Genomic DNA, 576716 nt, shown 5'->3' with positions numbered 1-576716 from the left:
ATTTTATTTGGGTTTCTCTTCTCTTTATTTACTTTCCATTTTGTTAATTGATAAGAATAGATTATTAACACTTCTAATTCTGAAGGCATTCTTATTTTACAGCATTTTTTAACACCTGTCGAAAACTTTTGCACAGTAGAGTCTATATATATATATATATATATATATATATATATATATATATACAGAGAGAGAGAGAGAGAGAGAAGTGGGGAAGAGAACAACAGCAAAGTCAATTTAAGTTATAGAAAGTAGAGTATGAGAATAGGAGCGAGACAGATGGAGAAAGGAAAATAAATAAAATAAAAAAAGAGATAATATCGCATGAAAACTCTGTGACCAAAACACAGACCTAAATACCCAAATTGTCATTCAATGAGTTAAAAAGAGGGCAAAGGAAAGGAAGGTTCCTCCAAGCAGCACCGCAGTATTGTCTGTTACCTGCCCCACTCACCCTCTCCTACAGAATAGCAGCCTTTGTTGCCAGTCTCTTTTCTCACTCCATTGACAGCAATAAATGTTTAACCGTAATACATATAAATCAGTCTAAAGCCTGTACAGATCCTATTCATAGGGTAGAAAAAATGCTGGAAAGAAAAAAGGGGGGAAGTGGAGCCCCCACCCTAAAAAAAAAGCAGCTGTAGAGCACTAATCTGCTTTCTTACAGTGTCATTCACCCTCTCCAGGCACATATCATGCTGTCTTTTCTTCTGTCTCCTCCTGCAGCACTGGGCCCATGTCTCCAGCACAGGCCTGTCCAGCTCTGGCCATCCCCTTCCAGACTGAATGAAAAGCTGAAGCCTTGGATGTCAAATTGGCCTCAAAGAGACCATCCTAGATTGATTTCCTCACAATTCAGCCTGACACTGAATGGAGGGGGACTGCAGGCTCTATGGACTGGAATAGAGACGTATTCTGCCCAGGAGGAGGAAGGGGGGGGGGGGGGCGCACCAAGTTACAGAGCTGCGTTTTACTACTGCCCCATCAACCCTACAAAAAAGAGAGTTAAAAATGGGAAGAATAGAGAGTGAGCAGAAAAAGAACTCAACCCATTCAGGCAGCGAGGAAGAAATACACCTCTGAACAATAGGCCAATATAGTGAGAGGCTCTATTAATTGCCATGAATATTTAAAGTGCTCAGCAAACTGGGGGCTGAAAGGAGGGGTGCAGGAGCCATTTATAACACCATTATCTCCCTGGCACTGAATATCCCTACACAACCAGTGAAATACATATAGGTTTAACTAGGAGTAAACTGGAAATGAACTCTTGATGAACACAGGCAGTCCAGGAGCCAGCCTCCCTAAAAGCTGTATGAACTTACCTGGGATTGGCTGCTAGGGGATCACAGACAGTGCAGGGTATTCTGCTGCCAGTGCTGAGCTTGGAGGACACGCTGTACCAGGGTGCTAGGTGCTAGGTGCCACAAGGATGGGTATAAAGGGAGAAATACAGAATGTCAAATCACTGATGAGACACAAAGATAGCATTATGTTTAATGGGTAAATCAAGATACAGAATCTGTTATATGTATTCTATTATATTCTATCTATCTATGTATCCCTCTAGCTATTGAAATCTTACTATCCATATAGCTATGTACATATCATCTACTTGTTTCCTTACAAAACATAAATGCCTCTATCTATCTATCTATCTATCTATCTATCTATCCATCCATCCATCCATCCATCCATCCATCTATCTATCTATCTATCTATCTATCTATCTATCTATCTATCTATCACATTCATTAATCTCTCCATATCTATCTATCTATCTATCTATCTATCTATCTATCTATCTATCTATCTATCCATCCATCCATCCATCCATCCATCCATCCATCTATCTATCTATCTATCTATCTATCTATCTATCTATCACATTCATTAATCTCTCCATATCTATCTATCTATCTATCTATCTATCTATCTATCTATCTATCTATCTATCTATCACATTCATGAATCTCTCCATATCTATCTATCTATCTATCTATCTATCTATCTATCTATCTATCTATCTATCTATCTATCTATCTATCTATCTATCTATCTATCTATCTATCTATCACTGTGTGGAGCTGTTATGTATATGTCTCTTTATAATCAATATCTTTATCTTTATCTATATATAAATCTATCTAACCATCAATATCCCTGTATCTACCCATCTATCCCTCTTTTTCAGATTTCCATACCTCCCCCTGTCTATGCAGTGTTCTCCTATCTCCGGTACCAGACCTGTATATCAGAGACCCCTCCACATCGTGTCTTGTTCATCCATCCTTCCATGTACATTCATGTGTCCCTCCTTACCGCACAACTTCCCATACACCATTTGTCGGGCTATAGTGACCAATTCAATCTGTGCCTCTACAATCGGAGCTCCGGGGTGACAATCATATATTGGGGTCTACAATACATCTGGGGCTGCATGGATCAAATCCATTACTGTAATAATACGTGAGCCCCAAGTATCCCATTTATTCATCTAACTGTGCGATAAAACGTGTATTCTCCAAACTCTAGAATAAATTGTCTACCCCAGGTATGAAATATTCACCTACCTCTGGAGTCCCGAGTATCACACCTACTTCTGGAGCTCTGACATTATACATGAATGCCTGGCATAATAAGCCTTACCCATCTCACTCTAATATAAAGTGAGCCCTGGGTATTACAAAATATCCATCTCACCTTGGAATAAACCCTATACCACAGGTACTGGGTGTATAAACCGTACACACCCCTACCCACACCCCTCAGGTACTATAAATATCTATACACATACTACAATATACTACAAATATCTATCCTATACTACATACTACAAATATCTAATTATACACATACTACAAATATCTAACTTATAGTACATACTACAAATATCTAACCTATACTACAAATATCTAACCTACACACATACTACTACATACTAATATCTAACCTATACTACATACTACAAATATCGAATTATACACATACTACTACATACTACAAATATCTAACCTATCCTACATGCTACAAATATTTAACCTACACACATACTACTAAATACCTAACTTATTCTACATATTACATACTACAAATATCCCACCTATACTACTACATACAAAAATCTAACCTATAATATAATACTACAAATATCTAACCTATACTACTACATACTAGTAGAAAAATCAAACCTATACTGTCATACTATAAATACCTAACCTATACTAGTACATACTACAAATATCTAACCTATCCACATACTATACATACTACAAATATCTAACTTATACTACTACAAATATCTAAAACCATACCCCAGGTATTCTATATGCCCATTTAACTGTATTATGACATACATACATAGAGAGAGAGAGAGAGAGAGAGGCTATAATCTATTTACTTTTAACCCCCCAATATCAGTACATTAGTGTCAATGAGCTTAGCTTGTCATCTGAGCCAGGTTACCCACCAGAATAAAACCAAATCCCCTCCCCCCTCCCATCCAGCCCAGCGCTGTTTATTTCATTTATCACTAATTATTGTTTTGGGACCTGGATGAAAAGAAGTGGAGAACCTTTAGCTGCATATCCTCCATCCAACAAAACAACGATTTAAATCCACCTCTTCTCCACCCGACAAAAACTCTGGACGGGAATGTTCGTCTGGGCTGATTAAAGTTAAACAAAAGCGTCTCAGAAAGGTCCATTCCCAGCCCGGATCCAGCTGCCGACTGACGCTCTCAGGTGCGCCGCATTACACCGACACTCTGATTTATTTAATTGAACGAATTGATACGTTTGATGATACATGTGAACAGAAATCAGTAACATTTTCCACGATTTGTTGGAGTACGAAAAAAAATGGAAGAGCTTGGGTGTAGCAGCATGTAACGAAAATAAAAGTAGAGTAACAACCATAAAAATGACACAATAAAAAAACAAACGGAAAGTAACAATTACAACAAATAACACAATACAAATAGATAAAAAGTAGCCATAATAAATGTAACACAAAAAGTAGTAATACGGCTGTAAAAAATGACACAATACAAATAACCAGAAAGGAACAACTATAGAGAAAATTATCAAAAGGATAGTAAAAAAAATGTGATGTACGATGATTGATTTGTGTGTATATATATATATATATATATATATATATATATATATATATATATATATATATATATATATATACATATATATATATATATATATATTACAGATTTATATCTATATAGAGCTATATAGATATGGATACTTAGATATATATGTAAATAGACACCTCAAGTCATAATGAATACACTCAGTTATAATCTTAAAGGTCTTATTATTGCGACACTTGAGCATTTATTCAGACTTAGAATGCTCATATTTGAAGTATACATTTTGACAGTCCAGTCTGCAGCAGCTTTTCGTTCTGGGATGTGTCACCCACCCAGTCCCAGCATTAGAACCCCCTCTTGGGTTGTGAGGGGTTGTCATGCAGCTTTGGGCATAGTCCTATAGGTATTGTGGAGCAGGTGACACAGGCAGCTCCTTCTCTTCCACTGGTGGGTTGATGGTGGGAAGTGAGCCTGTCTCCCCCACCATCTCCTCCCACCCCTCTCCTTCTCTTTGCTCTTTATCTTGCTGTCTCCCAGAGGGAGGGGGCTCTCTGAAGGTTTGGCTCTCTCTCTCTTCTTTTTTTTTTTTTCCTCCTTTAGAACAAGTCTATCTTACAACGTCAGGGAGGTCATTAATAACCAATTAGGAGGGTCATTCGGGCCCTTATAAAGAGGGAAGGGGTTTGGCTGGAAGAATTCTGGCAAGTCTTCTCTTTTGGAAGAGGTAGAGTGTGCCTATTGGGCTCCACACAGCACATACCCACCAGAAAGCTCAGGCAAGCAGTCCTCTTGTGGCTTCTAAGTTGTCGCCCAGTGCCAGCAGATCCATGATGGGCTCGGTGCTCCCAGCGGAAGCCCTGGTGCTGAAGGGTGGGTTGAACAAGCCAGCCTTGTCCTTGGCTGAGATGATCACCTCTGATATCCTGCACAGCTTCCTCTATGGGCGCTGGAGGAACGTCCTGGGGGAGCAACTTTTTGAAGAGAAGAATAACCACAGCAGTCCAAAAACTGCCTTCACAGCTGAGGTCCTGGCACAGTCCTTCTCTGGAGGTGAGTACACCAACTTCCTTCACCTAACCCCCCATCAACCAACCATCAACCTACCCAACCTACCCACCTGTATCCATCTAGCTGCGACTTTTAGTCCTGCACCCCTCAACCATTTAACCTTCCTTTTCTATTTTTTTACACTTTATCTTTTCTCTTTCTATGGCTTTTTTTGCAATTATTTTTTTCTTTAATGTCTGTCTTTGCTTCTCTAAAATCCCAAGTTAATCCTTGACGAATCCTTACCATTTTTTTGTGCAATAAATAATTATATGCATTGTAACAAAGTTCCCCCTTTAGGATCTATCTCCGAATTCCTCCCCAACTTTCTCACAGCCCCTCTGTCTGGGCATCACCCGACACAAACTTCAGCTGTTTTCTTCACCCTTCAAAGTGTCGGCTTTACCAATCTGCCCTGAAATCCCATTCTCTTGTGTCTTCACGTTTTCTCTTCTTCACCACAAATCCATTCTGACTTTCCTCAATTCCACCCCCCTCCTCCTCAGGCGTGTAATAAAGCCAGACTTGGCCTCCTAAAAAAAGCCTTAAATTCATTTAGTTAACTTGGGGTTGACCTGAGAAAAGTTCTCACTTAAACCAACTTTTTTCAACAAAAAAAAAGAGAGACCCTTTAAAAAAAGAGACTTTTCTTTTATTATGTCGCAAGTTTTTAGTCCTCATTCATCAATCTTGGCACAATATACCTCCCTTCTGTTGGCATCCGTGGAAAAGGCATTATCACCCCCTTTATCAGCTATGTTTCTTTCCTAATTTGCCATGAACGCTAATTCCATTTCCATTCAGATTATGTCAAGCAGCTAATCCCCCCATTTTGTTCCAGAAATTCCTCCAGCCTTTATAGCTGCCCCTCACTACATGATGCATCAATGTATAGCTACACCATTCATACAGGCTAATGAATTTAGAATTAGCCATTTCTTTCTAGTTGAGTTTAAATGAATGCCTATCACTTTAACAGTGTGACAAATTGCTGGACGGATAGATGGGGGACACTATTTAACCTCTGTCTAGAGAACAAAATACCACCAATCCCTTTTTTTCTATCGCAGGTACAGTGTTAAGAAAGGGGGGAAAAAAAGTCCCCCTTTAAAAAAGTCACTTTCTCAGAACTCTTCACAATTGCGCACAATTCGATGAGTTCGCAGTTGGGAGGGATTCTGCTGCCTGTAGTCTGTGCGCACTTTACAAGGACTTCTTAGCAAGGTTGCGATCAACTGTATATGTTCACATATATATTCTATGTTGCAATCAACTACATCTATATATATATATGAGAAAAAAGGGGACTAATATTTGGGTGTGGTACAATATTAAATCAATTGGGCTTTAGGACCATTGGTTAATTTATATATATATATATATATATATATATATATATATATATATATATATATATATATATATATATATATATATATATATATATATATATATTAACCAATGGTCCTAAAGCCCAATTGATTTAATATTGTACCACACCCAAATATTAGTCCCCTTTTTTTCTCATTAATATATATATATTCCATAGTTTGTAGACGCTATAACTTTTGCACAAACTAGTCAATATTTATTATATGTTGTAATTACCTGTAACGGTTGCAATTAAATATATATGTATATAGATATTCGTACATATTAACTTAGCTCCTAAGCCACTTATTAAAAGCAGAGCCGAATGTATTAAAATTGCATTTAAATTGGCATATTCGTTAAAAGCCCCCTTTTATTGTAAATCAGCTTTGTGTTTTACCCAGTGGTACCAAAGCTTGTAAAACGTTTGCCACCTGCAATATGAATTGGTTACTTTAATATTAATAAATTAATTGGTTAAAACATTTGGGGGTCGATTTATAATCGATCACACATTTTCTAATGCGAATCTTGGGCGACACTTGTGTGAATATTGAGTGATTTATTCACAGAACGCCTTTTGGCATTGCGCTTTACAGGGAGGAAAAGTTTGGGGTTCTCTGACACTTTGGCAGAAGTGGGTGATTTCAGGGGCTTGGTACAATTTAAATGCATTACCCCCCTCCCGACTTGTCAGATGTAGGGAGATCAAGACAAGAGTTTTGAATAATGAAAGAACACCTTGTTCTAAAATCGAATGTTCCCTGGTCTTCTTCATGGAAGTTCTTTTCTTTATGGTAGATCAAGACACCGGTGCCAGAAGCTCTGTTCCAAAATCTTCACATATATTGCCCGACCTTCTTCATGGTAAATGAAGACCTGGTTGCTAGCATAATGAGAGAACACCTTGATCCAAAATCTTCACTTGAGAGTTTGTTGCATTTCTCACCCCGATGTTTATTGCTAATCTCAGTAATGTAATCTATATATATATATATATATATATATATATATATATATATATATATATATATATATATAATGTTCATGTCATGGTATGAGCTAGAAGAATAATGAGAGAACACCTTGTTCCAAATTCTGAGTTTGTTCCTTTTATCTCCGATGTTTATTCATAGTCTCAGTCTTAATGTAATTTATATATAAAAGTTCCGAGTTTACTAATAGTCCTATTGCCTATCCCAAGTCTAGACGTTCTGATGCACCCGTATATTAAGTACCTGTTGTACCAGTGCTTATGGACCATTTCTATGTCCTTGTTTCCTGCAGAGGTGCAGAAGCTTTCCAGCCTGGTCCTGCCTTCAGAAGTAATCATTGCCCAGAGCTCCATCCCTGGTGAGGGGCTTGGCATCTTCTCCAAGACCTGGATTAAGGCTGGGACTGAGATGGGACCGTTCACTGGCAGAGTCATCTCTCCGGAGCATGTGGACCTGTGCAAGAACAACAATCTGATGTGGGAGGTGAGGACACCGTAGTAGCTGACTGCTGTCATGATTAAGGTGTATGTCACGACAAGCACCCTACAGACACAGAGGAACCATGAGTCCCAGCATGTTTTTTTCTGGCCACAGGTGTGCAGAGAACTGTGGTTCCTTCACAGCTGAAGGACACAGTTGTGTGCTGGAAGAGATTTTTTTCTATATCTAGACGATTGAAGCCATCCAGCACTTTAAGAACCATAAGTCTCAGCATGCCTTTGCAGCCAGATCGTAGGCGTAGGCTTGCATTTCCTTAGCATTTGCATGACAAGAATAAATCCTTAGGGGCTGAGTTTTAAAATATTGTTCTTTGTGATCTTCTACTTTTGAAGAACTACAATTCTCAACATGCCCTGTTAAAAAAAACACTGGCAATATGTGGAGGAATTGTGTTTTCTAAATTTTTGGAAGCCAAAAGTGCATACTACATGATACTAAATGCAGACTCACTAGACCAATCATCTCCTACCAAACAAAACATTGGCCAGTACAAGCTGGGACTTGTGGTTCCTTAACAACTCAATGGCAATTTTTTTATCTAAGGTGAAATCATTGTATACAATGACCACAGGAATACATATACCAGGCTGGTACATGTGGTTCTTCTATGTCTGTAGAGATTACTTGCATTCTAGATTGCTGTATCCTATACACCTTTAACAGGTTAGATACACTGGTTTGCACAACCAGGTGCATATCTCCATCTTTATCTATCTTCCTTCAGGGCACAGATAAGCCAGAGATGCCCCCCTCCCCAGGGGAGGTTCTAATTGAATGAGATTAACTGGATACCCTAGCCATGAATACAGTGGGCTTCAAGATTAATGACATTAATTGACACCACACTATGGACATTTTACATTACTGATCCATTTGGGATGATGTCAGGGTGGCTGGGTTAAAGGGACCCCTTGGAAGTCTTAATGTCTAACCACTGTTTTGATGTTTGAGAGGCTCCCATGATTGAGGGCTTCAAGGGGCCAGTTAAAGCCTTTGTGTAAACTGATTGCATTCTAAGAGGAACTATTTCCCTCCTGATCAGGAGATAGTAAAGATAGTTAATAAGATCTGCTGTGCATCTGCCCAGCCTTACAGGCCATTCAAAATAAAAAGTTGTTGAATATCAAATTTTTGCACTTACCCTTTCATGTAAAGGTGTGGAGAAATAAAAGAGCATGCCATCTTTATGACTCATGTAATGCATGTGAAGCAGAGCCATCACTATGAATGCTAATTATCATTTTTATAAAATGAATAATTCATTTTGCTGCACTGTTCTATAATATCAAATTTGTCAGGAAGGCAGGCTATATTATATGATTTGATGTCTTCTGCAAGCCTGTATAAGTTGGAACTGTTTGTGGTAACATAAGCTTCCTCTAACTTTAAGATGCCCTGTCCACATACCTGTTATACCAAATTGCCCTTCCTATTTATTTCATTCCATCATTCAATCAATGATTTAATATGTCTGGAAAATAACTGAATCCTGAGTGTAGACCATATAAAGGAAAACATTCATATGGATTGCAAAAATAGATTTTTGAAACTCTTTAAGAATTTGTTTCAAATTCTTTAACAATATGTTTAAACATTAGGTTGTGAATGGTCTGCACATTCTATATTCTTTATTAGGTATTTGCAATATGTTGGTACAGTTTGTGCTTTTCATTTAAGAAAGCTATTCATTTGGAAGGGAAAAGAAAAGAAAGTGAAAAACTGAAAAGGATTTTTTTTTTCAGTACGATGTCATTGTTTTGACAATTGACATGAAAGCATCATTCAGTGACTTCAATTAGAACTCAGTTATGTTAGGAGAGGTCATATATGCATTGCACTTTAATTCACTACAGTCTTTCTCTAAGCACAATGGGTTAAAATGGTTACTTTAATTGCTACCTATTTGCATATTTCATTCAAATATAACACACAGCATTAGAGAGTAAAGTATGAAGATTAAAGCCTTTTCTTTTTTTTTTTTTTTTTTAATAGCCCTTAGACCTAAGTTTATAATGCTTGTGTTAATTTCTCCTCTAATCAGATGATACATACTTTTAATCAGTAGCAATTAAAAATGAAATCAAACCAAATACATTAATGAATTAAACTGCTATGAGATATTATAAAGAAAATAGATGGATATGAGGTGAATGGATAGATATAAAGGTAGTTTGATAGATAGACATATATAAGATGGATACATTAATTATAATTATATATATATATATATATATATATATATATATATATAGATAGATAGATAGATAGATAGATAGATAGATAGATAGATAGATTCACTTATTGCAACTTCTTTCAAATAAAAATGCTTATATTGACACAGGTGTTCAATGAAGACAGCACAGTGCGTTATTTTATTGATGCCAGCCAAGAAGACCACCGTAGCTGGATGACTTACATCAAGTGTGCCCGCAATGAGCAGGAACAGAACTTGGAGGTGGTACAGATTGGAAATAGCATCTTCTACAAGGCGATAGAGGTAAGGTTGTGTAACATCCTACAGCTCAGTGATGAGTGAAAATCTATTTTGAGAACATGATTAACTAATGAGCGATACAATTAAATTAGCTAGGTAAACTTGCATTTTCAACTTAAAAGCCATAGTTGCAATCTATGTCTAGAATACTGATGTCCACTTGCAAACCCTGGACACAGATGTCCTTTGTGTTGTCTTTGTAGACATCAGAAACAAGTTGTTTGTTGCTTCATTATGGGGCCACTTAACACATTTAAAATTTTCCTGACTTTGCTAGTATTATCAACTTTCAAGCTGCTGGAGGGGAAAGGAGTCTGATTAAGCCTTGGCGACATTTAATGATCAAATAACCCATTAGAAATGTTGGTTGATCTTATGAACCTATTCTATTCCTTGCTTTTCTGCATTTTGCACTTGATGCAGATTGTCATTTGACAGAAAGAAAGACAGAAATCAGTGGACTGCAGTTTGTCGAAAGTATGTGGCATATTTGATAAAAAAAAAATCCCTGAAAACATTATTTAAATCATTTTAAATTTACATTATGTAAGGATATCAACATGATCTAGGCTAACAGCAATTTTATTTAATTAGGGTTGGCCACTTTAAATTAAATCCTTTGAGTTTGGTTTTGTGTCGGTACATTTTCTTTTTCACAAAACAGAAGTCACCTAAAATTGAAGCCCTTTACAATTGCCCATTGGCTGCAAGTCAAGGACCTCTTTTCTTGAGCACAGGTGTTATAGCGTATAGCTCTGTTCTTTAGATTGGCTCAGCTGCGTGAAAAGCAGAGCAATCCTTTAACTGGAACCTGCCACACAGCCTTGAGGACTGGTAATGGCACTCTGTGCTTAAATGACAAATGTATGAGCAGTTTTACAGAGGCAACAATAGCATCCCCCCGCCGTCTCATCACTCTTCAGAAAGGTTACCTTTTTTTCTAGGAGGAAAAAAATCAATTTGACATCTAACAAATAGCAAGGTACAGTGAATAGCTAGCGAACTAAGTGATGTTTGGAGATGTCCTCTTCATATATGCTTTAAAAGGAGACTTGAGTGGAGCGGTGTCTGTAAATATCAGTTAGCTAATAAAAGACTTCCCGCTAACCTGCCATTTTGCGATTTGCTTTTGACAAGAGATGACACTTTTTTGTTATCTGTCCTCTTTGGGGTGAGGGCTGGGATTGACAGGGTAGTTGCAGTTCTCTAGTTGTCAAGATGGCTATAACCTGGACAATGTGCATGCAAACAAGATAGCAAATAGCTGAAAGCGGTAATGTTCCCTTTGCCACAAATGTCAGATTTTTTACTTAACACCCAAAAAGCTATGGGGTGGATTTACTAAAACTAGAGAGTACAAAATCTGGTGCAGCTCTCCATAGAAACCAATAAACTTCAAATTTTTTTTGTCTAAGCATAATTGAACAAGCTAAAGTTAGAAGCTGGTTGGCTATCATACACAGCTGCACCAGATTTTGCACTCCCCAGTTTTAGTAAATCATCTCCCTGTGTGCATGGAGAACGCTGGCATTGATTTACTAAAACTGGAGTGTGCAAAATCTGGTGCAGCTCCGCATAGAAACCAATCAGCTTCCAGGTTTTTTTGTCAAAGCTTAATTGAACAAGCTTAAGTTAAAGCGGGAGTCCGCCGGGAGTTCCGCCGTTTTTTTTTAAAAGCCAGCAGCTACAAATACAGCAGCTGCTGACTTTTAAAATAAGGACACTTACCCGCCCAGCGCGCCCGCGATGTTGGCACCCGAAGCTGATCTCTCGATCGTCTCTCAGGTGCTGCCGCCGCCATCTTGGGTATGGGAATCAGGAAGTGGAGCCTTTCGGCTTCATTTCCCGGTTCCCTACTGCGCATGCGCGAGTCGTGCTGCGCAATAAGGATGGACCCGCTGCCTCTGGGATCTGTGTGTTTCCCAGCAGGCAGCGGGGGACTTTCGGAAAGGGGCGTATATCTACGCCCCTTTCCGCAGAGAGCTATCCCGGAAGTGGGTGCAGATACCTGTACTGTACAGGTACCTGCACCCCCCTCCCCCCTGAAAGGTGCCAATTGTGGCGCCGGAGGGGGGGAGGATTCCAATGAGCGGAAGGTCCATTTTAGGGTGGACCTCCGCTTTAAAATCTGATTGGCTACCGTGCACAGCTGCGCCAGATTTTGCACTCTCCAGTTTTACTAAATCAACCCTTCTGTTTTTTCATATCTCTCAGGCAACGGCATAACTATAGCTATAGCAAACTGCACTACTGCTATGGGACCCAGAGCTGGTTGCCCAATGATTTATGCAGTAAACAATTGCATTTGGCTAAAACGTTAGGAATAATTTGATTGATATAGTTTGGGAACTGCTGTATAATTGATATAAAAAAAAACTGGCAGAGGAATTGCTTTGAATGGAGATTAGAAAGAAGAGGGGCCCATAATCACACCTAGTTATGGTCTTGCTTTTAGGACAGACAAAGTGGCAAGACATAGCCATTCAAATCTCCAGACTTGCCAAACTGCTGTTCCTATTACAAAGCCATATGTTGCTGTCATATGCCATCATTGGATTTTCCATAATGTATACAGAAATCCACCAATAACTCAGAGAGTAGCAGCTCTGCTACGGCCTTTAGGGGGAGTGAGGGTGGAGCACAAGCCCCTACAAAGCAATTTCAGCTTTTTCGGTTTCATCAATCTCACTTCTTGAAAATCCATGAGAAAGAAAAAAACTGGCATTTGTCCCACCCTCCAATGCTCATATTCAAAATAAATAACAATTTTAGGGGCCAATGTTTTTTTAAGTTATCATGCTTCATGCTTGAATGTGTTCTTGAACCCAATGATGCCAATGGGCCATGTTTCATTTTTGTATAGACACCTGTAGAAAGTTTGTGAAAGACCCACATGGCAGCAGATAAATTAGGAATTGGGGTAAGAGCGTACAAATCAAGACAGGCAATCAGTACATTTACAAAGTTGGTTTGGCACTGTCATATTTGCCAGAAAGATTAAGTGATGCCTTAACCTCAGGCACACAATCATTGAGGCATCCCAGCTTCAGAACAATATGGCTTCTGCACTTCCACTATGAGGCATGCTGTGTTTAGCTCAAGGTCACCACCAACATGAGACACACAAGCAGCCGAATCACAGACTTGCTATTCACTGCCTTTTTTTTTTGGTTTGTTTGTTTAATAAAAGCATGTTAAATAACCCTCCCATTCAGAGGTGTCCTTGGTAACCAAGGAGCTGACAACTGGAAGTCAAAGGAGACACCCGGCTTTACAGGCAGGGAGAATCAGTACACACACTAATTTCAAAGGTGATGGAAAAAGCAGAAAGAGGGAGAGTTATTCTATAGAAAGATACTGAGACGCCTTCCTACTCATCTGCAGAGCTCATCTACATCATACTACAAGTGCATCTTGAGCACTTTGCATATTGCAGTGGTCTATTATTTCTAAGCTGCTGCATATTCACTGAATAGTATACACATTATTATAGAAAACCGCAACCTATGTGATGTAGAGAACTGGCAATCTATGGCTTTATAGGTGAAGTGTAGAAGCAAGAAAACAACTTTGGTGTAAGAGTATTACAGAACAAGCCTTGAGTGCGTTAGAAGTCTTTGACGTTAATCACAAAAATAGAGCCGAGGGAGAGTTACGTCATCAGATACAAGAAAAAATACCATCTCCTGTTGTATTTGTCTATGTATGTCTGGCTCTGAATCGGGAGATTGCTCAACAAGGGCGACCACAGGGTAAAGATCTCTCTGTATTTTTCTTAACTGCCACAGCTGCTGTGCCCCAATACGACTTTTGTCCCAATTGCAATGTGGTGCCGACAAGCAGATCTGGCGTGCACAAGTACTCATTACTGCTTGCCAATTATCTAGTTCAGCAGAATTGCTCTTATCACTTTTTGGGGTGTGCTCCTTGCCACAGGTGGGAACCTTGGTCCAGCCCAAAGTAGTCTGATAATACTAACAAAGGTCAGGAAATATAAGAGATGTACAAAAATAAGAATTGTGGCTCAAAATTAAGCAAATTGTATTTCCTTATCCAAAGATACAGATGAAAGGTTAAATCTGAAATAATTAGATGTTATATGGTGTATTGTATGGTTCAAGATCCTGTTTTTTTGTAAAGTTTGCAAATGCACAGTGTAAGTATCTCCAAAAGATGCAAAAAGAATGTTACATTTAATAAGACTGCCTTTTTCTAGTGACGTACCAAGACAGCTAAAAGAGAGTGAGAGAATATGCCCCAACCTTCGCAATCAATTCCTTTTTTATTTTCCATACCCCACCTCTTGTGCACTGCCTGCTCTGCAAATACTTCTCCCCTGGCAACTATTTCTAATCAATAATATGAATTGTAGGGGAAAAAAAGATTGACGAAAAAAACTTTTTACACTTTTAGAGTGAACATAGGCGACACCTGTTTCTTCAGACAGGCCAAAAGAGCGGTCACCTAAGCAAAACTACATATTTACAATTAGACAACATGAAAATAATCGCCAGAATACTGAATTTTAGTTGGTCAGGCCTGTTTTCAAAATGTCAAAAATCTCACATTTTGGGTTTTGGTATTTTAAAGTATTTTAACTGAATGTTCCTATGTGCTTTGTTTACAGACAATCCCTCCAGACCAAGAACTTTTGGTATGGTATAGCAACTCACAAAGCACCTTCCTTGGCATTCCTGGAGTCCCTGGAATAGAAGAGGAACAAAAGAAAAGTAAGCATGGTAAGTTGCTGGATAGCAGCAACAATACCTCACAAATTGTTTAGTATGTGCATTTTACTACTGTGCTATAGATCTCCATCTAGAAAAAACACAAATGTATTTCCCATATTAATGAATTAAAACTTTTGTTGAGTTTATACCCTACACTAAAAGGATGATGGCTGGAATTTGAATAGCTGCTCCAGTTAAAGGAGTAGAATGTTCACTTAGCTGTGCTGGCTTTATTCATCCACGTGCAGGGAAAGTTCTATTTATTTTTACATTTCCCTGCAAATTACTGGCCAATTACTGAGCATTTAAAATGGCTTAGTGACCTTCCTACTTCATTAGTAAAGCAAACCCAATGTCCTTGTTACCTAAGAGGTACCATGACTTTTATGTTTAATGGCCCATGTTAACTTCATTCTACTTTTTATTTTATGATATTAGTTTGGGTGCACATGCCTTTTTTTTTGGCCTAGTTAAACTGTAGACATGGAACAATCTCATATGGAATTTTGGCATCATTTTGTATGTTTCATATTTTTTGTATACTCAAAGTGATAAAAACAAATTAACCCTAGTAAAGACCAAAAAACTGAAAATCTGTTTTTCTTCCCTAGATGATTTTGGTGGCATTGATCCCACTGCAGCCACCCTGGCTGGTCGAATGCGCTGCGTCATCTGTCACCGTGGCTTCAACTCGCGCAGTAACTTACGCTCACACATGAGAATCCACACACTGGACAAACCCTTTGTATGCCGTTTTTGCAACCGCCGCTTCAGCCAGTCTTCCACCTTACGCAACCATGTCCGACTGCACACTGGGGAGCGCCCTTACAAATGCCAAGTCTGCCAAAGCGCCTACTCACAGTTAGCTGGCCTGAGAGCTCATCAGAAGAGTGCAAGGCACCGTCCACCAAACAACGTCCTGCAGGCTCATTCTCCAACCCTGCCAGTGCCACACCCAGCTTCTCTTGCGCACCACATCCCAACCATGGTCTTGTGAAGTTGGCCATCATTACAAAAAAACTCAGCTTATTAAAACAGAGACACCTTATAGGTTGATCCTTGGACTGAGGTGGTTTACGAAACTGTTTTTATTTTTGTAGCTCAAACTTACTTCTACCTAACTTCCACAAGTTTTTCTACACAGTACCAAAAAACACATCTTGAGAGTTTGAAGTTAAAAAGTACATTCATACAGACAGATACCCAACTTAAAAAAGGCCAACAGTCATGTAATCATGCACAAAAAGCCCCTTCTTAGAACAGAATCAAATATTAATGTATACCTTTTGCTAGAAAATAAGACAGCCATTTTATATGTTGACACAGCATGCATTAAAAAAGGGACCTCGGACCTCTATTTTTGGCATGCTGCTTTTTGATAAAGTAGTTCAGCAGACAAAATGGCTTGTTTGGTTCATTGTAACCAAAATACTAGTATTAAATTGACTTGTTAGGTCTCATATGAGCCAAGTTTATTTTCTAAATTTAGTTTAAACTGATCTATTGAGGCTCTTGCCAGGAACTCTATCGGTTTCTAACTGCATGACTTGGATTATATAATGTAATGGGTGGCGAGGAATGTAGTACCAACATCTCTAAATAGCTGCAAGATACATCAAAATTTATGGGATTGGCTTTTTTTTGTCTTAACATGTTGTATGTGCTAAAAACAAAATAACATTTCTACATTTTTAAAACAGCCCTCAATTGGGTAAAAGAGGCCTTTGCTACCTTCCTGCCAACATTGTATCAAAACCCAACACAAATGAACATTTTCTGCTTGCAGGCAGTAAGGCCTTTTGTATAAAAGAGTATATAAATATCTAATAATTATATAAATATATACATATCTATATATAATAAAGAATTTAAATATATATATAATACCTCTAAAATATATATATAGCATTTTCACAAAACAGTGTTCTATGAGAAAAAAAAAAGCAAAAATAACCCACAATTGAGTCACTTTATATATGTAAATATTGAATGTAAAATCTTTTCTGACATTATCTGTATAATAATTGTAAGTAATTTGTACTTCTCTGTACCTATCATATATTCAGAATAAAAGAGGTAAATTTATTTTGTGAAAGTTTATTTTTGTGAATATATTTTTTTGTGTGTGTGTGTGTAATGTATGAATGACCATATTTTGTTACTGTTTTATATTTTTTTTGACCATGCATATTATAAGTATATTAAGGCCACATGTTTACAGTGAAAACATCTGCACCAAATGTGACATATTCTATAACAGGGTGTATTTAGAATGACCATTTAAAGCATGCAACTTTAAACCAGCAAGTTTGGACAAACCATTAGTAAGTCGATATAGATAGTTTTGATTTCACTTAGTATAGGTTGAGTCAAGCTTATAATGTACAGGGTTGATAAAATATTCACTCTAAATCAGGTATTGAAAAAATTATAATTCCCATGATATCAATTGGGACCCTGATTTAAAAAAAGCACAAGTTAGGATAACAAAAAAAATTATTCATTATTTTCTGGGATTCGTTTTTAAGCCAATCCAAAGAGGGATGAAGATATGCAAAGTGAAGCAGCTTTAAACAACCAATTTAATTTCTGCTGATTAATTTACCTTTCTACTGACACTGAAAGAAGACGTGTGATTGGCTGCTTGGGGTGACCGCCCTTTGTACATTGGTGTTACGATAACAGAAAAAATAATTAATTATTTTCTGGGCTTAATTTTTTAGCCAATCTAAAGAGCAATGAAGATGTGCAAAATGAAACAGCTTTTCACAATCAATTTAATTTCAGCTGATTAATTTACCACTCTAGTCACACTGAAAGAAGACATGTGATTGGCTGCTTGGGATGACCGTCTTTTTTACATTGGTGTTAGGATAGCAGAAAAAAAAATCATTATTTTCTGGGATTAATTTTTAAGCCAATCTAAAGAGCGATGAAGATATGCAAAATGAAACAGCTTTTCACAATCAATTTAATTTCAGCTGATTAATTTACCTCTCTACTGACATTCAAAGAAGTCTTGTGATTGGCTGCTTGGGGTGACCGCCCTTTGTACATTGGTGTTAACCATATAAAAAAAACAACCACTGCTCCCATTTCACTATGAAATTAAATAAATTACATGTTTAGGAGGTTATAATAGAAAAGCTATTTAATAATATCCAGAACATAAATAGAGGAAGCAAACAAAGAACTGGGGGCTGTAGTCCCGTACTACTGTATTGTTCATGCCCCAGACGACGTGATATATGACGAAACGGACGTAGGGTGGTCTCGACGTGCTTGACGCTATCACGTGACATTTGGGCGTTCGCTTTGCCGGCCGGCATTTTAACGCTGATTTGACCTTTTATGCTTGTATGTTTTCTACGATTGAATAAAAGATTTTATTTACGGATTTACGCTATGGGAGTTTCTATTTTACATTTATGAATGGCTCAACCATGTGGAAAGATGAGTTGGTGTCCCGGTGTGATGACCCTTTGAGATCCCTGATAATATATGCCTATTTGATTTGGGATTTGGTAAGCGCGCATTCTTACTATTTATCAGCACGGTGTTGGTGAAGGAAGCTTGTTACTGCACCTGTACTGGATTTCCTTTGAAGATATATTTTTGCTCATTGGACTCACGTTTATGACTACACTTTTATGAGAAACATTTTCTTTGAGCACTTTGTGTATTATCTATGGTGCCTGTGACTGTTTTGTATATTTAATGCACTTTATGGATTGCATGAATTTATAATTATTTCAACATATTTCTTATTTCATTTATTTATTAATTTATACTGTATATATTTTTTCACTAGATTGTAACTGTTCATACACAGTATTTTGTCTACACGTTATGGTTATTATTATTTTTTCACTTTTTATTTTTTTCTTATAACCTTTAGGGGTTAATTTTTCTCACTAGAATTTGTTATATGGGAGAGCGCGGTTATAATTTTCTGATTTATATACTGTATTGTTATTAACTCAATGAAAATATACAAACAAATAATAATATAAAGATATATAATGTATATATCAAAACACAGACTAAGCAGATTGATGAATTTTGTTTTGAATAGTTTTTCAAAAAAAAAAAAATTTTTAGCTACAACACTTTGCATTCCTAAATTAAGATGAACTCTGCAATGTAGAATTAAGAAAAATACTAATATTTTAAAGCAATTACATCTTCAATAGGGACAGAAACTACATTCCTATTTTAGCAAAAGTTAATTTTAACATTTTAAAGTTTTTTAAATGTCAACTATTTTCAATTAAATACATATTCTTTTGTCCTTACCAATATATCATTAGTTGACCTATCATAATCAAACTTTTTCCATATGACTTAAGTGTAAAACAAGATGTTTAACTTCGGATTTCACTGTGCTGGAGTCACACCAGATGATTTGCGATTATATAGCTACTGGCTATTGCTCTTAACATTTAGCACTTAAGAAACAGCACTTACGCGTTGGTGCCCTTTACTGAATAAGGCCAAATGCGTTAGTGACAAAATATGATAATACAACTTTTTTTTTTTCTTCTGTTAATTGCTGTCATAGAAATAAAGCTTGTTTTCTTAACTATGCTAATTTCTAACACTAAATCTTTAACTGATAAAGTAAATGTATTTTTTTTTTTAATTCTTGAGTACAGCCATGCAAATGCATTGAAATGCTTTCAACGCTTGAAAAAGCTATTGTGTTTACAGTGGAGAATGGATACTTTGCTCTGCTCATATTTCTTTTTGTCTTTTTTTCTGTATATCCAGCAACAAAAAGACCAGTGTATCTGTTAAAAATACCTAGGAAATCGGCACATTCACGTGGCAATCCTTCCATATTGCATCCTAATGCACTTGACAATTGTACATATTATAGTACAAAGGAATGTTTCTGCTGTAACCTTGTTCCATCATGACCCGCTTTATGTGTCACAATGCGCCTCACACAATGAAGAATTTGTATTGGGAATCTTTACAACAATGCTCTGTATTTCTCTAATAGCTATACAGCTAGGTTATGATTGCCTTATTGTTAGGTGAAAATGTAGTTTTTAACTGCTTACTTGACCCTGTGTCTAAGGTGTGTGTTACAGGTTGCTCAATTAATTTAAAGATATTTTATAGAGAAAAACATGGAAGAACTACAAAAAAATAAGCATGTTTTTCTTTTTGTCATGTTTTTGTACAATCTGCCCTAGTAATATATTAGGCCTTGAACTGACTGCAAAGTATTTTCTAGTATCGCTCACAATAGTTGACTACATACAATAAAAATAGAAGTCTCAGTCAGAAAGTACAATCGATCATCTAACTTTTCACAATGTAAACTGGTGCCTATTAGAGTGTAAATAGTAAAGGAATACAAAGTGCAAGCATTTTCTTTTTTCTTTTTTTTTAGTTGTGTTGCTATTCAGTTAGAGCTGATGTGTTTCTTGCTATTTATTCACATGAATGCCTCTACTGCAGACAATTCAGAGACAGTAATTCTTCAACAATCCAGCCAACGTATTTTCCCTAAGATAAAAAAAGTAAGGAATATATTTAAATAATAGCTTTATGTTTTACAAATAGTTCAATGTGCTTGCTGAAACATGTTTTGAAAGCTTAAAATAAAGATCCAATTAGTGGAAGAAATGTTTTAGATGTTGAACAATAGTTACAATCAGTACACAATGATAAAGCGTTATCCTGTGCCTTGCAAGACTAAAAACCATTTAAAGTGTCAATGTGTAAAATTAAAATAAAAACATTAAGAGATGTATATACATACCTATATGCAAGTAACGAGCTAATGTGTCAAAAAAATAAATGCATGACAATAAAAACATAAAACACAAGTAATTATTTTACAGAGCTAGACAATGTGGTATACAAAGAATAAAGGTGCAATATACAAAGAAATACAAATTTAAAAACATGACATTGAACAAAAGCATTGTCTTCATTATTCTCAGATGACTAATTGCCAAAAAATACATTACAAAAATTACAACTCACAAAGGCCAAAATGTTTTTTAAGGAAACTTATTGTTAGAGGAATTCCAAGCTTTTTTTTAAAAAAAAAGGTGACACTGTGGAGCAGAAGGAATGAATTACAGAAACAAGAAGGATATTGGCGGAGAAAAATATTCTGAAATATTCCAACTGTCGCCTTTCAAACAGCGTGTTGCTGACCTCTGAGCGCGTGATGTGACACAGTCCAAGTAATCGGTGAAAATCAGACACAGGCAGATCTCATAGATGAAGCATCGCTGTAAGCACCTATTACTGAAAATGAATAGAGGGCTATGTCAGACATTAGAATGGGATTGTTGCCTGACAGCGGTTGTAGTGTACTTCTATCTCGCACAGCGGGGAGCCGCGTTGAAATGTTTCAAAATACAGGTAAAAACAACATGATCAAAAGGCGGGGAGGGGGAAAAAAATCCAGTCGGCAATGATGTTGAAAGCTTCGCTCCTTTTCAAACCTCGGATCTGAATGCATCTCTCCGCTGCGTTTAAGGAAATAATATTATGAAATTATAATGCTTTTCCTGCGGCTTTTTTTCCCTGAAATGTCTATGTATTTTTTTTTTTCAAGGCCTGTTCTGTAAATGGTTTGCTTCTTTCATGATTTCTGTGCGTAGGCTTGGTGATAAACTCAGAAAAGAGGTGACGGGAGGCAAAGTGCTGTAGAGATCGCTTTAACTGCTTCACAGCAAAAGAAAGATGCAACAACTGAGACCACTCAACTTGCTTTATAGTATTTTCCAGAAAAAAAAATCTATCTATCTATCTATCTATCTATCTATCTATCTATCTATCTATCTATCTATCTATCTATCTATCTATCTATCTATCTTCTATACATCATTCTATTCATACACAGGTGTTAATTGTTAAATACCACAAAAGCATTTTGTCATAGTTCATTCCAGGTATTTACTTTATTAAAAATTTACATTTGGAAAATAACATTAAACATTGATTGCATTTTAATTTTACTAGTCATGACACAATGGGGTCGATTTACTAAAACTTGAGTGTGCAAAATCCGGTGCAGTTGTTCATGGTAGCCTGAAGCTTCTAACTTCAGCTTGTTCTATTAAGCTTTGAGAAAATCTAAACATAGCACTGTCGGTGCTATGATATGTTGTGGTGTCAGGCACACACAGGGTGACATGTTACGGCCGTCAGCACTCTTCTGGTGCTGTGTGTGCCGCTCTCCTGTTAGGCCACTTTCAGTGAATGCTGCACTGCATACCTGGAACACCCATTAGTTGAGATGATGTCCTATGGTTCAAGGGAATTTACTTTTGAAAGGAGAGTTTTACCAGACGCAAAGATCTTTTAGTAGGCCATGTGAAAGTCTAACCTAATTTGGTCACACTGTCTGAGGCTGTGGCATTGAGAGTATGCTAGTATTATTGCTTTTTATTAAGCTGAGGGTTGTGAGTTCAAATCCTCAGCTTACTTCCTTTTCAGGCTTCTTTATTTAAGTTTTATGCAGCAGTTGAGACTGTGCCCTGTGGTTCAAGAGAATGGACTGTTGAAACTACAGTTTTACCTGATGCAAAGATGTTTTAGTAGGCTAAGTAAGAGACTAGTCTAGTTTGGTCCCAAGACACTTTTCTACTGTCTGAGGCTGTGGCATTGAGAGTATGCTGGTGTTGGATTATGAGTTTGAATCCTCAGATAACCATCTTTTAAGACTTTTTTTATTGAACATTTAGGCAGCAGTTGAGATTGTGCCCTGTGGTTCAAGAGAATTGCATGGTAAAAGTAAATTTTTCCACTTGGGAAGATCCCTTAGACTAGTCTCCTACTTAGTTTACTAAGTCTGGGGATAGCAATTCAATACAATTTTTAGATATGAAGCCACTAATATGATAATATGTAATGATAATGGTTTAAGCATGCCTGTTATCTTTGTTGGTGGTGGTGTGTGTATGGCAGTGGTTACACAAATACTTTTGCTTGTGAGTTTGAATCCTGAGGTGGTCATCTCCTTGGATTTATTTATTAAAGTTTCAAAAAACCAATAGCTACCAATTGGCTTTCGGACTACTTCAGAGTACTTGGTTGCTGGGGGTTACTGCACTATGTTTGTAGACAGCAGTTGAGATGGCGTCCTGTGGTTCAAGACAAATGAGTCTTGAAAGTGCACTTAGGAGGAGGTGAAGTGGAAGACTAGTCTAGGTCTGATGGTAGAAATTTAGTAAAATGTTTGAATATGAATGCGGTAGTAATATGGTATTCCATGATATAAAAGCTCTAGTTTTGAGAACCACTTACCATCAGAAGAAATACCCTTGTATGTATACCTGTGAGCTTGCAAATTTGAATTTTCAGGTGTCTACCTTTTCAGATTTAGTTATTTAATTTGCAGAAACCTTATGCAACCAATCAACTTTGAGACGAGATGTCTTTCCATATTGGTTGCTATGTGTTATTGCAATTTGTAGGCAGCAGTTGAAATAGTGGCCTGTGGTTTGTGGCAATGGACTCTTGAAGGTACATTTTTGCCAGATGAAAATTTCCTCTAGGCTGAGTGAGAGATTTGCCTAAGTTTGATGGTAGCAGTTTAGTAAATTGTGTGAATATTAATCCACTAGTCATATGGTATTTCATGAAATTAAAGGTCTAGTTTTGAGCCTTACCCACCATCTGAGGCAGTGGCCTTGTATGTTTCTGGGTTAGAAAATAAAATGGTTGTGAGTTTGAATCCCCAAGTGACCACCTTTTCATGATTAACTTATTAGAGTTACATAAAGTTAAGAAGCCCATATTAACCAATAACCAATCCACTTTTAGACTAGGTATTATTTCATTATGGTTGCTTTCGGTTATTATACTTCACCTTGAGCATTATCTTAATTGCTGCTTGCAAAGTATTCTTGAAAATACTGTTTTACCAGATGGGAATATCCTTTGGACGGTCAACTTGGAGACTAGTCTTTGTTAGATGATGGCAATTTAGTACAATGTTTGAACATGAATCCACTGATGATATGGTATGTCATGATATTACAACACAGATGGGAGGTGATGCTCCAAACCAGAGACTATAGCCCAGGAGGGCAGTGTTTCTCAACTCCAGTCCTCAAGTACCCAAAACAGGTCATGTTTTCAGGATTTCCCTCAGATGAAACGACTGTGGTAATTACTAAGGCAGTGAAACTGATCAACCTGTGCAAAATAATGGAAAGCCTGAAAACATGACCTGTCGGGGCTCCTTAAGTACTGGAGTTGAGAAACACTGGTATATGCACTGCTGTCAGACTTGAATATCCAGTGCTGGGGTGCAGCTTGTAGGTGAAGTGAATGTGGAATCTGAAAGCAGCAGTTAAGATAGTGCCCTGTGGTTTGTGGCAATGGAAGCTTGAAGATACAGATTTCCTCTAGGCCGAGTGAGAGATTTGTTTATGTCTGATGGTAACAGTTTAGTAAATTGGGTGAATAATTATCCACTAGTCATATGGTATTACATAAAATTAAAGGTCTAATTTAAAGCTAAGTAAACCACCTGAGCCACCTGAGCCAGTGCCCTTGTATATATGACACTGGGCTAGCAAGTAAAATGGTTGCAAGTTCCAATCCCCAGGTGACCACCTTTTCAGTTTAATTTATAAAATTGAAAAAACCTAAAGCAACCTATCAACTTTCAGAGGACTTAGATCCCATACACACTAGATTAGATTGTCTTCAGATTTACAAAAACCATGTAGTGCAAGGGTCTGCCTGATTGCATACAAATCTCATATTACAATGTTTTGGTAAATCTGAAGATAAAAATCTGAAGAAAATCGAATAGTGTGTGTAGGGCCTTAGCCTTTCTTATTAATTTCTATGGATTACTGCACTGTGTAGGCAGCAGTTGAGTGCCCTGTGGTTCATGGCAATAGACTCCTAAAAGTACAGTTTTGCTAGATGGGAATTTCCTCTAGAGTCTAGACCAAGTGAGAGATTTGTCTAGGTCTGAAGGTAACAGTTTAGTAAATCATATGAATATTAAACTATTAGTCATATGGTATTCCGTTAAATTAAAGCTCTAGTTTTGATCCCTACTAACTATCTAAGGCTGTGGCCTTGTATGTAAGACACTGGGCTAGCAAGTAAAATGGTTGCACGTTTGAATCCCCAGGTGACCACCTTTTCAGATTCATTTATTAAATAAATAAATAAAAGTTGCAAAAACTTAAAGCAACCAATCTACTTTCAGAGGACTTCTCCTTTCTTATTCATTTCTATGGATTACTGCACTTTGTAGGCAGCAGTTGAGATAGTGTCCTGTGGTTCATGGCAATGGACTCCTAAAAGTATAGTTTTACCAAATGGGAATTTCCTCTAGGCCAAGTGGCAGACTAGTCTATGGTCTGATGGTAGCAATTTAGTAAAATATTCAAATATTAATGCACAAGTCATATGGTATTCAATTAAATGAAAGGTCTAGTTTTGAATCCGACCACCCATCTGAGGCAGTGGCCTTTTATGTAAAACACTGGGCTAGCAAGTGAGATGGTTGCAAGTTCAAATACCCAAATTTATTAAAATTGTAAGGGCTTACCCTTTCTTATTATTTGCTAGGTGTTATTGCACTTTTTAGGCAGCAGTTGAAATAGTGCCCTGTGGTCAGGCATGTACTGTCCATCGGGATTACCGGGAGTTTCCTGGTGGGTCGATAGCTCAGTGGGCCAGTGAGGCGCAGACAGTCCTGGAGCCGCTCCTCACTGACAGGTGCGATCGTGATTTCATTCCTGTCACCAAGGAGCAGCTGCCTACACTTGCTGGAGTGAGGATAAGGCTTTCTGCTCCCTCCAGCCTGCAGTGTAGATAGACAGCTGGCAGACTTTCCTCCCTCTCTCCCCTTATCACTTGTCACTTATCACATGACTGAAGAGAGGAAGAGAAGCTGTCTTCAGAACTGTGAGTACATGTGGGAGGGGTGACACCTGATGTAAGAGGAAGCTGATGGGGGCCACTCTGATGTAAGGGGGTGCTGATGGGGACCACTCTGACCACTCTGATGTAAGGGGCTGTTGATGGGGACCACTCTGATGTGAAGGGGCTGCTGATGGGACCACTCTGATGTAAGGGGGTGCTGATAGGACCACTCTGATGTAAGGGGGTGATGATGGGACTACTCTGATGTAAGGGGGTGCTGATGGAGACACTCTGATGTATGAGGGTGCTGATGGGGACACTTTGATGTAAGAGGGTGCTGATGGGGACACTCTGATGTAAGAGGGTGCCGATGGGGACCACTCTGATGTAAAGGGGTGCTGATGGGGACACTCTGATGTAAGGGGGTGATGATGGGACCACTCTGATGTAAGGGGGTACGAGGCTAAGCTGAGTTTTCTATTGCTTGATTTACTGACAGTCCAGCCTGGCACTGACACGCTTGTTGTGGTGCTCACTGGCTTACTGATTCAGCAGTTGGCACCACAACATGTTTAGAGGGCTGGTGCAAGGATTTTTGACACCCTAGACAAACGGAGTGGCGGCTGCCTGCTGATGTTGAGACTTAGTTGCTTGCTGCAGAGAGAAGAGAGTAGGAACACCAGTGGCCGGGCCAGGTGCCCTAGACAGCAGTGCACCCTAGGCAGCAGTGCGCCCTAGGCAGCTGCCTAGTTTGTCTAGTGGTAGCCCCGGCCCTGCATGTCTGCCAATGCCAGAGCCAGGCTGGACTTTCTGCTGCCCTCAGTGGCATGTCTTGGCCCTGTTTTACCCCTGGTTCATACATATGTGGTGCAGAAAATCCATTGCAATCACACTGTGTTTTTGATCTGCTGCAGGTGTCAATTCAAAGTTAACAACTCCCCAAAAGAAGGTCGCAAACGTTTGTTTGAACCAGATCGCATGGTTCGTCAAAAAAAGGTGCCTGCACTTCTTTGGTGCGATTCAGCCCATTCAAAATGAATGAGCTCAAATCACACCACACAGAATAGCATATGAATTGCACAGGAATGCGGGGCAGTGTGATTCACATGCAAACTATAGTGTGAAACCAGGCTCACTGTGTTGATTGCGGTGCAATCAAGACCCATCCATTTTGAATGGGCTCAAAACGCACCAAAAGTCATGCACACACCAATTTAGGAACAGCACTGCAACCGGTTCACATGGTCATTTTGTGAAAGCGATCTGTGCAGGCAAACACACTGTGTTTTGCTACCTTTGTTTGGGGTGTTGTTACAGTAGTGTATTTAGGTTTTATGCTGCCCTAGGCTTGACTAAACTTGTGCACCCCCTAATTTCAATATGACGCAACCCTTCCTGTCAAGGTTACACCCCTTGCTGTTTAAGGCCCACCCTGAAATGTTTGAGTGGGGACAGTAGTTCTGAGGGCCGGGGGGGGGGGGGGCAATGGATTCCCTTAATTCACATAGATTTCCTCTCACTTCCTGTTTGGTTATGGGGCAGGAAGTGAAGGGAAATATCTGCAATGGACAGGGATGGTAAAAAATAAACTGACAGGGGCTATAACCCTCCCTTATGCTATCCAAAATGGAAAAAAAAGTGTAGCTTATAGTTCTACTTTAAGCACAATTTTATGATAATTTTATGGAGAGGACTAAGAAGATATAACCATGCCAATGGCGCGGCAGAAAACATATAGCACAGTGAGGAAGGTTTGTGGTCGAGGATGATAGGACAGTCACAATTCAAAGCGCCCCCCGTAATTGCGGAATGCCAGCCGCTTGCATACCGAAAACAGTGCGGCCGCATTATGGACTAATTTGCCTCTCAACCCAGTCCCCCCTATAAGACTGGCGCCACACTAACAGTGTAACACAAGGCGGCGGAGATTCTTACGTGTTGCCCCCCCTGCAAAGTGCTGCCCTAGACCTGGGCCTTGTCAACCTAGGCCAGGATACAGCATTGACTGACACCCACTGCAGATTGCAAGGGGGAGTGCAATTTGAATGAGGTGCATGAAATGTGCGTGGATTGAGGGTTTCCCGCATTCTAGTGTACCTCTGCGTATCTCCTAAGCAGCAGTGTGTTTTTCCTCTGTTAGTGCAGGAAGGTGTGCAATTACACACCTTCTCGCACCTGCTCAGATGTGCACCTCCCTAAAGAAAAGTCAGTGTATTCCTGGCTGGTAATTTTTCAGTTGATTTTTTTTATTCTGTGATTAATTAAAAAATAAGCATAAGAACACAGTAAGTGTGCTGCCTTCCACAAGATGGTGCCCCTTGTACCTGCCCAGTAAGATCGGCTATTACAGGGCACCATCCTGTGGTAGGCAGCACATTCCCTATTTTTTTCTTTTTTCAATCTGTAAGGCTACTTTCACCCTGAGGCGCTTTACAGGCATTTTAGCACTAAAAATGGTGCCTGTAAAGCACCTCTACTGTAACTCCAACCTTACTGAGGAGGTGCAAAGGGCACCATCTCCTTGTAGGTAGGCAGCACACTCACTTTGCACCTATTCACTTTGGACACTAAGACTGGACAATAGCCAACCTTACAGGGCAGCATACATACAAACTGAAATCAGGTTCAATTTTCTAAAGGACCTGATAAAATAGAATTAAGGATGTGATTACTTACTAGGGGCAACAAATATCGTTTTTTCTTTTTCCAGTCTTTATAATTTTGGTGCAATTTATTTTATTTAAAAATACTTTTACTTAGTACATCTAGCTGAACTATTTTTTTTATATCTTTTCATGTAATAACACTGAAGAAATGACACTTTGCTACAATGTAAAGTAGTGAGTGTACAGCTTGTATAACAGTGTAAATTTGCTGTCCCCTCAAAATAACTCAACACACAGCCATTAATGTCTAAACCGCTGGCAACAAAAATGAGTACACCCCTAACTAAAAATGTCCAAATTGCGCCCAAAGTGTCAATAATTTGTGTGGCCACCATTATTTTCCAGCACTGCCTTAACCCTCTTAGGCATGGAGCTCACCAGAACTTCACAGGTTGCCACTGGAGTCCTCTTTCACTCCTCCATGGTGACATCACAGAGCTGGTGGATGTTAAAGACCTTGTGCTCCTCCACCTTCCATTTGAGGATGCCCAACAGATGCTCAATAGCGTTTAGTCCTGGAGACATGCTTTGCCATTCCATCACCTTTACCCTCAGCTTCTTTAGCAAGGCAATGGTCGTCTTGGAGGTGTGTTTGGGGTCATTATCATGTTGCAATACTGGCCTGCGGCCCAGTCTCTGATGGGAGGGGATCATGCTCTGCTTCAGTATGCCACAGTTCATGTTGCCATTCATGGATCCCTCAATAAACTGTAACTCCCCAGTGCCGGCAGCACTCATGCAGCCCCAGACCATGACACTGCCACCACCATGGTTGACTGTAGGCAAGACACACTTGTCTTTGTACTCCGTCCTCACCTGGTTGCCGCTGCACGCTCTTGACACCATCTGAACCAAATAAGTTTATCTTGGTCTCATCAAGACCACAGGACATGGTTCCAATAATCCATCCTTCAGCAAACTGTTTTCAGGCTTTCTTGTGCATCATCTTTAGAAGAGGCTTCCTTCTGGGACAACAGCCATGCAGACCGATTTAATGCAGTGTGCATTGTATAGTCTGAGCACTGACAGGCTGACCCTCTTACCCCTTCAACCTCTGCAGCAATGCTGGCAGCACTCATACGTCTATTTCCCAAAGACAACCTCTGCATATGACGCTGAGTACGTGCACTCAACTTTTGGTTGACCATGGCGAGGCCTGTTCTGAGTGGAACCTGTTATGTTAAACCGATGTATGGTCTTGGCCACCATGCTGCAGCTCAGTTTCAGGGTCTTCAGGGGCAAGTGACAGATCATACCAATGTGTGGCTCTGCGGCTGTGTGATCTGTGTATCTTAACAGGATGTCATATGATGCCCAGTCAGGATGGGAGAGCCACAACCTGGCTGCCATTTTGCTATAGGCTGGGCAGCTAGTGGTTAAAGTGGTTCTAAAGGCAGAATTTTTTTTTGTATAAAAAGCCTTTTGTGTGCAGCAGCCCTAATACTTACCTGAGCCCCATCCCCATCCAGTGATGTCGCACAAGAGACTCGACTGCCCAGGAGTCTCCATCCTGCTTGGCTGAGACACAGCAGCGAACGCCATTTGCTTCTGTCTGCTGTCAATCAAAGTCAGTGAGCCAATGAGGAGAGAGAGGGGGCAGGGCCAAACCAGGGCTCTGTATCTGAATGGATACACAGAGCATCGGCTCGGTTTGGGTCCCACCATAGCAAGCTGCTTGCTGTGGGGACACCTAGCAGGGGGGAGGGGCCAGGAGTACCGGAGAGGGACCAAAGAAGAGAAGGATCAGATGTGGTCTGTGCAAAACTCCTGCATAAAGGAGGTAAGTATAACATGTTTGTTATTTTTAAACAAAAAAGTAAAATACTTTAATATCACATTCATTGAGAAGCTGAAGTTAGAAGCTGATTGGTTACTATGCACAGCTGCACAGATTCTGTGTGCACCAGTTTTAGTAAATTTCCCCCACAATTCCAGCTAAACAATTGGGTTGACTAATGCCCTGTACACACGACCGGTTTTCCCGCTGGAATAAACTCTGAAGATTTTTCCGACGGAATTCCGCTGAAACTGTCTTGCGTACACATGATCACACCAAAGTTCGACCATCAAGAACGCAGTGACGTACAACACGTACGACGGGAATAGAAAAAGGAAGTTCAATAGCCAGTAGCCAATAGCTTCCATCTCGTACTTGCTTCAGAGCATGCGTTGTTTGTGGTCCATCAGAACAGCATACAGACGAGCGGTTTTTCCGATAGGAATTGGTTCCATCGAAAATATTTAAAACATGTTCTATTTCTAGGTCCATCAGAATTTTCAACGTAAAAAGTCAGATGAGGCATACACACGATGGGAATATGCGCTGAAAAGCTTCAGTCTGACTTTTTCTGTCGGACATTCCGCTTTTGTGTGCGCGGCATAAATAGTAGAGTTTCTTCAAACAACAAAGTGTATATTTCCTTGCAAAGTGAATGTGAACTTTGTCCTCTATTTGAACATCCAATCATGTACTAGATGTTTTATTTCCCATTTCCCTGACACATAATTGGGTACAATAAAGAACACAGGGTCATATTATTTACCTACATTCACTATAAAGGAATAGTAGTGATAAAAAAAGCTCTTGTGGGTTTAACTAATCATTTTTTTTGTATAATCCATCTTTAAGGGGGTGTGGCAAGGGGTATGTCTTATGCCTAAATACTCTTGTTTATAGGTGTCCCTTGTTCCCATCTCAAAAAGTTGGGAGGTATGCACAGCAGGAGCCTGCAAGTTTCAAGGACTACCAAGGAACCGAGTTCTTCATTGATGCCAGACCGCTCAGCACCATGCAAGTTTCTTGTTTGCCTGTGTCTGATTATTTTTTATACCTGTGATCTTCGCTGAAAGGCTTTAACCCTGTCCCGACCAGGCGCCACAGTTGTACTGCGGCAGGATGGCTCCCCTGCGCAAGCCGTCGTTTCTGTACGTTGGCTCTTTAAGACACTTAAGCCGGCACGAGCGCCATCAGAGAGGCACGTGCCCGCAGTGTGTCCCCGGTGCCGATGTGTGTGCCTGGTGGACCCAATGACCATCGGACACCCACTATCGCTCATGACAGAGGGAGAACCGCTTGTGTAAAAACACAAATTCCGGTACTCTCAGGGGAGAGGAGACAGTTTGTGTGTTCATACAAAGTATGAACACCTATTAGTCTCCTTATCTAGCCAGTCCTATCCCCCCCACAGTTAGAACACACCCAGGGAACACAGTTAACCCCTTGACCGCCCTCTAGTGTTAACCCCTCCCCTGCCAGTGACATTTATACAGTAATCAGTGGCTATTTTTTGCTCTCTGTCAAAAGTGTCCGATCTGTCCGCCGCAATGTCGCAGTCATGATCATGCCATTTCTTGAAAAAAAAAAATAATAATAATAATAAAAATGCCATAAATATATCCCCTGTTTTGTATATGCTACAAAAATATGTAAAATAATACATATTGGCCTAAACTGATGAAGAATTTTTTTTTTTTTTTTTGGGGGGGATATTAATTATAGCAAAAAGTACAAAATATTGTTTTTTTTTCAAAATAGTCGATCTTTTTTTGCTTATAGTGCAAAAAATAAAAACCACAGAGGTGATCAAATACCACCAAAGGAAAACTCTATTTGTGGGGGAAAAAAATACATCAATTTTGTTTTTGAGTACAACGTCGCACAACTGCGCAATTGTCAGTTAAAGCAATGCAGCGCTGTATTGAAAAAAATGACCTGGTTAGGAAGTGGGTAAATATTTCCGGGGCTGAAGTGGTTAACCAAGAACTAAAATAGTCTCACTCCTAGCATTGAGGCTTTTTGTGCCAAACGTATATTCCAAAATAAAACTGTGGTTAGAATACGTATTTTGACATATCTCTTTGCCAAATAACTACAGACAAAACACTGCTGAAATATGAAATGCAGCACTGCAATTCAAATATCAAATATGTAACTTGGGCACCACCTTGTGGTAGAATATTAAAGCATCACCTGACATAAAACAAAGACTACAGTATACAGTATATGTATGCATTCTTTGATTTGTGCGGTACTTTTCAGCCTGATGTACAAAATATAACATTGAAATGAATGTGGTAGTCTCAATTTCCTGTGGTCATTTCTTTTCCTGCTTTCCGCAATCTTTATCGTTATTATTCCATGCTTTTCAGAAATATTTAACCAAGACTAAAGCCTTGTCCGAAGGGCGTTGGCCTAAATTTGTCTTGCATGCACACGGCCACACAATTGTTGGCTAACAATTCCAAACGTAGTGGCGTACTAGACATACTACATTGTTTTTCAGCTCTTTAGCGCCACCCTTTGGGCTCCTTCTACTAATTTTGTGTTTGAAGTTTGGTGAGTGTTGATTCGCACTTTTCATTTTGCACTATTCATTTTGCACTTTTCAGTTTGCACTTTTCAGTTCATTTCTGAAAGGCCGTTCGTCAACCAGCCATGTTGCGGAATCGGAGGTGATAACATGTTATTATTGGCCTTGGAGTTATTGCTCTGACAATAATGATTTGATTTGGTATATTTTCTATATTTTTGGATGCATAGAATGCACTTTTTGGTTCTATTGGCAGATAGCATGTCTAATTTTATTTGTTTTCTTTTTTAATGCACAATAAAAAATATTGTGGAGAATAATACTTGACAGTTTAAAGAAAATACAATGTAAAATTAACAAGGGACACCATCATAGTTGTATCTTTGATCTTAAAAACTACAGGATAATGGTGTTGTGGTAACTTACCCAAATAAAAAAAAGCATAATAATATTATTCTTGATATCACTAGAAAAAAAATCCTTTGAAAATTAATTTGCAATAACTCCATCCGTATCACCAGCAAAGCAGCTTCATTATTACCCCATTAAAGAAGAAGAGATATGCGCTGCATTTCGAGATTTCGTAATTTGCCACGTCACAAATGTTAATTCTCCGTTACGAGCGCTAGTTTACAAGACCGACCGTTTCTGGCTCATCCTTGCTTCCGAGCATGCGTGTTTATACTTTGGACTTTTGTCCGACAGACTTGTGTACACGCTTGGAAAATCCAACAACAGACATTTGTCTGCGGAAAATTTATAAACCTGCCATCCAACATTTGTCCATGGAAAGTCCATGGAAAGTTGGCCAACATTTGTCCAATGGAACAGCCTGTCATCACACATTTCCCCTTGGAAAATCTGATCACGTGTATGAGGCTTAACTGCCTGTATTTACACTTTTTAGGACATTTTCCTTAAAAATACACCTAAGGGCATATTAAGTGTGACATTCTGAAAACATTCACTGCAGGTATATCGATCATTGTAATTAAAACACATGCACCAGGAACATTCACCTTGAGTGAGTGTTTGGTGAGTGTGTCTTGGTTTCATCCCATAGTCAAAAAGTCGATAGCATGTCTAATGCCATTGTTGAAGCTGACCCTAAAGCATACCCGTGGCAGAGATAAGACTGTAAACTTGGAGCACACACTGTTACCGGGAGTGTAACTACAAATCACTATCATACCCTAATTACCATGGCCGGTGATGAAGGACTGAAGAGACCATGGTAAAGATAATGAATTATGAATTTATGTATAGTGCGGCATACAGAACAGGTCATCTTAAAGTATAAAATGAAAAGCACAGTGTACGGAATGGGACAGTGTTGAATATAGAATATAGAATGTACTATAAGGCTTAATAAAAGAGCCAGTGTGGAATAGGAAATATACAGCATGGCATATAAAACAAGGGGGTGCAGAATAGGGAATGTATAGCAGGACATAGGAAATGGGGAGAGGGGGGCAGAATAGGGAATGGCAAACAGAATGAGGAGGTATAGAATAGGGAATAAAATAAGGAATAAAAAAAAGAGGTGGTGCGGAATAGGGAACATACAGCACTGTATATGGAATGAGGTGGTGCAGAACAGGGAATTTACAGGATGACATATAAAATGGGGAGGGGGGGTGGGGGATAGAGAATAGGGAAGGAACAGCAAGGTATCCAGAATGAGTTGGTGCTGAATGGAGAACATACAGCTAGGGAAACAGAATGAGGCAGGGGCGGGCTGGGCCGGGGGGCAGGGATGCAATTGCCCCCTGGGCTGCTCTGATATGCTGTGGCAAAGGCTGCTCTGTATTAAATAATTTCTTCAGCTCTGTGGATACAAAGGAGCACGGGGAGCTCATGTCCATAATGAGGATAGTATGGTCCAGAATATTTTAGACAGATTAAAGCACCAGGATCAGATGGCATTTCTCTGAGAGAAGAAGCGGGTCTCTCTATGCAGGCAGTGTGAAGCGGGGTCTCTCTCTGTGCATGCAGTGTGAAGCGGTCTCTCTCTCTCTCTGCACAGGCAGTGTGAAGCGGTCTCTGTGCAGGCAGGGCCATCTTTAATTTTGATTGGGCCCTGGGCAAACATTTTCTTGGGGCCCCCCCTCCATTCTAAGACATACAAAAAATAGCAGGTAGACTCAAAATCAGTTTACTGCAGCAGATCACGCAATTGTTTGCCAGAGGTTACAGCCTATCCTTACTGCTCGCTGGGTGGTTGCTAGAGGTTACAACACATAATTTCTGCTTGCCGATTCGTTGCTAAAGGTTAATGCACATCATTACCACTTACTGATTGGCTGCTAGAGATTAAAGCAGATCACTACTGTTCACTGATTGGTTGCTACAGGCTAATACACATCATTACCTCTCACTGAGCAGTGGAGCAATCCTAAATAATTGAGCAAGTAAAGGGGCACATTAATACACATACTACAGGAGAGTGTCAGAGAGTGCAGACATACTACAGGAGAGGTTCAGAGACTGCAGACATACTACAGGAGACAATCAGAGACTGCGGACATACTGCAGGAGACAATCAGAGACTTGCGGACATACTGCAGGAGACAATCAGAGACTGACGACATACTGCAGGAGACAATCAGAGACTGGCGACATACTGCAGGAGACAGAGACTGGGGACATACTACAGGAGACAATCAGAGACTGCGAACATACTGCAGGAGACAATCAGAGACTGCGAACACACTGCAGGAGACAATCAGAGACTGCGGACATACTGCAGGAGACAATCAGAGACTGCAGACATACTGCAGGAGACAATAAGAGACTGCGGACATACTGCAGGAGACAATAAGAGACTGCGGACATACTGCAGGAGACAATCAGACTGCGGACATACCGCAGGAGACAATCAAAGACTGCGGACATACTGCAGGATACAATCAAAGACTGCGGACATACTGCAGGAGACAATAAGAGACTGCGGACATACTGCAGGAGACAATCAGAGACTGCGGACATACTGCAGGAGACAATAAGAGACTGCGGACATACTGCAGGAGACAATCAGAGACTGCGAACATACTGCAGGAGACAATCAGAGACTGCGGACATACTGCAGGAGACAATCAGAGACTGCGGACATACTGCAGGAGACAATCAGAGACTGCGGACATACTGCAGGAGACAATCAGAGACTGCAGACATACTGCAGGAGACAATAAGAGACTGCGGACATACTGCAGGAGACAATAAGAGACTGCGGACATACTGCAGGAGACAATCAGACTGCGGACATACCGCAGGAGACAATCAAAGACTGCGGACATACTTCAGGATACAATCAAAGACTGCGGACATACTGCAGGAGACAATAAGAGACTGCGGACATACTGCAGGAGACAATCAGAGACTGCGGACATACTGCAGGAGACAATAAGAGACTGCGGACATACTGCAGGAGACAATCAGAGACTGCGAACATACTGCAGGAGACAATCAGAGACTGCGGACATACTGCAGGAGACAATCAGAGACTGCGGACATACTGCAGGAGACAATCAGAGACTGCGGACATACTGCAGGAGACAATCAGAGACTGCAGACATACTGCAGGAGACAATAAGAGACTGCGGACATACTGCAGGAGACAATCAGACTGCGGACATACCGCAGGAGACAATCAAAGACTGCGGACATACTGCAGGATACAATCAAAGACTGCGGACATACTGCAGGAGACAATAAGAGACTGCGGACATACTGCAGGAGACAATCAGAGACTGCGGACATACTGCAGGAGACAATCAGAGACTGCGGACATACTGCAGGAGACAATCAGAGACTGCGGACATACTGCAGGAGACAATAAGAGACTGCGGACATACTGCAGGAGACAATCAGAGACTGCGGACATACTGCAGGAGACAATCAAAGACTGCGGACATACTGCAGGAGACAATCAAAGACTGCGGACATACTGCAGGAGACAATCAGAGACTGCGGACATACTGCAGGAGACAATCAGAGACTGCGGACATACTGCAGGAGACAATAAGAGACTGCGGACATACTGCAGGAGACAATAAGAGACTGCGGACATACTGCAGGAGACAATCAGACTGCGGACATACTGCAGGACACAATCAGAGACTGCAGACATACTGCAGGAGACAATAAGAGACTGTGGACATACTGCAGGAGACAATAAGAGACTGCGGACATACTGCAGGAGACAATCAGACTGCGGACATACTGCAGGAGACAATCAAAGACTGCGGACATACTGCAGGATACAATCAAAGACTGTGGACATACTGCAGGAGACAATAAGAGACTGCGGACATACTGCAGGAGACAATCAGAGACTGCGGACATACTGCAGGAGACAATCAAAGACTGCGGACATACTACAGGAGACAATCAGAGACTGCGAACATACTGCAGGAGACAATCAGAGACTGCGAACACACTGCAGGAGACAATCAGAGACTGCGGACATACTGCAGGAGACAATCAGAGACTGCAGACATACTGCAGGAGACAATAAGAGACTGCGGACATACTGCAGGAGACAATAAGAGACTGCGGACATACTGCAGGAGACAATCAGACTGCGGACATACCGCAGGAGACAATCAAAGACTGCGGACATACTGCAGGATACAATCAAAGACTGCGGACATACTGCAGGAGACAATAAGAGACTGCGGACATACTGCAGGAGACAATCAGAGACTGCGGACATACTGCAGGAGACAATAAGAGACTGCGGACATACTGCAGGAGACAATCAGAGACTGCGAACATACTGCAGGAGACAATCAGAGACTGCGGACATACTGCAGGAGACAATCAGAGACTGCGGACATACTGCAGGAGACAATCAGAGACTGCGGACATACTGCAGGAGACAATCAGAGACTGCAGACATACTGCAGGAGACAATAAGAGACTGCGGACATACTGCAGGAGACAATAAGAGACTGCGGACATACTGCAGGAGACAATCAGACTGCGGACATACCGCAGGAGACAATCAAAGACTGCGGACATACTTCAGGATACAATCAAAGACTGCGGACATACTGCAGGAGACAATAAGAGACTGCGGACATACTGCAGGAGACAATCAGAGACTGCGGACATACTGCAGGAGACAATAAGAGACTGCGGACATACTGCAGGAGACAATCAGAGACTGCGAACATACTGCAGGAGACAATCAGAGACTGCGGACATACTGCAGGAGACAATCAGAGACTGCGGACATACTGCAGGAGACAATCAGAGACTGCGGACATACTGCAGGAGACAATCAGAGACTGCAGACATACTGCAGGAGACAATAAGAGACTGCGGACATACTGCAGGAGACAATCAGACTGCGGACATACCGCAGGAGACAATCAAAGACTGCGGACATACTGCAGGATACAATCAAAGACTGCGGACATACTGCAGGAGACAATAAGAGACTGCGGACATACTGCAGGAGACAATCAGAGACTGCGGACATACTGCAGGAGACAATCAGAGACTGCGGACATACTGCAGGAGACAATCAGAGACTGCGGACATACTGCAGGAGACAATAAGAGACTGCGGACATACTGCAGGAGACAATCAGAGACTGCGGATATACTGCAGGAGACAATCAGAGACTGCGGACATACTGCAGGAGACAATCAGAGACTGCGGACATACTGCAGGAGACAATAAGAGACTGCGGACATACTGCAGGAGACAATAAGAAACTGCGGACATACTGCAGGAGACAATCAGAGACTGCGGACATACTGCAGGAGACAATCAAAGACTGCGGACATACTGCAGGAGACAATCAAAGACTGCGGACATACTGCAGGAGACAATCAGAGACTGCGGACATACTGCAGGAGACAATCAGAGACTGCGGACATACTGCAGGAGACAATAAGAGACTGCGGACATACTGCAGGAGACAATAAGAGACTGCGGACATACTGCAGGAGACAATCAGACTGCGGACATACTGCAGGACACAATCAGAGACTGCAGACATACTGCAGGAGACAATAAGAGACTGTGGACATACTGCAGGAGACAATAAGAGACTGCGGACATACTGCAGGAGACAATCAGACTGCGGACATACTGCAGGAGACAATCAAAGACTGCGGACATACTGCAGGATACAATCAAAGACTGTGGACATACTGCAGGAGACAATAAGAGACTGCGGACATACTGCAGGAGACAATCAGAGACTGCGGACATACTGCAGGAGACAATCAAAGACTGCGGACATACTGCAGGAGACAATTCAAAGACTGCGGACATACTGCAGGAGACAATCAAAGACTGCGGACATACTGCAGGAGTCAATAAGAGACTGCGGACATACTGCAGGAGACAATCATAGACTGCGGACATACTGCAGGATACAATCAGAGACTGCGGACATACTGCAGGAGACAATCAAAGACTGCGGACATACTGCAGGAGACAATCAGAGACTGCGTACATGCTACAGGTGATGGTCAGAGAACTTTTAGCAACGCACAGCTTGACAGTTGAATAACACAGCTCAGGGTTTAAGCAGTCAGGCATTTTATGGGTGCAAGGACATACCTGGGCAGCCAAACACACTACATACATTTAGAGGTATGTGGGCGGGGCTTCCATTCTCTGATCTCACTACAACAGCCGGGAGCTCCACTGATGCTTTGTAGGGGGGCCCCGTTACCCGTGAATTGGGGCCCCAAATGAAGGTTTTGCAAAGTGCACAGAGGACAGGGGATGCTATTCCCGCGCTAGCCAGCTGAGAGGGGGCCAGGTCGGGAGCTCCACTGACGCTCTGACCCCGCCCCCGTGCAGCCTGTATGCTCGGAACAGAGCGGCTGTAGTGAGAGCCAGTGATTGGAGTGGGAGCGTCAGTGGAGCTCCCGGCCCCGCCCCCTCTATACTGGCTGGGGAATACAGAGGTCCGGGGGCGGGGCCGGGAGCTCCACTGACGCTTCCACTCCGATCACTGGCTCTCACTACAGCCGCTCTGTTCCGAGCATACAGGCTGCATGGGGGTGGGGTCAGAGCGTCAGTGGAGCTCCTGGCCCCGCCCCCTCTCAGCTGGCTAGCACGGGAATACAGCCTCCCGTCCCGTGTCCTCTGCGCACTCTGCAAAACCTTCATTGGGGGCCCCAATTCGCGGGTAGCAGTGCGGGCCCCCCTACAAACATTGGGCCCAGGGCAGGTGCCCCGTTTGCCCTGCGCTAAATACGGCCCTGTGTGCAGGCAGTGTGAAGTGTTCTCTCTCTGTGCAGGCAGTGTTAAACGGTCTCTCTCTCTCTCTGTCTCTGTTCAGGCAGTGTGAAGTGGTCTCTCTCTCTCTCTCTCTGTGCAGGCAGTGTGAAGCCATTCTCTCTCTCTCTCTGTGCAGGCAGTGTGAAGTGGTCTCTCTCTGTGCATTCAGTGTGAAGTGGTCTCTCTCTCTGTGCAGGCAGTGTGAAGCGGTTTCTCAGCAGTCTCTCTCTCTGTGCAGACAGTGTGAAGCGGTCTTTCTCTCTGTGCAGGCAGTGTGAAGCGTTCTCTCTCTCTGCAGGCAGTGTAAAGCAGTCTCTCTCTGTGCAGTCAGTGTGAAGCGGGGTGTCTCTGTGCAGGCAGTGTGAAGCAGTCTCTCTCTGTGTGCAAGCAGTGTCAAGCAGTCTCTCTCTCTCTTTGGGGCACTGTGGAGCAGTCTCCCTCTCTCTCTGTATGGGGAATGTGGTGTAGATGGATGGTGAGCTGATTCAGTGGTTCAATGGTCCACTTGACTGGACTTGCCCCCCAAGCCTAAGGCTACCAGCCCTCCCCTGGAATGAGGCAGTACAGAATAGGGAATGTACAGCATGACAAACAGAATCAGGAGGTGCAGAATAGGGAATGAACAACATGGTATAAAGAAATAGGTGAAAGAAACAGCACTGAAAATGGAATAAGGTGGTGTGGAATAGGGAATGTACAGCGTGGTGAGGAAAAGAGAATGTACGGCAATGAGGTGGTGCAGCATGGCATACAGTTTAAAAGGCTAAGAATAAAACCTCACGGCCAAACTTAAAAAAGCTCGAAATAATAAGAAAAGAGCTTTTAAAAAATATAAAAATGAAGGAACACTATCATCATTTAAATGTTAAAAAGAATATAACAGAATGGAAAATAAATCAAGGATGCAAAAATTCAAAACGAATGACAGATTGCAAATGATAGTAGGACAAACCCTAAAAAATTCTTCACATATATTAATAGTAAAAAGGTCAGGTCTGAGCATGTAGGCCCTTTACAAAATAATCTCGAGTGGGTTACTGGGGACAAAGAGAAGGCAAATGTATTAAATAATTTCTTCAGCTCTGTGGATACAAAGAAACACAGGGAGCTCATGTCCATAATGGGGATGGTATGGTCCAGAATATTTTAGACAGAATAAAGCACCAGGACCAGACGGCATTTGCCCACAAATCCTTAAGAATTGAGCTCTGTCATTTCAGGGCCACTGTTTTAAAATTTTAGGAACTCGTTAATGACTGGGAAAGTACCACTGAACTGGCATAGGACCAATGTGGTGCCTAATTTAAAAACTACTGGATACTGGAGAGTTTAATAAAATACCACATAGATGAGCTCTTGCTGGAAACAAATATTTTAAACAACAGACAGCATGGATTCATGAAAAGACAGAAGTTGCCAAACAAATCTGATTTATTTTGATGAGGAGGTAAGTAAAACCTTTGACAAAGAGGTGGCTGTGGATGTGGTATACTTAGATTTTCCCCACACAAGGCTCATGTGTAAGGTAAAGTCTACAGGCTTGGAAAGATCAGTTTGTAAATAGAAAACTGGCTAAAAAACAGAATTCAGAGAGTAGTGGGGGCTGAGAATATGCATGCATTAGGGATGAGCCGAACACCCCCCCGGTTCGGTTCACACCAGAACTTTTGAACGGACCCCAAATTCGTACGAACTTTAGAACCCCTTTGAAGTCTATGGGACTAGAACGTTCAAATTAAAAGTGCTAATTTTAACGGCTAATATGCAAGATACTGTCCTAAAAAGGGTTTGGGGACCGGGCTCCTGCCCCAGGGGACATGGATCAATGCCTAAAATGTTTTTAAAAATGTCCGTTTTGGCGGAAGCACTGATTTTAATGATAATTAAAGTGAAAAAAAAAGTGAAATATTCCTTTAAATATGCTGCCTGGGGGGTGTCTGTAGTATGCCTGTGAAGTGCCACGTGTTTCCCGTGTTTAGAACAGTCCCTGCACAAAATGACATTAAATGGAAATAACATCATTTAAAACTGCTTGCGGTTTTAATGTTATATCTGGTTCCTGCAATATGGTTGAAAATCATTGAGAAAAATGGCATGGGTAGCCCTCCCTGCCCATTACCAGCCCCTTTGGGTCTTGTACGCATATTAAGGGGAACCCAGTACCCATATTAAAAAAAGGAAATGCGTGTGGCCCCCAGGCCCTATATACTCAGAACAGCAGTATACAGGCGGTGCAAACAAGACAGGGACTGTGTAGGTTTGTTGTGTTAAGTTGAATCTGTTTGTAATTTTCAACTGGTACATTTTTAAAGTGTAGCTCCAGTCAAAAAAACTATTTTTAAGCTTTTTGGAAAGCATAGGGAAGGGTTATCACCCCTGTATAATTTGTTTTGTCATCCATCTTTTTTCATCTCACTTGCTGTTGTCTCCTTCCGTTTGCAAGTAGGAGATGTTTGTAAGTTGGATGTTTGAAAGTAGGGGCCTGCCCTATATGCTCTGCAGAAATGGCGGAACAAGGTGTTGGTTTTGCCACAACATTGTAAGCCCTCAAAGTGACTCTTGGTGGGCGCTGGAGCGCCCTGCTGTGAACGATTATACCAAGAATTTTAATTACATGCCATTGTTGAACAGTGGTAGAAAAATTGACCTTTGGTGGTTGTGGTGCTGGTGCCACAACACTTCAAGTCCTCACAGTTACTCTGGGTGGGCACAGGAACGGGCCCTCCTGTGAAATATTATATCAAGAATTGTAATTACATGTCCCTGTTAAACAGGGGCAGAAAAATTGGGCCTTAGGCACTGGTGCTGGTGCCACGACACTGCAACCTCTCCCATATACTCTAGTTTTATTGCAGGAATTAGCCCTGCTGCAAAGCATTGCATCAAAAATTGTAATTAAACACCCCTGTTAAACAGGGGCAGAAAAATTGGGCCTTAGGCACTGGTGCTGGTGCCACCACACTGCAACCTCTCCCATATACTCTAGTTTTATTGCAGGAATTAGCCCTGCTGCAAAGCATTGCATCAAAAATTGTAATTAAACGCCCCTGTTAAACAGGGGCAGAAAAATTGGGCCTTAGGCACTGGTGCTGGTGCCACCACATTGCAACCTCTCCCATATACTCTAGTTTTATTGCAGGAATTAGCCCTGCTGCAAAGCATTGCATCAAAAATTGTAATTAAACGCCCCTGTTAAACAGGGGCAGAAAAATTGGGCCTTAGGCACTGGTGCTGGTGCCACCACACTGCAACCTCTCCCATATACTCTAGTTTTATTGCAGGAATTAGCCCTGCTGCAAAGCATTGCATCAAAAATTGTACTTAAACGCCCCTGTTAAACAGGGGCAGAAAAATTGGGCCTTAGGCACTGGTGCTGGTGCCACCACACTGCAACCTCTCCCATATACTCTAGTTTTATTGCAGGAATTAGCCCTGCTGCAAAGCATTGCATCAAAAATTGTACTTAAACGCCCCTGTTAAACAGGGGCAGAAAAATTGGGCCTTAGGCACTGGTGCTGGTGCCACCACACTGCAACCTCTCCCATATACTCTAGTTTTATTGCAGGAATTAGCCCTGCTGCAAAGCATTGCATCAAAAACTGTACTTAAACGCCCCTGTTAAACAGGGGCAGAAAAATTGGGCCTTAGGCACTGGTACTGGTGCCACCACACTGCAACCTCTCCCATATACTCTATTTTTATTGCAGGAATTAGCCCTGCTGCAAAGCATTGCATCAAAAATTGTACTTAAACGCCCCTGTTAAACAGGGGCAGAAAAATTGGGCCTTAGGCACTGGTGCTGGTGCCACCACACTGCAACCTCTCCCATATACTCTAGTTTTATTGCAGGAATTAGCCCTGCTGCAAAGCATTGCATCAAAAACTGTACTTAAATGCCCCTGTTAAACAGGGGCAGAAAAATTGGGCCTTAGGCACTGGTACTGGTGCCACCACACTGCAACCTCTCCCATATACTCTATTTTTATTGCAGGAATTAGCCCTGCTGCAAAGCATTGCATCAAAAATTGTAATTAAACGCCCCTGTTAAACAGGGGCAGGAAAATTGGGCTGATGGCATCACCCAGAACCAGAAATGTTCTTCCAACATATCAGCGGAGGAGGAAGAGGATAGACAATCAACATAACAGGACAGCCACTCAGCATCAGCATAGGCAGTCTTGAAGGGATGTGATATTTAAAAAAAATTATTCGGTTACATCAGCTTCAGGTGCTTGGTAGCTGTGGGTGATCCAAGACTGATTCATCTTGATGAAGGTCAGTCGATCAACTGATTTGGTGGACAGGCGCACCCTGTGATCGGTAACAAAGCCACCAGCAGCACTGAAGGTGCGTTCCGAAAGAACGCTGGATGCAGGACAGGCCAGTAGCTCAATTGTATACTGTGCAAGCTCTGGCCAGTGATTCATCCTCAAGACCCAGTAAACCAGAGGATTTTCGGTGGGAAAGGTGTCCAAGTCTGACCTTGCCCCTAGGTATTCCTGCACCATGTAAATCAGACGCTGGCGATGGTTGCTGGAACCAATCATACCTTGGGGCTGCGGACTAAAAAATTGTCTGAAAGCATCAGTCAGACGGCCACCTTCTCCACCGCTCCTTCTGACCGATGCCTCACCAACACGTTGTCCAGGACCAGGAGTTTGTAACCTCCCAGTCTCTGGGAACGCGTTGCACAGACCTTTCTGCAAGGCCTCCAGGAGATGTCTCATCCTCTGCTCCCTCTGCGATGGCAAGATAAGGTCGGCAACCTTACCCTTGTACCGTGGATCAAGGAGAGTGGCCAGCCAGTAATGGTCCCTCTCCTTGATCCGAAGAATACAAGGATCCTTCCGCAGGCTTTGCAGGATCAGGGAGGCCATGCAGCGTAGGTTAGCTGAGGCATTCGGTCCGGAGTCCTCTGGGTCACTAAGGACAACATGATCCGCAGCTACCTCCTCCCAGCCACGTACAAGTCCACGTGTTTCTTGGGACTGTAAATCATTCCTACAAGACTGCTGCTGCTGCTGATGCTGAGTGCCAGCCTCCACCTCCATGCTGACACAATCATCCTCCTCCTCCTCTTCCTCCTCCTCATCCTCTTCCTGTGTGATGGGTGGCACAGCAGGAACACTGTCTGGATAAAGGGGGCCTTGAGAGGCAAGGAAGTCCTCCTCTTCCTGCCTCTGTTCTGCCTCAAGTGCCCTGTCCATTATTCCACACATCGTATGCTCCAAGAGGTGGACAAGAGGTACAGTGTCACTGATGCATGCACTGTCACTGCTCACCATCCTTGTGGCCTCCTCAAACGGTGACAGGACAGTGCATGCATCCCTGATCATGCCCCACTGGCGTGGTGAGAAAAAAACGAGCTCCCCTGACCCTGTCCTGGTGCCGTAGTCGCACAGGTACTCATTGATGGCCCTCTGCTGCGTGTGCAGCTGCTGCAGCATGGTCAACGTTGAGTTCTACCTGGTGGGCATGTCACATATAAGGTGGTTCTTGGGCAGGTTCAACTCCTTTTGGAGCTCAGCCAGCCGAGCACAGGCATTAAATGATCAGCGGAAATGCACACAGACTTTCCTGGCCTGCTTCAGGACATCCTGTAAGCCGGGGTACCTGCCCAAGAACCGCTGCACCACCAGGTTAAGGACGTGAGGTACACAGGGCACATGGGTCAGTTGTCCCTGTCGGAGGGCGGAGAGGAGGTTGGTGCCATTGTCGCAAACCACCATTTCTGGCTTAAGCTGGCGTGGCGTCAACCACCTCTCGGCCTGCCCCTGCAGAGCTGACAAAACATCCACCCCAGTGTGGCTCCTGTCCCCCAAACAAACCAGCGCAAGCACGGCATGGCATCGTTTTGCCTGCGTACTTGCGTAGCCCCTGGAACGCCTACGAAGCACCGCTGGTTCTGAGGACAGAGCACTGGAAGAGGTCATGGAGTAAGAAGAAGAGGAGGGGGTGGAGGAGAGAGGTGTGTCACAAGCAATAGTAGCATTTTGGAGGCGTGGTGGCGGAACAACCTCCAACACTACTGCACCTTGTCCTGCATCCTTCCCAGCTGCCAGAAAAGTGACCCAATGGGCCGTGAAAGACAGGTAACGTCCCTGTCCATGCCTGCTGGACCATGAGTCAGCGGTAATATGCACCTTACCGCTGACCGCCCTGTCCAGCGAGGCAAGGACATTGCCTTCCACATGCCTGTAGAGAGCTGGAATCGCCTTCCGTGAGAAAAAGTGGTGTTTGGGGACCTGCCACTGAGGAACCGCACATTGTACAAACTCACGGAAGGGGGCCGAGTCTACCAACTGAAAAGGCAGCAGTTGAAGTGCTAGCAATTTAGCCAAGCTAGCATTCAACCGATGGGCATGTGGATGGCTGGGAGTGAACTTCTTTCTCCGGTCCAGCAGCTAGGGCAGGGACATTTGCCTGCTATAATCGGACGTGGGTGTACTGCTAGCAGAGTGCCCGGAAGCACTTGGCTGTGACACACCTAATTCTACACCTTCATTCCTCTCAGAGCAGGTTTCAGAGAGGACTGAAGGTCTAGTGGGGTTGGAGATGCCAGCTGATGAGGAGTAAGGAGAGGTCCGCTTTGTTCTTTGGTGTGGGTCTTTGAGGTACGCTTGCCAATGAGCTGCATGGCAGGTCAACATATGTCTGGTCAAGCATGTGGTGACGAAGCGGCTGATGTTTTGGCCACGCGAGATACGCTTGAGACATATGTTGCAAATAGCAGTGGTGCGATCTGATGCACTCGTCTCAAAAAAGGCCCACACCAAAGAACTTTTAGAATAACGCACAGAGGCAGCGCCCTGCACAGGCAGAGCTCTGCGGTGTGATTCAGTGGGTGTGCTGCCCCTAAGCTGGCCCCCGGAGGGCATCCTGCCTCGTTGGACATGTGCCTCCTCCTCCTCCTCTCTCCTACCAGGCACCCACGTGGAGTCAGTGCCCTCATCATCCCCTCCCTCTTCATCGCTGTAGCAAACCTGGCAATATGTTGCAGATTGTGGAACATGACTGCCAGATTGCTGTCCTTCTTGAGCATCCCCTCTCTCTGCATTCACGCTACTGCCTTCCTCTAGCTGAGTGTCATCATCAGAGCCTACAAAACACTGGGCATCCTCCTGGAACATGTACCCAACACTGTGCTCAAAGAGTTCAGGAGACTCCTCAGGAGGACGTGGTGGGTCTAGGGAAGGAGTCACTGATGATGACATTGAGACGAGGGAAGACGATGCGTTGGCAGCTGCTTTGCTAGTAGAGACTGGGTGAGAGAGGATGAGGAGGATGAAGAGGGCTTGGTCATCCACTCTACCAAGTCGTTGGCATGTTGCGGTTCAACATGTCCAGCTGCCGAAAAGAAGGACAAGCGTGTCCCATGGCCACGTGCTGATGACAATGCACCGCGTCCACGACCAGCACTGTTGTCTCTAGACATAGAGCCTGCTTGCCCTCTTTTATCGGCTCGCGCCTGTCTGCCTCTCCTTGCTGGCCTTCCAGACATGGTAATGGCCTGAGGGGAGTTGGGTAAAACAGCAGTTGGGTAGTGTATATTGTGCTGGAGGCACACAACACCCACTAAGCCCTGCAGATGGCTCTATTAGAGAACAGCAATAAAGGGTAGATACAGGTGTATATTGTGCTGGAGGCACACAACACCCACTAACTCCTGCAGATGCCTTTATTATAGAACACCAGAGATAAAGGGGTATACTGTAATGGAGTCAAACAACACCCACTAAGCCCTGCAGATGGCTCTATAAGGGAACAGCAGTAAAGGGTAGATACAAGTGTATATTGTGCTGGAGGCACAAAACACCCACTAACTCCTGCAGATGCCTTTATTATAGAACACCAGAGATAAAGGGGTATATACAGATGTATACTGTGCTGTGCTGGAGGCACACACAACTTCCAATAACTCCTGCAGATGGCAAGTGGGCTCAAATAGAGAAGAGCTATGTAGGTGGATATAGCGGTGTGTACTGGGTACAGAGCACGCAGACAGCACGCACAAGCTCCTAACACTACTGACTGCAAGCTCTATTATAAAAGATAGATCACTAGCTATATAGGTGAGGTGAATATAGCGGTGTATACTGCGGTCAGGGCACGCAGACAACAACCACTACAGAAGAGCAAGATCGAAAATCGGCCGATAACGATCGGTGTATACTGTGTTGAAGGTACATAGAACACCCACTAACTGCTTCAGATGCCAACACACGACACAAGGCCGCCGCGCTGGCGGCCTTATATAGTGTGGGGCGTGTACTACACAGCCTGCCTGTGGCCAATCATGGCTCTCCTCGCTGCTGGCGCTGTGATTGGCCAAGCATGCGGGGTCACATTGCATGCTTGGCCAATCATGAGCCAGCAATGCACTGTGATGACGCAGTGCATTGTGGGCCGTGAGCGCCACACGAATTTGGCGCGAACGGCCCATAACGTTCGGAATTCGCCGAACGGGCGAACAGCCGATGTTCGAGTCGAACGTATGTTCGACTCGAACACGAAGCTCATCCCTAGCATGCATTATACATACTAGGGGGAGTACAACTGGGGGAATAAATGGTGGAGAAGGATCTGGGTGTTCTGGTTTATCATAGCATTAATAATGACATACAATACCAAGCTACAGTTTCCAAAGCGAGCGAAGCAATAGTGCTGCAGGGGAGTGGGACCAGGCAACACATAGGGGCAGCAGGAGAACACACAGGGCCAGTGCAAGGATTTTTGTCTACACAGATGAAGGTGCTTCTGCTCCTCATTCCAGCATCCGAGTTTTGGCTATTCCATTCTCCCTGTCTGTGTCCACCTGAAGGGTGATTGATATGGTTAGGCACCTGTTATATGCAAGCCAAACACTCTGTCCCTTGCTTGTGATAGCGAATGATACCCTACCCGAAAGTGTTGAGTCACGAATATGTATGTGATCTTTTGCACAGCTGCCACCCTATAGCAGTAAAACTGCTATAGGGTGGTCCTCCCTGCTGCACTGGGCACTGATGAGGCTGCACTGATGGGCACTGATAAGGCTGCACCAGGCCCATCTTTAACATGGGGCAAAAGGGGCAGCTGTCCTGGGCTCTGTCATTGTCAGGGGGCCTGCTCTGCCCCCAAAATTGGGGTCCCATGATAACACTGCCGAGCAGCATGTGCACATAAATACATTGGTGTATTTCCCTGGCCAGCAGGGTGGGGGCAGGGGCAGGAGCGCCACTGCTGCTCTGATCCCGCCCCATCCAGCCTGTATGCTCAGTGGCTCGAAGCTGAGATCTGAGTAGGAGCACTGAGAGCCCCGCCCCCATACCTTTGCAAGTCCTGCCTCTGGACCTCTGAAAGTGCCATTCCTGGAACCCCCGAGAGCTCCGCAACTGGACGCCTGAGGGCCCCGCATTTGGACCTCCTGCCAGCCCCGCACCTGAACCTCTGATGGTCCCGCACCTGGACCTCTGAGGGCCCCCCACCTGGATCTCTGAGGACACTGTCCCTGGACCTATGAGAGCCGGTGGTGAGCCCAGCTGGCTAGGTAGATCCTTCCTCCCCATAGAGTGCTTGTGGACTGTTATCCTAACCCTGATTTGTTTATGAACAGTATAGTATAGCTGTACACTGCACAAGATAGGCATTCTCTGGTTATCTCCTGTACTAGATCCTCAGTCTCTGGTTATCTCCTGTATTAGATCTGTAGTATCTGGTTATCACCTGTACTGGATCCAAAGTCTCTTGTTATCTCCTGTACTAGATCAGCAGTCTCTGGTTATCTCCTGTATTAGGTCCGCAGTCTCTGGTTATCATTTGTATTAAATCCACAGTCTCTGGTTATCACTTGTATTAGATCCACAGTCTCTGGTTATCGCCTGTATCAGATCAGCAGTCTCTGATTATCTCCTGTATTAGATCTGCAGTATCTGGTTATCACCTGTACTAGATCCTCAGTCTCTGGTTATCTCCTGTATTAGATCTGTAGTATCTGGTTATCACCTGTACTGGATCCAAAGTCTCTTGTTATCTCCTGTACTAGATCAGCAGTCTCTGGTTATCTCCTGTATTAGGTCCGCAGTCTCTGGTTATCATTTGTATTAGATCCACAGTCTCTGGTTATCACTTGTATTAGATCCACAGTCTCTGGTTATCGCCTGTATCAGATCAGCAGTCTCTGATTATCTCCTGTATTAGATCTGCAGTATCTGGTTATCACCTGTACTAGATCCTCAGTCTCTGGTTATCTCCTGTATTAGATCTGCAGTCTCTGGTTATCATTTGTATTAGAGCTGCACGATTCTGGCCAAAATTAAAATTAAAATTTTTTGATCGCGATTCTCTCACAGTGCTCACGCTGTAAAATCTTTCACATTATACAAAAAAAAGGGCTAACTTTACTGGTTAGTTTATTTATTTATTTTATTTTTTTTATTCATTAAAGTAATTTTTTCCAAAAACATTGAATTTAAAAGACCACTGCGCAAATACAGTGTGACGTAAAATATTGTAACAACCATCATTTTATTCTCTAGGCTAGGCTGTCTACTAAATATATATATATATATATATAATGTTTGGGGGTTCTAAGTAATTTTCTAGAAAAAAAATGATTTTAACTTGTAACCAGCAAATGTCAGAAAAAGGTTTAGTGTTTAAGTGGTTAAACTTTTTTCACTTACATACAAAGTCTATTCCCTTTACAAATTGTTACAATGTTTATACTTAAATTCAACTGATAAAAAATGTTTTGATTCTTGGCAGACTGTCCATTTTTTTTACTCTTCCATTGTTTTGACTGCTGTGGTTTCAGAAGAGCAGAGAGAATTATTTGCATAGAAAGAATTGTGAAACACTTTAGTCAAGATCATGATAATGATAATGTAACCCCTGTATAATCCCCCTAAAGTACCCCCGTGTAATCCCCCTAATGTAACCACCCCCTGTGTAATCCCCCTAATGTACCCCCTGTGTAATTCCGCTAATGTATCCCCCTAAATGTACCCCCCTGTGTAATCCTGCTAATGTATCCCCCTAATGTACTCCCTAAATGTAACCACCCCCTGTGTAATTCTGTTAATGTATCCCCATAATGTACCCCCCTGTGTAATCCCCCTAATGTCCCCCCTGGGTATTCCCCTTAATGCACCCCCTGTGTAATCCCCCTAATGTACCCCCATGTAAATCCCCTAATGTACCCCCCTGTGTAATCCCCATAATGTACCCCCCTGTGCAATCCCATAATGTACCCCCCTGTGTAATCCCCTTAATGTACCCCCCTGTGCAATCCCCATAATGTACCCCCTCCTGTGTAATCCCCCCAATGTACCCCCCTGTGTAATCCCCCAATGTACCCCCCGTGTTATCCCCCTAATGGCCCCCCCTGTGTAATCCTGCTAATGTATCCCCCTAATGTACACCCCCCACCGGTGTATATCTGCCCATTGTGACATTGTGTATATCTCTCCGAGTCCTCCCTACATGCACAAACCTCAGATCAGTGTGGCTCTGTCTACATGGATGTCCCTCCTCCTAGGCTCCTCCTCCTGTTGTGGATGTACTGTCAATGTGGAGGAGGAGCCTGGGCTCCGAGGATTGTAATTGTGATAGGCATCTGCCTTTCACAATAATAGGGGATTGCAGTGCCGATTCCCGGAGGACATGCAGGCGCCGGGCACTGGAGTGCACAGTGGAAGGAGGAGAAGGAGGAGAGAGCCGCGGTGCCTCTCTCAATCCAGTGCCGTGCCGGGTGTCACCCCTCTGTCGGGTGACACCCGGGTGCGGCCTGCACCCCCCCTCCCCCTTGCAATGCCATTGCTAATAAGGCTGCACTGATGAGGCTGTACTGATGGTCACTGATGAGGCGGCACTGATGGCCAATCATGGCCACTAATGAGGTCGCACTCTTAACTGCACTGATTAGACAGAATTCAGAGAGTAGTGGTTAATTGCTTTTTCTGAATGGTCTAAGGTTATCAGTGGTGTACCCGAATGTTCAGTGCTAGGACTGTTATTTTTTTAATATCTTTATAAATTATATAGGGTCTGGGATTAAAAGTAACATTTCTGCAGATGACACCAAGCTATGCAGCTCAGGAGCTCAGCGTTGCCACAAATAAGAAAACTGTGTAATCCTAGTTTCGGGAATTACACAAAATACCGTAACGGTGTTTCTACTGTTTTCCCAATAAATTATTTATAGTTTTATGTGATGTGGCACCTTCTCTCTTTATGGTGATTGAGCTTTGATGAGCATTTATGTGATTTTGGAAATTGAGGACAAGTGGAGATCCATGTCAACACATTTTCATGCAGATTCTATTAGATCATTGTTGGATTGTGTATAGTGTCAAGTTGGTTCAGCAGAAAATATTTTTTGGGGGGTGAGTAGAAAATATTTTTTGGGGGGTGAGTACCCAGTTTCCATTGAGGTGGAGGAACTTCCTATTTTTTTTGCACAAGCTCTTTTTTTGCACTACAGGATTTATTTTAGCACTTGAGTTGGGCTGAACACACGCCCCCCTCCTCCCCCTCCCCCCAGTTCGGTTAGTGCCAGAATTCTCGACATCATAAACGTTTTGAACCCGAACCCCATTGAAGTCTATAGGACCAGAATTTGAAAAAAAGTCTCCATTTTGGAGGCTTATATGCAAGTTATTGCCATAAAAGGGTATGGGGGTCCGGGTACTGTCCTGGGGGATGTGTATCAATACAATTTTTTTTTTTTAAGAAGGAGCAGTGATTTTAATAATGTTCAAAGTGAAACAATAAAAATTAAAAATTCCTTTATAGTGACTGGGGGGTCCCCTTAGTCTGCCTGTAAAGTAGCAAACCTATACTGTGTATAAAACCTACTGCAGCAAAATTGAAATTTTTTCAAGAAAAAAATTATATTTAAATTGCTGGCATTACAATACCATTGCCGTTTACCATTACCAATACCATTTTTCTTTTTTCCCAGGGGACAGTGTTTTTAGATTTTTTATAAAGAGATTGTCAAAAACTGTTTTTTTTTCTAAGTGACCTGTTTTGGTGAATGAGTAGGAGTACACTGTACCCCATACTTATTCATGTGGGGGGGGGTCCCTCGTTAAAGGGGGTTTCCTAATTCTGATAAGCCCCCACCCACAGACCAGGGTTGTGGGGAAGACGCCCTTGTCCCCATCAATATGGGGACAAGGTGCTTTGGGGTGGGGGGGGGGCAGAGTCCACCATGCCCTCCTGTCCTGCCAGGCTGCATGCTTGGATAAGGGTGTGATGGTCACAGGGACAATTAGAAAGTGAATCTCCCCAGAGAGTACACAAACAGCAATAGAAACCTGACAGGGGTTCTAATCTTCCCCTTGAATCTAAAACCAGCGACAATGTAATTTGCGGTGGTGCTATAAAAAAGTACTGTGTGCAGTGGGCTGCTATAGAAATCACATCCCAACATCGCTGGGTGAATAGAACTTGAAATTAAATAAAACCAGTGTGGTGTGCCAGGATCAGTGCTTTGGCACTGTGTCCTTACAGCTTGTAGTAAGGTGCAGTCTACCGTCTTCATGACAAGTGGCTCTTTCCCGCTGCAGCACTCTTGTTGGATAGGAAGGAACAGGGTTCCTCTATGATTTCCTGGGTCACTGGGGGAGCTATTGGATGCTGCCATCCATGTGACTCTGGTGGCCATCTTAGGTCAGGCAGAACCTATTTAAGGCCCTGGCTCCTAGTTTTGGTGCACATTTGTGTGTTGGCAGAATAGGAACAAGTATCCCGTCTGCTGGGGACAGTACAAGCGTTAGGGAAAGGTTTTTGATGAGGATGGAAAGAGTAGGGTCGCATCTCTTCTGGACACTTTCCCCTGTCCTGTTGACAACTTTTCACCAGACAGGAAGTGAGGGGAGAACTCCAACACTAACACAGCTTCACAAAGGGTCAAGTTTATGACTCTATTGGGCATAAAGCTGCTATGCTTATGTTCTGGAAAACGAAACAAACACAAATATACTTCAGCTCTCTAAAAAAGGCAGCATCTGACGAAACGTATAGGGACATGGCCTGAACGTGGTGATGTCATTGTGCATGGTAGACTTTGCTCATCTATGCTGGCTGACTAATTGAGAAGAGCTTGGTCATTGTATTCATGTGAGTGGTTTTAATAATTTTTAATACATTTGCCTTTAAGATTATACACCGTTGTGAACTTATATTCCTTTATATATGTGCATTTTCACAACATCCATGGCTTATTGATATCCTGAACACTGTTGAGGAGCTGTGCTGGTCTTTACATATAGCTGCCATGCCACAGATGTGTTCATTGCATGCACTTATAGGGCTGTTGCCTTGCAGCCCCATTCACTTGAAAAGATTGTGTGCAGTGGGCTGTAGTGCCTGCAGAACATGATAGGGGGTTTAATTCTGACCGTTTAAAACATGGTATTTGTTCACCCCCAAATGCTGCCTTTTTTACTGCTACAGGGCAGACCTCCTGTGTGCAGGATCACGTAATGTGTGTGTGTGTGTGTGTGTGTGTGTGTATATATATACATACACACAGCGGGGACGGAAAGTATTCAGACCCCCTTAAATTTTTCACTCTGTTGTATTGCAGCCATTTGCTAAAATCATTTAAGTTCATATTTTTCCTCAGTAATGTACACACAGAACCCCATATTGACAGAAAAACACAGAATTGTTGACATTTTTGCTAATTTATTAAAAAAAGAAAAAGTGAAATATCACATGGTCCTAAGTATTCAGACCCTTAATAGAAGCACCCTTTTGATCTAATACAGCCATGAGTCTTTTTGGGAAAGATGCAACAAGTTTTTCGCACCTGGATTTAGGGATCCTCTGCCATTCCTCCTTGCAGATCCTCTCCAGTTCTGTCAGGTTGGATGGTAGACGTTGGTAGACAGCCATCTTTTAGGTCTCGCCAGAGATGCTCAATTGGGTCAGGGCTCTGGCTGGGCCATTCAAGAACAGTCACGGAGTTGTTGTGAAGCCACTCCTTCCTTATTTTAGTTGTGTGCTTAGGGTCATTGTCTTGTTGGAAGTTAAAACTTCGGCCTGGTCTGAGATCCTGAGCACTATGGAGAAGGTTTTCGTCCAGGATATCCCTGTACTTGGCCGCATTCATCTTTCCCTCGATTGCAACCAGTCGTCCTGTCCCTGTAGCTGAAAAACACCCCCACAGCATGATGCTGCCACCACCATGCTTCACTGTTGGGACTTTATTGGACAGGTGATGAGCAGTGCCTGGTTTTCTCCACACGCACCACTTAGAATAAAGGCCAAAAGTTCTATCTTGGTCTCATCAGACCAGAGAATCTTATTTCTCACCATCTTGGAGACCTTCTGGTGTTTTTTTTTTAGCAAACTCCATGCCGGCTTTCATGTATCTTGCACTGAGGAAAGGCTTTCATTGGGCCACTCTGTCATAAAGCCCCATCTGGTGGAGGGCTGCAGTGATGGTTGACTTTCTACAACTTTTTCCCATCTCCCGACTGCATCTCTGGAGCTCAGCCACAGTGATCTTTGGGGATCTCTTTACCTCTCTCACCAAGGCTCTTTTCCCCTGATAGCTCAGTTTGGCCGGGCGGCCAGCTCTAGGAAGGGTTCTGGTCGTCCCAAAAGTCTTCCATTTAAGGATTATGGAGGCCACTGTGCTCTTAGGAACCTTAAGTGCAGCAGAATTTTTTTGGTAACCTTGGCCAGATCTGTTACTTGCCACAATTCTGTCTCTTATCTCTTCAGGAAGTTCCTTTGACCTCATGATTCTCATTTGCTCTGACATGCACTGTGAGCTGTAAGGTCTTATATAGACAGGTGTGTGTCTTTCCTAATCAAGTCCAATCAGTATAATCAAACACAGCTGGACTCAAATGAAGGTGTAGAACCATCTCAAGGATGATCAGCAGAAATGGACAGTACCTGAGTTAAATATATGAGTGTCACAGCAAAGGGTCTGAATAGTTAGGATCATGTGATATTTCAGTTTTTATAACTTTTTTAATAAATCTGCAAAAATGTCAACAATTCTGTGTTTTTCTGTCAATATGGGGTGTTGTGTGTACATTAATGAGGAAAAAAATGAACTTAAAGTATTCTAGCAAATATATTTGCATATTATATATATGTGTAGCACTGACCCCCGAAGGAGCTGCTGGTTTTATTTGGGCTTTATTTGGGCTTATTTGGGCTTACCGTTACCTCACCAAAAATATTAAATCCGACACTTAGTCCTTTTTTGCAGATTTATTTAGGATAAGCACAAGCCCTTCAATAGAGGGTCAAAGGGTTAAGGGGAGTTCAGGCACCTAGTAATTGCGGGTTAGAGGTATGGGTCAGATCCAGAGGACAAACAGCTCCACAGACTGAATCCAGCAACCATCGGATAGGCCCCTCTCACTTGACCTAGCAGCCGATGGGATGCTCAAACAAAGTCTCTGCCACAGACTTGTATATTGAACTAAAATATTCTTGAGAGATTTCGAACAAATTTAAAGAACTACCATACAGTACCAGTTTCTTTCAGCCGACCCGGCGATACTGTATGGGTGTTGATCCGGGTTGCGTCCTCCAACTGAGTTTCCAGGCTCCTCCAGAGACACCAGCCTTCAGCTCGGTCCTCTACTAGAAAAGTCCTCCCCTGGATCCTCCAGTTATCTTGGCTTCTCCCCGCAGGCGAGACAGCACATGACCACCCCTGGATCAGTAGGCCCCAAGACTTTTCTGGACCTACCCTCTCAGTTGCAGAGCCTCAGGCCAGCCTGCACCAGGGCACAGGATCATGCTACACACACCCCAGGCCAAAAATGTCAGTTAGTGCCCGATTGTCCTCTGCAATATCGCAGTCACTGATCACCACCATTATTAGTATAATAAAAAAACAAAACATAAGTCTATCCCAATGTATTGCATACACTATAACATTTGTGTAAACCAATCAATGAATGCTTATTGGGATTTTTTGCACCAAAAATATGTAGCAGAATACATATTGGCCTAAATTTATGAAGAAATTCGATTTTTTACATTTTTATATTGGGGATGTTTAATAGCAAATAGTAAAAAATAATGCGTTTTTTTTTTCAAAACTGTCGATCTTGTTTTGTTTATAGCGCAAAAAATAAAAACCGCAGATCTGATCAAATACCACCCAAAGAAAGCTCTATTTGTGGGAAAAAAAGAACATCAATTGTATTTGGGTACAGCGTCGCACTACTGCGCAATTGTCATTTAAAATAACGCAGTTCCATATCGCAAAATATGGCCTGGTCATTAGGGGGTAAATCTTCTGGAGGTCAAGTAGTTAAAGGGAAGCAGTTGAGGAGGCATTAAAAGTGTGGTACAACCAAGTGTTTTTATTACTCTCAGCTACAAGTTTAAACAAGCCCTATAGAATTCCAGGATAACAGAAAAAAAAAACTGACAGGGGCTCTAATGCTGCCCCACTCCATCCAGAGGTTTTGGCTGAACACACCTCAGGTCGTCCCCTCTTGCTTCTGTTTGTAATAATCTCTTCCGTCCAGTAGATGGCGATCAAAGACCAGAACACGCCGCCAGCAACCAACATGGCCGCCGCTAAGGCCGCTGTAGTGTCACAGTTTGATGCCTATCACAGGATGGTGCGGAAGTGACGTTGTTGCGTACTGCGCATGCGCGATGCGTTCCAAACGCTCGCGCCGTGCGTTCCAGCATAGTTTCGGCAATACAGTTCAGCGAAACCATCACATAATGTTACGGAAGTGATGTTACACACAACACAAACACGGGCCACGTTGTTGCGTACTGCGCATGCGCGATGCGTTCCAAACACTTGCGCCGTGCGTTCCAACATAGTTTCGGCAATACAGTTCAGCGAAACCATCACATAATGTTACGGAAGTGAAGTTACACACAACACAAACACTGGGCCGTTCGTTACAACACTAATACTTCCCTTGTTACCTAGTAGGTTTTGCATTGCTGGGACTTGTAGTGCCTATCCTGAGCTACATGCTTCAATGTTCAGAGTCCTCATCCCTATCCCCATGCTTCAATGTTCAGTGTCCTCATCCTTATCCCCGAGCTTCAATGTTCAGTGTCCTCATCCCTATCCCCCTGCTTCAATGTTCAGTGTCCTCATCCCTATCCCCCTGCTTCAATGTTCAGTGTCCTCATCCCTATCCCCGAGCTTCAATGTTCAGTGTCCATCCTTATCCCTGTGCTTCAATGTTCAGTGTCCTCATCCCTATCCGCAAGCTTCAATGTTCAGTGTCCTCATCCTTATCCCCATGCTTCGATGTTCAGTGTCCTCATCGAAGCAGGGGGATAAGGATGAGGACACTGAACATTGAAGCTCGCGGATAGGGATGAGGACACTGAACATTGAAGCAGGGGGATAGGGATGAGGACACTGAACATTGAAGCAGGGGGATAAGGATGAGGACACTGAACATCAATGTTCAGTGTCCTCATCCCTATCCCCCTGCTTCAATGTTCAGTGTCCTCATCCCTATCCGCGAGCTTCAATGTTCAGTGTCCTCATCCTTATCCCCCTGCTTCAATGTTCAGGGTCCTCATCCTTATCCCCGAGCTTCAATGTTCAGTGTCCTCATCCCTATCCCCCTGCTTCAATGTTCAGTGTCCTCATCCCTATCCGCGAGCTTCAATGTTCAGTGTCCTCATCCTTATCCCCCTGCTTCAATGTTCAGGGTCCTCATCCTTATCCCCGAGCTTCAATGTTCAGTGTCCTCATCCCTATCCCCCTGCTTCAATGTTCAGTGTCCTCATCCCTATCCGCGAGCTTCAATGTTCAGTGTCCTCATCCTTACCCCCCTGCTTCGATGAGGACACTGAACATTGAAGCTTGCGGATAGGGATGAGGACACTGAACATTGAAGCACAGGGATAAGGATGGACACTGAACATTGAAGCTCGGGGATAGGGATGAGGACACTGAACATTGAAGCAGGGGGATAGGGATGAGGACACTGAACATTGAAGCTCGGGGATAAGGATGAGGACACTGAACATTGAAGCAGGGGGATAGGGATGAGGACACTGAACATTGAAGCTCGGGGATAAGGATGAGGACACTGAACATTGAAGCTCGGGGATAAGGATGAGGACACTGAACATTGAAGCTCGGGGATAGGGATGAGGACACTGAACATTGAAGCATGGGGATAGGGATGAGGACACTGAACATTGAAGCATGTAGCTCAGGATAGGCACTACAAGTCCCAGCAATGCAAAACCTACTAGGTAACAAGGGAAGTATTAGTGTTGTAACGAACGGCCCAGTGTTTGTGTTGTGTGTAACTTCACTTCCGTAACATTATGTGATGGTTTCGCTGAACTGTATTGCCGAAACTATGTTGGAACGCACGGCGCAAGTGTTTGGAACGCATCGCGCATGCGCAGTACGCAACAACGTGGCCCGTGTTTGTGTTGTGTGTAACATCACTTCCGTAACATTATGTGATGGTTTCGCTGAACTGTATTGCCGAAACTATGTTGGAACGCACGGCGCGAGCGTTTGGAACGCATCGCGCATGCGCAGTACGCAACAACGTCACTTCCGCACCATCCTGTGATAGGCATCAAACTGTGACACTACACCGCTCACACTCACCTGTTTTTTTTTTACCCTTACCAAGTATGGCCGCCCGTCAAGCAATTTCTGCCACCTCCAACATGGCTGCGGGCGGATATCCGTCCTAGCCAAGATGGCGGCGCCCATGTCCTAAGAAACGTGTGAGAGAATGGCGGTGGATATCAGGTTGGCTGTGGCCCGGAAACGGGTGACTGAGGTGGTGACAGCGGAGAATGCCCCGCACCTGTTGGCCCCGGGGGACATCATCACCACAGACTCCAGCTTCATGAGGTGAGGGGGGGTGGGCGTGTCTGGGCTGACAGGAGGCCATAGAACAGATATAAGGGCAGACTATATAACATAAAGCACAGCATATACAGAAGAGTATATACAGCGTATACAGCCGAGTATATAACATACAGCGCAGCGTATACAGCCGAGTACATAACGTGCAGCGTTTATGGCCAAGTGCATAACACACAGCGAGGCGTATACAGCCGAGTATATAACACACAGCGCGGTGCACACAGCCGAGTACATAACGCGCGGCGCACACAGCCGAGTACATAACGCGCGGCGCACTCAGCCGAGTACATAACGCGCGGCGCACACAGCCGAGTACATAACGCGCGGCGCACACAGCCGAGTACATAACGCGCGGCGCACACAGCCGAGTACATAATGCGCGGCGCACACAGCCGAGTACATAACGCGCAGCGCAGCGCATACAGCCGAGTACATAACGTGCAGCGTATACGGCCAAGTGCATAACACACAGCGAGGCGTATACAGCCGAGTATATAACACACAGCGCGGCGCACACAGCCGAGTATATAACACACAGCGCGGTGCACACAGCCGAGTGCATAACGCGCGGCGCACACAGCCGAGTGCATAACGCGCGGCGCACACAGCCGAGTGCATAACGCGCGGCGCACACAGCCGAGTGCATAACGCGCGGCGCACACAGCCGAGTGCATAACGCGCGGCGCACACAGCCGAGTGCATAACGCGCGGCGCACACAGCCGAGTGCATAACGCGCGGCGCACACAGCCGAGTGCATAACGCGCGGCGCACACAGCCGAGTGCATAACGCGCGGCGCACACAGCCGAGTACATAACGCGCGGCGCACACAGCCGAGTACATAACGCGCAGCGCGGCGTATCCAGCCGAGTACATAACGCGTGGCGTATCCAGCCGAGTATATAACACACAGTGCGGCGTATCCAGCCGAGTATATAACACACAGTGTGGCGGATCCAGCCGAGTATATAACATGCAGCGCATACAGCCGAGTATATAACATGCAGCGCAGCGTATACAGCCGAGTATATAACATACAGCATATATAACGTAGATTAACCACTTGCCTACCGGGCACTTTTACCCCCTTCCTGCCCAGGCCAATTTTCCGCTTTCAGTGCTGTCGCACTTTGAATGACAATTTCGCAGTCATGCAACACTGTACCCAAACAACATTTTTATCATTTTTTGCGCACAAATAGAGCTTTCTTTTGGTGGTATTTAATAATCCTGGGGTTTTATATTTTGCTAAACAAAAAAAGTGTTTGGAAAAAAGTTTCATAGTTTATTATAAAATTTTGCAAACAGGTAATTTTTCTCCTTCATTGATATGCACTGATAGATGATACTGATGGGCACTAATAGGTGGCACTGGTAGGCATAGCTCCCAAAAGTCCCTGATTTGGAGCAATGTCCCTCATTTGTCCCTCATTTTGGTCTGATCTATATAAAATTCACTTTTTATCTATCAAAAAGTGTTTTCCAGCGCTAAACCTTTCATTTGATTTCTAAAATGCTGCATTTGTAAATTCCAAAAGCCAATATAAAGGAATAGTAGTGGTAAAAATAGCACTTGCGGAATTTAACAAATCTTGTAATTTTTGTACAATTCTCCTTTAACCGTTAGACACCCGCCGTCTGTCATATGATGGTCAGGCGGCATGGCTCTTGTTCTGGCAGTGTGTCATATGACGGCCCTCTATTTAAACAGGGAATGCGTGCGAGCCCCTGTTCCTTCGGTGGTGGCGTGTCACACAACGAAACACCGCTCGCCACCGAGGGGGGGGGGGGGGGGGGGGATGAACAGCCATTGGGCATGGCTGTTTACTACGTGTTCGACCGTGATGAAGTCATGGCCAGACATTGGTGATACCTCCCCACTTTGCACAGTGCTTGCTGCGGGTCCACGTCGGTGGCGGCATGTTCATGGGAGCACTGCTTGTCACCGACGCTGGTAAACAGCCATTGGCCGGTGGCTGTTTACTATGTGATCGGCTGTGATCCTTTCATAGCCGATCACTAAATGTCAACAAACCACGGCAACAAGATGTTACCTGGTTCTCCTCCTCACACACCGATCAGTGTGTGAGGTGGAAATTGCAGTAACATCTCGTTGCCACTTAGCGTACACCAACCACACTGATTGCACCCCCCCCCCAAAAATAAAGAGGATCTGCCACCACCCATAAAAGTAGCTGTCACAGGCGATCAGAGTACCGGAGTACCTGTGACCAGGCCATCAGAGTACCCGACTACCTATCTGCAGCCTATGCCTCATAGAATATGCGTTGGGGTGTTTGCTTTCCAAAATGGGGTAATTTTGTGGTTAATTCCACTGGGCTGTTGCTCCAGGACCTTCAAAAGTGTGATGCGTAGGAATGAGAATGAGATGTGTAATTTATGCTCCTAGAATGCCTGAAGGTACTACTTCAATGTTGGGCCTCTGTATGTGGCCAGGCTGTGTAAAAAGTCTCACACATGTGGTATTGCCATACTCGGGAAGAGTAGCAGAATGTATTTTGGGGTGTAATTTTTGCTATATGTGTTAGAAATAGGGGTGCAACGGATCAAAATCTCACGGATTGGATCGTTCCTCGCATCAGAGTCATGGATCGGATCATTTTTCGGATCAGCAAAAAAAAAAAAGACAAATCTTGTTATACACCCCACACTCCTGCACAGTAATGATAACGTGAGAAGGGGGCAAGTGGACATCTTGTTACACCCACCGGAGTTTTATATTTCACAGTTATTTTCAACACAAAATGGAGCTTATATGATTAAATACAGTATTTGTAAATCTGACGGACTGTTTAGATGTTATATTCTAAAAGCAGCAGAAAACCTGCTGCCCTTACATGGTTGCTAATGTGACAGAACACCTTTTGATTTTTACATTTATGTTAAGCAACCATGTAAGGTCAGCAAGTTTGATGCAGCTGTTAAAATTTAACATCTAAACAGTCCGTCAGATTTACAAGTACTGTATTTAAGCATATAAGCTCAGTTTTGTGTTGAAAATAAATGTGAAATATAAAACTCCGGTGGGTGTAACAAGATGTCCACTTGCCCCCTTCTCACGTTATCATTACTGTGCAGGAGTGTGGGGTGTACCAAGAGGGAAGCGACGAAACATCACTTCCTGACGAGACAGCGGCTGCCAAGGGGTGTACCAAGATGGCCGTCGCTCCGGAACTAGGTCAAAGCCACGGCCTTTCCAAAGCCACGCGATCAGGGAAGCGTTACGTGGATCATGTGGTGTGCTGATCCGAACGGGTTGATCGGATCACGGATTGGTGACGATCCATTGCACCCCTAGTTAGAAATATTTTCTAAATTGCCAACTTTGTGTAAAATAAATAAATAAATAAAATGCGGGTTTCATTTTTTTTTTTTTTTTTTTCACATTTTTCAAAAACGAATGGAAAAAAATTAACCGTTCAAAAGACTCCTTATGCCTCATAGATTATACATTGGGGTGTTGGGGTCCATTGTCCTGATGATCCAGGGCATTCAAAAGTGTGATAGGTAGGAATTAAAGTGGTTGTAAACCCTTAACCACTTCCCGACCAGCGCACGACGATGTACGTCGACAGAATGGCACGGGCAGGCATATTGGCGTACAGGTACGTCCAATATTCGATGCCGCCCTGCCATCAGGAGCGTGCCGCAACTAGTGACGCTGATCTCTGCTCCATGTGATTGGAGCAGAGATCAGTGTACACTAAATGAAAGCCCAACCCCCCCACAGTTAGTAACACACCCCTAGGAACACTTAACCCCTACACTGCCACCCACTGGTTAACCCTTTCACTGCCAGTGTCATTTACACAGGAATCACTGCATTTATATAGCAGTGATTACTGTATAAATGACAATGGTCCCAAAAATGTGTCAAAAATGTCCGATGGGTCCCCCACAATGTCGCAGTCACAATAAAAATCGCAGATCGCCGCCATTACTAGTAAAAAAAATTAAATAAAAAATTATTAATAAAAATGCTATAAAACTATCCCTATTTTGTAAACGCTATAACTTTTGCGCAAACCAATCAATAATTGCTTATTTTTTTTACCAAAAATATGTAGAAGAATACGTATCGGCCTAAACTGAGGGAAAAAAATGTTTTTTTATATATTTTTGGGGGATATTTATTATAACAAAAAGTAAAAAATAATGCGTTTTTTTTCAAAATTGTCGCTCTATTTTTGTTTATAGCGCAAAAAATAAAAACCGCAGGGGTGATCAAATACCACCAAAAGAAAGCTCTATTTGTGGGAAAAAAAGGACATCAATTTTGTTTGGGAGCCACGTCGCATGACTGCGCAATTGTCAGTTAAAGCGACGCAGTGCCGAATCGCAAAAAGTGGTCTGGTCTTTGACCAGCAAATTGGTCCGGTCTGAAAGTGGTTAAAAACCACTTTGACCTACAGGTAAGCCTAGATTAAGGCTTACCTGTAGGTCCAAGAAATATCTCCTAAACCTATATGGTTTAGGAGATATTTGCCCGAAGACAGGCACCGCTGTCTACGGCGCATGCGCCGTAGACAGCGGCGCACTGAGCGCGGCATTTCCAACAACGGAGCTGCTTGTGCGCATGCGCGGGAGTGACGTAATCGCGGCTCCGCCGAATGACAGCGGCGGAGCTGCGAGACCCCACCAAAAAGATGGATGCGCCGGACTACAGGGGACAGCGGTGACATCGCTGGCTCCTGTGTCAGGTAAGTGACACATAATGGACTACTATGCGATGCATAGTAGTCCATTATGCTTTGCCTTTGCAGGGAATGAAAGAGGAAGTAAACCCATCAGGGTTTACTTCCTCTTGAAATGTGTAATTTATGTTTATAGAATGCTTGAAGGTGCTACTTCAATATTGGGCCTTTGTATGTGGTCAGGCTGTGTAAAAGTCTCAGTGTGAAAGGGGTCTAAAAGTAGGGGAAAAAAAATCTACAGTGTGTGTACTTGGTAGACAACGATGATCACTGCATTTCATTTAAAAGAACATGCACCTGGAAATGAGTGGGTAGGTAGGGTGAATGATACATGGTGTGCTAATGAGGTCAGCTGATCAACTCCTTCCTGTGTCATGACCTACAGTCGGTCCAGGAAGTAAGGCAGAGGTAATGGAGAAGTGTTTAACTGCCTTAAAAAGAGCGATGTAAGCTTGTGCAGAAATTAATACAAAACTGTTTTTTTATTTTTTTTAAGACGTACATAGGGAAGATAGAATTTAGAAAAAACACAGTGCCTTTGCTAGAATTAGATTGCATGGGTATGAACACCAATGCAATCTGAATCCAGCGCAGCAAAAATAAAGGTGTCTGAACCTTTTTAGTGTGGATGCGGTGCAATTTGAGCTATACAAAATGACGGGCTCATATTGCATCTGAGAGTCGCATGTCATTTGCATAGGAATGTGGTGCAATTCCTGTGCTTATTACATGCAATGTGACCACAGCCTGAGTTTGCATTGTTTTGCCATTTTACATGTTCTGTGTTTGAAAATGTAACTTTTTTTTTGTGCATTAGTGTTTAGAAGTCAAATAAGAAAAATAAGTAAAATTTAATTTCTCAAGTCATCTTCCAGGACGGCACACCTGAGAGATGAGAGGCTCCTCCCTACAGGAAACACAATCAATCGACAGCTGTTTTAAGTCCCCACCCTTCCCCTTGATCCTCAGTTTTTGATTGTGTTTCTCCCTACACAGCGAAACTGTTTGTTTTTTTCCAAATGACCCGAAGCCTGGGGCTGGTGGTCTCCCCCTGGGAGCCGGACCACAAGCCTGGGAAGCCTCTGGGTCTGGTAGGATATTCTTGTCCTTCCTGGGGGGTTCCCCTATCTTTTCCTCAGGGCGGGCAGCAGAAATTGGAAGAGCCCCCCTGAGAGCTGAAGGACCCTGGGTACAGTGGTGTACCCAGAACTTCAGGGGCCATTATCCTGTCTCCCCCCTCCTTACCTGTACAGGTGGCTGTTCAGACGGGGGTGCTGGCCATCGGTTCTTTCCAGGGGGCTTGTCCCCGACTCCTGGGTCCCTGGTAGCTCGCGTGGGCTGCCGGAGAGGGCGTGGCAACAAGCACCCGCGTCATTTTCAAACTTCGGGAAAATGGCAGCGGCGTTCTTACCCAGGAGGGAAGGCTGAGAGTCAGTAGGAGCAGGCGCCCACATCCTCCTTTCTCTAGAGCGAGGAGGCACCAGTTTACTACGGTGGATGTCTGCCTTAACCACCTCAGATATGAAGATGGGAATGAGGAATGGAAGGCATTGCCCCCCCCCCCCCCCATGTATATAGACTGACTTCCCTATGGGGACAGCAGTTGGGGGGGGAGCACTTTGGCGGCTATCCTCCTTGCGTGTGGACCATAAGGATGGAAAAGCAAGCCCGCTGGCTGTGGCAAAAAGAGGAAGACGACAACGGTGAGTACTTTACTTTCCTTTTGCCGTGGGAATTTAGCTGCAAAATCCCCAATTCCAGCCAGAGGGTTCCTGGGCATTTGAGATCTCACCTGGGGTCTGGATTCAAATAGCCCTTAAGCTTCTGCTAAAAACACCAGCCGCAGCTCCCTCTTACATCAGAGAAGCTGTATGGTGGACAGGTGGTGCAGAGGAACGAGTGTGCCTAAACCACTTCAGATGAGAAAGAGGTAGGTAGGCCATTGCTCCCCCTTCCCCGTGTATATACTGACTGGTGCAGTGCAGAACCTGGGGTCGGGATACAAATAGCGCAGACGCCACTGCTAAAACCACCAGCCACAGCTCCCTCTTACAGCAGAGACACTGTGGTTATCGCAGCAGTAGGTTGCCAGCCTCTCCCTACATGCCCAGTTGTGGTACATTTAGTAGGGATGAATATAGCGTACAGAGGGGACCTGGTAGATACAAAGTTACTTACAGGCCAGGTATACCACTGAACAGGTTATTAATTGGGCAGTGGTTGGTGGATTCAGAAGCTCCCCTGGTCAGCAGGTGCACTAGGTTACCGGCCCTATTAGCCCAGCTGCTAGGAATCTGAAGTTGCTTCACAATGTTTAAAAGCTGACCTAACATTCAAGGATGGGCAGAGACCAAGCTACTGTGTGGCACAGTAGGGGTTCCCTTGTCACAGATCCTCCTTTTGGGGGTTGCCTACTATAGTTAACTTTCATAAGCTCCAACCTCCCACTCCACCTTTACACTGTGTTTATATTATAGTGTAGGAGGTAAGAAGAAACTTTTTTTTTTATTGGTTTGGGCTACAATCCACGCAGTGGCAGATCTAAAGGCGATTCACCATAGATCGCTCCCTACATCCTTTTAATTGAGGATTTTCTGTGCAAACCTATGCAAGAGCTACATAATTAATTGTTTGAAGCCTGCAAATAGCTATTTACCTCCCAGGCTAAACTGGTAACCACCTCTTCTAGAGAGGTCTTAAATTGGTCTCTAGGGCTGGGCTCATTGAGACTTTAGTTGCTAATCAGCACCACCTGGATATGTGCTGGCTAGCGTTTGCTCAGTCTATGGAGGTAAGGGTAGGACAACAACTACTACTAATAGTAGGGTGTCCAACCATTTTAGGATTTGTTCCTTCTCTGGTGGTGAAGGTTTAGTATCTACAGCCCAGGCTATGCCTATGAAATAAATTGCCTGTTGGTTATTTCATAAAGGGATAGACCATGACTCCTTATTGGCTGCACACCAGTAGACCTCAGTAGTGAAGGTTTGTGCTTGCTGGGATGTTTTTGTGGCACAGCAGAAATACACATTGAGATTTGTGACATCTCTGCTTATAAGGGCTATATTGCTGTACATCAGAAATGCACTGCACTGAAGCTTGTTTGCTGTCCTTTATATACTAAAGGTACTGCTTTGTTTGGCTACAGATCAGAAGAATACAACAGTGAAGGGGGTCTGTACTTTCTGGTTTTGTGTTGCACAGCAGAAATGCACATCATTTGAGTCTGGTGACATCTCTGCTCATAATGGTTATATTGCTGCACATCAGACATACACAAGATTGAGGTCTGTCTGTGGGGCTTTGTGTCCTGTTTTACTGCCTTGTTGGTTACTTAGCAGAAAGGCAGCAGTGAAGTCTGATGGTCCTGATTTGCAGGGCGCTGTGCTGATTCAGACAGTGCTATTAACAGCAATGGCTGCCGAGTTTAAACATGCGATTTGACATGTTGAGTCGCATGACAAATCATTTCAATATGGATGTGCTATCTCTATTCATAGTGTTTTATTGTTGCACATCAGATTTGTACAGCATTAAGGTCTGTGAGGTTTTGTGTCCTGTATTTACTGCCTTATCAGAAAGGCAGCAGTGAAAATTGATGGTTCGAATTTGTTGGGCTACATAGTAGAAATACAAATTGAACCCCTGCCAGGTGTAGTACATATACTGCCTTTGGTAATCCATGTAGCACCACAAAGTGGTGTTGTGCTGATTTTAGCCATGCGATTTGACATGTTGAGTCGCAAGGCCAAATCGCTTCAATATGCATGTGCTATCTCTATTCAGAATTGTTATATTGTTGCACATCAGACATATACAAGATTGAAGGTTGTCTGTCCTTTTATGTCTTGCATATTCTGCCTTATTGGCTGCATATCAGAAAGGACACAGCAGTGAAGGTTGCTTGTCTTTTTCTGATTTTGTTTTTGCTGCTCAGCTGAGAGACACATTGAGGATGGTGGCCTCTCTGCTCAGTATTGGTATATTACTACACATCAGACATACACAAAGATTGAATGTTTGTGTCCTGTATGTCCTATATTTACTGCCTTATCGTTTGTATATCAGGCTAAGCAGTGTTTCTCATGGATCTACCTTTCTGCATCTTAGGGATACACAGCAGGGGTTTGTTGGCTGCAATCCTCCAGGGAGTCACAGCATTGGGGACCCCTTACTGGTTCGACCTGAAAATTGCTATTTGTTTTTTTTTTTTTCCCTGCGACCTGTGTAATCTTGAGGTCTGTGGATCCAGGAATCAGGGACTGCTGGTGTCGCACAGACACAAATGGTACCCATTGGAAGCCATAGTATATGACTTCTCATGCGTCTTGCAGTCCCAAGTCGCAGGTTGGGTCGCACGGGTGTGGGAACCCTAAACTTATCTGTCCCTTCTGATTGAGGTTTTGCTACACAGCAGGAATACTCATCATGGCGTTATTGTTTTATTTTGCAGCAGACCAGAAAGATTGCAGCTGTAAAGGCTGTCTGTCTTTTTCCTCAGTGTCTGCTTTTATGTTGTTGCACAGCAGAAATACTCAAGATTGAAGCTTGCTGGTGCTTTCTGTTTCAGAAAAACACAATGCTGCAGGTTGCTCGTGTCCTTTCTCAGTGTTGGTTCTATCTGAACTACACTACAGAAGTGCATGACAGAAAGGATTGTCTTGTGTTCCATATTTTTCCCTGTGGCATAGCAGAAATGCACAACACGGGAGTTGGTGTTCATATTAATCTTATAACTGTGGTGGTTTGTCAGAAATACACAACATAGAAGTTTGGGTCTTTCTGTCTTTATAGCCTTGTTTTGCTGTACATAGGTAAAGCACAACAGTAAAGGGGGTTCCTGTCCTTTCCGTATTTATATATCAGTTATGACCTAGCTAGCTGCACTAAAGAAATACGCAGCATTTAGGGTTTGCTTGAGTCTTAATGTTTTTACGTCTTGGCAGCACATCAGAAAACCAGACTATGAGGACTGTTTGTCTACGTTGAGGTTCAGATTTGGGTCTCTTCCCATATTTGATATATTGGTTTAGCTAGTCACACTCAGGCACACAACATTGTTGTCTATGCTTGTGTCCTTTCTGTCTAAATCTATTGTGCCGTGCCCACAATCTATGATCATTTTATTTGTGATATTAATAATGCATGTATCACCTTTTGTATTTCAGCCTTCTTTTCCATGGAGGGGCCAGGAGTTCGGGCTGCAGCTGCCACATGTCAGAAAACCTTGACCACTTGCATTCAGGGATGCCAGAACCATTTCCTAGGGTTGAAGCCCTGTAGGGTTATGGGACACTGGAGGAAGGGGATAATGAATCGCCCTGTTTAGTAAGAACTTGGAGAGTTCTGTTCAGAGGAGTATTAGGGCCTGAGGATGAAGTATAAAGATGTATACCCGATCGAATAGGTTTCGGCTTGGTGCATGGCCTTCATTTTGCCCTTTTAGCAAAACTAGACATAGCAATATGGGTAGTCTACTCCTGCTAGGGACTTTAATCTCCTGAAGAAGGCTCTCAGGCGTAAGTAAGGACATAGATTGGGCATGCCTTAAACCCAGGGTTCAAGCTTCTGTTAATCTATTTCCCTTGAGTAGGCTTCCCTTTAGTCTTTTGCTGACATAAAGATAAAAAGGAAGCAGTTTTATTTCCCTCAACAGGATAGTGTTAAGACAGGCCCTCTTATTGATTAATGTAGTGTCCTTGTCTTACACAGGTCTCTTATTTATCTTTTTAGTGGTTCTAAGTAGCACCTACAGGCATAATAGGCCATGGTTGTTAGATGTGTGAGATAGGCAACATTGCTAACCTACAAGTTTAACATGTTTTCTGATTCCATTTTTAAGAGCCCATTTCACCTAGATACTGCATCTGAAGCGGAAAAGGCAGGAACATCTGTGGAGCAGACCTGCAGATCAGCCGCATGATCCAGCTAACATGCCTTCATCAAGCGTATGGAGTGGAGGTAAAGCTCACTGCAGAGCCAAGGTTCGCCAAGAGGGTTTTGCAGTGGCCCCACCCTAAGGTAGGCCTGAGGTACTTGTTTATCCTCTCAGGTGTGCCGTCCTGGAAGATGACTTGAGAAAAGTACCAGTTACTTACCGGTAACTGTCTTTCTGGGAAATCTTCCAGGACGGCAGGCCTACTTCCCGCCCGTTGGAGGAGGGAAAATTCTAGAACACTAGAAGGTGAGTACCTATGAGGAATGATTTCCCTTGTGAACCTGGTTCAGGAGTTACTTCTCTACAAACTGAGGATCAAGGGGAAGGGTGGGGACTTAAAACAGCTGTCGATTGATTGTGTTTCCTGTAGGGAGGAGCCTCTCATCTCTCAGGTGTGCCGTCCTGGAAGATTTCCCAGAAAGACAGTTACCGGTAAGTAACTGGTACTTTTAGCTGACTTTTAGTTTGTTGGCTGCTGTCCACTTGAGGGGCAATATGATACACGAAAAAATAAATACACACACACACACACACACACACACACACACACACACACACACACACACACACACACACACACACACACACACACACACACACACACACACACACTATCTCACACAAGTGAGTAAACCCATCACATTTTGGTAAATGCCTCATTTATCTGCATATAACACGCACTTTTCCCGATGAAAATAGGGGGCAAATCACGGGTGCGTGTTCTACGCTGATAGTGTACCAAGGAGGGGGACGAGCACCGCCGGAATTCCCAGAGCCATCATCTCCTGTTTATTTGCTTCTCACGTCACACACACAGTCCCGCCTCTGCCAGCGGCATTGGACCAGTGTTATATCACAGGAGCTGGTCCATTTCCGATGGCGGAGGAGGGACTGTGTATGTGACTGCTGACTGAGAGCCACGTAAACAGGAAATTACGGCTCAGTGATTTCCTGCGCTTCATTGATGAGAGATGGTGAGGCTGCAGATGGGCATTAATCAGGCCCCCCCGAAACTTCCCTATTAAATTGAAGATGCGTGTTATACGCTGATAAATATGGTATTTTATTATATCTTTTCATGTGACAAGACTGAAAAAAACTACTTTACTACAATGTAAAGTAGTGAGTGTACAGGTTGTATAACAGTGTAAATTTGCTGTCCCCTCAAAATAACTCAACACACAGCCATTAATGTCTAAACCTCTGGCAACAAAAGTGAATACACCCCCAAATGAAAATGTCCAAATTGGGCCCAATTAGCCATTTTCCCTCCCCGGTGTCATGTGGCTTGTTAGTGTTACAAGGTGTGAATGGGGAACAGGTGTGTTAAATTTGGTGTTATCGCTCTGTCTCTCAAACTGGTCACTGGAAGTTCAACATGGCACTTCATGGCAAAGATCTCTCTGAGAATCTGAATTTTTTTTTATTTTGCTCTATATAAAATGGCCTAGGCTATAAGAAGATTGCCAAGACCCTGAAACTGAGCTGCAGCATGGTGGCCAAGACCATACAACCATATTAGGAAATGGATGTATGAGTGCTACCAGCATTGCTGCAGAGATGAAAGGGGTGGGGGGAAGAGGTTAGCCTGTCAGTGCTCAGACCATATGCCGAACGCTGCATGAAATTGGTCTTCATGGCTGTCTTCCCAGAAGGAAGCCTCATCTAAAGGTGATGCACAAAAAAAGCCTGCAAACAGTTTGAAGACAAGCAGACTAAGGACATGGATATTTGGAACCATGTACTGTGGTCTGATGAGCCCAAGATACATTTATTTGTTTCAGATGGTGTGAAGCGTGTGTGGCGGCAACCTGGTGAGGAGTACAAAGACAAGTGTGTCTTGCCTACAGTCAAGCATGGTGGTGGGAGTGTCATGGTCTGGGGCTGCATGAGTGCTGCCGGCACTGGGGAGCTACAGTTAATTGCGGGAACCATGAATGCCAACATGTACTGTGACATATTGAAGCAGGGCATGAGCCCCTCCTTTCGGAGACTGGGCCGCAGGGCAGTATTCCAACGTAATGACCACTGCCTTGCTAAAGAAGCTGAGGTTAAAAGCGATGGACTGTGGCCAAGCATGTCTTCAGACCTAAGCCCTATTGAGAATCTGTGGGGCATCCTCAAATGGAAGGTGGAGGAGCTCAAGGTCTCTAACATCCACCAGGTCTTTGATGTCGTCATGGAGGAGTGGAAGAGGACTCCAGTGGCAACCTATGAAGCTCTGGTGAATTCCATGCCCAAGAGGGTTAAGGCAGTGCTGGAAAATAATGGTGGCCACACAAAATATTGACACTTTAGGCCCAATTTGGACATTTTCACTTGGGGGTGTACTTGCTCACTTTTAGACATTAGCAGTTTAGACATTAATGGCTGTGTGTTGAGTTATTTTGAGGGGACGGCAAATTTACACTGTTATACAAGCTGTACACTCACTACTGTACATTGTAGCAAAGTGTCATTTCTTCAGTGCTATTACATAAAAAGATAGAATACAATATTTACAAATATGTGAGGGGTGTGCTGCTTGTGAGATATTGTATGTGTGTGTGTGTGTGTGTGTGTGTAATAGCTATATTAGATATATATAATATATACTTACATACATATACTTTTTTTTTACTAACATATAATTTCTTTTATAGCAGATTTAAGTTTTTTGTTTGTTTAATTGAAGTCTATTTTTTCCAGAGGTCATGGAACCTACATGGAAGAGGACAAGCTGTTGGCGTCAGTGGCTGGTGTGGTAGAGAAAGTAAACAAACTCATTTGTGTTCGACCTCCAAGGACCCGGTAAGTGCTTTAAAACCACTTGCAAAAACACACAAGAGGGCACAACTCTATGTGCATTTCCATCACACAGTTTATTAAATTCCAAATAACCCATGGATACCCACAAACGTAAAAGGTCACAACAGGCTTGTAACTGATATGCTTCAGTCTTGGGCAGTAAGTCCTACCATGATAACATCAGATGGAAAAGCTAATGTGCTTTGTGAGTTGTGCTCCCTTCCTCAGTGCTAAATCCAACCAGTGTCATGTCAGCTCTTAAAGTGGTTGTAAACCCCTTTAGCACATTTTTACAAGCACAAGCACTGTTCTGTATAACATGCTTTAAGGGAACAGGATTCCTTTTTATTTTTATTTTTTTATTTTTTTTGCGTGTTAACAAATGCTTTAACCTCTTCACTACTGGACACTTTTACCCCCGTCCCAGGCCAATTTTCAGTTTTCAGCGCTGTCGCACTTTGACAATTTCGTGGTCATGCAGCGCTGTACCCAAACTAAATTTTTATTTGGTGGTATTTATTCACCACTGGGTTAGACAGAAAATGTTGAAAAAAGAAAAATGTTTTTCTTTGTTTCTGTTATGAAGAACAATTATTTGCAAAATTTCATAAGTTTAGGCCTAAATGTATTCTGCTACATTTATTTGGTGAAAATAACCAAAATAAGTGTATCATATTAGTCTGTAGGAAAGTTTGAGTCCACAAACTATAATATATATATTTCTCAAAATCGATCAGTCCTGATGAATGAATGAAATACTTGTATAGCGCACAATGTGAACTGAATCGCCTCTAGGCGCTGATATGCTGACAGTTTCATTTCTTGAGGCCCAAAAGTGCCAGGACAATACAAATATCCCCCAAATTACCCCTTTTTGGGTAGTCCAATGTAATTTGTATGAGGCATGGCAAGTTTTTTTGGAGTTGTAACTACTTGTCACAATTTTTAGGAAATGTAGAAAATATAGAAAAAAAGTAATTATTTTCTTGCATACTGTCACCAGTGCAGTACATCACATCGTATAACGGGTGGTGATCATGGACATTGACTAGTGACAGTACCCAAAAAAATAAATAAAAAAATCCAGTTTGTTTTTTGTTTCTTTACACACTGGGGCCCAAGATATATGTTACAATAGTAACATTGTACTACTCTGGGGATGTGATCAGGGATTTCCCTTAACATCTTTCAGGACAGCACCTTGAGAGAGTGGTCCACCCACTTGTCAGGAAACACAGGCTCCTTCCCACTTATCACCAGTTTTCGTGTTTTCTCCGGAGGGAAAACATGGGGTGTTAGGAGCTGTCAAGGTGCTGTCCTGAGAGGCAAGGCTCCCTACGCCACAATTTTTTACTTGCCTCAGAGAGCCGGTTCCTCCTATCTCCACAGGCTGATGTAGTGCCTGGTGGATAGGTTCCTTCTCCCTCGTCGGTGCTTGGGGAGAGCCGAGACTTCTCCAGGGACACTGCTCCTAGGCGGTGGCAGATGGCATGCAAACGTTCTAGTCCGATCACGTTTTTTTTTTCCCCGGATGCCGCCGCCGCCATCTTGGGAAGGGCAGTCGGAGGTGCTGCTTCCACCGGACGTGAGGTAACCGGAAGAGGGCGGCATCCTACAAGCAGGTGCAGGATGTCATTTCCTACAGAAAGTGCAGAGGGAGGGGTAGGGAGGAGGGAGGAGTAGGTCTGGTGCCTGTATTACCGGTTCCGGAACCATCGTTTTTTCCACAAGCATCACGCTGCTGCCTCAGCATGGACTCGGGAACCGCAGCAAGTGGGGACAAGCCCCGGAAAGGCCCAGGTAAGGAGCAGACTGGATGTTTTACTGTGGGGTCTCTCTCTAGCTCTCTTCTCCCTAGTTCTTAGTGGGGTTTGAGTGTGTTTTCCCCCTGGTGGTGGGGGCCTGTCGGGGGCACATGAGTCTGGACTCTCACTGTGCACCTGTGGTGAGCATCTTGAATGGTTTCAGGCTGACTCAAAAGGATGGTTTGTCTTTTTCCTTTTTTCCTTTATGGCAGGTCAAGAGCTCTGACCCAGGGTTTAAAAAGAAATATCCTTCGTGCAAAACGAAGTTACCTAAAGGCTGGAAAAATACTTTGTCAAGAATGCATTGACTCTTTGGTGATGGAAGAAGCTTCTTCCCCATGCAGCGATCTGATCGCATCTGTTAAAAAGGAATTGGATGCTTCCATTCAATCATTTAAATCCGTACTTACAAATCCATCCTCAAGTCAGCCTACTACCTCGCAATCCTCACAAGGCTCACTCTTAGTCCCGGCAGTGGAAGCAGAAGTGGGTCCTCTGAACCAGGAAGGGCTTTCCCCCTCACTTTCTAATGAAGAATCAGATGAGAATGAGGACGAGCTGGAGAATATGCCTTCCAAATACAAGTTGTCTTTGGACCAAGTAGATGGCCTCTTGAGGGCAATTTATGCTACTTTGGGCCTAGAGGAAGAGTGTAAAGAATGGCCTTTGCCTGACAGGATGTATGCAGGACTCAGCGAACCCAAAATGCGTACCTTTCCAGTCCACACAGTAATTTCGGAGACAATCAAGAAAGAATGGACTGATCCTGAAAGAAAACCTTTCTTCTCAGGAGAAGGTTCCCTTTTGATGAAGACCCAGGAATAAGGTTCCAAACGGAAAACAAGTACATTCTCTGCATGATGGCCCAAGGTTACAGAATATAATTTTCGGTTCTCCCCCCAGAAAGGTACAAACCTACCAAGAGATGCAGCAAAGGCCCTAGCTATGATGAACCTGTTAAAGGATAAGATAAATCAGGGGGTTGTGACTCAGGTTCCACAGGAGGAGCATTATCAGGGATTCGATTCCCATACATTCCTAATAAAATTTGAGATGCCTATCTGCATATCCCTATAGTCCCTCAGTTTAAAGTGGTTGTATACCCGCTAATGTTTTTTTTTTATTTTTAAATTTATTTTTTATTTTTTGCCACCTGCAAAGGAAAAGGCATAATGAGTTAGTATGCATCGCATACTAGCTCATTATGAAATACTTACCTTAGAACGAGGCCCCGACATCTGGCCCGATCCACGCCGAGGGAGCTGACATGCTCCCTCTGCGTTTCTTCCAGGTATCGCGGCTCCGGCGCTGTGAGTGGCCGGAGCCGTGATATCGTCACTCCCGCAGCGACACATACCGAGGGGAATATCCTGTAGGTAAAAGTAAAAAAAATGACTATACAACCACTTTAAGAAATTCCTAAGGATGGCGATAAACGTGGGGAACAAGGTTCTGCACCTACAATTCAAGGCCCTCCCCTTCTGACTTTTTTCTGCCCCGTGAATATTTACAAAGGTGATGGCAGAAGATTGCTGTAATTCCGTACCTGGACGACCTGCTCTTCTTTGCCCCTTCCAGGGAGAAATTGTTAGAGGACCTCGTAAAAGCCTGCAGTCATCTAGAAGCCTTGGGTTGGATCGTAAATGTGCAAAAATCTAATTTCAATCCAGCCCAAGAAGTGCAATTTCTGGGGTATCAAATCAGTTCAGTGGAACAGAGAGTTTTTCTCCCAGAAGAGAAAAAGTTCAAAGTCCAAAATGTCGTGGCCTCCCTACAGACAAATCAAGAATTCAGTCAGACGAGTCATGTCAGCCCTAGGAACCCTAGCCTCAACCATGCCAGCCATTCAATGGGTAAGGTTACATTTCAGACCTCTTCAGCGTTTCCTCCTGCGAGCTTGGAATCACAGGACAGAATCTCTGGAGGCAAAGGTAAAAATCCCCATCAAAGTCAAAGATCGCTTTTGTGGTGGAGAAATCAGGAAAATCTGTCAAAAGGCCTGCTGTGGTCTTTCCCAATAGAAAGTGTTACCGACGGATGCCAGTGTGTGGGGATGGGGGGCACACCTGGGTCAGAAACTTCACACAAGGAGTTTGGTCCCAGTCGGAGGCAAAAAGGTCCTCAAATTGGAGGGAACTAAGGGCAGTCCCCTTAGCATTGGATGCCTTCTCTCCAATCCTTCAAGGTTTCCATGTCCAGGTTCTTTCAGACAACGCCACTACCTTAGCCTACCTGAATAAGCAAGGGGGCACAAGAAGCAAAACCTTTCAGTTACTGGCATTAATGATCCTAGGATGGGTGGAAAATCTTTTGCTGTCCTCATCAGCAGTCTACCTCAAAGGCACTGTAAATGTAGTGGTAGGTTTTCTGAGCAGAAGGCTGAATCAAGAGGCCGAATGGAGCTTGAATCCAGATATTTTTGCAATGATCGCCAGGGCCTGGGGCCAGCCACAAGTAGGCATCTCCCGATTTTCTTCTTCATTCACAGAAACAACAGTTCCCAGGGGATAGATGTGTTAATACAGCCTTGGAACTTTCATCTGAGTTATGCCTTTCCCCCGTTTCAACTAATCCCATTAGTATTGAAAAAAATACAGAGGGAGAATGTGGCAGTAATTCTAATTACTCCATTTTGGCCAAAAAGAGCATGGTTTACCACCATTCTGCAGATGGCAGTCAAACCATCTTGGCAGCTTCCTCCCCAGCAAGACTTTCTTCTACACATCTGGAAGTGGCCAGTCTAAGACACACCGCTTGGTATCTGAGGAGCAGTTGTTAAGAAACAAAGGTCTGTAACTACCTTACTTTCCAGTAGAAAAACAGTAACCAGAAAAATGTATGCTAAATATTGGAAAGTCTACAACTCCTGGTGTCATTTGACAAATGGAACGGTAGAAAATTTGGTGTCAATTTTAGAATTCCTTTAAAATGGTGCAGACAAAGGTTTGTCGGTCACCACGCTTAAAATGCTAGTAGCCGCATTGGGAGTCTTCCTGGAAAGACTAATCTCTTCTGAGCCCATAATAACGAGATTTTTCAAGGCGCTTACTAGATCCAGACCAGCTCCAGCTAAGCACTTTCCCAATTGGGATCTATCAGTGTTCCTACAAGCCCTCACAAAGGAAACTTTTGAGCCACTACAAGCAATTTCGCTGAGGAATCTGACTTTATTTTTGGTTGCAATAACATCGGCAAGGAGAATTAGTGAGCTGCACGTCCTATTGATTAAAAAACCCTTTTTATCCATCTTCACTGATAAGATTATACTCAAAACCGATCTGGGGTTTTTGCCAACATTTTGCTCAAACCATTCAGGGGAGAAAGAAAGCCAATTTCACAATATGGATGTAAGAAGGACTGTATTACATTATCTCATAGTACTTTTGGTCTTCAAACGCTTTGTTTATAATTTTTTCTGTAAAAAAAGGACCACCAAGCATCAAAGGGATGAATAGCTAGATGGCTTAAATCCACTATTCTGGCAGCCTACACTCAGTTGGGGCTATCTCCCGCGCTGGGAATTAAAGCACATTCAACCAGGTCTCAGGCTACTACATGGGCAGAAATAGCTGGTGCCACCACAGATCAAATTTATGTGGCTTTGTGGTCAAGTTACGTAACTTTTGTCCGTCATTACAGATCATACCTTCTGTCAGCAAGCGAGCAGGCTTTTGGCAGAAAGGTCTTGCAAGCTGTGGTAAGTCTTTTATCCTCTCAAGCAATCCTGTATAAAAAAATAAAATAAAAATCAAGTTAGACTTAATGATAACTTGTTTTCCAAGAAAAAATAGAGAATGTGTGTGATTTTAATGAGGCGTGGATATGTGTATAATTTATCTAGGATACCTAAAATAGGTTAGCTGTCACTGTCCCTGTGAGGGGAGATCTAAGTAACCATAATTATTTGCTGAATGATCAATCCAATAAATTAAATTGATGAATAAAGGATAATATATAATGTATCATAATACATGGATCGTGCAGAAAAAAGCATAATAGTATTTTTTTTTTTTTTTTGTATGGTTAGTATTTTATTTTCTAATAGTAGTAATCATATTGGCATATTTAGTATTCATATCGGATAGAGATAATTTGGTACAAGCAATCACAGTTGGTAAGTTAAATGAACATACAGATCAAGTGAAAATGATCCTGATAAATGTAGATATTAAAAACAGTCAATGAAATTCATGATTTTTGGGAAAGCTTGACTTGGCATCCCTGAGTGTGGACTTGACGTGTTTCATGAAGTTTAAAGCCAATCATCAGGAGTAGGATGCATGAATATTGGCTAAAGAATAGAATAAATGGATAAATAGGTCAATAAAGTCTCTGGTAGTGTGTCATGCTTTCAAAAAGAGGGCAGGATTTGAAGATTTATATATTACCAGTGGCAGAGCCCAAATAGCCCAGTAGTCCCCATCTTGAAGTAGGTAGGGTGGTGGTCTCGAATGCGATGTCTCCCCTGGGATTGATGCAGCAACAACTCCCCCCCCCGGATCCCCGCCAATACCAGGCACTGGTTTGGTATGAATCTTGAGGGGGAACGCCACGCCAAATTGTAAATAAAAAACCGGCATGGGCTCCCCCTCCAAGAGCATTCCAGGCCCTTGGTTCACTACTCTAAAGCTGGGTTCACACATGTGCGTTTTGAACTGAAGCTCAGTATTCACAGCTAATTGAAAAAGTAGTTGTTCAGTGTTTAAGGTCAGTTTTTGATCAGATCAGGTTTACATCTGGATCAGGTCATAATTTTATCCTTTTCACCACTGAATGACATATGCGACTCAGAAGCGTTCCCATAGACGTCAATGGACCTGAATTCGCACCCGAGTCAGACTGCACTGTTTAGAAAACTGGCTGGACTTTTTATTTTTTTTTATTTTCACTGAATCCACACTCGGGCTGCACTAGACTTAGGTGAACAGGCACAATAGAAAGCAATGTACTTGCATTTGTCATGCGAATTGAATGCGGTTCAAAACATATCCAATTGGCATATGTGTGAAACTAGCCTAAGTCCCCTTTACACACATGTGGATCCATTTTCATGGACTCCACTTGCTCAGCAGGGATCGATACGTTGATTCCCGTTGAGCCGTTCACTGTGCAGAGACAGAACTGTCAGATCTTTTTCGGAAGAAAATGGACCGCCTGTCTGTTTTTCGTCCAATCTGATCCGCCAGACGGATGGAAAATAGGGTTTCCATCCATCCGCATTTAGCGGAGCAGATCGGATGTCAGCTGACTTTTTTACTTAATTTAATGAGGAATTGTTAACGTGAACCTTAAAGAGGAAGTAAACCCTTTCAAACCACTTTGACCTACAGGTAAGCCTAGATTAAGGCTTACCTGTAGGTCCAAGCAATATCTCCTAAACCTATATGGTTTAGGAGATATTTGCCCGAAAATGGGCACCGCTGTCTACGGCGCATGCGCCGTAGACAGCGGCGCGCAGGCGCACTAAATGCGGCAAGTCCAAGAATGGATTTGCCTAATTTGTCCACTCCCGTGCGCATGCGCGGGAGTGACGTCATCGCGGCTTCGCCGAATGACAGCGGCGGAGCTGCGAGACGCGACTCCCGTGCGCATGCGCGGGAGTGACGTCATCGCGGCTTCGCCGCTGTGATTCGTCGGAGCTGCGAGACGCCACCAGCAAGATGGATGCGGCGGACTACAGGGGACAGCGGCGACTTCGCTGGCTCCTGTGTCAGGTAAGTGACACATAATGAGCTACTATGCGATGCATAGTAGTCCATTATGCTTTACCTTTGCAGGGAAAAAAAGAGGAAGTAAACCCATCAGGGTTTACTTCCTCTTTAAGTTCCATATTCCCCTCCTTCCTCCTCCTTGCCGCTGACATCCGTTGCTACATGGAGCGTCTGTTCAGGTCCGCCTGAAAAAACTGACAGGCTGCTAAACGGTCTGCATGTGTGAAAGAGCCCTAAGGCCCCTTTCACACCTGCAGACCATTGAGATCTGCCTGTAAGTTTTTCAGGTGGATCTGAACGGGAGCTCCATGTACCTCTCTGGAGTGTCGGATGTCAGCGGAGACATGTCCTCTGACGTCCGATCAGCCCCGATCCGATCCTCTCCGCTAGAACCAGACGGATGCAAACCCTATTTTTCATCCGTGTGGATCGGATCGGATGAAAACGAACAGGCGGTCCGTAATCGTCCGATCCCCCATAGAGGAGAGCCGGCCTCGGACAGGTTCGTCCCTGCACAGAGTCCAGAGGCATTCTTGTCATCCGCCGGCTCAGCGGGGATCAACGGAGCAATCCCCACTGAGCTATTTACGTGCTCAATGCGTACAGCCCCGTGTGAAAGTGGGTGTTTTAACTGGGAGTCGGACATGCCACGTCATAAAGGTTGGAGGGAAATCATAAATTATGCATAGTAGTACTAAAGGCTGAGACTTTTTTGCATGGTTCTAATAATTTTTAAATATAATGCACAATACTGGTAAATGTTTACTGTACATTTACTTGTAATGCCTTAACCACTTGAGTGCAGGAAGGTTTTACCCCCCCTCATGACCAGAGCATCTTTTGCTAGTCAGCACTGCGCTGCTTTAATTGGCAATTGCGTGGTCTTGTAGCATTGTTGATCACCTCTGGAATTTTAATTTTTTATTAAATAAATGCAAAAAGACACAATTTTATTTTTTCTACTTTGTTATAAAACATATCTAGTAAAATGAAATGTCCTCATGAATTTTGGGCAAAATGTATTCTGCTGTCTTTGGTAAAAAAAAAAAAGTGTATATTGGTTTGTGTGAAAGTTAAACCGTCTACAAACTATGGTGTAAATGTTTGAAATTGTAACCACTTGACCTCTGGAGGATTTACCCCCATTCGCGACCAGGCCATTTTTTGTGATACGGCACTGTTACTTTAACTGACAATTGTGTGGTCGTGTGTAAGGAGGAGAGGTTTTGTAGTTCTTAGGAGATAGCTTGGACAGCAGATATCCGTTCAGTGCACAGGAAGTTACAAGGACACAAGACATATCGGGATATGCAAATATTGTTCTGTACTTGCGGAATATACAGCCACCACATCTAAGGCCTGGTAAGCTGTAGTATGTTAAATTTTGTATTATATTCAGATGTGCTTTAAACACTACAGTAAAAATGTAAAATTTGCACAAATTAAAAAAAATCGCTCTGGTTTCCCTTTAAAGAAGGAAGTTTGCATGCTTGTTGGTGGAGCCCCTGTCCACAACAGCTGTCTCCCCTCTACAATAATTAGTTTTCTAGCAGAAGATTTTTACAGAGCTGCCGAGAAGCACAGCTTGACTCTCTGTAATGCACTGTGCACATTCACAGGCCATTTACAAAAGCAGCCAGTGTGTCAGAGGTTTAGTACAGTTTTTAGCTAAATGACTGAGATTATGTAATGGTTTTGTGCATCAAGACTGAGGACTGACCTTCCTGTTCCGGAGATTTAGCAGACAGCACACTAGGTGCGTTTTTAGAGAAAACTGTTTTGTCAAAGATTTTGATTAGATTGCTTTTGGGAACTGTGGTCTGAAAGCAAAATTGGCTTTTTATTTTATTTTTTTTGTTGAATGAGGAACTGTTAAAGTTAACCTAAAGTTCAATTTTCCCCTTCTCCCTCCTCCTCGCCGCTGGATAGGTATAGTTGATGATAAAAGTGCCTTGTACAGATCCTGAACATGGGCTATCAGGAGAAAGGGACGTGAAAAGACAGCCACCTTTTACCTGGAGCATTACCTGGCCAGCAGCAAAGTGGTCCAAAAAAATAAAAATACAAGTGAGCTTTTGCACTTATGTAAACTGCTTACCTGTTTCAGCAAGCAGCCAGAACTCCCACTTGATTCACACAATCATAAATGTTTTATGAATAAATTAAACTACCTACCTAGCTATATTTTTTTTCATAACGCCCACGGTCACATCGGGCCGTTTTGACATGTGAATCGACATGTCAATTTGCCGGGAACAGCACCACCCGAATCGGTGCGATGTTGACTTGGCGGTGCTGCACCGAGTCCCAAAAGTCCTTTCTGTACTACTTTTGGCGGCTTCGGGGTGATTTGAATAGACATCTGTGCATGAACCCGCACGGATGTCTGTCAAATCACCCCCGAAGTCGGACTGCATTGACGGTTTGAAATCATGCGAGTTTACCTGAACGATTTCAAACCCACTCTCGATGTGAATGTGGACTTGGTGGCATCCATGCTTGGCGTCTCTTTCGTGCACTCCTTGGCTACTTTAAGTACACCTGTTAAATTTCTTGGTAACACAAATTGCTAATCAACCAATCACATGGCAGCAATTTAATGCATTTAGGCATCTAGATGTGGTAGAGAGGACTTGAAGTTTAAACCGAGCAACAGAATGGGGAAGAAAGGGGATTTATAGTGGCTTTCAACGTGGCATGATTGTTGGGGCCAGATGGGCTGGTCTAAGTATTTTAATTACTAACAAAGGGATCTACTTGGATTTTCACGCACCGCCATCTCTGGGTTATACAGAGAATGGTCCTAAAAGAGAAAATATCCAGTGAGCAGCAGCTGTGTGGAACGAAATTGCCTTGTTGTCAGAGGAGAATGGGTAGACTAGTACGAGATGATGGGCAACAGTGACTCAAATGACTTGTTACAACCAAGGTATGCAGAATACCATCTCTGAACGCACAACCCATCAAACCGTGAAGCAGATATAGCATCAGAAGACAACACTAGGTGCCACTCCTGTCAGCTAAGAACAGGAAACTGAGGCTACAAATTTGGACAATAGAAAATTGATAAGGCCCCTTTCACACGGATGGCTGTTCTGCTGCAATTTGTTCTGTGAAATTCAAGACTCTAGGCACTGCGATCAGCTGCATTTGTACAGTGCGATTACCTGCGTTTACGTGCGGTAGTCATTCCCATAGCAACCCTTTTTTTATTTTATTTTTTATTTTTTTGGTCCCTTGAATCTACCATGATGCATTTCAGTCCCCTGCATTTCAAACCATCTATTTCCTGTCTTTGTTTACTGGCTGAATGTGTGTTAGAGTTTTGCAGTGAGAGGAGTGTTCTGTGTATTGTGCTGAGATTGTTCAAGATGAATGCATGTATGGGTAGTTTGATCCGCAAGTGAAAGAGTGCACTGCGGTTATGTGCAGATAGCTGCGCTAAATCGCTCCTGGACACAGTCAATTCTATTTTTTCTATCCGCACCAAACCGCAGGTAACTAAATCGCAGCTAAACGCAGTGTGTGAATGGGGCCATAGGAAAGCATTGTGTGCTTTTAGCTGCAGTAGAAAACTATAAGATCCACAGCTAAAAGCACAATTCTATCCGCCCGTGTGAAAGGTGCCTAAAACGGGGCCTGATGAGTCTCGATTTCAGCTGCGACATTCAGATGGTAGCATGAGAATTTTGTGTAAACATGAAATTGTTGATCCATCCTGCCTTGTATCACCGGTTCAGGGTGGTGGTGGTGTAATGATGTTGGGGATATATTCTTGGCACTCTTTGGGCCCCTTAATACCACTTGCATTGTTTAGATGCCACGGCCTACCTGGAAATTGTTGCTGACCATGTCCATCCCTTTAGGACTACAGTACACAATCTTCTGATGGCTCCTTCCCGCAGGATAATGCACCATGTCACAAAGCTCAAATCATCTCACCACTGTTTTTTTTGAACAGGACAATGAGATCACTGTACTCCAATGACCTCCACAGTCACCGGATCTCAATCCAATAGAGCACCTTTTGGGATGTGGTGGAAGGGGATATTCGCATCATAGATGTGCAGCCAACAAAACTGCAGCAACTGTATGATGATATCGTGTCATTATGGACCAAAATATCTATGGAATGTTTCCAACATCTTGTTGAATCTATGCCATGAAGAATGAAGGCAGTTCTGAAAGCAAAAGCAGGTCCAACCCGGTACTAGCAAGGTGTACTTAATAAAGTGGCCGCTGAGTGTATATGGGATCTGTGTACACTAGTGGAAGAGAACTTACTAATGCACATTTTATGTTTATTTAAAAAAAAAAAAGTGTTTTGGTATACTGTATATGAAAAGCACTATGGGATTGTTCTGTATACAGGCGGTCCCCAGATTACAAACTTCCGACTTAAAAACGGAGGTAGACAACAGGAAGTGAGAGGAAATCTACTCCTAGGAAGGGAAATTCATTCCTGTAAGAGTTCTTATGGGAAAAATGTACACCTACTAATGCTTTATCACCAATCCTCGTTTCCACAACAACCCAAAATTTTCCAAATCTAATTGTCACAGGACAGAAAGTGAGGTGAAATTTTCTGAACAGGGCCACAGACAGCAAAACAAATGTTACAGGGGTGATAACCCTTCCAACTTATAATCAAATTCAACTTGAGAACAAACCTATCTTGTTTGTAATCTGGGGCCCGCCTGTATATTCCTGAGCTGTGATACCTGGATATTTGATCATTAAAACTGGTTCCTGGTTGCTATTTAACCCCTAAGAAGGTTCTCTGGCCTTATTAACCATATGAAGCCTAAGTTAGGTGAGTGTACAGATTGAGTGGTGTTCAGCACTGTGGGCGGTTTTTGTTTAAAGATGAGCTTGGACGTTTTCGGATCCTAGTCCGATCCCACCAGAGCAAGCACGCCAAGTAGCTATCACTGTACTGGGCCAGCAATAAGAGGGTGAAGCATTCCCTGCTTTGCAGCCATGTGAATACATGCCCCTTGTATACGTGAAGCTGTGGGGCAGGGAATATAGAATCGCAGACGATTGCCCCTGTCAAGTGGCGGCTTCCTGGTGGGCTTGTTTAGGTGGGTTCATCCAAAGATGCCCAGGCTCATCACGTTTTTGATGGTGGTGGTATGAAGCCAACTGAAGATTTTCACTTGTGCATTTGTTTAAAGAAACCCAAGATCTACCAATTTATATTCACTAATTGGCTTTACATAAAGTGGTTGGTGTGCATATCACGACCGCACTTTTTTAAGGTTACTTGCATGTAGCACTTTGGATTGTGCAGTCAACATTGATACGTTTTAATTTTGTAATATTGCATAAAATTGGCTTTTTTTATAATATTTATGGTTATGGTTGTTGTGAAATCTCTATAGCTAGATAGGTGGTTGACTTGTATCTTAATGCAGACTTCTAGAAAAATCAGTGAGCTGATTAGAAGAGCCGGAGGAAGTTGGGTGTATACCCGGGGGTACTCGACAGGTGTACTAAGTTATTCCTGCAGGAAACTTTGTTGCGAGAAAGCTTATCGCCAGGCAGTGGATGAGATCTCCACCACCAACATTAGCGGAGTGGAAAGCTGACATTAACCCAACTTTGCCGTACAAAAAATGTGTTTACATCAATAGGGGGTGCCCATTCAAATATAATAAAGTGTGGGACCGTTGGCTGAATGACTCTGACACCTGCATATAACCATTGTTAGACCCCGCCATTTTTAAGTGCATAAATCTGCTGCTGGTTTGTTAGTCAAGGTACTAAATGCTACAGGGTATATAATGTTTGGATACAAAACTGTACTCTATACTGAATGTACTATAGAATGCAAACTGTAGGTATGCTGCTGTAAACTACTTTCCTACATGTTCTTTACTGTAAACTATGTTTTTTTGATATCTGTGCTTTACTTCAATAAAACGTTAATGGGAAAAAATAAAATAAAAGAAGAGCCGGAGGAAAGTTATGTAAGTTTTCAAAAGTGCTTCGGGTTTGCCATTGTATTAGAGTATGGTAATGACAGCTCTCTTGCTTTACGTAAAACATGCTTTGGCTCTATTTATTCAAGTCACAGGAGTGCACTTTGTCCTTTGACCCGGATTCAGCTGCCGGCAGGCTAAAATCAACTGTTGCCTGACATCACTCAGCTAGTCCAGGCTCTCAAAGGTTCCCAACATTGATCTCAGCCTCTCTGCTTACAGCCCAAGCCAGCTGCTTGAGTGCTGAAGGGTCAGAGCAGAGAGCAGATGACCAACTTCAGACTCTGCTTACTGAAGTCGGAGAACTGAGTAATCAGGGGTGTTTGATTGCTGAGTTCTCAGTCTTGGATGCAGCGGGGGACAGATTTAGGATTGATCTGATGCTGCATCCACCTAGGTGAGTATATAGGTTTTTTTTTTTTTTTCAAACCTCACCCTTCTCTTTCAATACCCTATAGGTCACGGACATTGAACAAGCATGCAGATCTGAAATATCAGAAGTCCTTATTTTGTTAGTTGTGACAGCCAGGCAGCTAGCATTGTCAAAAGCAGCTAAGAATTGAAACTCTATTTTCTCATCTCTTCTCAACCAATCTTGGTTTGGATATTTTTATATGTAATATGTATGTATATGTATGTAATATGTATGTTATTTGTTTTCTAGGTACAATGGAGAAGTTGGCGATATTGTTGTGGGAAGAATTACAGAGGTATGTGCTGTCTTTGGGGCTCCTGCCCATGCATTTCACCCACTCATTCCAAATTAGGAATTGTTTTTTTTTTTTTTTTTTTTTTTTTTTTTTTGTTTTGTTTTTTTTTCTCTCTGTTGCGTTGAAGCTATTTTTTTTCCAGGTTAAGGGGAGGTGTGGAGTTCCAAAAAAAAAAAAAACATCTATACTCCCCTATGCTGCAGCCTCACTGTGATGTTGCAGCTGTTCCCTGCCGGCTCTAAATCTGAGAACTGAGTGTTCACATGACTGCTGATTACTCAGTTCTCTGTCAGCTATGAGCAGAGAACGGGTGGCAGTCAGTCAGTGGCGAGGGGGTGGGTTACACTGCACTGAGAGCCGGAGACAGTTGTCAATTAGGAAGCTGGGAGGATCCCATCAATATGGTCAGAGATCCTTCCCTAATGTAGACTATCTCTGTGACCTCAGCTGACAGCAGGCCTTAGTCTGCTGTTGGCTGATTCTGGGCAAAGGAGTGCAAAAGTAAGTGCACTCCTGTGACCCAGAAATGAAGTATGGCAAAAACAAAGCTTTGTTCTTCTTCTCTTTTTTAAAAACATATACAATGTAAATATTGTAGCAGTTTTTTTTTTTTTTTTATTGCAGGCTTTTAAAGCGTCAAAACACAAAAAAAAATAAAGATCCTGTTCCTTGAAAGCATGTTATACATCACACTGCTTGTGCTGTGTCATTTGGACCCCAGTATCACCTGAAATACTTGTCTGATCCTGCCCTGCTATGCCCTCCACTCTGCAAACAAACCATGATAATCATGGCTGTTGCGCTCTGACATTGTGGTCCATTTGTGTGATTCCGTCAGCTCTTCTGTGTCTGTGTCCTGTGTTCGCCCCCCCCGCTCCTGCTACTCTACGTGCACTCATATTTTCTATTACATCATCTTATCTTCTCTGCACCATTTTCAGAAGTTTCCTTGTGCCTGTGTGCTGTAAAAAAAATACTGCAAGATTCTACCTGTATGAGCTCCACTCTTGCCACTCAGCTGATTGTAGGCGGCTCAGCGCTCTGCATCTCCTCTCTCCATCTCCTCCCCGGCTGACGTCAAGCAGGAGGGCTCGGCCCTGCCCACTGAAGCTATGAGCTGGAGACAGGGGAGAGGAGTCAGCTGAGCGCCCAGAACTGAGGTCATACAGGTAGAATCATGCAGTATTTTTTATTTTAACAGAACACAGGCACAGGGAAACTTCTGTAATGGTGCAGATGGGATGACGTAAAAGAAGTGGGTTAACAACCACTTTAACTTCTGGTTCATACTACTCCAACTTCTCATGTGACTTGTTACGACGTGCGACACAGTCGCAAAACAAGTCAAACACATTAATTTCAATGGGTGCTGTCTTAATTGCTGCTACAAAAAAAAAAAAAAGTTCCTGCAATTATTTTCTGCGTCTTCCTTGAGGTGACACAAGTGCCATAGAATTCGTAAGGAAGTCGTTTTTTCGTCTTGTCTTTGCGAACCTTCAGAGGGTTTTGTAAGTTCAAAAAAAGTCACATTCTGTGATTGTTATAGCCAGAGTCACATGAAAGTTACATGGAAGTCATATCAAGTCAGAAGAAAGTCGCAATGCTAAGAATCTGGAAGTCGTATGACTTTGGGGTTGCACCTTTGTGAACTGAGTCTTAAGGTTTTAGTTTATCATCATATGATCATTGTAGGCAAAAACATTGCTCCATTCGTACACCTTAACATGTTCAGTGATCTTTGCATATATTTCAGCCAAGGTGAAACCCCCCAATACAGTAATTGTGGTCCTAAAGGCTGAAGGTTTTTTACCTTTATGCATTAAGGTAAAAAAAACGTATTGTGCAGATTCCCACTCAGCCCCACCCTAATACTTGCCTAAGCCTTACCTCAATCCAGCGATGTGCACAAGAGCAGTGTCTCTCCTAGTTTTCTCCCTCTTCATTGACTGAGATGCAGCATCAGGAGCCATTGTTTCCCACTGCTGTCAATCACAGCTAGTGAGGGGGTGTGGGGCTGAGCCGTGCTGTTTGAGTCATATGGCCACAGAGCTGGCTCAGAAGCGAGCACGCACAAGTGCCACCATAACAAGCCTCTTGCTATGGGAGCACTCTGCAAGTGGGGTGTGGCTTGGCAGCGGATGTAGCCGGACACTTGGTCTGCTAGCTCTGCTGATAATCTGTGCATTTATACTGAGGGCTCGTATCCTGCCTCTCTTCCCATGGCTTTGTTAGCATTGGGTGGCTGCTGAGATTTTGGGCTACACGCTGATATCCTCCTTATCTCCTGCCGCCGTGTCCAAACACGTCCGGCCAAGGGAGAGGGTCCCAGAAAACCAGCGGGGGACCCGTGAAGAGGAGGAATGGGGCTGCTCTGTGCAGTAAGTATGACATATTTGTTTTAATAAAAAAAAAAAAAAATTCCCTTTACAAAAAATAAGGCTGTTACCAATATTTAAAGGGCAGTGCTATGTCTATAGTTATTAATATTCCATGTGCAAAATTTTATATTATCCACTTATTGTCCCTTTATAAAAAGCAGAAAAAAAATGTAAATAAATAAATAACCTTATACTACATTCAGACCACCATAATAAAGTCCATATGAATCTTGTTTGTGTATGTATATATAATATTTACAGTATATCTTCACTCACAATACTCACAATTAATTTTTTTCCGTGAATACGTACACTAATGTATCTAGTTCAACATTTACTGCAATATACGTGTATCTTGTGCATCCATAACACCAGACATTAGCAGTCTGTATTTGTGCACCATGAGTTATTTCTGCTGTGCCGTGCCTTTTAAATCGCCATATACTGCATGATCCCAACACCACCACTCTGGTGCTCTCACCTTCTCAAATGGACCTAAACAATTAGGTCTGCAGTGCCTTCCCCTTTAAAAGGGGTCTTAGTAGCTACGACTAGTCTCCTCACTGTTGGTACTCAGGAACTCAATCTATCTCCATGTGTGGGAAGAATGCCACGGTTCATTCAAAAAGAAGTAACAATCGTATTTTCTGTCTTTCCACCACTATTTTTTATTAAAAACTGCAATAAAAGACAGCTCGCTCTAATAAGTGCATGATACTGGTGCACTTCAGCATACAAGCCAGTATTCCCCATTAAAGCGGAGTTCCACCCAAAAGGGAGCTTCCGCTCATTTTTCAAGGAGGGCCTTTGACAGGCATCCTGTTCCCACTTCCGGGAGCCACAGCTGTGGATGTTGACGTCACCGCTCGGCTCCCTCCTCCTGCCACTGGGACAGTAGGACAGAAGAGCGAAGCCTCGCACATGCGCAGTAGGGTTCAGCCACAAGGCTACACTGCCTTGTTCCCCCTACCCACAATGGCGGCGGCAGCACCAGACAACTGATGGAAAGATCAGCTGCATTGCCGACATCGCTGGTTTCCAGGACAGGTAAGTGTCCTAATATTAAAAGCCAGCAGCTGCAGTATGTGTAGCTGCTGGCTTTTAATTGTTGCAGCGGTGGACGGACCTCCACGTTAAGATGTATGGTCCCCAGGTCACTCACAAAATGGCATTCTGTGTACTTCTGGTTGAGTGTTGTGAGGTCAACAAGCTCCTTCCTAAGTATTACGTTACAAAAAAAATGTCAGGAGATCCTATATTCCATTCAAAGGCTCCTCCTGATTTGACCTTGAGTCATTTGCAGGATCAAGGATTTTGTAAATTCCTGAATGCAGACAATTTTTTGGCAGCGATAGAAGATCATACCTGACTGCAAGTATGATTAGAATAATCCTTCATAAAGGTTTTACTGTTTAACTATCTGTTTTCTGCAGGTACAGCAGAAGCGATGGAAAGTGGATACAAATACACGCCTGGACTCTGTATTGCTGCTTTCATCTGTGAACCTTCCCGGTGGGGAGCTGGTGAGTGTAAAGAGCGACTGGCAAAGTCTTTGCCTATTTAAAGCACATCACCAGGGGACTAGTAAAATCAGTCTTTGAGTTGCTAATGCTAAAACCAGTATAACTTTACAGCTGACCAAAACTCTTGGCGCTGTGCTGTTTTACACCCTCAGCTGTCTGAATTTGTAATCTGCCAGTAAAACTTTTTTTTTTTTATGATTGCCTGACAAGTGCTCCAGGCTACCTGTGACTTTCAGGTCCCAGTTCTAGCAACATCTGATAAGGGGTCATGTGTCTATTGTCGTCATCCAGGAGCGGTATTTGGGCAGAGCTACTGAATGGCTGGCTCTTCTGAGGGTCAGGTCCGCTTTAATTTATGTATTATATATATTCCCCCACAGCCAGATTTTGCCCATATTTCTCCTGTGTTTCTGGACGTGAACGGAGCCTTTTGATGTGCAACCTTCCACCGATGCTTCTGTGTGGATTGCATCAACATTGCATAAGATTTAGCGAGAGGGCTTTGCATGGACCAGTAAAACACTGGCTTTCATTTTAGTAGCTTGAGATATAGGGTCCATGTTGGGAATGCAGAAGAACCTTACTTCCAATCTTCAGTTTAAACTCCGGAGGTTCATTTGTTTTTAAATGCGAGAATACAATAGAGTGTCCGCATCTTGAAGTTCATTTTAAACGTTGGTATATGTAATGTATCATGTTATATTAAAGGAGAATTCTAACCAGAACTTTTAAAAGTTTGAATAAAACTGGAAAGCATTCCAATGTCTTTCATGCTTGTGTCCCCATGGGGACAATTTACATTCACTTCTTGTGTCAGCAAGACAGGAAGTAAAAGGGACCTCCTGAATGGGGATGCAGAATAGAAAGCCTTCAAAAGGTAGCCAGTGGAGAGGCTGGAACAATTCAAGTTTTTTTTTTTTTTCCCCTCTTCCTTCCCATTGAAGAGACAGAAAGTGATAGGAAATCTCCCTACACACAGGGACTAATTTTTGTAAGCCTATTACCGCGATCCTCAGTATATTGATTGAAAATTAAATTTTGGTCTCAGCTGGAGTGAATAGAATTGTGGTATATAAATGCGGATTATTACATGTAACACCTAGCCTATTAAAGAGGACTATACCCATAGTTAAGACTATAATAAGGATTACCTATAGGTAGTGTCAGTATCTCCTAAACGTGTGTAGTTTACGAGGTATTTACTGTACATGCAGCCAGTGACATCACTGGCGCATGTGTTTTGAAGGAACGGCCACCCGTGCCATTCCTTTAGAGACCTGTGCCGTGACTGGCGGCTCCCACACGTTTGAACGGGAGTGACGTCATTGCGGCTCCGGCCAGTCACAGAGAAAAGATAACGGTTAAAAAGGGATTGATGGGCCAGATCGTCTGTTATACAAGCAAATGTTCATTCGGTTGGGCGCCAGATACTATTAACTGCTTTTGTTAAGTTTTACCTGGTGGATGTTTAAACCTCTGATGCCAGTTTTAAGCATAAGGTGCTATGAGCTGCTCTGAGTTTCTTAAGACTTTCTCGACCAGTTTGTTATATCTGCTTGTTGACATTGTTTTTGTCCACCCCTCAGTCTAATTTCTTTTGGATATTCCAGTCATAACAATCTATTCTGTTGCTGCCTGCATAACACTCACTGTATGTGCAGTGGGAAAAGGGTGAACTTTAATGCTCACGCGTGCCACTGGACAATCGATGTTTCTGTGCTGAGAGACCCCAACGCAGAGATCGAGCTGGCAAAAGCAGCTCCTGGTCCCCGCTATGGATTGGTAGCTTATGAAACCGGCTTTAAATCATGTAACCCCTGTGACAACCAATCAAACTGGTTACATGATTGCTGACTCCGTTTCTAGAATTTTTTAAAGGGACCCCTGGGGCTAGAAGGGGTTGAAGAAGAAGCCTTTGTCCTGTACTATGAGCAAAATAGGATTTTTGACTTGGTGAAATCCATAACCTAGAGCATAGTACTGAATACAGGACCCCTCACCTCTCGTCTTATGATCTTCTGTGTCTGGCAATAGAATCCCAAAAAATTGATTTTACGGTGAGTTCAAAAATCCTATTCTCATTTTTTACCCAAAATAACAGTGTCTTGTAGAACTTTTTATGGCCACTAGAGGTCAATATTGCTGTACAGTTTTCTGCTCTGTAATCATGGACAAGACTGCACTGCCTGTGTCTCAGGCTCGGCTATGATTCATGTTTTTTCTCCCTTTCTAAGTGATCACTTATTTAGTGCTTAACACATACTGTTATAAATGAAAATAATAGCCTAAAGGGTGCTAGTACATGAAATTAATCTGAGGGAAGGAAATTCTGAAAAACAATCATGTTTATGTATTTGACCACCCATAGAAATGAAGACAAGCCTATATCAGAATCCCAAGTTTAAATAAGGGTGGGCCTGTCGCCTACGAATATTAAAGTAAAATTCCATTTTTGTTGAGAGTGAAATAAATCCCATATACATTGGGAAGATTGTATCCATCTTCATGGCTGATCTTTTTCTGCTTCTGTTCTAATGATATTGATGTGGGAATTGCAGCATAAGCAAAGGGGAGGGGGTGGTCTACCCTTACTGCCATCACATTATAGACTTAGTGCTGTAATGAGAGGAACTGCAGCTCCAACATTTTACATGTGCACAAGTTCAGCTTTTCTTATGTGGCCCCCACCCAGGTTGTGTCAGAGCAGCTTGGAGACACTGAAGTCTGATGGGGGCACCAGAGGGCACCAGCCAGGCAGAGGAATTTTTACTTTTTTTGTTCCAACTGTTCACAGGTTTGCTTCAGAAGTAACCTGTTATAAAATATTGTACACACACAAACCATCATTTCTTCCCTTTGTAAAAAAGCTGTGCCGTGCTGCTCTAGTGGTTTCAATACTTGCAGTCATCAGGTTAGAAAAGGTATGCAGTGGCTCTGACATTTGCTGTGTAATTGTTCTAAAAGTGCGTCAGCTGATTAATAATGAAAAAATCACTACTATTCAGATTCCTTCTGCACACTGATGAGCAAACAAATAGCTTTTTCTTCAGAACAGAAAGCAGTAGGAATCTGCAACAAACTTTCCCAAAATCCTTGCAACGCACATTGATCACCCAGAGGGGATTGTTTCATAGACATATGTGTATATATATATATGTGTGTGTGTGTGTGTGTGTGTGTGTGTGTGTGTGTGTGTGTGTATATATATATATATATATATATATATATATATATATATTTTTTTTTTTTTATATTATTTTAATTTTTTCTGTGGCAGAAAGTTGAGCCTCCCTTAGAGGTCATGGGTCTTAAAGCAGGACAATGACCCAAAGCACACGTCAAAAAGTACTCTGTAATGGTTTAAGACAAAGCGCTGGAGGGTACTGAACTGGCTGGTGATAAGTCCAGATCTATCTCACAAAAGTGAGTACACCCCTGACATTTTTGTAAATATTTTATTCTATCTTCTCCTATAACACTGAAGAAATGATACTTTGCTACAATGTAAAGTAGTCAGTGTACAGCTTGTATAACAGTGTAAATTTACTGTCCCCTCAAATTAACTCAGCACACAGCCATTAACGTCTAAACCCCTTGCAACAAAAGTGAGTACACCCCTAAGTAAAAATATCCAAATTGGCCCCAATTAGCGATTTTTCCTCCCTGGTGTTATAAGGTCTCAGGTGTGAATGGGGAGCAGGTGTGTTCATTTTGATGATTATCGCTCTCTCTCTCATACTTGTCACTGGAAGTTCAACATGGCACTTCATGACAAAGAACTCTGAGGATCTGAAAAAAAGAATCGTTGGCCTACATAAAGATGGCCTAGGCTATAAGAAGATTGCCAAGACCCTGAAACTGAGTTGCATCACAGTGACCAAGGCCATATAGCAGTTTAACAGGTTCCACTCAGAACAGGCCTTCGCCATGGTCGACCAAAGAAGTTGAGTGCACGTGCTCAGCGTCATATCTAGGGGTTGTCTTTGGGAAATAGACGTTTGAGTGCTGCCAGCATTACTGCGGAGGTTGAAGGGGTGGAGGGTGGGTCAGCCTGTCAGTGCTCGGACGATATGCCGCACACTGCATCAAATTGGTCTGCTTGGCTGTCATCCCAGAAGGAAGCCTCTTCTAAAGATGATGCACAAGAAAGCCCACAAATAGTTTGCTGAAGACAAGCAGACTAAGGACATGGATTACTGGAACCATGTCCTGTGGTCTGATGGGACCAAGATAAACTTATTTGGTTCAGATAGTGTCAAGTGTGTGGCGGTAACCAGAAGAGTACAAAGACAAGTGTGTCTTGCCAACAGTCAAGCATGGTGGTGGGAGTGTCATCGTCTGGGGCTGCATGAGTACTACTGGCACTGGGGAGGTACAGTTCATTGAGGGATCCATGAATGCCAACATGTATTGTGACATACTAAAGCAGAGCATGATCCCCTCCCTTCGGAGACTGGGCTGCGGGGCAGTATTCCAACATAACGACTCCATACACACCTCCAAGGTGACCACTGCCTTGCTAAAGAAGCTCAGGAAAAATGTGATGGACTGGCCAAGCATGTCTCCGGACCTAAACCCTATTGAGCATCTGTGGGGCATTCTCAAATAGAAGGTGGAGGAGCTCAAGGTCTATAGCTCCGTGATGTAGTTATGGAGGAGTGGTAGAGGACTCCTGTGGCAACCTGTGAAGCTCTGGTGAACTCCATGCCCAAACGGGTTAAGGCAGTGCTGGAAAATAATGGTGGCCACACAAAGTATTGGGCCCAATTTGGAAATTTTCATTTAGGGGTGTACTCCCTTTTGTTGCCAGTGGTTTAGACATTGGCTGTGTGGGATATTTTGAGGGGACAGCAAATTTACACCGTTATACAAGCTGTACACCCATTACTTTACATTGTAGCAAAGTATCATTTCTTCAGTGTTGTCACATTAGAAGATAGAATAAAATATTTTCCAAATTGTGAGGGGTGTTCTCACTTTACTGAGATACTGTAACCCCCATAGAGCACCTGTGAAGAGATCTCAAAAGAGCAGTTGAGACCTGGAGAAGGTGGCAAAAGGAGAGTGGACCAAAACCTCTACCTCCAGTAGAGGGGTGTAAGAAACTTATTGATGGTTACAGGAAGCCATTGATTTTCAGAAATATTTCCAAGGAGTGTGCAACCAAATATTAAATTGGGTGTGACAATAATTATGTCCAGTTCATTTTTGATGTTTTGCGTGGAATGTGTCAGGTTTGGCTTTTTGTTTCTCCACTTTTTTTGTGTCATACCAATACAAACAAAATAAACATGAGAATGCCTAAACATTTGTAAAGTTTTTTTTTTTTTTTTTTTTTTTTTTTTTCTCGGAGAAGTGGTGCATTATCTGACAAATGGCAGGGGTGTCAATATTTTTTGCCATTACTTTATAGGTGCCTGACTTTACAACCAAGTGTGTTGCTGACTTGGAACATGTATGCAATACAGACCTTTAAACTTTATACTTTACTGGTGGCTTGGCTGTTCATGTAGTGAAGACCAGATCAGAATGACATCCTTGAGAGTTTGTGCCTTTAAAACAAGACATCTCTGATAGATCTGTTCAAATAGGTTCCCTTTTAAGAATTATCGTTGCTGTCTGCAGCCGAGGAACAGTACCGCCAACCTGAAGATCGCAATAGTTCCCTGTCAAGTGTAATAATGGTTGATGTCAGCATGTCCATTCCTTCTATCGCTTTCATTTGTATTAATAGCTTTCTCATGGAGTTAAAATTAGGTCTTTAATCATCATTAATGTGTGATTCTTAACCTCCGCCTTTGTTGCTTGTACAGGGGAGCGCAAGTTCAAAGTGTTAACTCTTGTTATAAAAAATAAAGTTAATGTAATATTCTGCTAGCATGTATTGCATACTGGCACATTATGACAGACTTTCCTGTAAAGCAGATCAATCCAGCAACGCACTGTCACCGCTGACAGGACATCCGTGTTCACCCAGTCTCCCTTTCGGGTTCACACAATACCACCGTTTGCATGGTCGGGCTGCAGTGATGTCACTCCCCCCACATGCACACGGTAGTCACAGTCGTTGCACATCGCTTTGTTCAGGCAGCACACTCCAGCATCCAGTCCATTCAGAGCGCAGTGCGCATGTGCCAATAACCTCGCCGGCTACTAAACAATAGATATCGCCTAGATATTAACTGTACCTGCAGGTAAGCCTTTATTATAGGCTTACGTATAGGTACAAGTTAAAGTGGACTTCGCTACTGCTTTAAAGAGTTTATTAAACCCAAAACTGTAATACTGTATATTGCAGCTTAGCAGTCATTAGATGTGGTGGTTGCATTTGTTTTCTTTTTTACACTTTTCCCCCCCCCTCTGTTTTCCTCCAGTAATCTGGCCAGTAACACACCTATATTATAGCAATGCGACGCTGGATGAATGGAGCACGGGGGGCAAATTTGGACTGCAGCATTTTTGGAAAGGGAGTGTTAGAAGTACTAGCAGATTTGAATACAAAATTAAATACAAACTGAAGCTGAACTCCAGCTAATACTTTATAATCCAGTTACAAAAAACTTTTTTTTTTTTTTTTTACTTTTGGGAGGAAGGTTTTATATAAATAAAAGCTGTTTGTTGTAAGCACCCCTGCCAGTGGTAAATGGTATGTGTCATTCCTGTAACTGTAAGGGCTCATGCGCACTGCAGCTCCAAAAAAACAAATAAACTGCTTTTACAGGTATTTTGAGCTTTTAAATGCTTATAAAAGCTTGAAGGCGCTTGTGCTTTTTTTGCACATTGTTGGAAAGCTTCTTCAAGCTCCGTTTGAGCTTTTTTTGTGCATCTAATATGTTCCTACAATTTAAATATTTTGGATTACAGATAGGTTTTCTGTAAGGTAATCCTTAAAGTGGACTTGTCAGTAACGTTACAGTTCCAAAAATAAATGCCTGTAATATTACCAGCAACAGAACAAATTTTTATCATTAACCACTTCAGCCCCAGAAGGTTTTACCTCCTCAATGACCAGGCCATTTTTTGTGATACGACACTGCTTTACTTTAACTGACGATTGCGTGTTGTACCCAAATTAAATGTATGTCCTTTTTTCCCCAAAAGGAGCTTTATTTTGGTGGTATTTGATCACCTCTGCAGTTCACTTTAGTTTTTTTGTGCACTATAAAAAAAAAACGTAAATTTTGTAAAAAAAAAAAAAAAAAAAAAAAAAGAAAGAAAAAATACCCTTTTTACTTTCTGCTATAAAACCTATCCAATTAAAAAAAAAAATAGAAAAACATCAGTTTAGGGTAATATGTATTCAGCTTCATATTTTTGGTAAAAAAATCTCAATAAGTAATAGTATTGGTGGCGATCAGAATTGTTTTAAAATTTTTATTTTTATTTACATTATTTCCAGGACTGCAAAATTGCGGCAGACAAATCGACACCTGACTGACGCTTTTTTGAGGACCAGTGACATTAATACAGTGATCAGTGATAAAAATATTCACTGTCATTGTACTAATGTCAATAACATAAAGGGTGATTAAAAGGTTAAATATGTCCCTAGGGAGTGCTTGCTAACTGGGGGGGTTGTTCTGACTTGGGAAAGAGCGAGATCTGTGTCCCTACTTGGCACACACAAGATCTCCATCTTCTTCCCTGTCAGAATGGCGATCTGTCTTGCTTACATACACATATCTCAGTTATGCCTCTCCCGGGAATGGTCGCTGATTGGCATCCCCTGTGTCAAATCCGCACATGATTGTGCCTCCAGCGGTGCGCACCCCCCAGTGGCTATTACACAAAATTAGTACAGGTACGTGATTTTTTGCAATAGAGCTGACCTGCCGCAGTAAATTATATTGATGATATTAAAGGCAAAAATGAAAAAGAGAAAGCAGCTTGCAATGGGGCACCCAAGCAGGCACGCTCCCGACCCGCAGCTTTGCGTGTCAATTCAGACGCACAGCTGCGGCTCAGCCCCGTCCCCTCTCTCTCCTCATTGGTTCACTGAAGGTGATTACCAATGGCTCCCGCTGCTGGTTCAATGAGGAAGAAGAGTCCCCGAAGAGCCGATTGGGATTGAGAGGGAGCTCAGGTAAGTATTAAGGGAGGCTACTGCACAGAGAAGGGTTTTTTTTTTTCCCCTTCATTAACCACTTCAGCCCCGGACCAATTGTCAGCCTAAGGACCAGAGGTCTTTTTACAATTTCGCACTGCACTGCTTTAACTGGTAATTGCGCGGTCATGCAATGTTGTACCCAAACAACATTTGCGTCCTTTTCTTCCCACAAATAGAGCTTTCTTTTGATGGTATTTGATTGCCTCTGCGATTTTTATTTTTTGCGATATAAATGGAAAAAGACCGAAAATTTAGAGGGAAAAAAATATATTTTCTACTTTTTGTTATAAGAAAAATCAAATAAACTCAATTTTAGTCATACATTTAGGGCAAAATTTATTCAGCCACATGTCTTTAGTAAAAAAAATGTCAATAAGCGTATATTTATTTTTTTGCGCAAATGTTATAGCGTCTACAAACTAGAGTACATTTTCTGGAATTTACACAGCTTTTAATTTATGACTGCATATCTCATTTCTTGAGGTGCTAAAATGGCAGGGCAGTACAACCCCCCCCCCCCCAATGACCCCATTTTGGAAAGTAGACACCCCAAGGAAATTGCTGAGGGGCATGTTGAGCTCATTGAATATTTTTTATTTTATTTTTTTTGTCCCAAGTGATTGAATAATGACACAAAAAAAAATTACAAAAAGTTGTCACTAAATGATATATTGCTCACACATGCCATAGTTGTATGTGGAATTGCACCCCAAAATATATTCTGCTGCTTCTCCTGAGTACGGGCATACCACATATGTGGGACTTTTTGGGAGTCTAGCCGCGTACGGCACCCCGAAAACCAATCACTGCCTTCAGGATTTCTAAGGGTGCAAATTTTTGATTTCACTCCTCACTACCTATCACAGTTTTGAAGGCCATAAAATGCCAAAATAGCACAACCCCCCCCCCCCCCCAAATTACCCCATTTTGGAAGGTAGACACCCCAAGCTATTTACTGAGAGGCATGTTGAGTCCATGAAATATTTAATATTTTGCCACAAGTTGCAGGAATATTACATTTTTTTATTTATTTTTTTTGCACAAAGTTGTCACCAAATGATATATTGCTCACACATGCTATGGGCATAAGTGAAATTACACCGCAGAATTCTCCCGAGTACGGGGATACCACATGTGGGGGACTTTTTGGGAGCCTAGCCATGTACAGGACCCCAAAAACCAAGCACTGCCTTTAGGATTTAAATATAAGACGCTACCAAAAAAAACTGTTAGCGATCGCAGGGATCAGGCCTGACTCTGCGAACGCTGCAGTTATGTGTTTAGTGTTTTGTAAGTGACAGTGATCGATCGATACTGCACTTGGGTGGGCTGGGCGGAGGGGCAAAACGCAGGTGCCAGCAGGTATCTGGGCTGATCCCGCTAACAATGCGTTTTTTTTGGAACCCTAAACTGCTGGGGACGCTAGTATAGATCTGATCAGATATTGATCTGTTCAGATTCTATACCACTACGGGAGGTTTATGCTTTGCGCGTGGGTGTTAGCGGTACTGGCACTAACCTAGCGCTGCCTGGGGCGACGCAGACCCTGACCCTAAAACCTAATTGATATCACCCGCCGGGTGATCAGGGGGTTAAACCTTTATTGGGTAATAAATGGTGGGTGCCCTGATGCTATAAAAAGCAAACTAACTAACGAGTCACCCGTAACACTTATACGGTGATCACTGGTGAAAGGGTTAACTAGGGGCAATCGGGGGGTTAAAATCTTTATTAGGTAGTATATGGGGGTCCCTGACGCTATATAAAAACCTGACGGGGAACCTAAATAACTAACTGGCTAACCAGCGACACCAGTGACACTTATACGGTGATCGCTGGTGAAAGGGTTAACTAGGGGCAATCGGGGTGTTAAAACCATTATTGGGTAGTATATGGGGGTACCTGGCGGTGAACCTAAAAAAAAAATAGCTACCTAGCTGCACCAGTGACACTAATGCAGCGATCAGAAAAACGATCGCTTAGTGACACTGGCAAAAGGGGGTGAAAGGGTTAACTCTAGGGACAATCAGGGGGTTAAACCTTTATTGGGGGGGGGGGGGGGTAGGGGGCTACCCTGGACCTAACACTAACTGCCCTGACAGTTTTTACTGTCACAACTGACACTAAATGCAGTGATCAGTAAATAAATGATCACTGCAATCAGTGACACTGTGACTGGGAGGGGGGGCGATCGGTGGGGGGGGGGATTTGTGTGCCTATGTGTACCTACATGTCAGTGTAGTGTTTGGTGCACTTACTTTCTGTGTTCTCCTCGCAGTCCGGTCAAAAAGACCGCCCCGAGGAGAATGACAACATTTCCTCCCTGCCTGTGTTTACAAAACACTGCGAGGGAAGCTTCTCATTCGCCAGGAGCGATCGAGAGGGGATGGCCAGAAACCAACGGCCATCCCGGATCGCTCCTGAAGCAAAATGGACCGCCGCATCCAGCGGGAGGGGGTCCGATCGGATGGGGATTGATTTAAATTCACTAAAACTCACAAAAAAAGCTAGTGTCAGTCATCTGACTCTACCTACACCATATTGATGCACAAAAATACACATCTGATGTAAAGTAAAGATTTATTGGGAGATGTTAAACAGTTTTTTTTTATATTTTATAATCTTTTTGAATTTGAATCTTCTGAAACTTTTTTTTTTTTTTTTTTCGTGTGACTGGTTCGGCACAAATCAGGGCTGGCCAGACACAGACTCACACTGTAGACAACATACATCAGTAGAGTAATAGAAACCCCACCCAAAGATCTTCCCCTGTAGATGCCAAAGATGAGTTACTTATTTAAAAAAAAATTTTTTTTTCTTTATCCACTTCCATACCACAGTATGTCAGATGACGTCTTGGGCTTTGAGTGGGGATATCTAAATGATGCCTGCAGCTATAGTCATCATTCAGATAGCATTCTTTACCACCGACAATTCCCTGCACCATAAAAATAATCACAATCTCTTGATCATTTTTACAGGAGGCACTCCAGCCGCCCTCTGGTGCTTCTACCGGCTCAGCCGTGCGATCGGCGAGACGTTTTAGGAATCCGCTGCCAGCTGAAGTTCACAATGGAGAATACCGCTGACAAGATGGTCCCCGGTCATCTCTATCACCTTCGGAGGCTGTGCGGGCGCTTTGATGTCACGCCTGGCTCTGGTAGTTGTAAACACTGCCATGTATTTGGCTGGAAAGGCTGAGATCCTTTTTTATTTTTTTATATATATCTGTCTTTTCAGGCTAGAGGAAGAGGTGGGGACTTCTGATCTAGTTGTAAAGAGGACCTATCATGCCCTGTTCCTATTACAAGGGATATTTACATTCCTTATAATAGGAATACGTTATTTAAAAAAACATTAAGGGAACGTGTAAAAATAAAATGAACAATAAACATTTTTTTTAAAGCAACCACGTGTGCTCACAGGCAGAAGTGAACGCATACGTACGCACGCCCACATATGTAAACTGCATTCAAGCCACACACCTAAGGTATTGCTGTGAATGTTAAAGCGAGAACAACAATGCTTCCCCAAGACCTTCTCTTTAACTCTAAACTGGTAACCTGTAAAGTGCCTATGGAGAGTTTTAGGTACTCAAGTTTGATGCCATTCCACAAGTGTGCACAGTTTTTAAATCGAAAAACAAACTTTATTAAAAAAAAAAAAAAAAAAAAGAAGGAAACAGAAGATGACATACATAGCAGGCATACATACGATACATCAAATAACGTGGGCCAATCTGGCCAAGGCAGCGTTGCATACATAAAAGCATTGGGTTAACTGCACTGTATATGGGTCCGACACCCATCATGGGTAGATGCACCATTAGAGCTAATTTGTGTCAACCGGGGGAGGGGAGCGGGCAAAAGGAGAAGTAAAAGGGGGAGGGGGACAGAATAAAAGTAGGTCCTTGAGGTGGAGGAAACACCGAAGGGGATAAGCAGAGGGGGGAGAGGGGCAAGGGATCAATATAACAGCATATCAAGTACACGTCTCCCCATCTCCCAACCACCTACCCCAGATCCGTTCATATTTAAGTGGACATCCTCTATGTGTATAAACCAATTTCTTATAAGGGAGGGTATCGTTAACCTCTTTTTTCCAGCACTGGACCGTGGGGGGGAGGGCCTGCATCCAGCCACGAGCAATCACTTTTCGCGCCAGGAACAGTGTTTCATGTAGGAAGGTGCGAAGGGACTTGTCAGCTTCTAATTCTGGTAAGAGACCAAGCAGACACATCTTCGGGTCAAGGCTAGCTGGAGAGCCCATCTGGTCATGGAGAAAGCGAATCACTTGTATCCAGTATGTTTGGATAACCGGACAGGACCATATAAGGTGATAGAAGGAGCCTGGAGTGTGGTCGCATAAACGGCATCCTGGATTATACGTGGGTTTAAACCGTGCTATCTTCTGGGGGGTCAGGTACGTCCTATGTAGAATGTATAGCTGTGTGAGGCGGTCCGAGAGCCTGGGGGAGACTCTCTTCACATCCCCCAAGACTTCGTCCCACTCCTCATCCTCAATCACACCCACATCCAGCTCCCATCTGGCCTTGGCAGCATAAGCCAATGCCACGGTGCCTGGGAGACGGATGGCGGAGTAGAGGGCAGAGATCAACTTGGTTGGCTCAGCACCTGTGACTATATCCACTATGGGAGGGACTGTCAGAGTGGGGCTGGAGCTGGCAAACTGAGTCTGTAGCGCATGTCGGAGCTGTAAATATCTGAAGAAAAGATGGTTAGGGAGTGTGAATTCTTCCTTTAGTGACTGAAAGGATTTAATCCCAGTGTTAGTCATAATTTGGTGCACATACAGGATCCCATAGCGTGTCCAGGCCGCGGGGTCCGGAACGGACAGCAATTCGGGCAAATGGGTGTTGAACCAGAGAGGCGTGTAAGAATGAACCTGTGGGGTCCCAAGTTTGTTAAGGGCCGCCCGCCATATCCTCCGGTGGTGCGTCAGCATGTCTACCTTGTGATGAGGGGGACGTCTGGACAGTGGGGCTCTAAGGACTGACTGAAGTGGGGTGTGGGCTGGGTCGTCAGGGCGTTTACAAAGTAATGTCTGGTATCTTGGTAGCTCGCTCTTGTCAAAGTGATAGAAGTGGGACAACTGGGAGGCAAGATAATAATCCTGGAAATCTGGAAGAGCAGCCCCTCCCATTGTCACTGGGTTCTTCAGAAGTCTCCAAGACAATTTGTGTCTGCTGTGGCCCCATATAAATGAATTAAGAATTGATTCAATCGTCTTGAAAAATTTTTGTGGTATATACAGGGGTGCATGCCACACCAAATACAATATCTTGGGCAGGAGTATCATTTTGACCAGATTGATGCGTCCCATAACACCCAGAGGTAGTCTGGCCCAAGTTTGAGTCTTGTTCTTGATCAGGGTGAAAAGGGGTTCAATGTTCAGGGGTATATAGTCTGTCAGCGATCTAGTGACCTGCACTCCTAAATACTTGATCACGGAAACCCTAGGGAGATTCAGAGGAGGGGACGTGGGCACAGGGGGGAAATGATCAAGCGGAAGGATCTGGGATTTAGACCAGTTGATGCTCAGACCCGAATGACTACCAATACAGTCTATGGTGTGAAGGGCTGCAAGGAGAGAGGGACCCGAGTCGGCTAAGTATAGGAGTGTATCGTCAGCATACATCCCGATCTTTTCCTCCAGATCTCCTATCCTAAGGCCACAAATTCTGGTGTCTGCGCGAACCATAATAGCTAGTGGTTCCACAGCCAACGCATACAGCATGGGAGAAAGGGGACAACCTTGTCGAGTCCCTCTCTCCAGCGGGAACTGATCAGAGAGCCAGCCGTTCACAAGCACCTTGGCCCTCGGGGATTGATACAGGAGTTGGACCCATCGAATAAAGTTGGGGCCAAGTCCGAATCCCGAGAGGCATTCCCACAAGTAGTTCCATTCCACGGAGTCGAAGGCCTTGGCAGCATCCAAGGCCACCACCACCCGCGAGCCAACTTCATCATGGGATCCCTGGATGTTCATGAGTAAGCGGCGGATATTCATGGCGGTGTTTTTCCCTGGCATAAAGCCAGTCTGGTCAGGGTGGATCAGTGAGAGGATGACCTGATTAAGGCGGGAGGCAAGAATCTTGGCCAGTATTTTAATGTCGACCTGTAGTAGAGAGATGGGTCTATACGATTCCGGGTAGTTTGGGTCCTTCCCTGGCTTGGGAATCACTACTATTTGTGCTTCTCTCATGGAGGGGGGTAGAATTCCCGTGTCAAATATGGATTTATATAAGTCGTGAAGTTTAGGGGTCAAAATTTCAGAGTAGGTGGCATAAAATTCAAGCGGTAGACCGTCCAGCCCTGGTGCTTTAGAAGTGGCCAGAGAGGAGATAGCCTCAGAAATATCCTCCTCAGTAATAGGGGCCTCTAAAAGGTCACGTTGGGCGTCTGTCAGTTTGGGAAATGTAACTCTCGCTAGGTAGTCTCTGGTGTCTTGGGGAGTATGAGTGACCCGAGTGGCGTAAAGCGCTCGATAAAATCTCGCAAATTCCTCCGCCACCCGTTGTGGGTCCGTAATACCATTCCCCTGGGCGTCGATCAGTGAGACCACGACTGGGGGATGGGAATCTAAGTGGGCGAGGTAAGCAAGTAGTTTGCCCGATCTTTCTCCATATTCGAATATCCTCTGCCTACAGAAAAAGATGCGCTGCTTGGCCTGCTCCGTGTGCAGTTGGGAGACCTGTCGCAGCTGGAGCTTAAGGTTAGTAGCCGCGGCAGGCGAGGGGTCTCCACGAAACTCCTCCTCCAGTCTTTGTAGATGATCCGTAGCCTGTTGGATAACAAGTTTTGACGACCGCTTAAGTCTGTTAATACGCGTGGTGAGCAGGGAGCGGGCGTAGAGCTTAAATGTGTCCCACACTATATCGTAGGCAGCGGAATCCCCGTTGACTGTAAAATAGTGTTGCAACTCCGTAGGGATGTCTTCCTGCTCCTGCAGAGCGGCCAGCCAAAATGGGTTCAGCCGCCAAGCAGGAGAGGGAGAGGCCTTCAGGAGCCGCATCGTAATCCAGTAGGGGGAGTGATCCGAGAGAATTCTCGGAGCAAAGCCCACATCTTCCAGTCTGGGTGTCAGAGTCTGTGAGATGAGAACAAAGTCAATTCGGGGCATTGCGTTATGGCTAGCTGAAAAGCACGAGTATGCTTTAGCATGCGGATACTTGTGGCGCCACGTATCTACAAGAGCAAAGTCCATCAATATACGATGTAGTCTGGTATGGGCAGGTGGGTCACCAGGGGAGTCCGGTGTACCCATTCGGTCCAGAGCGGGAATCAGGGTCATATTAAAGTCCCCCATCCACACTGCCGGCACCGAGGGGTAGTGTGCCATGAATGCAAGGCCCTCCTTGAGTACAGCTGAGTTATAAGGGGGGGGGACATAGCAGGCTATTATCAAAATAGGGGCTCCACTAATGGTGGCATGTAGGAATACATACCTGCCCTGCTGGTCCGTCTGGAGTAGCACTAGGTCAAACGGCACCCTTTTTGCAATTAGAACCGAAACCCCCCTGGAGTACGAGGTGTGGGTAGCATGGTACGCCCAACCTATCCACGGTTTTTTAAGAGAGGACTGGAGATGGCCAGTAACATGGGTCTCAACAAGCGCAATAATGTCAGCTCGCTGGGACTTAAGGAATGTTAGGGCGGCAGTGCGTTTTATCTTATTCCGCAAGCCTCTGACATTCCACGTAAGGAACTTTAGAGAGCTCATGGTGGGTGCAGGGTGTAAACAATAAACCATAGGTGGGCTAGAATCAGCAGAGCAGTCATGGCCAATGCAGTGCGCACAAAACACAATAGCAGCCAATTCCAATAATGCATGTATGACTTTAACATAGTACCTTCAGCATAAACAAACATTAACAAACATAGTGGTGTAAGAAAAATAAAAACAAAAATCACAACATCCCGCCCCCCACCCAGTCCAGCGCCACCCCAACACGGCTTGGACATCATATCCCACAACTGGGTACCAACAGGGGACATCCACAGGTTAAAACCCATTGGAGGCATGAAACTTAATTGCAGAGGAGCATAGATACCCAACGTAACAAAGAGAAAAATGAAGGGGGAGAAAAAAAAATTAGACAAATGGGGGAGGGAAAAGTGCACAGAAATCCTAAAAGTCCTAGGGGGGCGACTTCTCCTCTGGAGGGTGCACGGGGAGTAGGGGCCACAAAAGCGTGATACCATCGCGGCTGAGCAGAGGGGAGCTCCGCCCGCCATATGGATGATGAAGAATGTACAGCAGAACAGTCCTGGATGACGGGTAATCCTCAATCCACCCCAGGTGCCCCTGAGGTACAGGGAAGGCAGGGATCTCAGGACAGCAAGAATGCCGGGGAAAAATAGTCGTGCTGTAAGAGCTAATACGAGGTGAAAAGAAAATCTTTCCGAGTTTATCCGCTGGCCCTGCACGGGCAGCTATTGACAAGGTGCACAGAGCGATGGCTTAATCGCCAAAATAGCAGCAGGAGAGATCGCGGGCACCCATGGGAGCGGAAGAAGGGAAGAAAAAACATTCACAGCTTGCAGGTAGGGCAACATGTTCAGGCTCGGCGTTCTCTCTGGTCAATCCAGGTGGATGCCAATTCAGGGTCATCAAAAAAGTGGGTTTGGCCCTCGTGTTCCACGCGAAGCTTCGCAGGATACAGCATGGCATATTTAAGGTGTAGAACCCGGAGGCGTCGCTTAACATCCTGGAACTTGGATCTCTGCCGTTGCACTTCACTAGAAAAGTCCGGGAATACTGCCACATGGGTATTGGTATGGGGAATATTACCCCTCTCTCTAGTCAGGCGTAGGATCTTGTCACGGTCCCTGAAGTTAAGGAATTTCGCAATCAGAGTACGCGGTGGGGCCCCCTGGGGAGGGGGACGGGCCGGAATTCGATGAGCTCTCTCCACTGCGAACATCACCGAAAATGCCTCTCTGCCGAAGGTGGAGGTCAGGAGATTTTCGAGGAAGCCCGCTGGATCGTTACCTTCAGCTGTCTCAGGGAGGCCGATAAAGCGGAGATTACATCTTCGGAGACGATTTTCCATGTCGTCTTGTTTCGCGCTAAGCTGTTGCAGCTGACGGCGTACCTCATCAGTAGTGTGTTGTAGGGGGTGTATGATGTCTTCAGCTCTACTGATGCGGGTCTCTGTCTCCGCCACGCGATCCCGAAGGGTAGAGAGGTCTTGCCGGATGAGGGACACATCAATTTTGACCTCCTCAATTTTGGAGGTGAGCGTGCTCTGACATAGGGCTATAGCGTCCAAAACTTGATTAGTGGCCGATGTAGAGTGGTCTGAGTCAGGGGGAGCACCAGCGCCATCCTTGGCCCGGTGCTCCTCTTCATGGCGGCGGTACCTGGCAAGTTTGTCAGCGGCCTCGTTGGACTTCTTAGGTGGGGACATGGTCCAGTATAGCCCGGGGTGTTCCAAAATAGCCGCTATGTATTAGGCCAGCCGTTCACCCCCCCCTCTCGTGACAGTCACAAAAAGCCGCAGGCAAGGCTAGTAGACGGGGGCTGAGGGCCCGCAGGAATCAGCGGCTGCAGCAGGGGAGAAACGGGCACAGGGCGAGCAGGAGGCCACAAAGTACATAGCAAAGGGGCTGCAGAGGGTGTAGCAAAATGGCCACTGTTCCAGGGCCCAGGCCGGTCCCACAGGCCACCCAACCAGCTGCTGCAGGGTAGAGGGGCACTTCCTGGGTGGCAAGGGGCGAATTGGCAGCTACAGGCAGGGGGTTACAGCAGTATAGAGTGGGAATGAGGTCTATAGGGGCCACCGCGGGTGGAGCAAGATGGCCGCCAGCCGGGAATCAGGCCGGCGGCGCCGACAATCCCACCGGCCGCTATCGGCAGAGCGGCACTACACTCGCGGCCGAGGGCAGTCCGGTAGCCGGGGGTATGTTGCAGCGATTCCGGGGTGGATCGGAGGACAGAAAAGGCCCAAGAAAGCTGCCGCCGGGTGAAGCAAGATGGCCGCCGGACCGGCGACTAGGCCGAAGCCGCGGTCTTTCCTACAGGCAGTCCCCAGGCATGCAGAGCTTACCGGCGCGGGTCCGTGCGGCATTCAAAACGGACAGACGGCTTCAGGGCTAGAGCGAGGGGTGAGGCAGGGTCATCCAGATGTTATGTGGAGGAAGGATGGTGCAGGATAGTAGAATCAGGAGTGTGGACGAGCGGAGCTCACACCGCAGACGTCCTACTCCATTGCACCTCAGGCCACGCCCCAGTGTGCACAGTTTTAAAGCATGACATGTTGTGTATCTATTTACTCGGCTTAAAATCTTTCGGCTTAAAATCTTTCACCTTATACAGTGGCGCCAACTTTAATGTTATATTTTTTTTATTCATAAAGTGCAGATACTGTGTGACATAAAAAGTTGCACTGACCGCCATTTTATTCCCTAGGGCCTCTTCTAAAAAAAAAAAAATGTTTGGGGGTTCTGAGTAATTTTTGAGCAAAAATTATGATTTTTACATGCAGGAGAGGAGTACCAGCATTGGCCCGGTATGGAAGTGGTTAAAAAACAAAAGCTACAGAGGCATGATTTATGTGAATGAATTGTGGCAATTAATAGTTACTTTACCTTGGCTAAGATGTCAGTCTACTCTCCACAGTAATTAGACTGCAACAGTGTAACTGTATAGCAAGATGCAAGGTGAGAGGTTGCAGCAGGGGCTGATCTGTGTCAGACATGTGAACACGGCCAAGAACTGCACACCTTTTAGAATTTCATGATTGGGTCATCGAGCCAGCATCTCGGTCCAGGAAGTAGATGTTGAGCCTGGATGATGGCTGAGCAAAGATGATTCCATCCAACAAATTTTGTTTTAAAAAAAAAAAATCATATAAAATAAATTTTTGTTATAGAAGTTCCCACAAAAGTAGAACATTCAATGAGTAGCTGCTAAATATTTTCTTGCATCGCTTTTTATTTTTTTTAACAGTAAACTTTAAGTCACTGTTACATTTATATACATATAGAAGGACAGCACCACAGAAATATATCTGTAAATATGTTACAGTGATGTATGCTGGCAGGAGTCACAAGATTAGGTAAAGAAATTAGCAAACTGTAAAAAAACTAAAATCCTAACAAAAAACAGTTGTGGAAGTGTTATTAGTACACTGTAGATATAGACAAGGGGAATCGGCCTTCTCACTTCTACAATGAATGTCTTTATGGTTGTAACAGTACCCATATGATACACAAATGGGATGGTGTGGTCAATAGGATTAGGTGGTGGAGGATGTGGCAGGTGGCTCAGAAGAGTTAAAACACGATACCCAATCTCCCCAAATCTTGGAAAGTTTAGCAAGACATTCTCCGACCTTGTATGATTTTTCTTAAGAGATATAGGACTGCATTCTGCCGTCTTTTCCAGGCATGGAAATCCAATGTTCTACTACAGTCTCCCTACCAAAAAATTCTCTCGGGTCTTTTTTTGTACTTCCAAGATCCAAATGGTGGTCACCGCTTTGGGTTGCAAATATTGGGGATTTCAAAGTTCTCTCTCTTTTCAAAGTCATTGGGAACAACAAAAACAAATAGACATTTATAATAGCACAAAAATGCTATCCGATAACTTGAACAACGACGCACAAATTCAAAGGGAGTTTCTTTCCACAAAATTCTCTGTTCTTAGACCCAGCTTTATCCAAAGAAGCTATAGGGTGGCTCCTATGAATGGAGGAGCTGGGTGGAAAGTCTGGCACTTTATAGCATTGTCTGGCACTCTTGAGGAGAGCCTGTGACAGCCCCTTGGTTGTATTAAAGGATAATTCCAGGCTTTGGCATGTTCTACCTAGTCACAGTGGACCAGCTTGGACCATATGTATCTATGTATATGACACACCTGGCTGAAGCTGAAAATCACTTAAATAGAAACTGCTACTCAAGTGATCTCCATTTGCTTCCAGGTCCCATGGATGGCCAGGCCTTGTAAATACAGGAGGTCAGCTGTTAAGCACAAGTGTCATTCAGAGAACGTTTTGTATTTCCCATCATTGCCCTGCCTCTTCACTTGATCTAATCCAGGAAAACTGCTGCATTCATTTAGAAAATGCAAAGCATTCTCTGAATTAGACCCATACCGAGCGGCCAACCTCCTGTGTTCACAATGTAAAAAGAGCAGCTGCTCAGTGTGGTACCTGGAAGCAAGTGGAGATCACTAAAGTAGCAGTTTCTCTTTCGGTGATTTCCAGCTTCCGAGGGTATCAGGTATAATTTAAAGTGGTTGTAACCCTTATAGCAGGTTAAACAGCACAGTGCTCATGCTGTCTAACCTGTCTCCCTCTAAGCTGTAAAAAACCTGGCTGATCCTGCCAGTTCCTGTGCCCCCCTCTGTACTGACCATGGTAATCAGGGCTGCTGAGCCCTGATTACTGTGGTCAGATTACGTGCCTACATCAATCCGTAGCTCTCCTCTCTCCCCCTCCCTGATCTCAGCTGAGAAGGTGGATGACAGGTCCATCGCCGCTCACTGTGGAGAGACGAACCTGTCAGAGCCCTGCTCCCCCTTCCACCAGATGGATGGAAAATAGGACCTCCATCCGCCTGGATTTGGCGGATCAGATGGCGACAGATGTCAGCAAATGTGTCACCGCTGACATATGTCGCTCCATAGAGGTGAATAGATTGTCTGATCAGGTCCGCCTGAAAAATGGACAGGCAGACCTGATCGAACAGCCTGTGTGAAACGGGCCCAAGTGTTTTTTTTTATTTAGTTTTTTAAAATTATGCCACTAAATACCCTTTTTTCAAGAATATCATCTGGCCAGTCACGCAACCCGCAGCTGCTCTATACCTCCAATTCTGGGCTACAAGTCACGCATCCGCCGGCTGACGTCTGAGGAAGATCTTGGCCCCTCCCACTGTAGCCTTGGATTGGAGGTGTACAACGGGCCGTGAGTCATGTGACTGGCCTGACGATATCTGAAAAAAGGTATTTAAAGGCACAGTTAAAAAACAAACAAAAAAAAGAAAAGCACTTACACTATGTATTATGGTTGTATAAAAGAGAGGGGCTGGCGGTGATTTACTTTGTAAAGGTTACCACCACTTTAACTGCTTGACGACCAGCGTCGTATCACTACATCGCTTGATTTCACGTGGTTATACCGGGATGATGCTTGCAGCAGGCAGCTAGCCTCTGGATTGCGTTTACAAGTAGCAGGAGTCCCAACTGGCCAGCAGGCACTTCCGTCGGCTGATCATAGAGGCAAACAGACCAGATTGACTCTTGTCTGCTTCTATAATACAGGAACCTGGAAACCATGAGCATACATCACTTATGACTTCCCTGGATGTAAATGGTGTTATTTAAAAAAATTTAAAACATTTGATCACAGACACTAGATCTCTCCGTAAAGAGTACCTGTCACTGCCTATTGCCTTTACAGGGAATATTTATATTCCCTGTGATATCAATAAAAATTATAAAAAAAAAAAAAGATAAATTAAAGTGGCAGTGTAAAAATAAATAATTAAACATATTTTTTTTTTACTGCTGCTGTGTTTGCTTGCAAAGGTCAACATGTGCATCTGTCCCGCACGCACACAAACTGCAATTGTCCCACACATGTGAGATAGCACCACAAACCTAAATTCGGGAGCAGTAATTCTAGCACCAGACTTCCTGTGTAAATCTAATTGTAACCTGTAAAGCAGTCGTGCACAACCTGTGGCCCTCCAGCTGTTGTGGAGCTACGAGTCACATCATACCTTTGCGTTTGGCAGTCATGCTTGTAACTGTATTCAGCCTTGCAATGCATAATGGGACTTGTAGTTCCACAACAGCTGGGGGTCCTGTTTGAGCACCCATGCAGTAAAGGCTTTTAATGTGTCGCCTATAGATAGATAGTAACATTTACCGGTATGTTATTTGTTGCCGTGGAACATTCTTGCACAGTTTTAAAGCATGACATGTTTGCTATCTGTTACTCAGTGTAACATCATCTTTTAAATTCTACCAAACAATTGAGTATTTATATTGTGTTTTTGTGCATTAAAATAAAACTAATGTGTTTTCCCCAAAAAATTACATTTGAAAAACTGTGCAAATACTTTGTGACATAAAAATTTGCAACACCCACCAATTTTATTCCCTAGGGCCTCTGCTTTTTATTTATAGAGATATAGAGAGAGTGGCTTAACATCCACTTTAATGTTAATGGTACATAGTTATATTGGTGTCTCTTCTTTTACTCTTCATTACCCACTGCATTGGAAGATAAAGCGGTGGTGGGGAATGCACATACAGAGGATGATTTCTACTAACACTAGAGGAGTACAATGGATATATCCTGCTTGATTGTAAGTTATGTTTCTTGTGCTGATTTTTACGTTTTTTTATTTAGTTACACGGTAGGCTTTAAATTGGCGCTCCAGTCTCTTCAGAATCAATTAAGTCAGCACAAATTAGGATGCTTACCTGTCCATGAACCAAGTGGTGTCTGCACTCCAGCTGATTTTTCAATCATCTTTCAGTTGGTGTTGCCACCATCTCGGGTAAGGGAAACTGGCAGTAAAGCCTTTCAGCTTCACAGCCGATTCCCCTACTGCTCATGCATGAAGAGAGCTGCCCATTGTGAATGGTCTGGCAGCGGGGGGGGGTTGGGGGGGGCTTGTTAAGGCAGAGGGACTGAACGTCTGGATATAAAATGTGACGGGCGGGGGGGGGGGGGGGGCGCGGAGTCAGAAAAGTGGAGAGTTCCCTTTTTGGGTGGAGCGTTTGAGACTTGAGCATGCAATTGAGAGGGCCCATTACGTAAAAAAAAAAAAAAAAAGTTCATTACTAATTTGGCAGTTTGTGTAAAAATTTCATATCGATTACCGCCACTAGGTGTCAACCCTCTGCATATGCTGTGCAATGTCTCTGTGTAATGGATGGTTTTATGTTCCTGGACTGTGCATGCGCGGACACCTTTTTTTTTTTTTTCTTGGATGGCATGGGAGGATTGGGCCCTCTGCACTACCTGGCGCACGTGGGTCCATCTCATGCCCCCCCACCCATTTGGGGTGTGGATGGACTGCCTTTCTGGCCTTACAAAATCATGGGGTCCACCCCCATTTCCCTTCCTGCTTGCATACCACCCTGGAGCGCGGTAGGGCAGCTGCACATGCTCCAGTGGCGTCATGACGCGAGACGAGCCTTCTCCCGGCCCCTCACTTGGGGGTGTGTGGCCAGAATGTGCCCTGACTCAGAGGAATCCATAAAGGACGCTGGATTGCCTGACTTGGGCACTAGTGTTGCCTTCTCAGCTTGGGGATTGAATCATCAAGGCCTGCAGCTGAGTATATCTGCTCCTTCCTGTGTGGTCATTCCTGCAGCACACAACTGGGAGTAGGTTGCACTGGAGCTGACTGTGGTGATTAAGGTATGCTGAACTATGAGGCAGATCTTTTTGATTTCAATGATGAGATATGTAACTGGATACTATCCAGATTTAATCTCTAAGTACCTTGCTCATGACTGTATTAGAATCTGAATATCTGAGTCCCTTCATACCTGTACATCATATTAACAACTTTTTATATCTGCTTATCTATAGAGATGAGCATCATAATCTCTCCAACGACTGATTACTAACTGGCTATTTGGCGTTACATGGTGGGAGCCTTAGCTCATCAGTTATATGCAATATCAGTTTTTTTTTTAAAATAATTTTGTAAGTATGACATATGATTTGTTTATGCCATATATAGATACATAAGTGCACTTTTCTTTGCTCTATATACATGTTTTATGTTCATTTTGTAGAACTACTACTACCCATTTGACATAAATCCTCTGAAGGAGAACTATAATTAGTCTGAAACATGTAAGGTATCTACGAGTAGTATGTACAACAGCTAGCCCACCAGTATCTAGTATGTGCCAGACATACAGAATGCCTTATTTTGGTTATTATGAATCATGATCTTATATTCATAATTGCATGAATACTACAGTGGTGTGAAAAAGTGTTTGCCCCCTTCCTCATTTCCTGTTCCTTTGCATGTTTGTCACACTTAAGTGTTTCGGAACATCAAACCAATTTAAACAATAGTCAAGGACAACACAAGTAAACACAAAATGCAATTTGTAAATGAAGGTGTTTATTATTAAAGGTGAAAAAAAATCCAAACCTAATAACTGGTTGGGCCACCCTTAGCAGCAACAACTGCAACCAAGCGTTTGCGATAACGTGCAATGAGGCTTTTACAGCGTCCTGGAGGAATTTTGGCCCACTCATCTTTGCAGAATTGTCCTAATTCAGTTATATTAGAGGGTTTTCGAGCATGAACGGCCTTTTTAAGGTCATACCACAACATCTCAATAGGATTCAGGTCAGGACTTTGGCTAGGCCACTCCAAAGTCTTCATTTTGTTTTTCTTCAGCCATTCGGTGGTGGACTTGCTGGTGTGTTTAGGATCATTGTCCTGCTTCAGAACCCAAGTTCGTTTCAGCTTGAGTACACGAACAGATGGTCGGACATTCTCCTTCAGGATCTCTTGGTAGACAGCAGAATTCATAGTTCCTTTTATCACGGCAAGTCTTCCAGGTCCTGAAGCAGCAAAACAGCCCCAGACCATCACACTACCACCACCATATTTTACTGTTGGTATAATGTTCTTTTTATGAAATGCAGTGTTCCTTCTACGCCAGATATACTTGGACACACACCTTCCAAAGAGTTCCACTTTTGTCTCATCGGTCCACAGAATGTTGTCCCAAAAGTCTTGGGGATCATCAAGATGTGTTGTGGAGAAATTGAGACGAGCTTTGATGTTGTTTTTGCTCAGCAGTGGTTTTCTCCTTGGAACTCTGCCATGCAGGCCATTTTTGCCCAGTCTTTTCCTGATGGTGGAGGCATGAACGCTGACCTTAACTGAGGCAAGTGAGGCCTGCAGTTCCTTGGACGTTGTTGTGGGGTCTTTTGTGACCTCTTGGATGAGTCGCGCTGCGCTCTTGGGGTAATTTTGGGCGGCCGGCCACTCCTGGGAAGGTTCACCACTGTTCCATGTCTTCGCCATTTGTGGATAATGGCTCTCACTGTGGTTCGCTGGATTTCCAAAGCTTTGGAAATGGCTTTATAACCCTTTCCAGACTGATAGATCTCAATTACTTTCTTTCTCAATTGTTCCTGAATTTCTTTGGGTCTCGGCATGATGTGTAGCTTTTAAGGATCTTCTGGTGGACCTTACTGTGTCAAGCAGCTCCTATTTAAGTGATGCCTTGATTGTGAACAGGTGTGGCAATAATCAGGCCTGGGTGTGGCTAGAGAAATTGAACTCAGGTGGGGACAACCACAGTTTATAGTATGTTTTAACAAGGGGGGCAATCACTTTTTCACACAGGGCCATGATGGTTTGGATTTTTTTTCACCTTTAATAATAAACACCTTCATTTACAAATTGCATTTTGTGTTTACTTGTGTTGTCCTTGACTATTGTTTAAATTGGTTTGATGTTCCGAAACACTTAAGTGTGACAAACATGCAAAGGAACAGGAAATGAGGAAGGGGGCAAACAGTTTTTCACAAAACTGTATATGATGTTGATTTGTATTATTGTATCATGTTATAATAGATATATATTTTTTTACCAACATTTTGGTCTGCCTGTCAAAAATCCATGAGGGCTTTTACTGTGCTTTAATCACCAGGTGTATGTTTGTTTTCGAAAAATTTCAAAAGCTGTGCCAACAAAGAAACAATTTATATTAGCTACCCTAAAATATAAAAAATTGTGAAAGTTCTAAATAAATATCACATTCACTATACGTTCAATGAAAAAGAATAACAAATATTGTGATTTCTCAACTAAAGAGGAAGGAACGAACAAAGTTCATCAAAAGTCCATAAGAAATCCTCAGTTGCAATCCTTATCAGAACACCACAGTGATTCCACTCAAAAAATTGCACACAGGTGCCCGTCACCAAGAAGTGAGTGCGCTTACCCAGATGGAAGCTTAATCAAAGCCTTGTATGTAAATCCTCAGTATCCTCCTCCTTACAACTTGTGTTCATAGATCAGCTAACCACAGTGAAAGGCAGCGTTCACATGAATATATATCTCGTTCAGCAATCCCAAAAAATGCTATCAGTGGCTCCAAAAAGAAGAGGAAACCCACATAGTATAACATCGTTTGGTAAATTTATTTTAAAACATAAATATTGCACTTACATGGGCATCCATTCAGATACAGCATGAAAAATAAAACGTAGAAAGCCGGCCGGCATTCGGGAGCCCGTCCTCCCCTTCTACAACGTGATGGCATCACTGCGTGCCTTCCCAGATGCGTTTCGTCACAAATGACGTTGTCAATGGGGAACAGGCAGTGCAGCGACGCACCACCTTTTATAACCTAAACAAAACCAAACCTCGTTCTGAGATGCGAGATCCGGTCGGACACCACCATTTTGATTGATGGCAAATACCCCTAAACGTTACCCGATTAGCTACAAAACCGATCGGAAGGGAACCTCCGTACCTCATAAACTTTTATGACTAATGGCACGTCCCCACAAATACGAACGGGTCAGGGGGTCAGTGAAAACATTCACTAATTATATAATAACTGACTCGCATTTATTAAAAAGGGGGGGGGAGAATTAATGTGTACATATTTAATATAAAAATAAAAAATCTATATGCATGTGAATAAATTAAGTGATTATCTGAATTAAATTAATATTTCAAATTAAAAAAAATAATAATAACCTAACGCTGCAGATGCATAGCTCATATCATTACCAATAATATGATACTGTGCACCTGATCAAATATCTATAATTGGTACAATAAATGTGCTTATGATTTTAATATTTCACAACATGTATAGGACATCTAGTCACTGTGCCTAGTGTATATTTTAATGTTAATTGGATCAATAGTATATATAAATAAACTCACCATAATTAGTATAAATGTAAAAAAAGAGAAGAAAAAATTATTTATATAATCATGTTATCAACATAATTAAAAAAATATAAATAAATTCACCATAGCTATTATAAATGTGAAAAAAAATATGATTATCATGTCAATGCATGATGATCAATAAATAATTCGATCAGCAAAAGTAACCACTTCCCCAAACCCAAAAAAAGATAGAATATATGATTGTCGTGTCAGTGCATGATGATCGATGGATAATTCGATCAGCAAAAGTGACCACTTACCCCACCAAAAAACATCTCCCTAATAGCGCGATAACATAATAATCAAATTCGAGGCCTATCAGGTATCCCAGAACGGGTTAGTGAAGGCATAAAAGAAGACCGGTCCCCCAAACTTCAATAATAAAACATACTCAATAATAAGACATCCCACAATAAAAAAATGCATATTAAAACAAAATCAAGAATTGTCTATGAAAGCATTAACTTCAGTATCAATATTGAGTCCATGTGGGGCATATGATTTTAAACGATGAATCCAAGACATTTCAAGCTTTGAAATCTCCCTCACCAGGGAACTCCCTCCCACCTTGCCATAAAGAGATTCGCCAAACTGGGGGCATATTTTGCCCCCATGGCGACTCCCATGGTCTGTCTGTAATATTGATTTCCAAACCAAAAATAGTTGTGGGAAGCCACAAATTCTAAAAGGGACATGAGAAAGGTCCACTTGGTGTGCAGAAAGGCCGCAATCCCTATCCAGATAGGTGTGAACTGCCTCAAACCCTAGATCAGTGATGGCGAACCTTGGCACCCCAGATGTTTATGGAACTACATTTCCCATGATGCTCAACTACACTGCAGAATGCACGAGCATCCTGGGAAATGTAGTTCCAAAACATCCAGGGTGCCAAGGTTTGCCATCACTGCCCTAGATTGTGTGGAATAATCATGTATAAGGAGGCCACATCTGCTGTGACCATCCAGATACCTGGTCTGGCAGACACACCTTCCAGAAGATTAATAATGTGTCTCGAATCTTTAACATAAGAAGGCATTTTCTGGACCAAAGGTTGTAAATAAGAATCTATATATCTGCCCACCCGGGAGGTAATAGAATCAATTCCACTGACAATGGGTCCTCCCGGGGGGCAGATAGGATTCTTATGTAATTTTGGTAAATAATTTAAGACTGGTGTACGTGGGGCCCTAGGGACCAAAAATAAACTCTCTTTGGGATTCAAAAAGCCAGCCTCACGGCCTGCTTTAACTATTTTTTCAAGCTCTTTTTTTGTATAAATCCCTCACCTCCTGTGGGATGGCCATGAATATGATTTGAAAGAATTTTTGGAATCTCTAAACAGAAACCAAAGGGGTATACAACTTAATTATGAGATGAGCCAATCAAGAATACATATTTGGATTTGGTAATCTCTCTGGAAGAAGATCGTTTTGTCACTTCTAAGTTTTTTTAAGGACACAGATAGGAATTCTTTTATCCCTACTGACAGTTGTCACCATACCCCTTGGCTTAGGTCGATTCCCAAAAGCCAATATATTAGATTAACCACTTCAGGACCGCCGTATTGCCAATGTACGTCAACACAATGGCACAGGCAGACACAATCACGTAGATGTACGTGAATGCCTTCTAGCGGGTGGGGGGTCCGATCGGACCCCCTCCCGCTAGATACGGCGGTCCCTTTCGGTGCCGGAGCGACCCGCGATGAGGGGATGGCCGTTGGTTTCTGGCCATCCCCTCTCGATCGCTCCTGGCCAGTGACGAACTTCCTCCCCTGTGAAAATGTAAACACAGGAGGAGGAAGTGATGTCACACTCCTCGTGGCGGTCTTTTTGAACCGGACAGCGAGGAGTGAAGACGTCCAAGTAAGTGCACCAACAGTCCACTGACACATAGGTACACACAGGCACACATTTCACCCCAGTCACCCCCCGATCACCCCCCCGATCGGCCCCCCGCCCCCCCCCCCCCCCCCAGTCACAGTGTCACTAATGCAGTGTTCATTTATTGATCACTACATTTAGTGTCAGTTGTGACTGTAAAAAGTGTCAGGGCAGCTAGTGTTAGGCCCCTACCCCACCTAATAAAGGTTTAACCCCTTGATTGCCCTCCCAGTTAACCCTTTCACCCTCTTTTACCAGTGTCACTAAGCGATCGTTTTTCTGATCGCTGCAATAGTGTCACTGGTCCCGCTAGGAAGCTAGTTTTTTTTTAGGTTCAACGCCAGGTTTTTATACCGTTAGGTACCCCGATATGTAACCTAATAAAGGTTTTAACCCTTTGATTGCCCCTAGAGTTAACCCTTTCACCAGCGATCGCTGCATAAGTGTCACTGACGCTGGTTAGCCAGTTAGTTATTTGGTTATTTAGGTTCCCCGTCAGGTTTTTATAAAGCTTCAGGTACCCCCATATAAATACCCAATAAAGGTTTTAACCCCTGATTGCCCTTAGTTAACCCTTTCACCAGTGATCACCGTATAAGTGTTACGGGTGACGCTGGTTAGGTAGTTCGCTTTTTATAGCATCAGGGCACCCGCCATTTATTACCTAATAAAGGTTTAACCCCCTGATCACCCGGCGGGTGATATAAATTTGGTTTTAGGGTCAGAAAGGGTCTGCGTCGCCCCAGGCAGTGCTAGGTTAGTGCCAGCACCGCTAACACCCACGCGCAAAGCATACACCTCCCTTAGTGGTATAGTATCCGAACAGATCAATATCTGATCTGATCAGATCTATACTAGCGTGCCCAGCAATTTAGGGTTCTAAAAAAACGCATTGTTAGCAGGATCAATCCAGATACCTGCTAGCACCTGCGTTTTGCCCCTCTGCCCAGCCCAGCCCACCCAAGTGCAGTATCGATCGATCACTGTCACTTACAAAACACAACACACATAACTGCAGCGTTCGCAGAGTCAGGCCTGATCCCTGCGATCGCTAACAGTTTTTTTTTGTAGCGTTTTATACAGTCGCTGACAGGCTAGGTGCTTTTTTACCTGTGAGTCTCACTACTGTACCCCTAAATTTAGAGCCCAAAATGGCAGATCCCAAAATGGCAAAGCGAAGGTACACTAGTGAAGAGGCCTACACGTTTCTGAGCATGACAGATAGTGAAGAGGAAGACACTGATCTGTCAGATACTGGACAAGGTTTTGTTTTTGTTATAAAAGGTGTTGCGTCGCTACGCTGCCCGTTCCCCATTGACAACGTCATTTGTGACTAAATGCATCTGGGAAGGCACGCAGTGACGCCATCACGTTGTAGAAGGGGAGGATGGGCTCCCGAATGCCAGCTGGCTTTCTATGTTTTATTTTTCATGCTGTATCTGAATGGATGCCCATGTAAGTGCAATATTTATGTTTTAAAATAAATTTACCAAACGGTGTTATACTATGTGGGTTTCCTCTTCTTTTTGGAGCCACTGATAGCATTTTTTGGGATCGCTGAACGAGATATATATTTATGTGAATGCTGCCTTACAACTTGTGTTCATAGATCAGCTAACCACAGTGAAAGGAGGAGGATACTGAGGATTTACATACAAGGCTTTGATTAAGCTTCCATCTGGTAAGAGCACTCACTTCTTGGTGACGGGCACTCGTGTGCAATTTTTTGAGTGGAATCACTGTGGTGTTCTGATGAGGACCCCAACTGAGGATTTCTTATGGACTTTTGATGAACTTTGTTCGTTCCTTCCTCTTTAGTTGAGAAATCACAATATTCGTTATTCTTTTTCATTGAATGTATAGTGAATGTGATATTTATTTAGAACTTTCACAATTTTTTATATTTTAGGGTAGCTAATATAAATTGTTTCTTTGTTGGCGCAGCTTTTGAAATTTTTCTATTGCTTTTGGGTGTGTGTATCTCACTTATAGCTGCGGCCTTCATTTTAGATTATTGTGCATCTTCTATTGTTTCACTCAAGCGCGGTTTATTTTCTTTGTATGTTTGTTTTCATTTGGATTTGACAGACAAATTCTTGCCATAAACATACCGATCCCTCCAATCCCAATTTTACAGTCTGCAATGGTTAACATTGTCCTAAACATACGCCTCCATGTAGCAAGAAGATCTTTTGTGTTCTAGTAGGTGGCAATAAAATGTAGATAGTAGATGACACACAGTTGATAGGACACAGGTGCGTAGCCTATAACTTCATTTTTACTAAACTTTTATCCCTGGTTCTCTTACAAAAAATCAAGCTTTTTTTAAATAGTTTAACCCCTTGCCGACCAGCGCACGACGATATACGTCAGCACAATGGCACGCCTGCCCAAATGAGCGTATAGGTACGTCCACTTTAAATAGCGGCATAGTGGGGGTGCACACACCCACCGCTTACTCCGTGATCGTGCTCCACGGACTCTGTAGGGAGACTGCCATCGTGTCACGGAGTGGCAGTACGGGGAGAGGCTTAATGTAAACAAGGCATTTCCCTGTTCAACATGACAAAGATCTACTGCTCCCTGTCATCGGGAGCAGTTATCTGTCATGTTCTAGTGAGACAATCCCCCCTCCCCCCACAGTTAGAATCACTCCCTAGGACACACTTAATCCCTTGATCGCCTCCTAGTGTTTAATCCCTTCCTTGCCAGTGTCATTTACACAGTAATCAGTGCATTTATATAGCACTGATCACTGTATAGAGGACGATGGTCCCAAAATAGTGTCAAAAATGTCTGATGTGTCCGCCATAATGTTGCAGTCGCAGTTACTAATTAAAATAAGTAATAATAAAAATGCCATAAATCTATCCCCTATTTTGTAGATGCTATAACTTTTGTGCAAACCAATCAATATACGCTTATTGCTATTTTCGAAGTGGTTAAAAACAAAAACTTTAATGAATTTCTGTAAAATTTCATACACAGATATATGTAAGCAAAGTCAGTTGTTGCATTTGGCTTTTTTCCCCTTAACGAGTAATGCATGTACAGCAGTTTCTACTCCCTCATGTGCTTGGAATCACATTCTTTGGCAGTTCCCTAGCTCCAGCTTTTACACGACACAAGTTTTTTTTTTTTCTCTGGAGAGCCCCCTGGCACACTGGGACTTTATTATTATACGGTCCTCTGATTCCCCGTGTCTTGTGCTTTATTACAGAGGAGAAGGTCAGCAGAGGACGAGTTGGCAATGAGGAGCTACCTAAAGGAAGGAGACTTGATTAGTGTATCCTTTGACAGACGCCATGCTGGCACAAGATGACTTTCGGGGTGCTGTGCCAGGCAGCTGTGTCAGCTATAAATACATCCTGCCAACATATTTCTCTACATGCGACATGGCGAACTGCATGGAATTTCTACAGTTTTTACTGAACAACAGGATCTGATATGTCACAAGGAGAAGAAATAGCAGGATGCCTAATCAGTTAATATTGAGCAAAATTTAGTTGTTTGAGGGGATCTTCATTACAAATGCATGAAAGTGACAAGTTCTTCTACAGGTAGAGGTGATTTTAATTTATAAGGCAACTCTGGCTAAATAGGCTCTTAAAACGCTTTCTTCCGGAACTGTTCTACCTGCCAAAAGTTTGTACTGAAGGGTATAAGATACGTATGAGAGCTGCCAATGCTACTTTGTTTTTTTGAAGATGTGACTGTTTTCTACTTGTGTAATCACTGGCCTGAAATAAGCGTGCAGTTGGTAAAGTGTTGGGACACCTGATGTGTGTAAAGTTGTTACAGATCTGTGATTCAAGCATATAGATTACAACCCAGCAGCATGCAATATTAAAACCAAATCCGCAATTGCAGCCCCTATGTTTTAGCCTAACCGATTCCTTTTAAACTGAAACATGGAGTCTGCTGTTGTTGCTGACTGTCCTATTGACCCTTTATCTGTAAGTGGAGTGCTGAAAGGTTAAGACCCCTTTCTCACTGAGGCGCTTTTCAGACACGTTCATGCAAAAAAAAAAAAAAAAAAAAAAAAGCACATGAAAAGCTCACGAAAACCTATTTCCATTACAGTCAATGAATGCTTTCACACTGGGGCAGTGGGCTGGCAGGGCGGTAAAAAAAAAAAAAAAAACTCTCTCCATCAAATTAATGGAAAGCTCTTCAAAAGTGCCTGAAAAGCTCTTCAAAAGCACTCAAATGTTTTACTGGCAGTTTTAGAAGCACCTCAGTATGAAAGGGGCTTAAGAACCCTGTTAGATGTTTGTTGCTGTTTCTTTTTACTCTGAAGATCTATTTGTCTTGGTGAGCATTGTCACAGACAGAAAGTGATGGGTAATCTATCATTTTAGATTTGTGTCCACAGCAAGAGGTGAGGGTTAATCTTCCAGTGGGCATTCTTGTTCCAGGGACATGGGCAGGCCATAGATAATACCATTTTCTTTCCCTCCACCATGGGTTCCCCAATCAACATAGCCAATGTTGATGGAGGAAACCCATCTGCGGTTCTATTAGAACCTTCCCTGCTGGCAGAACATGTTGTTGGCTATAGGTGGTGGCACTAATCATACAAAGAAATAAAGGAGGGGCTAAAGAGGTAACAAACCTCGGGACTTTAATGGTATCGTAAGTCCCGAGGTTTGTTGCCTCTTTAGCCCCTCCTTTTTTTCTTTGTATAAAAATTTGGGATGTGGTATCTAGAGTTTGACCCCTTCATCTCACTTATTTGATGGTGGCACTAATTGTTGTTCGGTGGGGGGGGGGGGGGACAGGCAGGCCCGATTGTACACAAGTCAATTGATGGATCTCCTTGTGTGTAACCAGGGTACCCACACATTGATTGATATTCGGCTGGTCCCTGCTTACCTGGTAGAATTTCGATCCATATATGGCTGGTTCAAGAGTAGAAACTTCCTCTCCTCTGTAGAATTTTCCTGTCACTTCCTGATGTGTCTGTGTGAAATTAAGTGACTTGCTTGCTCTGAGCACTTTCTGGACACCAGCAGTGGCAGGAAGAATGCAGAGGTTGACATATCCTCCTTTTCTCTGCATATGTCTTACTGTTACTTGTCTGTAGAAAGTGCTCAGAGCCGAAAGAAGCAACCATCTCCTTGTTAACTGTTATCAGCTCAACTATGACACGATGGTATGGGACAGATTGGACCTCCATAGCTAAAGTTAGAAAGCGCCTAGTAACATGGGAAACAATGTTTCATATACTTTGTCACATAGGGGACAAGACAGTAGATTAGAATATAGAGTACATATAATAATGGTGGTGTTCTGCCTTTTGGATGGTGCCAAGTCACTAGGTGACCAACCATACTGTCCAGACAGACTGGGTCTGTGGAGGTAGCATAAAGCGGCATTTGAAATGGAACAAACTTGCTTCCAAACTCTACCCTGAACTAATAAAAAATATATATATCTTCTGTGCACTATAAAAAGGGGGTGTGTATCAATGCACCATGTGGTGTGGTGGATACACAAATAGTGAATGAGCGTGCCACGTCCTAAATTCGAGTCAAGAAAAAAACAAAGGGGGGGGGGGAGCCATGGACTTTAAATTTTGAAAGTCCATAGCCCTCCACCTTTGTTTTTTTTCTTCTGTGCACTATGTTTTGCTTTTGGTTAGAGCAACTCGTACTGAAAGACTTCAATTCCGGGTTCCCTTACCAGGAATGGCATTGGCTGCACCCGACAGCCAATCCTCCCTGGACAGGTAAGTGTTCATATATTAAAAGTCAGCAGCTACAGTATTTGTAGCTGCTGACTTTTAATTTTTTTCTTAGGAAGGCTGGACCGCCTCTTTAAGGCAGTGCTTGAGCATCGTCATTCTGGAACATGAAATGCAGACTACAAAGCATGTTTATTTGGTAATTAAGGTCATTTTAACTACCTACCAACCGGCTCATTTACATAAACGTCAGCAGTTTGAAGATGCATATCTCCGTAACGGCAGCAGATGTTACCACAACCAAGGTATCCATCTTTAGAGCCGATGGTCCTGTTTACGATAATGGTGGTCTCTGCGATGAATTCGCTGCAAGATCACCGTTTATCAGCTGCGGGAGATGTGCCCCCCCCCCCGCCACTCTCCCGCAACCTCCGCCGCTTACCGGAGCCGGCGGCAGTGGGGTAGGCGATCGGGACCTGTCCGCCGCTGTCTATGGAGACAAGTGAGGGGAAGATGGGCCCCCACTCGTCTCCATACTATAGTAGGGCGGTAAGTCTTAAAGGCATATTTCTCTGTTGTCATTTTTTCAAATGACAATTCTCTAAAATGTATCTTTGAGGGTTCTAAGTAATTTTGTAGCATAAAAGTTTTTAACTTGTAAACGCTGTGTCTGAAAAAGAGGCCCAGCCTTTAAGTGGTAAATATATAGCATGTGCCTAAAAAATTGCCCATGAAGGTTAGAGGTTTTTTTTTTTAAACAAAATGTTTTATTTTGTGTGTACACACATGTTCACTATTCTCCTTTTCCAATTTAACCGGTTCCTGACCGGCGTACGTCAGTAGAATGGAACGGGCAGGCATATTGGCGTACAGGTACGTCCATTTCTATATGCCGTCCTGCCATCGCGTGCACGCCGCCGGTGGTGCACTCGTGTGCCGATCGGGACCCCCGTTAGTCCAGTCGCGGGTCCTGCGGGCTCGATCGCCGCGGGGATACCGGCGATCGTCTCATGGGGAGGCTGAAAGGGGAGATGCCGTTGTAAACAGCATCTCCCCGTTCTGCGTAGCAACAAGTGACACTGATCTCTGCTCCATGTGATTGGAGCAGAGATCAGTGTTCACTAACACAAAGACCAGCCCCCCACAGTTAGTAACACGCCCCTAGGACACACTTAACCCCTACACTGCCACCCCCTGGTTAACGCCTTCACTGCCAGTGTCATTTACACAGGAATCAGTGCATCTGTTGAGCACTGATTGCTGTATAAATGACAGTGGTCCCAAAAAGTGTCAAAAATGTCCAATGTGTCCGCCATAATGTCGCAGTCGCAATAAAAATCGCTGATCGCTGCCATTACTAGTAAAAAAAATTATTAATAAAAATGCCATAAAACTATCCCCTATTTTGTAAACGCTATAACTTTTGCGCAAACCAATCTAATAATTGTTTGTTGCGATTTTTTTTTTTTTTTTTTACCAAAAATATGTAGAAGAATACATATCGGCCTAAACTGAGGGAAAAAGATTTTTTTTTATATATATATCTTTTGGGGGGATATTTATTATAACAAAAACTAAAAAATGTGTGTTTTTTTTCAAAATTGTCGCTCTATTTTTGTTTATAGCGCAAAAAATAAAAGCAGGGGTGATCAAATACCACCAAAAGAAATCTCTGGTAAAAAAAAAAAAGGACGTCAATTTTGTTTGGGAGCCATGTCGCACGACCGCGCAATTGTCAGTTAAAGCGACGCAGTGCCGAATCGCAAAAAGTCGTCTGGTCTTAAGCCAGCAAAATGGTCCGGTCTGAAAGTGGTTAAAGTGACTCCTCAGATGTTAAAGGATAATGGTACTAATAAAGTATTTTGGGGCAGAAATGCAGACTAGCTAATTACTGGTGACATGTAAACATAAGACAATGCCTGGACTTGTCACATCCAGTGTCATTTTAGCACCAGCTGGTATGTGGTGTCTTCAGCACTTGGCAAGTGGAAATGGCTGTGGTCTGTTCATCCCTACTCACACCTAGCATGAACATGGAATCCGAGGAGGTAGAACCTATCACTTCTTGCCTCATACTGAAGAATGTAAAGCACATAACAGATCCCCTCTCTGTGTACTCTATACAAGTGTACTGTGGGCATGCAAGGAGACCTTAATAGTTGAGGCTGCCACAGGCTGACCCCAGCATGTATGCTCTTCCAGGTATTGTCTGGTGCTTACACTTGTAAAAGATTTTTCTTTTTTATTTGGCTCAAAATACAATATACAGTTGTGCGCATAAGTTTACAAACCCTGGCAGAATTTATGATTTCTTGGCCATTTCTCAGAGAATATAAATAACACAAAAACTTTTCTTTCACTCATGGTTAGGCCCCTTTCACACTGGGGCGGTGCGGCCGTCGGCGCTTTACTGTCGTTTTAGCGGCGGTCTGCGGGCGCTAGCGGGGTGGTTTTAACCCCCGCTAGCGGCCGAAAAAGGGTTAAAACCTCCCGCAAATCGCCGCTGCAGCGGCGCTTTGCCGGCGGTATTGTCGCGCTGTCCCATTGATTTCAATGGGTAGGAGCGGTTTAGGAGCGGTGAATATTCACCGCTCCAAAGATGCGGCTAGCAGGACTTTTTTCACCATCCTGCCAGCGCACCACTTCAGTGTGAAAGCCCTCCGGCTTTCACACTGGAGTGAAAGGGGCCGGTTTTTTCAGGCGCTACACAGGCGCTATTTTTAGCGCTGTAACGCCTAAAAACCGCCCCAGTGTGAAAGGGGCCTTAGTGTTTGGCTGAAGCCATTTATTATCAATCAAATGTGTTTACTCTTTTTATATCATAATGGCAACAGAAACTACCCAAATTCCCCTGATCAAAAGTTTACACACCCCATTTCTTAATATCGTGTATTGCCCTCTTTAACATCAATGACAACTTGAAGTCTTTTGTGGTATTTGTGGATGAGGCTCTTTATCTTCTCAGATGGTAAAGCAGCCCATTGCTCTTGGCAAAAAGCCTCCAGTTCCGGTAAATTCTTGGGCTGTCTTGCATGAGCTGCATGTTTTCAGATCTCCCCAGGGTGGAGAGAGTCTCAAATGATATTGAGGACAGGAGACTGAGATAGCCACTCCAGAACCTTCACTTTATTCTGCTCTAGCCTATGACAGGTCGACTAGGCCTTGCATTTTGGATCATTGTCATGTTGGAATGTCCAAGTACGTCCCATACGCAGCTTCCTGGCAGATGAATATATTTTTTGATAACGTACTGCATTTATCTTGCCAACAATTTTGACCAAATTTCCTGTGCCTTTGTAGCTCACACATCCCCAAAACAACTGCGATCCACCCCTGTGTTTCACAGTAGGAATGGTTCACCTTTCATCATAGGCCTTGTAGCATTTATGGTTGTGACCAAAAAGCAAAATTTTGCTTTCATCACTCCAAATGGCTTTGTGCCAGAAGGTTTGAGGTGTGTCTGTGCTGTTTGGCGTATTGTAAACTGGATACTTTGTGGCATTTGCGAAGTAATGGCTTTCTTCTGGCGACTCGACCATGCAGCCCATCTTTCTTCAAGTTCCTCCTTATTGTGCATCTTGAAAAGGCCACACCACATGTTTTCAGAGAGTCCTGTATTTCACCTGAAGTTATTTGTGGGTTTTTATTTGCATCTTGAACAATTTTCTTGGCAGTTGTGGCTGAAATTTTAGTTGGTCTACCAGACCGTGGTTTGGTTTCAACAGAACCCCTCATTTTCCACTTCTTCATTACAGTTTGAACACTGCTGATTGGCATTCTCACTTCCTTGGATATCTTTTTATATCCCTTTTCTGTTTTATACAGTTCAACTACCTTTTCCCACAGATCCTTTGACAATTATTTTCTTTTCCCCATGACTCAGAATCCAGAAACTCAGTGCAGCACTGAATGAAAGATGCAAGGATCTGTCAGGAGTCTATAAACTCATTAACCTTTTATATACACACACACACACACACACACACTAATTACAAGCAAACAGATCACAGGTGAGGATGGTTACCTTTTAATAGCCATTCAAACCCCCTTGTGTCAACTTGTGTGCATGTTATCAGGCCAAAATCACCAGGGTATGTAAACTCTTGATCAGGGTCATTTGGGTAATTTCTGTTGGCATTATGATTTAAAAAGCGTAAACACAGTTGATTGATAATAAATGGCTTCAGCCAAACACTAACCGTAAGTTAAAATGTCTTTGTGTTGTTCATATTCTCTGCCAAATGGCCAAGAAATCATAAATTCTGCCAGGGTATGTAAACTTTGGAGCACAACTGTATGCACAATTATCCTTGAACTTATATTATCAGTTTTTATAGATGGGGATAAAAAAATAATAAAAAGGTTGAAATACCTTCCTTTTCTTTAGAAATTTCTGCTGTAGGGTCTTTCTAAATCTGGTCACATGCCTTTTAAAATGATTTTTGAGTTGGTGTTCTGAACTAGGATTGTCCTCTTTTTAGCTGACCAAATGCATAGGTGTTTGGAGGTTGCAAAAAGCAGCATTTACCCCCAGGAAAGTCTTGTCATCTCTTTTTTAATTATATTTTAATTAAGTATAGCGATGCCAAGTAATGCAGTGCTTTACATATATATTGTACATTCACATCAGTCCCTGCCTTCAAGGAGTTTACAGTCAAAGGTCCTTAACCACCTCCCGCCCGCCCTATAGCCGAATGACGGCCGTAGAGCGGGCGGTTTCGTCCGGGTGGCCGTCCCTGGACGTCCTTGTGTTTACTTCCGCAATGCGCGCCGCCGCGGGCGCGCATCGCGGAAGTTTTGTGCTTTTTGTGCTCGCCGTGTCTCCCGGAGACAGGCAAACATAGATCGCCGTGAACGGCCAATCAAAGCGGCCGTTCACAGCGTGATCGCAGCTGCCAATGGGAGATGATCTCAAATGTAAACATATGAGATCATCTCCCATTGCCGTGTCTCTCCCTCCTCACACAGAGACAGCGTGTGAGGAGAGAGAGGATCTGTGAGTGACATTTTTTTACTGTGACTAAAATCTGTCAGCCCCAGTGCCACCTGCCAGTGCCGTCAGCTCCAGTGCCGCCAGTGACACCTGCCAGTGCCACCCGCCAGCCCCAGTGCTGTCAGCCCCAGTGCCGCCAGTGCCATCTGCCAGCCGCAGTGCCATCTGCCAGACCCATTTGCCAGAGCAAATAGCCAGCCCCATCTGCCAGCCCCATCTGCCTCCAGTGCCATTTGTCAGTGCCACGTGTTGTCAGTGCCACGTCAGTGTCACCTGCCACATCAGCGTCACCTGTCAGTGTCATCTGCCAGATCAGCGTCACCTGTCAGTGTCATCTGCCAGATCAGCGTCACCTGTCAGTGTCATCTGCCAGATCAGCGTCACCTGTCAGTGTCATCTGCCAGATCAGCGTCACCTGTCAGTGTCATCTGCCAGATCAGCGTCACCTGTCAGTGTCATCTGCCAGATCAGCGTCACCTGTCAGTGTCATCTGCCAGATCAGCGTCACCTGTCAGTGTCATCTGCCAGATCAGCGTCACCTGTCAGTGTCATCTGCCAGATCAGCGTCACCTGTCTGTGACATTTTTATTGATCACAAATGGCACTAAGATTATATTCAGCTGAGGAGGCATATGATATTCTTGCAGCCGACGAGAGCAACGGGGAGGTTTCCGCTTCGGATTCCTCCTCATATTCAGATTCTGAGTCTGACGTGGACTACGAGCCTGTCCTCAGCAGCGGTACCATTACAGCCTCAGAGGAGGAAGATGATAGTCCGCCCGTCAGACAAAGGCGCACTGGTGAGGAGGCGGTACCATCCACCGGCAACCCAGTGCCATCCACCGGCACCACAGTACCTCGGCAAAGGCCAAGTACCAGTGTGTCAACTCGGCCCCAAAGGGTTAGGTCCCATGCCAGCCTTCCCTATTCCCTCCAGAACCCCTTGTGGCTTCCTCCTAACTCAGGAGAAGCTAACGTTCCCCCTTTCACTGCCAACCCAGGAGTCCAGGTGGACACACACAATTTTTCCCTGATGGACTTTTTCCACCTAATTTTTACAGAGGACATGCTTGAATCCATTGTGGTCCAGTCCACCCTATATGCCCAAAAATTTATTGAAAGCAACCAAACGTCCTCTTATGCCCGTCCCTACGAGTGGAGAGCCCTAACAGTGGAGGAGTTTAAAAAATTTTTGGGCCTCACATTTTGTATGGGACTAAACAATAAAAATGAAATACGTGCATATTGGTCATCCCGCCCCATCTATCACATGCCCATCTTTTGCTCAATAATTCCCCGGACCAGATATCTAATGATAATGAGATTCCTACACTTTAACGACAATACCCAGTGCCTTCCCCGGAATGACCCAAATTTTGATAAACTTTACAAAATTCGGCCGCTAATAAATTCTTTTTCTGAGATCTTCCCCCAGTTGTTTACCCCAGACCAACACATGTGTGGATGAGTCCCTGATCAAATTTTCTGGCAGGCTGGGCCTAAAGCAATTTATTCCCTCCAAAAGGGCCCGCTATGGGGTGAAGATGTATAAATTGTGTGACCGAGCCACAGGGTATACATATTCCTTCATGGTATACGAAGGGAAGGACACCCAGCTACATCCCCCTAATTGCCCCGAATACATCGGATCGAGTGGGAAAGTTGTTTGGGAACTCATAAACCCACTCCTGGAGAAAGGCTACCCTCTTTATGTGGATAATTTTTATACAAGTTTACCCCTGTTCCGCAACCTCCATAGAAAGCAAACTCCAGCATGTGGCACCGTAAGAACGAACCGGAAGGGCTTTCCTCAAAGCCTCGTCAACAAAAGGTTAAGAAAAGGTGAAGCGGCGAGTTTACGGAACGAGGAAATTTTGGCTGTGAAGTGGAGGGACAGAAGGGATGTGTACATGCTTTCTTCGATCCACAACAACACTTTTGTTGAGATCACCAGGAGGGATGGCCCAATACAAAAACCCACTTGTATCCATGAGTACAACATGTTCATGGGGGGTGTCTACTTGAACGACCAGATGCTCGAACCCTACCTTGCCACGAGAAGAACATAAAAGTGGTATAAAAAAATTTCAATTTATTTCTTTAATTTGGCCATATACAACACGTATGTAATCTATCGTAAATCCACAGAAAGACCCATACCCTTCCTTGGCTACCAGGAGGAAATCGTCACTGCCCTTTCTATACCCCAACGGCCCACCACAAAACATTCGATCCGATGCAATTAGCAGACTCTCTGAACGCCACTTTCCTGATAAAATCCCTCCCAGACCAACAGGCCGAAGACATCAGAAAAAATGTCGGGTGTGCAGCAAACGAGGATTGAGAAGAGACACCACTTATCATTGTGCCCAATGCCCTTCCCAACCAGGCCTCTGCATAGGTGACTGTTTCCGCCGTTACCATACTTCAGTGAATTATTAGTGAAGTATGGTAACCATAACCCTCACTTCCTGCCATTTACCTTCACACCCCTTATGCCTCTGCTTGCTCTGTAACTGACCCTGGCTAGTTATTCGACCACGCTTCTGCCTACTGATTCTGTTTATGCCTCTGCCTGATCTGGAACTGACCCTGGACTGTTATTCGACCACGCTTCTGCCTACTGATTCTGTACATACCTCTGCCTGATCTGGATTTGACCCTGGACTGTTTGACCATGCCTTTTGCCTGCCTCTTGGACTGATCTTGTACCCTCTCAGCGGACTAGTGGGATTCATAACAGGGGTCTCACATATGTGAGGGGCTCCAGAATAGTTTTTTTGGATGAAGAAGACAATTTCCTTTGTTTTCTCATTCCTAGATTAGGGTCTGGAGACTCGGAGGCTTCAAAGAGATTTGGGTGGGAGAAGCCTCTACTCCTATCCCCATTCTGTCCTGAACAAGGCCCTACTTCTGCCTGCTGCCTGTAGGACCTATACCATCATGCCTCTGCCTGTCGCATGAACTGACCACACCACATGGATGGATCATGTTCCTGCCTACTACCAGGACCAATATTTTGGCAATGCTGACGATCTCTGCCTGCGCTGACCTTGGACTGTATATGGACAGTATTCCTGCCTGCTGCCAATATTGACTATGGACAGTATACCTGCCTGTTGCCTGGAAAATTGTGTTCACTTTTGCTGACCAAGTCCCTGCCTGCTGCCTGGACCAGTGGTATCATCCTGTGGACAACTGCGCTGCTAAAACCACAGGTAATCTTTTGTTTACTCTTTTCTCAGCAGAATGTATTTTGGGGTGTAATTCTTGGTATGTGCATGCTATGTGTCCCTGGAACACCTGATGGTGTTCCTTGCATGTTGGGCCTCTGTATGTGGCCAAGCTGTGTAAAAGTCTCACACATTTGGTATTGCCATACTCAGGAGGAGTAGCAGAACGTATTTTGGGGTGTCATTTTTGCTATGTACATGCTATGTGTTGGAAATATCTTATAAATGGACAACTTTGCGTTAAAAAAAAAAAAAGCGTTTTAATTTTTTTCCACATTTTCCCGAAACTTCTGGAAAAAAATAAACCATTCAAAAGACTCAATATGCCTCATAGATTATACATTGGGGTGTTAGCTTTCCAAAATGGGGTCACTTTGTGGGCATTTCCATTGTCCTGGTGCTCCAGGGCCTTCAAAACTGAAATACAGTTAGGGCCATAAATATTTGGACAGTGACACAAGTTTTGTTGTTTTAGCTGTTTACAAAAACATGTTCAGAAATACAATTATATATATAATATGGGCTGAAAGTGCACACTCCCAGCTGCAATATGAGTTTCCACATCCAAATCGGAGAAAGGGTTTAGGAATCATAGCTCTGTAATGCATAGCCTCCTCTTTTTCAAGGGACCAAAAGTAATTGGACAATGGACTCTAAGGGCTGCAATTAACTCTGAAGGCGTCTCCCTCGTTAACCTGTAATCAATGAAGTAGTTAAAAGGTCTGGGGTTGATTCCAGGTGTGTGGTTTTGCATTTGGAAGCTGTTGCTGTGACCAGACAACATGCGGTCAAAGGAACTCTCAATTGAGGTGAAGCAGAACATCCTGAGGCTGAAAAAAAAGAAAAAATCCATCAGAGAGATGGCAGACATGCTTGGAGTAGCAAAATCAACAGTCTGGTACATTCTGAGAAAAAAGGAATTGACTGGTGAGCTTGGGAACTCAAAAAGGGCTGGGCGTCCACGGAAGACAACAGTGGTGGATGATCGCCGCATACTTTGGTGAAGAAGAACCCGTTCACAACATCAACTGAAGTCCAGAACACTCTCAGGGAAGTAGGTGTATCTGTCTCTAAGTCAACAGTAAAGAGAAGACTCCATGAAAGTAAATACAAAGGGTTCACATGTAGATGCAAACCATTCATCAATTCCAAAAATAGACAGGCCAGAGTTAAATTTGCCCAAAAACACCTCAAGAAGCCAGCTCAGTTCTGGAAAAGTATTCTATGGACAGATGAGACAAAGATCAACCTGTACCAGAATGATGGGAAGAAAAAAGTTTGGAGAAGAAAGGGAACGGCACATGATCCAAGGCACACCACATCCTCTGTAAAACATGGTGGAGGCAACGTGATGGCATGGGCATGCATGGCTTTCAATGGCACTGGGTCACTTGTGTTTATTGATGACATAACAGCAGACAAGAGTAGCCGGATGAATTCTGAAGTGTACCGGGATATACTTTCAGCCCAGATTCAGCCAAATGGTGCAAAGTTGATCGGACGGCGCTTCATAGTACAGATGGACAATGACCCCAAGCATACAGCCAAAGCTACCCAGGAGTTCATGAGTGCAAAAAAGTGGAACATTCTGCAATGGCCAAGTCAATCACCAGATCTTAACCCAATTGAGCATGCATTTCACTTGCTCAAATCCAGACTTAAGACGGAAAGAACCACAAACAAGCAAGACCTGAAGGCTGCGGCTGGAAAGGCCTGGCAAAGCATTAAGAAGGAGGAAACCCAGCGTTTGGTGATGTCCATGGGTTCCAGACTTAAGGCAGTGATTGCCTCCAAAGGATTTGCAACAAAATATTGAATAAATAAATATTTTGTTTGGGTTATGTTTATTTGTCCAATTACTTTTGAGCTCCTAAAATGTGGAGTGTTTGTAAAGAAATGTGTACAATTCCTACATTTTCTATCAGGTATTTTTGTACAACCCTTCAAATTAAACGTTACAATCTGCACTTGAATTCTGTTGTAGAGGTTTCATTTCAAATCCAATGCGGTGGCATGCAGAGCCCAACTTGCGAAAATTGTGTCACTGTCCAAATATTTATGGCCCTAACTGTAGGTGGTTGAGAAATAAGATGTGTAATTTATGCTCCTAGAACGCCTGATGGTGCTATTGCAATATTGGGCCTCTGTATGTGGCCAGGCTGTGTAAAAGTCTCACACATTTGGTATCGTTATACTCAGGAGGAGTAGTAGAACGTATTTTGGGGTGTCATTTTTGCTATATACATGCTATGTGTTGGAAATATCTTATAAATGGACAACTTTGCGTAAAAAAAAATGCGTTTTCATTTTTTTTCCACATTTTCCCAAAACTTCTGGAAAAAAAATGAACCATTCAAACGACTCAATATGCCTCATAGATTATACGTTGGGGTGTTAGCTTTCCAAAATGGGGTCACTTTGTGGGCATTTCCATTGTCCTGTTGCTCCAGGGCCTTCAAAACTGTAATGGGTGGTTGAGAAATAAGATGTGTAATTTATGCTCCTAGAACGCCTGATGGTGCTATTTCAATATTGGGCCTCTGTATGTGGCCAGGCTGTGTAAAAGTCTCACACATTTAATATCGTTATACTCAGGAGGAGTAGCAGAACGTATTTTGGGGTGTCATTTGTGGTATACACATGCCATGTGAGAGAAATAACCTATTACATTGAAAATTTTGTGAGGAAAAAAAAAAAAAAAAATCTTCATTTTGCAAAGAATTGTGAGAAAAAGATGACAACATCAAAAACCTCACCATGCATCTTAGTAAATACCTTGGAATGTCTACTTTCAAAAAAGGGGTCATTTGGGGGGTATTTGTACTTTCCTGGCTTGTTCTGGTCGCAGGAAATGAGATAGGCCACCAGTACATCAGGTGTGATCAATTTTTTATGATTCGCACCACAGCTTGTAGACTCTCTAACTTTCACAAAGACCAAATAATATCCACTAATTTGGGTTATTTTTACCAAAGATATGTAGCAGTATAAATTGTGGCCAAAATTTATGAAAAAAAAATTATAATTTGCAAAATTTTATCACAGAAACAAAGAAATATGCGTTTTTTTTTTTTCAAAATTTTCGGTCTTTTTTCATTTATAGCGCAAAAAATTAAAATCCCAGAGGTGATCAAATAACACCAAAAGAAAGCTCTATTTGTGGGAAAAAAATGACACAAAATTCATTTGGGTACAGTGTTGCATGACTGAGTAATTGTCATTCAAAGTGTGAGAGCACTAAAAGCTGAAAATTGGTCTGGGCAGGAAGGGTGTTTAAGTGCCCAGTAAGCAAGTGATTAAATAACTTATTTTTACATTCATGGGCAACCTACCAGTAAGTATGTCTGGGGTGTGGGAGCAAATCCAGGCAAGCAGTGAACATGCAAACTCCAGGCAGGTAGGGCTTTGGTTGGTATTCAAACCTAGAACCATAGTGCTAATAGACAAAAGTGCACTTTGCCACTGTGCTTTACCCATTGTACCCAGGCTGATAATTTACCTTTGTTACCATTAGAGTAAGTCCTGTCTTCTCTGTAAGAGGTCACTGTAAATAATGTTTTTCATTTGTTAGCACTTAGCTTGTTTCTTCCTTAACACACTCTCAGGCCGAGGTCCAGGCGGTGTACTCTGATGGTGCATTATCACTGCACACTCGCAGCCTCAAGTATGGCAAGGTATGAGGTGTTGGCAACAATGTGTATGCGATCTTTGCTTTTGACAAATATATTACCTTTGGCAATCCCTTTTTTGTTTTTTCTTCTAGCTTGGACAAGGGGTCCTGGTTCAAGTATCCCCTTCATTGATAAAGAGAAGGAAGACTCACTTTCACAATCTTACCTGTGGAGCCTCCATCATCCTGGGAAACAATGGCTTCATCTGGCTGAACCCCACTCCTCTGGGGGTTGAAGAGGAAGCGGGAGCAGGGGGGTTTGTTACGAATTTGGAGGTAATCCACTGATATTTTAAATGCCAGCCTAACTTGTTTTCTTTTCAAATAAACACCAGTCAGCAGGCAAGAGAATGTCATGGGAATTAAAAAGAATCTGTCACAAAATGGTAAAATCATTAGCCACTGCTCTAGTAGCTGGTGACATTTGCTCACTTTTTTCCTAGAAGTACTGATCTAAATCGCTGTAGTCTTGATGTTAAAAGGCAACCCCATCAAGTAGTGACATGTCCGTTCTATTTAAGATTAGGCACAGAATTCTCAGCTCTATCAAGCTGCCACACAATTCTCCAGTGGGATTATACCATAAGTAATAGAGTTCTGTGGCAAGAGGGAATTAGGAAAGATGTACCTTTTAAAACAAAGCCCTCCAGCAGCGCTCTGTCACCTCGGACAGGGCTTCCATTTTCCCCCCATATTTCTGGCAGGTTTCCAGGAACTACCCATGTGAATGGCCATGCTGCAATGATGTCACTCCCACGCATTGGAGTTGTGATTGCGGCACAGCACTCCGAATGGACTGCATACTCGGTATACCATCCATTCAGAGCCCAGTGCACATAAGCTGGTGATGTCACCGGCTGCAGAAATAGTAAATGTCTCCTAAACGGTGCACATTTAGCATATATTCCTTGTACCTACAGGTAAGCTTTATTATAGGCCTACCTGTAGGTGCAAGCCACCAAACAGTGTTTACTAACGCTGGAGCTGCAGGATCACGTGACCTGACAGGAGCATATAAAAAAACAATAAGTACACAAACCTTTTTTATTCTGGTTAGACAGGATAGCTAGGAGGAGGAAGAGAGAGTTTTTAAGAATAGTTAGACTTGGGCTTTTCTTCCACTTTTACCCATTGGTTCACACTTGGAATTGTTTATATATTTCAGTTGAAGTTTCTTTAAAGCTTAGCCACACAGTTCAGCCAAGTAAGTCTTGCTGTCTGGCCCCTTCCTAGCAGTTGTGGAGGGACAAGAGCATGCGAGTGTTAAAAACTATAAAGATCTCAAAGATCAGAGCTTCCTAGCTCCTCTATGGTTTCCGCAGTTGTAATATATAAGTGTGTAGATTGAAGCCCTGAATGCAAGTTTCTAAATATACATCCCTATCTATTTCTGGATCATTCTGAGAGGTGAAAAACATAATGCAGAGACTGACTCAATGAGCATAGAAGAGACACTGACCACTAATGTGGACCTAGCGTCAAATCACATTTTGCACATTAAGTACATGTCTACCAAATAGTGCAAGTATTATTTACAGATGTACACATTTGGAGGAATGAACAGTGTGGTGCAGGCTTTGGGTTAGTGCTGCAGGCACCACTCCTCTAAGCTGAGAAAATGGAGCAGATCCTTCTGCTAATTAACAAAAGGGGGCTCAAGCCTTTTTGTTAATATGGAAAGATCTGCTTGTTCTAGGCTTCTTTGACACTAGGCAACTCCAAAGTTGCGTGATTTGTAGTACAGCTTTGGGGCCCAACTGTGATATCACTTTAAGACTTTTCTACTCTGCATTGAATTTGTCAAAGTCAGATCACAGTAGTGCAGGGGCCTTTTCTGTAGTCAGTGACTTCAGTAGTGTTGTTTGAAACTGTTTGTTCTCATAGAGATGCATTACATTTTGCATATCCTTCGACTTGGGGTCGCACAAGTGTGAAAGGAGCCTTATGCTGTTCAGCTGTAGCTGCGTGTTCTGATCACCCTTTATACTCCGCTGAGTACAGGAGGTTAGAGGAGGGTTCTTTTGCTCATGTGGTTTGATTACTCTAAGCAAAGAGAGAGATGTGAGCTGCCTGACGCATCCCGTATGCCAGGTCAGACTAGGCAGGGATCTGTGTTATTTTTCTATACTGAAAACTGTCACAATACCTTTGTTAATTTTGTAGTGTACCCTGCACCAGTTTCTATTTTACTCTGTGATAAAAACTGCAGAAGGTGGAGCAAATGGACCTGAAACAGGTTAATATGGCACACGTATCAAACAACCATTTCCTGCCCCATTATAATGGCACATAAATCCTTTTTTCCTTAAAGATGTTATTTGAGAGATGGATGGATTATGGAATCCCCATGCCTGTCTGTTCTTGGCTGTGCTTACAAATTACACTAATCGTCTCCTACTTGCTCATGCTTCCTATAGATTTCTATTAGTGCATCCATTTGTGGTGCGTCTTTTGAAATTGTACCAAAGATGCAGCATGCAGGACTTTTGGTGCACTTTCTGAAAACGCATCAGAAATGCAGAAGCCTGTGGGAAAATGCAGGTAACCTGCATGAAAACCACGGCTATGCTGCACTGCAAGCACACTGTGTTTAAACCACAGCACACCAGTGTGAACCCAGCATAAAGCCTCTAATCTTGATACTTGCTTTAGTGTTGCAGTCTGATCACTAGGGGATGATATTGAGAAAATGTTTTTGTCTGCCAACAGCAGACTGATGACAATATCTGAGCCTTGACAGTCACTGACTGGAGCTTTAAAACAGCTTTTTATGATAAAATTTGAAGATTTCCTTAAAAATACTATTGTTTATTGTGGTATGACATATCAGTAGATTCATGCAGACCAGTCATTGTGGATTTTTTTTAACCTTTTTTTTTTTTTTTTTTTTTAGCCTGTATCATTATCTGACCGGGAAGTGATTTCACGGCTGAGAAATTGCATCCTGGCGCTAGCTGCTCAGAAGATGTTACTATATGACACCAGTGTCCTGTACTGCTATGAAGCATCTTTAACCCACCAGGTGTGTCTCTCACACAGTCTCTGCCTTGCTTTGAACCTTAGTAATATTTTACATTTGGGGCAGTGAAATGTTAAAGGGGGACAAAGTCCACCTGTTTCTTATTGCTTATTAAGGTCACGATTTTCCAGTACAATTTTTTAGGAGTGCATCGAATGGGTTTTTTGGTGCCGATACCGAAAATGAAAAATACACTAGGCCGAAAACCGATACCGAAACTGACCGATACCGAAAATGACTGTTTTTAAAAAATATTTTTATACAGGAGATGGTCAGAGACTGGGAACATGGTACAGGAGATGGTCAGAGACTGGGAACATGGTACAGGAGATGGTCAGAGACTGAGGACATGGTACAGGAGATGGTCAGAGACTGAGGACATGGTACAGGAGATGGTCAGAGACTGGGGACATGGTACAGGAGGTGGTCAGAGACTGGGGACATGGTACAGGAGGTGGTCAGAGACTGGCGACATGGTAAGGGAGATTGTCAGAGACTGGCGACATGGTAAGGGAGATTGTCAGAGACTGGCGACATGGTAAGGGAGATGGTCAGAGACTGGCGACATGGTAAGGGAGATGGTCAGAGACTGGCGACATGGTAAGGGAGATTGTCAGAGACTGGCGACATGGTAAGGGAGATTGTCAGAGACTGGCGACATGGTAAGGGAGATGGTCAGAGACTGGCGACATGGTACGGGAGATGGTCAGAGACTGGCGACATGGTACGGGAGGTGGTCAGAGACTGGCGACATGGTACGGGAGGTGGTCAGAGACTGGCGACATGGTACGGGAGGTGGTCAGAGACTGGCGACATGGTACGGGAGGTGGTCAGAGACTGGCGACATGGTACGGGAGGTGGTCAGAGACTGGCGACATGGTACGGGAGGTGGTCAGAGACTGGCGACATGGTACGGGAGGTGGTCAGAGACTGGCGACATGGTACGGGAGGTGGTCAGAGACTGGCGACATGGTACGGGAGGTGGTCAGAGACTGGCGACATGGTACAGGAGATAAGTGTGTTGCCCCAGTGCAGCCAGTGATGCCCCCTGTGCAACGAAGAGAGAGGAGAGCCGCCTCCGCCGTCTGGTTCAATAGAGCGCCGGGAACGTCACAGCTTTCATTTCAATAGCTGTGTGTTCCCTGTCGTGTGCCATCACATACAGCTCCTCCCCCTTGTCCGGGCACTTTGATAGACAGATCACCCATCCAATCTGGACGTTATCGGCCGTTTTTAACCTTCGGAAAATTGCCGAAAAGGGCATTTTCGGCCGATATGTTTTCGGCGGCCGAAATTTCGGTGCATCCCTACAATTTTTATATTTTTTCCCTTGCAGGCAGTTTTTGATTCTGTCGGTGAACCCCAAACATCATGGCTGCTTTACCACTGGGATTTCGAGTCTATGGATTTACATTTAATAACCTGGGAAGCCTCCCGTTTGCGTTTACCATTACATCCCAGAACTCTACCTGACTTTTATGTGCTGTCTAAACACTTGCCCCACCCATTACATTTGTGCGTAATTGAATTCTACAAGAGCTGCAGATTAAATGTGATATTGGCCAACCTTTTCTATTTTAGGAGCCAGTATAGACCCTACCTCCTGAAAGCATGATGTGAATTTTCATTTGTTGTGCAGAGAATGGGGGGTATTAGATGTAAAGAAGGATCAGAAAGTTAACACTAGGCATATCTTGATTTCTTTAGTGTACAAAATATGGACTGAATACAAATGTGGTTTCCTGATTTTGTTCACAATTTATACTAAACTGCACATTGCGTTGTAAGGTCTTTTAATATGATTTTAATAATTGTTTTAAGAAGCCTGCTGTTTACAGAGCTGAAGAGCTTAAGCTCAAATTTACACATGTGGGAAGAGCTGGTAATACTTACTCCATATGAAATGTTTGTGCAATGGGATTGCATGTGTTGTATAGCACAAATGGCCAAGAACCCATTGGTTCAATTGCATTGCATGTGTTGTATAGCACAAATGGCCAAGAACCCATTGGTTCAAAAACTTAAATTTAACTACTTGCTACCCAGGCCAATTCTGACTCTACGCTCCTATATGTTAAAATCATCAATTTTTTTTGCTAGAAAATTGCTCAGAACCCCCAAACATATGTTTTTTTTTTATCAGAGAGCCTAGGGAATAAAATGGTCGACTTTTTATCTCACACGGTATTTGAGCGGTACTTTTGCAAACGCTTTTTGGAATTTACATTTGTGGATGCGACCTACGTATGCATTCACTTGTGCGCCCATAACCGCGGGGACACTTTAAATTTTTATTTATTTTTATATGTTTTTATTTTTCTATTTAGACACTTTTTTTCTTTTTTTTCACTTTTATTTCTTCTACAAGGAATGTAAACATCCCTTGTAATAGGAATACTGCGAGAAAGGTCCTCTTTACAGAGAGATCTGGGGTCAAAAAGTACCCACATCTCACCTCTAGGCTGAGAAGCCTGAGGAAGAAAAAAAGATTCTGGCTTCCCAGCCGAGGCAGTGAATTTTTTTTAAATGTAGAGGCCGGGCATAACCTCATAACATCACGCCTGGTCTCCGAAAGATCATAGAGATGTCCAGAGGCCATCTGGCCCGCTGGATTTTCTATGGTCAACTTCCAGCATGGAGTCCTTCTCTGGCTTGCCAATTGTATGGACGAGCCGGGAGAAGCTCCAGAGGACGGCGAGGGGGGGGGGGGGGGAGTCCCCTTCTGCTGCCTGTAAGAACGATCAAGCAGCTGAACCGCTGCTATGATCTTATGGTGAAGCAAATCGCTGGCTCTAAAAGAAAATATATGAATGATGCCTGTAGCTGCAGGCATCATTCAGATATCCCCATTAAGTCAATGGAGTCATATGACATCGTTGGGCGGGGAGTGGTTAAAAAAAACGTAAAATAAATTTACCCAGAACCATTATAGTTACAAATTAAATATATTCAGTGGGGTCAGAAAGCAAATGTACAGCAAATGGCTCTTGTATCACTAGGCTACTGCAGTCCTGAGATTTACAGTGCCTCTACTCCACCCACAAAGCTGTAATGAAGATTTAAAACATCTTCTCTGTGGAGATCTCCTGTGTGTTTTTTTTTTTTTTAACTGCGCAGAATTCATGGTTTGGGAGCAAGAAGAATACAAAGCTAGAGTGCCCTAGAGAACAAGCTGGCATATGACTCAATTTGCTAGTGACCATGCAAAATGTTATCGTCCCTTGGGTGATCTTGGCCTTTAAAGCTTGGTATTGCTGAACATTGTGACAGAGTGCTCCCTCCTTCACATTGCAGATTAAGGATCTCCTGAAGACAGAGGTAATAGAAGACATAGTGATGGAGACCAGGCAGCGTCTTGTGGACCAGGAAGGCTAATTTCTTTGCTCCAGAACAAACTGTTGGAAAAAGGAGCTTGCAGTGCAGATTGGGAGGCTGCCTTGACGAAGTCTGCATTTGCATAAAAACTGCTGAAACAAGCATTCCACACCTGTCATAAATGAATCGTTTGGTTGAAATTACAGGTAGAGATGAAGGAACGGCGCATTCCTAATTAAAACAGTACCCCGTGGAAAAAGGCAGGTGTTTGCTGCTCAGCAGCGGTTCATAGTTTGTATGAATATGGTTACAAAATAATTTACACAAACCACAGGAAAGGAAAGCCTGTTGCTCATAGCAGCCAATCCGAATTTTGCTTTTGTTCTGAGATGCAGTTAAGTGGGAGCTGGAATTGGGTTGCTGTGGGTGACATGCTTTGCTTTCTGCATCTTTTATAAACCAAGCTTGTTCTCTTAATGCACCCCCCAAACTCCAGGTTTCCTTGTCAAAAGTTGTATTGTTTCTGATTTTTTTGTTTGTTTTTTTTTTAAGTAAAATTTCTTTTGCTAAGATACATGTGTGGTGATTCATTTGTTAGAAAAACATTGGTAGTTCTAACTTATTTTCTGATGTGCACACTTATTTTTGGTCATTGTTTCAAAGTAATGAAGTCAGAAACCAGGGCCGTCTTTCATATTGATTGGACCCTGGGCAAAAACTTAATTGGGCACACCTGAATCCACTTTTCTTTATCGTACATCATGAAACACAGAGCCTAAGTAATAACTTAATGGGTATATAGGCATCTTCAGGTGATGGACACTGGTATACCCAATACAGGAAGTTCACTCCCCTATATATCCCTCCTTCCGGGAGTACCTCCGTTTTTTCACCAGTGTCTAAGGTGTTGGTCACGAGTGAAGATGTGCTCCGAAGAGCTCCAGGAGGGATGCTTTGCTGGATTTAAACAGCCTCCATAAGACCGGATCCATCCAAAGTGCCAAGGCCCAGGTGGATGGTACTCGGGCCTCGTATATGAATGTTTTTGCCTGTAATGCCTCTTTTACAGGGCTGGACCCCGGAACCTAAAGTTTTTCTGGTGGGGTGCTAATACAGGTCCAAGTGAGTGGAACCCCTATATTAGGGACCAGGTCTACTAACGCAGCCTGCTGTGATGGGTGAAGATTGGATCTGTCTGTTGTCAGCAGTATCCTGCAGCGAGGATAAGGTAAGGGAACCCAGGAACTGTAAAAAATCAACCTATGTTTTTTTTCTTCTATGAGTATAATATTGTATGACTGAAAGTCTCCACTAGAGGGAGTAAATGCACATTCCTTGCTACATTGCTCTCAGCCATCTCAGTTTCAGCTAGTACAGCGTGTGTGTGTGTGTGTGTGTGTGTGTGTGTGTGTGGTCAGCAGCCAGGGGTAGATTCTTAATTGAATAAAGACATATCCCTTTCCCCCCTGGAGGAACGAAAGGAGAGGTACAGCAGCAGTTTGTATACTTGCTTGCTCCACCTGGTGGCGGCTCCCTTTGTTAAGTTTATCTTAAGGCTTTAATGCCTAAAGGCGCATTTTCCCCACAAGCCATGTCAATGTCCTGCCATCGCCCCTGCCCACATAACATACTTGCTCTCTTGGTTGAAACGGGTCATAGAAGCTCTCCTTCTACGGGTCTGCGCTGGCAGACCGAAGCCATCCACATGCGCGAAGACCGCTGTTCTGTTTTTGAAACGAGAGGGGGCGGGTTAGAGGCAAAGGGGCGTAGCTTAAACGCAAAGCGTCCACGTGGACCACACGACGCAGGCACCAGCGATACAGCACACCTGAGGCTTTTAAAATCATCGCTGTTAATTAGCAGAAAATCTCTATCAGATCAACAACTGAAGAGATGGAAGTCTGACACACAGCACACAGGAGCGCTGGGGCACGTAAGGGATGTATGCAGACATTTCCAGTAAAGGAAATACATTGTAAATACTCGGTACCAAGCTGAACTTATAGCGCCATTGTTTTTCTAAACTATTGCTCAGCAAATAGTGCATTTTCTTAGTGCCTCTGCTTTTTGTGCTTAGCACTATGACTTACAAAAAAGACATCAAAAAAAGGTACCAAAAAATCCACCCCCCAGGTGCTGGTAACTCCAGTCATGCCTCCACATTGTCATCCTCTCCTGAATTACCAATTTTCACATGCCAGGGTGAGTCATTAGAACCAATTGATGGTGCAGCTGCTTCTCACATCTCAGCCTCTGTATTCGTGACTGAAGATATATTTTCCTCCTCCCTGCAGGGCCTTGAAGGAAGGTTAGCTGGCTGCTTTAATCGCATCCTCCATCCAAAGGGATAGGAAGCAGGTTAGATTCCCCTCCCCCACCTTAGACCCCCTACAAGGGGAACAGTGGGTACAAGATGAGGTGTTACCCTCAGGCGATCAGGAGGAAAGGCAGTGGATGAACACTTTTCAGCTTCGCAATCAGAGAAATTGCTGGTGCAATCTCTTAGGGAAGATGGTTCATTCCTCTTTCCAACTACCCCTAACGGAGTCAGCTGAAAGTTCTGTTTCGTCTTTAGGTTCCGTAAAACCTTTACAGACTTTTCATGCGTTTTCCTGTACATGCATTAATAGAAAAACTTATTTTATACTGAATGGGATCACCCAGATAAGCACTTTCTCCAAAGAGATTCTCAGCTCTATATCCTTTGGAGGAAAAATTCACCAGCTGTACCAGCAGTTGACGCTGCGATTTCTAGTGTGAATAAAAGTCTAACTTGCCCAGTAGACAATGCACAAATGCATAAAGATCCAACAGGTAAAAGGTTTTGAATTCCTGTTAAAATCCTCTTTTTCCTTGGCAGGGGGCGTTACTTAGCCTGCAGTCGCTGCAATAGGCATCTGTCAGTCCCTAAAGGACCAGTTTAGACAGGCCCTTAAAGAGGTCCCTGCACAACAGGCCCGCGATTGGCTGAACTACCAAAACCATTATGCTTTGCCATAAAAAGACTATTCATCAGGCATCCCACCTTACGCGCTTGTGCTAGTACACATGGGAAGGATCCTGTGGATAAAAAATTGGTCAGCCAAAGCACCTTGCAAAAGACTTCTGACTAATCTCCCTTTTCATGGGGATCGACTATTTGGGGATGATTTAGACAAATACATCCAAATGATTTCTAGTGGGAAGAGTACTCTTTTGCCAGTCAATAGAAAGTATAAACGGCCTTCATTTAAGCTGACTCTTTCCCTTGTGCCTGGTGCATCCGCCTCTAGGCAGTGGCGACAGCCTCCGCGGTCACACTTTAGAGGAAAACCTCAGGGTCAGGCCCAGGCACAAAAGAAGACCTGGGGCCGGAAATCTGCAAAGCAGAATTCAAAAGCCTCATTATGAAGAGGCCCCCCCCCACCCCGCCAGAGTGGGGGTAAGACTTCTGCAATACTCAGAAGTCTGGCAAGAGGAAATTCAGGACAGATGTGTCATCTCCACTGTGTCTCTAGGATACAAACTAGAATTTCGGGAATTTCCCCTGTCTCGTTTTCTGAGATCAGACATTCCCAAAGATCCAGAGAAAAGGCAATTTCTGTTTCGGGCATTAGACCCGATTATTGGCTCAAAGGGTGATCATACAGATCCCCACAGAAAAAGGTTTGGGGTTTTATTCAAACCACTTTATGGTATCAAAACCAAATAGAGATGTCAGACCCATTCTAGATCTAAAAAATCGAAATCTGTTCCTGAAGATCCGCTCCTTTCGCATGGAGTCGATCAGGTCAGTAGTTTCCATCCTACAAGGAAGAGAACTTCCTGCGTCTATCGACATAGTTACATAGTTACATATAGTTACATAGTTAGTAAGGTTGAATAAAGACACCAGTCCATCCAGTTCAACCTGTCCCTATCCCTGTACATTGCACACTCACATTGGTCCCTACCCTCAAGGAGCCCACAATCCAAGGTCCCCATTCATATACTAAGGCTAATTTTGGACAGATGCCAATTAACCTACCTGCATGTCTTTGGAGTGTGGGAGGAAACCGGAGTACCCGGAGGAAACCCACGCAGACACAGGGAGAACATGCAAACTCCAGGCAGGTAGTGTCGTGTTTGGGATTTGAACCAGCGAACCTTCTTACTGCTAGGTGAGAGTGCTAACCACTACACCACTGTGCCGCCCTGACATCAGGGAAGCGTATCTGCATGTCCCTATATTAGCTGCTCACCAAAGTTTTCTGCGGTTCGAAATAGAACAGCAGCACTTTCAGTTCGTAGCCTTGCCCTTCGGGCTAGCTACATACAGCACCCCGGGTGCTGGCCCCACCTCTAGCCAGATTAAGGGCACAAGGCATAACAGTCTTGGTGTACCTAAACGATCTGTTGCTAATAGACCAGTCTGTGGCTCATTTAGAGCAAAACATACGCATTACAACCAGTTACTTGGCGTGTCTGTGTTTGGATTCTCAACCTAGAGAAATCTTTAAATTCGCTAAAGAGGCTGGAATATTTGGGTCTGATCATAGACACAGCCCAGAAAAGGTCTTCTTACCTCAGGCAAAAATTAACTCCATAAGAGAGCTATTGCAGATGGTTAGGTCGAAAGGAGATCCCTCCATTCAACTTTGTATGATATTGTTAGTAAAGATGGTGGCTTCATTCGAAGCAGTTTCCTATGCCCAGTCCCATTCAAGAATGTTGCAAAACAGTATCCTGTCTGCTTAGAACAAAACAATTCAAGCGTTAGATTTGCCAATGCGACTGTCCCCAATGGTGTCCCAAAACCTCAATTTGTGGTTACTAACCCAGAATCTGCTGAAGGGAAAATCCTTCAGACCAGTTATCTGGAAAGTGGTAACAGATGCCAGACTTTCAGGCTGGGGAGCAGTACTAGAGAAGACAACTGTCCAAGGACAGTGGTCAAGAACCGAAAGAGCCTTGCCCAACAACATCCTAGATATTTGGGCAGTGCGTCTGGCTCTAAAGACCTGGACTTTCAGGTTATGGGATTGTCCTGTCAGGATCCAATCCGACGATGCCACAGCTGTGGCCTATATCAATCACCAAGGAGGCACCAAGAGTCCTGCAGCGCAGACAGAGGTGAACCATATTCTAACTTGGGCAGAAAGGAATATTCTGGGAATAGAGAATTGGCAGGCGGACTACATGAGTCGCCAGCAGTTATTCCCAGGGGAATGGTCTCTTCACCCCAACTTATTTCGGGCTGTTTGTCAGAGATGGGGGACTCCGGACATCGATCTTCTAGCGTCCAGATTTGGCAAAAGGTTTGTCAACTTTGTGTCCAGAACAAGGGATCCATTCGCATGCGGAACAGATGCATTGGTTATCCCGTGGGATCAGTTCTCACCAATTTACGCATTCACCCCTATTCAGTTGCTGCCACGACTTACCCAGTAATTCTGGTAGCACCAGCATGGCCCAGAAGGTGATGGTATGCAGAAATCATAAAGATGGCAGTGGAGGATCCATGGTCCCTTCCACTACGGCCAGACCTGCTCTCGCAAGGGCCGATATTCCATCCTACTTTACAAATGCTAAATTTAACGGCTTGGCTATTGAAACCCATATTGTAAAGAAACCAGGGCTCAGTTATCTCCACCTTGATTAATGCAAAGAAGGCAGCTTCCAGAACTATAAATTACAGAGTCTGGAGGGCTTATGTTTCCTGGTGTGAATCCAAGGGTTGGCACCCTCAGAGATATATTACCTTTCTACAATAAGGGGTAGAGAGGAAGTTGGCCTTAAGTATTATTAAGGGTCAAGTCTCAGCTTTATCAGTCTTATTTCAAAGACCGCTTGCTACACATTCTTTAGTCTGGGGTTTTATGCGAGGGGTGATGTGGATTAATTAACCAGTTAAAACACCTTTGAGCCCTTGGGACTTGTACTTGGGTTTTGTCAGTGTTACAAAAACACATTTGAACTGATACAGCATATTACCTTAGTCCTTCTGACAAGGAAGCTGGTGTTCTTGGTTGCTATATCCTGAGCAAGGAGGGTTTCGGATTTGGCTGCTTTTTCTTGTAAAGAGCCATACTTGATTATTCATGAGGACAGAGTGGTGTTACGCCCTCGTCCAGATTTTTTGCCAAAAGTGGTCTCAGGTTTTCACCTGACCCAAGATATTGTCCTACCTTTCCCAAAACCACGTTCAAGTGAAGAAAAAGCACTACATTGTCTTGATGTGGTGAGAGCAGTGAAAGTCTATTTAAAGACAACTGCTCGGATTTGAAAGATTGACGTCTTATTTATTCTCCCAGAAAAAAGGACAAGCAGCATCGAAATCCACTGTCGCTAAGTGGAATCGACAAGTTACTATTCAGACTTATGATTTAAGGGGTAAAATCCCCCCTTTTCAATTCAAAGCGCACTCTACCAGGTCACCAAGCCTCCATAACTCAGGTCTGCAAGTCTGCAACTTGGTCTTCAGTACATACATTCACCAAATTTTATCAGGTAGATATAAGAAGGTATGCTGCAGGATAGTAATCGGTCCTCATGCCTGAGGGTACCCTGTGGGTTGTCTCTCCCTCCCCTCAAAAAGCATTGCTATGGGACATTCCATGAAGTTATTACTTGGGCTCTGTGTCCCATGATGTATGATAAAGAAGATAGGATTTTTATAATGGCTTACCTGTAAAATACTTTTCTTGGAGGACACAGAGATCCCACCCCTCTTTTGGGGTTTAGATATATTGCTTTGCTACAAAAACTGAGGTACTCCTGGAAGGAGGAGTAATATAGGGGAGTGAACTTCCTGTATTGGGTATACCAGTGTCCATCACCTGAAAGTGCCTATATACCCATTAAGTTATTACTTAGGCCCTGTGTCCCATGATGTACGAAAATAAAAGGATTTTTATAGGTAAGCTATTAAAAAAAAATCAGATTATCAACTATTTGAATGCAGTGTGGGCTCAAGGGGAAGCAGCGTTGGACCTCACAAAAATGACTGGGCCCGAGGCAGCTGCCCCTTTTGCCCTGTGTTAAAGACAGCCCTGTCAGAGACAGTTGAGCAACCAGCATTTACAAAAAAGTGAGTAATTGTTGACTCTGTTCCTCATAGTCCATGTTTCCTTCAAAGCCTAAAGCCAGCCATTTCGAATGCCGAAAGAATTTTCTTTTGAAATTTGTAACTAAGAATTTTTGTTCGAATTTCGCACCATTAGTGGGCCACAGCAGCGGCCTATTTTCGTGCACCCATAGAATTTTAGTGATCAGTCATGTTGGAAATGTTTTGAAAAATGAACGATTTTTTTAATCAATGATGGGAGAATCTTGTGAGAAATATAATCGAAAAAGAAATGCGCATGAGCACAAGAAAAGAACACTTCGGGAAAGAAAAGAAGATTCCGACCATGAAAATAAATTTCTATAGCAACATGAGGTACTTGGTTGATTTTGAAATTCCACCAATGGTGGCACCATCAGATCACAAAACGCACTAAATTTCAGATTTTCTAAATAACGTTTGTTCGGAAATACTTACCGTATATACTCGAGTATAAGCCGAGTTTTTCAGCCCGTTTTAAGCTGAAAACCCCTGCCTCGGCTTATACTCGAGTGAGCTGTACAGCAGCCATACCTTTCATTACTAAAACCGCGTCTGTTTGACCGTCCATGATAGAGGAACACTGATACAATGCTGGGAAACTTTATCAAAGTTCCGTCTATCAAAGACAAGGAGGAGGTGGGGCTTAGTTAAAATGGATGGCTGAACAGACTGCATAACACAGCGGGAGACGCACACTGTTTTAGTAATGAAAGGTATCGCTGCAAATGGGCATTGTTTACCCAGTAGCTGCTGCATTTTCCCACCCTAGGCTTATACTCGAGTCAATATGTTTTCCCAATTTTTTTGTGGTAAAATTAGGTGCCTCGGCTTATATTTGGATTGGCCTATACTCGAGTATGCATTTTATTCCTTTATCCCCCTCAATACTGGACACTTTGACTCATTTCCTGCCCAGGCCAGTTTTCAGCTTTCAACACTGTCACACTTTGACAATTACTCAGTCATGCAACACTTTTCCCAAATTTTTTTTTTTCTTTTTTAGAATAATCAGTATTTTTTCGTTTATATAGTTTAACCACTTAAGGACCGCCGTATTGCCATTATATGTCAACACAATGGCACAGGCAGGCACAATCACGTAGATCTACATGCCTGCCTTCCAGCGGGTGGGGGGTCCGATCGGACCCCCTCCAGCTGGTTACGGCGGTCCGTTTCCCTCCGGGAGCGATCCGTGATGAGGGGATGGCCGTTGGTTTCTTGGTTTCTGTAATAAACGTTTCCAATAAATCTTTCTTCATAAATTTAAGCTAAAATATATTCTGCTACATATTTTTGGTAAACATAAACCAAATCTGTGTTTAATTAGTCTGTGTGAAAGTTACTCTACAAGCTATGGTATATGTATTTGAAAACAACCCCTATTTGGAAAGTAGACCTTCCAAGGTATTTAGTAAGACATGGTGAATTTTTATCATTTCATTCATCCATTAATTTATAATTTTTCACAAAAGTTTGACTTTACCAAGTTCTTTCTCACACACAGCAATACTCATAATTGAAAACCAAAAATACATTCTGATATGCCTCCTGAGTTTGGTGATACTACATGTGTAAGACTTTTTCACAGCTTAAGGGCCAGTTCACATAGAGATGCAGTCTGGATGCGCACCAGATGCTTTTTTGCAATGCGCGTTTTTGATGTGTTCCAGTGCATTTTTAATGCAGTCCAGTGCATTCCCACCCCCCCCCCCTTAAATAAGAACATGGGTGTTCCAGTGTGTTTTTGGTGTGTTCCCGTGAGATTGATGCTTTTTACAGTGCAGGAAAAATGCAGCATGTTTTTTTTTTTTTTTCTGGAACTGCAAGCACTGGTGTGAACTATGCCACTGAAAACCATATAGCCTACTTTCTATGTGTTTTTGATGCAGAAAAAACGCACTGGACTGCATGTGGTGTGAACTGGCCCTAAATGCATTGAGGGGCCCAATATCCAAGGAGCACCTTTGGGCTATCAAGGAGCTATAATTATTCATCCTGACTACTGATTACATTTTTGAGGACCCTGGAGCACCCGGATAAAGGAAACACTCACAAAAATACCCCATTTTGGAAAACAAACCCTCCAAGGTATTTTCTGAAAGGATCCTTTGTTTAACCACTTGCTTACTTGGCACTTAAACCCCCCTCAGTCCCAGACCAATTTTCAGCTTTCAGCGCTGATGCACTTTGAATGACAATTGCGCGGGCATACAACACTGTACCCAAATTAAATTTTTATCATTTTTTCCCCACAAATAGAGCTTTCTTTTGGTGGTATTTAGTTACAGCTCGGAGTTTTATTTTTTGCTAAACAAACAAAAAAAGATGCAAAAAAATAAAAAAAATCATGTTTTGCATTGGTGGGCACTGATAGGCTGCACTGGTGGGCACTGATAGGCATAGTTAAGGCGGCACTAATAGGCACAGATAAGGCGGCACCGATGGGCAAAGATGGGCACAGATAAGATGGCACTGATGGGTGGCACGGATGGGTGGCACGGATGGGTGGCACGGATGGGCACTGATAGGTACCACTGATAGATGGGACTGATGGGCACTGATAGGTGGCACTGATGGGCGGCACTGCTGGGCACTGATGGGCGGCACTGATGGGCGGCACTGGGGTGCAGCACCTTTGAGGCAGATTGTGGGCACTGCTGGGTGGCACTGTGGGTGGCACTGCTGGGTGGCACTGTGGGTGGCACTGCTGGGTGGCACTGTGGGCACTGCTGGGTGGCACTGTGGGCACTGTTAGGTGGCACTATGGGCACTGCTGGGTGGCACTGACGGGGGGCACTTACTTTTTATTAGGGTGGCACTGCAGGGGGCAGGTGGGCACTGGCAGGGGGCAGGTGGGCGCTTGCATTGCTGGCTGTGATCGGGACTGATGTCCCGATCACGGCCGCCGGTGATCGGCTTTTTTTTTTCTCCTCGCGCTGACAGCGCGAGGAGGAATACTAGCCGATTACCGGCTCCGTTATGTCACCTGATCAGCTGTCGTTGGCTGACAGCTGATCACGTGATAAGGGGTCGGGATCGACCCCTTGCACGGATCGGTGATCAGGAGAGTCTCATGGACTCGCCGATCACAGAGCGCGCCCCTCAGGGGGCGCGCAGGCCGCTCGTACACGGGACTACGTCAATAGACGTAGTCCCGGAAAAGGAGATCCGCGCTGTAGCCGTCATTTGGCTATAGCGCGGATCTCAAGTGGTTAAAAAAAAAAAAAGTAATTTAATAAGATATTTCTAACACATCATAGGCTACTCCTCCCAAGCATGGTGATACCACATGCATGAGACTTGGACAAGGTATCTTGTGTATCACACAAATTTAAAAATTGTGTAAATACTGTAATGGTCACTTCTATACGAGTGGTCAGGGAATATACCTTAGTGTAGCCTCTCCTATAAAAGTCCCAGTTCCCAATAGCCAGGCAAGCCTAGCCTACTGGTATGTGGCTGCCCCATGTAATGCCATGTTCACTGACCTGGTGTCTCACAAGAACATAGTCAGCAGGATGTGCAGATGGGTTAGTTCAGGTCACAGGCAGACACATGGTCAGCAAACAGGCAAAGGGACAGGGACACTGTAACTAGTAAGGCAGTGATCAGGGACACAGTAAATGGTGTGGCGGTGTTTAGGGACACTAACTGGTGGGGCGGTAATCAGGTACACTAAACTGGTATCGCGATTATTTGGGATATTATAACTGGTGTGGCAGTGATCAGGGACACTGGTGTAGTGGTGATTAGGGACACTGAGTGGACGGCTGTGTTTGGGTTTACTGGCTTGCAGCCCAGTGACATTGTACAATATGACTGGTGTTACAGTGATCAGGAACAATATGCCTGGTGTGGCAGTATTTCGGCACAATATGATTAGTATGGTGGTGATCAGGGACACTTTCTGGTGTGGCAGCAATTAGGGACACTTACTGGTGCAGGGGGGGATTAGGGACAATTTGACTGGTGTGGCAGTGATCAGGGATACTGACTGACAGCACTGGGCTGGTGACATTGTACTGCTGTGGTGGTTATCACAGATTATGTCTGGCGGCACTGACTACAGTGATATCTGAGCAGCCATTGTACATGATCACCGCCACTGTGGTGGTCATCATCAGGGCTGGACTTAACATTGGGCTTGACTGGGCTCAAGCCCATGGGCCCAGCCCAATAGTGGGCCCCGTCGAGTTACATAGCCAAGTGTACTCAGCTCGGTTCCGTTCATAGTCACGCCCAGTCCCACCCTATGATGGACATAACACAGGGACTGGGCGTGACTGTGAGCTGAGCTGAGTACACTCGGCTCCGCTCGGGACTGCGAGAGGACCCGAGAGCCGTCCAGAGCAGCCAAGAGGACCCGAGAGCCACCGGGAGGACCCTAGAGCTGCCCAGAGCCACCGAGAGGACCCGAGAGCCACGAGAGACATTTTTAAACTTCAAGACTGCAATGACAAGGCTGCAAATGACACTGGACAAGGCTGCAGATGGACACTGATAAGGCTGCATTTATGGGCATTTAAATGTAAGTTTTTTTCCTTAAACTTCCCTCCTAAAAGTTATTTTCCTTAAAGCGGTTGTATAGTAATTTTTGTAACTTTTACCTACAGGTTAGCCTATAATAAGGCTTACCTGTATGTATAAAGAATATCTCCTAAACCTGCACAGTTTAGGAGATATTCCCCCTCGCAATAAGCCGCTGACGTCAGTGGCGCATGCGCATCGGGGATTCTTGGCTGAAAGTCTGGCAGACGCCAGACCCTGCCGGGAAGAAAACTCCCGCGCGGGAGTGACGGGATTGCGGCTCCGGCCACTCACAGTGCCGGAGCTGCGATACCTCGTTCTAAGGTAAGTATTTCATAATGAGCTAGTATGCGGTGCATACTAGCTCATTATGCCTTTTCCTTTACAGGTGTAAAAAAAAAAAAAAAAAAGTCAGCGGGTTTACTCCCGCTTTAAAATTCCCTCCCAAACTTTGGGTGTTATACGCCGATAAATACAGTAATACAGTAATGTATAAAGAGTAGGGCCTGAAAGTGACTCAAGCCCAGGGGCCCCCGCCACCCTAAGTCCTGTCCTGGTCAACATAATGACACTGCACTTCCTCTGGTGAATTTATTAAATAAATAAATACATATATACATATATATATATATATATATATATATATATATATATATATATATATATATATATATATATATATAAAAAATTATAAACGTCACCAGAGCAATGCAGTGTCACCATTGACTGGTCACAACATCACATGGTACAGGGCAGCTGTGATTGTGTGACCCTGAAACCAATGATATCATCGTGGTAGGTGAATCCAAGTGTCATTATCGATGTTGTGAATGTTCCTTGTTTACTGGGTCTGTTGGCTTTGTAATGAGGAGATGAGATGGAGGATGTGATGTGTGCTTTTACTTATGTTTCTGTAAGTTGCTTTAACCTTTTTGTGATTTTTATGAAGTGAATTCAGAGAGCACTATATGGTGTCCTCTTATTAGTCTTCACATGGCTGATTGTACTGTACTATTCCGCTATGCAATTGATATTTGAGCCTGTGTACGCAAGTGAGCTACCCCTTAAAGGGGAAATGCTGTTTTCACCTCAGTTGTTAGGGGTCATATTGTGGAGGTGAACCACTCTGTGTGTCCTGAGGTGGAAGAAGGGTAAGTACCTCACTGGACCATGAATTATCTGAGCCCATTCCTGTACTTGTGAATGGAGGTTTCAACACTAATGAAGTTTTAGCTTTGTGTGATCTGTTTCACAAGTTTCCACTTTGCGTTTAATAAATGTTGAAGCCAGGTTGTAATATGTGATGATTATGATCATGCACGTTCGTACAGTGTTTATTCACAATGTTTTTTATGAATTGATGGCACTTTGTTATAGTGAGGTGCATGGGTCTAGCAGCAGCATTCACCAAAGATTGAAGGGGGGGGGTGTTCTGTTCCCTATGGGACTAAGTACATATACTGCTTTGTCCCATCCTTCTAGGTGCTGTTGAAGCCTGGCAGTAGACGGTTCAAATCTAACCATGTATGGGCATACTGATTGTACCCAAGTTGATTCATTGATCGACTTGTGTACAACCAGCATGTTGAATTTTTAGGATGCAACTAATGCCAGTGGCTGTAGCGGTTTTCTCCTAGCAGGGACATCTTACCGCCTCCCTGCACTCCTCCCATGAGAACACAATAGCTCCGCAGACTTACTGTGTTGATGGGGGGGGGGGGGGGGTATAGGATGCAGGAAAGAAAATCGTATTAACTATGGATGGCTTAAGGATAGCTGCAAGGTTGGACAGGGCACCCCTATTCCTCTCATAGCCATCCGCACATGCAGCTAGCAAGCAGACAGCTGTTTTGACAGATGCTACTTTTTTCTGTCTCCAAGCATTTTCCTGCTCACTTCGAACAAGCAAATCCTCCCCCCCCCCCCCCCTATTCCTGGTGAAAGGCTTGTCTCCAGAAAGTGCTTGGAGATGGAGAAAAATGCTGTTTGTCAAAGCAGCTTTCATGCTGCTAATGATGCAGTCTGATGTCTGATGGCTGCTGGAGTGTGTAGGGGGGGACACCTTTTAACAAGGCTTAAGGTGGCCACACACAATACAATCTGAATTTTAAAATCTTTGTACAGTTGTCTTTAGATTTACCAAAATGTTATGATATGAGAACAGACTTTTATAATAATTTCAGTATCCAGGCAGGCTCTTGCACTGTATAGTTGATGGTAGATCTAAAGGAGATTTTCCAGTCAGATTTTATAGTGTATGGTCAGCCTTACACAGCATCTAAGAAAATGGGACGAAGTGCTACAGATAATTATATCCCTCGGGAAACCGAATGCATTTATTAAAATCGTTTGACAATTGTGTGGGACACTTTTGTGCACTATTTTAATGGGCTGCCCTAATGCATGACATTATACTTGCTACCTACCCCCCCCCCCCCCCCCCACCTGCATCAACTCACTGCACAAATTTAAACAGGCCCTTAACCACTTCCCGCCCGGCCTATAGCAGAATGATCAGCTTGGCGGTGGTTCTGTTATCCTGACTGGGCGTCATATGACGTCTAGCAGGATAACAGCCGCCGCGCATTTGTGTGGGTGCGCATTGCAGCGATCAGTGGTGCAGTGTGTCAGTCTGACACACCGCTACACTGATCTCAGTAAAGAGCCTCTGACGGAGGCTCTTTACCACGTGATCAGCCATATGGCTGATCACTATGTAAACAGGAAGAGCCATTGATCGGCTTTTCCTCACTCGCGTCTGACAGACGTGAGTAGAGGAGAGCCGATCGGCGGCTCTCCTGCCGGGGGGGTCTGTGCTGATTGTTTACCAGCGCAGCCTGCCAGCGGATGCCCATCAGTGCAGCCTCATCAGTGCCCATCAGTGAAGGAGAAAACTTACTTATTTACAAAATTTTATAACAGAAACAAAGAAAACCTTTTTTTTCGCTCTTTTTTTATTTGTTGCTCTAAAAATAAAAATGCCAGCAGTGATCAAATACCACCAAAAGAAAGCTCTATTTGTGGGAACAAAATGATAAAAAAAATTGTTTGGGTACAGTGTAGCATGACTGCGCAATTGTCATTCAAAGTGCAACAGTGCTGAAAACTAAAAATTGGCTTGGGCAGGAAGGGACAAAAGTGCCTGGTATTGAAGTGGTTAAAGCGGAGGTCCACCCTAAAATGGACCTCCGCTCATCGGATTCCCCCCCCCCTCCGGCGCCACAATCGGCACCTTTCAGGGGGGAGGGGGGTGCAGTTACCTGGATAATCCAGGTAACTGCACCCACTTCCGGGCTAGCTCTCTGCGGAACGAGCGTAGGTTCCGCCCCCGTTCCGCAAGCGCCCGCCCCCTTCAGCAAGTGCCCCGCTGCCTGCTGGGAAACACACAGCTCCCAGAGGCAGCGGGGACCGTCCGGATTGCGCCGCGCGGCTCGCGCATGCGCAGTAGGGAACCGGGAAATGAAGCCGAAAGGCTCCATTTCCTGATTCCCATACCCAAGATGGCGGCGGGACCCGGCAGCCGAGCGAGCGATCGGCTTCGGGTGCCGACATCGCGGGCGCGCTGGACAGGTAAGTGTCACTATTTAAAAGTCAGCAGCTGCAGTATTTGTAGCTGCTGGCTTTTAAAAAAAAAAAAAAAACGCGGAGTCCCGGTGGACTCCCGCTTTAAAGTGATACTAAACAGACACCAATTTAAATTGTCTCTTCTATTTCTGTATATGGAGGATGGCATTGTAATTATTTTAATAAAAAAAAAAGCCTAAGTACTTTTTTTCCCCAATCACTGTATATACAGCGGTCACATGACCCAGCTCTTTCCCAGCCTGTCTCCTGGGAAACATAAGCAGGGGGAGCTTCTAGTCCTCTACTGCTGGTCACATGCTCAATATAAATAAGAAAAAATAATTGCTAGATTTCCCCCCCATCAACTCTCAATAGTCAGTAGTAAAGGGAGAATCCCTCCCGGAGCGCTATTGTGTTCTGCCAGCGGGGAGCATTTCCTGCCGACAGAACACAATGATAAATGCTGCTGGCTATAGCCAGAAGCACTAATCATTAAAGAAAAAAGCCTAACATGCTTGTTGTACACAAGTTGATCATTGGATCGACTTGTGTACAACCAAGGTGCCCATACGTGGATCGAAATTTTGCTGGTCCCTTCTGAATTTAAAAGGAGTTGTAAAGGCAGAATTTTTTTTTTTTTTTATCTTAATGCATTCTATGCATTAAGATTAAAAGCCTCCTGTTTGCAGCAGCCTCCCTAAGGCACCTTTCACATGGGGTGGATTCGCTCAGAGGCATCCGCCAGCTCAGCCGGAGACCGCTTCTTTGATCTTCGCTGAGCGGATGATAGGTCCATCTTTGCTCACTGAGCGGGGAGGGGACCTGTCAGATCCCTGCTGATTTCTATGGGGAGATGGGACGAAAATGGACAGCATGTCCATTTTCATGAGAACTCATCCTTTCCAATCTGCAAACCAGATGGCTGAACGTATTGCCGTACTTCTGTTTTTAGCGGATCAGATGGCAGACGGGTGTCAGCGGACACCTGTCTGCCCATAGAAGGCAAGCCTGCTCAGATCCGCCTAAATAACGGACAGGCGGATCCAAGCAGACTTATCGTGTGCAAGGAGCCTAATACTTACCTGAGCTCCATCTCTGTCCAGCATTATCAGCGAGTCCCTTGGCTGTCCCTGACTCTCCCTCCTGATTGGCTGAGACACAGTAGCTGCGCCATTGGCCCTTGCGGCTGTCAACCAAAGTCAGCTAGCCAATCGGTAGAGAGAGGGGATGGGTCCAAACAGCAGTACCGGACATGGAGCTGCAGCTAACAAGCTACTTGCTGTGGGGGCACTTAATAGGAGGGGGGCCAGGAGCAGCGAAGAGGGACCAGAGAAGAGGAGGATCTGGGCTGGCCTGTGCAAAACCAATTCACAGAGGAGGCAGGTATAACATGTTTGTTGTTTGTAAAATTTTGTTAAAAAAAAAAAAAAAAAAAAAAATTACTTTAGGATTATTTCCTACACAGTGCTAAGATACTTTCCTACACAGTGCTAAGATACTTTTCTGCGCAAAGCTCTCGATGCTGCCAGTCAGTACACCTCTATATCCAGCATTTAGTCCACCTTTTCGATAACCGTACAACAGGTAGAATAAAAAAGATGATTTTTTTTAATGGATATTTTTGGTGGCCTCATAAAGTTAATCCTGTGCTTGCAGTATTTATTTTATTTACTTTATTTTTCTCAAACATCTGCAGGAATCAAAAAGAAATACCAGAAAATTCAGGGTATGTAAAAGCAAGTGCCTCTGCCATGTGACTGTCATATAGTCAGGTTAAAAAATAGACAAATATTTACAGCAGATCTTCACTGCATGTGAGCACCACAAACAAAAAACACTATTTAATTCATTTTTAATATTCAAAGCAAACTCCCATAGCCACCCATGTCTCTGTGCTTTACTTTTGTTGAGAAATCACACAGAAAACAACCCTCTGACATTTCTAGCCGAGGCCATCTTGAGTAGTGGGAATTGATTCATGTAGCATTTACTTCCTGGAATCCATCTGTCCTTAGCTCAAGCATGCATGCTGGAGAGTGTGTTTAGTTGAGAAAACCCCTCGTCCTCTCATCCCCTCCTGAAGACTTATGGGTTACATAAAAAGTAGTTGTTTATCCTCCTGAAGACTCCTGTGATGTATGTCATAATTTGTCTAGGCAAGAAACCAGGAAGTACCGTATTTATTGGCGTATAACACACACCCCAAGTTTAGGAGGGAATTTTAAGGAAAAAAACTTTTAGGAGGGAAGTTTAAGGAAAAAAAACTTACATTTAAATGCCCATCAATGCAGCCTTGTCAGTGTCATTTGCAGCCTTGTCCATCATTGCACCCTTGTCAGTGTCATATGCAGCCTTGTCCATCGTTTCAGCCTTGTCCCCTTGTCAGTGTCATTTTTAGATTTTATTTTTAAAAATGGCGCCGCTGGAATGGCCTGTGTATCTTGGCGGTGCTCGGTAGTTCTCGGCCGCCTTCAGCCATTCTCGTTGGCTTTCCGCCGCCTTCGGCCTTTCTCGTCGGCCTTCGGCCCTTCTCGTCAGCTTTCGGACGCTCTCGGCGGTTTTCGGCCGTTGAGAAGGGCCGAAGGTGGCCGAAAACCGCCGAGAAGGGTCGAAGGTGGCTGAGGGCTGCTGAAAGCCACCCAGAGGCTCCAAAATGGTGGAGGACCGGCGTATAACACACACCCATGATTTTCCCCTGATTGGTCGGCCTCCCGGAAATCCAGGTCCTCGCTGTGGCTGTCATTCGGCTATAGCGCGTACAGCAAGTGGTTAATCTACAGTAGACTAACCAATGAAAAAAAAAAAATTAAGGGGAATCTATGGTCAAAATGTAAACCATCTATATTCAATTCCATATTGGATTTCCTTTATTTTCGGCTTTCGTCTATTAATCTAAATGATCTTGATGTTTAAAATGTTACTTTTTTTTTTTTTTTTTTAAGAATCCCACACCTTTACTTCTTACAGTGACACATTCACTATGTTGTGTTTATATGCACTGCTGTGTCACTCATTTCACAGAGCCTGCTGTCTAAATTATGACTTTTGGACATTCTGAAGTGGAGTTTTCAGGAGGCACAGTCAGTATGGGATACATACCATATGTGACCTAGGGTTGCCACCTGTCCAGGATTCACCCGGACAGTAAGGGTTTGGAATCATGTGTCCGGGTTTCAGACTGTCTGCAACCCGGACACATTATTTAGACTGGCCTATGGCTTCCCAGCAGGTTTGCTGGCTGCAGTTGTCTAAGCTGAGAGTGTCTGTTACTCTCTTTCACACTCCCCAAAGCCAACATTAACAACCCCCCCAAACACATACAGACGGGAGAGGAGAGAGGGCTCGATCTGAACCTCTTCCCCCCCCCCCCCCACCCCTACCCCTCTTTGTCTGCCCACACTCCAATCCCTGGCACTGTGCCTCAGAAAAGGGAAATTTGGGCCAGAAATTTGAAGTGCAGCAGCCTCAGATCCAACTGGATGAGAGGTGCTGACTGTCAAGAGGTGAGTGAGCTCACCATCCATCTCACCATCCATCCATCTGTGATTGAAGCCTCCCCCTTCACTCTCTTGCCTCTGAGTAAGTACACTAAGGCAAATTAGGGTTCTCAGAGCACCCCTTATATCAGAGCTTCCCTTTACACCAGAGGCCACAGTCTTTCCCCTTACATCAGAGTCCTCTCCGTACATCAGAGTTCTCAGTGTTCCCCCTTAGATCAGGGTTCCCAGCGCATCCCTTATGTCAGAGTCCCCAGAGTTCTCCCTTACATCAGAGTCTGAAAAGCCCCCCCCCCCCCACAGTGAAAGTGAACTCTGCGAATTCAGATGTAAAGAGGAACTCTGTGGACTCTGATGTAAAAGGGAACTCTTGTTATTAACTTCAAATTATTAGAAATGTTTTTTTAGTAGCAAAATATATGTATAGTTTATACTATAAAAAAAATTGCTGTGCACCGCTAAAGTGTTCGAGTTTGAATTGAAGAAAAAGTGGCAACCCTAATGTGACCTTGTCAGTGTACACAGGCAGCAAGGTACCATGATATAAGTAGACTTTTAAAATGGGAAAATGAACAGCAGGGGAGAAGTTTCAAAGCATGCAGGGGATCCAGGAAGCTGCGGAAAGAGCCAGCAGACAGGCAGCACTTACAACATGAAAAGAGATTTTTCAAGTAAGCTTATATTGGATTGTGAAATGTAAATATTGGTTGTGTTATTACAATGCTGATGTTGAAAGTGTATGCTGTGACTTTAGTTTTCCTTTTATAAATACATTAAAAATCGCTATATACAGAACCCTATGCAGAGGCAGTAAAACACTCATTAAAAAAAATGATCCAAATTGCTGAAATGGAGAAAAGAGCCTTCCTGATCCTTAAAGGTATAGTTCAACTACCAAAAAACGTATGCAGATAAGGGATGTCTATAGATGAAAACAAACTGTTGTTCTGACCAAAGTTGATTAATGTCCTTGCTATGGCTGTAGTCCTGCTACATATCTCGTGAAGCTTGACCTGAAAACTTCCAGGACATTGCTAAGTGAGGCCTAGCTAGTACTGTTCACCTTCACCATCACAGGAGAGGGGTTGGCTTTTTTTTCCAATTCAAACCCCCTCCCACATGCGCTTTCTCTCCCCTGATGCAGTAGCTCTGAGCTCAGCGTTTGAGAGCTCACTCCTATGATGGTGGAGGTGAACAGTAATGACTTGGCCTCACTTAGCAATGTCCTGGAAGTTTTCAGGTCAAATTTCATGAGGAATGTAAATGGCCTTAATTCTTAAATATATAGCAAGGACATAATTCAGTTTTCAGCAAAAAGGAAAACGCTGGAGCTACAGTAAATCGGCTAAAACCATAAAAAGCCATTGTGTTTCAGCTGTCAGGCCTTAGTCTTGGCTAGTGAACAAATATCACAAAATTGTTAAAATAGTACAAATATGGTTACATAATTGCCTCCCAAGGTCACATGACCTGTAACGGGTAGACAAAAACATAAATATATATATAAAATGATGCACAAATAATATAGAAAGATAACCGCAAACAGATAAGCAAAAGAATGAACCTAAAAATCATAATACTAGATGTGTATGGTATTGTATCCCGATTATGAGTTCCTAAAGAAAGAACAATGAAATCAAAGAAGGTGAAAAAAAAAATCATTGTGTGTGTGTGTGTAGATAATATATATATATATTTTTTATTTTTTTTTCTTCTCCTAATTCACTTATGATACAGGTCCATATCTATGGTTCAAACCAAGAGGGATGTGGGTCGGTAGGCTAAAAATCCAGTAAACTTCACCATTGAGGCTCTGTTGACAATATTGCTGCATGCGGCTAACAGCAGGGGTCCTGTGCGTCCCCGTTCACTGTTTCAGGTCTAAATTCAGCCTGAATTTTTGGGCTGAATTTGGATCTGAAACAGACCAAAAAATGAGCAGGACCCTTGTGCAAATTCACACCGGAGCCGCAGCGGAGTTATGTGAACCGGCTCCATAGAGGGCTGACAAACAAGCATCTCCTACCATGCATAGGTGTGAACAAAGCCATGTCTCCCTTGTGCACATGCTTAAAATTTTTAGATACATTGGAGATGTTTTTTTTTAGCATTCATGTTTAAGCTGTCAAAATAATGTTCTGTTATATGGAAACAGAGTGGACAAATCATGCAGCCTGTATGCAAAAAATGTGCCACTGCCCTCACCTATGACTGGCCTTTCCAGCAAGGAGCATTGGAAGGGAATGCATATAATCAGGGTCACCATCAGGGGGGTACAGCTGTCACAACTGTAAGCGGGCCTGAAGAAGGCAGGACGGGTGAAGGGGAGCCGCGTTGTGCATTACAGAAATGATTTCACAGCTTCTGCTGTTCTCTTGTCATTGAGCTCTTTACTGCCAACTCTAGCCACTATGTGGATGTACACCCCTCGTGTGATCTGTACTATGTTTCTCAGCAACATGTCAGCTTTGTGAAAACAAGCTGGGACTAGGAAGGAAGCCCTTCTTTACAAGTAGGGGCTGTGAGGGAAAGGGAGGGGGGGCTGTTTGTGTACAGGGAGGGGCCAGAGCCTTGTGTGTTTACAGGTTTTTGTATGTGGGGGGGCTGGCATATATACAGGTGTGATGGGGTCTGATATATACAGGTAGGGGGTGGGTTTGACATATATACAGGTATGTGGGGGCTGACCTATATACTGGTGAAAGGAGGGCTGATATATATAGGTGGGGGATGGGGCTGACATATATACAGGTGTGTTGGGGGGGCGCTGACATATATACAGGTGTGTATGGGGGGGCTGACATATATACAGGATTGAGGGGGGGGGGCTGAGTGCGTAGAGGTAAGGTGGCTGCCTAAAGCTGTGTAAGGGGCCCAAAATTTTCTGATGGCTGCCCTGCACATCAAACAAAAGCCAAGGAAAAATCCTTGGAAAAATTCCAAGCTCTACTTACCAACCAACCTGCGACCAACCAGATTAACCTGTCTAACAGTATGCGTTTAAAAACAGGGGTTTAGTTGCACAAATTTACAAATACATGTGTACACTACAGGCCCCGGCAAGGCACCCTGTGACCCATAGATCCTACATCTAACTTTATAAGAGGTTCCACAGTGGAAGCACATGCATTCTGACGAGCTACATGAGGGCAGATGGACTACAGGGAGCCCACCCCTCAAAGGTACAGGGGCATATTGAACACTATACTATACTATATATAAAAAAAACAAAACTCTTGGACACTTGATGTGTGTGACGGAAACTACAAGGTTTGTCCACATCTATAGGAACCAGGATAAAATAACGTAGATTTTTTTCCTGTTAAGACACATAGCCGCTGGGATAAAAAAATAACGTAAAGTTGGTGCACGGCAGCTTAAGATGCATACAACATTAGATAGGACATTGTGCAAGATGTTATCAGAAAAAAGGATTGCAAGGTTCTTTTTTAGAATATTGGTAATCGGGTGGTATTCTAATGAATATGAAATGACAAATGTGACCCACTGATTATTACACCCGAGTCTCCTCGAATTCTGAGATTTTGATCTAGCAGTATTCAAGTTGGATAATAAATCCACCCTCTGCTTGGCTGCTCCAATCTAAAAGATTAGAGGAACTGAATTTATTCTCTCTTGAGAAGAGGAGATTAAGGAGGGATGTGATCACCATGTATAAATATGTAAGGGTTCCATATAGTGAACTTGGTGTTGAGTTTTTCACTTTACAGTCAACACTTTACAGTCCAAATACGGAAAGTAAAAGCTGTGAAAATGTGGAATAGACTCCCTCCAGAGGTGGTTCTGGCCAGCTTAGTAGATAGAATTACCGCTAAGGAGGTTAAAGCAGAGCGTGGCTTGGGGTGGATTTTCAGTACCAAAAGCGGTAACCCCGAGCCACAGTCAGGATCGCATCACAGGATCCAGGCAAAGTTACTTACCTTGTCCCCAGGATCCTGCGATGTCTCCCCGCTGTGTGTGCGAGCCGTCCTCCGACAGACCTATCACAGTGCCGAGCTCCGTTCCCTGCAAGAGTTGCGATGCATGGGGACGGAGCACGGCGCCAAATTCAAAAAGTGAAAAACACATAACTCATATAGTACACTGTAATCTTACAGATTACATTACTGTATCACATTATTCCACCTCCTTTTTGTCCCTAGTGCTATGTGCAGTTCCCTGCATGCAGTTTTATATTATAAATACTGTTCTTTCTGCCTGGAAACTTGAGATTGTCCATAGCAACCAAAATTCGTCCCTTTACATCAAAAGCAGTTTTAGACAAGCTAGAAAACCATAATAATAAATTAGAATCCCTTGCAGAATTGAGCGATAGTGATTTGTGGGGAAATTCGTCATCAAACACAGAAAGTAATGACAGCGACAATTCTGCAACTGAGCAGATTTCAGTGTTTTTGATTTGATTACCTTATTGAATCATTTTTATTATTATTATTTGTTATAATTATTTATAGTTATTATAATTTTATGATTTCATATTTCAAACTTTATCATACCCGGGATGTCTACTAGACTCGTGTTTGGATAGATTTAAGTTTGTTGATCCTAAGAATTACAGGCCTACAATAAAAAACTGCCAAATTTCCATACAAAACGTTGTACTGCTTTCAGCATCAAAATTCTGAAATAATCATACCGTCAGGGAGGTTAAGGCCTTGTATTCTTTCCTATATACATAATTTAACTGGGTTCTAAAATTTATAGGTAAAGTTGATCCAGGGAAAATCCGATTACCTCTCTGGGATCAGGATAGAATTTTTTCCCCTAGCTGTAGCAAATTGGATCCTGCTTTTTTGAGGTTTTTTTCGCCTTCCTCTGGATTAACTGTGGGTATAGGATTGGGAAAATGGGATGGTATGATTTTCTTTATTTTTGATTGAACTAGATGGACTTGTGCCTTTTTTCAACCTGATTATAACTATGTAATTAATCTAAAAAAAATCTGGATGGACCACCTCCAGATTCAAGCCTATCTCTTATATTGTTGCATAGTAAATGAAACCTAAGTGGAACAATTTCTTTTTGCTTTTAAAAATTCATCCACCAGGTATGTGCCAGGTGACAGCTGCTGGTCAATAGAGTAGCATTTTCAGCAGTGGGCTTGCAATCTGTTTTGGTGGAGACAATCGGACAACAGTATCACCCTGCAAGGTGACTTGTAGATAATCTTTGATCCACTCATTAAAGTTGCCTGTAAATTTCAGGTTAAGATTATTATCCTTAATGCACTGCAAAAAAAAGGAAATGCCAGCTTTATGAGGTATGTAAATGGTCTTACATATTCAACTTTAGTTAAAGCTCTACGCAGTCTGTTTTTATCTATAGATGTCCCTTGTCTTGCATAGGCAGTTTTTTGGTAAAAGCGAACCAACACTTTAAAGGACAAGTTTACCTTTGGAACATACAGAGAAACGGAAAATGATCTGGCACAAACCACAATGACAAGCCTCTATCCCTAATTGTATATATAGACAAGGAAAAACAGTGGTCATTGGGACTTTATATGAGGGATGTCGCTTATAAAATAAAGATATGAAGGTACATTGAATTAAAATTTTATTCTGAAATCAAAATCAAACCATTTCTTAATTGGGTACATGATGCGATAAAGTAGTAAATTCATAAAAAGCCATTAAAACAGCTGACATATATCACATGATTAGTAAATTCATTCATAGCATAGAAATACACCTGTGTGTAATCGTTTTGTATCCAAATCCGGCTTTAAATTTCTCCACAACAGTATTTTGGACCTGCCTGGTGTGTTCCTTGGTCTTCATGATGCTCTATGCGCTTTCAACAGAACCCTGAGACTATCACAGAGCAGGTGCATTTATACAGAGACTTGATTACACACAAGTGGATTCTATTTATCACCATCAGTCATTTAGGACAACATTGGATCATTCAGAGATCCTCGCTGAACTTCTGGAGTGAGTTTGCTGCACTGAAAGTAAAGGGGCCGAATAATTTTGCACGCGCCACTTTTCAGTTTTTTATTTGCTAAAAAAGTTTAAATTATCCAATAAATTTCGTTCCACTTCACAATTGTGTCCCACTTGTTGGTGATTCTTCACAAAAAATAAAAATTTTATATCTTTATGTTTGAAGCCTGAAATGTGGCAAAAGGTTGAAAAGTTCAAGGGGGCCGAATACTTTCGCAAGGCACTGTAAACAAGAAAAATAAGTATAAAAAAAGAATACATTTTGAAAAATGTAAAAATTAAATAAACATTTTTTTTTCATGGATTTTGGGCCCCTCTACGACAAGAAAAAGACTTGCATGTGGTAATCCCATACTCAGGAGGCATATCAGAATGTACTTTGGAAATTCTGATTATTCCTATGCTGTGTGTGAGAAATAACTTAAAATTACAATTTTGTGGGGAAAAAAAATTATTTCATTTCTTCATGTTCCAAAAAACTGTGACCAAAAAAATGTCAACAAATGACTCATCATGTCTTCTACTAAATACCTTGGGCAGTCTGCTTTCCAAAAAGGGGTCTTTTATATATACCATAGTTTGTAGCCTCTATATATTTTACACAAACCAATTAATATACACTGATTTTGGTTATTTATTTTTTTTCCCAAAGAAATGTAGTAGATTACATTTTGGCCTAAATTTATGAAGAAAGATTTATTTACAACAGACACTAAGAAATGTTTTTTTTTCAAATCTTCTAGTATTTTTTCAATAAGACAAAAAATAAAAAACAAAGTGGTGATTAAATGGCACCAAAAGAAGGCAAAAAAAAATCCAAATTGAATCTGGGATCAGCATTGCATGTCATAAGCAATTGCAAGTTAAAAGTAGCACAATGCTGAATAGCAAAAAAAAGTCAAGTGGTTAAAAGTAGCGTGGCTCCGCCATACAGCTGCATCATTCATTCACAGTTTTCTGTAAATGAATCAACTACAAGTACTGTCATCCACCTCGGCAGACATACGTGTTGTTTGAATGAACTGTGGGTGTGTTCGTCATCCCACTCAGTTCATTTATGCTGACCACAGCTCTGCAATGACAGTCTGTACAGAGCTCTAGGCAGTGTGTGCAGGACCCGACATTGTACCCATGGGGGGATGCTTTCCAGACTCCTAAGTTAAAAAAAATAATAATGCTTAGAGTACAATACATATGTGCAGTGCATCAGCTGCAGAAGTAGTGAAAATGTCCTAATTGATGCATGTTTAGGAGATAAACCTTGTACCTACATGTAAGGTTTACTATAAGCTTACTTGTCAATACAAGTGAGCAAGTGGTGTTTACTGCCACTTTAAGGCAACTGGATATTCCCTTCATTAACAGTACGTTGTTAACATTTATAATCAACTGAGCTAGCCAGAAATAGTTTCTGGAGGAGTCTATCCCATATTTTCACAGGTCTAAGCCCTTGTACACACGGTCGGAGAATGTGTCCGATCGGAGCGTTTTGTCGGATATTTAGACTGTGTGTGGTATGCATCGGACTGTATCCGTCAGACCAAATTTTCCAACTTGCCGGAAATATTTTCCGACAAACTGCTCCAATCGGATATACGCCAATCATGTGAAGCCTACTCCGACGGACAAGGTGCCATGCATGCTCACAATGAAATTCCGACACGGAAGCGCTCGTTCAGGTAAAACTACTGCTCGTAATCGATATAGCACATTCGTCACGCTGCAATGTTAAAAATTCTTTCATGAAGCGCATTCTCTTGTTCTTTACAATGCTGCAAGAACGAACTTCTTTTGATGCTCATAGTCACACACACTTCTCCCGAACTTATTTCATGACTCTTTTTTTAACCATTTTAGCAATACAATTTTAGTTTGCGTCACATCTACACAATTTTATATTTTGTTTATTCTTTTTTGGATGCTTTTTTTTTTGGATTCCCTAAAAATCTCCTTTAAGGACAGATTGCTAATTTCTCCTTTTTTTTTGTTTTTTTTTGGTGTGTAAACTTACCACAACAACATTATTCTATTTTTCATATTTTTATTTTATTTTTTAATCTACAGGAGGTTGTTTAGTGTTGGTACCCCTTGTTGTTTATTTCACTTTGTATTTTTGAAATGTACCTGCCTGCTCACAAATGAACTGGCCTTTTGGAAGGAAAACCTATACGCAAGTGTTTCTTCAAACAAAAAAATACCTTTATTTCGGTGTCAGTAACAAATAAAGAGGGAGGCAGCAATGTTGAAACTGGGGAGATTGGCGAAGCCTTTGGCCCCCAGGGCACACATCAACTATTTAAACGCAAAAATTGGTGGCCTGAAGAATACATGTCATAGGGAGAGAAGTCTGGTCCTGAAGTCCATGAAACCCGGAACAGCAGCAGATGACATCTATGTTCCCAGGCTGTGGTACTTGTGTGTACAACAGGCTGCATCTTCTGTCAGACCAGACTGAACCCAGGTCATCACTCTCTGGTCTTCCTTCCACGCTTCCTTCCCGGCTGCGGCTGTGGTGCTGGATGTGTGGCAGAAGGAGGAGCAGGGGCATGGGCCAAACCACACAAGTGTGTTTCTTGTGTCATTTGGCCCAACAGACCCTTGTTGAAGGGTATGTATAATAACCTCCTCACACAAGAGCTGTTGCCCCTGCTCCATTTTATCAAGCTTGCACGCAACCAAGGCGGCAAAGGCCTCTTGGTAGGTGGGTTTTGCTTGGAGGGCCGCAGAAGCCTCACCAATTAGCCTCAGGGCTGACTCCTCAACATTCCCCCCCTTTCTCGCCCTTTTGCGTGGAAGGCGGAGGGGAGGGATCTGTCATTCAGTGAGGCTCCTTTGCCCGCCCACCGCCTGACTGCTGCTTACCCCCGCCTCCTCCTGGCTGCCACTTTCCACAGCCACCTCCTGGCTGCTGCATTCCACACCCTCCTGTTCCTGACTGAGTTCTTCCTGTGTATGAAAAAGGGACATTATGAAAAAGGGACATAGTTTTAGTTTTTGGTTCATCAAACACACACAATTTTCACATCAACACTGTTGCAAATTGTTAACCAATAGAAAAGACTATCATTCTGTGCCCAACATTTTTCTTTCTTGTCCCAAAGGTTTTGGCCACTACTGTCTATTGATATGTGAAACACTTTCAAAACTCAGCAATTAGTGAGCAAAAATCAAGTTAACATCATTCATTTTTACTCCCAAAATATGTACAACAATACTATACCTGGCTCAAGCTGGGCTACCCCAGTTCTTCCTGAGTGGAAGGCCCAGGTTGGGCGTCGGAAGACTCATCGGGTGTGGAATGGAGCATAGGACGCGTGGAAGGAAGAGTAGAGAGGGATTCTCTGACCTCAGCCTGGTCTGACAGAAAATGCATCCTGTCATAATACCACAGGGTGGGGACATAAACGTCATCTGCTGCAGCTCCAGATTGCATGGACTTCAGCACCTTGTTCCTCTCCCTCAGATATGTACTCCTGAGGCTACCAATTTTCTTTTTTAAATAGTTGACGTCTGCCCTGGGGACCACCGACTTCACAAACTCAACCAGTTTCAACATTGCTGCCTGCCTCTTGTGTCTGTTACTATATTGTGGGTGTGTTGGTTGCCACAGCCAGGGCATGTCTCTGTATTTATCAATGAACAGAGGGAGGAAGCTATGATCATTGAACCCATCCATAATGTCTGCAAGACACAACACAAGACAAACCCTAATGTCAGGATAAACTCCACTAATGCAGGCCTCAATGTAGAAGCAGTATAGCCTAGTGATGTAACAAGTTCCAAATTTTACCTTCGTTTGCACGTTCGTCGCGTCAGCTTCTCCCTCTGTTCACCGATCGTACAGACGACACACGCGTGTTGTGTTTTATATATAGTGCACATGCGTGAAACTCTGCCCGCCCCTGACGTTCTTTCTAGACTATTCCCCGCCCCTTCGCTTTCGGCGCAGTGGGGAGAGCACATGGCGGAGAGAACGCAGGTGCGCACTAATAGTTCCACTAACGAGGAGGAGGGTGAGGAAAGCCCGGAGCCTGAAACGTCCCAATACAGGAACAGAAGATTTAAGGCCTCAAATATGTCTTTTGGAGAGATGTTGGAGATGGTGGACATATTGAACAGGACCGACTATGGGAAGTATGGACCTTACCCAAACTCAAATATCAGAAAGGCCAAGATCATGACTAAAGTTGTGAAGAGTGTAAATAAGAATTTTGGGGTACGCCGGTCCATGGATCAACTGAGAAAACGGTGGTCAGACCCGAAACTGAGCTTGCATACTGCTCCATGTGCTTTGATTTCATGTTGTGCAGTTTAAAATGACCACTTTCAAGTTCATGGTTTCATTCGTTCGTAGAAAACATTGTTCTGCAGGTAAGTATTCCAGCTGAACACAGTGTCCACAATAATGTTCTGACCTTGAAGCTCTGCCAAAAGAAACAATTGTACAACACTTCCAAACAATGTTTAATATTCCTAATTCTGCCCTCTGTGTGCTAATTATTCTTTTTTTTCATTCTCATAGGGGAGAGAAGACTCGGGCAGGTATGAGGACACCAGGGACCACACCCCTCCCAAAAAAGGCCAAATTCCAAAACCAGAAGCAGAGGAGCAGGAGGAGGAGGAGGAGGAAGAGGAAGGAGAGATTGTTGAGGTTGGACAAATTGTCACCACAACAGGTGAGTGTCGGAGAACACAGCTTCTGGTAAGCTCATCAATGTATCTCACCATATTTTTATTACATGGTGTGTTTTTTTGCTTTGTATTGTAGGTGATGTGGAAGAAGATTCCCGTTTTACCAGTGAAAGTGCCCAGATCCTGATTGGGAAGATAATGGGGTGCAATCGGGATTTGGAAAACATACAGCAAAACATCAATGATGTTAAAAATAAAATGAAGAACATCATTGAGGTTTTGGGGAGAGTGTGAAACACCAAAAACTAGCTAGGGTTTTAGTTTAGTTTTAAAACACACTTTTGTATTTTTAGAAAATAGAAATTTGGAAGATGCACAGTGTGTGTAAACATGCGCTATCTCCCATTATGGGGAATCGATGTACGTGTTTTGTGGAAAGTGGCTGAGATGAAGGGGTTGCAGCCCCAAAGCATGTACATTGATCCCCCATGATGGGAGATAGCACATGTTGTGTGCATCTTCCAAATTTGGATTTTCCAGGGGTGACACCCCATGTGATGAAGGCAATATCAGCCCAGTTTGTACATACTCATGTCTGATATTGTTCTGTATTTTACGCTTTGATACATGCCTGTTTACACAAAAACACCAAGTAAAAAAAAATAGCTGAAATTCTGTTTTTGATACACACAATTTCTTGTTTTGTTGTAAAAACCATTTCTAAACGCACATGTGAATGTGCTTGGATTAAAAAGTTAAATTATTAACAATGTGTTCTTTTTCATTGCGCCAAACATGTATTTTGGAGTAAAATTTTAGTTTGCGGTGAGAATGGGTGTTATTTACTAAAGGAAACTCCACTTTGCACTCCAAGTGCAGTTTCAGGTGTACTTTTGTAGTGCATAGTGGATGGGCCTTTAGTAAAAAAACACCCACAGTGATGTGTAAATTTGTACAATCATGCCATTTTCCTGCCATGGTGCTGAAAATGAGCACGATTGTGGTCAGTAATGCACTACATACATTAGTTACCAAAAACAAGGTGTGTGTGTAGCAGACCCACAACATAATAAGCTTATCTGAAGAAGAGACTGTTCCCTCATCTCGCTCAGAAATCGGGTTTGCACTGTTGGTGAAAAAGGCACAACAAGGAAAAAACGAAAATTACCTAGGAGACACCTAAAAGCAAGCCAAGCAGTAAATGAAGGATTTTCAAAGTAAAATTTATTTTGAAAATGCCTCTCAGACATTGTCTGGCATATCAATGGCCCCCCTACCCACAAAGTAGTCCATGTATTGGGTTCTAACCTCACGGGCGCTTTGGGGGGGCAAGCCAGGATGAGCAGGTTCAAGGCCCGTGAGGTTATCTTCATTTTCCAGCAAGTCTGCTTCTTGTTGGCCAACTGAGACCGCATAGTTCACAGAAACTTTTTTTAAGAAAATTGTGCAGAACACAGCACGCCAGCACATGTGATTCAGTTTGTATTGCGCCATGTGAATAGGCGTAAGAAGAAGGCGGAACCTACTGGCCAGTATACCAAAAGTGTTCTCCACCTCTCTTCGGGCTCTGGACAGGTGGAAATTAAAAATCCTCTGGTCTGGGGTGAGGGTCCTCATCGGGAAAGGCCGCATCAGATGGTTCGCCAGGGCAAACGCCTCATCCGCGACGAAGATTAACGGGAGTCCTTCCTGATTCTCCTCTGGGGGTGGCAAGCCCAGACTGCCACTCTGGAGACGCCAGTAGAACTCCGTCCGTGCGAAGACTCCACCATCCGACATCCGTCCATTTTGCCCCACGTCCACATACAAAAACTCATATGTCGCAGACACCACCACCAACATCACGATACTATTAAACCCCTTGTAGGTAAAATAGTACGACCCCGAGTTGGGTGGTAGGACGATGCGGACGTGCTTCCCATCTATTGCTCCTCCACAATTGGGAAAGTCCCAATGACTGGCAAAGTGGGAGGCCACAGTCTGCCATTCCTGTGGCGTTGAAGGACACTATGGAGCGAAACAAGAACCAAAATTTGTAATTTAACAAATCAACATTGCAAGCAGATTAGACACCAACATTTTTGGTCAAAATTAGTATAACATTTTGGGAACTGAGTATTTAAAGCCTAAAGTATAAGGTCCCCTTATGAAAGTCAATAAACACAAACCGAAGAGCAGTAGCGATCTGAATCACAAATCTGAAAAGCGCGTATTGTCTCTCACCAAACTTCTACTAACACGCGATAGACACGAGATCAGCAGAAGGAGCCCAAAGGGTGCCAAACGTGGTGCTGAACTTCCCTTTTGTAGGCCCGCCGTACATGGATTACATCATGCGTTCTTGGCAACCGCAAATTCAGACAACTTGGTCCGACTGTGTGTATGCAACATCACTTCCGGACCTGGTCCGGAATGAATCCGTCGGAATTTGGTCGTCGGAATCTCCGACCGTGTGTACAAGGGCTTACTCTGTATGAGTCTTTTCTTATATGGAGATTAAACCTTTTCCCCTTCAGATCCCAAAAAAACAAAACAAAAAAAACTCCCTGTCCACTGCAATGACCTTAACCAGGCAGGTTGAGGGGCTCCAGGGGAGTTGTTTATTTGGGAGGAAACTGGCTTTTCAGTTGCCTCATTATTCACTAAAATCCGTTTTGGGATCTGGAGCCCGGGGATTTCGTAGCGATCCCGGTGGGATGAAATCCCCAGTCCTGGGTCCAGATTTTGGGACTCACCAGCACACTGACTGGTCAGGTGTGTGTTGGACTATTTGTAGACACCTGACCATGATTCTGGGCTCCACCCTCCCGAGGAGTCCAGGATTGCAAGGGAGAACCAAGAGAATGGAGGTGTGCACTGAAATAGCCAGAGAGTGCAGGCTGCACTGTAAAAGCCAGAGACCTGAGTCTGAGGTTGCTGACAGTAGTCAGGAGAGCTCCATGTGGGAGCCTGAGCAGTGGTGCATCTGCTGCTGAAGAGAGCCGGGAGATCCATTCCTTGTGGTCCGGGATGGTCAGTAATTCTGGAAGGAGAGGGCCCATAATGGCGTTTGGGTATGCAGAGAAGGCGCCTCAATGATGGTTTGTGCTATGTGCCAGATCTTATTATGATGTACTAGCATGTGCCTTTTGTCACCCAAGCGTGAGAGACCCTGGTGCTTACAAAGGAGTACCTGGAAGGGGTGGGCCACTATGTCTGTGACTGCCATACACACTAACGTGGAGTATCTAATTTTGTCATGCCTGTTGAGGTAGTGGAGATGAGACAGTTGGGCGGCTAGATAATATAGGGTCAGATAGGGCAGCACCACCCAGATGAACAGGGCATTTAAGGGTTGGCAATGACAGTTTATGCCTGGAATAGCCCCAATTGAATGTGTTGAGAATAGATTCAATGTTTTTAAATATGCGGGGTAAAGGTAAAGTAATTTGGGGAGGAGAACCATCTTTACCAAATTGAGGTGGCCCATAACCCTGAGGGGGAGTCTGGACCAGACCTGGGTTTTGTGTTTAAGGAGTTCAAAGAGTGGTTCTAGGTTGAGTGGTATGTAGTCTGTAAGAGAGCGGGAGCATTGTACCCTTAGGTATTTAATCTGACTAGTTCGCATTAAAGGTAGGGCTATCTGGGTGTCCGAGGGGAGGGCAAAGTCTATGGGGAGGATTTGGGATTTGGACTATTTGTAGCCCAAAGAAAGTGCCAAAGCGTTGAATTAAATGTAGGGCTGCTGCCAAGGAGGGACCTGCATCCTCTGGGTAGAGCAGCATGTCGTCAGCATAAAGGCTGACCACCTCTGTCACCCTGATAGCAATCACCAGAGTGCAAGTGCATAGAGCATGGGTGAGATTGGACAGCCTTGGCGGGTTCCTTGGGACAATGGGAAGGAGTTAGATGTCAGTCCGTTTACCTGTATACGGGCAGTGGGAGCCTGGTAGAGGAGTTGGAGCCACTTGACAAACCTGGGGCCAAAGCCAAATCTGTGGAGGCGCTCCCATAAGTAGCTCCACTCCACTGAGTCAAATGCCTTGGCGGCATCAAGGCTAACCACTACCCGCTCACTGGCATTGTTGTGGGGGCTTGGAGATTCATAAATAACCTTCTAAGATTAAATGCCGTGTTCTTATTGGGCATGAAGCCTGTTTGATCAGCATGGATGAGGCTGAGTATAACTTTATTCAATCTTAGGGCAAGAATCTTGGCTAAAATTTTGACATCCAATTGTAGAAGGGATATGGGGCGATACGACTCGGGATATAAAGGATCTTTGCCTGGTTTTGGCATGAGAACAATTAAGGCCTCGCTTATAGTGCGTGGAAGTGTGTCAGTTTCGTAGATGTGGGAGTACAATGTGTGGAGCTTGGGGAGTAAGGTTTCTTGAAACTGGGAATAAAAACTTTGGGGAGGCCATCAGAGCCAGGAGCCTTGTAATGGTGGTAGGAATGCAATGGCCTCTGCAATGCATTCCTCTGTTATAGGGGCCTCAAGGAGCTCTACCTGGTAGTCCGTAAGTGTGGGAATTCTATGCTCTGTAGTAGGACACGTAACTCGCTCAATGGGCGGTCGGCTCTGGAGGTGTACAAGAAAATACCCTTTTTGGCTTTTTTGAAATGCAAATGATCTGTGAGTCTAGAGTGCAGGCGTAGCTTGGCTGAGTTTGAGGCTGTTTGGTTCGCGAGAAACGTTCGCTCCAGAGAGTTAAGCGTTTCCTCAGCTTGTTTTAGAATGAGGTTAGAGGAGTCCTTGTGCCTGTTAATGTGGGTTGACAGTATCATGCAAGCATGTATTTTAAAGGCTTCCCAGATCATGCTGGTCGAGGTCGACCCCCCATGTGATTGGAAGTAGCGAGTCCACTCTAGCCGAATGACCTCCAGATCAGGAAGGACCGTAAACCAGAATGGACTAGAAGGGAGGCGGAGAGTGGCCCAGTAAGGTGAGTGATCCGAAAGGATCCTTGTGCCAAAACCCACCTCCTGCAGGTGTGGGGTCAGGGAAGGGGATATCATAATCATGTCTAGTCGTGACATTGCAGTCTGGGAAGGTGTAAAGCAAGAGTATGCTCTGGCTCTAGGGTGTTTGAGTCTTCAGGTGTCGGACATGGCAAATTCTGAAAGAAATCTGCAAAAACCTTGTCAGTGTGGGTTGGAATGAAAGCATGGTGGGCTGGTGTAGTCTGTCAAGTTGAGGGTCTATTACAGCATTGAAATCTCCCAACCATATGGCAGGCACTGTAGGGTGCTGCATCATAAAAGCAATTCCCTCCTTGAGAGACGCAAAATGGAAGGGTGGGGGGATATAAAAGGGCAGTAAAAGAAGTTCCAGACCCCCCACTGTTGCATGCAAAAAAAGGAATCTGCCCTGCTGGTCCGACCGAAGGTTGTGCAATTGGAACCGGACTGTTTTGGCAACAAGAATGGCGATTCCCCTGGAGTTGTTCGTATGTGGGGCCTGATAAAACCAACCCACCCACTGTTTTTTGAGGGACCTCTGTAGTTGACCTGTTATGAGTCTCAACCACTACAGATATATCTGCACACAATTGCTTGAGGTGAGAGAGGACAGCCAGACGTTTGGGCCTAGCCCTCACTCCCCTCACTTTCCATGTAATTGATTTGAGGGTTGCCATCTTGGTAATTGCCATATGATACCGTCCGGCCGGACCAGTGAGGGGCAGCCCAAGTCCCATATTCAATACAATCAACATGTGAGTATACATAAAACACCGCCCATCCCGAGGCGCAGCCGCACCCAAGGGGTCTACAGCCGACAGCACAAGGGGATGTGCAGGTGCGAGCCAATCGTAGCCCAAGGTCAAGTAAATAACATATTTGAACACTCGTCAGATAGCACAGCAATAAAAAATGGTAAAAAATTAGAACTGAAAGAAAAAGAAAAATTGTTAAAAACTGTAAAAACCTTGCCTACTCTGGACCAGCGTGGCATAACAAACCAGAAGCATCTCCCCATAGCCTTGGGAGCTGGAGCTGGTCAGGGAAACAGCTCTTGTGGAAGCAGTGAAATGCACAGTTGTCTGGAGTTGAAAACAGAGCCACGGGGCTGCATTTGGGGGGAAGGTGCAGGTGCATTCACAGGCAGCAGTGAGGGCGAACAACAGTAAACTGAGGTGCATAACTGTGTCAGCGAAGCTGGCATCTAGGTACAGCAAAAAGGGGTAGAAAGATAAACCGAGAGTGGCTGCAACGTTCTGCTTGATTGGGGAAAAAAATCATGTCCAGTGAATCAGCATGGGCGGCATTGTTCCATCAATGCATACAAGCATAAAGATGAGAAGGAAAGGGGGAGGGGGCAGAGGTGAGAGTAACAGTTGTTTTCCCCTGCGGGACACAAGTCGGGGCAGTCAAGGGGGCCATGAGGGGAAACAAGGCTAGGCTACTCACGGTTCACAGTGTAAGTGTTCACAGGGTAGTATAGCAGGCCTCAGCTCTCCGGACATCCACATTTGGGTACAGGCATTAATGGTGGTGCAGGGGCAGCCTCACTGCGTCTCTCCAACAATGGGATAACTGCTGCAGGGTCTTCAAAAAAATAAGCCTTGCCATCTCGAATGACCCGGAAGCATGCTTCGCGATCTCCCTGAGGGTACTTTTCGACATGAGCACAGTGTGTTCGCCCAGGGGGGCTGATAATTTGCGCCGGAGCAGGAGGTGGTTTTTGTCCCAAAGGATTGATTAGGAGGATATCATGCAGCCAGAGCCCTCACCTTGTGCGTCCTACGCTATGCAGCTTCAGGCCACGCCCCAAATGAATACTATTTTAGTTGACTAAAATATGACTAAAACAAAAACAATTGAGATGACTAAAATATGACTAAAACTAAAATGGCATTTTAGTCAAAAGACTAAAATGGACTAAAATTAAAATGGCATTTTAGTCAAAAGACTAAGACTAAAACTAAATTGAAATTTAACTTCAAAATTAATACTGGCCTTTATATGCATGTTCATACCTGAACACCATAAATAATAACATATGAGATTTTTTTTACTCCAGCAGTATATAATGAGTTTGGAAATTGTAGAGAAATGTTAACTAATGTATTACAATTTAATTACACCCATTCGATTTCAGACGACTAAAATTAGTTTAAGTCGGCTAAAATGTACTGGAGATAAAGTCGACTAAATATAACTAAAACTAAAACAATTGCAGAAGACTAAAATGGGACTAAAACTAAATCTAAATTTGCTGCCAAAATTAACACTGCTGAAAGGTAAGTATATTGTATTGTCTTTAACAGGCTGCCTTGTGTGTAGAAGTGACCCTGTAGTGAAAGGGATACTTTAAGGGGAAGTGATTGTGCATTTATAGCAAGCACGTGATTGGGGTTGTTAAAACTATGCTTGGCTTACAGCATATATTAACCAAGAACAAAAATGTAATATATTGCCAAACCTTAGTTGTGGTAGCTGCATTTGTTTTCATTTGCAGACTTTTTCACCTAATAATCTTGCCATTAATACACTTCTGGCCTGGGATGACAACGCTAACTCACTGTATCTAGCAGCAGTGTTGTTACCCTAAAGCAGGACTATAGAGCACAAACTTTCCTCCTCTTCTCTATAGTTAAGAGGGAAACTGGGCAGGGAAATCAAAACACTTGGAATAAGGCTGCAGAGTCCACAAAAAGTTATTGGTTCAAAGATATCTGACATGATCTTGTTGTGCTTTTTAAGGACAGTTTCCCGCACAATATTTATTAAATAATTTTTAACGAAGATATTTTTAAGATACAAAATCAATCTATATGACACAGTCTATACATGTGAAACGTATTCACGGAGACAAGTGATCATACAAAATAGTTACATTTATTGGTTGACAAAAGACAAATATTTACATGAAATTAAAATATCGATTGCGTCACATGAACACCTTGACAATTAATTAGTGTCGTACTTTGGACTTAATTATCACCATTCTCACTTCTCGGTAGAATCAATAACCTTTTGATAATTGACAATTAAACACAATGTCTGTATTTCACACGTCCAACCGTTACTATACTGCAGGTAAGTAAGTGGTTAACAATGTGAAATAAATTAGACATTTGTTTGTCAATAAAATTGGCATCTATGCAAAAAGAAATTTATAATGAAAAATTAAACTTAGAGAAAAATCTAAAAGGCGGTTATTGATTCGGGAGAATGATTTTCAATAATAGAATATTAAAGAGAACATAGAAGATATAATAAACAAAATATTTACCCATTCCAATATGGCTATTAGTGTGGATTGTTGGTTACCAGGATTTTTAAGATGGCTGCCGTGGCATTCAACATGGATTCTCTTACAGAGGAATTACTTTGTGTGACCTCTGAGTTCCAAGGAACAGGGATCTTCATGAATGTAAAAATGTGTATTCATGCATGGTGCATGCGTGTCAGTTTGTCTGGGAGTCTTCAGGTGTCCCCCCCGGGTATGTCCCTCAGCTCTCTCCAATAGTATCCTCCTTGTCTCTTAAATACCCTCTCACACAATAAGATTATAAAACTTGTAATATGTTCAGCCCAAAAGGTATGTGTCCCTTTCCTATTGGCAGGCAGACTTAATGATCACCTTTCCCAGTAGTCTAAATGTTTTTAAGGTAATTGCACCTTCAACCACCAGGTGTCTCACATGTGTTTTGTGGTTTATCTCTATAAGTGATATATTTAATTTTATATTGTGTATTTTTTTGTACCTTAGTGAAAATAATCTCTCAAACTGGGAATTCTACTAACCACATACTATCAAATACGCTTAGCATAATTATTGATTAATCACTTGCATAAAATGGTGATATATATACATATCATTGTATATCTGTAAAAATGTAGTCCATTTGAAAAGGACACAGGTTATATATATATATATATATATATATATATATATATATATATATATATATTAATCAACATCACATACAATTTTTATCTATCTGGATACCTGTATAATTTGGGTATCCAATCAATATTTGTTTATCTAAGCATAGGTTCAATTCTTATACATTCATATCATGATCATATGTTTGTCTTAATACTAATTTGTTCCTAAAACAATTCTACTAATAACCTTATACTTTCATATATATTTTCTTTATAACCGATTTCATCACCTCATCGGATACTAAAATTATAATGTCTCTGTTGTGACCTAGATATAATTTGAATGGCTTAGAAAAGATATGGATGATACTGGTATATGAATCTTATAACATCTACTCCAACATTGTGGCACAATGCCCCAGATACATGCACCTGTCATTCAACTCTATAGTTTCTATAACTGTTATCATCCTAGCGTATAAATATCTCCTGCCATTGTCTCATGAGAAGCTAGGACAATACTGACTACTTGGCTTATTGATCTCTCACTTTCTGATACAATGGGATATTTGTTCTGGTCATTCAGGTTTAATGACTGTTGGTCACAGATACATCCTAAGTATGGCCCAAACCTTGCCATATATATTTGCACAGCCTTCCTTGTCCATTCAAGGAGATAGATAAGAGTTTTTCTGGTGTCTGTGACAAAAAGATCCTTTTGTTCAGGCAACATCTTGTCTCAATACCGGCTTGTAAAACTTACAAGGTGGTTGGTGTAATTAACGGCTTGGGATACATGAGCTTCTATTGTGTCTTAAAGGTCTCCAATAGTTCATTTTTGAGGCCTTTTTGGAATTATACATTTCTGCCAGTGAATAGTAAATGTATTTCTTCATAAATTCACAACAATCTACGGGATTTTTTTTCACAGGATTATCAAAAAAATATACCTAAATAAACTGGTTATTCCCTTAATTATTAAAGGATAAGTTCATGTTTTAGAGCAATAATAATAAATGCATATTATTTGCAGGTAAAATTGAGTCCTCCTCCAGCATTGCATTGACGACTTCTGCTCCAGAAGTAATTTTGTATGTATTCTTGGGGGGTGTTCTCACGTTCTTCCAGTATCGCAGATGATAAGTGCAAGGGCAGAGGGCTGGCCAGCTTCAAAAATATCAAACCTAGAGCCTTTAAGCTGAAATTCCAATTTCTGACTCCAACTCATTTTAGATTGCCACACTTGCCAATATCATTGCAAAGACTAGCGGACCTTTGCACCTCCAGATTTCAAGATTTTTACTCAAATCTGTTAATTGTTCCCAAGGTGAAAGGGGAATCTGACCCTTACTGGTTACTAAAGTTTTCAGAAAATTCCCTCGGGTACAAAAATTCTGCATGGAATCTGCCTGATTGATCATTGCTTCCCTTCATCCAGGAGACATTCCAGCCTCTGTGGACAAGGATGTTTACTTACATATCCCATTTTTCTAGTGCATCATTGTTACCTGCCTTTTGGTGCAGCTATGCAACATTACTATTTTGGCCCTGTCCACTGCAACTAAGGTCTTCACCAACGTGCTTTCCCCGTTCTTGCTTTTCTTCGCTCCTAGGGCATCCCCAAATTGGGACATCCAGCAGACTGTGCCATCTTTGCAGAGATTTTGGTGGATCCTGAATCTTCAGAAATCAGCGCTGGAAATGTCACGGTGCTTGGAGTGTCTGGGTTTATCTTCCACGTAGCTCTGTCTAAAGTTTTCCTTCCCCTGAACAAATTTGAAACTCTCTACTACCATATTCAGACTCTGCAGTCTAGGAGCCAACAGACCCCTCCTTTTTTGCATCAGGGTCTTGGGCTCAATGGTGCCCTCCTTCGAGGCAATTCCATATGTCCAACCTAATTTCAGTTCATTGCAACTCAACATTCTGGCAGCTTTGAACAAGAGGATGCAGTATCTGAATCCTCCCAAACATCTGATGGGCAGGACCAGGCTTGCCTTAGTGTAGTGATTAACAAGTTTAATGCCGGAATCTGGAAAGTCTTTCTCCCTAATTGAAAGGTATTTACAATAAATGCCAGCTTATGGGGCTGTGGAAGAGTCTTTAGGGGCCCTCTTGGTTTAAGAAACTTGGTTGTCGGAGGACTCTCATCTCATCTCTTCAATATTCTGGAACTTAATGCATGGGCAGTAGCATATATAAACCATCAGAGAGAATTGTATCTAAATCTGGCTCATCCGGCCAGAATTTCTCATTCCAGCTCTGACCAACATGCACATCCCAAGCTTTGAATATTCACAAGTAGATTTCTTCAGTCATTAATATTTGGACCCTGCACCACAAGGTATTTCAGGCTCACTGTCGTAGGTGGAGGGATGCCAGATGCAGATCTCCTGGCTTCTAGGTTTAACAACAAACGGAGTAGATTTGTCGAAGATCCAGACGCCTTGGCAGTAGAGGCTATGTTGACCGTTTGGGATCAGGTCAACCTTATCTTTGCTTTTCCCTCTTTCAGGTTCCTTTCTTGCCTATTTGGAAGAATCAAGATGGAGAGCATTTTGGTAATTCTTCTTCTTTTTTTTTTAATCAGCTATTTTTTTTATTAACCAGTTGAGATCCGCGCTATAGCCAAATGACGACTACAGCGCGGACCTCCTTTGCCGGGACTACGTCTATTGACGTCATCCCGTGCACGAGCGGCCTGTGCGGCGCGCTCTGTGATCGGCGAGTCTATGAGACTCGCCTGATCACGGATCCGAGCAAGGGGTCGATCCCGACCCCTTACCACGTGAACAGCTGATCATGGGATACAACGGAGCTGGTAATCGGCTATTATTCCTCCTCGCGCTGACAGCCCGAGTAGAAAAAAAAAGAGCCGACCACCAGCGGCCGTGATCGGGACATCAGTCCCGATCACGGCTAGCCCTGCCAGTGCCCCCTTGCCAGTGCCACCTCATCAATAAATAAGTGCCCCCGTCAGTGCCACCCAGCAGTGCCCATAGTGCCACCCAGCAGTGCCCACAGTGCCACCCATCAGTGCCCGCAATCTGCCTCAACAACGGTGCTGCACCCCAGTGCCACCTATCCATGCCCATCAGTGTCATCTATCAGTGCCCATCAGTCCCATATATCAGTGGTACCTATCAGTGCCCCTTAGTGCCACCCATTCGTGCCACCCATCCGTGCCATCTTATCTGTGCCCATCAGTGCCGCCTTATCTGTGCCCATCAGTACTACCTTATCTGTGCCTATCGTTGCCACCTTATCTGTGACTATTGGTGCCACCTTAACTATGCCTATCAGTGCCCACCAGTGCAGCCTATCAGTGCCCACCAGTGCAGCTTATCAGTGCTGCCTCATCAGCGCACTTCAATGAAGGAGAAAAATGACCTGTTTGCAAAATTTTATAACAAACTATTAAACATGATTTTTTATTTTATTTTTATTTTGCATCTTTTTTTTGTTTGTTTAGCAAAAAATAAAACTCCCAGCTGTAATTAAATATCACCAAAAGAAAGCTCTATTTGTGGGAAAAAAATTATAAAAATTTCATTTGGGTACAGTGTTGTATGGCCGCGCAATTGTCATTCAAAGTGCATCAGCGCTGAAAGCTGAAAATGGTCTGGGCAGGTTTGAGTGCCCAGTAAGCAAGTGGTTAACCACTTAAGGACCGCCGTATTGCCATTGTATGTCATCACAATGGCACAGGCAGGCACAAGCACGTAGATCTATGTGCCTGCCTTCCAGCGGGTGGGGGGTCCGATCGGACCCCCTCCCGCTGGATACGGCGGTCCGGTTCGCTCCAGGAGCGATCCGTGATGAGGGGATGGCCGTTGGTTTCTGGCCACCCCCTCTGGATCGCTCCTGGCCAATGACAAGCTTCCTCCCACTGTGTATTGTTTACACAGGAAGGAGGAAGTGATGTCATTCTCCTCGGGGCGGTCTTTTTGACCGGACTACGAGGAGAAGACTAAAACTAAGTGCACCAAAACACTACACTGACACATAGGTACACGTAGGTACACAAACCCCCCCGATCGCCCCCCGATCCCCCCCCCAGTCACAGTGTCACTGATTGCATTGATCATTTCTTTACTGATCACTGCATTCAGTGTCAGTTGTAACAGTTAAAACTGTCAGGGCAGTTAGTGTTAGGTCCAGGGTAGCCCCCTATCACCCCCAATAAAGATTTAACCCCCTGATTGCCCCTAGAGTTAACCCTTTCACCCCCTTTTGCCAGTGTCACTAAGCGATCATTTTTCTGATCGCTGCATCAGTGTCGCTAGGTAGCTAGTTATTTTTTTAGGTTCACCGCCAGGTTTTTATATCGCTAGGTACCCCGATATACTACCCAATAATGGTTTTAACCCCCTGATTGCCCCTAGTTAACCCTTTCACCCCCTTTTGCCAGTGTCACTAAGCGATCATTTTTCTGATCGCTGCATCAGTGTCGCTACTGTCGCTAGGTAGCTAGTTATTTTTTTAGGTTCACCGCCAGGTTTTTATAGCGCTAGGTACCCCGATATACTACCCAATAATGGTTTTAACCCCCTGATTGCACCTAGGTAACCCTTTCACCCCCTTTTGCCAGTGTCACTAAGCGATCATTTTTCTGATCGCTGCATTAGTGTCGCTAGTTAGCTATTTTTTTTTTAGGTTCACCGCCAGGTTTTTATAGCGCTAGGTACCCCGATATACTACCCAATAATGGTTTTAACCCCCTGATTGCCCCTAGTTAACCCTTTCACCAGCGATCACAGTATAAGTGTCACTGGTGATGCTGGTTAGCCAGTTAGTTATTTAGGTTCCCCGTCAGGTTTTTATATAGCGCCAGGGACCCCCATATACTACCTAATAAAAATTTGAACCCCCTGATTGCCCCTAGTTAACCCTTTCACCACTGATCACCGTATAAGTGTTACGGGTGACTCTGGTTAGTTTGCTTTTTATAGCATCGGGGCACCCACCATTTATTACCCAATAAAGGTTTAACCCCCTGATCACCCGGCGGGTGATATCAATTAGGTTTTAGGGTCAGGGTCTGCGTCGCCCCAGGCAGCGCTAGGTTAGTGCCAGTACCGCTAACACCCACACGCAAAGCATAAACCTCCTGTAGTGGTATAGAATCTGAACAGATCAATATCTGATCTGATCCGATCTATACTAGCGTCCCCAGCAGTTCAGGGTTCCAAAAAAACGCATTGTTAGCGGGATCAGCCCAGATACCTGCTAGCACCTGCGTTTTGCCCCTCTGCCCAGCCCACCCAAGTGCAGTATCGATCGATCACTGTCACTTACAAAACACTAAACACATAACTGCAGCGATCGCAGAGTCAGGCCTGATCCCTGCGATCGCTAACAGTTTTTTTGGTAGCATTTTATATTTAAATCCGGAAGGCAGTGCTTGGTTTTCGGGGTCCCGTACGTGGCTAGGCTCCCAAAAAGTCCCCCACATGTGGTATCCCCGTACTCAGGAGAAGCAGCAGAATTTATTTTGGGGTGTAATTTGACTTATGCCCATAGCATGTGTGAGCAATATATAATTTAGTGACAACTTTGTGCAAAAAAAAAAAAGTTTGTAATATTCCCGTAACTTGTGGCAAAATATAAAATATTCCATGGACTCAACATGCCTCTTAGTAAATAGCTTGGGGTGTCTACTTTCCAAAATGGGGTCATTTTGGGGGGTTTTGTGCTATTTTGGCATTTTATGGCCTTCAAAACTGTGATAGGTAGTGAGGAATGAAATCAAAAATTTGCACCCTTAGAAATTCTGAAGGTGGTGATTGGTTTTCAGGGTGCCGTACGTGACTAGACTCCCAAAAAGTCCCACACATGTGGTATCCCCGTACTCAGGAGAAGTAGCGGAATATATTTTGGGGTGCAATTCCACATATAACCATGGCATGTGTGAGCAATATATCATTTAGTGACAACTTTTTGTAAAAAAAAAATAAAAAATTTATTTTTTGTCATTATTCAATCCCTTGGGACAAAAAAATAAAACATATTCAATGGTCTCAACATGGCCCTCAGCAAATAGCTTGGGGTGTCTACTTTCCAAAATGGGGTCATTTGGGGGGGTTTTGTGCCATCTTGGCATTTTATGGCCTTCAAAACTGTGATAGGTAGTGATAGGTAGTGAGGAGTAAAATAAAAAATGTATGCCCTTAGAAATCCTGAAGGCGGTGCTTGGATTTCGGGGTCCCGTACGCGGCTAGGCTCCCAAAAAGTCCCACACATGTGGTATCCCTGTACTCAGGAGAAGCAGCAGATTGTATTTTGGGGTGTCATTTCACATATGCCCATAGCATGTGTGAGCAATATATCATTTAGTGACAACTTTGTGCAAAAAAAAAAAAAGTTTGTAATATTCCCGCAACTTGTGGCAAAATATAAAATATTCCATGGACTCAACATGCCTCTCAGTAAATAGCTTGGGGTGTCTACTTTCCAAAATGGGGTCATTTTGGGGGGTTTTGTGCTATTTTGGCATTTTATGGCCTTCGAAACCGTGATAGGTAATGAGGAGTGAAATCAAAAATTTGCACCCTTAGAAATCCTGAAGGTGGTGATTAGTTTTCGGGGTGCTGTGCGCGACTAGACTCCCAAAAAGTCCCACACATGTGGTATCCCCATACTCGGGAGAAGTAGCGGAATATATTTTGGGGTGCAATTCCACATATAACCATGGCATGTGTGAGCAATATATCATTTAGTGACAACTTTTTGTAAATTTTTTATTTTTTTTTTGTCATTATTCAATCCCTTAGGACAAAAAAAATAAATATTCAATGGGCTCAACATACCCATCAGCAATTTCCTTGGGGTGTCTACTTTCCAAAATGGGGTAATTTGGGGGGGGGGGGTTTGTACTGCCCTGCCATTTTAGCACCTCAAGAAATGAGATAGGCAGTCATAAATTAAAAGCTGTGTAAATTCCAGAAAATGTACTCTAGTTTGCAGACGCTATAACTTTTGCGCAAACCAAAAAATATATACTTATTGACATTTTTTTTACTAAAGACATGTGGCTGAATAAATTTTGCCCTCAATGTATGACTAAAATTTAGTTTATTCGATTTTTCTTATAACAAAAAGAAGAAAATATCTTTTTTTTTCAAAATTTTCGCTCTTTTTCCATTTATATCGCAAAAAATTAAAATCGCAGAGGCAATCAAATACCATCAAAAGAAAGCTCTATTTGTGAGAAGAAAAGGACGCAAATTTCGTTTGGGTGCAATATTGCATGACCGCGCAATTACCAGTTAAAGCAGCGCAGTGCGAAATTGGAAAAAGACCTCTGGTCCTTAAGGTGTTTATTGGTCCGGGGCTGTAGTGGTTAAACAAGTTTTTCATTATACAAACAAAACTTTTCCACAAGATAAGTAGAAGCAATAGAAAGACATTCAAAATAAAAGAGAATACATGCGATATCTAAGACCTCAAAATACAGCGATAAGTAGACAACAAAGAGCACTATGTTTCCAACCATCAATAAAGCACCTTTACAAAAGTACATTCAACTACCCTAAACCATTGTTGGAGCAACCTCCTATCTTCCCAGATCAACTCTCAATGACGAGGTGGAATGTGTAGCCAGGTTGGAGCCTAGCCATCAGGACCAAATTTTTTGAAAAATTGTTTTGGGCAGCCCCTTTTTATAGGGTAGCGCCTCCCTCTCCATAGATTTAAGTTAATGGTGATTCTTATTGTACTGAACTGCCAAAGAGGACATAATACTTGTATCTTGTCAGAGTCCTGGCGTATTAGCTATGGGCCCTTCTAGATTGTTTGGATCTTCAGTCCCAAGGGCTGGTTTGTGACTCTGCTTCTCAGTTGCTGGCTTTAACAGCTTGACTGTTGATGCCCAGGTCCTGAAGGACAGGGCCCTTTTTGATTGTTATCCCTAGGCTTCAGAAAGCTAGGAAATTTACTTCTTGCAAAATCTATTATCAAAAAGGAAAATGTTTTTCTCGGTGTGAGACAAGTAAATCCCATCCCAGACTGTACTCTGGGGGACTATCCTGTATTTTCTCCTATCTGGTCTGGATTAACATTTGGCCTTGACTACCATCAAGTGGCAAATCTTGGCCTTAGTAGTTCTTTTTCTGAGAACAAATGCCTTTCGTTCTCTAGTGAAGGTCTTTTTACAGAGTTTCACTAGCATTGTTCCTCCTGTATGTCCCTGTGTGGGAGCTCAGCATGGTTCTATCGATTCTTTAAAGATTGCTCTTTGAACCTACCAGGGATATTCATTTGTCTATCCTTACTTGCCAAGGTTGCCTTTCCTGTCTCCATAACTTCTGCGAAGTGAGTTTCTAAGTTGACAGCCCTGACCTGTAAATAACCTTTTCTTTTGCTACTGGAATAGGGTTGTTTTGGGGCCCAAGGCCTCTTTTCCTCCCAAAACAGTTCCTTCCTGCACGTTAATATGAACATTGTTCTACCATTTCTCTGTCCTGCTCCTAAATGTCCTGATTTTCCACCATAATACATATATATATACTTTTCTTAAGTTGCACTCTACTAAATGAGTGTGTGCTTTTTGGGTTATTCAGTATCAGGCATCTATATCTCATATTTGCAAGGCTGCAACATCTGATCTTCTGTTCACACTTTCAATAAATTTTATCAAGTAGACTTTCAGGCCTCATCTTTTATTTTGGAAATTATTGCTCCCATTAGTCCTACTCTAATAAACAAAGGCAGACATGTTCAAAAACCATCATGTGCAAACAAAGTGCTTTCACAATGCAGCACTGTGATACATACACTTCATCATCAACGATGTGAGTTGCTAAATGTACATTTATTAAATGTAACCATATTGCTACACTTATGCCGCGTACACACGAGCGGACTTTTGAACATCCAAAGTCCGACGGAATGATTCCGTCAGACTATTCGATCGCGTGTGGGCTGCAACGGACTTTTGATTCGCCAAAGTCTGACGGACTTTAGAATATGGAACATGCTTCAAATTTTTCCGACGGAACTCCGCCGGACCCGGTCCCTCCGAAAAATTCGCTCGTGTGTATGCTATTCCGACGGACTAAAACCGACACTAGGGCAGCTACTGGCTATGAACTTCCTTATTCGAGTCCAGTCGTACGTCATCACGTTCGAATCCGTCGGAGTTTAGTGTGATTGTGTGTGGCCAAGTCCGCTCAGTCGAAAAGTCCGTCGAAAAGTCCGTCGGAACTCTGTCGGAACTCTGTCGGAACTCTGTCGGAACTCTGTCGGAACTCTGTCGGAACTCTGTCGGAACTCTGTCGGAACTCCGGCAGAACTCCTTCGGAAGTCTGTCGGACATAAGTTCTCTCGTGTGTACGGGGCTTTAGAGGCACCTCTCCTTTTTTTTTTACTCAGTTGTGACATGACGCTACTTGTATGTTAAGTCAAAATTTATTTAAACATTGAAAAATGCTCTCAAACCAAGTTACTCTCAATCCAAGGTTTTATTGTATATATACTTTGTTTTGTAGTTAAAAGATAAGTTCACCTTTCATAACATGTTACACCCATATTCAGGGTGTAATGTATAACATGTTATTAATGCTCTGGCTCTCGCACCTCCTTGATCCCCACAGTGCCAGCTAGCAGGGGTTATTTTCCACCTGCTAGCTGTCAAAACCCAGCTGCGCCACTCATTCGCAGCGCTCTGTGAATGAAAAACTAGCCTTTGCGGATTGTAAATTTTAACAAAAGCTATGATCGCTGGTGCAATACTTTATAGGCTGCTGCAACATAAAATAATAAAAGTGCATTTATTATTCTGAAAAGGTGAACTTCTCCTTAATTTTATTTTATTTTTTTTCATTTTGATCAGCTCAAGGCAGGAAAATTAAAGTAGAACTAAACCCCTCCTATTCTTTTTTTACAGCCAAGGAAACTGCCATTTTAGCCTCCGTTTGATCTGTGGTTTGCCAGGGTGCTGCACATGTGATCACCTACAACAGCCATTTGATGGTTTGAATGTTTGGTTGAGCGCTAACATAACCACACTGATAACGTTGACGAGTACTAGTCAAGACATACCTTGAGGCTCGGTTCACACTACTGTGACCTATGGTGTGACTTTTCCAGGTGCCTTGATTACTACTTTGATGCGACTTTAAGGAATGCCTGGGTAAGCTTCCTGTAAATTTTAATCCAAATCATATCAATATAGATGAGGATCTAACTTGGAGGTGACTTCCATTAAAGTCTATAGGCACAAGATGGATAAAAGTCACCTTGAAGTAGTACAGGAAACTTTTCGAAAGTTGTAGCGATTTCAGTTGTGCTAATTAAGACAGCTCTCATTGACTTGCATGGGATTTCACATGTCATGCAATTTGGGTTCTTGCAAGTTATGACAGTGTAAACCGAGCCTGAATTGTTTTTGGGAAACTGTTAAACTGAAAGGTAAACATCAACAATACATTTTTTATTTTTTCGTTTTGTCTGCAAAATATGCAGCTGAATTTTGTTGAATCTGTTCTATACAGTGAGGAAAAAAAGTATTTGATCCCCTGCTGATTGTATACATTTGCCCACTGACAAAGAAATGATCCGTCTATCAATGGTAGGTTTATTCTAACAGTGAGAGACAGAATAACAGCAAAAATATCCAGAAAAACGCATTTAAAAAAAGTTATAAATTGATTTGCATATTAACCACTTCCCAACCGGCGCACGACTATGTACGTCGTCAGAATGGCACGGGCAGGCAAATTGGAGTACAGGTACGTCCATTTGAAATTGCTGCCATGCCATTGCGTGCACGCTGCCGGTCAGGACCCCTGTGAGTCCGGTTGCGGGTCCCGCGGACTCGATCACCACAGGGATACTCGCGATCGCCCCACGGGGAGGCTGAATGGGGAGATGCAGAAGTAAACAGCATCTCCCCATTCTGCCTAGCAATAAGTGACACTGATCTCTGCTCCCTATGATTGGAGCAGAGATCAGTGTTCACTAACACACAGCCACGCCCCCCACAGTTAGTAACACGCCCCTAGGACACACTTAACCCCTACACTGCCACCCCCTGGTTAACCCCTTCACTGCCATTGTCATTTACACAAGAATCAGTGCATTTGTATAGCACTGATTACTGTATAAATGACAATGGTCCCAAAAATGTGTCAAAAATGTCCGATGTGTCCAGCATAATGTTGCAGTCACAATAAAAATCACTGATCGCCGCCATTACTAGTAAAAAAAAAAAAATATTAATAAAAATGCCATAAAACTATCCCCTATTTTGTAAACGCTATAAATTTTGTGCAAACCAATCAATTATCACTTATTGTGATTTTTTTTTTACCAAAAATATGTAGAAGAATACGTATCAGCCTAAACTGAGGAAAAAAAATATTTTTTTTATATATTTTTGGGGGATAATTATTATAGCAAAATGTAAAAAATAATACTTTTTTTCTAAATTGTCACTTTTTTTGTTTATAGTGCAAAAAAAAAAAAAACGCAGGGGTGATCAAATACCACCAAAAGAAAGCTCTATTTGTGGGAAAAAAAGGATGTCAATTTTGTTTGGGAGCCATGTTGCACGACCGCGCAATTGTCAGTTAAAGTGATGCAGTGCCAAATCGCAAAAAGTGGTCCGGTCTTAAGCCATCAAAATGGTACGGTCTGAAAGTGGTTAATGAGTGAAATACGTATTTAATCTCCTATCACTCAGCAAGATTTCTGGCTCACAGGTGTCTTCTATTCAGGTATTAAGATGAGATTAGGAGCACTCTTCTAAGACCCCTTTCACACTGAGGCGCTACAGTGCTAAAATTAGTGCCTGTATAGCGCCTGAAAAAAAAAAATGGCCCCTTTCACTCTAGTGTGAAAGCCGGAGGGCTTTCACACTGGAGCGGTGCGCCAGCAGGACGGTGAAAAAAGTCCTGCTAGCGGCATCTTTGGAGCGGTGTATTCACTGCTCCTAAACCGCTCCTACCCATTGAAATCAGTGGGGCAGCGTGGCTATACCGCCGGCAATGCGCCGCTGCAGCGGCGCTATGCACCCTTATTTGGCCGCTAGCGGTGGTTAAAACCGCCCCGCTAGTGGCCGAAGACCGCTGCTAAAACGACGGTAAAGCGGCGCTAAAAATAGCGCCGTTTTACCGCTGACGCCGCTCCCACCCCAGTGTGAAAGGGGCCTTAAGGGAGTGTTCCTAATCTCTGCTTATTACCTGTATAAAATACACTTGTCCACAGAAGCAATCAATGAATGAGATTCCAATCTCTCCACCATGGCCAAGACCAAAGAGCTGTCCAAGGATGTCAGGCACAAAATCGTAGACTTACACAAGGCTGGAATGCGCTACAAGACCATCGCCAAGCAGCTTGGCGAGAGGGTGACAACAGTTAGTGCGACTATTTGCAAATGGCAGAAACACAAAATAACTGTCAATCTCCCTCGGTCTGGGCTCTATGCAAGATCTCACCTTGTGGAGTTTCAATGATCACGAGTATGGTAAGGAATCATTCCATAATCTTGTCCATGATCTCAAGGCATATGGGACCATAGTCACCAACAGAATAATTGGTAACACACTACACCGTTAAAGACTGATATCCTGCAGCAAGGTCCCTCTGCTCAAGAAAGCACATGTACAGGCCCATCTGAATTTTGCTAATGAACATCTGAAAGATTCAGAGGAGAACTGGTTGAAAGTGTTGTGGTCAGATGAGACTAAAATTGAACTCTTTGGCATCAACTCAACACGCCGTGTTTGGAGGAGGAATGCTGCCTATGACCCCAAGAACACCATCCCCACTGTCAAACATGAGGTGAAAACATTATGCTTTGGGGATGTTTTTCTGCTAGGGGACAGGACAACTTCACCACATCAAAGGATGATGGATGAGGCTATGTACCATCAAATCTTGGGTGAGAACCTCCTTCCCTCAGCCAGGGCATTGAAAATGGGTAGTGGATGGGTATTCCAGCATGACAATGACCCAAAACACAAGGCCAAGGCAACAAAGGAGTGGCTCAAGAAGAAGCACATTAAGGCCCTGGAGTGGCAATCCCATAGAAAATATGTGGAGGGAGCTTAAGGTTTGAGTTCCCAAAGTCAGCCTCAAACCCTTAATGACTTGTAGAGGATCTGTAAACAGGAGTGGGACAAAATCCCTCCTGAGATGTGTGCAAACCTGGTGGCCAACTAAAAGAAACATCTGACCTCTGTGATTCCCAAGGGTTTTGCCACCAAGTACTAAGATATGTTTTGTGAAGGGCTCAAATACTTATTTCACTCATTAAAACGCAAATCAATTTATAAACATTTGAACTGTGTTTTTCTGGATAATTTTGTTCAAATAAACCTACCATTAAAATAATATACTGATCATTTCTTTGTCAGTGAGCAAGCGCTTAATGTAACTGGAAAAAAATAAAACAGTAGCTGTTTTGAGAGCTGATCATTTCCTTTACTGTATTAGTGTCAGCCAGGAAGTGTGGTAATCACTTTTTGTTCCTGGGTTTATATACGCTTCGGCTTTAGGTGGCTTCCAATAAAACAGATGTCCCCATTGATGTGTTTGTACTCACTTCCTGTTCCTTTAATTGGGTTTCTGGTCACCTTTCTTTTTGGTAGTGGAATCTCTCTAGCACAGTCACAAATGCCAAAAAAATAAAAAAAAATTGGAAAGGGTTCTCTTTCCTACTAAACTGTTCTCTTTCCTACTAAACCTAAGGCCTCACAGCATTGTGAATTGGATTCTGGGTCTCGGCATCCAATTCGCAGTAGCAGGAGGTTTTGCCCTAGTCTCTATGGAGCCGGTTCACATATCTCCGTGGCGGATCCGGTGCGTCTTTTGGTCCGTTTCAGGTCTGAAATCAGCCCAAAATTCGGGCTGAAATCAGACCTGAAACGGTGAACTTGGACACACCGGACCCCTGCTGTGAGACGCATGTGGCTCATATGTGAACCAAGCCAAGGGTGCTGGTTTTAGATAAACTGACATGCTGCTGCTTCTTAAAATGTGAGAATGTATGCACAGTGTGATTATCAGCTTCTCTCCTCCTGTGATTCCGTACCCAGCCCTACACACAGTGACTGTGACAGGGAGCACCACTGCTCCAGCCTGCCCCCGTACTGCGCATGCGCCTCCAATCACCTCTGCCCGACTCCAACCTGTGTGCGGAAGTGACGTCACGTACGTCACAGCGTCTCCCAGGGCAGCGGTAGCAGCGGCAGCAGCGGCCAGGGCCCATCATGGCGGTGGATAGGGCTGTATCTATCTGCCGCTGACACCCCCGGGGGTTGCTGAGTCCCGGTGGCTCCGGAAGGGGACTGTGTGCGTGCGGCCGGAGCCGGGATTCCTGTCAGGGCTTCAGTTCCCTCCTCAGCAGCTCCCAGCCCCCTGGCATGACGGATACCACAGGGGGCTGGTGAAGCCCCGACCATTGGGATGACCAAGGAGGTGACAGCGGGGTGCCAGGGCTCTGTGTGCTGCTCGGGGGGTTCCCTGCTCTGCTGAAGTGCCCTCAGTTTTCTCTATTACCCTAATACACCTTATACTGTCCCCTGTCTTCTGTAATAACCCCTTAGACCCTATACTGCCCCCTGTCTTCTGTACTACCCTCATACACCCTATACTGCCCCCTGTCTTCTGTAATAACCCCATAGACCCTATACTGACCCCTGTCTTCAGTACTACCCTCATATACCTTATACTGCTCCCTGTCTTCTGTATTACCCACATAGACTTTATCCTGCCCCTTGTCTTCTGTAATAATCCCATAGACCCTATACTGCCCCCTGTCTTCTCTATTACCCTCATACACCCTATACTGCCCCCTGTCTTCTCTATTACCCTCATACACCCTATACTGCCCCCTGTCTTCTCTATTACCTTCATACACCCTATACTGCCCCGCCTTCTGCACAACCCTCATATACCTTACACTGCCCCCTGTCTTCTGTATTACCCTCATAGACCCTGTACTGCCCCCTGTCTTCTGTACTGTACTCGTAGACCTTATACTGCCCCCTGTCTTCTGTATTACCCTCACAGACCTTATACTGCCCCCTGTCTTCTGTATTACCCTCATAGACCTTATACTGCCCCCTGTCTTCTGTACTGTACTCATAGAACCTATACTGCTCCCTGTCTTCTGTAATAACCCCATAGACACTATACTGCCCCCTGTCTTCTGTACTACCTTCATAGACCCTGTACTGCCCCCTGTCTTCTGTACTACCCTCATAGACCCTGTACTGCCCCCTGTCTTCTGTACTACCCTCATAGACCCTGTACTGCCCCCTGTCTTCTGTACTACCCTCATAGACCCTGTACTGCCCCCTGTCTTCTGTATTTCCCTCATATACCTTATACTGCCCCCTGTCTTCTGTACTGCCTCTTTACACCCTAAAATTCCCCCCAGTTCTCTGTAGTGCCTTTGTATACCCTACAGTGCCCACTGTATGTACAGCCTTTGTACACCCTAAGGTGTCCATAATCCTCTAGATCACCCCACACCCTCTAACGTGCCCTAATATTCTGTACTTCCCATGTACCCCATAAAGTGCCCTTATCTTCTTTACTTCCTCTGTACCCATTAAAGTACCTCTGCTTTTCTACACTACCCCAATAAAGTACCCCTAGTGCTCTTTACTGCCTCTGTAACCCCCAAAAGTGCCCTTAATTATCTCTTCCGTCCATATAACTCCTAAAGTGTCTCCAGGCTGCTAAACTGCCTCCATCTCACCAAGGTTCTCATTGATCTCTGTACCCCGTAGCTTCCTAAATTTCTCCTACGCCATCTAAAGTCTCCCCCTATTCATCCTCTGCCTATGTTACCTGTAAAGTGTCTCCAATCATCAATGCTGTCCTTGTAAGTCCCAAAGGGTCCCTAGTTTTCCAAAATCCGTTATCTGACCTCATCCCCCCCTAGTGCCCCAAATCCATTTTACTGCCCTTCCCAAAGTACCAAAAGTCATCTACATTCACTGTATTTCATCTAAATGGCCATATAAAATGCTGGCATAACCAAAAGTTGCCCCACGTTCTTTTTTCACCAAATAATAGTCTATAAGCTGACCCTGTATTGTATTTACTAAATGCTATGGGTCCCCCCATCCCCACATAGACAGTTACTAACCTTGTTGAACCTTCATACAATCTCCTGTCCCCTCCAGACTTCTAACCTGCCCCATACGTTTTTCGTCATATTCTCTACACAGCTCCTTTATTTCTGGACTTGTTCCTGTACCCCCCCGGGTGTCACCGGTGCTGAACAACCATGACTTGAGCCAAGACTCCTACTTGAAAGCCTGGATTTACAGTCTATGCAAAAACCAAGCAATAGGACTCCTCTAATCCTTGTCCGCCTTTTATATTGACTTACGACTTGTCACTTTATCTGCAGCACAAACTAAACTTGCAATCTTTTTTATTTCATCAAATGTTACCATTACTTGCAATTCTTGTGCTTCTATTTTGAGGATTATGAACTGTTTTATATATTTAACACACAAACCACATCCTCCTACCAAAGAGTAAGAACTTGTACAAGACGAGAAAAAAAAAAAGAGAAGATACTTCCTCTTTTTTTATTTTTACTGACTTCCCTCAGTGGACTGAAAGGACATTTGTTAACCTGTAGGAATACTAGATGCTGTGAAAACAAAACGATTCTCAGTGCTAAGTGCTTTTATTTATTACTAATTGAAGAATATCACTTCGTCCTATGGGTCAGCAGCCTGGAAAAGTGCTTGGGGACCAAAGGAGGCCAAGTCTGCCTGCCTTACCCTTTATTAAAGGAGTCGGGAAGAAGGATGCCACCAGACATTTGGGTCCTCCCTGCAATGTTTTTATGGAACATGGTAAGAAAATGTGCCAATGTTGGGTGTTAATGTGCCATTACATATCAACATATTTCAGTGGTAGTAAGGAGTGTGGATAACGATACATTGATACTTAATTGGCCGTCATTCATACTGCAGTGGTTTGCAATAAATATTACGACTTGAACCTTCTCAAAAGCTTGAGGGCCACATGCTTTCCTTGACAGATTGGTATACCACATTTGCTCCTCAGTGACAATTATTCGATTAGCAGAAAACTGGTAGAATTTATGAAGTTGAAAAGGGTGGCTTTTGTGGGTGAAATGTGATGAACTTCGAGGAAAAATGTAGCACAAAGCACAGGTTGATTTGCCCTGAGTTGTAGACTTTGATAGGAGCCTCGTCTACTGTTGGCACAGTTTGCGCTCCTCAGTCTGTTGCTTTTTTTTTAAGGCTCATTGAAACCTATGAAACGTGGTGTAACTTTGTGCATGCGTGACTGGCTGCTTTGCCAATCACAGTGAAAACTAAGGTTCCTTTCAAAGTGCTACAGAACTGTCCAGCACAGTCCAATGCAGCTGGGCGATGGTGGATTGTAAGCGGCTTTCCATACCTGCAGGGATGAGCTCCAGCAGGTTTGAACACAAGTCTGAACCCGCCTGAGCTATCCAACCAATCATAAGTGGTGGAGGGATTCCCTGCCCTGGCTTGTGTAAGTGCAGGTGTGGGGCGGGGCAGGCCTCGGCTGTCTATGATTGGCTCTCTGCTTTGACAGCTTCCTGGCAAGATAACTTGCATGGGTTTGGACTTGTGTCTGAACGCACCTGAGCTTTTTCTCTTTTGTTGGGCACATTTGAGCGCATGTCAAGTCAAAAACTGTTCAGAGAGTGGGAAATATTAGAAACCTGTGTTGTTGGTTTTTACTGCTGTCAAGTGCTCCACTTTGAAAGCTTTTCTTAAATTCGGTCCCAGTGATGGTTCTGCCAGTCTGCAACTGAGGCACAGACAGAAATGAAAATCTGTCAGGGGTTCAGGCCTTCCCTACTCTTGCAATGAAAATCATTTGAAGTTATGTTGCTGTTAAGGGCCACCTCCCTCCTGTTTAGTAAAATGTCAGCAGGACAGGTAGTGAGGGTTTATCTTTCTAATGGAGCCCTGAATAACTATAAAGATCTGACAAGGGTTCTAACCCACACTTTATGAAGAATTGAGACCTTGGTACATACAGACTTCAGTATGCGAAAGAGCAGCATGTACAGCAAGGTTTCAAGCAGCTTAGTTAAACCTTTAGGAGCCCCGTTCACACTCGCAATTTTTCACAAGATTCTGCATGTCACGCATAGGGACAGCCTTTCATTACAATGGGCTGCTTGTGCACATTTCTCACGCAAAAGAAACTCCTACACTTTTTTTGGGCGACAAGCTTCACGTGACTTTTAAAGTCTACTTTTGCAGCAGGATTCCGTAGGGCAACAATTGCAGCAAAAGCACACAGCTTTTGCGATGCCATTTAGAATGAATGGCACCCAAATGCATGTTGTGCATTTTCCACTGATTGCCACACAATTTGGAATTGCGGACAGAATTTGCAATTCCAAATGATGGAATGTGAATGGGTCCTTAAGGGCTTGTTTACAACATGTCTGTTCAGCTGTGTTTTTCTGCACACCACCCAATGTGTATTATGTGAACAGGGCATATAGAAAACAATAGTTGCGACCCTAAAGCTGGCTATAGACAGGAATTTTCTTTCCTGCAAGCACAGGTTGCAAGAAAGAGAAAATTGATTGATTTCCTCCATCAACACAGTCAGTGTTGATGGGGGGGGGGGGGGGGGGAATCCCTTCCACAGAGCCATTGTGTTATCCCAGCAGGGGAGCTGTACCTGTCTGGAAAATACAATGATTACTGCTAGCGGCCATAATAGTCTCTAGCAATAATCGCATGTAAAAGCCAAGTTGGTTTTGACTAAGTTGATCGATTGGGTACATTCAGCCTGCCCATACATGGTTCGAATCTGTCAGTCCCCTCTGAATCGGCCCTAGATTGGTCTATAGCTGTCCTAATGCAGACTGCAGTGAAGCACAAGTGCTTGGATGTCACTGTTATTTATTCCAGCCCCATATGGGTAGGTCCCTACCTCTATACGAACTTGGAGCTTGCATGTAAACCATGCAGAAGCCTGTGCATTTCATCCACAATGCTCTGCAGGCTTCATTGCAAAAGTGTAATAAATGCATGCTTTTTTTCTTGTTGTGGGTTCATTTAACAGTTTTTTTTTTTTTTGCAAACAGTGATCTATGCCTATACACAGTCACTTTAAAGTGGCTTTTAAGGAAGGTGCCATAGTTTGCTTATTTTTGAAGGAAGCATACGCCATTACTGTTGTCTTGATGTTTCATTCACTGCTTGGGTCTCTTGCTTAGATAAGGTTAGCTTCCAGATTTTTTTTTTTTTTTTTTTTTTTTTTTAACTGGGCACATGCTTTTGTGGACACTGACATGAGCAGCTCCTATGCTTGAGTCCTGGAAGTTTCCACTTAAGACCTCATGCACACGGGACGTTTTTCTAACTCTCCTAGATGCCTTACCTCACTTGGAAAAGTGTGTAATGCAGTTACTTCAGCATGTCTTTGGAGTGTGAGATGAAACCGGAGGAAAGCCGCACAGGGAGAACATGCAAACTCCATGAAGGTAGTGCCTTGGTTGGGATTAAAACGTGCTGCAAGGAGATGGAGCAACCACTAAGCCGCTGTGCTGTTCAATATTGTTTTTCTTTCTTTTTTTTTTGTATGTGAAATGTTTCATGCAGACATTACAAAAGTTTACCCAGTTTCACTTCCAGCAGAAGTTATCCAATAAAGTAAAATGCACTGGTTGCATAACATTTTAGAGTTGTGTATGAATTTAATAGTATTTTGCAATGTTTAGTTTTCTTAGCTTACCAGCATTTATGGAAACAGAGATTTGTTCATTGTAAGGCCTGGTTCACATGGGGCATACTAATGCCTATGCCCATGGATTGCTGTGTTGACCCGTATGGCAATGTACAGGTGTTTTGTGCATCCCCCAGTAAACTATCTGTCATTTGGGATGCAGCAGTTGCACAGTCAGACGCTGCTCCCAACTTGACTCCTGTGCAGGTGCATGCCTCAAATGTACCACATGTAATCCCTAAGGGCTGGTTCACACCAAATGGAGTCCCGTGCGTTTTTTATTTTGCATCAAAAACGTATGTCTAATGTTTTCCATGTATTCCAATGGCCTAGTTTACACCAGTGCAGTCAAAATGCAGCATGATCTACTTTTCTTATCTGTATGTCCTCAATTAACCTTGATTGAGATAAAGGGGGAGAAAACTTATTGAAACGCATTCCGGAACACAAATATTGGGGTGTGATCCCATCCTAAGCCCACGTTCACACTGAGGGCGTGTGTGAAATCGTGTGAGTTCAGCTGAACCGTCATTTCAGTCTGACTTCGGGGGCAATTTGACAGATATCTGTGCGGGTTCATGCACAGATGTCTATTGAAGTCGCCAAAAGTAGCGTAGAGACTACTTTTGGGAATCGGCACGGTGCCACAAAGTCGTCATTGCACTGATTTGGACAGTGGCTTTGCCGACAATAGGTTCTGATTGGGCCTATTTGGTGTGTCAATTCGCATGCCCAATGTGAACGTGGGCTAAAAGTAATTCATTGAGTCAGCTTTGCACTGATTTGTGTTCTAAAAGGGAAAAAAAGAGATAATGTAAGTCACCAGTTCCAATGTAAGGTAAGTCCACCCAAAGTGATATTCCAGTTATAGGTGGACTCGGGTTTCTGATGCCTTGGGTACTCCAGAGTGAAGTTTGCTGCCATAATTTCTGAAGCAATATCTGCCCAGCTGGGATCTTTCTGGTTTTCCTGCCCACGTTTGTGTGCTCCAGCTCTGGTCACATGTTCTATTCTCCTTTTAAAGGGGAGCTCCAGTCTGGCAAAAATAAAGTCAGCAGCTACAAATAATTTAGCTGTTGCCTATTTAATATAAGGACACTTACCTGTCCAGGGATCCCGCGATGTCGGCACCCTGAGCCAATTCGTCAGTTAGCTTTGGGTGTGGGCGCCGACATTGTAAGTAAGGGAACCAGGTTTTCTACTTTGAATGCATGAGTCATGTGCTTTCTGAATGGTGCTGCTGGCTTCTGGGACAAGTGTATGCAGCAGGGGGGAAGGAGGGGATGGAAATGCTCAGAGATCGATGTGGCAATCTTACTTGGAAGTGGGAGCAGATACCTGTCAAAACCAGCTGCCCCCCCCCCCCCCCCCCCCAAAAAAAAAGTATCAGTGAAGTGGGGGAGGGTGTGAACAAGTGAAACTTCCCAATTTTTGGGTGGAGTTCTGCTTTAACATTACAAACATTAAAAATTCAACAGACAGAATAAGGTGCTCTGATGATGGGCATATCAGCTGTAGAGTCAAGAATTCAGCACAGAGATCTCACCAGTAGAATCCTGTGGGGCTTGTCTACACATGCAGCAGCCTTTTCTGTCATTTGGAGACGCGATCTACAATAGATCACATTTCAGAAAGCAGTTTGCAGGCGGCTGGGAGGCAATATAGTTGCTGGGTGGCCCCATTCACTTGAAGGAATTGTGTTAACAGCAGCACTGCCGCCAAACTCAACAGTGTGTACTTGACACCTTTATGTGTATGCGGGAATCACATCCGCTGAGCTATTGTGTTCTGACAGTGGAAAAACGTCTCCGCTGTCAGAATAGACTGATCAGCATTGCAGGCTATAGCTGGCGGCACTTCAGGTGGAAATGCTCCAACAGGGTACTTGTACATAAGTGGTTTGGTAGATTGACTTCCATACAACCAACCTTTCCATACATAGATCGAAATTCAGCCAGACCCTGCTAAACCAGCCAAATTTTAATCCACGTACGACTGGCTTAACCACTTGCTGACCAGACCACAGCTGAAAGATGGCTGCATGATGGTTGGCTTATTCTGGGAGGGTGTCCATGGATATCCTCCCAGACTATTGCTCTCACGCACCCCCTGGGGTGCGCTCCCGGAAATATCCGTGACCGCCGGGTCCAGAAGACCTAGTGCATCTAGGATCACTGTAAAATGGCCACTGGTAGTGGCCGTTTGACACGTGATCGCTTCGTCAAATGACGGAGTGATCGCTTGTAAACAAACCTTCCTACCCCCCCTCTGTACCGTGTGAGGGGAGAGATCGTTTGTAGCAGCACTGTGGGCTGGATCTGTGGTGCCCACAGCGCTGCTCGTTGCCAATACTCTGCCAATACGCACCAATACTCTGCAATAAATTTGACAGAAACAAAGAATTTATATTTTTTTACCGAATTTTCAGTCTTTTTTTTTTTTTTTTGATTTATAGTGCAAAAAAAAAAAAACAGCAGTGATTAAAAACCACCAAAAGAAAGTTCTATTTGTGTGAAAAAAAGGACAAAAATGTCATGGGTACAGTGTTGCGCAAAGTAATAGTCATTCAAAGTGTGAGAGCGCTGAAAATTTGGTATAGTTAGGAAGGGGTTTTAAGTGCCCAGTGGTTAAAGCGGAGTTCCACCCAAAAGTGGAACTTCCACTCATTTGTCTAAGCCCTCCCCCCCTCGGTGCCACGTTTTGCACCTTTTAGGGGGAGCAAATAACTGTCTGACAGGTATCCTGTCCCCATGTCCAGGCCACGGCGCATTACATCAGCAGCTCGGCTCCCTCTTGTTTCCTCCACAGCAGGGCCTCGAGCATGCACAGTAGGGACCCGGTGTGAAGCTGTGAAGCTACATTGCCGGGTTCCCTTGCTTGCAATGGCGGCAACAGCTAATGAAAACATCTGTAGCAGTGCAGACATCGCTGGACTCCAGGACAGGAATGTGTTGTCCTATTATTATTTTGCAGGGGTGGGAGGACCTCCGCCGATATAAACGGCAGCAGAGTGGCACCGCTGTGCGAATCGCCTTACCCGTATGGCAGCTCCTTTAAGTGCCATTGCAGGTGCGCACCCGCTGCACAGTGGTGGACTCAATGCAAAAGAAAGCTCTATTTGTGGGAAAAAAGGACATTTTTGTTTGGGTGCAACGTCACACGACTGCAATTGTCAGTTAAAGTGACACAGTGCCTTATCTAAAAAAAAATGGTCTGGTCATTGAGGGGGTGAATCCTTCCAGGGCTGAAGTGGTTAAGTGTTCTGACCAGCTGTTTTTTTAAGTTTTCTTTAAAAAAAAAAAAACTTTAAGTGTTTGCAAAACCTACAAAAAGAACTTCTGTTTTTTTTGCTTCCTTTAGGAACCGTTTTGTTACAACTTTAATAACTGCAAGAAAAACCAAACAAAAAATGGTGATCTTGTCAGAAATTCCAAGTTGTCCTGATTGATATGCACACTTTCTGTGCTCAAAGAGCCCTCCTAGTTGTTACAATGCACTGCAGAATAATTCGTCTTTATGTTGCGGAGATCTGAGAAACAAAAAAAATGAACATTTAAAAAACACAATTGGTCCTTGAACTCCTAGAGGCATTTCCTTGGCTAAGATGATGTCCTCGTTCTGCAGACATAATGAAGCATTTCCTCAGTCTCCTTTCCCTTAGTGATCAGACTGTACGTTGTAACTCTGTAGCAAGAGGCTGATCTGTGTCAGATATTTGTGAATACAGCCAAGAACTGTGGAGACACCAGAATTTACATGATTGTGTAATCTCTCTGCTGCCATCTTAGTCCAGGGAAGTAGTTGGGGACCCTTGAGGCTGTCTGAGAAAAGATGGCATTGTATTTCTCTTTAAAGCCTAATTTCACATGACCCGGTGTTCTGCCATATAGTGTCCGCGCAGTACGGAGCAGACAAAGCTTCGGAAAATCTCCGAAGCTGAACGGCGCCTGCGCCGTGAGTGGAGGTGGTAGCCCCACCATCCAAGTGGACATAGGGTTGTGAATATTAGAGGGCACCTCGCGGGCGAGCTTCGCTCGCTACGCTTTGGGCTCGGCCTCGCTGCGCTCGGCTCTTGTATATTCCTACTCTATGTCCACTTGGATGGTGGGGATAGAACCTGGACTCACGGCGCAGGCGCTGTAAATCCTCGGCAATTTTCGGAATCTGTGTTGCTGTGTACAGCGCATGCGCAGTACGCAGCGGACACTATCGGATGGAGGACCTTATATGATAAGACACCGGCTCTTTTCCAGCCTGTCTGCTGGGAAACATAAGCAGGAGGAGCTAATAATCCTCTACTACTGGTCACATGTTTAAAAATAAAAAACACCCTTTGGAATACAGAGTAAAAATAAATAATTAACATCAAACTTATTTAAATTGTCATGCAAATATATCTTTGAAATCAAATCTTGCCCTTAGGTCCAAAGACTGTGGAAAAGGCTCTATAACACGGTCAATTTGGTGTTGCATAGAAATCTGCGAAAGAGCCTTAGGAGGCGCTCCTACACCAACAGATAGAAGGCGCTACCAGGCGGGAGCGCACTCTAGTGGCCCATATATTTTCGGCGGTGAAACAGATGATTGCAAAAGCATGGAAGACGCTGATTGTCAACTTCGATGAAGTGAAAAAATGGAGTGCCACGGTACTCTGGTGAATGAGAAATTGACGGCATATTAACCAATGCACTTGATACATTTATACGTACCTGGCAGCTTTGGCTAGATTACTTTCCATCGGTGCAACCGACTCCACACTGATTGGATCTGTAATCTAACACGTTCATAATGTGAACCTTTGGTATAGAGATGGCATCCCCCTAGCGCGCCCCCCTCCCCCTTTTTTTATATTTTTATTTATTTTTCTTTTCTCCATTTTTCTCTAACCTTTTTTTCTCCTCCGATTTTCACCGCCTTAATATATTTCTTTCTTACTTATAAGTTAGAGCACGTACCTCTGTTTTTGGTTCCATAGATGACTACTGTTCTCTCTAGTTCTAAGGCTCCCAATCGAAGGACTTTTATCAGAAACAAAGTATATTACTATTCCAGGCAGGGCTCTGATATTTACTTATCTAATAACACAATGCTGCTTGGACCAATTGTCCTTTATTCCTACATCATTGTTTCATGTCCACTATCTGCGGAGAGAAACTTCTTTTGAATTTGTTCCCATTTTTGTATAGTACTTTTGGCTTTGTAACGGTCTTCTTTCCTTACCATTTCTAATAAAATCCAAGTGAAAGAAATCTTTGAATTTTTTTTCGCAATAACATGATGTCGGTGGATTTCTGCCAGTCACAGGCTGCGCCATGCCTCTACAGTCTGTCCTAGAATAACAGGGAGGTGAAGCCTCCATTAATCAAGATGAAATATGCAAAACCGCATTGTGTTCAGCTGGTTAGTGGGCATGGAGGAGGGGGGCGGAGTGGGGTGTCATTTACCACTGTGTATACGCCCACATGAATGACTCTAGTCACATGGGTTGCTCAGATGTGATGGGAAGGAAATGCCCAGCATTGGAACTCAGTAAAAAAAAAAATGGAGCATGTGCATTAGCTGCCAACACTGCTCTGCAAAATCCCCAACTGCAATGGGGACATGAAGTGTAAGGAGAGTTAGGAGGATCAGAGGATCAACCAGGTTTTTGGCAGAATGCAGGAAGTGAATCCCATAGTGACTGAGTGAGAGTGAACAGCATGTAATACACCATTTATTGAATGTTTTTTTTTAAAGATCAGGGTTTAACCATTTGCCGCCCGCCGTTGATTGACAGCTGCATCATGGCTCTCCTGCGCGAATTGCCATAGCTGTACAATGGGCGCTTTAAGGAGTATAGGGGGCGCACCACCACTTGATGTAGGAGCCAATGCGCGTGGCCGGTGGCTGCCGTCTACCTGAGATTGCTACTGAGATTGACGGAACAGAGATCTGTCAATGTAAACGGACAGATCTCTATTCTGTCAGGGGTGAAGAGAGTGATCTGTTGTTCCTAATGCTTAGGAACAACGATCGCTCTCCTCCCCCAGGTAGCCCCATTCCCCCACCATTATAGAATCACTCCCTAGGACACACATTTAACCCCTTGATCGCCCCCTAATGTTAACGCCTTCCCTGCCAGTGATATTTATACATTAATCAATGGCTAGCTATAGCACTGATCACTGTATAAATGTAAATGGTCCTAAAATAGTGTCTGATCTGTCCGCCACAACGTCGCAGTCCCGATTAAAATTGCTGATTGCCGCCATTACTAGGAAAACTAACAAAAATAATAAAAATGCCATAAATCTATCCCCTATTTTATAGACGCTATAGTTTTTGGATTAACCAATCGCTATACGCTTATTGGTGTTTTTTTTTTTTTTTTTCAAAAATATATAGAATACGTATCAAGCTAAACTGAGGAAGAAATGTGTTTTTTTTTTTTTTTTTTTTTTTATATATATTTTTGGTGGACAAAGTTGTCAGACCGACAATTTTGAAAAATTGTTTATAGCGCAAAAAATAAAAACCACAAAGGTGCTCAAATACCAATATAATACAGATATATGTCTATTGCCATTTATTTTTCAAAAAAATACGTAGAAGAATATATATTGGTCTAAATAAATTATTACTTTTTTGGATATGTATTATAGAAAAATTTAGAAAATATTTATTTTTCGCTCTGTTTTTATAGTGCAAAAAATAAAAATCGCAGAGGTGATCAAATACCACCAAAAGAAAGCTCTATTTGTAGGGAAAAAAAATGTCAATTTTGTTTGGGTACAGCATCACATGACCACGCAATTGCCAGTTAAAGTGACGCAGTGCCGTATCGCAAAAAATGGTCCGATTAGGAAAGGGGTAAATTCTTCTGGGCCTGAAGTGGTTAATGACACTTTAAAGGCTTAAGGACCACCTCCTGCACATATACGTCAGCAGAATGGCATGGCTGGGCACAAGCATGTACCTGTACGTTGCTCATCAAGTGCCCAGCCGGCGGCGCACTCCCACCCCCGGCCATGAGCTCCGTGACCGTGGCTACGAGAACGAGGAGAGGTCTGTATAAAGAAACCTCTCCCCGTGCTTCCTACTGAGCCTGTCACTGATCGTCGGCCTTTCCCTATAACAGGGAACAATCAGTGACGTCTAATGCCAAGCCACGCCCCCCTACAGTTAAAAAAAACCAAAAAAAAAAAAAACCACACACTTAAAGCGGAGGGCCGGTTATAAAAAAAAAAAAAAAAAAAAAGTCAGCAGCTGCAAACACTGCAGCTGCTGACTTAATAAACACACTCACCTGTCCAGGGCGCCCGCGATGTCGGCCGCCCGAGGCCGACCCGTCCCTCGGCTCTCGGGTCCCGGCGCCGCCATCCCTTGTAAGGGAAACGGGCAGCGGAGCCTTACGGCTTCACTGCCCGTTTCCTACTGCGCATGCGCGAGTCCCGCAGCTACTGCGCATGCGCGAGTCCCGCAGCGCTCTCTGAATGGGACGCGCTGTGTTCTGGAACACACAGTTCCCAGAACACAGCGCGACTCATTACCCAGAAGACGCCGCGACGAAGAGAGAAGACAGAAGATCTCCATGGAGGAGGAAGAGGAAGATTAGGATAAAGTGCCTAGCAACAGGCATTTCTGGTAAGTAAAAAAAAATAAATGTTTTTCATTTTTTTTTTTTTTTTTTTTTTGTAATTTTTAACATTTTTTTTTGTTTTTCAGGGTGGCCCTCCCCTTTAACCCCTCCCCACCCCCTAGTGGTTAACTCCTTCACTGACAGTGTCATTTACACAGGAATCAGTGCATTTAAATAGCATGATAATGGCCCCAAAATGTCCGGCATAATGTCGCAGTAACAATAAAAATTGCTGATCACCGCCATTACTAGTAAAAAAAATGCTCTAAAACTATCCCCTATTTTGTAAACGCTATAACTTTTGCTCAAACCAATCAAATGCTAATTGCGTTTTTTTTATTTTATTTTTTTTTTAATCAAAAATATGTAGAAGAATATGTATTGGCCTAAACTGAGGGAAAAAAAGTATTTTTTTTTTTAGGGATATTTATTATAGCAAAAAGTAAATTGTCGCTCTATTTTTGTTTATGGAGCAAAAAATAAAAACTGCAAAGGGTGCCAATTTTGTTTGGGAGCCACGTCGCAATTGTCAGTTAAAGCGACGCAGTGCCGAATCGCAAAAAAGGGGCCTGGTCCTTTGGCTGCAAATTGGTCTGGGGCTTAAGTGGTTAAACACCTAAGGACCAGCCTTGTTTTGAGATTTTGGGGTTTAAAACTGTCAATTACTTGGAACCCCCAAATATATATTTATTTATATATTATATATATTTTTTTCTAACACCCTAGAGAATAAAATGGCAGTCATTGCGACACTTTTTTTCACACTGTATTTGTGCAGCGGTCTTAAAAGCGCATTTTTTTGGAAAAAATTTACTTTTATTTTTTTTAATTAAAAAAAATAAGACAGTACATTTTTTTTTTTTCTTTTTTTTTTTTATATTGTGAAAGATGTTACGTCAAATAAATTGATACCCAATATGTCACGCTTCAAAATTGCGCCCGCTCATGGCATGGCGTCAAACTTTTACCCTCAAAAAATCTCCATAGGCGACGTTTAAAAAAATTCTACAGGTTGCATGCTTTGCGTTTCAGAAGAGGTCTAGGGCTATAATTATTGCTCTCGCTCTAACAATTGCGGCGATACCTAACGTGTGGTTTGACCACCATTTTCATATGCGGCCGATACTCACATATGCGTTCGCTTTTGCTCGTTGGAACGGGGCGTTTTTAAAACCTTTTTTTTTTTTTACTTATTTTACTTGATTTTATTTATTTTTACACTGTTAAAAAAAAAATTGGGTAACTTCTTTTGCTATTACAAGGAATGTAAACATCCTTTGTAATAGAAAAAAGCATGACAGGTCCTCTTAAATATGAGATCTGGGGTCAAAAAGTCCTCAGATCTCATATTTGGACTTAAATGCAATAAAAAAAATAAAGTCGATTGAAAAAATGACATTGTAAATATGTGCCTTTTAAGACGTATGGGCGGAAGTGACGTTTTGATGTTGTTTGCGCCCTGCAGTGTCATGGAGACAGGTGGGGGACATCTTACTCTTCCTCGTCTCCATACACAGCAAGTGAGAGTATGCGCGAATGCCACAGCTGACGGATCCGGTAAGCGGTGGAAGGCACCGTAACGCGGCGGGAAGGGGGGCCCTCTCCCACAATCGATTAAAAGTGATCTTGCGGCAAATCAGCCGCAGAGAATGCTTTTATCTTGTAGCCGACCGCCGGCTGAACACGGGGATACTAGGTTTATGGCAGCTAGCTGCTGCCATAAGAATGATATCCGTCCCCAAAAAGGAAGGGACTTACATCGGCGCGCGGTGGTCGGCAAGTGGTTAAGTCCAAAGACAGTCTAACAGGTTTATTGCACTTCCGGAGGATGGCTATCACGGTACTTCTGCGAGACTGATGCTTAAAGTATAATCATCTTCAACATTATAGTCAGTTCAGCGTCTATGCTCGTCCCTCCCCATACTCCTGCCTAATCACAGAAGTCTTTGTTATGTGAACTCATTCACAAAATACAAAGTCCTCTCTTAATAGGCAGTAAAGGAGAGGAGTGGGTATAGCTCCCCTTGTGTGCGCCTCTTCTCTCTCCCAGCCCCCTCTTGGCAGAGCCATAAACCTGTCAGATATAAATAATACAGATAAGTTCAGGATATTTCATGCACCTCCTTGGACTTAACCCATAGTCTGCCTTTACTTTTTACAAAGTAGCTATATTCCTGGAATTCTTTGTTTAAACAAAAGCAGATCAGATCAAGAGGGGTCGAAATGTTATATTTCCACACTTCACAGTTCTTTATTATCCGCCCTTCTGCCTTCTCTATAGCTACACATTACTAAGGAAGACCTACAAGAGATCAGTGCTCATTCCCTTAATTCAGGCCAGTCGCACATTTCTTTCTCTGGCGTCTGACTCCCCAACACTGGCACACTGGTTTGCAAAAGTACGGAAGACTCTTTGTCTACATCTACGTACAGAAAAGGCCCTTTGGAAGGGCCCTTTCACACATGGAGGTAATTGCAATGATACACAGGAAGGACGTATTCTGTGTGTCATGTTCAGACCAGAAAGCAGTGTTCCACTATGCTCTAGAGTGGTGTGATATTATGCAAGACGTTTGCATAGTGCCGCACTGGTCTGCTTGGTCCTGCATGTCCCTGCACAGAAATATCGCGCACTGAGCTTTTGTGCAGTGATATGAATGAAGTGTCTGTTTGCACAATTCAAATAAAGTTGGTTTAAAAAAAAAAAGTTAGTGTAAGGCAATAAAATGCATTATGCATCTCAAAGCTGTGCAGCAGTAGCGGTTTGCTCTGCAGGTCAGTGTGAACTGATCCTAAGTTCACACTAGTGCGATTTGCCACCTCATTCCCTTAAACCCAAACACATATGAGTTACACAGGTTCTGTGGCTAATGCAGATAAGGCACCAGGTGAGTTTAATTACCACCTTAATCAGCCACAGGACTTGTGTAATTTAGACCCCTTTCACACTTGTGTGTCTTGTCCTGCGACTTGGCAAGACTGACAAGTCATACCCCATGATTTCCAATGAGTATCGTTCATATCTGTATGACTACAAGTCGCACTGACTTCAAAGTAGTCCCTGTACTACTTTGGTCTGACTTTGATGCGAGTTGACACAAGTTTACACTGGCATTCCCTGAAATCGCGGCTGCAAAATCCTGCGACATTGAAGTCGCAGTAGAGTGAAAGGGGCCTAATACATGTTTTGGTTTTAAAGGGTGACAAGTCTAAACCCATTTATTTCAATGACACACGTTCCAACCTATGCAACTAAAGTCACAATCTTTACAACCGGCTCCTGCGCTACTTTGAAGCTTTTGAATGCCAAAGACTGAGTCTAATAAGTTGCCTTAAAGTCGCACTGCAAAAAATCGCACTAGTGTGAAGAGAACCTAAGCGATGATTTTACTGGTGTGAAAATACCTCCCTCCTAGCACCAGGACCCAAATGACCCACACGCTCTAGTATGATTTACACTTAGTTTGTTAGGGTCAGACCCCCCCCCCATTCTGCCCATTACACCCTCTTTTTCGCTCATCTATTACCCCCCCCCCCCATGCTTTCTGGAATTAGCAACCAATCCACTCTAACAAGAAGGGTGGAAAACGTATTATTTTTAGGCCCCTTTCACACATGCGGATGGTATGTCCGAATTTCATCCATCCGTTTGCGGATGAAATACGGGCATACATTCATCCCTATGGGACAACGGAGCGTCCCCGCTGAGCCGGCGGCGGACAGGGCGGTCTCCGCACACTGTGCAGGGACCGCCCTGTCAGCTCTCCGCTCTCCTCTATGGGGATCGGATGAGCACGGACCGTCTGCCCGTGTTCATCCGATCCGCTCTGCAGACGGACAGAAAAATAGGATTTTCCTCCGTCTGCAGAATCGGACGGTTGCGGAGGCGGACAATAGCGGGTGTCTGCGGATGCTCATCCGCAGGCACCCGCTATCCCATAGGGATGAATGTATGCCCGTATTTCATCCGCAAACGGATGGATGAAATACGGACATACCATCCGCATGTGTGAAAGGGGCCTTAGTGTTTTGTGTGAATGGGAATGCACAGAAAACGTATTGGGGGGGGGTTATTGAATTTGACAGCAAAGGTGGAAGTTAACTTTCAGGAAATGGAGAAGCCCAGTGCAGTGTATTTTCTACACTCTGCAGCACTGTTTAGCCGGGTGCAGGAAGACTGCATTTACTAATACATTCTCAGTATATTACTTTACTTTTCTTTGAGACCGTTAGCATGCCAGCCAGTTTACAACTTGCTTTACAAAAATGACTAAATTCAGGTAAACACATGAGAATAATAGAAGTATTACCGAAGAAGGCAGATTATTTTAATTTATTTTTTTTAAATGTATTTTTACATTATCAAAACTAAGCGTGAAGGCAATGTCAATCGCCCATCCGTAGACACTGTCACTTTTTCATTTCATGCCTGCACCATTATCATAGTAGGGTTGGGGAACTGGTACGACTTTTGGGAATTAGACATCAGCAGTATTTAGTGGCGGATGTCAGCAGTGGCTCTAACAAGTGACCGTTGTCCTGACAAGTTCCCCTTTTTTAACACTCTCATTGCCAGAGGCAGTGTGTGTGTGTGTGTGTGTGTGTGTTTTTTTTTTTTTTAAACATGTAAAAAAAATATATATATCTTTTTAAGCAGACACCCTAGAGAATAATGAATAATCATTATTAGGGCTGCAACTAACCATTATTTTCATAATCGATTAGTTGGCCGTTTTATTGTTTTGATTAATCTGTTAATAACCTTAAAAAAAAAATAAAAAAAAAAAAAAAGGAAAAAAAAAGTGGGTCAAATTGACGTTCGTTTTCAACCACAGTGACGGGAAAATTTGGAAATAGAAAACTTCTTAGTTAACCACTTGAGGACCGCCGTATTGCCATTGTACGTCAGCACAATGGCACAGGCAGGCATAATCACGTACATCTACGTGATTGCCTTCCAGCAGGTGGGGGGTCCCATCGGACCCCCTCCCGCTGGTTACGGCGGTCCGATTCGGTCCAGGAGCGCTCCGTGATGAGGGGATGGCCGTTCGTTTTCGGCCACCCCCTCTGGATCGCTCCTGGCCAATGAGAAGCTTCCTCCCCTGTGTATTGTTTACACAGGAAGGAGGAAGTGATGTCATTCTCCTCGGGGCGGTCTTTTTGACCGGACTACGAGGAGAAGAGTAAAAGTAAGTCTGCACGAACACTACACTGACATGTAGGTACACACAGGCACACAAACCCCCCCCGATCCCCCCCCCGATCGCCCCCCGACCACCCCCCCCCGCACCCCCTCCCCCCCCAGTCACAGTGTCACTGATTGCATTGATCATTTCTTTACTGATCAATGCATTCAGTGTCAGTTGTGACAGTAAAAACTGTCAGGACAGTTAGTGTTAGGTCCAGGGTAGCCCCCTATCACCCCCCAATAAAGATTTAACCCCCTGATTGCCCCTAGAGTTAACCCTTTCACCCCCTTTTGCCAGTGTCACTAAGCGATCATTTTTCTGATCGCTGCATGTGTCGCTAGTGTCGCTAGGTAGCTAGTTATTTTTTTAGGTTCACCGCCAGGTTTTTATATCGCTAGGTACCCCGATATACTACCCAATAATGTTTTTAACCCCCTGATTGCCGCTAGTTAACCCTTTCACCCCCTTTTGCCAGTGTCACTAAGCGATCGTTTTTCTGATCGCTGCATTAGTGTCGCTACAGTCGCTAGGTAGCTAGTTATTTTTTTAGGTTCACCGCCAGGTTTTTATAGCGCTAGGTACCCCGATATACTACCCAATAATGTTTTTAACCCCCTGATTGCCGCTAGTTAACCCTTTCACCCCCTTTTGCCAGTGTCACTAAGCGATAATTTTTCTGAACGCTGCATCAGTGTCGCTAGTGTCGCTAGGTAGCTAGTTAACTAGGCTCCCAAAAAGTCCCCCACATGTGGTATCCCCGTACTCGGGAGAAGCAGCAGAATTTATTTTGGGGTGTAATTTGACTTCTGCCCATAGCATGTGTGAGCAATATATCATTTAGTGACAACTTTGTGCAAAAAAAAAAAAGTTTGTAATATTCCCGCAACTTTTGGCAAAATATAAAATATTCCATGGACTCAACATGCCTCTCAGTAAATAGCTTGGGGTGTCTACTTTCCAAAATGGGGTCATTTGGGGGGGTTTTGTGCTATTTTGGCATTTTATGGCCTTCGAAACTGTGATAGGTAGTGAGGAGTTAAATCAAAAATTTGCACCCTTAGAAATCCTGAAGGTGGTGATTGGTTTTCGGGGTGCCGTGCGCGACTAGACTCCCAAAAAGTCCCACACATGTGGTATCCCCGTACTCGGGAGAAGCAGCAGAATGTATTTTGGGGTGTCATTCCACATATAACCATGGCATGTGTGAGCAATATATCATTTAGTGACAACTTTTTGTAAAAAAAATTTTTTTTTTTTTTTTTTTGTCATTATTCAATCCCTTAGGACAAAAAAAATAAATATTCAATGGGCTCAACATACCCATCAGCAATTTCCTTGGGGTGTCTACTTTCCAAAATGGGGTCATTTGGGGGGGATTTGTACTGCCCTGCCATTTTAGCACCTCAAGAAATGAGATCGGCAGTCATAAATTAAAAGCTGTGTAAATTCCAGAAAATGTACTCTAGTTTGTAGACGCTATAACTTTTGCGCAAACCAAAAAATATACGCTTATTGACATTTTTTTTACTAAAGACATGTGGCTGAATAAATTTTGCCCTCAATGTATGACTAAAATTTAGTTTATTCGATTTTTCTTATAACAAAAAGAAGAAAATATCTTTTTTTTTCAAAATTTTCGCTCTTTTTCCATTTATATCGCAAAAAAAAAAAATCGCAGAGGCAATCAAATACCATCAAAAGAAAGCTCTATTTGTGGGAAGAAAAGGACGCAAATTTCGTTTGGGTGCAATATTGCATGACCGCGCAATTACCAGTTAAAGCAGCGCAGTGCGAAATTGCAAAAAGACCTCTGGTCCTTAAGGTGTTTATTGGTCCGGAGCTGAAGTGGTTAAAGGAATTTTCAGACAGTGGATGTGGTTTTCATTCAGAAATTATTAATTTTAAAAACAGAATGTTAAAAACAAGTGAAAATTTCAAACAAAATTCTTTCATTCAGCGAATGTACAAAGACTTTTCGTCTGAATATTCTCATCTGAAAATTGATTGGTGTGGCCAGCATAAGGCTCGGTACACACCTATGCAGTTTGATTTTGATCTGTTTCTGCAGTGCTTTTTGCTGTGCGTCTTGATTTTTGCCCACGTGATTTTACTGCAATTTGCATTTTTTTTTTTTTTGGGCAGATTAAAAAACACAAATTGTTGCAAACGCATTACATGCTTTTCTGCAGCTTCTCCATTGCAGTGTATTGAACCAATAAAGCACCATTTTGCATCCCTGACCCTTTCAGATGTGACCCGTTTCCCATAGGAAACCATGTGCTTGAACTGTAGTGCATTTCTGCAAAAAGCACCATAAAACGCATAGATGTGAACCAGGTCTAAGACATTTAGTAACATAATGGGGTTACCAAAAACTAAAACGAGCCCTTTATAGTAGAAAAAAGCAGATAATCACTACTGTAAAGGGTTATTTTTTTTTTTCTGTAGAACAGTGAAAGTAATATTTACAGTAGCGGTTATTTGCTCTTTTTGTACTATAAAGGGCTCATTTTAATTTTTTTTAACCCCATTGTTACTGGCCGATTAATCGATTATGAAATTAATTGATTACTATTTTCATAATCGATTAGTTGACGATTAATCGATTAGTTTCAGCCCTAATCATTATGTTACACAATATTAATGCAATGGTTTAGGAAGCCGAAAATTTTTTAGGGCACATAAACGAGGAGACTCGTGCAGCTAAAGGGCTAAAAAATCAGGAGCTAATCTCTGATACATAAAAGAGAGCGCTGTGTGGCTCCACCCTCAGATGATGGCGTGAATGATGAAACGTGGCAGGGTGGAGCCATACGATGAGTGGAGTCACGTCGGCAAGCCCAGGAGCACAGCACTAGTCCCCGCTGGTTACACAAAATGAGAGCGGTACGATACCTGATGTGAGCTGATGATATGTTGTGAACGTCGCTGTGACATATGTGATTTTTGTGAGTGTATACTGTGAAGGGAGTTTGTTTTTAATAACATTAAAAGTTGCTTAAATGGGATTACGCTATGTCCGAATCTTGATCAATTAAGTGTGGCCGGCACAGATTTCAACAAGGAAACAAAATGCCTGTAAGAGCCGGTTCTCAAAGGGGCGACTCAGATCCGACTTCAGGTCGCCCCTAGTCACCTCAGGTCGGACAACATGTAAAAATCAATGTAAGTGAATGAGAGCCGTCTTAATGCACACTACTGTACTACTTCAATCCGACTTGTAGGCGACTGGTACCCATTGATTTCAATGTAGGTCGCCTCCAAGTCGGATCTCCGTCTATACGGAGGCGACTCTGACAGAATTATCAGCTCTCAAGACGGAACTCCATGCCAAATTTATTTTAAAAATTTGGTGTGGGTTCCCCCTCCGAGAGCATACCAGGCCCTTAGGTCTGGTATGGATTCTAAGGGGAACCCCCTACACCGAAAAAACGGCATGGGGGTTCCCCACAGATCCATACCAGACCCTTATCCGAGCACGCCACCCGGCCCAGCCAGGAAAGGGGGTGGGGACGAGCGAGCGCAGCCCCACCCCACCCCAAAGCACTTTGTCCCCATGTTGATGAGGACAAGGGCCTCTTCCCGACAACCCTGGCCTGCCCCTAGCCATTCACCTGTGAAAAAAAAATGTACAAAAAAAAAAGCACAACACACAAGGGTTAAAATAGTTTTTTGCACAGCTCCAGGGGTCTTCCGTCTTCAGCGGTCTTCTCGCCGGACTCCCCTGCTGTCTTCTGCTAACTCTTTTTTACTAGCGGAGGAGCCCGGCTTTCTTCTTCGCCGCCGCCGCCCTCTTCTTCCGACTTCGGGAGTCTTGTCCCCCTCTTCGGTTCTTCTTGCCGGGCCACCGCGCCTTCTAGCTCTTTTACATGTGGTGACCCGGTCTTCTGTCGCCGTCTTCTGTTCTTCTCTTCAGGAGATGTTGCCTCGTCGCTGTCTCTGCTCACAATGACAGGGATGCGGCGTGCGGCGACTTATATAGGGACATCACTGGATGATGTCCCCGCCCATTATGATGCCCCAGTCCCATTTTACTTAAATGTTTCTTTGTTTAACGCCTTATTAACACTCCTTATTCTCCTCCATTTAATTATTATTCTTATTTTTTTTTTTTTTTTTTTTTAGTTCACTTCTATTTTAAAAACTTCTGATAATTAAAACTTTTTTTTTTTTTTTTTTTTTTTTGCGGTTCGTTGATATTTTTACCTTTCACATTGAAAAAAGCACAAAATTAAAAGTTTGTGTAAAACCCCCATAGAGCTACCAATGTATCTACGGTGGTGGCAGTAAAAAGGGTTAAGACTGAACTCCGGACAAAAAAACTTTAATTTAAAGGGTTCCTCAAAAGCAACAAAGAATAGAAATGCACATTGTGTGTACTAAATGCCTTTGCAAAACCAGTTGTAAAAAGTAGCGGTGACACCCTCGCTGAGCTGAACATAACATGTATAGAGGGCAGAGCTGTGGGAGGAACCCAGCAGGCCCCACCCACTACAGACTCCCTGCAGAAAATGAAAGGAGGAGGCGGAGTCAAGACCAGTCATCCTGCACAAGAAGAGAGAGCAGCAGTGATCGGTCTTTATTGCACGAAGCTCCTGCACAGAGGTAAAGTCTCAGACTGGTTTACTGCACAGATCTGGGAGAAATACACAAATCACACTAAGATTAAAGGAAGAATGATGAATGGATTTGGACGATATTTGTTTATCCTGTCGTTCAGCTTTAAAGACCTTTCTATTGTTTGTGCTGGTGACAGATCAATTTGAAGACCTTTCCACATCGCTGTCTATTGCCCTGTATTTCTTTTTACCGCTCCATCGACTGAGGCCTCTTAGCACCCTGTCTTCTATAAAACACCATTTTCTCTGTATGAAACGGTCATTCGCGTTTTCCGCAATCCATGTAATCGCGTTAGCGTTCATAAAGCCCAGCAGACCTGGCTTCTCCAACTGAAAACCATATTCATCGTCTTGCTCAAGACCATCCGTCACAGATTCAATTAAAACCTACCTTATTGTTTTATTGTGTTTTGTAGTCCTCTGCCAAAGCGCAAATCGATCTGCTATGCGGAGCCGCGGTGACAAATTGAGACGTGTGATATGTCAGACACGTGTAATACGATTGTGGGCAGCTGATTCTTCTATCAGAAGGTTAAGTGTGTTTTTACAGGCAATTTACAGGATATAAGAAAAAAATATATAGATAATTGAAGATATTATTTCAAGATGTAATATTGAGTATCTTTATTACCTTATTCTGCTGTTGTCATTATCGTGGGTTATGCTTACTCCTTACACTGCTTTGTATGGCTGCCTTATTCATGCTTTAACCATTTGACATACGGAAGATTTACCCCCTTCGTGACCAGGCGATGACATTTTTTTATTTTTTTTTTGCGATACAGCACTGCGTTATTTTAAAAGACAATTGCGCGGTCATGCAACGCTGTACACAAATAATAAATACATTTTATGTGGCCTCCCCCCATAGAGCTTTCTGTTGGGGGTATTTGATATTTATTTGTTGCGCTATGTACAAAAAAAGATGGAAAATTTTGAAAGGAAAACAATGTTTTTTTACTTTCTGCTATAAAACATATCCAATAATAACAAAAAAAAATCTAATTTCTTCACAATTTAGGCCAATATGTATCCTGGTAAGTGTTTTTTTTTTATTTATTTTTTATTTTAACAATAAGCATACATTTATTGGTTTACGTGAACATTAGTGTCTAAAAACTATGGTATATGTTTATGGAATTTTTTTTTTTTTTTTACTAGTATTAGTGGCGATCAGCGACTTTTATAGCGACTGCGATATTGTGGCAGACCTTCTGACTGACACTTTTCCAGAACCAGTGACACTACTACAGTGATCAGTGTTAAAAATATGCACTATTACTGTAGTAATGACACTGGCTGGGAAGAGGTTAAACCTCTAGGGCGAGCAAAGGGGTTAACTTCCTAGCCAGTGGTTTTGTGTACTGTGTGCCACTTTTACTAGGGAAAGAGATGGATTTTTTTTTTCACGAAATCCACCCCTTTCCCACCTATCAGTACAGAGATCTGCCTTGTTTACTGATAATCAGCAGGTGCCGATGGACATCCAGTGCCCGGCACCCGCACGTTGGCTTCTGCCGTGATTATTCACAGCAGAAGTGGCCCGCCGGCAGTGATGCATGCGCCCCCCTAATCAAAAACGGAAAGATGATCTGGACAGCCGCACTCAAACGTTTTTTGCCTTTTATTCAAAAATTCTTGTGAACAAAAATACAAGCATCTATAACTAAGCACTACATTGAAGTCTGAAACGCGTTAGCTCCTGTCTGTTTCTGCTGTGGCTTGTATTTTTGTTCACAAGAATTTTTGAATAAAAGGCAAAAAACGTTTTTGGAGTGCGGCTGTCCAGATCATCTTACTGTTTTTGATTGCTATATGAATTGCCGGCACCTGGGCTTCCAAGCTGCATGAGAAGGTACTGTCGCTTGACCTACCTGGAGTGGTGATATCTCTCTCTTTTGATTTTGGGGCGTGCGCCCTCCTAGGCGGGGGTGCAGAATCACGTGTATGTATATGTGATCCTGCACAAGAGGGCCACCCTATAGCAGTAAATCTGCTATAGGTTGGTCTAGAAGCAGTTAAAGCTCAACTCCAGGCACAAATTTCAAATAAGTATATAATTGTATTTAAGCCCATATTAGCTTGTAAAAGTAGCAATATTATATCACTGTGCTGTACATAGCCTGTGCAGAGAGCTGTGGGAAGGACTCAGCAGGCTCCACCCACTGCAGGCTGACAACTACAGTAGGGGGCGGAGAAAAGACCAGTCCCCCTGTACGAAGAGAGAGAACAGCAGTGATTGGTCTTTATTACAGGAAGCTCCTGTACAGAGGGAATGTCTCACACTGGATTACTGAACAGATCTGAAAGAAATAAAGAACGCCAAGCTTCAAGGAAGAATACACAGCGACTCTTGTATTTATACAATATTTGTTTGCCTGTAGCTCAAAACCGTCTCTGGACAAAATGTAAGCCCCTTTCCCCTTACTAAATTTAAATTTTTATATAAAGTATAAACCCCCTCCACTGAAAAGTACACAAAACCCAAAATATGATCTATTTTCTGAAAGCAGACACACTAGAGAATACAATCGTGGTAGTTGCAATTTGTTGTCACTTCATATTACTGCAAAGGTTACTGCAAATTTCAGTAAAAAACACACTAAAGTGAATTTTATGGCAAACAAATGCAACACACTATCTATTATGAGTAAATACTCAACATTTCAAACCTTAAATTTGTGTGTGCCTATGAAATGGCAACAAACTTCAGTACCCAATATTTTCTATAGGCGACGCTTCAAAAGCCCCCTATAGGTTATGAGTTTTCATGGTGCTCGAATTATTGCTCTCCTGCGTGTGTGGAGATATGTAATCAATATTTTCTCACGCAGGCACCCCCTGACTAGTGTGTTTACATTTGTATATGGGGGGCCTCAAAACATTTTTTTTTGGGGGGGGATGTATGTGCTTGGGTGTAACTTTATTTTTTTGCAAAAAGTGACCGGTTTGATTTTTAGGTGACAGGTTCTCTTTAAGGTGACGTGCAGGGTCTTTAGACCCTGCATGTCTACTCTGGGCTGCACTGAATGTAGTACAATGCACATGGCATTACAATGCATTCCTTCCCGGCTATACTAGCCGTGGACACAGAGAGGCTGACTGGAAGTGATGTCATATACATGGCTTGCCAGGCCGCAGCAAGTAGAGGAGGATTGCAGATGTGTGTCCGTTCTTCTCCCTCTCCTCCACCCGCCATGTCATTCCTGGACCCGCAGATGGGCAAGTGGAACATGGAATACATGGCGGGGTTGCTGGTACCAGGGGTGTGGTGGAGGCAGTCGGGCGGCAGCGCAGCCACCTGAATGCATGTAGAAGTAGCAGAAGAATTAGCATATATATATATTTTTTTTTTTACACCATTTAAATGTTACAATTGTGACATTTTGCTGTATTCTGTACACCAGCTTTGTGTGCCTTTGCAGAGATCTGCGTTTTCCTAGTGCACGAGTGTGAACAAGCCCATAAAGCAAGCTGGCGTTCTACTCCTACAGGAGCAATGCTGAAGCTGTCCTGGCTATAGTGGAGTAATCTGAGTGTGCACCACATAAGGTATGAGTTGGTAGTACTCCCTTGGTGTGGAGGGACCCGAGGGGCCTACTGCCTCCCAATTTGAGTGAATGGGAAGGCAGAGTGCCTGCGGTGTCAGTGCCCCCTGGCAAGTTGGTCACCTCAGGGGTGCTCTTAGTACCTCTTGGGTGTGGTAAACCCACAGAGGGAATGAGTACAAGGCCGTGTTACCTGTTGCTTTTTCTGCACAGCACCTCTTGGGGTGGACTTTTTGACTAAGTCTGGGGCAATTTTTGCTGTCAGGCTGCAAGGCCTAGCTAATGCACTTATCTAAAATATTTTTTCTCTAAGAATTTGTCACTTTACACTTTTGTCTGTGTTTCTTTTAACTTGGATGGAGCCAGGGGGTCTGTTTTCTGGAGAGCCCCATCGCCTAGTAGTCGGTGGTTGACTTCGGCTGACCATGAGGAGAGAGGTCCGCCAGGCCTTTTGGTTATGTGGACCAAGAATGTACTTTTGCCCCTGTGAGGAGTCTTGCAACCTGGTGGTTCAAAGTAGAGCCTTACTTCTTCAGATTATGGACTAATGACACACCCTTAAAGTGGTTGTAAACCCTTTTTAAAAAATCCTGAAAAAAAAAAATCCTGCAAGACAAACACATAATGAGCTAGTATGCATAGCATACTAGCTCATTATGAATAACTTACTTGAGAACGACGCCCCCGAAGCGGTCATCCGTCTTCCTCCTCGCCGCTGCCATGGATCCCGGAGCAACTTCCGGGTCTCGCGGCTCCGGCGCTGTGATTCGCCGGAGCCGCGATGACGTCACTCCCGCTCATGCGCACGGGAGCCGACGCTCGCGGCATATCGCCGCGATCTGCGGCCTGCCCTAGTGCGCCTGCGTGTGGCTGTCTTCGGGCAAATATCTCCGAAACAGTATAGGTTTAGGAGATATTTCTTGGACCTACAGGTAAGCCTTAATCTAGGCTTACCTGTAGGTCAAAGTTGGTTGTAAGGGTTTACAACCACTTTAAGTGTGTGTGTGGTGTTGTTGTTTTTTTTTTTTTTTTTCCATTTACAGGTGTTTTGTTTTTGCTCACCACTATGTGTTAAATAATAAAAAAAAAAAAGCTTTAAATGTTGCCCTCTCTGACATCTGGATTACTGTGAAGTAATGGTCCATATGCACAATCAGAAAAAAATAAAAATAAATGCTTTTAAAGTGATTGTACTATAATCTGATCTTTAGTACACAGCTGTCGGGAGCTAATTATTTTTTTCTGAAGGATACCAGTTCATGTGATTTTTGTTTAATCAGGACGGTTGTGTCAAAATACAACAGATTACACCACATCTGATATTTTATTCTGTTTTAGAATTTTCACAACTTTAGTGAACTTTTATGATCAAGATGAGATTGGCATGTAACAAAAAAGGGTGATCATTCATCCAATATTCTTATTGTGTATTGCTAGGCATAAGTCGTAAAAAAAAAAAAGGGGGGGGGGGAGGGAGATGAGGTGCTATATCGGTGCCTCTGCTAATGTTAGGGTTGCAACGATACAGGTATCAGTGCTGATACTAGCCATTTTTTTTCGTGAATATCGGTATGAGAATGCTCCAATATTGGAAGTACGTGGCTTGGGAGTGGACCGCTGCCTCCCCTCCGGACAGTGCCATCCCCACCTTCTCCTCTCAGTGGCATCGCTAGGTGCAGGCCCGCCTGTCCTAACAGCCCACCAGCCTTGTCTCCTCGCTGCACACCTCCCCCCTCCAGCTCTCACTCCCGGCCACACAGAGCGCTGGATCCGGGCTCTCCCTGGCTGGATGCTGAGACTGAGAACAAGAGGGACTCTGTATGTAGACACTGTACAAGCGGTATCCTGTCGTACAGCGGGGCTCTCGCCCTCCCCCGTGTGCTGTCATGCCAGCTCCTTTCCCAGGAGATTCAGATGTGGCCGTATTTATGGTGGGTGGCCCCCACTATGAACATTGTGGCTGCTGAGCTTCTCTCCAAACCCTGCACTCAGGGCTGGGACAAGAGGCGGAGGGTAGACGTGTCAGCAGCAGTAGACGTGTTAGTGGAGAGTACCTGTACCATGCCTGTGGTCTCTGGCTGTCTCCTGCGCCGTGCTTGCGGTCTCTGGCTGTCTCCTGCGCCGTGCCTGCGGTCTCTGGCTGTCTCCTGCGCCGTGCTTGCGGTCTCTGGCTGTCTCCTGCGCCGTGCCTGCGGTCTCTGGCTGTCTCCTGCGCCGTGCCTGCGGTCTCTGGCTGTCACTTTTGCCGCCTCCTGCCTTCTAACGGCTGTCACCTTTGCCCCCATGTCTCCCAATAATGCTCCTGTCCCCATTTCCTCCCCCTCCCCCCCCCCCCCAGCAATAGCAGCCTTTTCCATCCCAATTCTCCCACCCCACAATCCTTAGTTCACCCCACCCTCAATTACCCTGCCCTCACCCTCTACTCCCACCCTGCTGTCACCCAACTCCTAACACAACCACCTCCCAAACCACCCCTTTTCATAGGCAATAGGTATTTATAATTGGTACTCGCACTCGGTGTTATTTTATTTTTTTATCGGTGCATCCCTAGTTAATTTGAACATGAGCTTTTCCCACAGTGCCTCCAACCATTGCGTTAATTGAGGGCTTTCAGTTATTTTACTCTTGTTAAAAAATATGTAAATTCTTCACATTCACCATGGGTTACTTTAATGAGCTACTGTAAATGTTAAATATTAAACACATTTTTTTTATTATATTACTTACCAGACTTTGGTCATACATATCCAGCCACGTGTATCCTTGTGCCACAGCTGCTTTGACAGCCAGCCGCATGTCTTAAGTAATAAAATAATCTCTTACCCACTAAAATCCCACAACTGATAACGCCTACACAGCTGTCTGAGCAGACCTGCCCTGAGAAAAGTCTGGGTTGCTCAAGTGAAAGTGAAATTCTTAAAGCAGAACTGAATTCTCTCAATTAACGTGAACTATTTTTAATCCTTACGCTGCTAGCATTAGTATATAGGAACTTTTTTTTTAACTCCTAACTGCGCTTTAAGGAAAAAATCGAAAGAAAATTGTATAGTGTGTATTCCACTTTACACATTGCCCACTTGTTTGCATTGTACAATTCGCATTTAAGATATACATAAAATGCGCATGAGATCAAAGCACAACAAAATAGTATTTTTTCAATTTTTTATCTCCTTCCTAATGGTCAAAAAATAACATCTTGCAATGTGATCTGAGAATTTTATGTGCCGCACAAGCTCTGTATTTGTATATTGAACTTCATTTATTAGTAAGTCAGACATGATCCGTGTTACCCATAATAATTCTGTTCTGTACAAGAGAGAGAAATCAAAAAGGAAGGATTGTTGTAGTAAAAAGGTTTGATTGTAAGATCTCAAAGAACACTTGATACCTCCTATAGATGAGCCTTTCTCAACCTTTTTACCCTTTGACATTGAGGAATCGTTGAAAAAACTATTTAATCCCAGGGAACTCCTGCTAAAAAATGACTATATGTACAACTCATGATATATCAGTGATGGTCAGTGGGAAGAATTACCTCCTTACATAAATCTAAAAAGATCAATGGTGTCAGTGGGAACTTATCTGAGAGGCAGAATTGCTCATGGAACCCCCAGTAACCTTTGGAGGAACCCTGTTGTAGGATCTCGGGGAACTCCTGCTTGAAAAGATCACAATAAAATATAGTAAGATCGCTTGGGTTTTATTGGATTGATTTCATGTTCTCAGCTGAACCCTATTTAATTTTTAATTTTGGTTATTTTAATGTGAATTCTAATATGTAATGCCATGATTTTAATCATTGTATACTTGGGCCCACCTGAGGGATATGTCAACTTTTCTTCCATTAGGTTCTGCCCTTTCTCTGCCTTGTTTTTTCTCTATCCTCGCTCTTCTTTCTTCCCTATCTAAGCTCTCCTTTGTACCTTTTTACTACCACTATCCATCCCCTTTCCTCCAATTACCCCTAATATAAAAAGCAAAATGGTTTCAGATCCTTGTTGCTTATTCCCAAGCCTCCCAAGGTCTTTAGGACATTTATTACTCAACAGACATGGGCAGATATGGGAAGAGACCAAAACAAAGTTGGTGTTTTTTTTGTTCAAACTGTGTTTACTATCCTGCACTTTGTAACTTTTCTGAGGAAGACTGTAATGGGTTTCATATTATGGCACTTGAAAAAGTTTCCCAATATCTTACTGGTAAGTGAAGAAATGCATCCTCATGTTGGTGGCCAGTGGAGAAATTTCCCCTTACGTTGGTGATCATTGAATGTCAGTAGGAAATTGCATTGGTAGTTATTGTAAGAGTGAGATCAATTTCCTCAATGTTCAATGCACCCTTAGCAAACAATGGAGGAACTATGGTTTAGAAGGTTTGATATAGAGTGTATCTTTCATCATCTGTGTTTGTTGAGTATATAGATATAACAGACCTTGACCCAGCATTTGTAAACAATAGCGCAGTCCTTGCTTTCAGTAAGTTTAAGTCCATTTTCTCTTTATTTGAGCTGCATCAATTGTTCGACATCCCTTAACAGATCATAGATTTACCATTTTTCAACAGGGTTTCTAGATGACAGTAACCAGCAAAGCTTGTCTGATAAAATCATTTGTTCAACACATTCCAATGAACAAACGATTGAGTATAAATGATGGGTATCTTGCGAGCTTCATTTCTCATTCATCTGTGGAGGCCTTAAAGAAGTATCTCCACTTTTGTTGAGAGGATAAAAAAAAGAACCCTTTAAGGGGTCTCCAAACTGTGGCCCGGGGGCTGAATGCAGTCCGTTGCTTGTTTTTATCCAACCCTTGGGGCGCTATTGCTCCCACCGATACCAGCAATGGGGGCGCTATTGCTCCGCACTCTCCGGCCCCTCTAAAGTCTGAAAAACAGTAAACTGTATAAAATTTGGAGATCACTGGATTTAAAGTGGGAGTAAACCCCTATGGGTTTACGTCCTCTTTTGCTGCCCACAAGGCCTTCAAATTAAAAGTATAATGGGCCAGTATGCATCGCATACTAGCCCATTATATGACACTTGCCTGCAAACGAAGCCCACGCTGTCTCCCGAGCAAGCCGTGTCCCTCTTCTATCTGGGGCCACGGACTCCAGCTCTGTGACTGGCTGGAGTTGTGTGACGTCACAGCATGGTGGTCCATTTCTTTACAGCGCATGCATTGATGATATCGGCGCACTACAAGTGAAATATCTCCTAAACGGCCCACGTTTAGGAGATATTTCTACTACCTTTAGGTAAGCCTATATTTTGTTGCTGTGTAGAAATAGCATTTTTTGTTTCATCATGTTCTTTGCATAACTGATTCTGACTGGGAGGGTTCATTATAATCAGCTGGCGCACTCTTGGTGTTCTAAAAAGAAAAGATGGAGGGTCTGCGATGCATCCCTTTTAAAAGTATTTAACCCGTGTGCAGTATCTCACTAAATATTAAATTCCTAATGTAGGGGGTGCCTAAAATTTGACTTGTATCTTAGTGAAGACATCTGGGAAAATCGGTTGACCAGTCACATACTGAGGAGATTACATTTCTGGGGGTGTTCTGTATACCAGAAGTGTACAGAACATCTCCAGGTTGTTGTACTACATATACAGAAAATTATAGTGGTTGCAGGGTGAAAAGGAAATAATAATAATAAATTACAAAATGTCTTGTGTAGCAATTGTACAGTATATGGTATATTATTCGAGCTGCACAATTTTGGGTAAAATGAGAATCATGATTTTCTTTATTATTTTTTTGTTTAGAATAAAGATCACGATTCTGAAGAACCTTTTTATTTTAAAGATTTACAACCCCTGAACATTAGGTTATCAAACAAGATGGCACTAAAATAAGATCTAATACTCGTTGATTCAATTGAATTGAAAGAAATGAAAAAAAAATGTTATGTGTAAAGAAAAAGAAAATGACCGTTTAGGTTATATTAGGGTATTCAATTACTGTTGCCTACCGCAACTTTTTTGTTTACACTTCAGCTGTCAGCAATGGTACAAAACATTGAAAAGTTAATTACAAAGTAAATAAATGTGTTTTTTTTTGTTTTGTTTTTATTCTGCCCTTTTTTTTATTGGGATACGTCTAAATATATTAATGAACAAAGCAAACTATTTTTTTTTTTTAATTATAATTGGTTTATAAAAGCAAAGTAAAGAAAAAAAAAAGCTGCAGGAAAATAATAATTAAATGAAGGAGTAGCAAATATTACAAAACCCAGCATGTCAACTTCTTGCTTACAAATCTATTTGAAGGTTATAAATGTACTAGCACATGATGGTTGTGTATATATTTAAATTGCACAAATCCAGTCATCCTTGAACCTAATTATGCCTCTAACATTCAACTAAAATAACCACAAAAGAAAAAAATGTGTTAATGTGTTAAAGCAATAGCAAATCTGCATTCATAATATATTTGTTAAACTGCTGCTTGGGGCTCAGCTATGCTTGTCCGGTTTTCTGCAGTAAAACACGCGCGCTTTGCCTCAGTTACACAGACGTTTGCCCGCACACTGTATGCACTGAACACTTGCACATTCCTGTGCGGGCAAACATGTCCTATGCATGGGTATCTATGTAATGTGCGACGTCGAAATGCATTTCAAGTAGAAATCTAAGTAGCTAATTCACTTCTGCATTTTGCTGCATGTTTTAACACCTTCATGCCTGGCTTATAGCAGATTGACAGGCTGGGCAGGCTTTTTGTCCTTCTGAGTGGATGTCATATGATGTCCTCCCAGAATTCACCTCTTCCACGACCACAGGGCCACGCAGTGCCATGATGTGTCTTTGGTTGTGTCCACCGGACACAGCTGATGACTGATCACTATACTGGCCCTGCTTCTGGTGCCATGTGACCAATCGCAGCAGATCACAATTGTAAACCAATGATTGGCTTCCTTTCATGCCCTCCATTGTATACAATTGTGTTGCTAGCTGTGATTAGTCACAGTTTTCACATGGTACAGACAGGACTAATTACAGCCCAGCTGTACCAATAAGATTAGCTTTAGCCATTCACAGCTAATCACAACAGAGAGACTGAATCTGTTTCATTCAGTAGAAGTGGTTGGGTATACCAATAAAATTCACTGCTATAAACAATCCTAATATGTAAACAAAAATAAAAAAAATCCTGATCCACTTCCCCTGATTAGTAAAATGTGACTATGGTGGCACTGTATTGCTCTGGTCACAGTGTGTTTAAAAAATAAAAAAAAATAAAAAAATCATTAAAAAAGGAAAAAAAATGTAATCAGGAAAAATGTGGCGTGTGTGTGTGTGTGTGTGTATATATATATATTAATATTAATCTTTTTTTTTTTTTTTTTTTTTTTTTTTTTTACATACTGTCACCAGTCAGTCCCTGATCACCGCCATACCCATTATATGATGCTGTACTGCACTGGTGACAGTATGTAAAAAAAAAAAAAAAAAAAAACCCTCACCATGCCTCTTACTAAATACCTTGGACTGTCAACATTCCAAAAATGGTTAATTTGGGGGATATTTGTACTGTCCTGGCATTTTCGCCCATCATCACCACTACTGCTACTACTACTTCTTCAGTACAGGGCACTTTCACCCCCTTCCTGCCCAGGCCAATTTTCGGCTTTCAACTCTGTCGTACTTTGAATGACTGCATGGCACAGTGGTGTAGTGGGTAGCGCACTCAACTAGTAGTAAAAAGGGTCGCTGGTTCGAATCCAAAAACCACGACACTTCCTGCAAACTCCAGGCATGTTCTCCCTGTGCCTGCGTGGGTTTCCTCCCATGCTCCAAAGACATGATGGTAGGTTAATTGGCTTCTGTCCAAAAATTGGCCCTCGTATATGAATGTGATTTGGGAACCTTGGATTGTGGGTCCTTTCAGGGTAGGGACTGATGTGAGTGTGCAAAGTATGTGGATCGCTGCGTAAATTGACAGCGCTATATGGGTAACTTAAAGTGGGGTGCCCCTAAAAAAAAAAAAATTGGATTGTGGGTCCAGCGATGCGGGGGAATGAAGCCCCCCCTTTTCCCCGTTCTGCTTGCGCCGCCGTCATTCGTACTGTGGGCACCTGGCTGTGGCTTCACAGTCGAGTACCCACTGCGCATGTGCGAGCGGTGCAGGGCGCCGTGATACGCCGCACAGTCACCTGGGACACCGGGACTCCGCGTTTTTTTTTTTTTTTTTTAAAGCCAGCAGCTACAAATACTGCAGCTGCTGACTTTTATATAGTGACACTTACCTGTCCAGCGCGCCCGCGATGTCGGCACCCGAAGCCGATCGCTCGCTCGTCTATCGGGTCCTGCCGCCGCCATCTTGGGTATGGGAATCAGGAAATGGAGCCTTTCGGCTTCATTTCCCGGTTCCCTACTGCGCATGCGCGAGCCGCGCGGCGCAATCCGGACGGTCCCCGCTGCCTCTGGGAGCTGTGTGTTTCCCAGCAGGCAGCGGGGCACTTGCTGAAGGGGGCGGGCGCTTGCGGAAAGGGGCGTAACGTACGCCCCTTTCCGCAGAGAGCTAGCCCGGAAGTGGGTGCAGTTACCTGGATTATCCAGGTAACTGCACCCCCCTCCCCCCTGAAAGGTGCCGATTGTGGCGCCGAAGGGGGGGGGGATTCCGATGAGCGGAGGCCCATTTTAGGGTGGACCTCCGCTTTAAGAAATGAGAGGGGCTATATCAGTACGTCTGGATTGATCGGTCTTCAGTTTTATACAATATATAAAACCTTCGAAAAACAGCGCTGGTCTAAACAAAGTGCTAGACAAATATATATGAAAAAATCAAGTGTAAATAAAACAAAAACTTGATATTAGTGTTAATACTGACAGTAGTAAGTTCTTGCTGCAACCCAATGCAAGACACACACAATATACAACAATCAAAAAATATGGCTGCGCTAAAACTTATAAAAAAAATTATAAAGTGACATAATTTTTCTAATTTACAAAAAATCCCAAAAACATGCAAAAATAGTGCCAAAGTAATAATTTCCAGGCATATAAGCAGTCCAAAGAAAAGGAAAGATGGATAGGATGCTGAATCTTAGTCCATTTTCGGTGACTCTCAAAAACCACCCTTTACACACGTAGCAGGTGCACCCAGAGTAGAAAGAGATTATCCACCACCAAATTAGAGGAGGCTTACCAGCTGTCAAGATCTCTTTTTAAGGAGATCATACGGGCTTGTAAAATGTTACGTTCCTGGTCCCCACACTGGACTCTGTTGGTAACACCAATCTATCTGCTCCCTTTTTATGGTATATCTCGTTCCACCACAATCATTTAGTACGGCAAAGAGAGAAGAAAAAAAGCTCCCATAGCATAATTCCGTAAAGATTTATTAAAATATAAAAAGTAAAGTAACAACTCACGAATTCCCAGCAGAGTGTAAGCGTATAGCGTATAAAAAACGAGCCGGCCGGCTCTCTCTTGTTTGCACTGCCTGCCCTTCCGGATTAACGTGGAAATGCGGTGACGTCAGCACGCCGCTCACCCAACGGAGCGGCGTGCTGACGTCACCGCATTTCCACGTTAATCCAGAAGGGCGGGCAGTGCAAAGAAGAGAGAGCCGGCCGGCTCGTTTTTTATACGCTTACACTCTGCTGGGAATTCGTGAGTTATTACTTTACTTTTTATATTTTAATAAATCTTTACGGAATTATGCTATGGGAGCTTTTTTTCTTCTCTCTTTGCCGTACTAAATGATTGTGGTGGAACGAGATATACCATAAAGAGGGAGCAGATAGATTGGTGTTACCAACAGAGCCCAGTGTGGGGACCAGGAACGTAAAAGAGATCTTGACAGCTGGTAAGCCTCCTCTAATTTGGTGGTGGATAATCTCTTTCTACACCTGCTACGTGTGTAAAGGGTGGTTTTTGAGAGTCACCGAAAATGGACTAAGATTCAGCATCCTATCCATCTTTCCTTTTCTTTGGACTGCTTATATACCTGGAAATTATTACTTTGGCACTATTTTTGCATGTTTTTGGGATTTTTTGTAAATTAGAAAAATTATGTCACTTTATAATTTTGTTTTATAAGTTTTAGCACAGCCATATTTTGAGAGTTTTATACAATAGTATGTGGACACTCAAACTTTCACACAGACTAAAAAAAAAAAAAAAAGATTTTGGTTATTTTCACCAAAGAAATGCAGCAGAATACACTTTGTCCTAAATTTATGAAGAAAGATGAAAATTTGCAAATAAATAACTAATGAAGACAAACCTGATTCTGATTATTTTCAAAATGTTCTTGTTTTTTTGTTTAACAAAAAAGAAAAAATCCAGCGGTGATTAAAGCGGGAGTCCACCGGGACTCCGCGTTTTTTTTTTTTTTTTTTTTTAAAAGCCAGCAGCTACAAATACTGCAGCTGCTGACTTTTAAAATAGTGACACTTACCTGTCCAGCGCGCCCGCGATGTCGGCACCCGAAGCCGATCGCTAGGTCGTCTGTCGGGTCCTGCCGCCGCCATCTTGGGTATGGGAATCAGGAAATGGAGCCTTTCGGCTTCATTTCCCGGTTCCCTACTGCGCATGCGCGAATTGCGCTGCGCAATAAGGACGCTCCCCGCTGCCTCTGGGAGCTGTGTGTTTCCCAGCAGGCAGCGGGGCACTTGCGGGAAGGGGCGGGCACTTGCGGAAAGGGGCGTAAGTTACGCCCCTTTCCGCAGAGAGCTGTCCGGAAGTGGGTGCAGTTACCTGGATTATCCAGGTAACTGCACCCCCCTCCCCCCTGAAAGGTGCCGATTGTGGCACCGGAGGGGGGGAGGGTTCCGATGAGCGGAAGGTCCACTTTAGGGTGGACCTCCGCTTTAAATACCACCAGAAGAGAGCTCTATTTGTGTGAAACAAAAATCCAATTTCCTTTGGGTACAGTGTAGCATGACTGCGCAATTGTCATTAAAACTGTGACAGTCCTTCAATCTGAAAATGATTGAAGAGGTTAACCCAAGGGTATTTACTATTTTTGTTGTGTTAAAGTGGAGGGCCACCCTGAAAACGAAAAAATATTAAAAATTACAAAAAAATATAAAAAAAAAAAAAAAAAATGAAAAAAATTTTTTTTTTTTTACTTACAAGAAATGCCTGTTGCTAGGCACTTTCTCTTAATCTTCCTCTTCCTCCTCCGCGGAGATCTTGTGTCTTCTCCCTTCGTCGCGGCGTCTTCTGGGTAATGAGTCGCGCTGTGTTCTGGGAACTGTGTGTTCCAGAACACAGCGCGTCCCATTCAGAAAGCGCTGCGGGACTCGCGCATGCGCAGTAGCTGCGGGACTCGCGCATGCGCAGTAGGAAACGGGCAGTGAAGCCATCAGGCTCCACTGCCTGTTTCCCTTACAACGAATGGCGGCGCCGGGACCCGAGAGCCGAGGGACGGGTCGGCCTCGGGCAGCCGACATCGCGGGCGCCCTGGACAGGTGAGTGTGTTTTATTAAGTCAGCAGCTGCAGTGTTTGCAGCTGCTGACTTTTTTTTTTTTTTTTTTTTTAAAACGGACCTCCTCTTTAAGCAGGTTTATTGAAATGAATAGAGAACACACAAATATGCCTGTGTGGTGTCTTTTTGTGCATGTTTAACACCTCTGCCTCGTAACATATCTTGAGCATTGCCCTTTCCGCTTTGGGGAAAATGTGTGTTCAGGACTCTTAATTAGGGTGCCATTAACACATGTATAAATGTGAACATGTGTGACTTTATCGCAAACCTACACACCTGCGTATGCATAGGTGTTAACTGCTCCTAATGTTGCATAAATGGCACCTCAGTACTTGCGCATATGCTGTGCTTCTACTGCATCCTAGGAGCCTCCATTAAACCTTACAGCTGCATTGTGGTGTGTTAACAAACTCTAACGTGTATTGCATTATGGCAGCCCATTCATTTAATTTTCATAGGAACGCACCAGACAACGTATGGCTTGTGCAGTGTAGTCTGCTGCAGTGTGGGTGCATTGCCTGTATACTGTATGAATATGTTTGCCATTCAAAATGAGTGACATTTCAACACCGTACAAATGTTACATTATCACTCAGTATAACATGTTACTGCAACGTGTAGATCTGGATAGGTTTGAAAAAACTTGCCAGCTGCAAAGAAGGTATTTACAGGATACAGCAGTGGTCCCTAACCTTTTTGGCACCGGGGACCAGTTTAGTGGAGGAAAATTATGCCAATTGCTTTCATACGTCGCCTAATTAGTCAATAAAGTCCACCTGTGTGTAGTTTTAATCTCATTATAAATACAGCTGTACTGTGTGAAGCCCTCAGAGGTTTGTTGGAGAACCTTTATGAACAAACAGCATCACGAGGGCCAAGGAACACACCAGACAGGTCAGGGATAAAGTTGTGGAGAAGTTTAAAGCAGGGCTAGGTTATAAATAAAATATCCCAAGCTTTGAATATCTCAAGGAGCACTGTTCAATCCATCATGCGAAAGTGGAGGAGGAGTATGGCACGACTGCAAACCTATCAAGACATGGCCGTCCACCTAAACTGACAAGACGAGCAAGGAGCGCATTCATCAGAGAAACAGCCAAGAGGCCCATGGTAAATCTGGGGGAGCTGCAGCGATCCACAGCTCAGGTAGGCGAATCTGTCCACAGGGCAAATATTAGTCGTGCACTCCACAAATCTGACCTTAATGGAAGAGTGTCAAGAAAAAATCCATTGTTGAAAGAAAGCCATAAGAAGTCTCATTTGCAGTTTGCGAGAAGCCATGTGGGGGGACACAGCAAACTTGGAAGGAAAGACTTGCAGCTGTAATTGCAGTGAAAGGTGGTTCTACAAAGTTTTGACTCAGGGGGGCACCATACAAATGTACACCACACTTTTCACATATTTATTTGTAAACAATTTGGAAAAACATTTATAATTTTCCTTCCACTTCACAATTTATGTGCCACTTTGTGTTGGTCTATCACATAAAATCCCAATAAAATGTTTACGTTTTGGTTGTAACATGACAAAATGTGGAAAATTTCAAGGGGTATGAATACTTTTTCAAGGCACTGTATTTCCTGAATATATTACCAACATTATTAAATATTAAAGCAGGAGTCCACCGGCAGTCCGCCGTTTTTTTTTTTTTTTTTTTTAAAGCCAGCAGCTACAAATACTGCAGCTGCTGACTTTTAAAATAATGACACTTACCCGCCCAGTGCGCCCGCGATGTCGGCACCCCAAGCAGATCTCTCGATCGTCTCTCGGGTGCTGCCGCCGCCATCTTGGGTATGGGAATCAGGAAGTGGAGCCTTTCGGCTTCATTTCCCGGTTCCCTACTGCGTATGCGCGAGTCGCGCTGCGCAATAAGGATGGTCCTCGCTGTCTCTGGGATCCGTGTGTTTCCCAGCAGGCAGCGGGGGACCTTCGGAAAGGGGCGTAGATTCTGCGGAAAGGGGCGTACCTTCTGCAGAATCTACGCCGGAAGTGGGTGCAGATACCTGTACTGTACAGGTACCTGCACCCCCCTCCCCCCTGAAAGGTGCCAATTGTGGCGCCGGAGGGGGAAAGGGTTCCAGTGAGTGGAAGGTCCACTTTAGGGTGGACCTCCGCTTTAAGAAGAAGAAATAAAAAAATAAAAGCCTTTTTTCTTTTTTGGCAGTTTGGTTAATTTTAACATCAAATTTCAATTTCGTTTCAGTTAGTCTTTTGACTAAAATGCCATTTTGGTTGTGTTTTAGTCATCTCAATTAATTTAGTTTGTCGTATTTAGTCTACTAAAATAGTATTAATTTAGTAGACTAAAATATTTTAGACAAAATTAACACTGGTTACAGCATGTTGTGTATCATTTATTCGAGCGCAGTTTACATGGAATGGCCATTTCCTCGTGTTTTCCTTCTTTCCTTAAGATATATTAACTCATTAGACGCTGACTGTTTGCTTTGCTCTGCTTGTGACCGTAGAGATCTCTCTAGGCTAACACTTAGCACAGCAGATGGTGGAGAGCGCCATCAGATGGAACGCTTCTGAGTGAATAAGTGTATTTGATACTGAGCTAATGCCCTCCATATGTGCGGCGGTGATCTAATAGTGTCTGTACAGTAGCCAGAGGGTGCGTTAAATTGGTTCTAGTCTCATTACGCTCTGGGAAAGGTGCGATATCCTTTTCTCATGGCTGGCACTCCCAGCTACTGTTTTGTTACCATCTAATAAATGTCACTGACGTTCTAAGAAGCCATGCTCAATCTTGCTATTGAAGTATGGTGTGGAGCTGACAAACAACATCTAGACTGTAAACTGGTTTTGTGTTGTGACATTTGTAAAGAGATATGTCTGTTTTTTTTTTTTTGCTTTGAGTTTAGTGCTTTATGTATGTGCTTGTCTCACAGGATGATTTGTTGGCATCTCTGTTCAGAATTGGTTAGTGGATGGGGACTTCTAAGAGAAGCAGTCTACAAACCCAATCCTAAGAGTGACACTTTTTGTAAAAGAAAGGAAAAAAAGACACCCTTATTTATTCTTGGTACTAGTATTTTATGTAGACTTTTGCTTTACCTATCTATTTGTGCTGATTCCTTATCCCCCCACCAGCCATAACATACTGATCAGCGATTGTAGCCATTGAGGACTGATCTTGCTGGTTTTTCAGCATGTCCCTTCGTCAGAAGCCGCTTGTTAGTACGCCATACCTAGAAGTATTTTCTTTGCTTGCAGCAGCTGTACAGTGATGGAGTACAGAGGGAAGGTTAATATATACTTCTTGGGCATTGGTGGATTGCAGTAGACCTTTTGCATTGCCATATATATGCAAAGAAAACGTTTTCCTTCAGTTTTAAAGTGGTTGTAAAGGTACAAAGTTTTTAACCTTCAAGCGTTTTGTGTATGACGGTGAAGCAATGTCCATGAGAGCCTTGCCTCTCTGGGGACTCGCACTGCTGATTGGCTTTTGGCAGTAACGGAGCAATTGGATCCCACTGCTGTAAATGACAGTCAGTGAGCCAATCAGGAGACGGAGGGGGTGGGGCTTAGCCGCAGCTTGGTGTGTGAATGGACAGACACAGCTGTGGCTTGGGAGCGTGCCTGCTTGGGTGCCCCCGGAGCAAGCTGCTTGCTGTGGGGGCACCCGGAAGGAGGTAGAAGCCAGGGGTGCCAGCATGGGAGCCGATAAGTGGAGGATCCGGGCTGCTCTGTGCAAAACCACTACACAGAGCAGGTAAGTATAACATGTTTGTTATTTAACCACTTTCAGACCGGACCAATTTGCTGGTCAAAGAGCAGACCACTTTTTGCGATTCGGCACTGCGTCGCTTTAACTGACAATTGCGTGGTCGTGCGACGTGGCTCCCAAACAAAATTGACGTCCTTTTTTTCCCACAAATAGAGCTTTCTTTTGGTGGTATTTGATCACCCCTGCGGTTTTTATTTTTTGCGCTATAAACAAAAATAGTGACAATTTTGAAAAAAACGCATTATTTTTTACTTTTTGTTATAATAAATATCCCCCAAAAATATATAAAAAAACATTTTTTTCCCTCAGTTTAGGCCGATACGTATTCTTCTACATATTTTTGGTAAAAAAAAATCGCAATAAGCGATTGATTGGTTTGCGCAAAAGTTATAGCGTTTACAAAATAGGGATAGTTTTATAGCATTTTTATTAATAATTTTTTTTTTTTTTTTTTTTTACTAGTAATGGCGGCGATCAGCGATTTTTATTGTGACTGTGACATTGTGGGGGACCCATCGGACATTTTTGACACATTTTTGGGACCATTGTCATTTATACAGTAATCACTGCTATATAAATGCAGTGATTCCTGTGTAAATGACACTGGCAGTGAAGGGGTTAACCAGTGGGTGGCAGTGTAGGGGTTAAGTGTTCCTAGGGGTGTTACTAACTGTGGGGGGGTTGGGCTTTCATTTAGTGAACACTGATCTCTGCTCCAATCACATGGAGCAGAGATCAGCGTCACTAGTTGCTAGGCAGAATGGAGAAATGCTGTTTACAACGGCATTTCTTCATTTGGCTGCTCCGTGAGACGATCGCGGTTATGCCCGTGGCGATCGAGTCCGCGGGTCCCGCGACCGGACTCATGGGGTTCCCGACCAGCGCGGGAGCACGCCGCCGGCGGCGCACTCCCGATGGCAGGGCTGCAAATTTAAAGGGACGTACATGTACGCCCATTTGCCTGCCCGTGCCATTCTGTCGACGTACATCGTCGTGCGCTGGTCGGCAAGTGGTAAAATAAAAACAAAGCAAGGCTTTAGGGCCGGTTTCCACTGGTGCAATGTCCGACATCAGATGTGATGCCCACCACACTGCAGTTCAAATCACATGCGATCTCTGTGCGATGCAAATTTACATTACATTCGGACCAAACTCGCACAGGACCCTTTTTTTTTTTGTCCGCAGCAGAATCGTAACGCATGGGTTATGAATGTGACCCAATTCCTGTCTGAATTTGCAGTTCGTACTGCTATATGCAAACTTATTTGGGGTGTCATTAACTTTCATTTGACACTGTTCAGTTCGCATAGGGCAGTTTGAACTGCCATTGGGAGACATGCTATGCGGGAACCCGCAGTAGATTTGCAGGGTTCCCGCTTCGCTGCAGTGTGAACTGAGCCTTAATGTCACTTTAAAAGTGAAAACTTTCCAAACATGATACACTGCCTTTTTAGTTATTAAATACTGTTACATAGTGAGTCTGGTTAAAAAAGACACAAGTCCATCTAATTCAACCACATGTTTCTACATAAAACAAAGACACACATTGAAGAACAATTATTTTTTCATTGATCCCTATAAATGATAATTTTAGATTATAATGAGGGTTATAATTGTTGTCGATGAGCTGACACGCATAAGAGTGTCTGACGCACTTCATGTTTGGAGACTGTCACGCTCTCAGCATAGCGGCCTGCTAGCAGCAGGATCGCTAAAGCTGATGTCAGATGGCCAACTCTGCTACTAGTGAAAAATCAGCAGCAGTAGACTGCCTTCCACTTACCTCTGTGGAATTGCTCCTCCGTGGTCCTGATTGCTGCTGAATCTCAATCGCTAGTAAGGGGATCAACACCCACTGCCTCATTTAACAAAAGAAAGACACCATAGAGACAAAGGCAATCTCTTGGTGATCCTGCTGCTTGCCGTAAAGTGGTAGTAAAGTCTGTTTTTTATTTTTACCTACAGGTAAGTGTATAATAAAGAGTAGGCAAAATGAATGGAAATGCCAATATGCAGGGGGATTGATGAGGACCTGATTTCAATTTAGGCTCGAACTCTGCTTTTAAATTGTAAATCTGTGTCGATAAATTTGTTGACTTGCTTTAACCCATTTTACCAACACAAAGACTGTACATTCAGTTAATACAGGGGTTACAAAACGTTTGAAACAAAGGGCTGGTTTACTGCCCTTCAAATTTCAGGGGGGTGGACAGTGGCCAGTGGTAGTGGAGAGTTCCAAGGGCTTGGTGAGATTAAGAAAATTATACGTAGAATTCTGCCCCATCATTGGTGTCAGTGGGAAGAATAGTGTCCCATCTCTGTTTTCAGTGGGAGTAATGATACCCCATTGTTGGTGTCAGTGGGAGAATTGGTATCCCATTGTGGGTGCCAGTGAGGGGAATAGTGCCCCATCTTTTGTTGTCAGTGGAACAGTGTCTGATCTGTTGTCAGTGGGAGGAAAGGTACCCCATTGTTGGTGTTGGTGGGCAAAATTAGTACCCCATCATTGGTGTCAGTGGGAGAAATGGTGCCCCATCTTTGGTATCAGTGGCTGGAATAGTGGCTCGTATCAGTGGAAAGAACACTGCTTCAAAGGCTGGATAATGGCAAGCAAAGGGCCACGGTTTGGAACCCCCTTAGTTAATTTAATCTGGAAAGAGACTGTTCTTATTAAAGCCCTACTCTGTGTAAAACAAGACACCCCCAATGGATAGCTGTAATGAAGAAAAACAAAAAGCCTTTTCTACTTACCCTAACTCGCTGTGACATGATGCTCCAGGCTGAAATCTTCTCGTTTTGGGTTTACATCTAGCGAGGTTCTTCTTTGGCTTCCTATTGACTTCCTCCTTGCTGTCTCGTGGCAGGGTCCTCCCGGGATCTGGAAAAGGAGTGATGCCATCACAAGGGGACAGTTGGGGAATGGATGGCGTGGGCAATCTATAGTGCTAGATTAGTGACCTCCGCACCTGTAAACGGTGCCAGTGAGGGACCCAGATAGCGGACCTAAGCAAGTATACTCTGACTTGCATCAAATGCATGCAGGGTTGGTTGGTGGTTGGGAATGATTTGCCACCGTTGGGCTTTTAAATATTCTCATTGAGAGAGAATTGGGTTTTGTGGTGTTCTGCTTCCTAGGTCATGTCCTGAATCCACAGACGCTTGAACTGGGTCACCGACAGCAAGAGATTTCAGGGAAATGACCCAGGGTGCAGAACTGCTGCTCATCATTTGACCAAGCAGGGCTTCCAGTCTCGCGTCGCGTCGTGGCTTCCAGTCTCGCGTCGCGTCGTGGCTTCCAGTCTCGCGTCGCGTCGTGGCTTCCAGTCTCGCGTCGCGTCGTGGCTTCCAGTCTCGCGTCGTGGCTTCCAGTCTCGCGTCGCGTCGTGGCTTCCAGTCTCGCGTCGCGTCGTGGCTTCCAGTCTCGCGTCGCGTCGTGGCTTCCAGTCTCGCGTCGCGTCGTGGCTTCCAGTCTCGCTTAGTGTCGTGGCTTCCAGTCTCGCGTCGTGTCGTGGCTTCCAGTCTCGCGTCGTGTCGTGGCTTCCAGTCTCGCGTCGTGTCGTGGCTTCCAGTCTCGCGTCGTGTCGTGGCTTCCAGTCTCGCGTCGTGTCGTGGCTTCCAGTCTCGCGTCGTGTCGTGGCTTCCAGTCTCGCGTCGTGTCGTGGCTTCCAGTCTCGCGTCGTGTCGTGGCTTCCAGTCTCGCGTCGTGTCGTGGCTTCCAGTCTCGCGTCGTGTCGTGGCTTCCAGTCTCGTGTCGTGGCTTCCAGTCTCGCGTCGCGGCTTCCAGTCTCGCGTCGCGGCTTCCAGTCTCGCGTCGCGGCTTCCAGTCTCGCGTCGCGTCGTGGCTTCCAGTCTCGCGTCGTGGCTTCCAGTCTCGCGTCGTGGCTTCCAGTCTCGCGTCGTGGCTTCCAGTCTCGCGTCGTGGCTTCCAGTCTCGCGTCGTGGCTTCCAGTCTCGCGTCGCGGCTTCCAGTCTCGCGTCGCGGCTTCCAGTCTCGCGTCGCGGCTTCCAGTCTCGCGTCGCGGCTTCCAGTCTCGCGTCGCGTCGTGGCTTCCAGTCTCGCGTCGTGGCTTCCAGTCTCGCGTCGTGGCTTCCAGTCTCGCGTCGTGGCTTCCAGTCTCGCGTCGCGGCTTCCAGTCTCGCGTCGCGGCTTCCAGTCTCGCCTCGCGGCTTCCAGTCTCGCCTCGCGGCTTCCAGTCTCGCCTCGCGGCTTCCAGTCTCGCCTCGCGGCTTCCAGTCTCGCCTCGCGACGCGGCTTCCAGTCTCGCCTCGCGTCGCGGCTTCCAGTCTCGCCTCGCGTCGCGGCTTCCAGTCTCGTCTCGCGTCGCGGCTTCCAGTCTCGTCTCGCGTCGCGGCTTCCAGTCTGATGTCATGACATATTAAGTAGCTGTATTAACGCCAATCTGTGCACACTGAAAGTATCCGGTAGTTTCCTTTTAAGCTGAAGATGTTTTAGTGAAGAAGTGATAATGCTGAATGTGCAGTGTATTTCCCAGCATTCCTCTTAAAGATTTCATTTTCTCATAAATGTTGATGTTACTCATGATTAAATTTTAAGGGTCCTGCTCCTCTCCGATTTTAATTATTTTCCTTCCACACTCTCTGGAAAATCTAAGCTAATGTGATTTATAAAATATTTAAAGAGCAGGACTATTTTTCTGCTCAGGATTACTTTTTGTAAAGTGAATTCCCTCCGAAAAAAGTCGGCAGCAGTTACAGAAGTTATCTTGCCTTTTTACTTGTTCTGCTTTGGGCTCTTTCCAGCACTTTACAGTTCAAAATGTTTCTGTTTTGTCAAACCGAAGGGACCTGACACCTGAAAAATACTCCTATTGACGGCCTCTTTATCTTCCCGTGACATACTGAGCGCACAAATACAATTTTTTTTTCTTTCTGGCAAACTATGTATCAGATGTTTGAAAACATCTAGTTTTCCATTGATTCATGTATTGCCATAGGTTTTTATCTTGTACAAAGTTTATTGGATTTTACACTTTCACGGCAGCTTCACAAAGAGAGATTTGAGCTTGTAAACAGCCAGAGCAAGAAGGTGAATAGGCCATGGATGTCCTATCGACATTATGACGGTCAAGGGAGTCGATCTTCTATGGATTTCTAGTCTGTTCCTTGGCAAGAGTTAATTAGGAGGTGTAATTGCATGTTTATCATGCTTGAGCCTTCACGTGGTGACATATAAATTGACTTCATAAACTGTTATTCTGCACCAAACATGCAATTCAAAATATTTTTGGATTAAACGAAAATGATGGCTAGCCATTTAGTATTGACTCTCCAATTAGTGTCCTGAAATCTTCGTCTAGGGGCGGAGGAGACGAACTATGAAGTTTAAAATATTGCGAAGAGTTAGTTGTATTAAAGCCAAGAACAAAAATGGAATTTATTGCAGCTTACCATTTCTTGGGTGTGGTGACTGCAAGGTCACTGCTAACCTTATTGTACCTACCTGGGTGCCTGTATGTGATTGACTGCATTATATATGATTTTACCCCTGCCTGTTTGTAAGTAGTTTTAACCTTCTATAAAAAGTCTGAATTTTTAATCACTACACCTTGAGTTCTTTTGTCTCTCCCTGTCATTGAGCCTTCTGTTGATCATCCTAGTTATGTGGTAATTTACCTTGGAAGCTTGGCTCTTGATATCCATCCCATGGGGATAATAGAATAAGGTGCAACCAGACTCCCATCTTGGAGGCATAGCAGCTGGTAAGTTGTTTGTACACTTCTCGGTGTGCAGAAATCTCTATCCACGTTGAAGCATGGAATTTTGTTAACACATATATTGTTAACAAAATGAACTTTCTGCACAAGAGCACTTTTCTTTTCTTGATGGCCCTCACTAGACCATATATGAACTTTCTTTTAATATGTTTCTATTTGGACATATGGTTTGTTTCATGTGGATTTTTTCAATTGATCGGATAATTGTTATGAATTTATGCAGTTTATATGGATAGTTCAACAAATTTTTGGATTGATTAGAGCACTAAACAGGTACAGCTGCTGCCTGTTTATTTTAGGGGGACCCAGTAGAAGGCACCCTGTTAGCCAGGAACTGAGGTGTTTTTTTGTTTGTTTTGTTTTTGTGTTTTTTAAAACGTGAACAGAATGTTCTTTTATTGAAGAAAACATGGTGTAGTACATTTTACGAAGTACAATATGATATCTTTGAAAGTTACAATCAGGGTATCTTACATCAGCGAAGGGTCATATATACAAAACAGAAGAATATCAAAACTACGTATATGTCTATGCATCCCCCAGTCAGGGGTAGTAGGATTATCTCTAGAGAGTTCAGCTATACCCTGTGTCCTGACTCATATTAAGTTTCTGTGCCCCTTATGCAGTCCAGGGCTGCCAAACTCTCTCGTATTTCGCAGGGCAGTTCCTGCTTATGTAGGTCAGCTTATACATAGGAAGAGCCGAGTTGATGGGTTGTTCCCAAGAACCCACGGGGGGGTTACCGGGAATTCCACTTGAGTATAATTTCTCTTCTAGTATAATATAACAATAAACTTATGAGTATTTTAGTGTATCTTGGTCTTTGGTCATCATTATGTATGCTAAGGAGCTACAGTTCGGGGTTGATTGGCAACACCAGTTGGAGACGGAAATTTATGAGCTCGACCACCTGTGTCCAGGACCGGGCCACTCTAGGACAGCTCCAGAACATATGCATGTAAGTGCCCTCCTTCCCACCACATCTAGTACAGTCAGCAGATCTTTCTGGGTAGATGTTGTGTAACCTCTGAGGTGTGAAGTAAACTCTGTATAGGAATTTGACTTGGATCAGCCTGTCCCTAGATGAAATTGGTGTTTGGGCACTTTCTCCCCGACCGTCCCAGTCCTCCTCTCCTAGTCTGGTATGTCCGTCCTCCACTTCTCCCATCGTCATTCCATTCTGAGTGATTTGCAACTTAGCAGGCCAAAATACAGTGTGGACAAGGGCTTAGAAAGCTGTTCCAGGGCCAGTCTACCTTCTATCGGGTCCATGTCTAGCTTTGGAATGGTAGGGAACTGGGCTCGTATAGCGTGCCGGAGTTGGAATATCTAAATGTCATCCATCCGGGGAGATGGAATCGGGACTTGAGTTCTGTCAGGGAGAGTAGTCTGTCTGCCGTTTAGAATGTTGTCTAGGGTCTTTATCCCATACTTTGCCCATGGTTGGGGATCTGGGATGGTACAGAGATGCGGGAGATTGGGGTTCCCCCATAGGGGAGTGGAGGGAGACCACCTGCTAGGGCAGGCAAACCTTGTTCTTGACACCGCCCACACCCTGAGTGTGGTTTTTGTCAGGAACTGAGTTTAGTGGGTCAGACAACTGATGTTTTATCTGTTTAAGCTCTCCGCCACTGAAACTCCTAAATAAGGCTCCTTGCACACTGGCTTGACCAGGTGCTGTGTATCCATCCTAGCATTTGACGATAGCCTGTCAGTCTATGGGCATTTGTCCCTGAATGCGTATGCCTTAAGCACCAGTACAAAGTTTAGCCCATCCAACTGTGTATGTACAGTGGATATAAAAAATCTACACACCCCTGTTGACACTTAGTTTGGAACCAGTGACGCTAATACAGTAATCGGTCCTAAAAATTGACACTCGCTGCACTAATGCCACAGGCTGGGAAGAGGTTAAACATCTGGGTTGATCAGAGGGTTAAATGTGTAACTAGCCAGTTTCTGTGTGTACAGTGTGCTGCTTTCACTTAGGAATGTGCTGGATTTTATTCCCTGCTTCGCAGGGAAACAAAATCCAGCACATCTCCGCTGACAGAACAGAGCACTGCATTGCTTTACATATGCACAGCTTTATCCGGTGTGTCTCCTCGATGAGCAGCAGGTGCCGGTGGTCATCCATTGGCCCACACCCACTGATCGGCTTCTGCTGTGACTAATCGCAGCAAAAGCGGTAAGCCCCCTACCCGGAAGAGCAGAAACACACACACACACACACACACACACACACACACACACACATTTCTGCAGAGTGGCCGCCCTGTAACAGTAAAGCTACAATAGGGCGGTCATTAACTGGTTAAGCATGGATATTCATGATAACCACTGGATTAGAGAGTCTTTACAGATCTGTTTATGAAATACTTGAATCAAAATATGAAACAGTAAGCATGTAAATGTAAAGATCTGCTAAAATTACTTTAAGGATAAACAATACCATACGTCAGAAAATGCCCTTACTGATAATACTGTGTAGTTTCCTTTTGAAGCATGATTTGAAATTGGCTTTTGTACTTGTCTTCCCCAGGGGCGCCCTGTTATAAAAGGCTTGACTGTTTAGCACTTGTGCGTAGTCTTTTATTCTCCACTGAAAGTAAGAATCACTGTTGCCATAATCTTTTGCTTTCCGCTAATCCTTTCTTCTGGCTTCTCCCATGCATTGTGTACAAATGACTTAAGAAAGTAACCTTTAAATCCCACAGTGATGCATCGTTTTATGCTCAATATTTCACTGTTTGCCTACACTCCCCGCTGACACAGACGGAAGAAGATTTTTTACTTAGACCGATTCATCACCTTCATTCCTGGGAGTGCGTGGATGGCCAGAAGTGTTGTATGAACATTTTTCACTATACTCCTATCTGTCAGACCTCCACATGCTCTCACTAACTTTGTCCCTGCAATTTTCCAAGACATGAGGGTGGCAAAATGGTGAGCTTTATGTTAATGTGCTGCTGCAGAATTTTTTTCATCATAATAAAATTCTTGTACAAGGGTAAGCAGTTTTTGCTGTATTGTGTCGTTATACACAACATAGCTGCACGTTATGGCAGTCTTACCATACATCTGGCTTTGTAATCCTCCAGTGTTAAGATCTTCATGATACTGGCCACTTCTATATCCCCACGCCTCTGCCATCTTCTTCATTTCACCTGGATTTGATGTGTTCAGCCGTTGGTGGCCCACTAATAACTCCTGTAAATGATCATTAGAGTTGCATTATCCTGGCATTTTTTGTATTTTACTGCAGCAGGGTGGATTTGATTTAAATCAAGTCGATTTAAATCACTAGTAAAAAAGGCTTGATTTAAATCCACTCTATTTAAATCATAATTTTTAAAGAGTAACTGTCACCTCTGTCCCGCAGTGGCTCCTCCTCTGACTCACTGTTGATTCATCGACAGTCCAATTCACTTTAATGGAGCGGCTGATGATGCGGCAGTGACACAACAAAGTGAGGGACGTGGCGGCAGCAGGCGAGTGGATGCCCGCTAACAGGCGCTGCCATGATGGCTCTGAAATGACAGGTGCTCTTTAAATGGAAGGACTTATTCTTAATTGTATTTAGAATCTTTAATATTTGCAAACAAAATTTAAGGTTTCCCATTTAGAATAATAAGCTGTCAGGTTAGTAAAACAGCGATATCAGAACCGATTCAATCATACAGTTTGTAGTGTACATAGATTTGCACAACAATGGGATAAAGGAATATTCCTGAGCTTCTGGTGTGTGGTGTGCATTGCACTCTTTATTTTTAACAAGCTTTATTAGAATGTCTCGGTGACTTTTCATGAAATGTTATCAGCCGGTGTGTTGTGACCTGCGCTGAATTGGAAAATTTAAAACAGCACACAGTCCATTTTTTGAGTTCACACTGCCTGCACAGTGGCGTGAGCAAGCCACACTGGACACAAGGCATTTTTCCTTGTCTTGTAGTCGAACCGCACTGGAATAGCTGCCCATAGCATTCCCATCGCACCTGGTGTGAATGGACACTCAGTGCTGGGTGCTGAAATGCAAAGAGTGTTTCAGCACCCACCACTCTGCTTCCACTCTGTACAACAGGTGGTCTCCGTCCAGGACAATGCAAGCCACACTAGGGGAGCCAGCAGGCCACGTGTAGGGCAACCAAGACTTAGAGCATTGATGAGTTGCAAACAGTTATAAAAAGTTCCTATGGTGGAAGCCTGTGTTTTTTTCAACCATTTTCAACGAAGGCACCCTTTAAAATTATGCACAATTAAGCTTCTGAGCACTCTTCATGTATACCAATTTTAAAGCATTCAAGCCTGGTACATTGGCTGCTCGGGCACCATGAATAGGTTTGGGGAGACTTTTTTTTATCTTGGTAGTCACTGATATTTCCCTTCACTTAAGCCAGCAATTCAGAAAGCCTGTTTAGTGTGGTTCTACTATATCTACAGATCAACAGACTCCCTGTATTTACAGGTTTAATGTTGTAGTATATTCTGTTGATTTTGTGCATTCCAGTCTATAACTGCTTTTAAAATTTACATCTTTAACTAGATAGAAGTACTATTTAGAATGTCCAGTTTCAATAGACTGGACCTTTTTCGAAAATGGTTTATGCCCCATACAGACAGTCGGACATTCCGACAACACAATCCGATCGCACATTTTCCGTTGGAAAATCTGACCGTTTGTATGGGGCATTACTCTAGGCTTAGTGCACTACTAAAAAAAAAGTCTGAAGTTCTAGTGGAGTAATTGGCTGTAAAATAAGATTTTCTGGTCAGTATAAAATATATCAAGTAGCATTAAACTCTTTGTGTGTGAATCTGCTGGCATCTTTGCTAACCACAAACTAAGATTTATGTCTGATATCGCAATGGTGGCTGCAGCTCTTTCCTGTAGATTTGACCATCAGACTGTGTAGTGACATAGAGCAGGAAGTTGCTTTATTTTAGATAATAATGCTGTGCGGCCTTTAGAGAGACCCTTAAATAGAAGTAGAAGTGAAATGAGGAAATATGGCAGCTGACCTCAGAAAATGCTAGTTGCCTGGCTATTTCTGGTGCAGATACTCTTAGAGTGGTTTTAACCCTAAGACCTGAAATATGAATAAAGCATAGCCCTCTATATAGTGTGTACTTAACTCAATTAAGAGTACCAAGTGTCTTTGATGTCTGATGCTTCATTCCTTTTCTATCAGCATTAATTACTCCTGATTAGGTTTTCCAGACACCAAGAGAAAAATGGTGACGGGGGTGGGGGAGGAAACGTCCAGCACACAGCCTGTGATTGACCGCCTCAGCTATGTTCCTGTGTGCTGTGTCCCTTCCCTCAAATTGTCTGCCAGAGCTCTTAAATGTGTAATTTCAGCTCTCTGCCCCCTTTTTTCTGACTGCTCAGACAAGGTTTATAAATTCTGGACTTTGAACAGATGTAGAGAAGAAAAGACTGCAGATAAGTTACTACAGGTACATAAGTACCAGTTTATGTAGGAGGATTTGTTTTTATCTCTGTGTATCACATGAGGCTAGTCACATCACTGGGTTTATGTAGGGGTTTACAACCGCTTTAACTAGTCCCTAATCTGGAATAAGCATGAAAACCACAAGGTCTGAACTGCACATTTGCCCCAGAGCCGCAAGGGTGCTTACCGTGTATATCTTCTTACATACCCTTTTCCTGCAGTTTTCTGGCTGGTCCAGGGATGTAGTGGCTGCCTCATCTTGCCTCTAGTAGGGGTGGACATTCTCCCAGGACTGAGCATTGCTCACCTAATGAAATGTAAGCACCGTTGAGTAGTGGAGTACTGTGAGCCCAGCCTGCGCGGTGACGCACCCTTTAGGGAAGCATGTAATCAACAGGATGAGCCCTCAGGAAATGGGCATTATGATAAAGATGTTGTTGTGCCCAAAGGAGAATGCTTGAAGGCTGGTAGGGGGCAGCACTGGTGTATGGAGATAGTAAGCAGAGATCATGTGGGTATGTATATGTAGTGTTGTGTGTGTATTGTGCTTTCTGGACAGTTGCGTAAGGCTCTGGGTTATTGTGACAACATAAATTTCACTTTCTGCATCAATGCAAAGCAAAGGGACCAGAGCCATGAGGGCCTGTACTCTTTCCTTCGTCTTCTGGGTTGAATGATGCTGGGCAATGGGCATCATTCAAACATTCAATTCAGAAGACTGAGGACATCTTGTGGTGAAGAAGAGGTAATGCAGAATGCCTCTGGATTTTATTTATTTTTGTTATGGGGGGCTGTTTAAAAAAATAAATAAAAATTAGCCTGTGTTTGGTTTTCAAAGCCACATGATCTGCATGAAAGCCAGGCAGTGTGCATTTCCCTCTGAGAAGTCATCCATAGCAGCCTCCATACTATCAGTACAGGTTTACTTTAATGTCGTTTACTTCCCTACATATCTCCAGTTCACTGTTGATTAAATACAAGGTGAGCGACGTGTATTAAAATTCATGTTCAGTCTTTGCTGTGACCTGAATGCATAAGCATTACAGAATTATTCAAATAGACGCGATATCTATGGAAATTCCCTAAATGCAGCACAAAGCTGATCCTCACAAATGTTCATATCAAAATAGGCAGACCGGCTAGGTGTCTGTCTTCGCAAATCATCATTGTAATTACAGCTTCTGCCGCTCCTGAAAGGAAAAATATCATTGTTAATATATAAAAATATGCAAGTAGTACATCTAACGTACAGGCTGTTCTTTTCCTTGTACAAATAGTTTTACGTGTAATGCCCCAGTGCCTTGTTTTGTTGGGGTTCTCAGAGGTAAAAGCCGCAGTATATTGTGTAGTGTCATTCCTGGATTTACAGCTCTAGTGCTGATTTCAGCTATATGGTAATCATTGGAGAGGGGAGAGGTTCACTTTTGTGATGTGATGTTCTTGTATTGTGGATCATAAGCCGTCTGTGAGGACAAAACCATTTGAGGGACTCATTCCTTTTTACTTTATCTTTTAAAGTAGACCTGCATATCTGTTTGTGTGTGCGTGTTTATCACTTTAAATGACTTTTTATTATTTTAACATTTTTATATACAGTACTAGTATTTCTTTGTTGTAGAGGTGCACCGAATGGAAATGTTGGTACAAAAAATGTAGGATGCCCTTGGGCTGCAACTAACGATTATTTTCATAATCTATTAGTTGGCCGATTGTTTTGATCGGTTAATAACTTTAAAAAAAAAAAAGTTTAAAAGGTAATTTTGCTTGCGATTTGCATTTTTACATATTTTGTTGGCTAATTTGGTGTTGGGCTACTTTTCTGTAGCTTCCCATTGAAGTATATTGAACCAAAAAACCAAAATGGGACCGTTTTGCATTAAAGACCTGGTCTTTTCCAAATACGCAGCAGCTGAAAAAATCATGGATGTGAATGTGTCCCATAGGAAACCATGTAAATGAACTGTAGTGTGTTTCTGCAAAAAGCACCAAAAAACGCAGATGTGTGACCCAGGCCTGAGATGTTTAGTAACCTAATGGGGTTAAAAAAAAAAAAAAATTGTACAAAAAGAGAAAATAATCACTACTGTAAGGAGTTCATTTTTTACTATGGGACAGTGAAAGTAATATTTACAGTAGCGATTTGCTCTTTTTGTACTATAGAGGGCTAGTTTTAGTTTTTTTTTTAACCCCATTATGTTAGCGGCCGAATAATTGATATTGAAAATAGTACTCGATTAATTTCATAATCAGTTAGTTGTTTCGGCCCTACACTTGGCCAAACATCCGAAAACCTTAATGGAAATTGACAGTTTGTTAAAAATATTTATATTTTTATATATAATTGTATTATATTTGACGTTTTCTTTTATTATCAATTGAAATCAATGTAAATTTTATCTTTGGCCATTAATGGCAGTTTAGCACCTTTTTAGTGCAAGAAAAGCTCAAGAATAATGTATCCCTTTAAATTCTATGTGTCTCTTCACACTGGTGCATTGGGCTTCCATTGTGGTGTTAAAAATCCTGGAGCCACATGACCTATGAAAAACACAACATAAGCACAGTAAAATCGGTGCAAAATCACAGCAAAAATTGTGGTAAAATTGCGTACATTTTCGGTGCCATTATCGCTCGTTTTTATTTTGGTCAAATGTTGTGCCAAAATGTTTCGGAGGCTGAAATTTCAGTACATCTCTAGTTTGATATATTTAATGTGGCGTTTTAGCTTCTAGGGAAGCTCTGTATGTTGTTGAAGTTATCCAGGTTGAGACGGAATGTCCATTACCAAGGAAATGTTTCCATTGGGTGGATTGACGGCAAAATGTTTGAAGAGTCCAGTGTAGACCAGCCTATGTTCTGCTGTGCTGCTAGCAAGCATATGGCTAAATTAATTGGCCAGCTTGCCTTGCAGCACTGGGATCCTGGGTTCAGTTCTCACCAGGGCCATTGTCACCACGAAGTCTGTATGCTTTCACTATAATTGTGCAGGTTTTTCTTCTTCACTCCATGGACCAAAAGCAAACTAGATCTTTAACTGACTTTTGACCAGGTTGGCTCAAGTGTGTATTGGTATGATTTGTGGGAATATTAATCTGGGCAGAGTTAGCAATTTTCTTCTGGTTTTGTGAGTTTAGACGTGTATGGATATATAATATATATTTTGCATGGGTGTCAGTCTTAATATTACTCTGACAGATGAAGTGAATATCATTGATTATCTTGTTGGTGTTAGCTGAAAATTGGCAAGATATATTAGGCAGCAAGTGAGCATGTTGTCTCTGAAGTTGTATTGCAAGTAGAAAAACTGGATTTGAGCAACTTTGACAAGGACCAAATTGTAATGGTTGGATGACTGAGCAACTCCAAAATTTCAGCTCTTATGGGATGTTTCTAGTCTGCAATGGTCAGGACTTGTCAAAAGTGGTCCAAGGAAGGAAAACTGGTGACACAGTCAAGGTCAGCCTTCTTGATGCATGTGAGGAGGGATGGCTGCCCCTATGGCCTGATCCAATAGAAGAACTACTGTATCTCAGATTGCTGATAAGTTAATGTTGGTTCCTATAGAAAGGTGTCAGAAGACAGTGCATCACAGTTTGCGTGGACGTAGACTGGTCAAGGTGCCCACGCTGACCCGCGTCTGCAATGGGCATATGAGCATCAGAACTGGACCATGGACCAATGAAATGAGTAGTATAATAAAAAGTGTAGTGCTTCTTAATTAAAACATAAATACAAGATAAAATACCACCAAAGTGGGTCATAATGTGCAAAAAATCAAATGAATCCATTCACAGTCCACATGCGGTTAATAATCGGTGATATAAAGGTAAAGCTAGAAAAAGATCCTCCACCGCTAGGGAGTCACACACAGACTCTTACTAGATAGCTTTGACCACCTAATTACAAACGGTCAAAAAAGCTAAATTGCAATCCAAAGTGTTATGGCTCCACTAACAGGGACAAGATGCACCAGCTTATACCACCAACACCAGTATCCTCAGAATCAAGGACAATTCAACTACACAAGGCAATGATCCACCAAGAGATATAGATTAAAGGGGAAAATACAGTGCTCTCATAGTGTAGTAAAGCCTTAACTCCAATTTATTAAATGATATCACAGTCACAATAATGAATTTTAAAACCAGCACGGTAAAATGATGTTTCAAACCAACAAGATGAGCGCAATCTGCTCGGGGGACATGACCTTGCACACTGATGTTCCACCAAACCTACGCGTTTCATCATAAGATGTCATTGGGTGTTTTACCGCGCTGGTTATAAATTGATCTGAACGTGATACTTTTTTAATTAATTGGAATTATGGCTACGCTATGAGAAGGCTCTGTTTTTAAAGTGACATTAACACTTTATTTTTTTTGTTTTATTATTTTTTTTGTAAAAAAAAAAAAAAAAAACTGGTATACTTGGCTGCTTTGTGTAATGGTTTTGCACACAGCAGCCCTGATCCCTTTCTTCTTTCCCCCGCCGAGGCTCCAGGCTTCTCTTTGGCAGGTGCCTCGCATAGAAAAATTGCTTTCCATAGGGGCACCCATACATGCTCGCTCCTGAGCCACAGAGAAGAGGGAGACAGCAAGTGCTGCTGCTCTTGTGCATATCACTGGGTTGGATTGGGCTCAGGTAAGTATAAAGCCTCATACACACTACAAAAACTCAGGTCAGAGCTGCTGTACTAACAATCTTATGTTAGTACAGCAGTCTCCCTTACTGTGCTATTGTGTACTAACAGGGGGACAGCCCCCCCGCCAGAACACTCTGGTCAGTGCATTGTCAGCGCTCGGCTGAACATTTTCGATCGTGACCCTTCGATATTCAGACCGGGTGCACTAGGTTTAAGGGAGAGCCGGGGGGAATATTGCAGCACAGAAGGTTTGTTTTTTACGTTCATGTATTTTATGGTTGATGGTTAAAAAAAAAACCTGTGTCCTAATACTTACCTGAACTCCCTCTTACTCTGGCGATGTGCACGAGAGCATCGGCTCTCCCCGGGCACTCTCCCTCCTCATTGGCTGAAACAACAATGGTAGCCATTGGCTTCTGCTGGTGTCAATCACAGCCAGTAAACTAATGAGAGAGAGAGGGGGCAAGGCCAAGCCGCAGCTCGTGTTTGGACACGCAAAGTATTGACATTGCAAACTGCTTGCTCTGATGGCACTTGAGGGGGGGGGGGGGGGGGACCTGAGAATTGGAGGTTCCGGCCTGCTCTGTGTAAAACCACTGCACAGAGCAGGTAAGTATACCATGTTTGTAATTTAAGAAAAAAAAAATGTCTACCTTTTTAATATCACTTTAAGGCTTTGGAAACGCTTTAAATCTGGGTCCCTAATGCGCATGCGGGAGGCACCGCTGCGCTCTCCTACTGGCCAGGCGGGGGGGAGGAGGAGAGAGCCGAGCTGCTGATGTAATGCACTGTGGCCGGGTCTCTCGCAAGTGGGGACTGCATACCTATCAAAGACAGATATTCCATCCCTTCTCCCCCCGAAAGGTGCCAAATGTGATCGGGGGTGACTAATGAGCTAAAGTTCCACTTTTGATTATAACTCCGGTTTAAAGAGTGTAATATATTTGTTTCATTCAATACTGGAAATAAAAGGATAAAGGCAATGTTTCCCTTATCTATGTATCCAGTGTCCCCGGGGTGGCTGGAGACTCCAGAAGGAGTAGCTCTCCTTGCCCCAAGCCTTGCTCTGCGATCGTAAACCTACTGAACATGTGTGGCGCAGCCCTGACCTTTTATTCCGAGCAGCAGTCTTTTCGCACATTCTTCAGAGGGTACACCACCCCTTGTCCTCTCAATGCTCTCTCCTGCAAGTTGAACTGCTCTTGGGCAGATGGTAAGAGCTCTTTAGTCTCATGCTGAGCGAGAAGCACTGACCTAGCAGCCAAGCTCTCCATCCTGCTGCTGAAGAGTGAAATCTCTCCGTGTATAAAGAGCCAGCTCCAGAACCCACGCCTGACTCAGACTGAAGCTCTTCCCATTGCTCCCATCTTATTTTCTATACTAAGAACACAAACCGGAAAATGCTGTTTTCTGTCAGTGTTTTTTTTTTTTTTTTCTTAACCTCATTTCACTGTTTTACAGTTGAATTTTTACTTAACCACTTGCTTACTGGGCACTTAAACACCCTTCCTGCCCAGACCAATTTTCAGCTTTCGGTGCTCTCACACTTTGAATGACAATTACTCAGTCATGCAACACTGTACCCAAATGAATTTTGTGTCCTTTTTTTCCCACAAATAGAGCTTTCTTTTGGTGGTATTTGATCACCTCTGGGGTTTTTATTTTTTGCGCTATAAATGAAAAAAGACCGAAAATTTTGAAAAAAAACGCATATTTCTTTGTTTCTGTGACAGAATTATGCAAATTATTAATTTTTCTTCATAAATTTTGGCCACAATTTATACTGCTACATATCTTTGGTAAAAATAACCCAAATTAGTGGATATTATTTGGTCTTTGTGAAAGTTAGAGAGTCTACAAGCTGTGGTGCGAATCGCACAAAATTGATCACATCTGATGTACTGGTGGCCTATCTCGCTTCTTGTGACCCAAACAAGTCAGGAAAGTACAAATACCCCCCAAATGACCCCTTTTTGGAAAGTAGACATTCCAAGGTATTTAGTAAGAGGCATGGTGAGCTTTTTGATGTTGTCATTTTTTTCCCACAATTCTTTGCAAAATGAAGATTTTTCATTTTCTTTATTTTTCTCCACAAAATTGTCATTGTAATAGGTTATTTCTCTCACGTGGCATGTGTATACCACAAATGACACCCCCCAAAAAATTCTGCTACTCCTCCTGAGTATTACAATACCACATGTGTGGGACTTTTTCGCAGCCTGGCCACATAGAGAGGCCCAACATGCAGGGAGCGCCATCACGTGTTCTAGAAGCATAAATTACACATCTAACTTGTTGACTACTTATTACACTTTTGAAATACCAGGACAATGACACGTGACACTGATGACAGATGGCACTGATACGTGGCAATGATGACACTTATACGTGGCACTGATGACACGTGGCACTGATGACAGATGACACTAATATGTGGCACTGATGACACGTGGCACTAATACGTGGCACTGATGACACGTGGCACTAATACGTGGCACTGATGACACGTGGCACTAATATGTGGCACTGATGACACGTGGCACTAATACGTGGCACTAATACGTGCCACCGGTGACAGATGGCACTAATACGTGGCACCAATGACACGTGACACTGATGACAGATGGCACTGATAAGTGGCATTGATGACACGTGACACTGACAACAGATGGCACGTGACACTGACAGGTGGCACTGATGACAAATGGCACTGATACGTGGCACTGATGACAGATGGCACTAATACGTGGCACTGATGACAGATGGCACTATGTGGCACTAATAACACGTGGCACTGATGACAGATGCCACTTATACGTGGCACTGATGACAGATGGCACTGGGGACAAATGGCACTGACAACAGGTGGCACTGGGGACAGATAGCACTGCGGGCAGGTGGCACTGGGGTGGGGTGGATGGCACTGGGGTGGATGGCACTGGGGCAGATGGCACTGGGGCGGATGGCACTGGGGCGGATGGCACTGGGGCAGGATGGCACTGGGGCGGATGGCACTGGGGCAGGATGGCACTGGGGCGGATGGCACTGGGGCGGATGGCACTGGGGCAGGATGGCACTGGGGCAGGATGGCACTGGGGGGGGGGGCATGGCACTGGGGGGGGGGCATGGCACTGGGGGGGGGTGGCACTGGGGGAGGATGGCTCTGGGGGAGGATGGCACTTTTTATTAAACTTTTTTTTTACTTTTTTTTTTTTCTTTTTTACACTGATGGCTGCTGCAGCCGTTCTTCTCTCCCCTCTCACACGCTGTCTGTGTGAGGAGGGAGAGCGGCGCTGAGAGATGATCTCAGATGTTTACATATGAGATCATCTCCCATTGGACACGCCGATCACGCTGTAAACGGCCGCTGTGATTGGCCGTTTACAGCGATCTGTGTTTGCCTGTCCCCGGGGGACACGGCAAACACAGAACTTCCGCGATGCGCGCCCGCGGCGGCGCGCATTGCGGAAGTAAACACCAGGCCGTCCAGGGACGGCCAGGCACGGGAAGCCGCCCGCCCTAAGGCCGGCATTCGGCTATAGGGCGGGCAGGAAGCGGTTAAAGGATGTTCATAATCGCTTAAATTTTTTTTTTTTTTTTAGATACATATGTGAGATTGTCTTGGTACAAATGACCTTTATCACTGTGTTTGATTAACCACCTAAGGACCGAGCGCCTCTTTCTGAGATTTGGTGTTTACAAGTTTTTTAACTTTTTTTTTTTTTTTGCTAGAAAACGACTTGGAACTCACTGAACAACTATATTTTTTTCTAACACCCTAGAGAATAAAATGGCAGTCGTTGCAATACTTTCTGTCAAACCGTATTTGAGCACTGCTTACAAGAGCACTGCTTAACCACTTGCTTACTGGGCACTTAAACCCCCCTCAGTCCCAGACCAATTTTCAGCTTTCAGCGCTGATGCACTTTGAATGACAATTGCGCGGGCATACAACACTGTACTCAAATGAATTTTTTATCATTTTTTTCCCACAAATAGAGCTTTCTTTTGGTGGTATTTAGTTACAGCTCGGAGTTTTATTTTTTGCTAAACAAACAAAAAAAGATGCAAAAAAAAAAAAAAAAAAAATCATGTTTTAATAGTTTGTTATAAAATTTTGCAAACGGGTCATTTTTCTCCTTCATTGAAGTGCGCTGATTAGGCGGCACTGATAGGCTGCATTGGTGGGCACTGATGGGCTGCATTGGTGGGCACTGATGGGCTGCATTGGTGGGCACTGATAGGCTGCACTGGTGGGCACTGATAGGCATAGTTAAGGCGGCACTAATAGGCACAGATAAGGCGGCACCGATGGGCACAGATAAGGCGGCACTGATGGGCAAAGATGGGCACAGATAAGATGGCACGGATGGGTGGCACGGATAAGTGGCACGGATGGGTGGCACGGATGGGCACTGATAGGTACCACAGATAGATGGGACTGATGGGCACTGATAGGTGGCACTGATAGGTGGCTCTGATAGGTGGCACTGCTGGGCACTGATGGGCGGCACTGCTGGGCACTGATGGGCGGCACTGCTGGGCACTGATGGGCGGCACTGGGGTGCAGCACCTGAGGCAGATTTTGGGTGGCACTGTGGGTGGCACTGCTGGGTGGCACTGTGGGTGGCACTGTGGGCACTGCTGGGTGGCACTGTGGGCACTGCTGGGTGGCACTGTGGGCACTATGGGCACTGCTGGGTGGCACTGACAGGGGGGCACTTACTTTATTTCAGGATGGCACTGCGGGTGGCAGGTGGGCACTGGCAGGGGGCAGGTGTCCTTTTAAATTGCTGGCCGTGATCGGGACTGATGTCCCGAACACGGCCGCCGGCGATCGGCTTTTTTTTTTTCTCCTCGCGCTGTCAGCGCGAGGAGGAATACTAGCCGATTACCGGCTCCGTTTTATCACATGATCAGCTGTCATTGGCTGACAGCTGATCACGTGATAAGGGGTCGGGATCGACCCCTTACACGGATCGGTGATCAGGCGAGTCTCACGGACTCGCCGATCACAGAGCGCGCCGCGCGCGCCCCTCAGGGGGCGCGCAGGCCGCTCGTAACCGGGACTACGTCAATAGACGTAGTCCCGAAAATGTGGGTCCGCGCTATTGCCGTCATTTTGCAATAGCGCGGATCCCAAGTGGTTAACCACTTGCTTACTGGGCACTTAAACCCCCCTCAGTCCCAGACCAATTTTCAGCTTTCAGCGCTGATGCACTTTGAGTGACAATTACGCGGTCATACAACACTGTACCCAAATGAAATTTTTATCATTTTTTTCCCACAAATAGAGCTTTCTTTTGGTGGTATTTAGTTACAGCTCGGAGTTTTATTTTTTGCTAAACAAACAAAAAAAGATGCAAAAAAAAAAAAAAAAAAAATCATGTTTTAATAGTTTGTTATAAAATTTTGCAAACGGGTCATTTTTCTCCTTCATTGAAGTGCGCTGATTAGGCGGCACTGATAGGCTGCATTGGTGGGCACTGATGGGCTGCATTGGTGGGCACTGATGGGCTGCATTGGTGGGCACTGATGGGCTGCATTGGTGGGCACTGATGGGCTGCATTGGTGGGCACTGATGGGCTGCACCGGTGGGCACTGATAGGCATAGTTAAGGCGGCACTAATAGGCACAGATAAGGCGGCACCGATGGGCACAGATAAGGCGGCACTGATGGGCAAAGATGGGCACAGATAAGATGGCACGGATGGGTGGCACGGATAAGTGGCACGGATGGGTGGCACGGATGGGCACTGATAGGTACCACAGATAGATGGGACTGATGGGCACTGATAGGTGGCACTGATAGGTGGCTCTGATAGGTGGCACTGCTGGGCACTGATGGGCGGCACTGCTGGGCACAGATGGGCGGCACTGCTGGGCACAGATGGGCGGCACTGGGGTGCAGCACCTTTGAGGCAGATTGGGTGGCACTGTGGGTGGCACTGTGGGGTGGCACTGTGGGTGGCACTATGGGCACTGACGGGGGGCACTGACGGGGGGCACTTACTTTTGCTTTTATTTTATTTCAGGATGGCACTGCGGGAGGCAGGTGGGCACAGGCAGGTGGCAGGTGGTCCCTTGTATTGATGGCCGTGATCGGGACTGATGTCCCGATCACGGCCGCCGGCGATCGGCTTTTTTTTTCTCTCCTCGCGCTGTCAGCGCGAGGAGGAATAATAGCCGATTACCGGCTCCGTTCTATCACATGATCAGCTGTCATTGGCTGACAGCTGATCACGTGATAAGGGGTCGGGATCGACCCCTTACACGGATCGGTGATCAGGCGAGTCTCACGGACTCGCCGATCACAGAGCGCGCCGCGCGCGCCCCTCAGGGGGCGCGCAGGCCGCTCGTAACCGGGACCACGTCAATAGACGTAGTCCCGGAAATGTAGGTCCGCGCTAATGCCGTCATTTGGCAATAGCGCGGATCTGTAGTGGTTAAAATACACTCTTTTTAATAAAAAAAATAAGACAACAGTAGTTGGCCCATTTTTTTATTATTGTGAAAGATAACGTTACGCCGAGTAAATTGATACCCAACGCGTCGCGCTTTAAAATTGCGCTGCTCAGGGAATGGTGACAAACTTTTACCCATAAAAATTGCCTTTACGTTTAAAAATTTTTTTACAGATTGCATGTTTTGCGTTAGAGGAGGTCTAAGGCTAGAATTATTGCTCTCGCTTCAAGGATTGCGGCGATACCTCACATGTGTAGTTTGAACACCATTTTCTTATGCAGGCGATGCTCACGTATGCTTTCACTTCTGCATGCGAGCTTGGCGGGACGGGGCATGTTTATAATTATTTATTTTTTTTCCTTTTTCCTTTTTTATTTTCACACTGTTCTTTATAAAAAAAAAAAAAGTAACTTTTATTCCTATTACAAGTAATGTAAACATCCCTTGTAATAGAAAAAAAGCATGACAGGACCTCTTAAATATGAGATCTGGGGTCAAAAAGACCTCAGATCTCATATTTACGCTAAAATGCAATAAAAAAAAGTAATTTGAAAAAATAAAAAAGTATTTTAAGAGCTATGGGCAGAAGTGACGTTTTGACGTCGCTTCCGCCCTGCAATGAGAGACAAGTGGGGGCCATCTTCCCCTCACTCGTCTCCATACCAGACGGAAGAGGACCCGATCGCCTCTGCTGCTACCCACGGCTCCAGTAAGCAGCGGGGGGCACCACCACCGATAAAAGTGATCTTGCGGCGAATCCGCTACAGAGACCACTTTTATCTGAAAGCAGACCGCCGGCCGAAGAAGAGCATACCGGGGTTATGGCAGATAGCTGCTGCAAAAACAACTATATTCCTCTTCAAAATACCGATGTAAAACGACAGCGGGCGGTCCGAAAAACAAAACAGTTTTTTAAGTCCCTGAGTACATGGGCACAGCCATACTTGCTCAATAGTGTATTTAGCTGCCGCTTCCTTCTTTGTTGTGTTACCTAGTGGTTGTGCTTTACTGCTCCTCTCTCAATGCAAGTGAGTGAATTGACCCACCATTATTAGTAATTTTAGTAGAAAATGAACCCTGCCTCTAGTGGTTATTCTGCAAATACTACTAATTAGAATCTCTTAAAGCATAACTCCACTTTTGTTGAGAAAAAACATTCTGTCTGGGTGATCTATAGATATTACAAGGATTTTAGCAAACTTTGTTGCAGATTCCTACCTTTTGTTATTCTAAAGAAATCCCTGTTTATCCTCTGTGCCCCTGTGAGTGTCTAAGTGTGTATTTTTTTGGAATTTGTGTGTGTGTGTGTGTGTCTGCCACTGTGCTAATTTGGAATTATGAATGTGTATCTCCAAGTGTGTTCATTTGGGATTGTGTGTGTGTGTGTGCGTGTCTGCCAGTCTGTTTAGGATTTTGTGGGTATTTGTGTGTTAGTTTGAAGTCCAAGCTTTATTGTCATTCTACTACAGGTAAGAACATACAGTAGAATGAAATGAATGTCATATCTCACAGGGCCACTGTGCTACATACAACTTAAACATAATTATAAATATACAAAGAATAAAAACACCAATAAAAAAAACCTATACACATATGGGAACTACGTAACTGTACATATACTATATGTTTCCAAAAGTCTTTGTAGCAGCAAGTGTTTATAAAAGTGTCTAGTGCATATTCAAGATTAAAAAGGAGGGGACGTGAGACGTTCCTGGTCACAATTTATAGATTGTAGAAGAGGTTTCAAAGAGGATTGGAGTTGAGCCCTCTCAGAGCCTGGGGGAAAAAACTGTTGAGCAGTCTGACAGTCCTGGTTTTGATACTCTGGTACCTTCTACCTGATGGTAAGAGCTGAAAGAGACTGTGGGAGGGATGGGTAGGATCCCTACTATACTGGTAGCTTTGCTGGAGCATCGTGTATGGAAAATGTCCAGGATGGAGGGGATCGAGACACCAATAATCGTTTCTGCTGTCTTCACTAGCCGCTGCAGGCTCTTGCGGTCAGCAGAACTGCAGTTCCCATACCAGACAATGATGCAGCTGGTCAGCACACTTTAAATGGTTCCCCTATAGAATGTAGTAAGGATAGGTGGAGGGAGACGGGCTTTTTTTAAGGCGGCAGAGAAAATATTAGTTTGAAATGGCACATTTGGTATTGGGGGGGAACAGTGCCCTATTGTTAGGGTTATCTGGAGAAATGGTGCCCCGTTGTTGTCAGTTGGCAGGTTGGTGTCTCTTATCAGTTGGGGGAATAAGTGTCTCAAGGGTCAGATAAAGGCAATCAAAGGGCCGCAGTTTGGTCTACATCTACAGCAAGGGTGTTATTCTACTTTAGGAGCTGCACCGTTTGTTTTTATCTATAGGCCTCATGCACACTGGACATTTTTAACATTGGTGTAAGGGGTGTTAGATGTTTTTGTTTCTGCCTCACCCCTGAATGTTCTCCTATCTGTATCTATGCACATACTGTAGGCATTCAGAGGCAGAAGAAAAGTCTTACTGCTAGCAAGTCCAGGAGCAGCAGTGTTTTAGCAAAAAAAAAAAAACACTTGATGCATGTAAATGCTAGGCATGTTTAGCACTTGAGTTTTAATTCATTTCAATGGCCAGAATAAATGACTATGACGTGAAATGATGCCCAAGGGTTTGACGTGCCTAAACATGTTACACGTGTTTACAAGGATCAAGCAGTTTTTTTTTGTTTTGTTTTTTGCCAAAGTCCTGCTGCCAGGAGGAAAGGCGTCTAGGAGAGATGGCAAAATGCCCATTGTGTATAAGTCCATAAATGCCCCCTATCTGCATTCACAAAGCCCAGAGCAGCCGGCTTACATGCTAGGACTGGTGAATAACCGGCTCGGGTGGGGATGGCGCTGGATGCCTGGACAGGTGAGTGTCTGTTTATTCAGCAGATACAGTTTTCGTAGCTGCTGGCATTGAATTTTCTCCAAACTGACTAAAGAACCGCTTTAAGTGCATTCTGCCTTTGTACTGTGCCTTTTTGTTTCACACATCAGTGATCAGACTGGGAATGGAAAGGCCACCACTGTAAAGAAAGCAAGTTTAAGAGCCCTTTCACACTGGGGCACAGGCTGTGTTAGCGGTAAAGCAGCGCTAGTTTTAGCAGCGCTTTACGGCTGTTCTAGCGGTGCCTTTCACCTACTGGTGGGGCATTTTTACCCCCCCCCGCTAGCGGCCGAGGAAAGGGTTAAATTTGCCAGCAAAGTGCCACTGCTGAAGAGCTTTGCAGATTCTTTGGCAGCGCTGCCCATCGATTTCAATGACGGGTGGTGGAGGAGAGCTGTATACACCGCTCCCGCACCGCACCAAAGACGCTTCTTGCAGGACTTTTTTTTTTCGGTCCTACAAGCGCACCGCCCCAGTGTGAAAGCACTCGGACTTTCACACTGGGGAGGCTTGAGAGCCGCTTGACAGACGCTATTTTTAGCGCTAAAGCGCCTTCAGTGTGAAACTGGTTGGAGTTGATCGTACAGAGATGACCTTATGAGTGAGCTGCTGTTCCTTCATTATCCAGTCAATCTTGACCAATCTGTATTTATGTTCCTGCAGTGGAAAAAAGAAAATGGTCAGAATTTTGTATGTTGTCTGTAAAAGAGAACCAGCTGAACAGAATGACAAATGTTTTGGCAGGTAAGTTAGTATTTAGATACGTTTTTCAGCTGTATATTTAGCAGTTTGTCTACAAGGAAAACCCCTGAGATATAGGTAGCAATAAATATTGACATGGTAAACTGCAGACTGGGAGAGGTGCTTGACAATGCAGGGACTATGGATTTTCAACTAATAGCTGTGAAGAGCTCTCCTGGGCAATATATGGCATGTGAATTATTAAAGGTGGTTTACCATAAAAGCCAGGTATGAAATCTGTAGTGACAGCACATAAACTAAAGCTATGTGCTCATAGTTTATGCTATTAGATACCTGCCATATGTGCTTTTTAATAAATTGTTTTGCTTGGTGGTTCTTTCTGCTGACCCATTACATTACCACAGTACACAGTAGTGACAAAAGGGATCCGCGGGAGAAGCTACTGAGTGCAACAGTGGGCATGAGATGGTAAGGGTCGCTTTTGGAAGAAACTTCAGGTGGTGATAACTCTTCACCAGAGCCGTGTTCAGCTGCACAATGCAGTATTAAAGTGTCTGTAACCCTGTTAAAAAAAAAAAAAAAAAATCCTGTTCCCTTAAAGAATGGTGTACAGGACAGTGCTTGTGCTGAGTAATTTTGGCCCCCTGTATAATCTAGAATACCTGGCTGATCCTGCCTGGTTCTGCCCTCTCCCATGTAAACTGAGCACAGTATATCATGACTGCTGAGCCCTGACACCATGGTCAGTTTATGTGCCTCTGTCATCTCACTGCTCCCCCCCCTCCACCTGCCACTTCCTGCCCCTTTGCCCTCCTGCTGCTATCTTGGCTTCATCATACTGGAGCACCAGTCATATGGACAGCAGTCATATGGGAGGAATCAGCATATTTTTTATACAGCACAGATACTGGGGCAAATGTCATTATCTAACAGAGGGGATTGTTTGAGCATGACCAAGTGGCTTTAAAACCACTTTTAAACAAAAAAGCAAACATTTATTATATTGCAGCTTCCCAGTTTATAGATGTGATGGCTGCATTAGTTTCCCGTTTAAGGCTTGCTTTCTTCTATTTTCATTGGGTAATCCAGCTAGAGTCTGTTTTTCACAGCACAAGCTCTCCAGTAGATTGTATCAGTTTACATGAATGAGACAAACCACTTAACACGGGCAGGGGTGATTAACCACTTGCTGACCAGCGATGTACCCGTACATTGCTGGACTTCAAGTGACTATACCAGAATGATGCCTGGCATCATCAGCTGCTTGGAGGGTTGGAGGGGGATGTACCTGACGGAGGGGGGGGGGGTGCATTTTAGGGACCAGGGCAGCAAGCACAAATTAGGTAACAGAAGAGCAAGTCAATCGGCAAGATCTTTTCAGAAACGGACTAAAAAAAAACTATATAAATTCAACCATATCTAAGAAACTAGAGCTAATTAACCCCAAGAACAGGTCTAGAAAAAAGGGCTGCGTAATCATTAAAGGATAAGTTCACCTTTTGGGGGAAAAAAAGTAAATAAATGCATATCTCCTTTTTGTAGGTAAAAATTGTGTATTTGTATACATACATACATACATACATACATACATACCTATCGTGTTTTTTTTTTTTTTTTTTTTTTTTTTTTTTGGAGGCTGCAAAGCATTCCCGGGTGCCATACAGAGCACCTGCAGACTGTCAGTGTAAGTAGTGCATGTAGGAGCAGGCATTTACACAATGCCAGGAAGAATCCATGAACTATCTAGAGCGCTCATCAGCAGCCTGATAGTTCATTGAGAACTAGAAGCTGACAGCTGCAAAGGCTGTTGGTAGTTGTAACTCATTCATTCACAGTACTCTGCCAATGAATGATGTGGGGGTGGAGCCCCGCACAGGCCGTGTTTTTTAGAGGTGGCAGGTTCCAGGGAACGGCTGCGGCACTAAACTCATCCTTTAAAAGTCAAGTATGGCTAAAGCTTTTTTTGTCCATGCTTGTCTTTTGTGTCACAGCAGTACACTTCACTTTCATTCTGCTGTGACCCAGAGTTAGCTGATGGTGGGCTATTGCCCCCTATCAGCTGATGTGGCAAAGCCAAGCTTGGCTCTAGAATGATCCCCCTGCCTTTTTACCACACAGCTGGGAGCCAGAACCAGCTGCTCCCAGTGAGCGCTGGAGGAGCAGAGATTGGTGACTGACAGTCACTGCTCTCCACTCAGTGCAGACCAAGAATTGAACGATCAGCAATCATTTGATCTTTCATTTCTTGGTGTTGTAGTGGGCATGGGACAGTGGCATCTCAACACTGAGCTGCTCCATAGAACCAAGTATGCAGATTATATTATCCTCTACTTCTGCTTTGATTGTACAGTGCTTAATGGGTCAAGAGGGATGTATTTGCAATGCAGAAATTGAGGCTTTTACTCTACTGTAATTTTATAATTTCTGTGAGTGGCTTCAACTGGTGAGGAGTTTAATCCCTAAATAGCATGGTTTTTAGAGAATTATATTTGTAAAGCTGGCTTAGCATTCACTGCTTTATATATTGTATTTATTTATTGCAGTAGCTGCCCCTGGCACATGTAAAAGTAGGCAGAATCCAGTTCACAAGAGGATTATCGCTTAAGAAGGCTAATTTTCTATCAAATCTGACAAAGTTGTTTTATGTTTGGGCCGCTGATGGCATCTGAAACAGTATCTACTCAGATATGTATACAAATGACATGGATTAGTTATAGAAAAGGAACCTTTTGGCCATTCTTTGTGTCTGGAGTATCAGTTTTAATTGAGTTCCACCTTTGTGTGCCGCTTTTCACGCTCTTGTACACCTTTTGTGATTGGAGGAGAGCTTACGTTCCACTCAGTGACCACATGTTGCTTCTAATGAGCGTGTTGATTGAAGGAGTTAATGAGGAAATTGCAGAGCTGTCCATCTTCCTTGCTTGGCCCGGACTTATTGTGTGTGTGTAGGGGAAATTACACCATTCACAGGCACTCGTACACTTCCTAATAGTTATTCTGCTCTTCACAATGCATTAGTGTTTAGACACTGCCAAGCCTCGCTGACTCTTATGTCTCTGGTAAATCTGATTTTGCAGAGACGAGGAGTGTGAGTAATGGTCATGAAGTAGCAAGTGAGAAGTAATAATTTTGATGAAATGTGATATTCTGTTCTGCATCATTGTTTCAGTAGTCAGGATGCAGATAAAATGTATAGAACATATGACAGATATAGATTAGATTTTATTTTCCTCTTCTTTTAGAGTCTTCTGCATATTGTGACGTCACTCCGAAATACTGAGAACAGATGAGGTGTTTAGATAAGGAGACGCTTGACCTGTATGGTCAAGAGACACGGGTTTTTCTGTAAAATAATGTGGGGTTTTTCATAGAGCTCATTCACACATAAAGAACGCTACAGACTGATACAGTGGTTGGACAAAATTATGGAAACTAGTATGGTAAAATAATGAAATTGTTGCCAAATATGGTTTTGGATCACCTTTGGCATCCAAGGTGACCTGACTTCTCCTGGGAATTGATAAATGTAAGTCTTGGATGGTGGATGATGGAATCTGATACCTCCTTTTCATGCAAAAATTGTTCCAGCAATCCTGTACAATGTTCTTTTGTCTCTTTCCACCACTCTTTTATGCTTATCAGACGACGTTTTCCCAGAAGCTGTATATGCCGTCATAACCTTTGATACCGAACCTCGCAACACCGCAAATTGGCAGCTTCAGTCACAGAGGCACCAGCTGAGCGAGCACCAATAATTTGCCCTCTTTGAAACTGTGACATGACTCCATATTACTAGCAGTGCATGCAAGTGAGGCTTCTCACCCGTTGGGTAGGTGTCTCATCACGCGGCAGAAGCAAAAGAATTTGGCGATGCAACAAGACGTTTTTTTAAAATCCCAAGTACGAGTAATGAAACTTTTATTTTTTATTTTTATTTTTTTTCATAAACTCGTCAATACCAATTACGGACACCCATTTTTAGTGTCGTGACTGTTTTTTTTAAAACTCGTTCACGCCATACATGCATGAAAACTGATGGGAAAACCACACAGCTTTCACTTCCAGACACATCATTTTCCAAGTGCCTTTTGACCACTTCAGCCTCGGAAGATTTGGCTGCTGAATGATTAGGCTATTTTTTGCGATTCAGCACTCTGTCGCTTTAACTGACAATTGTGCGGTCGTGCAACGTTGCACTCAAACAAAATTGACATTCTTTTCCCCCCAAAAATAGAGCTTTCTTTTGGTGGCATTTGATTGCTTCTGCGGTTTTTATTTTTTGCGCTATAAACAAAAAAATAGCGACAATTTTGAAAAAAAACACAATCATTTTTACTTTTTGCTATAATAAACATCCACTAGAGTGGATGACAGATCGTGATTCCTGGCTATTAGGAACTCACGATCTGTCATTCCTCACAGAAAAGGGATTTGTGTGTTTATACACACACCCCTGTTCAGCCTCTTGTGCCTGCCATTGCTCGTGGCCGTTGGCCAGTGCCACAGTATTATTAAAAAAAGAGTCCTATGCGATTTCAGTCCAGTTCAGGTGCAGTTTCTAACTTCATACATTATAATTTGCATTAGAAACGCTGCTGAACAGAATCGCACAGCAAACCGGCCCGCACATGTGTGAACAGAGTGGAGGTATCAGTTTTAGATTCTAAGAGCATTTGCACTAGTACAAGTACTTGTGCAAATGCTTGGTATATCAGCACAACACTTAAAAAGGAATGTTGCATCCCTTCCGCTTTCAACGCAAAACATGTCAACACTTGCACACCTGCAAATCATGTAGTGTTTCCATAAACCCCTGTATGTGTAGTGTATTGTTGGGTACACAGCATTATTGAAGCCTGTGGACCCATTCAGACTGAATTCAGCAGCATAAAAGGATGCACCCATGTCCAGGGACATATTTGGCACAATAGACATGTCAACTTTTGTGCTAACCTATCGTAAATCTACATTGGACACAAGGGTCTTCTGCCTCCTACTGTTTTATTCCTAGGACACAAGGCTCTCCTGCCTTGGTTGTTAGGATTCAGATAACTGACATCTCTTTAATAACTGAAGGCTAGTTATTCTGCGCATTTGCCACCAAAGCTTGTACGACTCATTTAGGGAAATCCGTTTAATAATCAGCTGTGCAGTGATTGCTGATTATGCATTATTGACATGTTAGTCCTAGGCAGTGCAAGCAGCCAATAGAGTATCCTTATGCTTTATGAATGTAAACATTGCATAGATGTTACATTCATACAGGGCATGGACATCATTTTACACTGGATCTTGCTGGCAGCAAGGTCTCATTCACACTGTTGCACATATACATACTGTAAGCCCCTGTGAAGGACCACTTTTACCTGCATGCGATGTACAGGTGTTCCATGCATCTGTGTAGGTAATGCCATTCATATCTATTAGGACCCAAAGGGTGCATGGACACAGCCTCTGGTTCCTATTTGAAAGCCTTGTGGTTGTGTTTCCTCAAATATGGCAAATTCCAACATGGAATTCCCAGCGCACATGTTCCTGCAAAATGGCTGTTTATGTAAATAGGTGCTGCAGTGACCACCAGCTAGAACTGAAGACAGAGCCAGAATGTCACCAGCCAACCATGGATCTCCAGAATGGGTCCAAAGCTTTATTCAGCAATCGCATAGAGTAGAAGAATGTTTCAGAACCTCTCAGGACCCCTTCATATTTTACTTAAGGTACTTGTATAGCGCCGTCAATTTAAGCAGCTCTTTACAAATACATTGTACATTCACATCGGTCCCTACCCTCAAGGAGCTTACAATCTAAGGTCCCTAACTCACATTCATATACTAGGGACAATTTATATAGAAGCCAATTAACTACTTAAGGACCGCCTCATGTACATATACATATACATTGGTACTTTGAAGAGGGATATCTCGGTAACGGCAGCAGGTGCTGCCACAACCGAGATATCCCTCTTTACAGGAGGCGGTCATGTGTGCGATAACGGTGATCTACGCAAGATCACCGTTATCGGTGGCGGGAGAGGTGCCACCCCCCTCCTGCCGCTCTCCCGTGCCCTCCGCCACTTACTGGAGCCGTCGGTAGCGGCGGAGGCGATCGGGTCCTATCGATGGCTGGGTATAGAGACGAGTGAGCCTAAGATGGCCACACTCCTCTCTATACCATAGGAGGGTGGAAGCGACGTCAAAACGTCACTTCCGCCCATACCTCTTAAAGGTATATTTTTTTTTCAATGTCCTTTTTCCAAATGACATTTTTTATTTATTTTTTTTTTTTTTTGCATTTAAGTCTAAATATGAGATCTGAGGACTTTTTGACCCCAGATCTCATATTTAAGAGGACCTGTCATGCTTTTTTTTTCTATTACAAGGGATGTTTACATTCCTTTTTAATAGGAATAAAAGTGATCCATTTATTTATATATATTTTTAAAGTGTAAAAATAAATAAAATCAAGTAAAATAAAATATTTTTTTTTTGTAAACCCCCCCCCCCCCTGTCCTGACTAGCTCGCGCACAGAAGCGAACGCATACGTGAGTAGCGCCCGCATATGAAAACGGCGGTCAAACCACACGTGAGGTATCGCCGCGAACGGTAGAGCAATAATTCTAGCCCTCCTCTGTAATGCAAAACATGCAACCTGTAGAATTTTTTAAATGTCGCTTCCAAGTAATTTTCTAGTAAAAAAAAAACTGTTTTAAACTTGTAAAACACCAAATCTGAAAAAGAGGCCTGGTCCTTAAGTGGTTAACCTACCAGCATGTCTTTGGAATGTGGGAGAAAACTAGAGTACAAGGAGGAAACCCACGCAGGCACAAGGAGAACATGCAAACTCCAAGCAGGTAATGTCGTGGTTGGGATTGGTACCAGCGACCCTTTTTACTGCTAGGCGAGAGTGCTACTCACTACACAACTGTGCTGCCTGCATAAAGCTTTGGACCATTTTTGGAGATTCATAGTGTGCTGTGACATTCTCTTGCTCAAATGTGACATTGTACATTTGGGGACATGCACCTGCACAGCTGTCAAATTGGAATCAGCAGCTGTGTCCATGTAGCCACTGCATCCCACTCGGACACAGATGGCCCTTTGCACACATGTATATGAGACCTAAATATCTACATCTGTCTAGATGAGCTTTTAAATTAAAACCCTTGTCAAATTTTTCAAACATTTTTCCCTGTAAAATAAGAGTAAGTGCTTCCCTCTAACACTCCCCACACCAGGGGCAGATCCAGAGTCTAGTCACGGGAGGGACACTGCCAGAAAACAAGGTGTTACAGAACTGTATTTAACGTATCATACAGTCCTAACCTTGTTTAAAACAGTGACACTGTTTTAAAGTGTTACATGCATCCCAATGCCTGCATCCCATTTATTTCTACTGTGACACACAGCTGCTATATCCCAATATGACATGCTGGTGCCGGTCCCTGAACGCACCCTGCATGCATTCTGGGACCCGCACATATGACATATTGGGATATAGTGGCTGTGTGTCTCAGTAGAAATAAATGGGATGCAGGGATTGGGATGCATGTAACACTTTATGCATCCCCAAGCCAGTAAAAGATGGCCCTGCATGTTAGACGCATGTCTGCAGCATGCCCTGTGTGAATGAGGCCTAAATGACAAATTTTTCCATCATTCTATATCCTCATGATAATCGCATGATACAAATACTGTGGCTCAACATAGCCGTACTGTGTGATTATCATAATGATGATTCATAATTGTAATATGGAACATGAAGGGGGGTTGATGTATTTGTGACAAGTGGCAATTAACCTCTCTTGTGCTGCATTAGTGGCAGTGTTTATAAACCCCTTCATGCTGTAGCATAAAAGGGGTTAATTAACACTGATGGTGCCACTGTCATTAATGCAGCACAAAGGGGTTAATGGCCACTGGCCACTAATACATCAGTGAGAACATTTAACCCCCTCAATAAGCCATATTACAATTACCATTGTAAATTATTTAACCCCCCCCCTCCCCCAAACGTTAACCACTTCACACAGCTAAGACAAGGGGTTGTTGTGTTAATGAGTTTAGTGATCACTTGCAGTGCACTGAGCTCTGGCTACAGGTCCAATCTGCAGCATCTTGTCTTAAGTCATGCGCTTCCGCCTCTGAATTGTGATGTCACACCAGCCGACACTAGGCAGCTCCTGTCGGGTGGAGATCACTCCGCCTGACAGGGAAGGGAAGTGACGCTCGCACCGCTCTGCCAGTGTGTAGAAGCGGCCCCAGTGTCACCGCGATCCACACTAGAGCTGCCACGATGAGTCGACGGAATCGATTACGTCAACTACAAAAATACGTTGACGTGCATGCAGGGCTTCGATGCGTCACAGTGCTCAGTATCTCCCGCTCTCCTTCGTGCTGCCGTCCCCCTCTCTTCTCCCCCTCCGTGCATCTGTCCCTCTCCGTGCCGCCGTCCCCTTCTCTTCTCCCCCTCCATGCTGCCGTCCCTTTCTCTTCTCCCCCTCTGTGCCGCCGTCCCCTTCTCTTCTCCCCCTCTTCTCCCCCTCGTGCCGGCGTTTCCCCCTCTTCTCCCCCTCCGTGCCGCCGTCCCCTTCTCTTCTCCCCCTCCGTGCCGCCGTCCCCTTCTCTTCTCCCCCTCCATGCCGCCGTCCCCTTCTCTTCTCCCCCTCTGTGCCGCCGTCCCCTTCTCTTCTCCCCCTCTGTGCCGCCGTCCCCTTCTCTTCTCCCCCTCTGTGCCGCCGTCCCCTTCTCTTCTCCCCCTCTGTGCCGCCGTCCCCTTCTCTTCTCCCCCTCCGTGCCGCCGTCCCCTTCTCTTCTTCTCCCCCTCCGTGCCGCCGTTCCCCTCTCTTCTTCCCCTCTTCTCCCTCTCCGTGCCGCCGTCCCCCTCTCTTCTCCCCCTTCCGTTCCGCCGTCCCCCTCTCTTCTCCCCCTTCCGTTCTGCCGTCCCCCTCTCTTCTCCCCCTTCCGTTCTGCCGTCCCCCTCTCTTCTCCCCCTTCCGTTCCGCCGTCCCCCTCTCTTCTCCCCCTTCCGTTCCGCCGTCCCCCTCTCTTCTCCCCCTTCCGTTCCGCCGTCCCCCTCTTTTCCCCCTCTATGCCGCCGTCCCCCTCTCTCTTCTCTGTGCCCCCCTCTCTCTTCTCTGTGTCCCCCTCCGTGCTGCCGTCCCCCCTCGGTATCTCAGTATGGAGAGCGGAGGTAGGAGCCGGTAAACCCGGCTCCTTCGTTTTTCAAAATGGACAGAGTCAGTAACCACTAATTCTGTCCATTCACATAACTGAAACATTGTAACCGCCTGTGATTACGATGTCTCAGTTAATGAATGGAGAGGAGCAGCTGTCTTCTCTCCATTCATTATCAGTGCAGCAGAGGCTGCAGAGAAAGGGGCAGGGGAATCTCTGTCCCCAGTCCCTTTCCCTGTCTCAAATGGGAGCTGTCAGAGGTCTGTTACAACCCCTGATATCTCACCATAGCCCCCCTAACAGGGCTGATAAAAAAAAATTGCAATACATTTTTTTTTTTTAAATGTATTTAAAAAATAATAAAAAAACAAAACACACAGACACTGTCCCCACACACCCTCCCCTATATATATATATATATATATATATATATATATATATATATATATATATTGGGGAATTATTAGACCAGACTGTGTGGACTGCACAGAGGAAACCCAAAACGCATGTAAGTGAAATAACAAAAGTGTTTATTATAAATGAAAAGAAAGTGAAAACAAACAGTGCACTACCAACCACAAACAACAAGTAATATATACAATAAATGGTAAACACCAGTGTCATCAACAAAAGCCAGGCCGAGGTCATACATCGGGGAATCAGTAGATGGGTAAGGAAGGGGAACCAGCAGGAGAGGGAGAGGACAGATGGATGGGCTGCAGAGCAGGGATCTTAGGTAACAGGAGAAAAGAGGGACAGGTCCAGGATGGCCTCAGGATCAGGTCAGGTAGATACAGGCTCGAGGTCAAAGTTCAGGCAACAAGGTCAGGGCACATGGAGAGAGCGATACCAAGGCCAACATGTGAGGGCTTGCCGGGTATTTATAAAACTACCAATGATTACCCTCACATAACAGCTGAGTGCAGAAGGTGCTGTCTGCTCCACACTGCCGGAGTACACCCGCTGGTGGGCACCGGTACTACAGCCCAAGGATCCAACAGTGCCACCAGGAGGTAGGTCCTCTTATTACAGGCCCTGGGTGTTGGAAGACACCCGCTGGTGGACACTGGTACTACAATCCAAGAGACCAACAGCGCCACCAACGGGTGGACCTTTTCATGACAATATATATGTATGTACTAGTTATATTCTTTTATCTTTTTTTTTTTTTTTTTTTGTATGTACTTATCATTATCCAAAGGATTAATTAGCTAATCAAAAAAAAAACCCACTAGATTCATAAAAAAAAATAAAAATAAAAAAAAATAATCGTATAGTCGATGACTAATCAATAGATTAGTCGACAGACAAATGAATCGTTAGTTGCAGCTCTAATCCACACCCCCATAGTAATGCCACTGGACCCCTTGAAATGAACTGATGGGGCCCAGAGAAAATATTTTAGGCCACCTGGAAGCCAGGGGAAGCAGAAATAAAGTTGCATTTAGATGATGCCTCATAACACAAATCTGGTGAGGTGGCGGAGGGAGAAAGCATTGGAGTCTGTATTTTCTAGGGGGGGGGGCAATTGCCCTCACTGGTTCCTCCCACTGACCTCCATGTCAGCACTGTGTTCTGTTGTGATGGGAAGGTCAGCAGGAGGTATCATTGAGGGCAGCATGGGGTGGGGGGGGGGGGGCGAGTGGAGTGACATACCCAGAAATGCCAGTTTCTCAGCCGACTGCAGAATATTTCTTTTCAATGGGGACTTTGTTTTGGACAGGGTCACATTAAAGTAAGAATATGAAGCTGCCCCTCCTGGGAAGAACTCTTCTGCTTGACTGGGGGCAGGGGGGTGGGTCAGTGTAGCAAAAATATTTCTGAAGAGCAATTTATAGGAGGTACGAGGTCTGAGAATTTCTAGCTTCAGAGTACATTCTGATACAAGTCTATAGGGGAACGTGACTAGGTCAAAGAGGTTTTGGTCCCAGAGCAGGCAGGGTCCATCAAGAATATTCGGGTGACTGGGGGTTTCTAGTATAGTTTAAGTTGAGGGTAAGGAAGGTTTTTTTTTTCCCCCAAAAAATTTCCTGTCCTTTTTTTAAAAATAAATATTTTTTAAAATGTTAGTCTTGTCCAAAGAGGATAGTCAAATTTACAAATAATAAATTGCTCTGCTATATTCTGCCCCAAACCACAAGTACAGAAAGCTGATTATTGGTACTCTTATGACTTACAATCCAAATGAATTTTATGATCTGCAGCACACAGTTTGTTCATATGCTAGGCAGTGATACAGCAATCTCCTGCAGTTCCAGCATGTGCCAATATTGTGCTGTAAGAAATACAGTGAGACGACGTGCTGCCTCTAGGTGGTATTGTAGGGAAAATATAGCAAGTATAACATCTGCTCCGACAGTAATCGCTCCGGAAATCTGCTGACTGCGTCTCCTAAAACGGCTTGTAATCGTCACTCTTGAGCATCACAACTCCTTTTTCAAAGATGCTCCAAAAATCTTTATAGCCCATTTGTAAGTCTGCACCAATCTCCAGCACCTCTGCTAAGAGTTTATACTGATTTGTTGGGCTTATTGCGTATAATACTTGCTAATTTTGAAATTGTGCTTTGCTAAAATAAGATTGTAAGTTGGGCTCCTGCTATCTTCAGCATAGGAGGTGGAAAGACGAGAATGATATCCATGTCTTGTCACACTTACTGCTGTGCAGTTTGTGATGACGAGTCGTATGTCTAGAACGCACGATGAGAAAATCGAAGGAAAAATACCACTTTTGGAGCAATTGTCTGATAATCTGATCATCAATACACAACTTTCGAGAGCAGATCAACAAAGTTTGTGCGAAAAACATATCTGTAGGGGCAGGCAGGAATTTTTTTTTCTCTTACTGTAACAGAGCAAACAATTTTCATGTAATTAGTATGGTATCTGTACAAAAAAATTGTGTGACCCTGTGACATGCTTGGAAATTAATGCATACATTTCAGCTGCCCCTTCCCAAGAGATCCGTGGTACATCCTATTACACCTGAAACCTCCGGGCCTCACCAAATCTCTGTTCAAACTGGCTACCTATGATGTACTACTGGGGACAAAACAATAGCAAGAGCTTGGAAACAACAGTTTGTACCCTCTACAGAAATCTGCTGGCGCTTAGACTTATTTTTCAATAAGTTCTCCAGTTTTCTTTTAGATGAGCACCAGAGATTCCTCAAAATATGAACCTCGTAGATCCAGTATGCTCATCCTTCTATACCAACAGCCAGTTACTAAGGATGAGCCACTGGTTTGTTAGGAGGCGTTCTTGCAACGTAGCCTCCAACCTAAAGAAAACCCTTTAAAATCATTATAATAGTTGGCCGGTGTCGGTGCCGCTATTTATAATGACCCGTTATATATCAAGTCCTTAGAGTAATTGCATATAAAATTGCAATGCAGAGAGTAAAATAAAGTATTGCTTAGTACTAAAGTTGATCTAATAGAGCTATAACTGCTTTCCCATCAGTAATGACTGAAACAAATACTTATTATACCTCCATTGTGCTATTCAGAAATGTGTACATGAGGTCAGCCCGGTTGTTTAGAATTTTAACTACTCAGAAGTTTTCAGTGACCTAGTACAGAGTGCATCTATTATCTCTTCATAGTCAGAAAGTGACCTACGTGTTCAAGTGCTTTTACAGCACATACGTTGTAGACTGTTCCCGGAATAAATTGAGGGGTTTTGAAAGCTAAAATGTGAAAACAACTTTGAAGAGCCAGCGACATTGAGATATGGCCTTGCGTTTGCTACCTTGTGTTTTAAATAAATACCAGTAAATTGTCAGGTTATTTTCCAGCCGGCACTGTTGGCACCAGATAGCAGAGGAGATGAATTGTCTGCATTACACCACAGGCCTCTGTGGTGGTGCTTTGGAGGTTGTTACTCATTCATGGGTGCTTGTACTTGTCCATGGGAATGGTTAGAATCCTGTCTTTGCCTTCCTGCCCTAATGTGACCTGCTTCTCCCATCTCTTGTATGGGCATTACAGGTACAGGAAAAGAGGTATTATCTCCCCATTGAGGTCAAACTGAAAACGTAATCGTTTGTATTATTTGAGTTCTGTAAACCCTAAGAATGAACTTATTTGTGGTCCTGTGCAGCGTATGTTTCAGGGGAAGAGAGATTTTAAATCTGTAGCATCATCCATTTAGTCAAGGTTTTTAAAAAAAAACCACATCTGTTTTATCTTCATCTAGGGTTGTACAGATACTAGTATTGGTATCGGTGCCGATACTAAGTATTTGCACAAGTATCGGTACTTTGAAAATACTTTCAGGATCTGTTCTTTGAGCTGTCAGTGGGTCTCCCCAGTGTTAAAGAAGTCCGGTAATTGGAGCTGTCAAAAAAAAAAAAAAAAAAGCAGCCGGCAATGTTTACTACCAACATTGCTTAACCCGGTGATGTGTCAAATAGTTTCCCCCATTAGATGGTGTCCGCCCTGTACTGCGCTTGCGCAGTATGGAGGACAAGGAAACGCCGAAGGTCTCCGAAGATGAACGGCGCCTGTGCAATGAGTCCAGGTTCAATCCCCACCATCCAAGTGGACATAGAGTTAGAATAAAAAATAGCCGAGCGAAGTGAGGCCGTGCCCGAAGCATGGCGAGCAAAGCGAGCCTGCGAGGGGCCCTGTTACTATGTGCTACCGTATGTCCACTTGGATGGTGGGGCTTGCACCTGGATGCCGTGCTTCTTCGGAGACTTTCGAAGTCTCCTTCTCCTCTGTACTGCGCAGGCGCTGCACCTGCGCAGTATGGGGCAGACACTATCCGATGGCCGGACAGTTTTTTTTTTTTTTTTTACAGAACACCGGAAACATTCAACTAAAAAGAAACAATGTTTCTTTTTGTATATTTGTTTCTTCATTTGCAGATTAAAGGGATAAACAGATGTTCCTCTGTTTAACCCCTTAATAACCCTTAACTTTAATCAGACTTAATTAACTCCCTATTCTCCTCCATTTAATTATTTTCCTGCTTTTTTTCAGAGAAAAAATGCTTTGGACGTGGCCTGGTCGGAGTCCAGGCTGAGGTTGCCACTCTATTTTTAGTAGCAGGACACCATGGATGTGTGACTTCCAGGGGCCACCTTATCCTTCCTTGAATCTAGGAAGAATTTGGTGGCCAACCGGAAAAATCTCAGAATTGACCCTCTGGTATATGTGTTGAATCCTGGGAGCATGGATATTAAGACCCCTTTTCACACTGAGGTGCTTTTCAGGTGCTTTTGCGCTAAAAATAGCACTTTGTCACGTGACCTTAAAAAAAGGTAATTGAAAAGCGCCGTAAAAGCACCCGACATTTTATGGGCAGTTTTTTAAGCACCTCAGTGTGAAAGGGGTCTTAGCTGTTTTCAAAGGATTGGTTACATAGTCTTGGGATAAATTGTTCGCCATGGTACAAGTGGTATCTAATAGGGCATTGATTTGGGAGAAAATGTTGAGTAATGTCCCTCTACACTTTTTGGCAATGCTATATGAATTTGTCGCTCTTCATCACTTCCACCACAAAAAAAAGACACAGCCGAAATTAAGCTTTAATCAAAAATCGAAACAGTATTTTTAAAATGGTAGTAAAGTCTGTTTTGCAACTTTTTACCTGAAGGTAAGCATATAATAAAGCTTACCTGTAGTTAAAATGAGCATCTCTACTGTTTAGGAGATATTCCAGTAAACAGCAGCCGGTGAGGTCACCGGGGCATGTGCTCTGAAGGGATGGTGGCATACTCATGCCGTCTCTTCAGAGCTCTGTGCCATGGCTGTGACTTTCACAGGAGGACCAGGTGAAGATGGAATCACTGTCAATGGATCTATAGTTAAGTCTGACGTAATGTGCTAGTATGCACTGCATGCTAGTACATTATAGCTTAAACCTGCAGCAGGTTTTAGTTTTACAACAGCTTTTAATTTGGACTTGGTGTTGAGGACTAAAATGCTTCTTCTAGATAAGTCTAGTCAATTCTGGTGCCTGCTCAGTAGTCATGTTCTGTGTTGTATAATCAGCGTCCCCCTATCCTTACTGCTGCCAGTCACCTGTGTGACTTTCGTCAGGGCTGGTTCGCACCAGATGCAGTCCATGTTTTTTTTTAATCTTCATCAAAAACACAATCACTTTTTTTTCTATGTATTCCAATGGTCCTAGTTAACATCAGTGGAAGGTTTTCGAGTGCAGTCCACAAAAGCAGAATATGCTAAAAAAAATTCTCTGTATGGGACGCATCTGGAACGTGACAAAACGTATCAAAAATTCCCTTGGAAAGCATCAAAAAAGCATGTGTAATACAGAAATTGTGGTGTAAACTGGCTCTCAAAGTTAGTTTTACAGCCTGATGGGTTGAAAAGATGCGGGAAAAGCCATGGTCAACCCCCCCCCCCCCCCCCTTTATAATGTTGTTTAGGCTGATCACACGTTGACGACTCTGCTGGTAGTGATCCTGCCATTCACAATTTTCCAAAATTGCCAGTGGCGAGGATCTCAAAGAAGCTTCCTATTTTGTCCCTATGGAATTGCTCCCTTTTGTAGCTGAGGCAGCCTGATGTCACTCCCATCACTAGTGATCGATATTCAGAAGTGTTCAGTCAGTGACAGAGCAATGACTAGCTACAGAGAAAGCAGTTTCATAGGGACACAAAGACATCCCTTGCAGTGATTCTGTAGCTGGTGATAGTGGCAGAATTGCCCCACTGTACATGAAGCCAAAACTGGCATAGCAATTGGTTAATACCCCGTCACATTTTTGTCTTGCAGAGTATGTAAACCCAACATTTCATCTTCCTGATGTGTGCCTGCTGTACCATGTACTTGTATGAGAAAGTCTCCTGGTCTTTTTGTATTGCTTCATGTGACATCTCTGGTGTTTCTGCCAGTCCCTCTACTTTCCTATTAAAAACTGACCATACTAAGCAAGTGAATACACTGTGGTCAGTTCTCTAGCTGTGCTGGGAACTCTGCCTGCTATGATCAGACTTCTGACCACACCACCCCCTGCACAGCCTTTCACTGGGAAGCTCAGTGTACTGCTGTCTCTCCCTTCCCTAGCTCTTATGCAGCTGAGAACATGATCACTTATTTAAAGAAAAAAAACATATTTTTTTTACATTTTAAACCAAATGGGTTGTTTTACACGGTGGGAGAGCTGGTAGTAGATTTTCGAAGGGACGTTTGTATACAAGTATTCAGTACACTCGATTGCAAAAGTGGTTCAAATATACATCAATTTTAATTTGCTTTAGTACTTAAGCCCCGGACCATTTTGCTGGCCAAAGACCAGAGCACTTTTTTGCGATTCGGCACTGCGTTGATTTAACTGACAATTGCGCGGTTGTGCGACGTGGCTCCCAAACAAAATTGATGTCCTCTTTTCCCAACTAATAGAGCTTTCTTTTGGTGGTATTTGATCACCCCTGCGGTTTTTATTTTTGTACGCTATAAACAAAATAAGCGATATATTTGGAAAAAACGCATTGTTTTTTACATTTTGCTATAACCATTCCCCAAAAATATCTAAAAAAACATTTTTTTCCCTCAGTTTAGGCTGATGCATATTCTTCTACATATTTTTGTTTAAAAAAAAAAATCGCATTTATTGATTGGTTTGCGCAAAAATTATAGCGTTTACAAAATAGGGTATAGATTAGTCGCATTTTTATTATTATTATTATTTTTTTTTACTAGTAGTGGTGGCGATCAGCGTTTTTTTATCGCGACTGAGACATTATGGCGGACACATCAGACATTTTTGACACATTTGTGGGACCATTGTAATTTATACAGCAATCAGTACTATATAAATGCACTGATTCCTGTGTAAATGACACTGGCAGTGAATGGGTTTAACCAGTGGGTTAAGCGTGTCCTGGGGCACGGTTCGCTCACGCGTGGGGCGGCAGCAAACATAAAGGGACGTACAGGTACACCCATTTGCCTGTCTGTGCCATTCTGCTGACGTACATCGGCGTGCGCCGGTCGGGAACATTCCATTTTGTTATAAATGTACCTGAACGAAAACTATACATGCTTTTAGAAATTGGTTCAACAAGAGTTTTTCCCTCCTGCTCTTTGAATTTTCTCAAAATACAAACATCGATTTGACTCCACCAACTATTAGGAAATCGAAAGAACGTTCTTAAAAAAAAAATATTTGAAGAAATTCTACTAATGTATGGGCAGCTTTAGTCCCGTTTGGGATGTTCCTCCACCTTCCTGTTCTGTAGACACAATAGAAAGTCAGAGGATATTTCTCCAGTCAGGAAAAAACCCTCTTAGGCCGCGTACACACGGGCGGACTGTCTGACGGACTTGGTCCGCTGAAACGTGTTTCAGTGGACAATCCGCTCGTGTGTGGGCTTCAGCGGACTTTTTCAGCGGACAGTCTGGCGGACTAAGTCTTTCGGAATTTCCGTAATATTGTCCGTCCAACTTTGGTTTCAGCGGACAGTCCGCTCGTGTGTAGGCAAGTTGGACGGACTAAGTATGGCGCATGCTCAGAAAGGATTTACACGGCCGAAGGTTGCATTGCAGTGTATTGGACGTCGTATTTCTAGTCCCGTCGTACGTGCTGTACACGTCATCGCGCAAGCTTTCAGCGGACTGTCTGTTCATCGTGTGTGGTCAAGTCCGTTCTTTCAAAAGTAGGACGGACTGTCTGTCGGATTGTCTGACGGACTTAGTTGGACGGACAGTCCGCCCGTGTGTACGCGGCCTTAGTTGTCATCAGACCAAGTGTTCCCATTGAAAGACTTACCTTCTATTCCTGTTTCACGAACAACTCAAAATGTTGAATTTCCCTCATTTTCAGACAGAGTATATCTCTTCGGTGAGGACACAGAAAGCAATCAAACATGACAGGGCTTCTACTCGGCTCTGTCCAGAACTACCATAAAGTTTTGGGTATGCATTAAATGTCAGACTTCAGATACAGACACCGCCAAAAGCAGGTAAAGCACTTTATAGTGATTAGGTGCCAGGAGCCATTGCACTTATTCTGTAAGCTCCATGTGTTTTAGCAAAGTCAGCATTTTCTACATGGTGTGGACTATAAAGCTGGGAATATAAAGGAAGCGGTGTCCAGTACTTAGAACCCGTGTTTTAGTTGGACAGGCTGTTTATGGCCTGCAGAATAGCTCTATATTCACTGTTTTGGATACAGCCGAAACTATCCTTAGGATGGACTTTGCATTACCTGCTCAGACGTTTTTAATTTATTTATGAATGGGAGCAAAGCCAAATGCCTCCTGGAGGGTAATTGCAACTACTCACATGAGAGCAGAGGCTTTTGTGGCTTAACGTGCCCATGCATTATTTAGTATACCTGCATGTATGATGCCACTCTGGCAGAGCCTGTATTATGACAAATAAGAATTTAGTTTAGGATAGCAACTCTAATCCAAGGTTTAGTCAGCTGGAAGATGGGCTCACAGGAGCATTCTATCTGTATTGCGTGACAGCGGGCTGTACTAGAAAGCATTTTGTATCTCTCATTCTAGCATTGTTTGTCTTTTTGTCTTTTTTTTTTTTTTTTACTTAGGGTTTTTAAAAGAGAGATTCTGGAGATCCACCTGGGTATATTTAAACAAACCACTCTAGAAAATTGATAAAAACCGTCCTTTAAGGCTCGATTCACATGTCTGGCAGTGGTTTCAGCACCGTTTTTAAAAGCAGTCTGGGGCAATTTTGTTCAGGTGCAAATTTTTAATTGAAATTGCACCTGAACTGGACTGAAAAATGCACAGGACTCTTTAAAAATGGACCATGGCTGTCCTGGACGTATGTGAACCGGCTCCATTGAAAGCTGTTGGGTTCACTTATTGTGAGAATCGGATGTGGCTCAAAAAGCATTTTCAACTGAGCTACAATAGTAACCTAAAACAAGTAGTAGTCATGTGCAGCTAAAACTGGAGTATTAATAAACCATGTTGCACTAAAATAAACGTCAATAGGTTCAAAATCAAATAAAACATTTAATATATATATATATATATAATATATATTCCAGAAAATTCATAAAGGCAACAAAATAAATCTCATGTGACCATGAGTGAGTGAATAATTACTGAATTAAACAGTCCTCAAAAGGTTTATCAAAAAGACGTCTACTGAATAAAGAAGAATGTTGGAAATTTGTGCCCAGTCAGATCCACAACCTTCACCAATAGTATACCAAATGACCCCATAATCAAAGAGAAGTCATAAACTGTATCCCCAGTATTTGTTGGTATCCATGGCGTCTCTCCCTACCTCTCCACAGAGTCAACGGGCACCTGATGTCATCTAAGTTACTACCCCCGGTCTTCTGCCACGTTAAACTCGGAATAGAGATGGAAAACAAAATACCCCACAGTTTAAAAATCATGTGATACTTTTATTTGATTATTGCACTTACATATCAAACATATTTGTGCATTAAGAGAGTACAATCCAGCAGCAAAACAAACAGTTTTGCGGTCACTTCCGGTGTGCGATTTATGCCCAGCTATAGCTCTTCCCTATGCGTTTTGTCTAACAGGACGTCTTCCAGGGCTACAATTGGAGATCAGGCTCATTGTAGGAGTGAATAACAGGTATACCTGTGTACAGTGGGGCTACAACTAACGATTATTTTTATAATCGATTAGTTGACAGATTATTGTTTCGATTAATCGGTTAATAACCTTAAAAAAAAGTGTGGTGTATAATTTAGTTAATATGTAAAGTTTAAAAAAAGCAATTTATTCTTAAATATCTCTATGCAGTCGTAAATATAAATACCGTATATACTCGAGTATAAGCCGAGATTTTCAGCCTCTTTTTTGAGGCTGAAAGTGCCCCCTCGGCTTATACTCGAGTCACCGCTGTCTGACTGCTCGATCAGCGTATCGAGCAGACAGACGGCGGACATTAAAATTCAAAAGCCGCGCCTCCTTCTCCGCCTCCGCCTGTGATAGGCGGAACACTGAATTTCCCAGCAGTCAGTGTTCCGCCTATCACGGACATCCGCTCATCCTCGTACTACGGACGAGGATGAGACGATGTCCGTGATAGGCGGAACACAGGCTGCTGGGAAATTGAGTGTTCCGCCTATCACAGGCGGAGGCGGAGGCGCGGCTTTTGAATTGTAGAATGGCCGCCGAAAAGAGCGGCGATCCTGGAGCGGCGATCCATCGGCACGACACGGGACAGAGGAGGCACGGGACGGAGGAGGCACGGGACGGAGGAGGCACGGGACGGAGGAGGCACGGGACGGAGGAGGCACGGGACGACGGCGGCTCGGGACGGAGGCTCGGGACACAGGTAGGCTGGACACACACACAAGGCTGCACGGACACACACACAGGGATGGATGGACGGACGGGGACACACACACACACACACACACACACACACACACACACAGGGATGGATGGATGGATGGATGGATACACACACACACACACAGGGATGGATGGATGGATGGATGGATGGACACACACACACACACACAGGGATGGATGGATGGATGGATACACACACAGGGATGGATGGACGGACACACAGGGATGGATGGATGGATGGACACACACACAGGGATGGATGGACGGACACACAGGGATGGACAGCCATGTCTCACCCTCGGCTTATACACGAGTCAATAAGTTTTCCAGTTTTTTGGGGGTAAATTGGGGGCCTCGGCTTATATTCGGGTCGGCCTATACTCGAGTATATACGGTAACCAACTATATGGTTTTGGAGCAAAATATCTAATCCACTCTGAGAATAACAGATAGAAGAGATATACTGTATAAATTAGAGGGGATATACTGTATATACCATTAGAGAGAGATACTGTATATAATAGAGGGGAGATATACTGTATATACCATTAGAGCGGAGATATACTGTATATAATATTAGAGGAGAGATATAGTGTATATACCATTAGAGCGGAGATATACTGTATATAATATTAGAGGAGAGATATAGTGTATATACCATTAGAGCGGAGATATACTGTATATAATATTAGAGGAGAGATATAGTGTATATACTATTAGAGCAGGGGTGCCCAACCAGTGGCCCGGGGGCCACATGTGGCCCGCGGAGCCCTCTGATGTGGCCCGCAACCTCCTGCTCTGGGATGTGGTGGGTTGGCAAGCCTAGATTGTGGGTTGCCAACCCGCCATCCCAGAAAATCAGTGTTGTGAATAAATCCACTGGTAGAGCTTCTGTTTAAAAAAAATAAAAAAAAAGCCACTGGTAGAGGAAGCAAGTGGCTGCAGAGCCGCATAAGCCGATGCTTCCTGTATAGCGCCAAAGCCTATCACAGGTGGAGTGATAGCAAATGCGATCTGCATGGGACAACAGCCGACAATACCTGAATGGAAAACTGTTATTAAAGTTAGGTTTATTACTTAAAGTGGTTGTAAACCCTTACAAACCACTTTGACTTACAGGTAAGCCTAGATTAAGGCTTACCTGTAGGTCCAAGAAATATCTCCTAAACCTATATGGTTTAGGAGATATTTGCCCAAAAACAGGCACCGCTGTCTACGGCGCATGCGCATGCGCGGGAGTGACGTCATCGCGGCTTCGCCGAATGACAGCGGCGGAGCTGCGAGACCCCACCAAGAAGATGGATGCGGCGGACTACAGGGGACAGCGGCGACTTCGCTGGCTCCTGTGTCAGTTAAGTGACACATAATGGACTACTATGCGATGCATAGTAGTCCATTATGCTTTGCCTTTGCAGGGAATGAAAGAGGAAGTAAACTCATCAGGGTTTACGTCTTCTTTAAATCAGTGTACATATGGGCATATCTGTTCTGCGGTGGTTACTGGGCTGCTTTTAAACTGATCCGCAGGTGCAGCGCAGAACACCTGCGGGTTACCTGCACTGAGCCATAGACTTCTGTTATTACCTGCAAGTTTAGTGCGCTTTCAGAAAGTGCACCACACCTGCAGGATATAATAGAAGTCTATGGCAAAGTATAGCTAACCTGCAGGAAAGCCACAGGTGCACTTGTCTGCACCCTCGGTGTGGGTAAACCACAGTGCATCAGTATGAAAACAGCCTTAGGCCCCATTGACACTATCGGTCTGACCCTCTGTTCACCTCTATCGAGCTGCAGATGTAAATGTACTTGTGCCTGTTTACACCCCACCTACCTCCAATCCGACTCGTCCCCTTCTATCTGGGCAGATGGGAATCCAAGGGCCCATAGAGTAGAGTGGGTTGTACCCGCATCTGCTCTGCATATGCAGAGTAGACATGGAACTGTCATCCTTCTGCTCCACTCATTGTGGCCCGCGACCGGTTACCAAGTCGCTTAAGTGGCCCTCACTCTTCAAAAGGTTGGGCACCCCTGTATTAGAGGATATATAGTGTATATACTATTAGAGGAGATATACTGTATATACTATTGGAGGAGAGATATACTATTAAAGGGCCAATCTCGTAAATCTCATCACTCATTAACTTTAACCCCATTTTGTTACTGGCCGATTAATCGATTATGAAAATAGTAATCGATTAATTTCATAATCGATTAGTTGTTTCAGCCCTAGTATACAGGTCCAGATACAGTAGATTTGAACAATGACTCCCTTAAGTGTGGTGACATACCGGCATTTTAACCGGTTCCTGACCAGCGCATGCTGGTGTACGTCGGCAGAATGGCACGGGCAGGCATATTGGTGTACAGGTATGTCTAATCTTTAATGCCGCCCTGCCATCGCAAGTACACCGCCGGCGGCGCCCTCGCATGCTGGTCAGGACCCCCATGAGTCCAGTCGCAGGTCCCGCGGACATATCTGCGATCGTCTCATGGGGCGGCTGAACGAGGAAATGCCGTTGTAAACAGCATTTCCCCGTTCTGCCTAGCAACTAGTGACGCTGATCTCTGCTCCATGTGATTGGAGCAGAGATCAATGTTCACTAAATTAAAGCCCAGACCCCCACAGTTAGTAACACTGCCACCCACTGGTTAACCCCTTCACTGCCAGTGTCATTTACACAGGAATCACTGCATTTATATAGCAGTGATTGCTGTATAAATGACAATGGTCCCAAAAATGTGTCAAAAATGTCCGATGTGTCCGCCATAATGTCGCAGTCACAATAAAAATCGCTGATCGCCACCATTACTAGTAAAAAAAAAAATTAATAAAAATGCCATAAAACTATCCCCTATATTGTAAACGCTATAACTTTTGTGCAAACCAATCAATCGCTTGTTGCAATTTTTTTTTTTTTACCAAAAATATGTAGAAGAATTCGTATCGGCCTAAACTGAGGGGAAAAAAAAATGTTTCTATATTTTTGGGGGTTATTTATTATAACAAAAAGTAAAAAATAATGCACTTTTTTCAAAATTGTCACTCTATTTTTGTCACTCTATTTTTGTTTATAGCGCCAAAAAAATATATGCAGAGGTGATCAAATACCACCAAAAGAAAGCTCTATTTGTGGAAAAAAAAGGACATCTATTTTGTTTGGGAGCTACGTCGCACGACCGCACAATTGTCAGTTAAATGGTCCGGGGCTGCAGTGGTTAATAGCGGACACAAACTTCTCAGTATTTTCTCTGGTGTTCTGTTGCATGCCAGGAGCCAGTTTGGCTGTAGAAGCCATAAACAAGGGAGCGGTCATTCATCCAAGGTACCTAATTATGTTCATGAATGTGATGGTGGAGGGCATGTCCTCCATTTTTAGACTAACTGAATTATGATTTAAAGCCCAACTTCAGTCATGAACATCTTCCAGTTTTGGTCAAGTTGCAGGCCTTTTAATAAAAAATAGAGCATAGTAGCTTTAGTCATTTATTTATTAAAGGTACGTATATAGCACCGTCAGGTCTACGCAGAGCTTTGCACCTATATAGTACGTTCACAAAAGTTCCTGCCTTCAAGAAGCTTACACTGTATAAGTTCCCCAACCCACATTTATACATGCGTATACTAGGGGCTTAGCAGCATGTCTTCGAAGTGTGGGAGGAAACCCGAGTACCTGGAGTAATTGGACACGGCGACTCTCCATTGTCTCTTGTATAATCGATTGGCATGATCATCCTGCTACAGTTTTTTCAACTTAAATCCTAGCCACCTTTTTATATGTTATTACTATTGCCCCTCCTTTATAAATGCACTAGGACCTGTACAGACCTGGAAATAAGTGCACCTCTGAACTCCCAAAAAGTTTGAAGAAATTGTTAGGTCATTTAAAACCCCACATCACTGACAGAGCACAGCGCTGTATATATCGTATGTAGCTGATGCTACACAGTGGTCATAGTGGGCGCTGTGGTGAAGAAAAACGTTTTTGGACCAGCTTGCCCCAATTTTTTTATTTTTTTTAATGACTGAAAGCTGAATTTCAGCTTTGGTGCTAGTTCACGCAGGGGAGGCTTCAAAGTCGCCTGACTCTGAAGCCTCCCTGTACAGTGCGACTTCAGCACGGCTTCCAAAACACCTTCTGTATAGAAGTCAATTCAAGCCACTCCAAAGTCGCCTCAAAGTAGTTCGGAACATTTTTCTAAGTCAGAGCGACTTGAGTCGCTACTATTAGAACGGTTCCATTGCAATGCATGGATCGCGACTTGTCAGGTGGCTAAGTCGCCTGACAGGTCGCCTCTGTGTGAACCGGCACTTATAGTATACCCAAAGGTTTTTTTGTTTTGTTTTTGGGATAGAGTGGAGAGGGATTAAAAGACCTTTCAACATTTTTGAGTTGTAATGAAGTATTCCAATGGGTATTAGTTCTATTGACCCTGGTGACACTATGAAGGGATTTCCTCTCACTTCCCATTTTGGCTATGGGACAGGAAGTGAAGGGAAGTCTCCCCAGTAGGGGACAGATGAGGAAAAAAAAAGTCCTGATGAAGGGGGCAGGTTTGAACCCCCCAGAACATGTTGCCTACTCTTTTGGTTGTCCCCTTGACCTTTATTGGAATAAAGTCATATCGGACCTTTTAGCCATGGTGTGGCACTTCAGTTTACATTTTTGTTACTGTACACAGCTTGGACCTAGGTTTCAGGATGGACCCTGAGATAAACACGCAACATGTGCTTGCTTTTTACAGATAATGTTATTTTATACTCTTTGGTGGGCTTGCCAGGATGGACAACTATGGCAAGAAGCATTTTTTAGGCCAGGTGGGTCTGTTGTATGCATGGATATATTGCATTACTGTACATATCTTGGTGGTCCCTTTTAACCAAAGCTCTTCTGGCAAAAGTTTGTATATGTTTCCATCTCCCTCAACTAGTATCAGACACATTCGGATCTTTTGGAAGATTTATATATGCAGGGAAATGAAGCGATTAGATCCTAGAAGTACTTTGGGCCCAAAGTTTTAAAGCTTCGCAACAGTGGGAAATGGATATGATTGTAATTTGCACAGTGTGTTTTCCTGGCCAAGTTAAAATCGCCATTTAATTGGATTTATCTTGCCAGCTAAATATTGTTTTCTACTTAAACTCTACCTTTAAGTCAACAGTGATAGTCATTCATAGGCTTTTGGCAGAACAGCTTTTTTTTTTTTTTTTTTTTTGGTGCTCTGAACGGCTGTCAGCTGCTTTTTGGCCTTTGATGGGCAACGTGTTGCTGAGACGGCCAATGACCAAAGAGGAAGAGATGATTTCTGACAAATATACCAACCGGCTATTGTCTAGTGATGACAATCTTCTCCTAAACAACAAATCTAATAGAAAATCCTCACCTGAATGTTTTTTAAACTCATTCTAAGGCTTCATGTACACGGAATGTTTAGACCCCTTTCACACCAAGGGCGTTTTGCAGGCACTATAGCATTAGAAATAGCGCCTGCAATCAGCCCTAAAAAAGCTGCACCATTGTCTGTAGTGTGAAGGCCCGAGTGCTTTCACACTGCAGCGTTGCGCTGGCAGGACGTCAGGAAAAGTCCTGCCAGCAGCTTCTTTTGGAGCGGCGTGTTTACTGCTCCCCATTGAAATCCATGGGGTAGCGCTGTAATACCGCCGGCAAAACGCCGCTATTAAAAATCACTCCTGAGCGCTGGAACTTGACAGCTACTAACCGACAGTTAAAAACGTCCGTTGTGCTGCTTTTACATGTTGCGTTTAGAAGCGTTTTTTTTACATTGTTAATGGTCAGAAATTTATCTCCATTGAAAAAGTCTATAAACGAAACATGGCTAAAAGGAAGTTACTGCACTTAGAAGCATTTGCACGTTGTTACAGGCATTTGACTTTTAAAATGCCAATAAACTTCCGACCTGAACGCAATTTTCTGTTTTAAAAAAAAAATGAATTGCCACTAAACTCAACTAACTGCCTCGGAACGCCTATAAATGACCCTGTGTACATGTACACATAAGATGACACAGAGGAGAGTTCAGGGGCTGCTGGAAAAAACACCCAACTGCTCCTAAACGTCAGTTTATCATCAGCAGCAGTGTATGTGAGGCCTAAGGCCCCACAGGCCGCCAGACCTCATGTACACTGCTGCTGCTAAACTGGCGTTCAGAGGCAATTGCAAACTTTTTTCAGCTGCCTCTGAACTCATTCAATTTTCTCCTTTGTGCACATGTACACAGGTTTGTTTACTGTCGGTTTTAGGCACTTGTGTTCATAGGCCTTTTTTTGACAGCAAAAAAGTGTTCAGGCGCTAAATGCGGTAAAAGTAAACGCTTCTAAACGCAAATGCGGCAAAATGGACGTTTTAAATGTGTCTTACCATCTGTCAAGATAGTAGAGGAGAGGTTGTAAAAACATCCCGTGTACGTGAAGGCGAAGTATTGCATTCCACTCTCCTGACAGAAGGATGTATGTGAATGCAGTAACTTAGAGCAATGTTTCTCAACTCCAGTTCTCAAGGCGCCCCAACAGGTCATGCTTTCAGGCTCTCAATTATTTTGTACAGGTGATTTGATCAGTTTCACTGCCTTAGTAATTGCCATAGCCATTTCATTAAAGTGAATGGGACTGTCGGGGAGTCAACAGCGGGTCAGAGCTGACAGTTGGTCTTTAAAAATGATCATTTAAATCGAGTTGATTTAGACCCCTTTCACACTGGAGGCATTTTTCAGGTGCTTTAGCACTAAAAATAGCGCCTGAAAAAAGCCTCAGCTGCAATCCCATTGTGAAAGCTCGCGTGCTTTCACTCTGGGGCGCTGCGCTGGCAGGACGTCAAAAGTCCTGCAAGCATCTTCTTTTGAAACACTGTAGGAGTGGTGAATACACTGCTCCTCAAGTGCACTTGCCCATAAAAATCAGTGGGCAGTGCCACCGAACCGCTGGCAAAGTGCTGCGGCAGCGGCTCTTTGCCGGTGGTTTTAACCCTTTTTCAGCCACTAGCGGGGGTTAAAAGCACCCCGCTAGCGTCCGAAAAGCACTGCAAAAATTAAGGTAAAGCGCCTCCAAAACTAACGGCGCTTTACTGCCGATGCCCAGGCGCTGCCAGTGTGAAAGTGCCCTTAAGACAAGCCTTTTTAATAGTGATTTAAATCAAATCCACACAGACTTTGTATTTTTCTTTGCTATGCTTGTTTGAATAAGCTCCTGACTTTGTTGCAGAGGCACTGAGAATTCCACCAGGAGAGCATACAAAAAGTGGAAAACCGAATAAGAAACTCTCTGTTAGCTTTGTAGTTGGTAGTGCTGAGGATCTCCGCTTTGGGCTTATGAAGAGTCAACACTGTCATAAACTAGTGGGGAAAGTCTCAGAAATAACTCTTCTATTGCAAAGTCCATTTTTAACAAGTGTTGGATGATTTATTGTCCCCTGAACTGTGGTGACAGAACTGCCTCTTGGGACGACTGAAACTTGCTTCTCCACTCATTAAAGCCGCAGGTTATCTGTCTGGCACAGGCAAGTTTTAGATCTTGCAGCAATGGCAGCTGACTGTAGACCTTACCTTCCTCCACACGTTTCTCTGTCTCCTTGCGGACACTGTCAATTATGCTTTGCTAATGTCACAAAGCGTTAGCCTGTCAACATTCCAAGCTATAGATCACTGCATAATGCCAGCAGGTCAGTGTCTGTACATGGCGGGTCCTCGTGTCACACAGGTTCTGTGGTAACACATGAAAATGCGTGTCCATATATGGAGATACGATTGTTCTCCTATCTATAACAATGTACACGTACCTCTGGAAATATCCCAACACCTACTGGAGAGTAAAACAGAAGCCTTTGACTCATAAAGCAGTAATGATGTTTCACAAGAAAGGCTTCTGTGATTCATGAAGACACTAGTCTTTGTTTTATTTCCCATAAGGAAGATTAATCCTAACCTGTGCTTTCCTGAAGATTTCTATTGGGCCACTGGGGCCCCTACATCTGTATGAAAAAATGACTAGCACGTTTAACCCATCTCATCAAAAGATGGACTTGCTAAGCTGTCCACAGCAATGAGCTGCTCATGCATTTCAATATCTAGAAGGCTGAGCCTGCAGAAGACTACAAATTAACAGCAATTTAATAAAGAGACCATATCGGGATGGTGGTGATTTGCCAAGGCTCCTTTACAGTGATGGGGGCTGCACAGCTGCTAGTTCACTGATAGTTTTTTAGTGCCAAGTTATTGCTGCTGTTAGATCGTGGCATAGGACTAGTAGATTCCTGTAAGCCATGTATGCTCATGTAAGGTTGACATCCTGCACCACATGTCCTCTGTGTCCTGGCATCTTCTGGGCACGGGCCCCATAGATGTCTCTAGAGCTCTACTGTGCTGACAGAACTGACAGAAATTGTGGCACACGATGTACACAATCCTCAGACGCCACAGCCATTAGATCAGTCACCTTTCTCTGAAAGTGCACTTTTCCTTTAAATGTTTAGCCTTTAAAAGGCTTAATCTCAAATTTTGGTCAGACAAAGAGAAAAATTTACTAAAACACATTCAATCTGGTGCAGCTGCGCATAGTAACCAATCAACTTTTAACTTCATCCTGTTGAATAAGGACCCTTTCACATTGGCGGATCCTGCCCATTCAGCAGGGGATCTCTCCGTTGATCCCTGCCGAGCAGGCAGATGACGGGTCAGTGTCTGCTCTGCATCAGCACACAGACCACTGTCCTCTATGGGCTGTCGGAAGGAAATTTCTGTTTCTATCCCACTGTTGTCCAATCCGCCAGACGGATGTATCCACATCTGTCTGTTTTTAGCAGATCAGATGTTGGCGTGTGTCAACAGACACATGTGCATTGACATCCTCTGCTCCATATAGAGCTATGGATGGTCCAATCCAGTTTGCCTGAAAAACTGATATGTGTACCTGAGCGGTCCATCAGTGTGAAAGGGGCCTTAAGCTTTGACAATAAAACCTAAAAGCGGATTCTGCACCAGATTCTAAATGCACCAGTTTTAGTAACACCCCCCCCCCCCCCCCCCAAAGTATTTCTCAGAACTAGGAGTTGTGTTCTCTTTGTCCAACCAGTAGTGCTCTGGGAATCCTTTTGTCATGTTTCCATTGTTTGTATGACAAAAGTTATATTTACAGTTATAAAACCTTTAAAGCTTAAAAAAGAAAATAGTATTGACCTTTTTAAAGTGACCATAAATAGCAAGATATTGACATGCAGTGCTCCCCACTTTGAACATTGATATGAATATCTAGGCCATTTCTGTTTTCTTTGGTCTTTTCTCCTACGTTGAAGACTTAAAGCGGTGTTCCAGCTGTTTTTTTTTTTTTTGTTTTTTTTTTTATTAAGAACCAAGATGTTTTTATCACCAAGTTTTAAAAAGCTAACTATAGGCAAAGTTGCTGTAGTATTAAAGTTTTTTTTATAAAACAAACTTTTATAATCCTTTAGCTGCATGCTCTCATCTTAATTGTGGGCATGTGAAGCACCACTACTGTAGTCTTTGGAATAAGGTGCTGCTGGTTACCCAGCATGCACCTCTCGATCATGCACATAACCCCAGGCACGGCATCACAACGGCGGCGTCAGAGGAAAGTTCTGCCCCGTTGACTCCTGGGAATGATGACGCCAATCGCACAGGAGTCAGGATATGATGTACCTTGTCGCAGCACCCAGTACAGGAAGACAAAAAGAATACACCCTGAAAAGAAGGTAGAGAAAGCTAAAAATGTATAAATGCCTATTTTGTTCTAACTTGCCGAATTGAAGAGGATGATGCAAAGTAGAAAATGTGGTTGGGACTTTAAGGGCTCTTTAACACCATCTGCGGTGACCTGCGCTTTTCCACAGTGGATAAGCACAGGTCACAGCTAAGACACAGAAAACAATGGTTTTCTATGCAGCCTGTTCATATAACAACTCTGATGTGATGTGCACCACAGTGCGGAAAAATGCAGCATTTCTACTTTTTTTACCTTTTTTCTGGCTATCTCCGGCTTCAGTAATTCAAGTCGCTGATCCAGTATGTATGAGGTACATACAATAGAGGATCCAATTGACATCCAACTAGTTTTAGAAAGGAGGTCCATAATGAAAGCTTGCATTTTCCTTTCTATGAAAATATAAGAGTTTGTTGTGATTAGTTTGGGGTATTGTAGATTTGGGCTCTTTGCACTAATTTATACCCGAAGTCCAAAACTTTTTTCTTTAAGCAATTGAGGTTTTTTTTTTTTTTTTTTTTTTTTTTAATAATCCATCGCAGTATCGTGATTTATGCAGCTTGTTGAGGCTTCATACACTTTTCTGCATTCTCCCAGTAAATAATCCACCTGCCACATTATTTCATATGCTCAGTTTTGCAATTACACACTGGAGACGTTAAGACAGCCCCTCCTACCCTGCGTTCAGGTGTTCCGAGCTGATATACATTGTTCAAGGATGCTTGGCTTTCCAACATGGATGGGATTTATTGTCCCACCGGTCCCAATTCCACAAGCCTGACGAGTAGCTGACAACTTGTGCCAAAAATAAAAGAAAATCCTGGTTTGTTATTATAACAAGGGCCTTTTTATGAGTCTGGGATTAACACATTTATGTCTAACCTGAACAGAACTGTTTGATGATCAAATGCAAAGCAGATATTAAATACCCCCCCAACTCCATCTCCACTGTCTTGAAGCTTACATTTTTTTTTTTTATCTTTGGGTTCTTTACTTTCCTCTACCTAGAGACGAGTACAATTCTGCCTAATTTATTTGAATTTAATGTCTGTTACGAGTGCTTGATGAGTGGCTTTTTGGGCTTCTGAAGATCACATACTAAGCCAGATAAAAGAGAAGTGTCAATCCAGGTGAACTAAATCCATCTAAAACACATCTTAAGTGATTTTTGAAATAATTGCCTTTCTCTGTCTTAAGTTTTGTCCTCTCGGAACATGAAATCACAGAGCTCATGGAAGCCCCATAATTAAACCATAGCTGCGTGCCTATGACCCCGCAACCAGATCCCCGCAGGGCGAGGTGAGGCCACAGAGTGCAAGTAGCCTGGGCCGCCGAATCAGGAAAGCATTTAAGGCCTTCAATTATTCATGACAGGAATAACCGAGCAGATTCAAAGCGAAGATTTAAAATGGAAGTGCTGGGAGCTCCAGTTTAAACATTTAAAGCACAGTTTAAATTTTAATTAGGAGCAATTAAAAATATATGTAAATCTAGTAATCGACCTGTAGGTGCGTGACAGCTTTAAAAGAAGGCACGTTAAATGAGATTTTGTTTATTTCCACAAGAGAGCTTCTGCGGACCGAAAGACACATTCACAAGTTTCCATGACTTTCATGGTTTCCCGAAAAAGAAAATTGCAGCAGCTCCTGCTTAATGAGGCTGTTAGATATTACTTAATGTCGCCACAGAATAGATAACAGCCATGAATTCCGAAAGGAAAGGAGAGGAGAAGCAATTTGTTAAAACACTGTACATTCCTCATTTCATAGGGACGGATGTATACTTCTCCATATCCATCTGTCTTGCTCTAGAATGACGTCTTGTGTCTATATTTTAGAAAGGAGCCAGTTAATAGTGCTGAAGTCGGTGTGCCAAATAATAGCATTAATAATCATTTACAAAATGGCGGTGCGCGGCTACAAATAGATGTATTTACATATGCCGCCGTTAAATGATTAAGATGACAGCGTTGACAACATGGCAAGCTTGTTAGAACTAATGATCCATCCGCTATTACCACCATCATTTTCCCAGGGTAGCTCAAGTCTTTCAAGTATTTAAAGGGATTCTGAACATAAATTACAGGATGGTTGTGAAGAATAGTTTTCAGTAATATTCACGGGTAAATATGTAGTTTTTCAGAACCCAAATATCTTGGACGATGGATTGGTTATGATGGAGCTAATCTCCTGTCTAGAAATGTTATAGAAACATACGGTTCTCAGCTTCTAAAGGGCAGCATACCCAAAATATACAAATGGTTTGTGAGAAAGGGGTTTTAATTCCACACCTTGTAAATATATAAGATGTGTACATAGTTTGGTTTAAGGATAAACAACAGAGGGTATAATATGATAAATGGGGAATACTCGGAATGGTCCAGTGTGGAAAGTGGGGTCCCCCAGGGTTCTGTCCATGGAGCAATCCTGTTTATGACGTTCATAAGTTACCTGGAGGATGGGATAAACGGCTCAATCTCTGTATTTGTGGACGATACTAAGCAAAACAGGGCAATAATTTCTCTGCAGGATGTGGAAACCTTGCAAGAAGATATGAACAAATTATTGGGGTGGGAAACTACATGGCAAATGAGGTTAAGTGTAGAAACATTTTAAATTGTGCATATGGGAGGCTAAAATGTGAATGTAATCTACTCATTAGGAGGAGAACCTCTGGAGGAATCTAGAATGGAAAAGGACCTGGGGGTCCTAGTAGATGACAAGCTCAGCAATGGCATGCAATGCCAAGATGCTGCAAACAAAACCAACAGAATATTGGCATGCATTAAAAAGGGGATCAACTCCAGAGAGCAAACGATAATTCTCCCACTTAGAGACTCTGGTCCGGCCTCACCTGGAGTATGCTCTCCAGTTCTGGGCACCAGTCCTGAGAAAGGTGCTGGAACTGGAGGGAGTCCAGAGAAGGGCAACAAAGCTAATTAAGGGACTGGAGGACTTCGTTATGAGGAAAGATTATGAGCATTGAACTTATTCTCTCTGGAGAGGAGACACTTGAGAGAGAGAATATGATTTCAATGTAGAAATACCGTACCGGTGACCCCACAATAGGGATAAAACTCTTATGTGAAAGGGAAATTTAAAAGATGCGCAACCTTTCACTAAAATTAGAAGAGAAGTGGTTTATTCTTAAACGGCATAAAGGGTAATAATGTGGAATTCTCTCCCACAACCAGTGGTGTCTGCAAGGAGCATCGATAATTTCAAAAAAACTATTAGGTAGGCACCTAAATGACCTTAACATACAGGGATATACAAGGTAAGACTGACATAAAAACACACACACAGGTTGGACTTGTCTTTTTTTCAACCTCACCAACTACACACACACACACACACACACACACACACACACACACACACACACACACACACACACACACACACACACACACACACACACACACACACACACACACACACACACACACACACACGTGTGTGTTTATGTATGTATACCCCCACCTTCCTTCCGGTATATAGAGACCTTCCTCCACCAGTGACCAGTAAGAGAGTGAGAGCGATGACACCAAATTTAACACACCTGCTCCCCATTCCCACCTGAGACCTTGTAACACCAGTGAGTCACATGACACCGGGGAGGGGAAATGGCTAATTTTCCCCAATTTGGACATTTTCACTTAGGGGTGTACTCACTTTTTGTTGCCACCGGCTTAGACATTAATGGCTGTGTGTTGAGGTATTTTGAGGGGGCAGCAAATTGACACTGCTGTACAAGCTATACACTCACTACTTTACATTATAGCAAAGTGACACATGAAAAAAAATATAATAACATATATAGAAAAATGTGAGGGGTGTACTCACTTTTTTGAACTACTGTACATTTTCTCATCAGCAACATTTAGCAGTCTTGTGACTTGTAGTGACTTGTATCAGTGTCTGGTTAAAGCTTGTAGGAGGAGGTTTTATTCTGCACTGAATGTCCTATGAGTCTCATAAATATGGCAATACACACCAAACTGAGCATGGCTCTGTTCTATCACGACATGGTTTGTGGAAAGTGGAAGAAAGGGAGGATAAGAGAAGACGGGATGAAACAGCCTTTTTACACATTGCAGAGGACAAACCCCTTTGGTTCCACAGCGAGTATAACGAGCATGCTTTACTGCATATACAGACTGATTTTACTGTTGTGTGTTTCGTGAAACTCCATGAGGAGATCTTGCATGGAGCCCCAGAGTGAGGAAGATTGACAATTTGTGTTTCTTCCATTTGTGAAAAATTGCACCAGCTGGTGTTGTCTTGTCACTGACATCCTTGGACAACTCTTTAGTCTCGGCCATGTTGGAGAAATTGGAGTCTGATTGCTTCTGTGAACAGGTGTCTTTTATACAAGTAACAAGCTGAGATTAGGAGCACTCCCTTTAAGAGAGTACTCCTAATCTCAGCTTGTTGCCTGTATAGAAGACACCTGGGAGCCAGAAATATTGCTGGTTGATAGGGCATCAAACACTTATTTAACTTTTTTGAAATGCGTTTTTCTGGATTTTTTTTTTTTTTTGTTCTGTCTCTCACTCTTAAAATAAACCTACCATTTAAATTATAGACTGACCATTTTTGTCAGTGGGCAAACGTACAAAATCAGCAGGGGATCAAATACTTTTTCCCCTCACTTTAGGTGTAAACCTAGCCTAAAATTTGATGCACTATGGCAACCTGGAGGCCTTCTGTACACAGTTGGTGTTCTGAATTTCCCCAGAAATGTAATTTCTTGCTTGTTTGATTGGCTCCCCTGCATGTTGGCCCATGTGTCCATGGGCACGTAGGCATTTACAGGCAGACGCGTTTTGGGTCAGGAAGCTGCCTCTTCACTTGAGCCCCTTTCGCACGGGTGATCCGATCAGGTCCACCTGTCAGTTTTTCAGGCGGACCAGATCGGACCCTCCAGGCTCTTCTATGGTGTGGCGGATGTCAGTGGACACATGTCTGCTGACACCAATTGGCATGTGATCCAATCCTGTCTGCCAAAAACAGAGAGATGGTGGTCCAATTTCCCAGCTGTCTATGGGGTCGGATGGCAATAAACAGGCGGTCCGTTTCCATCCTATTGCCCCATAGAGGAGAGCAGGACTGTGTCTGTGTCCACTCTGCATAGTGGAGCAAGCAGATTCCACTTCACGGATGCCCTCATGAAAGGAGTCTAAATCATCTCCCCAGTTATGGGAGTTTGAACTGCTGCATGATGGTATGTTGACATCACATATCACTGCCTTTTGCCAACAACTTCATTGAGTACGTGGGAGGAGAAACTCTTGATAGTGATCTGGTCTCCATGTTGTTGGCATTTCTCCAGAGGCAAAACTTGTGCATCAGGAAGCCACATCCTCAAGTACTGCCAATGAGTAGATACAGTGCTGAGTGGTGACAACATTGTGGTCATTTCAGCAAGTGTTGTCAGCCCTAAAATGAAAATACAAGTAATTTGTACGAAACCCAAGCAGAGCAATGTTGGGTACATGGGCTGACTGAAATCTACAGTAGTCTTCCCATGTTGTTTTGACTGGAGATAGTTTTGTTGTCTTCCCTACCCCGAAAAAAGGCTTCAGTTGGTTTGGTTGCTGAGGGCGAGCTTCAGTTTGTAGATATTGGCCCCAAAGAGTCAGGCCTGTATGCTTTCCCTGACGTGTTCTGTTATAATAATATTCATTTTTATCTAAATAGCTTGCGGTTAGTTCCAGGAAAGACTGTCAGCAGCTGAAGCAGCTCCCAGTGTTTATTTTTCCCCTTGTCCTGTGTGAAATCCACATTTCCATGGTGTGTATGTCTGTGTCCGCCAGATAAGAACGATATTGTGATCTCAATCTGGAACATCCTTTAAATCTCGCCTGTGATTGCATGCTGTGAAGAAATACACTTCGTCATTCTCTTACTGTGATCTGCTGTAATTCGGGATGGGGCGAGTTTTAGTGTTTGTGGGATTTAACCCCTTTAAAGCTTAGAGGGCATTTTTGAACTTGGTTATTGAAAATAAATAACTTTGAATTTTTGAGGACTAGATATGTGTAAATTAGGAGCATGTCAGTCCCAACAGTCATTTTTAAAGAACTTCACCCTTAATATAAAAATCACAACAAAGGCACCTTTAATGTCTGGTAAGGGCAGTCTACAAATGGGTTCTTCTAGATAACTGCAGGCTTTATATTCTTCTTATACTATAAAGAATTATTCCAGGCATCAGCGTGATATACATAGTTATATATTGGCCCTGCTTGGTCTTCATCACCCTGCCTCTCCACTTCGTCCAATCAAAGAACACTTTGCATTTATTCAGAAGATGCAAAGCATTTTGATGGCTCCTATACGGAGACCCTGACCACCTGTATTCATAATGCATCAGGCCAGCCTAAAAAGCTTTTAACTGTGTTCCTTATTTTATCTAATGGTAATAGTCTTAAAATTAAAAAAAAATTATAAGACCCAACATGTTTTGCTCCATTAGGCAAGAGCTTAATCAGGGTGGCATATAATTTAAAATAAAAGTAAAAGAAGCAACCAAAATGAGAAGTGGTGCAAATTTGCAAATTAAACTCATATGGTTGAAAAAAAATGGAGACTCGATTTTTGTTTTTCTCTTACGTTGTCACCCCCCCATTACATTGCTACAGGTTCACTAAAAGGGCAGCAAATAAATGCCGTCCCACATGTGCTTGCCAAGAAAACCTCATATTTTATTGGGCACAACTTGATGAAACAGAACAAAATGTCCCAACTTAAAAGTTGGCCTCTCCACTTCTCTATCTACCCAGCCTTTTCCTTTCTTCGACTAGATCTCTCTTTAAAAGTGAACACTGTGCAGTGTGCATTGATCGTTGGAACATCCTAGCCCCTCAGATCCATCCTCTGGAAGTCCTCAGAGACCTCCTTCAAGTCTGCCGTATTGATTCTTATTGGCGCCTTTTAACCCACATCTGAGGATTCCAAGTAAATGGGAATTAATTTTTGAGGCTGTCCCTGGTGCAGAGTGCACGCTAGTGTTGTGGTGGGCCTACTTATAGGCAGGGTGGCTCCAATTGCCAATAAAGCAAGCATCTGAAGAGCAGAATTATGTGCTAAATGCCGCAACACGCGGGGGATTGATGAAGGGGATTGATGCAGTTCTCTCTGTTGCACAGAGCTGAGGGAGACGTAGCATTTGGTTCAGTGGCTGAAAAATCATTTTATTATTTTTCCTCTCGATCGTATTTATTAAAGAAAAAAAGACTTCTACAGGAAATGTTGTCTTAGGTAGTCTGTGGTGCCATAGGATTATAGGGGGATGAACTGGAAAAAAGGGGGGCACCAAATGTTTTTCTTCTGAAGTTCTTGTATAGGTGATGCTTTCTGTTTTGTCCTAAAGCTGAACTCCTGTATTTACTTGCCTCCCCCAAGTATGGTATCTTACAGCTGTGAATACACCCCACTTTTAATTTTATCTTTTGTCTCTATTGCAGTAAAAAGAGCTAGTAAAGCTCTAGCTTGTGATGTCATCCCTTCGCTTCCTAGCTTCATGGGCGTCCAGGGCGCCAGGAGTAACTTCCTGTGCGCTGTGCACCTCATTTTATGAAAATACATGTCCCATGATTCTTTATGTAGTTCCTGTAGGCAGCGAAAGGGGTGTGATGTGTTATGTGATCACCGCCCATAGCATATGAACAGGTTGGCATTACTGGCAGGATTCTGTGCAAATTGAGCTCTTTTTAATTCCACCTAGTTTTAGCAACTTTAGGACATCCCCACTAGTCATTGGAATTACAGTGGGGAACCTAAACTGTTGCCCTTTCCGGAAATCGTGTATCAATGTGCAGCCATAGGGGATATTTACTTTGTGATTCTGAACAGGATGGCGTCTTGTGAGGCAAATCAACATGAGAAGAGTTCATAAGACATTTACAGATGCAACTAGGAGTTTTGTTAATGCAGCTGGGGATTCTCTTTAAGTGGAGCATTAATAACTGGGTTTGATTATATTTATAACTAATTTTTTGCACGCTTGTATTTCCTATTGTAGGTCTGGAACAATAGTTCCAATAATTTGTGTTCTTTTTTTGTGGGTTTCCCATTAGTGGATACTATAGAGATCCTAAGAAAAACGTTGTAAAAAGTACATTGTAGTATATTTAGAGACCCTACTAATAGGGCCATGCAGGGCAAATGACAGGTTCTCTTTAATGACCACCTCTCAAACTACACATACACACCTTTCTTTAGTTCCCTCACTGCTCTGGGATTGTATGATGGCCAATGTAAGCTCTGGATCCTTTCATTTGGAACAGGGGTAGGCAGCCTTAAAGAGGTGGAGAGCTACCTGAACAACATGGGATAAGTCAAAGATCTCCGGGCACGGTGTCACCTCCTGACGCCTGATTTAAACTTCTAATTGCCGTACTACCGTGTTGCAAATGTGTGAATTGCACAGCAATCATTGGTTAAAATCAGGTGGTGAGGGGGCGACCTATTGCCTCCTTACCACCTGTCAAACACACTTGGATCGCTTTTCAGAGGAGCAGCAGTGACTGCTTCACTTGTGAATGAGCCCTTCATGGCATTTGGCAGTGCATCAGTGTGAAAGCAGCTTTATACGAATGGGCCCAGTTTATTGCTTCACACTGACCTGAAGATCTCTTCTAAGGATGAGCTCCGGCGCGTTCGCACAGCCCACGTGCAGAGCCTGCCAGGAAATCGGCGCTGCACTAATCACAGGCAGTGAGACATTTCCCGATCTCTGCAGCCACACATCAGGACAATGCATCACAGCTTGTGATTAGCGCAGTGCCGACTTCCTGGCGAGCTCTGCACGTGTGGTGTGGGAACACGCCGGAGCTCATCCTTAATCTCTTCTTTCCTGCTGCTGCTGGCACCATTCTGGAGACCACTGGATAAGAGGTGGAGTACAGTTGGTATCACTCTGCATGGGACAGGAGCCAGCACTACAGAGGAGACATCAGATTGTGGCTCTTGCTGCCTACTACAGCTCAAACCATACACGTAGTCCCTCTGCATTGCACTGTTTGGTGCTGTGGCAAGGCGGGTCAACAAGCCCAGACCTCAAGCTACCAGTCACCTGTCCATGATCTACTGGTAGATTGCGATCTACAGGTTGCTGACCCCCGAGCTGTAGCCTACACAGGGTTGAAGAGACATTCACCAAGCACCAGCACAACAAAGCCCTGTCACGTTTTCCTGTATACCTAAATTAAATTGGAATTTTCTTTGCTTTTGAGGACTGAATTGAGTAGTGGGAGTGAAGGAAAATTGGTATGTTCTGCTGGGGAGAGGGCAATTAAAGAGAAGCTGAACTGTGGAAGCTGTACCAAAAAGGTGAGCAGAGGGCAAAATACTAGTAAACCGTATTGTCTACGGTCTCCCTGCAGCTGATTGTTTCCCCTTTATTCACTTACTATGTCTTATGTGTCAATGTGGCTATCTTTGTGGGGAGAAAGGCTTTGCTGCTTTTTGTCAGTGAACACAAATCCACAGAATGAATAAAGCAGAGGGAGAGGGGACTTTCTTTTCAGGTCTATGGGTTCTCAGGTTATTCCTGCTAAGCAAAAAGTATGGGAGGGACCTCACCATATCTCCCCTGAGAGTCAGAGGCAGCAGTATCTTGGATGATCTCACGCTGCTGCGTTTACAGTGGGGGAAATAATTATTTGATCCCTAAAGATTTGTAAGTTTGCCCACTTACAAAGAAACTATGGGTCTATAATTATCAAAGGTGTATTTTAAATACAGAAAAAAACACATAAAACAAATGCTATAAATTAGGATGCAGTTCAGTGAGTAAAATAAGTATTTGATCCCCAAGCAAAACATGACTTCGTACTTGGTGGAGAAAGCCTTGTTGGCAAGTTGGTCATGAACTACAAGAAACGTCTCACCTCTGTGATTGCCAACAAAAGTTTCTAGGGGATCAAATTATTTCCCCCAAATATAAATATAAAAAAAAAAAATATATATATATATATATATATATGTGTGTGTGTGTGTGTGTGTGTGTGTGTGTGTGTGTGTATACATACATACATACATACATACATATATATATATATATATATATATATATATATATATATATATATATATATATATATTATACACACACACTATATTACCAAAAGAATTGGGGCACCTGCCTTTACACGCACATTTATCTTTAATGCCATCCCAAACCAGGTCCTTAAAGACATGAATGGGTGAGTTTGGGGTGGAAGAACTTGACTGGCCTGCACAGAGTCCTGACCTCAATCAGGTAGAACAACTTTAGGATGAATTGAAGCCGAGTCTGGGAGCCAGGCCTTTTTCGGCCACATCAGTGTCAAACTTTCCCATAGACACACTCCTAAACCCTCATGGACGGCCTTCCCAGAAGAGTTGAAGCTGTTATATCTGCAAAGGGTGGGCCAACTCAATATTAAACCCTATGGACTAAGACTGGGATGCCATTACATTTCATGGAAAGGCAGGTGTCTCAATACTTTTGGTAATATGGTGTATGTTAATTCATATAAAAAAAAAAGAAAACGATATATTACTCTACGGACTAAGACTGGGATGGCATTACATTTCATGTGCGTGTAAAGGCAGGCGTCCCAATACTTTTGGTAATTTAGTGTAGCTATGAGGCTGTGGGAACAGGAGTGACTGCATAAGAAGTTCACTGCATTTTTCAAGCAGAACTCTTGGATCTAGGATACGAGAGAAGTACTTACCTGATTTACATCACACACAAGCTTATTTCTAGGCTGTAAGAACGATGCCCACAGTCTCTCCTTCACCATGTTCCAGCGTTCTTAGGTCCTCTGATGTCATAAGTGCAATGCAGAGCCCATTGGGTGAGGATCCTCTCTATCCACTTGCCTCATATGGACGTGCCCACTGTATACTTCCTCTAGTTTTATGTGCTTCTATCAGGGTCATGGCTCCAGCTATGACCTTGGTATCATTTTTTTATTTTTTTATTTTCGTTTTTTAGCAGGCGATGCTGAATAATGTATCTGAGTTGCTAAATAGCCACTGGATGGCTTTTACATGTGGAGGGAGGTGGCCCCCCTCACCGTCCTGTGAAAACATCTGTTCAAACTGATCTCGGTTAGACCTCCATAGGGATCCACCATAAGGAGCACATGAGGACCTGTCATGCTTATTGCTATAAAGTTGATCCATAGCACCCCCTAATCCCCTGTGCTCACATACAACTGCAAAAGTGTACGTCAGACGTGCACACATATGTAAACGGTGATCACACCAAACACATAAGGTATCACTTCGAGCAACGGAGCAAGAGCAATAATTCTAGCACCAGACCTCCTCTGGAACTCTAAACCTGTAAAGGCTTTTAAAGCGTCGCCTGTGGAGTTTTCTTTGAGTAACTTAGTTTGTCGCCATTCCACAGACGCACGCAATTTTAAAGTGTGATGTGCTGCATATCTATTTACTCAGTGTAACATCTTTTATATTTCACCAATTAATAGGTTATCGTATTGTGTTTTTGTGTTTAAAATGTAATAAATTGGGGGAAAAAAAAGCACTTGAAAAACTCCCGTGCAAATATTGTGTGATACACAAAAAAAGGCCAACTTTTTTTCCCCAAGGCCTTTGCGTTTAGAAAATGTTTGATTCTTAGTATTTACCTAGAGCAGGGGTCTCCAGACTCTCTGAACAAAGGGCCAGTTTACTGTCTTTCAGACTTTAGGGGGGCCGGACTTGGCCAGTGGGAGGAGAAATTGTCTTGGGAGTAAACAATGCATCTCTGGTACTAAGGGTTGGAATAGTGCCCCATCATTGGTGTCGGTGAGGAGGAATAGTGCCCCATCATTGGTGTCAGTGGGGAGGAATAGTGCCCCGTCAGTGGTGTCGTGGGGAGGACTAGTGCCACATCATTGGTGTCGGTGGGCAAGAATAGTGCCCCGTCATTGGTGTCGGTGGGCAAGAATAGTGCCCCGTCATTGGTGTCGGTGGGCAAGAATAGTGCCCCGTCATTGGTGTCGGTGGGGGGAATAGTGCCCCGTCATTGGTGTCGGTGGGGGGAATAGTGCCCCGTCATTGGTGTCGGTGGGGGGAATAGTGCCCCGTCATTGGTGTCGGTGGGGGGAATAGTGCCCCGTCATTGGTGTCGGTGGGGGGGAATAGTGCCCCACCATTGGTGTCGGTGGGGGGAATAGTGCCCCGTCATTGGTGTCGGTGGGGGGGAATAGTGCCCCACCATTGGTGTCGGTGGGGGGAATAGTGCCCCGTCATTGGTGTCGGTGGGGGGAATAGTGCCCCATCATTGGTGTCGGTGGGGGGAATAGTGCCCCGTCATTGGTGTCGGTGGGGGGGAATAGTGTCCCGCTTGTCAGTAGCAGGAATTATGTCTCATTGTTGGCGACAGTGGGAGAAATAGTGCCTCAAGGGCCAGATAAATGCAAAGGGCCACATATTGCCGCCGGGCTGCAATTTGGAGACCACTGATCTAGTATTAAAAAAACAAAACACAGTGTATATATATATATATATATATATATATATATTGTGTTAAAATTATTTTCCCTGTTATACTGATGGGTCAGTGTCATACAAGCCAGCTTACTTTATTTGAAGGCAAATAAACCTAGTATACAGGGATCCGGTCGTCTGTGTATGTTGCGCAGGGTAGTAAATGTACAATTTCTGGCCCCCCAGTCGCTCTTTATGGAACCCCATTGAGTTAATGCACATTTTGTTTTATGTTCTGTTTTTTTGCACTGTATGATATCCAAAAAAAAAAGTGCTGGAAAATAAACTGCATGGAAGTTCACAGTTGACCTTGCCCACACATAAAAGAATTTGTTGATTTAAGTGGCTGGTTATCTTTGCTACAGAAGACACATGCGTCAGAGCCTTGAAATAAATTCAGCACCTCTATTAAGTTGCCATCCGTGGGTTTTTGGAAGCTGCATGGTTCATTTTTCAGCCGCAGCTTGTCAGGCCCTCAGACAGCTCCGACATTTATTGCGGAATGCCTTGCTCCTGATTTTTACTGCACGTCAGGCGGTTTGCCGAAACCCAGAAATTTATAGAAGTCTTGTTTTAGAGGCGGATAAGTCTGTCACAGCCTTAACTTCATACAGTCTTATGCAGTGAAGCTGCGTACTCCCCACTGGGTTCATCTCGCTGTTCTTGTCTTCCAGTGGGGAGCCACACACATGACACGCTATGTACTTCTTCTATCTGCCACATCTTTGTGTCTCAGCACTGTATTTGAAGGGTGAAACAACAAAACTCTCCAGGCTGGTGTAACACATGAGTAACTCAATGTATTTATATAATGAACAATCTATGAAAAAATAATTGGAGATCTGCTGTTGACTTGTTTTCAAGTTTCAGCCTCTGAAGCTGTCATCTTTATCCCGGCTTCTCTACTTCGGAGTTCTAGACCTGTGTGTTGTGCTTCTGGTGACATGGTCCTTTGTTGGGTGTGTACTTGGACCAAGTCGGTGAAATAAGTAACCATGCAATAGAGCTGCACGGTTCTGGCCAAAATGAGAATCGCAATTTTTTTGCTTAGAATAAAAAGATCACAATTCTCTCACGATTGTTGCGGCTTAAAATCTTTCATACTATACAACAAAAAAAAGGGGCTAACTTTACTGGTTAATTATTTTTATTTTTTTAATTCAAGTAAAATTTACGTTGTGACGTCGCTTCCGTGTTTACATCAAGGAGTCTGGCACGAAGCTGGAAACTGCTTTGTTCCAGTCTGTCACTAACTGCCGGAAGAGCCGGATCATCAATCAGCTCTCTGGTGCCACCGGGAAGAGCGGGGGGGGGGGGGGGCGGCGCGCGGACGTCCCCTCCTGCTCCTCCGAGATCCAGTTGTTATCCTCGGAAAGCCGATCGCCCCCCCGCTCTTAACAACGGTATTGGGATGATGCCTGCAGCTGCGTGCATCTTCCTGGTATAACCCCCGAAAGCAGAGTACGCTCGGCGGGAATGGGTAAATTTTCACCTGAAACTGAGCCAAAGACCCACAGGACCCCATGCGGGGAAACCCGCATCTAATTCACATCATTGTGAACCCAGCCTAAGGCTCAAATCTTGACTTTCCTAACACCCCATTCAAGTAACACAGGATCCACTTTTTCTTCACCACTCCTATGGCACTTGGCCTTCCTCAGGTAAGCCTTGTACATAGTGGTAGTTTTTTTTTGGTCAACCCAGCAGCCGCCTGACTAATTGAATTCCATGTATTGCAATGGAACCAATCTAATGTGAGTGACTCAAGTTGCTCTGACTTAGAAAAAGGTTCCTGTACTACTTTGTAGTGGCTTGAATTGACTTCTATACAGAAGTCGTATTGGAGGCCGTGCTTAAGTTGCATTGTACGGGGCAGCTTCAGAGTTGGCCGGCGCTAAGGCTGCTAATCTCATCCCTGATACAATTAACTTTAGAAATGTCTACATGAAGATCAATGGTTCCAATACAGAACAGGAAACACATTTATCTTCAAAGGTCACAAGAAATATTCATTTTAAGTAAATGTTACAAAAATATAAATTTCTTAACCACTTCAGTACCGCCATAAGTTTTAAAGGATAAGTATACCTTTAAAATAAAAATAAAAAAATGCACTTTTTTTTTTGCAGGTTAAAAAAATTGCTTTTATTATTATTTTCAGGAGCTTGTAAAGTATTGCACCCACGATCAGCAGATCACAGGTGCAATGTCAGGTTTTTGCAGGCTGTGTAGCTGTCTGAATGACAGGAATCTCGATGCACTGCATAGAGCGATCATCAGCATCCTGGTAGTTCATTGAGAACTACAAGCTGACAGCCACAAATGTTGACTGTAGTTCATTGGTCCACAAGACACTCTGGATTATGCAGCTGTGTAGGTGGAGCCTTTTGAACTGTGATAGCAAGCGTGGGGAGAGGAACTCCCCCCGCCTGCTTGTACAAGGGGGGAACCGGGGGAAGAGCAGGCCCTGAGGAAGGCCTCCTGAAATACATCAGCTTTCCAACTACAGCGTTTTTGTATCTACCATGTTGGAAGTGTGATTAAGGCTGAGCTCAGGCGTGTTCGCAACTCCACATGCCCACCAGGAAGCTGACACTCCGCATCGCTAATCACAGACAGCGAGTCATTTCCTGATCCACGACTGCACAGATCGGGAAATGTCTCACTGCCTGGAATTAGCGCTGCAGAGTGTCTGCTTCCTGGCTGGCGTGGGCAACATGGAGTTGTGAACACGCCTGAGCTCATCCTTAGTTGTGATTAAGGATGAGCTCAGGCGTGTTTGCAAACCTCACACGCTGAGCCTGCCAGGAAGTTGGCGTTGCGGAGCGCTAATCACAGTGAGACATTGTCCCAATGTGCAGCTGCAGAAATCGAGAAATGTCTCACTGCCTGTGATTAGCGCTGTGCAGTGCCGACTCACCGGCGTGCTCTGCACATGCGGTTTGCGAACATGCCTGAGCTCATCCTTAGTTGTGATCATGATTGCTTGTGATTTTCTCATGTTTGCAAGTATGTTTTTGGCTTTTTTAGAAATAGTATGGTAGAGCTGCACGATTAATCACTAAGAATCGAAATTGCAATATTTTTCCCTTCCCGATCTTCAAAACTGCATGTCATGATTCTTTCTAAGCCCTTGTACACACGGTTGGACATTCCGACAACAAAATCCGTCGGATTTTGTCCGAAAATTGTGTTGCGTACACACGGTTGGATAAAGGTGTCGGTAAATCTGATCGTTCTGAACGTGATGACGTAATTAAGTTACGACAGGACTACGTTCAGGCTAGTAGCCAATAGCTTTGGTCTAGGAATTTGATCTGAGCATGCGTGGCACTTTGTCCGATCGGAATTCTCTACAAACCATAGGACAAAGTCCGATCGGATCATGTTGTTGGAAAATTTTATAGCCCAGCTCTAAAACTTTGTTCGTCGGATATTCCGATGGAAACAGTCCGATGGAGCCCACACGCGGTCGGATTATCCGACAACATGGTCCAATCTGACATTTTCCGTCAGAATGTCTGACCGTGTGTACAAGGGCTAACAAATGCAGAGTTCTCACAGCTGGAAAAAAAAAATCCAAGTAGCTGCCAAGTTCTTTCACAACACTGGCGAATAAGTAGAAAAGTATATTTTCGTTACCAGAGACCCTAGAGAATAAAATCTTGGTTGTTGCAATATTAGCGCAGAGGTTTTTCAAACGCAATTTAAAAAAAAAAAAATACTTTAATGAATAAAAAAATAAAATAAAAAATAAACAGTAAAGTTAGCCGAATTTTTGTTTTGTATAATGTGAAAGAAAATGTTACACCGCGAGAATCGTGATCTTCAAAGCAAACAAATATTGTGATTCTCATTTTAGCCAGAATGGTGCAGCTCTATTGTATGGTATTTGGAGGTAATGCACTTTGCGCCCTCCTTTATTTCCTTGTAGCACTTTGGCGTTTCCCCGCTCAAGGAGAGCAGCATCTCTTGGAACGCTACCTCTGTACCGTTGGATGTGAGCGCTGAGGCTTGACTGTTCTGAAGAGCAGACAGATGCTGAACATGTTCATAAAGGTAAACTTATCCTTTAAAATGAAGAGTGAACATTGATTTCTGAAATGCCATATTTAAACTAACTTAAATTTGAGCCAGCCTAAAGCTTGGTATTGCACGATCATTTCATTTTATTTTTTTTTGTTCAGTGAACCAGCAGGTTGAACAAAAAAAAAAAACTGACGGATCCCGACGCCAACACGATGAATAGTGATGTGGTGATCTCTCCCGCTGTTCTATTGGTGGCGATTTTCCAGCAAGATCGTTCAACAGAAGCCAGTTGTTAGACAGCCTTGTAATGAACCATATACAGTATACTTAACCCCATCCTCTGTGTATAACCTGTACATTAATATTGTACATAGTGCACCATTACCATGCTCCATGTTTTCACCCCCTCACCCTCCTAACCAGCATATTCTTTTCCAATACATTGTGGCAAAAAAATGAGGATCACCTTGGAGTGTCTAATTTCCGAAAAAGGTTTTTTTTTTTTTTTTTTTTTTTTTTTTTTTGTGGGTGTTCCTACTGGCTAGTGTGCATTATTCTATAGCAGAAAGTAAAATAAACTATATTTTTTTGAAAGCTTTTCTATCTTTTTATAAAGCAAAATAAAAAATAAAAAAACAATGGTCATTAAAAAAACACCAAATAATAAATGAAGGGAGATTATGACACAGGTTTAAGGAATGTGGGAGGGGGATAGGGGAAAGTTATGTTTTTTTTTTTTTTTTATACGAATGAGAATTTTAAAACAAAGCATTTTATGTTTTGTGCAATGGGAAATTGAATACAATTTTACCGTAATAAAAAAAAAAAAAAAAATCACGAAAGGAGAGATTTATGATATAAAATTTGAGTATGGTGTTGCATAGTGAGACTAATTGTCAGTCAAACTATCAGAGCAGTGAGAACAGAAATGTTTGGTAATGAAGGGGTTATACAGACTGGTACACAAGTTGTTATAAAAATAATTTTTTTTTTTTGACTGCAGTGAAGTGAAAGCCTTTCCACAATTACAATTCCCTTTTGATAAGGAGATATTTTGCTGTTCCAATTCTAGTTGGTATTACACAGAGCGTGAAAAGATTACCACTGCAAGACAACATTGGCCATTGCTTGGATGCAGAAAGTCACAGCTGCTGGACGTTTATGAAACGGTCATGGTTGCAGGCCTGTGATATGTGATGGCCATATCTGACACAAGCCATGGACAGTCAAGTTAGGTGTCTTGTAATAATGCTGGCTATACATTATACCAAAAATTGGCCGAAATTCAGTCCTTTAGACCGTTTGTTTTTTGGCCAATTAATGGGCACAAAATCTATAATCGTTGGGATATTTTTGACCCGAAAAAACTAAGAAAATTTTGGCAGTTTTGGAAATTTTCTGCCGAACGAACAATTGAAAGGTTAATGTGTGGTTAATGTGTTTCTCATCCGAACTGTTTGCAATAGGTATAAGTTTAAAAAAACTAACAAAAAAATCAATTTGTTTATGTCACTGAACGATTTATCGGTTATTACATGATGGCGATATAGTTTGCTCTCACGCCCGAATGCATGTTTTTCGAAAATGGGTTTGACCGATTTTTCATATAGTGTATGGCCAGCATAAGACTTTTGTGAACGATAGAGATATATAGATAGAGATATATATATAGATAGAGAGATATATATAGATAGAGAGATATATATAGATAGAGAGATATATATAGATAGAGAGATATATATAGATAGAGAGATATCTATATATCTCTATCTATATATCTCTATCTATATAGATAGATAGAGATATATATATTCTCTATCATGCAGACTCTAGTTACTAAGCACGCAGTATTGGCTGTGGCCAGTAGTGGGAGCTCCATTCATCTACATTCCACTTTTTAGACTGTTATGTAGCAGTACTGCCAATGCAGCTGCATAGGCTTGGAATGTTCTTTGGTGAAATTACAGATATAGATACACCTGTGCCATAAACACAGGCTAATATGAGAGGCTTGTACCCGTTCAGGCTCGGAATCCGATAGCAGTAGGTTTAGTCGTATGCCAGGAAACAGAAATTGCTGCTGGGGAGTTATAACAAAAAACTTTTCAAGCGTTTTCAAAGGTTTGTTTTTTAAAGTCTTATCTTTTGTAAATGTGCCTCCCCACCCCTAATATGCAAAATAAAAAAAGTTTAAACACTTTTAGGGGGAAAAAATTATCAATATTATATTGACCTTTCATCTGACATCTGTAGCGCTGGGGGCGATTACGCCAAATCTCGTGAAAAGATGCTTCAGCACATTGCAGGATCGCCTTTTCAGGAGAGTTTAGCTGTTTCACATTCCTTATATCTTGCTGGATGGGGCAGAACCAGTCCATCTCTGTTCTGTGGTTAGAAGCCAGAGGAAAGGTAAGTAATCTTACCTTCCCTTTCTCAGATTTTTTTTTTTGTTTATATACTTTTACAAAAACCACATAACATTTATTATTATTATCATTATAAACCTCACTGTACCCAAATCACATTTTTCTTTTTAAACTGGTTTTAAAGGGTTTTTTTTTTTTTTTTTTTTTTTTAAGTATGACTAAAGGCAAAAGTCAGTACGTTTTGGATGAAGTTGATATAGATTAGAACCCCTGTCGGGGAGATTTACCCTCTCTGTTTGTCCTGTTTTACCATTTTTACTGAAAGTGCATGTAAAATAAAATCGCAAATTGTGATTTGTTCCCCAAAAAGTAATAGAGGGGAAATCTTTCAATGGGGACACTTGTTCTGGTGGCCTGGGGGTCCTCAATAGATTGCCTTATATTGCAGGGATTTCCTCTCACTTCCTGTTCTGGTTGAGGTACAGCAAGTAAAACTCCACAATAGGACAAAGCGTGCAAAAATAAACCTTGCAGGGGTTATAACCCTCCCCTACTTCATGCAAAAGGAAAAAGTTTTGCCTATAGTTCTACTTTAATGCAGTAACAGCCCCTCCTTATACATACCTGAGTCCGATCTTGATTCAATAACAGTGCACAAGAGAAATCTCTCTCCCTCTCTCCCTCTCTCCCCTCATTGGCTCAGAGACCCAGCAGAGGGAACCCATTGGCTCCTGCTGCTTCCAGTCAAGCCAGTGCGGAGGGAGCATGGGGTGGGCCGAGCCCAGCTCTGTGTGTACAAAGGACACACAGAAAGGCGCTCAAGAGCAATAACTATAATTTGCTATGGGGGGAGGAGCCAGGAGTACTGTAGGGAGACCCAAAAAGAGGAAGATCAGGGCCACTCTGTGCAAAACCATTACACCGAGCTAGTTGGTATAACATGTTTGTTATTTAAAGAAAAATTTATTTTAGTGTCACTTTAAAGTGATCGTAAAATCTCATGGTTTATTTTAATAGAAAATGTCATGCCTACCTGCTTTGTACAGTTGGTTTTGCACAGGACAGCCCAGATCCTCCTCCTCCTCAGGTCCCTGGCTAGAGCTCCTGGCCTTTCCCTCCCTGTTGTGTCCCTCCATAGCAAGCAACTTGCTATTGGGCACCCAAGCCGAGCTGCAGCTCCATGTAGCCATTCAGACTCTTTCTCTCCTGGTTTGATAACCGAGTTCGCCAGCAGCGGGAGCCAATAGCGCTGCTGCTGTGTCTCAGCCAATCAGGAGGGAGAGTTCCGGTCAGCCAAGGCACTTGTGGACATCGCTAGATAGAGAGTGGGCTCAGGTAAGTATTGGGGGGGGGGGGGGGGGAGGCTGCTGCACACAGAAGGCTTTTGATATCAATGCATAGAATGCAGCAAGATAAAAAACCTTCTGCCTTTACAATCACTTTAAGTTGAACATCAATTTTTCTGCCTTGAATCAAAGACATGGCTTCCAGGGAGTCTATTCTAGGATAAGATCAGATGATCCCAGGCTAACAGGAGCATTACTGTGTCAGTGCACACAAAAATGACATTTTAGTTACATGTAGGAATCCATGCTGTGCTGAAACCACTTAGTGAATTCTCAATTCATTACATAAAAATGCCAGAAAATGAAACAAAAGTGTAAATAATGCAATCCGCAGTCAGGTGGAGCTTAGTGATCCTGGAGAGAATTGGCTGGATATGAGCTGGAAGGACTACAGCACTACATGGTGGTTTGGCTCAGTACTTCTCCCGGACAGCGCTGTTCCCCTGCCTTGTGTCAGTAATTCATCAAAGCAGTTCCTCATTGTTTTAAATGCAAGTGCATTTTTATTCATTTTTGATAAAACCGTTTTTAACCACTTCAGCCCCGGAAGGATCTACCCCCTTAATAACCAGACCATTTTTTGGCGATACGGCACTGCGTTTTTTTAAAAGCAGAGTTCCATCAAAAAGTGGAACTTCTGCTCGTCCCCCCCCCCCCCCCCCGGTGCCACATTTGGTATCCTGTCCCAATTTCTTGAAGACCAGGCCGCGGTGCAGCTTGGCGCCCCCCTCCTTCCCCCGCCGCCGAGCCAGTAGGAGAGCGCAGCGGTGCTTCATGCATGCGCAGGAGGGACCTGTGGTGCCGACATCACTGGATTCCAGGACAGGTAAGTGTCCAATTATTTAAAGTTAGCAACTTCAGTATGTGTAGCTGCTGGCGCTTAATTTTTGCAGGAGTGGGCGAACCTCCGCTCTGACAATTGCGTGGGCATGCGACGCTGTACCCAAACAAAATTTATGTTTTTTTTTCCCCCCTACAAATAGAGCTTTCTTTTGGTTGTATTTGAACCACCTCTGCGATTTTTATTTTTTGCATTATAAACAAAAGAAGACCGACAATTTTGAAAACAAACATTTATTTTTATGTTCTGCTATAATACATATCCAAAAAAGGTAAAAAACATAATTTCTTCATCAATTTAGGCCAATATGTATTCTACTACATATTTTTGGTAAAGAAAATCCCAGTACGCGTATATTGATTGGCTTGCGCAAAAGTTAAAGGGATGCCTACAAACTGTAGGATAGATTTATGGACTTTTCAATGGCAGCGATCAGCGATTTTCTAGTAGGACTGCAACATTGCAGTTGACAAATCTGACTCTAAGTGACACTTTTTGGGGGACCAGTGACACCAATACAGTGATCAGTGAAAAAAATAAATAAAAATGCACTGATCATTGTATAAATTATACTGGCAGGGAAGGGGTTAACATTGGGGCGCACAAAGGGTTAAATTTGTTCCCTCAGTGTTTTTGTTTTTTTCCGCAAAGCATCAGACTTTTGTCGAAGGGCGTGTGCCAGGAACTTGTCTTGCATACTAACAGTACCCAATTGTCGGCCAACGAACACGAACGTAGTGACGTACTACGTGTAATTTCAGCTCTTGAGCGCCACCCATTGGGCACCTTCTGCTAATGTCGTGTTTGGCGAGCATTGATTCCGAGCATGCGTCTTTGTACTTTGGACTTTTGTGTGACAGACTTGTGTACACACGATACGAAAATCTGACAACAGACCACTGTCCGTTGAAAATTGACTAGCCTGCCAACCAACATTTGTTGGTGGAAAGTTGAACAGCAATTGTCTGATGGAGTGTACTAACAGTCGGATTTTAGGCAGTCTGTCTTCACACATTCCCCTGCTGAAAATCAGATAGTGTGTACGAGGCTTTACTGTGTGGGGGGAAGTACTGACAGGAACGATGCAGAGATCACTGTTCCTGATTACTTGGAACAGACTATCTCCCTTTTTTGTCCTCTGTCAGAATGGAGATCTGCTTTGTTTACAAATGATCACTAATAACTGTTACCAGTGTGCTTATGTTAAGTACTCAAGAGAACTGTCCAGCCGATCAAATTAATGGTGTCATAGCTGGTCACGTGTACAGCACCATGAGCACTGACAGAGTGCACCCCCCCTCCCTCAACCTCTGCAGCAATGCTGGTAGCACTCATATGTCTATTTCCCAAAGACAACCTCTGGATATGACGCTGAGCACGTGTACTCATCTTCTTTGGTTGACCATGGCGAGGCCTGTTCTGAGTGGAACCTGTCCTATTAAACCTCTGTATGGTCTTGGCCACTGTGCTGCAGCTCAGTTTCAGGGTCTTGGCAATCTTCTTATAGCCTAGGCCATCTTTATGTAGAGCAATAATTCTTTTTTTTTCAGATCCTCTGCCATGAGGTGCCATGTTGAACTTCCAGTGACCAGTATGAGAGAGTGAGAGCGATGACACCAAATTTAACACACCTGCTCCCTGTTAGCACCTGAGACCTTGTAACACTAACGAGTCATATGAAAATTGGGCCCCATTTGGACATTTTCACTTTGGGGTGTACTCACTTTTGATGGCAGCAGTTTAGACATTAATGGCTGTGTGTTGAGTTATATTGAGGGGACACCAAATTTACACTGTTATACAAGCTGTACACTCACTACTTTACATTGTAGCAAAGTGTCATTTCTTCAGTGTTATCACATGAAAAGATATAGTAAAATATTTACAAACATGTGAGGGGTGTACTCACTTTTGTGGGATACTGTATTAAAGAAAGAAATGTGTATCTAAATCTCCCCCCCCCCCCTCCCCCATGAATAAATGTGCCTAATACGTTAAAGGGTGCAGAGTCCAGACATCTTTGACGCAACTCTATCTGAGGCTATAAAGGGTGTAGACCTGGGAATGAAATGGTTAATCACGAGATCACACATCACCAGGTGCAGCAAGTCATGTCACTCTAAGCTCCATTACTCTGATCTTTTTTTAAAATAAATACATAATCACTATCCATGCTGTAGTCAAGGACATTTCAAGTATGCATGACTGTTTGAATCGAGTAATTAATTTATCTGACATTTTGATCTAACTAGTAATATTGATTTGTAATCTGCTGTTAAGACTTTTCAACAGGGAGAGAAACTTATCTTTTGATAGGTTTACATTTCAAGCCATTTTATGCAGCAGTGTGCTGACTTATGTTATGTAAAGTGACAGGAGCCTAGGGCCCGGTGGCTGTTCAAGGCATCCAGTTACAACCATCACACTCCAGCAACAATCCAGGGGGAATAGTGCGTTTTATCAAAGCTGTACACCTAAACCTTCCTGTCATTTCACAAGCAAGAATTTACTTGTAGGCATTTGGTGGCTGATGGGGCTATGCCAATCAAGACAATGCAAGCGAGGCAGCTTCTATGTTCCTGTTATAGCCCCCATTAAATTTAATTGAAGAGATGGAAGGGGGAAATTGTTCCCATTGGACCCCATTGTGTTTTAATGCAACTCTAAAGCTGACCATACGAGGTGGTATCAAAAAGTTTTTAGACTAGTTTTGTAACACGCCAACAGATGGCAGCACAAGGCTGCACGCAAAGTCACAGGGAGCACCAACCTTCATAAATTAGTGGGCCAAAAGACATCGTCCTGTGTAAATATGGAGCTGTGCTATTGTGACTGCGTGTGTCATCACTTCTGCTATTTCATCATGGACAGTCAGAACGAGCAAATGTGAAATTCTGTGCAAAACTGGGCAAATCTGCCACAGAGATGTTTGACATGATTTGGCAAGTTTCGGGCAATGCTGCAATGAAGATCCAACTCAAAGGTAGCCATTTTGACATCATTGTAGAGCTCCAGCTCGAATTGCAGAAGGTGCTTGAGACGCCTTAAATAGAAGATTTCCATGACACATTCCAGAAGTGTTGGGATTGCTGGAAGCAGTGTAATGCTGTGCAAGGTGACTATTTTGTAGCTGATAGTGTGTAAACATTAAATAAAGTACTTTCTACTAAACAGAGCTAGTCTCAAAACTTTTTGCTACCACCTTGCGTTTAACATTCAATTTTGGAATGAACAGACTTTCCAAATCAAAAACCACATACACTGTTAGGTATTTGGAAACATTTTCCATCCAACTCCTTCGAATTTTCTTGTTGGCCACAATCTTAACTGGTAGGTCCATGCAATAGAAGAGGTAATATACTTATCTCTTGTGCAGCCTGTGTCTCCCATCATCCCCCCATTCAAGCGTTGAAGCTTCTGTTAGATTCTCTAGGGTTCAACATTTCTAGGAGGGTCAGATGCCTGTATATTACTAGAGTTTTTTATGGCTGGTACACAAGGGCCAAATAGAGATGGGTTTTCTTCTGGAAGGTTCTCCTCTCTCCACAGAGAAACTTTGGATCTCCATCAGCGTGACCCTCAGGTTCTTGGTCACCTCCCTGACTAAGAACCTTCTCCCGATCACTCCGTTTTGCCGGGCTGCCCACTCTAGGATGAGTCCTGGTGGTTCCAAACGAATTCCATTTACGGATGATGGTGGCCATTGTGCCCATTAGGACCTTCAGTGCTGCAGAAATGTTTCTGTACTTTCCCCCAGGTCTGTGCCTCGTTACTATCCTGTCACAGAGGTCTAAAGACAATTCCTTGAAATTCATGGCTTGGTTTGTGCTCTGACTTCGTTGTTAGAGCACAATCAAGTTGTAGAAACATCTCAATGATGATCAGTGGAACCAGGATGCAGCTGAGCTCAATTTTGAGCGTCATGGCAAAGGCTGTGAATATTTATGTACATGTGATTTATTTATTTTTACATTTTTTTTGTTTGACTCTAAGCCTTGGTTTACACTGGAGCATTTTGACATGTCAAATTGGCATCTGCGGCGCTGCACCGATTTCAAAAAGTAGTTGCTGTACTACTTTTTGTGATTTTTGGGCTGCGATTTACATTGACATCTGTGAAGAAACGTCTCTGAAATTGCGTCCGAAATCAGGATTGACATGCGGGAGTAAAATTGCACGTGTTCAGCTCAACTCTGCACGGCTTCATTCTTGCAGTTCAGTGTGAACCTGGGCTTCAGGCTACTTTCACACTGAGGCACTTTACAGGCACTATAGCACTAAAAATAGTGCCAGCAAAGCTCCTGTAAAGCGCCTCTCCTGTCACTCACTCGGGCTTTCACAATGGAGCGGTGTGCTGGCAGGACGCTAAAAAAAAGTCAAGCAAGCAGCATCTTTGAGGCGCTTTAGGAGTGGTGTATACACTGCTCCCAAAGCGTCCCTGCCCATTAAAATCAATGGTAAAGGCTGCTGAAGCTTTGTGGGCACTTTAACCCCTTTTCGGCCACTAGCCCCACCCCGCTAGTGGCTGAAGAGCGCAGCTAAAATTACGGTAAAGCAACGCTAAAAATGGCGGAGTTTTACAGCCACCCTGCGCCTTAGTGTGAAAGTGCCCTTATAAATTTGCAAAGCTTTCAAAAAAACCTTCGTTCACGTTGTCATTATAGGGGGTATTGTTTGTAGAATTTTGAGGAAAATAATGAATTTAATCAGTTTATGAATAAAGCTGTCACATAACAAAATGTGGAAAGTGAAGTGCAGTGAATGCTTTTTGGGTGCACTGTATCAGCAGAGCTCCTCCTCGTTTATTAAGCTCTGGAGCAACTACACTTGCAGGTTACAATATTTTGGCTCTGAGGAAGAGGGTTCTCCTGCGAAACTCATTAACCATTTGCAATGCCATTGGGTCCCTTTCAACACCCGGTCCAGGTTGCAGGTGTCTAGAGACACAGTTCCATTTGCTGATGTACTGATAAGCACTTTTTAAACATATTTGTGAGTATGACTATTACTGTTATGCCCCATACACACGGTCGGACTTTCAAACCACAAAACCGGTCTGATTTTTTCAGATGGATTTTGGCCAAAACTAGTCTTGCATACACACAGTCGCACAAAGTTGTCGTTCGGAACGAGGTGACGTTACGCAGAGGCCAGTAGCCAATAGCTTTCGTCTCCAATTTTTTTCTGAGCATATCCGATCGGATTTTGTCGGAAAATTTTAGACCCAGCTCTCAAACTTTTTCAGTCAGAAATCCGTTCAAAAAAGAGCCCACACACCATGGGATTTTCCGACAACATAATCCGATCTGACTATTTCCATCAGAATTTCCGACCGCCTGTATGGGCCATTAGAGTTTTCTAATACATTTTATCTTTGGTAATGCACAAGGTTAGTGCGCCCTCCTTTCCTCTTTCTTTATTTCGGTTCTAAGTGGCACGCATTGTTCTGAGGAGGGCAGCAAGACCACAGGCATTCCATCTGTTAAGCAGGGAGTTGGCTGCACCACTTATCTGTAGACTGGCCCCCAAGCGCACAAATTTGTGTTGTAGAGGGTACTATTTGCCGTTAGTAAATCACCCCATTGTGTATCCAGGCCTATCAGAACACCTTTCTTAGCACTGCTTGGTTTGAGATTAGATTCGGATTTGTGATAGTGTCGTGTCTTGTTTCTGCAGGCCAGAAAATAGCCACAGTGAACAAAACAATATCTTCAGTTATCTGCTGGCCTCGCACGAAGCTGTGGGCGCTAGGTCTCGCCTACTGTCAGGTTCTCAAGACCTCCGATGAAAAGTTGCCTGACTGCTTAGCATGCATTATAGTATGGGACGGCAGTTATTGCTGACTGTATTCCAAGCCCACATTCCACAGATGACTTCACATCATATACATCAGCATAGCTCTTATTTGTGTTTTGCGTGTCCATGGTAATAATAAATGGCTGCTTCTGCATTCCTCAGTTCCAGAACCAGCTAATTGTGTGCAGTCTGCTGCATATTTTAATAGCAGAGCTTTTAAAGATGAAAGGAAACTGTTCAAATCATGAATTTATTGTGTTAGAGCAAACACGTATAGTCAAGTCAATCCGTGAGCTGCTGACAATGTTCAGCAAGCACAGCGATTTTGCTAAATGTCCATTTATCTACCATTTTATCAAGTATTGCAGCCAGATTTACATTACCATAACTTGTCGGGAAATGGACTGCACTAGACCTCTGAAGGTATGCTGTGGTATCTAGAACCAAGCTGCCAGTAGCAGACGATTTAAGTCCTTTAAGTTGCAAGGTGGGGGCCTCCATGGGTCGTTTTTCCAGCACATCAGATGTTCGATTGGATTGAGATTTGGAGCATTTGGAATCCTAGTCGAGACCCCAAAACTTGTTGTTTTGGTCCTAAAACCATTCTTTAATTCATCAGGCTGGGCCACCTTCTTCCATTGCTTTGTGGTTCAGTTCTGTGCCCATTTATTCATCACTTGTGGAGGGCTTCAGAAAGACTTCCAGGGCTCAGAGGTCTTCGAAAGTAAGGAGCAATCAGTACATCATTATTCCAAGACTGGATAAATGTTGCCCTCCTCAGATGGGGTGATCCGATACACGAAACTGGGAGAAACATAACAACCCACACAGTAGGGTGGTGCGGATAAGGGTGCTTTGAAGCAACTAAAGGTTAAAACGAATGAGTTTCAGGGTGGCACCCCCTTCCTCAGAGCTAAGCTATCCACTCAGCTATTTTTAGGAATTTTTTTGCTTGCTACAAAACGAAGGTACTTCCTGTGTAGGAGGGGTTATGTAGGGGAGGGCTTCTGTTTGATTGAGCTGCTAATGTCCATTCACCTATAGGTGGCACATAGACCAAATAGTTATTATAACCAACTGTGTCCTGTGATGTACTCCAAGAAATTGATTTTACAGGTAAGCATGTAGGAAGATCCAATTATTACTGCAACACAGGTTACATGTGTTAGCGTGTTGCAGAGCATTTAAAGGAGAATTATAGTAAGAGCTTTTTTGACTACACTTCCTCTATGGATCACAGGAGTGCAGTTCATTCTTTACTCCTGTGACCTGTTTTCAGCCAACAGTGGGCTAAAGTCCCCTGTCGGCTGATGTCACTGAAGCTCTGAAAAGATCCTAATCATATGGTTGGGATTCACCCAGCAGCCTGGACTGGCATCTGGGTCAACCTCTCAGTGATCTGCCGAGAGCCTGAACCAGCCCCTCCAGCCCCTCTACAGCTCTGCTATCCAATGAGCACTGGAGGGGAGAGCAGAGAGCCGGTACCTGGCAGTCACAGCTCTCTACTCAGAGCTGACTGGAGAACTGAACGATCGCGGTGTTTGACCGCTCAATCCGCACTGCAGAGCTGGGGGGGGGGGGGGGTGTGACAGATCAGAACAATGCTGCATCCACTTAGGCAAGTCCAAAGAGTGTTTTTTGTTTGTTTTGTTTTTTTTTGTTTTTTTGCAAAGTCCATACTTCTCTCTTAATTTATCATTCATGTAAATGTTTTGGCCAGTAAATTAGCCCATCACTAGCTGCTGCAGAAAAAAGCATTTGCAGCACATTTTCATGCAGAATAAGTACAATAAGAACAAGTATACTGCTGCTTACAGCTGTAATGTACTATCCATCACGCATTGATTAAAGTTGGAAGGCAACTGTTGAAAAAGCTGAAATTTCAGTGCCGCCTCCTGGAGAACGTTGTGTACAAAGTGAACTGATGCATGTGGAAGCTCTAAAGGGAGGGGAGACTTGGGAGACGTTTTATTTCTGGTACAGCCACAAGCTTTTATACCCGGTTCCCCTGGGTCACGTTATTTCTGCATTGGCTGAGGTTGTGTTTACTAAAGACCTCAGGTGCATAAACATTTATGGGTCTAGGGAATGATCGAAGTGTAACCCTGTTAATGCCAGCTTTCATAGTGCTTGGAAGCGCTTAACCACATTACTGGCGAACCTTAGTGGAAACTCTTAGTTCGGACAGCAGATGGTTAAGGCTGCTTTACCGGTAAATAATTCAGAAGGCTTCGAGAAACAAACAACAAATAAACCTACAAACGTTAGCCACTTTCTGTCTCTTTCTCAAACGGATCCCCAAGGTGACATAAGCGTTGTGAGCCTGCGAGTGAATCCTATGTTCATTATGGAAATGAGACGGAAGGGAGGCCTCCATACTGTTCGTTAATGGGAAATTGTGCCAGGACAACTGCGGTCCGTTCTGAGCGCAGCTACAACCTGGGAGCAGTTTTACACCCGCTGCCAGCCATTTTCTTCAACAAATATGGGATTTAGGCTTCAGTGTCCTTTTTGATATGCAGCTTGAAAAGCCTGAATATTGAGGAAGCTTTCACAGTTGGGTATGGAGTTCTAAGCTGTTAAAGAAAACTTAAGAGTTTATGAGCTTGTTTTCCAGAGGGCAAAGCAAAAATGGATTTGATGCTCCAAAATATTCCCTCCCATGGGTCCTGCTCCATTGGTTTAAACCTGATTTTAGTGGGCTTCAGTTTTTCTACTGCTTCTCCTTGTGTGACCCGAACCCCGATTCCCCCCCAAGACCCGACAAATTCATGAAACCTCAGAAGTTAAAATTGCCACCTGTGTTTTTTTTTTTTTTTTGTTTTTTTTATGGCGCTTGTCAGCTGAATTACATTTGCAGGCCTTTGAAAAGTGCCATTGAGTTAGTTTTTGAAGTCTGCATTCATTCGTCTTGTCTTAGGATCACCAGAATAAAGATGCATGGGCGTGTACTAGTCCAGCAGTTAGTTGGTCATAGTTTGGGCACAGTTTTGACCTTGCCTCATGGGCCAACATTGGCTCCCTCATGATTCATCATTCTTTCAATAGGCAGGTGTTCAACCTCTCATTGTCACTATTACTAAAGCGGAACTAATAGCAAAAATACTTACCTTCCTGTTCCAATGGTCTGACGCCCATGAGGTCCCTCGCCATCACCAGCATCTTCTCCCTGGCTTCTTCCAGGTGCCAGTCTTCAGCGGTCTTGGCCAGCACAAGATGAATTCACTCCTGTGTATTTGCAGGATTGCAATCATCCCAGCAGACAGCGTGCCACAGTGTAAACTGAGCTTGGCATTCATAGCTCAGTGTACGTTCTACAGGGGATTGCAAACAGGCAAGTAAGTGTATTTTAATGCAGAAGACATATTGCATGTCTCCAACAATAAAAAGCTTGCCTGTTTTTTTTTTTTTTTTTTTTTTTTTTTTTTTTTTCAGCTTAAGTTTTTCACTTTATAAAAACTTTTCTTGGATTTGTATGTCCTCGAATGGGTGATTAGGGTGATAATATTCAACCTGTTAGTGATTCGAACAGCAGAGCCGCCTCTGTGGAGGACAGACGCTCCAGTGAAAAACAAGAACCAGGAAGTAAAGAACATCTGTGTGTCCCCTACCGCGATTATAAAAGTATGTTAAAAAAACAAAACATGTCTATACTTACCTGCTCTGTGCACAGACCAGCTGCAATCCCGCTCTTCTTGGGTCCCCCACTGGTGCTCCTGGCCACTTCTTATGGGGGCACTTGTGCGTGATCGCTCCTGAGCCCCGCTGCTACATTTATTGACAGACAGTGGAACTCAGCCCCACCCCCGCTCCCTGGTCACTGGCTGATTGACAGCACTGGGAGCCAGTGGCTCCCAGTGCCCCAGCAACGCCAGCGAGGGGGGGGGCGGTCTGAGGGGATGCTAATGTTTAGCCATCAGAACCACTTTAAACCCAGGAAGTGGCAATTTTGAGCCACGAAATGCATCTTTGGTTTTATGTTTGTCAAATACGATGACACTCCACACATCCCAATGGGTGCCTCTGCCATTGGAATTACTGGTTTTTACTTTTTCTCAAACGTTAAACATTTTATTCTGTATTTCTGACATATCTGTTGTGTTTTTTTTTTTTTTTTTTTTGGATTGTATACAAATATCCCTAGATATTTTCTTAGTATTGTGATCCCTTATTTGTTTCCTTTGTTGACCTTTTTTGTATGACTAAAGCCTCTTTCACACTACCGATCTGTTCAGATCCGCCGGTCAGTTTTTCCGGCGGACCTGAACGGATGCTCCATAGAGGTCTATGGAGCGTCGGATGTCAGCAATGACATGTTCGCTGAGTGTGACGGAGGAAAAAGATATTTTTCCATCCGTCATCGGATCGGGTGATGACGGATATTGCGGTCCGTCGTCACCCGATCTTCCATAGGGGAGAGCGGCGCTGTGACAGGTCCGTCCCTGCGCAGTGTGTGGAGACGGACCTGTCATCTCCCTGCTTAGTGGAGATCGCTCCAGCGATCCCCGCTGAGCAAGCGAATATCCACGGGGCGGATCAGCACTGATTTGCCCCGTGTGAAAGGACCTTATACTGTATATGTTCAGTTTGCAATGTTGACCTCTTACTTGCCTTGTTCCTCCTAATTTTTTCCATATATCAGGGCAGATTAATTTTTTTCCTGTGCTTGGTAAAGAGCATGTTCTCTTTGTGGGATGATGGTTACCACTGTTATTTTTCTCCTTTCCATCCTGCCTGTAAGCGTTTTCTTAAATTTTAACATGTACTTCATGAACGTGGGCTACAAAAACACAATTCAACTGCAGCAGTGAGGGCTTTAAATGCTGAGATTTACCAGACGTATGTAAGTATGTCTTCTAACATGACCCGTATAAAATGGGAAATCTAATGAACTGTCTCTCTTTTATACACATGCTCCTTTGGGTCCATTATGAAGTCTCCTTTTTGAAACCCAAACGGCTTCAGTATGCTTTTAACCTGCTCTTATTGTTCGTTGACATTTTATTTGTATGTGTCTTTCTGGCACACACTGAAGAGATTGCGTCTAAAAAAAAGTTATTTGACACTATAAATGTGGTTTAGATTTTCTTTTACTGCTGCATTTGTAGAATGAATATGTAACAAATCAAAACGGGACTAACTGCAGCCTCATACAGCACAAACGACAAGGTTGTAGGAGCCGCCTGAACAGCCTTTTTCAACCTTGTCAACACAGAGGAACCCTTGAAACAACTTTCTGGTCTCAGGGAACCCCTTCTAAAAATGACTATATCTACAACTCCTGATACGTGATTAGTCTGATGTGGGGAGAATTCTCCTAACATTGGTGGTCATTGGGATGAGTTACCCCCTTACGGATAGCTAAAAAGATCCCTAATGTCAGTGGGAACTTATCTGAGAGGCAGAAATTGCTCTTTGCTCAAGGAACCCCCAGCAACCTCTGGAGGAACCCCAGGGTTCCATGGAACCCTGGTTGAGAAACCCCTCTTCAGGATAACTTAAACTTAAGTCTTTTGTCTGCGCCAAGGTAGCCATACAAATCTAGAACACTAGCAAATTTCCTGGAATTTTATTTCACGTTAGAGCTTTGACGTCCCACTGTACATCTGTTTTGCATTGTTATTGCTTGAATAGGGGCTTAAAGCTGAACGGTAAGTATTTTGGTTGTACCGTTTTTGTTTTGCCGACGTGTATGAGTACCAATACTTTCAGTCAAGTACGCCAGTACGAAAAAATCGGCGTAAATTGCACTGCAAAGAATCGCATTCGATTTGAATATGAATAAAATCAAGACCCATCCAAGTAATGAGGAAAACTTAGAAATATATAACAAAACGAATGTCGTAAAAATCTACACTTAGCCGACCTTATAAGTGGGTTGTGTCAGTCAGCAGAGCAGTGGACAGTAGTTCATTTATTCTCATTATTTTTACCATTTCTTTTTTTTTTAGGAGCCACATTTGAGGGGTGTTGATGTAATATCAGAGGTCTAAACAGACCTCTGATGTCTCACCTTTGGGACAAAGAAAGGGACTTGGAACAAACATTCCCCAATCCCTTTATTTGCAGCCTCACAGTGAATGAACGGGAAGTGCTCTGTACTCAGTGGTTTCTTGTTCTTTCAGAAACTGAAGTATAGCAGTTTACTATGCTTCAGTTATGAATGGACACACCAGGTGGTCGGTACTGATCACTGACGGTTCATTCAGAAAAGGAACGGGCCAGTAAATGACATATTTGCCAGCCCCTTTCCCGCTCTTCATCCTGACACATCCCCACTGCAGCCGGTTGGGGGACAAGGGGGCAGTGGCTGCATTTAGTGAAACAGATGGCACTATTTTCCTCCTTGCAGCAGCTAAATTCCGGCAGGAGGGAGTGGAAGAGAAGCTGGTGTTGCCAGGATTCAGCTGTTGCAGTGAGGAAAACTCAGCCCTACGGTTCCACTAAATGCAGCCTCCTCTTTCAGGTTCCAGGGTTGGTACACAAGGGACATGATTTACCCATCTGCCACAATCAATAGGTAGTTCACAATTGACAGGTTGCTGACCTCGACTCTAAATCATGTCTCAGCATTCACGTTTTCTTACCCTCGTGTAGTGAGAAAATGCTTTTATTAGTTCCTGTGTGGTCACCAGGCTCAAACTTATTGCAGAGACAACTGCTAGGAGGAGGGACCAGCATTGTGCTTTGTTTAAAGTCTAAGTTCACCTTTACAGAAAAATCTGGAAGGTCAACTTACACAGAAAAAATAAATAAAAAATTATGAGTTGCGCTAAACCTGTGAGACAAATAAATGGGTGGCCTTGCCAATAAAATCGGATCACGCTGGCCAGAAGTTGATCAAAGGGCACATGAGTCTGAATCAACACTGGAGAGGCACACACAGAACTTACACAGGTCACCCTCCTCGTAAGTTCATCTTGGAGTTTTCTCTAACGGTGAACTCTCCCTTTTAAGTAGGCGCACCCCCAGAATTACATCTCTCAAAAGCCCTTTCCTTGCACACAGTGTGTAAGCAGACTCTTGGGAGTCCAGGAAAAGATCACAACAAAACCACCCTGCGTTTTGTTGCCATTAAAAATGAATGTTACCAAAACATGTGGTGTGATTTGCCGCAACTGCAATGTGATTTGAAATTGTTGGCAGAATCGAGGCAATTCTGACCAAGATCCCAAATCGCCAAATGTGAACAAGGCTTAAAAATGAGATTTGTTTTTTTCCAAAGCATATAGAAATTGGATTTCTGATGTCCAGGTTCAAATGATATGAATGTCTGAGGCAGCATGCAAATTTTGATCTGAAGTTGATTTATAGTGAGGTCTATGGAGGGTAAGGGGCAAGGGGGGTCAGAGCTCTGAGGTCCAGCCTCCGAGGTGCTATACATTTACATGACTTTTAATGATTTATGTGTATTTGTTTGTTCTGTATATGGGACTGTAAAGCATATTCAAATGGTTTGATTCTTTCGTCCTAAATGCAGTCTTTATGACTAGTATAGTAAAACCTGCATTTCTCTGGTCTCCTACCCCAGAGAGGCTCTATGCTGGGGATTAACCTACAACTGAAATGGAAGTAGTAAAGACCCATGCTGTTCCCCATTTCTTCTGGTTATAGGCCTTGGTAACAAGAGCTTACTGCCTGTATGGTTTGAGCTCTGTGCGCTAACAAAATGGAAGTGGTTACAATAAATACTGGAGTCGGGCTCTGCAGAAAGGTCACTTGCCAAACTCGGCAGGTCCTGCCACAAGGAGGAAAAGTTTTGAAGTAACACTTCCTGTGTGTGCCGAGATAAAAATAGAATTAATAGTCCAAGATAAAGATATAGCACAGAATAGTTCAAGCACAATGCCTCCCAGAGGTACAGATCTTACAAGTTTATGTATCAGCTTCTGCGTTATACAAAGATCTGTAAGCTATTGTTCTCCTGGAACCCAGGATTGAAGAGATGCCTGTCACCAAGATTCTATTGCCCTTCTGCACTATAGTCCTCTTTGCTGCAATTAATTTTAAGTGGTGAAATAGCGATCTTCAGCAGAAGATATTTTTCCTTTTCTTTTATTGTAAACGTGCTGCGAAAAGGAAAAAAAAATACGTTGTCTTTGTGGTTCAGGGTATGTAGCTGTATGCAGACTCCCTTTACTGTTGGCTCTGAGTCAGAAGATACAAGAAAGACATCATTTCAGACCCCATCTACATCGCTAAGCTGCTGAGCAATAACAGTAGGAATATTGGATGGAATCTTCCTAACGATCTTTTAGTTGTGAGCGGGATGTGTGACTCACCACTTCTCCCCCAGAGGAAACTCCAATCATTGCTGGGAAATGTCCGTACTGTATTACAAAGAAACAAATGGCTAGTAGGCATTGAGGAGTAGAGCATGGAGACAGAGGCTTGTTATGGGTTAGTATCAGGTACCGGCTGTAGGCTCTGAAGTCATTTGGCTTTACAAGTCTTCCCAGCAGGGCTAATGCCATAGACCACTTCCAGGCAACAATCTACATTTAGCTCATCTCCTACTCCCATTGGGATACAACTAATTACTAGATGTCCCAAAGCCCATTTATCCCATAAACAGGCATACTAACCTCAGTCTAAACTGGATTAATGGCTCATTAGTAAAACTGAAGTAATGCATTGTGTAAGTACAAAAGTAAAGCTTTTCAGATATTTGATGTTTGTCATCTGAAGACTGCAGTGTGTCATGTTCAGAAGACAATACTATAGTGTTTAAGGTGGACTCAATCTCATCATTTGATGTGACCATCAGACAGTGTTTAGAATTGACTTGCACTTTGATGTATGGAATTAGCAGCATTGGATGGACTATAGTTAAGTGGTAAGCCCACCTAAAATGAAAGAACTTCAGGCAAAAGGCTAACTACATAGTTCAAATAAAAACTGTATACAACCCCAATTCCAAAAAACTTGGGACGCCATGTGAAATCTACATAAACAATGCAATGATTTACATATCTTATTAACCATAATTTATCCACAATAGAAAACATTTTATATGTTTAAATTGATAAAATGTGGCATTTAACCACCTTAATACAGGGCACTTACACCCCTTCCCTGCCCAGGCCATTTTTCAGCTTTCAACGCTGTCAATCTTTGACAATTGCGCGGTCATGCTACACTGTAACCATGTGACATTTTTATTATTTTCTTCACACAAATAGAGCTTTCTTTTGGTGGTGTTTAATCACTTCTAGGTTTTTTATTTTTTCCTAAAAAAAAATAAAAAAATTCTTCGTTTCTGTCAGTAATTTTTGTAAATAAGTATTTTTCTCTCCTTCACTGATGGGCTCTGATGAGACGGCACTGATGGGCTGCACTGATGAGATGGCACTAACGGGCATTGATGGGTGGCTTTGGGCGGCAGTGATAGCCACCACTGGTTGCAATTGTGGGCACTGATTGGCAGTTGTGGGCACTGGTTGGTACTGACTGCTGGTACTGGTGGCACCTAATTGTAATCAGGGCACTGGTGATCATTTCCATGATTACATACCTAGATGTCCCCCTGTGAGGAGATGCTGCTGATCGGCTCTCCTTTCCTCACACTCTGTCAGTGTGAGGCGAGGAGCACTGATTACCGGCATCTCTGTGTTTATGGTTGTGATTGGATACAGCTGATCACATGGTTAAAGAGCTGCGGCTCTTTACAGAGATTAGGGTCACGCCATGTCCTAGCAACATGGCACAGCCGTGATTACCACACTGCCGCCCCCGTGGATGCGCCAGAGTGGTTGTCCTGGGAGGCCGTTATATGAATTCCACCCAGAATGAGAGCCGCACCGCCCAGCCATCATTTGATGGCAGGCGGCAAGTGGTTAAAAAAAAAAAAAGAATAAAGGCAATTTTGAAAGTAGTGGCAGCAACACGTCTCAAAAAAGTTAGGACAGACAGGGCAAGAAAAAACTGTCAAAGTAAGTGGTACTAACAAGAAAGAGCTGGAAGAACATTTTGCAACAAATTAGGTTAAAGTGGTTGTAAACTGTCCCCCACAACTTTGTCTCATGTACAGTGCCTTGCGAAAGTATTCGGCCCCCTTGAACTTTTCAACCTTTTGCCACATTTCAGGCTTCAAACATGAAGATATAAAATTTAAATTTTTTGTGAAGAATCACCAACAAGTGGGACACAATTGTGAAGTGGAACGAAATCTATTGGATATTTTAAACTTTTTTAGCAAATAAAAAACTGAAAAGTGGTGCATACAAAATTATTCGGCCCCTTTACTTTCAGTGCAGCAAACTCACTCCAGAAGTTCAGCGAGGATCTCTGAATGATCCAATGTCCGAAATGACTGATGATGATAAATAGAATCCCCCTGTGTGTAATCAAGTCTCTGTATAAATGCACCTGCTCTGTGATAGTCTCAGGGTTCTGTTGAAAGCGCAGAGAGCATCATGAAGACCAAGGAACACACCAGGCATGTCCGTAATACTGTTGTGGAGAAGTTTAAAGCCGGATTTGGATACAAAAAGATTTCCCAAGCTTTAAACATCCCAAGGAGCACTGTGCAAGCGATCATTTTGAAATGGAAGGAGTATCAGACCACTACAAATCTACCAAGACCTGGCTGTCCCTCTAAACTTTCAGCTCAGACAAGGACAAGACTGATCTGAGATGCAGCCAAGAGGCCCATGATCACTCTGGATGAACTGCAAAGAACTACAGCTGAGGTGGGAGAGTCTGTCCATAGGACAACAATCAGTCGTACACTGCACAAATCTGGCCTTTATGGAAGAGTGGCAAGAAGAAAGCCATTTCTCAAAGATATCCATAAAAAGTCTCGTCTAAAGTTTGCCACAAGCCACCTGGGAGACACACCAAACATGTGGAAGAAGGTGCTCTGGTCAGATGAAACCAAAATCAAACTTTTTGCCCACAATGCAAAACGATATGTTTGTCGTAAAAGCAACACAGCTCATCCCCCTCAACACACCATCCCCACTGTCAAACATGGTGGTTGCAGCATCATGGTTTGGGCCTGCTTTTCTTCAGCAGGGACAGGGAAGATGGTTAAAATTTAGGGGAAGATGGATGCAGCCAAATACAGGACCATTCTGGATGAAAACCTGTTGGAGTCTGCAAAAGACCTGAAACTGGGACGGAGATTTATCTTCCAACAAGACAATGATCCCAAACATACAGCAAAATCTACAAAGGAATGGTTCACAAATAAACGTATCCAGGTGTTAGAATGGCCAAGTCAAAGTCCAGACCTTAATCCAATCGAGAATCTGTGGAAAGAGCTGAAAACTACTGTTCATAAACGCTCTCCATCCAACCTCATTCAGCTCGAGCTGTTTTGCAAGGAAGAATGGGCAAGAATTTCAGTCTCCCGATGTGCAAAACTGATAGAGACATACCCCAAGTGACTTGCAGCTGTAATCGCAGCAAAAGGTGGCGGTGGCTCTACAAAGTATTAACGCAAGGGGACCGAATAATTTTGCACGCCCCACTTTTCATTTTTTTATTAGTTAAAAAAGTTTAAAAAAATCCAATAGATTTCGTTCCACTTCACAATTGTGTCCTACTTGTTGGTAATTCTTCACAAAAAATAAAAATTTTATATCTTTGTTTGAAGCCTGAAATGTGGCAAAAGGTTAAAAAGTTCAAGGGGGCCGAATACTTTCGCAAGGCACTGTAAATCAGCATAAAAAACCCTAATGAACATTGCTTATAGATATCGCCTTACAGTATTGTTGTAATCCTTTTGTTCTTTATAATGACGTCACTGAGCATGCTCATATCTCCCATGATTTACGGCACACTCCGTGTGCTTGTCTATCTATTATCAGCATTTCCTACGGCACAACACTGAAATCCCACGAGACTGCATAATCACTCAGAGCTTCCTACTACTCCATGTGGCATCACATGGAGTGGAAAAAAAGGCATCAGAGAGCATTACTGAAGCTGATAAGACTGACCGGGGCAAACACAAGTAAATACTATGGAATAAAACAAGTCCGCTATGAGCAGGGAAGCAGGGTTGCCATAGAAACATTGGATTGAGTAAACTGGCCTTTTGCTTAGAAAGTTTGGAGGAACAGTCATTTTTTATGAAAGATCCTCAAAGTCTGATGGGATCTTTTTCATGTTAAACTATGTTTCCAAAACATTCTGTAACTTTTTGTCATTGGAAGAACCAGGTAACGTTTCTAGCTGCCCATACACTCTGGCTTAACAGCAATCTTTATATGACTAATGCAAATGCATACAATAAACTAAGGCAATATATAATAAGCCATCTCTATACTTGGCTTTTTAACTATTTGATGGTGTGTATTGGATTTTCTTGGTGGGATATATGCTTGGCTTTTACCTATGAACTTATAGAACGACAGTATGTTCTCAAACAACATAGCCAGAGGCTTTGTGAAGATGGATTTTTGTTTTCAGTGGTGATGATCGCTGGTACCAGCTCCTGAACACAGTATGGCAGACACATACCTCTGTGTCCTCCTTACTCCTACCTATTTCCCTCCAACTAACTTGATTGTCTTTGCAAATATTGCAGTCTTTCTGAGAGTCTGAATAGATTAGCTCAGTAATGCTATTACCCTAAGAATTTCATTGCTGTTGTCAGAGTAAATTAAACGCCTCGGGGAGCCTTTGCGCTCACATTAGCTCCCCCTTCTGTCTACATATAAATTGATTTGTTTACCGCCCGGTCCCACGGCACAAGCTCCTGACCTGCCGAAAGCTCTCTCGGAATAGAAAATCAACTTATTGTCATTGGTTCGGACTATTAAGTCAAGGCGTGCATAAACTGCACACTCCAGAGCCGATACAGACTCAGACTGATAAACGTAAACATAACAGGGGCCCTGCCACTGTGTTTAACACGGCTGCCTATTTCTGAGCCTTCAGGTGTCCTAAAGGTAAACGGAATCCAAAATAAAATTTGAACAATATGAAAAAACAAATTGCTGAATGTTTTCATTTGGCATTAGAAACCTATTTTAAGTTACTGTAAAGCTTTTATAAATGACATTTTTTTGGGGGGAATTTTCTTGCAACAATTTAAAGTGGAAACTCCATTATAAAAGCTTTCAGAGCATCTTCCCCTATGGGTTCTCATAGATATATATAAGAGGCGTAAAGAGACACAGCTTCCAAGGGTTAGCAAAAAAATAAAGGGGGTGAAGATTAGGTGCAGAGAGTTCTTCCATCCATCTTGATCAGAAATTTTGAAACGTATTCCTTCTGCCCCTGTGGTCAAAAAAAAAAAAAAAAAAAGATTTAGCGGATTGTCATTTATGAGGTATTCCCAGAAAGCAAGAGTGAGGGATGTTGGTTTCTTCCAATGCAGTCCCAGAAATGTTCTCGCTTCTACAATGGAGGCCAAGTCATTCACTAAGTCCAGAAAGCACACCCTTGGCACCAGTGGGCTGCAAGTCTGAGCCACATCTTTGATTACGCCAATCAGTCTGGACCAAAATCGAGAAATTAATGGGCAGGTCCAGAAGACGTGAAAAAAATGATCTAACCTTCAGTAAACCAAAGGTAGTGTGGGATTTAGCTTATGCAGCGTATGAGGAGTGAAATAAGCCATGTGCAGCAGTTTAGATTGAATCAGTCAAGCCGAGACCAGGTGTTTAAATGGTACATCCGAGACATCTGAACAGTCTTTGTCTACATAAGGTACATTCCTCCACCATTTCTTCCAGAGAGTGGAGAGGTCAGAACAGGTATGCAAGACAGCATGTTGGTAGAGGGATGAGGCCAGTTTCAATAGCTAGTCTGAGTGCGGCAAGGTTTCTAGAGGACAACAACTTAGATACAATTCAATGAGGGACTTTACTATAGAAGGCATGAGAAAATTGCATAAATCTAAACTGGTAAAACTTCGGGATGCTGAACTGGTGACAAAAGCTAACAAACTAAAGTAATTTCCCATTGGCAGCTATATGTGCCAGAGTTGTCATCTTATATTTGGCCCAGCAGTGGGGGTCAGGAATTGAGAGAAAATGGGACAAAGTGGGGTCATTCCACAAAAGTGTGTAGAGGGAGAGGGTAGAAGGCGTATTAGCCTGACTCTTTCCTTGCAGACGGGAAAAATGTCAAAAAAAGAAAATAAAGAAAAAATATCTAGATCAAGGTTTGATCCAGGTTAGTACCAGGGTTAGTGTTTGGATCAAGTAAGGGTTAAAAGTCAAGGTCAGTATATTTTAGGCAGTTTTTTTTTTTCCCTTTGGTTAACATCAGTGCCAATGTGTTTTAGGTAGGATAAAAAAAAGTAAAATGTGCTGTATTGCTTCTGGACTGTCCTACGGGTACAAATAACATACACATATGTGGTATCGCTGAGATCATCAGGAGCAGAAGAATTTATTTTGGGTTGTTCTTTAATGGTAAAAACAATGTATTATCCACCTGGATGCACAAAGTAGCTGTGATATGTACAGTTTTGCCAACACATGTCATAGTTGAAAAATTGTGCTTAGGCTTGTGCTTAGATTTGTTTTACTCCTAGGCGTGAATGGGGTTAATATTTGTAATGGGTGACAGGTTAACTTGAAGCTCTTGGCACCATGCAATCATCAGCCTAGTTTCTCTGTCTAATTGAGGGCCACATTTGACTGGCAAAAACAAATAGCAGTCACATTACATTATAGGATACTGGTGGGGGTAGTACATGGCTCCAAGCATATTGTGAGAGGTGTCCGATGGTCGGTCAAAGACTAAAATTATTCTGCAAAGGCCAGCCACTGCCCCCTCATTAATTTCATGCATCACTTTGGAGATTTAATGAGAAAGTATGTATCTGTTCAGAGTGTGAAATGAAATCCATTTGAATGGTGAGGTTTATTAGATGTTTATAGGAAGCGCTGCGGTTGTGACACTCCTCCTTTGTAGTGTGCCGCTGTCTACGGAGAGCTGTTAGTGACGAGGCAAATAAAACCATTGACAGCATTAACACTGGTGACAAACGCAGACTATGAAATGGAGTGAAATGCTCAGAGAGAGGCCGTCATTACAAATCTTCCTTGATTAGATCATTCAGGCAGAGCAGCTTTATTAAATTACCGTATATACTCGAGTATAGGCCGACCCGAATATAAGCCGAGGCCCCCAATTTACCCCCAAAAAACTGGAAAACTTATTGACTCGTGTATAAGCCGAGGGTGAGACATGGCTGTCCATCCCTGTGTGTCCGTCCATCCCTGTGTGTGTGTCCGTCCATCCATCCCTGTGTGTGTGTCCATCCATCCATCCATCCATCCATCCCTGTGTGTGTGTCCGTCCATCCATCCCTGTGTGTGTATCCATCCATCCATCCATCCATCCCTGTGTGTGTGTGTGTGTGTGTGTGTGTGTATTCATCCATCCATCCATCCCTGTGTGTGTGTGTGTGTGTGTGTGTGTGTGTGTGTGTGTGTATCCATCCATCCATCCCTGTGTGTGTGTGTGTGTGTGTGTGTATCCATCCATCCATCCCTGTGTGTGTGTGTGTGTGTGTGTGTGTGTGTGTGTGTGTGTGTGTGTCCGTGCAGCCTTGTGTGTGTGTCCAGCCTACCTGTGTCCCAAGCCTCCGTCCCGAGCCGCCGTCGTCCCGAGCCTCCTCTGTCCCGTGCCTCCTCTGTCCCGTGCCTCCTCTGTCCCGTGCCTCCTCTGTCCCGTGCCTCCTCCGTTCCGTGCCTCCTCCGTCCCGTGTCGTGCCGATGGATCGCCGCTCTTCTCGGCGGCCATTCTACAATTCAAAAGCCGCGCCTCCGTCCTCCGCCTGTGATAGGCGGAACACTCAATTTCCCAGCAGCCTGTGTTCCGCCTATCACGGACATCCTCTCATACTCGTCCGTAGTATGAGAATGAACGGATGTCCGTGATAGGCGGAACACTGACTGCTGGGAAATTCAGTGTTCCGCCTATCACAGGCGGAGGCGGAGAAGGAGGCGCGGCTTTTGAATTTTAATGTCCGCCGTCTGTCTGCTCGATACGCTGATCGAGCAGTCAGACAGCGGTGACTCGAGTATAAGCCGAGGGGGCACTTTCAGCCTCAAAAAAGAGGCTGAAAATCTCGGCTTATACTCGAGTATATACGGTATGCACAGGGTTTGTATGCAGTTTCCATGGTTTTCCTTAAGCAACATTTATCAGATAGTGAAATACCTGTGTGAGAAGGTCTGTGATGGAAGCAGGTAGTTCTCTACTTGGCTTCGTGCTAGTTCTGGGACTGTGAAAAAGCCTTAAAGTGATTGTAAAGGTATTTTTTTTTTTTTTTTTAATAACAAACATGTCATACTTATCTGCTTTGTGCAATAGTCTTGCACAGAGCAGCCCTGATCCCCCTCTTCTTGGGTCCCTGGATGGCGCTCCTGAGCCCCCCCCCCCCAAATGACGCATGCTATGAGGGCACACGTGCAGCTTCGATCCCCAGCTGGGCTGTGGGTGTCCATAGGCACTCACAGTGCAGCTTGGTTCCAAGTCCAGAAATATGGTCCAGGAGGTGAGGGGGCACTCTTCCCCCCCCATTCCTGACCTGCTGGGCTGCTTGCTCACATAAGGGTCTGGTATGGCCTTGGGGGAGGATCCTGCACATTTTTTTTCTTTTTTATTATTTTGGCAAGGGTTCCTGCTCCAGATTCATACCGGACTCAAAGAGCCTGGTATTGTCGGGATCAGAGTCGGATCCTGTTCATTGCAGTTGGACATGAAGTTGCAGGGCAAAGTCTGATCCACGGTCATATGACTGTCATATCTTTCCAGTGTGAACCCGGCCTGAGACAGGAAGTCTCGGCTCGAACCGGGAACACAGTAAGATATGCTGTATGTAGCCACAGCTACATACGGTTTATATTGCACATTTGGCGGCTTTACGTGTTAGTAAGGGACCTAGTTTTCTTGGGTCAAGCTGGTTTTTTGCATACAATTAGCCTGTTACAATAAATACTAGGGATGCACCGAAATTTCGGCCGCCGAAACATATCGGCCGAAAATGCCCTTTTCGGCAATTTGCCGAAAGAGAAAAACGGCCGATAATGGAGCCGAAAATGGGGCGTGGCCTGGATGGGACGGGGCCCCACCCCCTGGTGCCGCCCATCATGGGGGTATACTATAGCGCAGGAGAGCCGCCTCCGCCGCCTGTTTAATCACAGCGTCGGGAACATCACAGCTTTCATTTCAATAGCTGTGTGTTCCCGGTGGTGTCTTGTCTAATAACGTCCTCCATCGGATAGTGTCCGCTATGTACTGCGCATGTGCAGTACACAGCAACACAGATTACGAAAATTGCCGAGGATGAACGGCGCCTGCGCCGTGAGTCCAGGTTCTATCCCCACCATCCAAGTGGACATAGAGTAGGAATAAAAAAGAGCTGAGTGCAGCAAGGCTGAGCCCGAAGCGTGGCGAGCGAAGCTCGCCCGCGAGGGGCCCTTTAATACTCACAACCCTATGTCCGCTTGGATGGTGGGGCTACCACCTCCACTCACGGCGCAGGCGCCGTTCAGCTTCGGACGCTATATGATGGCCGGACACTATACGGCAGAACATCGGCCGCACGTCATACACAGCCCCTCCCCCTTGTCCGGGCACTTTGATAGACAGATCACCCGCAGGATTGGACGGATGATCTGTCTATCAAAGTGCCCCGACAAGGGGGAGGGGCTGTGTATGACGCGCGGCCGGGAACACACAGCTATTGAAATGAAAGCTGTGATGTTCCCGGCGCTGTGATTAAACAGGCGGCGGAGGCGGCTCTCTTCCCTGCACAGGCTGGCTGCAAAATGGGACACAGGCACACTGGCTGCAAAGGGACACACTGGCTGCAAAGCGGGAAAGGCACGCTGGCTGCAATGGGGGAAAGGCAAGCTGGCTGCAATGGGGGACGCTGGCTGCAATGGGGGACACCTCCTGTACCGTGTCCTCTGTCTCTGACCATCTCCTGTACCGTGTCCCCTGTCTCTGACCACCTCCTGTACCGTGTCCTCTGTCTGACCACCTCCTGTACCATGTCCCCTGTCTGACCACCTCCTGTACCACGTTCCCTGTCTCTGACCACCTCCTGTACCGTGTCCTCTGTCTGACCACCTCCTGTACCGTGTCCTCTGTCTGACCACCTCCTGTACCGTGTCCTCTGTCTGACCACCTCCTGTACCACGTCCCCAGTCTCTGACCACCTCCTGTACCACGTCCCCAGTCTGACCACCTCCTGTACCACGTCCCCTGTCTCTGACCACCTCCTGTACCGTGTCCCCTGTCTCTGACCACCTCCTGTACCGTGTCCCCTGTCTCTGCCCACCTCCTGTACCGTGTCCCCTGTCTCTGCCCACCTCCTGTACCGTGTCCCCTGTCTCTGACCATCTCCTGTACCGTGTCCCCAGTCGCTGACCATCTCCTGTACCGTGTCCCCAGTCGCTGACCATCTCCTGTACCGTGTCCCCAGTCTCTGACCACCTTCTGTACCGTGTCCCCAGTCTCTGACCACCTCCTGTACCGTGTCCCCAGTCTCTGACCACCTCCTGTACCGTGTCCCCAGTCTCTGACCACCTCCTGTACCGTGTCCCCAGTCTCTGACCACCTCCTGTACCGTGTCCCCAGCCTCTGACCACCTCCTGTACCGTGTCCCCAGCCTCTGACCACCTCCTGTACCGTGTCCCCAGTCTCTGACCACCTCCTGTACCGTGTCCCCAGTCTCTGACCACCTCCTGTACCGTGTCCCCAGTCTCTGACCACCTCCTGTACCGTGTCCCCAGTCTCTGACCACCTCCTGTACCGTGTCCCCAGTCTCTGACCACCTCCTGTACCGTGTCCCCAGTCTCTGACCACCTCCTGTACCGTGTCCCCAGTCTCTGACCACCTCCTGTACCGTGTCCCCAGTCTCTGATCTGCTCCTGTACCGTGTCCCCAGTCTCTGATCTGCTCCTGTACCGTGTCCCCAGTCTCTGATCTGCTCCTGTACCGTGTCCCCAGTCTCTGATCTGCTCCTGTACCATGTCCCCAGTCTCTGACCATCTCTTGTACCGTGTCCCCAGTCTGACCACCTCCTGTACCACGTCCCCTGTCTCTGACCACCTCCTGTACCACGTCCCCTGTCTCTGACCACCTCCTGTACCGTGTCCCCTGTCTCTGACCACCTCCTGTACCGTGTCCCCTGTCTCTGACCATCTCCTGTACCGTGTCCCCTGTCTCTGACCATCTCCTGTACCGTGTCCCCAGTCTCTGACCATCTCCTGTACCGTGTCCCCAGTCTCTGACCATCTCCTGTACCGTGTCCCCAGTCTCTGACCATCTCCTGTACCGTGTCCCCAGTCTCTGACCACCTCCTGTACCGTGTCCCCAGTCTCTGACCACCTCCTGTACCGTGTCCCCAGTCTCTGACCACCTCCTGTACCGTGTCCCCAGTCTCTGACCACCTCCTGTACCGTGTCCCCAGTCTCTGACCACCTCCTGTACCGTGTCCCCAGTCTCTGACCACCTCCTGTACCGTGTCCCCAGTCTCTGACCACCTCCTGTACCGTGTCCCCAGTCTCTGATCTGCTCCTGTACCGTGTCCCCAGTCTCTGATCTGCTCCTGTACCGTGTCCCCAGTCTCTGACCACCTCCTGTACCACGTCCCCAGTCTGACCACCTCCTGTACCACGTCCCCAGTCTGACCACCTCCTGTACCACGTCCCCAGTCTCTGACCACCTCCTGTACCACGTCCCCAGTCTCTGACCACCTCCTGTACCGTGTCCCCAGTCTCTGACCACCTCCTGTACCGTGTCCCCAGTCTCTGATCTGCTCCTGTACCGTGTCCCCAGTCTCTGATCTGCTCCTGTACCGTGTCCCCAGTCTCTGACCATCTCTTGTACCATGTCCCCAGTCTCTGACCATCTCTTGTACCATGTCTCCAGTCTCTGACCATCTCTTGTACCATGTCCCCAGTCTCTGACCATCTCTTGTACCATGTCCCCAGTCTCTGACCATCTCTTGTACCATGTCCCCAGTCTCTGACCATCTCTTGTACCATGTCCCCAGTCTCTGACCATCTCTTGTACCATGTCCCCAGCCTCTGACCATCTCTTGTACCATGTCCCCAGCCTCTGACCATCTCTTGTACCATGTCCCCGGTCTCTGACCATCTCCTGTACCATGTCCCCGGTCTCTGACCATCTCCTGTATAAAAATATTATTTTTTTTTTAAATATGTTTCGGTATCGGTGCTGTTTCGGTATCGGTTTTGGTTTTCGGCCTAGTGTATTTTTCATTTTCGTTATCGGTTTCGGCACCAAAAAACCCATTCGGTGCACCCCTAATAAATACATTTAAAAATAAATGTTTTACTTAAATATATTATGGACCTTAAATTATTTAAATATTTAAGCAATTAATGAGCTTTAAAACAAGCTACCAGTGACCTCTTTAGCTGTTTTTAAAACTAAAATATTCTTTCCCTAAAATCCTCATTAGCGCTCACTTTTATACACAGGTGTGTAAGGACTTATTGTTTGAAAATGTAAAGGGGTGCTGGCGATTATGTGTGTATAGCCACATAAGAAATCTAATGTATGGTGAGCCTTGAGCTGCCCATAGAGGATTGTTTTTTTTTTTGTTTGTTTGGCTGATTTAAAAAAAAAAAAAAAGACAGATTTCCCCATCCACTCAAGTGATGTGGATAAAGGAATCCTCTGCTGTCAAAATACACTGATCAGTGCTGCAGTCGTTTAGCGGCATGTGCTGATCAAGTGAACGTTTTCCAACATTCCCGATTGAGAGAAGTCAATCATTAGCTGGACTTCTCTGTAGTGGAAACGATGGCCAGCTTAAAGTGCATGTAAATCCTCATATACCCAGTGAAGTGAACTGCCTCAGGTACACAGGGATTAAACAAATCCTCTTACATAAATTTTACATATATATCTGCTCGCTTCAGCTTTATCTTGTCATACACTGTGAGACTGCTGATTGGAGGAAAGGCACACACCCCCTCCCAGTTGGCAGAGGCCTGCAGAGCTGTGTTTTGAAAAGACCAGCTCTCTGCTAATCTATTTATAGCATTCAGTCTGGTTTTATCAGTTGATGGAGAACTTTTCAGAAGTTATCATGCTGATAACAGAAGAACAGAGCAGGAGAAAGCCACAGGACTTGGGGCTTTGGAGAGAGAAAGGAAAAGACTACAGATAGGTGCCCAGTTCAAATTCCATGAATCATGTTTACATTCACTTGAAGGGTTCATTTACACTAGCAGAACCCTTGCCGCGCCTATAAACAGCCATCCACAGTAGATTGCTTTTTAGCATGCAGCTGGGAAGCGAGATGTCTCCTCCTTATTGCCTGTTTTAACCCTAAAAAGCCTGCATGGTCAGCACTGCAGCCGTGTGCATTGCATGTAGTTGCAGTGTGGCCTAGTTGATTTGAATGAGTATGCTCGGTGGTGCCACCACTGCCCATCAGACGTGACTGCAAAACAAAATGTCTGAGGCATTGTTTGGGTTAAAGTGGTTGTAAACCTCAATCATGGAATCTGAACAAAGCACATATATCTGTAGTGTTCTCTCAACCTGGAGAAGGACTTTAAAACGATTCTGTCCTTTTAAAGGCGTTTAAGGAAGAGAAGACTGCAGATAAATGCATACAAATTATGTAGGAGGATTTGTTTTATCTCTGTGTATCAACTGATGCAAGTCATTTCACTGGGTATATGAAAGAGTTGAGGCGCTATAACAAAATGACGGCTACAGTGTGGTCAGCCAGTTCTGGGAGGGTTTCATATGACGTCCTCACATGATTGTGCCCGCTTCGGGGCGTTCTGTGATTGCTGTGTCCTCCAGACACAGCTGATCACAGATCGGGGTAGAGAGCCAATCCGTGACTCTTTACCACGTGATCAACTGTGTCCAAACACAGCTGATGACGATTTAAGCACACTTACTGGTTATCGGCATTCTCTTCCTCACACTGTCACAGCATGAGGAGAGAGCCGGTAACCAGCTAGTGTGAAAGGGGACATCTGATCATCTTTGCTGCCCTAACAGTGCACATCAGTGAAGGTGGAAAAAATAACAAACTTTTTCCAAAGTTTTTGGTCATTTTTTCGTTTGGGAAAAAAAAAAAACAAGTGAGACCCCGAAAGCTTTATTTGTTTGAAAATTTTTTTTTTTTAAATGTCATATGGGTACAGCGTTGCATGACTGTGCAATTGTCATTCAAAGCGCGACAGTGCTGAAAGTTGAAAATTGGCCTGGGCAGTAAGGGGGTGCCCAGTAGGCAAGTGGGGAGTGGTCAGGGGGCAGGTAAACCGTGGCTTAACGGCCTATTTTTTTTTTTTTTTTTTACCACCAGCAAGTATGAATGAGCCTTTAGACCAGGGGTCTTAAACTGGCGGCCCTCCAACTGTTTGCGAAACTACAAGTCCCATCATTCCTCTGCATGTTGGAGTCATACTTGTAACTGTCAGCCTTGCAATGCCTCATGGGACTTGTAGTTTCACAAACAACTGGACAACTGAAAGGCCACCAGTTTGAGACCCCTGCTTTAGATCATGGGTGCTCAACCTGTGGCCCAAAGGCAGAGGCAAGATGGGACTTGTAGTTCTGAAACAGCTGGAGGACCACAGGTTGAGCACTCGAGCTTTAGACCCTTCCTCTCCCTTATTCAGTTTGATCTAGTCTGTTCACATGCTGGGACTTGGGAAAATATTTAACCGTTTTTGGAGATGGCAGTAAAAGTTTCTGAACGAATTCCGCTGATAAGCCGTCTCTGCCCGCTTGCCCTCTCCGTGGCTCTACAATACTGAGCTGAGCTTAGGGGTTTGAGCCTTTCTTCAGTCATTTTTTGCCTGAGGGCCTTGAGATCATGGCTGCATACCTCACTGCATTCTTAGACCTGTGCCAGGCTTCCATACAATGGAGGATATTCCATCACAATGTACTCATTTTACTGCATTCTTTCAAAAGCAAAGCTTTTTGGGAATAATTTACAACAGAGCAAAAATCTACACAAAGGACCATGCAAATTATAAATGTGTAGTGTGAACAGGACGTCATTAAAGTGTGGAGTAATAACATTAGACAAGATAAACATGTGAAATCTAAACATTAAAAAAACAAAACAAAAAAAAAAAACTAAGACTTGCAAAATGAAGTTTAAATAGTACCTAGGCTTGCAAATGACGCACAATTACTTTAGAATGAAAAGGCAGGGAAATTACTCATAAAATCAGGCCATCCAGCTCTAATCTTCCTTATTGTTCTATTTCTTAGCGTCTCTTTCTTGTTTTTACTGCTTTTTTTTTTTTGTTTTGTTTTTATTTTGTGGCTTTTTTTTAATGTGCCATTGCCAGTTTTCAGGATAAGGTGAAGAGAATCTTTGTTTAGGATATTTATCTGTTGTGCTTTTTGTGTTTAAAGCGCTTTATGGCATTTTGCAGAACTACCTAAACAGTAACAAAAAAAGATTGTAAGTTGTCTATAGCTGGAGCACCGCATTCTACTCATTTTCATTAGTCGAATTTTTAGTGCCCCTGGAGGCCCCACTCAGTGAGCAGCCCCATGATGCCCTGCATTTACAGGAGTCCACTGAACAAAAGGGCATCCAAGAGGTAGTGAAAGGGCAAGAACCATTTGAAGAGCCCACTGGCTCAGGTTAGGCTGCTCACAACAGGCAAGGCTACCCTACTGTGGGTTTTCCAGCAGTTTTCCAGGAAAAGACGTGTATCTATGGAAGGAGTGCCAGACTAAAAGATACGAGTCCCAACTTCTTGATGATGTGTTAAGACAGCCAAGACATTTTGGGGGTCAAAGGAACTCCCATTTCAGTCCTCTGCATTCACAGGATATCCTCAGCCTTTTGGGTTCCTTGACACTAGGGGGGTCTATTTTTATAAAGCTGACAGTGTGGCTATAGCAAACATTTGCTGGTTGATAATCCCAATGTCCTCCTCTGTAATTTTCTGTAGGTAAACAATCTGATTTTCTGTTTGAATGCCCTTTAGTTTTCTTAAAGATGAGTTCCAGCTGAAAAAACTTTTTCTTTTTTTAAATAAAAGTCAGCAGCTACAAGTACTGTAGCTGCTGACATTTAATAAGAACACTAACCTCTCCAAGGAGCCTGGGTTGGGTGGAACTCCACTTTACGGACTGTGTATCATGAATGATCAAAGGAGCCGGCAACACAGTAAACTGCATTCCATTCTTCTTTATTGAATATACGCAACAAAGGGTTGTAAAATCCTAAGCATAAGCCTTACTTGGACTATGATTTGGCTATGAGTAAGGCCTGTAGAGGCTGAAACGCATCAGCCTCTCTGTTCCTTGATATTTATACTCCTTTGTTATATATATTCAATAATGAATGGCTTGCAGTTTATGGTGTTGCCAGATATTTTGATAGTTTGATAGTGTGTTGGTGTGCAGAGGCTGATAGCGGGACAGCTGTGTCGAGTTTTACCTCGTTGGAACAGTATAGTAGGGTTGCAGTGCTGTCTATTTTGTTACTGTGTATCGTAAATTTCCATTTTCTTAATTTCTGATTTTACTTATATATTTGTGTTGCATCCTGTTGTTGCTGAACTCATGCAGCCTCTTCCTATTTACCTACAGCCTACAAATTGCTGCTTTCCATTTTACCTGTCTGGATGGTGACAACAGTAGATCGTGCCTGTATGAAATGCTTGTAAAAACAACCACTTGGGGCAGTGGGTGCATTGGCGGTTAAGCGCTGCTATTTTTAGTGGCTCTTTACCATACATTTTGCGGCACAATTTGGCCGCTAGCGGGGCGCTTTTACCGCCCACTAGTGGCAGAGAAAGGGTTAAAACCACTTGCATAGTGCTGCTGCAGTGGCGATTTGCCGGCGGTATAGCCGCGCTGCCCATTGATTTCAATGGACAGGAGCGGTATACACACCGCTCCTTCACCACTCCAAAGATGTTGCTGGCAGTACTTTTTTACTGTCCTGCCAGCGCACTGCTCCAGTGTGAAAGCCCTCAGGCTTCCACACTGGAGTGTGAGGAGCGGCTCTTTCAGGGTGCTTTGCAAGCGCTATTTTTAGCGCTGTAGTGCCTGAAAAGCGCCCCAGTGTGAAAGGGCTCGTAGTCACCATTGGAAGCCCTTGTGACAAGGAGACAATGCTTCTGCACAACTGAGAGACAAGGACAGAACGTTGTCACACTGTTACAGGAAGCGCCTAAAAAAGGACCGCTATGGCAGGAGCACCAGATTTTTTTTTTTTTTTTTTTATGAAAGTTGCGGAAAAATTTCAAATATTGCAAAGACGCTGAAAATTAAATGACCCTGTTAAAGCATGTATGAGGTTTTGCATATTTGTTTCATATATACTTTAATGTGGAGTGCCTAGGGCAGTACAGCCTGTGTTCCCATTTGTAGAGAGAAATTAGACTTTCTGTCCTGGGCATATCCCCCCAAAGTGAGGACTAATCCCACCTTTTACAGCCAGCGTTGGATGTTTTGATTAGATTTTTCCTTCATACTCCACTGACAGTTCTAACATGTTGAATTTCTCATCATGTTCTGCCTCTCTGTCACCAACCTGTATAATACATAACAAGAAGCTTGTCTAGAGATTCACTTTAACCACTTGCTTACCGGGCACTTAACCACTTCAATACAGGGCACTTAAACACCTTCCTGCCCAGACCAATTTTGAGCTTTCAGCGCTGTCGCACTTTGAATGACAATTGCGCGGTCATGCTACACGGCACTCAAATGAAATTTTTATCATTTTTTTCCCACAAATAGAGCTTTCTTTTGGTGGTATTTGATCACCTCTATGGTTTTTATTTTTTGCGCTACAAATAAAAAACTACCAACATTTTTTAATAAAAAATGTTTTTTTTTGTTTGTTTCAAAACTTTGTAAATAAGTAAGTTTTCTCCTTCACTGATGGGCACTGATGGGGCTACACTGATGGGCACTGATAAGGCGGCACTGATGGGCACCAATGATGTGGCACCGATGAAGTGGCGCCGATGAGGCGGCATGGATGGGCGGCACAGATGGGCATGGATGGGCGGCACAGATGGGCATGTGTGGGCACTGATAGGCGGCACGGATGGGCACTGATAGGCGGCACGGATGGGCACCGATAGGCGGCACGGATGGGCACTGATAGGCGGCACAGGTGGGCACTGATAGGCGGCACAGGTGGGCACTCATAAGCGGCATTGTATTGTTATACTGTACTAATGGATGCCAATCAGTGCCAAACAATAATGCATGCCAATCAGTGATGCCCATTGTGGGCACTGATTGGCATCCATTATGGGCACTGATTGGCATCCATTGTGGCACTGACTGGCATCCCTGGTGGTCTAGGGAGGATTACCTTTTGCTGGGCATCCCTGGTGGTGTCCCTGGTGGTCCAGTGTGGGCATCCTCGGGGGGGGGGGGGGGGGCTGTGCTGATAATCGATCAGCACAGACCCCCCCTGTCAGAGGATCGGCTCTCCTCTACTCGCGTCTGACAGACGCGAGTGAGGAAAAGCCGATCACCGGCTCTTCCTATTTACACTGTGATCAGCCGTGATTGGACACGGCTGATCACGTGGTAAAGAGTCTCCATCAGAGACTCTTTACCGAGATCGTAGTTGCAGGGTGTCAGACTGACACCCCGCAACAACGATCGCCGCGACGCGCGCCCCCGGGGGCGCGCAGCGGCTCATAATCCTGATCACATCATATGACATCCGATCAGGATTATGCAACCACTTTGCCACCGTCAATTGCCTATAGGGCGGGCGGCAAGTGGTTAAACCCCCTCCTTTCCAGACCAATTTTCAGCTTTCAGCGCTGATGCACTTTGACAATTTCGTGGTCATACAACACTGTACCCAAATAACATTTTTATAATTTTTTTCCCCACAAATAGAGCTTTCTTTTGGTGGTATTTGATCACCGTTGGGTTTTTAATTTTTGTTTAAAATTTTTTTTAAAAAGACTGAATATTTGACATTTTCTTTTTTTAAATGTATGTTTTGTTATAAAATTTTACAAACAGGTAATGTTTCTCCTTCATTGATGTATGCTGATGAGGCGGCAGTGATGGGCACTGATAGGTGGCACTGATGGGTGGCAATAATGGGCACTAATCAGCATTGGTTGGTTACACTGATAGGCAGCACTGCTAGGTGGCACTGGCACCACTTGTGGGCATTGATAGGTGGCACTGGTGGGCACCGTGGACACTGGCAGGTGGCACTGGTAGCACAGATGAGGCAGAATTGCCTCTTCAGGACCGATGTCTCTTGCACATAAGTTGGTGATCTGTATTTTTTTTTCTCCTCGCGCTGTCAGCGTGAGGAGAAAAAAAAAAAGATTACCGAGATTTTGTTTACATCTTGTGATCAGCTGTCATTGGCTGAAAACCGATCACGTGGTAAGGGGCCCGGATCAGCCCCTTACTTGGATCTGTGATCACCCGAGTCTCAGTGGCTTGGTGATCAGCGTGCGAGGCGTGTGCAAACTGGAGGCCGTCATATGACGGGAATTCAGGTCCACGCTGTGCCCGTCATTCGGCTATAGTGCGGACGACAAGAGGTTAAAATATAAAAAAATGCTTATGTAGCTGTTATATTTTGAAATTTTTATTTTCTCACAAGTAGATTTTTGCTTTGCAGCTTCACTCTGAAATAAGCAAATGTTAAAATACAAAGGGCCATGTGTATTCTTGAATATTAGCGTGTTTTGTGTACTTCTTCCTGATCTGTTCAGTAATCCAGTGTGAGACTTTCCTCTGTATAGCAGCTTCCTGTAATAAAGACCAATCACTGCTCCCTCTCCTTGTGTAGGGGGACTGGTCTTGTCTCTGCCCCCTCCTGTAGTTTTCTTCAGCCTGTAGTGGGTGGGGCCTGCTGGGCTTTTCCACAGCTCTGTTTCCTGCACAGTGATGATGTCACTACTACATTTATTAGATATATCTGGTTTTGCATACGTATTTTGTGCACAAAAAGTAGAATTAAATCCTTTATAGCTATTGAGAAATCTATTGATCATTTTTGTGCCCAGTGTTCAGCTTTAACATCATGCCTTGAGAAAAGAAGGCTATAGAAAATAATTCTATAGAATACAGGCAATCCGTGGGTTACAAACAAGATAGGGTCTGTTCTTATCTTGGGTTTGTATGCAAGGCTGGGTTCACACTGGAGCGATGCGAATCCGCGGCGTTTTCCCACATCGCATGCCTCCCGCCGGCAGTTCACACTGCCCTATGCGGACTGCTGGGAGTGTCAGTGAAATGTTAATGACACCCCCATATCAGTTCGCATATCGCAGTGCGATCTGCAAACTCGGACAGGAATCGGATCGCATGGTGTGAACATCCATGCGATCCGATTCTGATGCGGACCAAAAAAAGGGTCCCGTGCGAGTTTGCGGCGGATGCGTTGCAAATTCAGCCATACTATCTGTATGGCTGAACTCGCATCGCACAGAGATCGGATGTGATTTGCACTGCAGTGCGGTGCGAATCACATCCGGTTCTCGCTGCCGCAGCGGTGTGAACCCAGCCTAAGTCAGAACAGGTACATTTTTTTAAGTGTAGCTCCAGCCAAAAAAGTAACTTTTTTTGGATAGCATAGGGAAGGGTTAAAGGAGTTGGCAGAAAGTGTTTTATCTAAATGCATTAAGCTAAACAAACCTGTGTGTAGCAGCACCCCCTAATTACTTACCTGAGCCCCATCTCTCTCCAGCAATTTGCACGATCGCCTCAGCCATCCACGACACTCCTCCTGATTGGCTGAGAGAGAGCAGCGGCACCATTGGCTCCCACGGCTGTCTGTCAGCCAATCAGGGGCATAGCCAGGCAGGGGCTCCATGTCTGACTGGATACACAGAGCTCTGACTTTGGGTTTGTGTGCCCCCTATAGCATGCTGCTGTCTGAGGGGCACTCAGGATCCGGGCTGCTCTGTGCAAAACCAACTGCACAGAGGAGGTAAGTATAGCTTGTTTGTTTGTTTTGTTTTTTCTTTACAATGCTTTACAATTACTTTAGCCCCCCTGTAACATTTGTTTTGCTGTCTGTGCCCCTGTTCAGAAGACTTCATCTCACTTTCTGTCCCCGTCACAATTGGATTTTGAATTTTTTTTTGTTGTGGAAACAAGGATTGGTGATAAAGCTTCAGTGGAGACATCTTTTTCCCATGATAACGCTTACAGGAGTGAATTTCGCTTCATAGAGGGAGATTTCCTCTCACTTCCTGTTGTCTCCCTCCCTTTTCTAAGTAGGAGTCATTTTGTAAGTCAGATTTGTGTAACACGGGGACCGCCTGGACTCACTAATCAAGACTTCTCCAGGATATCTTTGATTATCACTGCTGTGCACATAATGCCCGGATTCTGTATTATTTGCTTTGTTATAGTTGGTAGAAAGAACAAATGGTGGATCGCATAACTGCATGCACGTAGCTACAGTAAATTTCCTTAGATTGGAAGCTGTAAGTCGTCGTTCTAGCCCCCCCCCAAAAAAAGTCTTCTGAGTATCTCCCATAAGTCCTTGATTATTTTATATGGATCTATTGCATGCAGAGCCACCGAGCAAGAATATGTTTGCATAAAGGGCAGCAAAGGTCACCGAAGATCTTATCCAGCCGCCTCCTCTGCGCAGGTGGAAGGATTCTGAAATCTCATAACGTCATCGGGTAGGGAATTAAAAGCTCCTACCTCCCGTAAGATGTGCATAAAATCTGTGGCTGACGGGAAGCAGAGATGCCGCAGTGAAAACAATATGTATTGTTCTATATCAAATCTTACTGCTCTGTGTGCTGGCAGTTATCAGAAATATCGGAAGTTATAAGTGCTGCTGTCTTCCTGTTTACCGCCTGCAAACATTTCATGCTGTAGTTTGATTACTTTTGGTTTGTCGTAATATTCATGAACTATTTAGGGTTAAGCTACAGGCAACCCGCTAAATCTGATCTGCCAGCCGCTTGTGTGATTTATACAACTTGGCCAGACAGAGCCAGTAAGGTGACAGCACTTCCTGTCTTTGTGAAAGTGAAGTTTAAAAACTTTTGCCAGCAGTTAGGATTTTTATGTAGAAAAGTCTTTATTAAGGCCCTCTTCACAGGGCTGATCAGATCTGTTTATCAGGTGGATCTGACCGGAATCTCCAAGCTGGCCATAGATGGATGAGAGGAACCCACTGAGACATCGTCAAAACACAATAGCTCATTTGGGAGGTCACTGTACTAACATTGCATAGTTAGTACAGCAAGCTCCTTCTGGGGGGGAGGGGGGGGGGATGATAACAGAGCAATTCAGCATCCACTTCCGTTTTTACAGACATGAATGTGAGGGATTTATAGGTAGGTTGATGTGAACTGATGCAAATCCATTTATATTTTCCTGCCCGTAGACCTAACATGGATCCATTAAACTGTAATTCCAGTCACATTTTAACTAAGGCTAAATCTACTCCCACCCCCACTCTAATGCCCTGTACACACAAGTGGATTTTCCATCTGAAAAATCTTGGATGGTTTTTCCGATGGAATTCTGCTTAAGCTTGGCTTACATACACACGGAACTTTCGACCGTCAAGAATGCGGTGACATTCAACACTACGATGAGCTGAGAAAATGAAGCGCAATGCTTCCGAGCATGCGTAGGAATTTTGCGCGTAGGAATTTACAATCTGAACTTTTTCCGACCAACTAATAGAGAACCTGATCTCAAACTTTTGCTGGCCGAAATTCCACCAGCAAAAGTCTGATGGAGCATACACACGATCACATTTTCCGATCAAAAGCTTTCATCTGACTTTTGCTGGCGGAATTTTCCGATAGTTTATACGGGGCATTAGACTATTCTTTCATTCTGTCTACCCTGTGTAAGAAAAGAGGTCTACACTTGCCTATTCTGAACACTCTTTGGTCTGTTCATATGACCAGCTTCCAGCAGTGGCTTCAGTGTAGAGGAGGGACGGCCAAAAACGTAGTAAGTCTGTGGGTGACACCATCGCCCAATCTGCAGCAGTTGTGGTGATCTCTCCTCTACACTGAAACAAGTGCTGGGAGCCGGCCTTGTGACTAGACCAGAGCAGCTGCAGAATAGGTAAGTACAGATCTCTTTTCTTTCACAGGTTAGATAGAATAGGCTTAGAAGGGGGGTGGGAGTAGATTTTGAGTGGGTGCCGATACCGAGTATTTGCACAAGTATTGGTACTCATGCAAATGCGCCGATACCTGAAACCAATATTTTCTGGCTCGCTTCTTTGAGCGGTAATTGGAGCTGTCAAAAAAAAAAAAAAGCAGCCATCAATGTTTATTAACAACATTGCTCAGCCCTGAAACACTAAAAAAAGAAACGTTTCTTTTTGTATATTTCTGTTTCTTCATCTGCAGATCAAAGGGATGAACAAATGTTCCTCTGTTTAACCCCTTATACTCCCTTTTCTCCTCCATTTAATTATTATTTTCCTGCTTTTTTTTTTTTCTTCACATCTGTTTTATAAACGATAAACAACTTTTTTTTTTTTGTTAGTGAATATTTTTATACATTTCACATTGAAAAAACGCTAAATTAGAAAAAAAATAAATCTATTTAGTTAATTTGTAAATAACTTTTCAAAACTTTGTACCATTGCTCAAGTTAAAACAGTTGCGGTTGGTATCGGAAAGTACTAAAAAAAAGTATCGGTACTTGTACTCATTATAAAAAAAATGGCATCAGTGCATCCCTAATTTGCACGTTATGCTCCAGGAGGGCAAAACTGAGCAGACACGAATGTGTCATTCGTTTGGCTCTGATCCAGCAGGATCTGTTCATGGATGCCTGCTGATTTATACTGGCACAGCCATTGGTAAAGCGCTCTAAGACTTCTGACAGAATTTCTTTTGCTAACAAATTGTTTAGATCTGTACATTCACTGTGGCACATGCTCAGTACATTGTTCACGCTCCGCATCAGTGAGATGTCAGGAATGGAGCCAAGTGGTGAGATACTATAATTTGTTGATAAGATAAGTTGCTTCATCAGCTCAAAGCTACATAATGCTCAACATTTCACTCCTGAGCTCCCAGGTTCCTGTTGCTAGAAAAAGTGAAAGAGCCTCTTTAGGCGGATGTAGGCATTTTTGGCCTCGAACTTCACACCTGAAGATGAATTATTGCCCCAAAGACGCTCCTGTATAGCACATTGTTTTTAAAGTATGCAAAGCACAATAAATTCCTGCAAAATCACCTAAGACATCATCCGCTATGCTCAAGTGTGACTGAACCTTTCAAGTACAATGGCACGCCCATTGTGTCAAGGGCCCATTTATATTTACAAATGGGGCTGTTACTGACTACATGTGGGGTCCCTAGCGGGTGTTCCTGGTGATTAGTTTCAGGCAGTTTGCCTTCAGAGAAGATCAGTCACAGGTAATCGCTCCTTGAGCAATTACACGTGAGCAGCCACGATTGGTTACAGGCCTCCCTTTCCTTTTAATGCATTGCCCCCACACATTTATTCACCTGAAATCCCTGCTGGGTCTCCCGCATGTAATTGCTAACAGTCGCATTTGCAAGCGTGAATGGCGCCAAGGGGCCCTAAGAATGTCCTGAAACCAAACACAACCAGGCAACTAACGTTTTCAGAAGGTGGTCAGCAATGGCAGCCCACCTGTTGGATTACATTTTTATATATTTGTCTGCGGTACTTTTCCATTTTACAGAGGTGTGCATTTAATATCTAAAAATTTACTGCAGTTTTCCATTCTGAAGGCTATCTGATGCTGCAGCCCTTTGGCTGGTTCTTCAAGGGTTAGTCAAGGTAACCTTGTGGGCCCCAAAGCCTTAATTCTCATGAGACGATTATGAAATCATTGCCCTGTCATTGCGCTGCCATATTAAATTCATGCCCAAAATGAATATGCCGCTTTCTTCATTAAAGTTGCCTGTGCGTACAGATAGCGTTGCATAATTTACATCAATGACCAGCAACAACCTCTCCTCTTAAATTAACTTGAAGAATGAAAAGGATTATTATTACTGCTGGCTGCATCCTATTCTGCTGCGCGCTACAACTGGAAATTAAATAAAAATGAACACTAACCATTTCATTCATTATTTGTGATGTTCTCAGTAATAGCCCTTTTCTCTTTCCACTTAGATTTTTATTCCGCTAATATTAGAGCACCCAAGTGTGTACTTGTACCTCTAATAACGGACAGCTTTTACTTTTTTTTTAGTTATCAGAGAAATTATGAATGGAAATTGGCTTTGGTAGAGGTCTGCTGGGTCCCAGGAGTTCTGTCGTGCTGACAAATGATTAAGCGAATTAGGTTTTGCTTATCAAATCTGCAGTGTGCCCTTCAGAGGCTTATGTCAGATGGGTCCTTTGTGATCTGAGTCTGGCAAATAAAAGGCACTGTTGAAAGCTTTCAGCAGCAGATTACCAGTGTGGTTGTCCATTTTTGTTCATTGAACCTGAAGGAGGTTTCTAAGCATCTAAGCATCCCTTGGGGCAACAGCAGACACTAATCTGTGTTTCCCTATTGCCCTGTTATAGCAATGATTTCTAACTGTCTCACAATACAGTTTCAGTCTATGACGGTCTCTTGAATCAAGTCCCTGGTCACCAACAACTCTATAGATTTGAGCATTGAGCATTTCCTGTATTCTGTCCACAGATCCGAGCATCTCCTGTATTCTGTCCACAGATCCGAGCATCTCCTGTATTCTGTCCACAGATCCGAGCATCTCCTGTATTCTGTCCACAGATCCGAGCATCTCCTGTATTCTGTCCACAGATCCGAGCATCTCCTGTATTCTGTCCACAGATCCGAGCATCTCCTGTATTCTGTCCACAGATCCGAGCATCTCCTGGTATTCTGTCCACAGATCCGAGCATCTCCTGGTATTCTGTCCACAGATCCGAGCATCTCCTGGTATTCTGTCCACAGATCCGAGCATCTCCTGTATTCTGTCCACAGATCCGAGCATCTCCTGTATTCTGTCCACAGATCCGAGCATCTCCTGGTATTCTGTCCACAGATCCGAGCATCTCCTGTATTCTGTCCACAGATCCGAGCATCTCCTGTATTCTGTCCACAGATCCGAGCATCTCCTGTATTCTGTCCACAGATCCGAGCATCTCCTGTATTCTGTCCACAGATCCGAGCATCTCCTGCATTCTGTCCACAGACCCGAGCATTTTCTGTATTGTGTCCTTAGTCTCTGGCCATCCCTTATGTTATGTCTGCAGTCTCTGACAGTCTATTTTATAATGCCTATAGTCTTTGACTATATCCTGTTGTGTGTCTGCTGTTTCTGACACTGAATGTTCAGTGAATTTTATGTACTGCCCTTTGGTGATTTTGGGGGCCACAATTGAGGTCCCTAGTTTCAAGAAAGTTGACCATCACTGCTCCACAGGTGTAGCCTTTATATTTTACGAAAAAAAAACGAAATTATTTGCATCCTACTGATTCCTTGTTAACCTTCCCACTTTGTTCTTGATGATTTATAAATGATAGATTTGCTGTATAGTAGGAACCAGGCAGGCAAAAATAACATAAAAATGAATGGCCCATTAAAAAAAATATAATCACAAAACCAGCTTTTGTTACAATATTCATGTTTAATCCAGAGAATTTCCCCCGCACTACTTTTTTTTTTTCCTGCCACTAGTAGAGCTGCACAATTAATGGTTAAAGAATCGAGATTATGATTCTACCCCCTCTTGATCGAGAAAAAGAGAAATATTGTAACATTTTCTTCTTTTAGATCAAAGGACTAAACTTCTGTCTGTAGATGAGGGCAGTTTAACCATTTAAAGACTAATGCCGTGTACACACGACTGGACTTTCTGGCAGATTAGGTCCGAAGGGTAGTCCGATCGTTTTTCAAAAAATAAATCCAACGGACCTAGAAATAGAACATGTTTCAAATCTATCTGAGGAACTCAATTCCAACGGACTAAAATCGGGAAAACCGTTCATCTGTGTGCTGGTCCGGACCAAATATGACGCAAGGGAAGCTATTGGGTACTGGCAATTGAACTTCCTTGTTTAGTCCCGTCTTACGTCATCACGTTTAAAACAAACATCCGCTCGTTCGGAAAGTCTGTCGGAACTCCCCCAAAGTCCATCGGGAAGACAGTTGGACCTAGTCTGCTGGAAAGTCCGGTCGTGTGTACGTGGCATCAGCCCTTTTCTGACGCTTGTTGCATACAAGTTAAAATCAATATTTTTTGCTAGAAAATTACTTGGAACCGCCGAACATTGTATATAATTTTTAGCAGAGGCCCTAGAGAATAAAAATGGCAGTTGCAATATTTTGTCACATGGTATTTGCACAGCAGTCATTCAAACGCAGTATTTTGGAAAAAAATCTTTTTTTTTTTTTCAATAAACAGTAAAGTTAGCCCAATTTTTTGTGTATAATGTGAAAGATGATGTTACACCGTGAGAATCGTGATTCTCGTTTTAGCCAGAATCATGCAGCTCTAGCCACTAGATGTCCTCATTCTAATGGGCAGCATTTTTCAACCCTCTTCTTCTGAGCTCAGGTTGTAATGGATCTGCCCCCAGCCTGTGACTTGACAGTGAAAGGAGAAGCAGCACATCGATGAGCGATGATCATCTCTCTTGTCACTCTGCTTTTTCCCTCTATTAGCATGCTTTGTTTCAGCACATCATCTGATTGGCTTCTTCCTCTCACACTCCTACCCCGCTGTACAGGGATTGCAAGAGGCTGATACCAGGTCAAATTCAGGTACATACAGTGTTTGCATTTGGAAAATACGTTTGATGTATTGATTACAGATCTGCATTCATTTGTGTCTTTCAGCTTAAAGGAGTTGTAAAGGCAGAAGGTTTTTTTATTTTTTATTTTTTTTTTATCTTGATGCATTCAGATAAAAAAAAAACATTTTTGTGTGGCAAACACCCCTGAGCCCCATCTCTCTCCAGCGATGTCCACGAATGTCTAAGCCGCCTGGGACACTCCTGATTGGCTGAGACACAGCAGTGGTGCCGTTGGCTCCCGTGGCTGTGAATCAAAATCAGTCAGCCATTCAGGGGGGAGAGGGGGCAAGGCGGGGCCAGGTTGAGGCTCCATGTCTGAATGGACACACAGAGCTATGACTCGGCTCGGGTGCCCCCATAGGAAGCTGCTAACTGTGGGGAGACTCAATAGGAGGGAGGGGCCAGGAGCAGCATAGAGGGACTCACGAAGAGGAGGATCCGGGCGGCCTTGTGCAAAATCATCTGCACAGAGGAGGCAAGTATAACATGTTTGTTTTTTTAAACTAGACTTTACAATCACTTTAAAGAAAGATGAGTAGGAGGCCTTATTTACTATGGTATGCTTAAACCAAAGACACAGTTCACACAGGCTCTGTATCACCCCCTTCCCACAACAGTTCCACCAGTTTGCAAAGTGCATATTATTAAATCTTCTGAAAAAAAAAATACCACATTTGGCTAAATGAACTATTACTAGAAATCTTTTGTGATAAGGGTCTGGTGGGATAAGTGAGAAATTACACAGAATGCTCTTGAGTTGCAGATACTAAAAAACAAAACATGGCTTTTCGTAGTGCTTTATCATACATAGGCTATACAGGGGGCAGTGTAACTGTCCAGGTTCAGCCTAAGGCTTTCATATGTGTTCTCTTCCAGCAAGTTGTCTTGATAATCAGCTATTATGTTTGGCATGTGGCAGACACTGCATGCATGGCAAAGGGTTACTTTATAATCATGATCATCTGGAATCCCTAAATACAGGCAGTTAAAGAAGAACGTAAAGTGGTTGTAAACCCTTACAAACCACTTTGACCTACAGGTAAGCCTCGATTAAGGCTTACCTGTAGGTCCAAGAAATATATCCTAAACCTACACGGTTTAAGAGATATTTACTAAAAGACAATCACAGCTGTCTACGGCGCAGGCTCCCGTGCGCATGTGCGGGAGTGACGTCATCGCTGCTCCGGCGCTGTGAATGGCCGGAGCAGCGATACCCGGAAGAAGATTGACACTCCGGACTACAGGGGACAGCGGCTACATCGCTGGCTCCTGTGTCAGGTAAGTGACACATAATGGGCTACTATGCGATGCATAGTAGCCCATTATGCTTTTCCTTTGCAGGGAGACAAAGAGGAAGTAAACCCATTAGGGTTTACTTCCTCTCTAACCCCAAAACAACAGATGTATTGTGCATGTAAATGAATCCCAACCCTGCTGTTTGTGTAACGCACCTCATTTAGCTGTATACAGCAGGTTTCTGTGTCTGTGATGTCACTCCTCCTGGCTGAATTATAGAGTTTCCCGACTTCCTGTTTCCTTCCTTTTCCAGTCCGGATACTGCATGTCCCATGATCCTTTGGGCCTCCATAGCTTCGGGGCAGACTATGATAATCGCTTGTAGCAGTTCTGGGAGTTGATGTGGGTGGGTCTAAGGGTTACTGTGGGTGTTTATGGGATGAAAGGTGTAAATGCAGCATGCCAAAGAATAATGGCTTACTGCATGACTACAGAGGAAGGGAGGTTATTATAAAGGTGCTTCCTTCACTACATCACTTGACAGAGTGCAGGGCTCTGAGAGGGCGAGATCTGAGGGGTTGGATGCTTCCTGTTCACACTGGTCGGCATATTTAAAGTGGTTGTATACTCAGTTTTTTAACTTTTACCTACAGGAAAGCCTATAATAAGGCTTACCTGTAGGTAAAAAAAAAATCTCCTAAACCTGTACGGTTTAGGAGATATTCCCCTCGGTATGCGCCGCTGACTGCAGCGGCGCATGCGCACAAGGGGATTCTCGGCCTGAAAATCCGGCAGTGGCAGGCCGGAATGAAATCTCCCGCGCGCATGCGCGGGAGTGACGATATCGCGGCTCCGGCCACTCACATCGCCGGAGCCGCGATACCCGGAAGATCGGGCCAGATGTCGGGGCCTCATTCTAAGGTAAGTATTTCATAATGAGCTAGTATGCGGTGCATACTAGCTCATTATGCCTTTTTGCTTTGCAGGTTTAAAAAAAAAAAAAAAAATGTACGGGTTTACTACCGTTTTAAACTGGTCAGGATTGAATTCTAATTGTGACCGATTCAATCCTGCCCAGCAGCACAGCTAGCTTTCAGAACAGGCTATGTATGAAGGAGTAATCTGTGAGACATACTCTTCCTCTAGGTGTGACTGGGTGGGGTTGAATGCCAATTAGGATATATTCAATCCACCCACCATCAGAGATGTGAAGGAAGTTACTTCATTTGCAGAGTCTGAAAGACTAAAAAGATTCTAGCTGCTTTAGGACGTGGCTGTGGAAGTCAATCAGCAGGATATACAGAGTGTGACATGATACAAACCACAACTAAACCCAGAGTATCAAGGGATCTGCAGACAACGGAGCAACGTGGTACAGAGGTATGATCAATGCTGAGACTGATCATTCCATTCAGTTCTAGGGGAACGAAAGTTGGCATTCAGCTTTAAGCAGTCAATTCTGCATTAACCACTTTCAGACCGGACCATTTTGCTGGTCAATGACCAGAGGTCCTTTTACAATTTGGCACTGCGCTGCTTTAACTGGTAATTGCGCAGTCATGCAATGTTGTACCCAAACAAAATTTGCGTCCTTTTCTTCCCACAAATAGAGCTTTCTTTTGATGGTATTTGATTGCCTCTGCGATTTTTATTTTTTGCGATATAAACGTAAAAAGACCGCAAATTTTGAAAAAAAATGATATTTTCTACTTTTTGTTATTAGAAAAATCCAATAAACTAGAGGTCGACCGATATATCGGCCGGCCGATATATCGGCCAATATTTGCCGTTTTTTAAATAATCGGCATCGGCTGATTGTGTTGATAAAAAGCCGATTCTACAGCGGGACTTTGAAATGACTTCTGTAAGAAGTCAGTGTGAGTTGCCTGAGTCGTCATAGCAACACTTTCCTCCTCTCTGGGCAGACTGCCAAGAAAAGAACTAAATGATACAATGTTTACACTTCTGAATGAATGAAGTCATCTCTGTGTAGAAGTTCTCAGTTTAACCATTTAAAGACTAAATCTTTTCTGACACTTGTTGCTTACAAGTAAAAATCCTGTATTTTCTGCCAGAAAATCACTTAGACCCCCCAAAAATTATATATATTTTTTTAGCAGAGATCCTAGGGAATAAAATAGCGGTTGTTGCAATATTTTATGTCACACGGCATTTGCACAGAGGTCTTTCAAATGCATTTTTTTGGGAAAAAAATACACCATTTAAAAAATAAAAATAAAATAAAAACAGTAAAGTTAGCCCATTTTTTTTTTTTTGTCCAAAAGTTTTGACTACCCGTTTTTATTTAATATATAGGTTTTTTTTTTTTTTTTTTAAATCTAGATCATACATACAAGTAAACTGATTGGAGGTTTGTTTTGTTTAATAAATGTTTAAAGCGGGAGTCCGCCGGGACTCCGCGTTTTTTTTTTTTTTTTTTTTTTTTTTAAAGCCAGCAGCTACAAATACTCCAGCTGCTGACTTTTAAAATAGTGACACTTACCTGTCCAGCGCGCCCGCGATGTCGGCACCCGAAGCCGATATCTAGATCGACACTCGAGTGCTGCCGCCGCCATCTTGGGTATGGGAATCAGGAAGTGGAGCCTTTCGGCTTCATTTCCCGGTTCCCTACTGCGCATGCGCGAGCCGCGCTGCGCAATGAGAACGGTCCCCGCTGCCTCTGGGATCTGTGTGTTTCCCAGCAGGCAGCGGGGCACTTGCGGAAGGAGGCGGGCACTTGCGGAAAGGGGCGTAATGTACGCCCCTTTCCGCAGAGAGCTAGCCCGGAAGTGGGTGCAGTTACCTGGATTATCCAGGTAACTGCACCCCCCTGAAGGTGCCAATTGTGGCGCCGGAGGGGGGGAGGAATCCGATGAGCGGAAGGTCCATTTTAGGGTGGACCTCCGCTTTAAGTGTAAGAAATTTTCTGTATCACTTATGAAGGCTGCTTTCACACTGGAGCGGGCAGACGTTGATGGTAAAACGCAAGTTTTAGCGGCTCTTTACCATCATTTTAGCGGTGCTATTTGGCTGCTAGTGGGGCACATATAACCCAGCTAGCGGCCAAGGAAGAGGTTAAATGCACCCATGAAGCACCGCTGCCAAATCGCATTGCATGCGCTTCGGCAGTGGTGCCCATTCATATCAATGGGCAGGAGTGGTGGAGGAGCGGTATACACCACTCCAAACGTGCTGCTTGCAGGACTTTTTTTTAAAGATCCTGCCAGCGCATCGCCTCAGTGTGAAAGCACTCTGTCTTTCACACAGACTGCAGGGGAGCCATTTTGCAGGCACTTTACAGGCACTATTTTTAGCCCAAAAGCGCCTTAAAAAACGCCCCAGTGGGAAAGGTGTGTTAGATCAAGGGGGATTAAAAATAAATAAAATAAAATCGGCCTAACATATCGGCCCAAAAAAATCGGCATCATATATCGGCTATCGGCCGCCATGATTTCTAAATATCGGCATCGGCATCGGCCAGAGAAAAACCCATATCGGTCGACCTCTACAATAAACTCAATTTTAGTCATACATTTAGGCCAAAATGTATTCAGCCACATGTCTTTGGTAAAAAAAAAGTCAATAATTGTATATTTATTGGTTTGCGCAAAAGTTGTCACATCTACAAACTAAGGTACGTTTTCTGGAATTTACGCAGCTTTTAGTTTACGACTGCCTATCTCATTTCTTGAGGTGCTAAAATGGCAGGGCAGTACAAAACCCCCCCAAATGACCCCATTTTGGAAAGTAGACCCCCTAAGGAAATTGATAAGAGGCATGTTGAGCCCATTGAATATTTTATTTTTTTGCCTCAAGCGATTGAATAATGACAAAAAAATATATATATTTTTTTTTTTTTACACAAAGTTGTCACTAAATGATATATTGCTCACACATGCTATGGGCATATGTGAAATGACACCTCAAAATAAATTCTGCTGCTTCTCCTGAGTACGGGGATACCACATATGTGGGACTTTTTGGGAGCCTAGCCGCGTACGGGGCCCCGAAAACCAAGCACCGCCTTCAGGCTTTCTAAGGGCGTAAATTTTTGAGTTCACTTCTCACTACCTATTACAGTTTTGAAGGCCATAAAATGCCAAGATGGCACAAAACCCCCACAAATGACCCCATTTTAGAAAGTAGACACCCCAAGCTATTTGCTGAGAGGCATGTTGAGTCCATGGAATATTTTATATTTTGCCACAAGTTGCGGGAAAATTACAAACTTTTTTTTTTTTTTCACAAAGTTGTCACTAAATGATATATTGCTCACGCATGCCATGGGCATATGTGAAATGACACCCCAAAATAAATTCTGCTGCTTCTCCCGAGTACGGGGATACCACATATGTGGGACTTTTTGGGAGCCTAGCCGCGTACGGGGCCCCGAAAACCAAGCACCGCCTTCAGGCTTTCTAAGGGCGTTACAGTTTTGAAGGCCATAAAATGCCAAGATGGCACAAACCCCCCCCCCAAATGACCCCATTTTGGAAAGTAGACACCCCTAAATTTAGGGGTACACTAGTGAGACTAGGTAATAAATGGCGGGTGCCCTGAAACTATAAAAAAATAACTAACCAACCAGCGTCACCTGTAACAGTTATATGGTGATCACTGGTGAAAGGGTTAACTAGGGGGCAATCAGGGGGCTTTATGCGGTAGTATATGGGGGTCCCTGGCACTATAAAAAGCTGCGGCGAACCTAAATACCTACCTGCCTAACTAGCGTCACCTGTGACACTAATACAGCAATCAGAAAAACGATCGCTTATTAGGCTGGGTTCACACTGGAGCGATGCGGGAACGCCACGAATCCGCGGCGGGTTCCCGCATCGCATGCCTCCCGGCGGCAGTTCACACTGCCCTATGCGAACTGCTGGGAGTGTCAGTGAAATGTTAATGACACCCCCAGATCAGTTCGCATATCGCAGTGCGATCTGCAAACTTGGATCGCATGGTGTGAACACCCATGCGATCCGATTCTGCTGCGGACCAAAAAAGGGTCCCGTGCGAGTTTGCGGCGGGTGCGGCGGGTGCGACACGAATTCAGCCATACTATCTGTATAGCTGAACTCGAATCGCACAGAGATCGGATGTGATTTGCACTGCAGTGCGGTGCGAATCACATTCGTTCTCATAAACCGCTGCAATGTGAACCCAGCCTTAGTGACACTGGCGACGGGGGGTGATCACGGGGTTAAACCTTTATTGGGGGGGTTAGGGGGGTACCTTAGAACTAAAGGGGGCTAACCCTAACTGCCCTAACAGTTATTACAGTCACAAATGACACCAATGCAAAAAAAAAAAAAAAAAAAATGACATTGGTGTCACTGTGACTGGGGGGCAGGGGTAATTGGGGGGGTGATCGGGGGGGTGTGAGTGTGCCTGGCATGTTCTACTGTGTAGTGACGTGTTGGTGCAACTCACCGATCCTCTCTCCTCGGTGTCGGAACGAAAAATACCGACACGGAGGAGAGAATACATCACTTCCTCTCCTGTGTTTACATTACAGGAGAGGAAGTGATGTCACGAACGATTCCTATTCGTCGGGAGCGATCGCGAGGGGGTGGCCATGAACGAATGGCCGCCCCCTCGTCCGGGATCGCTCCCGCACGAATACCGACCGTCGCAGGCACCGGGCGGGGGCCCGATCGGGCCCCCGACCCGCGGGAAGGCAGGGACGTACATGTACGCCAATATGCCTGCCCGTGCCATGCTGTCGACGTACATCGTCGTGCGGCGGTCGGGAAGTGGTTAAAGGAGTCACCTTTTGGAACATTTTTGTTGCGCCTCTATTTATTCCCCCCCACTTCACTTCTCTGGTGACAGCAGTTTGGGGATTCCTTTCCCCACAGCTGCTGTTGGCTTTAAAATTGGTATAGCTGTGCAGGTGGAGCAATCAGCAAATGAATCCTTTACAAGTTCTGTCTGCCTCTGTGTTCTCAATGAACTGTTCAGGGCTCTCATAGTCTATTGCAGGGATATGCAATTAGCGGACCTCCAGCTGTTGCAGAACTACAATTCCCATGAGGCATAGCAAGACTCTTAGAGCCACAAGCATGACGGGCAGAGGCATGATGGGACTTGTAGTTTAGCAACAGCTGGAGGTCCACTAATTGCATATCCCTGGTTTATTGACACTTCCTGCAGCTCACCAACTATAATCCTGTACAGAGGTACAGGGCAAGAGCTGTACACATATCTGACACTTGTCAGTAGCCTGACATTGCACCCACAGTCCACTGAGTGTGGGCTACACAAAAATCAATGCACATTTTTTACCTGCAAAAACGTGCATTTATTTTCAGTTGAACTTAGCCTTTAAGGCTTATACCATTTATAACTGATGTAGAGAGATGTGCATCTCCTGCCTGGCCTTATATGTGTCTCTTACATCATTAATGAGAACATGTTGTAGTAGTTTATCCCCACCTACTTCCTACAGGGATGTAAAGCAGGTGCCTTGTTTTCACATCTGGACTCCTAAATTCTTTATTATGAAGAACCCAAGGGTGTCATGACACAGTTATCTGGCATTGTAATGACTGTTGTAGTTGGTGATACTGGGAACCCTGATGGACAGAAATCACCACTGAAGTCCCACAGAGATGTAAACTGACCTGTGATTCCACTTGCCAGCAATCTTATAAAACCGAAATACTGTTTGTGAGTAGAGCTGCCTTTCAGCAGTGTTTGCTGACAAGTATTTGGTACATAGTTTACATAGCAATTTCTGCTAAGCTCTCTTTTGTGGCTATATGTTTATCATTGCTCTGTACAGTCCTAAAACTTTTGTGTAGGGCAGCCTTTCTCAAAATTATTATTATTATTTTTTTTTTACCACAGAGAAACCCTTGAACTATATTTCTAATCTCTGGGCACCCCTGCTAATGGTATATCTAAAGCTCAAGCTGTGCATTAACAAGAACAGTAACTTAAGATTAAAGAATAAGGAATGTGGCATATATAAAGTATTTGACTCTTGTGGTTGCACTATATAATACAATTTTTAGTATTTTTTCCTTACATTGGTTGTCTGTGTGGAAGAATGCCTTTACATTGATGATCATTGGGAAGAAGGTCCTCACATTGCTGGTCAGTGGGAAGAAGGTCCTCGCGTTGCTGGTCAGTGGGAAGAAGGTCCTCGCGTTGCTGGTCAGTGGGAAGAAGGTCCTCGCGTTGCTGGTCAGTGGGAAGAAGGTCCTCGCGTTGCTGGTCAGTGGGAAGAAGGTCCTCGCGTTGCTGGTCAGTGGGAAGAAGGTCCTCGCGTTGCTGGTCAGTGGGAAGAAGGTCCTCGCGTTGCTGGTCAGTGGGAAGAAGGTCCTCGCGTTGCTGGTCAGTGGGAAGAAGGTCCTCGCGTTGCTGGTCAGTGGGAAGAAGGTCCTCGCGTTGCTGGTCAGTGGGAAGAAGGTCCTCGCGTTGCTGGTCAGTGGGAAGAAGGTCCTTGCGTTGCTGGTCAGTGGGAAGAAGGTCCTCGCGTTGCTGGTCAGTGGGAAGAAGGTCCTCGCGTTGCTGGTCAGTGGGAAGAAGGTCCTCGCGTTGCTGGTCAGTGGGAAGAAGGTCCTCGCGTTGCTGGTCAGTGGGAAGAAGGTCCTCGCGTTGCTGGTCAGTGGGAAGAAGGTCCTCGCGTTGCTGGTCAGTGGGAAGAAGGTCCTCGCGTTGCTGGTCAGTGCGAAGAAGGTCCTCGCGTTGCTGGTCAGTGCGAAGAAGGTCCTCGCGTTGCTGGTCAGTGCGAAGAAGGTCCTCGCGTTGCTGGTCAGTGCGAAGAAGGTCCTCTCGTTGCTGGTCAGTGGCAAGAATGTCCCTTATATTGATGGCTAAAAAAAATAACTGATGTCAGTAGTTACTTATCTTAGAGCCATCCAGTGCTCATTTCTCAAGTAAGCCCTGGTTCCCACGGACAGCAGAAATTAAATTATGTGATTTTAGAGACATCTGTGCGGTTTGCTGCACAGATGTCAATAGAAATTGCACCTGAAATCCCCAAAAGTAGCGCAGAAACTACTTTTGGGAAATGGTGCGGCGCCGCAAAGTCAGCTGGTGTTGCACCAATTTGGACAGTGTCATTGCCACCAATTTGGCATGCAATTTGACGTGCCAAATTGCTCGAATGTGAACCAGGGCGAAAGGTCATATATTTGTTAAACAGCAAACTTGTTTATAATTACCTGTTCTGTGCAATTGCACAGAATAGCTGCAAACCTCCCTTTTTTTTTTGGGTCCCCCACAGGGGCTCATGGCCCCTCCTCTCTGTCTAGTGCCCCCATGAGAAACCGCTTCATATAGGAGCACTCAGTCCATTGACACAGAGCCAGCGAAACCCGTAAGAGCAGAGAAGAGCGAAGACCTGCAGATGTGCACAACGTTGGATCGAATGAAGGCTCGGGTATGTAATGGGTGGGGTGGGGTGAAGTAAATAATGTTTTTTTTTGTTTGTGATGCTTAGATACAGTGAAGTTCCACTTTAATAGGTCAATAGGAAGGCAAGCAGGGCCAGGCTTCTGTAGGGAAAGTGGTGCTTTGCACGTAGCTTCAGCAGTCTGTATTTCGTGATTGTCTTATGATGCGCTTTTCTTGATTGTGGATTTTTTTTATCAGGTTTATTTGAATTCCCCAAGTTTGTGAGGTTTTACTTTAAATGTTTGTGTTTTCTTTCAATTAAAGTTGAGTGGAGTTTTTCCCATCTGTCTGTTATTCTCCCCTATAAGGTCTTGGCAGGCCCACTCATTGTAAATACCTCTTTGATCTCTTTTAATCCCCACTGAGTTTAATGTACTGCGGATGTTCCAAATAGTTGTTTTTCTTCTTGTTTTCTCCCTTTTAAATGTAACTTTTCTTTTCCTCCTCTCTACCTACCCATCCTTTTGCTCCAGCAGTAATTTGATCTCCTGAGCCTATTTCTTTCCTCTTTTGACACCTTGTTAAAGACTGTTAACAATTTCCATACCAGAGAAAATAAAAAATGTGCAACCCACATACCATCAGTGCATGACTGTACTTATTTAGTTAAGCATTTTGTTGTTGCATGTATTTAGGTTTATTAATGTTCCCTTTAGCACAGATGCATATTATTTTATTTTTTTCTTACAATAGGATTTGAAAAACGCGAACGTCTTTCAAAACTGAAACTTGTTTTGTGGATGGCGGCTTTCAATAGGAATCACACTGGCTTTCTATATTTCTCTGGGATTCAAGTGGTGTGATTTTGCCACCAGATTTCCCAACTGTTACATAGTGAAACTTTGACACGACTCCTCTCTGTGTGTGTCTCTGTAATGTCAACTGTTGATGTGTAGGTTTGGGTATTGGTATAAAAGTAATATTCCAGTCTTTGATAGATGCTGCAGATTTAAGCAACCTAATGTTGTAGGTTCCTCAAATAGCCTGCTGTGAAGATCTGTGCTATTCAGCAGTTCCCGGGTCTGTACACCCGCACCTGTTACAAAGGGGTCCTTTGCTCATTTTTAGATTAAAAAATCTATTTATATTCTGGAGATTGCAATGAGAAGAATGTGAACTCCCGGGGTGGGCATAAACAGCAGCAGCTACTATATCGGGCAATTTACCAGTAAAGGCCACAAAGGATGTAACAAGGCAGGATGAAAACCGTCCTGCCCATTTTTATCTTTCTTGATGGACAGACTGGATAAGACTAGGTGCCTTGGCCTTTTTCAGATCAGTGGTCTCCAAACTGCAGCCCATGGGCAGGATGTGGCCCTTTGCGTCCCTTTTATCCAGCCCTTGGAAGGATTAGTGCTTCATATAAGTGATAGGAACAGTGCTTCACTATCACCAATGATGAGGTACCATTCCTCCCACTGACCCCCAACATTGGGGCACTATTTCTTCTGTGAACACCAATGATGGGGCACTATTCCTTCCACTGACACTAATGATGAGGCATCATTCCTCCCACTAATACTAATAATGGGGCACTGTTCTTTCACTGACACTAATGAGGCATAATTCCTCTCACTGATACCAATGATGGGATGCTATCCTTCCACTGACACTAATGAGGCATAATTCCTCCCGCCATTACCAATGATGGGCAGGGGCACTATTCTTCCACTGACACTGATGATGAGATATAATTCCGCCCACTAATACCAATGGTGGGGCACTATTCTTCCACTGACACTAATGAGGCAAAATTCCTCCCACTAATGCCAATGATGGGGCACTATCCTTTCACTGACACTAATAATGAAGTATATTTCCTCCCAATACTACCAATGATAGGCCACTATTCTTCCATTGACACACTAATAGTTATATAGTTACATAGTAGGTGAAAAAAAAAACACACAAGTCCATCAAGTTCAACCTATGTGTGTGATTATATGTCAGTATTACATTGTATATCCCTGTATGTTGTGGTCGTTCAGGTTCTTATCTAATAGTTTTTTGAAACTCGATGCTCCCCGCTGAGGAAGGGAATTCCCCATCCTTGTCATTCTTTCGGTAAAGAACCCTCTACGTAGTTTAAGGTTAAACCTCTTTTCTTATAATTTTAATGAGTGTCTTATTAAACTCCCTTCCGCAAAAATGTTCTATCCATATTGTGGGGTTACCAGTGTGGTATTTATAAGTTGAAATCATATCCCCTTGCAAGCATCTCTTCTCCAGGGAGAATAAGTTCAGTGCACGCAACGCTTTATTGCCCTTCTCTGTACTCTCTCCATTTCCAGTAAATCCTTCCTGAGGACTGGTGCCCAGAACTGGACAGCATACTCGGTGAGGCCGGACCAGAGTCTTCATGAGTGGGAGAATTATTGTTTCATCTTTGGAGTTGATCCCTTTTTTTTTTTTTTGTAAATTTTTATTTATTAACAGTTTTATCAACACACACAGTACAACACACATATACCAACCCCCCCCCCCCCCCCCCTTAATCCCCTGTGCAGCCTTCCGACCAATACTAAATCACATTCCATATTTCCAACTATAACAAATATTACATGTCTAAGACATCCATAACAGTACCGTCCAACCCGCATACAGAAAAATATCATACTCATATCACTCCCCCGCCCAGCATAGCAAGCCTGAAATCAAAAACCCAGCCCCAACACGATGGATTAATTCACAGTACCATTAGCATCTAGCCAACATTGCCACACTTTCTCAAATTTTTTAGGGCATCCCCTGCTCAAGTAAGTAGCTTTATACATTGGTAGCGATTTGTTAATTATACTTTTCCAGAATGACACCGTGGGTGGCTCTGGACTCTTCCAACACAACAGAATAGCCTTACGGGCATAGAACAAAGAAAGAGAAATCATAATTCTTTGTGCCCTTCTGGGCGCCAACTCCTCCACCAGCCCGAGTAAACAGATCGCTACCGTAACAGGAATCGGCACCGAAAGCACCGTCTGTATAGTGTGTGTCACCCCCTTCCAGAATACCTGTATCTGCTGGCACCGCCAGAACACATGGTCGAAGTCAGCATTATTGTCCGGGCAGCGCCAGCACACTGCCGTATCCGTGCCATATATCCCAGCTATCCTTGCCGGGGTATAGTACACCCTGTGTAAAAACTTAAATTGAATAAGCCTATCTCTGGCTGATACTAGCGTCTTAAATGGGTAATCCCACATATCATCCCAATCCTCCCCCCCGAAATCCGTAACCAATGCACTCCATGTGTCTCTACACTTTGTAAGCATTTTTGGCCTTTCCACAAATAGTTCTTTATAAACTGCAGAGAGGGGTTTTATCAGGTCCTCCCCTCGCAGCATGCTCTCCAGGGGAGACACACCCAGTTCCACAGCATCAGAACCAAACTGAGTAAGGAAGGCGTGCCTCAACTGGAGGTAGCGAAAGAAATACCAATTAGGAAGGGTATATTTTTCTCTCAGTTGATCAAATGTGTACAGTCTTGTCCCCCCCCACTATATGTTTCAATTGTTTGATGCCAACTCTGGCCCAAATTACTGGATCCGGAATCGCACCAAAATGAGACAGTCTGGGATTAAACCAGAGAGGGGTGTCCTGTGACCAGCTCCCTGCCTCTGTTTTCATCAAAGCCTGTGCCTTATCCCACGCGCGTACTGTCATTCGCATGGAGGCGGTCAAGGGTGAGACAGTCTGTGGGCCCCTATAGACTAGATAGGACAAACTCTCATAAGAACCTAGACGGGCTGCCTCCAATACTGTCGCTGAATCCCCAGCGTCCTTCGTCAACCAGCGCCTAACAATCACCATCTGTCCCGCTATAAAATATTTGAAAAGATCAGGTAGCGCCAATCCGCCCTGACCCCAGGGTTCCTGTAAAGTACGCAAACTTATCCTGGGATGTCCAGCGGCCCATAAAAAGGAGTTAAAAAGACTATTAACCCGTCGAAAAAAAGAACAGGGAATCCAAATCGGAGTGTTCCGCAAAAGGTAGAGAAAAACCGGTAGGATTTTCATTTTAAGTAGGTTAACCCTACCAATCAGAGACAGCGGCAGATGTTTCCATGCCTCCAGTTGTACTTTGACCCTGGTCAATAATGGTAGAAGATTGAGAGACATAAAGTCCCCCACTCGGGGTGATATATGTATCCCCAAATACTTAAACTCCTCCACCCAAGCTATGGGGACCCTGCTGGATGCAAGAGCCCTGGCACCCGAGTCAATAGCCATCACCGTGGACTTCTCCCAATTAACTCGGAGTCCGGAGAACGTGGCAAATTTGTCAAGAACCCCGAACACCGCTTCCAATGACGGCCCTGCATCACGCAAAAAAAGAAGAATGTCGTCCGCGTAAAGTGCAATGCATTCCCGGATGCCCCCTACCTCCAACGCCCCTACTTCAGATGACCTCCTCAATGCTATGGCCAAGGGCTCTATCGCGAGTGCAAATAAAAATGGGGACAGCGGGCACCCTTGGCGCGTGCCCCTACCCACAGGAAACTGAGAGGAAACTGAGGTGCCTATCTTTATGGCCGCTTGAGGGTTACTGTATAGTAAGGAGATCCAAGTCATGAAGATGTCCCCAAAGCCCATGTGTCGTAGAACTGCCAACATATACTGCCAGTCCACAGAATCAAAGGCCTTGGCCATGTCCAGAGACACCATCACCCTAGTACCCATCCTATCGTGTTCCATCTGCAAATGAGCAAACAGTCTGCGAAGATTTGTGTCAGTAGATTTTTGCGGTATGAAACCCGTCTGATCTATGTCAACCAAGGTGGTAATGACCTGGGAGAGTCTGGTAGCCAAAACCTTTCTCAAGATTTTTAAGTCCTGGTTCAACAGCGCTATGGGTCTATAGGATGAACAGGACAAAACATCCTTGCCCGGCTTCGGAAGAAGAATCGCCTGCGCTTCAGCTAAGGAATCAGGGAGGCATTGGTGCTTGAGACAGTAAGAGAACAGGGTTCTAAGCCTAGGAACTAAGTCCTCCATATGCAGCCTATACCATTCAATACTGAAACCATCAGGCCCAGGAGATTTGTGAGGGGGGAAAGCCCTTATAGCTGCCTCAATTTCTTTTTCGTTTATGTCAGCCTCCAACGCCTCCCTATCCCCCACCGACAGCACAGGGATTTCAAGGGATGTCAACAGTGCATCCAATTCTTGGGAATCATAGACCGGAATAGGAGCATACAGTGTCTTGTAATATTCCACAAACGTGTCCATAATATCAGTAGGGTTAGTGAGTACATCCCCCCTAGCATTCCCAATACAGGGTATATTGGTTTGTATTCTCTGTTCTGCCACCAACATTGCCAGTAGTTTACCATTTTTATCCCCTTGCTCAAAAAGGGATTCTGCAGATTTTGTTCTAGAGGTATGTGTCAAGTCAGTGAAATGGAGTGCGAGTGTGCGCCTGGCCTCCAACAAGGCCTCATACGTGACATCAGACTGGTCGTTGGCGTGAGCCCGTGCACAAACCCTTTCCCTATCCTGCAGCTCCTGCTCTTTTTTATTATGGGACCTGCGTGCCTGCTTAATGGCTGAAATATAATGGCCTCGCATACATGCCTTAAAAGCATCCCACACCACTGTGGGAGCAGCAGACCCTGCATTATCATTCCAATAGTTAGCATAATGTGGGGCCACCTGGGATGATACCTCCTCCACCTCTAACCAGCCCGGATTCAATCTCCATGCCCCTCCTCTAAAAACCGAAGGAGGAAGAATGTGTACCGAAAGCGGCGTGTGATCTGAGATGCCCCCTGCCAAATATTTGGCTCCACCCACCAACTGCAACATGGATGCATTAGCAAAAGCCAAATCGATTCTGGAGGAGGATCTATGCGTTTTGGACAAATGAGAATAGCATCTAGTGGAGGGGTTCTTCCACCGCCATAATTCTGTGAGGGAGGCCGTAGCCGCCCACGCAGAAAGGTCAACCGATGCCACCCTAGACGTATTAGAGGAATCCAAGGTTGCAGAGAGTATGGCATTAAAATCCCCTGCTATAAGAAGTGGAAGATGTATGTATGGTGCCAATTTGCCTAATAGATCATACAATATCTGTACTTGAAAAGGGGGAGGTATGTAAACGTTAACCAAAACCATCTTGCAATTACTGAGATCAGCAACAACAATCAAAAACCTGCCTCCCGGGTCTGAGATGACATGATGAATGGTGCAGGGTACCGCTTTACTAATAAGAATAGACACACCCCTAGAATAAGTGGAGTATGTCGCATGCAGCGCCCTCTGTATCCAAGCTCTGCGTAAAGCCAGCACTCTGCTCCCATCCAGATGTGTCTCCTGCAGAAACACCACATGCGGAGTGATCGTTTTCAAATATTGGAACATTAAGGCTCTACGAAACTTGTCGTTCAGGCCTCGGATATTCCAAGATACCACATTAACCACTTCCCACCCGGCCAATGCACATATACGGCCAGGTGGGAGCCGCCTACTCCTGATATGACGTTCAGGAACGTCATTCAGGAGTAGCGGGATCGCGCGCGCCCGCGCAGCGGCGCGATCCCGATGCGCCCGTGTCACCCGGACACGGCGCATCTCAGATCGGCAGGAGGGCTCTGTGATTGGCCCTCCTGATCACATGACAGCCGTGTCCAATCACGGCCGTCATGTGATGTAAACAAACAGCCGGTTGCTAGGCAATCGGCTCCTCCTCTCCTCACACAGAAGTCATCGCTGTGGAGAGGAGAGCAGATCGCTGCAGCCGGCTGCTGATCAGTGAGTATGAGCTGCTTTTTACAGCTTTTTACTCACTGATCACCAGTCTAGTGTACACAGTAAACACACCACACAGTAAACACATCACACAGTATAAACACAATGTCCCCACACATGTCCCCAAAACATACATGTCCCCAAATAATAAAAACACATGTCCCTAATAATAAAAACATGTCCCCCACATATGTCCCACTAAAATCACATGTCCCAATGATTATCTGCACACATATGTACGTGATCACCTGCACACATATGTACATGATCATTTGCGTACATATGTCCGTGATCACACAAACCAATTATTATACACTTAACGGATTTTTTTTTACCAAAAACATGTAGCAGAATACATTTTGGCTTAAATTTATGACAAAATTTGATTTTATTGGATTTTTATTGAAGTAGAAAAAAGAAAATATTGTTTTTTTTTCCAAATTTCCGCTTTTTTGCGCTTATATCGCAAAAAATAAAAAACGGAGTCGTGAATAAATACCACCAAAATAAAGCTCTATTTGTGCGAACAAAATGATAAAAATTTCATTTGGGTACAGTGTAGTATGACCGCGCAATTGTCACTGAAAGCGCTAGAGCGCTGAAAGCTGAAAATTGGGCTGGGAAGGAAGGGGGCGAAAGTGCCCTGTATTGAAGTGGTTAACCATAGACCCTGCCATTGTTACCCATCAACTTAATAAACATTAAACGGTACCCTTGTAGGGATAGGAGGAAATACAGTTGGTTATGATTTTCAGACATACAATAGATCTGCGAAATAACAAAAAAATTGACATGGAAGGCTGCACATACTAAGTAACCTAACCCCTCATTCCCGTAAACTCCCTGCCGCTGTGTAGCAAACCAAAACAACAGGTACACGCAGCTTTTTCCCAAACCTTGTCCAAAAAAATTCCTGAAGGGCATGACCATACTACAGGTCAAACAAACCAGCGTTCCCAAAAAAGAAAAAACACAGAAACAAAGAGTGCAAAAATTTTTAACTTGCATAAACACAGTGTCCGCGTCCATAGAGCTCCCCGATGCCTGTCGGCGACCCGTAACTCACCCAAATGGGCAGCACAAGGTGCGTCCCTCCTCAGTCCCGGGCTTTGTAGGTGTCCCAGTGTGATGGAGAAGCATATGACACAACAGGAGTCCCCCGGAGGTGCGGACAGAAGGCACCCCGAAACTTGAGTATGAAGGAGAAGTATAACCATATCCCACTTCTCCCCCCCCCCCCCCCACCCCGGACAGGATAAGTCAAAATATTCTCAACTTTAAATACCTAGGGGAGGTCTCGGGGGTACTCAAACTGGAACATGAGTAACAAACCTGATGAAGGGAAACCAGAAAAAAACCCCAGCAGCTGCCGAGGCTGCAACTGGACAGGTGGGCCCAAACAATTATCTCAGGGACAGCAACCAGGAATCTGCCTCCGCAGGAGAATCAAAAAACTTCACTGAGCCTTCATGCTGGACCCGTAGGCGACTAGGATAAAGCATGGAGTATTTCAGATCCCGTTCCCTCAGCCGTCTCCTGATATCCGTAAAGGTTTTGCGTCGTCTCTGGAGATCCGCCGAGAAGTCAGGATAAAGATGTACCACCGTATTCTCAAAGGGCAGAGTTGGATGTTTCCGAGCCTCCCGGAGGAATCGGTCCCGGTAATTGAGGAATCGCACAAGGAAGGGCCTCGGCGGGGCCCCTGAGGTACCCCGACCCGTTGGTACCCTATGTGCCCTTTCCACCACGTATGTAGGAGGTACCTCAGTCAACTTGAGAAGAGTCTTAAAGAAGGCCTCTGCGAATTCGGCTGGGTGATCCCCTTCCGCCCCCTCCGGGAGACCCAGGACCCTGACATTATTCCTTCGCATGCGATTCTCAGCATCATCGGATTTGGCCACTAGCGATTGCACAGTGCGCTGCAGGGTATGAATGGCGTCATCATGGCGGGCAGTAATGTCCTCCGTGGCAGATATTCGCGACTCAGTTTCAGAGAGTCTACCCCTAAATTTGTCTAGGTCTGCTCTGATGAGATTGCATTCCTCCGCTAGATGATCAATGCGGACCAACAATGAGGTTCTGCTCTGTTCAATTGCTGCCAAAATAACAGTGGTATCATTCGCTGGCGGAGTCACCGGCACTGAAGGCTCGGCCGATGCCGGCGCCGCCTGCTCCATGTCCGCTAACAGTGCTTTAAATTGATTCAGAATGTCACTGGGGCAAGGTGCAGGCTGAGTGGAGGCCTTCTTAGATGCAGATTTACTTCTCGATGGCATGAGCAAGCAGACCAACAATGAGCAGGATGAAGTTTAAAACAACAGGGTGTTCCCCTTTAAGAGTTCACAGCAGAGAAACACAGCTCATAAGGAGATAAACAGGGACTGTTTCACAGCAGGCCACCTTGTCCCCTATGCAAAGACACTGCCCGGCAGAGCTGGATCCTGGCCCCAGAGATAGGACTCACCTCCCCTCCTGGCAAGGTAGGATGGCTCCACAGGCCTCAATAAGGCACCGATTTGCGGCGGTATGCTGCCGGCCGCGGACGGCGGCAGCCAGCTAATCGTCCGTCCCTCCTCACAACCGCGCCTCCACAGGGGCTGCCTCGGGCACGCCCGCACTCCGTGGCCCTCCGCGCCGCGATCGCCGCACTTTAGAGCGGTCTTCCGGAGGCTTCACCGTTCCGCACAGGCCTCAAGATGGCGGCCGGCCGCACCAGGCTGAGTAGGCCGCGACTGCAGTTTCCGCACGGAGGCGCTCAGCCCAGCAATAACCGGCTCCTCCGGTACTACGGATGCCCTGAGAAAGGCAGGGGAACTTTCCAGGCTCCTCGGGTCGCCGAACAGGGAGGATGGCAGAGGATTCTCTATGAGGATGAGCGGAGCTCTACAGCGGCACGTCCTCCCTGTTTCACATCCGGACACGCCCCCCGGAGTTGATCCCTTTTTAATGCATGCAAATATTGTTTTCTTTGTTAGCAGCAGCTTGGCATTGCATGCCATTGCTGAGCCTATCATCTACTAGGACCCTAAGAGTCCTTTTCCAGCCTAGATTCCCCCAGAGGTTCCACCCCCAGGGTATAGATTGCATTCATATTTTTGCCACCCAAATAACATTTTTATTTTTTCTACATTAAAAATCATTTGCCATGTAGTTGCCTACCTGAACCTTTGTTCAGGTATTTTTGTAAGGTTCCCACATCCTGCGGAGAAGTTATTGCCCTGCTTAGCTTAGTATTGCCTGCAAATGCAGAGATCAAAATGTTTACCCCATACTCCAGGACGTTTATGAACAAAATAAATAGGATTGGTCCCAGCACAGAACCCTGGGGGACCCCACTACCCACTCCTGACCATTCTGACTACTCCCCATTTATCACCACCCTCTGAATTGTTGCCAGTTTTCAACCCATGTACTCGCCCTATGGTCCATGCCAACGGACCTTATTTTTTACAGTAAACGTTTATGGGGTTAATAGATTGGTTTGGCAAGAACGATTCTTCATGAATCCATGCTGATTACTGCTAATGATACCGTTCTCATTACTAAAATCTTGTATATAGTTCCTTATCCCCTCCAAAGAGCTTGCATACTATTGATGTTAGGCTAACTGGTCTGTTATTCCCAGGGATGTATTTTGGACCCTTTTTAAACAATGGTGCTACATTGGCTTTTCTCCAATCAGCTGGTAACATTCTAGTCAGTAGACGGTCAGTAAAAATTCGGAAACTCAGTCAAGTAATTGCCAGACCATTGTTCCTAAGTACTCTCGGATGCAAGCCATCTGGTCCCGATGTTTTATTAATGTTAAGTTTCCCAAGTCTAATTTTAATTCTGTCCTCTGTTAACTGTGGTGGTGCTTCCTGTGATGTGTCATAAGGATACACACTGCAGTTTTGGTTATTGAAGCCCCCAATTCCCTCGTGAAGACTGAGGAGGATAATAAACTCAGTACCTTTACCATCTCCCCATCCTTTGTAACCAGATGTCCTTCCTCATTTTTTATGGGGCCAATATGGTCTGTCCTCCCTTTTTTTTTACTGTTTACATACTTAACCAGTTGCCGACCGCCGCACGCCGATGTACGTTGGTACAATGGCACGGGCAGGCATAAGGACATACATGTACGTCCCTTGCCTCCCGCGGGTCGGGGGCCCGATCGGGCCCCCGCCCGGTGCCTGCGGCGGTCGGAATTCGTACGGGAGCGATCCCGGACGAGGGGACGGCCATTCATTCATGGCCACCCCCTCGCGATCGCTCCCGACGAATAGAAATCCCCGGTGACATCACTTCCTCTCCTGTAATGTAAACACAGGAGAGGAAGTGATGTATTCTCTCCTCCGTGTCGGTATTTTTCGTTCCGACACGGAGGAGAGCGGATCAGTAAGTTGCACCAACACTCACACACACAGTAGAACATGCCAGGCACACTCACACCCCCCCTTTACCCCCCGATCACCCCCCCAATTACCCCTGCCCCCCAGTCACAGTGACACCAATGTCATTTTTTTTTTTTTTTTTTTTTTTTTTGCATTGGTGTCATTTGTGACTGTAATAACTGTTAGGGCAGTTAGAGTTAGCCCCCTTTAGTTCTAATGTACCCCCCTAACCCCCCCAATAAAGGTTTAACCCCGTGATCACCCCCCGTCGCCAGTGTCACTAAGGCTGGGTTCACATTGCAGCGGTTTATGAGAACGAATGTGATTCGCACCGCACTGCAGTGCAAATCACATCCGATCTCTGTGCGATTCGAGTTCAGCCATTCGCCGCACCCGCCACACCCGCCGCACCCGCCGCAAATTCGCACGGGACCCTTTTTTTGGCCCGCAGCAGAATCGGATCGCATGGGTGTTCACACCATGCGATCCGAGTTTGCAGATCGCACTGCGATATGCGAACTGATCTGGGGGTGTCAGTAACATTTCACTGACACTCCCAGCAGTTCGCATAGGGCAGTGTGAACTGCCGCCGGGAGGCATGCGATGCGGGAACCCGCCGCGGATTCGCGGCGTTTCCGCATCGCTCCAGTGTGAACCCAGCCTAATAAGCGATCATTTTTCTGATCGCCGTATTAGTGTCACAGGTGACGCTAGTTAGGCAGGTAGGTATTTAGGTTCGCCGCAGCTTTTTATAGCGCCAGGGACCCCCATATACTACCGCATAAAGCCCCCTGATTGCCCCCTAGTTAACCCTTTCACCAGTGATCACCATATAACTGTTACAGGTGACGCTGGTTGGTTAGTTATTTTTTTATAGTTTCAGGGCACCCGCCATTTATTACCTAATAAAGGTTTAACCCCCTGATCACCCGGCAGGTGTCATTTGTGACTAATAACTGTTAGGGCAGTTAGGGTTAGCCCCCTTTAGTTATAAGGTACCCCCCTAACCCCCCCAATAAAGGTTTAACCCCGTGATCACCCCCCGTCGCCAGTGTCACTAAGGCTGGGTTCACATTGCAGCGGTTTATGAGAACGGATGTGATTCGCACCGCACTGCAGTGCAAATCACATCCGATCTCTGTGCGATTCGAGTTCAGCCATTCGCCGCACCCGCCGCAAATTCGCACGGGACCCTTTTTTTGGCCCGCAGCAGAATCTGATCGCATGGGTGTTCACACCATGCGATCCGAGTTTGCAGATCGCACTGCGATATGCGAACTGATCTGGGGGTGTCAGTAACATTTCACTGACACTCCCAGCAGTTCGCATAGGGCAGTGTGAACTGCCGCCGGGAGGCATGCGATGCGGGAACCCGCCGCGCATTCGTGGCGTTCCCGCATCGCTCCAGTGTGAACCCAGCCTAATAAGCGATCGTTTTTCTGATCGCTGTATTAGTGTCACAGGTGACGCTAGTTAGGCAGGTAGGTATTTAGGTTCGCTGCAGCTTTTTATAGCGCCAGGGACCCCCATATACTACCGCATAAAGCCCCCTGATTGCCCCCTAGTTAACCCTTTCACCAGTGATCACCATATAACTGTTACAGGTGACGCTGGTTGGTTAGTTATTTTTTTATAGTTTCAGGGCACCCGCCATTTATTACCTAGTCTCACTAGTGTACCCCTAAATTTAGGGGTGTCTACTTTCCAAAATGGGGTCATTTGGGGGGGGTTTGTGCCATCTTGGCATTTTATGGCCTTCAAAACTGTAACGCCCTTAGAAAGCCTGAAGGCGGTGCTTGGTTTTCGGGGCCCCGTACGCGGCTAGGCTCCCAAAAAGTCCCACATATGTGGTATCCCCATACTCAGGAGAAGCAGCAGAATTTATTTTGGGGTGTCATTTCACATATGCCCATGGCATGCGTGAGCAATATATCATTTAGTGACAACTTTGTGAAAAAAAAAAAAAAAAAAAAAAGTTTGTAATTTTCCCGCAACTTGTGGCAAAATATAAAATATTCCATGGACTCAACATGCCTCTCAGCAAATAGCTTGGGGTGTCTACTTTCTAAAATGGGGTCATTTGTGGGGGTTTTGTGCCATCTTGGCATTTTATGGCCTTCAAAACTGTAATAGGTAGTGAGGAGTGAAATCAAAAAATTACGCCCTTAGAAAGCCTGAAGGCGGTGCTTGGTTTTCGGGGCCCCGTACGCGGCTAGGCTCCCAAAAAGTCCCACATATGTGGTATCCCCGTACTCAGGAGAAGCAGCAGAATTTATTTTGGGGTGTCATTTCACATATGCCCATGGCATGCATGAGCAATATATCATTTAGTGACAACTTTGTTAAAAAAAAAAAAAAAAAAAAAAAGTTTGTCATTTTCCCGCAACTTGTGGCAAAATATAAAATATTCCATGAACTCAACATGCCTCTCAGCAAATAGCTTGGGGTGTCTACTTTCTAAAATGGGGTCATTTGTGGGGGTTTTGTGCCATCTTGGCATTTTATGGCCTTCAAAACTGTAATAGGTAGTGAGAAGTGAACTCAAAAATTTACGCCCTTAGAAAGCCTGAAGGCGGTGCTTGGTTTTCGGGGCCCCGTACGCGGCTAGGCTCCCAAAAAGTCCCACATATGTGGTATCCCCATACTCAGGAGAAGCAGCAGAATTTATTTTGGGGTGTCATTTCACATACGCCCATAGCATGTGTGAGCAATATATCATTTAGTGACAACTTTGTGTAAAAAAAAAAAAAAAATTTTTTTTTTGTCATTATTCAATCGCTTGAGGCAAAAAAATAAAATATTCAATGGGCTCAACATGCCTCTTATCAATTTCCTTAGGGGGTCTACTTTCCAAAATGGGGTCATTTGGGGGGGTTTTGTACTGCCCTGCCATTTTAGCACCTCAAGAAATGAGATAGGCAGTCGTAAACTAAAAGCTGCGTAAATTCCAGAAAACGTACCTTAGTTTGTAGATGTGACAACTTTTGCGCAAACCAATAAATATACAATTATTGACTTTTTTTTTACCAAAGACATGTGGCTGAATACATTTTGGCCTAAATGTATGACTAAAATTGAGTTTATTGGATTTTTCTAATAACAAAAAGTAGAAAATATCATTTTTTTTCAAAATTTGCGGTCTTTTTACGTTTATATCGCAAAAAATAAAAATCGCAGAGGCAATCAAATACCATCAAAAGAAAGCTCTATTTGTGGGAAGAAAAGGACGCAAATTTTGTTTGGGTACAACATTGCATGACCGCGCAATTACCAGTTAAAGCAGCGCAGTGCCAAAGTGTAAAAAGACCTCTGGTCATTTACCAGCAAAATGGTCCGGTCTGAAAGTGGTTAAAGTGGTTGTATGGTCAATTTTTTAACTTTTACCTACAGGAAAGCCTATAATAAGGCTTACCTGTAGGTAAAAAAAATATCTCCTAAACCTGTACGGTTTAGGAGATATTCCCCTCGGTATGCGCCGCTGACTGCAGCGGCGCATGCGCACAAGGGGATTCTCGCCGTGAAAATCTGGCAGCGCTCGTCCGGCCGGACTGAAATCTCCCGCGCGCATGCGCGGGAGTGACGATATCGCGGCTCCGGCCACTCACAGCGCCGGAGCCGCGATACCCGGAAGAGACGCCGAGGGAGCATGTCGGCTCCCTCGGCGTGGATCGGGCCAGATGTCGGGGCCTCGTTCTAAGGTAAGTATTTCATAATGAGCTAGTATGCGGTGCATACTAGCTCATTATGCCTTTTGCTTTGCAAGTTTAAAAAAATAAATAAATAAATTTGCGGGTTTACTACCGCTTTAAAGAATTTCTAGGGATTTCTTTTTTTTTGCTCTCCTCCGCTATGTGTCTTTCGTGTTCTATCTTATTATCTTATCTAATTGCACCCTTACATTTCTTGTTGCTTTCTTTATAAAGTCTGAATGCTGATGATGATCTCTCAAACTTGATTTTTTTTTTTTTTTAAGACCTTTTCCTTTGCTTTTATATGAACTTTTACATTGGAGTTAAGCCACCCAGGACTTTTGTTCGAAATTTTTAATTTATTACCCAATGGGATGCATTGGCTAATGCCCTTTATTTAATATCCTCTTAAAGCAAACCCATCTTTCCTCCATGTTCTTTGTTCCTAAGATTTTATCCCAATTCATGACTTCTATCAAGGTTCGTAGTTTAGGGAAGTTGGATCTTTTGAAATTCAGTGTCTTTGAATTACCCTTTTTTGTTTCCTATTTGTCTGATTTATACTGAAGCCAAATGACCTGCGATCGCTGTTTCCTAAATTCCCCCGTATTTCCACATCCGTGATCTGGTTTGAATTGTTGGTAATCAGTAGATCCAGTAACACTTTTATTTCTAGTTGGTGCGTCTACCATCTGAACCATGAAATTGTCCTGCAAGACATTTAGGAACTGGCGGGCTTTAGACGAATGCATGGTTCCCTCTGCCCAGGCTATGCCTGGATAATTAAAATCCCCCATTATAATGGAAATCCTTTCTGCTAATCCAACTTGATAGGAGATCAATCTCCCCCTCCTCCCTCAGTTTAGGGGGCCTATAGCATACTCCCATTATTTTCCCCTTTATCCCTTTGGAGCTCTACCCATAAGGATTCCACCTCTTCCCTAAGGCTGCTTTCACACTGGGGCGGGAGCGGCGACGGCGGTAAAGTGCCACTATTTTTAGCGGCGCTTGACCGTCGTTTTAGTGGCGGTCTGCGGGCGCTAGCGGGGTGGTTTTAACCTCCGCTAGCGGCCGAAAAAGGGTTAAACCCGCCCGCAAAGCGCCGCTGCAGCGGCGCTTTGCCGGCGGTATTGCCGCGGTGTCCCATTGATTTCAATGGGTAGGATCGGTTTAGGAGCGGTGAATACACCGCTCCTTCACCGCTCCAAAGATGCGGCTAGCAGGACTTTTTTCACCGTCCTGCCAGCGCATCGCTCCAGTGTGAAAGCCCTCCGGCTTTCACACTGGAGTGAAAGGGGCCGGGTTTTTTCAGGCGCTATTTTTAGCGCTGTAACGCCTGAATAGCGCCCCAGTGTGAAAGCAGCCTAACTCCCTTAGTGATGTCATCTCTCACATTCACTTGTACATTATTCTTGATATATAGGCATACACCTCCCCCGTTTTTACCCTCTCTATCCCTGTGATAAAGGGTATACACTTAAATGGTTGCCAGCCAATCATGAGAGCTGTTGAAGTAGGTCTCTGAAATTCCCACAAAATCCAAATCCTCCTCGTACAATAGTATCTCTAGTTCACCCATCTTATCGGCCAGGCTCTTGGCATTGATGAATATGCCATGTAGTTTAGATCAGTCGCATACTATCCTCTTATTGGGCGCTCCGAGATTGCAATTAGGACTTGTTAGTATACTTGCATTGGGTTTATGTGCTTTAGTCAACCTACCACCAATTCTCCCCAATACTACGCTCTGGAATATGTTCCATGCTGACTAGCTTTACCTCTCTGGGCCTAATGATGAGGAATAATTCCTCCCTCTAATAACAATGATGGGGCACTAATCTTCCACTGACACCAATGATGAAGCACCATTCCTCCCACTAATACCAAAGATGGGGCAGTATTCCTCCTCCTACTGACCACAAGTGCTATGTATTTTTTATGCCCTCAGACCCTCAAGTCTGAGACATGGTCTGATCACACCGAAGCTGGGGCATTTTCTGCTCTCACTGGGCACAGTCGGGCGTCCTAAAGTCTGAAGGGCCCTTTGTTTAGAAAGTTTGGAGAATCCTGCTCTAGACCACTAATTGGGATGGTGTTCAATGGCATTATAGGTAGTAAAGTCAGGATTTGACCGTAGCAGATCCATCCTCGCTATTCCAAATTACATAGCGGTCTTGACTCAGACAACTCTGTACGGGTCCTCACTTTTTGGCGTTTTTTTCTTCTTTTCTTCCAATGGTATATCCTTAGGGTCCTTTCACACTGACGTCCCGTTCAGGCCCGCCTGTCAGTTTTTCAGGCGGACCTGAACGGGTGCTCCATAGAGGTCTATGGAGCGTCGGATGTCAGCGGTGACATGTCCGCTGACATCCGACCCGCTCCGATCCGAAAAAGTGTAACGGAGGAAAAAGCTATTTTTCCATCCGTCTGTGGATCGGATCGGATGACGACGGGCACTGCGGTCCGTCGTCATCCGATCTCCCATAGGGGAGAGCGGCGCTGTGACAGGTCCGTCCCTGCGCAGTGTGCAGAGACGGAGCTGTCATCTCCCTGCTCAGCGGGGATCGGCGGAGTGATCCCCGCTGAGCAAACGGATATCCACGGGGCGAATCAGAACTGATCCGCCCCGTGTGAAAGGACCCTTAGTTAAATGATTTGCTGCATATCTTAGATTTCACCTGATTTTATAAAGGCCCTTTGGTATTTAGTTACTCTACAAATACCCTTTATTATATACATTCTGAAACTTCAGAGATGGCAAATATCTTTGTATCTGCTCAATAATTTTTACTTCATCACTCTTTCGACAGGTCACTCACCAGTCAAACACAGTGGGTCCAACTGCTTGCAGAAGCACTTTGGGCTGCCAGGATGTGCTTTATCAGCAGTTTTTCAATTCCATTTTGCAGCTGAATAATTCACTGCGCAGACAGCATTGCAAGTACCCTGTTCTAAGCTGGCCTCTTATTGCCTTACCATATGTTCATTTCACCCCTAAATGTCTGTTTTATTGTATTAGCAATATATTTATTGAAGAAATGTATATATTTTAATCCCCTCACGATTTGCAATTGGTATGTAAATATGCATGTGCTACAGCCCAATGTTATGTCTGGTAATATGGCAGGTTTGTCATATTCTCCTAGGAATTGCTGTCATTCAAAGATTTCTTTTGCCCTTTTTTATCTCAGTACTAAGTACTAAATGTCATCTGTTGTTTGGAATGCTATTATAGTTTTGTGTGATTTCTGGGACAGTTGAATCTCACAAGAGTTTTATATATGGGCCTGTTTATAGTTTGCTTTTTGCAGTAAAATGTACATGTATGTGAGTTAAAGGGCACCTATGCCCAGGTTATGGACATGAAACCATATACAGTACTAGAACGTTGGCACAAGCCATCACTGACTTCTAGCTGCTTTTTATGTGATTCTTTCTCAAAGACCCCAACAAAAATTCTAGAGTCAGATTTAGAAGTCTTTCTAAGATGTTCTGTACACAGTCATGCAAGATTTAGGCCCCTTTCACAGGGACGTTATAATTGGGTCCACCTGTCTGTTTTTCAGACGGACCCGATTGGAGCCTCCATTGCTCTCTATGAAGCTGCGGATGTCAGCGGACATGTGTCCATTGACGTCTGATCTGATCCTGTCTGCTAAAAACAGACCGATGGGGATCTGTGCCCCCGTCTGTCTGGCAAATTGGGATAAATGACAGTCGGATAGAAACGGACCGCACCAGGGAACAGGGTCTTGCTGCCAGAAAGATCCTGCGTAAAGGACTCTCTGTACTATGTCTGTATCTGAACTGTAAGGACATACAGTTCCTATTGCTGAGAATAGGGTTGCACCAATACTAGTATCGGTGCCGATACCAAGTATTTGCATAAGTATCAGTACTCATGCAAATACGCCGACACCTGAAACCGATACTTTCAAGCTCAGTTCTTTAAGCTGTCAGTGGGTCTCACCTGCTGAAGTGTTAAGTCCAGAAATTGGAGCTGTCAAAAAAAAAAAAAAAAGCCAGCAATGTTTATTAACAACATTGCTCAGCCGCTGAAACACTAAAATAAAAAAAGATTGTTTCTTTTTTAATCTTTCTGTTTCTTCATCTTCAGATCAAAGGGATGAACAAATGTTTCTCTGTTTAACCCCTTATAAACCCTTAATTTACTCTAATCAGCCTTAATTAACTCCCTATTTTCCTCCATTTAATTATTTTCCTGTTTTTTTTTTTTTTTTTTTTTTTGCGTCTATTTTAGAAACGATAAACAATTAAAACTTTGTTTGCTTTGTTAGGGAATATTTTTACACATATATATGAACATATATTTACACATTTCACATTGAAAGTGCAAAATTAAAAAAAAATATATCTATTTATTTCATTTGTAAATAACTTTTCAATGCTTTGTACCATTGCTGACAGCTGAAGTGAAAACAAAACAGTTGCAATAGGTATCGGTAATTGGTATCGGTGAGTACTGAAAAAAAGTATTGGTGCATCCCTAGCTGGGATGCATACAGATAGCTTGTATTATCACTTCACCCTTGGCCATTGACTCAAATAAGTCATTCTCTAGGCAGCTGATTAGGCCAACATGTAACCGCAGTGTCTATTTAGCGGACGCCACTACCAATTGGAAACATACTGTATACATGTCAGCTCTGAGCGAGTCATTAATGCTACGGCACATGCGCAGAATGACCTCAGCCGTCAGTCAATGTAAACTTAGGTCATTCTGTGCATGCACCGCCAGCGTATGAATTACTTATTCACAGAGGGCAATGCAAACCTCTGTAGCGTGTAACTGGTGGTGGCGCTGTTGGCTACACATTGTTGATATTTACATGTTAGCCCTTATCAGTGGTGCAGCCAATAGGGTCCATGTATGTCGAAAGTCTGTAAATGCTAACACAAACGCTTCCATGTGAACAATATAAAAATACAGATAAATGTGTGGCCATGAATGCAGAAATTCCTAGTTTTGGTTTGCTAAATCCTATTGGCCAAAATGGACTTTTGTACATGGGCCCATAGGTTTGCTACCGCTTTAAAGTGCTTATACTGCTTGTTCAGAACAGATAACTATTTTATTATGCGTAGTCTGGGTTTTCTTTAGTGTCAGAATCACTTTAATAGAGGTAGGAGAGTACAGGCCTAGTATAGTAGTGTCAGGGCTGTGAGCTGACTTGTCCTCTTGTTTTGAGGCCCTGGAAAATAACCAAAGATCATGCTTCTACTGCTGCCCTTTAAAGCAGAACTCTTGCACTTAAAGCAAAACCCTTCCGTTTGCCTCAAAATACTCTTCTAATATTCAGGATTCGTCTTCTCACCTGTTCTAGCTTGATAGTCTGCATTACATTTTCCTCCTGGTGAAACTGGTGCCATCTTGGATAAATTGCTGTGCTCTTACTGGAATTTGGGCACTGATGATAAAGAGGCCATCATGAGAGTGAGCACCTATGCCAAAGCAAGAACTGACACAAAGTGCTTAGAGGTTCCCAACATGAGGGTGGTGAGCATGCTCAGGTAATCGTCATGATCTAAATTAAATGCAGAAAGAAATGGGATTTTTTATTTTGGACTTGGCTATCATGGTTAGATTGTATGTGAGCTGAACTCTAATATGTAACAACGATGAAATATGGAGCTTATCTCCAATTTTGGACAGTCTATTTTACTGCAGGTTGCTTTAAAGGAAGATGAACATCATGAATATTTTGACCTGCCGGGTATGCAGCGTGGTCTAGTTCAGTCTGAGTCTTTCCATGCTTGATATAAAGCATTGTCTTTACGAGCGGTTATTCTTCTTTTGTGTCTTTATTCCAGCGGTTGGCAGGCTGTTAAACTTAATGTGCTGCAAATGCATATAGATTTGTATCTTGTGAACCCTATTATAAACAGTTTTCCGTAAGCTCTATTTCCTCGTGATATTATTTTGCTGAGAAGAATCTGGAAAAGACTCAGCCATCAAATGAAATGATCAAAGGCCAAACCCGGCTATTTTAATAAACTGCGCACATGGCTCAACTTCTAACCTCCATCTCCGCTCTTCTCACTCATGCGCAAAAGGACAGCTGACACATAAAAGTTATCAGCTGCTCTACAATCAGTCTGACGCATTAAAAGCTCTGCGGCGATCTGTCACTATTTCTGAAATACAGGGGGAAAAAAATGTAATTAGCTATTTAATATTAAATATTCATTATGTTTTTGTTATGCTTGCTTATTAAGAATATGAATATGAAAATGTAATTAAATGCATGGAACGCTCCTTCTTGTGGACTTTTATTAAAGAATAGTTTTAGGCAACACGTGAAACTAATAAGTGAATTGCTAACGCCTGTAAGCAAACTGTAAAGTTAGTGTCGACTCAGTTTAATATTTCAGTTGTGGGCAATGCAGCCATGTTTCACACACCTCTCCACAAACCCCACCCTATGGCTAGATAGTGATCAGGAGAAGCAGCAGACCGATGACCTAAACTTTCTGCTCTCTCCTAGCAACTTACATGGCCACCCACCTTATTGGATCCTTGTGCTGCTTCTATCTCCCACTCTGTGTGCTCTGCTGTGCAGCTACCTCAAGGCTGATATTTGCATAAAAAAAAAAAAAATATATATATATATATATATATATATTTATATTTAAAGAGGAATTAAAATCTGCTGTTTTTTGGCTTGTTTCTTACCTGCAAAGTAAAAGCATAATCTGCTAGAATGCATTGCATACTAGCAGATTATGTGACACTTATGCCCCGTACACAGGATCGGACATTCTGACAACAAAATGAAAATTTTTTCCAACGGATTTTGGCCCAAACTTGTCTTGCATACACACAGTCGCACAAAGTTGTCTGAAAATCCAAACGTTCAGAACGCGGTGACGTAGAACACGTATGACGGGACTATAAAGAGGGCAGTAGCCAATAGCGTTTGTCTTGTAATTTATACTGAGCATCGCACTTTGTCCGTCAGAATCGGATTTTGTTGTCAGAAAATTATAGATCCTGCTCTCAAACTTTGTGTGTCCGAAATTCCGATGGAAAAATTCAGATGGAGCCCACAGACGAACGGATTTTCTGACAACAAGATCCGATTGCACCTTTTCTGTTGGAAAGTCTGACTGTGTGTATAGGGCATTACCTGCAAACGAAGCCTTCGATGTCCCCTCTGATGTATACCAGCACATTATGGGACACTTACCTGCAAATTAAGCCCTTGTCATTCCCTCTGGTGGCCACATCCATCTCTGCCCGTCTTCCTTCCAGGTCCACAAACTCTGGCTCTGTGACTGGCCTGTGCCGTGTGATGTCACTCCCACGCATACGTGTAGGAGCTGCCAGTCATGGCACTCGCTCCTGAAGAAACGGCATCGGCGGTTGTTCTTTAAGAGCGCATTCGCTGATGACGTAATCAGCACAATATACAGTAAATATGTCCTAAATGGTGCAAATTTAGGAGATATTTACAGTACCTATAGGTAAGCCTTATAGGCTTATTTATAGGTAAAAACATTAAAAGGAAGTTTACGTCCTCTTTAAGGATGTATTCATAATTACAGAGCTACATTAAAGGGGTTGTAAAGTTAAATATTTTTTCACCTTAATGCATTCTATGCATTAAGGTGAAAAAAACAGTGCCGGCGCCCCCAGTCCCCCTGTTTTACTTACCTGACCCCTCGAAAGTCCTGCGCTCGCCTCGGACGTCCTCTTCGCCGCGCAGCCTGGCCGCTGATTGACTGGAGTGGATGTATTGAAAGCAGCACAGCCATTGGCTCGCGCTGCTGTCAATCACATCCAATGACGCGGCGTGCTGGGGGCGGGGCCCTGTGATACAGCGAGCGGCTATAGCCGCCGGCTGTATCGTGGGAGCGCGCCCGCAGGTGCTTCTCACCATGCGAGGGAGCTCGCATGAACGTGAGAAGTACTTGCGGGAGGAAGCAGAGACAGCCGCCGAGGGACCACAGAAGGTTCGGGGCCACTCTGTGCAAAACGAGCTGCACAGTGGAGGTAAGTATAACATGTTATTTAAAAAAAAAAAATTACTTTACAATCCCTTTTTAAAGTGGTGGTAAACCCTCACATATACCCCGTGAAGTGACTAATCTCCGGTGATGCACAGAGATTAAACAAATCCTTCTACATTAGTAGTACCTGTTTATATACAGCTGTCTTTCTCCTACATCCATTCAAAGTGCAGAATTTACACAGAATTTCTCAGCTCTGAAAAACAGGGGGCGGAGAGATGAAGTTACATCAGTGAAAAGAGCTCTGACAGCTGATTGGAGGAAAGGGACACACTCTCCTGCTCACAGGAACAGAGTGGAGTCTGCCCATCAGCTGGAGATCCCTCCCCTGCCACCATTTTTCTCTTGGTGTCAATAAAACTTGTCAGAAGTGATTCATGCTGATTGCAGAGGAACAAGGCAGCAGACAAAAATGACACTAAGGCTGCTTTCACACTGGGGCGGTATTCAGGCGTTACAGCGCTAAAAATAGCACTTGTGTAACGCCTGAAAAAAACCGGCCCCTTTAACTTCAGTGTGAAAGCCGGAGGGCTTTCACACTGGAGCGATGCGCTGGCAGGACGGTGAAAAAAGTCCTGCTAGCCGCATCTTTGCAGCGGTGAAGGAGCGGTGTATTCACCGCTCCTATACCGCTCCTACCCATTGAAATCAATGGGACACCGCGGCAATACCGCCGGCAAAGCGCCGCTGCAGTGGCGCTTTGCGGGCGGGTTTAACCCCTTTTCGGCCGCTAGCGGGGGTTAAAACCACCCCGCTAGCGCCCACACACCGCCGCTAAAAATAGAGGCGCTTTACCGCCGACGCTGCTCCCGCCCCAGTGTGAAAGCAGCCTTAGTGCTCTCGATTGAGACAAGTACACATTAGAAAGGGATATGCTTTCTAAGCATTTCCTGTCTGAGGTTTTCAACACCTTTTACTCCTGCCCTATGTCTGAGATTGTCAGTTTACACAGGGCTGAGGTTCTCTTCCTGCCCCCTTTTGATATCAGTGGGCCAATCGCCAAACATAAGCGTTGTCCTCCATACATCGCAGGACTAGGGGAAAATGTTTATTAGATCTGTCGCACAGCAGAACAGCTAAACAGGGCCAATGAGGCAGATTTTCTACATGGTTACAGCCTAAAGCAGATCCTTACCACCCCCCCCCCCCAAAAAAAAAAACCCAATAGCAGCAGAATAACTGTAATAATAAAAGGACACTCGTCTGTCTGGGGATCTAGCGCTGTCCTCACCTGGACTAGTTCTTCACCGGTCCTCAGGTCCCCGGGCCGTCATGCTAACTGTGGGAAGCCAGATGCGACTCCTTGCGGCTTTCCACTGCACATGTGCGGTATATATAGCCCCCATTCCTTTTCTGACTGTTCTGCAATGTTAATGCCTCCCGGGCAGTCCAGCTTATGATAAATGGTTTTAATTCTTGCCTGGAGTTGCTTATTTACCTTGAGAAAAAGTTTACCTTGACTTGCATGATTTTCGTTTACAGTCAATATGAGCACTCAGAAGGTGGTACATACTCAGCTAATGTACGGCTATAAAGCAGAAATGGATCTAGATGGCGTTATATTCCATGGCGATCTGCCTGAGAGCAGGTCAGCACTTAGTTTCCTGTTTACGATAAAACCGTGTGAGATTGCTGCTCATTAACTCAGCGCAGATTGATAACCCACCGCCAAGGAATGAATGGCGTTAGCCATCCGACTCAACAAGCATTTAAGCGGCATTCCGCTTGGTATTGTGTGTTTAGAGCAGCCCGGTTATTAATGGTGCGTTTCAATGAAAAGATCGCTCTTTTAGTACAGCTTCACTGTGCGTCCTTCGGGCTGTGTTTTCTCTGCAGCGCTCCCTTAATTACAGGCACTTCAGCCCATGCCTCAGCGAGGTACGTCAGCTCTAGTGGGTGTATAATTGTATGCAGCGTCACGGGGGAGGGTGTAATGGGGCATATGAGATTGTGAACACTTTTATGATTAATACATCTCAAGATCACCTGCTATTCATTTTTGTGTAATGGATATACCGGTAATTGAGTTTTATCGTTTGTAATTGAAGGGACGTGACAGCAGACAGATTGTTATCCTTAAACATATCCATATTTCAGAAAGGAAATTTCTATACAATCATGAAGGCAGGACGATTTGTTTGCCACTTAGGACAAAGTAACATATTTGCCTCCGAGCTGCAATATTTACCTTCCTATTATTGCCCTGGCATTCTGCCTTTACTGCCAATGCAGAGTACATGGGTATAGGAGTCTTGTGGCACTTTCTCTAATGATGCCATGCTGTTTGGGTAAGTGTCCATTCCCAGACCTAATCACTCACATGGCGCGTCCTTAGCCTGGTATAAGCCCCAACTAGACCAACTTTTTACTTGCACAAAGATTAATCAGAGTCATGGAAGCATGCGGAAACCTAGTGCCTTATAAGTATAGCGAGCATGATAGCGGAAGCTCGATCTATTAAATGAGCATTTTTTTTTGTTTTTTAATTCAGATAATCAAATATGTTGTATAAATAATTCATATTCTTGCATCCAACCAGTGGTGGAGCTTTAGGATAAGTTTCAAGTTTCTCCTTATCTCCTGTTGTAAGAGGACTTCTGTCTGTAGAGTTTTAACCCTTTTAGTAGAAGTAATTTGGGGGGCAGGGGGGTTGGCAGTGAAGTGACCTGATCATTTCTACACCATTTTTTTTGTACAATGTCTCTGCTGTTAGAAAACGTTTTGTGTTTTAACTCTTTTACTACTACCAGCAGCAGGGGAAGTGTGTAAATTCCACAGGTTGACTGTTGGCTGTCAGGAGTGTGTACAGTAAACACTTTTGTTCTTTGACGGCTGCTGGTCTCATTCCAGCATCCTGGTTTTGGTTGTAATACATTCTCTCTGCCTGTCCACCTGCAAGGTGATTGATGTGGTCAGTCTCTGGGTGGAGACCACACATGATTTAGGCCTGCAGTCTCATGCTTGTGATGGTGTGTGTAATACCTGATCAAGCTACCAGTTTGTCTGCCCTGCTCTGCTAGATTGGATTCCCTCGTTGAGGACTTCTGATGGGATATCAATTATTCCCTGATAGAGCTGCAAGATTAATCATTAAGAATAGAAATTGTGATCTTTTTCTCTTCCCGATCTTAAAAACAACATGTCACAATTCTTTCTAACTAGTGCAGAGAGTTCTCACAACTGGGAGAGGGAAAAAAAAGCCAGCCAGCCTGCCACGTTTAAAGCGGGGTTCCACCGTAAAGTGGAACTCTCTGAGATAGACATGGAAATATGAATTATTGGCTGCACACTCCGGCTGGATGCCAAAATCTTGTAGTGATCAACAAATAAAAGCATATACAGCAAGCATCAGGAGATAAAGATGTTAACACATTTCATGCAGATAACAGCGCTTAATCAGAACACTACAATAAAGATTTGGCATCCTTCCGGGGCGTGCAGCCAGTCATCCATTTTTCTATATGGAATATGTGTTCTTACATCTGTCCAAGCTGGACCAATGTACCTATGCAAAAAAATATATATAAATCAAGCTGTGATTTTAAAAAGTCAACCTGTGGTGAGAGAAGTATTTTGGCTGCCATTGCAGACTTCCTCTAGGAAATTGGGATTGCTTGGGTCTTCATGCTGACCTCATGGCTTCAGTATGTTAGGCCAGTGTTTTGAGCCAGCATGCAGTACTTATTCTGTACTCTTTTATCGTGTGTGTTCTACATTTCCGCTGGTTAGAAGATGGTTTTCTTCTTTTCCTCTTGATCCACTCTCTGGTGTTTGTAAAGCCATGAGTAGAAATGGTCAGCTATTAGAGGTGATTACATTGGACTCCAGCTTTTATTCCTGTCATTTCCCTGATATAAATAAGGAGGATATCTGGAGAGGATTACAGATCACGGCGAGAGCAGCAAACGTGTAATGTACCTTCAAGGCTTGTTACACATAAAAAGGACAGCGCAATCTGGACAAATGACTCAAGTCAAGATGGGGTGCTTTTTTTATTTTTTTTTTCAGTTGAGACTTTAATGTCCTCAAGATGACAGTGGTAATTCCCTGTTTGGTTTCTCAGTATTAAGTTGTACACATTTTGGATATTCAGTTTTTTTCAAAGGGCATGCCACCCAGAGACTCTTAGCTCAAGGCTTGAACCTAAATAGTCGTGCATATATTGTATATTCAGAAATGTTTCCAAACTTTAGATGTTAGTCTCACCATTTTACCAAGAGAAGGAAAAGAAAAAACAATTTACCGAGCAGACTATAGGGAAACATTATGCAGCGGTGGTGGAGAACATTAAAGTGGTGGTAAACTCCCATCCATTAATTGTACCTACAGGTAAGTTTATAATAAGGCTTACCTATATGTACTGTAAATATCTCCTAAACGTACACCGTGTAGGAGATATTTACTGTGTATGCAGCCAATGACATCATCGACGCATGAGCTCCTGAAGGAAGCCAGTGCCGTTCCTTCAGATTCCTGTGCTATAAAAACAGCGGCTTGCACAGGAGTGATGTCACGCGGCTCTGGCCAGTCACACAGTCGGAGCCTGTGGACCCGGAAGAAAGACGAGTGAAGATGTATGCGGCCTCCAGTGGTGACAACGCATCGGTGAAGGGCTTTGTTTGCAGATAAGTGTCAAATAATGTGCTTGTATGCGATGCATGGCTTTAATTTGCAGGTCAAAGAAAAGAAATTACCAGGCAAGTTTACCCCATGTCCGCCTCAACCTGCTGATCATTCTTAAGACAGACAGAGCAGCAATCTGCCTATGTAAACAAGGCAGATCACCATTCAGTCAGAAAGGAAGATGGAGATCCTTTGTTTCTACTAAGCAGGAACACAGATCTGTCTTCCCCCCAGTCAAAGCACCATCCCCTCTACACACACATACACACGCCCCCCCAGACACGCCCCCCCACACACGCCCCCGCCCCCCCCCTCACATACCCCCTCCACGCCACACACACACGCATCCCACACGCAGTTAGCAAGCACTCCCAGGGAACACATTTAACTCTCTGATCGCCCCTTTTAACACCGTCCCTGACAGTGCAATTTTTTTAGCACTGATCACTGTGTTGTCACTGGTCATCAAAAAGTGTCATTTAGTGTCAGGTTTGTCCAGTCCCACTAAAAATCTCTGATCACCGCCATTACTAGTAAAAAGAAAAAAAAAAAAAGAAAAATTCCATAAAAATATATCTTAGTTAGGCTTATTGGGAATTGTTTTACGAAAAATTTGTAGCAGAATACATATTGACCTTAATTGATGAAGAAATTTGATTTTGTTTAGAATTTTTTTTTTTTTTATTGGATATGTTTTATAATAGAAAGTCAAAAATATTGTTGTTTTTTTTTTTTTTTTTTTTTTTTTTTTTTGTCAAAATTCCGTCCAGTTTTTTTTTTTGCAGCACAAAAAATAAAAACCGCAGAGGTGATCAAATATCTCCAAAAGAAATCTCTATTTGTGGGAAAAAAAGGACATCAATTTTATTTGGGTACAACGTTGCATGACCGCACACTTGTCAGTTAAAATAATGCGGTGCCGTATCGCAAAAATTGGCCTGGTTATGAAGGGGGTAAACCTTCCAGCTAAAGCTAAACTAATCCTTCAGACAAATGTACATTCTTACCTGTCAATTAAGGCCTGAGAGGACGGAAGCTATCATCTACTGCAATGTTTCTCAACTCCACTTCTCAAGTACCCCAAACAGGTCATTAGGGCTGCAACTAACGATTATTTTCATAATCGATTAGTTGGCCGATTATTGTTTCGATTAATCGATTCATCGGTTAATAACCTTAAAAAAAAAAAAAAAAAAAAAAAAAAGTGAGTCAAATTGATGTTCATTTTCAACCACAGTGACGGGAAAATTTGGAAATAGAAAACTTCTCGGTCAAAGGAATTTTCAGACAGCGTGGTTTTTGTTCAGAAATGAAGTGAACATTTCAAACAAAATTCTTTCAGCGAATGTACAAAGATTTTTCATCTGAATATTCTCACCTGAAAATTGATCAGTGAGGCCAGCATAAGGCATTTATTTTTTTTGGGCAGATTAAAAAACACAGATTGCTGCAAAAACGCATTACATTCTTTTCTGCAGCTTCTCCATTGAAGTATATTGAACCAAAAAAAGCACAGTTTTGCGTTAAAAGTCCCTGATACTTTCCAAATATGCAGCAGCTGAAAAAAATCACTGTAAAAAAACAAAAAAAACTGTAGTGCATTTCTGCAAAAAGCACCAATAAACATATAGATTTGAACCAGGCCTAAGACGTTTAGTAACATAATGGGGTTAAAAAGACTAAAATTTGCCTTTTATAGTACAAAAAAGCAGATATTCACTACTGGAAGGGGTTCATTTTTTTACTGTAGAACAGTGAAAGTAATATTTACAGTAGTGATTATATTTTTGTAATATAAAGGGCTCATTTTAGTTTTTTCTTAACCCCATTATTTTACTGGCCGATTAATCGATTATGAAAATTGTAATCGATTAATTTCATAATCGATTAGTTGTCGATTAATCAGTTGTTTCAGCCCTACAGGTCATGTTTTCAGAATTTCCCTCAGATAAAGCGGGTGTGGTTATAACTAAGACAATGAAATCAAATCACCTATGCAAAATAATGGAAAGCCTGAAAACATGACCTGTTGGGGGTACTTGAGGACTGGAGTTGAGAAACACTACTGCAGGGCTTGACAAAACCAGGGCGCCAGGTCGCATTTGGGACTAGAATTAGCGACATGGCCCCTGGGGCAGCACAGCTGGCGGTATCCTGTCTCCGTGGACCCCCCCGGCGTGATCGCGTCGGGCCGCGCCGCCGGCGGCCGACAATTGAGCCCCCGGCTTTGAGGCCTTCTGCGATCCTATGGTTCCTTCTGAAATCTGGCGCCCTCTTGTGGTGGCCGCTGGAATTACAACCAGCAATGCTAATGGAGCTTCCCTCCTTCCCTTTACTCAGAACCCCTAAACATTATATGTATATATTTTATTCTAACACCCTAGAGAGTAAAATGGTGGTCGTTGCAATACTGTCTGTCACTCCGTATTTGCACAGCGGACTTAAAAACGCACTTTTTTGGGGAAAAATAATTTATTTAATAAAAAATAAAAAAAAGACAACAGTAAAGTTAGCCCAATTTTTTTTTTATATTGTGAAAGATAATGTTACGCCGAGTAAATCGATACCCAACATGTCATGCTTCAAAATTGCGCCCGCTCATGGAATGGCGACAAACTTTTACCCTTTAAAATCTCCATAGGCGAAGTTTAAAAAATTCTACAGGTTGCATGTTTTAAGTTAGAGGAGGTCTGGGGCTAGAATTATTGCTCTCACTCTACCAATCGCAGCGATACCTCACATGTGTGGTTTGAACACCGCTTTAATATATGCGTTCGCTTCTGCACGCAAGCTTGGTGGGACAGGGCGCGTTTTAAAAAAAATTTTTTTTCTTATTTTAACTTTTTATTTTTATTTTTTTCACTGTTCTTTAAAAAAAAAAAAGTGTGTAAAAATCCCTTGTAATAGAAAAAAGCATGACAGGTCCTCTTGTATATGAGATCTGGGGTCAGAGAGACCTCACATCTCATATTTACACTAAAATGCAATTTAAAAAAAAATTGTCATTTGAAAAAAATAAAATGTCCCTCTAAGAGCTATGGGCAATGACTTGGAGACAGGTGGGGGCTATCTTCCCCTCACTCGTCTCCATGTCAGGCCAGGGACAGGTCCAGATTGCCGTCACGGACCTGACTCCTAACTTTTTTAGCTGGCTCCTAGATTCCAAGCAAATTTGTCAACCCCTGCACTACTGTATCCCAAAAATCACCCAACTGTAGGAGGTACAAGATGGAGCCCACAAGCAAACTAAACTAAAACCGTGCCCCCTAGTGGAAGAGAGGCATATTTCTCTTGTTTGAGAACTGCATTGGAAAGTTCAGTGTTACTTCCAGGATTTGCTTGTATTCAGATGAGAGCACTTAAAATAATTTAAGACTTTATTTTATGTATGGTCTCAAATCTTTCATTTAGGTCTTTATGTTAAATACTTTGAATATAATTTTATAGATATATTCTTTATCATTGTAAAAGAACATATTCCAAACTTCTTTAATTTCTTTTTTTTTATTTTTCCAGAAAAAAAACAAAAAATGTCTTTGAAAATAAAAAAAAACGTTTTTTTATTCCCAATGTTTGTTTGCATGTTCTCCCTGTGCTTGCGTGGTACTCCTATTTCATTTCACACTCCAATGAATGGGTAGATTAATTTGACTCCTGTTTCTTGTTCCTTGTATGTATTTGTACTGTACGTATATGTAGTGGGGACCGTAGATTTTAAGCTCCTTGAGGGCAGGGACTAATGTGAATTCACAGTAATTAAAGCGCTGCATACATTGTTGAAGCTGTATAAATATTTGTACTAAATGAAATATGGTGTGTGTGTCCATTCCTGGGGTTCCTCTGCCGTACATTAGTGTTATGGAGTATGAACAAATATACTTGCAGACACTACAAAGCCTTGTGTTTAATGGGGAGGGGGGGCATAATTTTTTATCTATGGGAGGAAAAGTGCTCCATCATTGATAATAGTTGAGAGGAATAGTGCCCTATCATTGGTGTCCGTGGGAGGAATAGTTCCTCATTGGTCTCAGTGGGAAGAGTAATACCATATCTTTGCTGTCAGTGGGAGGAACAGTGCCGCCTCATTGGTGTCAGTGGGAGGAAAAGTGCTCCATTATTGGTATTAGTGGGAGGAATAGTTCCCCATCATTGGTATTAGTGGGAGGAATAGTTCCCCATTATTGGTATTAGTGGGGGGAATAGTTCCCCATTATTGGTATCAGTGGGAGGAATAGTCCCCCATGATTGGTGTCAGTGGGAGGAATAGTGCCCCATCATTGGTATCAGTGGGAGGAATAGTGCCCCATCATTGGTGTCAGTGGGAGGAATAGTGTCCCATCATTGGTATCAGTGGGAGGAATATTTCCCTGTCATTGGTGTCAGTGGGAGGAATAGTGGGCTGTCTGCTGTCAGTGAGAGGAATAGTGCCCCATCCTTGTTATCAGTGGGAGGAAAAATGACCCATCATTGGTATAAGTGGGAGAAAAAGTTCCTCATCATTGGAATCAGTGGGAGACATAGTTCATCGTTGGTATTAGTGGGAACAATATTTCATCATCTTTGGTATTAGTGGGAGGAATAGTACCCAATCATCAGTATCAGTGGGAGGCATAGTTCCTCATCATTGGTATTAGTTGGAGGAATCATTCCTCATCATTGCTATCAGTGGGAGGAATAGTTCCTCATCGTTGGTGTCAGTGGGAGGAATAGTTCCCCATTGCTATCAGAGGGAGGAATAGTTTCTCATCATTGGTGTCAGTGGGAGGTATAGTTCCTTATCTTTTGTGTTAGTAGGAGGAAAAGTGCCCCATCATTGCGATCAGGTGGAGGAATAGTCCTGCATCATTGCTATCAGAGGGAGGATTAGTCCCTCATCATTGGTGTCAGTGGGAGGATTAGTCCCTCATCATTGGTGTCAGTGGGAGGATTAGTCCCTCATCATTGGTGTCAGTGGGAGGATTAGTCCCTCATCATTGGTGTGAGTGGGAGGATTAGTCCCTCATCATTGGTGTCAGAGGGAGGATTAGTGCATTGGTGTCGGTGGGAGGATTAGCCCCTCATCATTGGCCTCGGTGGGAGGATTAGCCCCTCATCCTTGGTGTCGGTGGGAGGATTAGTCCCTCATCCTTGGTGTCGGTGGGAGGATTGGTCCCTCATCCTTGGTGTCGGTGGGAGGATTGGTCCCTTATCCTTGGTGTCGGTGGGAGGATAGGTCCCTCATCCTTGGTGTCGGTGGGAGGATAGGTCCCTCATCCTTGGTGTCGGTGGGAGGATTGGTCCCTCATCCTTGGTGTCGGTGGGAGGATCGGTCCCTCATCCTTGGTGTCGGTGGGAGGATCGGTCCCTCATCCTTGGTGTCGGTGGGAGGATCGGTCCCTCATCCTTGGTGTCGGTGGGAGGATCGGTCCCTCATCCTTGGTGTCGGTGGGAGGATCGGTCCCTCATCCTTGGTGTCGGTGGGAGGATCGGTCCCTCATCCTTGGTGTCGGTGGGAGGATCGGTCCCTCATCCTTGGTGTCGGTGGGAGGATCGGTCCCTCATCCTTGGTGTCGGTGGGAGGATCGGTCCCTCATCCTTGGTGTCGGTGGGAGGATCGGTCCCTCATCCTTGGTGTCGGTGGGAGGATCGGTCCCTCATCCTTGGTGTCGGTGGGAGGATCGGTCCCTCATCCTTGGTGTCGGTGGGAGGATCGGTCCCTCATCCTTGGTGTCGGTGGGAGGATTGGTCCCTCATTCTTGGTGTCATTGTGAGAAATGGTGTCCTAATGGCCAGATAATTGCAAGCAAAGGGCCACAGTTTGGAGACCACTGGTATACAACATTGGGGAGGGTATGTGTTGCAGAGATGCAAGGAAGTTTTTTTTAGCCCAGACATACTCTCAGTACATTCAGCTCTCCACACTGTGACTGTAGGCGGAATTTCTTGCTGCCTGTGTCTTTGTATGGCATCATTATTGAAAGCAGCAATTCTTCTCTATTCTCTGCCTAAGAGCACCTATAACTTTGAAGATGACGACATCATATTATCTTTTTATGTGCTGGCTTGCTACTCTTTCCTTGAATAAGTGGCTGGTAATTTCTCCTGACATAAATAGACGAGGGATGAAAATGGCTGTCACATTAATGGATGAGTTTGTCAAGAAGAAAATAAAGATGCCGTACAGTACGATGCCTATTCCTTTTCTTTGCTGTGTTTTCTTTCCATGGCAGCAGTTTTTTTATATATAAAAGTTGTGCTTATTCTGTCACTAAATGAGTACCAGGCAATGTGCGTTTGAGTCAGCTGACCTCCCACCCATTACCCATGTATGCTGGATACATCGTTTTCCTCCTATCCAGCTTCCAAGTAGCACTGATAAAACCTTCTTCCCTCCAGGACCCCCAAATCACAGATTTTCTGGTAATTACACACCGATTTGTGACTGTATTTTTCTGTGGGTGTCCCGCTGCCCGCAATTGAGACAAATGACAGGATTATAACATCTTTTGTTTGTCGTCACTCTAGAGGAAAAAAAGAAAAAAAAGTGTGTGTGCGCTCTTTATCCACCTGTCTTCCCATCCTCTCCATCTATGCTTTTATGACTTTTATTTTTTTATTTTTTTATTTTTTGCCTGTCTTCCTATTAGCTTTTGTTCTGCTCTTTTGAATTATGCTATATTACCAGTAATCCTGTTACTGCTCGAGATTTCAGCAGCACAGCCCAGACCTTTGCTCCAGCGCGAAGTGGTAGCAGGCGGAACGAGAGACAGCGGGGTGTGGATTGAGAGGCAATATTATTGTATTAAGGAGTATATTTCTGAGTGACGCTTCAGCTGTCTTTGAGAGGATTAGTGTCCTGAAATCGCATCTTTGGTGGAATCCTGCTGTCTTTGACTGATGGACAGGCAAAATGAGCTACGGTGTTTTATGACTAGACTCGTAAAATCATTTGTGCCGTGGAGAGCGCCTTTTCTCATCCACAGATCCTTGATCAGTGGGTGATATCTCGCAGCGATTTCCGACCACCACGCCGACATTAAAAATTACAATATTTATTGGCCTGACCTTGATTGGGTAAAACATTTTTTTCAGTTAAAGGGTAACTCCACTTTCGTGGGGAAAAAAAATAGCAAATTAAAAAAAATATAAAGAATATACAATAGCGGCACAAGTCATATTTTAGTTATGTTATTAAAAATTACACAATGCTCCCCCCCCCCCCCCCAGAAACATTTCCTGCTTGTATGATTGGCTCACAGATTTTCCCAGAAGTCTGCACTGAGATGCAAGTAAGATATCAGTGTAGTGGCCATAACCCTTTGCAGGGTGGCCTTAACTTTTTGGGCTTACCGGTTACCTCCGCTTGGCTTGTCCTTTCACGTCTAGGGGTTCCCAGGGTTGATACCCAACAACTTTGGACACTGACACCAATAAAGTCCTTTTTGAAAGGTTTTATTTTGCAGGGGTAACCTCCAACAACACAGTCTCGTATAGGAACAGGGGGCAAGGGTGAAGAATTCAGGCACCTTGAACTGCTAGTATGACAAAGTCTCTAGTTTCACCCAGAGAGTAGCCACTCGCAGCTGGGCGCTTCAAAGCTGAACAAATCTCTAGCCAGAGATTATGGCAGTCAGCACGTTGATTCAGAACTTAAGAAATCTCTAACCTTGAACGAGTTGTAACTGTAACGTTCTCTGTCTCCTTGACTGTACTGGGAAAAGTGTGGATTCGTCAATGTCTTTCTCAACTCAGTAACCAGGCACTTCTCAGGATGCCGCTTGTCGGCCCTCCTCCGAAGAGTCCTCCCCCGATCACTTCCACGAGCTGTGGTGCCCCTCCAAGCCGAGAGCACACCCGGACACCTTGAGTCCTCCCTCAGTTACTGCGCCTCGGACCAGCCGGTTCCAAGACTCGGGAACAGACGGATCCCTACCCCAGACCAGGTGGGTCTATTGGGGCTAACCAACAGAAGCATGTTGCAGGATGTTGAACGCCCCATGACTGGGACCCCTTGCGGGGCTACCCTGGTCCAAGAAAAACAAGAACAGACCACTCGGGCCTCACAAACTCCTACAGAACACGTGACTTCATCATTTTAAGTATCCTTCCCCAGACTCCTCAGCTTGGCCTGGCACACCTACTGATTGGTTCTGAGGAAGTTGATACCCAAAGTGTCCAACCAGACCTGGTTCTGGCCTGTCATGTGACCCTCACCATACACATGACTAGGCAGAACTCTAACACAGTGCAGCCAAATTGATGTCAAAGTTAACCTACATAATTAACCCTCAGAACCCCATTACTGTTCTGAGGCAAAAACTAAATTTAGACATGAACGACACTTTGTCCAAAATGTCATCCGCTACATCCGGCATCCCGTGCAACAAAAATCTAGTTTTTGGTGAGATACTCTGAATAGGAAATCACATCTAAAGGGATGCGGAACTTGCTGCTTTCCTCCATTAGAGCCCTGCAGGGTGCAGTAGCTGATTGATAATTATGAAACCACTCCCATTGGACTCACTTTCCCACATGGACAAAGACAGCGACACAGGGATTTCTCCAGAATTACTATAGGTAGGGATCTGTAACAACGTTTGTTAAAATCCTTGCAATGTACATAGATCACCGAGGGGGCAATTTTTTCTTTTTTTTTTCTTTTTGGAGTTAGGGCTAGTTTACACTTCAAAACATGGTTTTTGGACATGCTTTGTTAAAGCTCGCTGAGCACCAGTCAAGTTCCTGTCACTAAATAAAATGGTTAGCTTAGAGTGTGGTGGGACTTTGGGGCTTCTGTGGAGGCTTTGAAGAAACACTAAGAGCCGGTTCACACTGCGGGCGATGCGAGGCGACACGACTTGCCTCGCCTCGATCTGACAAGTCGCCCCCGTTCTGTACAATGGAACCGTTCTGAGAGGAGCGACTCGAGTCGCTCCGACTCAGAAAAAAGGTTCCTGTACTACTTTCGGGCGACCTCGGGGCGACTTGCATTGACTTCTATACAGAAGTCATCTGCAAGTTGCCGCTGAGGTCGTGGCAGGTCGCGGCGAGGCAAGTCGGTGTCACCTCGCATCGCCTGTAGTGTGAACCGGCCCTAAAGCTAAATGGGGTATATTTTTTTGAAGAAAAGCAAAAGCAAGCTGTAAACAGGACTGTAAGCTAATCATGTTATTTATTCACAGTAGCTTTGACAAAGCCTGTCCGAAGCCATGTTTTGAAGTGTAAACCAGCCGTTAATGTGTGTTGAAGCCAAAGCAAATATAAACGAGCCCTTACTCTTTAATAATATTACAGGGGATATAAAGGATAAGTTCACCTTCAAAAAAAAAAATGCATAATCTTTTTGCAGGTAAAAAAAAATGGCTATTTTTTTATTAGGAGCCTGTAAAGCATTGCACCCATGATGCAATCTCAGGCTCCTGCAGACTGTCCGTGTAGCTGTTTGCCTGTATCTCGTACGGGCAGGCAGTTATTGAATGACAGCAAGCATCAATGAACTACCTAGAGTGCCCATCAGCGCCCTGGTACTTCACTGAGAACTACAAGCTGTTAGCTGCAATGGCTGACGGTGGTTGTAGTTTCCCCGTTTACAGAACTCTGTAAATGGATGACAAGGCTGGGTGGACAGGCTTATTTTTTTAAATTGTGACAAAGTGCTGGAAGAAGATCCCGGCCCGCTGTCGCAACAGGGACTTGGTGGGTGGAGTGCGGGGGGCTGCTCAATTAGTAACATGTTACACCCTGAATATTGGTGAAATGTATTACTAAAGGCAAACGTATCCTTTAATATCGTTTATTTAGAGCAGGTCTCAAGGCTTGCAGCTGAACACACACCTGAAATACATCAATGTTAAGCGTTTAACCTGACAAGGGATTTTCAACTTTATTCAGGTAGTTTTCGTAACTCACGCATTGTCTGCTATTTACAGTTTAATCTTTGTTGCTTTCTTGACAACAAAATCTTCAAAACTGAAAATAAAAATATTAGCAGCACCCAATGACCATGCAATATGTTAGGGCGTGTAGAACAATTCCTGCTCAAAGAATTTCAAATTGCCTCCAAATATTAAGTAGGGTGTAACATTTAGACTGCATTCACACCTGAGCACAGCGACTTTTACCCGTGTTAATTTGAGAGTTTTTGAATGTTTTTAGAAGTGTGTTACAAGCATTTTATAGCTTCAGGCATTTTTGTTTAGCCAATAGAAAGTACTAGTGGGAGGAGAGGTGGAGGAGATTAAGGCTTAATGGGGGCGTTTTGCCGGGTTTGTTTTTAGAAGCGTTTTGAAAAAATAATTTTCTAAATAATTTTTTAAATGGCCAAAAATGAAAAACACTTGTAAGCGAAACACAGCTAAACACGAGTTACCACTTTTAGCCACGTTTAGAATCATTTGGTGCTTGAATTGCCTCTAAACTCAGCGTCTGAAACAAATTTTTTTTGCTTTCTAAACTCAAATGCCTAAAAACGACATTAAACAAACCTGTGTACATGTACACAGATAACATATACATACAGATAACACAGATGATAAGATAACATTGGATGAGTTCAGGGCCGGCTGCAAAAGCATCCAACTGCCTCTGAACGTCCGTTTACGAGCAGCAGTGTACATAAGGCCTAAGAGCCCATTCACACAGGGGCAACACGACTTGTAGGCGACTTGATCAGGCTACTTGGACACGACTTGACAGCGGCGACTTGGGACGACTTCAAAACGACTTGTGATGACTTCAAGCGCGACTTGGGACGACTTACAAGTCGCCCCAGGCCAGGCGACTTTTGCCACGGCCAAGCAGAGAATGAGCTCAAGGGGAAACTCCACGGCAAATTTCTGAAAAAAATTTGGCGTGGGTTCCCCCTCCGAGAGCATACCAGGCCCTTAGGTCTGGTATGGATTCCAAGGGGAACCCCCTACGCCGAAAAAACGGCGTGGGGGTCCCCCCCAGATCCACACCAGACCCTTATCCGAGCACGCTACCCGGCCGGCTAGGAAAGGGGGTGGGGACGAGCGGGCGGCCCCCCCCCTCCTGAGCCGTACCAGGCCGCGTGCCCTCAACATGGGGGGGTGCCTTGGGGGAGGGGGGCGCCTTCCGTTCTTCTCCTTCTTCTTCTCCTGGAGATGTTGACTCGACGAGCTCTCCGGCCACAATGCCAGGGACGCGCTCCGCTGCCTCTTATATAGGGACAATGGGTTGATGTCACATGGGTTGGTCACATGGGTTGATGTCACATGGTGACCCCGCCCCCTTACCATGTGACATCAACCCATGTGACCAACCCATGTGACACCGCCCCATTGTCCCTATATAAGAGGCAGCGGAGCGCGTCCCTGGCATTGTGGCCGGAGAGCTCGTCGAGTCAACATCTCCAGGAGAAGAAGAAGGAGAAGAACGGAAGGCGGCGGCGACGGAAGACCGGGCCACCGCCTGTAAAAGAGCTATAAGAAGGCGCGGTGGCCCGGCAGAAGAACCGAAGGCGGCGACAGAAGAACGGAAGACGGCGACAGAAGACCGGGCCACCGGACCAGGCGCGGTGGCCCGGCAGAAGAACCGAAGAGGGGGACAAGACCCCCGAAGTCGGGAGAAGAGGCCGGCGGCGGGGAGGAAGAAAGCCGGACTCCTCCGCTGGCAAAAGAGCTACACACACATAGCGGAGGAGTCCGGCGAGAAGACCCCCGAAGACGGAAGACCCCCGGCTGTGCAATAAAATACTTTTTCTCTGTGTTGTGTGTTTTATTGTACTTTATTTCACAGGTGAATGGGTAGGGGTACATTGTACCCCATACTCATTCACATAGGGTGGGGGGCCGGTATCCGGGGGCCCCCTTATTAAAGGGGGCTCCCGGATTCCGATAAGCCCCCCGCCCGCAGACCCCGACAACCAACGGCCAGGGTTGTCGGGAAGAGGCCCTTGTCCTCATCAACATGGGGACAAGGTGCTTTGGGGTGGGGGGGCCGCACGCCCCCCCTCCCCCAAGGCACCCCCCCATGTTGAGGGCACGCGGCCTGGTACGGCTCAGGAGGGGGGGGGCCGCCCGCTCGTCCCCACCCCCTTTCCTGGCCGGCCGGGTAGCGTGCTCGGATAAGGGTCTGGTGTGGATCTGGGGGGGACCCCCACGCCGTTTTTTCGGCGTAGGGGGTTCCCCTTGGAATCCATACCAGACCTAAGGGCCTGGTATGCTCTCGGAGGGGGAACCCACGCCAAATTTTTTTCAGAAATTTGCCGTGGAGTTCCCTCTTGAGAGCTGATAATTCTGTCAAAGTCGCCTCCGTATAGACAGAGATCCGACTTGGAGGCGACCTCCATTGAAATCAATGGGTACCGGTCGCCTACAAGTCGGATAGAAGTAGTACAGGAACCTTTTTTGAAGTCGGAGCGACTTCAGTAGTGTGCATTAACACGGCTCTCATTCACTTACATTGATTTTTAAATGTTGTCCGACCTGAGGCGACCTGAGGCGACTAGGGGCGACCTGAAGTCGGATCAGGAGTTGCCCCTGTGTGAATGGGCTCTTAGGGTGGAGAGCTGCTATTTGACCAGAAAACGCACAACAAAACTTTCATGTCACATTTTCATGCCAAAAAGAAGCTCATCTACTTTGAGTGACGGGCATTTTACTTCAGGCAACAGAACACTCAATAGTATTTGGCTTGCTGAACGTTTCAGAGCTACAAGCTTCAAGCAGAAAATCACTCTGGTGTGAATGAGGCCTAAAACATGAGCCTTCTTGACCTACAGTTAATTGAATAAAAAAGATGATTAAGGCCCTACTCACACGGTAAAGTTTTTGACCAAATGAGGATGCACATGTGTTTGTGCATCCCCCATGCAGGCAGTCCTATTCATGTCAATTGGGATGCAGTGGCTGCCACTGCACGTGCTCAGTTGCATGCTTTTATTTATTTTATTTTTTTTGACACTGTACCAAAAATCAGAGCCACTAGGGGCTGATAGCTTAACCACTAGGGATCCGCGCTATAGTCAAATGATGGCTACAGTGCGGACCTGCATTGCTGGGATGACGTCTTTTGACGTTGTCCCATGCACGAGTGGCCTGCGTGCCCCCCCTACTCTGTGACACAGCCGGTAATCATGCATTTTTTGTCTGTCAGCGCGAGGAGAGAAAAAAAGCTGATCACCGGTGGCAGTGAGTGGGACATCGGCCCCGATCACTGATGTGCCCCAGCTCCTCAGTACCCACCTGTGCCCCATACAATTGTCACCCAGCAGTGCCCACCAGCGCCACCTGTCGGTGCCCACAGTACCACCTATCAGTGCCTGGCTAGTGCTGCTGCACATCAGTGCCATCTACCAGTGCCCATCAGTGTCACCTACCAGTGTCCATTAGTGCCACTTATCAGTGCCGCCTTATCTATGCTCATCAGTACCGACTTATCTGTCCCCATCATTGCCACCTTAACTGTGCCTATTAGTGCCCACCAGTGCCACCTCATCAGCGTATATCAATGAAGCAGAAAAATTACCTGTTTGCTAAATTTTATAACAAACTATTAAACTTGATTTTTATTTTTCGAAATTTTCCATCTTTTTTTTGTTTAGCAAGAAAAAATAACCCCAGCTGTGATTAAATACCACCAAAAGAAAACTCTATTTGTGGGGAAAAAAATGATAAAAATTTCATTTGGGCACAGTGTTGTATGACCGCGCAATTGTCATTCAAAGTGCGTCAGCACCGAAAGCTGAAAATTGGTCTGGGCAGGAGGGGGGTTTAAGTGCCCAGTAAGCAAGTGGTTAAAGAGCCTCTGCTGCTGAGAGGGCTCTGGGCTTCAGCAAAGTGGCAGCCTTCGGCAAGAAGAAATGGGAGAAATTCTGGAGGCACAGCACACATTTTTGTAGCATGATTTTTAAGATCCTTTTGTTTTGTTTTTCCAAGTTGTTCTGGGTAATGAGACCTCCAATAACAAGCACATGACTGAGTTTCTAAGCCTTCCCCAATCTATTCAAAAGTATAAAATGGCTGAAGTTATATAATAATCCAAAATAGAGATTGTTCCAGACTGATAGATTTTCTTATAGCCCCTCTCCCTCTCACCCCCCTCTAACTCATGCTGCAAGATTTTCTTTTCCTGCCTCCTGAAGAAAATTTCACTCACCAAAGTCTCCTGTCCAGATCCCTCACCACCGCTGTGTCTGGATGGGCCACTAATCCAGTACCACAAATGTACCCGTGAACGTGATCCCATCTGCTGTCGCGTATCTTCTGGATCCTGAGAGAACCTTGCTGCTGTGCAGCAATTGGGTAGTGTTTCTTTTCTTCTTTGATAAATAAGGGGATTATGTATGTTCTCCTGGAGATGCACTTTACCTCTTTGAACTCTGCTTCATATCTTGATTACGACTTTTACACACCGGCGCCTCCTGTTTTGGTCAGCGGGATCTGTCCGCTGAGAAGAGCTTGCAGGTGACAGGTCCATATCCCTCTGTTTATGCAGAACAGACATGAATGAACCAGCTCTGCTCTATGGGCGACTGGGTGTAAACAGACTCCGCTATCCTCCGATCTGATCCGATCTGCCTACATAGGGGAGAGCAGATCCCCTTCCATTTTTTTTTTTTTTTTGGGCAAAGTCCGTTTACACCTGCTGGTCCATAGGGGTGATTGGAGGGTCTGATCAGATCCGCCTGTCAGTTTTTCAGGCAGACCTGATCAGACCCTTCGTGTGAAAGTGGCATTAATCTTGGCTTACCATATTTCTGTAGAGATGTAGAGCTGATAATTAAAACCTTTCACTTGGGGAATGAACACAAATAGAGATTTCTTGTTCTCTGCAACTAAGCCCTATTGGGTCAAATGGATTAGAGGGTGCAGTCCCTGGGTGAGGACTGTCATTATAATGTTTATGGTTGTTCCATACAATGAACAAGGACTATGTGACCTTTACCGGTCATTTCTGCATTGAGTTTGAGTGTGGACGGCTTAGCTTCCTTCAAGCCCCTCTTCCCCGGGCCGCTGCTGCTCAAACTCCAGGTGCTGGAAGTCAGAGGAATCTGATAATCTCTTCCAAACCAGAGATTTCTGGTGCTTATCCATTTTAGAATGCATAGAATTATTTTAACAGGATATCCTATTTTTCTATTTAAATGGTTACAAAACAATTACTGTATCAAGTATAAACCATCTGTCCTTACAGACGGCTTCTACTGTTTATTGTCTTTCTTTAAAATGTTGACAGCATCAGACACACATGGTTGAAAAAACCTTCTGTGTGCTGATCCCTCTGTCAGCCCCCCTAATACTCAGGTGAGTAGGTAAACCCCCTCTCGATCCAGTGATGTGCACAAGAGACACTACTGTCCTGGGACTTCCTCTCCTCATTGGCTGAAACCGCAGCGGGTGCCATTGACTCTCACTGATGTCAGTCGCAGCCAGTGAGCCAATGTGGAGGGTGTGTGGGGCGGGGCTAAGCCGCAGCTCTGTGTGTCTTATGGATGCATAGAGCCAGGCTCAGGAGTGAGCATGCACCAGTGCCCCTATTGCAAGCTGCTTGCAGGGGGGGGGGGGGGGGTCACTGGTCAAGGGAGAGGAGCCAGGAGCACCAGTGGGGGACCCGAGTAGAGGAGGATTGGTGATACTCTGTAACAAACATGTCATGCTTACCCGCTCTGTGCAGTGGTTTTACACAAACATCCAAACTTCTAATGTCACTTTAACTTGAGGTGCAAATTTCGGCATGTGGCACCGGTTGTCAAACTCGCATATTGAGTTCAGTGGAGCTGTTCATGCCCTTAAAAGGGGGCTTCCAGATTCTGATAAGCCCCCCACCCGCAGACCCAGGCGACCACAGCCAAGGGTTGTTGGAAAGAGGCCCTTGTCCCCATCAATATGGGGACAAGGTGCTTTAGGGTGGGAGCACATAGCCCCCCTGCCCCAAAGCACCCAGATGTTGAGGGCATGTGGTCTGGTATGGGGGGGGGGGGGGCGGCTCGCTCATCTCCCCCCTCCCCTTGACCATACCAGGCCACATGCCCTCAACATGTGGGGGGGTGTGGGTGCTTTGGGGCAGGGGGGCTATGTGTCCCCACCCTAAAGCACCTTGTCCCCATATTGATGGGGACAAGAGCCTCTTTCCAACAACCCTTGGCTGTGGTCGTCTGGTTTGGTCTTGGGGGGTGGGGACCCCACAGTGTTTATTTATTTTTTCCATTTTGGCATGGGGTTCCCTTTCAGGACCCATACCAGACTCAAAGGCCGTTTTTTTTTTGTTTGTTTTTTGGCGCAAGTTTCCCCTTCATCATTTTCAGAGCACAAGTCGGATCATCATGTTCACTTTTATTCAAATCAATGGGCTGAAAGTCAGATCAGTAGACGGCTTTCATAGGGAACCATTGATTTTGAATAAAGGCAGAGAAACACTGGTAAATGCGCATTGGCGCCAATACAAAAAGCTACTAAAAGCACGTTTTCACAGCTGGCATCGGTAATGGCTTTGCAGCTTCTTTTTTTTTCCGCCCATGTACATAAGGCCTAAATGTAAACTGGATTTAAATAAAACTGTGCAATATACAGTATTAATATGATCTGCACTGGACATAATTTAGTGCATCGTTCAAAATGAAGTTTACCCGTAATCTGACTTTCTAAACTATTAGTCAAAGGTAACTCTGCCAAGCTTTGTCCCAGAGTGATCATGTCATATCCTGGGGACCAAGAATGAATAACACATTCCAGAAGACCATCAGCATTCTTGTCTCTCCCCCTCCACACTCACTAAGGATGACCTCATCGGCCTCCATCCCAATGCAGCAAATACCAGAAGAATGAATAAGGAGAGCAGCCTTATCCCAAGTTGGACTGCAAGCTTCCCCTTGCCTGAACTGTGCTCTGCAGAGACTGGGATGGATCGTGGCTCCTCATGATGAATGGAACAAGTCCTCTTGTAACCCCTGCACTGCTTGATGCTATTAAAGAATAACCCATACATTTTCTGTGGAGTTTTTTTCGCCCAAGTTACATTGAAGTGCTATAGGCAGTTGTAAATTAGAGGAGCCTGAATATGCATGCAGTTTTTTTTCATCGCATCCTGGAAGCTGCAAACCTCAGGTCACTCTATTGTGCAAATTTCAACAAGAGCTAAGAAGTCTGTGTTTTAGCCTGCCCTTTCCTTCATCTACCTGACATTCTGCAAAGCAGCCTGACAAATTGCTGTACTCAGTATGCCATCCCTTCAGAAAACAGTGGGCATGTGCCCATGACGTCACCGGCTGCAGAAAAAGCGACCGTCTCCTAAACGTTACACCTATTCCCTTTACTTGCATGTAAGCTTTATTATAAGCGTCACCAATGCGGTGTTCGCTACGGCTTTACACTCCAATTCAGAAAAACATACAAGAAAATTTATATAGTCAGCATTTGCCCAGCTTTCCTAGGCACCTTTCATCCTGGCAGCAGCCTTGACACTTGTAAATATGTCTAAATGCATCAAGAACTTGGGCATTAATTTCATTGGCCAGAAAATGTATTTATTCTGGCCATTGAAATGTTTTACCGCGCAAGCACTTGATGCACCTAGATTTAACGTATCTAGACCAAGGGTCTCCAAACTTTCTGAACAAAAGGCCAGTTTACTGGTGTTAAGATTTTAGGGCAGGCCAGATTGTGACTGGTTGGAGTGGAAAACGCCACAAAAATGGTGCCCCATCATTGGTCAAGAAGGATTGATGGTATCAGCGGAAGGAAAGGTGCCCCATCTTTAGTGTTAGTGGGAGTAATAATGTTCTAGTTTATATGAGTGGGATGAATTATGCCCCAATGTTGGTGTTAGTGAAGGGAATGGTTCCCCTCTTCTTTGGTGTCAGTGAGAGGAATGGTGTCCCAAGGGCCAGATAAAGGCAGTCAAGGGGCCCCAGTTTGGAGACCACTGGTCTAGACGCCAAGCTTTTTTTTTCCTGCCAAAATGCTGCTGCTCCCAGACGCGCTAGCAGTCTAGTATTTTTTCCTGCCTCTAACACCTCTAAATGCTTATGTCTGCATGGGCACATAGGCTAACATGCAGGGGTGTTTAGAGGCATTAAAAAAAACGCCAGTTGCCCCTAACAGCAGCATTAATAACGTCCAGTGTGCATGAGGCCTTATACTTTAAACACTGTGGTCTTATCAAATTTGTCCAGGCAGTTGTTGATTGACCAGGAACCTGACTGGAGGTTTTAAAGCGTATCATACGGTAATTTAAAATATCATATTCATTTCTACGTTGAATTTCAATTATTTACAGCCTACTCTTGATAATCTGATAGATCGTAAGGTTTTTAAACTTACTTTGAGATGATCCCCACACATTTACCCCCTTGAATTCTGTGACATAATCACTATGCCTTGGGAGTAGGCACTGCTGTCACATATTTCACAGAGGTCCTAAGAGGAGGAGTTTCAGAAGGCAGAGCCTGTACAAGAATCAATGCTTGCAGGCAGCAAGGTACCATGGGATATATAGTCTTTCAGAAATAGAAATCAAATGGCAGGGGAGAAGCTGTAAAGCATGCATGGAATCTAGAAAGTTGTGGAAAGAGATGGCCAGCAGACAGGCAGAACTCGCAATATGAAAATAGATTTTTCAAGTAAGCTTATATTGGATTGTCAAATATAACTATAGTTTGTAGTGAAGTTACAATGCTGATGTGGCCTTAGATCTTTTAACCATTTGCAGTACATTGCGGGTGAGCGGGCCGTACAGGCAAAGCGACGTACTGGTACGTCCCTGCCCTTTTCTATCTTTAGCTCGTGCACACGCACATATCCCCCCCCGCCCCTTGCGCCGGCGCCTGCTGTAATTGTAAACAATGGTTGTCTGTCAGCCGGTCACCGGCCAATAATCCATGCTCAGAACCTGCTGATCGGCTGCATCCAATCACAGCCCAGAGCCCTGTGTTTACAATCAACACAGGGTTCTGTGCAGATGGAACAATCTTTCTTCTCCCTGCAAATCAGGGAGAAGAAACAGATTTAATAGTCAAAATCGGCACACAAAACATTCTTAGGCATACTTTAACCCCTTGATTACCTGAGATGTTGACCTTTTCCCAACCACTGTCATTCGTACAGTGTATAGTATTAGCACTTATCACTGTATTAGTGTCACTGGTGAGGTAAGTGGCAGTTAGTTCCCACTCAGTGTCAGTTAGGTTGCCTGCTGACACTGTCACTGATCACCACCTTTTAATATAAATAATTCCAGTGTATATACTAAACATAGTTTACAATGCAAATCGGTCAATATACACTTATTGAGATTTTTATTTTATTTTTTACCGAAGACGTGTAGTAGAATATATTTCGGGCAAAAATTTTATTGGGTATGTTTTATAGCAGAAAGTAAAAAATATATATATTTTTCCACATTTTTTGGTCTTTTTTCATTTGTATAATAAAAAAAAAACCCACAGCGGTGATCAAATACCACCGAAGGTAAGTTGCATGTAGGGCTGCAACTAAAGATTATTTTCATAATCGATTAGTTGGCCGATTATTGTTTCAATTAATCGGTTAATAACCTTAAAAAAAAGTGTGGTGTATAATTTAGTTAATATGTAAAGTTTAAAAAAAAAGACCATTTATTCTTAAATATCTCTATGCAGTGGTAGATGTAAATAACCAACTATATGTTTAGGGAGCAAAATATCTAATCCGCTCTGAGAATAACAGACAGAAGAGATATACTGTATATATGAGGGGATATATACTGTATATACTATTAGAGGAGAGATATATTGTATATGCCGGTACTGTTAGAAGAGATATACTGTATATAGTACTATTAGAGGCTATATACTATTAGAGGAGAGATATACTGTATATACTATTAGAAGAGATATACTGTATATACTATTAGAGGCTATATACTATTAGAGGAGAGATATACTGTATATACTATTAGAGGCTATATACTATTAGAGGGGATATACACTGCATATACTATTAGAGGGGATATACTGTATAAACTATTAGCCCTTGTACACATGGCCGGACATTCTGACAACCAAATCCATTGGATTTTTTCCAAAACTGTTGCATACACACCGTCGGACAAAGTTGTCGGAAAATCCGAATGTACATAACGTGATGACGTTATTTCGTTACGACGGGACTATGTTCAGGCTAGTAGCCAATAGCTTTGGTCTAGGAATTTGATCTGAGCATGCGTGGCACTTTGTCCGTCGGTGTAGGCTACACGTGATCGGAGTATGTCCGATCGGAGCATTTTGTCGTAAAATTTTACGGACAAGTTGGAAAACTTGGTCCGACGGAAACAGTCCAATGGAGACCACGCAGTCGGATTATCCGACAAAACGGTCTGAGAGGACACATTCCGTCTGAATCTCCGACCGTGTGTTCAAGGGCTTGGAGGAGATATACTGTATATACTATTAGAGGAGAGATATATTGTATATACTATTTGAGGAATGATATAGTGTATATACTATTAGAGGAGAGATATACTATTAAAGGGTCAATCTAGTAAATATCAGACTCATTAACTTTAACCCCATTTTGTTACTGGCCGATTAATCGATTACTATTTTCATAATCGATTAGTTGTTTCAGCCCTAGTTGCATGTATGTGAAAAAAATGTTATAAAGTTTGGGTACAGCGTTGCATGACAACGTGCAATTACCAATTCAAAGACATTCTGCCCGTGTGTACAGGGCTTTAGTGAACTGATAGGAGCTCATGAAAATTCTCAGCCTCTGCGGAGTTCCCTGTAGCCTGAGAAGTACCTAAACTTACCTTGCAGTGAAGTCCGTGCTAATAAATGGATCAAACATTATTTCTCAAACCGATTTAGCAAATCTTGTTAACCTACACTAGTGAGATCACCTATTCAAACTTCCCCTATTTTTTGGGTTGGGTTGAGTTTCGATCTTTCAGATCACCTACACCAGGCAACAGTCAGTCCTGCATTGCTTATCGGTTTATTTCAGGCATTGTTGGTTCTCTCACATTCTGTGTGTTTAGAGGATTGTTATCACATCTCTTTGCACATTGTAACACTACATGGATAATATAGTAACACATTTTTTAGCAGAAATGCTTTTTTTTTTTTTTTCCTTCCTTGAGCGAGACTGTTTCTTTAGTTTGCTCCAAGAACAAGAAAAACACATCTTTTCCTGAACACATTAAACGCGTACCTTCTGGGATATTCTCCGCCTTCCTTTTCTTTTAACCACAATAGGACGGAGTCTGCGAGCTGAGATCTCAGGGCTGGCTCGGTTCCCTCTGACGTTATTGAAGGAATTCATATAAAAATGTTTGCAGCATTCTAATTGGGAGCAGCTCCAGTTACTGCATTATGTTCAGAATAGCATGGCATATGTTGGCGATAACATATAGGAACTTCTCTTTGGATCTCGTTTTTTGGGTAAATCTCCCAGTTCCTTGCTTCGGGACAGAATAAGTAATATTGAACAGAAAGACTTGTCGGTCAGATTTTGGAGCCAGCTGGATCTTAAAGGAGTCTGGCAGGCTGTGCGGACTTGAATTCTGAATTATCTTTTATTGCTTTAGTTATCGTGTCAGAAATGAACCTGTCAGGTGGTGAGAGACACCCTGCACAATGACTGTTTTTTTTATCACATTGGGTTTGCATCATGTGTATGTGGTCATTGTACAGCTCCTTTTATTGTACTTAAAGAGTAAGTAAACCCTGATGGGTTTTGCTTCCTCTTTTTTTCTGCTGCAAAGTAAAAGCTTAATGGGCTAGTATGCATCGCTAGTATGACTTACCTGCAATTGAAGCCCACGTTGTCCGCGCTGGTAACCACATTTATCTTTGCCCCTCTTCCTTTCAGGGACGCGGAATCCTGCTCTGTGACTGGCCAGTCAAGTGTCGCCACTCCCGCACTTGTGTGCAGGACCTATCAGTCACTGCACTTGCTAATGAAGAAACGGCATGGAGGGCCGTTTCTTCACAGTGCATGCGCCAATGACATTGGCACAAGCGTATATGGTAAAAATCTCCTAAACCATGCAGGTTTAGAAGATATTTCCAGTACCTACAGGTAAGCCTTATTATATAGATATATTTTTTGTATTATTCTCGGTTCCCCCACGCTCTGGGCCCTTCCTATTTGTCCTATTTGCTGAGTGCCCCCATAGCAAGCCGCTTGCTGTGGGCGCACTCGTGTGTGCTTTCTTCCAATCACACTCTCTGCATCCATAAAACACAGAGAGCATGGCTCTGACCCGCCAATGGCCTCTATTTAAAAAAAAAATAATTTGTGCTGCAGCACCCAAATAAAAGTGTATCTGTACTTAGTCTTCTTATCCCCCTAACCCCCCCCCCCGGAGCATGCCAGCAAAGTCATCCTAATTCAGCTTTCTCATAGAAACCGTCATACAGAAGCCTTTGTTAGTACAGCTATAAATCATTTGTTTCAATGTGTAAACATGTTTGGCCAATTTATCTTTAATGGCACCCATAGGTGTCAGACCAATCAATATGGATGACTTAGACCTTCATACATGTCCACTATTTTGTGCATGTCAGGCAGTCGCCCTTGTACTGGCTATTACTCAGAAATGAACAGCTCTGTTCTGATCCATCTACAGATGAATAGAAAATAATGTGACCATGATCAGCCTACCAGACTGATAGCATTTCACTGTCTCCCAATGCTATTATTTTCCAGTAAGATTTAAGGCTTTAAAGCGCTTTCCTGTAAAGAGTAAGGCTTTAAAGGACAGGTTTCCATTAGGGCACCTGCTTCGGTGTAGCAACACTAGGACTTTTGATCATTAACAGGTATGCTTTAAAGTAGAACACCACATTTTTAGATGGAATGAGGAAGGCTTAAAAATATTATTTTTCTAAAGGCTATTTTTTTTCACCACACCCTGGTTTTAGGGGGTATAAGAAAAATATAGCTTTTAGAATCACTTTAAAGGTAAGATTGAGGTTAGCTATTTTTGATGTCTGTGTCAATAGATAAAAATTGAACATATATGCCGTATATAAAGAAAAATCCAAAAGTGCACTATCAACTAAATCAAGTGCTAATATAAGGACAATCCCACACAAAATGTTTGAGAAATGCAAAAAAGTTCAAAAGTCAATCCACCAAACAAAATTGTTGTGCAGATTCCTGAATTCATCCTAAACAGCAAGATGGTGCAAGGAATATTCCAAAGAATCTCGTGACCCTCCCCTACAAATGTGCCTCTTAACTATTGTGGATCTCAGATGATAGAGATCAATACAGCATGTAACCAGCTCAAAATGCCGTTTAGGGGCCGTCCTCTTCTAGTCAGGCAAACCGAATCCCAGAATAGCAAACTTAGGTGGGCCGCATCCATCAATCTCCATATAGAATTATTATTTTTTTAAATAAGAAAGATGTAGTTATACTTGCCTGCTCTGTGCAACGATATTGCACAGAATGGTCACTTATATACTCTTTGGCGGTCCTCCGCCGACGCCGTTTGCACTTCTTCTTACAAGTGCTCCCACACTCCTGAGCCAGGCTGTGTGCATCCATAGACACGCACAGCCCCACCAAACCACGCTCCCACTCCCTCTGCTCCTGAAGTCTCTTGTGAAGTAAAGAGAGCAGTGCTGTTAGCAGGCTAGTGCTGGATTTGTGAGGGCAATCGGGTAAGCGTTTAGATGGTGGGGGAGAGGAAGAAGTTAGTGGGTGTTTTTGAAATAAATGCAGAGAGAATTCATCAAGGTAAAAATCTATTTGCATTTCAAACCACTTTAACCACGCAGAAAAGATTGACCTGCTGTCTAGAGTTGTTCTGTAAAGCTGCTAAAAAATAAGTAAATACATCAATAGGAAAAAACAGTAAAAATGCCAATATTTCTGTTGGCTCGATCGTCAGCCCACCAGTCCCGCACTTACTACATCTAGGTCGAGGGCAGCGCTTCCGCCTCATCAGCTTTCCCCTGTGTCTTCTCCTCCTCCTCGGCTTCACTGTGTTTTCCCCTGCATCTCCTCCTCCTCGGCAGCCAATACGATTGCTTCTCCTCTCAGCCAATCGAGCTCGGGACCTGCTTTCTGATTGGCTGAGAGGAGAATCAGGAAGAAAATGGCGACTATTAATAAGCTATTGTCGCATAACTGGGTGGGCTTGGGGTGAGTGCTCTGCACTCTGAGCCCACCCTTTCTTGAAGCTAATTAAACCCTCTGGCTCTAATCATGTGCTTCACCAAAAATAAATAAAGCTCCATTGGAATCCATGTTTCTGGCGCCCTGCATGTAGATTAGGGGGACAGCGCCTCTTATGGACGGACCGCCACTGACTACAAACACCCTTCTCTCCTCATCTCCATCGGGGGGGTTAATTTCAGAGAAGGCGGCCAGTAAAGCTGATACCATTGTCTGAGGTTTAATTTCAGTGCACAGGAAGTAACAGACGTCAATTACCTGATTGGCTCTGGACACATGTCCAGAGATGATCGTTTCCCATTTATCGCTCCATGAGCAGTTAAAATACAAGTGGCTGTGATGAATTGTGGGAACTGAAAAGCCTTCAATGGGGCTTCCATCTGTAGTTAATTGCCAGGAGCTCCTGCTAGGTCTCCAGCATGTATTCACTAGTGGCCCTATTCGCAAGTGTGAATGGGACTCGAAGGACTTTTTGGGTCAAGAATTTACTGTTGTTTTTGTCCTGCTTTTTAGAAGCCCTCCATGAAACCTTGCAACACAACTAACGTCGCTGAGTCTTGTGCCAAGCTCTGGCTTTCTGATTTATGTATTTAATTCCTTTCATATTCCTGGTAGCTTGCACTTGGCCTGATGTGATCAGTTTCCAAGAGGGCTGGTCGCTGTGGAGAACTATAATAAGTTTTAATATCTCACATGATCTATGAGCTTGCTGGCAGTTGTTGGATTCAATTTGGATATTGCGAGATTAACCAGACATCCTGGACAGCTCTAAATATTTCAAGGTGTTTCAGGGTAATTGGTAGATTTGAGTGTTATCTATTCTTTAGCATTTAGCTGAAAGTCCTTTGTGTTGTGACTATTAGATTTTTGCATGCTTGCTGTAGCGTGTTTGCAGCATTTGCAAAATCGAAGTGCTGCATGCTACACTTTACAAATCAGAAATTGTAAGTACTCCCTCTAGTGGCCATGTGTGGATGGCCATGAAATCAGCATCCTTGCTTGAAGACTGAAATAAGCAATTGACACAAATCGTGTCCTTTGGTTTTAATCAAGGTAAAGCTGACCCATAGATTAGCACTAAGGCCCTTTTCACACTGGGGCATTTTTCAGGCGCTACAGCGCTAAAAATAGCGCCTGAAAAAAAAAACGGCCCCTTTCACTCCAGTGTGAAAGCCGGAGGGCTTTCACACTGGAGCGGTGCGCTAGTAGGATGGTGAAAAAAAAAAAGAGGACCGGCAAGAAAAACCGAAGAGGGGGACAAGACCCCCAAAGTTCGAAGAAGAGGGCGGCGACGAAGAAGAATGCCAGGCTCCTCCGCTAGTAAAAGAGCTAGCAGAAGATAGCGGAGGAGTCCGGCGCGAAGACCCCCCAAGATGGAAGAAGACCCCCGGAGCTGTGCAATAAATTATTTTTTAACCCTTATGTGTTTTATTTACATTTTTTTTCACAGGTGAATGGGTAGGGGTACATTGTACCGCATACTCATTCACATAGGGTGGAAGGCCGGTATCTGGGGGGCCCCTTATTAAAGGGGGCTCCCGGATTCCAATAAGCCCCCCGCCTGCAGACCCCGACAACCAACGGCCAGGGTTGTCGGGAAGAGGCCCTTGTCCTCATCAACATGGGGACAAGGTGTTTAGGGGTGGGGGGGTGCACGGCCCCCCCTTCCCCAAAGCACCCTCCATGTTGAGGGCACGCGGCCTGGTATGGCTCAATTCACACTTCACACTTGTTTTTAAAATATCCATAGAACCAACAGTTTACATATATTTATACGTGTGTGTGTGTATATGAATATATAATAAATATATGCAGGTGTCAGTTAAAGCAAATCATCCAGGAGCACAACTTTTAAAGTGCCACCATACCCAGGACCCTGCATTTATTATATTTGGTCTCCCGCAGTACACAGAACATGGAAATGCAATTTTTTTATAAACCAAGTACATTTTCTCATTAGCAGTATACAGTGGGGACAAAGTATTCAGACCCCCCTTAAATTTTTCACTCTGTTATATTGCAGCCATTTGCTAAAATCCTTTAAGTTCATTTTTTTTTCCTCAGTAATGTACACACAGCACCCCATATTGACAGAAAAACACAGAATTGTTGACATTTTTGCAGATTTATTAAAAAAGAAAAAGTGAAATATCACATGGTCCGAAGTATTCAGACCCTTTGCTCAGTATTTAATAGAAGCACCCTTTTGATGTAATACAGCCATGAGTCTTTTTGGGAAAGATGCAACAAGTTTTTCACACCTGGATTTGGGGTTCCTCTGCCATTCCTCCTTGCAGATCCTCCCCAGTTCTGTAAGGTTGGATGGTAAATGTTGGTGGACAGCCATTTTTAGGTCTCTCCAGAGATGCTCAATTGGGTTTAAGTCAGGGCTCTGGCTGGGCCATTCAAGAACAGTCACGGATTTGTTGTGAAGCCACTCCTTTGTTTAGTTGTGTGCTTAGGGTCATTGTCTTGTTGGAAGGTAAACCTTCGGCCCGGTCTACCTAATCGTGGTTTGGTTTCAACAGAACTCCTCATTTTCCACTTCTTGATTGGAGTTTGAACACTGCTGATTGGCATTCTCAATTCTTTGGATATCTTTTTATATTCCTTTCCTGTTTTATACAGTTCAACTACCTTTTCCCGCAGATCCTTTGACATTTCTTTCGCTTTCCCCATGACTCAGAATCCAGAAACTTCAGTGCAGCACTGGATGAAAGATGCAAGGGTCTGTCAGGAGTCCAGAAACGCACTGACCTTTTAGGCTCCATGCACACTGGAGCTCATAAACTTCAGTTTATTGCAGTTTGGGCGTTTTTTTTTTTTTTAAAGCCCATAAACTCCACTCTGTTAGCCTATGTGTCCATGCACACATGGAAGTTTTTTTAGCTTTAATCAGCAGTGGAGTTTATGGGCTTTTTTCTGAACGCCAGAAATTCGCGTTCAAAGTGCCGTTTTTCCCTGCCAAGAAATGACAAACGCTGATAAACGCTCATAAACGCGCTTTAATTAGCATTTGGCATTCTATTTTTTCAATGCATTGTGGGAGTTTGGAATGCACTGTGGGATTTTTGGAGTGTCCTCTGTGTATTTTTATTTAAAACACCCATAAACCCTAATGCTCATAAACGCTAGTACAAAACGCTGTTAAAAGTACGTTTTTCAACCAGCATTTTCTGCCAACAATCTGGCATCCAGAAAAAGCTTTTTTTGAGCTTCAGTGTGCATGGAGCCTTATACACACTAATTACAAGCAAACAGATCACAGGTGAGGATGGTTACCTTTTAATAGCCATTCAAACCCCTTTGTGTCAACTTGTGTGCATGTGATCAGGCCAAAATCACCAGGGTATGTAAACTTTTGATCAGGGTCATTTATGTAGTTTCTGTTGTGATTATGATTTAGGCTGGGTTCACACCACAGCGATGCGGGAACGCCACGAAAAAAAAAGAGTAAATCCAGTTGATTGATAATAAATGGCTTCAGCCAAACACTAACCAGAGTGAAAAAGTTTTTGTGTTATTCATATTCTGTGAAAAATGGCCAAGAAATCATAAATTCTGCCAGAAACTTATGAGCACAACTGTATATTTAATCTTTACAGTTGGTTAGGGGGAAAGCTGTTGCCCCGCTCACCGATTTGCTGCTGTCTGCATTCCCACTGGACATTTTACCATACTTCCTGTCCAGACCAAAATATTGCTATTAGCACAGGAAGTGAGGGGAAATCTCTGACTGAGGTCTCGGACAGCAAAAAACTCTCAAGAGAAGTTCTAAGTCTGATCCACTTTTTCTAATACTAAAAAAAAAATTGCGCGTTTTGTGTTTGAGTGCGTTAAAAGATAATTTCACCTTTTTGAAAAAAATAAAAAAATACACGCACATTTGTTGCAGCTAAAGTAATATCCATTCATTCATTTTGTTTGCTAGAAGCCTGTAAAGCATTGCACTTACGATCATCAGATTACAGGTGTAATGCTTCGGTCCTGCAGACTGTCTATGTTGGATACAGGCAGGTAGGTACACAGTGACAGGAAACTCCATGAACTACCAACAGCACCCTGGTAGTTCATTAGTACTACACGCCGACAGCCGTAAAGGCAGTTTGTACTTGTAGTTTTTACATCCACTGAACACTGTGAATGAATGACACAGCCGGGCAGGTGGAGGCCAATTGTGAGAGTGAGCAAGGGGAGAAGAGCCCCGCTCCCTGTCAAAACAGGAGATAGAGGTTGTTACAAAAGGAGAACTTATCCTTAAAAATGTTTAGTGTTAAGTCTAGGGGGTGTACTTTTTTTTTTTTTTTTTTTTTTTTACCTTAATACATTCCCTACATTAAGGTAAAACACACCCCACTAACTATTCTAATCATCCCACAAACGCTTGCCTTAGTGCCATCCCCCTCTTCCTCCTCTGTCTCTCTACACTGAGAGAAGCAGGAGCCATTGGCTCCTCTTGCTGTCAGTCAAATCTTGTGTGGAAGGAGCAGGGGGGCGTGGCTCAATTATGTGTGTCTATGGATGCACACAGCCTGGCTCAAGTGCATGCCCACATATGTGCCCCCATAGCGAACCCTTTACAGAGTGCAAAATTGTTGCACAGGGCAGGTAAATATAATCTTCTTTTATTTTTCTTTAAAAAAATGCCTTTAAAATGAATTGTTATGGATAGGTTAGAGATCAGGTAGGAATGTATCTACTTTATTTGGTTTCAAAATAACAACCAAACCTAATGCACTGCTCTATAGAAATGGAAACATTATCTCTGTATGATGATGCTGCGGAATTGGTCAAGTGTCTTTTACAATGTACGTCCATCCATACCAGGTGACGGGGGAGCACGTAGGCCACATCACTATAGGACCTTGTATGCCCTCATGAAAATATCTGTGCTCTTCTGCACACATTGTCTCATCTCAGCCTGTTGCCAATATCCAGTGTGTGCCGGGACTGAAGAAGGCCTTTACATTTATCATTTATATAATTCAGGCTAAACTGTATGTCATCTCTTGGACGCTATAATGTTGTTGGCAGGCTAAACATTGCATTATGTGCTGTGTATTGGAACCAGGTGCACCGCTCATCTCACTGCACTTATCCAGGAATCTGGAGGGGGGCCGGAGCTGTATTGTGGAGAACCATCAATGCGATGGTGTGCAAGACTAGGTGTCTGATAGTGGGAAATGGTCTGATTCACACAGAATATTTCAGTTCATTTAAAGTGCTTTGCCAGACATCATATAAAAGCAGTATAATGTTAATGTTATCCGGGAAGGTTCTCAACTATGCTAATCACAAAAAGTGTTCACTTTTTCTAAAAACCCATGGAAAATAAATTACAAATGCTGGTATATTGAACTTCCACATCGCAGTCTCTGTCTACTATATCAAGTCATTTTTTTTTTTGTTTACAAACTATTTTCATTGGGTTCAAAGAAATAGTATAAAAGCTTTTGTCATATGCTGTAAAAAGTACAATAAAGGTAATTTATACATAAAGATTAACAAAATATATTGTACATATACATATATTCTATTGTTCTTCGATCACCAGTTTTTGGTAAAATTAGGGTTGAAAAAGAGATTGGCATGGTTAAGCCAAGGGCCCCATTTTTTTGTGTAAAAATGGTTAGTGTTCTCTAGTGTGTGAAATATTTTTTCCATAAGATTAATATTGTTATATCAACATTCCCAACCTGGTGTTGATCTGTGTACAAAGAGAAGTGGAACTTCTGAAATGGTGTTATACCCCCCCCCCAAAAAAAATGATTTTATTGTAGCTTACTAGTTCTTAGACCGCTGCATTCGTTTTAGTTTTTCTAGACTTTTTTCACATGGAAATCAAGCCAAGTAAAGCAGCCCATAGATCCCCCCCCCCCCCCCCCATTAAACCAGCGGGTATCCTCCCTGCTGAGCTCTTGTATTTTGACAGCGAGAATACACTGATCAGCAATGCAGGCTCTAGTCTGCAGTGCTGATCACACAGGGAAAATCTGATAGGGTGGTTATACATAAGTAATTTAGGAGACTGACATCTGTACAACCTCTCTGCGTATACATGGATCGAAATTCCTCCGTTCACTGCTGAACTGGGCTAAAGCGGAACTTAAAACTTGCCACTTTATTTTGGGGAGGGTGTCTGTTTTTGACAGGTACTTTCCCCGCTTCCAGTTGGATCACCTCTGCAATCAGAGTGGTAGTTGGGCCCCCCCAATTCTTTGCAGCATTCAGAAGACTGCAGGCCATTCACAGAGCATGGCACGGCTCGTACATGCACAGTGGGAAACCAGCTGTGATGCCGCAAGGCGTCGCTTCCAATTTCTCTTAGTTAAGATGCCGGCTCCTGGACCTGAAGCCAATTGAAGGATTAGCTTAGATGAGGACAGTGCGGGATCCCTGGACAGGTAAGTGTCCTTATATTATAAGTCATCAGCTACAGGTTTTGTAGCTGCTGAATTAAAATTTTTTAGGGGGGGGGGGGGGGGGAGATGGGAGAACCGCTCTAAGTCATTTTATTTATATTTTAACTGCCTTTACCAGAACAAGCGGTCTAGCAAATGTTACTATTAGATGGTTGATGCAAACCTTTTATCACTGACAGAAGTGCTTACAATAGTCAGCTTTTATTCTTGTAAAAGCTTTGTGGAACTGCTTAAAAAAAGTGTTCGCTGTAGTTTGGAATCATTTGTTAGTCATGTCCATCTAACACTTCTCTCTTCCCAGAATAACAAATGCTGCTCTCCAAAGGTGTGTCTGGTGCTTTTCCAGGGCAAAATGAACCAATTCGGAAATTAAGGAAACCCCTACTGATTTTTCAGTTCTGCCCCATGCAGGCGCTGTGCGTTGTTTGCTGCGTCTTGACCATGTGCGTGTTTTAGAAAATGTGGGATGAATCAATCGGCATCATCTTATAAAGTGTGTCTTGAATACCACAAAAGTGGGATTTCCCTGACATAATTCTAATTAATTTCCGCACCTTGCGGAGTTGAAACAAGTTCAGAATAATGAAATGTGAGCAAGACTTGAGGTTTCCGCTTATTCCAACATCTTTGTGCTAGCTTTCATGCAGCAAGGTGCAGGGAGATGGCTGGCATTTAATTGGACACCAGGGCCACTGGAGCCAAGTACTTTCTACATATTGGTCTCCCTGGCATTTTACAGGAAAATCTAGGTAGAACAGAATTATTGTAAGGATCCCTTGGGTGCAGGAAATTGATGGATTTCATTTAAATAGATGAGATCAGCAAGTAAGTGCAGCTTGACTGAATTGCCCTCTTCCATTAACTTCCTGTAGGCACATACTTTATATGTCTAATTAAAAATCCAGAACTGACTGACTTTAACAAGACAATATCAGAGCCTATTCTGAGGGCTCATGAAAATGTGCTGTGATAAAAATTGATCTCAAGATAAATCTAAATTAATATTGAGACCCTGACATTTCCGCAGATCTTTACACAGGATACTTAAGATTTTTTTTTTCTTTCTCCCAGAAACCTAGGCCTGTGGCAAATTAGGGTTACCAGGTTCTTTGGATTAGGGATGTCCAACTCCATTTCATTGTGGGACGCATCAGCACTATGGTTGCCCATCAAAGTGGCAGTTGTATATGTATGACTAACATATATTTATGCTCTTTATCATAATATACAGTATAATCGCCATTGCCTTAAATTATTACTGGTTTTCGTTAAATCTTAAAGTGGATGTAAACCCACTACCTTTCTAAACTACTGCAATATTGGTTATCTAGAAGGATATACACGTCTCCTGTATTTATGCTCATCTGTCAAATGTCTCCCCTCTGTCTGCTATAAAACTGCAGGTTTTGTGGGTGGGTCTGTTTTTCAGAGCTCAGTGGGTGGAGTTGTGATGTCAGACTCCCCGCCCACCTCTACACTCCCCTTATTAACATGCATTTTCTCCTGTGTATTTCTTGCACTGAACTTCTGCTATGATCTCTAACATCCAGTCAAAACACAGAAAAGTCCCCACTTGACTTCAGCATGCCAAATCGTGCTGAGTTGTGGAACAGCCAATCCTTGCAGAGCAGCAGAAGAAAGGAGTGGGAAGGAATTAAAAAAATAATGCATGTCTCTTAGGCTAGTGCACAAGATATGTAAATCACCTGTCACTCACAGCAAGGGGGAGGTTTTGACAAAGTTTTTCTGTTTGTCAAGATTTATCTCGCTGAACAATAAGAGGATTGCTCAGAGCTGGATTAACTCTTTGTGGCAAGACTGGGCTCAAATGATATGAAATCTAATACTCTACATTATGAAATCAACAAAATAAATAAAAAAAAATTCGGGTTTACATTCACTAAAGGTTAAAGGTAACAAATAGAAAAGAACAGCCTCCAATAGTTCAGTACCTGGGTTAATACGTTCAGCAAACAGACTCCGCTTCAAAAAAATCACATTTATTTGGTAAAATCAAGCATGTGATAAACACCCGGCATCTCGCGTAATCCAGTGAATACTCCCACCGCCAGGCTCAACCTCTACGCGTTAAACCACCAACGCACGTGGCTTCATCTGGAGGGAACGTATAAAGATATTCTTTAAACCCCTCAGTCAAAGAATAATTAATATCACGGGGTCTAAAGCCCCATACACACTATCAGATTATCTGCTGACTTTTTCCTTCAGATTTACCAAAACCATATAATATGAGGACAAACCTTAGGAGTTTCAATGTGTATGCAATCAGGCAGGCCCTTCTACTACATGGTTTTGGTAAATCTGAAGGAAAAACTCAGCAGATAATCTGATAGTGTGTATGGGGCTTAACAGGTTAAGACTCTTACCTTGCAGTGCTGGAGTCCTGGGTCACATTAGTGAAAATCAGGAAGATGGTTTACCTAATAAGAGAAAAGGTAAATTTGAGCATAAAGTGATACTAAGGACACACTGTTTAATTTACAGTCGTTTTGTATGTAGATGACGGTCATTTTCATAAAAAAAAAAAAAAAAAAAAAAAGTCCCCCCTTCCCCTTTCCTAATCGATGCATAGCTGTCACATAACCCAGCTCTTTCCCAGCCTGTCTGCAGAGAAACAGTGGTAGGAGGAGCTCCTAGGCCTCTGCTACTAGACACATGCTAAAAAGAAAAGTGGACTACAGAGTAAAAAAAAAAAAATCAATAAACTGTTTTAAATTGTCATAGAAATACATTTTTGAAATCAAATCTTTATTATTTTTTGAAAATAACATGATGTGGATGGATTTCTGCCAGACACAGGCTGTGTCACGCCCTTCCAGCCTGTGTCTTAGAATAACAGGGAGGTGAAGCCTCCATCAATCAACATATAATATCCCAACTCCATTGTGTTTTAGCTGGTTAGTGGGCATGGACAAGGAGGGAGGGAGTGGGCTGTCATTTACCACGCTGTATACCATGTGTGACTCTAGACCCATGGGTTGCTCAAATGTAATAGGGAGGAAATTCTTAAGGTAGAAAATACACTTAAAACTGAGCATGTGGGCTAGCTGCTAACGCTGCAAAATCCCCAACTGCAGTGGGGACATGGACAGGAGGGGCAGACAGAGAGCAGTAGAATGCAGAAAACAAAGCCCATAGTATCAATAAACCATTTATTGATCATTTTTTATTTTTTTCCAAATATAAATTTTTATTATTATTATTCTCCCGAACCTGGGGAGGGAACCCCGCAATACAGACAGCGGAACAGTTATCAACAAAAAGCAAAACAAAACAAATGCAGATCAAATCAAATATGCAAGGTAAGTACATTGCAGGATACAGCTTAACTGACAGTAACAATCTCCTATGTCATATGGACCCACAAGCATGGCAATTATACCGCATGAAGGAGAAAGAACCCTTCAATTGGAGCGTAAGATTCCGGGGTCTACCCTCCCCAATCCCTACCCTTTCCCCAGAGGGAGGTGGGCGTGAGTCTACAAAGAGGACATATTGGGAAGTACCCAGAGGGGAAGGACCATGGACCGGAATAAGCAAAAATGACCCTAACAGGAGAAGGGCTCGCTATCGCCCCAGTAGTCGCTGACCCTCTGCTGAGTAGATGAAGGCATTCCAGACATCCCAAGTCTGTTTGTGGGCCTCCTGCTTATGCTGTGCGGTTAGGACCAAGTCCTCCATTTTCTTTACCTCCTCCACCTTCCGCAGCCAATGTGTCACTGTTGGGGGAGCTTGTTGCTTCCATCGCAAGGGGGCGCAGGCTTTTGCTGCGTTGAGCAGATGTCGCAATAACGACTTTTTGTAGATGTTAGCAGAGATTGTGGAATGGTGCAGGAGGAAGAATGCCGCGTCATCAGGTATAATGTATTCCGTGAATTGCTGGGAGATGCGACGGACCTCCCCCCCAAAACTCCCTTAGTCTAGGGCAGGACCAGAAAACATGGAGCAGCGTTCCCTCCTCCTCGTTACAGCGCCAGCACCGATTCGAGGCCGAGGGAAAGCACCGCTGCAGCCTGGCTGGTGTTAAATACCAGCGTGTAAGCAGCTTGAAGTTAGTTTCCTGTGTCTTCGTGCAGCGTGAAGATTTTAGAGCAAATGAGATAATACGCTGCGTCTGCGTTGGTGTGAATTTACACGATAAATCCTTCTCCCAGTTGGCGAGGCACGGCAAATGTGGCAGTTCTTTCGGTGTATTGAGCATAGAATATGTTTGGGACAGAATGTGGGTCAGAGGGCCCTCGTCCGCGCACAGGTCCTCGAACGTCGTTTGTTGTCGGCCAAAGGCCTGGGGGGTGGGAAGTGAATGTAGGAAATGGTGCAGTTGCAGTGCCTTCCAAAAAGGAAGACAGAAGGTCCCCACTGGGTCGGTCAGTCTCGATAGGGATGGCCACCGCCCGTCCTCCACAAACCTGCCCGCACAGTCAAGTCCGCCCTCCCTGAGAGTAGGGTAAGCCGTGGGTTGTAGACCCGGTGTAAATTTTGGATTGCCTAGGATGGGAAACAGTGGGGAGCACTCCGACGTCAGGGATGTCTGAATAGCAATCTGGTGACTGTGTCTCAAAGTAACCCCCAGTAACGGGTGCATTTTCAGGTCAGGGGGGAGGTCGTCATAACACCACAGCGCTCCTTTCAGCGGTATTTGGGTTTGGGCTTGCTCAACCTTTGTCCACAGTTTGGTAGATGCATTCCGTCTCCAGTCCAGTATGCGCCCCAAATGTGAGGCTAGGTAGTATCTGCGGATGTCGGGCAGTGCCAGACCCCCGCAATGTTTGGGGAGCGTCAGTTGTGATCGTCGTAATCTGGGTTTTTTATGAGCCCACACAAACCTGGTAAAAAGGGCTTGGATTTGCTTAAAAAAGGAGGGCGGTATCTGTATGGTGATCATTTTTTATTTATGTGGGTTTAATGACACCTCACACTGATGCGCCGTTTGAGATCACATGTGATTCACACTGTAGTGCAAATCACATGTGATGTCTGTGCAATGTGAATTCAGCCATATAGATATTATGGCTGAATTTGCATCACATTCTGACCAAAGTTGTGCGGGACCCTTTTTTTGGTCTGGACCAGAATCAGATCGCATGGGTGCTCACACAATGTGATCCGGTTCATGTGTGAACTTACAGTTGGCACTGCGATATGTAAACCAATCTGGGGGTGTTATTAACTTTGTAGTGGCATTTTGCAGTGATAACAAGTGTGTGATTCAGTTGTGATGCGGAAATCCGCTCTGGACCAGTGTGAACCAAGCCTTAAAGCATAGCTCCAGGCAATAAACAAAATGTAGAGGTTTTCTAAGTGTGTCCAACTGATCTTCTTCAGGTTTCAGAGCCCACCCCAATCTGTGCCTGGGCAATAAAGGAGGAGAACACCCTGGGGGTGCACCCTCATGCCAGCTTAGGTTCACAGTACTGCACAAAGCGGAGCTGTTTTAAAAAGGGGTCAATGATCATGAAGACAACTGTTGACACCGGATCCGAAGAGGAAATGCCCTGGGACATCACGTGTACATACACATATAATTGCATGCATTATTTAGAGCGCGTGTATATGTCTGTATGTGTGTGTGTGTGTGTGTGTGTGTGTGTGTGTGTGTGTGTATATGTATATATGTATATATATGTATGTATATATATATATATATATATATATATATATATGCTTTCAGTTTTGGTTTTAAGCTATTCTGTGGGATAGATTTTTCTCTGGGTTTTTACCTTTGTGTCTAGCTACTGCAGATTGTGTTGTGTTATTAGGAATTACACATTTATATTTCTTATCATACACCTATACAGAGCAGTAATGGATTGTGCAGTTTAGCCATCGATAAGCGAGAGTGGAAAGGAGGTTAAAAGTTGAGTGTAAATTGCTGTTCTCATAAAAAAAGATGCTTATATTGCTGATCCGATGTCCATTGCTTCGATTAACTGGATGTTTATTTGGAAGAAATTGCAGTAAACGGAGAAGTGCTGGATTTCCTTTGATAATCAAATTCACCTCCGCACTGTCCATACTTCAATTTTACCTGCTATTAATCCACTTTATTGCATTGGCAAGTATATTCTGCAGTTTGTGCTTTTTAAAAAAAAAAAAAACTCTAAACACAGGCCTTGTCTGATCCTTCTCATAGGTGTTGGTATAAAGACCATCGCCTTCAGAAAGTGAATCTAAATGCAATATTATTTGTTTGTTTTGGATGCAGTATGAGGCAAAAACCCTGCTGGTTTTTTGTTGTTGTCCCCCTTTTCAAAACCTGCCTTTTCTACTTGCCCTTTTCAGTGGGACGGCAAGCGAGGAGAAATCCAGAATTTTACTTTTGCCACCAGAACAAGAATTGCTGCCTGTGTTTTTACTCGAAAGATTTGTCCTCTTTATTTACTTTGCTTTTATATCACCAGAATGTGATGGGAAGTCTGAATATGTACACTTATCACCAAAAAAAGGGAAAATTTTCCTTTTTAAGTGACTTCTACTAAGGCCAGCCATAGACCCGTAGAAAATCGAACGTTCTGTAGATGGCACAACTTTATGCGTCATTTTAGTTTTTCAATCATTTGTTTTTCTAAACAACATCCAGCATGTTGGATCAGGCACTTAGAATTGCGACACGAAAAGCTGGCACACTAATGATGCGAAAAACGATTGACTTTTTTCGTTGGGTTTTTGACTAAGGCCGGCCTAAGAGTACATTTTGCTCATCTTGGAAAATTTTTACTTCCTACATTTACAGGACAGGAAATTAAGGGAAGCTTTCCTAAAGCCCTTCAAGTGTATCTATCTCCTAAAAAAAGAAAAAAATTTGTTTTGAATTGGGTGGAGAAAGTTGACTCTCCAATTTTTTTTTATCTCCTCTCAAGTTGTTATGCAATCTTAGTCTCCACTGAGGAGATAGCTGCAATAAATCGGTCCTGGACGCAGTCAAATTTATTTTTTCTAACAGCACAAAACCCCATGTAAAGAAACTGTCCCTAAACGCAGTGTGTGAATAGGGCCATGGGAAAGCATTGTTTTATTTTAGGTGCGGTAGAACTTGATCTATCTGCAACTAAAAGCTGAATGCTATCCTTCCGTGTGAAAGGGGCCTTACAGTGATCATTGGCTTCCCCAGCAGTAAGTATGAGATATACGTACTTATGTTGGTCCAAGCTAGAATACTGTAAATATGCAATGAAGATCACTCCTAGAGTTCAGCTTTAACCATTCCCTACTGAATCCAAAATGAAAAAAGTTTGGCCTATACATTCACTTTAACATTCCGTGTTTTTTCATTGTGCAGGACAAAGCCATAGGTTACAGTAGGCTTCCACAGATGCATGTACTTGTACAGCCATAGAATATGCATATCTTTCATTTTGCTTCCCTGCTACTCCATTTAGCCACTGGGAGAAAATGACAAGCCTTGTACAAGCTGCAAGTCCATGGATTCATAGGTTACACCTGGTTATGGACTGTGTGAGGGCCCAGTGTAGGGTTATGAACTGTGTGATGTTGTCACATGTTCCTTCATACCTGGAAGCAACAGTAATTTTCATAAGCCCCAACACTGAATTGGCAGTAGGGGAGTGATGGCAGCATACATATCTATAGGGATTTAGGATTCAGAGAAGGGGATATTAAAGCACAGGACAGCTCTTCATACAATGAGGCACCACCTCCCTCAAATCCCTTTGTTGCTCCTTAAAGTTAATGTAAACCTCTGACATGAAATATGAACAAGGCATATCCCTCTATAGCAGTGATGGCAAACCTTGGCACCTCAGATGTTTTGGAACTACATTTCCCAGGGTGCTCATGCGCTCTGCAGTGTAGTTGAACATCATGGGAAATGTAGTTCCAAAACATCTGAGGTGCCAAGGTTCGCAATCACTGCTCTATATTGTGTACTTTTCTCAATCCAGAGCACTAAGTGTAATTTCTGTCTACTGCTTCGTTCCTCTATCAGCATTAGTCACTTCTGACAAGTTTTCCTGACACAAAGAAAAATGGTAACATGGGAGCAGCCTCCAGCTAATTGACAGCCTCAGCTCAGTTCCTGTGAGCTATGTGAAAGGGGTGTGTGTGTCCCTTCTCTCCAATCAGCTCTCAGAGCTCTCCTCACAAAGTTCTGCAGAGTAAAGCTTCAGCACTCTGCGCCAGGACCATTGCAAGGATATTTGACACCCTAGGCAAAACCTAATTTTGCTGCCCCCCCCCCCCCCCCCCCTGGCTGCATCTATCAACAGGGGATTGAGAGTGACAGTGGGGTGAGAGCGAGAGAGGGGCTGAGAGAAACATTGGGGTCAGACAAACAGTGGGGCTAAGAGAGAGGGTGGGGGGGGAATAACAGACAGTGGGGGTGAGAAAGGGGGGATGAAAGACAGTGGGGGTGAGAGATTGGGGAAGAGAGTGGGGGTGAGAGAGGGGGGATGGAAGACAGTGGTGGTGAGAGAGGGGGGCTAGAGACAGGGGTGAGAGAGGGGGAGGGACTGAGAAATGTGGAGGGCTGAGGGGGGGGGGGGGCCTGAGAGAGACGGGGTGGTCGGGGGGGGGGGGGCTGAGATAGAGAGGGGAGTGAGGAGGGAGATGAGAGACCCCTGTCCCATTATCCCAGTCTCTGTCTGCAGGCCAGGTCTGTGTATGATGACAGTTCCTTCCTGGATGCCAGTCTGTCTCCTCCTTGATCTGCTTTGATCCTACCAGCGGCTCCTGCAGCAGCCTGCGCCTTCCAGCCATCCTCTGTGCCCGCCAGCCTGTCCTCTGGGCTGAACATTAGAGCATAGAGGAAGTTGGAGGAATCCATGCTCTTGATGTGAGGGATATGCTTGCCTCTAAAGGGGTCGAGGCCATGGTGGTGGTGGGGGGCGGTGGAGCTCTTCTCCTGTTCTCTTGCCGATGACCTCCACTCAGCCCCTTGCTGATGGACACCCAGCCACCCGCGCACACCCCAAGGACGCTGCTGATTGCTTCCACAGTAGAATCTCTGGGCTATATTGCCTACACTTGGAACAGCGCCCTTTTAAATTTTGCACCTGGGGTGGTAGCACCACCTGCCTCCCCGATGCTACGCTACTAGTCACACAGCAGGGTAGAGGAGGAGACACTGACAAACTCCAGATGCCCCGTTCTCCCAGTGGAGAGTAGGTAAGCCAGCAGCGGTGGCTGCACCCTAGGTGGCTGCCTAGTTTGCCTAGCAGTAACGCCGGCGCTGCTTTGCCCCATTTTTTTCTGATAGCTGAGATGATCTTTATAAATTCTGAACTTTGAACAGATGTAGAGGAGAGAAGACTGCAGATAAACGGGTACAAATTAGGTAGGAGGATTTGTTTCATCGGTTTATCACCTGAGGCCAGTTGCTTCACTGGGAACTGTATATGTAAAGGTTTACAAAATGGGTGCTCAACCTGTGGCCCTCCAGCTGTAGTGGAGCTACAAGTCTCATGTGGCACATGGCAAGCTGCTAACAGTTTTGAGCATGACTCCCAAAGGCAGAGGCATGATGGGATTTGTAGTTCCGCAACAGGCCACAGGTTGTGAGCACCCATGTTTACAACTACTTTAAATCAGGGACAACCTTTTTGAATAATAATCAAGCTCAGAGAGTGAAAAGGGTGTGGTCTAGGTTGACTTTTACAGAGAAGTCAATATTTGCATATAACTGTAGCTGCTTGTATTCTCTGGATGACTTCGACACGAGGCTTTCACCAAAGTTGCTTATCTGGCTTATCATAAGCTGGATTTGATTTATCTAGGTTAGCCGTATTTGTTGATGGACGGTTTTCATTTTTGGCTATTTTTGAAAAAAAATATATATTTTTTAAATTTTTTTTTGCAAATGAGGCAAAATGGAAGTTTTATACTTGGGTTTTTCTCTGTCAAGTTAAATCGTTCAGGAGAGGTTGTCAAAACATCCCGTGTACATTAAGCCTTAGCCCAACTTTTTTTGAAAGTCATACTGGTGTGATAATCTTTGTAAATGTGATTCTTAAATCCTATCTTGTGTTATTATAGCTATGAATTTTAAATGTCTGCTGTTACCCATACTACTGTCATTGTGTTTGCCCTGAGGCGGTCTTGTACAGAGACACTGTGTTTCAGTGATTGGGGTTAGGAGGAGAGCGGCGGTGGTAGAGGTTGCCGATGTCCTCCCCCCCCCCCCCTTTTTTTTCCTCCAATGCAGGTGTGTGAGGTTTTTAGAAATAACGTCTGCCAGATAAGATTGCATCTCATTTTACTGCTTGGCTCAGGAGATTCGAACTGTGTATGGGCAGGCTTGGATACAACCAGCCTGCCAGATTTTACTTGCGATTATCACTAGCGGCTGCTATACCTGATGGCAATAATCACGGTCTTTTCCTGATGGCTTTACCCTCCCCCCCCCCTTCTGGGAGAATACAATGTCTTGGTGGGGATTCCCCTATCTGCACTGTCTGTTTTGATGGGGGAATCGTGAAAAAAACCTTTCCTGCGAGCCGTAGTTGCAGGAAAGAAATTTTGCACTGTCTGTGGCCAGCCTTAACAAAGGTATTTGACATTAGAGCAACCGCGTCTCCTTCCTCCTGCTTCAAGTCTTCAGCAGAACATTCTTCACACTGGTTACAGCAGGTGGCGCCATCTTGTTCTTGGAGTCCCCAAGAGTGACCATATAGGACAAGATTTGGAGATTTAGGCCTCCTACCGTAGTCCAAACTTGCAGCCTTCATTTTGGTTGGATCTTTTAATAATCAACATATTCGCCTTAAATAACCTTGTGTGAGAGCCTAGATTGCACGGTACAGGTGTTAGTGTTTATTAAGTTTTACATTACCAGGGGGAGTTCTAGATCAGCCATCCAATATACATAACTCCAAATGTTTTCTTTTACAGTATAATATCCACTTAACTGTATGGCTTCACCGCGCCAATGAAGATAATTTATAGCTCACTTGTTTAGTCTAACGCGCGCTGGCATCCATTCTAAAATTAGATGTGGATTCCCCATTATTAGTGGAGTGATATATCATCTCTTCCTCTGGTCTCCTTGGCTGCGCTCATTCAGGCTGTGCAGTTTCATGTGTTAGGAATAAGCATTGTGTGAGCAGGACTCTCCATCGTCTTACATGATTGGTGTGGATGGGTCACATGGTCGCACTAGTCAAAATGTGATTGGGATTGTGTTGGGGATTGGGTGGCTCTAACCCCGTTATTAGAATCGTGGTGATATTAGAGGGCATTCAGTCTAATCCAGGAGCCAGCAAGCACTCCCAATACTTCTCTATGCAAGCTTCAAGATGCTGAAGGGAACCACCTAACACTTTTTTTTTTTTTGCTCTTCCTGAGATGCTTTGATTCATGTTGTCGTTGCTTTGATTCGCCTTTCAAGCATATTTCCATTTTTGCAGACAAATTGCGATAACGCCTACTGTTATATTTGTTGCGTATTTCCATTAGCATGGCAAAAGAAAAAAAAATCCTTGTTATCTTTTTTTTAAAGTGATTTCAAGACTTTGTTTTTAAAATAAAAATAAAAAAAATCTGTTACTCCTTACCTGATCTGTGCGGAGGTTTTGCACAAATCCGCTCCCATCCTCTTCTTTTTGGATTTCCCGCCATCTCTCCTGGCTTCTCCTTCTCTAGCAGTGCACCCCAGAGAAAGACACTTTTCCCTGGGGACACCACTGTGTGCTCGCTCCCGAGCTACTGCTTTATGGTTCCATAAGACACATAGAGCTGCATCTCCCCTGCCTTCTCATTGGCCCACTGGCTGTGATTGACAGCCATGGGAGCCAATGGGCTCTTCCTGCTGTCTCAGCCAATGAGGAAGGAGAGTCCAGGGACAGCCGAGGCTATTGTGAACATCTCTGGATCCAAGGGAGCTCAGCTAGGAGGGCTTGAGGGGGGGGGGGGAGGGGGGCACTGCACACAGAAATATCCATGCATAGAATTCAGCCTTTAGAACCATTTAGTGATTTTTACTTTTTTACATTCCGGCAACAGGTACAGTCACATACATGCACGTGACCAGCCACCTTCCAGGTTTGAGGCGCGCATGCTTGTACTGCCTGACCCATGCTGTAATTGGACACAGCACAAGTTTGGCGACAAATTTCTGCCAGTGATTTCAGCTGAAATCTGCTGCATCCAATCACACATAGAGTTCTGTGTTTCCAAAAACACAGGACACTTTGTACAGGGAACAGCAATCAGGCTGTCTGTTCTCCCTAAAAAGCAGGGAGAAAAAACAGCCAGATCAGAAAGTAAAAGCAGCATACATTACTCATTGTTAGGCACACAGTTAAACCCCCCCCCCCCCCCCTAGATATTAACCCTTTCCCAGCCAATGTCATTAGTACATTGTTGCCACTGATCACAGTAATGGTGTCACTAGCAACATCAGTGTCACTTGGGCGGGGGGGGATTTACTAAAACACTCAGAAGCTGTGCATGGTAGCCAATCAGTTTCTTCTTCGGCCTGTTAAAATAAACTTTGACAATAAAACCTGGAAGCTGATTGGATTCTATTCATAGCTGAACCAGAGTTTGAACGCTCAAGTTTTAGGCAATCTCCCGCTTAGTGACCCTCCCAGCCAGTGTCTATTGGCAACGGATTGCTGCCACCCTATCACAGTCCCACTATAAATCGCTGATCACCACCATTGCATTATAGAATCTATAGCTGCGTAAATTTCAGTGTATATACACCCCTACTGAGGAAGTCCCGACTATTGGACGCAACGTATGTATAGGATGAGGAACTGCGCGCATGATGTCATCACAGGGCCATCTCTGCACTAAGTTGTCTCTCTCGCAAGTGATTGCCAAAGGCGAGCAATATATGGTCCGCAATGCCTATAGTGCCGTTTCCTGTAAGTGAAATATTTTTCTTTTTTTATTAAGAGTTTTTAAACGGAGAGCACTAGGTTTGTGAGCTTCCCCCCCCTGCATATATTGCTGTGATTGGAGATCCATTCAGCCATCCATCCACTCATGGGAAGTGGAGAAGATTCTGGTTTAGCTTCATCCCCAAAGAGGGAAGCCTGCGTGGTGTGACCTACTGGTAAAGCAGGGGTCATGTCAGTGAGGTGAGTGGCCATTAGATATAGGTCGTGGATTCACTCCATTTTATTCATGTCACAGTGGTGATTTCAGAAAATTGAAGCTGGAATTTATTTACAGTTTTTTCATATATTTTGCATATTTTGGGCATTTATTGGACTATATTTTTGTTTCTATATATAATTTTTGGAGTCGCTGTGTGGGATACACACAGGAAAATATCTTTTGTGTGCACATTGGATTTCATTTCCATAATATGGATGTCTTTGTACACTATTGATATTAGGTATTTACAATTGTGCGCATAAGTTTGCATACCCTGCAGAATTTGATTTCTTGGCCATTTCAGAGAATATAAATAACACAAAAACATTTCCTTCCCTCATGTTTAGTGTTTGGCTGAAGCCATTTATTATCAATCAACTGTGTTTCCTCTTTTTATATCATAATGACAACAGAAACTACACAAATGACCCTGATCAAAAGTTTACATTTGTAATTGTATTTTAGGAGCCCAATGTGTAAAGAATAGTAGGGAAATGTAGAATAGCATTAATAAACACTTGGAAAATGCTAATTTACTGGCTGCTAAGTTGATCCAAAGGCTTTAATAATATTGAAGGCTCTGACCATCAAGCATATGGAAATCAGGGGTGTCAGGAAATCAGGCCTTTGTGACTTTGTTGGTTTTCTTGTTTGTTCTGACAAGTGATTCAGAAAGTACTGAGGCCAGAGCTAGAAACTTAGAGGGCAGTCAGCAATGGTAGCCTATGTGCTCCTTTCAGTACAAGAATTAACTTCTTATACCACTTCATCTCTGTTTTCCTTTGTGTCTATAAACATTTAGTGTAACATCTCTATAAATAAATAAAAAAAAAATCCAAAAAAAAAAAGTGTGATCTGCCAAACGCAGTGCTTCATCAGTGCACTGAACTCAGTCGGATCGCACGGCCGCTGCACTATAATGCCCTATGGGTTTTTTTTCCCAGTGTCTTTATTTTCTTTTTTTTTTTAGTATTGCGTGGCTCATTATTGTTCCTGCACACCCCTGACAGCTCACTATACACCATAATGCTTCTTTTGTTTAGTCCCACAGGTTGAATTAAAGAAATCTATTGATTACCCCATCCATGCTAGAGAGAAATCCCCCCCCCCCCCGCCAACTGTTGTATTCTGACAGCTGGTACCTGCGGCTGTCAGAATACCTGAACAGTGCCTGACGCTGGGAGCTGATCACATGACCAGACCGGAGTGCCCTTAGAATAGATAAGTATAGACATACTGTATTTCCTCTACGGGCTACATAGTATATGACTTAGAATGGAGATAAGAGCAGATTTAAAGCCCACCTCTGGGGCTGTGCCCGCATTGCACAAGTTAAAGTGGACCTTCAGTCATTTTTTTTCAACCTATTAAAGCAGAGTTCCGGGCTCTTTTTAGTTTATTAAAAGTCAGCAGCTACAAAAAGTGTAACTCCTGACTTTTAATAAACAGACACTCACGTGGCCCATGGTCCACCGATGCAGCCGCATGGAGCCTCGCTTCTCTCCCTCTCCTCTCAGCGACGCCTCTATTGAAACTGTGGGCATCTTGCTGTGACATGCTGCGGCTTCATGGCCGGGCGCGCACTGCACATGCGTGAGTTGCCCTTTGCTCTCTTAGTGGACAGACAATCTTCTGGGACCTGTGACGTGTCCCAGAAGATTGCAGAGAGGGAGGGGCTGCTAGGGGGAGAGGAGTCGCCGCCTAGGCAGCCTTAGTAGGAAGTGGGACAAAGTCCCACTCAAAACTAGTCACCCACTCCTCCCCAAATAAAATGCATGCCAAATACATGCCAAATGTGGCATGTAAGGGGGTCGAGGAGTGCTAAAAGCAGAAGTTCCACTTTTTGGTGGAACCCTGCTTCAAATCCTCTGCCTTTGTTGTTTTAACTTTGCATAGTATAACATTTTTTTTTCTGCCAGTAAATACGTTATACAGCCCACTTCCTGTTTCTTGTCTGGTAAAAAGCCTAGACTTATGACATCATGCACAGCTCTCTCACTCTCCTGAGAGTTTGCCAGGTAGGGAGGGGGATGAGTCATAAGAGGGCCAATGAGAGCTGGAGGTGTTCCTCTGTGTAAATCCAGGAAGTGAGCAGTTTCAGCTGTCTACAGTTGTCATGGTTATGCAGTGATCTTCCTGTGTTTGCTTACCTCCCCTCATGTGTTCAGACTAAGAGGCTAGCCACTTCCACCTGGTGGTTTTTATAACCTCTCCTCTAAGCATGGCTCCACCCCAGGCCCTATCAGGGAGCCCTATATTAACCTGTGCACTGCAGGCCACCTGTGCTGATCAACCATTGTGTATTCCTTTGTGTGTTTGGCTTCCTGTTACCTGCTGTTTGCTCTTCTGTTGTGCCATTACCGACTTTGGTGTGTCTTTGACTATCCCTGTTTGCCTGTGATCCTGACCTTTTGGCGTGTCCCTGACTACTTCTGTCTGCTTGTGGCCCCGACCTTGGCTTTGTCCCTCACCATCCCTATCCTCCTGTTGCCTACTGTGGGTGTGAGCTGGGGGACCCTGGGGGTTGCGACCTTGAGCCAGTTGCACCCAAGTCCATCCTCCCCACTCGAGGCTCTGGTGAACATCTGCTGGCTCTTAGAATCTGCGCCCCAGGGAATCTTACGCTCTAACCCCAGTGGGATCTGTCTCCCATCCGCAGCAGTCAGCCGTAGGGTCCACAACCTTGCGGTGCACTCCTGATCTCTACGGTGTGCGTCTGTCACCTCGCCTGACAACAGTTAAAATGGTTGCAGCCAGACTTGGTGAAGCGAAATTTCTGCAACATATTTGGCAAGTACAGAATCACAGTATATATAAAATAATATGCAAAGTGGTTGGAGGGAAGCTTCAGAATGGCAAAGATGTTTTTATTACAAATGATGTGAGCAGATTGAAGTTCCTCTCTAACTGCTCGTTTTTGTTGTATAGGGGAGAGGAGAGCGGAGATGTACTTTTCCGATCCTTCCCACACAAGACTGTTCAGCTGGATCAGCGTTTTTTTTTTTTTTTTTTTTTTTTTGCAGGACTGCAACATTGCAGCGGACAGATCGGACACTTTGGACATTTTTTTGGGACCACTGACATTTATACAGCGATCAGAGCTAAAAATAGCCACTGATTACTGTATAAATGTCACTGGCAGAGAAGGGGTTAACACTAGGGTGCAATCAAGAGTTTAAGTGTTCCCTAGGGAGGTGTTTCTAAATGGGGGGGGGGGGACTGACAGGGAGTAGCGAGAGATCGCTGTTCCTGATCACTAGGTACAGCAGATCTCTCTACTCCTGGGGATCTGTATGTTTACATTGACAGATCCCCGTTTTGGCTCTCTGAGGAGCGATCGCGGGTTGGCGGCGGACATTGCAGCCATGCACATCGGCTCTGGCATCGTGCTGCCTATAGCTCTTAAAGCAGGTGTCATACACCTACGGCAGTTTGCGCGGTTGTGCCAACCTGCCACAGTATAATGACGGCGGCTGGTCGTCAAGAGGTTAAATACCACCAAAAGAATGCTATATTTGTGTGAAAAAATTATAAAAAAATAAATAAATTTGGGTACAGTGTTGCAGGACCACGCAATAGTCATTCAAAGTGTACAGGACTGAAAGCTGAAAATTGGCCTGGGCAAGAAGGGGGTGAAAGTGCCCGGTAGGCAAGTAGTTAGGCTGCCATGCATGACATTTTTATTCTTACAATTAGATGCATTGCACTGGTCTGCTCTCAGAGCTTGCTGCAGTTTAAAGTTAATTTCTTCTACAAAAGTGATTTTTTTTTTTTTTTGATTTTTTTTTTTTTTTTTTTGTATTTTGTTTTTTTTATTATTTTGTTTTTTTTGTTTTGTTTTTTTTGTTTTGTTTTTTGCACAGCTCCCAGCAAACTATACAAAAGGCAGGGAGATGCGGCTGGATTCATTTCAAAAGCAGATCTGCCCTGCATGTATTCCTCTTTCTAGCTTGTGAAGTTGTTGTGCTGCAGCGGACTGACAAATCCTGTGGCTTTCCTTGCTTCAACTTGTGAAGGTTAAGTACATAGAAAGGGCAGAAGTTGCAGAGCTTTCAGGCGAGGGTTAACAGTGCTTTGTGCACGGGTAGGCGTAGCTAGACCTCGGATGTCATCACTAGAGGCAGCCAGAGGATGAAGGGGGCCCTTTGTTGGCAGTCTAACGTAAGCAGCCTTCCCCGTCTAACACAAGTCGCCTATTGGACTGAAAGAAAGAGGCCAAACGAACAGCAAGAACTTAGCTGAAAGAGTGCAGGATTGACTCCCTACTCCTCTCCTGCTGATTAGGAAGATTGTGTGGTCAGTATGGGGGGGATTGCTCCAAAGGGACGCTAGGAAGCCCTCCCCTTCTTCTTGGGGATCTGAGCCTCTCCTTTTCTGGCAAATATCCTGCCCGGATCGATGAAGTTCGGAGTCTCTGCTGAGTTTTGGAGTTGTCCTGCATCAAGAAGACGAAGAGTTAGACAGAGCCACAGTACAACGAGCCGACTAGGATTTGGTCTGAGGCCAAGTGGCCTATCCCGCTCTGGACTTTTCGCATGTTGGAGGGAGGGGAGATCATCAAGCGTTCCCGGAGGAAGAAAAGATCCAGCAAGTCCTGTATCCAGCAGATGAAAATGTTGGAGATCTGTTTAAAGTTAGTGGGCTGCAAATCCAAAAAGGGACTGTCCTCCTCCTCCAGCTGGTCTCTGGAAGGTGAGATAAGGGGGTGTCATGGGGGGGTGGTGGTAGAGGAGGGGAGGCTACAGCCAGCTGGAGCCTTTAAATCTGTAATCCCCTTTCTGTAGGCCTCAGCACAGATTAGAAGCAAGCAGCTTCCCCTCTCTCTTGTGGCCTAAGGCAAAACATTAAAACTATGGATAAAAGTGATCACTTTGGAAGGATTGTTAGAAAACAACGCCATCGTGACCAGATAGCCTTATGTTTTTCAGCCAAAGCTTTTTAAAATTTGTTGTTTCTGAATTGAGGACAGAAAAAGATTTCTAGGTCTTAGTACTTTTTGTAGGTTTTTTTTTTTGTGGTGATCAGGCCTTGAATAAGCGCATCTCGCGTCCTTTGCTGACCTCACCTTACATGGTAAAGTGTTCAGGAGCAGATTCCTTGAAAGTTTCACCAAGTGTTTTACGGGGTCTCTTTTACAGAATCCATTCTTGTTTTCATTAACTTTAAATTGTGGGGTGATCCGTGACAGAGGACTGTTATGTGATTACAAAAAAAAATTACGTAACTCTATGCGTCATCATCAGAACTGTTCGTTCTTGAAATGCCCGCCAAGCTCTTGCTGTGCCAGAATTTGTGCTTCTGACGGGTCAACAGCGTGCCAAGTGGGATTTGTAGTTCCTCAGGGCCTAGATTGTTGTGGTTTTGGTTAACAGGCTAGCGCATGCTGGGGCTTCTATTTCAGTGTTTACAGTGTGTGTTTTCCATAGTGACTGTTCTTTATTATGCAGAGAGGTGTTCTTAGTGTTTGAGGCAATTAGCAAAGTTGTGTGTTTTGCCAACATCACAGAAATAGCTTGTTTTATCTGCTTGCCTTGATAAATATTTCCCATTATTTGTTAGAGTATCTTCAAAAGAAAAAAGACTGGACGTCTACAGGTTGTCTAAACCCAAAAAACAGGAATCAATGGAGCTGATTTACTAAAACTGGAGAGTGCAAAATCGGGTGTAGCTTTGCATAGGAACCAATCAGCTTCCAGGCTTTATTGTCAAAGCTTGATTGAACAAGCTGAAGTTAGAAGCTGATTGGCTACCGTGCACAGCTGCATCAGAATTTCGCACACTCCAGTTTTAGTAAATCATCCCCTAGATATCTTCAGACCTTTTCAACACTATGCAACATGTTGTCATGCATTAAGGCAGGCCGCTCATTGTGAATAGGCTACCCCTCACCTTATCACATGGAAAAATGGACACGCAGTCGTTTTTTAGTTTTTTGGTTTTTCTCTTTAAACCTGGTTCGTATTTGTGCGTAAGTACTTTATATTGTGCTGCACTGCCTAGGTGCGCTGGTGGCCTTTCAAAGTAAATGGAAACTCACTGTGTAAAAAGTTTCTGCATGCACATTTATATGTGGACACGCATACATTTTCTAACATCGAATGCAGTTTCCTATTTTGACTCCACAGAGAACACAGTGCATGTTTACTGATCTTTATTGCACTTTGTACATGGACACATAGAAAACTTTAAAACTGTGTCAAGAAAAAAAAAACATAATACTGGTTAAAATGCTGCCGTGTGCATGAACCCCCCCTTATATCTTTGTGATCTTTAGAGAGTTGGTTGTAGGTAGTTTTTTTTCTTTGTATTGGGAATGCAGAATATTTTTAATTTGATAGGTGGTACATTTTGCTGCACATTACTGCAATGCAATAATGTGAATGAGCCCTTAGGCCCCTTCCACACAGAGCTGTCCGTATTTAGCATCCGCTTGCTCAGCGAGGATCGCTCCGTTGATACCTGCTGAGCCGGTGGATGAAAAGTCCACCGACTCAGAGTTCACTCTCCCCTATGGGGAGGATCGGAAGATTACAGTCCGCCTGTAAAAAAAAAAAAAAAAAAATGGTTTCCATCCATCTAGATTTTGCGGATCAGGTCGGGGCGGATCGGGGCATACATCCGCTGACATCTGCCGCTCCATAGAGATGTATGGAGCGACCGTTCAGATCCGCCTAAAAAGCAGACGGTGGGATTTGAATGGTTCGCACGTGTGAAAGGGGCCTAAAAGTTAGGCGGGGTACCTTTTAACATCAGTGTGACAGTTCTGAGGACATTCAGAATTCACTGTGGGTGCCACTGTCCTGCTTCAGCTTTTTTTATATTCCCATAGACTTGTATAGAGAGAAAAAAGCAAACAAAAGCCCATCAACACAGGCCTTTAGGCTAGCTTCACACGGGCGGTCCAATCAGGTCCGCCTGTCAGTTTTTCAGGCAGACCTGATCAGACCAGCTATTCTCTATGGAGTGGCGGATGTCGGCATATATGTGTCTGCTGACACCCGTTGGCATCTGATCCGATCCTGTCCACCAGAAACAGGTGGATGGGGGATCAATTCTCCATCCATCCGGCAGATCGAATGACATTTAGATGGAAACAGACAGAGGGTCCATTTCCATCTGACTGCCCCATAGAGAACAACGAGGCTGTGTCTGTGTCCACCATGCTAAGCGGAGCAGACAGGGACCTGTTATCCGTCTGCTTAGCAGGGATCAGTGGAGAGATGCACATTACGGAGTCTGCCCCGTGTGAAAGGGGCCTTAGGCTCGGTTCACTCAGGGGCGGCACGACTTGCAGCGCGACTCAGACGCAACCTGCAAACGACTTCAGCGGCGACTTGCTAAACGACTTCTGTATAGGAATCAATGCAAGTCGCCTGAAGTCGCCCCAAAAGTAGTACAGGAACCTTTTTCTAAGTCGGAGCAACTTGAGTCGCTCCTAATAGAACGGTTCCATAGTACAGAACGGAGCGCGACTTGTCAGGCGGCGAAGTCGCCTGGACAAGTCGCCTCTGTGTGAACCGAGCCTAAGGCTACATTCACATGGGAGGCTTGGGGTGGATAGTTTGCTGTGTTCAGAGGCTGTGTTGTGGATGCAACTGCACTGTGCTATGGCCGCATACAGTGCTTTGAAAAAGTATTCATACCCCTTGAAATTTTCCACTTTTTTGTAATGTTACAACCAAAAATGTCAAATAATTTTATTAGGTTTTTATGTGATAGACCAACACAAAGTGCCACATAATTGTGAAGTGGAAAGAAAATGATAAATGGTTTTCAAAATGTACATATACGTGAAAAGTGTGGCGTACATTTGTATTCCGCCCCCTTAAGCCCTGGTTCACTCTGGAGCGTTTTGACCTGTCAATACGGCAGCAATTGGCATCAATGGCACCATCCTAATTGATGTGATGCCGCATCTGCGGTGCTGCACAGATTTCAAAAAGTTTCTGTACTACGTTTTTTGTGATTTCAGGCTGAGATTTACATTTAAATCTGTGCCGAAACCTGCACAGATGTCTCTGAAATTGTGGCCGAAATCAGGACTGACATGCAGGAGTGAAATCACGCGAGTTCGGCTGAACTCGCACGCCTTCATTCCCACAGCTCAGTGTGAACCTGGGCTTGCTCAGATACCCCTAACTAAAATCTAGTGGAACCAATTGCCTTCAGAAGTTACCTAATTAGTAAATAGAGTCCACCTGTGTGTAAGTTAATCTAAGTATAAATACAGCTGTTCTGTGAAGCCCTCGGAGGATTCTTAGAGAACCTTAGTGAACAAACAGCATCATGGAGGCCAAGGAACACACCAGACAGGTCAGGGATAAAGTTGTGGAGAAGTTTAAAGCAAGGTTAGGTTATGAAAAAAAAAAACCCAAGCTTGGAACATCTCACGGAGCACTGTTCAATCCATCATCTTAAAGTGGTTGTAAACCCTTACAAACCACTTTGACCTACAGGTAAGCCTAGATTAAGGCTTACCTGTAGGTCCAAGCAATATCTCCTAAACCTATATGGTTTAGGAGATATTTGCCCGAAAACGGGCACCACTGTCTACGGCGCATGCGCCGTAGACAGCGGCGCGCAGGCGCACTGAGCGCGGCATTTCCAAGAATGGAGCTGCCGCGCGTGTCGACTCCCGTGCGCATGCGCGGGAGTGACGTCATCGCGGCTTCGCCGAATGACAGCGGCGGAGCTGCGAGACGCCACCAGCAAGATGGATGCGGCGGACTACAGGGGACAGCGGCGACTTCGTGTCAGGTAAGCGACACATAATGGGCTACTATGCGATGCATAGTAGTCCATTATGCTTTGCCTTTGCAGGGAATGAAAGAGGAAGTAAACCCATTAGGGTTTACTTCCTCTTTAAAATGGTAGGTTTGCAGTTGGGCCATACACTTCCTAAGACATGGCCGTCCACCTAAACTGACAGGCTGGGCAAGGAGAGCATTAATAGAAAAGCAACCAAAAGGCCCATGGTAATGCTGGAGGAGCTGCAGAGTGCTGGAGGAGCTACACTTCCTATTCGCTGTCCAGTGGCCAGGTCCTCTCAGGCTCCAGAAAACTAAGTAAAACTCTTGCTCTGCTCTACATGGGCTAAATGCAGGTTCACTTTAAGGCAAACTGGGCTTCTGTAGCTACAAAATGCTCCCTGCTACTTTGTTTTTTATCAATGATGCAGTGCCACAGACTTACCCGCCTGTGCTGCAGGGTTTTTGGCAGCCAGCAGATGCACAGAATGTTTCGGGAATTTGTGAGGCTATTGAAAGACTATTCTCGATTCCTAAAGTAGCGGATCCGCCTCTAAATATAAGTGATGATATGACGTAAAGTCACTGTTTATCTTCCTGCAGGCACGTTATTGCTGAACACAAATCATGCCAAGACCTCATTTAAGCGCTTCGGTGGAACCTGAGTTGGTTTTCATCACTACCATTGCTTATATCATTTTTTTTTTTTTTTATAATGTTTTTGGCATTTTGAATAGTTTTGTTTGTAAACATATTCTCTAGCACTAAAACGGTATGAGCGTGCTTTTGGCCACTAGCGGGACGTTTTTAACCCCAAAGAAGGGGTTAAAAACGCCTATGTTGCGGCGCTTCTGAAGTGCTTTTCAGGGGATTCGGAAGCGCCACCCATTCATTTAAATGTATACAATCACAGAGCTCTCTCGGCTCCCTTGATCAGAAAGAACGCTAACGTTTTGCTGTGGTCACACTGCGGCCTGGTTTGTGTAGCACAGCGCTGTGTCACAGAGTGGATAGGACTATTTGCTGTCTGTTCCAAATGAGCCTCCAAGTATTTTTTCTGTCAATAGATAACTGCATGTGTGTGTTTTTTGGCATTTTTTGTTATCTGCATGACGTTCAATGTTAAAGCTGAACTCCGGCCAAAAAAAAAAGAATTTAAATACATTCTTCAATAGCCACATGGTATTTATAATGTGGATTTATATCCTAAGTGCCTTTGCAAACCCAGATTTTACCTTTTAAAAGTAGCAGTTCTGTCATCACTGTGCGGGTCATAGTGTGTGTTGAGAGCAGAGCTGTGGGAGGGGCCTAGCAGCTCCACCCACTACAGGCTGTCTGTAGAAAACTACAGGAGGGGGTGGAGACGAGACCAGTCGTCCTATTACAGGAAGTTCCTATACAGAGGAAAGTCTCGCAATGGATTACTGCACAGGTCTGGAAGAAGTACACAAAGCGCACCAATATTGAAGGGAGAACTCTGGTATTTGGCAATTTGCTTAGCCCAGGTTTCATCTTTAAAGCTTACGTTTAGTTATCTTTTTTTTTTTTTTTTTTTCCCCGCACAAGGCAGTGTTTTCATTGAATAATATGTGTCCCTTGTGCTGGTGGCTGCTCTCTTAGTTTAAATATTTCTTCCTCTGCACCCCTCCTCCATACCCACACAATAGTACTCTTCTGGTGCTGTGCAGGTAAAGTGGAACTGCATTCTGCTCACATAATTGGTAATAAAAACATTGCCATTCTGAAGCTTCCCTCCAACCACTTTACATATTTTATATATACTGTGATTCTGTATGCTGCAGAAATCTCCCTCCACTGAGTCTGGCTGCAGCCATTTTACTTGTGGGCAGCTGAAGCTGCTGCCTGTTCACTTCCTGGATTTACACGCACAGAAGCACACCTCCATCTCTGCAGCTCTCATTGGCCCTCTTATGACCCATCCACCTCCCTTCCTGGCACGCTCACGAAAATGAGAGAGAGAGCTGTGCATGTCGTCATAAGTCTAGGCTTTTTACCAAACTAAGAATAAGGTATTTACTGGCAGAAAAAAAAAATGTTTAAAGTTAAAACAACAAGGGCAGACAATTTAATAGATGAAAAAAGACTGAAGTTCTGCTTTAATATGAGCCACTGGACCTGTCTTAGTGCTTTGTCCAGAGTGCCGAAATATGCCATATTGTGTATTTTATCCTGTCTTCTCTGATCCTCCCCTTCTTTTACTGTACCTAAGCCATCTTTTGATAGAACAGAGCCATGATGGCAATCTACACATGCTCAGGGTGCATGTGATCAGCACAGGGCCAATCAGCACTGTCTTCACAGAGGGTCAGGGTCATGCAGCCTCATAGGGCAGTCAGAGGAGAGTGAAAACTTCTCCTACAAGTTTTAACCTGGACACTGATAGAAGTCACAAGACTGCTAAATGCTGCTGTTGAGAAAAGGTATTTCGCTTTTAAATTGCATCTCCATGTACTGTGGGAGACCAGATATAGCAAATGCAGGGTCCTGGGTTTAGTGACACTTTAAAAGCCGTTCTTCAGTAATTTTTTCATCTTTCTATAAATTCTTCTGCCCTTGTTGTTTTAACTTTGGATAGTAAAACATGTTTTTCCTGCCATTAAATACCTTATACAGCCTACTTCTTGTTTCTTGTCTGGTCATTAGCCTAGGCTTATGACAAAATGCACAGCTCTCTCTCAGGCCCCTTTCACACGAGGGCAGTGCGGGCGCCGGCGGTAAAACTGTGCTATTTTTAGAGCCGCTTTACCACCATTTTAGCGGCGGTATTCGGCCGCTAGCAGGGGGCGGTTTTAACCCTCCCGCTAGCAGGCGAGAAAGGGTTAAAACTGCTGCAAAGCGCTGCTGCAGCGGCGCGTTGCCGGCGGTATAGCCACACTGCCCCGTTGATTTCAATGGGCAGGAGCGGGGAAGGAGCGGTATACACAGTGCTCCTTCACCGCTCCAAAGATGCTCCTAGCAGGACTTTTTTTACCGTCCTGTTAGCGTACTGCTCCAGTGTGAAAGCCCTAGGGGCTTTCACGCTGGAATGTGAGGAGCGGCTCGTTCAGGGCACTTTGCAGGCGCTTTTTTTTAGCGCTGTAGCACCTGCAAAGTGCACCAGTGTTAAAGGGTTCTAACTCTTCTGAGAGTTTGCCAGGAATGGAGGGGGGTGAGTCATAAGAGGGCCAATGAGAGCTGCAGAGCTGGAGGTGTGTGTAAATCCAGGAAGTGAACAGGCAGCAGCTTCAGCTGCCCACAGTTAAATGATTACAGCCAGACTCAGTGGAGGGAGATTTCTGCAGCACATTTGGCAAGTACAGAATCACAGTATATATAAAATAATAAGCAAAGTGGTTGGAGGGAAGCTTCAGAATGGCAAAGATGTTTTTATTAGAAATGATGTTAGCAGACTGCAGTTCCTCTTTAGGCATAAATACTAGGAATCCTTCAATTTCAGGGAAGGGGGTCTTGGAGAAGGCATGTGAGCTCTGTATGTGTGAAGAATTCAAAGATCTATGGTCAAGCTTTAGCTCAATATTTCCTTTGTTAGAGAGGTAGGTTTGGTTGTTAAGTGCGTTAGCTGGTGGGGATAGACGCAAAGGGTAGAAAACGCTGATTGTTTTCTAGGATCTCCATAGAGGCACAAATAATTCCTGACTGCTCAGTGGGGCTTCTTGGCGTCCAGAGAATGAGTTGTGTGCTGCCCTGTACTTCCCGGGACGTGACGGATCACGCACCGCTCCTCATACACCAACTCACAGCTAGTCATTATTATTTATTTCATCCCCTAGTCTCTAATATAAGCTATCATTTCACCTGTGTGCAAGGATTCACCTTCAGAGGAAATAAATCTCACCAACGTGTTTTGCAGTTTTCTTTCTTTTATACTTTATCCCCAATTGCATTTTTCGTTAGTTGGTTTTATATTCAATGCTGAACATCAGGCAAACAACCAACTGTACAGATGCAATATAGTTTTTATTTGGGAGCTGTTTTACCTTCCAAAAGATTTATATTTCTGTCCACCCACTCTTGAGGTTTACATGGCGCAGCAAATATTTTACAGGTTTCCTCCTTACCCCTAGCTTATGATTGGACAGTGAAAAGGGAAGCAGCTCACCTCTCTATCTGCTATCGTCCCCTATCAGTGTATTCTTTTTAGCACTGGAGATCAACTGATTGGCTCCTTGTGCTGCTTCTCCCAGTCTGAGCTAGGGTTTCCACCTCTCCAGGATTCACCCGGACAGTTCGGGTTTTGAATAGTGTGTCCAGGTTTCAGCCCACCTGAAACCCGGACACATTATTTAAACCAGGCTGTGGCTCCCCAAGTAAACGAGGTAGTCGTACATAAATCTGTTGCCGCTGTGGGCGACTGGGGGCAGGTACGCCATCACTGAGGGGTGGGGTGATGTCAGCAAGAGAGATTTGGCCACGCCCACTGGCGCGCTCTGTGCGCTACATTACTACTCTCCTTGGGACACCCAAATGTGTCCCAGGTCTTTTATAATCCTATAGTGTTTATTGCAAAAAAGAAAAACATGCCCTGTGCCGCTAAAGCAGTGGTCATCAACCCTGTCCTCAGGGCCCACTAACAGGTATTACCTTGGGGAGATGCAGACTAGAATACTGCAATCACTGAGCAGCAAATATCACCTGGGATGTATTTCAGTCATCTTACAAACCTGGCCTGTTGGTGGGCCCTGAGGACAGGGTTGATGATCACTGCGCTAAAGTGTTTGGCTTGAAGAAAAGGTGGCAACCCTAGTCTGACCTCTAATATACGGAGGATTTCTAGAGGCTGAATTCAGCTAGGTACACGGCTTTCATTAAATAATACCTTTAATGATTTATGAATGAATACAGGGCTGCATTAATTTGTGTCTTTTATATCTGCCCGGAGCTCAGAGTAAATGAAATTCATAGTTTGCCCTGGTTTGTCAGTTTCTCTGTTGCCTATATTAGGTATTGCCTGGCATTTCTCTAACGACTGTCAGTGTACACACCTCAGCGTTCATGCAAAAAGATGTTTCTGTAGGGCTGCACGAATCTCAGGAGCCAAGTACACGAGACACTTCATATAATTGTCCCCTCCCTACCATTGTGAATGGAAGCAATTGATTTTTTTAAAGCCTGGAGCTGCCCATGGATGAAGTGAAATTCAGGCCAGTTCAGCAGGGATCGGTGAATTTCAATCCATCCATGGCCATTCCCGCTCAACAGAAGACCATCTAACAAAACTTCTGTTGAAGGTACTGTTTTAGAAAATGTTTCTCAGGCGACTGCAGCCACCGATCGTGTATTCTGACAGCAAAGGTGTTCTACTGTCAGTGCACAATGACACAGCGGAGAGATTAAAAAACAGGCACTTATGGGCACCCTACAAGAAGCAAGCCCCCCCCCCCCCCCCCCAAACAAAATAATACATATGAAGGACATAACTTAGGCCGGCCATAGACCATTCGAATCCTAGCCAGTTCAGCAGGAACCAGCCAAGATTAGAATAGTATGTGGGCAGGCTGAATTCACTAAGTGGATCGATCAATCAACTTAGTTACAACCAGCTTGCCGGATTCACTTGTGACTATCGCTATCGGACGATTGCTGCCTATCCACCAGACGTTGCTTTCATCTTCTTCCTGTAATCTGGATTTGTGATGCCTTTTCAGTCGCTTTATGTCCTCTGAAGACTACATATCCAAAGACATTCACTAGTCTGCCCTGAGCTACATCACCAACCTTGTCTTCAAATATCACCCAAATCTCACCCAAATCTTCCTCTCCGCTCTTCTCAAGACCTCCTACTCTTAAGCTCTCTTGTCTTCTCCTCACATGCTCATCTGCAGGATTTCTCCAGAGCCTCTCTCATCCACTGAAAACTCAATTCTTCAGGGAAGCCTATCAGGTCTCCAACTAATCTTCTACCAATTCAACTAATCTACCAATTCCATCAGCTCATTCCCCACAATTACTATATTTTCTACCACCTGCCCCACCCTATTAGATTGTAAACTCTTCTGAGCAGGACCCTCTTAATCCTCTTGTATTTTATTGTATTATAACTGTATTGTCTCCTTTTTATATTGTAAAGCGCTGCGTAAACTGTTGCCGCCTTATAAATCCTGTATAATAATAATATCCCAGTGTAGATTGTGACCAGCAAGCAATAATATTGTATGCAATATTTCCTCTGTCTTCTCATCTTAAAGTGGCGGTAAACCCTTACAAACCACTTTGACCTACAGGTAAGCCTAGATTAAAGCTTACCTGTAGGTCCAAGAAATATCTCCTAAACCTACACAGTTTAGGAGATATTTACTAAAAGTCAGTGACAGCTGTCTACGGCGCATGCACTATCACCGTTAGCAGCATGCCGCTGCCAACAGCGATATGCTGTTAGTGGCGGATCCCGTGCGCATGTGCGGGAGTGATGTCATCGCTGCTCCTGCGCTGTGAGTGGCCGGAGCAGCGATACCCGGAAGAAGATGGAGGCTCCGGACTACAGGGGACAGCGGTGACATCGCTGGCTCCTGTGTCAGGTAAGTGACACATAATGGGCTACTATGCGATGCATAGTAGCCCATTATGCTTTACCTTTGCAGGGAGACAGAGGAAGTAAACCCATTAGGGTTTACTTCCTCTTTAAAGCCCCGACAAACACGTGGCCTGCTCTTTGGGGCAGATATGCCTGAGCATTCTGATTTATTATTGTTTCCAACTAAGCGCACTCTGTAACAAGTCACACTGCTGTGCATGGCAATTTTTTTATTTATTTTTTTGTCTCCACAATAAAGGACGTTTTTCTTGCACGATTTTTATGAAGGTATGAACAGATGGAAATAAAGTGACCAATTGCATACATAAATTTCCCACCCAGATCCCTCTGTTTAAGAGACCCCCCCCCCTTTTCTCATTATTATTATCATACAAGATTTATATAGCGCCAACAGATTGCGCAGCGCTTTACATCGTGAAGGCAGACTGTACAGTTGCAATACAATTTAATACAGAAGGAATCGGTAGCCCTGCTCATTGGAGCTTACAATCTATATTTTTCTTCCCCTGCTTCCTTTATTTTCCTAAACCATACATCTATCCACCCTTCCCTGGTCTCTCCCACTTGTCCTGTAACAAACCCTTTGGGCCCTTTCACGTGAACTGTCCAATCAGGTCCACCTGATCGGACTCTCCGTTCACCCTTATGGAGTGGCAGATGTCCGTGACATCCGCTGTTATCCAATCCGATCCTGTCTGCCAAGTCCATGTGTCTGGCAGATATGATCGGATGAAAATGGACAGTCGGTCCGCTTTCATCCGATCTCCCTATAGAGGAGAGTGGGACTCTGTCTGCGCTCTGCTCAGTAAGCGGAGACGGATCTGTCATCCACTTGCTCAACAGTATGCAGCAGAGCAAGTGGATTCTGGCAAATGGAGGGGCCTTACCCCTCTTTACATATTGTATATCCCTTGCAGAACAACTATCCTTACAAAAATGTAATTCTTCAACTCACTTGGGATGTTCTCCCATAACAAAAAATAAAATCTTCAGATAGACCTCATCAATATAATCCAGGAACATAAATAGGCACTAACAGAATGTAATTTGTTGCATCATAAAATGTCTCTATTTTCATAATAAGTATATACTTCTTATGACTAAGGTCCCTTTCACACATGATTTCCTATCAGGTCCCTCTGTCAGTTTTTTAGCCATACCTGATCCTTCCATTCACCCCTATGGAGCAGTGATATATCCGCTGATATCTGATCCTGTCCATGAAATCCAGATCGCTGGTGACCCTATTTTCTATTCGTCTGGCGGATCTGATGAAATTGGACAGGCGGTCTGTTTTCATCCAATCTCTTCATAGAGGAGAGCGGGGCTCTGACAGGTCCATCTCAGCACAGTGAGTGGAGATGGACTTGTCATCCGCCTGCTCAACAGAACAATCCCCCCTCCTCAAAGCAGAGTCCACCGGGCGTACCGCCCATATGAAAGAACCCAATGGAAGAGTTCCAATTCGCTGTATTCAAGAATCCTCCTTTGTATAGTCTCAATTCAAAAAAATAATGATTTGCAAATCTCATAAACTCATATTTTTTTTTCACAATCGAAAATATATCATATGTTTAAACTGAGAAAATGGACCATTATATGTTACGCTTTAAGTGGCATTGCTGAAAATATTAGACTTTATTTCAAATATTGACCTTTATAACTTAATATATATTTATTATCATCGTTATTATCATTATTTTATATACTCCCCTTGGAAACAGCTTCTGAAAACAAAGTATCCACTGGGCGAAATATTTTTATCATACATATTACTTTGATTGCAGTTCTCTGAAAAATGCAGAAATGACAGGAGGGGGCTGGGGGGGTGGGGGGGGGGGGGGGTACAGTTGGATTTCCTGTCTTCCTGTTGAATCAGCCCTGACTGGTGGTGTGCACGGCCACATCCTGCCCTGTGTGTCCTGTACACTGGAATTGTAGGCTGATCCCATTTAAAAACTGGCATTCATTGCTGTTCTCTCAGGGGGGCTCCCATCTCCAGGCCAGTGTAAAATAACACCTTTGAAGCTTGTTCACATTGCAGTGATCACTGTATAAACAAGAGTAGGTGACAACAGAGTCTCCAACGCCTTCGGAAGTGATGACTATCACAGTCACAACATATAAAAAATAAAATAAAAAAAAAAGATATCTTTACTGCGTGCATTAATTTCAAAGTAATATATTGTTTTTTTTTTTTTTTTTATATGGATTAACTTACACTATATTACCAAAAGTATGGAGACACCTGCCTTTCCATGAACTGTAATGGCATCCCAGTCTTGGTCCATAGGGTTTAATATTGATTGGCCCACCCTTTGCAGCTATAACAGCTTCAACTCTTCTGGGAAGGCTGTCCACAAGGATTAGGAGTGTGTCTATGGGAATGTTTGACCATTCTTCCAGAAGCTCATTTGTGAGGCCAGGCAAAATCGGGTTAAGGTCAGGGTTCTGTGCAGGCCAGTCAAGTTCCTCCACCGATTGCAGTTTCAACATAACTGCGCACCAGTGCACAAAGCAAGGTCCATAGGGATATGGATGAGCGAATTTGGGCTGGAGGAACTTGACGAGTCCTGACCTCAACCCAACAGAACACCTTTGGGATGATTTAGAGCAGAGACTGTGAGCCAGGCCTTCTCATCCAACATCAGTGCCTGACCTCACAAATGCACTTCTGGAAGAAAGTGTTGGATTTCCTCCAAATATATCGTTTGGTGTTGAGGCCAAATTTATTTAATTTTAGTCTCATCTGTCCATAACTTTTTCCATGTGGCCCTCAGAATCTACAAGGTGTGTTTTGGCAAAGCCCATCGTGACTGTATGTGGCCTTTCTTGAGGAGTGTGGTTTTTATTTATTTTTTTTGCAACTCTCCCATACAAGCCACATTTGTGGAGAATTTGTGATATTGTTGTCACACGCACACTGACCGCTCTGTCATAAATTCCTGCAACGGGTTCAGAGTTACTGTAGGCCTCTTGGTAACCTCTTTGACCAGTTTTCTCCTGACTTTTTCATCCAGCTTGGAGAGACATCCTGATCCTGTGTTGTACCAATTACCTTCCACTTAATAATAATAGACTCCACTGTGCTGCTAGGCACTGATAAAGCCTCCTGACTTGTACCCGTCCACAACTTTATACGGTAGATCCCAGTGACAGTGCCTTGCTACCCATAGTTGATTGCTTCAATTGTACTACCAGGGATGGAAATGCTCCAGGAAAGTTATTTTCATGCTGAGCTAATTAAAATGACCACAGCTAAATTGAAAGCCAAATGGCTTTGTGTGCCATTGAGAAGGTGATTAGCTACACCTGATTTAGTTTACAAGTCATTTTTAGGACAGGTGATCCTTTTTCCAATTTGGTGATTCTGTTTTTGATTATTATTTTTTATTATTTTCTGATATGTTGATGTTATATCTTTTACTTGGATATGTTAAGTTACACTGAGTAAATATAGCTGGATAAAACAAAAACTGTGCCGGTCTTCATTTTTAGGCTGCAAAGCAACAAAATTTGATTATTTTAAAGGGGGGATTCTTTTCTATACCCACTGTACCTGCTAACAGTTGTAAAGTCAAGTGTACTCTACTTTAAGATGAAAAAATGTGTTTTGTATCAAAGCTGAATCTGCCAGAAATCCTAGAGTGTAAATTAACATTCTTTTTGTCTCATATAATTAGTCTATTGAAGTTCTGCTACTTATCACCTGGCACATGGGATTTGGGAGACCTAATACTGTTTACCAATGTGGACCCTTGTTAATGCAGGTGTATTCATTTTGTTAGGTTCACGGAGGTTCTTAAAAGAGAAATAAAAAAGCCAAACTTTTATACTCTCCTCTGTGGACGCTGCCTCTACACTATCTGAAATCTGAGCGATCAAAGACCACTGATCACTCAGTTCTCAGTCTTCAGTGAGCACAGAGCCAGAAACTGTCAGTCACCGGTTGTTTGCTCTTCTAGCGCTCTCTGGAGCACAGAGCTATGCAGGGGACAGGAACAGCTGTGTGCTGGGAGGCTGAGCCAGCTTCTGGTCCAGGCATCTGGGTGGAGCCCAACGTTAAAGTCAAGGTCTCTCCAGAGAGTGACATCAGCTTACAGTGGGCTTTAGTGTGTAATCCACAACTTTTATGTGTTTCCATTCCTCCTTTTAAATTTGCTATAAAACTAACTAGATATATCCTACAGGGAGTGTCAGTAGTGTATTTAGGTTTTCTGCTGCCCTAGACCTGACTAAACTTGTGCACCCCCTAATTTAAATATGACCCACCCCTTGCTGTTTAAGATCCTTCCTGAAATTTTCGAGTGGGGACACTAGTTCTGAGGGCCGTGGGGGGGGGGAGCAATGGATTCCCTTAGTTTGCATAGATTTCCTCTCACTTACTGTCCTGCTAATTTTATGGAGAGAACTAAGATATGACCGTGCCAATGGTGCAGCAGAAAACATAGCACAGTGAGGCAGGTTTGTGGTCCAGGATGATACAACATTCTCCCCCGCCCACACAGTTGTGTAATGCCGGTATTTCACATATGGTGACCCATTGTATTTGGCTACCTGCTGGAATGCCTATGCAGGATGCCGCCATAGGCGTTCCACCCCTGGGTCCAGGTTCAAGCCCCACCAACCAAGCGGACATAGAGTTAGATTATAATAATGCTGAGCGAAGCGAGGTCGTGCCTGAAGCATGGCGAGCGGCCCTGTGTTGGATCGCATATGGCGGCGTTGCGCATGTGCACTCCAGCGGGTAGCTGAATGTGATGGGTAGCTGAATGTGACGTGACACCGGCTGCCTGCATAATGGAAGCAGTGTGGCTGCTTTATGGGGGCACTAGACTAAATTTTTCCCTCAGCCCAGTCCTTTCCATAAGACTGACGCTACACTAACAGTGTAGCGCAAGCTGGCGGGGACTCTATCCGTGCTACGCTCCTACAAAGTGCTGCCCTAGCCCTGGACCTTGTCAGCCTAGGCCAGGATACAGTGTTGGGGAGATTAGGAAGCCCCTTCAGAACCTCAGCAGCTATGCAAAATGGAAACTAGGCACAGAGATTTCACTAGTATAGCCTCAATGATCCCAATCAACGCGTTGGGTGGTGGGGTCCATCTAAAGATGAACTATCATCACATGTGCATGCATGCCTGTAAAATATCTTTGTGGATGCACATGAATGTAAGCTTTGACCTTTTGGTAGTTGTGTTTGAGCTTTAGGTCACCTGCTTAAGTTATGGGAAATGTTTTAGGTTTACTGAGTTGATGGGTTGTGGTAACATGATTTTTCTGTGTTTCCTCTGCAGAAGCCTTGCAAAGACCAATAGTATCTGATTTTGAGCCTCAAGGTTTGAGTGAAGCTGCTCGGTGGAATTCCAAGGAAAACCTCTTATCTGGACCAAGCGAAAATGACCCCAATCTGTTTGTTGCACTGTACGACTTTGTAGCCAGCGGGGACAATACTCTCAGCATTACTAAAGGTAAGACATTTTTGGATTTGATGCTTTTAAATATCAGTAAATATGTCAAAAAGTAGTTTAGATGCCTGTATATCTCCATTGCATAATACTTAGGGGCGCGTTTGTATTGGATGGCGTTTATTACTATACTGTCTCCGTTCTACTCCATATAGCTGCCTGCATTTTAAAGCCTGTGGTATCCTACAGAGTTCTATTTGCTCAACAAAGCCTAAAGGACTTTCTAATTAATGCAGTGCCAGTCTTTTGACTTTGACAGGGCACATGGCTGCTGCCTTTTTTTATATTTATTTATTTTAATAAATCCTTTAACACAGTCCCAATACATTTAAGGGGTATGGATGGTCATGAACGTCTCTCAAATTCACATACCAGAAAAATATGCACAATCAAAGGCACTCCTCACACAATACAATATCAGGTGTCCCCAAATAGAAGTGATGTTCTTTAATGTGTTTTTTTACTGCCCACTTTTGCATCCGCACAGCAGCCTATTCTTGTGAATGGGCTGCTGTACCAGCAGAAATGCGGGTAAAGGTTCCTGCAGCATTTTAAAACCATAGCCTCAGGGAAATCACATAATGCTTTTGCACCATGCACTCTCCCGCACCCACAAACACACTGCATATTTAGATGTGTAGGGATAACATTAGGAATGAATGGCAGACACCTGCATCTGTAAAAGAGCAGCGTGCTGTGGTTGCAGGGTGCAGGAGCAGGTGTGATTCCTGCACCAACAACCACCCACAGAAGTGGGAATCAAGCCTAAGTAAGTGAAAGATAAAAGATTTCAAAAGATAATAAAATACCAAATAGAGCAATAAAGAAGCTGGTGTGACTAAGTACTCCAGTGTAGACATTTATCCAAAATGGGAAAATGGGAAACAAGAAACTATAAAGGGAACAAAGGGTGGGGGGGGGGGCACTCACGTGGCCTCCCGAATACTCTCACCTACCAATATCCCTGTATGGCAGGTTGAGCCTACGGGGGCGAGGGTCAGAGATGCTACACATAGGAGAAGTCGTCCTGGGAAAATGTAAAAGCGTTCCAGTAAAACGATATTTTCTGGTGCCGATTTAAAAAAAATAATAATTTTGAAGTGGTTAGGAAGCAGGGTAAGATGCAACAAAAATACCTCAGATGTTTAAATTAAGAATTAACCAGTTATTTAAACCCTCTTTTCTGTAACTCTTCCCAGAAAGGACATACTAGTGGGTAATCCCCAAAAATGTGACGTAAGGTCCCTCGTTCTTGTTGGCACCCCCAACCACCCAGTAGGGTGGCAGGGAACAGTTGTGTATACCACCAGGTTGGAAGTTTGTATCCAGCTTCCTGGAATCTGCTCAAGATGGAAGACTTGTGTGCAAAAAATAAGGCATGATCCCCTTGTTTAGGCATTAAAGCAAGTCCAAGATAATTTTCCCATTTATTGCTGTCCAGTTCTGGTCTCCAGTCCTCAGAAGGGATGTGTCGAAACTGGAGAAAGTCCAGAGAGGAGCAACAAACTGAATAAGATCTGGAGGACCTCACTTATGAGGAACATTTCTAATCAATAAACGTATTCTCCCTGGACAAGAAACTTTTTGGAGGAGATATGATGGTGATATACAAATATCTTAATGGCTATTCCAGCATTAGGACAAAACTATTTAGTCTCAGGTCACTCAAGAAGACACGTGGCCACTCAATGAAGTTGAACGAGAAGCAGTTTAACCTTTAACAGTAAAAGAAATCTATGAAATTTGCGTGGTAAAGATGTGGAACTCCCTTCCACAATTGGTGGTTTCAGCGGGTAATATTACTCATTTCAAAAAATTCTTAGATGGGCATCTTATTGAATACAATATACAGAAATGTGGGAAGTGGTAGAGACATAATACACACCCATACCCACACAGGTTCAACTTGATGGTCTGGTGCCTTTATTCAACCTTATCAACTATCTATTTACTAAGAAAATGTGGTACAAGCATTTCACCCGGGCAAGAGATGAGGTTACATGAGATTGAGGGCAAGCTGCAAAGTGGAGTCATTGGCACAGTGGTTTTCAAAAGTGATGCTGCAGCTTTTTCATTGGTTTGAGCTAATTTTGGGATAATACAGAGACTTTGTAGTACTATCAAATTGTTCCTGGAGATCAAGGCCTTACAATATTTCCCAAAGAATTCTGCGAGACTGTATCTTCCATCTACCGAAAAACAGCCAGGGCCTCATTAGTCTTAAATCCTTATGTCACCAAGGTCCACAAGATACGAGTGAGGCCCACATGACCCACATTTGATACCCCCGCTATAGAAGAATTATATGTATAGAAGAATGCTGCAATTGTTACATTCTTCCAGCTTAAAAATGCAGCTGATGTACAACAGCAGGTTGTAGAATAGTGTTTTATTTAAATGTCATAGTTACATAGAAAAAAAGACGCAAGTCTATCCAGTTCAACCAACAGAAAGAAGAAGAAGAAAAAGCAACAATAAAACACACAAATCAAAAACCTACACATATGTACACAATTCTATATCCACGGTTGATTCAGAGGAAGGCAAAAAAATAAAAACAAAATACAGCATGACCCAGTTTGCTCCAGCTGGGAAAAAATTCCCCCGATATTCCCGGGGTCAACTCTACCTATAAATGTTAGTATGCAGTTACGGTATATTATGTGTTGTTAGGAAAGCATCTAGGCCTGTTTTCAAACACTTTGCTGCCCAGAACCGTGTGTACCCAGAAATAAGGCTATGCTTTGTAAAACCACAGGCTGATCATTACTAGTTGCTGCCCAACCACTAGACGTGTACTTCCAAAAAAATCTTTTTTTTTTTTTTTTTTTGTTTTTTGGATCATTCGTTCTGATTGAATTCTAATTTGTTCCGTTCATATAGATGCCGTATTTATTTTAATAGTTCATAACTTCGGATAAAATTACATTTATGTTCCATTCATTTAGATGCAGCATTTGTTTTTTCGATAATTTGTAATAATTTTAAAGAACGAAAATCCGAAAAAACAAACATTTGGATAATTTCTATTAAAATATGTTAATTAACCATTATAGTTTTTGTTTATTAATGACTATTATAAGTTATAAACTATTAAATTATAGGTATTGGATTTTCCTTTCAAATTTGGCTGTTAGAGAACAGATATGAATTTATCCGAAGTTAGGAATTATCTGGCATTTGTTTCAGATAATTCGTATTAGTTACGGTCGCTAACGGCAAAATTTGAAAGTGCCAATAGTGTATAACTTATAGTTATTATTTATTAATAAATAATAATAATAAAAACTATAATGGTTAATAAACTTGATATTTTAATTACAATAGAAATGATTGGAATGTTTTTTTTGTTTTTTGGCGTTTTCTTTAATTTTTGTTTTTTCGCTCGTTTGGAATTGTCGCTCGTTTGGAATTGTCGCTCGTTGTAATTGTTGGATTTGAATCTTGTTATTTTTAGAAAATTTTGTTTTAGAAAAATTTTATTTATTTATTAAACAGTCTTTATTCTGAATTTTGACAATAAACAAATTCGGAAAGAAACAAATTGCACATGTCTACCAGCCACCACATTTGTCACGTAGACAGCCTTCGTGACCGAGGCTCCTAAGTGGCCAGCCAGAGTCCCCTTTTCAAGATCATGAACCTGGCTGGAAGAACGGCCGCCTCGGGCAAACCAGTCCAGATATGATGTTCCAGGCTGTGACTGGGCTGCCTTTGGTTTGTGGCATCCTTTGACTTATAATGAGACTAAAGCATGGAAAGACTGGCAACGTAGTATCAGTGCATAAACGTGGGTTATATTGGAATACTCCGTCTAATACATTGCATTGTAAATATTACCGTTTTTCAATCTCATCTCCAACCTTGCAGAAATCTGTCAGCAAAGTAATTCGATTTGACAGATATTGTAATTATTTTGTCTCTGTGTAATTTTCTGTTTTATAGCTTTCTGTATGGGTGCTTGTTTAAAGCTGAACTCCAAGCACATATACAAATTACTATAAGTTGTGGAATGTGTTTTAAAATCCACCTGCTGTGAGTAGGACTGGAAGAATGAGATGTCAATATAACTCTAGTGCATTGCTCAATGCTTACAGTAATGGATGTGCAGAGGCGTGACCTTAATGGTGTGCTGCTACAGTATATGTAGAGACAAAACTTATTTAGGGCGGCCTAAAACATTTTGTCGGTTTCTCGCTTGCTTTCTGTGTCACGGGGTGGAGATTTCCCTTCACTTTCTGTTTTAGAGACACAACAGGAAGTGTAATGAAAGTGCTTCTGTTTTTTATGCTGTTTTGGGATAAAAAATAGATCCTTTTAAATCCTCTGGAACTCTTCACACTGGGGTTGTTGCAGTTTTTAAAAGTTCTGCATGCTGCACCTTTTGGTGCGCTTTTCAAAAGCACATTAAAAACACATCTCCCGGCGGGGGCGTGTCCAAGATGGCGACTGAAGTGGAGGCATAGTCGGGAGCTCCGTGACCTGTACCACTAAATATCCTGTTTTCCTGCGGATATAACCGACCCGGAGGTCCCTGGAACCCGGCAACTGACTGTCTGGGGTGGTATGCCCAGTAAGAAGAAATCCGGGACTCCGTTGAAAGCTGCCACACCGCGTTCTCTGCCTCGCGGTGGGGGACCTCGGCCTTGCACGCTCTCAGTTATGGCGTCGCAGGCCGCTGACACGGACCCTGCTGACCCAGCACTCCAGGACCAGGACAACTTCTCTGCCCTGATGCAGGCCATAGGTATGTGCCAAACCACGCTGACGGCAAAGATTGATACCGTTCAGCTCGAGATGGGACTGATCAGGAAGGATATGGATAAATTTAGATCCAGGATGTCGGAAGTTGAGAACCGCGTGGGGACTGCAGAGGACACTCTGGCTGAACACACTGCCTCCCTTCATGCTCTTACTACTAAGGTGCGGGCGCTGGAGTATCGCGCGGAGGACGCCGAGAACCGCAATCGGAGGAACAATCTCCGGATCATTGGCCTGCCAGAGGGATCTGAGGGTTCTAACCCTGCTGCCTATGTGGAGCGCCTGTTTCGCCAGCTCTTTCCCCAGGCGGCCTTCTCGCCGTTTTTTGCGGTTGAGAGGGCACACAGAATGCCGGCGGCTAGGGGGCCTCCTGGAGCCCCCCCTCGCACACTTATTCTGCGTCTCCTCAATTACAGAGACCGAGACCTGGTGCTACGTGAGAGCAGGAATGTGGAGGAACTCCGCTTTGAGGGGACTCGCCTCATGCTTTTCCCGGATTTCTCGGTGGAGACACAAAAGCAACGGAAGCAGTTTGATCATGTGAAGATGGCCCTGCGGCAGAGGGGCCTGAAGTATGGCATGCTCTTCCCGGCGCGCCTGCGAGTCCAAGATGGGGAGACCTCCAGATTCTTTACCTCGCCCGAAGATGCCTCCAACTGGCTGGAATCCCTGCCGCGACGTTAACAGGTGAAGCTGCCCTCGTTTCCCTTTTTCCCTGGTTCTTATTTCCTGTGCGGGCTCCCTCCTGCAGTTGTTGCTGACTGGATTTCTGCTGCGATTTTTGATCTGACCGGAGGGTAGGCAAGCTAATGACACTGGGTTCCTTTACTCCTATTCGTGGCCCCTCTTCTCCCCTTCCCTTTCCTCGTCCCTCCTTGACGGGGCTGCGAGACTGGGAGTGCTGATTGTGACTGTTATGTGCCTACCATCTATCCTCGGGGCTGGAGAGAGGGGTTTGTACTGTTCCATTTTTTTCTTTTTTTTTGTGTGGGGTTATTCCAGCCGTTATGTCCAGCGCTGCTGTTTTGCTTATACGTACCCCACGATCTACCAATTTTAAGAACTGTGCCCCCGGACCTCTGTCCGGGTGACTCCCTTGTCCGCAGGGAGATCGATTCTGCAGGACTCTTTATCCGCCTGACTATGTGGTGGCAGGATCATCATGGTTGACTTCTACTGTGCCTTCTAGGCGCCCTCTTGAGGCACTGCTTCCAAGGGTCTGAGAGACATGTACTTTTTTGGGATACAAACGCGCCCAAGTTGGGGGGGTAGCGTGGGGTGGGGGGTGGGGGGGTGGGTGGGTTGTTTTGGGTTTGTTATCTGGGCCCGTGTTTTGGGTAGTTTGTATGCACCTTTCTCAGTACATTGTAACGTGCAGGGGATCTCCTGTTCTGGGTGTAGGGTTCTGCTCCTTTTTTTTCAATATGGGTTATGGAGGGGGGGAGGGGGTGATGGGATCCGGACTGCTATATTTTTGCACTCACTATTATGGCTCCCCTAAGGTTGGTGTCCTGGAACGTGCGGGGATTGAACTCCAAAATTAAGCGTTCCCTAGTTTTTTCTTATCTTAAGAAGTTCCTCCCGCACATCTGTATCTTGCAGGAGACTCACCTTACGGGTTCTCGTATTCTGGCACTTAAAAAACCCTGGGTGGGCTCTTACTACCACTCCACTTTCTCCTCTCATTCTAGGGGGGTCAGTGTTTTGGTACATAAGGCGCTTCCCTTTCAACTGCTTAATCTGCACCTAGATCCTGATGGGCAATATGTTATTATGCATGCAATGTGTGATGGGGTGGAAATGGTGGTGGTGGGCCTTTATGTCCCGCCGCCGGCAGGCCTCTCGACGCTTAGGAAAATTCTTGCGGTAGTGGCCAGTTACCCGGTGACTAATGTCATTCTTGCTGGGGACTTTAACATGACTCCAGATCCGAGTGTCGACAGGCTTGCGACGGGGCGGGTGGCGGATCCGGGTTTAGCCAGTTGGGCTGCAACATTCGGGCTGCATGATCTGTGGAGGTGGAAACATCCGGTAGCCAAACAATTCACGTGTCATTCAGCTACTCGTGCCACTCTGTCCCGGATTGACCTGATATATGCGAGCACTCCTCTGTTGCAGAGGGTCTCCGAGGTCTCCATACTGTCCCGTGGTATCTCAGATCATGCCCCGGTGATGCTGACTCTCCAGACTGACTCGGTGGCAGGGATGGGACTTTGGAGACTTTCCCGGTACTGGATTACGGATGAACAGGTGGTCCCGCTGGTGCTGCCGGAGTTGGCGGATTATTGGGTACATAATGCTGACTCTGCATCGCCGGCTTCGGTCTGGGATGCGTTTAAGGCATATGCCAGGGGCAGATACCAGTTTACCATTGCTCAGGTCCGCAAGGCCTCAAGACTGATGCTATCGGAAGCTGAGCGTAAAGCACTACTCCTGGAAGACCGCTATGCCAGCTCTCCGAGCCCGAGTTCCCATGCAGATATGCTCACCGCATACAGGGAGCTGGCGCTTATCCGCACCGCTTCCTGCCGCCGCTTCCTTCTTTCCCAGACGCAGAGAATTTTTGAACAGGGTGAACGCCCGGGAAGGTTGCTGGCCTGGCTGGCGGCGGAGCGGACGGGGAGCTCCTGCATTGCGAACATTAGGGGGGCTGATGATACTCTTCTCTCTGATCCCATTCAAATCAACACTAGGTTTGAGCAATACTACACTCACCTGTACGATTCTAAGGCCACGTATTCCCAAGAGGAATTGACCTCCTTTCTGGACAGGGTGGCTTTCCCTGTCCTGACCCGGGAGGCTGCACTTGCCCTGGAGAGCCCTATTACTGTGCTTGAGGTCCAGAGGGCGCTTAAGTCCCTTCAGGCGGGGAAGACTCCGGGTCCGGACGGACTCCCCTCAGAGTTCTATAGAACCAACGCAGAAGTGGTGGTCCCTTATTATCATGCTAGTCTAACCAAGGCCTTGGAATTGAATGCCCTTCCTGACTCCTTCTCTGAGGCCATCATAGTGCTGATCCCGAAGCCGGGGAAGGACTCGGAACTCTGCTCCTCCTACAGGCCGATATCTTTGTTGAATGTTGACGCCAAGTTATTGGCGAAGATATTGGCAGGTAGGCTGAACACGGTCATACATGCGTTAGTTAATGGGGACCAAACAGGTTTCATGCCTGGAAAAGGTACTGATATTAATTTGCGGCGCCTCTTTACGAATATAGCGTGGCTGGGGAGGGGGGAGGATGTGGGTGCGGTGGCCTCCCTTGATGCGGAGAAGGCCTTCGACTCCGTCGAGTGGGGCTTTCTCTGGCAAGTCCTTGCCCGATTTGGCTTTGGTCCTAAATTTGTGACTTGGGTACAACAATTGTATGCCTCCCCTGTGGCTCGTATACGCACGGGCGGAGTCCTTTCCTCCCCTATCCGCCTTTGCCGGGGCACGAGGCAGGGTTGCCCCCTGTCTCCGGGGCTCTTTGCTCTGGCCATTGAGCCCATGGCGATTCTTTTACGCTCTGCGGGGGGCGTGGCGGGGTTGAGGGTGGGTCCCTTGGTAGAACGGGTGTCGCTCTATGCGGACGACGCGTTACTATACCTTGGGGATGCTTCGGAGTCCCTTGCGTCGGCCCTTTCCATAATTGATGAGTATGGTCGTTTCTCGGGGGTCCGGATCAATTGGAGTAAGTCAAGTTTGTTTCTGCTCTCTGATTCTACACCCCCCCCCGCCCGCCTCGTCCCCACTGCAGAGGGTATCCCGGTTTAGATATTTAGGGGTTGAGATCTCTAGGGACTTCTCTCAATTTCTGACTAACAACTTATACCCTGTCCTGAATGCATTAATAGCGAAATGTCAGATCTGGAAAACGCTGCCCCTGACGCCGGTAGGACGGGTTAACCTACTTAAGATGACGTTTCTTCCGAAATTTTTGTATGTGTTCCGTAACACACCCGTCCCGATCCCTGCCATTTTCTTCCGCAAGCTAGATGGGGTAGTTTCCTCCTTTGTGTGGGGTGGTAGGGTTCCGCGGATTTCCAGGGCCAAACTACAGCTGCCACTGTCCGAGGGCGGACTGTCGCTGCCCTGCTTCCGCCGGTACTATTGGGCCGCAGTGTTGGTCACAGTCCGTTGGTGGTTCACCCAGCCTAAATCTAATCCGGCGGTCACGCTGGAGGCGGCGATCTTGGGTTCCTACACAGCCTTGGCGGGGATAGTCTATCGGGGAATCAAATCCAGCCCGCACGTAACGATCCCAATGCGGACTACCATCCAAGTTTGGGACAGAGTCGCGGCCACTGTTAAGGCTGCGGACTCCGTCTCCCCTCATAGCCCGCTGTGGGGCAACCCCAGGCTTCGGCATTTTGGTTCTATCCCAGACCCCGGACTCTGGACTAGATTTGGTATCACTACCCTTGCTCATATTATGCCTAGGGGGTCTCTCACCCCCTTTCCGGATCTCAGGGAGGCCCATGGCCTTCCCTCCTGGATGCTGTTTCGGTTCCTTCAGCTGAAACATGCCTGGCAGGCCCAATTTCCCGGGAGGGTACTAGTCGAGCCTCATGGGATAGAGAGGTTTCTCATGTCTCGTGGGGTAGACAGGATTCTCTCTTCCATATATTTACGCCTCACCTGTGAAAAATCGGGGGGGGACTCACCCCTGTTCCTTGTGTGGAAGGGAGACATCCCTTCCCTCTCGGAGGAGGAGTGGGAATCAGCCCTTCAGAGTTACCTTCCTGGGGTAATCTCTGCAAGGGATAGGTTTATCCAATTAAAATTTTTGCATAGGGCCTACTACACCCCTCAACGCCTGGCCAGAATCTATCCCGCCCAATCCGAACTTTGCCCGAAGTGCCAGAGGGCAGTAGGTACATTCTATCATGTTACTTGGGAATGCTCAATCATCCAAGATTATTGGCAAAAAATACTGGGGGAAATTAACGCAGTCACTGGTCTCGCAGTGTCCATGGATCCGAAGGTGCTTCTCCTTGGAGTCACGGATACTGTGGTGCAGGCTACATATAAGAGGCTCCTACTCTTTTATTTATGTTTCTATGCTAGGAAAGTGCTTTTGCAGATGTGGAAGGATTCTTCTCCCCCTACGATGTCCCAGTGGCACTCGATGGTGGACTCGGTGCTGCCACTATATAAGCTTACATATATGGGGCGGAAATGCCCCAAGAAGTTTGGCGGCATCTGGGATCCATGGTTGAGTGCTCGCTCTATTACGGTTTAATTTGTGTTATTTTTCCTGTCCCCTGCATGTGGTCACTAGGATTGGAGGTCTAAATTCTGTAACCGAATGTGCTTGTATTGAGAGTTGTGCATAAGTTGTATTGCTAATTTGTTTTAATCAAAAAAAAAAAAACACATCTCCCATTGGTTTCATAGAGAATGCCTCAAAAATGGTTTAAAAAGCACCCGTGAGCCATTTTTGAGTCGTATGTTCAGGTTTCACAGGTGCATGATTGGAGTCCTTAGTCCAGAACAAACATGGCAAAAGCGCATTGTTTTTACCGCATTTTCTTTAAGTGGAGCACACAGATGCGATGCGGGAAACCCTGCGAATCTTGTGCGGGCTCCCTCATCGCATAAAACTCACCAGCAGTTCACACTGCCCTCTTTTAACCACTGTGAGTGTCAATACAAAGTTAATGATGCCTCCAGATCAGATCGCAGTGTGAACTGTGTATTCGAGCAAGAATCAGATCACCCACGCGATCCGATTCTGGTGTGGACAAAAAAAAGGGGGCCCTGTACAAGTTTGGTCTGAATTTGATGCAAATTCAGCCATGCAGTTAATTTGTATGGCTGAATTTGCATTGCACAGATATTGCATGTGATCTGTACAGCAATGCGGTGCAAATTGCAAGCAATGTCTGGCATTGCACCAGTGTGAAGTGGCCCTTAGACAGTTATTACCTCAACAGGTGTCTTCATTGGAAGATCTTCTTGTTCTGGTGTCAAATCTAACATTTTGTGTTTCTCCTCACTTTCAGACTTGATGGCAATGGTCACCAAGACAAATAGAGATAGTGAATCTACCTATCTGGGACGTAGCCAGCAAGGAGAGCTAATACGTTTTGACTATACATACACTAACGCAGGGGTTGACAAATTTGCTTTGAATTTAGGAGCCAGTTAAAAAAGTTAGGCAGTTTTTTTATTTTTTTTACAGTGTTATGGATTGTCAGCTCCCGGGGTAAGGCCACTCATTTTTACCCCCTATCCCTAACTCACAATGGAGCACCCAGTCAATACCTCCAATGAAACGCTGTTACATCAGGGTTATGGGCTGACCAGAAAGAGTAAGGCTGGCAACAGATGGAACTGGCTGGCACATGGCACTGGCTGGCACTAGCAGGTGGCACTGATTGGTGGTGGAGCACTCTGTTACTGAAATGTAACAGAGGAGCTGTCAGAATTCAGCTTAATGTTGGAATGGGCGGGACCCTGCCGGGGTGGGCGGGACCCTGCCGGGGTGGGCGGGACCCTGCCGGGGTGGGCGGGGTCCGGCCGGGTGGGCGCTACTCAGCAGCTATCAAACACCAGGCAACGATTGGGCTGCTTAAGAAAAGGGGCAGGGTCACATACACGTAGCGGCCTGCCCAGATCCCATTGGCTGGTGTTTGATAGCTGCTGGGTCCCGCCCACCCTGGCCGGGTCCCACCCACCCCGACATCAAGCTGAAATCTGACAGATCCTCCTCTCTCCGTTGCTTGTCAGTTTCACACACTTAGCGCGGCGCCGCTGAGTGTGGAGGAGGGAGGAGGACGGCAGTCAGTGTTCATGTACTGCATGTCTGGGCCACACTAGTGAGTGGGCTGGTGGCAGCTTAGGCGCCAGGTTGCGATTTCTGGTCGCATTGGCGACCTGGCGCCTGGGATTTGTCGAGCCGCTGACTATACTGGATTCCTATTTCCAGTGAGGTCACTTATTTAGCTCTGCAGTCTGGTAGGGTTCACTGACTTAGAAATATATTGACGTTTAAATCCATTCCTTACATATGTGATTTAGTGTGTATTTCTTGAAGTTTAGCTTTAAATAAGACTCCTTGGCATCTTGCACACAGGCAAAAAAAAAGCACCACGTTTGTAGCCGTATAGAGTTTAAAAAAAAACCTACAGTATATTAATTTGTTCATGTGCAAGAGGCTTAACTTTCCCAAATCTAGGTGCTTTGCTATTAAGGATTATGGTTGACTGTACTACAGATAATGTGTTTATATATATATATATATATATCTCTGACATAAACTAAAAGGACAGAATGGAAAAGTTTATCTGAAGCCAAAATGTATGGAGCACAATTCCTCCCATTGAAACCATTGATGGGGGCTCTGATGTCGGGGCATTTTCTACTCCCACTGACCACAGTCCGGCCCCCCTATATCCTGAATGACAGTAAACTGGCCCTTTGCTTAGCCTGGAGACCCCTGATTTAACAGGAAAAAAAGCTTCAGTAACTCAAAGCAATTACAAAAAAGCTTGAGCCCATCAGAGTCACCATCAAAGTTCCCCTTGCTTCAGGGTCTCCATCAAAGTTCCTTCTTACATCAGATAGTCTAATAAAATGTTGTAGTGGGCCGATCTGTCCCATAGGCCAAAGTTTGTAGACCCTGGAGTAGTGAATGGGTAAAAACCCCTGTTACACAATTGTTCCCATTAGAGGATCCCCCCCTCTACTGTTTTAGTGACTAGAATTTAGGATTTTCCCTCGCTCTGTCTTGGTGTCAAGAATAGATATAATCTCCCTAATGGAAAAAATAAAACCTGACAGGGCTTTCAACCTCACAAAAGTTTTGGCTTCATTGTCAGTGTAATGATTATCATGATTGCAAACAAGTGGCACTGAAGGGTCACAAGCTAACCATCTCTGATCTTCTATAACTGTTTTCTGTTTGTGTTAGGTGAGAAGCTCCGCGTTTTGGGATATAATCACAATGGGGAGTGGTGCGAGGCCCAGACCAAAAATGGACAGGGCTGGGTGCCCAGTAACTACATCACACCAGTCAACAGCCCTGAAAAGCATTCCTGGTACCATGGACCTGTGTCTCGAAATGCTGCCGAATATCTGCTGAGCAGCGGGATTAATGGCAGCTTCCTTGTTCGGGAGAGTGAGAGTAGCCCCGGACAGAGGTCCATATCGCTGAGATACGAAGGCAGGGTTTACCACTACCGTATCAACACTGCTTCTGATGGAAAGGTAGGAGGAAGCTCATGACTCTTTTTGATTATGTTATGTTGATTATTATGTTTTGTTTGTGTTCTTTTTGTGGGGCTTACACGGAAGGTTTTATGTTTTACTTTTCAACTAACTACTGTGTGCATTTGTTTTTGTATATTTTATACTAGAGGCTTGACTTCCCTTACTGCTGGGCTAAGCCCCAGCCACCAGACGGCTCTCCGTACAGCAGTAGTGCCCTTAGCGCATATCTAAACCAAAGATCAAAAATTGAATATATTTCAGCTTACCTCTCTTTAAATGCTTTTATTCTTAGGCTCTTTTCCTTTATTTTCACCTGGCGACCCTGCCAGTAACACTCTTCCTAGTCTAGGGTGATGACGCTTACTCACCATACAGTATGTGTGTAGGAGAGGTGTTGTCGCCTTAGGATATTACTAGAGAACACTCCATCTCCACAACATAAGGCAGAGATGATCTGTAATCCAAGGGAACATCGATAAACAAATTGATATTTTTTGCATAAAATACTTGTTTTTGTTTTTTTAATCCTTATTTTTTTCAGTGCTGGGACAGTTGGGAGACAGGAACAGGATATTGTCACCCTGTAACAAGAAATAATGGAACAATTACCCTCATGGCACTTATTATTTTAATGAAAGTTGCAGATTTAAATGAAATATTAAAATTACTTTTGAAATTGCATCAACGTGTTGAAGAGGAACTAAATGGAGGAATGCCCTGCTCTCCTCCAATGGTTCCAGCCGACACAGGATTACATCAATATTGTACGCGTGTACAGGAGCTAGTGATCCCAACACACAGGGATTGGGCCGGCTGCTGTATGCTGAGCTGCACGTGTTCAGCACACTTTATATGCCAGGGAACACTGAGAGCAGACAGGTAGGTGTGTTTTATTGCAGAAGGGACATTGCATGTCTCTAATGCAATAAAAAGCCTGCCTGCTCGCAGTGAATAACAGCAGAACTTTAGTATCGTGTTAAATTGCACTTTTTGCACAGACCATGGACTTGAAAGGATTTTGATGACAGACACTAGAGGACATTTTCAGAATTTGGCATATTTTTGCTTTCCAATGTCTATAAGTTAAAGTGGTTGTAAATGTTCTTTAATAAACAAAAACAAAACATGCCTATACTTACGTGCTCTGTGCAATGGTTTTGCACAGAGCAGCCCTGATCCTCTTCTTCTGGGGTGCCCGCCCCTCCTCCTCATTGGGTGCCCTCACGGAAAGCCGCTTTCCATGGGTGCACCCATGCAAGCTCACTCCCGAGTCCTGCTGCTGCATCCATTGGCACAGACAGCTGGCGTCGGCCCTGCTCCCATGTCCTTTTGATTGACAGCAGTAAGAGCCAATGGCTCCTGCTGCTATGAATCTGTCCAATGAGAAGAGCGACCGGCTGGAGCTGCTGCGCTTGGGCACATTGATCAGGGTCAGGTAAGAAAAAGGGGGGTCTGAGGGGGAGCTGCAGCATGGGTTTTTCACCTTAAAGGGGTTGTAAAGGTAAATGTTTTTTCACCTTAATGCATTCTATGCATTAAGGTGAAAAAACATCTGACAGTGCCGGCCCCCCCAGTCCCCCCGTTTTTACTTACCTCACCCCTCGAAAGTCCCGCGCTCGTCCTCAACTTCCTCTTTACCACTCTGCCTGGCCGCTGATTGGCTGGAGTGGATGGATGGAAAGCAGCACAGCCATTGGCTCGCGCTGCTGTCAATCACATCCACTGATGCGGAGTGCCGGGGGGCGGGGCCGTGTGATGCAATGAGAGGCTATAGCCGCCGGCTGTATCACGGGAGCACGCCCGCAGTTGCTTCTCACCATGCGAGGGAGCTCGCATGAACGTAAGAAGCACCTGCGGGAGGAAGCCGAGACAGCCGCCAAGGGACCCCCAGAAGAGCAGGTTCAGGGACACTCTGTGCCAAACGAGCTGCACAGTGGAGGTAAGTATAACATGTTTGTTATTTTTAAAAAATAAAAATTTTTACTTTACAATCCCTTTAATGCATTCTGTGCATCATCAGGAAATGTAACCTGGTCAGGCAAGTTGGAAAATGTTCCCGGAACCAGGGGTGTTAAGCCTACAAAAGGTCTGGGGCTAGAGCCCATAGCAAGCAGCGTAGTAAAGAAAGTCATACACTTAGGTGGGCATACACATGTGTATATGCAGTAATATATGTGGAGTGTGTGTATATATCCCCAGAGAGTCTCCCCCTTGCATCGGGGTCCCCAGAGAGCCTCCCCCTTGCATCGGGGTCCCCAGAGAGCCTTCCCTCCCCTTGAGGACCCCTGCAAAGGCAGTCTCATTTTAAGTGCCTTTTAAGTGCACATTTCCAGAGTGATAAAGCTCAACAAAATTATACCCTTTTAAATCCTATGTGACTTTTCACATTGCTGCACTGCATTTCCTGAATGCAACATCTTTCATTTAGGTCAATTGGAAACATATCAAAATAGCACCAAAAACTCAGTTTGCCACAAAGATGCTGGCTGCTAAGGAGCAGATGCCTGCTGGTGTGTTTAACTACTAGGGAATAGCTGATTGTTAAAGAGCTGGCACGTGCCAGCTTCCTTCACAATCAGTGACTATATAAACAATGTACCTACATTGCCCCTGCACAGCCCTCCTTGGTGGTCACCATTATCCAACTCCTGTGGAGGAGTCAGTCTGGCACCCCCCTCTTCTCTTCTCTTCTCTCCTCTCATCACATTCCCGGAGCCGATGCTCTTGGCTGTTCCTTCCAGTCTTTCCAACTCCTCCTCGCTTCGGGGGTAGCATCACTCCTGCACAAGAGGAGCTGGGGCATGTGGATCATAAATGTCGTTATTGCTGGTTATGGACGCCAGTGAGTGCTAGCTACTTAACCAGTGAATAACAGAGCCAGCACCCACTGGCATCTTTTAACAACCAATGAATACCTGAATAATGAGCCGGAACCTGATGGTGTGCTTAACAATGAGCTATTCACCACAGATGTGTTGCACTAAATGTTATTGCAAGCAAAGCACGTTTTACAGGAGCTGCAGTGTGAAAGCAGCCTAAGGATCCATTCACACTTTTGGGACTCTAAAATTTCACTATTTCCAGAGTGGCTTTGATGCAACTTTACATGCTCTGGCACTAAGTCGCATCAGAGTAGTGCAGGAACGGGTGCCTTTGAAAATAATGGGATGCTACTTATCATGCGACTTTGTGTCCAAGTGTGAATAGAGCCATAGGGCATGCCCAACCATTCCCCAATATCTATGGCTAGTTTATGCAAGATTTTTGTATCGCTGCAGTTAAAGTGAGCCTTTAGCTAAAAAAAAATCAAGATCCCATCCTTCTCTTCCTACTCCCCTAGTCTATTAGGACCCTTCCTTCTCACCTAGGTGAGGATGACAGACCCACGGCCAGTACTTGTAGCTGCTGGGTGAAGCCAGGTTTAGGAAAATTTCTACGGATTCAAAAATTGCAAATTAAAGTGATAACATTACTTATTTGTCTAAAAATCTTTAAACTAAACATGTCCTTTTAAAATGGTTTACAGCAAAGATTGGACCTGCTAGGCCTTTTTTGTCTTAATGTTGTAGTACGTTGGCTCTTCGGGTCTGTGCACCGCTGATAACTCCATGTATTGTGACTGTTCAGTTGTAGAATCTTAACAAATACACAAAGGGGATTTAATATAAAGAGAATGGACCTCTGTATGTTAAGTGAGTTGTATCGCTGATTCCTTTTGCGTGTTGGCATTCCTTCATTCCGCCTGTGGAAAGTCATTGTGTACGAGGCAGGCACCATACATTTGGAGAAACGGGCAGGCTCCAGGAGAGGGGGGTTACTCTGAGGACAGAAGATGTTGTTCTGCTCAGCATGCCTAGAAGGCCACTCATACTTCTTACTCGCTGTGTGAGCTCTTCAGCCACATGCCTGAGATTCTGTACATGCGTTTCCAGCTCTGGGGAGCCATGTCCCCGCTGCCGCCGCCACCACTGACTTCCACAGAGCCTACAATGTAATCATCCTGGCTTTACAAGCTGCTGATGGACAGAATAAGATGATTCCAGTGTCATTAATAAGGATAACGCCATAAAAATACATAAGAAAACAAATATAATTTTATCAAATGAATTGCCAATTACAAAATCTTTAAAGCTGAATGTAAGGCAGCTTTTAAAGACACAATTTATTATAGCTCTGTATTTATTAACACATCATTAAATGAATGTTTTCTTATGCAAGCAGTGTAAAAGCACTAGCAACACAATGTTACAGGCACAAAGGGTTTATCTATGTTTTTTTTTTCACCTAGGATTTACAAATTTTTCCAAATTAATTTAAATAAGACATTTTGTGCAAATTTGGGTTTCAAGTTAGGTGAACATCTTTATAGATAGATCATAAAAAAGTAAACAAGTCTCGGGTTATTTTTGAATAACAAACAGATAATACTTACCTGCTCTTTCGAGTGGTTTTGCAGAGTGACCCCAAACTTGCTCTTTTTTTAGGGTCCCCTGCTGGATCTTTAGGCTTTTGCTCTTCTCCATCTTCCACCATACGAAGTCTTTTCCTTTGAGGACACAACGGTGGGTTCCCTCCCAAACTGGACTGTGTGTGTCTATTGATACTCACATTGTGGCTAGGCCCCGCCTCGGCTCCCTTCGCACTGGATATGATTGACAGCAGCAGGAACCAATGGTTCCCACTGCTGCCTGTCAGTCTCTGTGTAAAGAGGGAGATTGCAGTCTGGCAGTCAGGTAAGTGTTTAGAGGGGAGGTGGGGAACAAACCCTCAAACGTTTTTTACCTTAATGCAGAGAATGCATTAAGGTAAAAATCGTTTTAGCTTTAGAATCACTTTAAAGAAAACCATGTATTCCAGTTCCACTAATCTACCTCCGCAAATGTCAATTTTAGATGCTGATAAATGTACATTCTCCTATACTTTGCCTGTCCAGCCATAGAGAACAATATTTGTCCCAGGCATAGCATATACTTGTGTGATTGTATTTCTTTATGGTTAAGCCTGGTACATGTGCAACAGCTTCGGAATACACTGAAGCATCAGAGAATGTAAATGCTGCCTGGCCCAGGAAAAGTATCCAAGGTCTGTACGTACTTGAGATTTGTTGAGAAGGAGAGTAGAGGATTTTGTGTTGAACATGCACCCAGGCCTAAAGCTGAAGATTGGCTATACTTAAAGGATACGTTTATCTTTAACAAAAAAAAAGAAAAACGCACATTTTTCTGCAGGTAACAAAAAAAAAATGTGCATGTATTGTTCTAAGGAGCCTGCAGAACCTTGCACCTGCAATCAGCAGATCCCCGGTGCAATCACAGGCTGTTGCATAGCTGTCGGCTCATACCTCATATGGGTAGAGAGTTTCCAGAGAGCAGGACTACAAGAGCTCTCAATGGACTGGCAGAGCCATCAGCTGCAATGGCTGACGGTACTTGGTTATTCACAGGAAACTGTGAAAGAAGGATGCAGAGCTATTTTCAAATTTTGACAGTGGGTGCAGGGAGAAGATCCCCGCCCACAGTCACAAGGAAAGGGGAGAGGCTGCGGATGCTGAAACATGCAACTTTTTCCACAGTTCTTGGCCTTTAACGTTCACTGTTTTTATAAACTGGCCCATGTAGCTAAAGAGAGCCAGTAACTATAAAGTGCTGCTTATAAAAATATTGTTTATGGCAAATGCCATGCCTGTAGATTTTTACTGTCAACTATGAAGCCTGGCCACAATACTCCCAAAGTTTATATTCCTACCCCCTAGCTTATTTTCAGGACATAGGCTACAATAAAATGGCCATCGAGACTCCTTTTAGGAAGTTCAAAGGAAACTCAGTGGCCATTTTGTTGTGGCCCAGAGTATGAAATGGAAAGGAGTGGTGTGAGAATCCTGGTGGGGATGTTCATCTGAAGAGTCTTTCCTCCACAGCTTTTATCTTATTCTTTGCTTCTGTAGGCTTTCTTCCCATTGTACAACTGGTCCCCCAAATCCACTCCTCTTTACACCTTGCCCAAGCACAACTTTCCAACAATGATCCTTCATTGTGCTTGCGGATTCTGATGGCCCGCTCACATTCCAGGAGCATCAAAGAGTAGAGAAAGGCCCCAGTAGTTGAAGTTTATTTTTAAAGTTGTCTTGTCCAAAATAAAAGTGATCTGTAGATCAGATTTTACATGCTAGTAGAGCCATATTTTCATGATTACATATCATATGAAAATGTAGATTTTCTTCCTATTGTCTCTAATTATAGAATGGTGTGTGTTACCCTAAATATTTAAAGTGTTTGCTAACTCAAAAAAATTCAGTTCCTGGTCTGTTAAAGCAAACTAAACAGCCCAATGCTTGTGCTGTGTAATCTGCTCCCAGAACCTTCCGCTTCCTGTATCCCTTCTCTGTACTGACTACAAAAATCAGGGCTCCTGACCACCATGGTCAGCGTGCATCTCTCCTTCATATGCAGCTGTCCTCTCTGCTCTCCTCTCTCACTCACTCCTCCTTACCTGTCTGCTCCCTCTCTGTGTCTCTGTATCCGCCCTGCCCCCTTGGCCACTATTATTAAAAATAAAAAAACCTCTAATGGTCACTAACAGCCCTCTATTATAGTCTAGCATACCACATTATGTAAGTCATTTCTAAAAACAAGCATTGTAAATACCTTTTGAAAAGTATGATAGAGCAAAGGGATTTTAACTGTGCATACTATTTTTCATATAGTAACAGAAAAATGCATGCAAAATAAATTTTATTATTTAGCTCACAATTAAAATTATCATGCATACATGTAGTGTACAAACAATACCAGTATAATGTTATACAAGGCAGTGATGGTCATGAATAATACTGGATGAAGAGATTTTATTGCACACTATCCCGACATGTTTCGCAAAAATTGCTTCCTCAGGGGATGTGCAAATATTCCAGCGATAAAATGTCTGAATTGAAACAGGAAATATACAAAAATTACAGTCAAAATATGCATAGGGAAAAAATATACAGGAATGCACAGGGAAACACACTGACAAGGAACACCATATAGGTAGCGGACAACATTTAACCCCACGCCACACGACCCACCTCCAAGCACTGCCAGACGGACAAACAGCTATTGCTCCACCCCACTAGTCTAGTGTTACCAAATGGACCATAGAGGGCTAAAAGTAAATACCTATTTAGAGCTATTAGCGGGCCGGTCACTTGACTCGCAGGCGCTTTACAGCTCTGAGACAGGCCTTCTGTGTGAGGCTACATGATCTCCCTGACTGACGTCAGAGGGAGATTTCGACCCCTTCCACAGAAGCCATGTATTGGAGCTGTAAAGCACCCATGCGTCACGTGACCCGTCTAAAGATGGCTCTAAATAGGTATTTACAATGATTGTTTTCTAGAAATGACTTGGATAGTGTGGTATGCTAGGCTCTAATAGGGGGGCTGTCAGTGACCATGAATTTTGACTTAACATATGTGCGCATAGCAAATCAAAGTATGTTTATGGATTCCTTCTAGTATGAAATATGGTGGAACTGGCCAGTCCCTTTTCTTTGATGTTCAAAATTGACCACACAAAGCATGGAAGCAGATTTGTGCCTCCATGGCCAGTTTGGCTTTCTGTGTTTGCAGCTCGGAGTTGCAGAACGCTGTACGCGCTCACAGCATGCCTGTAACTTCTGTAATCTGTTAAACTCCTACACTCAAACTGCACTTAATCCTAAAGCAGAACTTTGGCTATACTTAAAGGATAAGTTTACTTTTTTTTTTTTAATGCACATTTTTCTGCAGGTAAAAAAAAATGTGCATTTATTATTATTGTTCTAAGGAGCCTGCAGAGCATTGCACCTGTGATCAGCAGATCCTGGGTGCAATTTCGGGCTCCTGCATAACTGGCAGCCCATCCGGGTAGGCAGTTTCCTGAGAGCAGGAGGAAAAATGGACTATGAGAGCTCTCAATGGACTGACGGAGTTCTCACCAGCGCCCTAGCAGTTGAACTACAAGGCATCAGCTGCAATAGATGGCGATACTTTTACTATGTGATCTAGGAATAGTAGACAGAGAGCCCAGTGCCTATAATTGAAAAAATATTACAGGGGTAAACCAGCCCATGTCAGCAGATTTGGATGGAGACCTATTGAACTGGCTCAGAAATATTAAGGAACCTAATGACAAAGGTTTGAAATGATATTATCTGACAAAAAATATTTTGTGATAGTCCCCATTGCTTATGTATCATCCAGTCTTTTTTCCGGCACAAAAGCTGTTAAATATGTTAAGTATGCCAGAATGAAGCAAAAGAATGTGTATTCTGGCAAAGAGTAGGCAAACCTGCAAAACTGGGTTAATCCTTATGGATTTCTAAAGCTGGCGACTGGGCATAGCAAGAATTTAAATGCTAAATTATTGGATGTGACTTGGCAGAGCTGCGGCTCCGTCTCCGCTTTTCGCAGCAACCACAAACCCCCTTGGCAACCGATCCAAAGAATCCAGCGTGCCTGTAATCTAATTACTCCAGCCTCCTGCCCGTTCTTAGAACATCTTGCAATCTGTTGTAAATAAACAAATACAAAGCTGACATCACTACCGACGGATGGAGCAGAAGGTTAGCTGGGGAGGAATGCACAAGAAGAGGAAACGTGGACACTTTTTTTCCCTGAGGAGTTCTGACCTTCGGAATGGGGCTTCCATGTAATTGTTTATTCCAATTTCCACGTCTGACAACTTTTGCATTCTGTTTAGACTTGCCCTTGAACTTTTTTTTCCTCCAGTTGAACTTCTTTGTAAACAACATGGATTTTTTAAATGTGCCTTTCACCATTTATTGCAAAGTTTGTTATTCCATTCCTTTCACTTCTTTATTACACAACTGCAAATAGTTTTTGTTTTTAGTATATTGAATATGCCTTATTTTTGTTTTTCTACCCTCCCAGTTGCTCATTTCTCACCTAAGTGAGAGTGACGTGCTCTACGACACATCCCAGAGAGCTGCAGGTTAGTATGCAGGTGTCAAATCTCACCATATTTCAGCAATTGATGACCTGCAATGAGTACAGGCAGCATCTGTTTAGGTCATAAAACAGAGATAAGGGTCAGATGAGCTCAATAGCTCAAGCTCAGTCTTTAGCTGACTTGAGGATTGTAGTAAATCTGTGCAGGGTCCTGGTACCCTCTCCTCCGATGGTTGCTCCTATTCCGACTCCCTTCTCTTTTCTGATCATTCAGTCAGGCCATTGGCCACTAAAGCTACATCCTTCCTTTTCTAGAGAGAAATGTTTCTGCCACTATGTCAAGTTCATGGGCAGAATGTCAGTTTTTGTTGAGGCACTGAACTGCACAGGGCATGACATTTACCCTTTAACTTCTCCTCGTGCATCAGTCTTTGACTTTGCCTTGAGCCAGGCACATCGCAAGAAGGGGGAGTCCTTACCTTTTGAGGTAGCAGATAATCATGATAATTGTGATTTCCTCTAAGCTCAAGAAATTTGCTACAATTATTGAAGCTGTATAGCAATGGAGCAGCCAGAGTCTACTCGCCCAAAGGTTTCCAATATAGGGTGTCTAAAATTCTCTGCACCATCTAAAGCCAGGCTCTGATCAAGCTTTACCTGTATGGAGACTGGCCTCACCCAGAGAGGATTTTTTTTTCTCCTCATAAATGTTTCACCTAACAATATCCTGTTTAAAGTATGTTACCTTAGGAAATTAGCAATTCCTGTGATAGTTCTGGAAATGTTATCTTGATAGATCTTCACTGCCCCATGGAGGATAACCCTGTATTTAAAGATCCAGTACATAAAAGGTTAGCTGCCCTCCTTAAAGAGGTTGTAAACCCTTACATGTACCCACTAAAGTGACTAGCCTCTGATGATACATAGAGATGTAACAAATTCTCCTACATCAGCTGTCCCTCTTTTTCTGCAGCCCTCTTTTCTCTACAGCATTCTAAAACACACAGTTGAAATGATTTTTCTCCACTCCAGAAGGCAGAAGGTGGGGATCTGACATAACATACTGCACAGCATTGTGAGAAAAGCTCAGTTTAATATAAGACCTGAGCGAAGGAAATGGATACACCCACTCTACACACACTCATAGGGAAACAGACAGCCTAAGCAGGGAGAAGTGACACTCGGTGCATTGGATTGAGGCAAGTATACAATATAGAAGCATATGCTTTATTCATTTTACATTTCAGAGGTTTACAACCACTTTAAGGCTTTCTTTGCCTTGGTGGGCCTTGATATGCATCACAGTTGTATATATGGCAGTCAGTCAGACCATTGCTGTCTAAGCTAAGTGTATAATATGGAAACCCAGTTTTTTGGATCCTCTTGGCAGAACGTCATGTTCAAGCCCTGTGCATCGTTCCCATCCCAGGCATGGTAGATTGACAGGTCAATGTCTTGATCTGAGGAATGGACTTCTAATATGGAGGTCTTTCAAACACTTTGCCACAAGTGCAGAAAACCAGATGTAGGTGTTCTGGCTTCCTGATTAAGCCACAAACAGAAGAGGTTAGTCCCAAGGTACAAGGAACCTCAAGTGTTTGCAGTAGGCACTCTGTTGATGTTTTGGGATCAGCTCAACCTTATCTATGCTTTTCCATCCCTCCCTCACTTCGTAGCATCGAGAAGAGTCACTTTAACCCCTCCTGTGGCAATTCTGACACTCCTCACACAGATTTTTTTTTCTAGAGAATTGCTTGGAACCCCAAACATTTTATATATAGGTAGATAACAGAGGCCCTATGTACTATAAGGCCGCGTACACACGGGCGGACTGTTCGCCCAACTTTGTCCGCTGAACAGTGTTTCAGCGGACAGTCCGCTCGTGTGTGGGCTTCAGCGGACAGTTTCAGCGGACAGTCTGACGAACAAAGTTTTTCGGAATTTCCGTAAGACAGTCCGCTGAAACTTGGTTTTGTCCGTCCAAACTTGGTTTCAGCGGACAGTCCGCTCGTGTGTAGGCAAGTTGGACGGACTAAGTATCGCGCATGCCCAGAAAGGGTTTACACGGCCGAAGGTTGCATTGCAGTGTATAGGACGTCGTTTTTCTAGTCCCGTCGTATGTGCTGTACACGTCATCACGCTCGTTTTCAGCGGACTGTTCGTTCATCGTGTGTGGTCAAGTCCGTTCATGCAAATTTTGAGCGGACTGCTTGTCGGATTGTTTGACGATCAAAATTGGGGCGAACAGTCCGCCCGTGTGTACGCGGCCTAATGCTATTTTTTACGTCACGCAGTATTTGCACAATAGAATAGAATACAATAAAAAAAAGATATTACACTGAGTAAATAGATACCCAACATGTCGAGCTTTAAATTTGCTTATGCCCGTAGAATGTTAACATTTCGAATGCAGACCCACAATCTAGACTTTATGGAAGATGGTGGGAAGAGAGAGAAAGGAAGGAAAACAGAAAAAGGAGAAAAAAATTGCTAAGGCGATAAACGGCACCCCAGGGTTCCCTTTTCCACTTAATCCCTTAGGCGGATAATTGGATATCACTTACCAACCAACTCAGGAAATGTTTAGTATCTGTAACACAACTGTAAAATCAAATGTACATAAGAGACCTTGATTCCTCTCCTCCTCTCTATGATGACCATGTTTTATGCCTGTATTGCACTACCTTAGCCCACAATTCAGAGTTACAGGGGAGGTCTAGAATTTTTGCTCTTGCTCTAACGTTTCCCTAACGATACCTCACATGTGGTGCGATCACCATTTACATGTGTGCAGGACCTGCGTTTGCATTTGCACATAAGCACGGGGAGCTTTAAATAAATAATGAAAATAAGAAAAAAATCTATCTATTTTTTACATTGTCTCTTTAATTTTTTTTGTATTAACTTTATTGTTATCACAAGGGATGAACAACATTCCTTGTGACAGCATGAGCAGTGAGAGGTCCTGTTTATGGGGTTTTATTTGCGGTCTCTCTCTCTGCTGTGCTGCCTTTGTCACTGATAGCAGCACCCCCCAGGTTCTGCGATTGGATGAGAGTCTCTGAAAAGCTGGGGCCACTGGAATCACTTATGCCTAAAACAGAATCACTGGCTGGTAGACAGGCGGCTAAGCTGATGTCTATCTAATTAGATAGTATAACCAGGTGTAACCATAAGGCAGCCTAAGCATTTGGGGGGTAAAATCTGAATCCCCAGCCACTTGCTGGGGATTAATATTTTTTAACTGCTGCATAAATTTACTTTTAACACACAGGGCTGGGAGTGTGTGTGTGTGTGTGTTTTTTTTTTTCTAAAGCCGACTGTCAACTTTTAATGTGGAAGTAATACAAGCGACTGTGGAGCTGCTGATCATTTCCACAAATTCCGCAATGTTTCATGCCAGAATTGCAAGATTCCAGTGTGGCAGGGATGGTAGAGTGCTGGGAACAGGGATTGCAGGGTGCTGGGTGTCAGGCTGGGCTAAGGGAGGGCAGGGTGCTGGGAGCAGGGATTGAAGGGTGCTGGTATGGCAGGGAGAATGGATGTCAGGGTGTGGGGAGCAGGAATTGCATTGTGCTAGTGTGGCAGGGTGCTGGCAGCAGGGATTGCAGGGTGCTAGTGTGTCAGGGATGGCAGGGTTCTGGGAGCAAGAGTGGCAGGGTGCTTGGATGGCAGTGTACTGGAAATGGGGGCTGGTAGGGTGCTGGGAGCAGAAGTAGCGCAGGTGTTGGGGTGTCAGAGTGCTGGGATCACAGATGTCAGGTTGTTGGGAGCAGGTGTGGCAGGATGTTTGGAGGCCAGGGTACTGGGCGCATGACTAGTAGGGGGCTGGAAGCAAAGGTGGCAGGGTGCTGGGATGCCAGGGTGCTTGCAAGGCAAGCTCATAACACACTGCTGTTTTAGAGGGCAGGGGGATGATGGGAAGATGGTGGGGGGGACAGCTAATATGCAACTTGATAAAAAAAAATAATGCTCTTTAGCAAGCAACATACATTCTACATTAATAACTATGCTACCAAAATTAGTGTGTGCTATAAATTGCCTCCAGCATCGCTCCTGTTTCTTCTTGCTAGAGGCTATTTTGCTGAAGCCCAGAGCCCCTGAACAGCAGTAAATAATAAAGCAGAACTAAACCTGTAACGGTTTTCAACCATCAAACGTCTGGTGTCATAACTAATCACTTATGCAGCATCATGGCAGTTACAGATCAAACAGAAGCAGCTTCCTTGGCTATAAAAGATGAGAGGGTTTCATTTAATTTTAAGACTGTCAGAAGATCAGCCTCTACAAACTTGGCAGTGCCTATAAATGCCTAAAAATGCAAAGCAACTGAGCATGTTCAGAGCAGGGTGAGACAGTGTATTACTGGATTTTAAACAGTAAAGACACTTATTTTTTATGTTTTACATAGCTATACCTGCAAAAGGGTCCAGCCTGAAGTGATCTATCAGGACTTAATTTTCTCACTAAAGTTCCACTTTAAGTGTGTAGCTAATGAAAATGGTTATAACCCTAGAAAGAAAAAAAAATCCTGTTTCTTTAAAGCAGATATACAGCACAGTGCTTGTGCGGTGTCATTTGACCTTTCTATGCTGTTAAAACCTTGGTTGATCCTGTCTGTTCCTGTGTCGCCCTTAGTATGCTGATCCATGATACCATGGTGAGTTTACATGCCTCAATCGTCCCTCTTCCCCCTTCCTCCCTGCCTGTCAGCTCGGGCGTATGGGTGTCAGCCATCTCCTCCCCGCCCCTCACCTCCTGCAATTATGGCTTTAAAATAACCGATCCTAAATCCTGGAAGCCCCTTTCTTACAGAAAGATTAACTGTGCAGTATCTGTGTTTTTAAAAATAATGCAGTGAAAAAACGTATTTCAGAGCACCGCTGTGCGCTCACGTGACCTCCTGCTGCTCTCCATCTGGCTGACGTCAATAGGGAATCTCAGCCCCTCCCACTGTAGTCCTCAGATCGGGCAAGGAGAGCGCCAGAAGGTCACATGAGCGCACATTGGCGTTCAGAAATGAGATATTTCACTGCATAATTTTTCACAAATACAGATACTGCACAGTATATCCTTCTGTAACAGTGGGGATTCCAGGATTTGTTATTTTGTGACTTTACAACCACTTTAATGTGACAGAAGTCACATCCTGGCATGCACACTTGTCTTTCACTGCCAGGCCTTGTCCATAGCGTGTCAGACAGCTGAGGAGGGAAAGGGGAGAAGAGCCCACTGCTGTGTGTTAGAATTTTGTCCTCGGAATACGCGGCTCCCGGGATGTTATTGTCCTTTCAGATTCATTACCACCATTGTTTCGTGGTTGGCTATTTCATTGCTATAAAGCCGTTAAATGTCGGAACTTGTGAGTGTCAGGCTATTAAAGAGGAAGTAAACCCTGATGGGTTTACTTCCTGATTGATTCTCTGCAAAGGTAAAGCATAATGGGCTACTATGCATCGCATAGTAGTCCATTATGTGTCACTTACCTGACATCGGAACCAGCGAAGTCACCGCTGTCCCCTTGTGTACGGAGCCTCCATCTTCTTGGTGGGTCTTGCTGCTCCGGAGCTGTCATTCGTCGGAGCCGCGTTGACGTCACTCCCGTGCATGCGCATGGGAGCTGTCACTCGCAGCATAACGCCGTTAACTGCGGTGCGCTCAGTGCGCCTGCGTGCCGCTGTCCGTGCCTGTCTTTCGCCAAATATCTTCTAAACCGTGTAGGTTTAGGAGATATTTCTTGGACCTACAGGTAAGCCTTAATCTAGGCTTACCTGTAGGTCAAAGTGGTTTGTAAGGGTTTATAACCACTTTAATCGGTCATGATTCACTGTTGATGTATTTTCACCTAGACATCAGCCAGAATGGGAATCATCAGGAAACCTCATCTGATTATGCAAAAGATTTTTCTTTTTGTGTTTATGAAGTACCTGCAGTGTGGCTTCTAAATCAGTTTCCAGAGGATGTGCGTTCTAGCGCAGTATGCTTGTGTAGAAGTGGGGGCATTACTGGAGTAAAGTCATCTCCTGTTCTCCTCACGGCTGCCAACCAATTCTTGGCTGTTCCGCTCTTGTTAAACAAGAATGGGTCTGAACTTGTAATAACAACCCCTTCCCTACCCTGACCATCCTACATATTCAGCACATCATTTGCAAACGATGATTCTCCATACAGCAGCTTGTGCTTTAAGCGCACTTTGAATTTCGCTGTGATCTTTGTTGAAGGGTCAGACTAGAATTAAAGTAGAACTTTTCTTTTTTTCATTTTTGGATAGCGCAAGGGAGGGTAGTAACCACTGTCAGATTGTTTTTCACCATCTGTGTCCCATTGCGGAGATTTTCCTTCACTTCCTGTCCCAAAGCTAAACAGGAAATCCCTGCAAATTAAGGAAATTCTTTGGGGAGCCCCAGGTGACCAGAGCTAGTGTCCCTATTGGAAATTGTCCCCTCTATTACTTTTCTGGGGACAACCCAACATTTGGGATTTTCTTGTACTTTCAAATAAAATGGCTAACAGGACAGGAGGGTGACAGCAATAAAAACCGACAAACGTTACAATCCCTCTCCACTCTATTCATAACATAAAAAAAGTATTGCCTTTAGTTATACTTTCAGACGGAGCCTCCAATTGCCGGTTTGCTAGCTCTGCATGAGCATCCGTGCCTTAATTCGCTTTAGCTATGATCACATGGCCAATACGCCAGAATGTGGTCAAACATTCAGGCCCCATTCACACCTGAGCGATTATCTGCTTGAAGCTCAAAATCGCTGGAGGAGAAAAAAATCAATTATTCTCTATGGAGATGGTTCACATTTCACATGTTCCCATGTCACCTGAAGCTCAAACAAGTTCTGGAGCTTTTTTTGATACTTGAATTGGGCAGATTTGGGCGTTTCTGCGTTTTAATACAATAACAATAAACACCCAAAAATACATTATTAATAATAATAATTAATTTTGTGTTAGGTTTAAGATGTTTAGTTATTTATGATTTTTGTCACTTCGTTACATTTGTTTATTCATTTATTATTCTTATAATAATAATAAAAAAGAATAATAATAAATAACCCTAAACTTAACTCGAACCCCTTACCCTAACGAAAAAACATAAATGAATAAAAGAAGAAATAAAAGCTAATGGAAAAGCTAAAAAGCTAGCAACAAATGATGCAACAGATAACGTTTTTTTCTATTGGCTATTAAAAAAGGCCAAAGCCCAAAAATGCTGCATTCAAATGTGAAAAGGTGCCAAAATTATGCATTAAAAACACGTTAAACGCCAAAAAAGCACTCAGCCGATACGCTCGGGTGTGAATGCAGCCTCATGTAGCCATTTTGGGAAGTACGGAGAATGACATTTTTTTTTTATCTTCTTTAGACCTTGTTCATACCATGTGCAGAGATGTGAGTTTTTCTGCAGCTGTCTCTGCGAGGACACACAGAAAACAATTGTTCTCTATGTGTCCTGTTCACACCACAACACTGGTATCATTTGCTTATTTTTTTCTGTGCAGAAATCTGCAACATGTATGCCGTTTTCTGCGCAGGAAAAAAACTCGCATGACATCTTCACTGTGGTGTGAACAAGACACATAGAGAACCATTTTTTTTTCCATCAGTTTTTATGCATATATGATGTGAACGAGACCTTAAGCCTAGTACACACGGGCCAAATGTCGGGGCATCGCCCAGTTCAATATAAACCAGCCGACATTCTGCCTGTGTGTACTGCAGTCAGTGTCTGACGGAAGCCGTCTGACTTCTGTAGAAGGTGCGTGACCAAATAAAGGTCTCCCGATCAGCTCTCTCAGCCAATGGCTGGGAGTAGGGCTGAAACAACTAATCGATTATTAATTGATTACTGTTTTTATAATCGATTAATTGGCCAGTAACATAATGGGGTTAAAAAAATGAAAATGAGCCCTTTCAGTACAAAAGAGCAAATCACTACTGTAAATATTACTTTCACAGTTCTACGGTAAAAAAAACACCTTACAGTAGTGATTATCTGATAATTTTCGTTTTTTAACCCCATTATGTTACTAAACGTCTTAGGCCTAGTTCACATCTATGTGTTTTGGTGCTTTTTGCAGAAACACACTACAGTTCATTTACATGGTTTCCTATGGGACACATTCACATCTGTACTTTTTTCAGCCGCTGGGTATTTAGAAAAGATTTGATCTCTGAGTCTGATATTTACCAAATTCATCCTTTAATAGTATATATCCTCTAATAGAGTATATACAGTATATATCCTCTAATAGTGTATATACCGTATAGCTCCTTTTATAGTGGTATACACAGTATATCTATTCTAAGAGTATATACAGTATACTTACCATATAGTTGGTTATTTTTTTACCACTGCATTCAGAGATATTTAGGCCTCATGCACACAAACGTTTTCACAGCCGCTTTTTTGAGCGTTTTTTGCAGCTTCAAAACGCCTGTCCATGTTAGTCTATGGCTTCATGCCCACCTAGGGGTTTTTGAGCTGCAAATGGCATAGGCGTTTTTAAGCTGTAAAAAAAAACCAGAAACAGTGCGTTCCGTGGCGCAGAGCTAGAGCTGTAAAAACGCGAATCGCGCATAAACGCGTAACATATTTTCTTTGTTTCCTGAGTGCTATAGCCAAGAGATGTGTTTCGCCAATGCAAAACGTGGTAAAAATTGCGTTTTTAACGCCGATTTTTCAAGGCGTCGGAGCTAGCTTTGCAGCCAGTTTTTTAAAACGTCCATGTGCATGAGCACTTAAGAATAAATTGCCTTTTTTTTTTTTTTAATGTTGCATATTAACTAAATTATACACCACAGTTTTTCTTAAGATTATTGACTGATTAAACGATTAATTGAAACCATAATCCGCCAACTAATCGGCCAACTAATGGATTAGGAAAATAATCGTTAGTTGCAGCCCTAGCTGAGATTGCTGACCAGAGTGTTCTGGCGGGGGGGCTGGTTCCTGCTTCTCCCTGCCAAAACATAATCGCACAGCAGGGGAGATCACTGTAGTAACATCACACAGTTAGTACAACCTCCTCAGTTTTTTTTTATTTTTATTTTTTCATTCAGCCCGCAGTCCCCATGTCAGAACACCAGGGAAGATCGCTGGACTAACATTGCATAGTTGGTACTGCGAATTCTCTGTGAGCCCTGCTGGGTTGAACAGAAAAAAAAAATACTAGTGTGTACTAGGCCTTAAAGAGGAACTTTACTCCCCCTCGCACCCCCTGACCCAATTCTCCGCCCCAAGCTCCTGTATTTTTTTCCTCTGAGTTATTCATAATAAACATAAATGCACAATGATGCAATGGAGATCTGTAGGGATCTGAACCCGGGCCTGCACCGCCATTTCTTTCTCTGACAGCATAATGAGGGCAGGTTCTTGCAGCTGGCACCCCTGATGATTTAAAAGTACCGTGGTGCATTTTTTTTATTTTTAGAGTGCCAGCTGCAAAAAAAAAAAAAACAGAAGAGATGACCTGCCCCCTGGGATGTAGGGGGCTGCAGCAACAAATACTGTACATCATGCTCACCTAGGCAAGAATCCAGCATGTGGAGGGACCGAAAAAGAAAATATCTGATTGTAAGATAGGAGGGGAGGGGGGAAGAAATGGAATGACAGAAGGTGAGTAGGAAGGGTGACTGTCCACTTTAACCTTTAATCTTTACCAATCTTCCTCAACATGCAAGCTGTAGCAATGCAATGCTAATCCATTCTTCACTACTTTGTTCATTACTATCCAAAAAGAAAACCTTTGAGAGACTAGAGTCTGCCAATGTTGATCCTTCCTTTGCAAAATGCTCATTACCTGGCAGTCAAATGTTTTGGCTTTAAAGTGGAACTAAGTTGCAGAAAACTGCAAGCAGGCAGTTTATTATGGAGGAGATCTGCAATGCACACGCTGACTGACTCCTGTACACATCGCCGGGTGATGTCATTCCCCAATGACCAATCAAGAAGCCAAAAACCGGCTCTTGGGGAGGAGGTGACAGCAGCCGGTGAGGTGAGGAAGGTGGAGGTATACCTTTAGGTCACTTTAATACATTACTGTTTTCACGTGTAACAAAGCCAGACAAGTATTTTTTTTAGAAGGAGGTCACCATTGTCAGACTAGGAGTTTCTCTCATTATGGTACTTTAAAGGGGCTTCATCATCTTCTAGTTTATGTATATCCTAACAATGAACTTCCCTTTTTTTCTCACTTTTAGTTGGTTTGTTTTTGTTATATCTGTGCCATAAGTGCTTAAAATACTTGTTTATCTTGTCAGAAATCTAGCGAGCCGATTCCTTCCTGTACACTTGCACTGCACTCTCATTGGTTGCATAATATGTAGCTCTCTGTGGACTACAGAACACCTTCCCTCTCTGTTATAAAGATGATGAGAGGGGGCTGGCCTGCAGTCCTTAAACACTTTCTGTTCTGGGGTGCCAATGCCACTCCTCCATAGATACAATACAAGAGAGCGAGTTTTGTTGCTCTAAGATGGGATCGCCAAGTGAAACTAGAAGGGGGAGGGGGCTAAGCATAAAAAACTGGTAAGCGTTAGTATATCGTTTTTCATTTTTATTTAAATATAATTTAGATGCAATTCCAATCACTGTACTCTCAGAGCTGATCAACGCGTTCCGTTCTTTCCAAACTCTTATTTTTCTTCATTTTCATTACAATAAAACTGGGTGATCCTGCCATAAAGGCCTTCGTTTAAACCCTTCTGTTATAAGGTGACAGTTGTCTTTTGCATTGTTACCCTGTCACCTGCATCCTTGGTGGAGGCTGTCACTATTTGGAAGCTGATCCAGAGCAGTGTTATGACCTGAAGAGAGGTCATGGCTGAAAAAGGCTGAGCATGATCAGCAGCACTGAGATAAAAAACAAGTACAAATATTTTTTTCTGAATATTTTCCTTGGTCTTTTCTAAGTCACTTGGGTTGATAATGTCATCCAGTTATGGTTTGGATCCACTTAGAGAAAGTTGCTACTATTGAGTAATGGAGAATGGTCCCTGCAGACCCTTGGACTAATTCTGCCAATTCCTTTAAAATGCGGGGCAGGCCCTGGGTATGAGAGTTGTGGACACATTCTTTATTATTGCTTTATTTATAAGAAAATAAAGGACGGCACAAATTTCTAGTGCGTTACCTCCAACACCATACAATTTATTAAGACGCTAAAACCATACTCACAAACATGAGGAAATCACAAGCATATACAGTGCCTTGCGAAAGTATTCGGCCCCCTTGAACTTTTCAACCTTTTGCCACATTTCAGGCTTCAAACATAAAGATATAACATTTTTATTTTTTGTGAAGAATCACCAATAAGTGGGACACAATTGTGAAGTGGAACGAAATCTATTGGATTTTTGAAACTTTTTTAACTAATAAAAAAATAAAAAGTGGGGCGTGCAAAATTATTCGGCCCCCTTGCGTTAATACTTTGTAGAGCCACCTTTTTCTGCGATTACAGCTGCAAGTCGCTTGGGGTTTGTCTCTATCAGTTTTGCACATCGAGAGACTGAAATTCTTGCCCATTCTTCCTTGCAAAACAGCTCGAGCTCAGTGAGGTTGGATGGAGAGCGTTTGTGAACAGCAGTTTTCAGCTCTTTCCACAGATTCTCAATTGGATTCAGGTCTGGACTTTGACTTGGCCATTCTAACACCTGGATACGTTTATTTGTGAACTATTCCTTTGTAGATTTTGCTGTATGTTTGGGATCATTGTCTTGTTGGAAGATAAATCTCCATCCCAGTTTCAGGTCTTTTGCAGACTCCAACAGGTTTTCATCCAGAATGGTCCTGTATTTGGCTGCGTCCATCTTCCCCCTCAATTTTAACCCTCTTACCTGTCCCTGCTGAAGAAAAGCAGGCCCAAACCATGATGCTGCCACCTCCATGTTTGACAGTGGGGATGGTGTGTTGAGGGCGATGAGCTGTGTTGCTTTTACGCCAAACATATCGTTTTGCATTGTGGGCAAAAAGTTTGATTTTGGTTTTATCTGACCAGAGCACCTTCTTCCACATGTTTGGTGTGTCTCCCAGGTGGCTTGTGGCAAACTTTAGATGAGACTTTTTATGGATATCTTTGAGAAATGGCTTTCTTCTTGCCACTCTTCCATAAAGGCCAGATTTGTGCAGTGTGCGACTGATTGTTGTCCTATGGACAGACTCTCCCACCTCAGCTGTAGTTCTCTGCAGTTCATCCAGAGTGATCATGGGCCTCTTGGCTGCATCTCTGATCAGTCTTCTCCTTGTCTGAGCTGAAAGTTTAGAGGGATGGCCAGGTCTTGGTAGATTTGCAGTGGTCTGATACTCCCATTTCAAAATGATCGCTTGCACAGTGCTCCTTGGGATGTTTAAAGCTTGGGAAATCTTTTTGTATCCAAATCCGGCTTTAAACTTCTCCACAACAGTATTACGGACCGGCCTGGTGTGTTCCTTGGTCTTCATGATGCTCTCTGCGCTTTCAACAGAACCCTGAGACTATCACAGAGCAGGTGCATTATACAGAGACTTGATTACACACAGGTGGATTCTATTTATCACCATCAGTCATTTAGGACAACATTGGATCATTCAGAGATCCTCGCTGAACTTCTGGAGTGAGTTTGCTGCACTGAAAGTAAAGGGGCTGAATAATTTTGCACGCACCACTTTTCAGTTTTTTATTTGCTGAAAAAGTTTAAAATATCCAATAGATTTCGTTCCACTTCAGAATTGTCCCACTTGTTGGTGATTCTTCACAAAAAATTAAAATGTTATATCTTTGTTTGAAGCCTGAAATGTGGCAAAAGGTTGAGAAGTTCAAGGGGGCCGAATACTTTCGCAAGGCACTGTAAGGTGCCTTGAAAAATTATTTATACCCCTTGACGTTTTCTACATTTTGTCACGTTACAACCAAAAATGTAAATGTGTTTTATTGGAATTTTACGTAATAGACCAACACAAAGTGGCACATCATTGTGAAGTGGAAGGAAAATTATAAATTGTTTTCAAAAGGTTTTACAAATATCTGAAAAGTGTGGTGTGTGTTGTATTCAGCCCCCTTTTACTCTGGTACCCCTAACTAAAATCGAGTGGAACCAGTTGCCTTAAGAGGTCACCTAATTAGTAAATAAAGTCCAGTGTGTGAAATTTAATCTCCATATAATTACAGCTGTTCTGTGAAGCCCTCAGAGTTTTTTTTAGAAGAACCTTTGTGAACAAACAGCATCTTAAAGGCCAAGAAACATACCAGATAGGTCAGGGATAAAGCTGTGGAGAAGTTTAAAGCAGGGTTAGCTTATAATAACAATATCCCAAGCTTTGAACAAATCATGAAGCATTGTTCAATTGATCTTTCAAAAATGGAAAGAGTATGGCCCAACTGCAAACCTACCAAGACATGGCTGTCCACCTAAACTGACAGGCTGGGTAGGGAGAGCATTAATCAGAGAAGCAGCCAAGAGGCCCATGGGAACTCTGGAGGAGCTGCAGAGATCCACAGTTCAGGTGGGAGAATCTGTCCACAGGGCAGCTATTAGTCGTGCACTCCACACATCTGGCCTTTATGGAAGAGTGACGAGAAGAAAGAAAGCCATTGTTGATAGAAAACCATAAGAAGTCCTTCTGTTTGTGAGAAGCTATGTGGGGGACAGAGCAAACATGGAAGAAGGTGCTCTGGTCAGCTGAGACCAAAATAAAACTTTTTGCCCTAAAAGCAAAATGCTACTTTGTGGTGGAAAACTAACACTGCACATCACCCTGACAACACAGTTCCCACTGAAACATGGTGGTGACAGAATCATGTTGTGGGGCTGCTGTTCTTCAGCAGGGACAGGGAAGCTGGTCAAAGTTGATGGCAAGATGGAGGGAGCCAAATTCAGGGCCATCTTAGAAGAAAACACAACATTATATAGTATATATCATCCATTAACCTCTTATCATACATATACCATATTGACAGCGCTAAATATCAAAAACAAAATAATATACTTAAAAGGGTGACAGTTCCGTAATTATCAAAGAAGAAACTTTAGAAATTTTCATGAAAGTCCCAAACATATAAGCATGAGTTTTCAGCTAAAATATTCACACGCTGGAAGAACAGAAAAGAAAGTCCATCTCCAAGATAGAACCACCAGTGCGTAGAAACTTGACAGCCGGTGCCACCCCTTATGGTAATGAACTCACCAGAACACTGAGGGTTAACAGGCCCATCGTCACCAATAGTAATAGTTATTTCACTGGTTTCTCTATGGAGAATCTTCTTATCACACCCACAATCAAGAGGTTCTCAACAGCGGTAATAAAGGTTCCTTGATATCCTAACAGCAACACCTTTCCTGGTTTTTGGAGCTTTACTCACAGCAGATTCACATGTGGAAAACGACAAAAGACATGTTCCATAGTGCAAACCGCTTTATTAGATTAAAAATTCTCATGCGCAAATAAAACATACGTACACAATCATAAGTTGATAAACTCGTTCACAATGATATCGCTAGCAGTGCGATCAGATTTGTCTCACCGCAGTCCTGAGCGTCTCAGATCTTATACAAACTCAGCGTCCACGGCGGGTCCCGGGCGAACATTCAAACCGACTGCTCTGTAGTGACGTATAGCTGCTTGGTCACGCCCATACGCGGTTCTTCACTACGTCTTCGTCCGTGGGCGTGGCCAAGCAGCGCAGCTCATACGTTTAAATATACAATCGGGGCGGAGAGCCGGCTCTTAGACACTCCTCCGTCCGGCCCCCTCAACTCCCTCATTCGTATCAAATGCGGAAACAATTGGGACACGCCGTGCAAGCCATCACCATGCCAACGAGCCTAAACAAACAGTGACCCAGAAGGACAAGAAAACCTGTTAGTCTGCAAAAGACTTGAGACTGGGGTAGAGGTTCACCTTCCAGCAGGACAACAACCCTAAACATACAGCCAGAGATACAATGGAATGTTTTAGATCAAAGCATATTCATGTGTTAGAATGGCTTAGTCAAAGTCCAGACTTAAATCCAATTGAGAATCTGTGGCAAGACTTGAAAATTGCTGTTCAGACGCTCTCCATCCAATCTGACAGAGCTTGAGCTATTTTGCAAAGAAGAATGGCCAAAAATTTCACTTTCTCAATGTGCAAAGCCAGTAGACACCTACCCAAAAAGACTTGCAGCTGTAATTGCAGTGAAAAGTGGTTCTACAAAGTATTGACTTGGGGCTGAATATATATAAATATAAATATATATATATATATATATATATATATATATAGTATGAGTAAATGTAAGATGTTTAGTTATCTGAGAAGTTGAACTCACTGATTGCTATTGGTTACTGCACTTTGTACAGTAACAGAATGTTCTGCAGTCACACTGAGCCTGGAAATTATGCAATCAGTTCTGTTGGCAGCTGTGAGACAGCTTGACCATGTGTGCCCTAAAAGCAATACACATCACCTGCTGTGATTTAAAGGAAACCTCTCATGGAAGATATGCGTTTGCTGCTATTGGTACCCTTGTTCTGGAAATGTTGGTTTTCCTAAAGCAGTAGGGCTAAAGCTCTTTTGGCCATACCTCTCCTGTAGGTCACAGGCGTGCAGTTCATTCTGCCCTCCTGTGACTCATATTCAGCTGACCATTGGATAAAGAATGCTGTCAGCTGATGGCACTCAGTCGCTCCAGACTCTGATGGGATCTCAACTTTAATGTCGAGATCCACCCAGATGCTTGGATGCCAGTTGGCTCAGACTCTCAGCGCACCACCTAGAGCATAAACCAGCAGCTCTCTCCCCCTGCACAGCCCAGTGTTGTGTTGAATGCTGTCCCCCCATCGGATAAGGTCTACCCTGTACTGCGCTTGCGTGGTACGGAAGACAAGGAGACGCCAAAAGTCTCCCAAGATGAACGGCGCCTGTGCACTGAGTCCAGGTTCAAGCCCCACTATCCAAGTGGACATAGAGTTAGAATAAAAAATTGCAGAGCGAAGCGAGGCCGTGCCCGAAGTGTGGCGAGCGAAGCAAGCCCGTGAGGGGCCCTGTAATAAGTACTACCGTATGTCCACTTGGATGGTGGGGCTGGAACCTGGACTTAGTGCGTAGGCGCCATTCATCTTCGGAGACTTTCGGCATCTCCTTGTCTTCTGTTCTGAGCAAGCGTTGTGCCTACGCAGTACGGGGTCGACACTATCCGATGGGGGGACCGCTTTTGGCAGGACGCTGGCATTCCAAGGGGCACTGGAGGGGCAGAGCAGAATGCCAGTGACTGACAGTTAACAATTCTTTGCTCACTGAATACAGAGAACCAAGCAATCAGCTTTCTTTGATCGCTCAGTTCTCGGTCTTAGAGGCAGCGGGGACAAATGCAGAACCCTATCGGTGCTGCATCCACCTAGGTGAGTATATGTGTGTTGTTTTTTTTTCCAAAACCCATCCTCCTTATTTAAGGCTTCATTCACACTAGTGGGATTTCAGATGAGTCGCACAGAATCGCATGACAATGGAAATTGCATTGTTTTCAATATTTCATGCATCGATGCGACTCAGCACAGTGTGATTTTGGAAAAGGTTCCTGTAGTACTTTGGTGCGATTCCATTGCTATTTTGGCCCCATAGCATATCCAGATCTTATCAAAGTTGCATCCAAGTCGCAATACATAGTCACACTGAAAATCTGATCAACGACAGATCATAGCCGTGTAAATTTTGCCTAAAAGAACAAAGTAAACGCTTACCTTTCCTTCTGCTAGTGCTGCTGAACACCACTGAGTTTCAGAGAAGTAATGCCCTGAATTCTGCTGGGAGGATCGATCTCCTGGCTCACTCCCGGCACTTAATGGTTCATCCTGCTGACCTTCATACATTGCAGGATACAGTGGTGACTTTGAGGTCAGAAGAAGGAACCAGTGAGAGCTGCAGGGGACCAGGAGATTGACATTCCTGGCATTGTCAGTTTCCCAGAGGTCTAAAGGAATTGATTTCAGAACATTGGGGTTGTGTTTGACGTCCAAAGAAAGCAGAAATTTTTTTTTTTTTTATATATATATATATATATATATATATACAGATCAAGCTTTTCAAACTATCTTTAGGGTCACTTTAATGTTATTTCTTTTATTTTTTTCTCGCACTCAGCTTTATGTGTCATCAGATAGTCGATTTAACACACTGGCAGAGCTGGTCCACCATCACTCCACGGTGTCTGACGGACTAATTACCACACTGCACTACCCAGCTCCAAAACGCAACAAGCCCACTATCTATGGTGTGTCGCCCAACTATGACAAGTGGGAGATTGAGAGGACGGACATCACTATGAAGCACAAGCTGGGTGGCGGTCAATATGGAGAAGTTTATGAGGGCGTGTGGAAAAAGTACAACTTGACTGTGGCGGTAAAGACTTTGAAGGTATGAATTTTATCTTTGGCTCCTGTCGTAACTGTGGGATTTACCTGCCTGGCAGAATGCAGTCTGTTTTTTGTTGAGCATTGTGTTGCAGTCGCACATTGGTGAGCGTTCATACCTTGCTGTTCTTGAACCTATTTCCAGTAGTAGAGCCTTACTTGTTTAGTTTTCCTTCCCATACTATCGTTTCCTCTTGCAGCTTCACACTTTTATAACTAAGAGGATATTGATACCAAGACCAGACTTCCCATTGCCAGTATGAATCTGTTAATAGGAAATGAATGGCTCATTTATACTATGCCTGCCGCTACCCCTGATCAGCCCCAATTCATGCACCTTCACACCTCAGATCTACCCCAATTCACCTGCTCATCTGTCCCACCACTGTACCCCCCTGCTCATCTGTCCCACCACATTAACCCCCTGTAAATCTGCCCCACCACTGTAACCCCCTGCTCATCTGCCCCACATATGTACCCCCTTTCTCATCTGCCCCACCACTGTAGCCCCTTTCTCATCTGCCCCACCACTGTAACCCCTTTCTCATCTGCCCCACCACTGTAACCCCTTTCTCATCTGCCCCACCACTGTAACCCCTTTCTCATCTGCCCCACCACTGTAACCCCTTTCTCATCTGCCCCACCAGTGTACCCGATTTCTCATCTGCCCCACCAGTGTACCCCCTTTCTCATCTGCCCCACCAGTGTACCCCCTTTCTCATCTGCCCCACCAGTGTACCCGATTTCTCATCTGCCCCACCAGTGTACCCCCTTTCTCATCTGCCCCACCAGTGTACCCCCTTTCTCATCTGCCCACCACTGTACCCCCTTTCTCATCTGCCCCACCACTGTACTACCCTGAACATCTGCTCCCCCACTCTACCTCCACATCTGTTACACCTCTGTTCCCCCTTTCTTCTACCACACCACTGTAACCCCCTGCTCATGTGTTCCACTGATGTACCGCCTTTCTCCTCACACCCCTCTGCACATCTGCCCCACTTCTGTACCCCCCTGCTCCTCTGCCCCACCGCTGTAACCTCCTCCTCATCTGCCCCACCAATGTACCTTCCTTATCCTCTGCCCCACCTCTGTACCCCCTGCTCTTCTGCCCAACCACTGTAACCCCCTGTTCATCTGTCCCGCCAATGAACTTCCTTTCACATCTGCCCCACTACTGTTACCCCATTGCTCTTCTGTCCCACCGTTGAACCCCCTTCTAATTTTTTTCACCACTGTGACCCCTTTATCATCCCTCTTACCACTACCTCCTGCACATCTGCCCCAGCACTGTAAAGCCCCTGTTCATCTACCCCATCAATGTACTCCTTTTCTCATCTGCCCCACCACTGTACCTCCCTGCACATCTGCTCCACCGCCATATCCCCGTGCTTTTCTGTCTTACTACTGAATCGCCTTCTCATCTGTCCTAACACTGAACTCGTCTGCCCTACCACTGTAACACGTATCATCTGCCCCACCAATGTACCTCCTGCACATCTGTCTCACCTCTGTTCCCCCTGCTCTCCTGCCCCACTACTGTAACCCCCTGCTCATCTGCTCCACTACTGTACCCTCTTCTCATATATGACATGCAGAGTGGTGAAAGGAAGTAGAGATGACACATCTACCTGTCCTGGCATACTCATCATGTTGATCCAACTCTCGCATCCAGCCCACATGCTTGTATGTGATGTACGTGATATCACATCTAAGCATCTGGAATGAATGCGCAATGATGAGCTCAGATCAGGGGCATTTTCTGAAAGTTGCGCCCCGGCAGCTGAAAAAAAGTGTGACATGAAGCGCAGCAACAGAAGTTGGCGGAGACAAGGTTGTACTGTGGCTGCAGACAGAGGTGCAAGATCTGTAGAATGAGTTCTGTCGATCTCCCTGCTGCAACAGGGGAGGGGGCTGATGCGCCTCTCTGTGGCTGCACAGAGAAGTGCAGGAGGAGTGCTGTCGTCCTCTCTGCTGCCATCTGCCGAGAAGGCAGAGAAGCGTGGGATACTGTGACTGCAGGAGAGGTGCGAGGGCCACATGAAATGTCTTAGCGGGGGCCACGTTTTGCCCGTAGACCTTGTATTTGACACGTGTGAACCATTGTTTTAAAGCAAGCCTAAAAAACGCCTTACAACCACACATGCTCAGTACTTCTTAGATGACACAAATTTGGAGCGAACACAGCCAAGCTTCAATTGACATCAGCTTAAGCTGCTGTTTGTGTAGCTGATATAGGGACATTAGATTGCAAGCTTGTGTGAGGACAGTGACTAATGTAAATGGTTAATCCTACTCGGTAATGTTATATGGAATATGCCACTATGCAAAGGTTTTCATATCTTGGTTAAAGCGGGAGTCCGCCGGGAGTCCGCGTTTTTTTTTTTTTTTTTTTTTTAAAGCCAGCAGCTACAAATACTGCAGCTGCTGACTTTTAAAATAGTGACACTTACCTGTCCAGCGCGCCCGCGATGTCGGCACCCGAAGCCGATCTCTAGGCCGTCTTTTGGGTGCTGCCGCCGCCATCTTGGGTATGGGAATCAGGAAATGGAGCCTTTCGGCTTCATTTCCCGGTTCCCTACTGCGCATGCGCGAGTCGCGCTGCGCAATAAGGACGGTCCCTTGCGGAAAGGGGCGGGCACTTGCGGAAAGGGGCGTAATCTACGCCCCTTTCCGCAGAGAAATTATGAGAATGCGTATCGGCCTAAACTGAGGGAAAAAAATGTTTTTTTATATATTTTTGGGGGATATTTATTATAACGAGGGAAAATATAATGTATTTTTTTCAAAATTGTCGCTCTATTTTTGTTTATAGCGCAAAAAATAAAAACCGCAGGGGTGATCAAATACCACCAAAAGAAATCTCTATTTGTGGGGAAAAAAAGGACGTAAATTTTGTTTGGGAGCCACGTCGCACGACTGCGCAATTGTCAGTTAAAGCGACGCAGTGCCGCATCGCAAAAAGTGGTCTGTTCTTTGACCAGCAAAATGGTCCGGGGCTGAAGTGGTTAAACAAGCTCCTTCTCCAGTGTCAGGGGCATCAGCCAAGTTCAAGAGGTAATCCTCAGGGTCAAGCCCAGGGACAAAAGAAACCTACAGGCAAGATACTAAAGCCTCCTTATGAGGGGGTGCCCTTGCTTGCTCGGGGGGGGGGGGGGGGGGGGCAGGGACTTCTGCATTTCTCAAGGATCTGGCAGAAAACATGTCAAGACAGATGGATGGCTTGTTCAATAGCTCCAGAGTACAATCTGGGGTTTCAAGAGTTCTGTCTCCTCGTTTTCTCAGATCAAACGTTCCTAAAGATCAGAGAAAAATAAGTCTCTTTCTAGCATTGGACCATCCTTTGGCAAAGAGTAGTCATGCTGGTGAAAGAGCTGGGGTTGAGGTTTTATTCAAACCTTCTTTCACTGCAAAATCGACTGGAGATATCAAGCCCATTCTGGATCTCGAGAATCTAAACCGGTTCCTGGATATCCGCTCTTTTTCACATGGAGTCAATCTAATCAGTTGTCTCCATCCTACAAGGAGGAGAACTTTTGGCATCAAGGGTGCATACCTCCATGGGCATATTTCCCCACTCACCAGTAATATCTACTTCAAGGTAGAAAATCTTCATTTTCAGTTTGTAGCTCTGCTTTTCGGTCTAGCTACGGCACCTTGAGTGTTTACGGAGGTTCTGGACCCCCCTCTAGCCAGATTAAGGGCCCAAGGTATAATGATTATAGTTTACCTAGACGATCGGCTCTTGATGGACCAGTCGGTAGCCCACTTAGACCAAAGTATGGTCACCACATTCAACTACCTGGAATACCTAGGTTGGATTCTAAACCTAGAGAAATCTTCCTTAAAACCATTAAGGAGGTTATGGGTCTGTTCATGGATACACCCAGAAAAGGGTGTTCTTACCCCAGGCAAAGATCAGCGCCATAAAGCAACTGATAAGGGGGTCGAAGCAAGATGAATCCTATTCAGCTTGAATGAGGAAAAGATGGTGGCTTCGTTAAATGCCGTTCTTTATGCTCAGTTTCATTCGAGACTGCTACCAAACATCTCAACAACATATCTTATCGGCTTGGAACGAGAGGGTTCAAGCTTTAGATTTTCCAATGTGTCTGACTCCAAAGGTGCCGCGGAGCCTCAGTTTATGGTTAATCAAAAATCTGCAAAAGAGAAAATCCTTCCTACCGTTACCTGGGAATTGGTAACAATGTACTCCAACCTTTTTTAGGTTGGGGAGCAGATCAGAAATGACCTTGCCCATTACCATTCTACAGATCCAGGCAGAGCAATTGGTCCCGAGGGCCTGGACATTTAATTTATGGAGTTATCCTGTCAGGATCCAATCCGACAATGCCACAGCAGTGGCCTATATCAATCACCAAGGGGGCAAAAGATGTTGTGTGGCCCAGAAAGGTGAATCATATCCTATCTTGGGCAGAAAACGATGTACCTTGCCTATCGACAGTTTTTCATTCTAGGGATAGAAATTTGTCAGGCGCTCTATTTTGAGTCGCCAGCAGTTGTTCCCGGGAAAATGGTTCCTTCATCCCGATATCTTTCTGACAATAGGTCAAAGATGGAGGATCCCAGACGTAGATCTGTTTGCGTCCAGGTTCAACAGAGAGATCGATATCTTTATGTTAATGACAAAGGATCCGCTAGCATGCAGAACAGGTGCCTTGGTGTTCCCATGGAATCAGTTTTACTGATTTATGCTTTCCCTCCTTTTCTGCGTGCGTCCATGACTTCTTCGCATCATCAAGCAGGAAGGGAAGTTGGTGATTCTTGTGGCCCCGGCATGGCTCAGAAGATGTTGGTATGCAGAGATCATAAGAATGGCAGTAAGGGTCCCATGCACCCTACCACCACGTCCAGACCTTCTCTTGCAAAGGTCCAGTATTCCATCTTACCTTATAAATGCAAAATGTAACAGTTTGGCTATTGGGGCCCACACTCTGAAGAAGCGTGGGCTGTCAGGTTCAGTGTTATCTACCTTGGTTAATGCAAGGATGCCGCCCTCCATAATAGTATATTATGGAGTCTGGGAAGCGTAGGTCTCCTGGTGTGAAACCAGGGGTTGGCACCCCAGAAAATAAGTCGTAGGTAGAATCCTTGACTTTCTGCAGATGGGGTGAGATATAAAGCTGGCCTTGAGTACTTTCTAAGGACAGGTCTCGGCCTTATCTGTATTATTTCAAGACCACTTGCTTTGCATTCTTTGGTTCGTAACTTTATTCAGGGGGGTAACACAGCTTAATCTCCGGTTAAGTCACCCCTGAACCCATGGGACTTGAATTTAGTTTTCTCTGCATTACAAAAACAGCCTTTTTTTTTTGAGCCGATACGACATATTCCCTTGGTCCTTTTTGACAAGGAAACTATTTTTTCTGGTAACCATATCTGCTGAGTGAAGAGTATCAGAATTGGCTGCTCTACATTATCGTTCACAAGGATAAGGTAGTATTGCATCCTCATCCTAACTTTTTACCTTAATTTTTCCAGAGCCCTGTTCTATGGAAGAAAAATCGCCACATTCTCTTGATGTGGTGACATCAGTTAAAGGCGATTGATCAGATTCGGAGAACGGATGTTTTGTTTTTATTGCCTGAAGGTCCTAAAAGAGGACAGGCAGCATTGAAATCTACTATTTCTAAATGGATTCAACAAATAATTGTTCAAGCTTATGGTTTAAAGAGGTAGATTCCACACTCTAAAATAAACACACTCCTCTAGGGCTGTTAGTGCTCCGTGGGCAGTGCATCACTAAAGCCCCATACACACTATCAGATTGTCTGCTGATTTTTTCCATCAGATTTACCAAAACCATATAATATGAGGTCAAACCTTAGGGGTTTCAATGTGTATGCAATCAGGCAGGCCCTTGTACTACATGGTTTTGTTAAACCTGAAGGAAAAACTCAGCAGACAATCTGATAGTGTGTATGGTGCTTAAGCCTCCATGGCTCAAATCTGCAACTTGTTCAATCCATGCATTTACCAGACTCTATCAGGTAAATGTAAAAAGGCATGAGGATATCGCCTTTGGGCGTAGTGTGCTGCAGGCAGCAGTATAACTCCTCTAGTCTCATGTTGCCCTAATTCTGTTGTGTCTTCCTCCCCTCAGTTGGCATTGCTATGGGACATCTCACATAGTGATTACTATGGCGCTGTGTCCCATGATGTGCGATTTAAAGAAAATCGTTTTTTTTTAACAGCTTACCTGTAAAATCCTTTTCTTTTGATGTATATCACGGGGCACAGAGGGTCCCGCCCCTCTTTCTAGCATACACATGTATTGCTTTGCTACATAACTGAGTTACTCCCAGTATGGGAGGGGTTATATAGATAGGCAACTTCCTGTTTAGGGTGTGCCAGTGTCCAGCACCTGAAGGTGGCCTATAACCCACATAGTGATTACTATGGCTCTGTGTCCCGTGATGTACTTCAAAATTAAAGGAATTTACAGGTAAGCTGTTATCATTTTTATCCCAATGTCTATCTCATTAGATATTTAGTTATTCTTTCAGGTGGTGCATCTATCTGTTATAAAGGTAACAATTTGTAATGTGATTGTCATATTATAGAGCAATAGTATAAAATGAACTTGCTTATAAGGGGATTCTAGGAGACAGGCAGTTACACTAGGAGAGCTGGACAGGGCCGTAGAAGGTCCTTAACCCAGCAGCAGGACCGGTATCTGCTCCCTTGTGCAAGAAGGGACAGGATGAGCCCTGGCAGAGCCCTACATAATGGCCTCCAGCAGGCCACTGGTGGGAATGTCTCTGACCAAGCATTCAGAAATGGACTTTAGGAACGTGGCCTGAGAGCCCGACGTCCTCTAGTGAGCCCTGCAGGCATCGTGGAGCTTGATTGACATTTGGCAGGTCCGCCACTGCTCCCTGTGCTTTTCACAGTTGAGAGCAGGGTCAACCTGACCACATGTGACAGATGGAAAATGTTATGCTGCCTGTAACATCATTCAGCATGACCGGTTTGGTGGTGGGTCAGTGATGGTCTGGGGAGGCATGTCCATGGAGGGTTGCACAGACCTCTACAGGCTAGACAATGGCACCTTGACTGCCATTAGGCATTGGGATGAAATCCTTGGACCCATTGTCAGACCCTACACTGGAGTAGTGGGTCCTGGGTTCCTTCTGGTGCACGCCAATGCCCGGCCTCATGTGGCAAGTGTATGCAACCAGTTCCTAGAGGATGATGGAATTTATATAATTAAATGGCCCCCTCACCTGTCCTAAATCCAATAGAACACCTCTGGGACATTGTTTTGGTCCATCTGAGGCCGCCATGTTGCACCTCAGTCTGTTCAGGAGCTCAGTGATGCCCTGGTCCAGATCTGGAGGAAATGCCCCAGGACACCATCCGTCTGGTTGGGAGCATGCCCCGATGTTGTGAGGCATGCATACAAGCACATGGGGGCCATACAAACTACTGAGTACCATTTTGAGTTGTTGCAATGATATTTCAGCAAAATGGACTAGCTTGCTGCATCATTTTTTCACTTAGATTTTCTGGGTGTCTTTGAATTCAGCCCTCTGTAGGTTGATAATTTTCATTTCCACCAAACAATGTGGCAGCCTTTCATTCCTAACACATTACCAAATCCAGTATAGATATCCAACATATTTTTCCCCATTGAGATTTGATGTGTTTTCAAAGTGTTCCTTTAATTTTTTTTTGAACAGTGTATTTTATGTGATAGACAAACACAAAGTGGCACATAATGGTGAAGTGGAAGGATAAACGAAAAAAGGTTTTCCAGTTTTGTTACAAATATGTGAAAAGTGTGAGGTTTATGTGGAAGTGTCAGAGGTTTGTTAGAGAATCTTAGGCTGGCCATACATGTTCAATTTTCTTGTACAATTTTAGATTTACCAAAAAACATATATGACAGGCCCTTGCACTACATAATTGAAGGTAAATCTAAAGAAAATTGTACAAATTTTTTTTATCAAATATGTATAATGTATGGCCAGCCTTAGTGAACAAACAGCATCATGAAGGCCAAGGAACACATCAGACAGGTCAGGGATAAAGCTGTGGAGAATTTTAAAGCAGGGTTAGGTTATAAAAAAAAATATATAGCTGCCTTTTGTAAATGTGCTTAGACACAAAGTGCTTGGGCATTTATTCATTCCATTGGCCAGATTCTGTAGTAATGTTCTGGCTCTGTGCTGCATATTTTCATTGGATTTTCAAAACCAAATCAGTGTTGTACATGAAATGTCAAGCTCTTGGAAGCTTATCAGTAGATTCGCAAAGGACCAGCTGATTGAGGAACTATAAGTTGGGTGACTTCTGATGATGCCGGGACAGGGCACGGGAGGATCAGTTTTCAAGTTTAGTTTGGGAAGTAGAGAGCCCCTTAAAGGATCCCTGTCTTAATATACATAGCTGAGTAATCTGATTTACCCTAAATTCTCCTAAGTGACCCCTAGGGAGACTAAAATCTTTATAGCAATTGATTTATAGAACGTGCCAGTCCTGTAAGCTGCTGCCATCTAGTGGCTGACTTGTCCTTAAAGCCCTAGCTATTGTATGAAAACATTTCTCTAGCAGCGAGCTCCTATTGATGTGTGAATGCAGCGGAAGGCAATGTTTACCCTGTGAATGGGTGTTGAATGCTAGAACATGTGATTGCCTGGAGGTTTTCTCTAATGATTCATGTTTTGCAGTTTTACATTATCCTCAGACGCAGTGCTGTATAATAGCACCCAAACACTAATGTTTTTGCAGCAAATTTTAATTAAAGTCTGTCAGTGGATGCATTCTGGGATTAAAGAATGCGGTTTCTGAGTGCTCCTAGCTGCTTGATACTTTCTTATGAAGCCTTTTAAATGGAACCTGAAAAAAAAACCTGCTTATTTGTTTCTCATGTTTTCAGGAGGACACAATGGAAGTGGAAGAGTTTTTGAAAGAAGCTTCAGTGATGAAGGAGGTTAAACACCCCAACTTGGTGCAATTGCTGGGTATGTAAACTGGATATGCATTCTTTGTTTTAAAAAAAGCAATCTCCTTTCCTTTTCTTTCTTTTTTTTTTTTTTTTTTTTTTTTTTTTTGCATTCTTACAGGTAAGATAGCTCTGTCATTAAGATTCACATTTCAGAGAACTGCATATGCATTGAGCACATTTGTGTACCATATGTACCCTGGTGTGTTACTGAGCAAAAGGGCCTCTGAATGGGCCCCAGCATTTACAGGGAGGCAGTTCTGACCAGGCCTGTTAGAATACACTGGACAGTGTGGCCAGACTGGACTGCACAGTCATATGTAGGAAAAAAAACTACAAATGCTATAGCGGAAAAGTGGAGGCAAGACTAGGAAAATAGAGTTTTTAATCCCAATGTCTATCTTGTTTGATAGTTGTGCTTTCAGGTGGTGCATCTACCTGTTATAAAGGTAACAAGTTGTAATGTGATTGTCATAATCTATAGCAAAAGTATAAACTGAACTTGCTTATAAGGGGTTAGCACCTTTCTGTATTTTTATTGATTAGTTACCATGGGCAGGATCTTCATTTTTTTTGTATTGATTTTCTGTTATCCAGTTTTAATGCATCAGCCCCATAATGTCCATTAGTACTGTGGTTTATGAATTGTGCTATGTTGTAGTTCACTCCTGAACTTGCTAATATCAGGAGCTCCCATAATGCCATTTAGAGATTTCCCAGCATATTGGTAATCACGGGATTATTCAGCAGTAGCCCCTCTCATTTTTCTTCATAGGAACGGGAAGTGTCTTTGCAGTATGTTCTGTGTGCGATTAGCTGTTGTGGGGTGGGGGGGGGAAGGAGAGTCTCAACAGATCCGAGATGGTCTCCCATGATGTGTTTCTCCAATAAAGGCTATGCTTCCTGCTCTATACAACTACTTAAGTTTGCACTCCTGTCCTTCTATACAGTATGTATATGTGTGTTAAGTATTTATAGATATACAGTGGTGTGAAAAAGTGTTTGCCCCCTTCCTCATTTCCTGTTCCTTTGCATGTTTGTCACACTTAAGTGTTTCGGAACATCAAACCAATTTAAACAATAGTCAAGGACAACACAAGTAAACACAAAATGCAATTTGTAAATGAAGGTGTTTATTATTAAGGCCGGGTTCACACCGCTGCGATGCGGGAACGCCGCGAATCCGCGGCGTTTTCCCGCATCGCATTACTCCCGCCGGCAGTTCACACTGCCCTATGCGGACGGCTGGGAGTGTCAATGATATGTTAATGACACCCCCAGATCCGTCCGCATATCGCAGTGCGATCTGCCGACTCGCACAGGAATCGGATCGCATGGTGTGAACCCCCATGCGATCCGATTCTGTTGCGGACCAAAAAAAGGGTCCCGTGCGAGTTTGCTGCGGGAGCGATGCGAATTCAGCCATACTATCTGTATGGCTGTACTCGCATCGCTACGGAGATCGGATGTTATTTGCGGTGCCAATCACATCCGGATCTCCCCCCGCAGCAGTATGAACCCAGCCTAAAGGTGAAAAAAAATCCAAACCATCATGGCCCTGTGTGAAAAAGTGATTGCCCCCTTGTTAAAACATACTATAACTGTGGTTGTCCACACCTGAGTTCAATTTCTCTAGCCACACCCAGGCCTAATTATTGCCACACCTGTTCACAATCAAGGCATCACTTAAATAGGAGCTGCTTGACACAGTAAGGTCCACCAGAAGATCCTTAAAAGCTACACATCATGCCGAGACCCAAAGAAATTCAGGAACAATTGAGAAAGAAAGTAATTGAGATCTATCAGTCTGGAAAGGGTTATAAAGCCATTTCCAAAGCTTTGTGAATCCAGCGAACCACAGTGAGAGCCATTATCCACAAATGGCGAAGACATGGAACAGTGGTGAACCTTCCCAGGAGTGGCCGGCCGCCCAAAATTACCCCAAGAGCGCAGCGACGACTCATCCAAGAGGTCACAAAAGACCCCACAACAATGTCCAAGGAACTGCAGGCCTCACTTGCCTCAGTTAAGGTCAGCGTTCATGCCTCCACCATCAGGAAAAGACTGGGCAAAAATGGCCTGCATGGCAGAGTTCCAAGGAGAAAACCACTGCTGAGCAAAAAGAACATCAAAGCTCGTCTCAATTTCTCCACAACACATCTTGATGATCCCCAAGACTTTTGGGACAACATTCTGTGGACCGATGAGACAAAAGTGGAACTCTTTGGAAGGTGTGTGTCCAAGTATATCTGGCGTAGAAGGAACACTGCATTTCATAAAAAGAACATTATACCAACAGTAAAATATGGTGGTGGTAGTGTGATGGTCTGGGGCTGTTTTGCTGCTTCAGGACCTGGAAGACTTGCCGTGATAAAAGGAACTATGAATTCTGCTGTCTACCAAGAGATCCTGAAGGAGAATGTCCGACCATCTGTTCGTGTACTCAAGCTGAAACGAACTTGGGTTCTGCAGCAGGACAATGATCCTAAACACACCAGCAAGTCCACCACCGAATGGCTGAAGAAAAACAAAATGAAGACTTTGGAGTGGCCTAGCCAAAGTCCTGACCTGAATCCTATTGAGATGTTGTGGTATGACCTTAAAAAGGCCGTTCATGCTCGAAAACCCTCTAATGTAACTGAATTAGGACAATTCTGCAAAGATGAGTGGGCCAAAATTCCTCCAGGACGCTGTAAAAGCCTCATTGCACGTTATCGCAAACGCTTGGTTGCAGTTGTTGCTGCTAAGGGTGGCCCAACCAGTTATTAGGTTTAGGGGGCAATCACTTTTTCACACAGGGCCATGATGGTTTGGATTTTTTTTCACCTTTTAATAATAAACGCCTTCATTTACAAATTGCATTTTGTGTTTACTTGTGTTGTCCTTGACTATTGTTTAAATTGGTTTGATGTTCCGAAACACTTAAGTGTGACAAACATGCAAAGGAACAGGAAATAAGGAAGGGGGCAAACACTTTTTCACACCACTGTATATATGTGTCATGTGACAAACAAAAACTTAAATGTATTTTATTGGGATTTTATGTGATAGACCAACACAAAGTGCAACATAATTGTGAAGTGGAAGGAAAATGATAATTGGTTTTCAAAATATTTTACAAATATCTGAAAATGTGCAGTGCATTTGTATTCAGCCCCCTTTACTCTGATACCCCTAACTAAAATTTAGTGGAACCAATTGTCTTTTGAAGTCACCTAATTAGTAAATAGAGTGTACCTGTGTGTAATTAAATCTCACTATAAATAAAGCTGTTCTGAAAAGCCCTCAGAGGTTTGTTAAAGAACCTTAGTGAACAAACAGAATCATGAAGTCCAAGGAACACACCAGACAGGTCAGGGATAAAGTTGTGGAGACGTTTAAAGCAGGGTTAGGTTATAAAAAATATCCCAAACTTTGAACATCTTACGGAGCACTGTTCAATACATCATCCAAAAGTGGAAATAGTATGGCACAACTGCAAACCTACCAAGACATGGATGTCCACCGAAACTGACAGGCCAGGCAAGGTCACGATTAATCAGAGAAGCGGACAAGAGGTCCATGGTAACTATGGGGGAGCTGCAAAGATCCACAGCTCAGGTGGAGAATCTGTGCACAGGGAAACTATTAGTTGTGCACTCCACAAATCTGGCCTTTATAGAAGATTGGCAAGAAAAAAGCCATTGTTTAAAGATGGCCATATGAAGTCCCGTTTGCGAGAAGCCATGTAGAGGACACCGCAAACGTGAGAGAAGGTGCTCTGGTCTGATGAGACCAAAATTGAACTTCTTGGCCTAAAAGCAAAATGCTATGTGTGGTGGAAAATTAACACTCGCCAAATAGTTGCCTGTGTGTCCTCTCCGCTGGCTCGCCTGCCTGCCTCTGCAGGCGTGCCGTACAGGTCTGTCCCTTCGTTAAGATCACTGCACTGCCTATCCCCCGCACCCCCCCCCCCCCCCCCCCCCCGTCTGCCTTTTTCACACAAGATGAGAAGCGCGGCCACTCTGAACAAAGGGCAGGACTTTTTAAGTTAAGAAGCGGGTGATTGGTTGCTATGCAGCGGGGAGGTCCCACAATCAATCACTCACCTTTAACGTGAAAAGTCCTTCCCATTGTGGAGGGCTGCTGTGCTTTCTGTCTTGTGCGAATGAGGAATGACTCCGTGGGGAGGGGAGAGTGCTGTGCTGTTATGAGGACAGTGGTCTACTATTGATTGGGGTCGGTCTGTGATGGGGCGCCTGAGATGAGGGGCCTGTGACGTGCACAGGAGACTAAGATATGGAGGATATCGTGGAGTCATAGCACCAATATGACACTCGGACCTCCACTAGAAGAAAATTTTTCTGATCAAAGCCCAGTGAATTTTAATTAAATACGCCTGATTTAGATCAAAGCATATTCATGTGTTAGAATGGCCCAGTCAAAGTCCAGACCTAAATACAATTGAGCATCTGTGGCAAGACTTGAAAATTGCTGTTCAGACACATGCCATGCAATCTGACAGAGCTTGAGCTATTTTGCAAAGAAGAATGGGCAAAAATGTCTCTACATGTGCAAAGTTGGTAGAGACATCCCAAAAAAGACTTGCTGTAATTGCAGAGAAAGGAGGTTCTACAAAGTATTTACTTAGGGGGGCTGATTACAAATGCACTCCATACTTTTCACAGATTTATTTGTAAAATAATTTGAAAACCATTTATTATTTTCCTTCCACTTCACAATTATGTGTCGCTTTTTGTTGGTCTATCACATAAAATCCTAATAAAATACATTTACGCTTTTGGTTGTAACATGACAAAATGTGGAAAATTTCAAGGGGTATGAATACTTTTACAAGGCACTGTGTGTGTATATATATTCTCAGAAAATACGTGCAAGAACTCAACCAAGAACCCCCCTACGGCACCTAAACCTTGTCAAATTGTGGGTGTGGTCAAAATTCACAATAGTCTTTAAAGCGCATTAAATACCAGGAGTATGTTACAAGGGGGGGGGGGTTTACACACAGGGTGCAGAAATTGGGAGTGTGCTACATAATTAGTTCAGAGTTCATGGGTGGGCTGCATACAGAGTGCAGAATTCAACCTTCTTCCACAGCTATTGCCTCTGCATCCCCATCCACATCTCACTTTCACTCCTTCAGTTTTGGCCTATGCATGCAAACCCTTCTCTACTGCTCCTGTCTTCTCCCCTCTTCTTAAAAACTCTACCATCGTTTCACATATCTTACTTTTCTTGCTGTATTAAGCTGAAGCACCCAGCCAGTTCTAGTACCTCCCCACACACTGTAGGTGGCTCCGCCTCTCTCACGTGCAGGGAAAGCATCCAGTGAGGGTGTCGGCATCTGCACTGCACCCCAGGCAACTATATCTCCCTTGTCCCCATCCTGCACTCAGTGGGAGCTGCTCAGGAGATCAGATCTGTGGGAGCTGTTGGAAGACAAGCTGTCAGTTGTAAACACAGAAGCCAAACTTCAGTGAGCAGAGGGCCTGAACCAGAGGTGAGTTCCAGCTGAAATAAACCCCTGTATGTATGTATGTATGTGTGTGTGTGTATATATGGTATATAGATACATACATGGTGAACAATGACAATGTACCATCAGATCTCATTGTTCAAGAGATAACTCTACCCTGCTTTGTTCCAGGGGTTTGCACACGGGAGCCCCCGTTTTACATCATCACGGAGTTCATGACATATGGTAACCTCCTGGATTACCTGCGGGACTGCAATCGACAGGAGGTGACAGCTGTGGTGCTGCTCCATATGGCGACTCAGATCTCATCTGCTATGGAGTATTTAGAGAAGAAAAACTTCATTCACAGGTGGGTGGCCCAAACTAAACACAGCACAGTTCAAAACTTCAGTAACACCATTTACTTAATCATCAGTGAAAGAACTCTGAAAGAAATCTGTTTCCTTCTTGTAATTTTGGGATGGACATATAGAGGATCTCTGCTCTAAAGGAAAGGAAGGTTTTAAAAAAGGCCACTACTGAATTGATTGATTACATTTAGCACTCTTACCACCCCCCGCGGGAAGACATAAAAGGTTTGGCGTCTGCACTGACCCCTTTTAGTGCATCTTGCTTTATGACAGTACAGCTTTAAGCTGGATAGAGGGGTTCTTTTTGTTTTTTGGCAGTGTGCAACTCCTCTCCAATTCAAACTCTCAGTAAACAGTATACAGATTTCCAAAAATCATTTTTGATGATTTAAATTGCATCTCTAGCTAAAACTTTTGGTTTTGGCTAGAGTGTGGAAATCTCCACACACAGACAAAAAAGAAATGCCTTACAGGCTGCTCTATCCAAATCTTGGTAAAAGATTTTGTCTAGAAGTTAAAGGAGAAGTATAGCCAAAGCTATTTTGGTTATACTTCTCCTGGGGATCACAGGGGTGCAGTTCGTTCTGCACTCCTATGACCTGTTTTCAGCTGAAGTCACAGAGCTGGTCCAGGCTAAAAAAAGATCCTGACTCAGGATTCGCCCTGATGCCTGGACCTGCAGCTCGTTCAGCCTCTGGGCGAGCAGCTGGGAACCTGAGCCAGCCACTCCCTCCACAGCCCAGCGCTCAATTAAGAGCCTGAGGGGCAGAGCAGAGAGCCTGTGACTGACAGACCCTGGACCTTTGTTCACTGAAGGCTGAGAACTGAGCGATCAGCTGTGTTTGATTTCTTGGCTCTCAGTCTTAGAGCCAGCAGGAGACAGTCCGATGCTGCATCCATCTAAGTGTTGCTTTTTAAAAGAACAAGCTCTCTTCCAGATGTATCAGTTTACAAGGATGAGACAAACCATTTAGCCTCAACAGGTATGCTTACAATTATCAGCTTTTATTTATTGATGTAAAACCTTGATCCCAAAAGAAAAAAACTGTTGTAACTGATTATACAGTGTGAGCTGGAATTTGGATTTAATTTGTTAGTATCTAAATCTGCTAGTACATCTAACACTCCCCTCCACTCAGACTAACAGTGCTGTTTTCTACTTTGACCCCTGTATAGAGAAGGAGAAACCTATGTTCCCCAATCATCTCTCTGGTGTAGGAAACTAGAAACGACAAGGATGGTCTTTTTTTTAAACAACCAATCTCTTAGAGGGCAAAGGCAATATCTGTGGTCTATTAGACCCCAGAGGCCTGTCATGGCCCACGCTGTTACAAGGGATGTTTTTTAATTTCTTTTGATAGCAATAAAATTGATTAAAGGGACCATGTATTTATATAAAAAAAAATAGAATTATAAAAAATGTTTTTAAAGCGCCCCCCTGTGAACTCATACGTAGGTCCCACATGCATATGTAAACGGTGATTTGCACCCCACATGTGACATTGCCGCAAACGTCAGAGTGAGAGCAGTAATTCTAGCGCCAGAATTTTTGTATACCTAACTAACTTTTTTTGTGTAACAAATTTGGGTTTTAGCTGTTTAGCTGCACAAATATTATGTGACATGAATAACAAAAAAACCCATCTTATTCTCCAGGGCCTCAAGGATGAGGGGAAAAGGTATTTGAGCCCCTGCTGATTTTGTACGTTTGCCCAGTGACAAAGAAAAGATCAGTTTATAACTTTAATGGTAGGTTTATTGATATATATACACACAGTGCCTTGCGAAAGTATTCGGCCCCCTTGAACTTTTCAACCTTTTGCCACATTTCAGGCTTCAAACATAAAGATATAAAATTTAAATTTTTTGTGAAGAATCACCAACAAGTGGGACACAATTGTGAAGTGGAACGAAATCTATTGGATATTTTAAACTTTTTTAGCAAATAAAAAACTGAAAAGTGGTGCGTGCAAAATTATTCGGCCCCTTTACTTTCAGTGCAGCAAACTCACTCCAGAAGTTCAGCGAGGATCTCTGAATGATCCAATGTTGTTCTAAATGACTGATGGTGATAAATAGAATCCACCTGTGTGTAATCAAGTCTCTGTATAAATGCACCTGCTCTGTGATAGTCTCAGGGTTCTGTTGAAAGCACAGAGAGCATCATGAAGACCAAGGAACACACCAGGCAGGTCCGTAATACTGTTGTGGAGAAGTTTAAAGCCGGATTTGGATACAAAAAGATTTCCCAAGCTTTAAACCTCCCAAGGAGCACTGTGCAAGCGATCATTTTGAAATGGAAGGAGTATCAGACCACTGCAAATCTACCAAGACCTGGCCGTCCCTCTAAACTTTCAGCTCAGATAAGAAGACTGATCAGAGATTGCAGCCAAGAGGCCCATGATCACTCAGGATGAACTGCAGAGAACTACAGCTGAGGTGGGAGAGTCTGTCCATAGGACAACAATCAGTCGTACACTGCACAAATCTGGCCTTTATGGAAGAGTGGCAAGAAGAAAGCCATTTCTCAAAGATATCCATAAAAAGTCTCGTCTAAAGTTTGCCACAAGCCACCTGGGAGACACACCAAACATGTGGAAGAAGGTGCTCTGGTCAGATGAAACCAAAATCGAACTTTTTGCCCACAATGCAAAACGATATGTTTGGCGTAAAAGCAACACAGCTCATCACCCTCAACACACCATCCCCACTGTCAAACATGGTGGTGGCAGCATCATCATGGTTTGGGCCTGCTTTTCTTCAGCAGGGACAGGGAAGATGGTTAAAATTGAGGGGAAGATGGATGCAGCCAAATACAGGACCATTCTGGATGAAAACCTGTTGGAGTCTGCAAAAGACCTGAAACTGGGACGGAGATTTATCTTCCAACAAGACAATGATCCCAAACATACAGCAAAATCTACAAAGGAATGGTTCACAAATAAACATATCCAGGTGTTAGAATGGCCAAGTCAAAGTCCAGACCTGAATCCAATTGAGAATCTGTGGAAAGAGCTGAAAACTGCTGTTCACAAACGCTCTCGATCCAACCTCACTGAGCTCGAGCTGTTTTGCAAGGAAGAATGGGCAAGAATTTCAGTCTCTCAATGTGCAAAACTGATGGAGACATAACCCAAGCGACTTGCAGCTGTAATCGCAGCAAAAGGTGGCTCTACAAAGTATTAACGCAAGGGGGCCGAATAATTTTGCACGCCCCACTTTTCATTTTTTTATTAGTTAAAATAGTTTCAAAAATCCAATAGATTTCGTTCCACTTCACAATTGTGTCCCACTTGTTGGTGATTCTTCACAAAAAATAAAAATGTTATATCTTTATGTTTGAAGCCTGAAATGTGGCAAAAGGTTGAAAAGTTCAAGGGGCCGAATACTTTCGCAAGGCACTGTGTATATGTATGTATGTGTATGTGTATGTGTGTGTATATATATATATATATATAATATATATTACACAATGCACTACAAAAACGGCTTGATTCCCTGTTTTTTGAGGCAGCCAAATTTAAACACACGTACATCTATAATCATGAAATTGTTATATATAAGACTCCCTTATAGTATGAATGTATATATGTAACCACCTGGCATCCAAAGATGGTATAGGGAGATATAAGATGTAAAGTCGGGGTAGGCAACATCGGCCCTCCAGCTGTGGTGAAACTACAAATCCCATCATGCCTCTGCCTCTAGGAGTCATGCCTGTGATCATCTGGGTCTCGCAATGTCTCGTGGGACTTGTAGTCTCAAAACAGCTGGAGGGCCGAGGTTGCCTACCCCTGATGTAAAGAGACAACAAGAAAAAGGAAGGGAAAGAGAAAAAAAAAAAGAATAATAATAATGAGACAAGGAAAGACAACGCAGCCACCAAACATCAGATAATGTAGTGCTGCACTCTGTTCATAGAAGTGTGGGACATCCCATTCAAAGTTGAGCCCAATGGGCTTTCTAGTATTGAAATGGGAAATCCAATACACTTCTCTTTTGCACAATAGTCTAAATTTGTCACCTCCCCTCCTGGATAACACCATATTTTCCACTTGCTGGATGCACAAGCTACTAACATACTTATCATAACATGAATTCCAGTGCCTTGCTATGTTGGTTGAATGATCTTTGGTTATGTCATATAAATCATCTTGCAGCCGATCTCTCAACCTGCGGGTAGTACGACCAAGATACTGTACAGAACATAGTGACTACATAGATCAAGAACCTGATGTTACAGTTAATGAATGTGGAGACCTTGAAATCTTTATTCAAAGACATAGAATGAATGACACCCCCTACCCAGCCCCCCCCCCCCCCCCCCGTTTAACATGGGGGCAACTATCTCCACATCAATACGACCCCTTAAACTGCAGCCAGTGTGGGTGGTGAGATCTACTGGTATAGGGACTAAAGGACCGTGTCCTACCAATGGTGGGAGCTATATGTGATACTGCTCTAAAACCCCCAGATAACACCTGGACATAAATGGGGTCGTTAGACAAAACTGGCACTGTGTCCAAGACCAAAAAGCTGTCCAAGGATGTAAGGGACAAGATTTTAGACCTACAGAAGCCTGGAATGGGCTACAAGACCATCGCCAAGCAGCTTTGTGTGAGTATGACAACAGTTGGTATGATAATTCATAAATGAAAGACAAAATAACTGTCAGTCTTCCTCGGTCCGGGGCTCCATTCCAGATCTCACTTTGTGGAGTTTAAATGATCATGAGAATGGTGAGGATTCAGCCTAGAACTACATGGGAGAATCTTGTCAATTATCTCAAGGCAGTTGGGACCATAGTAAGCAATAAAACAATTTGTAACACAGTATGCTGCGTAGAACTGAAATCCTGCAGCTCCCGCAAGGCCCCCCTGCTCAAGAAAGCACATGTACAGGCCCCTCTGAAGTTTGCTAATGAACATCTGAATGATTCAGAGGACAACGGGGTGAAAGTGCTGTGGTCCGATGAGACTAAAAATCAAGCTCTTTGGCGTCAACTCAACTCGCTGTGTTTGGGAGGGGGATACTGCCTATGACCCCAAGAACATCGTCCCCACGATCAAACATAGAGGTTGAAACATTATGCTTTGGGGGTGTGGGGTGGACAGGACAACTTCACCACATCAAAGGGACGATGGACAGGGCCATGCACCATCAAATCTTGGGTGAGAACCTCCTTCCCTCAGCCAGGGCATTAAAAATGGGTCGTGGGTGTGTATTCCAGCATGGCAGTGACCCAAAACACACCGAAGTTTGCTGGGACTAACATCTGCACGTTTAGTTTCATTGATATATGGACTTTATTGCCTATATATTTACTATTTTGTTTTCTTTATATTTTGTGGTTATCCCCATATTTGGGGTCATGTCTTATTAATTTGTTATAGTTATATGTACACATTAGTTTTCTAAGTTTTGTCACTTTGAGCCACTTTCTTTTGAGTTACAGTCACATATGCTTGGCGCTTACACTTCACACTTTGACCCAAAACACATGGCCAAGGCAACAAAGGAGTTGCTCAAGAAGAAGCACATTAAGGTCCTGCAGTGACCTAGCCAGTCTCCAGACTTTAATCCCCTAGAAAATATGTTAAGGGAGCTGAAGGTTCGAGTTACCAAATGTCAGCTTTGAAACCTTAATGACTTGGAGGGGATCTGCAAAGAGGAGTGGGACAAAATTCCTCCTGAGATGTGTGCAAACCTGGTGGCCAACTACAAGAAATGTCTGACCTCTGTGATTGCCAACAAGGGTTTTGCCACCAAGTACTAAGTCATGTTTTGTGAAGGAGTCAAATACTTATTTCACTAATTAAAATACAAATCAATTTATAACTTTTTTTTAAATGTTTTTCTGGATTTTTTTTTTTTTTGTTCTGTCTCTCGCTGTTAAAATAAACCATTAAAATTATATAGACTGATCATTTCTTTGTTAGTGGGCAAATGTACAAAATCTGCAGGGGATCAAATAAATTTTTCCCTCACTGTATGTTTGTCTTGTCTTATACTAAAATCTCTAGCTGTAGAGAAATATGCTTTTGAAAGAATTGCATTATGTAATAGTTGGCTATCAAGAACCCAGGAACGGGACAGTGTCTAATTTCTTTAAGAGGCTTGAAAATGCAGTGATAATCCAGCCTTATCTCCTTAAACAAACTATTGCCAAACTCTACCTATGTGACCGCTGCAAACAAGAATAATTGTGTTCCCACAACTCCAAAAAAGTGTATTCAGTATTGTGTATTGGTTGTGTCTATCTATATAAATAATGTGACTCACAACAAATTCATAGAAAGTCCTCATACAGTTATCATTCAAATAGTTCATATATAATAAAAAATTCTTCAATTCATTTACAGTGCTCCTTAAATTGTGCCCATTCCGCCAACTTTTTCTCATGCGTCAGAATAATAGGTGCATACGTGTACATCAAGGGTTGGCAACCTTAAACTGGTGGAGATCTACTGGAACAACAGGAGAAGTCAAAGATCACCAGATAAAGTATCGCCTCCTCTCACCTGATTTTAACCCTCTTAATTGCAGTACTACCGTGGCACAAAAGTGTGCATTGCACGGCAATTATTTGTTTAAATCAGTTGGTGAGAAGGCAACATACTGCCTCCTCACCACCTATCAACACACACTCAGATTGCTTTTCAGAGGAGCAGCACTTGAATTAGTCCTTAGTTGTATTCAGCAGCATCTTAGGGCTCGTTCACATGTAAAGTTGGGGGTGCTAAAACAGCAGGATATAATAGAAGTCTATGGCTAAGCGCAGGAAAGCTGTAGGTACATTGCTCCCACGGTGTGGGTAAACCACAGCACATCAGTGTGAAAGCAGCCCTAGACTAATCGCCCAGTTTATTGCTTCACACTGCCCCAAAGATCTTTTCTTTCCTGCTGGTGGCACCACACTGGAGACAGCTACCTGGCATAAGAGGTGGAGTGCAGTTGGCATCACTCCGCATGGGACAAGAGGCAGCACTAAAGAGGAGGCATCGGCTTATGCGGCTCTTGCTCCCTTCTACAGCTCCAACTTTACAAGTAGTCCCTCTGCATTGCACTCTGATACTTTGGAATGGCAGGTCAGCAAACCCAGACCGAGATCTACCACCTGAGATCTGACACCCGCCGTACAATGATCCCCTTCACCAGTTCACCACTGTGCTCACCTCTATGAAAGACCTGCATTAGGTCTTACACCTTCCCCAGCTGGGGTATACTCCACATGTTAAACAGCTGATCGGTATCCTCACCCTCACTCCTCCTCTCCCCTCATACGATTTAGCTGCAGTGTTGTTATGGACTATATAGGCACAACTCCTCTCTCTTCCTTGATTCCTTGGTTAAAATAATTATCTAGCCATTGTGTAGTATTTAAAATTTATAACATTTATTGCACAAGCATCCACTTCTATTTAAAACAAGACCATGCGTATTCCTTTGTATCTCAATCCCGGTAATTCACATCACCTGACTCCGCCCAATACGTGTCGTTACTACCACGTGACTTCCTCAGGTGAATAAAAAAAACACTAAAAAATAGCTATTCGCTTTACATCTTTTGAGTGGATCTTTGTGCTTCAGTGGAATTCCCCCTTAAACAGTGAAGTGCCAGACTTTTGAGCCATTATTTGATCAGCAAAAAAACCATCAAATTTGTTTTTGTTTTTCCTCTTTCTTGTGCTGGAGGCTGATAAACATGAAAGATGAACCGCTTGTACTTGAGAATAATAAAATATATGCAACAGAACAAGCATGGTAGAGGCCTACTGAGTACCCTCACTAGTTTTACCCATATAATCATTACTGTTCTATTAACAAATAAAAACACTTGGTAATAATTTGCTGTTTGACATTGAGATTATAGCTTGTTGCCGTTGTATTTTGAATGTTCAGATTTTACAGTTATGCATTTAGACCACAAGCACAGTAGGTAGATTTTGTGGGGAAAACCTTATTAAAAGGGGTTTGGAGTTGTGCTGATGTTAAAGATTAAAAACCTAGGAACTCAGGAACCTGTGTTTGCCTTAAAATTATTATTATTCAGGATTTATATAGCGCCAACAGTTTATGCAGCACTTTACAACATGAGGGCAAACAGCACAATTACAATACAGTTTAATACAGTAGTAATCAGAGGGAGAGTCTCGGAAGACTTCCAAGACCTGCTCATTAGAAATGGCGATGAGCGAAAGAACCAAGATTCTACTGCCGGTTTTTGTCATTGAGGTTCTCTGCGTAATTGTTCTAGGAGCGTCTCTGGATCACAGATGGTGTTTCTCCCTGACCACCTCCAGATTATAGCTGTGGCTCCGGGGTTAGATCTGTATGAGATGAGTCCTGATTTGGGATTTAGCTTGACACAACCACTGCCACTATGTCTCACAAAAAATAACGATCCACAAGCCATGGCTGTATATGGCTTGTGGGAAGCGGCCTGCTTTTAAAGCGGTTGTAAATTCTGAAAAAGGATTTCAGGCCCATGCAAGCTATTTGCATAATGTGCAAGTATTCATCGCAGTTGAGACCCATTAACTCTCAACCAATTATTTTCCTCTACCCCTGCCACATGCTGGCGGTGTGGTGGAGGCTCTTATCTACGTATCTGGTTGGAATGCCAATGCTTTAAACCATTTTGGTCAACAGTCTTTGCAGTCTACAACAGAATTTGACGAATCTCTGCAACCCTCTCCGAAAATAGCTCTGCTCTCCATGTTACCAGGCTCTGTGTCATCTCAAGAGTCTTTTACATTTCTTTTTGTCAGCAGCTAGGCAAATTATCCCTCAATATTGGAAGCCTTCTGAGATTCCCCTTTCAAATCTGTCATAGAAATGATGGCCTTGGATTCTGACTTTTTTTTTTTTCAAACATGAACTTTTATTAAGAAAATGTTCATACAAAGTATAACTAACAAAATCTCACTAGAATATTGTCAGAAACCATGAATCAGACAGAGTACAATCAAATCACACTTGTTTATTAAATAAAAATAAAAAGGTAAATAGAAAAAGTGTAGTCAAAGCATAGCCAGAGTTCAGTAATCGGATTGAGTAGTCAGCCAGGCCAGAGTTCAATAACCAGATCGGGTAATCAGCCAGGCCAGAAGTCAAGGATCCAAGTAGAGCAACAGCAAGCAGGATAAGGAGCCAGAAGGGATGTCAGCAAGTCAGTCTTAAAACAGAACCGCAGTAGATGGTTTCTTGTGATGTGACCAAGGAGAAGCCAGAGGTGAAGTGAACTGGACTTCTTTAAGTAGGCAGGTCAGACAAGCATGATCAGGAACAGCTGGTAACTGTGGAGAGAGATGAGAGCTGGCAATTAGCCAACAGCTGAACAGCCCATCCAGAGAAGGAAGGGCTAAGCCAGCCCTGACAAATATTCATCAATTACAAGAAAAATGGGGTTGTTCATCCCCTATTGAAGTCAATTGTAACCAGGCACAACTTATAGGATGATCAAATAGTCCAGAGAGAGCCTTATTAGTTACATGCAGAGAAAGTATTCAATATATATCCTGTAATATGGTTGTCAATATACACAGTCTGTAGTTTGAAGTAAGAAACCACAGGATAATGATTAACCTCTTAAGGACCGCCTTCTGCACATATACGTCGTCAGAATGGCATGGCTGGGCACAATCATGTACCTGTACGTGGCTCTTTAAGTTCCCAGCGCGCTCGTGACCAGGTCCAGAGCTCCGTGGCCGCGGGATCCGTGGACCCGATCGACGCTGGTGTCCCGCGATCAGGTCAAGAGCTGAAGAACGAGGAGAGGTCTGTGTAAACTAACCTCTCCCTTGCTTCCTACTGTGGCTGTCACAGATCGTCTGTTCCCTGTTATAGGAAAAGACCATCAGTGACATCACATGCCAGGCCACACCCCCCTACAATAAAAAAAAAACACAAAGTCACACACAACTCCTCCTCGCCCCCTAGTGGTTAACTCCACTGCCAGTGTCATTTACACAGGAATCAGTGCATTTAAATAGCACTGATTGCTGTATAAATGACAGTGGTCTCAAATATGTGTCAAAAATGTCCGATGTGTCCGCCATAATGTCGCAGTCACAATAAAAATCGCTGATCGCGCCATTACTACTAAAAAAGTATATATATTAATAAAAATGCTATAAAACTATCCCCTATTTTGTAAACGCTAAAACTTTTGCTCAAACCAATCAATAATCGGTAATTGTGTTTTTTTTTTTTTTATACCAAAAATATGTAGAAGAATACGTATCAGTCTAAACTCTAAACTGAGGGAAAAAAAATGTTTTTTTTATATATTTTTTGAGGATATTTGTTATTGCAAAAAAATTAAATTTTTTTCAAAATTGTCGCTCTATTTTTGTTTATAGCGCAAAAAATAAAAACCGCAGAGGTGATCAAATACCACCAAAAGAAAGCTCTATTTGTGGGGAAAAAGGGATGCCAAATTAGTTTGGGAACCACATCGCACGACCGCGCAATTGTCAGTTAAAGCGGCGCAGTGCCGAATCGCAAAAAGGGGCCTGGTCCTTTGGCTGCAAATTGGTCCGGGGCTTAAGTGATTAAGAAGTTAAATATTTAAAAAGATGTTTCGGAGGATTGTAACCTACAGTCCCAAATTTTATTGCATTTAGAAGGACATCCCTTGTGTATGTATAAAAACTTTTTATATGGCAAAATATTGTTAAGTTCACGTATACATGTGGTGTGTGTCAGGAGTAGGGTTCTTATCCATTTTTCTAGCTATAAATAAATGATTCTTGGTGAATGCATCTAATTCTGATTCGGGAAATATTCCCAATAAACACTGTTTCGGGTGTAGCATTAATGGGGAGTCCATGTTTTGAAGGAATTTGAATATTTGTGTCCAGTATCCTTTTACAAGTAGACAGCTCCAGAGTAAATAATAGAATGAACCATTAGCACCTTTACACATTGGACATAGGATGCTTTGCTCTCTTTTGTAGCGGGCTACTTTGAGAGGGGTTAGATATATTATAAATAATTGTGTGAGACGATTCGACAATTTGGGTGATACTATATATTCTACATGTGACTAATGCCTCCCCCCATTCCTCATCCTTTTGTGGCGCCTATAGCACTTTCCTATTTTGTCTTTAGCTTGTAAGCTAGTTGCGTAGAAGAAGGAAGAAGTAACATACTGTAAAATATAGGGATTAGTTTGGTAGGGTCTGTGCTTTTGACCATTTCCATTAAGGGATTAGGTGCTGCCTGAGGGAACTCTGAAGTGCTTTCATAGCATGACGGAGCTACAAAAATCTAAAAAACATATAGTTGGGCAATAAAAAATTGGTCTTTAAGTCCTTCAGATTCTGACTCTTGATAAATCCAAAAACCTTTGGTATGTTTGGATTAATCCTTTTCAAATGCCATTAATGATTTTCTACCACACTCTGTTGCGGTCCCCACGTCTAACTTAAGAGACGGTTGAAGAGGACAAAGGAAAAAGTTCATATGATCATGTGTGCTTTTACAGCTTAATGGAGAGAAAGTGGGCAATTAAAAACTTTCACAGGGAGTCTATATGTGAAAGTTCATATACAGCACAAGAGCTAATGGTGGTCTCGGGTCAGCTGACTGCAGCCAGCTCGCAACAAGCTAGAAGGGACTCTGTAGGATGCAAAAACATGGAGAGCAGCACCATCTAAGTGCAGCAGTAGATAAACCTCCTATTCCAAAAAAGACAAATGGAAACTCACAGGATCAAAGAGATGTCAGCGCATGTGGTATAATAAAAGCGGAGTTCCACCCAGAAATGGCACTTCTGCTGTTTGGATTCCTCCTTTTATTGTGACTGCGACATTTTTTTGGGACATTTTTTGGGACCATTGTCAATTATACAGCAATCAGTGCTATACAAATGCACTGGTTCCTGTGTAAATGACACTGGCAGTGAAGGGGTTAACCGGGGGGTGTCAGTGTAGGGGTTAAGTGTTCCTAGGGGCGTGTTACTAACTGTGGGGGGCTGGGCTTTGTGTTGGTGAACACTGATCTCTGCTCCAATCACATGGAGTAGAGATCAGTGTCACTTGTTGCTAGGCAGAACGGGGAGATGCTGTTTACAACGGCATCTCCCCGTGAGGCGATCACTGGTATCCCTGCGGCAATCGAGTCCACAGGACCCACGACCGGACTCACAGGGGTCCCGACCGGCGGCGCGCACACGATGGCAGGGCAGCATATAGAAATGGACCTACCTGTCTGCCTTTTTGGGCATTATTTAACTTTTCATAATAAATAGAAGCGTTTTCCAATGCCATTTCTGGCTCAGCCCTTCCAATGTGCTTTTTTCTCACTTACCTCATTCACAGGATGTTTAGAATATTGCCGGTCTTTGTGTCTCTTTGAATAGATTTTCAGATTCCATAACTTCCTGTAGCTTGTATCAGCATTCCCTTCCTGTTGGGTCATCTCCCAGAAGCCTTTGCTTCCTTGTTGCATCACAGTAGAGGGTGTGATAGGATGTGTTCACCACTCTGGACAACACATCCTTCTTTACAGTACTACCTTCCACCTACTTCATATATAATCGGATTGTAAAATCACCTTTAAATTTCCCATCAGTTATGTAGTACAAGGGCCTGTCTGATTTGATAGAAATTTCATGGATTGTTTAGGTGTGTCTTTCTATTCCAAAGGTCTGGTAAATCTAAAGAAAATTGTTCAGAGATTGTACAGTCAGATTGCATAGTGTATGGCCATCTTCATACAATTACATTGGAAGGAGTGGATGGGGACGCTCAGTTGTTAGGCCTTGTTCACATCTCCACGTAGTGAAGACTCACATTCCCCCATGCAATAGTATTGAATATTTTGGAGTGTTTTCACTTGTTACGCATAGGGCAGCCCCAGAGAAGCTCCAGAACTTTGGAGCGGAGCATGGTGTGTTACCACAGTTTTTGGTGCTTTTGCCGCACTTGGGGGAGAATTTAACATGTGATGAAAACACAAACACGATGCAAATTTGCAACATTTTTGAAACGCATGGCAAGGTGCACAGTTTCTGTGCAGTTTGCCATGCATTTGGAAACGCACAAATGTGAATGGAGCCTCATTTTTCCTGTGGAAATGCACCAATTTCATGCCCCATTCACACCTAGAGTAGTGGGAACATGTGGTTTTTGGCTCATTTTTCCAGTGACACACAAAGGGCAGCCAGTTGATTTCAATGAGCTGCACTAAACATGGCAAAGTAGCTCATGGGACATTTTTGTAAATTTTTTACTGCATTTGTGACCTGTTTTTTATGTAACAAAGTGTGCTTCTGTGTTTGGTGTGCCATTACCACTTCATCCCCGGAAAATTTTACCTCCTTCCTGACCAGAGCCCCTTTTACGATTTGACACTGTGTCGCTTTAACTGACAATTGTGCTGTCGTGCGACGTTGCATCCAAAAATTATGTCCTTTTTTTTCCCTACAAATAGAGCTTTCTTTTGGTTGTATTTGATCACCTGTGCTATTTTTATATTTTGCGCTATAAACAAAAAAAGAGAAACAATTTTGAAAAAAGCAATATTTTTTGCTATAATAAATATCCCCCAAAAATATATAAAAAAACGAATTTCTTCCTCAGTTTCAGCCAATATGTATTCTTATACCTATTTTTGGTAAAAAAATTACAATAAGCGTATGTTGATTGGTTTGCGCAGTTTTATGGTATTTTTATTATTATTATTTTTTTAACTAGTAATGGTGGCGATCTGTGATTTTTATCAGGACTGCGACTTATTATGGCGGACACATCGAACACTTTTGACACATTTTTGGGACCATTGCCATTTATACAGCGATCAGTGCTATACAAATGCACTGATTACTGTAAAAATGTCACTGGCAGGGAAGGGGTTAACACTAGGGGGCAATCAAGGGGTTAATTGTGTTCCCTCTCTGTGTCCTAACTGAGGGAGGAGGGGACTGTCTAGGGGAGATGACAGATCGCTGTTCATACTTTGTATGAACAGGCGATCAGTCTCTTCTCCCCTCAGAGAACTGTAAACTGTGTGTTTACACACACAGATCCCGGTTCTCGGTGTGCCACCAGCGACCGCCGGGGAGAGTGGTGCGCACACCTGCCCCTAGTGGCTACAGGACGAAGCGACGTTGCATAATGTCATTTCGCCCAGCTGTTCCATTCTGCCACAGTAAAACTGTGGCGGCTGGTCGGAAAGTGGGTAACACTGAAAGAGCAACTAGGTAATTTTAGGTGTATACATGTGCCCATACACTATTCAATGTACTTAATATTTACCAAAACTATATATTAGGAGGGCACACCATCTATCCAATCACTCTATATCCAATCAGACAGGGGTATCCCGTGGGCTGCATGCGTTCCCCAGGGAGTTTAGCATGGAGCCTGAGCCTGTCTGAAGGGACACTGGTGAAGTCAGGAAAATACACACATGGAGGAATGCCGGGGATGCTTTGAATACTTGATAGGTGAAAGTGTGCTAATGAGGTCAGCTGGTAAACTCCTTCCTGTGTTGTACTGGTTAGGCCTCTTTCACACTACCGATCCATTCGGGTCCACCTTTCAGTTTTTCAGGCGGACCTGAACGGATGCTCCATAGAGGACTATGGAGCATCGAATGTCAGCGGTGACACGTCTGCTGACATCCGACCCGCTCCAATCCGAAAAAGTGTGGCGGAGAAAAAACCGTCATCGGATCAGGTGACTATGGACTCTGCTGTCCGTCATCATCCGATCTCCCATAGGGGAGAGCAACACTCTGACAGGTCCGTCCCTGTGCAGTGTTAAGAGATGGACCTGTCATCTTCCTGCTCAGTGGGGATAGACGGAGTGATCCCCGCTGAGCAATTGGATATCCACTAGGGCAGATCATCACTGATCCGCCCCGTGTGAAAGGACCCTTAGTCTGTTTTGTTTGTATACCAGGAAGTTTCTGAAGTGATCTGCAAAATATTGCTATGGATAAGGCAAGGTCTTGTTTAAAAAAAAATAAAAAATAAAATGAAAACTTGTATTTTTGTGTAGCAGAGGTACATTAATCGTATATTGGTACATAAGGGAGCTGGATTTTAGAAAAAAAAAGGTGAACTAATGCCCCGTACACACGATCCGAAAATCGTACGGAAAATACCGCTTTCGAAGCGATCGTACGATAATCGGATCGTTAGTACAGAGCTTTCGAGAGCCGATTCGGACAGTTCATCCGATATTATTCTATCGGACATGCATGGAAATTTTTTTCGGACGATGCCAGATCGTACGATTTTCGTTTAATCAGTACAGCTATCGTTCGAAAATGCAATACAAATGCATTACAACACATGACATCACTTCCGAATTTTTTTTCTGTCGTGCGGGAATTTTCGTGACTTTAGTAAACTCATCAGATTCGATCTGAGATTAGCATGCAATAAAAAACGGACGATCATTCGTCTGATAATCTCATCGTGTGTATGGGGCATTAGCCTTTAAAGTTGATCTGACATGAGAGAAATAAGGGGGCTGCTATTACTGACCTCATTCTTAAAATGCTAGCAGACCATTTGCTCCCTGGACAGGTAAGCCTGCGATGTCGGCACCACATCATATATTAAAAGTCAGCAGCTGCAGTATTTAGATTTTTTTTTTTTGGGGGGGGGGGGGGGGGCTGGACCTTGCTTTAAACATTTTTTAAATTTTTTGACGTGGAAAAGCTATCTTGCATCAAATTGCTTTAGTTGGGTACTTTCTATAGGGATGTGTCTGAGCCTGGCCTTTATCTTTGTTACATCAGCCAAGACATCATTTGTCTATGGCCCGGTTGGCAAGGGGTTAAGGTGCCTCATCCTTCTATTAATGGGACTGGATATAGAGGGTATTTCTATTCCATAGTTCATATTTCACAGTTTGACAGGCAGAAAAAGAGAGAAAATATTCTTCTTATATTCAGCTTACTTAAACGACAGAGGTAACCTGTTGCTAACAGGAGCACAAGTATTGGCACACGTATTGTCTAGATGTGTCTGCTGCTTTAGGCTCTAGAAGTCATTTTGAAGAGGGCAACATATTGATTAGGTAGCAGTATTGTCAGCCTTCTCTATTGTTGTACACAGAGGCATACATTTCCTATCTGCATTAAAGTACCTGTAGGCACCCAGATAATAGTGTCAGACTCATTTGTATTAAATTTTTCACCCCTGCTGTCAGAACAGGTTTGGTTTTCTGCCTTGCAATACCGTCACTTTTGTGAGTATTATAGAATTTTGCTTTCAGGGTTTAAAAAAACAGTGCCAGAAGTGTGTCGGTTGAGCTTTAGCAATGCGAATTCTGATTAGTTGCTATGCGTTATGGTACTTTGCTCCTTACACACTCCTTTAAAATAACGTATAGGGTTAGTTCACCCTTTTTCATAAAATGTACCATGCAGTCAAGAGGCCCCAGTAGTTTTAAAGACACTGTGCTTAGTTTAAATCCCATACCTGTAAGCCCATGTTGGCTTACCCACCGCCTTGCCACAAACTGCCTTTGTCCTGCCTAGGTTTCTTGGACGCACCATATATCTCACTCTTTAGTATTGTCTAGCAGAGTACACAGGCTTTCAGAATACATTTGTATGGGCCCATTGAAGGAAGGGGATTGTTTTAAAGTCTCCGGAGCGTATTTCTATATCTACAGCTATTGGGCTATGACCAGTATTTTATTTAAGCGTTTACCATTTCAAATTTACAGTAGCTATGATATTCTAAAACTGTCAGACAATTCAAATATCCTGTCCCCCATTTTCAAGGTACATGTAGTAATTTGTGACATGTTGAAAAGTAATTTCTAAGTCTAGTTATGAGATTTGACCTGTCCAGTCCCTCCTCCTTTGGCTTGGTCCACCTGACAACAGCTAGGAAGGAGATGACTGCTTCATAACGGCAGCTTATCTTGGCTGTGAGCACTTTCCATAGCTAAACAATGCAAGAGAAATGCAGAGGAGAGAGGGTGCGCCTCAATCTCTGCATTTCAGTTGCTTGTCTCGAGAATGTGCTCAGGGCCTATAATGCCTGCTGTTATGAAGCAGCCGTCTCCTTCCTAGCGGTTGTTGGATCAGCTGTGGCGGAAGGGGAGCCTGTAATGGACTCCCCCTCCCCTCTTTTTTTTTTATTAGTTAAACCAGTGGGTTGAACAAAAAAGATCTTGGAGGATTAATCTCTTAAATTCTATTTTAAACGCATTTAATTATAGATATTCTTTAAAGTGTGACTATGCGTAAAATAATAATTAACATATATGATGCAGCTGTAACAGTTTTTCTACTTGTGATAGAGTAGTAAGGCTGTTTATTCTGCAGTGAAATCCAACAGCAGCATTGTCACCCAGTGACCAAGGTAGTCTTAGATTGGCATGTAGTTTTACATTTTAAGAGACTAACAAATAAGCCAAACTCCAACTAACATCTTTTAAGCTGTTAGAACGGGTTTTTGTTTTGTGTGTTATATGTCGCTTAAGCATGTTTTACAATCAGCTATAACATCATTACCACTGATGGGTAAAATAAATGGCATTTATTATCTAGTTACATTGGCATCTGGAAGTGGGTGGGATATATTAGGATGCAAGTGAACATGTCCCTGAAATTGATGTGTTGCAAGCTGAAAAATAAGGTGCAAGCATAAGAACTTGAAATACTTTGACAAGGGTCAAATTGTAACGACTTGATGACAGGGTCAGAGCAACTCCAAAACTCTTGTAGGCTGTTTGCAGTCTGTAGAGGTCAGGACCGATCAAAAGTGGTTCAAGGAATGAAACTGAAAACAGGACCATGGGCAGCCAAGGCTCTTGATGCATGTGGGGAGTGAAGACTGGCATGTATTGTCTGATCCAGTAGAAAAGCTACTGTAGGTCAAATTGCTGAAAAAGTTAATGCTGGTTCTGATAAAGTACAAATAAAGGAGGGCTGCGCTACAGTGATATTAAAAATGGTGAAAAAAATTATAAACAGTCCAGAAAAGTCAGTCTCTCAAATGGACCATAATGGTCAAATGGCAAACTCCATTATTCAACTGTGGATAAAGGATTATCCAATCCCTTCATCAAGTGAACACGCCATGACCACAATAGGTTGGACTCTTACCAGAGAGCCTGGACTTTTTATTTACAAAGGGTCAAACAGGCTTGATCAGTATGTCCCAGTAGGGGTCATCCATAGGGAATATACAAAGAAACCACGGCAGGAACAGCTCCAGAGCATCCAGGGGACTCCACCCAAACGACGATTGTGTAGTCAGATCCACAAAAAATGCTGGATACTGAAAAACCTCTTATGGGTTGCATTTATTATACAGTATTGTACTTACACGTATCCATAGTAAAAACAGCATTGCATGGTAAAAAAGGAAGGCGCCCTCTACAGAACATGCAAACATGTAAAATACGGATATATCTATAATTTTAATGGTAGGTTTATTTTACCGGTAAGAGACAGAATAACAACAAAAATATCCAGACAAACGCATTTCAAAAAAGTTATAAATTTATTTGCATTGATTTGCATTTTAATGCATGAAATAAGTATTTGACCCCTTCACAAAACTTGACTTAGTACTTGGTGGCAAATCCTTTTTTAGCAATTGTAGTTGCACACATCTCAGGAGGGATTCCGACCCACTCTTCTTTGCAGATCCTCTCTAAGTCATTAAAGCAGAGGTCCACCCGCCGCTTCAAAAATTAAAAGCCAGCAGCTGCACATATTAATAGTAGGACACTTACCTGTCCTAGAGTCCAGCGATGTCGGTATTCGCAGCTAATGTTTCCATTGGCTGTCGGGTGCTACCGCCGCCATTGGGGTAAGGGAACCCGGCAGTGTAGCCTTACGGCTTCACGCCAGGAACCCTACTGTGCATGCGCGAGGCTCTGCTTCTCTCCCTCCTATTGGGCCGGTGGCGGGGGAAGGAGGGAGCCAAGCGGTGATGTCAAGAGCTGCAGCCCTTGGCAACCCCTTTAAATCCCACACACACTAGTCAGGTGCTAGCCCAGTTCGCATGATACAGGAAGACCGTTCGCTCCCACCAGACATCCATCTTTTAACAAGCAGAGGCTGCATTCATACCTGAGCATTTTCAGCTCCTAAAACACTCGTAAGACGCCTGAAAAACACCCAACAAGCAATCCCATTCATTTCAATGGCACCTGTTTACATCTGAGCATTTTGTCACCTGAAGCAAAACGCCCTAAGCTCAACAAAGAACATGAGCTTCTTTGGGGCAGATTACAGGTGTTTTTCTGCCTTTTACATTGGTGGCCTGAACAAAATCGCTGCAAAATTGCAGTGAAATTGCACAACATTGAAACGCTCAGTTGTGAATGCAGCCTTAAGGCGTTGGATGGAATAATGTTGGCTGAACTGCAGCTGTATCCAAGTATATGCAGGCATTGATCAGATATTCTGAAAGCTGGCACCAGCCCAGCAAAGGATTGCATCCATCAATGCTGTACAGTGTGAATACAGGGATTTATTACATTTTTCTATTCAGGCTGAATTTTAAAAACATCTGGTAGTGTATACCCAGCTTTGGTGACAGATTTTATGATATAGGTTTTTTTTTTTGTTCATAACTCCATTTTAATATTTGTTCTTTTCATATAAAGACTTTCTACAGCATCGTTAGTAACAATAGCCAATATGTTTATGAACATAAAAGTTAAAATGTTGTGCTTTTCTCCATCTGTCAATATTGGTATAGCGTGTTCAGTCTCTGCATCAAATACAACATGCCATGTGGCAATCCATGCTGAGACTAAACATCCAGTGCAGTCTTTTGCAATCTTTGCAGGAGACAATTTGTAAAGTAAACCGAGAAAGAGAGCAATCTAAAGCTGGCCATACAACAGTAGTTTGCTTTCGACTAGTGACAAGAAAATTCAAAGAAGTAGGATGGAAAATATAGTCAGGAAATTAGATGCCTAAATTCAGGCCATTAGAAAGCCTAAAGGTGCTCCTTGGATTTTGGTGATTTTTGTGTGACTAGGCTGTGAAAAAGTCTCACATGTGTTATGCCCATACTTGGGAGGAGTAGCGCAATGTTGTGGGGTGTAATTCTGAGTATGCCTATGCTGTGTGTGAGAAATAACTTGTTAAAATAAAAAACATTGTGAAAAAAAACAACAAAGAACGAATTTTACTTAGTGTCACTAAACCCACGTCATTAAAAAAAAACTATCAATAAATGTTATATTACATGCTGTTCATACTCAGATTCCTTTTTTTGGTTTCTGAAAAAAAAATGCTTGGTTCCTGCTGTTCTCTATCTTCCTCTCCTGTTCAAGTCGCCAATTCAGCTAGGGATTTTGCAGAGCAGTGTTGACAACTCTGCACATGCTCAGTTTTCATTGAGTTTCTATCCTGAGCATTTCCACCCTATATCACATCTGAATAGCTCATGTGATTGTGTGAACACCACACGTGGTTGTATACACTGTGATAAATGATAGCCCACTCCCTCCCTCCTCCCTGCCCGCTAAAAAGCTAAACACAATTACATGTTGATTGAAGGAGGCTTCACCTCTCTCTTACGCTAAAGCCTCGTACACATGATCAGATTTTCCGCAGACAAAAAGCCTCAGACTTTTATCCGAAGGGCGTTGGCCCAAAACTTGTCTTGCATGCAAGCAATTGTCGGCCAACAAATACGAACATAGTGACGTACTATGAGCCAATACAGAAAGTTCAATTGTCATGTGCCACTCTTTGGGCCCCTTCTGCTATTTCATGTTGGTAGAAGTTTGGTGATCGTTGATTTTGATTGTATTTGATTTCATTTTGCGCTTTTTTGTTTCTTTCTGTATGGCCGTTCATCAACCAGCCATGTTGTGGAATCAGAGGAGATAATGTGTGTTTATTATTGGCCTTGGAGTTATTGCTTTGACCCAATTCCAGTCCAAGAACAGGAGGAGGGTTTATTGGAACAAAAATTGGTTGCTTTATTAATCGTGACCAATTATGTCATATGTCGTTGCTGCGGAAGCTCCAGGAGAATAATGCCGCTGATTTTTGGAATCATCTCCGGATGACGGACTTCTGCTTTCACCAACTCTTGTCATTGTTGACCCCTTATATTAAGAAGCAGATCACATGCATGAGGCTTTTATTTTATTTTTTTGGTTGAATAATAATGATTTGATTTGTGTTGTTTTCTATATTTTTGGATGCATAGAATGCACTTTTTGGCTAAGTTGGCAGATAGCATATTTAATTTTATTTGTTTTCTTTTTTTTAATGCACAATAAAAAAAAATGTGGAGAATAATACTTGGCTATGTGTTTTACTTCAAATGACAGTTTGGGAGTAGGCAGTTATATTTAAAAATAACAATGTAAAATTTACAAGGGTCACCAACATAGTTGTATCTTTGATCTTAAAAACTACGGGATAATGGTGTTGCGGTAACGTGCACCAAAAAAAAAGCATATTATTCTTGATAGCAATAGAAAAAAAAAGCCTTTGAAAATTAGTTTTCCTGTCACCAGCAAAGCAGCTTCATTATTATCCCATTAAAGAAGAAGAGAATGTGCGCTGCATTTCGGGATTTCATAATTTGCCACTTCATGAATGTTAATTCTCCATTACAAACACTGGTTTACAAGAGCGACCGTTTATGGCTCATCCTTGCTTCCAAGCATGCGTGTTTGTACTTTGGACTTTTGTCTGACGGACTTGTGTACACACGCTCGGAAAATCCGACAACAGACATTTGTCCACGGAAAATTTATAAGTCTGCCATCCAACATTTGTCTACGGAAAATCCGACAAATGTCTGATGGAGCGTACAAACGTTCAGATTTTCCACTCAGTCTGTCATCACACAATTCCCGTTGGAAAATCCGATCCTGTGTACGAGGCTTAAGACACAGCCTGTGACCATCAAAAATCTGTCCAAACCATGTTATTGCCAAAAATTTATAAAGATTTGATTTCAAATATATATATTTTTATGACAATTTAAAACTGTTTATTGATATGTATTTTTTACTCTGTATTACAAATGCTTTTTTTTTTTTTTTATATATACATCTGACCAGCAGCAGAGGACTAGAAGTTCCTCCTGCTTATGTGTTCCTGTAGACAGGCTGGGCCATGTGACAGCTGTATATCGTTTAGGAATAAAGATACTTAGATTATTTTTTTAGATTTTTTTTCTTTAGTATACCTTATTCTAATTTCTTCATTTTCCAAAAAATCTTGCTATACCTCTTTAAATACCTTGGACTGTCTACTTTCCAAAAATTGGTCATTTGGGGGTTATTTGGACTTTCCTTGCATTTTAGGGCCTCGAGAAATCAGTACATAGGATTGATCAATTTTCATTGATCAATATCAATACATATATCATAGTTTGTAGACTCTGTAACTTTGACACCGACTAAAAAATATACACTGATTTGGGTTATTCTTACCAAAGAAATGAGGCAGAATACATTTTGGCCTAAAGATTATTTATTTGCAAAATTGTATAATAGAAACATAGAAAAAGGTAGGGGATGGTCAGAATTTTCAGCATTTTTTATTATCGCAAAAAAAAAAAAAAAGCAGTAGTGATTAAATGCCACCAAAAGAAAGCTCTATATGTCTAAAAAAAAATAAAAAAAAAATAAAAAAAGTTAAATTTAATTTGGGTACAATGTTGCATGACTCAGTGTGACAATGCTAAGAATGTAAAACTTACCTGGCAGGAAGGGGGTTGCAAGTGCTAAGCATTGAGGAAACTAAAAAAAAAGGGGTATAGCTTTATTTTTTAAATCATACTTGCCTAGGTGAATGCAGCATCGGTCCCCCGGCTGCTCTAAAAATGAGAATTGAGCGATCAAAGGCCGCTGATCGCTCATTTCATAGAGCTCCATGTCTGTGGCCAGCTTTTTGCTCTGCCCCCCGTACTCAGAAGGAGCACTGGGCTGTGGAGGGGGCTGGAGCGGCTAGCTTAGCCTCTTAGCGGCTCGCTGAGAGGCTGAGCCAAGTGTTGGTCCAGGGTTGTGGGCAGATCCCAACCATATTTTTGCAGTCTTGCCTCCATCTGTGACGTCAGCTGATAGCAGGCTTTAGCTGGTCACACAGGTGAAGTACAGTCAAATTCACTTTGGCTGTATGTCTCCTTTTAAGTACATTTGAATTACATTCATCAAGTCATTGAATGTACTGATGAGAATTTCCATACGAAAGTTCTTTTAAAAGCTTGCTAGTGTATGGCCATCTTTTAAGAGTACGGATAATCCTAACTTACAAAATGCCTTTGTGATAATTTAATTTGTGGCGATGACTAGGATGGCTAAATTTATCTTTGTATCCACAAAGCAGAATTGGGCAAAAGCCTGCAATGAGATTTGTTACAATCCTGGCTATACTTGTATATTAGCTGCTTGCTGACCAGCACACGTCGATTTACATGGGCAGAATGGCACTTGTTAGGCAAAAGGGCGTACAGGTAGGTCCCCTTTAAGATGCGGTGTCACGAGCGCATGCACGCCCGCTGCAGTCTCCGTGACACGGAGAGGAAGAACGGGGAGATGCTTTTGTAAACAAAGCAGTTCCCTGTTCTGCCTAGTGACAGGACAGTGATCACAGCTCTCTGTCATCGAGAGCAGGGATCACTGTCCTGTGTGTTGAATCCCCCTCAGAATCACTCCCTAGGACACACTTAACCCCTTCACCGCCCCCTAGTGGTTAACCTCTTCACTGCCAGTGTCATTTATACAATAATCAATGCTTTTTTTATAGCACTGATTGCTGTATAAATGACAGTGGTCCCAAAATAGTATAAAAAATGTCCGATGTGTCCGCCATAATGTGGCAGTCCCAATTAAAAATCGCAGATCGCTGCCATAATTAATAAAAATGCCATAAAAGAACCCCTATTTTGTAGACTCTAAATGTTGCGCAAACCAATCAATATACGCTTATTGTGTTTGTTTTTTTTTATTTTACCAAAAATATGTAGAAGAATACATATCAGCCTATATATTTTTGGGGGATATTTATTATAGCAGAAAGTAAAAAATATTGATTTTTTTTTTCCAAAATTGTTGCTTTTTTTTTTTGTTTATAGCACAAAAAAATAAAAACTGCAGAGGCGATCAAATACCACCAAAAGAAAGCTCTATTTGTGGGGAAAAAAAGACGTAAATTTTTTTTTTTTTTTTTTTTGGGTACAACATTGCACGACTGCGCAATTGTCCGTTAAAGCGACGCAATGTCAAATTGCAAAAAGTGCTCTGCTCATTGAGCAGCCAAATGAAGTGGTTACCTGAAGAGGATTTGGTTTTTTTTGTTTTTTTTTTGTTTTTTCCTGAACAAAATTATAGATTTAAATTCTTATAAATCCATTTGTTCTAACATACAGGGCAAAAGTAACTTTTGTAATATTTGCTTTTAACCATGCCCATAGTCCATTAGTATTTTTTTTTCTCAGGCAAAATAAATGTTTCCTTATCAAAAAGTATAATTACTACATCATAGCTTACCTTTCCCAAAATTCCCCATATTAATACAACCATTCAAACACTTAAGTGCTGAATCAATTTTCCTTGTTGATTTCTGTGGAACAATAGAAAGACCCGGCATAGCGAAGAGCTGACTCACAGCAGGCTGGCTCTCACCGAGAGGCCTTTCATTGGAAATAAAGAGAAGTGTCTTCTTAGACAAGCAGGCGAGAGGTACAGCCATATGACGCCCTGGCATTTTATGTGTCTTCTCAATGAAACTAGAGTTTATTAAATGTCAGCGCTGCAGGGAGAACTCCACATTGTGCTTTCCCCCTCCACGATACTTGTTGCTCGTCTGGTGAATAAGAGAGCAGCAGTTTGTTATTGCAGTTGTGCTTTCAAGTGGCACTTGCTTAATGGGACTCGTGTCACGAGGCACAACACCTGTGTTATTCGGTTCTGAAGGAAGCGGCAATTCCTAACTTAGGTGCTATATGGTATTTCTTGTGAGTCAGTGACTAGGATTAGCTTTGCTACCCAGGCACTAACTTCATTCAATGCTCAATCATGCAGATATTTTGCTTTGAGACATATTAACATCAATGAGGATGCTTTTTGAGCTTTTAGCATGCTAACAAAGATATGCCATAATTTTTCCTCCCATTTAAGCTGGATTTGCAGCGTTCCATGTATATTGTACTGCTGTTAAACATCACAAGAGTTTTTACTTACAGTAAGGGCTGGTTTACACTTTCATTCCTTGGTTGAATGCTCTTCAGAGGACGCTTGACAGGCGGTGAGGAGGCATTTTATCGCTTGCTCAACGCCTGTTTTACCTTATAAAAATCAGCACCAGAGGATGGATATAGATGGGCACAATTTGGACTCGAATACCTCCACCAACTGTTTGAAACAGGTGTATTTAAATCCTTTAAAATGCAGAGTGACTGGGGAGTACCTGACTCTTGGTACTTCCAGTATAACAGGGCTACAACACACAGTGCAATGCCAGTTCTAGACAGACCCAATGACTCTTACCAGTTTGGAAAAGCTTTTGCTGAGACCGGAACACCATAATAATCTCCAGCTATCATACTAAATTGACATAGATGGAGGGTAGGCATAATCAGAAGACTGGGGATAGATGGTGTATAATTCCCAAACTAACAGCTGAATTATGGGAGGAAGTACTTATTTTCTATATAGACACGGTTATATCTGCAAAAGACAAGATGATCCAGTAACGGTACCTGCATCAAATATATTACACACCTCTACGCCTGTTCAAAATGGGCAAGACAGACACACCTCAGCGCCATAAGTGTTTACTGACTGAGGGCTCATTATTCCACGTGGTGTGGGAATGCAATAGAATTCGCCCATTGTGGTCCCAGGTTAGTCAATTTGATGCAGATACCTATAACCTTCCAAATATATGCAGCCCTATGGTAAGGACTTCTAGGAATAGAGGATGACCTTTATGGCTACTAATACAAAAACACTTTTTTCCATATCCGGAAACTGATCATTCTAAATTGGACATGGACAGATAACCTTACCCTGTCCACATGGAAAGCTTTGGTCAATTCTAATGTTACCCTATATAGGTTGACGTATGAAGCTAGGGGATGTCCTAAAATAGAAAAAAAAAATATATATATATATATATATATATATATATATATATATATATATATATATATATATATATATATATATATATATATATAGCTAGCATGAAATAATGTTTTGCCCTACATGAGTATCACTAAGGCACAGTTTTGAAGAGCACCTGTCACATTAGTAGTTTTTTTGATTACAACACACTCATTTACTCTTGCATATGTGCACGGTTAGCACTTGCACACACTAGGATTTGCATTAAGTATTTGACACTTTAAAAACTCAGATTTTTATTATTTTTAGTGGGAGTACAATACGCTGAGTGTCACACAGGAGCATGCAATTATTGTACCCTAGAACAGCGCCACACCTACCTTTTCTTATTTAACACTTGCCTTTACATTCCACTTGGGCATTTAAACCGGTAGGGGCAGCAGTTCATTTTTCCATCCCATTCATTGCCATAAGTGCAGGGCCACCAATATATTTTACATTCAACATGTCCGCTGCCCCGCCTGCTTACTATAGTTGTGATGAGGTCGAGTGTAAGGTGAAGCAAGATGGCCGTGCGCATGTGCAGTAATCGGTCGAGTATTTTGTCAGACAAATTCCTCCTTGCACTGAAGAGATGTATGACGCTTTGCCACAGTTTTGGAGCTCCAGGTGATCCCACGTCACAGGAAGTGACGCGGGTTGTACATTCTGCCAGGTTGTTCATTTTGTCAGAACACCGATGTTGTACCTCCACCCTCTGCTTTGGCATTCGCAAAGCACAGCCTGTGATATCACTGAGGCTGTGCTTTGTGAAGGGTTTGACGACATGGAACTGCATGCAGTGAAAGCTGAATTCTAGGAATTGAGCTCCTTTGTAATAAGTGAAGGCACCCTATGAGTTAAGTCCAAGGAGGGGCATGACATGTCCTGGGCTTATCACTCTCATTTACATCTGCCTGCTTTATTGCACTCCTGGAAGATGTCTGTATTTACGGAAACCCAACGCTGATGCTTCTAGTCTAAGCATCTTCAACTTTAGAGTCTGCGCAGCTGCTATGTCTGCCCCTCCTGTTCAATCACAGAAGCCTTTGTATTTTGCGAATGAATTCACATAATACAAAGGCTTCTCTAAATGGGCAGCGGAGGGTAGAGGCAGGCATAGCTGGTCTGTGTGCCTCTATCGTCTCTCACAGTCCCGAGTGTCAGTGTATGCTCTAGCAGGTTAATAATCCTGTACAATATAAATAATAAAGATAAGCCCAGGAGATGTCATGCACCTCCTTAGACTTAACATATAGCGTACCATAACTTTTTACAAAATGGCTGAATTCCTGGAATTCAGCTTTAAATGGTATTTTTTGTTTTCTATAGGTCTGTACAAGGAGAGGGACAACTGAGATTAAGAAAAGGTACAGCAGGATTTGGTCCCAAAAGATACTGTTGGGAGCTATGCAGTCAGAAACCTGCTGAATCTGGCTACGACAAATAACAAAATCTCACCTTAATGCAGGCCTTACATGGGTCGAATTTCAAACAAATGTTTTTTTAAAAATCTGAAATATCACGTGTTTTGTGATCCATTGATGTGCCCGTTGATTCCAAAATTCGACCAAGCAAGCCTTCAATTTCACCTCGTGTTGCTACAGAAAAGATTTTTTGTGGCCGGGAATCTTCTTTTCTTTTCCTTTCCGGGAATTTTCTTTTCTTGCGCTCATGTGCATTTTATTCAGTTATATTTGTCATACGATCCTCCCATCATTGATTAGAAAATTAGCTTTTCAAAAAATTTCCAATATACCCAATCACTCAAATTTGATGGGCACTTGAAAACCGGCCATTGCTGCGGCCCACTAATGGTGTGAAATTCAAACGAAAATTCTTATATAAGCTTTTAAAAAGAAAATTCTTTTGGAATTCGACCCATGTATGGGCCACTTAAAGGCTGAGTGGATTCTGGTGGTTTTCTTCAGTGCATTGCTATTTAGCTGCCAAATTACTGAGCTATAGCCAATTATTAAAACCTACCTTAAGCACAAACATATTTTGTCTTGGATTTAACCAGAAATGTTTAGCATGTGTGCCGCTTGCTTTATTCGTTCCTATGACTAGGTCCATCCTCCTTTAGATGACTGGGGCTGCCATGCAGACAGACCATATGAATGAATGGGGGGCAAGTACTGTGCATGCATGGTGCTGGAAAACAGCCTGGGACATCTTTCTGTAAAAACTTGAGCAGGGCTGAAGGTATTTCGGTAGTTGGGCTAAACTTATGGGGCAAGAGAAGATTTCAGTGATAACTAAACTAAACAATGAAGTTGTCTTCTAAGACAAACACACCTACCCTACATTCTGACTATAGCGCAGTTACGGTTCTGGATAATCAAACTATAGCCCCTGTAATCCAGCCCAATCACATATTACTTACTGTTTAAAGAAACTTTAAAAAACTTGTTTCTAGGGGTTAGGCAGCGCCATCTTAAGTATTGTTTTCTGAGTCCACAGTGGAGTGTATTTCCGCCCTTACATTGAGCACTTCCTGTACTATTAACTAAGCCTCCTTCTCAATCCAACCTTTCTATGGCAACCCTGCTTCCCTGTTCATAGCTGACTTGTTTTATTTCATAGTACTTTTAGTACATAGTACATAGTATGTGTATGAATATACTATTAGTGGCCTGTCTACAAACTTAGTGGTATTATAAGTACTAATTGAACCATATAAAATTAAAGTGCAAATGCGTGCTGGCTCTGCTGTGTCAAATTAATATAAGTGCCGTATGGTAGAAACCTCAAAGCAAAATAAAAAAGCAGAATCAAAAAATCCATATAAGTGCCATACAACAGTAAAATCAAACTACAATCAAAAAATTCATACAAAAATAATAATTGATACCAAGTCCTTGTGCATAAAAGAAACTTTCGAAGCCACATAGGATCATTGACAATGTCCCTTAATAATGTCCTGGCTAGCCGTGACACAAAATAAAGTGACCAGTGCAAAAGGTGCCAATCTTCAATGCAGGAAAAAATCACATGACGACGCTACACATGTCCCATATTAGTGTCCTAGGTGGTAATGATACCAGATGAAGTGACTAGTGCAAATCTTCAATGGAGAGAAAAACATTCGTCCCCGGTGCGCCACTCAGTGCTATGGTAATGTGAATGCTCTCACCAGAACTTGTACCCCTGTGGGGTTGGATGGGCTTTCACAGTGTGAGCCACTGTGCTGCTATCTGGATGCTGCTGCTGGTGCGCTGAGGAGATGTTCACTCTTCCATTTGCATAGACTCCGTTATTATATGCATATAAGGGAAAACACATCCATAGTGTAGTATGGACCTCTTAAATATGAGATATGGGGTCAAAGTGAACTCAGATCTCATATTTATATTGAAATGCAATAAAAAAAGTGTTGTCGTTTAAAAAATTAAAACAAAAATGGCCCTTTAAGAGCTGTGAGTGCCCTGCAATGATATGGAGACGGGGGGTGGGGGGGGGGGGTGGCCATCTTCCCTTCACTCGTCTCCATGTCAGGCCACGAGAAGGATGCGATTGCCTCTGCTGCTGCTGGTGGCTCCGGTAAGCGGTGGAGGGACAATAAGAGTGACCTTGCGGTGAATCCACTGCAGAGATCACTTTTATCTTAAACTGGACCGCTCAGTGAGGGCTAGCTAGCTGCTGCCATATCGACGATTCCCTCCTTCAAAGTACTGATGTATAACGTCGGTGGGCGATCCGGAAGTGGTTAATTTCATACTTGCTTCAGATGCAGTTTTCTATTTTTTGCCATCTGAACACAGCACATTTTACAGATCTTTACATAGAAAACAATCAAACTGTGTTCAGATCTGTTGAAAAAACAAAACGGCACTGATAAAATAGATTTTTTTATTTTTTTCGTGGCCATGGCTTTTGAATGTGCCTTTTTTTTTTTTTTTATTTCGCTGTTCTCAAGAAGTTTAAGGCAAGGTAAGGGTTTCCTGTGTGATTGATTTTCAGTTTAAAAACTGTATATATAGGTAGGTACCCTGTTGCTTTCATTCCACATCTTTTGCCTCGTTAGGGGGCTTGGTTGCAGGTTTTAATTCTCCATTGCCGTGTAAACGTGTGTCTTGAAACTCTCCAGATAGCGACCTTTAACTGGCCGGCAATTAGCTTGCGCTCTCACACATTCCTTGCATTTGGATTACAGCTCCTAGCAATGTAATGAGGGATCCCGGCCCCTGTGAGGACATGCTAATTTGGACAGGAGCCCCAAAAGGCTGCCTATCTTCCTAGCATCTGTGGGTGTGTGTGTGTGTACCGTGCTAATAACTGCAAATTTACTATGCTGCCTGTGCTTCCAATGCCATAGAAACACATATTACTAATGGTTATTTAATATTTTGTCACCATTGTACAGAACAACTTTTCTCCTGAACCTTTTTTATGTGTTGTTTTTATTGAGTATGCCGATGGGAAGGCTTAATTGTGACCTCCTCTTAAGGACCTCATGCTCATTTGGCATCATCTTTCAAGTACAATATATGTAAACATAATCCCTAAATTATTATTATGGTTATACAGGATTTATATAGCACCAACAGTTTGTGCAGCATTTTACAGCGAGAGGACAGACAGTATTGTTACAATACAATTTAATAAAGGAGGAATCGGGGGGGGGGGGGGCCTGCTTGTTAGAGTTTACAATTTAAAAATCATTTTAATCTTCAAATAAATTTAATACAATACATGGAACAGTCTTCCATGACAGTCCTTGTTCAGGCACTTCCAGTTATGCTGACAACATTCCATCCCTGTCTCCCAAATGTGCTCCTGCAATGCCACCTTGTCATATGGGCTTCCTATGGAATCTGCAGTGGCCGTTTCAACATGTTACACTGGCATGGTCCACTGTTTTCACCATCATAAAATCCACCCTGAAATATGCCATGCATCCTCACTGATGTACTTGTAGAAAGCAAGTTGTAACTGAGGTGAAATAAATGTCTCATTAAAATCAATTGCAGTTGATTACAGTATGAAATGGCAAACTATTTTTTGTTCAGTTCAGAGATCTAGAATCCCAATGTTTTATTAGTTAGCGAGTAACCTGCAGACTTATAATCATCTTACAGAGATGGTAAACCACCCAAACATAGCATTTATTAAATGTGGTGGCTGCATTCCGTGTTTTTTTTTTTTGGCTTATTTTCACTTGGTGATCCAACCAGTGGCAAACTTTCCTGTCTAAAACCGGCGTACATGGATCGAAAATTCGGCCAATTGAGCAGGTTGACCAAATTTCCATGGCCACTGTGGTTGAACATAAGTCCATCTACCAATCATTCTCTTCTGTTCAACCTCCCTGTCAGATTTTAGCTGCCCGATTGGTGCTACAGGCTATATCGAATATTTTTATTCTGATGGTGGGGAAGCCTCCCCACTGTCAGAAAGCAAAGACATAGCAGGGAGGATTCCCTCATCCACCTGAAATGTGTGGATGTGGGAATCGGGTCAGTTTATTGTTCAGCCTAGTGGTTGAATAAAAACACCTAAGACCCCTTTTACACTGAGCCTCGGCCGCATTAGCACTAAAACGCTGCTCGTTTTAGCGGCACTTTTTGGCCCCAAAGAAGGGGTTAAAAGCTCTCGTGTTCATTCGTGTTTTTTAAGCGCTTTTCAGGAGCTTTGGAAGCGCTGCCTATTCATTTCGATGGACAGGATGTTTTAGGATCGCTGTATACAGCACTTCCAAACTGCCACAAAGATACTGCTTGCAGGACTTTTCCTAACGAAAGGGTTCTTAATGTATGGGCATCTTTAGAGTGTCTGCATTCTGGATGAAGTAGTAAAATAGACAAGATGGATAGCATTCATAGTGTAATGGACTCGCAGATTTAGATGGACTAAAGTTGGCCATACATGGATGGAAATTCAGCCGGTTCAGCAGGGAACCATATGCGACCACTGTGGTTACACAGAAGCCGATCTCCCAATCAACTTCTGTTTTAGCTCTCTGTCTGAAAATAAACCGCTCAACAAGCACTGCAGCACTGATTTATGTACTCTGACAGTGGGGGAGTCTACCAGCTGTCAGAATAAAAAAGTGCAGGGGGGTGTATTCGGCGATCACTAAATTAGGTCTAAGGAAATAAAATCGTTCTATTACCCAGCAACAAAGTCTGTGTTGATGGGGGGTATCCCCCCTGCAGTGCTATTGTGTTCTGCTGATGGGGGGTGGGTTGATTGGAGCCTTCCCAGCCAGAAGATCACAATGATTACTGCTAGTGACTTTAGTCGCCGGCATTAATCACATGTTGTATGAGAGGAAAGATCCCTGGTGCCGCACATCCAAGAGTCCTATGGTGATGAGAGAGAAAACCTAAGCCCAGGCTCCCGCCAGGCCACGCCCACAATGCGTTTCTCCCTGCCCCATTAGTCAATATTCGATCAGTCTATGGCAGGCTTTGGTCTCTTCTCATCTGTAAAGCAACCTACAGTCAGTGTTGATGGGGGAATCCCTCCCGCTTGGCCACTGTGTTCTGCCAATGGAGAGCCTTCCCTGCTGGCAGAACAGCATAATCAATGCTGGCGGCTATAGCCACCGACAGTGCTTGCATAGAAGAAAAAAAATCAGACGGGCGGGTTGTACTGAAGACAATGGATGGACTTCAGTACAACAAGCCTGCCTTATAGAAGTATCTGGTGCTACCTATGATTAAGTAAAAATTAGATAAAGTATAGAGTAGAGATACAAAGAGAGTATTTTTATAAACCCTAAAATTACCAGCAATCTCATAAAATGCGCTCTATATCTCAAAGGTCTATAACAGATATCCTATTCCCACACTAATGGGAATATTAGCCTCTATCAGGGATAAGGTTCAATAATCCCACAAAACTGCTGGGCGCCAGGAGCTCTATGTGATTTAACCAATGTGATCCCCTATGCGACTTTAACAATAAAATCGCATAGATATTCTTGGGTGTAGCCTGGTCCGGAAATAATACGCACTTGTATCAGAAGGGCCTAGACCTCAGCTCCCAAAGGGTGCTCATGTGCAAAAATAATCAATTTTTAAATTTTTTATCTTATTTATTTTTGAGATATAGAGCGCATTTTATGAGATTGCTGGTCATTTTAGGGTTTATAAAAATACTCTTTGTATCTCTACTCTATACTTTATCTAATTTTTATTTAATCATAGGTAGCGCCAGATACCCCGGTTTTTAGGTTATAATATTGTGAAAACCCTGTTTGGGGGTTTTCTTTGGTGGGGGGCTGCAACCTATCTAGTCCTTACCGTAAGGACATTTTCTATTTGTTTAAAAAAAAAATTTCCACCCACTTTCCCCTCTACCTGTGAATAGCGCGGTTTCCCTCAGAATTTCTAATGCCTTATAGAAGTATCGAGGCTTGGCTGGTCCCTGCTGAGCTTTGTACTCCTGCTTCTTTATAACAATAGTAAGAGACTGACTGGTCATATACCTGGTAAACATGTAAAGTTTTTCTACGTTCAACCCAGCAGGCTGAATGGAAAAAGCAGAGAGATCGATATTTAAACACAAACAATGTTAGTGCAGTGATCTCCCTCACTGTGCCTTTCTGTTCTGACAGTGGGTACCCCCTTCTTACCAGAATACTCTGACCTGTGCTCACAGCCAGTGGCTGCAAGCACTGATCGAATGGTGGTTTTCATTTGACTGGCTTCTGTCAGAAAGACAGCTGTACACACTGAATGTCCTTGATATTAGTCCCATGCACAGTCCTGTACCCAGCCTTAAGCCAGCCATAGATGGTTAGAATCTTGGCTGGTTCAGCAGGGACCAGCTGAGATTCGAACCATCTATGGGCAGGCTGTATGTACCCAAATCGATCAAGTGATTTTTCTTTCCTGCAACCTGTGTTTACATGCAAAAAAAAAATCCCACCACCTATGGCCTGTCTTGGTCTCATTTCGTCCCATCTGTAAGTCGGGAGAATAGGAGAGGTCATAAATGTTCCTGCTCTGTGGTTTAGAGGACAAAATAATTGGTTAATTGTCTCTTAATTAACAATATCTCCAGACTACGACCTGGCAATGTCAAATGCTGTTTTATATAGTGTACGTGCAATTTAATTAAAGCAATGATCTAAACCAAGGAGAAAAAAAAAATGTTTTCACAGGTTGTAAAATAAGAAACCATGACCTCTCATAAGAAGTGGAAAAGTTGCTTATAACAGCTAGATATTGCTGTTCACAGTATCTACAGCATGACTATGTAATTATACGTAACTTTATATTCTCAGATAATCTGCTTACCAGTTGCTTCTATTTAAGATATCTAATTATGTTTGAGACATCTAGATCTGATCAACACGTATGCATTTTTTGTTTGCTGTAATGTGTGGTAAAGCAGATATTGTTGGTAAAGTAACCTCTGTAAATCATTACTGCAATAAAATGTGTTGTCCCCGGATGTCCCATCCACGCTTTAATGCACATTCATGTGTGTTTTTTGACACCGCAGTTGTCTTGAGCAGATCCATTCATTTTTTTATAGACCCTCAATATGAATCCACAGAACCAAAAAACAAGGCTTATTGTTTTTTTTAGTGCACTGCAAAGCAACGCTTGTGTCTTTCATGGCATGTATTGCAATACGCTGAGGGCCAGGTACGTTTGACTAGGCATGTACCCTGTGATGCACACAAGTGTGGAGAGCAGCCTTAGGTTACATTTGCTGAAAAGTAGGAGGATCTTCAACAATATTTAGCTTTTCTAGTTATTTATGTGTGTATTTGGTTCTTCAGAATCTCCACTATTGCCACTAGAGTTTCTTTTTCTGTTACTGAAAACATTTTGGGAGGTGGGGTTATAGTACAACTCCAACTTGGTTTGGGTGAAGGGTAATGACCAATGTTGGGGTTTTATTGCTCACAGTGTGCTTTGGGGGCAGATTCAGGCTCTGTATTTGTCATGGTGGCACTGTTGTAAGGATGGGAAGTTAAAAGCGAGTTGTTAATGTTTCAATTGCAACCAGGCACAAGAGGGGAAATTATCCAGTGAAGAGTCATGTTCCAGTGGCAGCTGTCAATGGTGGAACTTCGCCTCGTTTTCACCATTTTCATTTTCCCTCTCCTGACTGCTTGCTGTGTCTCTGGGACAGGAATTAAGGAGAAATCTCAGGGGCACCAAAATAAAAACCAAACAGATTGTAAGCATTCCAGGGCCAATATAAAACACAAAAAAATCTACTTTCAGGCTGGGTTCACACTAGTGCGAATTGGATGCAATTTCCCCACATCCAATTCGCACAGCAGGAGATTGTGACTGGCTCACTTATATCCGCAGCGGCCCTATGTGTCTTTTGCTCCGTTTCAGGTCCAAAACTAGCCAAAAATTCAGGCTTAAATTGGACTTGAATCGGTAAACAAGGACACACTGGACTCATGCTGTGAGCTGCTCCTTGCTCCTATGTGAACCCAGCCTAAAGTAGAACTATAGGCAAAACTTTTTTTTCATTTTGGATAGAGTTTATTTTTGCCATCTGTGTCCTATTGGGGAGTTTTACCTTCACTTCCTTTGCCATAGCCAGAGCAGAAAGTGAGAGGATATCCCTGAAAATGAAAGGAATGCTTTGCTTTTTTGGCGACTCCCTCAAATTTCAGATATTCTTTTAATTTCACTTTCAATGATCATGTTAAACAGGACGAATAGAGAGGATAAATCTCCTTAACGGGCACAGCCAGCAATAAAAACTGACAGGTGTTCTAATCCCTCTCCACTCTATCCAAAACTAAAAAAAGGTTTTGCATTTAGTTAGTGTTGCACTGATACTGATATTGGTGCACAAACAAAGCATTTGCACGAGTACTTGTACTCGTGCAAACGGTTTGATAACAAAATAGATACCTGCGGTGCAGTGCTATTTTAATGAAGGGGCTCAAATCACACTGCAAAGAATCGCATGTGGTTTGAACAGGAATGCGGTGCTTCTGCGTGAACCCCGGCTGTGAGGAGAGCAGGCAATTGAGGGAGAGGAGGGAGCCGTGGTGCATGCATCAGGCTGGAGTTCAGAGGGAGCAGAGAGTGGCTGTATAGAAAGCACTGTGGAGGATTGAGATCTCTGTGTTGGGAAAGCTGGCATCTGGAAATAAGCTGAGGCACTGTCTTGTAGCATTCTGGAGGTTGTAGAGGGCTTGGCACAAAAGGGGTCTGCCAGGCAATGTACAGTGCAGTGAGAAGAAGACCTCGTGGCCACCACCATGTCAGCGGAAACGGGATGAAATTTAGGAGCAAAAAGTGCGCTGGGTGCCACTGAAGGAAGGCCAGGGAAGAGTGCCGGCTGCTTCTGCTGTCTATTTTTCCATCATGCTGAGCCTGCTGAAGAAGCTGTGAGAGCTGCATTCTGAACAGAGCAGGACTTAGAAACAGCTCAATCTGCCATAGGCAAGTCATGTTAACCCCCCCTAGATTATACATATCGTAAGTTGTGACTGCCTTCACACAGGAGAAGTGGGGGAAACTGCATGCGATTTGGATAGGAATCCTGTTCAAATAACATGCGATTTATTTTTTGCAGTGCGAATTCAGCCCATTCATTTTGTATTTTGCGTGACACGATATTGGTATCGGCAAGTACTTGAGCAAAAGTATCAGCACTCATACTCGCTCTTAGAAAACAGGTATTGGTGCATCCCAACCTTTAGTTAAACTTTAACACTTAAATACTGTCGCTTAGGCAGAAGTTACATTGCTCCCTTTATTTTATTTTTATTTTTATTTTATTTTTTACAAATGTATGCTGAAATGTTGCTTTCAGGTTTTGCAGCTTTATTGCAGAGCAGGAATTATCATTGGATAAGCTACATAGATGTTTCTAATCAACTTGAAGTTGGGTTCTCTATGAACAAATTGTCATAAATTGCCCCGTGTCAGTTGTCGGTCTTTGTAGTGTCCACCCTTCATTAAGAGAGTAAATTTTGCTCTTGGTGACATTTTTTCTTTCTTTTTCATTTTTTTATTATACAACAGGAAAAAACGCTCTAAGGATGGGACTATGTAGGCACTGAACAACGTCGGATAAAAAATGTAATTTATTGGTACAAATGAATAAAAACTTATATGACATAAAGAGCATCAAGTAAATATAGTGTAGGTACAAACAAATAAATCCTCAAAAGACAATGACACCTTCTTTGTTTTTTCATCCCATAGGGATCTTGCAGCCAGAAACTGCCTCGTTGGGGAAAACCACTTGGTGAAGGTAGCTGATTTTGGTCTTAGCCGCCTGATGACAGGCGACACGTATACTGCCCATGCAGGGGCTAAATTTCCTATTAAGTGGACTGCCCCTGAAAGCCTAGCTTATAACAAGTTCTCCATCAAGTCAGATGTGTGGGGTAAGTAAAAGTGCAGAATTTATGTATTTGTATAGTTTGTATTTTTTTTAAACAAGGTCAAACTTTAGAGACATGGTGCTTTGTCATGCATTGTCCAGCACAGGAAATGCATTGACAGTTGAAAACATTTTTTCATGTAGAGCTCAATTTACATGAGTTGAGACATGGAGAGGAAAAATTCCCCTCATGCTAAATTTTTGCCTTTTTTTCAATTGTTTATTTATTTGTTTAGTTCAAGTTGATTAAACGGGGTCCTTGAAGAGCACAACATTTTTCAAGGTCCTAACCCCAAAACTTAATGTATACCTAAAGCCATCATTTTCAATTTATGATTTGCCTAGAGTAAGGAGTTGTTAAAACCTCTGTCAGTTTTTTTTTTTAGCCATTTGTGTCCCATTGGGGACATTTTATATCCTGTCCAGAAGACACAACAAGAAGTTAGAGGGAATATCTTAAAAATTAGTGGAAATTCCCTCTTGTCCCCACTGAAATGTTTCCCCTCCTATTCTTGCTCCAAAGTCCACTCTAAGGACCCATGCACACTAGGAACTGCATGTGAATTGCACAGGAACACTTTGCAGTTCCTGTGTGATTCACATGGAGTTGTGTGCAGTGCAATTTCAGCCCTATTCATTTTGAATGGGCTGAAATCGCACCGCACCAAAAGTAGTGCATGCACAGCAACTGCAGCACATGGTACTGTTGCACAATAGGAGCCGGTGTGGGCAAACTCACTACATTTTCACCCTGCTTTGGGGTTTCAACTTTGAACTGACCCCCGCAGCAGATCGCAATGACAGTGCGATTGAAATGAAGTGCGGGAAGCCACACAGGAATACAGCTCTCCGATAATGCATTCTAGTGTGAATGGGCCCTAAATGTTTGGCTTTACGACCACGTTTTGGCTTTCAATATAATTTATTTGCAGCCACAGGTAATCAGAAACATCGCCAAATTATCACTGCAATGTTTGATCTGCCTGCATTCCCGTTAGTGCCCTAAAGCAGTGGAACAAGGCCAGAGCCCATCACTGTCCTGTTATGAAGTGCCAGTTAAGCACAATACCAGTTGGCATCTTCGCAGCCGTCTCTGTATGTATAATCTTTTAATCCGCAGCAATAAAAGTGACGTTTTCTTTGATGCAGGGCATCTAGAAGCCTTTCATGGCAGATTCTGTTGTCTCTTAAATGAGAGAATCCAGACATCCGCAGCATTTATTTTCGGATGTGTGTTATGATTCGGTAATGCTACATCAGGTCCCTCCCCTTTGTTTGACAACATTCATTGTTCCACTGTCACTTACTATGTAATTACAGTGGTTATAAAAAGTCTAAAAACCCCTGTTAAAATGTCAGGTTTCTGTGATGTAAAAAAATTATACAAAGATAAATCATTTAGGAACCTTTTTCCACCTTTTAATGTGACCTATAAAAAGTGTACAACTCAGCTGAGCAACCAACTGAAATCTTTTAGGTGGAGGGAAGTAAAAAATGAATATGGTTGCATAAGTGTGCACACCCTTACACTAATACTTTGTTGAAGCACCTTTTGATTTTATTACAGCACTCAGTCTTTTTGGTTATGAATCTATATCAGCATGCATGGCACATCTAGACTTGCCAATATTGCCCACTTTTCAAATGGATTCCGGTCTGGGCTCTGGTTGGGCCATTCCAAAACGTTAATCATCTTCTACTGAAGCCATTCCTTTGTTGATTTGGATGTATGCTTTGGGTCATTGTCATGCTGAAATATGAAGTTCCTCTTAATGTTCATCTTTCTAGCAGAAGCCTGAAGGTTTTGTGCCAATATTGACTGTTATTTGGAACTGTTCATAATTACCTCTACCTTGACTAAGGCCCCTGTTCCAGCTGAAGAAAAACAGCTCCAAAGCATGATGCTGCCACCTCCATGCTTCACTGTGGGTATGATGTTATTTTGGTGATGTGCAGCGTTGTTTTTGCGCCAAACAGATCTTTTGGAATTATGTCCAAAAGTTCAACCTTGGTTTCATCAGACCATAACACATTTTCCCACATGCTTTTGGGAGACTTCAGATGTGTTTTTGCAAAATTTATCTGGACTGGGATGTTTTTCTTCATAAGAAAAGGCTTCCGTCTTGCCACTCTACCCCATAGCCCAGACATATGAAGAATACAGGATATTGTTGTCACATGTACCACACAGCTAGTACTTGCCAGATATTCCTGCAGCTCCTTTAATGTTGCTGTAGGCTTCTTAGCAGCCTCCTTGACCAGTTTTCTTTTTGTCTTTTCATCAATTTTGGAGGGACGTCCAGTTCTTGGTAATGTCACTGTTGTGCCATATTTTCTCCACTTGATGATGACTGTCTTCACTGTGTTCCATGGTATATCTAATGCCTTGGAAATTATTTTGTACCCTTCTCCTGACTGATGCCTTTTAACAATGGGATCCCTCTGATGCTTTCGAAGCTCTCTGTGGAACATAGCTTTTGCTGTAGGATGCGACTAAGAAAGTGTTAGGAAAGACCTACTAGAATAGCTGAAATTTTATTTTGGGTTAATCAGAGGCACTTTAAATGATGGCAGGTGTGTACTATTTAACATGAATTTGAATGTGATTGCTTAGACCCCTTTCACACTGGGGCCATTTTGCAGGCGCTATAGCGTTAAAAATAGCACCTGCAAACTGCCCTAAAACAGCTGCTCCATACACTCCAGTGTAAAATGCCGAGGGCTTTCACACTGGAGCGGTGCGCTGGCAGGGCGTCAGAAAAAGTCCTGCCAGCAGCTTCTTTGGACCGGTGAACTCACCGCTCCTCCACCGCTGCTTCCAATTGAAATTAATGGGGCAGTGCTGTGATACCTCTGGCAAAACGCTGCTTCGGTGTAAAAGGGGTCTTAATTCTGAACACAGCTACATCCCCAGTTATAAGAGGGTGTGTACACTTATACAACCCCCCCAAAAAAGATTAAAAGATTTCAGTTTTTTTTTCAATTGAGTTGTACAGTTTCTAGGTCACACTAAAGGTGGAAAAAGTAATGAATGGATTTATCTTTGTCTAATTAATTTTTTTACGTTACAGAAACCTGACATTTTAACAGGGGTGTAGACTTTTTCTATGCACTGTAAATGCATTTCTGCACTTACTGAATTGTTCTTTTACCGAGGTGCTTTATTTAGTTTAATTTTATGTACTGTATGTGCATTCTCTTTCCTGCTTCACAGCCTTTGGTGTATTATTGTGGGAAATTGCGACATATGGCATGTCCCCTTACCCTGGCATTGATCTGTCACAAGTGTATGAACTGCTGGAGAAGGATTATCGCATGGAGCGTCCAGAGGGCTGCCCTGAGAAAGTTTATGAACTCATGAGAGCATGTATGTATTGCTGCAAATTAGCAGTTTACTATTGTGGGTTGGTTATGCACTGAACTAGCTTTAACCTAGTTGAGGCTAAAGCTACAGGGTCAATTATAATATCTTGCTACTGAGCCGTAATGGGCTACAACAGGGGTCCCCAAACTTCCTAAAGAAAAGGCCTGTTTACTGTCCTTCAGACTTTGGGCATTGTTTACTCCCACTGGGCACAGTTCAGCTCTCCCAATCTTTGACATTAAGAGGAGAAATATTGATGTCAGCGGAAGGAATAGTGCCCCATTGTTTGTGTCAGCGACAGGAATAAAGCCTCAAGTGAGGGTTGACTCTGGATCCAATTAAGATATCTACATCAAGCGAAAAAGTGGTGTGACTACTGTGCCAACCTAAAAAATGAGCAGCCAACACAACGATAAGACTTATTGTAAAATGATATGTGAGTTAAATGTGTAGCGCTGGTGGTATGTATTGTATATCAGAATACGTCCCAGATATAAATCTGAAAGGTATATGCACCATGATTGCAATTACATAATACTTGGGCAAAGTGTTTATAGAAAAATATATAAAACCTAGGTGATGCATTTTAAAAATCGCACAAAACACTATGCATCTTCTATGCGATTCCAAAATCACAGGGAGTCACATAAATGGATGAAAATATTCAAATGTTTTTGCAAATATTCAACTTGAAAATGAGTATAACTGTGAAAGTGAAACTATTGTGTGGACATAATCAAGGTGAATATGTATCCCCTAAATATATGCTAGGATTAGAAATGGTAATCAAAAAAATATGTCACTGAAGATAGATATCCAAAAACCAAAAAAATCCTGGTGCGACTAGGCTAAGTCGCACCAAATAGCAAAGGATAAAAATAAAAATCACAGCACCGGAATATAAGATGATGAGTGAATTACATACTGTGGCCTTAAAACACCATAAAAGCTATCCCAAATATGTGATATAAGGTGCAAATACTATAAGTGGTAATATTGCAGATATATAAAAAAAAGTGAAGCAATAACGTATATAAATATCGTATTAATAAAAGCAATTAATGGAGTCCATGATTTAAAGGTGCTTTAGTCTTCTGAAAGGTATAGGACCAACCAATCTTTCCTCTTATCCTCTATATACAATATACAATCCAGTATTTTCAAAGTGGATGCACAATAGGGTAAAAATTTTAATTGAACAAATATCTAAACATGTGCAGTAAAAATATGGCTAGGCAAGCGTAATAATCCTACGCGTTTTGAAGTAGAAGTCTCTTAAGACTAAACTTATCCAGACTTGCCGTATTTCGGTCCATGCCTGATTGATCCACCGCTGCCAGCGAGCGGGTCCACCATTTAGGGTAAGAGTACCCCTCCCCCTCACTCCCAGAAGCTGGAGGCACAATTCTGGGTGTTATTACAATTGATGAATGTGAGTACACCATATAGAGAATAAGAGGAAATATTGGTTTGCCTTATACTTTTTTGTCTGCAGAATACAGCACCTTTAAATCATGGACTCCATTAATTGCGTTTATTAATATGATATCTATATACGTTATTGCTTCACTTTTTTTATACATCTGCAATATTATCACTTATTGTATATGCACCTTATATCAGATATTTGGGATAGCTTTTTATGGCGTTTTTACCCCACAGTATGTGATTCACTCAACTTTTATATATTCCGGTGCTGTGATTTTTATTTTTATTTTTTTCCTTTGCTATTTGGTGTGACTTAGCCTAGTCGCATCAGGATTTTTTTGGATATCTATCTTCAGTGACATACCGTATATACTCGAGTATAGGCCGACCCGAATATAAGCCGAGGCCCCCAATTTACCCCCAAAAAAACTGGCAAACTTATTGACTCGTGTATAAGCCGAGGGTGAGACATGCCTGTCCATCCCTGTGTGTGTGTCCGTCCATCCCTGTGTGTCCGTCCATCCCTGTGTGTCCGTCCATCCCTGTGTGTCCGTCCATCCATCCCTGTGTGTGTGTGTGTCCATCCATCCATCCATCCCTGTGTGTGTGTGTCTCCATCCATCCATCCCTGTGTGTGTGTGTCTCCATCCATCCATCCATCCATCCCTGTGTGTGTGTGTCTCCATCCATCCATCCATCCCTGTGTGTGTCTCCATCCATGTGTGTGTGTGTGTGTGTGTGTGTGTGTGTGTGTGTGTGTGTGTGTCCAGCCTACCTTTGTCCCGAGCCTCCGTCCCGTGCCTTGCCTCCTTGCCTCCGTCCCGTGCCGTGCCTTGCCTCCTTGCATCCGTCCCGTGTCGTGCCTTGCCTTGCCCCCGTCCCGTCCCGTCCCGTGCCGTGCCTTGCCTTGCCTCCGTCCCGTGCCCTCTTCGTCGGCGGCCATTGTAAAATTCAAAAGCTGCGCCGCCGCCTTCGCCTGTGATAGGCGGAACACTGAATTTCCCAGCAGCCTGTGTTCCGCCTATCACAGACGTCGTATCATCCTCGTCCGTAGTACGAGGATGATACGATGTCCGTGATAGGCGGAACACAGGCTGCTGGGAAATTCAGTGTTCCGCCTATCACAGGCGAAGGCGGAGCTTTTGAATAGAATGGCCGCTGTCTGTCTGCTCGACACGCTGATCGAGCGGGCAGACAGCGATGACTCGAGTATAAGCCGAGGGGGGCACTTTCAGCCTCAAAAAAGAGGCTGAAAATCTCGGCTTATACTCGAGTATATACGGTATTTGATTACCATTTCTAATCCTAGCATACCGTATATACTCGAGTATAAGCCGAGATTTTCAGCCTCTTTTTTGAGGCTGAAAGTGCCCCCCTCGGCTTATACTCGAGTCATCGCTGTCTGCCTGCTCGATCAGCGTGTCGAGCAGACAGACAGCGGACATTCTAAAATTCAAAAGCCGCGCCTCCGCCTTCGCCTGTGATAGGCGGAACACTGAATTTCCCAGCAGTCAGTGTTCCGCCTATCACGGACATCCGCTCATCCTCGTACTACGGACGAGGATGAGACGATGTCCGTGATAGGCGGAACACAGGCTGCTGGGAAATTCAGTGTTCCGCCTATCACAGGCGAAGGCGGAGGCGCGGCTTTTGAATTTTAGAATGGCCGCCGAGGCGCCGACGAAGAGCGGCGATCCTGGCAAGGCACGGGACGGAGGCAAGGCAAGGCAAGGCACGGGACGGGACGGAGGCAAGGCACGACACGGGACGGAGGCAAGGCACGACACGGGACGGAGGCAAGGCACGGCACGGGACGGAGGCAAGGAGGCAAGGCACGGCACGGGACGGAGGCAAGGAGGCAAGGCACGGGACGGAGGCTCGGGACGGAGGCTCGGGACACAGGTAGGCTGGACACACACACACACACACACATACACACACACAGGGATGGATGGATGGAGACACACACACACAGGGATGGATGGATACACACACACACAGGGATGGATGGATGGAGACACACACACACAGGGATGGATGGATGGATGGAGACACACACACACAGGGATGGATGGATGGATGGAGACACACACACACAGGGATGGATGGATGGATGGACACACACACACACAGGGATGGATGGATGGATGGACACACACACACACAGGGATGGATGGACGGACACACAGGGATGGACGGACACACAGGGATGGACGGACACACAGGGATGGACGGACACACACACAGGGATGGACAGGCATGTCTCACCCTCGGCTTATACACGAGTCAATAAGTTTGCCAGTTTTTTTGGGGGTAAATTGGGGGCCTCGGCTTATATTCGGGTCGGCCTATACTCGAGTATATACGGTATATTTAGGAGATACCTTGATTATTTCCACACATGCATTTGTTTCACTTTCAGAGTTAAACTTATTGTTTTCAAGTTAAATATTTGCGAACATTAGAATATTTTCCACATTTTTTATATTTACCCATTTATGTGACACCCTGTGATTTTGTAATTGCATAGAAGATGCATACTGTTATGTGTTATTTTTTTTAAATTGTATCTCCTAGGTTTTATATATTTTTCTATATAGACTTTGCCTAAGTGATATGTAATTGCATTCATGGTGCATACATCTTTAAGATTTATATCTGGGACGTATTCCGGTATTCAATACATACTACCAACGCTACACATTTAACTCCCATAAGATATCTTCATCAGCTATATTATACCCATGTATGCTTATTTGATATGCATAAGTGACACTCTCCCTTATGTCATAAATGCCAGCTGGGTGAAGGTACTTTCCTTCCCAAGGTGTGAGAGTGCTCCAACGTAAAACCTTTATGCTCTCAGGTGACAGTTCATTGCTGTTGAATTTGGTCTTCCCAACATGTGTAAACCCTTGTGGATAAGAAGATGGATGCGGCTACGAAATAGTTCCTTAGACTTCTCTTTGTCCGCAAGCTTATTGTGAGGAAGGTGGTACATGTATTAAAACTTGATTTTTGGACATGTGGATGAAATGAGTCAATATGGATATTGCGCTCTATCACATGACATAAAAGGCTTGGGGATGTCCCAAAATTTAGGAAGGTTTGGTTGCATTGAGTTGACTATTCTGACATGTTAGAGGGGGAAGTGGATAGTTGAATGGCTATGGGACAGGACAAGGAGGGTGAATAATCCCGAGGGTGAATGGTTGTAGGAACAGTTTTGCAAAACGTTCAGGACTTGTTATAGTTGATCTATTTTTCTGTGAAAAACTCTGTTCTTTGTTTTTGTTTTTCCTTTGTTCAAATATTCTACTGTTTGAGTATGTTGAGGCTACTATTAACCCATTCAAGGGAAAGAAAAAAGAAGGAAAAGCATTTACCAAGCTCTGAGGTGCGTTCGTGGTCCAAATTGATTATTGCAGATGGAAATTTGGTTGCTCGTGGCACATATATTATGTGAATTTTTGCTTTCTCTAAGAAATATATTTTGTATTCTTATGGATAACTTTATGTACTGGCTTTGATCATGTATGTAACCTTTGTTGTCTGGTACATAAAAACGTGTTTAAAAAAAAAAAAAGCCTCAAGGGCTGGATAAATGCAAGCAAAGGACCACCGTTTGGAGACCACTGGGCTAGAACAATACAGAAGCATAATTGCTCAACAGTGTTCACTAGTAATTACTCTTGCTAAACAAATGGCTGCCTGTGCCATTTAAAAAAAATGAAACAAGTAGCATATATGTAATAGCATCTTGTAGCAATTAAAACAGAATTAAACCCAAAAGCAAACATTTTTTATATTGCAGCTCACCAATTCTTCAATGTGGTGGCTGCATTTGTTTTCCTTTTTGGGCTTTGTTCCCTTATTTTAAATCGGTTTAAAAAAAAAAAAATAGCTATTTTGCAGATGTAGCAGTTACAGGGTTGAGACACACCATTTACCACTGACGGGTGCTTACCATGATCAGTTTTTATTTATGTAAAACCTTTACATAAATGGACAGTAAGCTTTTGTAAAGCATTTGGCACACTTCAAACAGCTTTGTCGAAACCATTAAAGAAAACTCCACTTCCAGCAAGGGAATTTTTAAAGCTCTCACTTTAAACACACGACTAGTAAGCTTCAGCAGGCTTTCCACAAGCTTCAAGTAGCACTGATGCCTGCTTAGCAGGTGGCAGTCAACATTCCTATTACGATCTGTTTTTATCCTCCCCAAACCCAAACTAAAGTGTGCTTGAAAGGTTTTAACTAAGCTGCTCGAGGCTTGCGGAAAACTTTGCAAAAGCTTAAACCCCATGCACACTATCAGATTTTCTGCTGATTTTTTTTCCTTCGGATCTACCAAAACCATTTAATATGAGGTCAAACCTTAGGAGTTTCAATTTGTTTGCAATCAGACAGGCCCTTGCACTACATGGTTTTGGTAAATCTGATAGTGTTTGAGGCTTTACTGTACACTCAACTCTTATACACGCTGATGCCCATATGAACAAGTCCAAAGGCTCTTGTGTTGCTCTAGCCAATTCAGATAGCAGCAAGCAAGTGGTTTCTTAGTAAAAAATTGAAATTGCTTCTGTAGCTTAGCCATAACTGCTATAGTAGATAATGGGAATTGCCGCACATACAATGTGTGTGTGTGTGTGTGTGTACATATATACACTGGAGATCAAAATTGGAGAACAATTTATGAACACTTGATTTATAAATTAACATTTGATGGGATTTTTTGTTGTGGCTATACCATGCTAATAGAAGTGTTTTTCAAAACCAAGGCGCTTCAACAAAAATAACTTTATTTTGTAGAAAACACAATGATCAAAATTAGAGAACAGCAGAGACTGTAGCACGGAGAAAGATTACAACTAAAATTTCTGACTGTTTGAACAATTAGTAGGAAGTTGGGGGGGGGGGGGGGGCTTGCTTTGAATGACTTCAGCACATCTGCAGACTAAAGGACATCACTAGTCTCACACGGCTCTGGTATGGTTTTGTTCCACTCTTTTTCCAGTCTCTTCTGCAGTTTGGTGACTGTTGTGGGTTTCTTGGCCATAATTTTGTCACCAAGGATTTTCTAGAGGTTTTCTGTTATGTTTAGATCAGGACTCTGGGCTGGCCATTTCATTAAATCAGTGTTTTCAGCTTCAAAAAAAAAACTCTTTACCTGTTTTGCTGTGTGACAAGGGGCATTGTCGTGCATGAAAATTGCTGGCTGATTGGACGATGAACGCAGGGAAGGAACCGCATGTTGTCGAAGAAGGTTATGATGAACATTTGCTTTCACTTTGCCATGTAGCTGTATAAGAGGCCCAACTCCTGCAGAAAACATCCCCCAAACCATGACACTTTCCTCTCCACTTTTTACTGACTTCTTTACACACTTTGGGTTCAGTCTTTCCCCAGTTTGACAAAAGGAACAGGTTTCCGATCGGACCCAAATAATTTACACTTGCTTTCGTCACTAAACTGAATTTTGGACCAGTTCTAATCTGTCCACACAACATACTCCTCAGCAAAGGTTAGTCTAGCCTTTTGATTCTGCTAATGAGAGGTTTGGTCACTGCAGAGTGGGCTTTAAGTCCAAATTCTCTTAAAGGGCGAGACACTGTATGATGAGACATATCCTTACTCTGTTCAGCGCTGAACTGGCAAGCAGTCGCAGCTGCAGTGTTGAACCGATTGCCCATTGAGATTCTCAGTATAGTCCGGTCCTCTCTTGCATTTGTCTTTCGTGGACGGCCAGCCTTCTTGGGGGACTTAAATGAGTTTGTGATGTTGTAAAGATGCAGTATTCTAGAAATCACAGATTTGGAACAATAAACTTCTCTTGCTATGGCTGAAAGGGTCATCCCTTTGGCCTTCATCTGGACAACCTGCTTCCCGGAAGGTTTCAGTCACTTTAGAACGGCTCACCATCTTGCAAAGTCAATTAAAACTGGAAAATTAGGATGCCTGAAAAATAGATTTTGTCCTATAATTAAAGAAATTAGCACAAGCTACCAGATTAACACCAATAACTGGGAGGTATGTGAAAGTGTTCTCTAATCTTGATCAATGTTCTTTTTCAAATCTCATTGAAGTTTTTTATTCTGTGCTTGAAAATATATTTAACTCATGAAATATGCTTAACAAAGATGCTCTTTTACTCCTGTTTAGATCATTTTAAATAGGCAGTGACCTTGAAATTTAGGAAATTGCAGATTGTTCTCTAAATTTCATCTCCAGTGTAATTAAATTTTTGGGGGTTATTTAAGGCCAACTATTGGAAAGAGGTAAATGCAACACTGACTTTACACTCTCTAGCTATGTGAATGTGTCTGGTACATCCAGCGCTTGAAAAGGTTAAAACAATAAAACAAGCTTGTTTCAGTTTTGTTTAGCTGTCTCCCGGCTTTTTATGTAAAAGTAATGCTGTCGGGGAAGGTGAACTGTAGAAGATCAGGGAACATTCATTTGGACATGGATTTTTTTTTTCAAAATAGAAAATAAAACACAATCTTTTTTTTTTACAACAGTTTACATAGAAAATAACATAATTTGTGCAAGATGATGATGTGAAAGAGAGCCTAAATTGTTCCCTGAAACTATATATCCTAAAGTGTTACTGTAAACCCAGGACCCTGCATTAACTATATCTGATCTTCCACTGTACACAGAACATGGAATTGCAATTCATTATTTTAGTAAATATAAACTGCTAAATACCTTTTCTCATCAGCAGTATATAGCAGTCTTGTGATTTCTATCAGGTCCCAGTGATGCTTGTAGGAGAAGTTTTCATACTGCACTGAGCTGTCCTATGGGGCTGCAGGGCACCTCAGCCTCTGCATGGACAGTGCTAATTGGCCCTGTGCAAATCACATGCACTCTCCCAAGAAAGGGAAAAAAAAAAAACTGAGCATGTGCAGCCTGACTCTAAAGGCTCTGTCTTATCTGGGCCTTGTCCAGGGGAACAGTGAATGTAGGGGAGGATCTGTGCATACAAGCTCAAACAGCCTTTTTACTCAATGCAGAGGGTTAACCCCTTAGGTTCCACAAGGAGTATAACAAGCATGCTTTACTGCATATACAGACTGATTTTACTGTTGTGGATTTATTAACACTTTGTCATGTTATATAGCCAAGTAAACCAGCCCTTAGTAAATAGTGCTAATTTATCCATGGAAATGAAGCAGATGATAAATTTTATCTGTGTTTCTTACCTTTTTTAAAGAGCTGTTATCAAAAGCCCATTCAGTTAAATTTTCCATTTGCTTTCATTATGACACATGCCATTTTCAGCATTAAACATGTGAAATACAAAATTCCAGGATCCTTTTAGAGGCGTGTGCTATAAATAATTTTTGTACTGCAGACGCTTGAGATTGTTTCAGCTAGCTTCTGTGGGGTTATTTTTTTTACTGTAGCTTTGATGACACTTTATTTTGTTTTTTTGTGCACGTGCTTTGTGATACTGTAAGGAAGCATGTGCAGTGTATAAAAAAAATCACTATTTTATGCTACTATTGGAGAAAATATTACCAAATGAATTAGATATTTTGTTTGCATTGAAAAATAATGCAACACATTTTATATTTGTGTGGACAGCACAACAGTGCATGTTTTTCCCCCCAGACGAGGGCACAGAATCATTGAGTAGTATCCATTGCAGCTGAACAAAACTGATTCTCACCTACAAGTTAGAAAAGAATTGTAAAACTTGCAATGTTTAGAGAACCAGAGCTCAGCAACTATACAGTGTAGCATCGACGTAGGAGCTAGGGATTTTGTAGACGATCATAAGATATTTTGTGATGACTAGAGAAGATCTGGAATGATGTGGAGAAGAGAATAACACTATCCAGGATAGAAATACCATGTATTTTTGTTTTTTGTTGTCTCAGGTTGGCAGTGGAACCCTCTGGACAGACCATCATTTGCTGAGATTCATCAAGCCTTCGAAACCATGTTCCAGGAGTCCAGTATATCGGATGGTAAGAGAATAATGATGTTTTCATGCCTTTATCAGTTGATTTGGACATTAAGAACACATTTTGATGCCTTCTTTTTTTTTTTTTTTTTTTTTGCAGCTTCCCTTGTATTTACTTATGATACCTTGTGATTCAATTTACTTCTATTATATATGTATACTGTATATATTAATGTACTTTTAATTTTCATCTCATTTGTAAAGCTGAACTCAGGGCAAACCACTAAATACACACATGCATTACTGTACATAATAGATGCATGCAATAGCAAGCTGTTTTCCCTGCCTTAAGATTTCTAATTTTGCTCAGTTCTGTCTTATCACACAGCAAGGAGAGTGACCCCAGTGTTTCTGTTACAACTAAAGAAAAACTCCAGTAATAATCAATTTAAAAAAAAATAAAAAATTAGGCCAGCTTGGTTATTTGTAATTATCAATGTGTCACATCCAGAAGGCTGCAGGGGGGTCTCAAAGTCTTGTCTATGCCACATACAGTATGTTCTACAATATTTTCCTGGGGCGCAGGAGCAACTTCTCCTCTGAAAACTTGTAAAAAAGGAGGGGGTGGGGAAGTAAGACCCCCTACTAGATAATTGATTCCAAATCACCAGTGCTACAAATCTAGAAGCGCATAATGAATAAAGGGGAATATAACAAAAACCATAAAAAAGCATAAAAACAAATTCCTTTGCATAAGTGAAACTAAATGTAAGTGAACATGAAACCAGTGGTCATAAAAAACATAAGTGAATGTCCAAAGAATTCAGTTTCAGTCAATAGTGCACATAACAATAAATGATCAAAAAATAAGTGATAAGTTATCAAAAAATGTCAAGCAATCAAAAAGTGATAGTCGAAGTGCAAATTAACATCGGCTCTTTGTGTGTTATGTTCACACTCCCCCTTGCACCATCCAACCAAAAACTCAGGACCGAGTAGACAGGGTAAACAGAAATGAACTGTAACTCTCCCACTTGGCTGTCATATACTGTCCTCTACTTCACTCAATGCAGGCCATATACGGTAAAATAAATCTCCATAGTGTAGTAATTTATATAAAATAAATTTATTCAGCAGTAGTAATGGACATAAAAAAACTGACCACATCGATACCATAGAAAACTTCCAGTCTTGCCCGCGACCGGAAGTGGCGTCTCCCCGCCCCTCCCGACGTGCTGTGTCACAAATCACATGACTTTCTCAAGCGCTGGCTTAAGAAAATGCTCCTGACTTGTAATCATGTAATTTCTTCCTATGGGGGTACCTGAAGAGCCATGTGTTTACTCACAAACCCCGTAATTTGAATTAATTGAAGGATGCCATCCGACAAGAAGTGCTCATGATTGATCAATAGCTGTTGGCCCAAGTGATAGACAATTTCAAGTGAAAGATTGAAAGCTGCATTCAAGATGATGTCCGTCAATTAAATTACATTATTTTTCATAACGGATTAAGCTACTCAAATGGCATGTCTTGACCTCCTGTTTTTGTAAAAAAGAATCCATTTCAAGTTGAAAATCTACAAAGTACTGTTTTTTTTATTTTTTTAAACTGTTGACTTCCGTCAGTTACCCTGTACAAATGGATTACAAAAGGCTGATATCAAGTTGAATTCAGATACTTACACTGCTTGCATTTTAAATGATATATTTGCATGATTATAAACACATACAGAGCTGCATTATTGTGTGCATTTTATATCTGCCTGGAGTTCATCTTTAATCTCTATTTTAAGCTTGTTTCTTAAAAGCTTGTGATAATGGCCAGAATGAAAAGTCATTCTTCATGTTATACAAATACTTAATATCACCTTCGTAACTTTTTTGCCAGTATGTAGACTGGAGCTCTAACATCGCAATCTTATTTTTTGCTGCAGAGGTGGAGAAAGAGCTAGGGAAAAAAGGTCTTAAAGTTACCATCAGCAACCTTCTACCGCCCCCCGAGCTTCCAACAAAGACCAGGACAAGCCGAAGAGTGCCTGAGAGCAAGGATGATAACATAGATACCTCACATGCCCGTGGTGCCGGGGAACAAGGTCTCTACATTATGAAGAGCTATTTTGCTGAACTCTTTGAGATTTAGTTATGAGGTGAAAAAGTTCATTTTCTGTGAAGGCCACTAAGGTTTTCTGGTGTTCCTAGTTTTCTTGTAACAATTCTCAACATGTTCATTGCATTCCAGAGGTTCAAATTAATTTTCAGCTTGTATGACCATTTGTCGGAAACCGCTATAAAATTATAGTAACCTTTAAATTTTGATCAAGGCATGGCATATTGCTTGGTTAGAGTCCATTTCTAATAGCGCTAAGCTTCATTAACGTTGTACTGATAGTCGTTGCTTTTGTTGAAGTGGTCATAAAGAATTCATTCTTTAAAGCGAAGGTCCACCCTAAAGTGGACTATCCGCTCATTGGAATCCTCCCCCCCCCCCCCCTCCGGCGCCACAATTGGCACCTTTCAGGGGGCAGGGGGGTGCAGGTACCTGTACAGTACAGGTGTCTGCACCCACTTCCGGCGTAGATTCTGCAGAAGGTACGCCCCTTTCCGCAGAATCTACGCCCCTTTCCGAAAGTCCCCCGCTGCCTGCTGGGAAACACACGGATCCCAGAGACAGTGGGGACCATCCTTATTGCGCATGCGCAGTAGGGAACCGGGAAATGAAGCCGAAAGGCTCCACTTCCTGATTCCCATACCCAAGATGGCGGCGGCAGCACCCGAGAGACGATCGAGAGTTCGGCTTCGGGTGCCGACATCGCGGGCGCGCTGGGCGGGTAAGTGTCACTATTTTAAAAGTCAGCAGCTGCAGTATTTGTAGCTGCTGGCTTTAAAAAAAAAAAAAAAACGGCGGACTCCCGCTTTAACCAATAATGTACACACATACATTTTCAAATAGCAAAGGGGTGGACACTGATTTCAGCAGTTCCATTTATAAACGGCACTACAGAAATCACCTTTTGGTGGCCAGTGCCTCTGTTAACCTCCCTGGCGGTACGATTATTTCGGATTTTAGGTGCTAAAAGCGGTACCATTATTTTGCATGAAAATTTGGCGTTTTATATTGTAGTCCTGCAATTCTTAGGAATAACTCTCTTAAATCTGTCCAAACCAGAGTCTAGCAGACATCCCGGGTATGATAAAGTTTGAAAAATGAAATCATAAATTATAATATAATAAATAACTATAAATAATTGTACCAAATAATAATATAACAATAATAAAAATTATTCAATAATGTAATCAAATCAAAAACACTGAAATTTGCTCAGTTGCAGAATTGTCACTGTCATTACTTTTCAGTATTTGATGATGGATCTCCCCACAAATCGCTATCTCTCAATTCTGCGAGTGATTCTAATTTATTATCGCTGTTTTCTAGCTGGTCTAAAATCATTTTTGATGTACAGTGACAGTTTTGGTTGCTATGGGCAATCTCCAGTTTCCAGGCATAAAGAACAGTTTTTATTATATAAAAGTGCATGCAGGACACTGGGCAGACCACTAGGGACAAAGGGGATGTGAAATATTTACATACAGCAATGTAATCTGTAAGATTACATTATACTGTATGTATACTGTTTGTTTCACTTTTTGAATTTGGCGCCGATCTCCGTGCCCGTGCGTCGCAACAGCTCGTACAGCGGGGAGACAACGCTGGATCCGAAGGAGAAGGTAAGTAAACCTCCTCCTGGATCCAGCGACGCTGTCCCGAGTCTGACTCGGGGATACCGCTTTTGGTATGAAAAATCCACCCCGAGTCAGACTCGGGAATACCGTCAGGGGGGTTAATGTCTCTGAAGCTGACCACCATTGGATGGCTTGGTTCATAGACACAGTGTAAAAAGCTAATTATTATTACTATAGTACAGGATTTATTTAGCACCAGCAGGTTACGCAGCGCTTTATCTGCGCTAATCCGAACAGCTCTGTACTATGTGATTTTTTTTTGACCAATTGCAGTGATTACAAATGTAAATAACGTATTATAAATTAGTTTTTTATTCCTTAATTCCTGATCACTGGATCCCAGGAGTTTGAGCTTATTCGTAAATCTTTCATCTCTGGTGCCTTCTTTCCATAAAGAGGGTTAATTTCAGGGTTTTTTGTACTTTACTGACATTTGATATATTTTATAACAGAAAGCATAGAAACAGATATTTTTTTTTCTTTAAATTTATTTTTTGGACTTTTGCCTTTTTATAAGAAAATACCAAAACTTGGCGGTTATTAAATACCACCAAAAGAAAGTTTTATCTGTCCCAAATGATATAATATTAATTTGGATAGCGATGTATGATGGATTAATTGTAAAGTTATCACAATGCTGAAATATGACCTGGTACTGAAGGAGTATTACAGACGTGCACGGAAGTGGTTAATTTCGCCTTTTGGTAATCTCATTATTAAATTGGCTCTACCTTGGACACCAAATATCCTATTTAAGTTTATAAATCTTGTTCTCATTTTCAGGATTGGAGGGTGTGGGTATACTTACTGTACCTTCAGTTGTATAAAATATCTTCTTAAGAAGATTATACTCATTGTTTTTGTTCTTTTGAGAAGTAATTTTCAGCTACGGATCACTGCAACTTGAGCCTTCACATCTTATCCCCATGACAACCAAAGGGCATGCTTTTTTATTTATTTATTTTTTAGCAATTAATATGCTTTTTAGGAAAATATTTCAATGAACCCTTAGTGAGAAACCACTGCAAATATTAATCAGACTTTTTGACCTCTCATTGTACGTTGTTCCATTTTAGGTGTTGCTTGCTGAACTTGAGGCAAACCGTCTTGAAGTTATACTTGTTATCCAATCTTGAAGATGTTTGGCTGTTAATTTTTCATTTTGAGCCTAAAAAGATGTTGAATATGTTGGGGTTAAGCAGCAAAACATCTTCAACATTGCAGAGCAAGTCCAATTAAATGTCACTAACTTACTACCTGCAGCTAAATGCAGACATGGAATATATAGGAGTGTTTTTACCTTCTGTCTATACAGCCCTACCAGACAGCAGAGCTTGGTTGGTGACTTGCTTTTTCTCTACTTTCAACTAGGTCTCCTCTCTGCCCACAGCCTGTGATTAGACCTTGAAATAGAAGATTAAATTGTGTCTCTGCTCATTCTACTCTCCTATCCTTTTAGTGTTTTCCTTGTCAGCACATGTGCACTGTAGCATACTCAATTGGTTCATAGTTCTGCCCCTTCACTCCCCTCCCAGGTCAGAATTATGCTCTACGGCTGATTGTAAAAGGCTAATTCAAAGTTTTTGTTTGTTTTTTTAGTTCAGATTTTAAGTTTAAGTTTCTTTTCATGACCAATTCAAACCACGATCAACTTACCACACTAAACAATATCAGCCTCAGTACATTTGATACAGTATCAACTAATTTTCCAAAAATATTCACACATTCAGGAATTCAAAATTTCAAAACTACACCAGAGCCAATAATTAAAATAAAAAATCTCTGTGACAGCCCATTCCGCTCTACTAAAAACATGCCCAACCTTTAGAATTAGAACGTGATGTATCTATCCACATTCTCCATATCTTTTCTAACTTCTGAGAGGCGTTAAGTTGAACATAAGTATATTTTTCAAACATTACACGTTTGTCCATTTCCCGACTCTAATCACCAACGGTAGGAGGGTTTGGTGAAACTCAGATTTTTACACTGTGTGCTTTTAAAAATACACTTTAATAATGAATGTTCAATTACACTAATTGGTGTAATTATAGCTGCCTGGAGATCAACTTTCAAATATATATATTGCCTCAACCTGTCGCCAATCTGGACATCTCAAACTGATTATATGATGAAATTGTTTGCTCAGTCTTAAATGCCCAAGTTTGTGTCCGTTTAACTTTAAGTGAATGTGTGTGCAAAATAAGCAAGTAAATACAAAATAGGATTCAGTACATCTCTACAATGCATACACATTTTCCCATGTTTCATCTCTTTAAAAACACTGCAAGTACAGAAAAATGTTCATCCTTTCAGAAATCCAGTGGGCTCCAAACCTCTATAATAAGCTGACAATGTTGCCTCAATAGCATCCAAGCAATAGCATCCAAGCAGTGTTGTCAGCCCTGGCTACAGGACACCTCGCCTTTTGCTATGGTTTTGGTGTCCTGTAGTCCAGCTGAGGAGAACCATACCATGGTGGCTGATATCGGCTTTGGGATTTCAGTGCAGCAGCGGTAGTATTTTCAGCTCAATACAGGAATTCGGTAGCTCACTTGGATGTCTGGCAGTTCAACAGGTATCTCTCTGTACTTGCATATACAAAACATAGGGAAATGTGCATGTGTTGCAGAGATGTACTACATGTTAAACGCATGAAAAATGGCCATGGTTTTCTTATCTATACAATGGTCATATGCAGGTCAGAAAGACAAATGTGACCATACTTTGACTACTGCTGGTCTTGGTATAATAGCCAAATGTTCGTAGCAGTTATAGAGTTCACCTGTTAACTCAAACTATTTCCCCTTCTGATCATTTCTGAAAATGGTTTGTATGCTCAGTCAGTAAAACCTTTTCTTTTTTTTTTCTAAATATAATTGACAGAATTTTTGACTGCGTTTTGTTAAGCTTGTTACTGCTTATTCAAGACTCATTCTATCCAACTTCTCCAGCAAGTGTTCAAGTATAATGAATCTCTTGAAATATCACCCAGAAACACATGTAAACTTTCCCTGTTCATAAGAAAGCCAGTTAAAGTAGCTGTCCCATATAAATGTCTTGGAAGAAGGGTGTCCTGTTCATTCTTCATAGAAAGTGGAGGGCTCATATGACTGTGGGCTTTAACAAATGTATGAAATGTCGCTTGAGTCCGTTGACATTTCATACCTGCATTGAAGTTTAGAATATTGCTACTTTTTATGTTGCTGAGCAATATTTCTTTTGTTTTTTAAACCGAAATGGCTTGACAATTTTTTTCATTGTGTAGGAAATCTTGGTGTTCTGTTTATAAAAGATTCACTGTAAAATCCGTAAAGCGAATGTTTGCTGGACTTTTTTTGTCTTTTTTTTTTTTCCAGTATCCCGCTACCCTTTTTAGAGAATTTGCTTTATACGCGATGTAGCGGCTGTGGGCAAAACCTGCTATATTTTTAAAAATGATGGGCAAAATCTGTTTAGAGTTGAAATCTCTATAATGTGGTATACAAATGGGTAAATCTTTTTTTTTTTTTTTTTTGATTTAAGGGCAGATCTTTTTTGTAATTGGAATCAATTCTGTTGTATGCTGATAGACAAATCATTTTTGAATTTAAGGCTGGTGGGAAAATCTTATAATTGGAATGTTTCTATCATATTGCTTTCTGATCCTCTAATATTTTTATCTGTCTTTTTCAGATGTTTTGGACGTTGAACCAGCTATTTCTCCTCTTCTGCCTCGCAAGGAAAGAGGTGGAGCTACAGATGGTGGAGCTACAGAAGATGACCGTTTGTTTCCCAGTCAGAAAAGAGCCAATCTCTTCAGCACTCTGATTAAACGGAAGAAGAAGACAGCTCCTACTCCACCCAAGCGTAGTAGCTCCTTTCGTGAAATGGAGCAAAGGTGCTTAGAGGGAGAAAACAGAGATTCTAGTTTTGGGGGTGACCTTGATGCTCTTAAATTTCCAAGTAATGGGGTGGCAATGACTAATGGATCTGTGCAAGGAAGCAGCAGTTTTATGTCCTCACAGTGGAAAAAGTCTGGCACGGTTGTAGGGCGGCAACCACCACCAGGAGAAGATGATGGCAACATCAATACAGGAAAACGATTTCAAAGATCCTCTTCTGCTTCATGTATGCCTCCTGGATCAAAAGACATGGAGTGGAGGTCAGTCACCCTCCCTAGAGAAATGTCATCTACCAGGTGTATGTTGGATGCGTCTAGTTCTGGGAGTAGCCAAAAAACAGAAAAACCTGCTCTGCCTCGAAAGCGAGGGAATGAAGGCAAACCAGACTTTTCATGTCCCCGTGGGGCTGTCACACCACCTCCTCGTTTGCCCAAAAAAGGTGAGGAGACTATGGATGAAGTATTTAAAGACCCTGAACCAAGTCCAGAATCTAGTCCACCCAGTCTAACACCAAGATTGCCACGTAGAAAACCTGGTGGCCCTTCCTCGTCTGCTTTACAAAAAGAGGAGACAGGAAACCTCAAAACTGGCACAGACCTAGTTTCCTTGGCCAGACAACCAACAGGTCAAGGTAGAGCTGAAGCAGATCTTCGTCTCCGGAGACTAAAGCCAACTGAAACACCCAACAAGGACAAAATGAAACTATTAAAGGTCAAACCTAGCCCTCCTCTACCACTTTCCAGCCCAGGCTCTTCATTGTCTTCCACTAGCTGTACTAATTTGGGTAAATCTACCAAGCTTTCCTCACAGAACCCAATCCATGATTCTAGCACCAGTGAAACAAAGCACAAACTAACAAACCAGAGCGAGGATCACCCAAAGATAAGCCCTGCTGTGACTGACAGTGCCAAGAAGACAGTATTAATATCCAACACCAAGACCCAACCTTCAGATAAACGAGCTGGATCTCAGGCAGGCATTGGAGGAACAGTAGATCAAACACAGCAACCAGCATCGTCTTCCTCATCTTCTACTGCTTTTATTCCCCTCCTTTCCACAAGGGTTTCATTACGGAAAACTCGCCAACCTCCAGAGAAACTGCTGAGTGGAACAGTCACAAAGGAGACTTTATTGGAGAGCACGGGTTGTCTCCGAGCTGCCATCAACCGTAACTCTGAACAAATGGCTAGCCACAGTACTGTGCTTGAGGCTGCCAAAAACCTGCATGCTTTCTGTACCAGTTACGTGGACTCTATTCAACAAATGAGAAACAAGTTTGCTTTCAGAGAAGCAATGAGCAAGCTGGAGAACAGTCTCCGAGATCTTCAAATCTGCCCCGCTGCTGCCTCCACTGGAGGAGGACCTGCCACACCTCAGGACTTTAGCAAGCTGCTTGCCTCTGTAAAAGAGATCAGTGATGTGGTCCAGAGGTAGCATTTGAAATTCAGGGTTTTAAATCCAAGCTGAGAATGGAGGACATTAGGGCACAATTGATTATGCCTCAACCCTTTCTCGTCCCTTGGGGCCAAACAAAGTTGTCATGGTTGCTTAAATATTGATGCCTGAAAGAAGTACTATGTGTCTGAACTTTGGATTGGGGGTGTTGAGACCCATCGTGCCATTTGGCAATACAGATGCACACCTTTCCTCATATGAGCACACCCTTTTTTTCTTTTTTTTTTGTATCCTGCGCAAGAGACTGCAGTTCTCTCTGACACGGACCTTAGAGGTCTACAGGTTTCTTTTTTTGTTAAAGCCCTTAATTTGTTCACAATACTGGAACCTGTGTGGGACTTGTATGCAGGCAGTATTGTAAAGCAGAACCAATGCCATTGTCTAACACTGCTACTTCCTGATTGCCACTGCCTTATCTGATATAGAACAACAGAAGACAAGGGAGAATGGTTATTTTGGCCTGCTTTGTGCACACATTCTGAAACAGTGCATAGATCTCCAAAAAATTTTTTTTAAATTTGGCCTAAAATTTATTAAGCACATAAAGAAGGATGTTTGTAGCATTCCATGTTTCAGTTAAGTAGTAATCTCCAGCACAGTTCTATTTGAGTAGCTGTTTTTCAGCTCCTCTTTAAGCAATATTCGAAAGTGTTCGCTAATGCAAGTGATCCTAGCACATGCAGCACATACAGATCAAATTGGTGGCACAGAATCATAGCAGTGATTGTATGTAAAAACCACCTCTGTGTGTTTATTGATGAAGACTGTTTGTTGTTTTTTTTTTTTACTTTAAGTGCAATTCCTATTTTCTTTATATTTTTAAAACCAAAAAAAAAAAAGTTGAAATGGCATTGTGGGGGCTGCCTATATTTATAGTACACTGCAATGTGAGCACGGATTTGTCTAACTATGTCAAATGAAATTTTTAGGAAAATCTATAGCTTGAACATTTCAGAATGGATATAACTTGGTGATAGGAGCCAAGAGCACAAATAACAGGGATGTGACATTTCATGGGAACTCATCAACAGAGTGATGGAGCTGGCCAGTTTGTAAGTTAATCCTTATTCAGGTTCCTAGAAACTAATGATGCAAAGTGCCTTAAGCTTCTGTGATGTCACTAATAACCAATTAACTTGTTAGGCTCAGTATTGACTCCACTCCCAATATATGTGCAGCCAGTGTTCATTGGTGAAAAGTCCACTTGAAGCCTTTTATGCCTCACATTCTAGTTGCACCTGTATTTCTTAAAAGAAGAAAACAAAAAAATAATTTGGTGCCTCCCACTTAATGTTTTACCTTTTTTTGTATTATATTGTTTTATGATAATGCAATCTTTGTATCTCTCTCCCCCCCTTTTCCTTTTAGACGTTTACAGTCATTTTGAATTTTTCTGTATAAAATTACAGCTCGCGGTTTTATATATTTTTTTCTCCTTTACAAGGATATACAATTTTATATATATAAATATAAAGTTAAATGTGCACACACAGATGCTCATTTCAAGCAATGTCTGGCACTGATACGGAAAAAGTGCCTCAAATGTAGTGGGGTTTTGGAGTTAGCCATCAGGTGCTTAGCTGGGCCAGCTCAGGCCTAAGGACATCTTTGCCCATCACCTACAGTACTGGAGGTTGTTTTTGGCCTTTCAGGTCACTTAGTGTTGAGTTAGCCACTGTCAAGTGATTATAATTGAGGGGTTCAGTGATGTAATTAAATAAGTGATTGTCTTCCAGCATTGTCCTCATTTGTGATTTTACAAGGAGCTAAACTTTCAGCAGTTTCACCTTATTCCTTTTCTAAACATCCATTTTTACCCCCAGTGCAGGTTGAAATTTTTGTATGTCATTCTCTTGTGGACAGGACATCATCTTCTATATTTCCAGACCACTAGTGCTGAAATCTAGGTACTGCATTGGCACCTTTCTGCCACTAAGTTTTTCATGAATGTTTTCAGCCCAAAGGGTAGCCAACCTTTACCCCCCTTACTCTTCATTAACATTATGTTAACAATTTACTTTGAGGTATTTGAATAATTTAAATAGGGGGAAAAAAGGACAGCTGATTGGTATACTCATTGTAGCAATTTGTATGTCCAAGATCCCAGAGGGTTTTCCAGTTCATTTAATAATCCAGACCACCTTGCCCCACTTTGTGAATAGTGTGAGCCCCATCAATCAATGGAATGCTTAGTTAAATGTGGCTAATCCCCTTCACTGGGCAGCTTCCACTTATCAAATCTTCCATACTTTGAAATCATAAAAGCATATGCAATATTTTTATTGCCATGCTTTGTTGCGCAATCTGTTTTTTCCAGCTCACTAAAAGTTTAATTGTATTTATCAGTTGAATTTACACCTTGCATGTTTTTAAATTAGATTTTTGCAGTGTTCTGTAATAGTCCATTCACACAGACTATAGCTCAGATTTTTTTTCTCCTAAATTTTCCATATGCTGCGAAATAGAATCTTTCAATAATTAACATGCAACTCCAGCTAGGCCTTCTATTTTCTTGATACAGTAGAATAATGTTGGCTGGTGATACACTTTAAATGTTTATTTCATGAGGAAAAGTAATGATTGCATACAACTCTTGCATTTATTTTTGTTGGTTGAACATTTTTCTACGTAAAAATTATCAAGAGATAACGAACAAATGAAAAGTGAAATGAAAATCAATGTCCTCCTTCAAGGTCACCCTCCCAATGGGCAATAATATTCCCTTCTAAGATATACTTTCCTATAAAACTCAATCTTTTACATCACTGTACAACAATTACTTCAAAATCTACCTATATTGTCTGTGAACTTGCGTGCTTTCTCACATTCTATTTATTTCAGCATAAGGTCCATCTGAAAATGTTGACACTGTTACTTTATTTATACCATATCCTCATTCTAAATTGAAACCATATAAAAAAAGAAAAATACAAGGAGAGCATAATTAAGTCATGCATACTTTTTATTTTTTTTGTCTAATTTGATTGTCTATGTTGTGCCATGTCAGCAGAGGATTGTGTTATGCTGAAGCTTGAGGCGCACAGTCAAAATATTCCATTGGCTTTGTATTTTCTAGTTTTACATACCATACCAGGGTAAGCGCAATCCTTGTAGGATTGTGTGTATGAAACATTAAGGAGCCATTCAGTCTACTTAGAGCTGAGATGTTAGCATTTTTATCAGAGTAGTAAGATCTTTCCATTTACCTATGGCGCTACTAAAGTGGTTACCATTTAAACTTGTTATAATTCACAATGTGTAGTGCAAAACAAAGCACCACTATCACTAAAATATATGGACATCTTGGTTTAGCAGGTAACAACAGTAGCAAAACGCAAGTTGGTACAGCTTTGCCATAGTTGGGGGTAATCTCCCTGGTAGAGTCCAGACAAGCATTGAAGACCCTGAAGAGAAATTATACACTACCTGACACTACTTTAAAAGGTTTACCTGCTCCAATGCTCTATTAATGCTAAGTAGCCTGTATGTTTTTCCATGTGATTTTGGAGCTTATTCAACAGACTCAATTAGGTGGTTTATCTTTATAAAGATAGCTTACACAAAAAATAAAAAAAAATATATATATATATATATTTTTTATCCCTTGTTTCGTAAAACCACCCCATTATGCTCCAGTGGCAGTTTTACAGACTGCTGAGAAATAATTAGTTGATTCATGGATCTCAGCACTGTGCACAAGTGTCATCTTGAGCAACTTGGACCTTAAGGCATGATTGTAATTAGACAAGACAGTAATTTCTCTCCAAACACTAGCTGGATGGAAACGTACAGACGTTTAACCCTACAATACACCCTTGTCGGCAGTGATGTGGTTGGATGAACGCAGCACTGAACCTAATATGTGAAGTGGGTGTCCTGTCCTTCAGCAAGAAAGGGCAACAAGGTACGGCTTTATATATATATATATATATATATATATATATATATATATATATATATATATATATATGCATATATGCATATACACCTACGGGATGTATACCCATCAGCTTACACGTGTCACTAGCGTGTCTATGATGTCACTTCTGTACATAACTTTTTTCCTGTATGTTTCTGTAATGCCATCGTTGTGGCAGTTCTACAACTTTGCAAATACAAGCCATTTACATACAAACGTGTCTTGAGTCGTTTGCTTTCATTTTCAGGTCCTTGGTTACTTCTGATGCACGAAACTACAGTGCGTGGTATATGCTGATTTTTGAACATCATTCTGTTCAGCACTGCAGTAATAAATGTGTGTTTATAGTAAATGTCACATACGTTATATTAGAAGTCTAAGCGAAACTTCCAGTGACCCTTGTTCATAGAAAAGAGCTACGAACCTGCCCATGCAAAGAAACTATGCCTGATGATTCTCAGGGGCAAACAGGTGTTGCACAACCCATGGCCCAACAGCTGCTGAAACCTGCTTTACAAGATGGAGCAAATCTCACCCTGGAACCCTCCTTTTTTTTGTATGTCTGCCATCTATTACAGAAATCTTCAATCCTGATAAAGGGGGTTTTGTACAACCCCTGAAACTTGTTTACTGTCTAATTCTTTTTAGGATATAATAAACTATTTTGGACTCTGCAGACACTGGTATGGTGACCTTGTCTCTTCTCAAAATCTCATTTATTTGTTTAAATACTATTTTTATTTTGTAGTAAAGAAAGACATGTAACGAGATACAACACATAAACATATAAATCATATTGGATACCATCTTATAGTCTAACAGAACATTCTTGTAAATTAGATTCATAAAACATTTTGGCCACAAATCGTGTGGCAGATGGTTATATACAGCATTTAAAAGGCTGTCCATATCCTG

The 576716-nt window shown here is 43.4% G+C and overlaps 3 protein-coding genes across 8 annotated transcripts; all 3 read left to right on the top strand.

Moving 5' to 3' along the window:
- Positions 1-4754: 4754 nt before the first annotated feature.
- On the top strand, positions 4755-17277 carry PRDM12 (PR/SET domain 12). 2 transcript variants are annotated; one of them, XM_077478124.1, is made up of 5 exons: positions 4755-5155; positions 7811-8001; positions 10361-10516; positions 15141-15252; positions 15855-17277. In XM_077478124.1, exons 1-5 carry the CDS (start codon positions 4933-4935, stop codon positions 16238-16240), a joined length of 1068 nt encoding a protein of 355 aa, XP_077334250.1. In that variant the 5' UTR covers positions 4755-4932; the 3' UTR covers positions 16241-17277. The 2 variants fall into 2 exon arrangements, with proteins under 2 accessions (XP_077334250.1, XP_077334257.1); XM_077478131.1 differs by having other exon boundaries at positions 4757-5155; positions 15141-15243; positions 15855-17276.
- Positions 17278-59984: 42707 nt separating this feature from the next.
- Positions 59985-145150, top strand: EXOSC2 (exosome component 2). 2 transcript variants are annotated; one of them, XM_077478153.1, is made up of 9 exons: positions 59987-60170; positions 73526-73627; positions 87789-87834; positions 91646-91735; positions 123881-123946; positions 138178-138246; positions 138336-138518; positions 141136-141264; positions 144556-145150. In XM_077478153.1, exons 1-9 carry the CDS (start codon positions 60049-60051, stop codon positions 144634-144636), a joined length of 888 nt encoding a protein of 295 aa, XP_077334279.1. In that variant the 5' UTR covers positions 59987-60048; the 3' UTR covers positions 144637-145150. The 2 variants fall into 2 exon arrangements, with proteins under 2 accessions (XP_077334286.1, XP_077334279.1); XM_077478160.1 differs by lacking the exons at positions 123881-123946; positions 138178-138246 and having other exon boundaries at positions 59985-60170.
- Positions 145151-196823: 51673 nt separating this feature from the next.
- On the top strand, positions 196824-576477 carry ABL1 (ABL proto-oncogene 1, non-receptor tyrosine kinase). Of its 4 annotated transcripts, XM_077478103.1 has the most exons (12): positions 196824-197068; positions 198832-199473; positions 458467-458640; positions 471293-471588; positions 497625-497897; positions 506796-506880; positions 512509-512686; positions 549913-550097; positions 553308-553460; positions 562775-562864; positions 564737-564895; positions 570219-576477. In XM_077478103.1, exons 2-12 carry the CDS (start codon positions 199338-199340, stop codon positions 571859-571861), a joined length of 3372 nt encoding a protein of 1123 aa, XP_077334229.1. In that variant the 5' UTR covers positions 196824-197068; positions 198832-199337; the 3' UTR covers positions 571862-576477. The 4 variants fall into 4 exon arrangements, with proteins under 4 accessions (XP_077334229.1, XP_077334221.1, XP_077334239.1 ...); XM_077478095.1 differs by having other exon boundaries at positions 196824-199473; XM_077478113.1 differs by lacking the exons at positions 196824-197068; positions 198832-199473 and adding an exon at positions 441981-442562 and having other exon boundaries at positions 564737-564949; positions 570219-570355.
- The last annotated feature ends 239 nt before the right edge of the window (positions 576478-576716 follow it).

This window comes from Lithobates pipiens, unplaced genomic scaffold (genome assembly GCF_037356315.1).
Source record: "Lithobates pipiens isolate NorthernLeopardFrog02 unplaced genomic scaffold, aLitPip1_a1.2 Scaffold_1, whole genome shotgun sequence".
In the NCBI taxonomy this organism is placed as follows: Eukaryota; Metazoa; Chordata; class Amphibia; order Anura; family Ranidae; genus Lithobates; species Lithobates pipiens.
This window is presented reverse-complemented; position numbering and strand designations above follow the sequence as displayed.

Excerpts from the sequence above, each read along its gene's own strand:
- PRDM12 (XM_077478124.1), top strand. The coding sequence starts at position 4,933 with ATGATGGGCTCGGTGCTCCCAGCGGAAGCCCTGGTGCTGAAGGGTGGG. Across the intron at positions 10,517-15,140 it reads TCTTCTACAAGGCGATAGAG|ACAATCCCTCCAGACCAAGA; the intron begins GTAAGGTTGTGT and ends CTTTGTTTACAG. Across the intron at positions 15,253-15,854 it reads ACAAAAGAAAAGTAAGCATG|ATGATTTTGGTGGCATTGAT; the intron begins GTAAGTTGCTGG and ends TTTCTTCCCTAG.
- ABL1 (XM_077478087.1), top strand. The coding sequence starts at position 442,406 with ATGTTGGAGGGAGGGGAGATCATCAAGCGTTCCCGGAGGAAGAAAAGA. Across the intron at positions 471,589-497,624 it reads ACACTGCTTCTGATGGAAAG|CTTTATGTGTCATCAGATAG; the intron begins GTAGGAGGAAGC and ends TCTCGCACTCAG. Across the intron at positions 506,881-512,508 it reads CAACTTGGTGCAATTGCTGG|GGGTTTGCACACGGGAGCCC; the intron begins GTATGTAAACTG and ends GCTTTGTTCCAG.
- EXOSC2 (XM_077478153.1), top strand. The coding sequence starts at position 60,049 with ATGGCGGTGGATATCAGGTTGGCTGTGGCCCGGAAACGGGTGACTGAG. Across the intron at positions 60,171-73,525 it reads ACAGACTCCAGCTTCATGAG|AGGTCATGGAACCTACATGG; the intron begins GTGAGGGGGGGT and ends TATTTTTTCCAG. Across the intron at positions 138,247-138,335 it reads GCAGCCTCAAGTATGGCAAG|CTTGGACAAGGGGTCCTGGT; the intron begins GTATGAGGTGTT and ends TTTTTCTTCTAG.